At 45.9% G+C, this 564890-nt stretch overlaps 6 protein-coding genes across 14 annotated transcripts; 5 read left to right on the top strand and 1 right to left on the bottom strand.

Moving 5' to 3' along the window:
• The first annotated feature begins 50877 nt into the window (after window positions 1-50877).
• Window positions 50878-316956, top strand: NTN1 (netrin 1). Of its 5 annotated transcripts, none has more exons than XM_024101647.3 (7): window positions 50878-51210; window positions 76766-77808; window positions 172982-173170; window positions 196820-196969; window positions 199513-199566; window positions 248036-248110; window positions 278600-283569. In XM_024101647.3, exons 2-7 carry the CDS (start codon window positions 76791-76793, stop codon window positions 278926-278928), a joined length of 1815 nt encoding a protein of 604 aa, XP_023957415.1. In that variant the 5' UTR covers window positions 50878-51210; window positions 76766-76790; the 3' UTR covers window positions 278929-283569. The 5 variants fall into 5 exon arrangements, with proteins under 5 accessions (XP_023957415.1, XP_023957417.1, XP_023957416.1 ...); XM_024101649.3 differs by lacking the exons at window positions 50878-51210; window positions 278600-283569 and adding exons at window positions 75767-76336; window positions 315815-316956; XM_005309866.4 differs by lacking the exon at window positions 50878-51210 and adding an exon at window positions 75783-76336.
• STX8 (syntaxin 8) lies at window positions 289945-451185 on the bottom strand. Of its 5 annotated transcripts, none has more exons than XR_010591860.1 (9): window positions 451027-451185; window positions 443827-443926; window positions 435959-436053; window positions 432521-432631; window positions 414827-414951; window positions 412298-412390; window positions 346214-346315; window positions 317510-317591; window positions 289945-291016 (listed from the first exon to the last, which is right to left on the bottom strand). XR_010591860.1 is itself a non-coding variant. In XM_008163824.4 (8 exons), exons 1-8 carry the CDS (start codon window positions 451041-451043, stop codon window positions 290949-290951), a joined length of 711 nt encoding a protein of 236 aa, XP_008162046.2. In that variant the 5' UTR covers window positions 451044-451184; the 3' UTR covers window positions 289945-290948. The 5 variants fall into 5 exon arrangements, 3 of the variants coding, with proteins under 3 accessions (XP_008162046.2, XP_042697140.2, XP_065419412.1); XR_010591861.1 differs by lacking the exon at window positions 289945-291016 and adding an exon at window positions 311228-311670; XM_008163824.4 differs by lacking the exon at window positions 317510-317591 and having other exon boundaries at window positions 451027-451184.
• On the top strand, window positions 419917-421968 carry LOC135974776 (myb/SANT-like DNA-binding domain-containing protein 1). Its single transcript, XM_065563338.1, has 2 exons — window positions 419917-420493; window positions 421493-421968. The coding sequence occupies exons 1-2, from the start codon at window positions 419917-419919 to the stop codon at window positions 421966-421968; spliced, it is 1053 nt and encodes a 350-aa protein (XP_065419410.1).
• Window positions 451186-477458: 26273 nt separating the features above from the next.
• On the top strand, window positions 477459-501608 carry LOC101935828 (TBC1 domain family member 24-like). The gene is made up of 7 exons (XM_005297665.4): window positions 477459-477690; window positions 481999-483034; window positions 484779-484937; window positions 491946-492009; window positions 493031-493126; window positions 495241-495523; window positions 497425-501608. Exons 1-7 carry the CDS (start codon window positions 477552-477554, stop codon window positions 497568-497570), a joined length of 1923 nt encoding a protein of 640 aa, XP_005297722.1. The 5' UTR covers window positions 477459-477551; the 3' UTR covers window positions 497571-501608.
• On the top strand, window positions 501604-505535 carry LOC135974777 (myb/SANT-like DNA-binding domain-containing protein 2). Its single transcript, XM_065563341.1, has 2 exons — window positions 501604-504055; window positions 504970-505535. Exons 1-2 carry the CDS (start codon window positions 503479-503481, stop codon window positions 505206-505208), a joined length of 816 nt encoding a protein of 271 aa, XP_065419413.1. The 5' UTR covers window positions 501604-503478; the 3' UTR covers window positions 505209-505535.
• Window positions 505536-508873: 3338 nt separating this feature from the next.
• CFAP52 (cilia and flagella associated protein 52) lies at window positions 508874-544189 on the top strand. The gene is made up of 14 exons (XM_005297629.5): window positions 508874-509031; window positions 516120-516319; window positions 518511-518647; window positions 520874-521002; window positions 524462-524561; window positions 524886-525002; window positions 534273-534373; window positions 535617-535787; window positions 538874-539022; window positions 539426-539571; window positions 541413-541564; window positions 542030-542132; window positions 542429-542540; window positions 543521-544189. The coding sequence occupies exons 1-14, from the start codon at window positions 508959-508961 to the stop codon at window positions 543694-543696; spliced, it is 1866 nt and encodes a 621-aa protein (XP_005297686.1). The 5' UTR covers window positions 508874-508958; the 3' UTR covers window positions 543697-544189.
• Window positions 544190-564890: the final 20701 nt, after the last annotated feature.

Here is a 564890-nt window from a genome sequence, read left to right on the forward strand (position 1 = left end):
AATCTTGGTTGGTCCTTAGGTGCTACCATACTAAACATGATTAATAATACATACTAATGTGGCTGACAGGTGGGGTATCATGGTGGCTCTTAGGCCCACCAGCCCTACTGGCCATCCCACTGGAAGCTGTCTCACTATAATAATGTAGTTCACAAAACAATTACAGCCCAGTTTTATTGGAGGAAATTTTAGAAAAGATCATGACAGCTGCCTTGTGCTGAAGATCTAAGCAAAACAGAACTCTGTGTACTCCTTAAAACAGTTGTTAATGTGATGCGTTGAAAACTGAGTTAAAAGATACCACTTTAAATTCCAAGGCATGTCCTGGTCTTGCCTGCAGGTTAGGGGACCCCAAGGGAAGTGTTCAATGATCGGTGTCAATCTGTACCATCCAGCCTAGAACAACATGAAGTGAATTGTGCCCCGCTGCTTTGGGGAGCAGCCTGCTTTGTCTCTCTCTGTTTTGGGGTTCTGGTATGTTATTGTACTGAATTCCTGGAAATAAAGTTGTGTTATGTTGCACCCTTTCAGCTAGAGCATTTTATGTTTTCACCTAACTTCTCTGTGTGTATGCTGGGAACTTAACAGTTAAGGGCTGTGCTTTTTCCTAGGGTTGTTGATTAATCACAGTTAACTCACGTGATTAACTCAGAAAAATTAATTGCAATTAATCGCAGTTTTAATCGCACTGTTAAACAATAGAATACCAATTGAATTTTTTTGAATATTTTGTACATTTTTCTACATTTTCATATCTATTGTATTCTGTGTAGTAATTGAAATCAAAGTGTATGTTATTTTTATTACAAACATTAGCACTGTAAAAATGATAAATGAAATAAATAGTATTTTTCAATTCGCCTCATACAAGTACTGTAGTGCAATCACTTTGTCATGAAAGTGCAATTTACAAATGTAGAATTTTTTTTGTTACATAACTGCACTTCAAAACAAAACAATGTAAAAACCTCAGAGCCTACAAGTCCACTCAGCCCTACTTCTTGTTCAGCCAATTTCTAAGAAATTGTTTACATTTACAGGAGATAATGCTGCCCTCTTCTTTTTTACAATGTCACCAGAAAGTGAGAACAGGCATTTGCATGGCCCTTTTGTAGCTGCTTCATGCTTCAGTCACCATTCCAGAGGACATGCGTCCATGCTGATGACACTTGTTAAAAAAATAATGCATTCATTAAATTTGTGACTGAACTCCTTGTGGGAGAATTCTATATCTTCTGCTCTGCGTTTTATTTATGACCACATTCTGCCATATATTTAATGTATAGCTGTCTCCGATGGTGACCCAGCACATATTGTTCATTTTAAGAACACTTTCACTGCAGATTTGATAAAACACAAAGAAGGTACCAATGTGAGATTTCTAAAGATAGCTACAAGGTTTAAGAATCTGAAGTGCCTTCCAAAATCTGATCGGGATGTGGTGTGGAGCATGTTTTCAGAAGTCTTAAAAGAGCAACACTCCGATGTGAAAACTACAGAACCCAAACCACCAAAAAAGAAAATCAACCTTCTGCTAGTGGCATCTGACTCAGATAATGAAAATGAATATGCATCAGTCCGTACTGCTTTGGATTGTTATCGAGCAGAACCCGTCATCAGCATGGACGCATGTCCCCTGGAATGGTGGTTGAAGCATGAAGGGACATATGAATCTTTAGCGCATCTGGCATGTAAATATCTTGCAACGCCAGCTACAACAGTGCCATGAGAACGCCTGTTCTCACTTTTAGGTGACATTGTAAACAAGAAGCAGGCAGCATTATTTCCTGCAAAAGTAAACAAATTTGTTAGTCTGAGCGATTGGCTGAACAAGAAGTAGGAGGACTGAGTGGACTTCCAGGCTCTAAAATTTTACATTGTTTTATTTTTGAATGCAGTTTTTTTTGTACATAATTCTACATTTGTAAGTTCAACTTTCATGATAAAGAGATTTCACTACAGTACTTGTATTAGGTGAATTGAAAAATACTATTTCTTTTGTTTCTTTACAGTGCAAATACTTGTAATTAAAAAGAAATATAAAGTGAGCATTGTACACTTTGTATTCTGTGTTGTAATTGAAATCAATATATTTGAAAATGTAGAAAACATCCAAAAATATTTAAATAAATGGTATTCTATTATTGTTTAATGGTGCAATTAATTGCAATTAATTTTTTTTAATCACTCTTCAGTCCTACTTTCTACTGTCTAGCTTGTAAAACCCCAAAGAGGCTTGAAAATAAGATGACTAACTTTGTCCTTTTCCATCTGGCAGAGTTTTTACTTGTTTTTTGCTCCTGCTGTGGCTTCAATGGATAGTTAACACAGCTCCTTCTAAATATGTTTCTTACTTCCTTGTTTGTGCACTTGCATAATGATTGATCATTCCAGCCCTGGGAAGGTTTCTTTGGTAACCTGTGTGCTCTGCTAGATGGACAGCTGCCTGCCTGCCTGGTTCCAGGATATGACCCAAACAGTGGCCGTTCTTTCTAACTGGGGATTTTCCATTGAATTTTTTATTTCTCAGTGGTGGAATTTAAAAGATTAAATGGATAATTGGACTCATGAAATCCATGAGAATTTTGCAATGGACATTAATAGGGCCAGGATTTCACCCCAGATCTTATTCCACGCTATTATAAAGATACAGTAGATTAAAATATGAGATGTTCCTTTAGGAATCCAATCCTGCAAAGTTGCCTGTGGGTCTCTGAATGGCCTCTACTCCTATTTTTTTCAGCAAGAGTGGAAGGTGCTCAGCATTTTACAAGATCACGCCCTGAACAGTTAATTCTCCCAGCGAAGCATCCTGCAGTATGATCTGCAGAGTGACATCCGCAAGCCCAGCACAGCTCCTACTGACTTGGCCAGGAAGCAGTCACATGCTGGCATATTAGTGAGAGCGTGTGACCCCTGAGGGTCCTGGCTAGAGTCACAGTCACAGTCACCGTCATGTGCAGGACACACTCAGCAAGTTCAGCCATGAGTTGGGGGAACTCTGTTAATTTCTCAGGTCTGCTCTAGCCCTGGACTCAAGAGAGTCAGGACGTTCTAGTGGTTAGAGAGCCAGACTTGGAAGACATGAGTTCAAGTCCTTGCTCCATCACAGACTACCAGTATGGCCCTGGGCAAGTTACTTAGCCTCTCTGTGGCTCAGTTGCCCATCTGTACAATGGTGAGTATAGCACTTCCAGGAGTGCTGTGAGGATAAAGACATTAAAGACTGTGAGGTGCTCAGAAGCTGTGGTGATGGCAGCCAGATAAGTACCATAGATAAAGATCCATCACCAGGATGGATTGATTTAAATCAAAGCCATTTGAATCAGCAATTAGAAAACTTTGGTTTATATCATCAATTTTAATTGTGTTGTTCATTCGTTCTTTTTAGTTATTTTCCTAAAGAAAGGTGGTTTTCATTGATTGGTAACAATTAAAACATGTTGGTTTGCAACTAAATACACAGCCTTTACACTAAAATTCGGTGCTTCTTTTTGTTAACCAGGAGGATGAACTATTCCAATAACTTTTATTTAAGCAATTATATAGCTTAGCTTAAATATATTCAAATTCTTACTTTTTACATTTTTATTGTTAGAAAATGGTGAATGATGCATTTTGTATTTACTAGATGATTATTAATTTTTTACTTGTGATGTGTGTCAAGTTATATTTGAATGGAAATTCAAGTCCAATTAAAAATGCACAAAAACATAATTTCAATTTTGTTATTAAATAAAACTATCTTAAATGTGATGGATGCACAAGGAAAAAAAGTTTATCAAAATGTTTTGTATTTAAAACCAACAGATGTATTAAACAAAGGAGGTATTATCTGTAGTTAGTGAATTTAAGTGAGTTTAATGGATTATTTCTGGTAATGTCTTTGAGGGTTTGAGAACTAATAGATCTTATCCTCTCACACCTAATATTTATTAATAGATTGGAAGAAGAAAGCAAGCTTCCCTGCTTTTCAACTCCCAATCAGTCTCTCAAATTCAAATGAAGTAGCTGAATAAACTGAAATGAAAAGTAAATCTCTCTTTGCACCTGCAGAAGAGGCTACTGTTGTCAAAACCTGGTTTAGCACTTCAACAAACTCTGTTTCCAGGTGCTTAGCCAATGACTTCCACCCATTCAGTGGTCTGACTTTCTTTAAAACTTGGCAGTAAATATACACTACTTAATATTATTTTTTGTATTTAAGTTATTTGACTAGATTATAATAAGTTTAGGCCTTGACATAGGTTATTAATTTCAATTTTAATTTTAATTCGGTTTATTTAAAAAAAAATAAATCTGTATTTAATGTAAATGACAAAAATCCAATTTAAGTAAAAAAATCAATTTAAATTAAAAAAATCCATTTATGTATTTAGTTTTTTTTTTAAATCATTGAGTTTTATCCACCCTGCTCATCACACGCAAAACAAGGTCACAGCGGTTCACAGTACATCAGTACCACAGTATGTGCAGCAACACTCTCTTCGCAAGTTCCTATTATGTGTGACTATTCAGCACCTACTGCTCCGACAGTGGTCATGCAGCTGGTTGAAAAACAGTTTCTATTTTAGCCCCCTGTCTTCACACTCTCTTAGCTTCCTGGAGCCATGACTGAAATTTTCCATGGTTGGATGCTGTCACAAGGGGTGAGGGAGTTGAGGGGCGGAGTTGAGGGATTAAAATTTGCGTACAATTTTGGATTTAGAACAAGGCCAAAATATGTTTTCCCATTACAAAACACTACTACTAATAAATAAGAGAATAACACTACTACTACTAATAAAATACTTTTATTTTTCCACGGGGTTAACTCAAAAACTGCTGAGCTCAGAAACTGCACACTTTGGGCTGGCTCAGTTTCATAGGAGCAGATGATGATGACGATGATCGCTGGAGCATGTAAGAGCTACACTGAGGCCCCACTGCACAAGCACGTAACAGAAAGGCACCATCAGGAGCTACCATTGTGGGAGCAGACCCATGTAAAGCACACTGCAGTAGTCCAGCCTGGATGTGACAGCTATTGGAAATGTGTGACTTGGAGAAGAAAGGCTGCAGCCAAAGGTTACAGCTAACCGGCCTGTGGTGTTTGGGACGGGGCAATGAGGGATCCTCTAAGATCCCAAAGCTAATAGCAAAGTCATTGCACAATTGTCAGGAGTGCAGTTCTTGCAGCTGCACCTGCTCAATCTCCTAATGAGTCCTGATCAGCTGAGGAAGCCAGCAGGCTGGTTCATAGCCCAGCAGCAGCAGTAGCTCGCTCGCTGCTCAGTGCACATGCCCTCTGCTCATTCCACTTGAAGCCCTGCTCCAGCCTATACCCTGCCCTGCACCCATCCTTGTTCCAGTCCTGTCCCAGCCTCGCTCCTGCCTTCATTGACTCCAGAGAATCCGGTTCTGAACCTCGGCTCCTATTCCTGGCTCTGATTCTATCTCCCCCCTGGGCTCTGGCATTCAGACTCTGACTACGGTTCTGACTCTTGGCCCTGGTTCCTGGTGATAACTGTCTCAACCCTTGGCTTTGGCATTCAGATGCTGATGCCTGCTCTGACCACTAGGCATGACTCCTGCTCTGATCTGGTCTCCTGACAACAATAGAGGCACATACATTGCTCCCACCCATTCCTCCAGATGTTCCCCCCAGCCAACCAGCAGCACTTCTGAACTGAGCCTTACCCAGCTTCCTTTCACCCAAGTCCTGGTCTTGGTGAAGCACTGGGTGGGGGATCATGTAGAGCCAGATCCACTGCCAGTGAAACTCAGTGTAGCTGTATTGACTTTCATGGAGCTACATCAGTTTATACCAGATGAGGATCTGGCCCATAGACATTAAAATCTGGGCTCAATGAAAAGGAGACGGAGAGCTGAGTATCAGTATCATACTGGTGGCACTGCACCGTCCGTCACCTGGCAAACAGCCCTAGCAGCCTCACATATCCATTGAGCAAGAGGAATGATCTAAGGGAGCTCAGATGTAGGAGAGGAATTACTTAGCAGTGCCCTCTGCAAACTTCCGAACAGGAAGGAGCAAACCCAGTGTCAGGCAGTGTTCCATGTACCGTGTGCTGAGTAATAACATAAGGGAACTCCATGCTTATAAAATTAAACTGTCTCTTTAGTAAGAAAAGGAAATATAGCAACGCTGCAACTGCAGCTAGCATTCCAGCCATGTGCACACAGACTGACTTCCTGGTGCTTCCTCCAAACCCCTCCTTCCTGCAAGCTGCATGCCTCCCTCCAAGTTCCATTGAGATTGCTACAGACAGCCTCCTCCATTGCTTCAAGGGCCTCACACAAGCCAGTAGGTGAATCCAGTGCTGTGTTCTGAATTAGCTTTGCACTCTGTGCTTGCCTATTTACAAACTTGTAAAAATTGTGTATCAGGCTCAGAGCAGCCAGACCTAGCCATGATTCATGTCCTGCCTACAGTGTAGCAGTCATGCATTTTAGGAGCAGGTGTTCTAGCTACTAGCAATGCTGTTTGTACCATGCACAGAGTAACAGCTAGGTCATTCACTGGAATTTTTGTGAACCTTGTGGTCTGTGCTGCAGGCAAAAAGCATCCATTATCTAACCAGAATCAGGCTGTGGATCTTGACTGGTTCCGAGTGGAGACAAAGGATGCCAAACCCACATCATGTACAGACACTGCAGCAAAGGCACTATCATTGCCTGTCATTAGGATGGGCAGGAGTAGAGCAAGTTTTAATGCAGGTAATTGGCTGGCTGGTCAGGTCGGGCTCTGAATCCAAATGAAGTTGTTCTCTGTTGGGATTGTATGGTGCTGCAATGCTAGCTCCAGAGGAGGTGGATGGGATGGTCCATGGGCGCTGTCCAGAGTGCTAGAGAAAAGCAAAGTGTTCTCAGTTGGCTCTGACAGTCTAGCCATAGGGCAATAGTCATTTTTTAAACTCCTTGGAGGAGACAGGACAGAAGGGGGTATTTAGTTTATGTGTGCAGATTTATAATAAACCACAAAGGAATGTCCCCTCCATATTACTCTGCATACTTCTGGTATAACTTCAGTGGGACTCCACAGCAGATACAAGGGTCTGGCCATGTGAATCAGATTGCAGGATCAGGGCCTAAGACAGCAGCTAGATTTGAATGAGGATGGGGAGGCAGCTGGGTAAGGAGATCTAAGGAGGGCATTTTCCACATAGGAGAAGGCTCAGAAATGGGCCTTGAAATGAATGGAGTGGGGAAGTTCCAGGCACAAGGGAGGAAAATGAAAGGACAGACAGTCAGAGATACAGGATTGGCCAGCCCACAGCAGTAAGCCAAGAGGAGATGGAACTAAAATGGAGCAAGATGAGAAAGGACACAGCCCATCCACAGCCAGGTTCATGGTCAGGCAGTCACTGGGGACCGCCAGCTATGGTGGCTGTCACGCCTGCCAAGATTTGCCAACAATTTGTCACCTCTTGATCACTTGGTGCCCAGGTGTCCTGTTACAGAGATCATCCCCACACAGGATCAGATAATGTCTCTGAGGGACCACAGCACCCCGTCAGTCTACTGTCACCAAAATAACATGAACAAGTGGGGCTGGGTGGCTTGGAGAGGTGGATGAGCCACATGAGGAACAGGATGGTCTTGCTGAGGTGGTGCCCATGGCAGTGAAGATGGGATGCTGGAACTGAAGTGAAACAGGGTCAAGAGTGAAGTTATTGAGTATCTGTGAATCCCCTGCCAGGCTAGGGTATAAGTGGAGTAACTGAAGTTTGTCTGAGCTACAGACAAAAGTATTTTCTGTAGAATCAGGTCCCAAATGCAGCTAGTGTAAGCAGGAAATGCGGAGCAGAGATACATTCCCATGAGTCTTAGAGTCAGAACTCCATCTCGCAGTGCCCCCCATTGTTTGTGTGGTAGTTGGTTCCATCTCATACTTCATGGCGTCTTTCTCCTTCCTTCTCCTGCCACAGCTCTTTTCTCCGGTCTACAGAGTGAGCTGCTTTCTACTTTCACTCATGCTCAGTAATACATGGCTTAGTCTCGGGCCAGATCCAGGAACAGAAGCCCCCACACAGCTCCCATTGCAAAAAATCAAGTAAGGGAGAACAGGCTTTGCCCCCGGCCTTCACTTTAGTATTTACACTTATGGGTTCTCCATGAATAAACCCTGAAAAGTGACAATCATTTCAGAGAGAGGGCGAGAGAGAGGCCTTCGACTGTTATTAACATAGTGAAACCAGCACCAAGTCTCATTGTAATTGTCCCCTCCTCCTCGTCTGACACAGAGGAGAACCCACTATCTCTGCCATTAAAGGTGATAATGACAGTAAATTTCCCAGAGGCTTTCAGTTAAACTGCAGAAAGAGAGGTCAGAGCTGGGCACAAGGGCATCTTTCTTAGGCTTTGTCTACACTGGCACTTTCGTCATTAAAACTTTTGTCACTCAGGGATGTGATAAACCACTTCCCTGAACAACAAAAGTTTTAATGACAAAAAGCACCGGTGTGGACAGGACTTCGTCAGTGGGAAACACGCTCCTGGTGATGAAGCTGCCAGTCCTGGCTGGCTACATGGCGCACTTTACAATGGCGCAGCTGCAGTGGCACAGCCGTGCCGTTGTAAGGGGCGCAGTGTAGACATAGGCTTAGCCCATGGTGTATTGCCCAGCTGCCATACCAGAGACTCACGATACATTGCAGATGCGCCAGGGGTCACCGTGGTGTTGGAAGGCTTTCGGGGTCATGCCATGAAAGTCATGCAATGTCCTCTACCCCCACTGCTCCGCTTCGCTGCCTGGTACCCTCCTTAGAGCAGTCTGGTGACTGCCAGCCTGGGACACATTGCCATATCATTTTGGCAACTAAGTACTTTTAAAGCAGATACTAAAACATAAAGGGCTTGATCCTGCCAGCACAGGTGCAGAGAGATGCAAGCTGGATAGAGATCCTGATCCGGCACTAGAGAGAGTACAGCTACGCATCCAATTGGTTACTCTGGCCAAGAAGCAGAAGGGAGGCCTGAGAAGGCAGGTCATTGCTAAGCAGTGAGGATCCTCCGTGAGCTAACATCCTGGCAGGCACCTCCACTCTCCCTCTACACTCCCACCCTTTTTGCCATGCACTCCACAGTAAGAGCCCTGCAGAATTGAGATTCACAACAGCTCAGTGGGGAGGGCTGCACCTAGTACTGCTAGGTAGCCTCTCCCTGCATACCCACTGGAGCACACCAACCTTGTACTGTAAATGCTCCCAGCTCATGTGTGCTGGTGCTTATGGCTAGTGCCTAGGTACTGAAGCTATACATAATGCCTCACTGCATATACAGCAGAGGAAGAACGTGTGGGTTGGATAGCAATGTTGATGCAAAAGGGAGTAATTCACTTACCCTGTGGACAGTGGGAGGCTAATACCTAACAGACCCTGATGCCTTTCTGAGCAGACAGGACACACTTAAACCCAAGAAAGGCACAGGAAGCCCTGGGTCCAGATTATTTAAATTGTCAGCTCTTCAAGGCTCTTTTTGCTCTGTGTTTGTACAGCACCTAGCACCATGGGGTCCTGGTCCAGGAACAGGGTTGCTAGGCATGACCACTATACAAATAATAACTAACAATTCTCAGAGCTGTGCCAATTTACACAGGCTGAGAAAAATACCACCACCACCTAGCTCTGATCTAGTGCTTCTCATCAGTAGACCCAAAAATGCTTTACAAAGATAGCAAGCACCATTATTCCCATTTTCCAGATGAGGCAACTGAGGCACGGGAAGTTGAAGTGATTTGCCCAAGGTCACCAAATAGGTCAGTGGCTGAGCCAAGAATAGAACCCAAGTCCCAGTCCAGTGCTGTATTCACTAAGCCACACTGCCTCTCTGGCAACGGTTGTATCCTCGCTTGTATAAATGCATCCTTGACACTGATGCACAAGCATGAGCAAAGCTACAGTTCCACAAATTCAGCCCTGATAAAAGGAGGAGACACACAGGAGTTCCTGAGCCATAACTACTTCCTGGGTGCTGTCGTTGGGAAGCACAGGCTCTGTCTCCCTAGGACACATGGCACCAAAAGCTGAGACTGTGTCCTGCATGGGGTGCTATGCCGAAAGATGCACACTCCGCTTTCCCATCAGCAGTGGCTGGTGGGAAGGAAACAGCGACAATGTAGGTGAACATTAATATTTTTATTGGCATAACACAGCACACACAGAGGCTGAAAGAGTTAACCCGTAGAGTGAGGTATCTGTGTCTAGTGCAGCTTTCACAGAGATAACGATAATGCTGCAGTGTGTACAATAGGAGAGCTGGTTTTGCAGCAGATATCAATGAGCAGCTTCTTTCACTGCTTCAGTATAGACAATTTCTTGCACTAGAAATGAGGGTTTTCCAGCCACCATCGTCTCTGTGGTTAGATGTTGATAGATGTTTGGCTGTGTGCGTGTTCCCTCTGCGTGCCTCCCCAGCCCTGCACACACAGCCAGCACGGCAGATCTCGTGCGAACCACCCAATAACCACAAGATCCATTAAGAGATAAAGGCACCCAGCCAGGGTTATTGTTGACAAAGCATGGTACTAGTATCCCACAGACTCTACCGGACCATTAATACTTGTATGCTCGTAACAATGGACCAGCTCAGTGAACAGCGGGACTTTCTGTTCCTCCTTAAGGCCAAACAAAGATACTCCCTCTGAGATACATCTTTAGACCCCGATACAAACAAATTAGTACTGCCCCTTTAACATAGTTAGTTACTGCCCCCTGACGTCACTAGTTATCACCCATCATTTTGTACATGTTGGTTTAATTAAAACATCTCTATTATGTACTGTCATCCTGACCTTATTTTTTAGGAGGGGTCAGTGTGTTCCTGTTATCCTTGGGGAATGTTTTTGTACCATCCTTGATATTGGGATGTTCTGGTACCACTTGAAATTGGGATGTGTTTGGCGGGCATTCTGTTAGGAATGTGTATTTCTGCAATATCAGTCCTGTTTTTGCCAAATTCTGTGAGCAGGTCCTGCCTCGTACCAGGCCTTTGATACAAGGACTTATGTCTCAGGCTCTCTTCCTACTACAGTCTCCTCCACCTTTTTCCTGGGCTGTGTATCATGGTCATTTCCTAAGTACGTTACAGCATGTGAGCTCCCTGAGTCTGTTGTTCCCAATACGTTTCGGAACCCGCCCTTAGGAGTCCCACACAGAAATCACTGGAAATGGAAAACGGCCTGTTCTGAAAGTTGGTCCAATAAAAGATATTACCTCACCTATCTTGTCTCTGTTCTGGACAAGCAGGTAGCCTCTTTCTGGCTGGTGAAGTCTGACACACAGTGGTCCAGGTCCTGAACTGCACTAGGATGGGAAAATGTGTTTAAGTAATTAATTTAAATTACTTGAGCAAGACTGCCAGGTGCAGACAAGCTCTGCTTAGTACTGCTGAATCAGGGGGAGCTCAGAGCCCTCTTTCCACCTTCCTGACCCTGGGGCCAGCCCTGGTACATTTTGGCCCCTGGAGTAACTTAGTGCAGCCTCAGGGCTGCTTTAAATTTTGTGAGCTGGAACGATTCCCTAAAGATCATTCTGGCAGTCAAGGATCATTGGAGCTCCATTTGTTCCCCTGCCCCAGCAAGCCTCCTCCCACCCCCCATGGAATAGAGAAGGTTGGGGGGCTATGTTGGGTTTCCACACCCAAGGATTCCCCAACATCAGAGGAATTCCCAGCTGCCCCTTTGGAAAGGCTTTCAGGCTGGCTTGTGTTGCTTCAGCAATATGAAGGGGCTGGTATGGGGGCAAGAGATGTGACCCATTGCCCCTATTGCAGGAGTCATTAATAAAAAGGCAAGGCAAGGTGCCTAGACAAAGGCTGCACCTTTAGAGCGTCAGAAAGAAACTGGCCTCCCTCAGCTTCTGGTCAGCATCCAATGCAGCCTCCCCTGACAACCTCAGCTAGCCGGTCTCTCCCTCCCCAGCCTCCCTCCTCAAGGAAGGCTCTGGAAAGAGGTGGATCTTATAGGATGCCCTGATGGCAACCAAACCCAAGCTCTGGGAGAGCAAGTTCCAAAGCCCAGGACCCCATCATGAGAATGCTCTGCCCCCAAGAGTTTCCACTTGTTTGTACCTTCAGCACAGGTGCCTTAGATGAGCTCAGCTGCAGAGTTCACATCCCAGTAGAGAGACGTCTCGGAGAATAAGCTGAATTCTGCAGTTTGTCTGGGCTGTGAGAAATGTCCACAATCACGGAACCTGTGGTTTTCTCAGTTCAGCTCCGGATGACCCAAACTGACCCCACTTCATGGCAGCCCTATTAAATACTGCATTGCATTGCTGGCACAGAGCACAGTTTTCACCTGGTTTGTAAGAAAGTAGCTCAATGAGTGCTGACGTTTCTAAATTCCACACACTGATTCTTGCAACAAAATATGTGGAACTTCAAAACAGTGACTGTCTCGGTGCCAAACCTGCCACTGCACAAAAATATTGTAAAATTGCAAAATGTGGGGGCTTCACAAGAGTTCAGAGTGAAACGGCAAACATATTTCTGTGAAAACCAGGGAAGGGTTTGTTGGTTGTTGGTTGGTTGGTGGGTTGGTTGGTTGATTTTTGCAGTCTCAGTCACAAAGTTGATGATGAGGATAATGAAGGAAGGGATAAAAAATATTCTCTTTGGACAAGATGCCCCCCAGTGCTCATACACCAAAATATTCAGACCTGGGTGCCTAAAATCCATACTTAGGCCACTACATAGCAACAGTAGCATTTCCAGAGACACTGCATATCCCCAGCCCCCCTGACATTCACATGATTTACAGATGCTCACAGTACCGGGTTTACAATGGTGCCAGTGGTGCCATGGCGCCAGGCCCATGCTCAAAAGGGTCCCTGGCACGGCTCGCTCCACTTGCGCTGCATCCCGAACCCCTGGCTCCTCCCCCCCCCCCCCCCACCGTTTGCTCCTCTTGGCAGGCCAGTCGGCCCAGGGCTCCTCTCCACCCTCTTCACTGGCAGGCAAATCAGACCCTCCACTGCCTAGCACTCTAAAACACACAAACCTCCCCCACTACCAAGCACCCCCCGCCTCCTCACAGCCCAGCACACACACACAGCAAGGTCCAGGGGGTGCTGAGCATAGGGAGTCGGGGGCTGTTGGGTGGGGGAGGCGGTCTGGTGCAGCATGGGCCTGCCTCTGAGAGGAAGAGGCATGCTGGCAGCACAGGGCCAGGCAGGCCAGTGTGCATCTGGCGGCTGCTGGTTTGTAAACAGTGCCCTCGCACTGGGCTGCGCGGAGCAGGGCCACCCCCGCCATGCTATACCCCTTTGCCCCTGGCCGGCCCCTCGCTCCAGGGACCAACCTCCCTGCACCATGCTCCATTGTCCCCAGGGGGGCCCACAAATATTTTTGGCGCCAGGCCCACAAAAGGTTAATCTAGCCCTGGATGCTCCACAGTTTTCTCTTTAGGGGCCTAAATATGGATTTGGGAGTCTAATTTTAGGCACATAGGTTTGGAAATGTTGGCTGTAACCAGGACCACCGAGAGTGGGTTCAGGCCTCGGTGAAAAAAATTTTTCGGGCCTCCCAGCAAGGGCAGACCGGCTAAACAGGGCCGACGAGAAGGGGGAAGCCGGGCCCCGGGCCCCCTTCTGGACCGCCGGGCCCCGGTAATTTGTACTGGCTTCCCCCTCCCTCTCGTTGGCCCTGGCTGTAACCATTAAGCTCATGCTCCATGCTAGGCCTGGGCTGCATCACCTAACTGCTGGGAGGTTTGTTTCTGATGGTGGCAAATTCGACCGGCAATGTGCAGTGCTGTTCATGGGGCTTGAGCTAGAGGGTACACAGAGGCCTTGACAGTCTCCAAGGCTGACAAGCGAAGACACTTCACTAGTGCTAAAATCCACAGGTTTGTTTAAATGTATAAACACTAGAAAGACAGTGTGGTCAAATAGCTAGGACGTAGAAGTCTAGAGACCTTGGTTCTAGTCCCAGCTTTAGCCTACTGTGTGACCACCTCCTGCCTCTGTTTCCCCTCACGCCCTTTGTACAGCACCCAGCACAGTGGGGCCCTGATCTCAATCTGATTTTCATGGGGTAATACAGATAGCGATAAGATAGAAGTGTGTTTTGAATATAAGTTGTATGACAAATGACCACCACACTGGAAATAATCTCACAAGACATCATCTAAGAAAAAAACCCCAGAGATAAGCATGGGGGCTGTAAAGGTTTCAGGGTCCATTGCCCTGTAGCAAATTCTCTGTCCCCCAATGCAGATAACATTTCTCAGCTGGGGTGTCTCCAGCTGAAGAAGGCTAATCCACCCATTAGTCCTGCCTGCACCTGACAGCATCAAGGCAATTAACATTCATAAAAGAGGAATTGATACCCTGGGAGGAGGGAGTGAATATTCCAGCAGAGCAATGTATCTAGTCATGGCCTGGTAGGTTCTGCATTGCCTTCCCAAACCCCTGAAGTTATTGCAGGCATCTGTGTCTAGATAGGAGCATTTTCACACCACCATCCACAACACAGCCTGTCCCCTATCAGATATCAATGTCCAAGTTATATTTTCATCTTCTGGCCTCCTGGCCAGTCACATCAGGTTGTATCATCCCTGTTCTCCAGCTGGATGCTACCGAAGACAATCAGCGTCCACTCTGCTGCATTCCACTAGATGTCAGTACAGCCTAAGGAGGGATGATGGCAACTTGCTTATGGCATTGTCCCCAAAGGTCCAGCAAACATGGAGTCATGCAGCAACATCAAAGCAGCACTAATGTCCTAGGAGTGAATTGAACCGGCCGCAGCAAAGCCAGTTCTGCAGTGAGGCCCAGAAGCAGCCTGGTCTAATGGACTGGGTGCAAGCCTGGCAGCCAGTTCAGTTCCCAGCTCTGTTGCACACTTAGTGTGAGGCCTTGCACTAATCGTTCAGGGTCAGGTTTTCACAGCTGTTCAGCACCCACAATTGCGCTGGATTTTCAGAAGTCCTCAGCACCCAGCCTGCACCCGATCGGCTGAGCTCTTTCCAAAAAACCGAGCCTTTAATCCAATGTCACTCAGCTTCCCCTTCTGTAAAATGGGAATAACACAACCTACCAGACAGGTGTGGTGTGAGTTAGTTACAGGCTGCTTTTCAGATGTGGTGAATGCCTGCAGCTCCCATTGACTTCTGTGTGATTTATGGGTGGCCAATGCTGCAGAAAATCAAGCTACTAATGTTTGAACAGTGCTTGGTAGATAGGACACTGGAGATATTACATAGTAATGGTAATAACTGTATTCTGGACTGAAACATGTCTGCCTTCTGCCTGTTCTGCAAACAGGTTTTGTCTCAGTATAACTATTTCAGTAGGGGGTGATTTTTTTTAACCAAACTACTTACACCAGTACAACCCCTAGAGTGGACATGGTTATATCCCTGAGGCCTGGTCTACACTACGGGTTTAGGTCGACTTTAGCAGCGTTAAATCGAATTAAGCCTGGACACGTCCATACGACGAAGCCCTTTCTTTCGACTTAAAGGGTCCTTTAAACCGGTTTCTTCACACCACCTCCGACGAGGGGATTAGCGATAAAACCGGCCTTTGCGGGTCGGAATTGGGGTAGTGTGGACGGAATTCGACGTTATTGGCCTCCGGGAGCTATCCCACAGTGCTTCATTGTGACCGCTCTGGACAGCACTCTCAACTCAGATGCACTGACCAGGTAGACAGGAAAAGACCCGCGAACGTTTGAATTTCATTTCCTGTTTGCTCAGCGTGGAGAGCACAGGTGACCACGCAGAGCTCATCAGCACAGGTAACCATGATGGAGTCCCAGGATCGCAAAAGAGCTCCAGCATGGACCGAACGGGAGGTACGGGATCTGCTCGCCATATGGGGAGATGAATCAGTGCTAGCTGAACTCCGTAGCAGTAAAAGAAATGGCAAAGTATTAGAAAAGGTCTCCAAGGCCATGAAGGACCGAGGCCATAACAGGGACACACAACAGTGCCGCGTGAAAATTAAGGAGCTACGGCAAGCTTACCACAAAGCCAGAGAAGCAAACGGAAGGTCCGGGGCAGAGCCGCAAACTTGCCGCTTCTACGCGGAGCTGCATGCCATTCTAGGGGGTGCAGCCACCACTACCCCAACCATGTGCTATGACTCCGTCAATGGAGAAACACACAGGGATGATGGTTCAGGGAACGAGGAAGATTAGGATGGAGGTACTGTAGGTAGCTCACAGCAGCAAGAAAGTGGAGAAACCGGTTTCCCCAACAGCCAGGATATGTTTGTGACCCTGGACCTGGAACCAGTAACCCCCGAACTCACCCAAGACCCTCAGGGCACACAGGAGACCTCTGGTGAGTGTACCTTTGTAAATATTTGTAAACATTACACATGGTTTAAAAGCAAGCGTGTTTAATGATTAATTTTCCCTGGCAATCGTGGCCAGTACATCTACTGGAAAAGTCTGTTAACGTGTATGGGGATGGAGCGGAAATCCTCCAGGGACATCTCCAGAAAGCTCTCCTTCATGTATTCCAGGCCAGTAGCACGTAGTCTGGAATCATTGCATAACAAAGCATGGCAGCGTATGGTCCCGGTGTTTGCTGGCATGCAGACAATATCCATTCCTTATCTCTCTTTGTTATCCTCAGGAGAGTGATATCATTCACGGTCACCTGGTTGAAATGGGGTGATTTTATTAAGGGGACATTCAGAGGCGCCCGTTCCTGCTCTTCTGAACAGAAATGTTCCCCGCTGTTAACCACGCGGTGGGGGGAGGGGTGAAGTGATCATCCCAGAGAATCGTGTGTGTGTGTGGGGGGGGTGGTTTACTTGGGTTTGTGCCGCATGTTAACCGGGAAACCGCAGCCCCTCCTTTTACATTGAAAACCCATTTTAAATGGACAACCCAATTCATCCTTGATATGGGAAATGTGCTGCTGTTTGAAACCTTTCCCGCATGTTAAGAAGGTTAAAAAAGCCAAAACACTGTGGCCTACCATGGCTGCCTGCAAGCCGAAATATGCGACCTTGTAATGAAAGAGTGTACCCATTGTTCTCTAAAATGTGTCTTTTTTAACCACCTCTCCCTTCTCCTCCACCAGCTGCAAATGTTTCTCCTTCGCAGAGGCTAGTGAACATTAGAAAGAGAAAACGTAGGACGCGGGATGATATGTTCACGGAGCTGCAGATGTCCTCCCACGCTGATAGAGCACAGCAGAATGCGTGGAGACAGTCAATGTCGGACATGAGAAAAGCACAATATGAACGAGAGGAGAGGTGGCGGGCTGAATGGCGGGATGAAAAGAGCAAGTGGCGGGCTGAAGACGATAGGTGGCGTCAGCTTGCAGACAGACGGCAAGAGTCAATGCTCCGTCTGCTGGAGCATCAAACTGATATGCTCGAGCATATGGTTGAGCTGCAGGAAAGGCAGCAGGAGCAGAGACCGCCGCTACAGCCCCTGTGTAACCAACAGCCCTCCTCCCCAAGTTCCATAGCCTCCTCACCAAGACGCCCAAGAACACGGTGGGGGGGCCTCCGTCCACCCAGTCACTCCACCCCAGATGATCGCCCAAGCATCAGAAGGCTGGCCTTCAATAAGACTTAAAGTTTTAAAATGCAGTGTGTCCTTTTCCATCCCTCCTCCCCCACCCATCCCAGGCTACCTTGGCAATTATCCCCCTACTTCTGTGAGGAACTAATAAAGAATGCATGAATGTGAAAAAACAATGACTTTATTGCCTCTGCAAGCGGTGCTCGAATTGGGGAGGGGAGGGTGGGGTGGGGTGGTTGGTTTACAGGGAAGTAGAGTGAACTGGGTCGGGGGGGGATTTGGAGGGTTCATCAAGGAGAAACAAACAGAAGTTTCACACAGTAGCCTGGCCAGTCACAAAACTCGTTTTCAAAGCTTCTCTGATGCGCACCGCGCCCTGCTGTGCTCCTCTAACCGCCCTGGTGTCTGGCTGCGCGTAATCAGCGGCCAGGCGAGTTGCCTCAACCTCCCACCCCGCCATAAAGGTCTCCCCCTTACTCTCACAGATATTGTGGAGCGCACAGCAAGCAGCAATAACAATGGGGATATTCTTTTCGCTGAGGTCTGAGCGAGTCAGTAAGCTGCGCCAGCACGCTTTTAAACGTCCAAATGCACATTCCATCACCATTCGGCACTTGCTCAGCCTGTAGTTGAACAGGTCCTGACTCCTGTCCAGGCTGCCTGTGTACGGCTTCATGAGCCATGGCATTAAGGGGTAGGCTGGGTCCCCAAGGATCACGATAGGCATTTCAACATCCCCAACGGTTACTTTCTGGTCCGGGAAGAAAGTCCCTTCCTCCAGCTTTCGAAACAGACCAGAGTTCCTGAAGACGCGAGCATCATGTACCTTTCCCGGCCATCCCACGTTGATGTTGGTGAAACGTCCCTTGTGATCCACCAGGGCTTGCAGCAGCATTGAAAAGTACCCCTTGCGGTTTACGTAGTCGGTGGCTTGGTGCTCCGGTGACAAGATAGGGATATGGGTTCCGTCTATGGCCCTGCCACAGTTTGGGAATCCCATTTCAGCAAAACCATCCACTATTGACTGCACGTTGCCCAGAGTCACTACCCTTGCTATCACCAGGTCTTTCATTGCCCTGGCAAATTGGATCACAGCAGCCCCCACCGTAGATTTGCCCACTCCAAATTGATTCCCGACTGACCGGTAGCTGTCTGGCGTTGCAAGCTTCCACAGGGCTATCGCCACTCGCTTCTCAACTGTGAGGGCTGCTCTCATCTTGGTATCCTGGCGTTTCAGGGCAGGGGAAAGCAAGTCACAAAGTTCCATGAAAGTGGCCTTACGCATGCGAAAGTTTCGCAGCCACTGGGAATCATCCCATACCTGCAGCACGATGCGGTCCCACTAGTCTGTGCTTGTTTCCCGGGCCCAGAATCGGCGTTCCATGACACCATGATTTCCACATTGCTGGGGCCTGTGCCTTGTGAGAGGTCTATGTCCATGTCAATTTCCTCATCACTCTCTTCGCCGCGCTGCAATCGCCTCCTCGGCTGGTCCGGGTTTCGCCTTGGCATGTCCTGGCTCTGCATATACTCCAGGACAATGTGCGTGGTGTTCATAGTGCTCATAATTGCCGCGGTGATCTGAGCGGGCTGCATGATCCCAGTGCTAGCTATGGCGCCTGGTCAGAAAAAAGGCGCGAAACTAGTATCTGATGGACCAGGAGAAGGAGGGAGGGCGGGAGGGAGGGAGGGCCGAGTGACGACATGGCGTACAGGTACAGGAACAGGGAATTAAAATCAAGAAAGGTGGCTGTGCATCAGGGAGAAACACAAAGAACTGTCACACAGAATGGTCCCCCCAAAGATTAAACTGAAAACCCTGGGCTTAGCAGGCCGTTGATTTCACGGAGGAAGGGGAAGCAAATGAATACAGAACAAATCTATTTTTTACATCTTAAGCTGGCAGCCGACGGTGCAGCATGAGTGATAGCCTCTGCAGTATGATGACGACGGTTACCAATCGTAATATACCATCGTCTACCAAAAGGCAAGGGGCTGCTGCTGTGTAGCAATGCAGCCCCACGTCTGCCAGCCCCACGTCCGCCAGCACCCAGATCGCCCTCGGCCTCTTCTGGGTGCTTAGCAGACAATACTGGGCAATTGGCAGAAAATAGTATACTACAACTGGTAGCCATCATCATCGAGACAGTAGCATGTCTGCCCAGGTGCCCATGATTGACAGCCACTGCAGTACAACGACAACGGATACCAGTCATAATATACCATCTCCTACCAAAGGGCAAGGGGCTGGTGCAATGCAGCCCTACGGCTGCCAGCCACACGGCTATTACTCATGCTACACCGTCTACCGCCAAAAGGCAGTTAGCAGCTGCTGCTGTGTAGCAATGCAGTCCCACGTCTGCCGGCACCCAGAGGACATATGGTGACGGTGAGCTCAGCTGAGCTGAGCGGGCTCCATGCTTGCCGTGGTATGTTGTCTGCACAGGTAACCCAGGTAAAAAGGCGCGAATCTATTGTCTGCCGTTGCTGTGACGGGGGGGAGGGGCCTGACGACATGTACCCAGAACCTCCCGCAACACTGTTTTGCATCATCCGGGCATTGGGATCTCAACCCAGAATTCAAAAAAAAGGCGCGAAAGTAGTATCTGACGGACTAGGGGAAGGAGGGAGGGCGGGCTGAGTGACGACATGGCGTACAGGTACAGGGAATTAAAATCAAGAACGGTGGCTGTGCATCAGGGAGAAACACAAACAACTGTCACACAGAATGGTCCCCCCAAAGATTAAACTGAAAACCCTGGGTTTAGCAGGCCATTGATTTGACGGAGGGAGGGGGAAGCAAATGAATACAGAGCAAATCTATTTTTTACATCTTAAGACGACAGTGCAGCGTGACTGATAGCCCTCGGCATCTTTCTGGGTGCTTGGCAGCAAATACTGGGCGCTTGGCAGTTAGTGTATTACGATGGCCTTCAGGCCTATTGCACAATCTGCTGCTCAGGGAAGACTCTGCTAATGTGCGATGAGCCAACTTGTAATAGGATGGTTACCAGTCGTAATACACCATCTACTGCCAAAAGGCAAGGGGCTGGTGCAATGCAGCCCCATGGCTGCCAGCACCCAGATCGCTGATGAAGGCTACCAGTCTACTGCACCGTCTACCGCCAAAAGGCAGTTAGCAGCTGCTGCTGTGTAGCAATGCAGTCCCACGTCTGCCGGCACCCAGAGGACATATGGTGACGGTGAGCTGAGCGGGCTCCATGCTTGCCGTGGTATGTTGTCTGCACAGGTAACCCAGGTAAAAAGGCGCGAATCTATTGTCTGCCGTTGCTGTGACGGGGGGGAGGGGCCTGACGACATGTACCCAGAACCTCCCGCGACACTGTTTTGCATCATCCGGGCATTGGGATCTCAACCCAGAATTCCAAGGGGCGGCGGAGACTGCGGGAACTGTGGGATAGCTGTGGGATAGCTACCCATAGTGCAATGCTCCAGAAGCCGACGCTAGCCTCGTACTGTGGACGCGGTCCGCCGACTTGAGCACTTAGAGCATTTTATGTGGGGACACACACAATCGGCTGTATACAACCGATTTCTATAAAACCGGCTTCTATAAATTCGAACTAATTTCGTAGTGTAGACATACCCTTAGAAACAGTAGCCAATCAGTTGTTTTAATTGTCATATTTGAATTCAGCACATCAAAATACATAATAAATAGCACATTTTATCTCTGAAGCAGACGACTTCTCAAAAATTGTAGACCAGTGTTATCTATCCCTTTCCTAATGGTACCTAACATTCTCTTAGCTTTTTTGACTGTCGCTGCACATTGAGTGGATGTTTTCAGAGAACTCTCCGGGATGACTCTAAGATCTCTTTCTTGAGTGGAAACAGCTAATTTAGCCCCCAGCATTTTGTATGTATAGCTGGGATTATGTTTTCCAATGTGCATTACTTTGTATTTATCAACATTGAATTTCATGGGCTATTTTGTTGTCCAGTGACGCAGTTTAGTGAGATCCCTTTGTAACTCTTTTCAATCAGCTTTGGACTGAACTATCTTGAGTAATTTTGTATCGTCAAGTATCAGAGGGGTAGCCGTGTTAGTCTGAATCTGTAAAAAGCAACAGAGGGTCCTGTGGCACCTTTGAGACTAACAGAAGTACTGGGAGCATAAGCTTTCGTGGGTAAGAACCTCACTTCTTCAGATGCAAGTAATGGAAATCTCCAGAGGCAGGTATATATCAGTGTGGAGATAACGAGGTTATCCTCGTTATCTCCACACTGATATATACCTGCCTCTGGAGATTTCCATTACTTGCATCTGAAGAAGTGAGGTTCTTACCCACGAAAGCTTATGCTCCCAGTACTTCTGTTAGTCTCAAAGGTGCCACAGGACCCTCTGTTGCTTTGTATCGTCAGTAAACTTTGCCACCTCACTGTTTACCCCTTTTTCCAGATCATTTATGAATATGTTGAACAACCCTGTTCCCAGTCTAGATCTTTGGGGGACCCAACTATTTATCTCTCTCCACTGTGAAAAGTGACAATTTATTCCCACCTTTTGTTTCCTATCTTTTATCCAGATACTGGTTCATGAAAGGACCTTCCCTCTTATCCCATGACTGCTTACTTTGCTTAAGAATCTTTGGTGTGGGACCTTGTCACAGGCTTTCTGAAAGTCCAAGTACACTATATCAACTAGATCACCCTTGTTCACATGCTTTTTGACACCCTCAAAGAATTCTAATAGATTGGTGAGGCATGATTTTTCATTACAAAAAGCCATGTTGACTCCTCCCCAACATATTGTGTTTATCTCTGTGTCTGATAATTCTATTTTTTACTATAGTTTTTTCAACCAACTTGCCTGGTAATGAAGTTAGGCTTACTGGCATGCAATTGCCATTATCATCTCTGGAGACTTTTTTTTAAATGGGCATTACATTAGCAATCCTCCAGTCATCTGCTACAGAAGCTGATTTAAATTATAGGTTACATACCACAGTTAGTAGTTCTGCAATTTCACATTTGAGTTCCTTCAGAACTCTTGGGTGAATACCATCTGGTCCTGGTGACTTATCACTGTTTAATTGATCAATTTGTTCCAAAACCTCCTCTATTGACACCTCAGTCTGGAACAATTCCTCAGTTCTGTTACCTAAAAAGAATGGCCCAGCTGTGGGAATTTCCCTCCAATCCTCTGCAGTGAAGACCAATGCAAAGAATTCATTTAGCTTCTCCATAACAGCCTTGTCTTCCTGAGTGGTCCTTTAGGACCTTGATTGTCCAGCAGCCTGATTAATTGGCAGGTTTCTTGCTTCTGTTGTACTTAAAAATTTTGCTGTTAGTTTGTCTTTTGCTAGCTGCTCTTCAAATTATTTTTTGGCCTGCCTGATTATACTTTTATACAGGACTTGCTAGTGTTTATGCTCCTTTCTATTTTGCTCAGTAGGATTTGATTTCCAATTTTTAAAGGGTGTCTTTTTGCTTCTAACTGCCTCTCTTTTACTCTGTTGCTAAGCCCTGGTGGCATTTTTGGGGGGGAGGGGTCTTCTTACAGGGTTTTTTATATGGGGTATACATATAATTTGAGCCTTTATTATCATGTTTTTAAATAGTTTCCATGCAGCTTGCAGGCATTTCACTCTTGTGACTGTCCCTTTTAATTTCTGCTTAACTAGCTTCCTCATTTTTGAGTAGTTCCCCCTTTTGAAGCTTAATGCTACTGTGCTGGGTTGCTTTGGTAATTTCCCCCCTACAAGGATGTTAAATTTAATTACATGATGATTGCTATTACTGCATGGTTCAGTTAGGCTTTGTCTACACTACCAAGTTTTGTCAACTACACTTATATTGACACCCAAAAATCTACTTAATAAAAATCAGAAAAGATTGCTCACTCTAGCACCCTCTGGCAACAGATCACATCCACACTGGGGGCACCATCATCGACAATGTGAGCAATGCACTGTGGGTATGTATTCCACAGTGCAGGGCAACACCTTCTGTCACTAGGTATTGTGGGAAGGCGGAGTGGATCGCAGCGCATCTTAGGACCGTGCTAAATGTCTTGTCATGCATTGCTTTGTGTCCAAGCCCTCCATAGGCTTCTGGCTTTCTTTCGTGCCATATTTTCAATGGCCATTCTTTGCTGTGCAGCCCGGCATCTGCAGTGAGAAGGGATGGACACCGCACTTCTATCCTATGCTCTGTTAAGTGTCATGAGGACATCACGCATGGCAGAGCACTTAATCGTGAAATTACTGACAGAGGAAGATTCGCAGGCACCTGACATTCTGCGTGATATGGATAGCAGCAACTTTACATTGCTTTTGGCTGCATAGGGTAGACTGTCACTTTTGGGCTAGGGAAACCAGCACTGAGTGATGGGATCGTATCATTATGCAGGTTTGGGACGCAGAGCAGTGGCTACAGAACTTTTGGATGCGTAAAGCCACCTTCCTGGAACTGTGTGCTGAGCTGGCCCCAGATCTGTGGCACAAGGACACCAGAATGAGAGCTGCCCTCTCAGTAGAAAAGCGTGTGGCAATCGCTGTCTGGAAGCTGCCAACTCCAGACTGCTACCTGTTGGTCACAAATCAATTTGGAGTGGGGAAGTTGACCATTGGGGCTGCGTTAATGCAAGTTTGCAGGGCAATAAATCTCATCCTGCTACGAAGGACCATGACTCAGGCAAATGTGTGTGAAATAGTGGATGGCTTTGCAGAGATGGGTTTCCCTAATTGTGGAGAGGTGATAGATGGCAGAAATATTCAAATTTTAGCACCAAACCACCTTGGAACAGAGTACATCAATAGGAAGGGGTACTTCTCCATGGTATTGCAGGTACTTGTGGATCACCGTGGGCATTTCACAGACATCAACACAGGGGGGTCTGGAAAGGTGCATGACAGATGTATCTTCAGGAACACCGGCCTGCACAGAAAGCTGCAAGCAGGGACTTTCTTTCCAGACCACAAGATTACAGTGGGGGATGTGGAAATGCCCATAGTGATGCTGGGAGACCTGGCTTACCCCTTACAGCCCAGGCTCATGAAACTTTACACGGGACACCTGGACAGCAATAAGGAGCATTTCAACAACAGGCTGAGTAGGTGCCAGATGACAATTGAATGTGCCTTTGACAGATTAATGGCATGCTGGTGTTGCCTTTATGGCAGGTTAGACCTTAATGAGGAGAATACTCCCATGGTCATAGCCGCATGCTGCACTTTGCATAATGTCTGTGAATCTAAGGGTGACATGTTTGCTCAGGGGTGGAGCGCTGAGGCAGGGCGTTTGGCTGCTGAGTTTGAGCAGCCAGATACCAGGGCTGGCAGAGGAGCGCAGAGGGTGGCAATTCAAATCAGGGAGGCTTTGAGGAAGCACTTTGACAACGAGCAGCATTAACATACATCTTTGCTGCCGTGGTGCATTCCAGGTTTTTTTCCTCGGAGGCTATGCTGACATTTGGGGCCGCATATCCCAGTAAGAAAATGATTAAAATGTCTGTACATGTACTTGTAGTGATTGCAATGTGAATTTGTAGAAAACAAAATAAGATAATTTATCATTATAAAGCTTTGCCTTTATTGAATAAGAAAAAGCATAGTGATACTCAAACCACAGGTGCCTGCTGGAAAGGCAGGACTGGGAAAAGGGCAGACCCTCACAATTGTGTGTCGGTCCAGCTATCATTGTGAAAGTTGTGCGAGGGGGTGGAGTGAAGGGAAAACTGAGGCGTCCCAGAAAGTGGAAAGGAATGTGCGGGCAGAGTGTGTGTGGGGGGGGAGGTCCTGGTAAAGAATTGTGCATATGCTGCAGTGGAGGTTGAGCCTGGGCCTGCTCACTCTGCAGCATTATTAAGGACTTGAGCATCTCTGTTTGCTCCTCCATTACTTTTATCATCTGCTTAGTTGCAAACGCTTGATTGTCTTTTCTGTCCTGCCTTTCGGCTTCCCAGCACTCTTTTCATTCCCTATTCTCTGTAGTGGAGCACTGCAGTACCTCCCGGAACATGTCGTCTTTGATGCATCTTGGCCTCTTTCTTATCTGGCAGAGATGGTCGGCAGGGATGTATGGGGTGTTCCTGAAGGCCACATCTGATGAAGCACAGGGGACAATGCACAGAAGCGGGATTGTTAAATTCAAGCACATCATTGAAACATTTCACTTATATGCATCTTTTGCAACATACCAATCACTTTCTCACTGACCCTTGCCAGGCACACATCTCTGCAAGCACCCAAAACATAGTGAGTGTTGCCCGGGGGGCTGCACCTGGCCAGAAGAACATATAGTCTTTGAAGGGGTTGCAGTGCAGCTTTACAGGGAAATAATTCTAAAATTATCCCACACTTTTCCACAGGCAGGGGTCATTCTAGCAGACATCTCACTGCTGAGGGTAAGGAGGGAAACCAGGGTACATCTACTGCATGCTTGCGGCTTCCGCCCTGCTCTATATACAGCTCACCTATGTGCTGCTTTGGTCCCTGCACAAGTGATTGCCGAATGGCTTGGGAAGTGTCCTACAATGGGGGAAGGAACAAAGCTGCTCTGGCACTGAATCTGCGGCAGAGGATTGGTGAGTACCTCCAGGAAACTTTCCTGGAGATCTCTCTGGAGAATTCCTGTGAGGCCTCGGTGTGCATCAACACCCTGTTCCACCGTACCAATTAGCTACACAGGGAAATGTCCAGCTCACAGAAACACAGCCAGCCTCTTACATTTCTCTGCCCTAAACCCACCTCCACACTACACAAGCCACAGCCACTTACTAGGTGTCTCATCTTGTTCGCTGGAGAGCAACTGCTGAGATTGGCTAGGCACCTCAGGAGTGGAGAAAAGTTCCTGGCTGCCAGCCCCACCAGGCAACCCTGCCAGGAGTTCCACATCCTCATCTAGCTCCATCTCTTCATCAATAACTTCATTCTCTGGGTTAGGTCCTCTTTCCGACACCTCCGTTCCCTCTGAAGTATCCACGGGGCTCTTGGCGGTGGAGGTGGGGTCACCACCAAGGAGCCATCCAGATCCTTATAGAAACGGCAGGTCTTAGTCACAGCACTGGAGCGACGGTTTGCCTCCCTCACCTTACGGTATGCCTGCCTCAGCTCCTTTATCTATGATCTGCATGGCAGCGTGTCCCGATCATAGCCCTTTTCACACAAGCCTTCAGAAATGTGCCCATAGGTATCCCAATTCCTACAGGTCAAGCGCAGCTGGGACTGCACAGACTCCTCTCCCCATACATTGATCAGATCCAACAGCTCCACAGTGGTCCAGGCAGGAGAGCGCTTGGTGTGATAGCCAGCCATGGTAACCTGTGAAGACAAGATGAGACCTCCCCACACTGAACCAGCAAGCAGGAAATGGAATTTAAAATTCCTAGGGCTTGCAAGGGGGATGGGCGGATTGTTTACCTGGCTGCAGGGCAGCGGAGTTCAAACTGCTGACCAGAGCGGTCAGGATGGGCATTGTGGGACACTTCCTGGAGGCCAAATAAAGCGATGAAAGTAGATGGGGTGTCTACTCTGGCTCTGTCAATAATAAAGGGAAGGAAAAAGAAAAAAAGTTTCTCGTAGGGGTGGAAGTATTTTGTCGCTGGAACCAGGCATTTTTCCTGACAAAATTTGCATTGCAGTGTGTACGCACTCACTGTTTTGTAATCAAAAGGCAGTTTTTGGTGACAAAACTTGGTAGTGTAGACAAAGCCTTATACTCACCTTTTGGACCAGATCCTGTGCTCCACTTGGGACTAAATCAAGAAGTGCCTTTCCCCTTGTGGGATCCAGGACTAGCTGCTCTAAGAAGCAGTCATTAATATGATGAAAGAGTGAATGAAGTCCCAGTGAGCTTACAAGAATCAATCCATCCCCTGGATAAGTAACCAAGTATTTCCCACCTCAGCATCATTCAGCAGACAACTTAAGTCCCATTGACTTCAAAAGATCTCAAGCACATGCCAAACGTTAAACATGGTTAAGTGCTTGGCCGAACAGGAACGGACTTAAGCATATGCTTAAACACTTTGCAGAATCGGGGTTGTAATGACAATAGCAGCCGTGTGAATTAATCATTAATTATCCTTCACTGGCATTGCTCATTGAACCAGCTGGTGGCCAGATGCTAGAGCTGATTTAACTCAATTAGCTGGGTCTCTTACCCAACCCACCCCAAGATGCTCTCCTGAGACTCAAACTGCAAGCCAGGGGGCTGGGTGGAGGTCCATAGGCAGTAGCTCTCGCAAATGAGCCAAAAGTGAACCTCCCTTCTGCTGAACCCGTCAAAGCCATACTCCTAACAGCTCTCACTCAGCATAGCCAATAGCAGAGGAAGAGCCTGCTTACCCACTAATCCACTCATACGGTGGACTCTAATACAAAATCATCACCACAGAAGGCACAACTCTGGGCCAGATAGCTGGAACTTGGTGTGCTCACCGCACAGAAGGAGGCAAGGACACATGGTGCTGGTTTGAACCAGGTTACAATGTTATTAGTCAAATTACATGGGGGACAGCAAGTCACTCACACCCCCTAGATCCCTTGCCAATCCTGGTGGTTCCTACCCTAGGAGTCACCAATCATCACACTGGGAGAGTCTCTGGCTGCCTTCACTAACCCACTAGCATCCCTTCCCCCTTTCGGGGGTTGAGGCAAGAGGGGACCTTGACCCAGCACCACCATCAAGCGTATAATGTGGATCAAACATCCCTATTCATTATTTTGTTAAACCATTTTATCTTGTGCTACATTGGAATATATCAGTACTAGTGGGAATATGTTTACATAAATCTCTAGTGCCTAGTACACTAGCAACAACTTTGCCAAGTTCATGTACTGGGCAGTGAATTTGTACATGTCTGCTTTAATACACGGCCTGGTTTTGGTTTCACAGCCTCTGGTTCAGGCCTCAGGTCTTGCACCAGACGCAGTGCTCCAGGCTCTCTCTCTTTACTACATACTGGGGTAGTGCCCTGGCCCCTGGTTTGCATTTGCTCCAATGCCCCAATCTCATAAGGAGATGCCCTCCGCATGCCCACTATGTTACCTTTTCGGATCTGGAGCCTAAATCAATGAGTTCCTGCACTGGGCACCTGCCAAAAGTTGCGACAACTAAATGACTCTCACATAGACTCCAAACTGTGTGCTCCGGCAAGGAGAGAATTCCAGCCCTCTGGCTTCACAAAACTCAGCCCCTAGGTTTCACTGCCAGGAAGGTAAAAACACCCAACCAGCATCTGCAGATATTGGGGAGCGGGGGGGAGGAAGTTCCTTCCTAGCCCCAAAGCAGCAACTAGCATAGCCTGGTGAGACCCAGACAAGGGAGGGAGGGTTAGCTCCTGGAAACCAGCAAACAGGAAGTGGCCCTGAGCACATGGCTCTTATCATAGCTCCAAAACTCATGCCAAATCCCATGAGACCTCAAACTGACCTGGAAGTCTCACAGAACTGGGCCCGTCCTGTCCTTCCCCTCTCCCACCCCCCCATATCATGGGAGCCAGTAAAACACACCCCTTAGGAGGCTCAGGGCCCTCAGCACTCGCCAATGGAACAGTGAACGTGCAAGGCGTGGGCGAGAGAAGAAGGCAGAAAGGAAAACGTGCATTTATCTATAGAACAGAGATAACACTCCCATGGAAAGGAAGAGAAAGTGGGTGGGAATGGATGAGGTGGGCATTAGCCAGGTGCTCTCCTCTGTTAGGAAGCTTGCTGGGATATTTAAACCTTTCCTTTTGAATCTCGGGGAGCAGGTGCAAAGCATTAAGCAAGGGCGTGGAAGGTGGAATCTGAGCAGCCCTTTGTCCTTGATCTCAGCACGGAGAGATTACACCCCCAGAAAATAAAAAGGAAAGGCTTTCCTGTAATCCTAGTGTTGAGGAGCTGCAGTCAAGAGCAGGCTTGGAAAATTAACAGGTCTAATCAAGGTTCTGTACCGTCGCTCATTCATGCAAATGTGAAACAGCACCACAGGAATGCAATTAGTGTCCAGCGTTTATCTCATGCTGGTAATGCTTTTTTTTAAGCGCTCTCATTCCACAGCTACCTGGCAAGATTGCTTCCATGCCAATATTGATACTAAATGATCTACTGTCACCACTGCAGTTCTCCAGTATGATTGCTCTTGTAGTGTAGATAGCTCCTACTGTGACAGTTTTCTCCTGCATCAAAGGGTTTTTGCCAAGGAAACTCACTTTCTAGAGGCTTTTCTGATGGGAGCAAGAAAGTCAATTGACAACTCCAAGCAAAGATTAAAGTGATGTTGTACCAAAAAGAGTGAGACGTATACATTCAAGGACACCGCATCAGCATCACGTGTCCCATTTAATCTATCTGGCCCGCTTATGAGGGCACCTTACAAGCTTTAATGTATTCACCCTCACAACAAACCTGCGAGGTAGGACAGTGCTATTATTCATGTGGTACAGACAGGAGACTTAGGCACAGAGCAGTTACATGATTCATCCACTCTCTCCCCCGGAGGTTGACATCTAGTGCAATGTAGGAAATCTGCAGCAAAGCAGGGACTTGAAGCCAGGTCTGCCAAGTCAGCCCCCTAACCCAGGGGTGGGTAACCTGAACCTGAGAAAGAGCCAGAATTTACCAATGTACATTGCCAAAGAGCCACAGTAATACATCAACAGCCCCCCCCCCCATCAGCTCCTGCCAATCAGCTGTTTCATGGCATGCAGGAGGCGCTGGGGGAGAGGGGGAGGAGTGACAGCATGGCAGGTTCAGGGAAGGGGTGGAGTGGGGGCAGGGCCCATGGCAGAGCTAGGAGTTGAGCAGTGAGCACCCCCCAACACCTTGGAAAGTTGGTGCCTGTAGCTCCAGCCCTGGAGTTGGTGCCTATACAAGGAGTCTGTAAGGGGTCAGACTCACCCCCACAGCGCCTCCTGCTGGTTACTTCGGGGAATCATCTCAATCCAGCCCAGAGTGCACTCTGCAGACCAGTGATCCGCCTTGTCCCTCACACTAGCCCCCCATGTTCCTCCCAGAACCCCAGTGCCCCTTGCTCTGGGTGCTGCCCCCTGGCAGTACCCCCACATGCTGGGTCTCCCCTCCCAGGGGAACCCTCACCCACCAACCCCACCTCACCGTAAGGCTACTGCCAGTCATCATCTGGCCCCACGCCTGGGGCAGACTGCAGTATCAACCTACTCATCACTGGCAAGGAGGGTTTGGACCTGCTGCCTTGGCCTACCTCTGGGCTGCCCTCTGCAACCCCCAGTACCCCTTGGCCCAATGCTAGGCCGCAGCCTGGGGCTTTCCAGGCTGGAGCCCCCCAGCCTTGCTCCACTCAGGTACCCTATCTCAAGCTCACTGCAGCCAGGCCCTTCTCTCTCTGAGTGCAGAGAAAGACTCTGAGTGCCTGGCTCCCCAGCCTTTATAGGGCCAGCTGAGTCTGTTTGGGGCATGGCCCCAGCTGCAGCCACTTCCCCAGAATCAGCTCAGCCTTCCCTGCCCCAGCCTTCTCCCAGGGCTGTTTCAGGCCCTTTCAGGCAGGAGCGGGTGAAACCACCCCGCTACAGAGCAGCATATTAACTTCTGAAGAGCTGCATGTGGCTCTGGAGCCACAGGTTGGCCACCCCTACCCTAACCACTGGACTGTCCTTCCAGTGAGATGCAGGGAGTCCAGTGTAGCACGAGAAGGGGAGAGTGACAACACTGGGGATCATTTGGTTTTCAGAGAAGATGATTACAAGTGAAACTCACCCCTGTGCCGAGGGGGCAGTACAAGGGCTATGCACTGTTTGAGTCCCTTTTAAGCCTGATATAAATGGTTCATAGTGTTAGAGCAGGCTCCCTGCCCACGAGTGAATTTCACCCTCATGATCTGTCTCTCATTTACACTAAGGCCAGATTTTCAAAATTATCAAAGTAGCTAAAAATGCAGATGGGGACTAGGGGGAACTAGGCTCCTAAGTGCTGTTGAAAATCCCACTAAGCACCTATTTGAATCTTTAAGTGCCTTTTAAAAATCTGGCCCCTAGTGTTTAAACAAGCTAAGGATTAGTATAAAATTAAACCTGCTGGTCTATCTGAGGTTGGCTCCCAGACCAGAATTAGAAAGATGTTTATATTTATTCCCTACATTAAAGAAGGGTTATTTCACAGAGGGGGCAGGGAACTTGTGGAATGGGTTTCCTCTTGATGCAGACTCTAGCAGCACTGAATTGATAGTCAGTGAGTTCACTACATGGAGTTTAGTCTATTAAGGGGGCTTAGTGAATTCTGTGTTCAGAACTAGGAGTCATACTCTGCCATGGGGGTGGGGAGCGAATTTAGGATGATTGTGCTGTTTTCTATCTGGACTGAAAACGGAGGCTGGGTTGGTTGTGTGTTGACAGGGGAGTGTTTTTTGCCTTTTTCTAGCATGGAAGGAATGTTTTTTAAAAAAAAAAAAAAAACACCCTGACTATCTGAATAAGCCTCCTCCTTTCCCATATTTTTGTTTTTAAGTAACCAACCACTAACCCAGCCCGGTTGGCAGCAGTCACTGCAATACTTTGCCTCTGGCTCGGGCAGCAGGTCATGTCTGTCTCTTGAGTTCTCAGACCATGGCAGATGTGAAAGATGCATTGCCTCCTCCTATCCTTATGTTACTATGGAGCCATGTACAGTAACTCTATGGAGCCTGGTTCTCGCTCCCTGTGATAAACAGTGGCACTGTGCTTTGCATCCATAGCCCTCAAAGAGCTTTAAAAAGGCAGGTATCATCCCCGCTTTACAGATGAGGAAGTTGAGGCAGAGAGGTAAAGTGACTTGGCCAAAGTCCCTGGCTGAAGCCTTCGCTCTCCACACAAGGTTAAGGATACAGGGAAACCACACAGACATCTAAACAACTGTGAATTCTAACTATATGCAAGCCTACCAGGCCTAACTACCTACATATATACACTGTTGCTGTCTCAGGTGGCTTCTGCCATAGAACACAGGAACACCGACTAGCAGCGTGGGAATAGATCCTAGGCCTCCTGAATCACAGTCCAGCATCTTACCATTGCTGTCTCCCAGCAAGGGCTTTCAGCAGTATCTTCAGCTCACCGCAGCTCGCTTGCTGCTAGCTCAGTTGGAATCACGTTGAGCTCAAACCATTTCTGCCAGCAGGAACTGTGTGTACATAGTGGGGAGAGGACAGGGGTGGGAAGGTAGGTGTGTGACTTAGCCGCAGCAAAAAGCTTGGAATTTGGATTGACAAACAAACCATCTCAAAATGACTTTGTTGTTGCAAAGAAGATGGATCAGATTGGGTGGTACCCACCAAAACGTGCCGGGCATTGACAACCTGCTGTGTTTGGGCAAGGGGGAGCTCACTCGGGGTTATCGGCTGTAACCAAGAATGATGCAGGCCATTATTGCACTGCACTGAGCACACCGCCAGGGCAAACACAGAGCTTTGTTCACTCTGCTTGCTCAGAGCAGATGCATCCATCCCCTCTTGCTTACCCTATTGATGGGCACTGATTAGCCAGGCTTGAACAACAATAAGAATTAATGAAACTGATAAAGAGAGGAAGTTATGAGACAGCTCTTAGATAAGGCTTTGTTCGTACAGTGCCATTTCCAGGACCAGTGGTGGGAAGCTCTTTGCAGCCAATACAGCCTAGTGACTTTTCACACCCAACTTGATCGGTCTATCTCCTCGGAACAGGAAATACTGGAGGTCTCCCCAACTGGATATTGTTATCGCCCTTCCACAAGCAACCCAGCTGGTGTGAATGAGTTACACTCCACTCCATCTCCTGGATGTGTGTTCCTCTTTCAAAAAAGGTTATATCCACTCCAAGTCCACTTCATCTCCACTTAATAAATACGTAAATAAGCAAAAAGAGAATTCTGGGTAAGGCTAATGAAAAACACTGTCCTGTTCCTTCATTTAGACATATCCAATCACAGTAGACAGAGGGTCTAGCTCCTGCTCTCACCAAGTCAATAGGAGTCATGGCATTGACTTCAATGGGAATGTGAGCAGGCCTTGAGTGTGGGCAGCCTTGCTTCCTAAAGTTATATTAAAAGGACAGGAGGAAAGTCCACCATGGCTCAAGAGTAGTAGCATTGCAGTCAGCCTAATTGGATTGTTCCACTGCCTTATCAGAGACAACGGGGCCCGCTTCCAAAGAGAAAGAGGTTGGTGTGCTGAGAGCTACACAGCCCGGAGCCAGCACAAAAACAGGAAGAGAACCCGAGTGGGACACTCCTGCTCTCAGCCCAGGCCTCCAGATTTGATCAGACAGTGGAAACATGTGTCGGGCCGAAGAACAGGGTGAGTGTGTGCCTAATGAGTCTGTGCAGGTTACAGGGACATCAAACAAAACCAGAGCACTTCTTGCCACTGCCAGTGGCTTAAGCCTGACAGGTGTCAGGGGCCTTTTGATCTGTAGGTGGCAGGAGGGAAAGTCTTAGTCATCAATCTGCATTATTATTATAATATTACCTTTGCTCCTAGGAGTCGGCATGGTACTCCATTCCTGCTGTTTAAAGAGATCAACTCACAGCATCCAGCAACCAGGATGGCTCCATTTGCTCTGTTTAATGTATGGGCAGTAATGTCTGCAAAGCTTTGCATGATTTTATTCCACTTTTTCTATTTAAGCTATATCTATTTTCCACTTATCCCCTGCATCTATAGCACCCTGACATGTGATACCATGAGGGGCTCGGATCAGCGTTCACGTTGCGCTCCCAGTCAGTACCCGGCCGGGGAAGCTAATGATCCTATCAATGGACCAAATTCAGTGATGAATCTTGGTCACATGTCATCTGACCCATGTTGCGCATACGCTAAGATTTATACCTTTGTACTACCTACGTGACACCCTCTATACAACCCTGACAAATTGTACCATTAGACTTCACAAACTAAGCAGGGCTCAGCCTAACCCATGCTTGGAAGACCTCCTAGGAATCTGCAGGGAGTAGTACTGGTCGCCCAGTAGGTGATGGTTAGGGTCAGCAATGCTCTAACATGGGAGTTAGAGGGTGCTGGAACTTATTAAACCGAAGTCCTGACCACTTGTGGTCAGTAATGATCACACCATACTCCTTGCAAGAACAGAGCTACTAGTCCTAGTGGTCTGGTCAAATCCTTCTGAGTCTGGCCTGAATCAATGTCCCCTGAGCCAAGCAGATTCACCCTCAGCTTGTGATTCTCCATAACAATCAAACACAACAGAACAAACTGCAAAACTGCTCACCCCAGGAATGTGGAAATGGCAGATTTGTTTACCCAATGCCAAAGGAACAGCCAAGGTTACAAGTTGTGAGAAGCCCCTGAGGTTCCATTAACCATTTTAAAGCAATATAAACAATCAATTATATGGCAAGGGGCATTTCCATGTCACGAGTGCTATCAGCTCGACCCAGCTGCTCAGTTTAAAGCTTGTAAAGCCTAAGCACTAGAGTTGGTCAGACATTAAAAAAAAAAAAATGAGGTGGGGGAGAGTGGAATTGTGAAAAAAGGGTTCCCAGCTTTGCCTAAGTCTGAAATGTTGACAACATTTTTAAATTGAAAAACTGATCAGCTCTCCAACTGCGTGAGAAATAGAAACAAAGTCACCAAACACTTCCCTGGGGCTCTTTAATTATTATTATTATTATTATTATTATTATTATTTCAAATTTTGAAATGTTGTCAAAGTTTCAAAATTCAGAAAATTTCCCCCAGCTCTGCAAAGCTCCAGACGTAGCCAGCTGTACCATGCACCACACTTCAGGGCTGCCTGCTATATTTCTAACTGCCCCCTAAAACACCTCTTCTCATCTCAACACTGTGCAAGCTAGAGCTATGTCTGTTTGGTGCTAGGCTGACCACATCTGAGGTTGGAGTCCTATATAGCCACAATATAGGTTCAGTCTGGCAAGTGGAAGGACAGGTTTGCCCCCCATTGCCCTCCACCCCCAAAGTCCCTGGATTCATACCTAGCAGAGCTGTCTCAGACTGAGACACTCTGACACCCTCAATCCTTGGATTCTGAGGACAGGAAACAGCAATAGCAAATACCTTTGGTGGTACATGGATTCTCTTGTTTATTGGCAGTGAGGGGTACTCTGTTCTGTGTTTGCCTGAACTGCTCACAAAGAGCGAATAACCACGAGCAGGAATATGGTCAAATCAAACAGAAATTCAGAATTCAGACAGCCATTCGCAAGCATTGCTTGTATAGCAGTTGTCCAACACGAATTATTACAGGGCCGGGAAACAATGAGGATATTTCCTGTGATGTTGTTCTGTGTTGGTTTCCACACAGACAGTCTATAACCAAGTGCTTTGTAGATCAAGCTTTCAACACCACTGCTCTTAGGGCAAATAAAGCCTTCTTCCCACCTGCCACCAGCCCAATCTCTGGTTCTGTCATCCTCAAGGCAAGCCCCAAAAGGGCATAACCTTCTTGTGGTGCATTTACCACAGAATGCCAGTATACAGTTAGTGATCACATGGTCACCAAAAGCTCCAGTGGCATTAGAAGATCACCAATAAGGGACACAGACTGAACAACCAGCCAGACTGTCTTCAGACCTACCTAGAGATCAATCAGGGTGCCGTTTGATCTGCGAGAAGGCTAACTCTGGTCCTAATGCTGAATCTAAGCCATGCTCCCTCCCTCTCAGTCTTGCTCAGGTGGAATCTTTACTTTGCACCAGCATAAGTAGATCAAATCCCTTTTCATTGTCTATTCTGAAGAAAAGACAAGACCAGGAGATCAGGGCTTCAGCTCTGAGCCTTTAGCAAGATTCATATAAAAATAGACATCAGGGTCCTGCAAATGATTTCTAGTGAGGTAGAAATTCTTAACCCAGGGAGCTCTATGATTTACAATGGATTCAAAGAAGGAAAACTTAGCAGACACTAGTTGAGCCTCCCAACCACCATGGCTTGCCAGGCATAAGCCTTTCTATAATATAGACCAGAGATGGGCAACTGTCAGCCTGGGGGTCACATCCAGCCCACCAGATCATTTTATTTGGACTGCCACAGTCAAGTTCAGGGCAGGTCAACCCAGCAGCACCAGGGCCAGGAAGGTAGCAGGGAGGGGTATCGCGGGGGAGGGCCTCACCTGTACATGGACGCATGTGAGTGCAGGAAGTGCTAACTCCCATCCCATCCCCAGGTCCTTGGGAGCAGGACCCAACATCTGCCCCCAACATCACACCCCCTGCCAAAAGTTTTTAGTGGCCCACTAGTACCTTAAAGTTGCCCATCCCTGATATATATCACCGTAGTATTGTTTTATTATACTGACTGTACAAAGGTGGACTCACCGCTGGAGTGCCCCCATGTGGCTGGGCAAGCCTAGCAGGATCTCCTGCTCTAGAGCCCCCTGACAATGGCTGTTCCAATTCTGCAGTGGTCTGTCTCTTGTGCCTCAGTCCTCCAGCCAGGTCACCTCAAAGTGTGGGATATCAATGTCCCAAACGGGCAGTGTGCCACATGACCACTTCCACCTCGTCAAGGTCCCGCTCTTCTGGGAGACTCGTGGCCCCAGGGCTTCTCCCTGGAGTCTTTACATCAAACTCAGAAGTGAAACACAAACACAACAAAAAGCAACCTCTGCCCTCACCCTCGGGCATAAACTTTTAATGCCTCCTCCTCAGCCCTCAGTTCTTCTGCAGCACACTGCCTCAAGCGTTCCCTCCCCAGACTCTTACCTCCACTCTGCATCCTACACACTAATTCCCAAGGCCATCTGCTTTCTCCCAAGCCCACTCCAGGGGTCTACTTCCCCCCTGCTGGCCTCTCCCATCAGGGCCCAACCCAGCGTGTAAACTCCCTCCTGAAGCTCTTCAGTTGAACACCTCCCTGAGTTTCTTCCCTGGAGCTCCAGCTCCTGCCCACCACCAAAGCATGCTCCACTCCGGTGGCTTCTCCATCTCTCTCTGGGTTCACTCTCTATTACTCAGAAAGGGACTGCAGTTCTTCCCCTGCACTTCCTACTAATCTGCACTTCCCTTCTTTGTAGCCAGCACCCAGCTCCGTCCCCAGATGGGCCTCATCTTTCATTAGAAGCCTGGCCCACCCTCCAGCTGCAGCCAGGTAGCACAATTGGCCTCATAGGTCCAAATTAACCCTTTTGTTGCCTTTGTAGGGCACAGATGCCATCACACTGATATTTTGTAATTTACAGAGATGCTGGCAAGATAAAGGTCAGAACTGCAAACGTGGCCTTATGGAAATTGTAAGATTTTATTTTGTTTATTTTAGGTTCTGATCATTGACACTCCTTGTTTATTTTTTAAATGTTTACCTGGCTTGTACTTTGAAATTAGACTGGTTAGTTTCATGTTGGCTCTCGTTTGCTAATATGATACTAGAACTAGGCTGTTGTGTCCAAGTCACTGTTGCTAACTGCAGGGGAATATTTAAACTAAAGATGTTTTCATTGAAACTTAAACAGCCATGACAACATTTCTATTCCTAGTGGTGCTCCGGGGACTCGAGTGAATATGGTACTATTCAGCACAAAGCAAGGGAGCACAATCTGGCTTCATCGAGTAACTTCGGCCTAAACTCAAAGCAGAGAAGACTTAGCCTTTGTCCCCTCAAGATATTACCCTGCATCCACAGAAGCAGCCAGTTCATTCCAAACCCTCTGTGTTTTACCCACTGAGTAATGTGAAATTTCTTCACAACAGGAGAGGCTTGTAAGAGCCAGTGAATTAAGACTGCTCAGGCCACTACTTGAACCAAATCCGCTGATTGAGACTTAGCAGACACTCTGCTGGAGGTAAATAAATTTTGCTTCACTTCCTGCAGGGTCACAGCATTAAAGATTTCAAGGAATACTTATGACAGAGTTGGTTAGAATCAGCCCAAGATTTCTACCACAGGCACGCTGACTGTCTTACCCTCTTCTCTGTTTGTCATGGGTCATCCATGAATTGTAGACATCTTTGAGGGACAAGCCAGGGAAGGGGTCACCTAGTGCCCATTTCATCAATAGTGAAGGACAAAACATAGTTATAAAGTTATGCCAACACATATATACAGTGGCTTGTTGGAAGCACAATACATATTTTTCCCTCCCAGCCCTCTGCAAATGCTCTGGTTGCATCAATCTCTGAAGATGGACCATCACCCTGATAGGACTGGTGTACTTCAACCTTGAATCACAGGAGAGAATAATTTGCCCCACACCAGACACATGGCTGGTGAGACGAAGGCAACTGAGAAGAATAAATAAGCCATCTGAGTTGACCATTAAAGTAAGACAAGGAGGTAGGGGTATGTTTTATTTTTTTATTTCCTTTCCTTAACTTGCAGGTACCCTACAAGGAAGAGACCACAATGAGAGGAAAATGGTGTGTCATCAACACCACTGCTAGCTCTTCCTCTGCCTGCACACATGGGGGTCTGCGTCAGACATGCAGCCTGACCCTGGAGGCTTCCACCCAGGCCCTGGTCTTGACTTGCTGAGAATGCATCCTGCATGTCCCTGCCAACAAAAACCAGGAGGGGGATCCACCCACTGTGAAAGGTGTCTGTTGGTGGAATCCCTCAAGAAGCAGGTAAGAGAGCTGCAGAAAGAGGTGGCTCGTCTGTGTAACAACTGGGAGCACGAGGACTTTGACAGGACACACATGTCTGGGATAGAGGATTCTAGCCAACTATAGATGACTACAGTGCACCAGAGTAGGAAGGAGAACCAGCTGTTCTATGGGGAGGAGACTGGCTGCTGGCCAACTCATGCAGTAGATAGTGCTTCATCCCACACCCAGGCCCCCCATCCATTGTGGCCAAGAACCAGTAATCTGTACTGGTGAGGAACAGACCCCAATGGCTGAGAAGGACGAGCCATCTGCCCCCAAGGCTGGGAGGCTCATGACCACAACACCCAAAAGGAGTAGGACTAAGGTACTGGGAACTGCCTTCTGAGGGGGACAAAGGCATCCATCTGCCAACCTGACCTGATACCCTGGGAGGTGTGCCACCTGCCTGGAGTCCGCATCCGAGATGTTACGCAAAGGTTGCCGAGACCCATCTGTCCCTTTGATCACAAGCCCATGCTACTCATCCACATGGGCACTAATGAGATTGCCAGGTCTGACCCTGGGCAGATCAGCAGTGACTACAGGGCTCCGGGAGCAAAGGTGAAGGAGTCTGTGACACAAGTTGTATCCTCGTCCATCTTCCCAGTTCAGGGCTAGGGCCAGGCAGGGACATGCACATCCCGGAGATGAATGCATGGCTGCACAGATGGTTTCGACAGGAGGGCTTTGGCTTCCTTGATCCTGGGATGCTGTTCCAGGAAGGAGGACTGCTGGGAAGAAATGGGGTCCACCTTACCAAAAAGGAAAGAGCATCTGTGGACACCAATTCACTAACCTATTGAGCAGGACTTTAAACTAGATTCAGAGGAGGCAGCTAACAAAAGCCCATAGGTGAGCACAAAAAAAGGACTAGATGTTGTGGGTGACCTGGAAAATTAAAATAGGGTCACAGGAGCAACAAGAGGGAAATCAGTAGAGGAATATGCTCAGTATCGTAGATGTCTATACACTAATAGAAGGAGTATGGGGAATGAACAAGAAGAACTTGAAGTGTTAGTACATACACTAAAATATGACTTAATCTGCATCACAGAGACTTGGTGGGATACATGTCATACCTGGAATATTGTAATAAATATCAGGTATCACTGGTTCAGGAAGGACAGGCAGGATAAAAGGGGAGGAGGAGTTGCATTATGTATCAAGAATATATACACTCATTCTGAGGTCCAGAAGGTGGTGAGAGGCAGACCTCTCTAGGCAAAGATAAAAGGGGGGAAAATGGGGGTGATGTCATGGCAGGGGTCGACTATAGACCACCAAATCAGGAACAGGAGGTGGATGAGGCATTTCTAGAATAAATAACAGAAGTATCCAAAACACAAGACTTGGTAATAATGGGGGACTTTAAAAAAGTAACATGGCCCAAAACCCGAAATGTCCAATAAGTTATTGGAATTGGGGACTAACTGTTTCATAAAGTGGAAGAAGTAACCATTGGAATAGCCATTTTAGAGTGGATTCTCACCTACAGGGAAGAATTAGTTGTGAATCTGAAGCTGGAAGGCAATCTGGGTTAAAGTGATCATGAGATGATAGATTTCCTGATTCTAAGGAAAGGAAGGAGTGAGGAGTAGAATAAGGACAATGAACTTAAAAAACCAGACTAACTCAGAGAGCTGGCAGGTAAGGTCCCATGGGAAGAAAATCAAAGGGATAAAGGCGTTCAGGAGAGCTGGTAGTTTCTCAAGGAGACAATATTAAATGCAGAACTACCAACTATCCCAATGCAAAGGAAAGACAGGAAGACTAGTAAGAGGCCAAAATGGCTCCATCAGGAGCTCTTTAATGACCTGAAAGTAAAAAGGAATCCTACAAACTGTAGAAACATGGCCAAATTGCTAAGGAGGAGTACAAATGAGTGGCACAAACATGTATGGACAAAAGGAGAAAGGCTAATGTATAAAATTAATTACACCAAGCAAGGGATATAAAAGGCATTAAGACAAGGTTCTTTAAATACATTAGGAGCAAGAGAAAGATGAAGGAAAGTGCAGGTTCTCTACTTAGCAGGGAAGGAGAGCTAATAACTGATGACATAAGAAAGTTGCAGTGTTTAATGCCTGTTTTGCTTCAGTCTTCACTAAAAAGGTTAATGGGGACCAGATAATATTAATTGTGTTGAGTAACAAGGGGCAATAATTAGAACTCATGGAGGATGGGTGAGGTCCCAGACTACTGAAGAAGGGGGAGTCTGTGGGAAGGGGGCTGTGGGGATGCTGGGTGGGCAGTGGTAGTGTGCAGGGCTCTGTGCAGTTGTGGTGGGGGCATCTGTGGGGAGTCTCTAGGCAGGAGGGCGCTGGGTATTGTGGGTCCAGGGGGGCGGTGGACATAGTGGGTTTGGGGGAGAGGTGTTTCAGCAGGGGGGTGCTGGGCATAAGGGTCTCTGGGGGGATCAGTGTGGCACGCAATGCAGGCCTGCCCCCAAAACAGTGCCCTCACACTGGGCTGGGGGTAGCGGGGCAGTCCCACTGTGCTGTGCCCCATTGCCCCTGGCTGGTCCTTGCTCTGGGGACTGACCACTCCCACCCTCCCTGGTCCATGCCCCATTTCCCCCATGGGGGCCCACAAATATGTTTGGCCCCAGGCTCACAAAAAGTTAGTCTGGCCCTGATAAGATGGGTGCACAGCTGGTTGAAAGACCATGCTCAAAGAATAGGTATCAGTGGTTTGCTGCCAAACTGGGAAGGCGTATGTAGTGGGATCCCACAGAGATCAGTGCTGGTCCAGTACTTTTCAATATTTTTATTAATGACTGGGATGATGGAGTGGCAATTTATGCTTATAAAATGGGTAGATGACACAAAGCTGGGAGGGGTTGCAAGCACTTGGGACAGGATTCAAAATGACCTTGACGAATTGGAGAATTGTTCTGAAATCAACAAGACGAAATTCAACAAAGATATTTGCAAAGTACAACAGTTCGCAAAGAAAAATGAAATGCACAACTACAAAATGGGGAATAAGTGGCTAAGTGTGAGTACTGCTGAAAAGGACACTCTTGTGAGTGTCTCCTGTCGGCTGGGTGTGGTACTGCAATCTTTTTTCTTCTGGCGCCCCCTGTAGGTTGTCAACCTCACTAGGCACGTCTTCAGTGGCTCAGCCCTCCAGCTAAGTCACACAGACAACAATGGATGAAACCCTTCTGTGGTATTCAAGTCCAAATGAACACAAAACAAGTCTTCTAATCCCAGGCTCAAGCCGGACTCAGCCCTTCCTTCCTGTGGGTACTTCTCCCTTCAGCTCCTCCTTAGCTTCTTTAAATCCAGCCCCTCACATGGGTGTGTAAAGGAAACTTGTCCCCTTCTTGAGGCTTAGGCCACTTCACTAGTGGCCAGTGAGGGAACCCAGGCCCACCCACTACTCCGGGTCCCAACCCAGGGACCCTGTAAACAGTAGCCATGTACCACTGCCTCCAGTTAACAGCTGCTGTTCCCTGAACCTTTGCCCACATTGCCTGTTTCCTTTAACCTGGGAGTTACAGTTGTCAGGTCCTCTCATTCCCAGGGCCAGTAAATCAGCCCATTGAGCTCCTCTGGCCAGAGCAGAGCCCGCTTCCGCACCGCTCTGGTCCCAGCCAGGAACTGACCTGCTCAGACCCCTTAATTCCTTTTATCTGAGTCTGCTGGGGTTTGATTGACTGCTTTCTAGGCATGCTTGGAGGACCCACCTTCACTGCTCCTTTCTGGGGCAGGGTGTGGTAGGACAGCAGGGCCTCCAGCAACTGTCCACAAAGGGTCAGGTACACCCCCAATCACAGAGAGCAACAAAAGTGATAAAAGGTTTACGAAACCTGACCTATGAGGAATAGCTTAAAAAAACAGGGCATGTTTAGTCTGGAGAAAAGAAGACTGAAAGGGGACCTCATCACTGTCTTCAGATATGTTAAGCCTAGGGCTTTTATAAAGAGGACAGTGACGAGTTGTTCTCCATGTGCACTGAAGGCAGGACAAGAAGTAATGGGCTTAATCTGCAGCAAGGGAGATTTAGTTTACATATTAGGAAAAGCTTTCTAATTATAAGGGTATGTCTACACTATCTGCCGGATCAGCGGGCAGCGATCGATCCAGTGGGGATCAATTTATCATGTCTAGTCTAGATGCGATAAATCAATCCCCGAGCGCTCTCCCGTCAACTCCTGTATTCCACCGCCGCGAGAGGCGCAGGCAGAGTCGGCGGGGGAGCAGCAGCAGTCGACTTACCGCAGTGAAGACACCACAGTAAGTCGATCTAAGTACATCGACTTCAGCTACGTTATTCAAGTAACTGAAGTTGCGTATCTTAGATCGATCCCCCCCACCAGTGTAGACCAGGCCTCGGGGTAGCTAAGCTCTGTAACAGGCTTCCAAGGGAGGTTGCGGAGTCCCCTTCATTGGAGGTTTTTAAGAACAGATTGGACAAACACCTGTCAGGGTTGGTCTAGATTTACTTGGTTCTGCCTCAGGGCAGGTGGCTGGACTAGATGACCCCTCGAGGTTCCTTCCAGCCCTACATTTCTCTGGTTCTGTGAATTCCAACCCATATATCAGACCAAAGCTCTAGCTGTATGAGTTGAGCCAGTAACCCTCTATGATAGTCTCATAGTCATCTTGGTGGCCATGAAATCCTGAGCTGCCTCTGAAGAATTATCCTCAGCATGGATATTAAAGTTACCCACCACTGATAACCTTGAGGATTCCAGTGCCACCTCAGTGAAGAACTTGAACAGCTCCTCTAGGGATATTATACCGATGGGTTCATTAACACCACCCAATCTTGGCTCCATCCCAAAATTCGCCCAGTTTGGGGGTAGGAGACTTCCTGTATTTTGGGTTGGATGCGAACAGGGCAGCCAAATCCACAAATATCAATCCCCCTTCATTTCACACCATGTCCAATATCCAGCTGGAGTCAACTGTGGCAAAAGAAGCCCAGCAGAGGCAGCCAGCCAGATTTCAGCTAACATATGCAAACTCAGCTGCCTCATCCTGGATCTGATCATGGATAACTGGTATTTTATTAACCAGCTGCTCTGCATTAACTAGCATGAACCGAAGGCCTAGTCTGTGTGATCTATGAATGTGTTTATTTATAGACTTTTCTATGGTGCCTTTCAGCATAGTGCTTGAGCATGCATTGATGTATTTATCCTCACAACATCCCTGAAATCAATGGGAGTTTGGGACCTAGGCACTTTTGAAAATTCCACTAGGCACCTGTCTGCATCTTCAGGCACCTAAATACCTTTAAAAATATAGCTCTGGTTTCACTGATTTCCAATGATACTTAGCCACCTTAATGCCTAAGGGTGTGTCTGCACAAGCTGACAGTCTTGGGCTCACAAGGCTTGAATTACTGCGCTAAAAGTAGCTGTGAAGACCAGAGGCGGATTAAGATCTACTGGGGCCCAGGGCACAAAGAACTTTTGGGCCCCACACACCTCCTTTGCCACAGGACCCTGCCCCCTGCTCCTCCTCTCCCCTCTGAGACCCCACTCCCTGGCCAGGCCAGTAGCCACGGCTGGGCTGTGGTAAGAGCCACAGCTGCCCAGGGAACCCAGGCTGCTGTGGGGAGACTGGACCCTCCCCCTGCCCTGGGTGGGGCACCCTGGGGGGGGAGGCATGAGCCAGGCGCTGCTCTCGGGGCACCCAGCCCCCCTCCCAGGGCAGGGGGAGGGTCCAGGGCTTCCCACAGCAGCCTGGGCTCCCTGGCGGCGCTTACCATGGCCCAGCTCAAGCTTCTTGCCTGGCCAGGGGCCAGGCCTGGAGGGAAGAGGAGGATCAAGGGGCGGGGCCTCAGGGAAAGAGGAGAAGCTGAGGCGGGGCCACAGTTCCGGTGCTGGTGCCCCGTCCCCACACACTTCTACCCAGGTTCCAGCGCTTCTGTGGGGGCCCCCAAATTGGCTGGGGCCCATGTGTTAATCCACCACTGGTGTAAGCTGACTCTGGCTGGAGCTCGGGCTCTGAAGCCCACCATCCCTCCCTAGGCTTCAAAGCCCAAGCTCCAGCCTGAGCTGCCACAGCTATTTTTAGCATGGTAGCGCAAGCCCGAGTCTGTCGACCCTGGTTCAGCGGCTCGCTGCCGCGGGCTGTGTAAAAGTATCCGTAGGCACTTTTGAAAATTGGATATGAAGTGACTTGCCCAAAGTCACACAGGAAATCTATAGCAAAGCTGGGACTAAAACCCAGCTCTCCTGAGTTTCAGGCTAATGCCTTAATCACAAGAGGATCCTTCTTCTAAACACTGGGTTAAAAATGTGACCTGTACTGATTAACTTCCTGCTGTATCATAAGGCAAATAGTGCTGTAGTTTCTGTACCATTATTAACTATCCAGGCAAATATACCACTCAGTCCATACCCACTTGCATCCTTAAGGGGCTGATCCAAAGTCCAGTGAGGTCAATAGGAATATTTCCATTGAGTTCAATTGGCTTTGGGTCAGACCCAGAAAAAGTATTATTTTGCTTTCAGGGTTGAGTCATCGCCCCCCCTTCACTCCCCCGGGCTGGACTTTCTACAATATTCTGCTCAAAGCAACTGAAAACAGTTTTCATCATCCCACTTCTTCCACATACTTTTCTTTAAACATTTTCTTACGGGTGCGACATTTGTGGCAGTGTTCTGTGAAATTGGAATAGTATCACATAAACTCAGGAACTAACTTAGCTTATCCATTCCATCTGGGACAGATGTTTCCACAATGGCTCTCCGTAAATCAGATTTTGGTTGTATTTCTTCAGCTGTGCTGGTGTGTTCTGAATAGGTGGACTGCACATTGAATTGCCATGTTTCACATTGAGCCCCCAAAAGTTTTAGCATGTGTGGTACCTTCTTAAAGTTGCATTAAGTCATCCCTGAGTTGCTCGACATCCAAGTATATTGTTGTGAAAGTAGCTTTACTCTGGAATTGCCTTACACAGCTCATGTAGCATTTGTCAGAATGCAGATGATACTGAAGCAAGTCCAAAGAGCATATGTATATTTCTGAAAAAAATCCTTCAGCTGTTACAAATGCCATATAATGTCAAAGGTACATGATGATATGTTGGTGATAAGTTCATGGGATGAAACACCATTGTATTCTTCAGGCTGATCAGCATTTCATTGATTTTTTGGTATCACACATCTCTGCACATCCATATTAGTCCATTGTTTCTGGAGATACCCACCCTCATGAATCACTGGGTTCAACAATTTTAGCATCACAAAGTCTCCATATTTCCATCTATAGAGGTTTGTACCGGAATATTTCTTACTCTGTGCTAGACATTGGTTGCACCATTTTTTAGTTCTATATAATGCCTGAATCTGTCTACAAATCTCAGAGGATGTGAAGCATTCTGGGAATCATTTAACAGCCTCAGAAGTAAAGGTGATCGGGGATTTTTCCACAAAACATTTTTTCATTGGAAAATGCCTATTTGTCACAACCCAAACCTTTTGGAGAAAGGTATTAGACTGGGATGGCATTGATGGAGAAAGACCCCACCCCATGAGGGAATGCCTGTTGGATTTTTTTTTAGGAAAGCTGGGTCTCCCATAATGCAGCTGAGTGCCCTAACCACTGAACTATCACTGTTCTTGTGAGAGCTTATGTTTGCTCTCTCTCCTGTGCCCCCATCCTGTTTCTCATGAAAATTTTCAAAAGGTCTCAGGTTCATCCCAGGGCAGATCCTGAGGCTTCTAGTATTTATAGTTCAAATACCAGCCATACCTAATTTGCACAGAGGGCCTTGACCGGCGGCTGAGGTCACAGAGTGAAAATCACCCAGCTTTTCAATTTAGCAGTATGTCCCAGTCCTGCTCCCAATGTAGTCAATGGGAGTTTTGCCATTGGTTTCATCCCGAGCAGAATTGGAACCATCATTTGCCATATGCATTGTCTGCAAGGCATTTAGAGAGCCAGCCAGATGGCTGGCACCATCACAGGATTTTATCAACAGCCAGGATTTTATAATGTGGTTCATGCAGGAAAGATTCCCCTCCTCCCCCATAATGCCATTCCTGTTTACTGAACTGACATCAAGGTGTGTGGATTGTGTGGGAGAGAAGGACTGAATCCTCAACAGCTACTTCAATTCACTAGAATAACTAACAGTGCCTAATTCAGGATTAAATCCTTCTCCATCAGCAGGATGTCTCTAATTTTGGAATTATTTGTCATTTATTTCAGACCCAAATTGTTTTGTCAGCTAGATGTCAAAACTACTTGGACAGCCGCTGCATGTCTGTCCCTGGCATCCATCCAGATCCTGGGGGATTCAGAGGGGTCAGGGGCCAGCACTGTGGCCTATACTGCAAAGCAAATCCCACCATTCCACCATCACCATGGAACAATTGCGGGGAAGCCCCCGTGAGCAAAGCCTTGAGATTTTCTTCCTGTTACATCCAGTCTCTTTCTGGCTTTGATGCAGGAGGAGTCAATTACAGGACTTACCTTTTGTTCTATGTTTGTACAGAACCTACCCAATGGGATCCTGGATTGTGTCTGGGGTTCCTAGGGGCTACCACAATACAATAATAAATAATTATGCAACGGTCAGAAACAGACTCCAGGTATCTTGATTTTAACCACTAACCAGCTCAGCTTCTCTTGTGCGCCATCCAGCAAAATGGGGCCCTGACCCCTGACTGTGGCTTCTAGCCATTGCCATTAATTATTATTATTATTAATTATTATTATCACTCAGCAGTACATCATGGGGATATTTGGGTTTTTTTTAAACACAGCCTTCACAGCATGCATGATCTTTAAGCATAAAAATGGGGAAACTACTGTCTAAAATTCATCCCTATGAGTCAATGATAAGTCCTGACCACAAACCAACGCCGTAGGGTTGGGTAATCAGAAATTTTGTTAAACCCTCTGCAGAATTCCTGTATTTTAAGTGCTCAGATGCACTCATTTTCCTTTGACTTTCCTTAAAATTCTCGCAGTGCATAACAGCGCTGTCCTCTGGAGGTCACTGATCATTATGTCTTGCACTCCTAACATATGCTTGAACTGCTCATTCATGCCCTTAGGGATCACTGCAAGTGCTCCCATGATCACTGGAGGTGTCTTTGTTCTAGTTTTCCATAATCGTTCCACTCCGTGGCAGAGTTCTTCACACTTCTTGTTCTCTTCTTGTTTCTTTTTTATATTTCTGTCTGCTGGTATGGCAATATTAGTTAACAGGGGCTGGTTTGCATCCGAAGAAGTGGGCTGTAGTCCACGAAAGCTTATGCTCTAATAAATTTGTTAGTCTCTAAGGTGCCACAAGTACTCCTGTTCTTTTTGCGGATGCAGACTAACACGGCTGCTACTCTGAAACCTTCTTTTCTACAACATCTATGTCTGGCCTCTTTGCCTGTACCATTTGGTCTGTGACAATTGCCAGATCCCATAAAATCTTAGCCTCTTCATTCTCTAGAGCACTTTCAATTTGGTGGTCTTAATACTGCATGGTTCATTTAAATCTGTACTTGCCATAGAGGCTCCAATGCAAACACTTGGCGACCTCACTGTGTCTGTTTATATATTCTCTCCCAGCCAAGCTCCTGCAGGTGCTGAACACATGTTCCACCATCTCTTCCTTTTCAGAACACATTCTGCAGTTCGGGGAGCAGTTCTATCGGTCAATTTTGTTTCAAACATAATTAAGCCATAAAGGACTGTTCTTATGCACTCATAATGAGGATCTCTGTTTCTCTTTTGAGGTATTCTTCTACAAGCCATGAATTTGTTAATCTTTGATCACTAATGGCTTCTATCTCTCTCCACTACTGTCCATGCATTAATTTCTGTGTAAATCTTTCAAGACTTTCTTTGGCAATTTGCTTTCTCCTTTCTTGTATGCTTTCTTGGTCTGGGATGCATACTTGGCCACTGCTTGTTATCGCGGCCAGATGATCTTTTACTCTGACTGACTCCTTGTTCATTTTGATGTTGTAATCTTCATTGTCAATTGCTTCCTCCATAGCTAGAAAACCTTTTCCTCCATCACATCATCAGATGCACATTCCATCCACATCTGGTTTGATATTTGTTGCTCTATGCATCGCCAGGAGCTTTTTTGTTTGCATATCAAATTTTTCTTCTCCTCTTGATTCCACTTGATCATTCTGGCAGTGTACCACTCTACTTGTATCACACACATATTTATGGCTTGGATGAAATTCTTTGCATTGAGTTTTGTCCTTAGAGTAGTTCTTATTCATCTGTAATATTCTTTCCTCACTTCTTCTTTGACTTCCTTGTGTAGTAACTCCAATAGTTCCCTGATTCCAAGGTATTTGGAGGGGCCATGCTCAGAGATATCTTGGATAGTATCTTCGTTAACTTATATGCCATCTGATGGTACCAATTTACCCCTCTTTACAGACACCAATACATAATTAGGCCTTCTATCTTCACCAAACTTTTCTACACCTCATCTATCTCTGCATCTCCTTTTGTAACCATACATATATGTTCAGATCATCCATGTATAGCAAATGGTTAACTGGTTGCTCTTTGCTGATATGATAACCACAGTTTATCTCACAGAGCATGGATGTCCGTGACAGCATCACAACATTGATGATAAGAAATCCCCTTGAAAGATTCCGCTTTTAATTTGGACCTCATCAATGAGAATCCCTTCCAGTTAACCATAGATTGCTATGTCCCTTCATGTGTTCCAGTTAACCATAGATTGCTGCAGAAAGGAAATGATCTTTTGATCAACCTTGTGCATTTCAATGTTACGACAATCCACAAAAGTGGGATGCTGTCCTATGCTTTTTGGTAGTCTAGCCACATCATCTCTACATTTTTATTTTTTTGTTTTGCATCTTCTGTGTTCCTTGTGTTCAGCCTGAGTCAGTCTTTCATCCTTCTCATGTTGACTATGCAGACTTTTTGCTCAGGAGGCAGTATTCCATTGTGAGATAGCACTATCTGGATCTTCTTTGCCAGAATTGCTGGTAGAACTTTCCACATAGCTGGTGAACACGTGATCGGTCTATAATTCACAGGATCACTGCGGCCTTCTTTCTTTTTTTGTATGAGGATGATTCTCCCTGTTACCATCCATCTTGGGCACCCATTCTTCAAACATTTCATTAAGTTGTTCAAGTAAATAGTCATGGTGAGTTGTTAGGCATTTCAGACAGAATCCATGCTCCCCATCTGGTCCAGGTGCTTTCCAAGTTTTCAGTCCTCTCAGCACCCAGCAAAACGGGGCCCTGACCAATCCGGGCTTCTAGGCACTGCTATAATACTATTACTAATAATAAAATGTAACTGGGACCTGAAATATATTTATATTAGTAACAACACAGACATGGGGTATGAATACAGCAGAGAAAATTTCTGCTAGCCAGAATTCCTTTTCTAATTTTCCCTGTTATATCCTTCTTCAGATTTCTAGTGGGGTGTGGAGCTTTTAAACACCTTATATACCAAACCTTCCCTGTTTGCTAATTGCAAATGGAAATGTCAACACATTCCTGCAAATTTGCTACTTGTGCAACTACTAAGGAGTATAATTCACACACACACACAGTTATTTTTCTGTCCTTGTCCCCCCATCCCTCCAATCTAAGTTTCCAGCCTTTTCCGGCACTTGCTAAGTTGAAAGCACTCAGCATTCCTGGTCCCTGTGAGGAGAGTTTTAAATCATGCATTCTATTCTTCCACCCGTTCTCTGTGGTATTTTTGTAACCTTCGGCACTGGGCAATGCAAACCATGCCAGGTATGTTTGTGTGCTGGGAAGTTTTTGGAACAACACCCCCACACACACGCACACTCCCCCTCCCTCCTCCTTTATCTTTTCATTGAAAACAAAACTGGCCCAAGAGAATCAACTGGTTGATCATTTTTTGGATGTGCGAGGGTTCCCTGATTTAGCCCTTTGGAGCTCACAGAAGCATGAAATCCCTAACAGTCTCCCTCCCCAATGGCCCAGCCGAAGGCAAGATGCCACAGCAGACATGGTACAAATTTCAGCTACACAGCCTGCCCATTCAGAGCCTTGTTCCCACTCCTTAGCTCACTAGGTCTCCTTTGCAGCTCTGGGGGCTTCTCTGCAGGTAGAGGACTGCTTTGCAAGGAGGAGAGTCGGCTAGACACCACGTGGTGGGCTATTTTGGAAGAGCATCTTAAAGGGGACGTGCTCCCCAAACTCTTGATCATTCTCTGATTGTGAGACCTAAATAGCGGAATACACTAATACTTCCTCCAGCACTGGGCTGTCTCTCAGAAGGTAAGAGCCGGCTGCACTCTGCCTGGAGGAGATCCAGTGCCTTTTAGTTGATGTATAATAGGATGACATTGCTGCTGCTTCTCGTTCTGCTTTCTCGTGTTTGAATTTCCTGAGGGCTAAACTTTGTGCGTGTGTATCTGTGTGTCCGCGCTATCGTTTTACATGCAGGCTGGGGTCTAGATAATTGTTTGTATCGTTTAGGCAGAAAGAGACCCGTGTCTTTTCGTGGGGGCTTGTTTACTATTGTGAGAAAGGAGACAAAACAAACGACGGGTTTGGAAATTCAGACATAAACTCCTCCTGGCCCTGGAGGACATAAAAGCAAAGCATGGTGAATATCTGGGTCATGAGATTCAGTGTCCTTGAGTTTGAAGTTTGGTGTCTTTACCCCCTTTCTTTCAACTCTTTTTTCCTTTCTTTTTGTTGCCAAAAACAATTTATCAAACTCCTTCTAAGGGGAGCTCCCCTCCTCACCCCCACTCCACTGCTAATCGTGTTCACTTAGTTATTAGTACAAGCAGATTTTATTTCCCTCTGACATCATTTTCCACCTAAAATCTGAAAGGTCATCGCTGCTTTATAAAAGTGTGTTGATTTCTGAGCGACAGGAAACAATAATTTAAAGCAAGTCACCAAGTGGCTGGAGGTGCCTGGGTTTCAGAGAATTCCCCAGCCATGCCGAACCAAACGGAACTCCTACCCTTTCCCCGCTATCACACCAGTCAGAATTTCCGCGTTTTTAATCTATGATCTGGATTTAAAATATTACACAGATATTTTCACACCTAAAACTGTTCCCCCCACCTCGCCGCCCCTCTTTCCAGTCCCCATCGCCTTGATTCAGCCCTTGGTAATTAATTTGGCATTTCAGAATAGCTACTGGGCTGGATAATGCCTGCATTCATCTCCCTAGCCTAATCTGAACAAAATCTGGAAGAAAAGCTTTCAGAAAGACAGAAAATGCCATTCGGTTACTGTTCAAAAGAACTGTCAGTCTATAGGAATAAATCGCTCCTGATTATTTCAAACTGGGGTCTTCTTTGGATTTCCATAAAACTTACAATTACTTGGGGGAGAAAAAAAAGCTTTAAAATATTTTTTTTTTGGAGGGGAAGATTTTATCATGTTCTCCTCCCTTAAAAATAAAAAGAAATAGTTTGCAGACAGATGTGAAAATAATAGTTTATTGCTAAAAATAGAAGAAAAAAGCTGTAAAGAATGCAAACATTGAAAGTTATTTGACTTCTAAAATAGTGTAGATTTTATTAAAAGTTGCGATTTAAATACATTCCCTCGAGTTCCTCCTTTTTTTCTCCCCTCACTCCCCCCGCCCCCTCTCCCCCCAATCCTTTCACCTCGAACTCACCATGGCCTCAAATCCGAGGTGGAAGGAGCAGGATCTAAAATTGACCCCCACAAAACGATCACAGGATCAGAGCAGAAGAACATATTCATTTGCCCTTCAACTCTGAGACCGATTAAACTTTGCCATTCCATATCTCTAGGCAGGGCCGTCGTTTTCTGCACTTCATAGCCTGGCAAAACTCCTCATTGGCTTTACTGGGAGCAGGATCGGATCCTGTTAACTTCAGGGGAGTTTCTTCGGAGGCAGAACTCCCCTACAAGCCGCTTTAGAATGTTCAGATTTTCAGGATTCTTTTTAATACTTTGTGTGTCTGTGTGGGTGGGGGGGGGGTGGAGGGGTTATATAACCCCGTGTACAGGCTCCTGTGGGGAATCATATTTAGCCCTGAAACTGACCGAATAGGCAGCAGCTCCCGTTAGAGGGAAGAAATCGACTGGAGCGAGATCAATTGGTTTCACGTTGGATCTAATTACGGAGAGGGTTGAACCGGTACCTTTAGGGAAAGGTTTTGAAAGGCTGAGAGGCAACGGTGAAATTTAGCTCGAAGTGAGAGTTTTCAGTTTGCACCCCCCCCCAAAAGCCCAGTTTGATCTAGACAAGAGAGATTCTTTCACAGCCTCTTTCTTGTAGATATGAGCAAGGGGGGTTACCAAAGAGCAAGCCGCAGGAATATTCATTGATAAAATTAACCCGTAGAGCTATCTTATGCTAGCACCCATTTTTCCCTCCCCACAGAGGAATTTTTGCAAGGCAGCTGAATGATGCGAACTTCTTTTTGGGGGGGGGGGGAGCGGGCACAACTGGAAAAAATGCTACGGGTTTTCCTCAGTCACCATATCTCTGTGCAGACAAGAGCAACAAGTGTTTGAAGGAGAACCTGGGGAAAAAATACGGGATTTTAAGTGCACTATTCGCTATTTCTTTCCCGAGAGTCACGAGAAAGGAGAGAAGGAACCCATCGGAGAGCACGCACCATGGCCTCACAGGCTCTGCGTTACAGTTTGCAAAACTTTAAAAAAAAATGGGGCGAGTTTTTGCCTAGATCCAGCCCCAGTTATCAAATAGGGTCGTTTTATCAATTCCTGCTTCGCGCACGGCGAAAAGAAAGGAAAAGGCTAAAATAATTCCCTCCGTTCCAAAAAAAACCCCCGCTGCTATGACATGACACACACTTTTCTTACGTAGTAAATTCTTCCCTTATAATCTATTCTACAAACACTTTTTGCTTAGAGGATATGCCGTGTCCTCAGAATCTTTAACGAATTAAAGAAAACATTAAATAGATCCACCGATGGAAACTCAGCCTTCTATATTATTCAGAATTATCTAATCTATCTATCTACTGACTGAATTTCCCTTTCTGAATATAAATATATCAATGTATTTGTAATGGTATATCCTCTGAAAGCTAATCAATTAGATCTCTCTCTCTATGTGTATATATATATATATATACATTCATTTGATAATGTTTTTCTCTCTGAAAGTTACTCCCCGAAACCCTCGTCCCTGCATTAGCAGCTCATAATTTAAACCCGCACAAATTAAGATCCCATCGGATTCGTTTGAATCGTGTGGTTATGTTGTTCCATAGCAATCCAACCCCAGTATTGAGGTTTTTAAGCAAATACTCGTAGCCGTTTGTTTGCTAGGCGGGTTTCAAGGCACTGGCCCCTTTCCCCCTAGATCTTGGCAGCGGATGGTTTCTTCACGTCAGGGAGAAATCTGTGCAGGACATTAACACTAGAGCTGCAGGCGCCGGCTCCTTCTCCATATAACCCCCCGGGCCCGCGCGCCCAAGTGCAGTCGGGGGGTGCCCTGCAATGCGGACCAAGATTGCAAAGCAGCGGCGCGGGCTCGAAAGGCCCTGAGCGCATCAGGGATCGCGAGTCTTTCTCGAGCGAACAGTGCCAGCTTGCCCCGGGCAGGAGGCTGCTCGGAGCTCCGGCTGCGCCCGCAGTAGGTGTCCGCCTCCAGCCGAGCCAGGGCGCCGCGCTCCGGGGCCCCTGCGTTCAGCCCAGGCCGGCCAGCGAGCCAGGGCGGCGGGAGCGCTTGCGGGCAGCCGGGGCTTCAAACCCAGCCGGCTGAGCCGCTGTGATCTCCGGGATCGCTTCTTAGGTTCATTCCCCGGGTTGCGGGCTCCATGCGGACCAAGGAGAGTCGCTGTTAATCCCCCTCCACTAACCCACCTTCCCTCCCAGCGACCGGCAGCCCCGTCCGCTCCTTCCGCAGTCAGCGGGACACATGGCCCCCGTGACAGGCTTGGCCCCCAACCCCCTCTGCGATCCCCAGAGCCGACGGCTTTTCAGGCAGGCAGCTTCCTCCCTGATGGGCTGCACAGCCATATGGTAGCGTAGCGCCTTGCCTGACGCTTCCTGTGTCCAGGGCCTGTTCCCTAAGGGGGGGGGGGGATCCCGCTGACTTAAAGGGGAGAGGAAACGTGGGGGCAAAAGGGGTCTTGTAATTGTAGTGAGGCATCTTACAGTTTCTATGTGAATATACCAGCCCAAAAGCACAACAGATTCTGCTTTTATAGTGTCCTATACTGCTGCTGCTGCGGTTTCTTCTTCTTCTATACTTTTTAATAACAAATTGATTGCAAAGAAAAAGAAATTTATGAATCTCAGCTGGGGGAAATATTTTATCTTAGTAATCAGTGTTAATACGTTGCTACCTGCTGTCTGTCTTGCTGATTAGTGATTTAATTTGACTTTAAACCCGTTGAAAGATATTTCAGCGCAAGGTTAATTTGACATTATATTAATTAATAAATAACAGTTAATAACCATGAGCTGATATATCCTCAGAAGGTTTAATGTCCATTTAAAATGCTGCCATGTATGTCACCAGGCTCAGAGACATGTTGCATGTAGTTATATATTATCCTTGATTATAATGATGATGGTGATAATAGGCATCACCATCATCAATTCCTTTTCTTTTTGATCGTGGCTTGATGACTGAGATTAGAACATAACCATATGCAGTCAGAACAGCAACAACTCTTATTTAATTCCCCAGTTACAGAGCCAATATCGCTGGGTTATGTAGGACGTCTTTTCCCCATTATTCCTTTTTCTTTCAGGAAAGCACATAAAAGAACAGGTGAAGGACTACTTAGATAATTAGATGTATTCATGTTGGCACACTTTAACAGCCTCAGAGAACTGGTAGGTAAGGTCCCATGGGAAGAAAATCGAAGGGAAAAAGCAGCTGAGGTGAACTGGCAATTTCTCAAAGAGACAATATTTAAGGCATAATGGAAAGCTATCCCAGTGCAAAGGAAAGAAAGAACAGTAAGGGTATGTCTCCACTGCAGTTAGACACCTGCAGCTAGCCCATGCCAGCTGAGTCTGGCTTGCAGGTCTCTGGCTAAGGGGCACCACAATTAAACAGCCCCTTAGCCTGAGCCCTATAAGCCTGCATCATCTGGCATGGGCCAGCCACGGGTTTTTAATCGTGGTGTAGACAGACCCTAAGAGGCCAATATGCTTACATCAAGAACTTTTTAATGACCTGAATATCAAAAAGAAGTCTTACAAAAAGTGAAAACATGGATAAATTACTAAGCATGAGTACAAAAAAAAATAGTTCAAGCATATGGGGACAAAAGCAGAAAGGCTAAGGTGCAAAATGAGTTACAAGTAGCAAGGGATATAAAAGGCAATGAAGGCTAGTGTAAATCCACTACTTAATGGGGAAGAAGAACTAACCATGGATGACATTGAGAAAGTTGAAGTGTTTAATTCCTATTTTGATGGGGGAGGAGGTTAATGGTGACCAGATACTCAACACAATATTAACAACACAGGGGAAGGAACACAAACCAGAATATGTTAAAGAGTTTAGATAAGTTAGATGTATTCAAGTCGGCAGGGTCTGATGATATTAACCCTAGGGTTCTTAAGGAGCTAAGCAAGGAAATCTTGAAACTATTAGTAGTTGTCTTTGAGAACTCATGGAAGACGGGTAAGGTCCTAGAGGACTGGAGAAGGGCAAACATAGTACCTGACTACAAAAAGGAGAACTAAGAGGACCTCAGGAATTATAGACCAGTCAGCGTAACTTTAATACCTAGAAAGATACTGGAAAAAAACTATTAAATAATCAATAAGATTATTTAACTATTAAATAATCAATAATTAAATAATCTAAGTAAGCGCTTAGAGGATAATAGGGTAATAAGCAATAGCCAGCATGGATGTGTCAAGAACAAATCATGCCAAACCAATCTAATTTCTTTCTTTTACAAGCTTACGGGCATAGTGAATAGGGGAAAGCAGTAGATGTGCTATGTCTTGATTTTAGTAAGGCTTATGACACAGTCTCATATGACAGTCTCATAAGCAAACTAGGGAATGTGGTCTAGATCAGGGGTTCTCAAACTGGGAGTGGTGACCCCTCAGGGGGGTCATGAACTGTCAGCCTCCACCCCAAGCCCCGCTTTGCCTCCAGCATTTATAATAGCGCTAAATATAAAAAAGGTGTTTTTAATTTATGGTGGTGGGGGTCGCACTCAGAGGCTTGCTGTGTGAAAGGGGTCACCAATACAAAAGTTTGAGAACCACTGGTCTAGATGAAATTATTATAAAGTGAGTACACAGCTGGCTGAAAAAAACTTTTGTTCAATGGTTTACTATCAAACAGTGAGGGCATATCTTGTGAGGTCCTGCAAGGGTCTGCCCTGGGTCTGTGATTATTCTACATTTTCTTGAATGACTTGGATAATGGAGTGGAGAGTATTGCTTATAAAATATGCAGATCAGACCAAGCTGGGAGGGGCTGCAAGCTCTTTGGGGGCAGGATTAGAATCAAAAAGACGTTGACAAATTGGAAAATTGGTCTGAAAGCAATAAAAATGAAATTCAGTAAAACAAGTGCAAAGTGCTACACTTAAGATGGAAAAATCAAAGACATAACTACAAAATGGGGAATAACTGGGTAGGTGGTAGTACTGCTGAAAAGGATCAGGAGGTTATAGTATATCACAAATTAAATAAGAGCCAACAATATGATACAGTTGCAAAAAACTCTAATATACTGGGGTCTATTAACCAAAGTGCAGTACATAAGACGCATGAAGTAATTGTCCCCCTCTATTTGGCACTGGTGAGGCCTCAGCTGGAGTACTGTGTCCAGTTTTGGGCATCACACTTTAGGAAAGATGTGGACAAATTGGAGAGAGTCCACAGGAGAGCAACAGAAATTATAAAAGGTTTAGAAAACCTTACCTATGAGGGAAGGTTAAAATAACTGGTCATGTTTAGCCTTGAGAAAAGAAGACTGAGGCGGGACCTGATAACAGTCTTCAAATATGCTAAGGGGGCTGTTCTAAAAAGGAAGGTGATCAATTGTTCTCCATGTCCACTGGTTAGGTTAGTGTTAAAAAGTAAAGAGCTTAATCTGCAGCAAGGGAGATGTAGGGTAGATATTAGGAAAAAACTTTCTAACAATAAGGATAATTAAGCTCTGGAACAGGCTTCCAAGGGAGATTGTGGAATCCCCCATCACTGGGGGTTTTTAACAAGAGGTTGGACAAACACCTGTCAGGCATGGTCTAAGTTTACTCGGTTCTGTCCTCAGCACAGGGGGCTGGGCATTTTCTCTGCAGTGTGTGTGCACCAATCCTGTTAAAAGGCCCAGTCCTGCTCAGCCTTACTCATTCAAAATAGTCAATGAAATGGGAGTTTTAGCTATGTAAGGAATTGTTATTCCTATTTATCATCTCTCCAATCTGATCAGTGTCCTCTGTGCAGTACTGTACCCCAATATCAAGCCAGTTCCTCCCCCAGAGATCTTAAAATCTAGAAGGAATGGATAAAGATATAGGACTTGGCCCAGAGAAGTGCACAAGTCTTGTTTGGAAGCCCAAGTGAAGGGCTGAATTTAAAGGGCCAAGAGCTGGGGCTGAAGACCCTAGTGAGGGCAGACAAGTTTGTTGCAATTTTGCTACCCCTGAAGGAATTCACTTTGATTGTATGATCTGGCTGAAGGGCTGAGCCACTCCTGTCAAGTGAGCCTGATAACCTACAGGGGAGCCAGGAGCAGGAAAAAGCCTGTAATACTGCATGCAGCAGCCAGAGGCGCTCAAGAAGTGAATGCTCCCAAGAATATATAATAGGAGACTCTAACTAATTCACATTAATGACAACAAGACGATTACAAATTACTGACTATTTTGAATTACCAAGTAAGTTAGCAAATACACAAAAAATCAAGACTAATGCATCACCAGATCTACTTTTTCCATTTATTTTGACAATTGTTCAGTGTGGTTTATGGTCACCCACCATAAGCATAGTACAGTATATTTTGTAAAAATAACAAAATCCTAGAAGTATGAGCCCTCACTGCTATGGCACCTCTGCTTGTAAATCTTTACTGAGAAGTGTTTAGAGATTGCCCCCCCCCCTTTTTTTTTGAAGGATCATAAAGTGTGTGGATTAGATAAATGCATCTGAGAAAGGTTCTACAAGGTGAGTATCAAATATTCAATTAGTGAAACTTAGTATATAAGAAGAGCAATTAATTGCACTCCATTTTGGGATAATTATGGCCCCATTCAGCAAGGTGTTTAAATAGATATCTAACTTTAAGCGTGTGCTTAAGTACTTTACTGAACTAGGGCCTATAAATGCCCACCTTATATCAAAGTCAAAGTTTGATCTAAGCTACAGATGGTTCATGAGGCTGACGCAGGTGCATCAGTTTCCATAGCCATCGACACACAAGGGAGAGATTTGGCCAGCATCACAATGGATCAGGCACTTGTTTTGCAGCAGGATGAACTGGAGGAAGCCTTTAAGTGTGAGATCGTCCAACCCATAACTGTAGTCGAGAGCCTTAACAACTCAGCCACCACTCCTCAATCTATATAGTAAAGTCAGGGAGGACAGATTTCGATATTTTTTTATATAACTTTGACGGATCATGTCTATGTTCACTTTTAAGCATTTTTAAAATTTTTATCAATTTAATTTTCATAGTGCAAAATTATGGGTTTTACCATTCTTATTTGATGACAGTAGATGTTGAGATTCAAAACGTTAAAGTTTTATAACTGTTAAACCACTAATTTGTCAACATCATACATCAAAATACACAATGTAAATGGCCTTAAATCAAACCCTAATCAATTCTCAAGCAGCACTTTTCTTACTTTGCCTATCTGTACATTTCAATTATTATGGATGGAAATATTTTTTCATCAGTGTATGTGCATGGTGAAATTGATCGACATTTACAGATAAAAATCGAATCCTTCCAAGCCTAAGTATAGTGTTACGCAAATAACTATACATACACACCAGGCATTCTGCACACATCTTGTTCATGTAAGTATAAAAGAAAACCAGTGCACCATGAGGGTGGAGAATCCTGATTTCAAACTGTGTAAGGAAGCAGCTTGAGAACCATACAAAACTAAACACTGCCTGTCACTGTGGGCCTGATTCTGCATCCTTGACTCAGGCACCGATCCTGAAGAGACTTGCACATGTGCTCAATGTTTTGCACTGGGAGTAGTCCCATTAATATAAATAGCACTACTCACAATGTGTAAAACTAATGTGCATAAGTTTCTGCAGGATCTGGATCTTAGGCGTTGATGGAGAGCATGGAGATCAGGTCCAGCATCACAGACTAGATCCTCATTGAAATCAATGGTAAAGCTCTCATTGATTCCAGTGCAAGCAATACAGGTGCCAAATAAGCAAACAGGTCATAACTCTCTGCACAGACCAGTCCAAGGGGCAGACAAAGATGCTGCCACATGGGAATGCACCTTTTCACTAAGAAGTTGAAAGCAGCAAATAAACCATAACTCCTTGCACAATGGGCTTTCAACATGAGAACTCTCATGAGCTGGCACCCTTCCTGTACCATCTCAACTGGCTCGTCAGCCTGCTGCTCACGTATGACCTGGCCACTCTAACATCTGTCTACAACTGTAGCAGCAGGGCAGGCTGATGTGTGGTTGGAAATATGTTTTTGCAGGTTAGCTGCTTTTTAGGGTGGGACTTAGACTGGGGAAAAGAGAAAATCATGCCACAGTGTCATGGATTTCCGTGTTTTACAGGAAGATTATTTTCAAAATGCTGAGGCAATTAAAATGATGATTTGGTTACTATGGTTCCAATTCAGCAAAGTATTTAGCACTTATTAATTTTAAGCGTGTGAGTAGTCCCATTGGAGTGAGCGGGACTGACGTGCTAAAAGTCAGCCAAGTGCTTATCTACTTTGTTAAATTCTTCTTCTTCCTTGAGTTAGTCCCATCAAATGGGGTCCACTCTGCGAGCCCTCTCCCTCCCTCTGTTCAATGCCGTATCCTCTATGGCACCACATGCTAACGTACCTGCCTTTATGACATCCCACCACTTCTTCTGGGGACGGCCCCTCTTGTCTTTTTCCTTCAGAACTGGACTTGCCTTCTGTCTATTGGACTTTCTTATCCACTTAGTTGTCAGGACTGAGCTTTACATGACTGATCCATCTGAGCCCGCACTCTCTCATTTTTTCAGTTGTGGGTGTTACTTTGAGCATGTCTCTAATACATACATTCCTCACATGGTCTTTCTTGCTTGCACCACTTATCCTTCGCAATTGTCGCGTTTCTGTGGAACAGATCCTTTGCTCACCTTTCTTCTTTGTTGCCCAGCACTCAGTGCCATACATTAAAACTGAACAGACCCCCATTTTGTAGACTTTCCCTTTTAATCTTACTGGTATCTTCCTGTCATGTAGCACACCACTTATCTCTCTCCATTTGAGCCAGGAATTTTTTATCCCAGCTCTAATTTCATCCTCCATATTGCTGGATTCTGGAACCCAGATACCTGAAGCTGCGTTTTTGGTATTGTTTGCCCATCTAGTTTCAAGGATAATTCTTCAGTGTTTACAATACTGAAATTAAATACCATAATACTCTGTTTTCCCTTTGCGTATTTTAAGCCCATGTCTTTCCAACACATTTCTCCATTTATCAAGATCCTCTTCTAGACTATATTTTCCCTCACTGCATAGAATGGCAGCATCTGCAAACAGCATGTACGAAGGTGCCTCCTCCCGTATATTCCTTGTGTGGGTATTCAGGACAAGGATAAACGAGAAAGGGCTTGGTGCTGATCTCTGATGCATTCTGACCTTTTACCAATAGTTCATCTGTTTCACCACTAGAGGTTCTGACTATTGATGTTACACCTATATACATGGTTTGAAAGAGCCACACATAAAGTTCTAGTACCATTTTCTCCCTCAGACCCCACCAGAGGAGTTCTCTTGAAACTCAGTCAAAGGCCTTTTCCAGCTCAACCAACACCATGTGAATATTTTTCCTTTTCTCTCTAATTTTTTTCTACTAGCTGCCTCAGCACAAAAACAGCATCTATTGTCGACCTTCCTTCCTGGTATGAAGCCATATTGATTTGCACTAATATCTACTTCCCTTCTTGGTCTCTTATTGATGACTCTGTTCCACAATTTCATTGCATGACTCATCAGCTTTATATCTCTATAATTTGTACCACTGCCAACAGCATCACCTTTTCTCTTGTATATTGGCTCCAAGATACTTTTCCTCCACACGTTTGGTATCTTTTTCCCTCTCATGATTGAACTGAACAGGGATCTCAGGAGATGGATGCCTTCTATTCCAAGCTTTTTCCATGCCTATATAGGGATTCCATCTGAGCTTAGGACCTTATTATTTTTCATGTTCTTTCACAGCGTTTGCCACTTTATCTGTCGTGATAGGCTCCACTAGATCTAAATTCATCACTTTGCAGTTGCATTGCTCTCCTGGGTTTTCTTCATTTAAAAGCTGTTCAGAATACCTTTTCCATTGATCTTTTATGCGACTCTTCAATCAACATGATACCAGTTTCATCTTTGATGAACTTTAGTTCCTTTATATATTTAGTACTTCTGTCCTATGCTGTCACCGTCTATATGCATCTTTTTCCCCTTTCTTTCTTCCAAGTCTAGCATAAAGTTCTTCAAAGACCTTTGCTTTCTCAATTACATTCCTGGCCAATTTCTTCACTGCCTAGTATTCCCCTAGGTCCTTTGCTCCTACACCTTTGCCAGAGTTAAAAGATAAGAGAAAAAAGTTTAATCACTTCCTGTACTTTTTTGCTCCACCACCAAGTTTCTCTTTGAATAAAGACTTTCCCTTTTGATTCACCCACCATTTGTTTAGCACTTTCCTATATATTTGTCTCCACAAAATTCCCAAATTTATGCATTCCTTCCTCATGTGTTGCTGACCTCATCTTCTCCATAATCAACTCACTAAAGTCCTTCTCAGCCTGTAGTGTCTGCTACCTTATCTGTGGTATTACCCTCTTTGATATTCTCTGTGTCTTCATTTTAAGAAACATATCTAAGATGAGAGGTCTATGTTGACTCATAAGTCTCCCCCCCAGTCACTTTGCTGTCTTTTATATCTTTTATTTTCCTACCTTGTTAAACTGTGGCCTAAAATTAATAACCTTCCTTTCTAGAGCCAGGCCGCCTTTGTGCTAAAAATTCAAATGAAATCACTAAGTCTTCAAAGTAGCTTTTTAATAAAAGTAAAGGTGGTTGCAAAATAAATAAATAAAAATAAAATTTCCACCAAAAATCCACAGCAAATTTTTCTCATCAAAATTTTGAAACGTTCAGAAATTTCTGACTGATAACAGAGCTGGCAAAAAAATGGAAGAAATTATCAGTTCATTGAATTCTTCCCCTCCTTATTTTTGTTGAAACTTTTAAATTTGTAAACAGCTCTATTTCCAATACACAGTAATGTTGCAGGTTTAGTCTGAGATTTGCAAAGCCATCCCAGAGATTTAAATGTATGTAGATATACCTATCTCATAGAACTGAAAGGTTATTGAGTCCAACCTGGTGCTTTCACTAGCAGGACCAAGTACTGATTTTTGCCCTAGATGGCCCACTGAAGGATTGAACTCACAACCCTGGGTTTAGCAGGCTAATGTTCAAACCACCAAGCTATCCCTCCTCCCCAATCCCCATTTAAATTAATGGGATCTAAGTGTACAAATCCTTTAAGCTGTTTTGAAATTCCCAGCCCTTGCGAGCTGCTATTTCATGATCTCCAGAGCTAGAAACAAGTGCTGTATCCCGTTAGAAAGGGGCAGTCCCGGCTCATCTGTAAAATCAAGGACCCATTTCTAACCCCAGCATTTCATGAGATATTAGCCCATATTGGATGGATGAGTATTACCAGATGTGCAAATGTAATGTAGTCTGTAGTGGTCCCTCACTGTCAGGCTTGGAGGTAGGCCACTCTGCCTTATCGCATCAGACAGCAAACAACAGCCAATTGGCGCTTTAGAGGCTCTGGCCCTCTGGGTGGGGCCAAGCAGTCTCGAGCCCAAGCCTCTTGGCAGGGGCAGACAGCAATTCCCCATCTATAGCTCTGATCCCTCTGAGCGGGGCAGAGCCAGGAGCAGTCTTTAGCCAAAGACCTCTTGGCTAGGGCAGACAGCAAGTACTAATCTGGGGCTCTGACCCTCTGGGCGGGGCAGAGCAGCAAGCAGTCTTTAGCGTCAGCCTTCGGGCTGGAGCAGACAGCAATCACAGTCTAGGGGCCCACAGCCTCCTGGCTGGGGCAGGCCACAGACAAGGCACAGGTCTTCCAGCCTAGGGTGAGTCGGCAGCCAACCCGGGGGCAGGGTTGGCGGCAGGGGGTCCCAGCCCAGGGTCCTAATAGTGGCGGGTGGATCCCATCGAAACACACTGATTTGTACTGCAACAGCACAAACCTGACTAACATCTGGTTCTCCTAGGCTACTTCCTACTGCAGGCCATGAGCCACACATCCTCAGTGGTTTCTGGGCAGATGGCTGATGGCCGTCCCAGTAACTCCTCTCATCCGGTGGCAGGGACAGCTTGGGGCCTAGTCTGGAGTCCTTCAGAGGGCTTGAGATGTCTGCCTCCTCCCCTGGCTTGGCCCCAACTGAGCTGTGGGGCCCTCTCTTTATACTTCCTGTCCTGCCCATGCACTTCTGGCAGGGGCGGGGCTGGTTTGGTTCCACCCACCAGGGGTGTGTAGTGGTCCCTCACTGTCAGGCTTGGAGGGAGGCCACTCTGACTTAGTACACAGTCCATTCTGGATTTGGATAGGACATTGCACATTTGGGAGAAGCTGACTTTGTGTGGCATAAGTTAGGTGCCTGCCTCGCTCCACACCAAATGGAGGAGATGGTGGTAGTGGTGTCGGTGTCCATCTTATAACTTTTAGCCCAGTAGTTCAAGCACTCCTCTCAGTGTGTGAGATCCAGGTTGACTTCCCCCCTTTCTGTCAGAGGGGGAGAGAGACTTTGAACAAGGTCTCCGTCAAGCATGCTCTAGCCACTGACTGAGCTGCAGGATTTTGTGATGTGGGGCTTCCTCAGTCTCTCATGTTGAAGCTGTTGCACCGTGGATGCATAATGAAAGAGTGGCTGGAGCAGGGGTCTGACCTCAAACACACTCGCCAATTACTATTCCACTGTGGATAAATATTAAAATAGTCACTGGGCCCAAGGGAGACATAATGGGTAATCCAGTGGTTATGGGACCCACCTGGGAGATGGGAGACCCCATGGCCAGCCTCCCTGCTTCAGTTTTTCATTATTTATCCTCAGTGCAATGACTTCAACAGAAGAGAGTGAGGGAGCCCATAGTAGTATATCCCATAGACCAATGGGGGAGCACCCTTTCTCTTGAGCATAGAGGGGAGAACTGAACCTTGGTCTCCCACATCCAGGGCCGGCTCCAGGCACCAGCTTGCCAAACAGGTGCTTGGGGTGGCTACTCTGGAGAGGGGCAGCACGTTTCAGCTATTCGGCGGCAATTCGGCGGACAGTCCCTCACTCCCACTTGGAGCGAAGGACCTTCCGCCGAATTGCCAACGCAGATCGCGATCGCAGCTTTTTTTTTTTTTTTTTTTTTTTTTTTGCGCTGCTTGGGGTGGCAAAAACCCTGGAGCTGGCCCTGCTCACATCCCAGGTGAGTGCTCTAACCACTGGGCTGAAAATTATAAGGTGAGCAACTCCTCCTGGATTTTGAATGAGACTCAATCTAGTAAGCAGCTTCTCTCCATGCCTACAGGGTCAGGCCCTGCACGCAACTTAAGCAGATGAACTCCTATCTTTCCCCCCGTTTGTGAATTGCTCTAGGGGTTGGATGGGAGATAGGTGCCCAGACAACCACAGGGAGGCAGCAGTGCACAGGTCCAGGGGCAGAATCCTAGGTGCAGAGGGAATTTTTACTCTGAAAAACTTGGCTGCTGAATGAGTTTAGGCACCTGCAAGGTTCAGCAGGAATTCTGCGGGTAACAATGGGGCCCAAACTGGGAATTAGGCACTTAAGTCTGAGGTTTAGGATCCTAAATACTCTGGTGGATCCCACCCTAGGCTCTGGGGCCCAGATCCTCAAAGCTATTTAGATATTTGGCTCCCACTGAATGAGAGTTAGGTGTCTAAATACCTTTAAAATCTGGGCCTCAGATACTGTGATGAACTGCGATATAAAATCCTAAAATGGATATATGGACAAACACATGGTTGTTTCCAGACTCTAAATCACATTAAAAGAAAATGAAAATACATTAAATCCTTTCTTGATAAGACATTTCCATGAAAGTCATTTCTGTAGTTGCAACAGGGCTGTTGTGTGATGGTGAATGCGGGGGAAAGTGTCTATCGGGCAATCTCCTTTAGGATGTGGTACCCACTGAAAATGTTCGAGAAGCCCTGCATTCCTAGGCAGAGTGAAGAGGAAGGAGTCACAGGTGAATGGTAGACGCAGTTTATCAGGTGGCTGTCACCACTGCATATGCATAAGGGAGGGTCATTAACCATTGGAACAGTGTGCCAATGGTCATGGTGCATTCTCTGTCCCTGGAGATTTTAAATCAAGACTGGGTTTTGGTTTTTGTTAAAGATATAGTCTGGTTCAAAAGGAATTATTCTGGAATTATCTATGGCCTGTGTGACGCTGGAGGTCAGACTAGATGACCACAGTGGTCCCTTCTGGCCTTAAAATTGGTTAATCTATGCATCTAGGAAGTACTGTTTTGCGTGCCTTTGGTTAACAATGAATCGCTGCCCAGTGTATAGCTGTAAAATAACCTTATCTAAACATTTTCTGCCTTGTTGTTTTGTCATTTCTGACCACCACTGGAGAGTGAAAAGCCTTCCTTGAATCCTGGGAGCTATTTAATTTTTTAAAAATCCCACAGGAAGGAAAAAACAACCAAAATGTCATTTATATATTCAGACACTCCAAAGCATCCTGTTTCCCATATTATTCCCCCTTGTTGGGGCACCAGATGCTGCAACTAAAAACTCAGATTGTTCCCAAATGAGCTAAGCAAATACTTGATTGTTTGGTTCAGAAGGTGAAACAAAAAAATCTGTTCATTTTGAACCCAAACTGATTTTTGCCCTGTTTTTTTTTTCTGATTGAAATGAAAAACCAACAAAAAAAAATAGGGGTGAGTGGATTGAAATAAAACATTTTGACTGTCGATTTGAAATGATATTGTGAAATGAAATGTGGGATCAAAATGACACTTTCCATTTTGAAAATATCATTTTGAGTCAACACTTCATTCTGAAATTCATTTTGATTTCTTTTTCAAAATGAATCATTTTGATATTTCAAAAATTGTTGTTGTCAGGGAGGGGTTTTAGCCAGAACTATTTGCTGAGTTTGGCCCAAATTCATGAATAGCTTCAGTGCCTCCAGAATGCATTTTTCAGCACATTTACTATTCACCAAAAAAACTTCACCCAGCTCTATTCCCAGCCCACTAAGAAGAAAAGGTCAAAATGGTGCCATGTAAACAAAGTGTACGGTGAGTTAGATCTGGATACATTATTTATCCTTGCTCCTCACTGGTGACCCTCCATAACCCAGAGGTGGATCTGCTTCCTTCACCAGTGGTGGGTTATTAGGCCATCTGATGAAAATAATCTGTCACTCCATTTTGAGTGAAATCTTGGCTCTATAGATGTCAGTGAACATTTTGCCATTGACTTCAGTGGGGCCAAGCTTTCACCCAATATTTTTTGTCTGAGCAAGAGACTCCCACATATGTCTTGGATTTCCAAAGAGCTGATGAAATTAATAGGGATTTGGCCACCCAACTCCTTTGAAAACCCCAGCCATAAAGCATATATTAGCAGGTACTCACAAACTCACTTGTCTGTATACACTGCTATAAACACAGACACCCCATTCTCAGCCCAGCCATAGCGGCTGGATTAAGCCTGCCTCTCCCTTTCACTGCACTTTATTATTATATATTGTTTTCCCTCTTCTAAAAGGGCTCCCCTAATTGTGCATGTTATTTGTATCAGTTGATTGTGGGGCTGGTCATGGAGCACTGAGTAATTCATAGTGTTTGGACAAGACAAACATTGTTCTGTCCCTAAGCAAACCTCCAGGAAGGTCAGCCCAGTTCATCCCATTGCTGTGGAGAGCTAAAAGTATCCAGATGATGTGAAAATCAGACCCTTTTCATGGAGGGGAGGGGAAAAAACAAGCATGCAAGCACACATCAACACGTCCTGACATTCCCACATTCTGCTCCTTTCCATTCACCTCCCATTGTTTTACCAGCACAAAGTTGCCCCGAAGCCTTTGTCAGGCTATATTTAAATAACGAACTGGCCTTCCCTCTGGAAACCAGGGCAGAGATACAGGCGGTCAAGTCATGTGCTTTGCCATCTTATTCAAGAGGAATATTCAGTAGCAGGAGAGAAATAGGTCTCTTCAGAGTGTGACATACTGTACCTTGTGGCACCTTAGAGACTAACAAATTTATTTGGACATAAGCTTCCGTGGGCTAAAACCCACTTCATCGGGTGCATGGCGTGAAAAATACAGTGGGCATCCATGCATCCGATGAAGTGGGTTATAGCCCATGAAAGCTTATGGCCAAATAAATGTATTAGTCTCTAAGGTGCCACAAGGACTCCTCGCTGTTTTTGCTGATACAGACTAACAGGGCTACTCTCTGATACTGTACCTTGTCCTGCCTTGTTCATGGCTGTCAGGTTGGCCCTGAATTCCTGCAGGTTTGGTTTGAAGGAGGCGGAAGTAGAGTGTTAATCCTTCGTGTCAAATGGTTTGTGTCATTGATCAGGTTCATAACCAACCATTTTAAAAACAACAGCAACGTGATCTGGAGTAGTTTAGCTAGAAACATATGCTAGAGTTGAAGGCAACTGAAGAAATATTTGCTGTGAGTTGTCTGGCCTAAGAAATCACTCGCTGGGTATTTAAAAGACTAGCTGTAGTATAATGAATAGGAACGTGTTATGCAAAGGTTTCCCATTTACAGTGTTTGCCACTGAGGAGGTAGAAGTTAGAATCCGCCGTCCCTGCTGATACGCCACTCTCCAGATTTCACTCCGATACCAATACAATTCTCTTAAATGCTCCTGCCACTTATTTAACTGAATTAGAGAAATGCCACTAAAAGGTGCTGCATTAATTGTGGAACCAAGGGCTGGATCCTGACGTCCTTGTACTGCCAGACTTCGGCACTTGGGTGTCACTGAATCCAGTTGTTATGGATCTTTGTACTGAATGAATCCGGAGCGCTGAGGTCTAACTTTACACGGGAGGGGGTTAAAAAAGAAAACTTGTTGCTGCTCTCTAACAAATGAAATCTCGCTGTCTCTCCTTCCTTTAGTACCACTAACCCCCCCCCACACACACACACACACACACAAAAACACACACACTCAGGCCAGTCACTTTACCCCTTTCCTTTCCTAAGCACAAATATCTGGGCTTTCTAACCTCTCTGGGAGGATCTCTGCGTGGCTATCCCAAACCGCGCGTGGGTGCATCTGCCTCTGGGTCCGCTCCGATACCCGCGACGGGGCTGATCAAAAGGGAACGGGTGTGAGCTACAGTCGGCCGCTGTTGGACAAGTGGCCAACTAAACAGGGGCCCTTTTGTGCTGTCTCCAGCGATGAGCGAGGCGGGGTAGCTGTACCTGACACCCCCTTCGCCCCAGAGCTAACGGGAGGGGTTTTGAGGGTAGCCCGCCCCGCACTCACTTTCCCCAGCCCCCGCCGGGGGTCCGGCTCCAGCGCCCACCCTAACGCTCACTCGTGTTACCAGGAGGAATTTGTGCCAACCTGAGCGGCGCTTTCCCACGCGGTCCTAGGTGAACTGCCGGATCGGCCCCCCGGGTGCGTCGCTTTTTTTTTATACAAAAAGATGCTAATTAAATAGGGTCGCATCCTGAAGGTCCCGATCCGGCAAACCCGTAGCCAGCTGAAAAGCTACCGGAGGAGTCTCCCTCTCTTTGCAATCCATGGCCTGAGAAAGGACTATTCACTTGGGTAAGTATCAGAGGGGTAGCCGTGTTAGTCTGAATCTGTAAAAAGCAACAGAGGGTCCTGTGGCACCTTTAAGACTAACTTAAATGCTCCCAATACTTCTGTTAGTCTTAAAGGTGCCACGGGACCCTCTGTTGCTTTTCACTTGGGTAAGGATTTGAAGGATCGGGCCCTCAGGCAAAACTCGCTTGAGATCCGGCAATGGGACTCCAGCTTGCAACTCAGGGCCCATTGTTTCCATAGATGGCAAGTGATTCCCCCCCGATTAATCTTAATGGGCATTATAGTTATTGCAGACAGGATAGATTACAATATTTTGCATTTGCTAAACTGCAGCAAAAATATCTTTTAAAAAATTCCCTGGAAAGCAAAACCAACTAGTACTGTCAACATTCACAGCGAGCGTGAGAACAAAGCACGGGAATCTCGTAAACAGCCACATTCGTTTTCAAGGGCAGGTCTTCACAAGTCTCTCCAGTTATAAAAAGGCCCGTCAAGCGAACTGGTTTAAACCTGAGGTGTCTCGGGGCCTCGCATGTACACTAAACTCTTTTAAATTTGCCGCTGTTTTGTTTGTGTTGTCTCTACACCTTTAAATCTGAGAATAAGATTTTATTCCAGAGAAAGCGATTTGTACAGGATCAAATCGATAAAGCCACAGCGACGTAAAGCGATGCGAACAAGCGGCTAGAAACTTTGACATTTACACGGTGGTTGCCGACCAAGCATGAAAAAATAGACATAAATAAATCCAGGACAACTCGGATTCATCAATAAATGCAGCTTCCAATGGCCGGCTTTTATTAAAGCGTCTACGATCTCCACGCTCAGATTGATGTTGTCTGCAAAGCCCCTCGATTGAAAAACCCTTTGCACCTCCATCTGACCTAGCTAGGACATACTTCTTATTAACTCATCCCGGTTTACACGGATTGCGGAGTGTTCCGAACCGTTAAATTAGACGCTGGTCCCGGGGTAATTGTGTAACATTTCGTATGATTTTTTTTTAATTACTTCAATGGTAAAAAGGGAGAAAGAGGCCTGGTTTTTGTAAATGCACTTTCTGGTACTCACATATATAAACCTCATACACGTGTAAAGTTATATGTAATACGCTGCATACACACGATTACACGTTATATCTCTCCGTGCCTAGCCACGCTTTTCACTGCATCAGAACCACTTAAGATTAGACCGACCGGAGACTTTTGAAAGTCTCAAACGAAACTTTTGAAACCGGAGTCTCTACTGACTTGGGAAATAAATCAAAGACAACAGGAGGGGATGCGGGGGGGTCTAGTTTGTATTTTAAATTCTAGCTCGGCTTTTGACTGAGTGTGAAGGTGTCATTGGACCGGGGCTAAGAAAATAAAACTAAGCAACCCCGCAGCTTCCACGCTGCGCAACCTATAATTTTAACATCAAACCCACCGCCCAGCCCCTCCTCCCCCGAGCCCGCGATCACGCCGCTGGCCTGGGTGTCAGTTTCACGGACTTGAAAAGGATCCGTCAGACCGGATCTTTAGGCGCAGGGGAGCCCCAAACTTCCCTACGCTTAAAAACAGAAGTTTAAAACAAGCTCCTTTTGAGGGGGGGAGGGGGAGAAACCCAGAGAGCAGGGAGCCTCCGGCGGGTCTCCCGTAGAAGTCAGGATGCGTCCGATCTGGAGCCATCCCCACCCTCCAGTTGCTTTGGAAAATGTGTTGAACAAAGGGGTGGTTGCAGAGAGGACAGTGTAACCCCACACCCGCACCCCAGCCCCTCTCCCTGAGCCAGCCCCCCAGAGACCCTGCCGCTGGGCCCCTCCCTGAAATGTGCTCCATATAAAGGGGGAGCCTCTCCGTAGAGCCATGTCTTTGGGGGGGGGCTCCGGGAATGGGGCTTGTACCCCTGCCTTGGTGTGTGTGCACGGAGCTGGGATGTGGGGTGGGACAGGCAAATCTCTTTAACTCCCGGGGCGATTCCGCGTCCTGGGTTAACGTGGCTTTTAATGAGGCTCCTGTAATCCTGCCCCGGCGCTGCCCGGGGAGATGGAGCTGTAAGAGCGCCCGGGGGGAGGCTTTCGGGCTGTTAACAAATCCATCCAGCAGCAGGGCTGTCAAGGGGGAGAGGGCTGGGGGCCGGAGGGAAGCTGCGCTCAGGCTGCCGGAGCCCGGCTGCCCTGCAGGGAGAGCGGTTGCACTGCCAAAGCCACCCCGCTGGGCTGAGCAGGAGCGGGAGCAGATTAATCAGGCCCTAATTCAATTTACAACAACCCCTTTTATTCAGTTCGGTGGCAAGGAATTCAAAGGGGGAGAGGGGCGGGGGGAGGGGGCGGCTATTCGCCTCGCTCCCCATCCCCCGAGCCGAGCAATGCCTGTCACCGCGGCGGTTTGCAGAAACAAGGGGCAGCTCGCGGAGCGCCAGAGCCCAGGCGATTGAGTGACAAATGCATAGGGAGCCCGCGCAGAAAGGGCACCTCCGTTGGAAAAATAGAACTGCCCTTTTAATCAAGGGGCTCGGCAGAACGCAGCTGGGGTGGGGGATAGCAAACCGGGCAGGGCGCTGGGGTTGGGAAGGGGGGGCTGTGCCAGCCCCGCACCCACTGAGGGCAGCCTGGCGGTGCACAGCCAAGCCCACCCGGCTAGAGCGCTCGGCTCAGCACCCGCCCTGCGGACACCCCCGACCCCTGCATCTATCCAGCAGGGAGCCATCTCCCGGGGATGCTCAGAGCCCCACAGCCATGGACTCAGTGTCTTTGGATCGGACTCTCCTGGTGCCTGGCAACGTTTAGGTCTAGCGATATCTCACCTGTTTATTGGCCTGTGGCAAGGTGTGGGGATTGTTCTGGGTTTGTCAGTGAGCCTCTGCAAAATCATGTCTGATCCTCTCCTCCCCCCCCCCCCGAAAGGCGTCTGATCCTTGTCTACAAGCTTTAGAGCAGAAACCCAGCAGCCGCCCCGGATCGGAGCATTGGCATGCTCTCGGAGAATGGGCTTGTTCCCAAACACACGGGAATGACATCTTGGGTTTAGGGCGAGGGAGAGGTAACAACCCGTTAAGGGTGAACACCCCCATGGAGTCAAACGCAACTAGTGTGTATGAACTAGCGAGAGCCGCGGGGAACACGCGAGAACAGCTCGGCCCACGCCAACTTTGAACAATCCCCTTGTCTTTCCGGAGTTAGTAGATCCGCCTGGCAGAGAAACTGGACGGGAGGACTAATTCGTCTACTGATGCGGCCCCAAGTGGGACTGAGACCGGAGGGAATTCAGCCCACGAGAACAGCCTACATGAAAATGACACACGCGTGACTTTTAGAAAGAGTTTGATTTGAAAGATTTTAAAGCGGCAGCCGCGCTTGTAACCGACAAAATAACTTCTACCTGCCGGGGTCCCGCGCTGTGAGCTGAGGACAGAGAGTAGTGTGCACTGTTTAGCGACAACTCAGGCAGTCCAGCCCCCTTTCCCCAAGTTATCTTCTGTGATCCGGGATGGGAGGATCACACCCAAAATCTTAGTATTCCATAGAAAGTCACCCGGGCCTGTCCCTTTATCTCATTTTGATTCATTCTTCTCTTTGTTCTTAAGTTATTGGTGGCTTTTTCTTTACCTGTAATCAGTGTCCCAAGAGCTGGGAGATTCAGTAAGAAAGAGTGAAACGCTGTTCACAATACACACACCATATCAATATTAGTGTATTAATAACACGTTCATAGGTTCATTCAGAATATAGATATGTTTCACTCTTTCAGGATGAAACTATGAACTATGATTATTTATTAGTTATTAATGATCATTTGTTAATTAAAAGGACACCTCTATTGTATAATCTACATTGTAATATAATCCGGTGTGTTTAATTAGTGAGGAACTACCAAAGCCAGAGCACAGGTGATAAGGAATCAGATGCGGAGTCTGGGGGCTTCCTTCCATTTGCACACTTGAGAGCGAGCATGAGATGCAGCCTCAGCTGGAAGAAAGGGCTACGGGGTGACGGGGTGAGCTCGGCTGTGTTTTACAGGCAGCCGGGAAGGCAGGGCAGAGCAGGGAGCTCATTCCACGCGCCCCGCAGGGTGTGACTTGTCGGTGGAAATGAACGTTTCAAGAAGCATTTCCAGGTGTCTCACTGAAGCCCAAACACTCTGTGATTCATCCCCGGGATGCAAACAAGTGGTTGATTTGGACCTTTCCCCTCCCATGCCCGACGGGAGCCCTTGCATTTGCTAATGTAGCATCATTAGCGCTCGTAGCTGTTCTGAAGCGAGGTAACAATTCGACAAAACACCCGGCGCAGGGGGGAATGGGAGTCAAGAGGAGTTTAGGAGTGAGCGAGGGGTGCAGGAGCAGGCGTTGCGCTATCAATATAATAAGCGCCCATTGCCCGCGCGTCCACAACTGGCTTAAAAGGGGCTTCTTGGGGAAGAGCCAGTCTGCAGGGGCCCTCATAACTGGGGCGGCCCTGGTCATAAATGAATCCTCGGCACCTTCAGCAAAGTGACCTCCACCATGGAAAGTGCCCTGACTAACGGCACGAATACGTTGAACTTTATACAGCGCGCCTGGGTAGTGTGTGTGGGGGTGTGTGTGTGTGTGGAGTGGAAGAAGCTCTCTGATTCTGTGTGTGTGTGTGTGTGGGGGGGGAATAAAGTGATTAGCCGGGTTTCAGAAAGCAGCCTCCGGGTTGAAATCTGCGCCCCTCTCTGGCATCTTCCCGGTAGGAGGCCGAGAGGCCCTGTCCTGCCAGGACCCAATCCCCCCAACAGGCGCTGGGAACTTCTTTTACGCAGTTTAAAAAGTCCCCTCCCCCCATACAATTTCCTAGCAGGTGTTTTTTATTTCACCCGGACCATGGGCTCCCGGAGAATATACCTGAGACGGGAACCAGTGAGGCTGCCAAGACCCTACTGCCCAGGCCTCAGAGGGGCTCCGGTGCTCTGCTAGTGCCTGTGGATATTTCCAGCGCTATAAACCTGGGTGGATCCTATCTTACAGCGCCAGTGTAGCCAAGGCCTTAGGGTCCCTGTCATCTCCCAGAATCTCTGACTACTCCCAGCGGGGCAGATTTGCCTCTGTTCTCTACCTTAAAAGTTACCAATTCGTGCCGGCTCGCCCAGTATAATCACCGAGTGCCCCGTAGGTCCTTGCATAAGATTTGTCCTTGAGAGCACAGCTATATGGTAAGGGCCCGATCCTGCACTCCTTCCTGGGGCAAAACGCCCAGGGAGAGCTCTGTCAGAGCAGCTGATGGAAGTTCTGCCTGAGCCCGAAGAGCGGGACTGAATCCTGGGTGGAAAGGGCCCGATCCTGTCTTCACTGAAGCCGATAGGTACCGATTCCGCTCTAGCTTCTGTAGACTCCTCTTCCCACGGACTCAGCAGCGTGCCAAGGCTTTTCTCAACCTCAGACACCAGCACAGTCCCCCTCCCAGCACTTGCTTGTTTATTTACACGTTATTTCCCCGGCTCCCTCTGAACAGGCGCAGCTGCTCCTTCCCAATCGCTTCCCGAACAGACTTGCAGAAAGCTCTGCTCTGACTTTTTGTTTACACCCCGTGCCTGGCGTGACACAAACCCTTCGCTCTGCGGACAGAGTGCAGAGAGGTAAATAACAATAAGGACTTGACGAGGAGCTAAAGGCTTACGGCCAGATCCCCTCAGGACCCCCAGTACAACCCCCTGTGGAGCCGATAGAGTAACCGAGAGCAGAGTTTGTGCCTGAGGGCACCCCCAAACACACCAGCACTTCCACAAGGGAGAGCACGAGGAAGGTCCTTGCCACTGTCAAAGGAAGAAAGCAGGGCCCGATCCTGCTGCCTTTGCAGTGGGTGGGAACGTCAAACCCCTCCCCCTGCCTCGGCTCCTCTCTTCCTTTGCCTAAAGTTCGTCTTTGCTCCGCTGTAAAACTTTGCTTTCAAACAGTCGATGTGAAGAGCCTGCTCACACCGATTCCTTCTGTCTGCTCCGTCCCCTCCCTCCCACAAGCGCTCCTCTCCCATCTCTCTGAATTTGCCCTCTTTGCCTGGGTTCCCCCCTCCCCATCCTATTGATAAACTACCAGTGGATGTCGTTGTTCTGTTCCTTGTGTGAGCGGAATGTCACTCCTTTAAGATGACCTCAAACTCAGCAGAAGCTGGGAACGTCATTCAGGCTCTCTGCAAGGCGCGGAGAGGGAGGCAGGGAAGGACAGAGCCCCGCCACTAGGGTGTTGTGGGTGTTGTTGTTGGTTTTTTTTTTTTTTTTTTTTGGTCTGAGGATGGGAATGCTCTGGGCTCTTTGAACCACACACCGTTTAGCATCCAGCGCTTCCACTCCGCAAGCCAGGAGCGCTCGGCTGAGAGCTTGAAGACGGGCTGTGCGTGCCACCTTCCCCGGGAGCTCCAGAAACTTTACTCTTGCGCCTCAGGAGGAAAACCAAACGAGCGAAGAAGGTAGCGTCCCACCTGTTGGTCTCTGATGGCTACAGCTGCAGGGGGGTTAAAGCCACCAGCCTTAGCGGCGGGGGTTAGCTTGGGAGAGGAGGCCAGGGTCGCTTTGCGCTTCTGATCCAGCCAGGGTTTCTCTGCCTCCAGGCGCAAAGTTCTCCTTCCAACCCGCCAGCTTCCCGCCGGGCTGCAGTCTGGGTTTCCTGGGCAGTGCCCTGGCACGGGAGGCTCTTCCCGTTCGCTGCCTGGGCAGCGATCCCGCTGGATGGGAAGCGCCCGGCTTGTAGAGCCGGTCCCCTGCAGAGCGGGCCGGGCTGCGCTCCGCGCCCCATCTGCCGGGCTGCAGCCTCCACTTTCCGGCCCGGGTAGCGGAGCAATTGGGTTTGTGACGGTGGCTTCACCTCCCCGCTTCTCTCTCTCTGTGTTTGCCCCCAGGCTCCCCGGAGGAGGCGCCCGCAGGATGCCCGGGAAGTGCTGGCGGGTTCTGGTCACGCTGGTGTCGCTGTGGTGCCTGGCGGGCGGCGCGCGCGGCGGCTACGGCATGAGCATGTTCGCGGTGCAGACGGCGCAGCCGGACCCGTGCTACGACGAGAACGGCCACCCGCGGCGGTGCATCCCGGACTTCGTCAACTCCGCCTTCGGCAAGGAGGTGAAGGTGTCCAGCACCTGCGGCCGGCCGCCGGCCCGCTACTGCGTGGTGAGCGAGAAGGGCGAGGAGCGCGTGCGGACCTGCCACCTCTGCAACGCCTCGGAGCCGCGGCGGGCCCACCCGCCCGCCTTCCTCACCGACCTGAACAACCCGCACAACCTGACGTGCTGGCAGTCGGAGAACTTCGTGCAGCACCCGCACAACGTCACGCTCACCCTCTCGCTGGGCAAGAAGTTCGAGGTGACCTACGTGAGCCTGCAGTTCTGCTCGCCGCGCCCCGAGTCCATGGCCATCTACAAGTCCATGGACTACGGCCGCAGCTGGGTGCCCTTCCAGTTCTACTCGGCCCAGTGCCGCAAGATGTACGCCAAGCCCAGCCGCGCCGCCATCACCAAGCAGAACGAGCAGGAGGCCATCTGCACCGACTCCCACACCGACATGCGGCCGCTGGCCGGCGGCCTCATCGCCTTCAGCACCCTGGACGGCCGCCCCTCGGCCCACGACTTCGACAACTCGCCCGTGCTGCAGGACTGGGTCACGGCCACCGACATCAAGGTGGCCTTCAGCCGCCTCCACACCTTCGGCGACGAGAACGAGGACGACTCCGAGCTGGCCCGCGACTCCTACTTCTACGCCGTCTCCGATCTGCAGGTGGGCGGCCGCTGCAAGTGCAACGGCCACGCGTCGCGCTGCGTCCGCGACCGCGACGACAACCTGGTCTGCGACTGCAAGCACAACACGGCCGGGCCCGAGTGCGACCGCTGCAAGCCCTTCCACTACGACCGGCCCTGGCAGCGGGCCACGGCCCGGGAGGCCAACGAGTGCGTGGGTAAGTCAAGCCCCCGGCCCCGGCCCGAGAGCGCCGGGGCTAAGGGGCCCGGGTGCGTGGGGAGGCGGGTGTGCTTGGCCGAAGGGACCCCGGAGAGCACGGGACGCATGGCGCGGGCCGCTGGCCTAGGGGAGACTCGCAAGCGGGCGGGAGAGCCAGCCTCGCATGGAGCCTCCCTTCCAGCCCTGAGATCTAGGAGGAGACGCTCCGCCGACCCTGGCCAAGCCCTGGGTGAATGTTGATCCCCCCGCTCCCATGCCCGGTGCCCCGGGGGCTCGGGGAGGCAGGAAGGCAGATCAGAGGGCTCGGAGTCGGCCCCCCAAGCTGCTAGCAGGTGTTAGCTGGCCGAGAGGAAGGCTCCAGTGGAGTCGGGCTTAGTGCCCCGCACGCTGACGTTGTTGGGTCAGAGATGGCTGGGGAAAGCCCAGGCAGAAAGGCGCCTTGTCCAGTCTCACCACGATCACATAACCCGCTGCAGCCGGGACAGGTCATGTCTCATGCGCTGTGGGTTGGGAATAAGCCTCCTAGTGACACATCTACCGGGCACAGACTAAGGCCCCAACCCACGCTACACAGGTGCCTCACCATAAGTTGCGGTGCAGAGGAGTTTGAGCCTTGGGAGCAATTGCATCGGTTAGTTCAGACTATACACGGACAAGCCTGACTGAAATGAATTGCATTCAGACGTGCGCGAGGTTGGGATTGTTAGTAAATATTTAGCTAATGACAGCTCCAGAAGGGCAGGGTCACTTTCTAGTCCTGCCTAAATGTAAATAATTCCTCGGTTATGGGCCATCCAGGCGGCTTTTAAGGCAGACTGTTATAGTCTCGCTCAGAAGGCTCCAGCTCATAAAGCTGTGCATCAGAAACGTTTCAGTGGCTTTATAGCTCCAAAGAACTGACAGAGCTCTGGCAATGAGTCTCCTTCTGAGAACACAGTAGGTGGTGTTTTCTCCAGCTGACTTTATATGAAATTAATTAAAGCAGCACCTCCCTCTGAAGATGTTGTCCCAGCCCTGTGAAGTGCCTTCAATTGATCCATGAATAGGAGAGAGCAAAGGAGGGTTTGTGTGGAGTTGATGTGCTTGTGTCATTTCTGTCTCAGGCAGAAACACTGGCCAAGCCAATAATACTGTGGGTCTCTAATGAGGGACTTGAATGAGGACCAAGGCTGAAATGAGAAACAGCAGTGTGCTTGAGAGATGATTTATTTCACCAGGTCTGAGGCAAGAAATATAAATCCTCTTGGCTGTAAACAATTCCAATAATCTAGGTTATCATTCAAGAAAGATTCTTAGCGTATTTATAGGCAGTGCTGCAATATTCTGGCGTGGGTCATTCCTGAAAATGACAGGCAGGAGGATGCTGTGTGGTTGGTGGTGTGTAGATGCATGTTCTCAGACAAGGGGCAGATATTCCTGGAGCAGTTAGGAAGGCTTCACCCATCCCAGCTTTCCCTTTAAAAGGTGATTTTGACATTCAAGAAGACAAGTGAGTGAGAAATTGGCAAGTATAAGGTGGGCACAGATAGCTCATCAAACACCACTCAGAGGAACCCCTCCTCTCCTAGCCCATGACTTGCACAGCTCTTGCTGAAGTACCTCTCTCCTGGCCTGTAGCATGCCCTGCTGTCCCATTCTTGGGCTCCCACACAGCTTTGGCATGCACCTTATTCATGATCTCCAGCACCCCCTTATAGTCTGATCCTGAGGCTCCTGCCTCCAGCTCTGCCAATGCTGATCTGCAGCACTCCCTTGTCCTGAGTCCCCCACATCTCTGCCAATGCACCTGAATCCTGTCCCGCAGCAAACCCCCTCCCATTCTTGTCCTGAGGGCACCTTCCCTCAGCTTTGCCCATTCACCTAAATTCTAACCTGCAGGAACTTTCACTTTTGACCCTCACTCCCAGCATTGTCAGTAAACTTCTAATCTAACCTACAACCCCCCCCCCTTTCCAGGCATAATCCCATACCCCACATCCTATTAATACATCTTAAAGTTGACCCTGTTAGGAACCCTATTCTACAGGGCTGTCCAGAAAGAAAAAAAAAAGATAGGTTTCAGCATTTGTTTTTGTTCTGCACTGAAGCAAAAACTAGTCCTTTCAAAATATTTGTGCAAAAAATCAGAGAGAGCAAGAGTGAGTGAGACTCACCCCAAAATATCCCCGTGGTTTGGACACACACCTAAAATGTGAGAGACCCAAGTGAGTGCCCTAGCTCCTGGGCCATGGCTTTTCTGTGGTGGATCTTTTTCTCTCATACATTTCCATGAAAAGTTTCAGTTGTGATGAATCAGCATTTTCCTATGAAAAATCCCCAGCCAGTTCTACCATTCTAGTCTTTGGGGTCTTCTAGCCAGAGACTTAAAGTCATGTCACACACTGGTAATGCTGCGGTATGAAAACTTGCCCACCAGAGATTAAACTTAGACTCAGCTATAACTCATTTTTACTTGTCATCTGAGCCACATTCCAAGACTAGTTAACATATAACAATACTCACTCATAAAATGCTTCAGCAGCATCACATGTGTTTTAGCACTTGCATATCTTGGGTAGATTCTCAGCTGGTGTAAATCGGAGTATCTCTGCTGAAGTCAGTGGAGCTATGCTGATTTACACTAGCTGAGGACCTCTTTTATTAAAAGTGCCTTAATGCTGTATTATTTATTTATGCGGCAAATTCTAGCCATTGATGATACATAAGTCTCTGATCCTCCTTACACCGGTTTTCCACCACTGTGACTCCATTGACATTGATGGCATTCCTCTCGGGTTATACCACCGTAAACAGAATCTAGCCCTTGGAAGGAAACTTTTTCTGAGTGCCTCTGTCATTTGTGAATATTTAATCACATTATTTACAAAGAAAGTATATATCACTTGCCCTGTCAAAATATTCCGCTCCAGCGATAAGAATAACATTGTGCAGCATCTCCGAACAGTTTGTTTTTCCTTTGCTTAAATCATAATCAGATGTGACTTTGAAGAGTATTTAATTTCTGTGTCTTCCTCTTGAACACCAAGAATAATAACAAAGAAAAATACTGGCAATGCACAGGGTTATTTGGCTCACTAAGTCTTCTTCCTTTAGCAAATTAATACAGCTAAGATACTTCAAGATTAATACAAAATGCAGACATATGTGCTTTGCAAAACCTTTACTAAACCTTAGCTCCATATACATGTAAATTCTACATTTTAGTAGAATTCTACTCTGCCAACATACATATGTTCTCTCTCTTCTGCTATCAATCTACTAGATTAGATAGATAGATAGATAGATAGATAGATAGATAGATAGATAGATAGATAGATAGATAGATAGAAAAAGAAGAGTTTAGTCCAGTTTTAAATGGAAATCACAACACAGTCTTAATTGTGGAGCAGTTACCAATGTATGTGTGTATACAATAAAAAAATTACTCATGGATGTAGGAAAGCTAGATTATTCTCTTTAGTGAAACTTGGAATTTCTTCCAGAAATAATCCTAAACAGCATGAAAGAGAAAAATATAATATTTCAGGGTTGGTGACAGCAGAATACAGGAAATCTTTCATTTAGCCGTGCATTAGATCTTCGACTGGGGTAACTCAGCAGAGTTCTGTTAAAGTCCATTGAACTGTGCCGATTTAAACCATCTGAGGATTTAGTCCAATGTGTGTATGTAGGTATATGTCATCTATACACACGTGTGTGTAATCTGAAAGAGTGGTAGTACTGATCTTTCTTTTAATGGATATTCTATTCCGGATGAGTTGAGGCTTGTGGAAGGGGTATTGACGATCCCGGTGAATTTTAGGCACCATTGGTTTTCACAGACTGAAGACAAGAAGCTATATTTCATAAATGAGTGACTGGGGTTTTAATAAACTTCCTATGAAATTTGGAACTTCCTATGTGCCACTTCAGCATTGAATTTTTTGCTGAAAATTATTATTAAAAATAAATCACACAAGACAAATGCTCCGAGATCTTCCCAAGTCTGTGGCTGGGCTATAGTTTATGAAAACTAGTTCTGCAACCGAAACCATGGATTTGCATAACACAGCTGTAATTTAAACCCCACACCAAAGACGGCTGTGTGAAATGAGCTCTTTAGTGCCCTGTAGTTCAGTTTGTCTATTGGTAGTGTGTACCTGTGATACAATGGTAATAATGACACAAACAGAGCTGTATGAGAGTGCTCTTTATTTGACTGTTCTCTCAGCTGCAGGACTCAAATGCTTTGCTGCTGAAGATAATTCTGTAGAGTATATTGGAATAGCTTTGATGCAGAATAATATTAGTGTTTAATTCGCACTGTGGAAGTTAATAGAATCCTGGGTCACAGGAATACAAGGAAGATTAAATACACAGGAGAAGAATGACTACAAAGGGAAAGGTTTGTCTCTTTACCCTGAGCGTGCTCATTACACAAAATCCTTGGTTTTTATGCTTACAATTTCTACCCTGGTGTAAAAAGTGGCTTATTGGCATTAACCTGTTTGAGGACACCAAATCCCAAGTCTTCAAAGGAGGTGGTAAAACCAATCCCTGAGGGCCAGATTCTGATCCCACTCACATCAGTGTAAATCTGGAGTAGCTCCAGTGTAGTCCATGGAATTGCCAGGGTATAGAAGTGGCCAAAGGGAGCGGAGCCCAGATTCACCTATACACTCTGACTGCTTTGTCCCACTTTCGCAATACCTAACCTCTTTTCTGACCAGTTAAACTGGGTTGATGACTGTTTTCTGTCAATGGCACAGCACATAGCAGCCAGAGCTTGCTGGCAAATCTGGCCCTATGTCTTTAATAAACTAGAATGATATCAAACTAATACAATAGACATCATGTGTATTAAAAACTGGCTAACTAATAGGTCTCAAAATGTAATTGTAAATGGGGAATTGTCATTGAACGGGTGTGTTTCCAGTGGGGTCCCACAGAGATCAGTTCTTGGCCTTACACTATTTCACATTTTTATCAATGATTGGGAAGAAAACATTAAATCATCACTGATAAATGATGATTTTACAGATGACACACAAACTGTGGGCATGGTAAATAATGATGAAGACATGTCACTGATTCAGAGCAATCTGGATTGCTTAGTAAACTGGGCGCAAGCAAGCAATATGCATTTTAATATGGCTAAATATAAATGTATACCACTCTGAACAAAGGATGTCAGGCATACTTACAGGATGGGGGATCCTATCTTGGGAAGCAGGGACTGTGAAAAAGATTTGGGAGTCATGATGGATAATCAGCTGAGCATGAGCTCCCAATATGATATTGTGGTCCAAAGAACTACTGCAATCCTGGGATACATAAAGAGGGGAATCTCAAATGGGAGAGGTTATTTCATCTCTATATTTGGCACTGATGTGACCACTGCTGGAATATTGTGTCAAGTTCTGGTGCCCACAATTTAAGGAGGATACTGATAAATTACGGAGAGTTCAGAAAAGAGCCATGTGAATGATTAAAGGATTAGAAAACATGCCTTATAGTGATAGACTCAAGGAGCTCAATCTATGTCACTTAAAGAGACAGCCAAGGGGTGACTTGATTGCAGTCTATAAGTATCTACATGGGGAACAAATATTTAATAACAGGATCTTCAGTCTAGCAGAGAAAGGTCTAACGTGAGCCAGCGGCTGGAAGCTGAAGCTAGACAATTCAGACTGAACATAAGGTGTAAATATTTAACGCTGAGTGTAATTAACCATTGGAACAATTTACCAATGGTTGTAGTGGAGTCTTCATCACTGACAATTTTTAAATCAAGAGGGGATTTTTTTCTAACAGATCTGCTCTAGGAATTATTTTGTGGAATTTCTCTGGCCTGTGTTATACAGGAGGTCAGACTAGATGATCGCAATGGTCTCTTTTGGCCTTAAAAATCTGAGGGCTACAGGGAAGCATGGTCTAGCTCCTCCTGTTATTGTGAAATTAGATTTCTTTGGTTTTGTGCTCTGTGCGTGGTGTGAACAGGGGCGGCTCCAGGCACCAGCGCAGCAAGCGCGTGCCTGGGGCGGCAAGCTGCCGGGGGCAGCGTGCCGGTCGCCATGAGGGCGGCAGTCAGGCAGCCTTCGGCGGCATGCCTGTGGGAGGTCCGCCGATCCCGCAGCTTCAGCGGCAATTTGATGGCGGGTATGGTGAAGGCGCGGGACCGGCAGATCACCCACAGAAACGCCGTTGAATCCGCGTGAGCACCGGACCGCCCGCAGGCATGCTGCCGAAGGCTGCCTGACTGCCGTGCTTGGGGTGGCAAAAAACATAGAGCCGCCCCTGGGTGTGAAACCCCAAACTCTATGGAGTTCTGAATAACTTTCATTTTTAACAAGAGTAATGACCAGCATCGAAATAACCGGGTAGATTAAAGACTAGCAGCAACGAAGGAGTTAACAGGTGCAACATGATTAGCCAGTGGGTCTCCGTGGGAAATAGTATCTCCAAGTCCCTAGTGTGAAGCTAGTAAGTGCTGTTTAAATGTGTAAACAGTATAGAGCTGTCATTTATCTCAGTTAGCCTATAACATCTGGAGCAGAGCCACTGCTGGGATTCCCATTAACACCTAGTGACCAGGATCCTCCAGCTATTCACATGAACAATATACCAGGCTTGCCACAAGCTAAAGAGAGCCCCTTTCCACCATGCTGCACTGCCTTTGTCATGCCAGAGCTGCCATTTCAATAAGCCAGTTTCTTTCCTTTGGTCTCGCTGAGTATTTTACTTCTTAAAAGCAATCACCGAAACTTCTCTCTGGCCTAAGGCCGAAGATAAAAGAAGACACAGAATAAGGTGCTTTAAAATGTGTATTCCTAATGTGGCTGTTGGAAAGGCAGTGAAAATCATCTCTCCTTCTTGGGGAATGCCAGCCTTTCTCACCACAGCTGGTACCTATTTTTCCCCCTTAAGATGAGCTATGTTTTTTATTAAGTGAATGTATGTCTTGGGATTAACTCAAGATCACATCCTTAATAGTCTTATATGTTTACACTTCAAAAAGTCCACTTGATTTGATTTTCTTCCCTGTCATCATGATAATTTCTTTCTATGTCTGTTGTACAATGTACAATCACCACATTACATTGCTCTATGGGTCTAATTTATAGTTACATGAATCCCAAATAGCTTTCTTACCCATAAGAAACATCCCCAAAACTAACCACTTTCCATGCATACAGTTCTTTAATCAAAGATTCTCAAAGCATTTTTACAAGCATTTGTTAGGAACATAGGAATTGCCGTATCAGAGCATTGGTTCATCTAGTCCAGGGGTAGGCAACCTATGGCACGCGTGCCGAAAGTGGCACACGAGCTGATTTTCAGTGGCACTCACACTGCCTGAGTCCTGGCCACTGGTCTGGGGGGCTCTGCATTTTAATTTAATTTTAAATGAAGCTTCTTAAACATTTTAAAAACCTTATTTAGTTTACATACAACAATAGTGTAGTTATATATTATAGACTTATAGAAAGAGACCTTCTAAAAAAGTTAAAATGTATTACTGGGACGCAAAACCTTAAATTAGAGTGAATAAATGAAGACTCGGCACACCACTTCTGAAAGGTTGCCGACCCCTGATCTAGTCCAATATCCTATCTTTGAAAGTGGCCAGTATTAAATGCTTCAGGGTAAGGTGCAAGAAACCCTGTAGAAAATAATTATAGAATAATCTGCTCGCTATGCATCTGATGAAGTGGGCTGTAGCCCACAAAAGCTTATGCTCAAATAAATTTGTTGGTCTCTAAGGTGCCACAAGTACTCTTGTTCTTTCTGCTCCCTAGCGTAAATTTCACTCCTAACTAAGATCACACCACTGTAAGGTAGATGCGTGCTATTGTCCTTATTTTAGAGATCGGTAAATAGTCACTGGGATATGAAATGATTTGCTCAAGATGAGAAATAGGGTGGGTGAGGTAATATCTTTTACTGGACCAACTCCTGTTGGTGAGAGAGACAAGCTTTTGAGCTACACAGAGTTCTTTGTGAAGTCTGGGAAACGTAGGCTATGTCTACACTGCACACCTTACAACGGTGCAACTGTGCTGCTACAGCCACGCTGTGGTAAGGTACACAGTGTAGTTGCTCTTTGTCGCCAGGAGAGAGCTCTCCTGACGACACAATAAAACCACTCCCAATGAGGGGCAGTAGCTTCATCAATGGGAGCACGGCTCTCAACAACGAAGTACTGTCCACCCCAGTGCTTTTCATGGTTAAAACTTTTGTCGTTCAGAGGAGGTGTTTTTTCACACCTCTGCGCGACAGAAGTTTTAACCACAAAATGCAGTGTAGACATAGCCTTGCTCAGAGTGTCACAGCCAACTACAAGGTGGAACAGATTGTTTAGCATAAGTAGTTAACACATGGTGAAGTGGTCCATTAACACCCCGACAGTCATAGGGAGCTGGGGAGTTTGTTAGAGGGTTATAATAAGCCATAAATCCAGTGTCCTCATTCTCAGAGGAAACCTGCCCAACAATTTTAAACGATGAATCTAGGAGCTTAAATTCATATCTTTGCTAGACATTGTTACAATAATCTATAACCTCACTAACAACCCTCTTCCTTTCCTCCTTATGACTGGAGAGGTGATAATGGGCCACTTCACCTTGAATGGTTCCTTGAAATATGTGATAACTGCTTATACTAAGCAATCTGTTCCATCTTGTATTTAACTGTGACACTCCGAGTAAGTGCTTGTCTACACTTAAGCCTGGTCTACACTGGAAAATTAGGGCAGGTCTACATTACAGACCTATATTGGTATAACTATGTCATTCAAGGGTGTGAAAAGCCACACCCCTGAGCAATGTAATTATACTGACCACGGCCTTGGCTACACTGGCAATTCACAGCACTACACTTGCTGCGCTCAGGGGTGTGAAAAAACACCCCCCCTGAGCGCAGCGAGTGCAGCGCTGTAAAGCGCCAGTGTAATCAGCGCCTGCAGCGCTGCACGCTTGCTCGCAGTGCTGCAAGCTATTCCCCTCAGAGAGGTGGAGTACTTGCAGCGCTGCGAGAGAGCTCTCGCAGCGCTGGCGGCACGACTACACTCGCGCTTCACAGCGCTGCCGAGGCAGCGCTGCCATGGCAGCGCTGTGAATCCACAAGTGTAGCCAAGGCCATAGTAGAGCTTCTCCCATTGACATAGCTACCGCCTCTTGGGGAGGTGAAATACCTACACTGATGGGAGAATCCCTCTCCATTCTGTGTTGGTGTAAGTAGTGTCCACATTGAAGCATCACAGTGCCATAGTGTAGACAAGCCCTAAGTTTCCCAGACCTATAGAAGAGCTCTGTGTAAGCTCAAAAGCGTGTCTCTCTCACCAACAGAAACTGGTCCAATAAAATATATTACGTCCCCAACCTTGTCTCTCTAATATCCTGGGACTGACACGGCCACAACATTGCTCAGGATGACACACAGACAAGATGACACAGAGCCAAGCCCTTGATTCAATCCTGACTCCCAATTATGTGCTTCACCACTATAGACAACACTTAAAATATAGCCCAATCTTACAACTCGCACAAGTCCTTACTCACAGGAGTAGTTCCATTGACTGCAGTGGGATTACCTGTGTGAGTAAGATCCGTTTGCCTGAGTAAGAGGGCCCAATACATTTGAACTGGTAATACTTCCTGGACATTCCCTAGCACAGTGGTTCTCAAACATTTTTTTTCATGGACTACTTGAAAATTGGTGAGGGTCTTGTCAGACTGCTTAATGATATTTCCAAATGTTATTTGTACCATTAGCTTACTATTGTAAAACGCTTTGGATAAAAGCACTATATAAAAAAACAATGATAATAATAATTAAAAAGTTTTTTTGTTCTACAAATAAAAGCACACAACTCATATTTTAATAGTCTTACCTTTCTAATGCAATGGATGTGCCCTCTCTCCCCTGCCATGGCAGCCCCCAAGCTGGGGCTGGGAAGGAGGGGGGGGTCTCTCCCTCTCTCCCCTACCACGGCAGCCCCCGAGTTGGGGCTGGGAAGGAGGGGGGGGTCCTCTCCCCCGCCACGCCATCACAGAGCTGAGGCTGGGAAGGATGGCTGTCTCTCCCCGGCAGCCGCAGCCCTGGAGCTGGGGAAAGTCGCCTCTTTCTCTGGCCGCCGCAGCCCTGCATGTCCCAAATTCCCCCCACTCCTTCTTCTCAGCGCACTGCCCCCTCCCACCAACCCCCTATTCCCCCCAAGGCCACCACCTCACTTGACATGTGCATCTTCTCCAGGGTCCAGGCTCCTAATTAGTGGAGTCACGCCTGCGCAGCTCCACTAATTAGGTGGGTGGTCCTTCATTCTCTCGTGTGTGGCAGCCCAGGTGCACACCTTAGACAGAACTATCCGCAGACCACCTGAATGGAGCTTGTGGACCTCTGGTGGTCCACGGACCACAATTTGAGAACCTCTGTCCTAGCACATTCAGCCATTCCTGGAGTCAATATGACATGCACCTTCTTTTCTTGTTCCAAATTAGCTTGTGAGAAAGAGGAAATGAGTGTGTAATTCTGATGAAGCTCATGGAGTTCATGCCAGAAACTACTGTGTATTGGGCTTAAATTTGTTTTAATAATTCTATTGGAGGATTCTTCAGAAAACACCACTTTCTCTTTTAGGCCATGTCTACACTAGAAAATTAAGTCAACCTAACATACGTCAGCATACAGCTGCTGCAGTAATTACATTGTTTGTGCATGTCTTCACTTTGCTCCTGGTGTCGGAAGTTTGCGTCCTCACCAGGAGCGCTTGTATCGATTGTACTATCAGGGTGGGTCAATGTGGAATGGCTCCAGTAACAGTCGACATAATCAACACAGTGTCTACACTGACACTGTGTCAACCTAACTACATTGACCTTGACTTTGCGTCACTCGTGGAGGTGGAGTTATTAAGTTGGCGTCGTGGGGCAGTTACATTGGCAGGAGAAAAATTTAGCTGTAGACACTTCCATAGTTAGGTCGACATAAGCTGCCTTGCACGAACCTAACTCTGTAGTGTAGAGCAGATCTTAGACCTCAGATTTCTGAGTTACACACCAGTTCATCTTTTCCAACAAATGCCCTACACTTATCAGGAAGCAAGTGCTTTGGAAGGGTAAAACTGCTATAAACCAACATTTCAAAGTGGGATTATGTATTTCAGTTTGTAGAGCGCCCTAGGTACTGTATGTATTAGAATACACCAGTTCTAAATAAAATCCCCTACCAAACACAACAAAACAAACAAACTGCCCTGCCAAGACCGTACAGCCTGGAATAATCACCCATAGATAACAATCACAATAAACCTATTCGGCCACCACCGACTTCCCAGCAATCCTCATCCCACACTCAGCAGCAGGCTCATGATCAAAATCCAGAGAGCAAAGACGGGAACTGCAACATGCATTGAAGGGTAACAAACCCGCGCTTAGGCAGACAGAGGTTGGGAACAAAAGGTGAAAAAGTCAGCAGAAGTAGAGTGATACTTCATGCTTCACTCTGAAATCTTCTTCAGTAGGTGGAGAGGGTGAAATCCCTCATAGCAGCAGTGTTCAGAATGCCAGGTTCCCAGCCATGCCGCCCGTATTGAAACCTGAATTAGCCTGAAGTCAGCTTTGTTATTACTGGACTGGTCAGACATCTTCCACTGGAACATTTTTGTCTCCTTTGGTAGAGAATTGGGTTCTCAACTAAATGAAAATTTTCACAGAAAGTATCTGCTTTCCTTGAAAATTTTCAATTTTTCATCAGAAAACCTGAAAAACAAATTTTTTTTGGCCAAAAACTAAAAAAATATTCAGTTGAGAAGCCTCAAATGTTTCCATTTTTGGTATTGTTTAACTGGAAAAAAATAAATTTTCAGGCTTTTGGCTTTTTGATGAAAAGTCAAAATATTCCCTGGGGGGAAAAAACACTTTTCCTGACCAGTTCTAATTCTTATTTATTATTTCATGGGGCCCACCAGTGTATTAGAATCTTCAAATGGAAAAGACAGGTCTTGGGCCCAAAGAGCTTATCATCTAAGGATCCAATTCTGCAAAGAGATCCACACACCTAAACCCTTTCACCGTTTTGGAGTCCCATCAAACATCAATGGAACTCCCTCCAGACCTGATCTACGCATGTAGACCTCTTTGCAGAATCAGGGCTTAAAGGATGGATGTGGCGTGGAAGTGAGATGGTAACATACTCCAGGAAGAGGAGGGTGAGTGAGAAAGGACATGGGTTGGAGATATATTATTGTCGTTAGTTTAGTTAAATGTACAACCTGGTGAATTCAAATAGGATATTTTTTAACAGTGTTTTAAAGTGATTCAAGCAATACAGTCCTGCCTCAGTACAGACTTGGACTCGTGATTTGTTTACTATTGCAGAGGGCATACCAAGGTGCTAGTAGTTAGTTACATAATATTTCTGTGTTGCTCTCCCCTCTCAACCTTGTTTCTTCAGGTATCATCTGCTCTGCATTGAAGAATAGCTCTGTGTAGCGCGAAAGTTTGTCTCTTTCACCAACAGAAGTTGGTCCAATAAAAGATATTCCCTCGCCCACCTTGTCTGTCTAATATCCTGGGACCAACACAGCTACAACAACACTGCAAATTGCACTATTTGATCTGTTCCATTCCTGTCAGCTTCTGGCCAACCCAAGCCAATTGCATGCCAGCCCAAACTCTTGTTTATAAAGCATCCAAGTCCTTTATAGCGGGAAGGGGCTAGTGAAAGAATCCACCAGTGAAATGGCTTCTGAGCTCAAATATTTGCTAGACCATGGTAACGCTTTCGAAAGAGGCCAGGGAATCTTGCATGTACTTTTAACAGATTTAGTAGCATCAGTAAATTAGAGCCACTAGTTTGCTCTGTAACTTTTCATTAATTTTTTTAGTGTTAGAGATAAGAACTGCTGTAAAACACTTTTAAAACTCCCATTAACATGAATAAAATTCCCTCACAGTTGCCTTGGATATGGGAAACACGATTAGATAAATATATACTGCATTGTATTGAGCGAGCACTTGAACATGACCTCTGTAATTTGTTCCCATACCATTGGCTTAATCTATGGGGCCAGGGTGTGAGATGAAGTAAGCACCTGCACATCTCTCTGACGTCAATGGCACTTGCAGGTGCCCTGTGCCTCTCAGATTTTGGCTCTATATATTTGTTCTCCTAGAAAATGTTTAACAATAACAACTGCAATCACAGTGTGAAAAGGGAAACATATTGTTTTTTCAGCTACAGGAGCTGGCACAAGATGCACATTAAGTCTCTCGTTGCATTAGGCCGGAGATAGCCTTGTTTGCCACAGTAGCCTTCCCATGCCTGAGTTGTATCCTACAGTCCGCTGGTAACCATGTTCCTCAGTTAAAGGGAAACTACAGCTCAGGCTTACTGGGTGAGGGGTGACTGATAAACTCTTGTAAAACTGTCAATGCAAAATCCTACCAATGAACAGCTTCCTCTCCAGTGAACCTGGGGCTGGACTTTAGTATTTCAGTTGTTGCTGCTGGGAAAAAGTTTTCAGGGCAAACCGAGTAGAAAAACTATTCTGAGACAGATCCTTAGCTCGTGTCACTCAGCCTAGCCCCATTGACTTCAACAGAGCTCCATTGATTGACACCCGCTGAGGATCTGGCTGTAATTCTACACAAGCATTTGAGGTCTGTTGTATTTTTCCCCAAGGAGTTCCCCGTGTGCTTTATTAAACCCTGGAGTACCCTTCATTTTAACCAGCTTTAATCTTCCTGCCCTCAAAGCTTCATGTCACAGTCCTCATTATTCCAGTGCCTAATATGTAATGAAAGAGGTGCCGGGCCTCAAGCATTCATAACTGATGCAGCAAGCCCAGAGGTGCCGAGGCTGTGAACTGCCAGGCCCAGAGGTGCCGGGGCTGTGAACTGCCAAGCCCAGAGGTGCCGGGGCTGTGGACTGCCAAGCTCAGAGGTGCCAGGGCTGTGAACTGCCAAGCCCAGAGGTGCCGAGGCTATGAACTACCAGGCCCAGAGGTGCCAGGGCTGTGAACTACCAGGCCCAGAGGTGCCGGGGGTGTGAACTGCCAAGCCCAGAGGTGCCGGGGCTGTGGGCTGCCAAGCTCACAGGTGCCAGGACTGTGAACTACCAGGCCCAGAGGTGCCAGGGCTGTGAACTGCCAAGCCTAGAGGTGCCAGAGCTCAGCCCTGGAAAGCCCTGGCACAAATGAAGCACTGCATTCTTCCCATCAACATTTCTCCTCAATCAGCCTGAGGGGATGCAGTTGAGCAGCAGAAGACCATCTCTCCCAGCCTCTGTGGGTCAAGGAGTGGGAAGCTGAGACTGGCAATTGAGTCCGAGTCAGGCCTGTGGCAACCCATGGTGCTATTCCGTAGGCCATTAGACCAACCCCGCAGCCCATGCTGGCCTGGAAAATGCATGCAGATGCCTGCCTGGCAATGAGGAACAGTACTTTGGGGATTATAACACGTTTAGTTATTTATCAACTTGCCAATTTAAATGCCTGATTCTAGTGATTATTTATAGAAAACCTGCTGCATGAAAAATATTCTCATTAATCAATGAGGAGAGAAGAAGCAGGGATGGGAAAATAAAGGTTAAACATTCGACTAAACTTTATAATAACTCAGAGGACAGTTCAGCAATGGAACAGACAGCTCAGGATAAAATTCTTCTGTCTCAGTGAAACCACTAACGTGCCTAATTTTTTCTGAACTCGAGGCTCATGAGGCTCTGGGGACCAGGTCCACTGCAACTGTATTTATTTACTGCATGCACATAGGGAGCCCATGATGGTGGTATCTGGCCCATTTGACATGCCCTAGTACAGTTACAGTTAATATTGAGTCTATTCATATCTCCCAGTACGAGCAGAAGACAGACCATGCTTTCCTCAGCACTGAAGACAAGGAGCCAGAGCCTCAGCTGGCGTATCTGAGCAGAGTTCCTTTGACTTCAGTGGAGCTGCAGCAGTTGACACCAGCTGAGGACCTGGCTCACAGAGTGAAGAGAGACTCAGTCAGTGAGATAGGTGGTTCCAGGATTTCATGCTGAAATTCATGGGAAGAAAATCTGAGGGGGATTTGCATAGCGCTGGAGCCCCTTCTGAGCCAGTGGATTCTGTGGTGCTGTGATCTAAGTGTGCCAGCATCTATATATGGGCCTGAATTTGGTATTTTTATATTAGTGTAGACAATGTTCTCAAATCGTAGTGGGCAAAGACCGAACATCCAAAGTGTTGTATTTCCTTACCCTTCACCTCATGTTTTCTTACCTTTACCTGAGTTTTACCCTCATTCAATCTTAGAGGCAGTGTGGGCTGGAGTCTAGAGCACTGGACTGGGACTCTGGGTGCCAGGTGTGCCTGCCACTAGCCTGCTGGGTGACATTAGGCAAGTCACTCCATCTCCCAGTGCCTCGGTTTCCCCTATGTAAAATGGGGCTTATGATACTGATCTCCTTTGCAAAGCACTTTGAGATCTACTGATGATAAGCTCTCTGTATAAAAGCTAGGGGTTATTAATACAGAGGCTAATGTTTCAGACACATGGATTGGAGCAGAAGCCAGAGCTGGTACTTGTCATGAAGGGGTTTGGATGCTGTCGTCAAACAGCCGCACAGATAATCATTTGGTTGGGGGCAGGGTCTGTTACACCCATTCTTCAGCTCAGTACCCCATGGAGGAGAAATGAGAAAGAAGCGGTGAAGAAATGGCCATGCAAATCTCCAGGAAGTCAGAAGCAGTACTGCAGCCTGGGCATTGGTGGCTATCACATGCTGATGGCAGGTGGAAGCTTTGAAGCAGCTGTTTTTTCCTGTGATGAGTGGAGACACATGCACTTCACTAACCACAGACCCTTGAAGCAGGATTTTCAAGCTGTCTTTGCAGACGTTCTTATCCTGTCTGAGAGCAACACATCAGTGTGGTGCTTGAAATAACAGCATTTATATACAACTGCCATAAAACAAAGACAGGGCTAGTTGCATAGGGCCTGCTTTTCAGAGGTGATGAAAGCCCCCAGAACTTATTGCCTTCTGTAGGAATTGTGGGTGCTCATCACCTCTGGAAATCAACCTCTTCCCCCTTTCTGTGCCCCAGTTTACCCATCTGTGATGGGGGGAGGGCAATACAATACCCTCTCTTGTACAGTGCTGTGGAGCGTGGGTGAAAAGTGCTATTTATTATTACTATACCTATGTGTTCAATATGAGTTTTTTCAGGAGAAAAATGGCAAGTGCGGTCAGTGATGCAGTCAAATGAGCTACATGGAGTAAGAGCAAAGCCTCTGGCTGGGATGGTCTACAGGAATTGTACTTCAGAATCAAGTCCATGTAGGAGAATTTGCTGCAGAAGAAGGATTTGATCCCAAGCATTACTAAGCACCCATAGTTTCGATCAACTTCCAAGTTCTCAACACCCCTTAGGATCGGGACAGCCTAAAGCAGGTTCATTCTGCCACACGAGGCAGAATGGTATAATAGGTATGGATGGTATTGTTATGAAGGACCAGATGGGAAGCAGTATCCATAGAAGTATGGGCCTATAAGCTGCTAGAGTTGCTAATTGTAGTCTCACAAGTGAGTCTTGCATTGGGAGAGCTTTCTCACAGCCTTTTATTCTCGGGAAGCTTAAAGTTAAACTGATTTTCAACAAAAAGGTTTTTACACAAACAAAACCAGCACAGTTAGGCTAAAACAAAACCAGCCTTGGAGGTTTGCCTTCCCTTTAGCTTGTCCACTGCTAATCTCTGCCCTCCTCTCTGTGGGCCAAAGCATGACATCTTTATTCTGTCCTTACTGATACAAACTCCCATTGGCTACAAGGGAAGTTCAGCCTGTGAGAGGACTGAGCAAAATCCGATCTTCGGTGATTATCAGTGATCCTGCTTTGAAAAAAGCATCTGGAGTTTTGGCTCTTATCTCTTGACTGGTTTCCCAATTATACCGAGGTTGCTGGGTATATTATATTCCCTAACACTAACACTTTCTCTTTATGGCCACGTGTGGGAAGCAAGAATTCCCGGCTGGGAACTAGCCCCCTCTTTGCCAGTTCTGGTACCCAGCAAGGATTATTGAAGTGGGGAAGCACAAGCCTTACATCAGGACCGTTGAAATGGTGTAAAATCTTCTCCGGTGTCTGTAAGGTTTTCTGTGAAAATGTGTGGCCAGCTTAGCCTTTCTGGTGCTATTGAATTGCAGAAATAAATGTGGAATGGCCCCAGGCAGGGCATAGGGACACTCCAAAATGCAATATTGTGTACTGGGATGTTGTCTAGGAAGCAATCACTGATGCGGCCTCATTTCTGCCTTCAGTGGAGTGTACGCCAACAAAAATACACTCAATCTCCCAAAGCTGACACCTCTCAGGCTGCCACACCTTAGACGAAGATCAGGACAGGAAACGCTTATAAACTGTTGTTACTAATAATCATTACAGTGATGACAAAAAATTATTTGGTTCTTTAACGCAAAGAGTAAGTTCATTGCCCCAAAGAACTGACAGATCAGAGAGAATTTATGGCATGCATATTAAACAATTTTAAGATTAATTTTATGCATATTTATTAAACTCATTAAAACATCTTTCCCTTTCTAGGTAGGTTTAGAAACGCTAAGCCGTATTATGTAGGAGAAAATGATAAGAGTTAGCAATCCCCAAGCCTCAGCCACAGTCCGGAAAGAACATACTGTAATAGTGCATAAATCATTCAACATCAAGGCGTTACCTTTTCCTCTGAAAAATCCACCACTGACATGTGACAAGCAGAATCTGTGTCTAATACAGCACACTGTCCCTCTTTTATAGGCCTCTCTGTTATAGCACTCTGACATAAGGCTCCTGCTCTTTCCCCCCACTCCCCATGTTACTAAACCTCAGTATAAATGCTTGGCACCTCACAGGGTCTGGGTGTAGTCTTCCATAGAAAAATGTCACAACAGACCAGGATACATTTTAAATACAGAGGCTCAAATTGGGCCTCCATTTATACTTACACAATCCCATTGTGGATAGTTCTCTGAAAACATCCACTCAGTGTGCAGCGGCAGTCAAAAAAGCGAACAGAATACTAGGAATAATTAAGAAAGGGATAGATAATAGGACAGTGTAACCCAGAAGCAGCTCACAAACTGTGGTTTCATTAGAGCCTACCCATAAAAAGCAGCATTTTTTTTTTTATCTCTCTGCGGGCCGAAGGACCTGAACCAAAACTCTGGAGCCGAACTCTGGCTCTCTACTTTGGGAAAGCTTTGGCTCCATATCTGAAATTTGTGGCTCAGCCCCCTCTCTACTGATAGTCGCTGTTAACTTACAAACAGTGTTCTCAGCGCTTGGATGGCATCACTGGAGAAGCCAGCGAGCAAACACCAAAATACAAAAAGAGCTAAGTTTAATGTCAAACTTTTCTAGGAAAGCATGGAAAATCACTCTGCCTTAAACGGGTAAGGACACTATTGAAGGGATAGGACTTTCACTTTCAAACTTTTTTCAGGGATATTGCTTATACTGGAATGTTAAAAATTAAGTCGATTCACCTGTGCTTGACACAGTGATTGAGGCTGATGGAATAGCTCACTCCCCCATTAAAAGCAGATGGCCTCGCTAAAGCAGTCAGTAGATTGATGGAATTTAAGACCAGAAGGGATCTATTTGATCCTGACCTGCATAACATAAACCAAAGAGGCATCTTCAGGGCCAGATTGTGACCATACGATTGGCCCTGAGCAAGTGGCAGTGTGTTGTTCAGCTGTCTCTGGAGCAGTGCAGGGAATCACAGTGTCCGTGTCAGTTTCTCCACTGCTCCAGGGAGGTAGTGAATTGCAATTGTATCTGGTGAGTTGCATGCTGCTTGACGCTCCAGCTGGCCAGCACTTCAAGGTGGCAGAACAAAGGCACTGCCCACTCCCTGCCCTCTCCTGCCTGCCTACACAGGGAGGGGCCATAGGTGTTTCTCATGTGGGTAGCCAGTGCCAGGCCCTTACATCCCCTTAATCCTTGCACCCATCAACACTGGGCAATGATTGGGCCCAAAGTTAGTTTGAATCCTGCCACTCCTATTGACCTTAAGGGGATTTGTAGCTGAGGACAAATTTTGCCAGCTGTATCCAGGATGTTTTAGACTTCTCTTACACCCAAATGGAAAAATAGAGCAGAAAAGAGAGGTCTCGGCGACTGCTGTACACTCATGTAGTTTTCAAGCCAACTTCAATAAATATCCAAAACTATCAGGAACTCACTGAGCAATGGATGTCTCTGACATATAGATTTTATTGGAGATGATCTAAGTTTTGTGTGAGTCAAGTATCTCTGCTTCTAACCCACTAGGCATGAAATCTACAGCTGAGTAATTGCCAGAGCTAAGGGACAGGTGATCCGATGAGCTGTAAGAAAAGGTCTTGGGCCTCGTCCTCATTCCCCTGTGAGGTAGGGCAGTGCGCTGATGAGATGCGTGGGCAGAAAGGTGAGCTGGCACATTCCTCTTGGGATGTGAAATCACTGGGGAAGAAGTTTCATGCAAGCCTGTGAGATGCGCTTTCCCTTCCCCAGGGCAAAAGCTGCAGTGTTCCCCTGGTAGAGTAGGAAGAATATGAGCTCATACACACACACACACCCCTAGCGCTTATTGACTCACTGACTCACCAGCCAATATCTTCACCTTTAAGGGCTACCTGGTGAAGCCTACAAGCCCATCTGTAGGCTAGAGGTTGAATCATCAAACTAGCATGGGTATGTGATTGAGTAAATGGGGTTTGTTTGTCTTGTTTTAACGGTAAATTGATTCTTTTTTATCTGCGCAAGGGAGATGGGATGAGAAATCAGACTGTCACCCCTTGTTTGGTTGCCTCATGCACTGAGAAGTGAACAGGTTGATTTGTCTAAATCTGTATCATAGCCAGAAAAGATCACCCCAGTTGCTCACATGCAGACGTGTTAGCAGGACTTGACAGTTGCTGTCCCCAGATGGGAATTAGACATAGGAAGAAGACATGCACAGGGAAGTTAAGAAACAAGCTGTTTCAAAATTTCATAGGTTTATCACACTATGCAGTGTCCCCGACCTGCAATGCATCTGGACTCTGATAATGAATCTAACATTTTGTAAGGTAATGGTAGTTGTTCACTTTCCTGATTGTTCTCTGGTCACTATCTTTGCACATGTCTCTCCAATGAAAGTGACAGACGTGGACAAAAGCATAGCTGAAAAGTCTACCCAATGTACCTGATGGTACTTCTAGAGCACTTATCACCTTGTTATCAATGGGCCATATATATAAAAAGCCAGCACTATCAGGTGCTGAATGAATAATTTAAATCTGCATTTATTTTTGAGCAGTTAAGACTATTTGTGCATATCATAGTTCATACTGACTGATTATTCAAAATATCTATTTTGGGCCCAGCCCTATTCCTATTGGATGGAATGAGTTTTGCCATTGACTTTAATGAGAGCAGAATGTGGCCCTGCTAGGTTTAACAATTATGCAAGAAGAAAATGATCTTTTACGAGACCACTCATTAATCATTTCACAACATTAACAATCCCCAAGAAATGAAAATTAAACTAGTCTTTGGAGGTGAACTGCAAAGCTTTAAACAAGTCTAAGATTCACGACTCATCAACAGAATCTATGCACAGACCTCAGAATTACAGATCAATACATTTTAAAATGAAATGGCTGGAAATCTCCTTGTGACCTGCCAAGTGTTGGGTTCAGAGTTCTGTGTTTTCTCTTAGCAACAGGAAAAGCTTGAGACTAGGACATGCTTATATAGAGCGGTGAAGGATCCAGAGGGAAGGGAAGATTCGGGGTGAGGGAGATGGAGCATAGGATCAAGTGAGGTTAGTAGTTGGGACAGGATAGGAGCAAGGTGTTGGGACAAAAGGCTGAGAGAGGAGAGATCTGAATGTATGTGGCTGGGGGGCGGGGAGGAGGAGGAGAGGATGTTGGAAGGAGGTGCAGGGAGAGTTGGGAGAAAAGTGAAGGGCGAAACATGGCGGAACTGAGAGAGGGAGGGGACCAAGAGAGACGGCTGGAGGAAGGAGCTAGAGCTGACAATCAGGCCATGGGGCTGTAAGCATTGGATTCACTGAGAGAGGAGGAGTGGAGCTGCTTTGCTAGGAAGGGGGCAGTGCTGGAAGAGGAGTGGTTGGATTTGCAGTGCAGGCATTCTGCACGGTCCCTAGATCTCCTCCAGTGGCTCAGGAGAAGCAGTGAAAGAGGAGGATGCCAGGTGCAAGCCAGGGCTGTGGTTTGGATGCCCTGGGCTGGGGCAGAGGGGAAAGTTGTTGCCCGTGGAGAAGAGACTGGAGCTGAGCGAGTCAGGGGGATGGAGCAGCTCAAGGGCAGCAGAGAACGCAGGGATGGCATTCCAAAGGCAGGGGGTCTAATCATGGCAGTGACAAAAGGATGGGTCCGAGCTGACGGGAGTGGGTAATGCTGAAGGAGAGAAGAAGATCTCCAAGTCACTTTTTTGTGTGACTAGGAAGCAATTTACAATGTCACCAATGTGCCAAGACCTATATGTCAGCACCTCAGTACTACGGTGATTGCTACTATATTAACACCTAGGACAGATAAGCTATTCACATTGCAGCTGTCCACTAGAGACTGGGACAGGTCCAGCACGAATCAATCACTGTGCAGTAGCCAAATGGCTGAAAACCTCCTTGGGGCGTGGAGAGGGTGGGATGATGCTAAGCTTTTTATAATCCCTTGGTCATAGAACCATCACTTGTGTTGGAAGGAATCTCCCTTGGCTCACTGAGTCCATCCTGCTGTATCACCATGGGATTGATTTCTTTAGCCCGGGACCATTCTTGATTGATGGAAGGGTGTCAAATCACTGTTCCTTTGTTGCCAATAGACCTAATGTTAGTCTGTGTGGAGCTGGCCATTCACAAGAGCTTTTCTTTGGTGATGGCATTTTTTTGTAATTATTTTAAACACACAAACACGCACACACAACACACACACACACACATGCGTCTAGTTTCCCAATTTTCTTAATAAATTCCATCTTTACCTTTCTGCTGTCTGTCCATTCAGAGGGCAAGTTCCCTTAAATGCCACCTATTTATTTTAACTTTGAAGTCAAGTACTGGGTAGAACAATTGATGGAGTGGACGGTACGAGTTCTTCTTTCACCTGCCCAGTGGAATTGTTCCGGGTGGGACTGAGAGGGTATCTGATCAGCTCAGGTTGCCACCTTGTTGGGTACATCTACATGGCAGTAAAAACACCTGTGACACCAAGATTAGCCTCTCTAGATGATGATCTCCTCAGGCAGCAGACAGATGTCAGACATCCTTGCTAATACTGCTAGATCCTTCAGTGAACGTTGGGACCACTGACCATGAGGTGACTGTGGCACCAGTTAAAGGCAGAAGGAACAAGCTTTCAGAAGGTTTTGCTCGTTTCTGTCAGAGAGGTCCCAGAGGGAATGATGAGCGGCTGCTTTCCTTTCTGAGCCCTCAGCTGTGGAGCTCCATAGGACCCAGGCTTGTCATCCCTGTTCCTCATTTATGTGAAATGGCTGAGGGAGGCTGAGAGGTGGCGGGGGTTGCACTGCCTTGAGTTCTGTCTTGCCTTTCCATCAGTCCTAGGTGTATCCCTTGCCTTGCTCTCCTGATGTCTGGCAGAGGTGGGAGCCTGGGTGAAAGCCAGCTGGTGCAAGACCAACCTGGGTAAGGCAGGGGTGATGCTGACAGAGAAGTGGACATATTTTGAGTCTGTGATTGCTCCCTCCACTGAGGACATCAGCCCATCTATTGTCACAGTGGTTTTCAGTCTCAGGATCTAACTCATCTCTGCCCCTAGGTTTCCAGAGTGCATCAATGAGAGAAACACCTCTCTTTTCATCTTTGATTGCCCATGATGTTGCACTCATTCCTCTCAGATACAGGCCTCGCCACATGCATCTATGCTGCTGCTAGACAGTTCTAAGGTGGACAGTTTTACCAGGATCTGCCTGCAGCTTGTCATGAAAGCTAGCACAGCTGCCTTCTGAGCAAGGTGAACCAGCAAGAGAATGTTACCCTTATACTCTGCAATCTGAACTGGCTGCCAATCATCTTCTGGGTGAAATTCAAGGTGCTAGTTACCCTATCCAAAGCCCCAAGTTCCCCTCTCCCTCTGTGATCCACCTATGATCAACTGGATCCCTTAAATCTTTTTGTCCCTTACATTATAGATGTGATGAGTCTAACAAAAGACATGGGGTGGAGGGCGACAAACAATAGGAAGAGGGTGAACTGATGGAGGGCAAACAAAATGGGTTTGTGGAGTTATGCAGTTTAGGAGTGTGCACAGCTTGCTGGTGCAGTTAATTTAAAAGAATTATTATTGTATGGGCATTCAATTATTTAAATGTAATAATAATAACTTAATAATGCCATAGTAATGCTTAGAGACCTCAACACAGAATTACAATTAAAATGAACAAGACAGACAATTGTTGGGAAACATTATTATCTTCATTTTATAGATGGGGAAACTGAGGTACAGAGAGGTTAAGTGCCTTGCCAAAGATCACAGAGGAAGCCTGTGGCAGAGTCGGGAACTAAATCCAGCTCTTTAGACTCCAAGTTGACCTGATGCTCTATTTTCAATAGGGCTCTGCCCTTGTGTGGCTCTCTGTTCGTATAGCAAAGCTTGCCAGTGTAGCTGTATAATTTCTGATAGTTATTCTAATTCCCTAGGAGTGCTGGGCTCTCCCTCACCATCCCGTTCGGCATTTGTTTATAGGCAGTGTTTGCTGCTCGCTCTCTGTGTGCATTACTCTCTCATTCCCCCCTCCCCGAGCTATTTAACTTTTATTTGTTCGTCTCCCATGTCTCGATAGACAAAGAGAGTTTAAGAATAGCAAAAGTAAAAAAGAACCAGTTAAGAAACACCCTGCTCAAATTGCAATTATGATAATTACCACATAAGATACGCTCCTGTTTGGAATCAGGTCAGGTATGCTTTGTTGCATTTCATGTCATGGAAGAACCCCTGGACAAGAGGAGCTTTAAATGTATAGGGTCTTCCTTAGATAGCTGGTCAGCATGAAACTCACTGGTCTTCCCTGAAAATCCAGAGGTGGATAGAGCAGGCCACACACTAACTCACAAACATCTGCAAACCCTTCCTCTGTCATTCCCCACACCCAGTCTTCCATCCATCCACCCTTCCTGACCCATCTCCCCAACTGCCATAAACTTTTTTAAAGAAAAATGGAGGCGGCCACAAAGTCTTCCAGCTAGGAGCCACACACATTTAGCAAAATGCCCCGCCAGGTGGCAGCCAGATTCACCATGGTCTTGTCCACTTTGGGATTCCATACAGATGCTAGTGCAATGTTAGTGCAGATAAGGCCTCTGTGTGTGAATATCCTGACTGGTACCATAGTCCAAGCTCAAAGCGGGAGTCTCAGGGGTCATGGGCAGCAGCTCATCCAGGTCAGGGGTGGAAGAAAGCACTGTGATTAAGGAAATAGACTGGGAATCAGGAGGTTTGGATCCAGTTCCCTATGAGGCCACAGACCCTGAGTGTGACCTGGTGCAAGACACTTACGGTATGTTTACACTGCTAAAAAAAATAAAATCCTCCACGCTGACTCTCAAAGCCTGGGTCAGCTGACTCAGGCTTGTGCTATGGGGCTAAAAATAGCAGTGTAGCTGTTCCCACTCCGGCTCTGAGACCTCACCCCTGCGGGGACGTCTACACTGCTATTTTTAGCCCATTGCATGAGCCCTGCAAGCCCAAGTCAGTTGACCCAGGCTCGGAGACTCACTGCCATGGGTTGTTTTTTTTTCAGTGTAGATGTACCCATAATCTCTCTCTGTCTTAGCTCCCGTTTCTCGCATGTAAGGTCAGGGACTGTCTCTTAGTCTGTGTTTGTGCAGCACCTGGCACAATGGGGCCCTGATCTCAGTTGGATTCTTTAGCAGCTACTGTCATATAAATAATAAATGCAAGTCGGAAGGTACCTGAGCAGGTAAGCTTGTTTCAGAAGCCAGTTCACTGTGGTGGATTTTACAGAGGTATAGATACACTATATATGCAATAGTCATTGATTAGAGGTGGAGGAATGCAAGGAAACTATTATAGTGGAGGGAAAAGAGCTGCTTTTAAAAATGAAGTCTAATCTTGCACCACAAACATCCTGTGAAATTAGTTGATTAACCTGTTGAGCATCATCCTCAGACCCTGCCAAACCCAGCTTCCTTGCTTTCAAACCTTTGGCAAGAGGTTATTGTTTATTGGCATAATCGGATGCTGACATGAGAACCAGCGAGGCAGCTGCTCTGATTTTTGTCTTCCTCTTGTATTTCTGGCTATCCTGAGCCAGGCTGTTTCTTCTCCCCCCCCCCCCCCCCCCCGCAGTAGGAAGTTGGTTCTGGTTAATGTTTGAGATTGTAATATGATTACCAAAAGTCTCGTGAAATTAAATCACTTTGCTTTACAGTGAAAAGGGATGGGGTGGAGGGAGGTGGAGAGGGTCTCTGGCAGGCAGGGAGAGATGAGCGGATATTGAAGGCAGACTGGCAGCAGGCATTGCACTCTGCACAATTGAGTTCTGACAGTGTGAAGACAAATACAAACAGCAGCTTGTGTTTGCACACAATGGCTCTGTGGACCAGGATCCCAGGCCCTTTACTTTACACCCTCCGATCCTGGGCAGAGAGTCACCCAAGGGTAGGAGGGAGGGAAACTGCTGAATATTTTGAAATAAATTGAACTGTGCAAACATTCCATTGGAAAGCTCTCGGCGCGACGCTTTGGAACAGAGACCCAGCCAGTTGTAACCCAACTGCTGAAGTTTAAAGAGCGACTTTCACACTGAAGCAAAACTGGACAAAGGAGGATAAATGAAATGGCCTTATATGGGGTTTTGTTTGTTTGTTTTTGTAACTCAGCTAATACTTCAGCAGTCATTCTGGAATCTAGTGTTTTTCCTTCACAAAGGCTTCTGCGCTGGAGTTGTAATTGGGGTTAGTGAAATGTCACAAGGTTCAGAGTTGGGTTTGGATAAGCACCTCAGAATTTGGATGCTGTAAGCTTTTGAGTCTGAGAAACTGGGCTACAGCATGCCTTCTTGCTGGATTCCAGGCCCTTCTGCATCTGGTCTGAGCCAGTAGTGGTGTGAGAACAACCAGTTCTTGGGCTATTTCAGCACTTTCCGTTCCAGAACATGTAAGAGAAAAATTGGATACAAAAATTGACAAAACCTTAAAAGTATTGGTCCAGATCTTTGGCTGGCAAATCAGCATAGCCCTTTTGACTTCACTGGAGCTACACAAATTTATACTGGCTGAGGATCTGGCCAATTGCCTGTTGGAGTGTGATTTTAGGATGCAGTATGATGCAGCAATGCCATGATCACAGGACTGGAATCAGGACTTCCTGGGTTCTAATGTTAACTTTGTTTCAGCTTTGCTCATTTTTAGGACTGAGCAAATAAAAAAAAATTCAGTTTAAGTTTGATTCAAACTGAAACTGAATTTTTTCTGTTTTATTCGCTGAAATGTGAAACCAGAACAATTTCATTTGGGTCGAACAAAACCTTTTAAACATCATTTTGAAAAAAGTCAATTTAAAATGTAATGTCAAAACGATTTATTTAAAAAATGTCGAAACAAATTGTTTCAACATTTCTGATTTTTTTCCCCATTTTTTCTTTTGGGCTGAAACTTTTTGCCAGATTCAACCCAAATTTGCAAACAGTTTCCATGCCCCTAAAAATGCATTTTGGGGCAAATTTACTATTTGCCAAAATACTTTCATCCAGCTCTAATCACTTTGTAGCCCTGGGCAAGTCAGTTCTGGGTTGCTTTTTAGAGGTGCTGAAACTCTTACGGACTTCAGTAGAAATTGTGGGCATAGAGCACTTCTGAAAAGCTGGCCAATTTTCCTTAGCATGGATTTAGGGGCCAAACTTCAGACACGCAAGTGTGACCTTCTCCGGGCTTCAGCTGTCCTACCTGCAAGATGGGGCTAATACTTCCTGTTCTCACAGGGCTGCTAGGAGACGATTTAGTTCATACTTGTAGAGTGCTTTGAAACTGCAAAGAGCTAAATGTCATTAGCAATGGGTCATTATTCAGGTGTGTTCTTTCCAACTGGATGCATCCACCTCTAGACATGGCCTTGTGCTCATGAGAGGTAGGCTTTAATCCTGCTATGAGCTATGTGCTGGAGGAACTCTGCAGTCACATGGCGCCTCTGTTGTCTTCAATAATGTAGCATTATTTTGTTGTGAAAATGACTGTGATAAGCAGAGCTTGGTGAATTGTATCTTTAAATAATCTACAACTGTTCATTAGCATTTTAAAGAAAATTGGCTTCAGCTGAGTTTGTGCCGCTTTTAAGTTCCACCAATATTCTAGCCAAAGAGTTTAGTGGCAACAAGAATTCTCCCAAGTGAGCAGCAGTCTTTGAAAAAAAACATGGCTGCTTAATAATCAGATTTAAAATAATTAGAGCTAATTAAATAGTTGAAAATTTAAAAACCATAAATATAACACCCAGTTTATAACTTTACTTCATGTTATTTGTATTTCACAAGTATTTGGACAATCACCAGATAGTCACAAAAATGTTTATGAGATCAGAAATTTTCATCAATAATGATTCATCTAAACATCTGGGTCCAAAAGTGCTTTGTTGGTCTCCTGTTTAAAAGAATTTGATCAGCCGATCAAGAAAGAAAAACAATACCATGTGACTTGGGTGACCTATGACACACGACAAATAATGACTAGAGAATAGCTGAAGTGAACAAATTGTGAACAGCCCATAAACCAAAAATGATTCATCCAAATTATGTAGTAAATCTTTATAGATATTGAATCCATTCAAAGAGAATCAGGACTGGCATGTGAATTAGTTGCTAACCAAAGAAGGCTAAATGCAGAATGAGTATAATTTTATAACAGAGAGTTTAACCAATATGGATGAGTTTAATGTATATAAAGTAATACATTATAGTGTCATTATAGCAAAGACTGAGACCTGGATTTGGAGTTTGTACTGGGCTGGATTCTTATTTCCACTAAGGCTTCTTTGCACCACCAAGGCAGTGCTAAAGAGACTTACAGTGGGAGTAAATTTGTGGTTAATTTATTTGCAATGAATAGTACAACCAGCTTGACCCAAGTCATGGTTGAAAAGGTCGGCATGTTGATTAGTGGCAGCAAGACATCCCACATCCCGTAGGCGTTACATTAGATTGTCTAATACAGATACTTGGGATCCAATTCTGGACTCGCTTGAATGGAGCCTTGATTGGAGAGTCATTTAGTATCTGTTGAGTATTCATGAAAAGAACTGAGGAGACCATGTAATGCTTTGCATGTAGGCAGTAAGTTTCCTGCTATCGCTGGTGTGAATACTCAGTAACAGCTGGTCCATAGGAGTCCGAGTTTGGTAAATTTCAGATCGTCCTTGAGCAATCTGGCTTTAAACTGAACGTTTATTTTAGATTTATGTTATTTGGTATTTTCCCCTGATGCTTTAGGGCAGATGGAGTTTCCATGATGGGGAGAACTTTACCAGATGTTTCTGAGTCAATATCAATGATTGTGATAAATTTACATGCTTCTAACCTTGTTGTAAAGTTACAGCTTTTACATGCACTGTGTCAGCGAATTAACATTTTCAATGAAGGAGACTTTAGCATGGCACTCAGCCATTTTTAAAGGAGTTTCCATAGATCACACCACATTTTTTTAAACAGCTTACAAAATAACTGTACTCTAACCATTATTCAGACTCTTTCAGATATTTCACTACCTGCTCCAGACAAGCTGGGAAATGTAAAATTTAACACAGCACAGTAGCTTGGGGTGAAAGTTGCAAAGCAGCATAAGGTCAGAGTCAGTGGGGCCTGGAGATGACTTCTACAGACATAGGAAGTACAGTATGTGTAGGTCAGCTGAGCCTTCTGCAAACTGCCCAGGGAAAGAAAGAAAGAACGAAAGAAAACACATTGTTTTTTCTCTTTTAGCTAACATAGAGCTTGATGTCCAGAGGCCCTGAGCACTCACAGCTTCCACTGTCTTCAACTGCAGTTGTGGGTGCGCAGCACCTGTGAAAATCAGGCCCAGAGGGTTTGATTCTGTTCCTAATGAGATCAGTGGCAAAGTTTCCATCGACTTCAGTAGGCGACGGCTCGGGCCCATAGTCTCTGAAATGCTTCTGAAGGAAAGGCTAAGTGAGATTGAGCCAGCCTGAACTGATCATGTTTGGGATAGTTGGAAGAAAAATGTGCTGAAATGTGAGGTCATTGGCCTTGTGTAAGTGTTGAAACTGTTCCTGTGCTAGACCAGCAGCTTTCTTCACAATTGTTAGCTAGTGGGGTCTTAATGCATGCAGAGCAAGCCCTGGGATTAGAAACAGGCTTGCAGGATTGTTAATGAGAGAACTGCAGCGTGGGGCTGGTCATGCCGGATCAGTATAACTCTGTTTCCTTAAAAAACAAAATGCAGTCAAGGCCACAGTTTAGTGGATTTCCAGTGTATTCGAAAATCTTCCCTCTCGCCTGGGTTTGAGAAGCAGAATAACCGCATGTTCATTGCTGGTGAAAGATCCCTTGTTAGTTACATTGTGTTTGGACAGCGTCGGCTAACTGGAAAAAGGATGTGTATACACTGATACATAGATATTTGCTAGTTAAAATAATGCAGAGGTCACCAGTCAGGAGTGCACTGCCCTGCTAAAGTGTGGGAAAGAGCAAAAGAACAGAGAGACTCACAGTGAGGACTTGAGAAGAGTTGCTAGCTATAAAGGAGCTGGCTCACGGGGCTCTGGGCTCTCATTGCCCTGACAATATTAAGCATTCGGATTGTATTCTTTGTGTGATTCTGCAGATATAATCACTGCAGCTTCACATGCAGGAAAGCCATATTCATAGGTTCCCTATTAATGGGGGAATGTAGAGCAAACATGTAGAAAAGGAGACGCAAACATTCCTTTTTTGGCTTCTTGTTTTTTTATTGCAGGAAAATATGCATCAATTGGAACAAGATTTTCATTCAGAGTTGCACTTCTGCAGGATAAGTCATGAACCAGGAAACATGCTTTGGGGGCCTTCAGTTATGAGTATACGTAACTAAGGGCAAATTCTAGTTCCAGTTTCAATACCATAGCCCATAGGTTCACCTTTTTTCCTGTAATTTTCAGTGTAATTATACAGCACTGAAGGCTAATTATATCCAGCTTCTCATGGGCAAATTAACATTATTGATTTAATGCCAACCGCACACTCAGCACTGTACAAACATATAAAGAGATCCAGAGCCAGATCAAAACCTGTTCATAATGGTGACAATCCAGAGTCACTCCAGCTAATTTCAGGGTGGTAGGCCCAGATTTATACCACTGTAGCTGAGATCAACTTCTAGCCCACAGTTCCTTCACGAGCTAGCAATTTAGTACAAACTTTCACTCACCATTTAGACACACCAAGTACTTGTAGGAGTTCCAGCTGGTGAAGGAATCCAGATGCCATTTTTGAAAGGCTCAGCAGAAGAACCTGTAATGCTTATCAAAGATAAGAATATAAGAATGGCCATATTGGGTCAGACTAATGGTCCATCTAGCCCAGTATCCTGTCTTCTGACACTGGCCAGTGCCAGATGCTTCAGAAGGAATGAACAGAACAGGGCAGTTATCGAGTGAGCCATCCACTGTCGTCCAGTCCCGACTTCTGGCAGTCAGAGCTTTTAGAGATACACAGAGCATGAGGTTGTGTTCCTGACCATCTTGGCTAATAGCCAGTTTATCTATTCTTTTGAACCCAGTTATACTTTTGGCCTTCAAAACATCCCCTGGCAAGGAGTTCCACAGGTTGACTGTGTGTTGTTTGAAGAAATACTTGCTTAGTTTGTTTTAAACCTGCTGCCTATTGATTTTACTGGGCGACCCCTGGCTCTTGTGTTCTGTGAAAGAGTAAATAAGTTCCAATAGAGACTAATCAAAGACTGCAGCCTAGTGGATAAACAAACCAGCTCCTGTGTCTAACGTGCTGTATTCAAATCTACCTCAAATTGTAGTTATGGTTGTTCAAATTACTTGTAACTTTTCCCTCCATGCAGTTATAGATGTGTTCATTTTTACCCCGATTTTAACATCAGACTCATACTTCAACTACGAGTATTATCTAATCCCAAATAGTTCAAATACTGGAGGTGATGGGTGGGGAGTCAAGGCTCTAAAGAAAGAAGAGCCATGTAAGGATATGAAGTCTGTAAAACTAGCCAGTTCGGAAAGAGACTATCCATTTAGATGGACAATTTAAACTAGACGTTAGTTCCTCTTTCCCAATTCACAGCTCCTATATAGTAGCCACGTTTAACTTGACCATTTCAAGGTCTAGCCTTTTTTAATGTGGCTGCTTTTATAGAGATTACAGCATTGTTAAAAGTTCTTCATTTTCAGTTTCTATTGATTTTTACTGAAAATTTCCCAGGTTCTACGAAGGCCATTATTCAGTTTTTTATCAATTTTCACCTGAATTTTGGAAGTGCAGGAACTCCCTGGACCTGGCTCGTCCCTCCAGAAGGAGAGATGGCAGCTAGGTAACCTTGGCAGTACAGATTGTCCTCCTGTCCCCCAATATTAACCCCGATATTTACCCAGAAAACTGTTAATTTTTTGCACCAATTTTCAACTCTTTTAACATTTAAATTTAAATTTAAAATACTGATAAATTTCCTGGAAATGTTAAACAAACTAAAACCAAAAAACATATTGTTCTTTGGCTCCAATGTTCATCAGATCACTTGGATTTAAAAAGAAAATTTGGCATGGGAAACATTTTGGGTCAGATTAGATGTACAGAGAAACCAAGAGGGATGAGAAGACTGAAGGGGCTTCTACCTTATATCTGACTACGTATTTCCACTGACTTCAATAGGATCTAGGTCAGGTCCTTATTGCTACTATTCAGTTATTATTTATTATTTGTATTCCTATAATGCCTAGAGGCACCAGCTGAGATCAGAGCCCTATTGTGCTAGGCACTGCACAGACATAGATGAACTGGCTATTTTTCCTCATAGTAAATATAATTAGATTTCAGATAGTCTATGAAGTCATAAACATGGATCAAGTAAGGCTCAGTAAAGGTAGATGCATTTAGGAAGAGTGTGTCTGGCAGGACCGACCCACCAGTACAGTGTGGTACCATTCCTGTAAACCCACTTTCAGGAGATGGTTCTTCAGGAGAGAAGATGATAGCACATGTGTTTAAATGTCTAACAGCTGTATGTATATGTAGGGCCTGATTCTCCTCTTACTGACACCGGTGAAAATCAGGGAGTCTTCTTCTGGCATTAGCGTCTCATGATACAAACAATGAATTAGATGTGTAAGTGATGTAGCTGTTGTCATGGCAGCATCATTAGAGATGTCAAGTACATCCATCCACTATCAAGATACTAAAGAAGGCAGTCCATAACAAGATAGCTGTTTCTTGTTGAGCACCATAGGGAGCTCCAGAAGCTCCAGTGGTAAAGCTGTGAGTTAAAACACCCCGTGACCACAATTTATCCTGTTGTAAGACAGAAGGATCTTTAGGTTCATGGGGTTGTTCTGAGGAGCATGCAAGAGCTGATCCAGAGAGATGAGGGGATGCAGATCTGAGTTGTCTATCTGCCAAGAAATGCGCTGTTGATCCAAAATATAGTCCCACACCTTCGGGTGCCTTGGTTCCTTAGAAAGGTCATGTCTGATGTAAGTCTGAGAGGCTCAACTATTTCAGAAAAGGGGATGGAGAATTGACTTTAGCTGGTGTTTTTGATGTGGCTTTGAGATGAAATTGTGAAGCAAGCTGTCTTGCTATTTGGCTGCACACATAATGCGCCCAGGGCCCTGCCCTCAGGGAGTGATGACACTGAACTCAGTGGAGTTACACTGCTGCAAACGACAGGAGACTCGTGCCCATACAGCTGCAGAGACACACACAGGTGTGTTACAAGCATGCACACATGCAGTACACCTGCATCAGAAGAAGCCCAAACCTGTGGAAACCAATGTCAGTTCCAGAAATACCACCTCTTAGAGTTGGAAGTGGGACTTCTAGCCATGAAGTCAGAAAGTATCAGCCAATCAGTTTCTTTGCATATTGTCATGTCATTCCTAGGTGTATCCCATATTGTTGGTCCTGTTCCAGGAGTGCTTGTGAGCTTCTGGTCAAGCAATAAAGAAGAGGGCCCCAGTGGCCATGTGCATGCTGGGACAGATGGTGTATCATAGGGGATCATTAGCAGATTCCTCCAGCTGGACTCCTTGGGCCAAATTCAGCACTTATGGAAGCCCAATGAAATCAGTGAAACTACACCAGGGTAATTTTTGGCCCTTTTTATGTATGCCCTGCCACCGGTGTTCCTAAAGCCCCAGCTCCTGGAGTCATGGGATCACATGAGAATCTCAACATTTTTTTAAAAAATAGTAAGTTTCTAGCCCTCATTGGTGTGGAGAAAATCTTAAAAATGTGACTTCTTAGATGTTAAAAAACCAGGTGGCAAATAAAGACAACCTACATTTTATATATTTTTTAAAAATCCCTTGATAGGTAAGCCAACCTTCTGATTTTGGTGTGTGGGGGGGGAAGGTTAACTTGTGATTTTTTTAACATTTTATCATCATCTAACATGCATAGTCTAAGGCCCGTTGTGTCAGCCTGACTTGGTTGATGGCATCGCACCAGGCATCATGTTGTGAAGTTCCCAGATCTGGCTCAATTGTGCAAATCCCCTGGGTGGCCCTACGGGTGATGCCAGGTGGGGTCTGGGCATGCACCCTATCGCGCGTCGATGGGGAGTTTGAGAGCACTGTGTGCTGGGATGCTTTTGCCCATCCTGGTGACATGGCTGAAGATCATGCTATGCCAATATAGAGAGCGAGCTCTCTGCGAGCTTGTGACATTTTGCAAACCACTTTATGCTCAGGATTTGGCTCTGACTGCGCATATAGAATGCCTCTAGTCACTCCAAATCACTTTAACACTTGGGGTTGGCAATACCGTCGTTAACTGGTTTTCTAACATTTGATAGGCCCGTTGGTAGAACTCTCCATTTTCCAGCAGAAATGGACAATACATCTTCTGTGAATGATTGACTGTTACTGCCCCGGAAACAGACAATGGGGAAACAGCTGGTACAAAATGAACAAGCTTCCAGGCTTTCCAGCCTCTGAAACATTCTCCTGAGAGTTTAATTTTTGGGAAGCTTTAACATCACAAGCTTACCCAGCACTGAAAGAAAGGTCAGCTAATCCCTCACAATGTCTGAATGAATTCAGGCCCAGAAGTGAGATTACTCAAAGCGGACGGGGAGGATGGGAAAGCTGCATGGAAACATAGTCAGTCCTGCTTTCTAAAGAAATGGACCTTTTATTTCAGTTTTCTTCCCCTGGGAGGTAGGAAGGGTAGCAAAGTCCAAAGCACCCAAATCCCCTCCCCCACCAGCAACAGACCTAGAATCCCAAACGCAGTCCCAACAAGATTACATGGAGAGAAGACACATCAGAACAGCCAAGCAAGAGGCTGGCTCCAAGGGCGGGGGTGGAGGGGACATAGAGGGGCCAGCAATGAATTCAGATTCCCGGGGCATGCAGCTCAGATGCAGTATGAATGTCATTACCAAATTCCCTGATCTGTTTCTTCCATCACTTCTTGTCTCAATCCTCTAGCCAGGTTTGAAGAGAGGAAGGGTAACCTCACCTCCCTTGTTTGTATCCTTTGTGGGTTGGGGTCAGTGGTTTATCAAACTGGACATATATCTAGTGAATTTAAATCAGTGTAACTCTATTGAAGTCCGTGCTGATTTACAGCGGCTGAGGATGTCACCCACAGTTTTCTAGGACACAAAGAGAATGTGGCAGGGAATCCTGAGAAGTAACCTAGGTGTTAGCCATCTAGGGGCAAGTCGAGAGAGCAATCAGTTTGGAATTGTTCTGTTACGAATATCATTTTACCTTGACTACTTCAGATGGTTTTCAGTGGGCACCCCAGGAAAAGGTGAGAACGAGGAGGAGAAATCCTCAAGAACAGACCACCCCCCTCCCTCCAGCACACACTCCACTCTCTTCTCTGCTCAGCCTCCATCTGCAGAGCATGAGAATGGGATTTGTGTCTTCTGGGAATCCGAGCCATGAGAACGGTCCAGCACAGCGCGGACAGAGGCAGCCAGCTCTATTATGCACGGCACCCACAATCCATTGTGAACCCTGGGGTGATGACATGACAGCGCCACTAAGGACTCTCTTTTCTTCTGCAAATCAACTGTCCTCCTCAATGCTGGAAGAGCAGAGCCCCATTGAATGAGGGAGAGAAGCGGACCCCCAGGGTGTGGATGCACGATGGATGAGCCATGGTAACCTGGCTACAAGTGTGACAACACAGACACCCAACCCTCAAGGGTTCCTGCCAGGCTCCAAATTCTCCCCGGATTGGGTATTCAGGCCACAGGGTTTTTCTCTATTGACCTTGGAACAGTGTTCTGCATGGGAGAATTTTCTTTCTTTCTTTCTTTCTTTCTTTCTTTCTTTCTTTCTTTCTTTCTTTCTTTCTTTCTTTCTTTCTTTCGCTGCAGAATCAAGTGTTTGCAGTTTAAAACTTTTGCTACCCACCAGCAAACAATTAATTCAGTCTGCTGCCGTTTGGCCAATGGCAGGCCAGATTTGAAATTCTCAGTGCCCAGCGGACAGTCGAGAAAAAGCTTATCCAGATACCTCTGTGATGGTTCAGGTCCCAATAAGGATAGATTGTCCCAGAGCCATTAGCAGGGTGATACCTGTATCATTACATTCTCTGTGCTCTTGAGGTCATTCCTTTGGGTAGCTGCAGAAAGAGAAGATGAGTAGAATCATGTTCTGTCAAATTGGCCATGGGGATACCCCTTGGGGAAAAGATCCCATAGACTTGAATAGAAATAAAACCAATAGAGTTCTATAGAAATCACTCTAAAATCAGACCCTTTCTGTAGGTTTTTACAGCGGTCCAATAGAATTCTGTGGCAGAGATTTAAATTTTCTATTATACTTTGTGTACACATTAATGAATTTGTGAAGTGCTCAGATACCACGGAGTCTAGACAGTCAGACAGATATTTGATTGCATAGGAAGTTTTAAAAAGTCTACAGTAAGCTTACATTCGATAGGAATTTTCCATAAGGGATGCCTACATGAGCCTGACAGCTGACCTCTGCTCAATGCCCTAGAGGGCAGAGAAAATCTCCCTAAACCCCTGCTAATTTCCCTCTCAGGGAAAGTTCCTTCCAGATGCTAATTTGATGTTTAGCTCAACTCTGCACTTGTGAGAAAGAATGAATATGGTTAAGCATTTTAATAACATTGCGTTGATAGGAATATATTTTGTTTGTTTATATTATAATATATATGTAATATACTACAGTATATATTTATAGTTTTTAATTATATTGCAACTTTCATCCAGAGAATTCAAAAGGGCTCTACAGACTTGACAAATTGATACACAAACTTTAGACAAGAATAATTTAACCTCCTTCACTGGAATGCAGTCACCTATGGGGTGGAACATGGCAGCTGTGTAATAACACAAAGCAATGCCATGTGATAGTTTAGGGCAGGAAGTGAAGTGCAGGTTTTTTCCAAGCCATGAATTTATATTGATAGAAATACAGAATCTCTGGCATCATTGTGTCCTTTCAAAAAACCTGCACTGCACAGTTGGGTGGTGGTGTTCCCAGGACTAACACATTCCACAGAAGTTGTCAGGTACTTTCTGAGAGAAGGCGGGGGGCCCTACCTTTGGGGGAAATGCCTTTGACCTGCTTCCTGTGATTTTCTAACCCAAATCCATGATTAACAATGCAACATGGCTTTAGAGATATTAAAGCATGAAGTCTTACTGCACGTCATACATAATATTCCCATTTTACAGATGGGGAAACTGAGGCATGGAGTAGGGGGTGGGACTTGCCCCCAAAGAGTGGCAACTCCCATTCCACTATGTGAGCCACTAGAAACCCCGGGCCTGATTCTCCTCTCATTACACTGGTCGTACGCTAGTGTAATTCTGACTCCTGATTTACACCCGTGGATGCGAGATGAGAACTGGGTTCCCTAGCTCTATATCATGTGGTATTAAAACTAAGGTTCAAGTGCAGGGTATTTCCTGGGGATTCCTGGCCAGCTAGGGGAGTTGATGACCTAAGAGGCAGTGAAAGATCCACAGGAGGCACTTACAGACTTTTAAAAATCTAACCCCAATTGACTAAGATACTTCTGAAACTTTTACCCATTATTCGTAAGGTGAGAATGGGACAGCAGCTCTGAAAGAGTAGGTGTACAGTGTTTGTTCCCCTTCTATTTGCTGGGACTGTGAGGTTATTAAATAATATCCTAAACTTGTCTACATCAGAACATCTCTTTTCTCATGCTGTCCAGTCACCTCGCTTTGTTAGATCCTCAAGCTCCTCTCCATCCTCCCTGCTCTCGTTCGCACTAAATATTATTGTTTCATCAACAAATGTTGCCTCAAGCTATCTAGCCCCTCTCCAGATCATTAATCATACTGAGTGCCACTGGTCCCTGTGCTAGTTAATTAGTAAATTACTGACTAATTATCTAATTCATGTTTGCAACGTGCTTTGAAAACAGAGAAAAGTTCTACGTATTATTATTAGTTATTACTGAGGCCTGGATAGCCTACTGTTAACCTCTCTGCATGCCAAGCATTGGCCATTTAGTCCTACCCTTTGTTTCTGCTCTCTGAATCAAATGTTAATCTACAAAGGGACTTTGCCTCTTACCCTGTGGCTATGAAGTTTCCTTAATAGATTTTTGTGGAGAACTTTATCAAACTCTTTGAAAAGTCTGGATTATTTATATCCTGTGACATGTTAGAGAGGTAGGATTTATCCTTATGATAGTACACACAGCTCCACAGTACACCTCAGATCTCACCTGCAGCAACCCCGCTACTGTTCTGATCTTGCACCCCTCAAAAAATGGACGATATCCTGACTTGCATCACCCGTGGCCCCCACTGTCCATTCCAGCCCCTGACATGGCTCTGCCATGGGTCCCAATCCTGACCTGTATCATTGATGTTTTGCCAGTCCCGGGAGTTTACCAATCCTGTGATTTGTATAAATGGTTCCTTAATTTTGTAGTGTCTGCAGGCAGGGATTAGGATAAAACCCTAAATTCACTTTCATTTCACCATCTAGTGGCCTCCTTCCCTATTCAGTTAGTTCCTTGATACGAGTGAACAGCTCCTTGGCTGTTTCTATATGCTAGGCTACAGGTGTTTTAATAATCCGTTCTCCTGAAGTCGGATCTCAAAAGCTCTGGATTCAGCAAATGCAAACCAGCAAAGCCCCATACGTTTCTGTGATGCTGAAAGCAGTCACTTCCCAGCCTCTCTCTGGGTGAATAGGAGCCATAATCACAGACAGGGCAGTGGGCACCAGGAAAGAGTAACTGGTCAGTTAGAAGGCTTCCAAAGGAGTCCCTTTCAGTACTCCTTGTCTGGAGCATGAGAGTGAAGACACTGTAGGGAGGGACAGAGATGAAAGATAAAGAGATTACAGAGAAGGGAGATGGTTGGAATCCATCTCTGGGCTGGGCAGGAGGAGCATAGAGGACTCCAGTGTGCGGTGGAAAAGAGAAACCACATTCCAAAGTCTCCAGCTATTAAAAAAGTACATGGAGAAAGTTCATTTGCTTGGGAAGATCTTGGCATCTCCGATGCATCAACATGTAGAATTGTCTGGAGACTTTCGTAGTTCGTAAAAATGTCATCAGCTCATAAAGCAATGTCACGATGAGCCGCAGTCATCTCATATCGCCGTTCAATCCAAACAGGAGTCTTTTGGCACCAGATAAATAAATAAGACACCCTCCCCCATTTTGACAATTGTATTAAGAGACAGACCAACTTCTGGCACCAAGCAGACAACAAGCTATAACTATCACACAGCTGCCTTATGGCCTGGGATGCTGGAGCTCCATCACCCCACAGAGCTGGCTGACAGAGCATTTGGCCAAGCAGAGGAGCAATACATGTACATCTCTCTAGAACTTGGCCATTTTATTGCTGTTAGGTTTATGATAGCACCTGGAGGTCTCAAATGAGATGGGAGCCCCATTGTCCTAGGCACTGCACAGATGGATAGCTGGGCTCCCCATTATGGTGTACCTGGACTGGATAACACATGTTAAAATTACAGCTGCCTTGTCTACACTACAATTTTAACACAGGTTAACTAACTCATGTTAAAAAGACACCATTTCCCAAGTGACGAGATGGCCACAGAGACTACGGGCCTCATTCTCAGTTGCCCTGCACCTTTGTATCATTTACATCAGAGCAAAGGGTGTGTAAGACTGCCATTCTGAGCTGGTGAAATTTGACACCAACTACATAAGTTGCAGGACAATGGAGAACTGGGCATTAAGACTTGCCTGAGGTTATACAGTGAGTCTGTAGCAGAAGCAGCAATTGAACTCTGAACACTTGAACACCAGTCCAATACCTTAACCACAAGACCAGTCTTCCTTCCACTATGTCCAACACACTTCATTGGCAGAAAACTCCTGAGAGCTCAGCTTCCTCTATAATTGTCCTACCTTTTCCCACTATTTCTGGGGCAAGTCAGCAGGCTCTGCCATGTTCACACCAGTGCTAGTCAGCTTGCTTTCCTTCTTGATGTAGCTACTAGCTTGCAAGCACCTGGCCACCCTCCTAAACATCTCTGCCTCTCTCTGCAGTGGGACAATGAAAACTTGTTCCCTTTATAGTTCTCCTGAAGCAGGATGCGACTTCCAGGGCCACTACTCAGCAGATTAATTTAATAGCGTGGCTGCAGTGCCACAAGCCATGATTTCCTTCCTTCCTTCCTTTCCATTCAAGGCTATGCATTTCCATTCAGATAAAGTGCCTGCAAAATCTCTTTATTAAAAAGAGAGAGAGGACGAAGAACTCTGGAAAGGAGCAGAGCAAAGAGGCAAATGCATCTGCATCTGGGAAATGTCATGATTTGTTTTTCAACTTAAAATGGGAAAAGTGACAGCAGCTCAGTGGGGGCATAAACAGGGGAATTGTGCAGATTTATAGCTCACAATGCTTAGGCTGAGCCAAGTATTCCGCCTAGCATTAATTTTATAAATGAGATGAAATGCAGAACCTTGAAAATAGGGTTCTTATTAGAATAGAAAAGCTAGGAGAGCTGGAATGAGGGAGTATCTTGCCATGGGGAGTCACTTAGCTTAGAACTTTCAAAGGCAAGTGGGCACAATTGGAGTCAAGAGATGCACCCTAAGAAGAACCACAAAACCTAAATACTTCCAAGCTTCAGGGATGTCTAGAAGTAGATCTGAATCCCTGGGCTCAGGCTTGTCTCTATAAGAAGCTCATCAATTTCACTCAAAGGGCTTCATGTTCTTCAGGTTTGCATTAGGTTTGCACACTTGAGTTCCGTTTCCAGTTTCACATTCAAATGAAGTTTTGGGTGCAAGCCAAAGGTTTAGCAGGTTTAACTGGAAACAGAAAGTGCAAAACTCTGATCCTTTAACTCTGGTTTTGGTAGATACAGGGTTAAGCAGCTTCCCTTTGGGATTGCCTCAGCACCCATGGTATATCAAATCATCACGTTCCAGATCTGGACGAGTGGAGATAATTGTTAATACTCTGCTGGATGCAAATATTTAATAACACAGTGATAAACTGTGCAATGTCCAGAAGCATATCAAAGCAAAGAAACTTAAATCAAATGGGAACAAATACCCAACCAGGCTAAATTAGATTAGTTATGTAGGACACATACGTAGTGACACAAAGAGTTTGTCTCAGCAGAAGAAATGGGACAATTGTACAAATGGTAAGATCCCAGAACAAGGAGGCTTGAGGGGATTCATGGGCATGTTAACATATTTAAGCAAATTCACCCTTCATTTGTTTTGAAAGTGGCACTCAGAATACTGCCTGAGGGCAATATAGGCAATACAGTTTTAGGATAATTTGCAAGAAATAAGATCTTGGAAAGTAAAATGTTGTCACAGAATATTACAAGACTGGTACTGAAATATTTTGAGATTAACAAAGAACCTATGATCTCAATACGTACAAGCTGACATGGATTGGAGGCCTCCTTCGTGAAGATGATGGCTTGTAGTCATGTGCTTCCAAACCACTGACTGAAAACACACCACAATTATGTTCAGATGGAAGAAGAAATGCAGGCCATTATTCCAGTGAGCAGTTTTATGGATGTTTATGGGCAGAAATTGGTTGTGGTAGAAACAGACCAAGGGTGAAACCCTAGCCTTATTGAAGTCAAGAGAGTTTTGCCATTGATTTCAATGAGGCCAGGATTTTACCCCATAAGTTTATAGAAGCCATATTACAAAAGCCATTGAGCAAAGCAGCAGGAGACTGAAGCAATTATGACTCAAGAACTGCCTGTTTTCAAAACAAAATATGAAGAATTAAAATGAGAAACCACAACACAACCTTACATGAATTTGAGGAAATAATGCTAGATGGATAACAGGAAATCCCAGACATTTCCAAATATAAAATATTTTCGGGACTATTGAGATCAAATTGCTACACAGGATGGATTCTGTGCAAAGGATATTGTGTCATAATATTGCACCAACATAAACTTAGAAGGTCTAAGCATAATCTGTAGTACGTATCTAGGTAGTGAGCAGTTTAAGAACAACCTGAGATATCCTATTCTGGCCATGTGTGAATGCTACCATTGAAAATCTAAGTGTGAAATCTGCAATAAATATAGGCGATAGAACACAAAAGAGCCACTGAAACCACAGGAGATTCCCAGCTGTCATTGGTATAAGTTGGGTGCAGATCTATTTAAACTAAATGGGAAAATTACCTCTTAGTAGTGTACTACTGCTCAGAGTTGTGTTTAAACTGAGCTTTTGCACAACACTTTGGGTAGTGATGCAAAAATATATTTAAATCGTGTCCTCACTCACCATGGCATTCGAGAGGCATCAACAACAGATAACAGCTCCATAGTTCACAAGTGACTTGTTTTGGCAATTCTCTTTGACATATCTGTTCATGTGGTCATCACTTCAAGCCTATTTTGTTCACATTCAATAGGAAAGAGTTAGGTGCAAAATATAGTAGATGGCTCTTTAATCTAGGAGAAAGATCCCCAGTGGTTGTAAGTTGAAGCTAGACAAATTTAGAAGAGAAATAAAGTGCAAATTTTAACAGTGAGGGGAAATTAACCATTGGTATAACTTAGCTAGGGACAAGATGAATTCTCCACCTCATGAAGACTTTAAATCAAGACTCGATAACTTTTTAAAAGGCATGTTGTAGCCCAGCAAGATGGGCTCGATGTAGAAATTATTGGGTGAGGTTCTCTGGACTGTGTTATGCAGGAGGTCAGACTAGATCATCAGAAAGGTCTCTTCTGGCTTTAAAATGAATCTATGAAAAAAGGGCCTGGGGGCTGGAGGGGTCCATACTTGGCATGGTCAGCTCAGGACACATTGTTAGGTCAGAACAGGCCTCTCCATGTTTTATTAGAATCACCAGTTCAGAAAGGTATGGGAAGAAGAAAAAGCCCCTTGGTGTCAACATCTAACATATTTCTACAGTTAAAAACATTTTACCTGAAATACTTACACAAGAGTTACATGCCAGGAAACCACAACAGAAGAAATACTGTGGCAGGAATGCTGAACCGTTACCCCACTGCAAGTGAGAGAAAATGTTGGATTCCAATCAGAAAGTTGTTGGAAACCTACTAAGGTAACGGCTATACCATCCTAGCTAAGACATATGCCATCATGTCCCATTGGTCCTTAAACATCTAATAAAAGCCAAGGGGGACTCTGACTGCTTCTTGAGGAATGCTAGACAGTGCTTGTGGACTGACAGAAGCAGCATCCACCCACCCAATCAGTGAAAATGACAAACATCAGAGAGCTGCAAACCTGAACTCCAAGGGGTGGATCCATCTTAGCGTCTGAACGGGCTGCCTCAGTCTGAACTGTTTTGAGAACCAGAATTGGCTGCATGATCAAAAGCCAGAGAGTCAGAAATGGGGGTTATTAAACCGATGCCCAATAAAAGGTAGAATAATCCCGTTGATTGCCAGTGGTATTCAAGTCCTCCCACTGCCTTCCTCCATGCTAGACATCTCCATTATGTTTCATTAACTGGCTGTATTAGTTTTTGGCGGTTGTTTCCAGTTGTTATTATGTTTTATTGATTGATTGGTCTGTCTTTTCAAAGGGGAGGTTGTAGCAGTATCCGCTGGAGTCAGTGAATACCAACCTCTGTCATCTCACAGGGATATTAACCTTTTGTAGTCCTGAGACATGACTTATGACTAGGGTGAAGGAGAAGAGGCCAGTCTTTTACCAGCATCGCTGTGTGTGAGACCATAGCAGGGACTTTTCTTCCTGGCAGCACAGTCTCTGCCTCATTTTCCCCTCAGTGGTCGAGTAGCTTATCCCTCTGGTCAAATCCCCCAATGCTTCCCCTTCAAAAGTCCAGCAAAACAAAAAGTCCAACACAAGCTGCAAACCCTCAGCCTTCAGTGCCCCACCCCCAGTCAGTCCATTGCCACTGGGCTTCTCCCACAGCCCGTGGGCACACCTATAAGCTGCTCTTGCTCTCTTAAGGTTCCCCCCAGTTTTATTCTTCCTAGCTCAAAACACCCTTTGGTTGCCCTTCTAGACCTCTCTCCACTCTCTTGGCCTAGGAAGACCCAACAGCAGGTCCTGTTCCTTTCAGGTAGAGAGGCCAACCAGATGTCTCACCCTTCTCCAGTCTCTCTCTTACTAGGGAAAAAGGAGCTCAGTTATATCCCTGCCAGCTTTCCAAGCATACCCAGCCTACAACGCCAATGGTCTGTCTGGACTACAAGTCCCAGAATACCTTTGTTCTGGGCTAAACTAGGAACAGGGCCAGAGCTGGGCCTTGAACCCATCTTAAAGGGCCAGCTCATCCCATGACACACGTCTTTAGGACACATAGGAATTTTACTCTATGCACTCGGGAACACTTGATCTTTTCCTAATGATTGGTATACAGCTGTTGCCTTTGTGATCGACAAAGCTGAGCTCCTGGAATCCAAAGACCCTTTATACGTCCTTTTCATTTTCCTCTGGGATCTTAGCTACACATTGTGGTATGAGTCAAACCCTGCTTCCAAGTTGTGAAAAGTAGTGTATCATTATATAACCTGTCGGGGGATTATCCAGGGATCTGGTTACAGCTGTGGCATGTAAATTATTTTTCATTAAAACACCTGACAGTTGCACAACATGTTGCACAAACCAGGCACATTATGCACAAATAGCAGAGTCCCTCGGGGCTATTAAAGGGTTAGGTTTCTTACCAGGCTTTGATTTAAAATAATATAATAACACTACTTATTATTGATTTATGGAGTGCCAACAGTGCACTCAGTGCTAAATAAAGATACACGGAGCAGATTATGATGCCTGGGCCATTGAAGCTGTGCCATTGACTTCCATGGGAGCCTGATTGGGCCAGAAGATAGAAAGTGTTATGTTTCTCCACACACAGAGCAATCCTAGCCCTACACTCAGAATTACCTGTATTTTATATTCACAGCGCGTGCCTTGATGCACACCACGTCATGGCTGAATAAAGGGATGTTGTCTGAACAGTATCCACTGCATTTAATTTAAAGGGCAGCACGCTCCATTTCAGATTCCCTACGGAAGTTTCCAAAGTGGCTGGGAGACTCCACAGAGTGTTTATTTTATTTTCCACAGAGGCTCAGCCAGATCTCAGTTCCCTCCATCTTCCCCCAACACTGTTTTTTCCCTCTTTTCCTCTTCCTACTGTCCCAGCACTTTGTCTGTGCAACTGACTATCTGGCTGATGAAGACTGGATGGGGCTTAATTCTGAACCTATTGTCAGGGCTACTCCTGAGCTGGCCAGAGAATCACTGCTACAGGATGATACAAAGTGCTCCTTGAACAGCAGCACTCCCAAACACTGCTGGACTCAGTGGCAGGGGACTGAATTTGAGAGTCACACTCAGTAACATGTTGTGTCATACCAGATTGCCTGGTCAGCTCTCAGCAGGGTGCTTTAAAACTAGCTCAGGAACCGGAGTGTTTCAAAGTAATTTGAAGTCCCACTGCAACTCCTGATCTGAATGGAAAATGGGGACTGCAGTGGGGGTGGTATGGGAAGGGAGGGAAAACAAACAGTTTGATGAAAGATTTGGTTCTCAAAATGGCCCAAGGGGGGGTTCTGATTTTCTTCTGGACAGATGCACTCAACTCTCCCCCCAGGTGCAAATATCATACAAACTGTGAGGAACACTCCAGCAGACAGTCCCAGGACAGCTCTACAAACAAAAGACTCTGAGGGCCTGATTCTCTTGTCACTCACACTGGTGCAAAAGAGGAATAAATCTATTCTAGCCAATGGAGTCACAGTGATGTAAAATAGGTGTAAATGAGAAGAGAATCAGGCCCATATTTCTCTTTTCCCTGTTTTATCGAGGCCCTTAACATGCCAATCACGGTGATATCTGCTGGAAAAAAACATTGCCCCATTTCCTCCTGTCCTGTTCTGAGCTAAACTGTGGCTTTGCTACAAGCTCTGAGTAAGGGCAGAGCACAGTTGTGCCACCCCATGAGCATATCAACAACCAGATTGTGACTCAGATTGAGTTACAGTCTGGTCCTCAGTTCTCCCCTTTCTCTGGGGCCGGATGGGAAATGATCTATGCTAGTCCTATAGCTGGTGCCAATTACTCCCCCTCCCCCCCATGTCCTGGCCTAGCTGTGATGGCTGGCACGTTGTGGGGGGCTCCGCCCACTCCCCCGCTCACTTGCCCAGGAGGCTGCTCTCCCTCCAGCACTAGAACCTGCAAATGGTGTAGCCGACGCAGGGAAATCAGAGAATTCCTGGGTAGGTGCCTTGAGTAGGTGCGTGAGACTGTTACAAGCCTATCCAGTGGGACATCCTAATTTTAGGACTGCACAGCTAAACTCTGAATGGCTCTGAGGTAACAGTTTTTGTTAGATGTTTAGAAGTTGGTGAGGAAGTACTAGTTTGCGATTAACAAACTAACAAACACAAATTCAGAAAAAAGCAAAATGTTTGTTCTGACATTTTCAAAATGAGATATTTTGATTTTTCTATTTGAAACAATGTTTCATTTCAAAATTTCCTTCAATTTTAGTTATTTTTTAGATAAACCCTTTTTAAAAAAGCACAACATCGACATGATTTTTTTTCAACTTTGTGGATCGCCAAAAATTTCGTTTTTGAGTCAACCTGAAATTATTCCCCCCCCCCAATGTTTTGGAATTGCCAGTGAACTGAAAAATCTATTATTTGCACAGCTCTCGTTGTAACTAGATAATATCGCAATAACTCTCTCTTAGTTAGTATCGAGTGGCATCCTATCAACTCCTAAAATAGACAGATATCTGCCATCAAATTGGCAAGCTGCTAAACTGAGCCTTTGCTGCTTTAAGGTACTTGATCAAATTGTCATCCTCCCTCATTTATTATTTATTAATTGTAGATGGTTTGCAGTGCAGATAAAGATGGCTTCTCTGTCCCTGAAAACCAGAAAGACTAAGCAATAGGGTCTATGTGGGGGCGAGGGATTGTTGTTAAAGATTAACAGGATATTGCTGGTATAGGCCAACAGTAAATTACCATCACCACTGTAACCCCACCTCCGGAACAAGCTTGAGTGGAATTGTGACTCAGGTGTGTGTCTTGGGTATATTTACACAGCAGTGTAAGTCCAGGGTCTATAGGACTCAAGCCCATAGACCTGGTATTTCTAAGCCCATGCTTGAGCATCCGCACTGATTAGTGACCCTGGGTTTACAGGTTCTGGACAAGGGTCTCACACCTGCACTCATGCATCCACGCTGCACTCCACAGACCCCAGTCTTTGTCATGTCTCCTGGAGTGGTGCAGTTTATGTGCCCCCCTACCACGCTCACCTAGAGCTGTGCTTCAAGTGATAATCTCATGAACCTGTGTGTGTAATAAGGGTAACAAAACTGAACGGGGAAAAAAAATGAGACCGTCAAAGCAGCATGTTGCAATCCTATGATGTTTGGGATTTGGAGGCTGCTCATGGCAAAGTGAGTAAGGATGAAATTGGGGGTCTCTGCATTGCAGGTCATTTCAGGTTATGGTTCACATTGTAAAAGTTGGTGGAGTAGAGGGGGAAATGGGGCAGGATGAGGGGAGGAGGTGGAGAGAGAACAGTGGCTGCAGGGGGAAGACAGAAAGGTTCACTCTGGAAATCTAAATGGAGCATTTTTTTCCATGTGGCTTGAAATCCTGGGCCCTCCATTTCCCTTGGTGTTTCTAAAGGAAGATCCCACCTCGAAGGGTGAGTGAATCTGCCTGGATTAAATGAGAACCCGTCCAAATATTTCCCTGTGGTGCTTTGGGAAATAGGCTGGTGTGTCCGTCCAGCCCTCCTGATTTCAAAGATAATTAAAGGCTCTTGGTGCCTCCCAAGGACAGGCCCCATGTCTTCAGTGCACCAGGCATACCGTAGGAAGTGCTGTATGAATGTTGGCCAGGCAAATTGGGGTTGGCTCATTTCTGACCCATTGAAACGTGGTGTGATTCTCAGGCTCCAGTTGTAGAGGGTTTGTGCTTGGATTGGGGCAGTTTGTGGGGAAAGGAGTAGAGAGAGAGAGGTTTCAACAACACCTGTAGTGAAAATGGATGAGAGAGTGGGGGCAGAACGAAAGCCAGCTACAGAGAGCGTGTGAGCAAAGGGACAGCGAGAAGAGGAAGAGCAGAACTTTCCAAGGACAAAACAACCAGTCAATACACCATAGGCCTGATTCTCAGTTACTCTGTAATTCATGCTCACTCTGAGGCCCCTTTACCCGGCCAGAGTGGTGTAAAATGGCCTTTGTTTACATGGGAATTAGGTCCTCTGTATATAGGGCACCCCCTCTGACCAGCCTGTCCTTGGGGGGGATACTTCTCTCTCCAAAATAGGGGTAAATTTTGCCTCCCCTTAAAGTGACCATGCAGCAGAGTAGTAAGGATTCCCCAGAGGACTCTCTTAGGGCTGCCAGGAGCTTGGATCCCAGTCCTGTGCTCTGCGTGGTGCCTTCCAGGGTGCAGGTAGGAGGGGTGGAAAGTGGGGAGATGCCAGTTGCACCTTTTTCAGGACTGCAGTAAAATTGCTACCAGGGAGCCCAGGGTGGAATTGTAACATTCCTGGGGCAGTGCTGTTAACACTCTGCCGGCTCCTCCAGCACCATCTCACCCAGGCTGCACACCAGTTCAAAAAGCTCTGTATTTTTTTTAACTTATTCACCTTGTGGAGAAAAAAACAAGTGTTAAATCAATGAAAAGTCTCCCAGACGAGCTCAGGAACTCATTGGGCCCTCAAGCTCCCTGAGATTTGCCTATTCATGGTAGCAGCGGTCATGCCAATCAGTCAACTGCCTTGCTTTGTGCTCAGAATATTGTCAGTGTAATTGACAAGTCAGTAGAAAATTGACCATTGTCAGCACATCTTGGTGTTGGGGAAGGGGCCGGCAATCCATCCCTGCCTCGTTCCTCAGAGCAAAGCAGCCAAGGGGGGACCCACGCTCAGAGGAAAGCCGTCTTAAAGAGGCGACATAATGGCAGATTAGGAGGAGTCCATGGGAAGTCATTGAGCCGCATGCACTTCCTGGGACCAGCACACGCTGGTCAGTTGAGGCATTAACTGGAACTTATTGTGCTGCTCCCTCCCCCTGGCCCCCACCTCCTAGGAAATCCAAACTCCCCCCATCTCCATTTCCCAAGCGTTTGTGCTCAAGTGGAGTCGTTGACAGATTGTCCTTTTATTCACACGATCAGCTCCCCGGGAATTTTTCCTAAGGCATTTTGATCCCAGAGCATGTGAATGGCGGCCCGGAAAGGGATAGACCCTCTCCTGGAGTGCGTGGGGTTGGAGGAAGCTGGAGGCCTATTAAATGGAAGAATACCCCGAGCCAGCAGGTGGGACATGGGAGCTGTTAATCCCGAATCATGTTTCTTGCTCGCATCTTTTTTATTTATTATCACCAGCAAGGCATGGGAGAGTGATATTATTCGCCCCCTTTTGTGCACCATACCATGTTTGAATCGAGAAACAATGTGTAGCTGCGTGTGCCTCCCCTTAGATGCTTTCCTGTCCCACTGGGGATCCGGGATCTTTTCATTTCAGTCCCTGCACGCGATTGGCCGCTTCCTTTCCCCATTTTAACTCTTCAATAAATATTGCAAGGATTAAAAAATTAACCCCCAAGCTTCAGGAGTCCTTTCTGCCCTCTGCTAAACAGGAAGAAGAAAGGAGAAAATAGTAGAAAGCAGAAATGATAAAATACTAATAATACTTAGCACTTTTGTATCACTTTTCATCCCTGGATTGCAAAGACGAGTTAATGTTATTATCCCCATTTTACAGTTTATAATTGTAATTTACCATTGTTTTCTTTGGTGTTTGTACAGCACCTAGCACAGTGGGGTCCTAATCCATGACTAGGGCTCCTAGGTGCTATGGGAATACAAATAATCATATACAACCACAAGATTGTGGCCAAAACGTTCCATAGGAGCTACTAATTTTGGGCACTTCAGTATCCAGTGGAGACATCAGGGGCTTGATTTCCAGATGTGCTGGGCAACCACAGCTCCTGTTGATGTCAAATAGAGTTGGGGGCATTCAGCACCTCTGAAAGTCAAATCCTGTGTGTCTCATGTGGGCACCCAAAAACCGCAACACCTGAATGAATGGATGCTTTATTGGAGTTACTCCACGCCAGAGCTGGTGGAGCACTGCAGAGTGTTCACAGGCATTCCAGTTGGACCAGGTCTGTGCCTGTAATGAGGGTGCTGCTCAACAATTTTCAAATGTTTGTTTTTTATTTATTGAAAACGTGTTGTGAAAACCATTTGATTCTGATGAATTTTTAAAATTTTTTGCTGGAAAAAATTAAAAACACAGAAATCTTTTTGTTTTGCTTTTAATTAAAGGTTTGGTTTGGTTTTCAAAAACCAAAACTAAATGACAATTTCCATTTGAAATGGAACACGTGTTTTTTTACTACACCTCTACCCCGATATAACATGACCCGATATAACACGAATTCGGATATAACGCGGTAAAGTAGTGCTCGGGGGGCGAGGGGGCTGCACACTCTGGCAAGTTCAATATAACACGGTTTCACCTATAACGTGATTTTTTGGTTCCCGAGGACAGTGTTATATCGGGGTAGAGGTGCAGTTCATTTACACATTTTTCACTGGAAATTCAAAATTTTCCCACAAAAAATTTCAAAGTTGTTTCATTTGAATTTTTTTTGCAGAAATAAAATTGGATTTTTTGATCATCTCGGTGTGACGCTCAGGCCTGCTGGCAGGAAACAGGACTTAATTTCATGGCCCCACACTCATGATCTGACCAGGCGTAGTGTCTCCAGTGGCTACATTTAGGAGCATCTTGTTGCTTTCTGTTTGAAACATTTGTGGCAGTGAGTTTTCTTGGCACAGATGTTTGGGGGTCGCTCTTCTCTGTAGGTCTCTCTTCTCTGTATTCAGGTGCAATACAATAAAGGCAGTTAGAGTGAACCAGAGCATTAGTTAGTCATTATTTATTATTCCCTATAAGTTAGTTCCCCTTTTTAAGAAGTTTCGGGAGAGATTCTCTCTTGTGTCTATTTCATGCTGGGCACAGCAGAGGGGGAGACTGTCAGGGAACTAGTCATGGCCTCCGGAGAATCTGCTCTGGCCCCAGAGCAGTTTAGGGGAGCCTGGAGACTATTCTAAACTGCACCAGATGGTCTGTGGTTCCTAGGGGCTTCCTAAAGGACCAGGCAACAGGGACTGAAATCCTTTGGCTGCTCCCCTGCCCATCCCAATACCCCCTCTCTGAGAGAAGGGTAGGAGTTGACTCCACTGTATCTATACCTGCTCCCCCAACCAGAAGTATGTGCAGCAGAGGTTTTGACTCCCTTTGTTTCACCTGAAAAGGAGCAGAGAGAACCCAAATCTCTCCCCCTCAGACATCCAGTCAGGGAGGAGCAAGAATATCATGCGACTTAGATGATGGCTCACACACACCACCAATAGTGAATCCTTGAAGCAAGCAGACTGAGAATGATGCAAAGTCTGAAATTTGTTCGCACAAACTGTATAATTTTGAACAGTGAATAGACACATCTTAGCAATTCAGTAAGAGAAAGATCTAAGCTCATAGTGAATACCATTCTCAACCGTTAATCTGATCAGTTCTAATCCAGATTTTAGGGTTACCATACGTCCGGATTTTCCCGGACATGTCCGGCTTTTGGGGGATCAAATCCCCGTCCACGGGGAAATCCCCAAAAGCCGGGCATGTCCGGGAAAATCGGGAGGGAGGGCTCGGCCGGGGCCTCTTTGGCCGGGGCCGGGCCGGGGCCGGGGGCATGGGGCCGGGCCGGGCGCGGGGCCGGGCGGGGAGCCGGGGGCGCGGTGCCGGGCCGGGGTCCGGGCCGGGCCCGGGTCGGGTGCGCTGGGCCGCGGGGCCGGGAGCCGGTCCGGGGTAGCGGGGGGTGCGCTGGGCCGCGGGGCCGGGAGCCGGTCCGGGGTAACGGGGGGGTGCGCTGGGCCGCGGGGCCGGGAGCCGGTCCGGGGTAGCGGGGGGCGCGCTGGGCCGCGGGGCCGGGAGCCGGTCCGGGGTAGCGGGGGGGTGCGCTGGGCCGCGGGGCCGCGAGCCGGTCCGGGCCGCCGGGGGGTGCGCTGGGCCGCGGGGCCGGGAGCCGGTCCGGGCCGCCGGGGGGTGCGCTGGGCCGCGGGGCCGGGAGCCGGTCCGGGGTAGCGGGGGGTGCGCTGGGCCGTGGGGCCGCGGGGCCGGGAGCCGGTCTGGGATAGCGGGGGGGTGCGCTGGGCCACGGGGCCGCAGGGCCGGGAGCCGGTCCGGGCCGCCGGGGGGTGCGCTGGGCCGCGGGGCCGGGAGCCGGTCCGGGGTAGCGGGGGGGTGCGCTGGGCCGTGGGGCCGGGAGCCGGTCCGGGGTTGCGGGGCCGGGCCGCCGGGGGGTGCGCTGGGCTGCCGGGGGCCGGCAGTGCTGGGCGGCCCGGGGGTGGTCGGCTGGGGGCCGGGGCCGGCACCCCGGGGCCCGAGCCGACCCAGGCTGGAGCCGCCGGGGGGCCAGCCTGGGCCGCGCCTCCTCCCCCCACACTCCCCCTTACCTGCTTCAGGCTTCCCGCGAATTAAATGTTCGCGGGAAGCAGGGGAGGGGGCGGAGACTTTGGGGAGGGGGCGGAGTTGGGGCGGGGGGTGTGTGGGCGGGGCTGGGGGTGGGGCCGGGGCCCCGTGGAGTGTCCTCCATTTGGAGGCACAAAATATGGTAACCCTACAGATTTACACTAGCATAAATGAGAGCAGAAAAACAACTCTTCATAGCCAGGACTGCTTAGAAGTGCTCCAACAAAATGGAGTTTAATAGATTCAGAGTATTACAGAAATCAGTTCTCATCCAGGCATTCCAGTTCAGTGGCTATCCCCCTAACAGTTTGTTTGTATTTGTTGGCTCCATGTGGGCTACCCCGAAGGACACTAATAAGGAAAACATGAATCCCAAAATTCTGGCCTAACAGTGGGGAAAAAAAGTAACTTAACTTTTATCTAAAGAACATCAGCTGAGCATTGTTGGGTTGATGGGGTGGGGGAGGGGGCGAGCGTGTGTGTGCTAAATGATCCTGCTAAGAACAGAATTCAAATGGCTTCTGTTAAAGTTTGAAAATAGCTCATTAGAACTTTGCGTGTTCCTCAGGGACAGTAATAATTGGAATTGGTCTGCTTGGTTTGCTTCTCATTATTTTTAAGTAATGCCAAAGAAGCTGGTATTCTATGTAATTATTTACAAAGAGTCCTGTGGCACCTTATAGACTAACAGACGTATTGGAGCATAAGCTTATGCTCCAATACGTCTGTTAGTCTATAAGGTGCCACAGGACTCTGTCGCTTTTTACAGAACCAGACTAACACAGCTACCCCTCTGATATGTAATTATTATTATCCAAAGCATTAAAAATCAAATAGGAAAAATAAGTTGTTAAGCAAATAAGAGGCAAAGAAGTTACAGGTCTGAATTGCAAGAGTTTTCTATGTCCAGCAGGGTAGAACAAAAAGCAAATGACTTAGTTTGCAGCAAGAAACAGGTTAGATAAAACTTGCTACAGTAGAATCTCAGCGTTAAGAAAACCAGAGTTACGAACTGACCAGTCAACCACACACCTCGTTTGGAACCAGAAGTACGCAATCAGGCAGCAGCAAAGACAAAAAAAAAAGCAGCAAATACAGTACAATACTGTGTTAAACGTAAACTACTAAAAAAATAAAGGGAGACCAGCATTTTTCTTCTGCTTAGTAAAGTTTCAAAGCTGTATTAAGTCAATGTTCAGTTGTAAATTTTTGAGACAACAACCATAACATTTTGTTCAGAGTTACGAACAACCTCCATTCCCGAGCTGTTCATAACCCCAAGGCAGTGGCTACACTCGAAACTTCAAAGCGCTGCCGCGGGAGCGTTTTGACGTGCAAGTGTGGTCGCGTGCCACCGCTGCAGGTACTCCACCTCCACGAGGGGATTAGCTTACAGCGCGGGAGCACGGTTCCCAGCGCTGGGGCACTGTTTACACTGGCGTTTTACAGCACTGTAACTTGCTGCGCTCCGGGGGGGTGTTTTTTCACACCCCTGAGTGAGAAAGTTGCAGCGCTGTAAAGCACCAGTGTAGCCAAGCCCTGAGGTTCTACTGTAACTGTCAGGGTAGTTATGCATTGGAACCGGTTACCTGAGGAGGTTGTGGAATCCCCATCATTGGATGTTTTTAAGAATGGGTTAGACAAACACCTGTCAGTGATGGTGTAAGTGTATTTAATCTTGCCGTACTGCAGGGGGATAGACCAGATGACCCCTTGAGGCCCCTTCCAGCCCTATATTTCTATGATTCCATGATTACTTTACCTGTGGTTTGAACAGGGTTAGTCTGCCCCCCCGAGAAAGTCTGTGTGAACTGCAGGATTCAGATTTGAATCTCTGAGGACTGCAGATATATACAGAACGATGGAGATCCTCTGAGACTTGGTACTTGTGCCTGCCCTCCACAAAGGCAGCAAAGGATTTATAGACTATTACGATTAATACATTTCTTTGAAAGGGAGGAAGAGTACCTGCCATAACCCAAAGGAATTGTGGGTCCTGACAACCTGAACTTGGGCACTGGAGGGAAGATGTAGTCTTTTCTCTCTCCTTGACCCCCCAGGGGAACCATGAACTCTCACAGCAGGCCGGCTATTGCACACAATGGTCCCAGTCCTGGAAGCTTTCCACACACAGAGTTCCTATGTCCAGCCTCAGGCCTGCTCTGATCTCTAGCATGGAGGGGGCAGTTGGGCAGAGGGAACCAGCAGGGTGCCCATAGACGGCTTGGTGAAGGATGAAAACGCACCTTGTGTTTGCCATAAAAAACGGTGCTCTCAGAAAATCATAAATATTATGCTCAAGTGGTGACTGGATGCCTCAGGGGATGGTACCCAAAAGCTGGTAGTGGCTGAAGGTTGGTGGGTTTCAGTCCAGCTCCCAGTCTGTCTCATCTATCTAGAGTATAAACTCGGTAAGCCAGGGACTATTTCCTGCCCTCTGTATGTGCAGAACCTGGCACAATGGGGCCCTGATCTTGGCTGAGGTCTCCAGGTGCTCCTGCGATACAGCCTGCATAGTAACAGCACTACACAGAGATTTCTGGAAAGGACATGTTTTCACCTTTCGTCATTCACAGACAAAAGTGATTCATTCATTCCTGGTTGCAGAGGTGACTTAACTCATCTGGCCGTGGGGTTCTTTGTTTGCTTCTTTTCTTCTTCTCAGAGGAGGAGGTCATGCCTTGACATGTGAAAGGCCAGTAACCTCTGAACTTTAATGCCAACGGCACCAGCTTGAAGCCATTTTCATGCTCTATAAATTTTATTGGAAAATCTGTTTTGGTCAGGCCTTTTTAAATATCCCCCAATTACACACCAGGAAGGGCTTGTTAAAGCTGAGCTTCTCACACTGATTAATCCTTCCAGGCAGGGAGAGGTGACACATGCTAATGACATTTCCAGCAGGGCCTGTCCCCAGAGACTCCCGTTGCTGCTGCAGGCTGAATACCTCCTAGGGAGACAGAATTGGGCATTTGCAAGGTTGCTCTTGGCTGCAGCCTGCGTTTGTAGTGGATAAGTGCCTGTAGGAGCTGAGGCACTCGCTGTCTCTCGGACTGTTGAGAACAGCCACGTCTGAGTCTATAGGGATAGCACAAGGGTTTCCATGGATAGACAGTGGAACTCCATCAGGGCTGGGGGAGGAGAGGGAATGGGACGGCTCTTTAACCGGGACGAGTCCCCTTGGTAAGGACAGGAGTTGCCCCAAGAAGGTTTCTTTGAGGAATTAGAGATCTTGTCTGTACCACAAGGTTATTTTGTTAACCTAATAAACTGCGGCTTGGGTCTTGCCAGGGTTCTGAGGTTCTTGGAAAACCACCGGCTAATGACACCTTTCCAAAACAACAGCCATCTTAATGAACTGGCTGGGCAGGCACTTACCTACCATCCAATGGGAGAGTGAGATCCACTTCTGTTGCTCTTCTCCCTCGGATCTCATGCAACCCCCTGTGCCCACCCACCACCCCTGGAGCTGGTGATGGGAAGCTCTCCCATTGCTCTTAAGCCTGTTATACTTCACTTTCTTCAGGAGTCACCCCGGGCTCCATTTGGAGCCCCTGTCTATGGCTTGTGGATATGGACTCTGTTACAGTGTTATTGTGAGGGGCTGGGAGGGGGGACACCCACTGCCACCTAATGTGTGGCAGGTTGTCTTCCTCCTGGGCGTCCCCCTTTTTTTCTACAGCTCTGCCCCATGGTGGTCTGGCCTTTCAGTGACTTAGCCCTAAAGCCAAGTCAAAGTGTGATAAAGGGTCCGATAATGGAGAAGTTTTCAGAATTTGGCAATGGATTCAGGGCTTTCCCCTGACGTCGGGGTCTTGTGGTCCAGACTCTTGTACCTACAGGGTCTTCCCCAGCTAGGTTCCCGGGTGAGGGATAGACTTCTGTCATTGTTCTTCTTTAGGGGGCGGTAGGGGAGCCCAGCCCACACTCTGCACCAGGCTCCAATCCAGGTCCCACTAGCAAGCACCCTGCACCTTGGGATGCTATGCGCTGCCTCCCTGCATTGCTTCCTACCCATCTCCTCTCTTCTCACAGGGTAAAGTAAAAAACTAAACTACATACAGAGAGCCACAAATCCCTCCTCTGCATGCTTGGTCAGGTCTTTATAACCAGGCCTCAGGCAACATCCCTCTGGTGCTCCTTCTCAGGAACTAGTGCAGGGCAGCGCACCTCCATTGTCTGCCTGCTGCTCAGCTACTCTGCTTCCCTTTGCAAGTTCCTTCTCCAGCCTGTGCCCGGGCCCAAAGCAGCTCCTTAACCCCTTCCTCTCCACTGTGGGGTTCTTTCACCCCATCACAAGGGCCAAGGCTGAAATCTTAGGCCTGGTCTATCCTAAAAAGTTAGGTCGACCCAGCTGCGTTGCTCAGGGGTGTAAAAAATCCACACCCCTGAGAGTTAAGCCAACCTAACTCCCAGTGCAGACAGCACTAGATCAATAGAAGAATTCTTCTGTCGACCTAGCTACCACCTTTCAGGGAGGTGTAATACCTACGCCAACTGGAGAACCCCTCTGCTCCCATTGGCATAGGTGGTGTCTACATTGAAGTGCTACAGCAGTGCAGCTACTGTGTCGCTGTAGCATTTCAAGTGTAGGCAAGCCCTTACCCTCCTCTGCCTTGTGCAAAACCAAGATCCCAGCCTCACAGGAGAAAACAAAATCAGGGAGCTTTCCACAATGGTTCAATAATGTGGCCAGAGGGGATGCCAGGTGGTCCTGGTGAGCTGGCATAAAGGCAGCGCCTAAGAACATAAGAATGGCTATACTGGGTCAGACCAAAGGTCCATCCAGCCCAGTATCCTGACTACCGACAGTGGCCAATGCCAGGTGCCCCAGAGGGAATGAACAGAACAGATAATTATCAAGTGATCCATCCTCTGTCACCCATTCCCAGCTTCTGGCAAACAGCGCAGTTAAACAACCTGGCAGACTGGCATGAAACCTGTGCATTGAGTGGGTCCCAAGTAAGAGAAACCATGCAGTGATTCAGAACAGAGAGTGGGCAAAGGAGCAGGCCCTAGGTACTTACTGATGACCCAGGGCACTTAGCAAACATCCAGCACTTAACATGAAACTAGCAAGACTGACTGTAGCAGCTCTGCTGTCCTCTGAGAGTCTCTGCCATTGTCACCAAGAAATCGAAGGGCTTCGTAGTACACTGGGCTGGGAATTAAGTGAATTTGCTGAAAGAAGGTTACCACATTCTATAAGTAAGAAAAGGGTAATTGTATTTAAACTGGCACAGCATAGTTGTTTTCACTTAAGCAGAACTATGCACAGACATAGCTCATAGCTGCTTCCACTGTGAGGTCTTGTTCATTTTGGCCCAAATAGTCATGAGTGAGAGAGGTGAAGCGAACAGTCAGTTTTTGGAGGAGGCAATGGAAGGTGAGTGAGAAGGAAAAACTAGAGCAGTACAGTTTACATTACACTCCTAGAGCCAGCAGCTGCAGCGCCAATCCAAGTACAGCAGCTGAGGATCTGGCCTCTTGCTCTCAATCAGGTGACAAGAGACCTCCCTGTCTCGTTGCTGTTTTGGCTGTGACCGTATGGGTAACGACTGGCCCAAACTGAGATCAATGAAGGGCCTGGCTCAAACTCCCAAATTCAGAGTCAGATCCAACTTGGCAGCTCAAATATTTGTCCATAATCAGACCAAATCTTCACACAGAGTTCACAGCCCCCCAGCATTTGGGAAAGTTTGGATTTTGAGCTGGATTTCAGGCTGGGACCGATTTGACCGTTGAAGCCGGAGATTTGGAGCTCACTCAGACTGTATTTTCACCAGTGTAATTCCATTGATTCCAGTGGAGTTAACTCCTGATTTACGTTTAAGTGAGATAAGAATCAGGCCCAAGAAGTTTGGATCTGGGTTTCCATTTCGGTTCCATCTCTGCCTAAAATGCAGCTAAACTGGACCTGTTATCCTGATGGCTAGTGAGAGGTTAGCTTAAGTCCCACCTTACTGCAGAGTGGCAAGATACCACAGTGAAACTTTCCTCTGTAAGGGAGTGTAGATCTCAATGGGATGGTGTCAAGGGGTGTATATACCCCCATGCTGGCTCAGCAACCAAAGGGTTAATACAGGTACTGCTGGCTACTGCTGATTGGAAGCCTCACAGTAGCTGGGAGATTAAAAGAGCTGGGAAGCAAAGGGGCAGGGGGGCTGCCAGGGGAGTGAGTTGGCTGGAGAAGAGAACTCCTGCCAGCAGGCTGCTGAGAGCTGCGCAGGGATAGCACCCTGAGACAAGACAACTGGTTCTACAGGATGAAAAGCTATGGGGAGGTAGGCAGGGCGTACTTTGTGCCAAGGTTTGCCAGGGCTGAGTCCCAGCACCTCTGGGCTTGGCAGTTCATAGCCCTGGCATCCCTGGTTTGCTGCATCAGTTAGGAAAGTAAAAAAATTGCTTGAGCCCTGGCACCTCTCATTACAAATTAAGCCCTGAAGGTAAGAAGGAGCTTGGGTCATGGCCAGAGTCACTGAGTTCTGATCCCGCCTGGCTGGCTTAAGGGCCTTGCCTGGAACCCTACCAGAGACTTAAGAACTGTGGGGATTTCCAGATCCCTTGGGCACCAGGACCAGCTGACCTTGCCAGGACTAAGGAGAAAACACATACACCCCAGCAGGACTGTGTGAACTCTGGTGCAACGCTCTGCCTTGCAGCGGGAGGGGCGATTTCATCGACACACTAGCACACAGGTGGTTAGTCCAGGGGTTAGGGTGCCAGCCTCAAAAACCTGCCTTCAGTTCCTTGCTCTGCCACAGACCTCCTGTGTGGCCTTGGGAAAGTAATTTACACCCAACATTTCAAAAGTATTTAGGGGCCTAATGATGCAGATAGTTGCCCAGTGGGATTATTTAAAATGCTGAAATAAGTTAAGCACCTGACTCCCAGATGCTTCAATTAGTGTTAGACATTGAGCTGCTTTGGAGCCTTTGCAAATCCCACGAGGCACCTATCTGCATCTTGACGTGTCTAAATACCTTTGAAAATCCAGCTCTTAGTGTGTTTTGTTTCTCTACCTCACGGGGAGCTGTGAGGTTGTGGTGCAGGGGGCCATGATGAATGCTCGATATAAGAACCTGCACAGAACAGAATAGCCTACGAGATAGAAGACACGAAGGGAATACACTGGCTGAGCTAACTAATAAGCCCAGCTCACCGTTCACATATGTCACCCATTGACAGTTCTTTGGACTGTTCCTGAAGACACAGTTTGTTTTAAAAAGCAGACACACAATGTCTTACTGATTGATTTAGTGATGGACCAAACCTCCAATGCACATGGGGACTTAGGCACCTAAACCCCAGATGTTGGCACCGAAGTCTTGGGCTTGGGGGCCTAAGCCCCAGTTTTAGGCTTCACTGCCACCCTCAAAACTTAGCCTATCTCCTGCCTAAGCCCCAGAGTGAGCCACAAACCAGGGGAAGACAGGTGTTCGCCCGTCCAAGTTGTGTGTGGGGCCCAATCCAGGAGGTGTGCTCAGAGGCCGCCTACTGGATTGGGTCCCATTCAGAATCTGGCCGCTGAAGGTGGTGGTGCCGCTGCCCACATTATTTCTTGGAGAGAGAAAGAGAGCGAGCGAGATGGACTCTGTAGTCCAGTGGCTACAGCATCCAGTTGCGAGGAAGGAGACCCTTGGTCTAGATCCCCTGCTCCAACCACTCTTTCATTATTTATTCATAGTGGAAGAGTTTCAAGAGGAGAGACTGAGGGAGGGAGCCCCACATCAGAATATAGCAGAGTTCACTGGTGAGAGCACTCCCTGGAGAGGTGGGAGATCCCTGCTCAAATCCTTTCTCTCCCTCAAGCAGAGGGGAGAATTGAATCTGAGGCTACATCTACACTACAGGGGGGGGTCGATTTAAGATATGCAAATTCAGCTACGTGAATAGCGTAGCTGAATTCGACGTATCGCAGCCGACTTACCCCGCTGTAGGGACGGCGGCAAAATCGACCTCTGCGGCTTCCTGTCGACGGCGCTTACTCCCACCTCTGCTGGTGGAGTAAGAGCGTCGATTCGGGGATCGATTGTCGCGTCCCAACGGGACACGATAAATCGATCCCCGAGAGGTCGATTTCTACCCGCCAATTCAGGCGGGTAGTGTAGACCTAGCCCGAGTCTTTCACATCCCAGGTGAGTGCTCTAACCACTGGGCTAAAAGTTATAAGGTGGGTCCCACTACCACCGCTGGTCTTGTGTGGCGCGAGGCCAGCCCCTAACTTGTTCCTTCAGGAAGCTGCTTAGGTGCCTAAGCTGCTTGTCCAGGAAACAGATTCCCATTTGCGGATTGCCAAACAGAAAGAGGTGCCCAGACGTAAGCACTTGTCTCTGTGAGAGGGGCAGGGCTTAGTACCCTCCCACTCCCGTCATTGGCATCTCCCGTTGGCTGGTGGAGGTGGCTCTCCGCCTAGCATGCTGGCTTTTGTAGCTCACGTTCTAAAAGCGCTGCTCTCTCCCCATTTATTGTACAGGCAGCCTAAGTGCCTGACTCAGCATTTGTGGTTCACAATTTAGTTCCTGTGATTTTACTAGGCACCTAAAAGTTAGGCACCGCGACGGTCAGCATTGCAATGCCTAAGTCCCTTCATGGATCTGGGATCAGTGCACCACCAGGAAGCTGGGGGTGATGTCTTTCAGGTGAGATGTAGAACAGGGGTCCTGGCCATTTGTGGCCACTAGAGACCCAGTGGTGATTCCAATTGAATTTATGATTGGTGTTTGAGGGGTTTAAGTAACTTACAAGTAATGGTGGGGAATGAAATTAAAACATGGGATAAGCTAGACTGGATGTTAGGAAGCACTTTCTAATAGTGAGTTCTGTTAGGTTGTGGAACTGTTGCTGAAGGGAAGGGGTGGAAGCCTCATCTCTTGGTGCATTTAAAAGTAGATCAGACAGAACACTAGAAAACTTGTTGCTGATTACTAGAACAATCTTGCACTGGTCCTGGAGGCTGATATGCAAAGTCTTTTATACTTTTTCCTTCAAACACTCTATGAAGCAAACTGTATGTAACTGGCTGAGTTACCTTGGATGGCTGAGCCCAACCAACTAAAAGGAGCTGAATGCAATACAATTCAGTTCACTTTTTCCTGCAGTGTGGTTTATTCAGAAGTATTACAGACATTTCATGGCCAGTTGCAATCTGCAGAGGCAAACACAGGAGAGCCAAAGTTAAAATAGGCCACACACGGTCATCTATAAGTCTGCTAGAGCCAGAGGGTTACAAATGTTGGCTAAGATTCTGGGAGAAGATTCTGCATATAGCCAGGGATACAGGGTAGGAGCTAGGAGGCTTGGCGAATAGGATTTGACTGTTTAACTAGAGAAAGGGTTTGGAATCACAGGCCAGGGAAACTCGGGAAGTCATTTAGCCACAGAAGGTCACAGAGGCTCTTCCAGGTGTAGACCTGTCTTGAAACCAAACTCTGATTTTTAAAACAGCACCTCCTTGTTCCTTAACAAAGAAAGGAAGAGAAAATCTTGCAAGAAATAAATATAGGAAGAGATTCAAGGCCAAGGGGCTTGGGTTCAGGTTCAGCGGCACCTGGGCAAAGGAACAGTTTACCTGTGATTTTCATTACTTTGTCATCATTTGTGGTGTGCCCTTCAAACATATCAAGATATGTGACAGGAGAATTGCGATTAAATCTGTACAGGTGTCTGGGATCCCCAGGGGTCCCAAGCCGGATGAAGTTGAAAGTCTCAGTCACTGTGATGTTATAAGTGTCCCCAATGTGTGTTTATAGCTCGGCACCAGTGTAGTACTTTTTCTCTCTCTGGTATAAATGACAGGTGTTGATTCAATTCAGCATGGGAGTTGGTTAGGTTTCACTAGAGAATAATACCTGTGTTTTTATACAAATGTTTGAATCCATCTATCCTATGTTCTCATATGGTCCCCATTACCATGAGTATCTGAGCACCTCACAATTCTATAGATTTGTAGGTTCCAAGGCCAAAAGGGACCACTGTGATCATGTGGTCTGGCCTACTATGTAACACAGGCCACAGAGCTTCCCCAAAAGAATTCCTAGAGCCGATCTTCTAGAAAAACATCCAGTCTTGATTTAAATATGGCCAGGGATGGGCCCTTGGTAAACTGTTCAATGGTGACTTATCCTTACTGTTAAACATTTGCACTTTTTTTCCAATCTGAATTTGTCTAGCTTCAGCTTCTACACAGTGGATCATGTTATACCTGTCTCTGCTGGTGTAAAGAGCCCATTATTAAATATTCCCAGTATAGATACTTATAGACTGTGATCCAGCCAACCCATAACTTTCTCTTTGTTAAGCTAGATAAATTGATCTTCTTGAGTCTAGCACTATCTTTAATGGATTTATCCTCACAACACTCCCATGAGGCAGGGCAGTGCTATTATCCTCCTTGTACAGGTAAGGAACTAAGGCACAGAAAGGGTGAGGACCTGATCAGTAAAGGTACTTAGGTGCTAAACCCCAAACTTGAACCAAGGGAAGATAGAGGGATGAATGTCTATCTTCCCTGCGGGGCCCAATCTGGTAGGCATGTTCAGAGGCTTCCTATTGGATTAGGTCCCATTTAAAATCTTGCCTGAGGAGCAAGTGGTGCCCACTTTATCACTTTTATCCCAGTGGTTAAAGTTCTCACCTGAGATGTGGGAGACTCAATTCCCCCCTCTGTTGGAAGGGGAGAAAGGAATTACTGCTGTTTTTAGCAATGCTAGCTTGATTAAAGCTAACGCAGATATGCCAGCCCGAGCTGCAAACACACCTCCAATTGTCACGAAGATATAGCCACAGTCACACACAGGAATAGCAGCTTGTAGTAGCAGGCCCCGAGTTGAGTCCCATAGGCCCAGATCCTCAAAAGGTATTTAAGTATCTAACTCCCATTAAATCAATACGTTTGAGGATCAGGGCCATCAAAGTCAAGAGATGAAGGTTCTATAGGAATTATTCTAAAAACCTATAAACTGTAATAGAGAATAAATTCCTTTCTAGGCATTTTTTTCTGGAACAGGGGTATAATTTTCTAGTAAATTCCATAGGCTGATTCAAAAATGCCTTCAGTAAGGTTATCATTTTCTGTTAAATTCCACATGAAAAGAACAAATTAAAAATTATTTAGACAAGTTAGATGTCTTCAAGTCACCAGGGCCTGATGAAATGCATCCTAGAATACTCAAAGAGCTGACTGAGGAGATATGTGAGCCATTAGCGATTATCTTTGAAAAGTCGTGGAAGATGTGAGAGATTCTAGAAGACTGAAAAAGGGCAAATATAGTGCCAATGTTTAAAAAGGGAAATAAGGACAACCCGGGGAATTACAAACCAGTCAGCTTAACTTCTGCGTCTGGAAAGATAATGGAGCAAATAATTAAGCAATCAATTTGCAAACATCTAGACGATAATAAGGTGATAAGTAATAGTCAGCATGGACTTATCAAGAATAAATCCTGTCAAACCAACCTGATAGCTTTCTTTGACAGGGTAACAAGACTTGTGGATAGTGGGGAAGTGGTAGACGAGGTACAGGCAGTCCTCAGACTTACGACACAATTGGTCCCTGAAAATTGCCTTAGGCAAAAAAGCCACCCGCTGCCCCCCAGCACGGCAGGGGAGGGCGCCAAGCCCGGCCGCGAGCCCGCAATCCCCGACCAGCCGGAGCGCCAGGGGGAGGGCGGCGAGCCCACCGCGGCTCCACTCTCCCCGGCGGCCAGAGCGCTGGGAGCAGGGCGGAGAGCCCGGCTGGGGCTCTCCGCTCTGCCCGGCGGCCGGGGCTCTCCACTCTGCCCAGCGGCCAGGCTCTCCGCTCTCCCCGGCGGCCAGAGCGCCGGGAGCAGGGCGGCGAGCCCGGCCGGGGCTCTCCGCTCTCCCCGGCGGCCAGAGTGCCGGGAGGAGGGCAGAGAGCCCCTGGTGGCCAGAGTGCCGGGAGGAGGGCGGAGAGCCCGCCGCGGCTCTCCGCTCTCCCCGACCGGCTGGAGCACCGGGGGGAGGGCGGCGAGCCTGGCTGGGGCTCTCCGCTCTCCCCGGCGGCCAGAGCGCCGGGGGGAGGGCAGAGATCCTGCCACGGCTCTCTGCTCTCCCGGACCGGCCGGAGCGCTGGGGGGAGGGCGGCGAGCCCGCTGCGGCTCCGCTCTCCTCGGCGGCCGGAGCGTCGCGGGGAGGGCAGCGAGCCCAGTAGCGGCCACGCTCTCCAGCCGGAGCGCCCCGCTGCACCGCCCCCCTCCAGGCGCCGCTGCAAGCACATGCTTGGTAGGCTGGTGCCTGGAGCTGGCCCTGCCTAGGGAGGTTGTGGAATCTCCATCACTGGGGATTTTTAAGAGCAGGTTAGACAAACACCTGCCAGGGATGGTCTAGATAATACTTAGTCCGGCCATGAGTGCAGGGGCCTGGACTAGATGACCTCTCGAGGTCTCTTCCAGTTCTATGATTCTATGAGACAACAAAGCCCGTTTAGATCACAATAGCAGTATAGTGTTTATTTTTCATAGATTTAGGCCAGAAGGGACCACTGTGATTATCTGATTTCATCTCCTCTATAACACAGACCATAGAACTTCCCCAGAATAATTCCTAGGCCAGATCTATTTTATTTCCTGAGTCTGCATCCATTAAAGTAAATGGGAGCTTTCCCATTGACTTCAATAAGCATATTTATTATTGCTACTGTGGTAGCACCTAAAAGACTCAGTCATGGACTAGGACCCCATTAGGCTAGGCACTGTGTAAACCCAGACACAAAAAGATGCTTCCTGCCCCGGAGAGATTGAAGTTGAAATGTAGAGTTAAGGCCAGAGAATCAGGAGATCTGGGCTCTTTTTCTGTCTCTGTCACTGACTTGTGTGAATTTCTGAGCATCATTGAAACTCCCTTTGCCTCAGCCTCTCCCTCAGTAAACTAGAGATTGTAATACCTAATCAGAGGGGACTTCTGAGGCCCAATTCATGAATGTTTGTCAAGCGCGTTGAGATCTGTAGTGGGAAAACATCATAGAAACGCACAGCATTATTATTGCAACAATATTTTGTTAATACAAATGGCCACTCTCCCATTCACATTTCCTTCTGCATGTCCACCCTGCCAGATACTGCCTTTAATAAACACATTTTGTAGGACTGAGGATGATAGCCTTGCTATTAACTGGAAAACAAGCTTTGCTAACACACTATCTGCACCCTGAAGGCTGGTGACCTCAAAAGGTCTGATCAGCTGAACTTGCCAGAACTGCTTTGCTCTGGAAATTTCATGGGATTCTGCTGTTTCATTAAATTGCCATCACTTCTCCTTTGGCTGTTAGCAGTATAGAGGACACGACACACAGCTGAGAGGTTGACGCCCACTCAGTAGAGGGTACTGGTTACACATATACTCTGGGCAGATCATTACATAGGCTACTAGTGAAACAAAGCTTGTCATGCAGCATTAAGGATTCACACCCGTTACAACCCAACGCTTGACACTGGTGTAACAAATCTGCAGCTAACCACGACTTTACAGTTGTCACTATGTTGACAATTTTCCCTCTCTCGGTATTGACACCTCCTCATTAATTATTGGGAGTGGATCACATTCACCCTGACTGAATTGGCCTTGTCAACACTGGTTCTCCACTTGTAAGGTATCTCCCTTCTCTTCATGTGCCAGTATATTTATGCCTGTATCTGTAATTTTCACTCCATGCATCTGAAGAAGTGGGGTTTTTACCCACAAAGGCTTATGCCCAAATAAATCAGCTAGGGCTAGAAACTCAAATGCAAAGTCCCTGCTGCTATGTTTATTGTAATGATTTTGAACCAGAAAATACCACAAAGCATTAGGAATCGCTCTGGGAAATGTGCTCTCATGAGGACACATCAGCCCAAAGAGGCTTGAATAAGAAGAGTATAATCTGAATGCTGATGCTTCTGACAATGGAGGCTCCTCAGAGCAGAAAAGCATCTACCCTAGTCTGGAGTCAGATACATTTTGATCACCCCAGTATGTCACTTTCTCTTGCCTCCTTTCTGAGCTTTGTTTTCTAAACCCAGACCTCTGAAGTGTTTGTGGTTTGCCCATCACTGAACCGTAAACTGGCAAGGGCTTGTTTGCCATAGTTTGGATCTCTGGCACAAAGTTCACCACAGCCCTGCAAGTAACCTTGAGCTGAAGCATGATCCTCGCAGCAGGAAACAAATATAATGTAATAAGTGTTAATAGAGAGCACAGAGTGGGTAGCAAAGCACTGCATTTCCTAGGAACCCAGATGTTTGTAACGGAAGCACTGCTCCAGTGCATTGCATTCAGGCTGATGTCAGGAATGTTAAGGGCCTAGAGGAATGGTTTAAATGCTGTTTACAGACTACAGAGTTTAGCTGAAGACTCGCCCTATGGTATTCATTGGAATATCACCCCGACTATAACATCTGGGTTGGTGGGGGAGGGGGAAACCAGAGCAATAGTGACATATTATTTAACCCAATAAGGATTATAAACCAAGGATAAAATTCTCAGGATGAAGCAATACAGGTTTGGGCAAAATGAGAGCTCATGATATGTCTGAGGTGATAAGGGGATGTTCCGGCTGAAACTACCCGAGGCCAAAATTCAGGCCTTGCGTAAACACTTCTAACTCTGTTGAAGTCAGTGGAACTGCAACAGCTTAAATCAGGGCTGAATTTGGCCCATAATGGTTTATGAATGTCATGTTATGTGTCAGACTGACAGTCACCGAAGTCAATGGCAGAACCCTTCAGCTGGAGCAGATCCATGACCCTGCAGCTTCCTAAATCAGGCACAAGCAAAGAGGCAAAATCTCATCTCTACCAAGAGAGCAAACTTGGCTTATTGTTTTAATACCAAGCCAGGTCACTCAAGTTAGAATTGACTCTAATGTGCCTTCTGCAAGTGGAAAGCTCTTAATCTGCAGCTAAAGCTTCGCTCTGAAATGGGGAAAGCTCTCTCCTGCTTTTGAAATCATCAGAAAAAACTATTTCCAACTGGATTCTCCCAACTAAAGCACCTCTGATCAGTGCAAGGGGGAGTGTTTTTTTTTTTTTTTTTTTTTTAACAGACAAGTTAAATTGAACTGATCCTCTTAATCTGAAATCAGTGTGCACACAAGCTTGCATTGAAATAACAAAAGGTGTGAATGTAAACTGATTTCTTTGGTTTGGCTTCAGTCTGTGTATAGATGAGCCCTAAGAGCTTGTCTACACTGGCAAGTTTCTGCCCAGTAAAGCAGCTTTTCGCGCTCAAACTGCAGATGTGTGCACACTGCCAAGACACGTTGTGCGCAGAAACTCCTCAGTTGCAGCGCTGCAAAAAAACCACCTCGAGAGTCATAAGGCTATTTGCACAGAGGCTCCAGCGCTCTATTACCAGTGTAGACACTTGATTGCTTTCTGTGCTGTGATTGGCCTCTGGAGCTTTCCCATAATGCCTCAAGTGACCGCTCTGCTCATTGTTTTGAAGTCGGCTGCCCTGGAGACATGCGCCCCTCCTGTTTCAAAGCACCATTTCTGACAGGCCTTGCGTGCGGTGCTGATCTGCTCTGGGATACAAAGCAAACCATTAATCTGGGTGCTGTTGAACACAGAGGTAGGTAGGTAGGTAGGTAGGTAGGTAGGTAGAGAGAGAGAGAGAGATTGCTGTGCAGAGGGCCCAGGGAAGGAGGCGGGGGCTGATGTTGGGTTTTCCCCCTGGCTCAGAACTGGTTGCTTCCTGACACTGTCTGAACTTACAAGACAGCATGCTGACACTCCCTGTCCCTCAAAACACACCGTCTCTCTCCCCCCCTCCATACACAAACACACACTCCCTTTCACACTCTCCCACTCTTCAGTTGAAAAGCAGCTGGCAATGGAGTAGGATGCCCATGGAACAATGGGATTGGGAAACCTGCATCATGTGACGCTGTGCCTGCCCCATGAGGCATTGCAAACCCTTCCCAAAGTACCCCGCGGTCAGTTGCACAGTAGGATAGCTACCACAATGGGATAGCTATCTTTGCAAGAGCTGCTAATGTGGATGTTCTTCCGCGTCACAAGGAGCACAGTGTGGAGATGCAACAGGGGTTTAATTCCAGCATTTTAATAAAAGTGGTATAACCTGTGGCACAGAAACTTGCCAGTGTAGACGTACCCTAAGACATGCTAAGTCCTGGTCTGCACTTAACATTGAGATAGACATAGCAACAGTACTCAGATTCACCCCCCCGAGCATGATACCTATTTTTGTCCTAACTCCCGTTGTAGACACAGCTAGGTCAATGGAAAAATGCTTCAGCTACAGAAACCCTCCCCCCTCCCCCCAGTCTCTGTAGGAAGCATCTATGTTACAGTGCTATAATGTCATAGCTATGCTGCTGTAGCACCCGCAGTGTAGACATGCCCCAAGTCTTCAACAGGGGACTTCCGACCCACTTCCCCACCATTAACTGCCACTACTGGCTAAAGCAGCATTGTTTATAAGAGGGTGATTGTTTAGAAGAGGATTATTAGGGCTCTATTTGCAGGTAATGAGAAGCCATTAATATTTACTGCTTACAAATGTGAGTTCTGAGCCATTAACAAAGGACAGAGGGAAGAGTGGTTTCTGCACACCTAATTGCTATGCATGGCCCTGAGCACTGAGCTCCAGGCTGGCTCTTTGAGCATCTCTCTCCTAGCACAGCATTTGGATGTGCTCCACTACTGCCATGGTGTTAAACACGGTAGTCTCTGTCTACATTGAATGCTACCTCACATTTCACTTAGTGTTAGCCTATGGCTACACTACAGGTTATGTCAGCAGAATTTATGTCTCACAGGGGTGTGACTAGACTTAGTCCTGCCTTGCGTGCAGGGGACAGGACTAGATGACCTCTAGAGGTCGCTTCCAGTTCTATGATTCTAAACCACCTTTCCCCAAGCAACATAATTTACACTGACAGAAGTGCCGCTGTGGACAGTGCTATGTCGGTGAGAGAGCTTCTCCCGCCGACATAGCTACTGCCACTCGCAGAAGTGGTTTTATAATGCCGATGGGAGACCTCTCTCTCATCGGCATAGAGTGTCTTCACCAGATGCACTACAGCGGCACAGCTGCACTGTATGTGTAGATGTGCCTTTACAACATGACCTCGAGTCACGGTAACTAAGGATCTATCTTCACTGCAGAGTTATCAACACTTGAGTTACTCCACCTGAGTTGGCCTAGCTCAAGCGAGACTGGTCACACAAGTTGCTGGGTTCACACTGGTGCTGTACTCACTCTTATGTGTTGCTAGAACTTCTAGGGGCACATCCCCTGGTTCTTAGGGCTGGTACTATGAGTTCTTTCCCTGTGAATTGTGGGAGAACTTATCTATCCTTTTTTGGCTCGGGGGGGGGGGGGGGAGAGAATTGTGGGAAGGCATTGGAGGACTATCTGCACTTGAGTGCCACTCATCATACAGCCAAACTATAGGGTGGTCATGTTAGCAGCTGATGAGTTGTACTCACTTGAGTTTTAGCCTATGCCCCCTCTCAAGCCAGCCAACTTGAGTTAAAAACACCACCACAATGGAGTTAAGGACTTTTGTACATGCATGGGACTCAAGTTAGGAGCAACACTTGAGTGAACTCTGCAGTGAAGACAAGACCTAACACTATGTAATTTTCCAGTTTGGACAATCCCTTAACCTTTTCAGCTGTCACATATGAAAGAAAGGGTGGTCTAATAGTTAAAGCAGAGGACAGCAAGTCAGGAGGCCTGGGTTCTCTTCCTAACTATGTTACATACATCTGTGACCTTGAACCAGTCACACAGGGTCTGATTCTCAAGAAGTCAGGTGTGCATTGGAATGGCTAGTTTGCATGCACTAATACTAGGATTGCACATCCACCCAAACCAGGCATTGGCACACAAAGGACAAGTAAGATGCATGACTGGCGCTTGTGAGGAATAGTTGATTTGTGCATGTAATTATGATTTTTTGGTCCTGCTTAATGTGTCTTACTTTGCAGTAGTCCATAGCCGTGCAGTACAGGGCACAGGAAGAGTTGCTTGCCCAGGGATAATGGTATTTAGTAGTGCCCAGCCACACTGGAAAAAGCCAGATTGGCGGGATCTTAGAAATGTGTTTCAATGGCTGCACTAGTGTGTATCTCGGCTGCTTTTCTGAGCATGCCTCACATGTCCTCAGGGTGTGATGGTGACAGGCATTCAGCCATGTGAGGAAATGAGCACTAGCAGCCAGGGGAGAAGGCCCAAGCCCCGATACTGAGGCATGGCTGTCACCTCCCAGCTGTCCACCATGGCTCACTACCTCGATCGCCCACCCTGTGGGAAGGCTGAGTGTGGTGGAATGTTCAGACTGCATGTTTACTCTGCTTGAGGCGCCTCCTTAAAACAAGAGCCAGTCACACACATGGGAAACGCTGGTTGACACAACATCTTTAAGTGATGTTGTGCAAAGCGGCCCAGGACAATCAAGGTTGTCCTTACAGGCTACAGGCTTCTTCACACGTGGAGGATGGAAGGAAATGCCTGAGAATTAGGGAGGCTGCACTCTGTCTGGAGCAGCTCTGCCATAACTGATAGGTTGATGAAAACACAGCCGGCTCAAGGCACTCTGGGTGTTATCCTGAGAGGTGCTGAGCATCTATCATTCCCCTCAAAGTCAATGACAGTAAGAGGTAGTTCAGCATCTCACAGGATCTTGGGCTTTGTTAATTGTGCGTTGTTATGGAAAACTTCTTAACTGCCCATGTGGAGTAATTCAGACTGGTTTTGTGGCCTGGGTGGAATGCACTACCCAGGAGTTGTTTTGAGGTCAGAAAGGAATAAGCCTTTTGCAGATGATGGATGTTATTAAAAACATCCACCAGGGGGGAAAAATCCTCTCTCCTGTTTGGGAAAGATTTTCCCACTGCATCCATTAAGCAAAAAAGAATTCTGTATGAAAAATTAATTTTAAAAGTTTGCGAGGGCAGATGCACCGGAAAATGAACCGTGAAAGGACCCAAGGTGTGGCTCAGGGAAGCATCCAAAGAGTCAGCGTAAGAGCCCAGACTAAAGCACAGGAGTCTTCACTCCCAGTATCTTCCGGTAACTAGTGGAAATGCAATCTCCTCTCTGCAAAACCTGGGCAAAATTCTGCACCAGGCTGAATTCATGAACAAAGCCGAAGCAGAGAGGAGGTCTCCCGAAGAGAGGTTTGCTCTTACACCACAGTAGGTAACACAGTGAATTGAACTGCAGGGGAGTGGAGTATTTTAAAAAAAGATAAAAGGAAACAAAAAGGACATGCTCTTCTTGTTTCATAGATTCCCAGGCCACTCACCCTTGTGCTGGGGGGGGTGGGGGGGAGGAGTGTAGAATGATTCCAGATCAGAATTCTGGTGTTCCACTCACTTACACCAGTGATCGCTTTTTACACCACTTTGTACAAGTATAAATGAGTAGAGAAGGCGCAAGGTAATGGAGCATTCAATTCTTTGTTGGCACCCACAGAAGGCCCCCAAAAGCTCAGTAAGACCAAAGACCATTTTTACTGTATCTGAGCGTTTGTGGCTTATATAGAAATGTGAATGGCTTTAGGATTTGATTCAGAGTAGCAGCCGTGTTAGTCTGTATCCGCAAAAAGAACAGGAGTACTTGTGGCATGCTCTAATAAATTTGTTAGTCTCTAAGGTTCCACAAGTACTCCTGTTCTTTTTAGAATTTGAGGGGACCCTATCTGTGATTGGGCCTCTCTCATCGCCATGTGCCCACAGCAGCCGCCCTCCCTGCATGTGATCTCTCCCAGACGGCGGCTTGAAATAAGCAGCTAGCTCTGAGGAGCCTGCAAAGTGCCCATTCGCCAGCCACTCCATGATGGAAACTGATCAGCTCTTGAAGCAACCCAAGACTCTTTGTGCCAGCCCAAGGCAGAAGCCCTACTGTACCCTGCCATGAGACATCACGGTCTGCCTCTCTCCTGGTGGCAGCTTAGAGGATTTCTATTTCCAGGATGTCTTGTTTCTTGGCTTGAGAAACACAAGTCTCCAAGTCAATGGCTTTGACACATTCCAGATCTGTACACTGCTCTAGGGGGAGTCTAAGCGATGAAGCTAATTGCCTGTGATAAGCTAATTAAACGGGTCTGATAAAAATCTGCCTTGTGGACTCTTGGGAATCCAGTGGCTGAGCCCTCCCCAGTGGGGAACTGGAGAGAGGCTGGCTGAGCTGCACAAATCGCTTATTCTTTCCCTCCCAGCTCCCCTCGCTCCACAGCTTGTCAACACCATTGTGTGGCCTAGCCTAGCTCCTTTCCTTGCCCGCCTTTGTCATTCTTCAGTTCCACTCCCCAGCACTCCTTTCTGGCAGAGAGGCTGGGTTATAAACATGACCAGCGGTACTCCAGGCAGGCACATGGGACCTTGCAGAAGGCTCAGCTCTGCTGGACTCTTACAGATTCTTGAGGCATTGGAGGGCTCTGGCATGCAGCGGCATATACCTTTGCCCAGATAATGCCACAAAGCATGCAAATAGATCCATGGAAATGCCACAGCCATGTGCAATTCTTAATTCTTTGCTAAAATGAAAGCGAAGAAAAGAGGCTTTTGAGTTCTCGTGCATTTGGAGTAACAGCATTGTTAGCTTTTTTACTGCAAGTTCTTTCCTGCTGAATCTGCCTGGATATAGGTACTTTAGAGAATAAACAGCCTTGTTTAAAATTGTGCAAATCCTCTTCTGGCCCCACTCCTCCAAACATCAGACAGTTCTCTGCAAAATCATCTCCCCAGAACATCAGTAACCCAGGTCTCTTCCTCCCAGTAACATCATCTCCCCATCTCTGAAACATGAACTCCCCATAATCTCCAACCAGCACCTGATGGCAGCTGTTACTAGCAGAAAATATTCTTCTGAGTTTAGAATGGAGTTGGGAAACTTGTAACGGCTTCTTTTCCCTACACAGGCGGGTGCAACCCACAGGTCTGAATCTTCAAAGCTATAGGGGATTGTCCCAGATCTAAGGCATGGCCTAAGCTTTGGCTTGTTTTCTGGTCTCGCAGGGAGAATCTCCACTAAGATAGAGGTTAGGGTGACCAGATGTTCCATTTTATAGGGACAGTCTTTGGGGCTTTTTCTTATATAGGTTCCTATTACTCTCCATCCTCTCTCCTGATTTTTCATACTTGCTTTCTGGACACCCTAGAAGAGGTTGAAGAACTTAAAGTACAAAGGGGATTTTTTTCTTCTGCTTTTTCTATTCCTAAAACATAGAGGACAGTACGAGTCAAAAGTCATGAGATTGGCTAAAAAATGAGATTGGAGGGGAGGAACCAACATTGAGGTCTTTCTATTTGCCTTCTGTTTTCTGAAGAGAGCTGGGGAAACATTTTCCTGCAAATGGTAATTTCTCCAAAAAAAATTGCAGGGGCAACCAAAACTATTCACAAGTTTGGGTCAGATTTAGCAAATAGTTCCCAAACAAAAAACAAAGAACATTTTCTGAAAATGGTTCATTTCAACATTTCCAAAATGGAGCCATTTCAATTGTTTCATTTGACCCAAACAGATTTTTTCAGTTTTTCATTTTGGTTCAAAATAACCCCAATTTCCCCCCCAGATTTTGCAGTTCAGCTACCAAAATCAATTATTTGCTCAGCTCAGTTTCAGAGCTCTTTGGTTACACTGGGGTCACCTTGTCAAGCTTCTCTCTGCAACCAAGGGGCTAAGAAATGTATTTATTTTAAAAAGGAAAACTGAGATTCTCACATGATCACATGACTCCAGCAGCTGGGGCTTTGACAAAACAAGACTTGTGATAAGATCACGAGGGTTCGCAATGCTGTGTAGTGAACCAAAAATACCTGTCTGCGATGCTGTGATCCCTGTCATAGCTGCAGCTGGCCATTATAGACTGTCCCTGGGTTAGAAGCAAAAAGGCAAGATCTCCCTTCTGGGCAGTGTTAGCCTAGAATGGATGGGAGAGCTTTGGGGGCTGTTTGTAGTGGAGGGAATCAGTGAATGCCTTGGGGTTAGGGTGGGGCTGCTGTGGGAGGTTGGGGCCTAGAGATTTGTTGGAGGAAGATGACAATGGGGACCAGGGGGCCATTTGAGAGCAGCAGGAGCCTGGTAAGCTAGGGGAGCGTTGAGGATAGGAGCTTGGGGGCTCAGTAGGGTTGCCAACTTTCTAATCGCACAAAACCAAACACACTTGCCCCACCTCCCTCTCACTCCATTCCCCCCCCCCACTCCCTTGCTCATTTTCACCGGGCTGGGACAGGGGTTGGGGGTGCAGGAGGGTGTGAGGGCTCCAGCTGGGGGTGCAGAGTAGGGCCAGAAATGAAGGATTCAGAGTGCAGGAGGGGGGGCTGGGGCAGGCGGGGGTGAGGGGTGCAGGCTCCGGGAGGGAGTTTGGGTGCTGGAGGGGGCTCAAGGCTGGGGGAAGGGGTTGGGATGTGGTGTGGGTTGCAGGTTCCAGGAGGGAAGTGGGGATGCGGAAGTGGGGGCTCAGGGAGTTTGGGGTGCAGGAAAGGGTGTGGGCTCCCGGAGGAAGTTTGGGTGCAGGAGGGGGCTCCAGGCTGGGGCAGGAGGTTGGGGTGTGGGAGGAGGTGCGGGGTACAGGCTCTGGGCAGCACTCACCTCAGGGGGCTCCCCAGATGCAGTGACATGTCCCTTGGCTCCTAGGCATAGGGGCAGCCAGGCGGCTCTGCGAGGTGTGCGCTGTCTCCGGTGGTGCAGGGACTGCCCCCACAACTCCCATTGTCTGCAGTTCCTGGCATATGGGAGCTGTGGAGCCGGTGCAAGGGCAGCACACGGAGCCTCCCTGGCCACCTCAGAGCCAGAGGGACATGTCGCTGCTTCTGGAAGCTGTGTGGAGCCAGGTAGGGAGCCTGCCAGTGCCGCCAACCAGACTCTTAACGCCCCAGTCAGCTGCGTTGACCAGAGCCGCCAGGGTCCCTTTTCGACCTGAACAGACGCTTGGCAACCCTACTGGGGGGACAATGGAAACCTGGGGTTTGTTGGGGGGCAATGGGAGGCTGGAAGCTTGGGGGGGGTAATGGAGGCCTTTGAGTTGTTGAGGGGGGACAGTGGGAGCCAGGGGGACAGTTTGGGGGGCAGTGGGAGTCCTTTCTGGTGGGAGTGCCCCTTCTGTTTCAGTCGGGGCGGCTCTAGCTTTTTTGCTGCCCCAAGCACGGTAGGCAGGCTGCCTTTTGCGGCATGCCTGCGGGAGGTCCCCAGTCCCGCAGATTCAGCGGCATGCCTGTGGGAGGTCCACCGGTCCCGTGGCTTCGGCGTACCCGCCGCCGAATTGCCGCTGAATCTGCAGGACCGGCGCACCTCCTGCAGGCACACCACGAAGGTGCCTGACTGCTGCCCTCGCAGGGCACCCCCCACGGCTTCCCACCCCAGGCACCTGCTTGGAGCGCTGGAGCCACTGCTGCTTTCAGTCCCCTCTCCCCTGCCAGGCATGCAGAGAAGCTGTTGAGGCTCCATACTGGCCTAATGCCCATGGGGTATTGGGGAGGAACCCAGCCCCACAGCAGCTCCCAGGAGAAGGTGACATTGTGAGAGGTCAGCTAGGATTCTGGCAGGTGTAGATCCAATACATTGCTATTAGTAGGATATTTCTCAAATCTCCCTTACTACTACTGCCTGGTGCTTTGCAACCACCCTTTTCTTCTGACACAAATTTGCCTCTATCTAACTGCAGATCTGACAGCATAAAAACTGGGAGGTGACATAGTGTCTATGTCATCAGGCGTGGACTCACCCCTGCCATGCCTCCTGCTAGTCATCCAGGGAATTAGCTCACCAGCCTCTGGAGCACCCTCTGTGGGCCGGTGATCTGCCTGTTGTTGCCTCCCCCCCATGTCCCACCCAGACCCCAGTGCCCTCAGCTTAGGTGCTGCCCCCCTGGCAGTACCCCACTTTCTCTCTGGGTCTCCCCACCCAGGGGAACCCCCACCCCTTATCCCAATGTTGCCTCAATCATGGCTCCTGCCAGTCACCCTCTAGCCCCCACACCCTGGGGCAGACTGCAGTCTATCAGCCAATCAGCACCAGCAACAAGGGGTTTGGACTGGCTGCCTTTACCCACCCTCTGGCTGCCCTGTGCAACCCCAATACCTATTTGCACCTAGGACCAGGCCCTGCAGCCTGGGGAGTTGCTGGCCTAGGGCTTCCCAACCCTCAAGGCCTTTCCCCAGCCCTGCCTCACTCTAGGTCCCTGGGTGAACTCCTTGCAGCCAGGCCTACCTATCTCTCTCTCCTGTCAGAGGGAGACTCTCTAGCTTCTTGAGCCTTGGCCTTCTTATCAGGCTGAGTGGCTCAGTTTGGGGCGTGGCCCCAGCTGCAGACACTTCCCCAATCAGCCAGGGTTTTGCTCCTTTTTACCCAGCCCCAGCCCTCTGCAGGGCTTTTCCAACCCCTTCAGGGCTGGAGTGGGTGATCATCCCGCTACAGTATACAACTGATGCTAAGGAAATGTAGCCAGCATCAGTCAGAGCTCTCAGCAAAATGGTTGTTTTTGTGTTCCTCTTTTTCACACTGTAGCCCACATTAATCCCATATCTGAGGGGGAAGAGAGGCAAAGATGAGGGAGATAGACTGAGGGATGTGGTGGGTGAGGTGGGATGAGCAGGTTCTCTCTATTGGGGATGGGGAAATTCCCATCCTTGATCATTCTTTGCCAAAAAAATGTAAAATATCAGAAGAAATAAAGAAAATGACGCATGAATGTTGAATTCTTGTGTTTGGCTTCTACGTGTAAAAATTTGCCCAAAGCAGCTCTTAAAAGCTTTTGGGCTTTTCTAATATTTGCATTGCCTCCAGTTTTCAGTAACATTCTTAGTCTGGGGCTGTAGCCACTACAGTCAGAACAGTGACTGTCTCTGGCTAGCTATAGCTCCAGTTGTTGGCTGCTGGGCCTGCCTCGGGTGCATTCAAATGTCTGCCTACCTCATTCCTGTCCTACCTCAGAACTCAGAGATGAGAGCTTGACAAGTGTGCCGTTGTTCAGTGGGAGAGCTGTGCTGTTTAATACCAGACACTCCTGGGGAAGGGACAGGTGACCCTTACTGGGTGCTCTCTTTTTGGAAGCCTTCAGAAAGGTGCTGAGGTTGCCAAAGCATCAGTATATTTCAGTGGGTGTCCCTTGGTTTGGGTCAGTCTACACTAGAACAATGACCCATTGTTGAGAGTGCCTACTGGCCATGAGTCATCTTTGGCTCCCCTGGCCTAGTGCTGGAGATGGTTTCCCCAAGGTTTAGAGTCTTATGCTCTGAAGAGCTGAGCGCAGGGTCAATGCCCCATCCCTCGCAGGACTGGGTCCTTAGTGGTCCCAAGAGGTCAGTTCCTTAGACGTGGCAAAGCTGTTACAGAAGTGGGGACAGACAGCTCATCCTAACAAGTCTCAGTCGCACATTCTGTAACAGAGTTGAAAAGACCATCTACACTGGCAGCTAAATGGCTTTCAATGCTAGTTCAGGGGGAGCCGTTGCTGGCATCCGCTGCCTGCCCTCCTGACCAGTATCTCCTCACTATTCCCTTGTGCTTTCCCTGACCGTCTGTATCCATCTCTTGTCTTATACTTGGATTGTAAGCTTTTGGGGGCAAGGGTGACCTTTTTATATATGTTTTTGTACAGAGTCCAGCACAACAGAATCCTGGTCCATGACTGTGGCTCCTAGGAGAAAGGGTACTTCAGTGGTTCAAGAACTAGATTGGAACATGAGAGACCCACATTCGGTTCCCTGTTCCATCAGACTTCCTGTGTGACCTTGGCAAATCGCTTAGTTTCTCTGTGCCTCCACTTCCCTGCCTGTGAAATAGGGATAATAGCACTGTCCTCGCTCAAAGAAGTGTTGTGAGGACAAATACATTATGAGGGGCACAGATACTATGGTAATGGAGGACACAGAAGTACCTAAGATAGGTAGGCACTACTGCAATATAAATAATAGTACTTCATTCATTGCTGGACTGAAGCCACTTCTAGGGTGAAACATAAGAGCTTTTAGACAGTGCAAAGTGTCACTGCTCAGCAGTTTGGGACAGGAAGTGAAAAATAATATCCAGTGGCAATTGCAGAGGAATTTTGGGAGACAAAATACAATAGCCCACCGGGATTTATGCAGGACAGTTGGGTTAACCTTGCTTCTGTGGAAGAGGTTATCTGATCTTTAATGTTCACAAGTGGTCAGGGCCTTGGTTTTCTGCATCACTGAACAGTAGCTCCCATGCATACCAGTGAGACAACAAAGGAATTATCTTCTGCAAAGGAATTATCCATTGACTCCTCAACCTTGTAAGTTACCTTCCCTGAAATTCCCCATCTAGACCTGATCAAGCTGAGACAGCAGTCCAAGTTTTTGCCCAGAGGGAGCATCTGTTGCAGAGAATAGTAGCTTTGGTCTGATTACACTGGCTAAACTTGTCTACTCTTGATAAACCCAATCTCCAGCATAAAATGCACAGGGGACTTGCAGGAGACAAAACCCCAAAGCTACGATTGCTCTTCTATTTTGTAAAAAGAAGAACAGGAGGACTTGTGGCACCTTAGAGACTAACAAATTTATTAGAGCATAAGCTTTCGTGGACTACAGCCCACTTCTTCGGATGTAGTCCACGAAAGCTTATGCTCTAATAAATTTGTTAGTCTCTAAGGTGCCACAAGTCCTCCTGTTCTTCTTTTTGCGGATACAGACTAACACGGCTGCTACTCTGAAACTTCTATTTTGTGTAATGCCTGCTTGTTTTCACCTCTGTTATGGGTGTACTGAACAGACATGAAACATCAAAACAGCTGTGGGGACTAGGGAGAGAAAATAGCTTGTCCTGACACCTTCAAACACTTTCATGTCCAAGTCAGTGATAACACTGAGCAAGGTGTCAGTCATATAAGCTGCAGTTTTCCTCCTTTCTTAGATCTTATTGATAAAATCCCTGGACATACCTCTGCAGTGTTGATTGTGGGTTTAGCTAGCCTCTGGTCACAAAGGAGCACTATGTCAACAGTCCTTAAGGGGCAGGAATATAGCTGAACAAATACAACCGTAACAAGCTCTTCACACCTGTTCGATGTTTTGAAAGCACAGCCGGGGCCTGACATGAAGGATCCAGGGTTAATGGCTTTGTGAGCAGAGCAAACAACAGGAAAGAAGAAAGGAAGCAAAGAAGGGTAGATCACAGGCCCTTTGCATGTAGCCCCCACTATTCCAGATGGGGGGGGGTGTCTAGCTTTCTCTGGCCAGCCTTGTTAACACTACTGGCAGTAAAGCTGGTTGCATGCTACATTGCCTGGGAAGTTCACTCCTTCCTGTAGCAGATTTCAGATGTAACTCTTCTGTCTTGTGACCGTAAGCAGGGGATCACTTCTGGCTGCAGCACCCCTCACTGGGTACATGCAGTGGAGGGGTAGCTTCATAGCGACAGAGCTGCTAGTGAAAGTGCTGCTGTTCCGCCCACACCTTCAATGGGGTATTGATTTACTTTGGATGATTTGCTATAATCAACACTCAAGGCTGTTTAACGAGTCCATAATGCTTTACCTGATAGATCGCTGGGCCTGCAGTTAATAAATATTTTCAAATAGGTGACAAAGCAACACATTTTTACAAAATTATCTCAGTTTTGGAAAACTTTGATCAACTACAAATCCATTCAAATTAAGGCTTTCCCAATCCCAGTTAGTTTTGAATGTTCATCCAGCCCAGTTTGACTCCAACGTTACCTTTTTCAGGGGGTTGTGAGAAAACAGAACATTTTCCGTTGTTGCCTCAATTTTCTTCTTGCAAAAAGAGACAGTTTTGACTGATAGGAAACCATCTGCTTGTTTGTGTCTAAATATAATCCTGTATGCCACTTTGATCTGAAGAGCTCAGCATTCTTTACAAATATTAAAAAAGCTTCATAATAGTCCCATGAGGTATGGTACAGAAATATCACACCCATGTCATGGAAGGGGGAAATCAAGGCACAGAAGTGGGATGGCTTTGCTAGCAAGTAGCAGAGCCAGGACCAGAACCCAGGAGTCCTGACTCCCAGATTTACAGGCTGATCTACTACACTACATGAAGCTGCACCAATTAGTCTGGGGGGACAGAATTTTACCATTCACAATGGATGAGGTTGCCAGTCTGCTGGAGGTGTGTGGGGTGATAGGACGGAGGGGGGTAGAGTGATGGGAATGGTCTTGTTTTACTGAGAAGCAAGAACGGAGAAGGTTGCAGGGCTCCTGCAGGGATGGCATACACGAATTAACTCTATTGCAGTGCCCCTATACAGAAAACAATGGGCAAATGTGTTTCCGTTCGGTAGTGTAAGGGTGGCATTTCAGAATGAGGAGCTAGCTGCTCCTTGCTGAGGGGTGTGTGCGATCTGCATAGGGGTCACTTTCCTGATGTGGTCCAAGGAACTAAGAAACAGCTGTTTCATGGTGGCAAGCGCTGGGAGCAAGGGGGAGAAGCGGGGATGCCGCACGCTCAGGGGAGGAGGCAGAGGTGAGCTGGGGCGGGGAGCTTGGCTGCACCCACCAATTTTTCCCCGTGAGTGCTCCAGCCCCGGAGCACCCACAGAGTTGGTGCCTTTGGCCGTTCCATACCCCTAATTGTTTTTATTGCCCTTTTCTGTACTCGTTCCAATTCCAATATATCTCTTTTGAGATGGGGCGACCAGATCTGCACACAGTATTCAAGATGTGGGCGTACCATGGATTTATATAGAAGCATTCTGATATTTTCTCACTTATTCTCTATTCCTTTCTTAATGATTCCCAACATTCTGTTCGCCTTTTTGACCTCCACTGCACATTGAGTGAATGTTTTCAGAGAATTATCCAGGATGACTCCAAAATCTCTTTCTTGAGTGGTAACAGCTAATTTAGACCACATCATTTTATATGTACCTAAATACGTCAGCGTTTGGCTTGTCATTGTTATTACAACACAACTACCCTCCCTTGTGTGTGTCTCTGTCTGCGCTAGATGTTTACACAGTGCCAATCACCATGCTATCTAGGCACTGCCTAGTTGATTGAATGAGGTATCATTTCTCACCAGCCTAACACATTTCATCAAGGTAATGGCAAGGAGACGTGTTAATATTTATTCCTGGGCTTACTGGAATGCCATTTTCTTAATACACATCTGGATCAATAGAGTGGTTTGCTAGTAAAATCCGAGATCTGGCTAGCATAATCTGAAACAGCTCCTTGCTATGCTGCCGTATGCTGTACTCTGGTGCCAAGATGTTTTACTGTCTCTTACATTACTAGAGATTCCTCAGTGACAAACAGTATTGACAATATAGAGAGAAATGGAGTTTCTTCTAGGAATACTAACATCTTGAGATGCCTGGGAATTACTGTGGTGCCAGATTTGTTCCTGGTGTTTTGACGGGGCAGAGTCTGAGATGCTGAACATTTCTTATTCCCTCTCTGGCAAAGGAGAAGTCCCTGTCCCATTGAAGACACTCTTCTTCCTGTCTTAGGACCTGATCTTGCAGTCATTGAAGTCAGTGGCAAAACCCCCACTGACTTCAACGGGTGCCAGATCTAACCCTTAAAGCAGTGCATTTTCAGCGGTGAATGACCAGCTCAAATTGATTAGAGAACCTCATTGCTGATTAGAGAACATCTGTATGAAGGCCAGAAGCCCATTTTTGATCACCAGACCCTGACATTAACTTTTATTCGCACAACAAACCATTAATCAATCTAGGAGACTTTATTCCCTTTGGAGGTTTCTCATATTTTGGAAAACATTTTATGATTTAAATTAAAATAAAAAGGGGTATTTGAGTCAGCCCAAGCAACTAAAGCCCTCACAACGACCTGGGTCCCCGTTCTGGTCTTTTGACAGGGTTAGAAGTGCCTAAACCATCTGGAGGTGGGGGTAGATGACAGCACTTCTCCTTGCTCTTGTGCAGCCCCTTTTGGCTGGTGGTTGGAGTGGTATATAGTCCTCCTTATCTGGAGCGTAGGGCCGGTGAAGGTAAGAGTATAGGAGGTACCATAGCAGATCAGGTGGCTGGCCCCCTTTTTCAGAGTATAGTCAGTGCTGGAAGCTTTAGGGGAAACCTTCCCTTTGCTGGAAAAACAGCAATTGAGCACAGCTGCTGAATGTTGCTTATCCTGTCATGAAACAAACTCCAAATTCCCCCTTGTAACAGGAGATGGAGTCTCTTCAGCCTTGCTCCCTTGTGGCAGCACAAACACTCGATTTGCTCTGTTGGCTGAGCAGGCTGATCTGCCAGCCATTGCCCTGAGCCAGCCTGGCCTCTGAGGGAAACCAAAACGCATCCTCCCAAGAGCTGTAATCTGTTAAGCCTGTGTTACTGTGTCTGGTACATCAAGTGGCCGAGCCAAGGTCTGTAAATCATCGGAAAGGGGAGGAGGGATCGATAAATGCTCCCCAAGGGCTTGCACTGTGTTCCGTTTCTCTTGCACAAAGCAGGAGACCAAGAAGGGGAAAGATGTGAGTTTCCTGAGCTGGCTGTGGGAAAAATCAATCCTGGCGTTTGAATGGCCATCTCGGCACAGACAGGCGGGACCTCCGCCCAGCCAGATTGCGGGATTTATCTATTGAGGGACAATAGTATAAGTGAGGCAAAGCTGCTCCTCCTTGATTCCCTCTCCGACGGGGCTATCATCGTGTTATTTAATGCAGCTGCTCAACCCAGCTGTATTTAGAGGGGTCTTTTCCGCAGAGTTTAACAGGCATCATGTCAGATAGTTTAACCTAGGCAGAGCATCCCTTTTGAGAATATTGATGTTGCATAGGGCAAGGTGTTCCACTGATCTACATGGGTGCAGCTCCAATGAAGTCAATGAAAAAGCACCCACTTACTGCAGCTGAGTACCTGGCTCCTCTTATCTAGGAAAAGAGAAGAATATTCAATACTCTTAATTCTTGATTGTTGGACCTGATTCTGCTCTCAGTTACACTGGTGTAAACCAGGAGTAACTCCACTGGAGTCAGTCTGAAATTGGTGCAAATGGGCCCACGGGGTCTAAGAGCAGGAAATACTTCAAAGGGGCAAAGCCACATCAATGTAGGCCTCAGATTTAAGTTTGTAAGAACAAAATGTTGTCAAACCCAACCTTGCTGAAAATGTTTCCATTCCAGGATGACTCGTCCAGGTTCACAGAGCAAGTCAGTGGCTCAGCAGTTCTTAGAACTCAGGTGCTTGTAACTCCTTGGCCTTTCCTTAGCCTCCCCAAAGACATGCTGCTTCTGATTTCAGACAGACCTCAGACCTCCAGGTGAAACTCAGAAGCTGCTGATTTTCACCTGGTTTTAGTGTGAAACCACAAATGGACCAAGACTCTCTTGAAAGTCCCAGGATACTCAGCAGATAATGAGTTCTGCATTTGTAACAAAACCTGATACCAGAGGAGTTTTGTTTGGCTTCAGGTTTCATACTGAAAGCTTGTCTGTTGCATTTGTAGAGCATCAGTCACCATAGCTGCTCTGTTGACCTGCAATGTAAAATGAAATAAGCCTCCGGAGTGGTTCAGTGTGGGACATTTTTTGAGGCACATTAATAGCTCCAGGTCACACAGTGAAGCAGTTATGCATGCAGGAGAATAGATTATTCAGTTAGAGTACGAATTTCTAGATTTTGAGGTCACCATTAATATTAAATTGTTTGTTATGGATGCTGAAGTAGTTCAAGTTTCTGATTTTCTCAGGGAAACTATAGGAGCAGAGTTAAGATAGTTTTTAGTTCCTTACCTGTGAATCTCCATTCTTGGTTTTCCTGGGATGCTCACTTTAATGTATAGTTTTCTGTCTTTTTGCTACTTTATTGTCTTGGGTATTTTAATTAAAACTATAGTGTGCTTTCAAGTTTCTTGGAACCTTAACTCTGAATTTACTAGTTTTGCCGTGTTTGATAAGTCAGTGTTCTCTCAATGCCTCTAACACTCTACTTATTGATCTGCCCTTTCACCTGAGACTCCAGATGAACGATGGTTTTGGTCAGGTAAAATACTCCTACTGGGGAAGGATATCAAAGTGCATAACAATGGCTTTTGTAACAACTCTGTGCCAGTGGCGCACTTTGTAACAGCTGTACTGATTCCATAAATTTCAGGGCTTGGCCTTTTCATCTTAGAGGTGGGTCTGAACCAGAACCATGGGTCAGAACACACCTCAATTGTGGGGTTTTCAAACCCAGACCTGTATTTCGTGGCTTAGGCTCATTCCTTAAAATCTTACTGGAGCAGCTCAAAGACACTAGTGCAAAAAATGTTAGGGGTTGAATAACACTGCAAACTCTTTGGGGCTGGGAACTTGGCTTCCTCTGTTTCCTGTAAAGCATCATGCAAATTTGCAACACTACATAAGTGCCTGGTAATAATAGCAAATAGTGTTTGTAGGAAGCAGTTAGCTGAAGAAGGTTTGACTACTCCAAAACACTGTTTCTCTCCTTGTGGCTATGGGAAGGCTGCTGCTGAGATCTGCTCCAGATAAGAGTGTAACTACAGGGGCAAGCAGTTTTTAAGTGGACAAATTGCTCCCAAGTGGATTCCAATTGGACTCTAAATAAACACTTAACAAACACCTAAGAGTTTAGCTTGAGCCGGAAGTTCAGGGGCGAACGGCTGTGTACTTTCTCTGATAACCCTTGCATTAACTCTTGCCTTAGGCTTGAAGTCTGAACTACTGGATATAAACAATGCTTTTCAAACCTTTTCAAGAATCACACATCTTGATTTGTGCAGGGTGCTAAAAATAAAAAAACAGTGTTGCTTTAGTATCAACACTTGGATTGAAATACATTGTTCATTCCTTTCACAAGAAATAATTCAGGTTGATTCTAGGCCTGTGCTGGTCTGCAAACCTCTACAAAGACACATGAGCTGTGGAGGCAATGCAGCAAGGAACCCAGCTAAAGAAAAAGAGAATCTTCACAAGAAACAAAGTGTTCCCTCTAGACTGACAGTTCAATTGCAGCCCAGGTTGGTGAATTGAACACTGTCCACGTCTTGTAGCCGTTTGAGAGTCAGTAGGGGATAAATGTTTGGTGCTTTCAGTCCCGTTCTTTGTGAACAAGTGTCCACATCACATAATCACCATTAGCAGCTTCCCTCTTTGGTATTAATCTGAGCATTGAGCCCAATGACTGAACTCCTTTCTCATCCCACAGAGGTGATCCCCCTAGCTCAGCGTTGAGGTGCATGAGTGTCTTTAACCTGCACAGACTTACGCACTATGTTCTGCACATTACTGCTGTGCATGCACTATGATTTGCAAAACCATGCCCTGCTTTTAATGTGAGTTAATAGAAAACATCACTCTCCAGGGCTGTCAATTAGGCAGCTTTCATCAGAGCTAGCTCATAGACATTGGTAATAACAATCAAATATTGGACAAAATCTTGATGTGATGCAAATGGACCGGCAACTTCCAAAGGGCAAATAGCTGCTTTGCAGACTGTTTTTCTCTGTGCAGAAAATGGCTTTGAGTGAATGAATCCAGTAATATTTCAGTACAATGCATGGGATACAAAGGGTAAGGTCTTGAGGACTCTCATCCACTGTAATTGGAAATAGATATTGTTATTATTTGATATTTAATATAATGAACCACAGGAGCCATTCTATATGATTGGAAGTGTCTCATAGAATACAAGTTAGGAATATATGACACCTTAGAATCCCATTGGCTTGAAAGAGCTACTTGCCACCCGTCAGCTGGTGATGGGCAGACCTGAAAAGTTCAGAGTTTGGATTTTTATCTGAACATTTCGGGTCTGCAGAGTGGGGCTGTAAGTAGGGTTACCATACGTCCGGATTTCCCCGGACATGTCCGGCTTTTTGGGCCTCAAATCCCCGTCCGGGTGGAAATCCCAAAAAGCCGAACATGTCCGGGAAAATCCGGCGCCGCTGGGCCGGGGGCTGGCCCGGGGCCGGCGGTGCCGGGCGGCCGGAGGGTGCGCTGGGCCGCCGGGGGCCGGCGGTGCCGGGCGGCCGGGGGGTGCGCCGGGCGGCCAGGGACCGGCAGTGCCGGGGGGTGCGCCGGGCTGCCGGGGGCCGGCGGTGCTGGGCCGCCGAGGGTGCTCGGCCGGGGGCCGGCAGTGCTGGGCGGGCCGGGGGTGCTCGGGCCCGGGGCCGGCACCCCAGGGCCCGAGCCGACCCAGGCTGGAGCCGCCGGGGGGGCCAGCCTGGGCCGCGCCTCCTCCCCCCACACCCCCCTTACCTGCTTCAGGCTTCCCGCGAATCAAATGTTCGCGGGAAGCAGGGGAGGGGGCGGAGACTTTGGGGAGGGGGCGGAGTTGGGGCGGGGGCGGGGCTGGGGGCGGGGCCAGGGCCCCGTGGAGTGTCCTCCATTTGGAGGCACAAAATATGGTAACCCTAGCTGTAAGTCTCACGGGAACAAGCTCTCTCGTGAGATTCTTGGCGCTTCCTGCCAGGCCGGAAATACCATGCGGACAGACTGGGAATATCTCTTGATATTAGCACTCCAGTCCTGTCGGGAACTAAGCCGTGCAGAGGCAGTTATGAAAATGATGTATTTTTTTAAAGTTAACCTACATTTTTCAAACCACAGATTCCCATTATAGGCAGTGTTTCAAGTCAGTTCTTTTATTATCCAACCTGGTTCGTATGCCACTCAGGGTGCTGGAATGATTGAAACTAAATGGTTTTTCTATGTTTGCAGTGACTATTGGTCAGCTTCCAAAGGTGTGCTGTGGTATCAAAAACCTCCATCCTTAGAGGTTTTTAAGGGCTGGCTTAACAAAGCCCTGGCTGGGATGATTTAGTTGGCGTTGGTCCTGCTTTGAGCAGGAGATTGGACTAGATGACCTCCTGAGGTCTCTTCCAACCCTAATATTCTGTGATTCTATGATCTTGCAGCTCTTTACAAAGGTGGTAAATATTAGAGCTGAGAAAATAATCCTCAGAGTAACTGATTTGATGAGGTTCGTCCCTTTCTCTCTTTGCAAATTGCTCACAAGCAGGTTACGCTTTTCTCTAACTGTTTGTTGTTCAAATGATCTGCCAGGTAATTGCAGCAAATAGTCCTTGGCCTGTAGATTTTTGACAAATTGTCTGTTGGGAGTTCTTGCTATCAAAACGTTGAACTGTGGTGGTTGGTGGTGATTAGCACCCAGCTGTCATTGATTAGTTCTTATCCTCAGATTGGATGTGGGGAACTCTTCCAATCAGATTTTGGAGGGCGAATACTTCCCGCTCCAAAGCTCTGTGAATGTTCTCTAATATTTGCTTTAAAATTCTGGGTATGTCTGCACTACGGAGGCCCTTCCTGCGTAGCTATGCTGGTATTAGTCCCGTAGTGTAGACGCAGCTTACACAGATCAAAGGGGTTTTTCTGTTGGCCTGGGAACACCACCTCCCCAAAGGACAGTTAGTTATGTCAACAGAAGCCCTCTTCCATTGACAAAGCTGGGTCTACACTGGGGGTCTTGTTGGCATAGCTACATCAGTCAGCGGTGTGTCATTTCACACCCCTGGCCAAGGTAATTATGCTGATGTGACTTTCAAGTGTAGACCAAGCCTCACTGTTTCTCTGAACTCCCTGCCAGTAAGCTAAGCTGTTTGGAAAACAGTCTTGTAAGGAGAGCAAGCAGAGAGGAAGCACATTCCACTTTTCATTGCAGTGACTGTTTTGCAGACTGCTTTGAGCTAGTCACCCAGCTCCCGTAAGTACTAGTGTCTCTGTGTTCCAGATGGGGCAACGCTGAGCTCCAGAGAGGTGCCTGTTTGTTACTGTTATTACAATCTGTGGGCTTGGCTGCGCTGCAGAGTTAACTCGAGTTATAATGCAAGTGTTGCTCCTGGCCAAACTTGAGTCCCCGTCCCCACACAGAATCCCTTCATTCAAGTGTGGTGGTGCTTTGGCTGGCTCTTCAGGGGGTTCAGGCTACAGTTTGAGTGAGCACGACTCGTCATCTGCTAATCCAATCACTCTGTGCACTAATTTATTCTGTTCTCAATAGGTTCTTATGCTGTGCTTGTCAGTATCCAAACGCCTGCCAGTCGTGCATTAAGCAACATGCCTAACACCTAAGCTAGCTCGGGTCTGTCTGCACAGGCTGCAGTCACACCTCCCGATTGCCCTGTAGACCTACCCTCAGGGTGATGTGATGCAGGCGTGCTAGGGTGATAAGCACGCCAAATTTCTCTGGCACAGCCTCAGACAATGCAGTAATGGGAAATTCCATTGTGACTTGACGTTAATGAGTCATTATTTGTCCATAAACAGTGCCCATTCTTCCTTTATTCTGCAGCCCATGTTCATAGCGAAGATTTTGTGGACTCTGCCAAAGCATAGCTGTTTATTATGTAGTGTCTCCATTCTATCACGCCGACTTTACTGCACTCCTGCACTCTGCCTGTCCATGCTGCCAGCAGGTCTCCCTTTCACAGTCCCAATATGCTGGTGTATTTTTTCCCCATAGTGGCTTAGCTCAGGCAAACCAAATCTATTTCATCCCCTCTCCCTTATTCATATGTGCAGCACATGCAAATAAATTGTCCCAGGCAAGCATTTACATTCGGTTTAGGCTGCGAGAGTCTGTGGTTGATGACAAATATCCAGCAGTAGGGATAGCTCTGGTTTATCCCTGTGGCCTGTGTAACCGCTATACTAGGCAGAGGAGCGTCAGCCAGCACAGCAAGTAGGAATAGATTGCTGGTTGCTGTTGATTATTATTTCAGTGTGATGTAGTGAGGGATCTTCCACAGAGGGGTGACTTTCTGAACTTCCTTGTAATGTCTGCACTGGGGGTGAGGGTATTGCCACATATCCCAGCCCCATTCCCCAAAGCACTGGGTTACAGGGAGTTTACTTCGGTTACAAGGGCTGGGTGAGGCTGGTGTCACTGACAGACCTATGGAGATGTCAACTGAGGAGGTCATTGCTGGGTCCTTGTCTGTTTTGAGGAAGCCTTTCAATTCCTCCAGGGTGGGGTCCCTGCACAGGGAGGGCTAGCAGCACCAGGGACAGACCAGCGCACCTTCGTTTGCATCACGGGGTGAAGAGGCAATGTCGTAACACAATGAGCTTGCCCTTATGAAGGTGGCAAGCTTGCTACCGAGTGGGCAGGCTGCCTCCACTGCTCACTCAAGCCTTGCTGGCCAAGAGAGCAAGAGAAGGGGAGTGTCAGTACACAGTGAAAACACCCAGCTCCTGCCAGTCTGGGGAGGGGAAGTGCCATGCAAAGCCTGCTGGCTTTGGCCTGCTTGAGTTTCAGGACCTATGCATTTCCTTCTGGTTTTGTGTCTTTCTGCACCTAAAACCTCAAACTGATATGTCAAATGAAACCACATGTGCCTGATGGGACTAGCTGGTCTGTGGGAACCGAAGAAACTCTCCCAGATCCCCCTTTCCTCAGGGACCAGGCCACCCGACATTAGCCAATGCACTGCATATTTATGCATGTTCTTCCAAGGGATGGTAGAACTTTGATAAAATAAAATCTGATCCAAACTTTCATCTAAAACCACAGCCTGTCTCTTCACCTACAACACAATCTGAACTTTATGCAAGGTTCGAAAAAGCTTTTAAAAGGGATTTTCTTCCATTGTGTCACAGGCAGTTCTGTGTTCCTGACTGAACTGGAGATTTCCAGCTGAATTTTGCAAGCCCAACTGGCTTTGATGAACAACCAGACTTTTGGAAGCTTAGCTAAAGTAGTGCTGATTGAAAAATGGCGAGGCTGTGGTGCGCCATGAGGGATGCCACCCCCCTGGGAAGCTGGGCCCTTAGGAGCAAATGGGAGCATGAAGGACTGGAACTACAACTCCCATGAGGCACTGCGGCAGCTCATGTAAATGCAGAGATTAATATTAACCTGACCCAAAATGAAACGTTTCGGTTTTCCTGATGGAAAATTCCACCAAAACTTATTTTGTGCTGTGAAAACTTTAGACAAAAAGTCATTTTTCAGTAATGTTTCATTTGAAATTTTTCAACCAGCCCTAAACCAAACCTCTGACTCTTCTGAGGTTTGGCTTTCTCTATTTTTTGTACTATCTGCATTTAGCTGATACTAACTAGTTTACACTTAGGCCTGATTCTCCAGGTAAAGGCCCTTTCTGGAGGAACATGATGGAAATATTTGCATGTTTGCAGAATAAAATTAGCCAACATAGGGCAATTCAGGTCCCAGGCAACGTTGGAGACAAACAGTCGCTGCAAGTATCACTGAACGGTGAGACACCCAATGGCATTCTAGAGATCTCAGCAAATGACAATGTTCTTCTGTTCTGTACTTAACCTGTAGGTTTGCGTGTCTGCTAGGCATTTGCTGACCATATTGACAATTATTATTATTCCTATTGACAAAAGGAAGAAATTATGTAGGTTGGGAGATAACATGAGAAAGATTGGTAGCCTTTTAGGGCACAGCTCATGAAAAGGAAGATCGAGAGGTGACTTGGTTACTTTGTACAAATACCTCCACAGAGAAAAAAGCAGGTAATAAAGAGTTCTTTAATCTAGCACAGAAAGGTATAATAAGAACCAATGGCTGGAGGTTAAAGCTAGGCAAAGACAAATGAAAAATAAGATACATAAGGGTGATTAACCATTGGAACAAACTCCTAAGGAAAGTGGTGGATGTCTTGACATGCCGACCGGAGGCCTTTCAGGAAAATATGCTTTAGTCACACACAAGTTATTTGGCTCAACACAGGGGAAACAGTGAAATTCTCTAGCCTGTGTTGTAGCCTGATAATCTCATGGTTCCTTTTGGACATAAAATTTATGAAAATATATGATGTATAAATTAGTGTTGGGAGACCCAGTTTGATATGACAAACTCCCTGAAATAGCTCATGACCAAGGTATAGATGGGAGCCAACCATCTTCAAATCCTTCCGGCTCTGCTCTGCTCAAGGCTGAAGCATGGATCCAGTCTCATCTACACGTCAAGTTGAACCATGCTTTTAGTGATGTGTCAGGGGACTGCTCTGGTGTAGCCATGCCCCCCAATATGGCTCTTGCAAAAGGCCCATCTAGGCCTCAGTTCCTTCACATTTATCTTTATTCAATGTGCCACCATTATTCCACCCTCCCTGCATGCTATTGTAAGAGGGAAATGGCATGGCTACTTTTCGGTCAGATCAAACCTTTCCCAACAGGCATCATAAAGCACAGCAGGCTAACTACTGTAATTGCCAGTTAGTCCTGGCCGGTGGCCAGCTGAACATAGTGCCAGAGTATTCAGTGACTGGGCATTCAGGAATAGGATGGAAGACAATAGTTTCTAATAAATCCGGTCTTCTCATGAAATTAGAGCCCGTATTAGCCGCACTTCCAATGGCCGGCCTGATTAACAGGCCATGGTTTCTGCAAACAGGTGCATCGGAAGGGGAAGGAATAAATGGGCACAAGTGTGTGTATGTGTGTGTGTGTGTGTGTGTGTGTGTGTCTGCAGCAGTATGCAATAGGAAGACGATTATGGAGCTGCAGGCCCAACAAAAAGCCCACAGAGCTGGCACCGCCTGACACTCCATAGGGATCATTCCACAGCAAGGATAAGGAGGCAGGAAAATTAAATGTTATGGTTCATGGTTCCCCCTCTTCTCCGGGCTCAGAAAGGAAGGGTGGCGGGTGGGGGAGGGAAGAAGGTTCTTTGTTCCTATGTTTTGTATCTGAGCTGGACATAGATGGAGACGTGTATCCTGGTGCAGTCCCCCTTGCCCCCCCCCCACAAACAATACCGAAGTTTGCTCTAAGTGCAGGGGTGTGTTGTGTACAAGAATTGGAGCTGTGGGGAATGAAGATCCTTTGGCAATTTGAACATACAGAGGAGGGAAGCAAGAAGAGAAGGGGAGGAGATAAAGGAGGCGGGCGGAGAGGGTGAGAGAACCAGAAACAAAGCTTGTGGAAGCTATTGGTGTGTGGGTGGAGGGAGGGGACCATTTGGTATGTTGAGGGAGCTAACAATAGTGTGAGCAGTGTGTGGGCGGGGGAGGGGAATCTCCTGGGAAGGGTAGGCTGGCTGGCACCAAGGTGCTTTCATCGAAGGTAAGGCTGAGGCCAGGAAGACGGAAGTGAGCAGGGTTTGCAGAATGGCGCACATGAAAAAGAGCCATGAGAGAGAGGAAGGTAAAATTCAGAACTGGCCCCCCAACAGCAACAGTTCCTCCCCACTGCTGTGCAGGGCTATGGAGTCCCCTCCAGGGGTTCGCTGAGGTACCTCCAAACGTCCTATGAGCAGTGAGTGTGTATGTGCCATGCCAATCTTTAAGCCTCTTAGTCTCCTGCTGCTGACGGGGAGCCTGAGCTGCTTGCTTCTTTCAGCCTCTGCTGTTGGTTTCTGCTTCCAAGGTCCTTTGCAAGGAAAAGGGCTAGAAAGATTTTCTTTTCAGTCAGAGCGGAGATTCACCTGCCCCTGCATTAGGAGAGGGGGCTATGATGGGCCTGAAAGGCTGGCTATGGCAGAGCACAGGGGAGTGGGCCTGGGGCTTGGAGACATTGGCAACAAAACACTTCAGTGCTTTCCCCTCACAAAAAGTGCAACACCTTCACCCCCCACCCGAAGTCCTCTTACTGTAGTTTCAGCTGTATAAAGAAAAAAATTGCAAGAAAAAAAAATCCAGAACATGCTGAATGCCTGGATCCTATTTTTGTTCTAGATGAGAGCCTCGTTAGTTGCACTTGTACTACTTGTGAATGTATCTGTTGTGCAGGCAAAACCCTACCAGCGGAAATCCCCCCCATGCCAACAGGTCATTGTCTTCCTAGCAGGGCAGATATAGCAGGTGAGCCCGGCTAAGGAGATAGTCTGAGTGTTTGGCTTGAAGTCTCATAGCCGGTTGGTGTTAATGGAGTCCAGTGGCCGGGAATATCCTGAAAGATAATCTCAGTGCTGCTCCGAGTGTTAAGAAAGTTTTTTATTTCACGGGGCAGAGCTGCTGCTTTGGGATTGGAGGGGGCTAGTTCAAGCCCTAGCAGGCCTCACAGCATCAGAGAATGAAACAAAATACAGAACAAAAACACGGAAAGCCTTTTCTGCCCTGCTGTTCTAGGCAGATAGGGTATTTTGCTCCCCAATAGGGACAGGTTGGTTGCAAGTCAGGAGCAGAACTGCTCAGAAAAAATAAAATGGAACAGCACTGTAATTTTTTAGGCTGAAATTTGATAATTAAGCAAATACCACAAGTCTTTGTCTTGGGTAAGGAGCATGAGGTAAACAGGAAGGAATGGGATTAAGATGTCTCTGTTCTAAAGGAAGGTGACGAGAGCTCTGACACCTTCCCTTCGCAGAACGGAGAGGCCCAGATGTGGGTTTGCATTGCTTTGCTGCATTGTTCAACGCTGTAGGGCAAATAAAAGCAAAGGGAAAAGAAAACAAGCTATAAAATACTCTGCAAAGCACACAGTTCTTGCAACTGCCTCTTGACAGCTCTGGGGAATGGCAGGGGAGGGGCTGAGCTTTTGATGTTCTCTTCTTAGTTTTCTTTTGTACTGGCCCTTGTTAAAAATAGCCACCATGTTGACATTAGGTTGCATATGGCAGAAAGATCTGGCATCTCCTGGCAGGTTCAATCATGGCGTAACTACTCAACAGAGAGGACTGCTTGGTATTTAACTAACAATGTCAGGTTGGCCCAATCCCTGCAGCAGGCTGAGAACAGCTGGTGTGAAGGAGCGGGAGGTTGCATTGTAATGTTGTGATCTAGACACACAGTGAATGGTGAGACTACAGAATCCAAACCTTTCTAGAAATGTTAAAGGGGAAGGTTTGATAGAACTATTTCAGATCCTTAGAATGCACACAAACTGAGCATCTCCGAACTGTACAGCAAGTGTGTGTGGTGGGAAAGGAGAGTTTGCCTCTGACACTTTAAAAGTGGGGTAGAGACTGGGGAGAGGGGAGGCATGTCTTAGAAATGTGCTGAACAATTACATACTGGTGAACTGGACTCCACAGGCTCAGGAGATGTCTGTCCGGCTGCAGGATGTTCTGTATTTAACACTAGTTAATGCAGTGTCGCTTCAAGAGCAAATCAGAGGGTAGATGATAACAGTTCGCATGGCGCTCTAACATTACTCCAGTGAAGCTGACAGTCACAAATGTTTCTGACTGCAAATGGCAGAAGCCTGTCAAAGGCAGGCACCACCATTTTAACTAGACACGGGCCTCGCCCCCAAAACTCAAATCTGCATCCAAAATTCAAGCACATTTTGATCCAGGCTCTTCCTTCTGGCCCATCTGACTGACTATAAGAGGGGAGGGTCAAGGGGTTCCACTTCCTGCGCTGTTATCCCGTCGTGAGGGTGCAACCTCCAAAGGTTGGGATAACCCCTCTGAAGCTGATGTGCTTCCCCAAACTCTCCATGCCCCAGGAGTCTCCAATACTCAGTTGGAAATCTCTCAGGGTATGTTTACACTGCAGTTAAAAACCTGTAGCTGGCCCGTGCCAGCTGACTCAGGCTCACGTGGCTTGGGCTGAGGGGCTGTTTAATTGTGGTGCAGATGTTCAGGATTGTTCTGGAGCCCGGGATCTAGGACCCTGCAAGGTGAGAGGGTCACAGCTTGTTCCAAACACCTACGCTGCAATTAAACAGCCCCATAGCCTGAGCCCCATAAGCCTGAGTCAGCTGGCACCAACCAGCCGCGGGATTTTAATTGCAGGGTAGACAGACCCTCAGGAGCTGGTTTCTTCAGTGACTTACTACCCTTAAGGCTGGGAAAGCAACCCTTCCCATGGTATTTTGGCACTTCCACTCCCAGTCTCAGGTGCAAGGGCAAGATCATGAATGTAACAAATTACTGTCTTTTTAAATTTAACATGCATGTTGCATTGAGGGCCAACCAGGCTGGGTCCCATTGTTCAAGCTGCTGTATAAACATATGGTTAACGTCACTCCAGCTTCCTCCCCCTCCTTAGCCTCTGTGGTAATGGCCAGTAGTCTACATTTGGTCCATGGCATACTGAGATCCAGTTTCACCATGATCAGGGGTTGAATCTGTCATTAGGAATCAAGGGGCTGAGATATAGCTCTGCATTGGTTCATGAGACTCATGTACCCACAAGTGGCAACTTTTCTGCTTTTTGTCTCCTTTCCTGCAGCTTGTAACTGCAACCTTCATGCCCGGAGATGCCGCTTTAACATGGAGCTCTACAAGCTTTCAGGCCGCAAGAGCGGAGGGGTCTGCCTTAACTGCCGGCACAACACGGCGGGCCGCCATTGCCACTACTGCAAAGAGGGCTACTACCGGGACATGACCAAGCCGATCACCCACAGGAAAGCATGCAAAGGTATGCAGGGAAGGAGTGCTTAAGGTGATGTCTGGGATACTGAACAGACTGTTCCCCCCAACCCTTCCCTTCCTGTCTTATCTCCATAGCTGTTTCTGTTGTTAGTCTATTCCCACTCTACCTTCTCAAAGGCCAAACCACAAAAATACCTCTTCCTTCACCCCCTCACTCCTTTTTCTCCACCTCACCTTATTTCCCACAGCCATACTCACCAGACCTGCCAAGCCCTGGCTATTTAGAAAGAGAGTTTGAAGGTAGCTTTTAAAAGCATCTCTGCTCTGAGGATGAAAGATTTTGCAATGTCTATTTCAAGAAGATGTTTTGGGTCATATTTTAAAAGCGATCTTAACCAAACACCAAGCTGCGCCTGCCATTTACATGGTACAGAGCCACAACTACCTGATGTGCATGGATACAAATTTGACTTGTGCACATTTAGAGGCTGTTTCTGACAAATGGGTGACCCGCTCAAATCTCACTCATTAGGGGGAAAAAAGGTCTTTTATTGCACCTGTCATAGCTTAAGAGAGAGACACATATACACACAGATATTTAGTGGGTTTGAGCGGCTATTCACAACACGTGTGACCAGGCAAGCAAAAACAAACAATGAAATGGAAAAGAAAACGCAGCCAAAGGAGAAGAAAAACAAAGGTGTTCACGGATTGCTACGGTTATTCAGATCAGCAAAGGGATCTCTGTCATTAAAAACCAAAGCTCTGGTCCCCCGCCTCCCACACCTTCTCACAGGTGTGCATACCAGCGAACAGTGGGCTCCATTCAACAGGCTTAGCATCAGGGAGGACAAAGGTCATATCTCTTACGAATCCATATATCTGCCGTACACACAACATAGGTCGCAAGCATTAGGGAGAGAAAGGAAAAGAGAATATTTAAGCCATGTACCAACAGCTTTGTTTCTCTGGACAAAATAATAATAAAAAGGGAGGCAGGGGGATCTATTACAGCTCAGAGGACCAGGCAATAATCATTTAATTTTTCTGATGTGATGTTTTAATTTTCCCCTTCGTTGGAAATGAAACTACCATAGGTGATTTGGGCTCGAGCCAGAACTCTAAGGGTTCCTTGAGAGCATAGGAGGATCTGTTGGGTTAGCCCCTAAATTCTAGTACTCTGGAATTCCACAGACATTGTGTCGTCATTCGATCTGGGCTTGCTCAAATGCCCTTTAATTGATTTTTCAAACCATTTTTATTTGGCGATATTGAGACAGGCACTTGCTGCAGAATGCGAAGGCAGCTGTCCTTTTGTGTACGTATGAGCAGAGGCGATGTGGGGGGAGGTGACTTAGGTTACAGTGAGCAACAGTTAGTCTTGGGGAGGTGCTCCCTTAAGAGTTCATGGTCAAAGGAGGCAGGGAGTGGGTGGAGAATGGGCATGTCTGAGATACATGGGCTTAGGTGGGATTCTGACCCTGCACATGAGGTGCTTAGCAATGCTGTCTACTTTCTAGGCTGTGTGCCTTGTACTAGCCAGGTGTAGGTGGTGGCTGCACATTAGCACTCTCACTATCGTTGGGTTGGGGTCCCCAGCACCCCAAGTCCTGCTCAGCCTTTTCTAAATTGTGGGTATACAGAGTAAGGAAGGATCAGACCATGAAAATCAGGCCTGGTTTCAACTCTCGGCCAAGATGGTGGGAGGAAGATGAATTACATGCCTGAGATGCCCTGTTCAGAAAACAAAGATACGCAACTGACAATAGGTAGTTTGTAGGGCTGGCTGGAAAATGGATTTCTTTTCCACAGGAAAATTTTGTCTTCTCATGGAAAAAATTGAAAAACGGTGACTGAAAACTGAATTTTTTTGGCCAAAAATGGCAAGTTTTGGCTGAAAAGTCTTGGGTTTTCATTTTTTCAATTAAAACTCCAAATTTTCTATGGAAAACAGACCTTTTTGTTAGGTTGATGGCTTTGTTTACCTTTTATGTAAAATGTACTTTCATTGTCTCTGCCTGATGACCAGGCTGCTTAGACTACCAAACACACATCTCTTTGTCTAGGGCAGACTGGGCTTGTGCATTGCTTGCCAAATACATTTTAAGAACATAATTCTAGCCCATATTCATAATTCCTCATACACACCCCATACATACATCACGAAGTAATATTAATAATCAGTGAGTTATTAGTTTTCCAGTGATGTATTACATGCTACTTTAAGTATATATCATGACAACAGTGTGTTAGGTGCAGTGAGTGTATCAGTCCTAACAAGAGTTGCTAACACAGAACAGTGAACCACCAGTGGGCCTCTGTGTCACACTCTCTTCACTCCTCATTCTTCCACACACCCTAAATACCTGCTTCTAGTAGGATTCAAATATTGACCCATCAGCCTGGCCTGGTCACTTTCAGCTACTCCAATCCTCCCTCTAATTTACCTGAAATAGACATAATTCTCTTTAACCCCTGGTACGCTGGAGCAGCTGGCTATGGGATTTTTACCAAAAGAGTGGTGTTTGTGGCAACACCTCCCTACTTACTATGGAAAACCTGACAGTCATTCAATACCCTGCAATAGGCAGCAGTCAAGTCCTGCGAATTTGGTGTTTACACTATGATTGCCTGGTACTAGCTGGTGACATGGCCTTACTCCTGAAATACCCAGTGATTTGCTCACATGCTTCTAATTATGTCACAACGATGATTCTGCTCCTGTTTGTTTACTCTTGGGTGCATTCCATTGGTATCCGCTAATGCGAGCGCCGCTGCAAACTCCATGTCTAATTTACTTTTATTTTCAACACAAGCTTGTCATTTTTTGTCAGTTACTGGATCTCAAAGGAATGCAAGTTTGTCTCTGGAAGCCGGGATTGTTGCCTTTTTAACTTGTTCTTTTTTTTTCAGGTGGAACATAAAACTTTTTTTATTGCCTCTGGAAGAAACCGGATAAAATTTTCCAAAGTACCTAAATCCCAGTGGAACGTAGGTTCCTAAGTGTCTTAGCTGCTTTCCCCCATGGTAGATATTATGCCCAATATTCAATCCAAAGCACTAAAACTTTAGCGAGTGGAAAGGAACTATTTTGGCTTGGCTTTACCAGGGCCAAGTCTCCTGGCTGCATGTGATGGTAGCAGAATGCACCCTTCTTATCTAAGGGGGTTTCCCCAGTGCACCAAATCCAGCTGTCACAATGTTCAGGGTCTAAATCCAATGCTGCTTCCAGTGAAGTCAATGGACATTTGCCATCAACTTTGGTGATAGCAGAATTGGATTCCATTATGCAGGGAATGGGCTGCTCTTGTGAGCCCAGCTGCGTGGAAGGAAAGACATTTGATGTAGCATCAGCTCAGGATCACTTCACTACAGTCAGCCAAATGGCAATTTACACCAATGCTTCTCCCCCTCCCCATCCTCCAAGCTCTGGAGTCCCTTAAATTTGGCCCAAATCAATAGGCTGCCTCCATTATGCCTTTCAGCAATGGTCAGAGTCCCTGTGCTGGGTTGTGCTGACTGCTGTTGATACTCTGATATCAGTGTTCTAGGGGAACGGGCAGGTGGTTCTTTACTGCTGACTATTCCTTCTCACAACAAATATTTGGTTGGGCATAGGATAGAATGGCCATGAAAACGGACTTATCTTTTTATCCCCCAGAGGTGTCCCCCTCCCCGAAGCTCACTGATGGAGCAGTTGTCCATTGCCACTGATGTACCTATTCTCCATGCCGGTCAAGCCAGCATCTTCCACAGACACAAAAGGTGCAATTCATCCCTGTAAAAAGAGACAGCACAAGTCCCATGCAACACCCCCATGGTGGTACATACACCAGGTGCTATCTCTTGGCATAAAAATGAAGTTCCACCTGATTGAGGCAGTATGGTCTTGTGGTTAAAGCCATAGTTAAGCTTAAGGAAATCCTAGTTCTAGTTCTGCCAGTGACTTGGTGTCTGTTTGGACAGTGACTTAACCTCTCTATGCCTCAGTCTCCCCATGAGAATAATGCTTACCCACCTTTGTAAAACACTTTGCAATCCTAATCAATTCTACTAAATTCACTTTGCAATGAATTTATCTTGATGTGGCTTGTTCTTGAATAGCTCCTGCTCTTGAATTAGAGATCAACAAATTTGAATACTTTCCCCCGCCCTCTATAGTTTATAACAAAACCCTGGCTATTGGAGCTAATAGATACAAAGGTACGTAATAAATATGCTAACGATTGAGAAGCCCCTGACTCTCCAGCTATTCAGCACAATTTCACAGTAGTTGGAATGGTTTATTGTTGGTATAATCTATTGTCCTATACAAACGCAGATGAAATGAAGTTTCCTGCAGAAAGGGGAATTCCTTTGAACCATCGTATTCCTGAGCTCTTTACAATACAGAGGCTTTTCGTTTTCCACTGTTGTTCTTTATGAACTTTGGCTCTATTATAAAATATTTTTTTTAAATGGTAAAATAATTGTTAAAAAGAGCTATCATCTAATAATTTTAGCCATTTCTCCATTGATAACAATATTAATTTATCATCTCACCAAACCATCTGTTGATGGGCTTGGCTCCCCCCAGAATCTCATGTGGACTGAATGCATTTAAAATTAAGAAATTAACCACCCTATTGCATCTGCCATCAGCCTTACAAATGACTCATGTTTCTCTATAAGACTTGATTCTTTCAACCATTGCAATGCTCCATTCACATTTTACGTTTAACACATTGATAGAGAACTGTCAAGCTAGCATGCAGCATACTTAATCATTCTTGCAAGCATATTTTGCCTGGTGTGAACTTATAACACGTGTTCGATAAAGGATCTGTTGGATATGTTTGTATGTAATAATTCAACTTCATTAATTCAACCTAACAGACACATTTAGCTAAATTGCTTTTCCTCATACGTGTGTTATTCATCTTTCACTCCATACTATAACAGGATTGCATTTCTTGATTTATTTTATATCTAATGGCGAGGTAAAAGAGAATGCTGGATGAACAAAATTGTGTTCTCTAAACGGACACTTTCATATACCCAGTTGGGTCCTCAGAAATGGCTTTTTACAAAATGGGTTTTACCAAAGAGTTTTTAGAAATGTCTGCAGGGTGGATTTGTTTTTAAAAAAATAAATTAAAACATTTTTTAAAAAAACCCATAAATAGGTCCCTTGTTGTGTTTTGGTTCCCAACGTTGCACATTGGGCAAGTGTATGAAGATCAAATTGTGAATGAGCTGTAAACAGGAAGTAAAAATGACCCAGGTAGTTCTCCTGTCCAGACTAAGTGAAGCTTTTGTTAAAGGGGGAGAGGGGGCTGGGGGTGACAAAGAGCATAATGAAAATGCATTCTTTTTAAAAAAATATTTCAGTTTTAATGATCCACTGTGAGCTTGGAAACGCAGGTAAGGAAACGTGTGTTTGTTTGGGGCTTGTAAGGATGACTTTTAACCTGACAGTGTCCTGTTAAAGAGTTACTCTCTTATGCTCATGTTGATTTACTGTACATTTGCTTCCTTCCTGTTATCTTCTTACAAAGAAAGATTTCAATGGATACAGAGGCTGCTTCCCAGACCCATGCAAGAGCCAGCACATGGCATGAAGGCACATGGAAAACTTTTTTACTAGACTGGCAGCCTGCTCAGCCAGACATTGCAATTTGGCTGCAAACCACATGCAAGGGAACTGGAGCCAGATTGAGAAGGGATATTGCATGAAGTGGCAGTGTTGGGATTATGCCAGGCTCTCCAGGGCAGAGCCTGGAAGCAAAAGGAGCAGCCCTATTACTTCTGATGGTGGGTGGTCAGACAAAATGAGAGAAGCAAGTGGGTCAGGAAGGGGCCTTCATGTCTTTCAGGTTTAGAGGTCAGATTGCATGAGTGAGCCCGGTATCTCTTGGCTGAGCCAAAGCCCATTGAAATGAATAGGAGTCTTTCTGTTGATTCCAGTGAGCTTTGGATCAACCCTAAATGAATATGATGCTCCTATATTCTAGCAGCTGACCTAGGAACTGGGGTTCCTTTCTGCATCTCTTCAGCTTATCACGATATGCTTGACACTGTGTGTGAAAAACAGTTGGGCAAAAACCTATACAAATATCTTTTTAAAACATTTGTGTCCCAGCCTCTCCCTGACTTCAGTGGAAGCAGGATCAAGCCCTAAACCATGGAATCAAAATTGGTCTTTCCTCCAAAATAAAGCTCCATGCTTACTTTGATTTACTTCCCCCCGACCCACCCTCACCTCTCAATGATGTTGCAAGTGAAATTCCACATCTCCAGCCTATGTAAACCCATTCCGTCATAAGCTATTATAAGTAGAGTAGATTCCATTAGCTTTTTTGATTAAATTCAGTCCTGATATTTGCCAGACTATCGGTCCTAATGTAATTATATTGAAACAGAGAACCTGCAGGGTTTTATAGCATTTCCATAAAACAGTTCTGCACTTTGAGGGGAAAGGATTTACATGCTTTTGATGAAAAGACGACAAGTGATATGAACCATGAATGCACTTGTGCTAAAGTTGCCAATGTAAACCTATTGCAGAGGGGTGAGATTTGGCATAGGTAGGAGAAACAGCTAGATCACCTAATGCAAGATTAAAAATTTCATTAAGAAAATGAATCTTCCCCCCTCCAACTTGCAATTTCAGCTCAGTATCAACACAGAGTCTCAGCAGAATTGTAAATCTTCACTGAAGGACTATTACCCACCCTGTGTAAAAAGTTTGACCCTATCCTTCCTGAATTTACTGCCTTTCACTCATCCAGGCACAATATGGAAGTTTCCCTTTTGGAGACAGATTGTGCCAACTGTCATGTAGTTTCCGTGATTGCTGTGTGCACTCCCACCTGTGTGTGTGTGCAGAGCCCCCAGTTTTGTATCTGCACACACAGTTTGGTATCTGTGCATGTGACGATTTCTCCAGGTTGCACACACGCATGCTGCTAATGGTAATACACCTGCTAATGGATGCACTGGCAGACACTGCAGGTGAAGTGAAAGAGGCCACTTGAAATTCGTTCTCCAGCATGTTATTTATTGCTGAGATAATCACCAGGCCTGGATCCCAGTAACTTTGCTCAGCGCCAGCTTCATGAAGATGGGGACTGTGGGGTCCTTGAGATCAAGAGGGAACCACCTAATGGCAACTAAACATGCTTGCTTTAAGGAAAGCCTTGTGCTGTCATTTGGTTAAATAATAGGGTGATTCCATCCTAATTCCTGCTTGGTATCAGGAAATAGAGTGCAGGCACTAACACCACCTAAGGGGCCTTTCAGACATTAAAGGGGCAGCATCTTTGACACTCCCGGGCTCTAAGCAGCCTGCTTGGAAGAGGGAGAGGGCCCCATAGCCCCGCCAAATGCCCAGAGCTAGCTCTGCCGTTTCACTTTGGCCCTTTCCTCAGAACATCAATGGGAGTTTTGCCCATTGGGACCATTCCTGGCTTTGTCGCTGGTCTTCTGAGTAAGCTTGCGCAAGTCTTTGTGCCTCAGTTTCCCCATCTGTAAAATGGGGATAATGATACTGAGCTCCTTTGTTGTTGTTGTTGTTGTTATTATTATTATAAAATGACTGGAAATATGAAACGAGGGAGAGGGTGAGTATGAAACAGATAACAAGGCAAATAAATTAAAGGAAAGAGAAGAGAAAACAAGACACAGCAGAGACTTTGTTGAAGGTTGTGCTAAGTGTTAAGATTCTGTTCTGATCCTGCACCACTCTTTTGCATGGGCTATCTGTACAATGCTTTTGTTTCACAACTTAAAGGGAGCATCACCCATGTTTTTTTTCTTGCTTTCCTCTACAAAGACATTTGCCATTGCCAGAAGTAGGATGCGAGATGTGATGGACCAATGATCCGATGGGAACACCTGTGTTCCTAAGCTCTGTTCCCAACTGTCTCATGTTTTAGAGTCAGATTTACCTCCTTTCCACCCAGCTGGGTGCTTAGTGCTGGTTAAACCTCAGAAGAAGGCTCAAATCGCAGGGTCAGTAAGGAAATGCACACAAGTGACTGGATAGGTATCTTATGCTTATCAAATCACAGGAACATCAGGAGTGACAGACTGAAACACACCACAGTTCCATCTAATCCAGTGCCCTGTCTTCAACAGTAGGCATTGCCAGCTGATTTGGAGGAAGGTTCAAGGAAACCCAGAGTGGACAATTGTGGAAAAACATGCCCACAGTTAAAGTCACTCCTAATCCTCATTCAGAGGATGCCCTGAAGCAGGAATGTTTATTTCCCCCTTCCAGAACACTTGGCCTGCTTTTTTATTCAGTAGTTTGTTTTGCTTTTTAAATCCTTATTGTTATAACTCTGGATACTGTTGTTAGCCCTATAAATGTCTAGTCCTTTCTTGAATCCTGAGAAGCTCTTGACCTCGATGATATATTGTGGCAATGAGTTTCCCTGGACAATTGTTCAGTGTGCGATAAAGAATTTCCTTTTATCGATTTTTAATTTGCCACCTTCTAATGTCATGGAATGTCCCCTTATTCCTGTACTTTGAGAAATGGTGAATGGAATTGCTGGACCTATCTTCTGTTTGCTATTAAGTATTTTGTATATCTTATGTCCGCTCTTATTCATCTCCTCTTTAAAGTAAACAATCCAAGTCTTTGCAATCGATATCTGAGTTTTTTCCATGACTCTCATCATTCTAATTGCCTCCTTTTTTCCTTCTGCTTTTTTTCTGAGATGGGGTGACCAGAACAAAGCAGAGTTCCCCAGGTGAGAGCTAACCACTGATTTATATAATGGCATCATAATATTTCTGTATTATGCTCCATCCCATTCCTTATTCATCCAAACATTTTGTTTACTTTTTGGACCGCAGCTTCACACTGAGCAGAGGTTTCCATGTAGATGTTCAAACTGATGCCCAGGTCTTTTCCCAGAGTTGTTAACTTAGAACTAAGTAAGGTGGTTCAAATTATTCGTTCAAAGGTGCAGAACATCAACCAACATTGAATTCCATCAGATAGCATGCTGCCTACTCACCTAGCTTGGCTAGATCCCTCGGGAGTTCCTCACAATCTTCTCCATTCTTAACTAACCTCCATAATTCTGTGTCACCTGCAATCTTTTTGCATCTGGAAAATTGGGCAAGAAATCATCCATCACTAGTCATCTGTCTTTTATGATTGCAAGTCGCTGACATCAAAATGTTACATCGTGAAACTGAACCTAGAGGCAATACTTAGATATGCTGAAGAAATTGCTTCTTTCTTACCGCCAGCTTCCTGCACAGCTCTGCTCTGATGCCTTTCATTGTCAGAACTTTCACCACGCTTTGGCCTCAGCAGGTTGAGGAAGAGGGACACATTCTGCCCTTAGATGCATGCCTGGAGATCTCATTTCCTTTGGAGGGAGTTACCCTGTGTGTCCGAAGCAGAACTGGGCCCAAAAGAGTCACCCTTCGTTATAAAAGCTCCCCCTTTTTCCTTTCCCTTCCTGTTTGAAGCTGGATCTGAGTCTGATATTAAGACAAAAGATGAGCCCAGTCCTCAGTGTTTGGATGAGTTGGATCTGGTGCTTGTTCAGGACAACTTCTGATGAGGATTCCCAAGAACTCCTGTTACTACATTCAGCTGACCCAAAACTTCCCTAGCGTTCCTCTACATCGAGGCTTGGAAGGATTAGATCGTTATCAGTAAATGTCAGTAGACATTGATTTGAGCCATACATATACCAACCAACAAAAACTATTCCCATCGATAATCATCAAAATTTACAGATAGGCAAAAGTAAGAAAAATGCTACTTGAGAACTCATTAGCATTTGATTGAAGGATATTTACTTTGCGTATTTTGATATGTGATATTGACACTTTGTGTTGTAACTTTAACTTTTCGAATCTCAGCGTCTACTGTTCTTGTATAATTATTATCTGCCCCCATAATTTCGCATACCTGTGAAAACTTAAAAGTGCTTCAAAATAAACATTGCTATCATCCATTGAAATTATACAAAAATAAAAAATTGGATTCTGCCAAGCCTAGCTACACCTTCCTTGAGATTCACCAGGGCATGCATTTACTTTATCTAATCTAGCTAAATGTTTATACCACCCTCATCACTGCAGTGTCTATGTCTGGGCATTCCAGATCCATGTGCCCAAGTAGGTTATTTAGTTTTTGATAGGGTTACACATGTCCAGCACTAGGTCATCGTTTTATTTATAAACATTGTCATCAGAAAAACAAATTCGGTGAAGGAGCTGAATTACAGAAGTGCCAGACCATCACATTGAAGGTTTCCTTATACAACAATATAACTCCTATAAATTTTATATAGTCATTGTCCAAAACGTTGCTGCAAGTTCTATTGTAAAATGAACTCTCTCTTTGGGAGGGTTGTGCCACTGGCTAACTATTTGGCCTCGGGCAGGTCACTTCACCTTAGGTTCCGTGTCTGTAAAATGGGGATGATCATTTTTATGCCCCTTTAGTAAAGCACTTTGAGAGCCTCAGATGAAAGTACTAAGTATGATTGCGCTTTAAAGTTATTTTTAACCAATTGAGAAGATATTGGTTCCAATTCAGCAAAACACTTAAAGCCCATACCTGTTCATACAGCACTTAATATGCATAACTTTAAGCGTATTTACTTTAATGGGACTTAAGCACTTGCTTAAAGTTAAGCAGATGCTTATGTACTATGCTGAATAGCGATGATTTGCTGAATCAGGGCTACAGTGAAGTATTTCTATTGCTCGGCACAGTTACCTAGAGGTTTCTAATACTTTCAAGCCAGATGGGACCCCATGAGAAAACCTCAATCTTGTTCTCCCCTTGGTGCATGTGTTCTCGTTCTAATGAAATATAATCCACCTGTATCATTAGCAAGGAACAAAAGCGAATACTGGAAACCACACGAGGCCCTTTTCTCTTCACAACCAACAGCGACCCACCGTCTCCACTCAAGTGCGTGGCTGTGTTGAAAGGTGTGTGTTTGAGATCTGCTCCCCAGGATTGCTAGGAACCATAGACAGCATGACACCATTTCTTATTTTTAATCTTTGTTTAGCTAAAGCTTTCAGTATTTTCTTTCTTCACTGAACACTAATCCTCCCTATCTCTTACCCTGTAGGTGTCCTTGTGTCAGTACTTGTTTTCAGTTCCTGCTCCTCTCTGACTTCCTTCTCTCCCTGACCTCCGTTCAGGACAACATAGTTAAATGCTATTCTGAATTGGAGCCAGTACGTTCAGAAAACACCATGCATATAGGGCGAGCGGAATAGCAGAGACCAGGGCTTTCCGAAAGCCATCTCCCCTTGAAGGAACATGAGCTGGGTGATGTTCTTTGCCACGCACACTGAAGACTGAAGGCATCTACCTCTTGCACCGGTTCCCTGCTGCTGCAGAACCTTAAACGCCAGATCCTCCCCAGTTGGCCCATAATTCATTACACACACACACACACACACACACACACACACACACACCAAAAAAAGCATGTCCATGCTTGGGTGATACACCTGCTACTAACATCACAGTGAGGTCACATCAGTGCCAGAAATCACTTCAGCTGCAGATGGCTTATGGCTCCAGGGAACCAGTGATTTCACATATTGCTCCTCCCCAGCCTCCATCCTGGTATAATTTTATTTTCTTTCAACCCTTTTAACTCTTCAGAAACTCTTCAGAGGTGGCTCTTTCTGGAACTCTGGCTTTGTCAGATTTCACCCTGTGCAGGTCTGGAGCTATGAGGTTATATTTATGGGGGAGAGGGAGTACAAGGTGATGAGTTAATTTCTAGACCAAGGTATTGCTTCAGAAGACCATGCCATATTTAAAACCGTCTTTCCACAGTGTTCTTCAGCAACACTTCCCTTTCTTCTGGGACATCTTCTCTTGAACATTCAGAAATTTCTGAGACTGTCTTACATTCCTGGTGTCAAATTTAAAATAGATAGAGCTTAGGGGAAGGGGAGGACCAGTAACAAGATGGGGCCTTTGACATCCCTTCAAAAAGGCTGAGAAGACATCTGGACATAAACAAGACGGTATCTCACTGGAACAATGTCTGACCTCCGGTGCAGTTCCCAGAATGTTGCTCCGACATGTCCGGTCGACTTCCCTAGTGAAATCTCCAAAGTCAGAGTGTGCCCAGTTACATCAGAAGTATTCCCAGACCCCCTGCTTTTTGATCATATCTCAGCCTAGCAGCAAGGCACATGTGTTTGAGTGTCCTGCCTGCTGGAGCGCCGAGAGGCTGCTCTTCCACAGATGCTCTCTCTGTAATAGCATCGGCATTTGGCTTTCAGGAATGAGCTTGTTTCATTCAACAAAATAAAAGCAGCAGGATGCACAACAGTCACATGACCACAGCCATGGTGGAGAAGAAATCCAGAGGAAGCTGCTTTGTGCTGACTAGAAATACCCTTTACTTTGCAGCTAGCCCTGACATTTTTGGGAGGAATGAAGGACCAGGGATGGGTAGCCAGGATTGAGAAACACGAACCTAACAATTACAGCGCTAACATAAAACTAATATTCTGCATCCAGAGCACCTCCAAAAGGAACAAGGACTGCACTGGAAACTTTGGGGGAAATCCTGCCCCACTGCAGTCAATGAGAGATTTGCAATTGACTTCAGTAGGACCAGCCTTTCATCCTATATATGTAAGAAGAGATTTTCAATGTTGCCTAAGGGCTCTAGGAGCACACATCTCTGACTTTATATGGGCCTTGTGCTCCTCATTCCCCTGAGCACCTTCAAAAATCTCCCCCATAATCATGAAAATGAAGGGAAATCTATTTTAAATATTGTGACAGGGTCAGGCCAGATGGCTACAGGAGAGTGTTAGAAGGCAGATATATTAGTCGCAGATTAAGTAGATCCCTTTTCCCAGGGTAAGGTAACAGGGGCAGTTCCAGAACAAGCAGGAACTTGCTGGAACCAACTAAGGCAGGCAGGCTAATTAGGACACCTGGAGCCAATTAAGAAGAAACTGCTAGAATCAATTAGGACAGGCTGGCTAATCAGGGCACAGTGAGTTAAAAAGGACCTCACGTCAGTTTGTAGTGTGCATGTGAGGAGCTGAGAGTGAGAAGGCATATTGCTGGAGGACTGAGGAGTACAAGCATTATCAGACACCAGGAGAAAGGTCCTGTGGTGAGGATAAAGAAGGGAGGAGGCCATAGGGAAGTAGCCCAGGGAGTTGTAACTGTTGCGCAGCTGTACCAGGAGGCACTCTAGACAGCTGCAGTCCACAGGGCCCTGGGCTGGAACCTAGAGTAGAGGGCGGGCCTGGGTTCCTCCCAACTCCTGATCAGACACAGGAGGAATTGACCTGGACGGTGGTTTCTACCAGAGGGGAAGGTCTCTGGGCTGTTTCCTGACCCACCTGGTGAATCTCTGAGGCAAGCAAATCTGCCAATAATCACAGGACCCACCAAAGTAGAGGAGGACCTTTGTCACAATATATAATTAAAATATGTATTTAAATATATTTTAAGTTGGGCTCCCAAATCTGTATTTAGGCTTCTAAATAAAAGTGACCTGATTATTATTATTATTTTTTTTTAAGCATGCTTGTCACATGCAGATCCAACAGACTGCAATAGGCATTGTGGGTTCTTGGCACTTCAGAAACTCAGGCCATTCTTAATTTGCTGCTTAAAAATAGATTTAGGAGCCAAACTTCCAGCACCCAGGTTTAAAAATTGTGGCCTTTATATTTAACTTTTTCATAAAGAACACGTTACAAAATGAAATGTTAATGGCATGTTCTGGCCCCGATTTTCAGAAATGACTAGTGATGTAGGTGTAGACATATTGGAGGACCAACTTGAAACACCATAAAGGAGACCAGATTTTCACAAAGTGCTGAGCACCTGCCTCTGAAAATCAGTTGTCCCTCAGGTTTCAAGTTGGGCACCCCAAATCACTAGTCACTTTTGAAAACCTGGCACTTCATGCATATCTAGGAAAAAGGGAAAGAAAAAGAAAAAAGTAGAGCTAGGCGAGAAATGGTTTTCCTGTCCTATGAAACACAGAGATTGGGGGGGGGGGGGGGGGGGGGGAAATTCCTGTCCCAAATCAGGATGAAAAGTTGAAATCCTCAAAAATATTTGCAAACAAACAAAAATGGTTCAGGCCAATTGAAACCTTTCATCATTTTGATTTTTGGCCATTAATTTTTTTTATTATAATTAGTTTAAATTTCAAACTAGAAAACCAGAATTTTTGTTGTGCATTTGTTGAAACAAAATGTTTTGAAAAGTTTGAAACTATTGCCAAAATGTTTTGTGAGCTGAAAAATTGGTCCAAACTGACTCTTGTCCATGAACTGTTTCGGTTTCAACAATCCATCATTTTCTCATGAAAAATGTTTTGTCAGAAAATTCCCAACAAGCTCTAGAAATGACTTAAGTAGTGGGTCCGATCAGAACATTTCTGCAGGCCTGCTTCCCTTTCTCTCCAGTATTGCAGGAGCTCCCTGCTCTCCATAGTCTGCCCTGTGCTTTTGCCAGAGTTTTCTCATCCTCTGTGCTTAGCAAGTACACTTCGATCGATAAGCCAAGGAGAGTGAAGTGCTGTATATGTAACAGCTGTATAATAGCAGCAACAGGATGCAAGCACTTAGGTCATGTCTACACTACAGCGGTACAGGGAAGTTGCTGCAGCTGTGCCACTGTAGCAAGATAGGCCTTGTCTTCATTACCGCACTGCATTAGTGCTGCTGCATCAATACAGCTGCAACAGTGTAGCACATGTGGTGAAGACACACTATAACTACTCCACCTCAATGAGAGGCCGAAGCTTTGTTGGCGGGAGAGCGTCTTCCACTGACATAGTGTGGTGTAGACACTGCTTTAAGTCGGTGTAACTTATGTCGCTTGGGGGGGCGGTATTTTCACACCCCTGAGCGATGTAAATTACATCGACTTTAGCGGTAATCTAGACCAGCTCCGTAGATCGATGGAAGGGTTTTTTTCCCATCTATTTAGGTAATCCATGTCTCCGAGAGGTGGTAGCTGGGTTGATGGAAAAATTCTTCCGTTGTCCTAGCCGTGTCTACACCAGGGGTTCGGTCAACCTAACTATGTCGCACAGGGCGCAAAATTTTTCACCAGCCTGAGTGACGTAGTTAGGTCGATCTAACTTTTAACTGTGGAACAGGCCATAGAGAGCAGCACAAAATGATTTTTTTTTTCCAGCTTTTCATTACTGAAAATGTCAGTAATACGGAGATCATTGCTGCCAGGTTGTTGGGGGTGGGGACTTTAATATGATGATCATCACTTGTAGGCAGTTAGGCATGGGCTTTGTTTGCAAGCTCCCTAATAATCGTCCCGTTGTTTGCACCTCCAAAGCCAGCCCACACCATGAGTGACCAAAGACTGGATTTTATTATAGTTGTTCAAAACCTTATTCTCAATTAATCAAACTTCTTGATCCATGGGGGCTTTGTGGAACCTGCCTGTGGCACGTCACAGAGAAGATGCCCAGTAGAAGGACTGAGTTGTGAGGTGAGAAATATAAGGCCACTAACTATGCTGCCCTGAGCTCTAGTTCCATAAACAGGAAATTAGGGCATTGATACACAGCATAGTAGCAGGTACACTTTGAAGTGGAAAGGAGCTATTTGATTTTACCTAATAAGGAAGTGAGTTGGTATTTCTGTTGGCCAAAAACCTCGGGATCTCCTAAGGGATGCAAAGAGGAGCCCAGGCGATATTGCACTAAACTCAAGGAAATAGATATTCATTTGCAGGGGTAATGTAGCTGAATGCTTCTGCTAAAATGATCAGCAGTAAATTAGCTAACAATGTTAAATAGTCATCATTAGTGTTCAGAGTCAACACGCTGAAGCTGCTATGACTTCTGCTGCAGCGTCCCCTCCCAGTGAACAGATCTGGTTGGGGAGGGATGTGGCCAGGGTTGCCAAGGAATGTGATGGATTGGTGCATTCCCATGAGCAGTCAGCTTCCACGGAATTCTCTCCACAACATAATCTGCCTTTGCTGGAAACCCTAAGGGAGGGCTGTCTGCTTTCCCTAAGTGTGAATCAACCTGGCGGTGCAAGAGTCCAGCTAGGGTATTATAGATCATATCTCTTTGCACCATTTTGGGTGTGTCTAATGTTCAAAGTGAAACTGTAGATGTCTGATGTGAGTGAAATGTCTCTGAATCTCCAAACCATGTGACACTTTCCTGTTCTGGGATTTTACTGCAAACCTAAAAGTCAAAAGCAATTCACCAAATCATTTGCCAAGGTTCAGAATCTTCTGGAAAATGGGGTGGCTGAATTTTGAGGCTGGGGTCAAGTTTCAGATGAACATCTGCCTTATTATGGCTTTTGGGGGAAATCATGCAGATCTCAGTGGTTTCATGGACCTTCAGTCCCAAGCCAGGTGAATTTAGTAGAATCAGGCTTTACTGGTATGTGAGTTACTAAATATGATATATCAGATGGATTGGACCCAATATCTCAATAATTCTTCTGTCATTCGAGATAAAGCTCATGAGAAACCAGACTTTCTGTTCCATGGGATAGTCTGACAATTCAAAATTTGTTTTGATTCTGAATCAGAACAAAGTCAAAATTTCCCACAACAAACATTTAGAAAAATTGACTTCAGTGGCACTTAAGCACATATGTAAAGTTAAGCATATGCTTAAGTGGTTTCCTGAGAAAGGATACTTTCCTGAATTGGGTCCTTACTCACTAACCACTGCAAAGGAATAGATATTTCTCTGGGCTTAGTTCAGTATTTATATTAACATTTTACTGCTCACCACAAAGCACAGAACACGTCACTCGAAACCCTGGGTTTTACCTCTGAAACTGGAAAGTCTGAAAGCTATGATGTTATCATTGCAGATATGGTGCAACATGAAGAAATCCAAACACTTACCAGGAAATTAAGTTGTCTTTTATCCAATGAACTGGGCTTTGTATTGTTCTCAGCACATTGCAAAGAAACAAGTTCCTTTAAAGCAGGAAGATGCAAATTCTCAAAAAAATGTGAAGTCCTTTCAGTCTCCCACCCCTGGGTGAACTGGATACCTTCTCAAAAATGTCACACTTGACAAGAGATAATCCTGGAAATTTGTCCTCCTGTTATCTTTCAACACACATGCGTTTGGAGATTAGCGGCTGAGAATACCTGTGACAAAAATTCAGGGATGGAAAAATATTTACAATTTTGTAATGGCTGCTTGGTGACCTGTCACAAGCCAGACAGATCCTAACAAGTTCTAAAACTTTTCAAGGGAGTAGCTCTTTCTTTCTCTTTCTCTCTCATTCACAGCCCTGAGTTTTGCTTTGAGTTTTTTATTCGAAAGCCTGAAAACTCCATTCTAATCTCAGCTGAAGCATAAAAACAAAACAGTGCCTATACTCAGTCAGACCAGTGGTCTGTCTAAATACAGAATCATGTCTATAGCAGTGGCCAGTGTTGGATCAGAGGAAGATATAAAACCTCACAACAGACAATTTTGCAATAACCCATGCCCCTGGGGGAAATTTCTTCCAATCTCCAGGCAATTAGTAGTTGGCTTGTGTCCTGAAACAGGAGGTTTGTATGTCCCAAGTATATATTTTAATCCTAGCTAGTGCAACTGCAGATGTTCTTAATCTAATCCTGCTGTTGGGCCTTTGCCATAATGTCTTGTAGCAGTGAGTTTCACAAGTTAATTATGTGCAGCGCAAAAGAAGCATTTTGTTTTATCATTTAAAATATGTTGCCTTTTAATTTCATTGAATGCCCCCTTATTCTTGGATTTTGATTGACCTTCCATGTTCTGTATATTATTTGGCATTCCTCAATAGTGTTTTATTCATCTTCTCACTAAACAATCCTAATCTTTTCAATCTCTCCTTGTGTGGAAACTTTCTATGCCTCTTATTGATTTGGTTGGCTGCCTCTATTCCTGCTTTTTTTAGATGAACACAGTATTCCAGGTAGGACATTCCATTGATTTATATGATATTATATTCATTGTTATTCACTGTCCCTTTTGTAATACTACCTAATATTTTGTTTGCTTTTCTGACCTCCACTATGCATCAGCCAGATGTTTTTCACTGAACAGTCCTCAGTGACTCCTAGATCTTTTTCCTGTGTGGTTATGCTTAATTTAGAACTCTTCAGTATGTGTGAGTAGTTCACTGTGTTCTTCCCAATAATGCATTTGCTTTCGCATTGAGTTTCATCTGCCATTATGTTGCCCATTCACCTAGCTTGGTGATTAGGCCTCTTGGAGGTTCTTCAGTCATCTCTAGTCTTAACTGACCAAAATAAATTTGAGTCATCTGCAAACTTTGCAATCTCCCTTCTCATCCAGCTCACTAATAAATACAATACAAGCACCACAAGACCTTGTAGACTGAAGCACCTCATTGTTCATTTCTTTCCATGTTGAAAAGTGACCATGCATTCCTACTGTTTTCTGTCTCTTAGCCAGTTTCTAAACTATCACAGAACTTTATTCCTCACTCAATGACTCTTTGGTGTCCTTAGTAGGTAATTAATAATAACAACAGCAGACTCTTGTGAGGAACTTTGTCAAAGACTGTTTGAAATCCCAAATAAATAATATTGACTAGTTCTCCTTTTCCCACTATTTTGTTGACTCCCTCAAGGAATTCAAATAGATTGGAGGGGTATGGTTCTCCTTTATCAAAGCCACTCTGGTTTGTCCCTGTCATGTGATGCTCATCTTGGTGTCACACAATTCTATTTTTAACAGTTGTTTTAAGCAGTTTACCAGTACAGAAGTTAGACCAACCGTTCTGTAGTTTCCAGCATAACTTCTGCTGAGTTTTTGAAAGGTATGGATAGCATCAGGTACTCTCATGTCCTCCACCATATCAGATTTTAATGAGAGATTGCATCTTTTATTTAGTAGCTCAGCCACTTCATTCTTAAATTCCTTCTGCTGCTTGGACATACGCCATCCAGTCCTGATGACTTGTTACTGTTTAAATGATCAGTTTGTTTCAACATCTTGTTTTTTGATACCAAAGCCTCTGACAGTGTCCTGACTTTATTACCTTCAGAAATTAGACTGGGATAAGCATTTCCTGAACATCCTCTGCAGTGAAGACTGACCAAGCTTTGTCTGATCTAGATCAGTATAAAAACCCCAGAGTTTTATATGGTTTCCACCTGTCAGCATGGGCCCACTTGGAACTCAGGTCCCAGAGTCACTCTTCAACTTTGCCCAAGTTTGATGAAAGATTCACACCCCTCCAGAAACCTAGTTTTCTGCTTAGTTATTCACATCTTTGCACAACTCTGCATATTCTCAGATCCTGGATTGAGCAATCTCCTCTCCCCTCTGAGATCCCATGCTGAAGAGACTCAGTGGGGCCACTTGATAGGGCCCATAAGGAGTCCAGGGTTCTATTCCAGGCTCACTGACCTTCTGTGAGACCTTGGGCAAATCCCTGCCTCTGTCTGTGCCTGTGTTGTGCTCACGTCCAAAATGAAGGTAATTCTACTGATCTTCCTTTGTAAAGTGCTTATAAGAGCAAAGTATAATTAATGCTGAAGGAGACCTAGGGGTGAGAGTAGACAACTAGTTAGACATGAGTTGATTATATGCAGTGTTGTTATAGCTGTGCTGGTCCCAGGATTTTAGAGAGAAGATGGGTGAGGTAATATCTTTTGTTGGACCAACTTCTGTTAGAAAGAGACACAACCTTACCTCACGCACCTTATCTCGCTAATGAATTTACTATGTGATATGGCTGTAAAAATGACAAAACAGATTTGGACAGGATACGCAAAAGTATCCCATCATGGGAGAGGGAGGTGGCATTGCTATTTATTTATATGGTGCCCACAAAGTCCTGCCTTTACAGACAGACCCCTCTCCTGTAAGGTCCCTACCCTTGAGGCCTGATTCTGAGAGTCTTACTCATCATGAGCAATCTTTATTCACTGAAGCCGTCCTATTGCAATCAATGGAGGCATTCCTGTGGATAAGGATTACTCCTAGGATGGAGGGCTTGCAGGCTCCTGCCCTATATGAACACTACATGGGCCCAAAGGGGAAGAGAGGCAGCATGCATCACAAGGCGTTTTGTCTTCCACTCAGAACCCTTGCCTGATTTGCCTTATTGCATTTAACCCTTGCCTAGCTACTCTTTGTTCTGAACCCTGCCCTGTCAGCTAGTCTTTGATCTTTAACCCTTTCCTTACTCTGTATTTCTTCCAACCCTTCCCCAATTCCCTTTGTATTTTCCTTTATAACCTTTTACAGTTTTAAACTATACCTTATTGCTGCTAACCCTTCCATGATTTCTGATTAGCTTGTTCCTGATAACCCTCCTCACACTGCTCCCTCCCCAGAGGAGACAGCCTGTCTCTTTTGATCTTAAGTCTGGACTGTCAAAAATTTTCCATCAAAACTGTCTTTTGATGGAAAATTGGGGTTTTATTAAACTAAATGTTTCACCAAAAGTGCCTGCTTTCTGTAAAAAATGTTGACTTTAAGTTAAAAATCCACCCCAAATCAGGAAAAAAAACTCCGTTTTCAATTTTTTGGTTAAAATTTCAATTTCTGGCAAAATTTTCTGCAGGAAACTCTCCTCCCTCCCTCTTTTCCCAACCAGCTCTGCGAGAGGCCAGTGGAAGGTTACCCATCCTCCCAGCTGCCTCCCTGAGAGATTTTCTCCTCTGCCTCACGCTGCCACAAGTCCTTCAAGTGAGCGGGGGCATTTTCATCCATTCCAAATTTCAAGTAGAGGGGGACACCTGTTCCCCCTCCCCCAAACTCTCAGCCATGTAGATGTGGAAGTGGGGAGAAGGCAATGGGGTGGGGGGGGGTTGTGCAAAGGTTTATCACTACCGTCCCAACAGCCATGGTAAATCAGAGGGTAAGTTGCTCCTTGCATCACCTCCCCTGGGTTGCATTGCACTAAAACTAAATAAATAAAGACAGACACAGAATTTCAATGTGATCAAAGTGAGCACAATGAGGAGCATGTTCATGCCAACTCATGGAATCAGCCTGCGAGACAGTCAGGTTGCTGGAGTATCAGCCTGCTAGAATGCTAAGGTGTGGGTTGTGTGACTGTGCCGTGACCAGCTGGTCTGACCCGGTACGCCTTTCTTATGTTCTGCAGGCTGCCCACTTGCCCCTCCCAGAACTTCAAGGGGAAAGATGGGGGAGGGGAGAAAGAGGCTGGGGGGGAGGGGAAGGAGGAAACTAGAGAGGGGGAGAGAGACTCCAGGGCAGAATATGGAAGCCAGAGAGCGTGGTGGAGGGGGAGTTTGATGGCAGGGAAAGGAAGGAATTTGAGGGGGAAGGAGAGAGCCAGATAGAGGAGGGGAAAGTGGAATTTGAGGGAGGGGAGGGGAAGTCAGGAGAGCTAGGGCATAGGGAATTTGAGCAAGAAAAAAGAAGCCAGAGGGGGGCAAGAGGGAATTTGAGGGGAGGGTGCTGGAGGCGGGGCAGGGGGATCTTGTGAGGAGAGTGGGAGGGCAGAAGGAATTAAGGTCTATAGAGTCAGCTTTGTGCCTCACTCTTCCCCCCCCCCCCCCCACAACTTTGGGCCCAAATGTCTTACTAAAATTGAGAGGGGCAGTTCAGAGAAGATTTGCCTTGATGCTGTCAGGACAGGCTGGGGCAGTTCCAGTGCCAGTGTAGGGGTGAGGGGTCTGTTGCCACTGCCTTCTACTTGCCATGGCAGCTGGGAGCATTTCCAGGCTGCCACTGTCGGAGGATTCTGGGGACAGGACCCCTCTATGCACTAGGGTGTGAGCCCTTCCTCTGGGACACTGTGCTCCATTCTGTACCTCATCCCAGGCAAGCCTGCCAAAGAGAGCAGGGGTAAGAGAAGAACAACAACATGTAGTGGGATGGAGGGATTGACGCCAGTAAAGCTGAGGTATTGACTATGTAACGTGTGGCTAAGAGATGACCGGCATTTATGCGTATGGGGAGGGAGGTCTGGATAACAGTCTAGATGTCTCAGAGGTGGTGTTGCAGTGAATATGCACAAACAAATCCCAGAAAATGGGGCCTTGGCAATGTATTCAGTGAGACGAGTGGCATCGGGACAAACTGGTGGGAATCACGAGGTTCCGTGGAGCGAAGCTGCATGCACGGGATGGTCACTGGCTGTACAAAAGGGGGGCCGTAGCGCAGATCAGAGCACAGTGTGTCTCAGAGAGACCTGGTCTCCCCTTGATAAGGTGAAGGAATCCAGATTTCCACAATGGGGAACGGGGATGCACAAGAGGACCTGGCTGGGCCCTCTCAAGAGTCCATGATTAGCACCAGTGGGAGTTACATGCTCAAACTGATGCTAACAGGCTGGAGTCCTTGTGTGGAATTCAGCTGTACTACACACTCCCCTTCCCATGCCCATTCAGCTCTGCTGGCTTTTGGGCATAGGCAGCAGGGCCAGCCAGCCGTTGCGTTGCCCTCACCCAAACACTCTAGACGCTAGCACCAATGGGGACACTCAGAGGGAGCAGGGTCTGCGCTTCTTAGGGGGATTGTGACTGGACTCTGCAGGAGAATGCTAGAGGAGGGAAGGAGGGCTCCTCGCATCTTTCTCATCGCTGCCCATCTCGGTGGGGCAGGCCACAATCTGGCCCTAAGTGTGTAGCATATGAAAAACAGGGACGTTAATGAGCCTCTGTGCCTGTATTCATGAAGCACTGTGATGGTTACAGTCCCTGATGCTTTTTACAAACAGCTGCACAGTAAGTGACATTGTGGGAAATTAACGTAGTGTCATTTCAAGGGCAGATTTTGCATCTCCTTTCATGCCCTTCACATCTGCACTCAAACCTCCATCTACCTGAAATGGAAGAGTGGGACATGCCAGCAAGCGGGTACTCCAGGCTGGGGAAAAAAAGACAAGGGCATTTTCTTCCTGCACCCACAGTACCAGCTGCAGGGGACACTGCTTGCAGGGAAAGGGTGAAAGGGAAAGTAAGAAAAGTAGGTTCTTACATGAGAGGTGAAATGAATTCAGAGCCTGTCTGAAATCGAATGGTTTCCAGCTAAAATCCCTTGCAACCAGCAGGTGTGAAACTCCTCCCTGAATTTGTTCTCCTCTCTTAATGAACTGGCCAATAGCATGTGTTGTGTGACTTTGCCGTGACCAGCTGGCACTGTGGGTTTCCTGAATCACTATGTTTATCTGCCTCTCCTTCTCCTGGCACTCCCAGCCATGGGACCAACACTCCCAACCCAAAAACTCCTGGAATTAATCAATTGCAACATCACAGGGTGGATGTCATCACAGCAATGCTCTAAAAGATCCCGTGCTACCTCGGCTGCTCACATAATCTGGAGGCAGATAAAGCCTCCACTAAACACTATCCACTTGGTTTGACATAACTAGGTGCGTGTTTTGCCTTCAAAACATGTTTGGCCTGAGCCATGTCCTCAGCAATTGGATTGTGGGCTTGTTCATCCCCTTGTCATGGTTTCTGACTTGCATAGTGACTGTTTAAATCCACCTCTATAAATTGCCACCTTCGTTTCAGGTTGACGGGATTGCTGGCTACAGACATGCCGTAGCGTTAGATTGGACGGATAGCTGTGGAAACCTTGTGGCAATCACTGCTACTTCTACCTAGTCCTGCAGCTCTAGTGTAACACTGTCTCATACCATAGGTGGCGCTCTTTGATATTGTTGCTAGATGACATTGTACATTTTTCCCCTCCCCCACCTCTGACCCTTTTGTTGTGTGTTCCCCCCACAGCATGCGATTGCCATCCCGTGGGTGCAGCTGGCAAAACCTGTAATCAAACCACAGGTCAATGTCCCTGTAAAGATGGTGTGACTGGCATCACGTGCAATCGATGTGCCAAAGGCTACCAGCAAAGCCGATCTCCCATTGCCCCTTGCATAAGTACGTGGACCACTCTTTTTGAAATCTGTAGCATAGTGGAATTAACCTTTTAAAAAAAACAGCAACTCAGCCACTGAGACCCGAATGGGTCAAATGTTTACTAACACCAGTTTTTATATGCTCAATTACCAGTGTTTAATTGAAAACACATTTGTGAACTCCTAGTTGGACAGATTGCATGTACTGTGTGCAAATATGCCGTAGATATATGCACAGATTACATGCATCTCATTTGCCACACTGGTTAGTTTATGTGAGTGCAATTTAAAACCCACTTAATCAAACAGCTGGGTACTTTAAAAAAGGGCTTGATTTTTGCTTTGCAAACACTTCTTTAATGCAAAGGGTGTCCTGAGTGTTTATTTCCTTTGAGATGCCACCACAATCCTGGTTCCTATGGCAAATTGCTATGCTGTTTTTCTTTCCTTGCCTTGTATTGTCAAGGTCCTTCAACTGAAACCAGCAGATTGCCAGGGTTCATTATTAACAGTTGCCGTCATCCTGAAAGCATATCGAAAGCAGCTGAGCGCTCTACAAGCACGCACACCCAGACTGTTAAATGGGACTGTACACTCACATGATCCAGCCAGAAATGTGGAACATTTGACTTTTTTATTTGTCTTTTAAAGTTTTTATTAATCTTCCGATTTAAAATACACTTTAAAAACAACAACAGCAACAAGCACCAGGCTGCAACCTCCAAAGTTTCTTCCCTTTGTAAAATGCCAGCTCCCCCCTTTTATTCCTCCTTACGAACCAACCTTAGGGAGATCCACATCTGCACAGCCAGCCATAGTGTGTTCTATGTCTCAGTCGAATGCTAACCCCTAATCTCTTCAATTGAACCATTCGCTGTGCTGCCTGTTGTCTTTGCTGTTGTTGGATAACTCTGTCCATCCGTGATGTGTATATGGTTGTTTCAGTCTCTTTCTCTACTTGTGTTAAAGAAACCAAATGACAAAATTCTAACTGTTCAACTCAAAACAAAACAATAAAACCACAGTAGTCTCGGAAAGCAGGAGGGGCAGCAGACAGCAGCCTTCCTTGCCTATGCTAACTTCCTGGTGTTAAGACAAAAAGGAAGATGAAGGTTGAAAGAATCAAGTCTTTTTCAGAGACCATGGGTCTATTTCAGCATTGTCCATTCCCAAGGCCTGCCTGAGATGATGACTGTTTCTAAGTATGGAGAGATACCCCTTCTCCACTTTTATTACTGAATCAAGCATGCATTCCATGGTGGGTTTTGGTCATTTGAGATTCATTCTTTCCCATGTTGCAATGGGATAGCAGGAGCCAAAAGCAGATGCTTGTTTCCCAAGATGCCATAATCTTGACACCCCACTGTGCTTTGCAATGGATATGTGCAAAGGTTTATCACTACCGTCCCCAACAGCCATGGTAAATCAGAGGGTAAATTGCTCCTTGCATCACCTCCCCTGGGTTGCATTGCACTAAAACTAAATAAATAAAGACAGACACAGAATTTCAATGTGATCAAAGTGAGCACAATGAGGAGCATGTTCATGCCAACTCATGGAATCAGCCTGCGAGACAGTCAGGTTGCTGGAGTATCAGCCTGCTAGAATGCTAAGGTGCTCTCTAGTGGCTGGATGTCTGGCTTTGCATATTGCTGGCATTTTAAAGAACATGCAGACACTCTGCTCTGCCTTTGACAGAAAAAGTGACGGTGTCTGAAGGCTTTTAAGCACTTCCCTGATTAGTTCCACAGGAGATTTTTTTTTTGTTATTACTGGGGTTTAATTCTTTTCATTGTAAAATATTGTTTTAAGGAACCCACATATTTTGGGGGTACATTTTGAATAATTTCAGAACTGAGGACTGGTTACAAATCCTGTTCCTATCTGTATATATTGTCGCGACAATTTACGAACCAGTGAGCATTCTTTATAATGATGATCATGGGGAGGAAAGAATATTTTACTTGCCCATCAGCAAAAATTACTTGCCCCAGGGCAAGAGGACAACTAGAATTTTGCAGGTCCGATATATAATGAAATATACATATGCCAAATATATGCAGCCAAAAGTGTTAAAACTTATATAAATTCTGCTCACAATTATCTCTGATTTTTTTTCAAGCAATAGCACAGTTTTATCCTTAGAAAATGTCAACCAGCATAATAGATATTTTTAATGCAGAGCAATGGTTTTTGTACTAAGCATCTTTCTCATGACACAGGGAGGGAGCAGGTAAAGTTTGTCTAGAATAGGTCCATTTTTTCTTATTTATTAAAAAAAATAAACAGATGAACTCCTAAATTACACCCATCTGGGCAACACAAGCAATTGTCAACCTGGGGCAGGTTCTGTATCCCACAAGAGCACCATTGGCTCTCGAGTGTAACCCTTTGCTTTCTCACTGTGACACATGTAAGATTGTGCAAGCAACTCCCATGCAGATGGAGTTAGTAAAAGCAAGTGGGATATGTGCATAGCCCAATCTTATCTGGAACTTGAAATAATGCCCCCCCTTTTTTTTTAATCCTTTCTCTTCCCTTCCTGTGTCTCGTTCTCCTGCACAGAGATTCCTGTTGCTCCACCCACCACCGCGGCCAGCAGCACAGAAGAACCCGCAGGTATGTTATTTTCCTTTCTTTTTTAATCCACTCCATTGATGGGTGCACTGATGGAAAATACCTTTTCAGTGCAGAGGAGGGAGGCTTCCTGGATAGACAAGCAAAAGTGAAAGCCATTTTGGGGGAGGAAGGCAGGGGAAATGGGAGGCTATCGCTCCACAAGTACCCCCTTGGTTCTGTTAGTTTATCTCAGTATAGGTAATACCAATTAAAGCCCAAGACGTGCTTGCAGAGAGAAGCTCCAAAATGCCTGTGCAGGTGGGCGCTTCTGGGACCCTGCATCATGTGGCTGCACAGATAGAAACGCAGGGAGATTTTTCAGAAGAGGCACATTCTGACTGCATTGACTGGGTTTGTATGTATTTGTCTGTGTATATGACGTTCTAGTCTGGGGTTGCCCAGAGTGGGCCCGGAACTGAAACACCATGGCCAGACTGAGATGAGGACTAGAAGCCAAGCTTCACCTGCATGGTTACAAATCTTCTCTTGTCTAGTGACACTGAGGCTAAAAATGGCTCTATGGCACCACAGTGCCCAGCTCAATTGTTCTTCATCAGCAGGGCAAAAGTGATTGTCTTTTGCTTGCCCCAAACGCATGGGCAAGCCAGGATGGCACGTTCCCTCCTTACAGCTGATTGAGCCAGGGCGTGTAGGGAAGGTTCCCTCCATCGTCAAAGACCAGCTAGGCTAGGTTTGGGACAGAGATTCAGTGCAATGTGCTGGCTTGGGGGGGGGGGCAGCGCGGATAGATGTGCATGCACTTGCACCACTGTCCTCCACTGCCTTACGCCCAACACTAGTAAGGGCAGGAGGATAATCACAGTAGGAGTCTGAGCTTTAAAGCAGGATCATCTGGTTTCTAGCCCCTCTGTTGCAATGGAGTTCCAAGGGGCCGTGGGATAACCATGGAATATTTAGGTGGCTGTGGATTTGTTATAATGTCCAGATTGACAGCCTCAGTACAACGTCCCAGATCCAGGATAAACCCGAGTCTTTCTGAGAAAGCCCAGGCACCTCATGACATGCGAACCCTCTTATTTTCCCATCCATGCTCCTCCTCCTTGCACGAGAAACAAATACTTTTATACTGTGCAGATGTCGGTGCTGAAGACCCCAGAGCTGATTCTCCTCTCACTCACACCAGCTTTACACCAGTGCAATCCCACTGACTACAATGGAGTTACTCCTGATTAATACCAGCGTATGTCACAGAAGAATGCCTACCCCTCACCCCGGCTCCCGTGTCACAAAGTGATTTGCCAGAGATTTATATACAGTTTCCTTGAGGCCTAACATGTCTCAACAGGCAATTACAATGCAAGCAAGAGGCCCCCAGGAAAGTGGACATGGTAACTGATGATGTCCAAAGGCTTGTAGATTCCTGCAGTATTTGAACAGAACTGTCTCTGTGTGGGACTTCGGGAGCAGAGGTTGTTTACTTTTGTCCAGCAGTATAGGAGGATTCATAAATTAGGGATTTTGTACTAAAAGTGATGGATGTCACCTTGACTTGAACTCGGAGTCCCTCACACTGTTCGGTGGCAGAACTTTTCACCTGGTGAATTTTCAGGCCAGACACATTGCTCCATGCTTAGTAACCCTTTCCACGACAGGGACACCTGGAAAGCGAAAGGGTGAAAGCTTTAGTTTGCAGTGTCATGGAAAGTTGAAGGCCACTCAATGTTTTCTTTAGCACTGGCGTTTAAGCCTTTGCTCTCTTCCTCCTGTGTCACTCAGTCACAGCAGCAGCAACCCTGCATTTCAACTTGTCTTGTCAGGTTGATTGGTGGCCCAGATTAAAGAGGGGAAATCTGTTGCTCAGGGCAAGAAATATTTGAGGGCCTGGAGTCTATAACTCTCATCTGTGCCTCATGAAGACAGTTCACTGAACTGCAGTCTCCGTGGCCCAGGTACGAAGTATGAATCCGTGCAAAACCAAACTCCTCCCAAACTGTATGCCCCTTAACCTGAGTTTGGTATTGAGAGCTTGCATTGACTTTAGGTCAGTTTGTTAGCTGTTGTCTTTTAAGGTTAGCAAATTCGTATATGTGGTGACAGGAGATTCAGGTGTTTCAACAATAAATTAAATAAAGTAAAAAGAAGAACAGGAGTATTTGTGGCACCTTAGAGACTAACAAATTTATTAGAGCATAAGCTTTCGTGGACTACAGCCCACTTCGTAGTGGTAAGAAGGATTAGCAACAGAGGCAGTTGTGCAGAATTGGAACAACTAAGTTGAAAATGCTGGATGTTTGGGTCTTTGTTACACATTTCACAACCACGAATCTAAACCTTCCTTGTTACAGCTCCAGCTTGTTTTCTCTTGTCTTGTCTTGTCTTTCACTGGGAAGAACTATTGCTCCCTTTCGTCTTTAGGCTGTCATGGTGAACCTCTGAGCAATTATCTTCTCAGAGTTCCTCCAGAAGTTTATTTTCTAAGCTTTTTATTCTTTGCTACTTTGTTATGAGTTACTTCCAGTTTGCAAACACCCCATTCTTGTGCAAAGTCCCCAGTACTAAACATGCTTCCTTGACTAAAGCCTCTCACTGATACTGAAGAGAGGTAATAGTTCCTTCCTAGGGACCTGGTTATTCTCAGTGGAAATGCATGTGTAGCCTTTTATTTTATTTAAAGCAAATTTTGTACTGGGGTATTACTCCACCGTGGGTTCAGCTCTGGTGACTACAGTTTCAAGCTCAGCAGAGTGAAAGTCACCTCTGCGACTTGCTTCAGATGTAGAGTCTCTAGGAGCACACAAAGTCCAAGGATAGTGACTACACATTATAGGATTATAGAAGTATAAGGTGGATCAGTAGTTAGAAGAGATAATTAGGTTTTTGGTATATAAGTAAGTAGGGCTGAAACACAAGGCCTATAGGCTGAGGCCTGTAAGATTTTAGCTTAGCCATACTAGGCTATAGAGTTAAGAAATTCTTGACATAAGTAAATGACCAAAGAATAACCCTATACCACCAGTTTATGGGAAAACATGGACCAATGGGTGATATTGCAAACAATTAACTCCTGTGGCCTTACCAAAGTTTCTGACAGTGATAAAATGGACTGGATTCAGAATAAGGATAAGAGAACTGTATCTTACATTGGCATATCTCTTTGTAATATGTTTGTTTTCGAAGTTTAACCAATAACTGGCAGTGGTTTCAGACAATCTGTATTTAGAGAAAGAAAGCAACTTGGGACTGATCACAGATAACCATCCTCCGATTCAGCACTGGTGAGAAAGTGAGAATCACAAATGGAGAGGAGATGAAAAAGACATACCATGCCGTTTATTTGTTTAGCTGTCCAAATGAAAAGCATCTGGTTATCCCTTTGCCCCCAGTAGTGTGCTATGAAATACTGGAGGAAAATGACCCTTTCTAGGACCTTTGAAATGTTGTACAATTTTTAATCTGTTGCAATGTAAAGATTAAAAGGTGTCAGCTGTCTGATAGCTGCTAAACCATCTAGACGCATCCAGGCAGAGTGCATCTGCTTGTGTTGTTGAGTGTTCCAGGTACAACTGGGCAGAGCACACCTGCTGAGCTGCTAATCATTGCAGGTGCATATAGGTGGAGCAGGCTTGCTGGCCTGCTGCTAAATGAATGATACATCCCAAAGCAAAACACGTCAGCCAAAGCTACCAAATGCATAAGGAACTTCCATGGGCAGCACAACTGCTGTGCTGCTGAATGCACAATATCAGGTGTATCCAAAAACTCTGATTTCCATGGGATGCTAATGAGTGACAGCAGTGCAACAGGTGCCAGGGCGAACAGGAGCTAAAGGGCTAATCTGGAAATATGCTTGTGACAATCTGGTTGGAATGCTAAGGGAAATTTTGTCCCATTGCTCTCCCTTGACAGAAAAGCAAATTGCCAAAGCCCTTGCTGGTGCTGTAAATTAAGACTCCTTTGGGATGCGATACATATCATGAAGGTGCTGAGGGACATCTCGGCTGTTCTTGAAATGTGTGGGAATGTACAATAACCCAGTCTCAGTCTGGGGGACCCCAAAAGGTCTCCGATTCAGAGGAGTACATAAGTGTACGTCAGCGGGCAGCGAAGGGGCTAATCCTGACAGTATGCCAGTGGGGATTTGACAGCAAGTCCATTAGGAGATTCCTCAGGCTGCAGTTTGTAGTAACACTGAGTCAGCTCCATCAGACAATGTTAAATTTGAGCATAAGGTCTGGCTCAGACCCGGTCAGAGCAAGGCAGATGGAATATTAAATTTGATGCTCACGGGGTCTGGTTATCGTGGGGTGACTCGCAGATGGAACGAGCATGCTGTCTCGAGGCCAGGGAACACTGTGTGTTTTTTTTTTTTTATGTTATGCCTCAGGGCCCTCTCACAAGCACTTCACTTCAGTGTGATCAATGTCAAACCAAAACACTGGTGCGTGTATCAAAGGCTATACTGATGAATATGGACATTCTGTAGCCGAGGAGATGCAGACGTGGACTCTCATGGCCACTCCTCTCTCTGCCCAGCTTGGTCTGGGGTGCCTCTCCAAAGAGAGCTCTGGCAATGATACTGATTGCCGGCATAAACCATGGTGATGGTGACAGTGTCAGTGCATACGGCTAATGGGTAACCCCCGAGTTGCTTTGTGCATGGATCTCAGGAGGCCGTTCTGCTGAGTTGAGAGTGCTGGAGGCTCACGTCCTCCCCAGCCACTGGCAGCAGTGATACAAGCTTGTCCCATCCCAATATTCCACTACCCCCTCTTCCCCACCAATGTACCACAGCCATGCCCTGGGTTCAGGGGCTGAGAGGGCGATTCAGTCTGCACAGGTCCCCAGTATTTGACCTGAATTACAGAGACAGTCAGTTAGTGCCCAGTGTCATGGTGCATTTGGTACCATGGACACTCGCTCTCTCGGAACTGGACTTACACCAACAATTCATTTCACATGCTCATCTGAGCAGCCAGCAGATCAGCTGGGCAGGTCCCACCCAGTTGCCTGAGTTGTGTCCAAAGCATCTGTTGGCCTGATTCTGATCTCCCTTGGGCTTTACACTGATGTTACCTTCCTGGCTTCAGTGGAGTAGCTCTGGATTTACACTGGTGTAAATGAGAGCAGATTCAGGCCCTGAAACGGAAAGTGAGCTACTTTCAGCCAGGACATTAGGGACTTGTTACAGATCAACATGTATGTTCCAAAACTGGTTGGGTTGGGTGGTATTTTGTTGCAGCTGGTTCACGTGACCGTCCCCGGCATCGCCCATCAGGGCTGCTGGGAACACATGCAGCGATGGCTTGGGGTGATGAAAGGGCCTGGATTCTGCAAGTCTTTATGTGGTGTGCAGAAGCTAGCTCAAGGTGGAGGGTGAAAGGAGGCTATGCCCAGGCATGAGTTATAGTATGCAAGGTTCAGCCTGCTACAGTGACCTGTGGTAAGGTGCTTAGCAAAGCTCTCCCCATTCAGGCCCCATTCCTGCTCCGAGGCTGGAGTAGCCCGGTTGCAACGAAGCAGCACACATTAATGCAGGCTCTCAGACTTTTCCTATGCCCAAATACATGCCACACTTCATACCTGCGGTGGACAGGCTCAAGCTTAAGGGGTTATATACCAGTATGTTGAATTTGTTGCTGCTGCACTGCTGTCCTAAGGTGTCCGTGCCTTGTCGTGGTGGGGCAGCTTGTGTGCTCTAACGATCCCCAGAGCCTGTGTCGGTGGGTAAACAGACACCAACAAACACTCTCATCAGGGACAAACAAGGCCACTTACTGACAACAGAAAAAGAACAAGAAATGCGCTGGACAGAGCACTTCAAAGAATTGTTGAACAGGAAGCCACCTAAAGGGGAAGCAAACATCCGAGAAGCAGAAGATCTTGGTATCAACACAGACACACCAACTAAGGAAAAGACCGTTCAAGCCCTCAAATCCTTAAAAAATGGGAAAGCTCCTAGCAAGGAGAACTGGAATGCAGAATTGTTCAAGGTAAGTCCTCAGTTAACAGCATCTATCCTGGCCCCTCTATTTACAGCAGTCTGGGAAAGGGAAAAAGTGCCAGATGAGTGGACCAATGGGGCTATAGTGAAGCTACCAAAGAAAGGGACTCTCAGTGATTGTAATAACTGGCTTGGTATCACACTTCTATCTGTGCCAAGCAAGATCTTGTGTAAGATCATAGTCCAGCATATATCAGAGACAGTTGATAGCATTCTCAGAAAAGAGCAAGCCAATTTTCGGAAAGGGCGTGGATGCACAGACCAGATCTTCACTCTACGAAACATAATAGAACAACGATTAGAATGGCAACAGCAATCCTACATAACTTCATAGACTTTGAGAAGGCTTTTGATAGCATTCACAGGACCAGCCTATGGCACTTTCTGTGGGCATATGGAATCCCTTTCCATACAATCAACATCATCAAAAGTTTCTATTCCAACTTTACACCCAGTGTTGATCACAGTGAGCTCAGTTTTGAAGTCCAAACAGGAGTACATCAAGGGTATGCCATATCTGCAATTCTCTTCAACACTGCGATCGACTGGGTAATGCAGCATACAATAGAAGACATGCCAAGAGGCATTAAATGGACACTCTTCTCATCCCTTGAAGACCTGGACTTAACAGATGATCTCGCTCTCCTATCACATCCCAACACCATATACAAGAAAAAACAATTCGACTCAATGCATTCAGCTAGCAAATTGGACTGAAAATCAACTGCAATAAGATAGGTTTCAGAGTAGCAGCTGTGTAAGATAGATATCATGACCTTTTAATATTGCCTCACAATCACCAGTATGGATAGAGGATTATGTTCTCACCAATGTTGAAACATTCACATAATTGGGCAGCAGCATCAGCCAGGACGCTGGAACAAACCAGGATATCCGGAACAGAATCAGTAAAGCGAGGAACACCTTCAGGAGCTTAAATACAGTCTGGAAATCCTCAAAATACAACACCAACATCAAACTCAAGATTTATCAGATCTGCGTACTTTTATAGTACAGAATGCTGGGGAATGAGAGAGTATGACATGTCCAAATTGTTTTCATTCCCTATAGCTTGCCTCAGAAAAATCCTCTGTATGTTTTGGCCCAGAACAATCTCAAACCAAGACCTATTCACACAGCCCAGCCAAGAAGATATGAGCACCAGCATTACCAGGAGGCATGTGCTTCAGATGGAAACAGATTCCATCACCAGAATAGCAATAAGATGGACACTTGAAGGCAAGTGAAAATTAAGCCACCCGAAAACAACCTGGAGAAGAGCTGTGGAAACTGAGCTGAAAAACCTGGGGCACAGCTGGGGAACCATTGAAAGACCTGCCAGAAACATCCAGGAATGGAGGAGCTTCGTCGCTGCCCTAACCGCCAGAGGCGTAAGGGGATGATGATGATGATGAGCATTGCACAAGGAACTGGTTCAGGCCAGGTCTCTGTGTGCAGATTGCCTGCAATCTGTTCCAATACATTCCTCACCAGTCACCTCACCCGTCAGCTCGTCTCTAAACATGATCCTTAGCCTGGGGATTAAGCAAGCACCTTAAAGCCCAAAGATTTGGTATCAAAAATTCAAGTTATTCAGTTAGTTTTGATTGCACATACAGGTCACCTGGTGTCTCGTTGTCCTCTGATTGGATGAGTGTAACTCTTGGGATTGGGTCTCTGCTGCGAATATTCATCTTTATGAGCCCAAAATTTGCTTTCTGCAAATGCTCACTCCCTCCTTCACGGCCATTCTTCCTGCCATAATTGTAAACTCAACCTCTCAAATCTTCACAGGGAGTGAATGCAAAGGGGACACACATGCAGCCCCAATGAATCCAGGTGGGGTGAATATTTCTTGCTGTCTTTGCCAGTCTCTGTCAGACAGCACTCCAATTTAAAGGGACACAATAGACAGCCCACCCAGTTTTTCTCTACCGGTGTTTCAGGTGACTACACAGTGCTGAGTGTCTGTGGGTGACATGCCTCCCCAATTTGAGTACTGATTTCAAAGTCAGGAGAAAATCGGAGAGAAATAGCTCTTTTTGTAAAGTCAAGAGCCAGCTGCAATGACCTGGCCAAATTCCAACTTGAGTAATTGTATATGACTACCTGAAATTCCTCTTGCCACATTGATAGGATACAGTATTTTTCACACCCTGCCCTGAGTTGTTCCACAGTGGCAAGGTGAGGGAGGTAATATCTTTTATTGGTCCAATTTCTGTGGTGAAAGAGACAAGTTTTCGACCAACAGAAGTTGGTCTCTTGGTGTAAGTTCTGCGGGAGGGCGCCAGTGGCAAGACCGCCTGCTCCCATGCCTCCTGAAAGGTAGGGGTGTGTGTGTGTGTGTGTGTGTGTGTGTGTGTGTGTGTGTGTGTGATCCTGGAGCACAGATTGGTGCACCAGCCAGGATTAATTGAACCCAGAGCCTCAAAACACTGAACATTAAAGCCCTCTATCAGTGCTCATCACCCCTATTAGCATTGCTGTACAGTTACACAGCTGCAGTGCTTAATTTGTGCCAGGGCTGAATCTGGCACCTCTGGGCTTGGGAGTGCATAGCCCTGGCACCTCTGGGCTTCCCATGTCAGTTAGGAAAGTAAAAAAAAAAAAAGAGCCCCGGCACCTCTTTCGTTACAAATTAAGCACTGCACAGCTGCCCTGTTTAGCCTGCATTTCAGTGACAGGCGAAGTGATCCTTGTGTATAACACTTTGAGGGATTTTGAAATGAAAGGTCCTATGGGAATATAGCTGAGCATTTGTTATTGCTCATTGTTTCACTGATGTCCACAGGGTCATTATCCAATGCCTGTAGCCATGTGTCTCTTTCACAGAGAGCTGGATCTAGCTACAGTTTATTTCGTGATCTGCTTGTATATGGATTATTATTTTTCTGAGCTTTAATAAAATATATTTTTTTAAATCTATATTCGAGCAAAACACTTAAAGTTAAGCACCTGCTTAAGAGCTTTGTTGATCGAGGGCTAAAGCAGGAAAGAAATTCTTGTTTTCAGACTGCTAGAAGAGAGTTACAAACAGACTGGAGAGCAAACCAAGAATCCCAACAATCTGGGAACTATGAAAAACGACTCACGGTGTCATTTGGATTCCTGTATTGTTTAAAATTAGGATTTCCTCGTTCCCCTGCCTGGATCAGTTACAATGGAACAATCCATCTTTTCAGAAACTGATCATAGCACAAAGCGCACTCTCTTTAAAAGCACAAGGAAGGTTCAGCCAAATTGAGCAATCTGATTGGCTGGGTATGCCAGAGCGCCTGATAATAATTCTTTTTATAACAATTTTTATTGGACTTTTTAAGCACCACTTCAGCTGGGGAGCTTGAACCTCCCATATTTTATTCCTTCCGTTTCATTATCTGGCCAACGCGTCAGACAGCTCTGGATCTCGGCGCCGTTTAGATTCCACCACTGCACACATCCTCCGAGGCAGCCTGCTGAAATCCGCAGCATTTCCTAGACAATCTGTAAGTCAGCGTCTCTGCAGGCTGCTGCTCCAGGAGAAGTAGCCAGGGCTCCTGTGGTACGGCCACAAAGGGCCATGCAGCTTGAAATCCAGAGAGAAATCTAGGGGGAGGTTTTGTGAAACCAGCTCCTGGAAAGATGCTCCTTTTAACTTGGTTTGTAGCTAAGACTGGTAGAAAGTGGCTTTCTAGCCAACAACTGAATTAGTGTCTCCAAGGAGAGAAGACTTAAGGAGCTTGGCTTGTTTAGCCTAACAAATGAAGGCTGAGGGGAGATATGACTGCTCTCTATAAATACAGCCGAGGGATAAATATCAAGGAGTGGGAGAAGTTATTTAAGTTAACAGCCAGTGTTGGCACAAGAACAAATGGATATAAACTGGCCATCAAGTCTTCAAGTATAGGCTTGAAATTAGGCAAAGGTTTCTAACCATCAGAGGAGTGAAGTCCTGGACCAGCCTCTCCGGGGGAGCAGTGGGAGCAAAAAACCTAACTGGCTTCAAGATTGAGCTTGATAAGTTTATGGAGGGGCTGGTATGATGAGGTTGCCTACAGGGACATGCAGTGCATCCCTGACTGCTATTTGCAAATATTTCCAACAGTCAGCGATGGGACACTGGGGTGGACGGCTCTGAATTACTACAGTGTATTCTTTCCCAAGTGTCTTCCTGGTTGGGCTTGCCCACACACCATATTTGAGATTGCTAAGGAATTTCCCCCCCGATCAGACTGGCAGAGAGGCACTGGGGGTTTGCATCTTCCTCTGCAGCATGGGGCACGGGTCACTTACTGTTTGAACTAGAGCAAATGGTGGATTCGCTGTGCTTTGAAGTCTTTAAATCAAGATTCGAGGACTTCAGTAACCCAGCCAGAGGTTAGGAGTCTGTTACAGGAGTGGATGGGTGAGGTTGTGTGGCCTGCAATATGCAAGAGGTCAGACTAGAGGATCACGATGGTCCCTTCTGGCCTTAAAGTCCCTGAGGTAGGGTTACCATACGTCCGGATTTTCCCGGACATGTCCGGCTTTTGGGGGCTCAAATCCCCGTCCGGGGGGAAATCCCCAAAAGCCGGGCATGTCCGGAAAATCGGGAGGTCAGGCGGGCCGGCAGGGACCCCGGCCAGCGGGGAGCCGGGTCGGCCGGGCCGGCGGGGAGCCGGGTCGGGCGGGCCGGCGGGGACCCCGGCTGGCGGGGAGCCGGGTCGGCCGGGCCGGCGGGGACCCCGGCCGGCGGGGAGCCGCGTCGGCCGGGCCGGCGGGGAGCCGCGTCGGCCGGGCCGGCGGGGAGCCGGGCCGGCGGGGAGCCGCGTCGGCCGGGCCCGTGGGGAGCCGGGGGGTTGCCGGGCCGCCGGGGGCCGGCAGTGCTGGGCGGTCCGGGGGTGGTCGGCCAGGGCCGGCACCCCAGGGCCCGAGCTGACCCAGGCTGGAAACGCCGGGGGGCCAGCCTGGGCCGCGCCTCCTCCCCCCACACCCCCCTTACCTGCTTTAGGCTTCCCGCGAATCAAATATTCGCGGGAAGCAGGGGAGGGGGCGGAGACTTTGGGGAGGGGGCGGGGTTGGGCAGGGGTGTAGGCGGGGCTGGGGGCGGGGCCGTGGGCCTTGGAGTGTCCTCCATTTGGAGGCACAAAATATGGTAACCCTACCTGAGGATCTAAGTTACAGTTGGGCTAGTCTCAAGATTGACTTCAGTGGGGTTGCAGAATGTTCTGTTTGTCCCTAACAGTTCTGGATTAGTTCGGTAAAGCAGCTCAAATTCCATTGCTTGGACGAAGCATGTCCCCACTCTGTCATCCTCTAGGGTCTGCTGCACAGGCCAGGATATCTGGGGATTTTGGTTGCTGTCTGCTGCTAGCCAGGATAGAAATGAGCACAGCCTTTCCTAGCAGCCTGTCCTATCTGCAACATGGAAGGTCCAGACAGAGGCACAGTAAAAGAGAAAAACAATGGGGGGTGGGGGAAGTTTTACAAACCTGGAGCGAAGCTGCCAGTCAGTTCTTCTGCTATCTGAATCTAGCCCAGATTGGCTTGGAAACAATTATCTTACGTGGACGATTTCAACTAGTAAGTTTACCTAAATAAATAAATACACGTGATTTGGGGTCATATGCAGCCTTGAATGACTTCCCACTGGAAATAGATCTAGCAAATTCCACGTCTAGATCTGAACTTTCCCAAAAGGTGATTAGATCCAGGGTTTGGGTTTGTCCCTTTGATTTCCTACCGGTAAGGAAGAGATGGGATTTATAGCAGTGAATACAAAAGACACTCTTTACTGAGGCTGCTGAACACAGACAGACTCTGTGGATCTCTGACTGTCTTGCAAGCTGACCCCCACACACTGTGCCGCCTCCATAGGGTCTTCCTAAATCCTGGTCTAGACTCATCAGCCATGGAAAGCTCTCTGCAGCTGTTAGAGAAATAGAAGCCAGCTACAAAGTTAGGCTCCAGATCCAAATGTTCCCTCTTTGGGGGGGATCCAATATGGAGATTGAATCAGGCCCAGCTGGAGTTCCTGTACTGTGCAGGCAGGATTGATATCTTCCGGAATCAGCTCCTGAGATGTGAGGCGGGCAGCTGCTTTCTGTGTTGGAACAATTTGAAATAAATTTGAGGGGAGGAAAAAAACAAACCTCTGCAAGCTGTGAGAGCCTTTCGAGACTGTTCCTATTCCTAAGCCTCAGTTGGAAAAAAACACAAACACTGGCTCTGGCTCTAGTCAGAAGGGCAACAGAAACACTATAAGAAATATTAGAAAACATTCATTTAAAAACATTATTTCTCCAGGAGGGAAAACTCTCTTTCCAGCTCGTGTGCTGAGCTGATCCGCCCAGCAGCCTTATCACTGGTTTTGTATTTGTCCTTTAAAGTGATTCCAAAATAAAGATCAATGCAGGACTCTGATACAGGAGTTGCCAGTTGGCAAGGTTGGGCAGAGTATGGGAGCCAAAGGCTCGATACTGCATGGCGCTGAGCACCTTCAACTCCCACTGACTTCTGTGACAGCTGAGGGGGGTTAGCACTTCCCGAGAGGGGCTCTGCACACCACAGGATTGGGTCCCTCATATTCATCCAGGGGCTCAGATCACTTTCTGATGTACTTGGGGAAGCATAGGCAGCATTCCCCTAGCCAAGCAGAAACCCACTTTACACTGCAGTTTCAGCCTCTGCCTGCAAAACGTTCACTGCTTCGCCGAACCTCCTGGGTCTGTAAGTTTCAGCTGGAGCTGACTTTGCTGGTGACTTTGCTGGTACTTCCTGCCTGCAGTGGGACCAGGAAAACAAGAGAAACAGCCTTTCTCATGGTGTTCTGGGTCTGGCCAGGACCAGGAGGCCTGAAAGAAATACTGTGCAAAAGGGAGACAGCAGCAGCAGCATCAAGTGCCCAAACTATTTCTGAACCTAAACTAAATAAATCAACAAATAATTAACATGCCAGGTTCCAGTCTGGGTGAAGGGTCAGAGGAGTTTAATTTCATCTTCCCATTCTCCATTGCAGATCAGCATTGCAGAGACATACCAGCCACCATTGCTCCCAAACAATTCAGAATGGTAAAAGAGATTAGGGGGCTTCCACAGGAAGCCAACAGTGTTCTCCACCTGCGCAGATGTACATGCCCTGTGGCCAGGAAGGCTCTATGGCAGAAAGTTAAATGGAGGTTTCCATAGTGTTGAGCACAGCTTAATGGGGAGCATATCTTACAGCAACCTCCACTCGCATTCATGGACACATGAGCCTCCCATTCAGGTCACATAACTCCCCTGGCAGTAACTGCAGCAATTGCCTGCATGGCAAAGTGCCATTAGGAAAGGATTTAATGCTTGCTAGCGTCTTCTAGTATGGTTTAGCATCGGGAAACAAGTGGCCAGCACTGTGGGACCTTCCTGATCTGAAGTAACATCAGCAAGGGGTGCAAGGAACACAGAGTACAGTTTGGCAGCTGCTGTTCTATGGAATTCCACTGAGCCCCTCCAGGACTTAGGGCCCAAAACAAAACACAGATATCCAAGCACCCCAGACTTGGGGATAGTCTGGGTCTGGATCTAAACTTTGAAACTTGGGCCCATTCTCGATCGATTACCTAAATCATTGGACCCACTCTTACTCCTGCAGACATCCGTAGCAGCCCCCCATTAACTTCAGTGGAGTTCAGCCCCTGAGGCAATATGGTGGCTAGACTTTGTTGGGCAGATAATAATGTCTGTAGTCATGTGCTGAGATAAGGGCTCTCATATCTGACTGTTTGGGAGGGGCAATCAGCTGGTCACTGCAGAGGTTAGGAGACAATCCCACACTCCCCTGTTCAACCTACACAATGCTGCAGGCCCATGAAGGGAAGGATGGGAGGGGTCCACCCTTCTCTGAAGTATAACATATTGGCTGCTGCTGAAGGCAGAATACTTCACTTGATATTAGTGGGGAAACCCATGGACCAGATTCTGCTCTCTTTTACACCAATGTAAATCTGCAGTAACTCCAGGGACATCAGCATATTAGTCCTCTCTACAGTACAACATTTATCGGACTTTGTCACCAACTAGTGACGGCATTGGCTTGGAGCGTGGTTTGTGCCCACACACCGGGTGGTTAATACTTAGTAAGCATGGCAGTATGCCACCCTGGCTGGAAGCACATGCTCATCTTCCAGGAACCACTTTGAGACACTGTTTTCTAGCAGTCCAGACAGCAATGTCTGATGGTGCGGGAAGGATTCAGATTCCAATTCAGACAGGAAACCCTAACTCTATGTAACTGGTTTGGCTAGCCCTTCTTCCTCCCTGCTCTGTGTGCACTAGGACACCATCCAGAGTGCATTGGCATTTCTTGGGCATGCCCCTTGGGTACTCTGCTCCAAATGTAGGGCTGGAAAGGGACCTTGAGAGGTCATTAAGTCCAGCCCCCAGCACTGAGGCAGAAGCAAGTAAATCTAGACCATCCCTGACAGATGTTCGTCCAATCTGTTCTTTAAAACTTCCAATGACGGGGATTCCACAGCCTCCCTGGGGAGCCTGTTCCAGAGTTTAGCTACCCTTAGACTTAGAAAGCCTAATATGTAACCTAATTCTCCCTTGCTGCAGATTAAGCCCATTACTGCTTGTCTGTCAGGAATCAGGGCCTGCATCAGAGCTTGTCTTGAGGCAACCCCATCAATGCAGCTGGCCTGCAGCAGGCAGCCGGACTGGCCGGCCCACTGGAGGGCCAGCAGGCTGGCTCTTAAGCCAGCAGCAGCAGCTCACTGGCTTTGCCATGCTCATCCCCACCACTGCCCTTGCTCCTATCTTACCTTGTTTCTGCTGCTCCTGCCTTACACCCATCCTTGCCTGCTCTTCTGCTCCCTCCAGTTCCTGACATCTGGCTTGACCCTTGGCTCCAGCTTCTGACTATCAACTCCAGCTTGACCCTGAGCTCTGATAGCCAGTTCCTGATCTCCAGCTTCCCCGTGGCTCTGGCTTACGACTACTGACTCTAGCTTGAGCTTAGTCTCTGGTTCCAAAGCTTGGTTCCCAATGCCTGCTCTGACCACTAGGTTAGACTGTCCTTATCCCAGTTGCCCAACATTGTACAACCTTCATGGACACGGAGAACAGCTGATCCCCATCCTCTTTAGAACAGTCCTTCACATATTTGAAGACTGTGATCAGGTTTCCCCCCCAGTCTTCTTTTCTCAAGACTAAACCTGCCCAGTTGTTTTAACCTTTCTCACAGGTCGCGTCTTCTAAACCCTTTATCCCTTCTGTTGTTCTCCTCTGGACTGTCCCCAATTTGTCCACATCTCTCCTGAAGTATGGCACCCAGAAGTGGATACACTACTCCAGCTGAGGCCTCACCAGTGCCGAGTAGAGCAGGACAGTTACCTGCCGTGTCTTACATACAACACTCCTGTTAATACACCCCAGAATTATGTTAGCCTTTTTCACAACTGCATCACATTCTAGACTCATAATAAACGTGTGATCCATTATAACCCACCGATCCTTTTCAGCAGTACTGTCACCTTGCCAGCTATTCTGATCCTGTCTTTCAAAGTGCTTGCAACCCCACCCAGCTTGTTGTCATCTGCAAATTTTATAAGCATATTCTCCACTCCAATATATAAGTTATTAATGAAAATATTGAATAGTACCAGATCCAGAACTGACCCCTGCAGGACCCCACTAGATATGTCCTCACAGTTTGACAGTGAACCATTGAGAACTATTCTTTGAGTCTGGTCTTTCAACCAGTTGTGCATCACCTTATAGTAATTTCATCTAGACCACATTTCTCTAGTTTTTTAAGACAATGTCAAGTGGCACTGGCACTGATACCAACCTGGATGAGTCAACGTGACGAACACAGCTAGGATGGCAGTAACACTGCTGGTTGGACACAAACTGAGCCAGGTGACCTGTAACTGGTTAAAGTGATGATGCCTCTAAATGGTTACACAGCCCTGGCTGAAAGTCGGAGCATGGGCAGAGCATTACACATTATCCATGGGCTGGGAATCGGGCCCTGTCTCCCTGTGTTTGCATTAGCTGCAGTCAGCTCCTGCCAGCCCCTGCCTTCTATCACCTTGGATCAAATTCTCCCATTGAAGTCAATGGGGGGTTGGGCTGAGGAAAGACTGGATTTGGCTCCTTTTAGCTCCTCCTTCTCTCACCAACAATTATTTCTGGGTAAAGGAGCAGATGATTTACCCCTGGGAGAGCCCAAGCTGTGTGAGCAACCTGGACTGGCTGGTATGTTGTGCGAATAGATGTGTTTACAGCACCCTTTTCCCCAGCTCTGAGACCCTTCTCAGTGGGCCAACACCTCAATAACGACTAGAGTTGGGCCAGAGCTGCAAAGTCCGGGGCCAGATCCAAATCTTAGAATCATAGAATATTAGGATTGGAAGAGACCTTAGGAGGTCATCTAGACCAATCCCCTGCTCAAAGCAGGACCAACACCAACTAAATCATCCCAGCCAGGGCTTTGTCAAGCCTGACCTTAAAATCCTCTAAGGATGGAGATTCCACCACCTCCCTAGGTAACCCATTCCAGTGCTTCACCACCTTCCTAGTGAAATAGTGTTTCCTAATATCCAACCTAGATCTCTCCAACTGCAACTTGAGACCATTGCTTCTCATTCTGTCATCTTCCACCACTGAGAACAGCCTAGCTCCATCCTGTTTGGAACCTCCCTTCAGGTAGTTGAAGGCTGCTATCAAATCCCCCCTCACTCTTCTCTTCTGCAGACTAAATAAGCCCAGTTCCATCAGCCTCTCCTAGTAAATCATGTGCCCCTGCCCCCTAATAATTTTTGTTGCCCTCTGCTGGACTCTCTCCAATTTGTCCACATCCCTTCTGCAGTGGGGGGACCAAAATTGGACACAATACTCAAGGTGTGGCATCACCAGTGCCGAATAGAGGGGAATAATCACTTCCCTTTATCTGCTGGCAATGCTACTACTAATACAGTCCAATGTACCATTGGCCTTCTTGGCTACAAGGGCACACTGCTGACTCATATCCAGCTTCTCGTCCACTGTAATCTCCCGGTCCTTTTCTGCAAAACTGCTGTTTAGCCAGTCGGTCCCTAGCCTGTAGCAGTGCATGGGATTCTTCCATTCTAAATGCAGGACTCTGCACTTGTCCTTGTTGAACCTCATCAGATTTCTTTTGGCCCAATCCTCCAATTTGTCTAGGTCACTCTGGACCCTATCCCTACCCTCCAGCATATCTATCTCTCCCCCCAGCTTAGTGTCATCTGCGAACTTGCTGAGGGTGCAATTCATCCCATCATCCAGATTATTAATAAAGATGTTGAACAAAACTGGTCCCAGGACCGACCCCAGGGGCACTCCACTTGATACCAGCTGCCAGCTAGACATGGAGCCGTTGATCACTACCCGTTGAGCCTGACAATCTAGCCATCTTTCTATCCACCTTATAGTCCATTCATCCAGTCTGTACTTCTTTTACTTGCTGGCAAGAATAGTGTATTAAAGCTTTGCAAAAGTCAAGATAGATCACATCCACCGCTTTTCCCATATCCACAGAGCCAGTTATCTCATCATAGAAGGCAATCAGGTTGGTCAGGCATAACTTGCCCTTGGTGAATCCATGTTGACTGTTCCTGATGACCTTCTTCTCCGCCAAGTGCTTCACAATGGATTCCTTGAGGACCTGCTCCATGATTTTGCCGGGGACTGAAGTGAGGCTGACCGGTCTGTAGTTCCCCAGGTTCTCTTTTTTCTCTTTTTTAAATATGGGCACTATATTTAGACTATATTTAGTCCTTCCCCAAGTTTGAGAGGACTAATGTCTGGGATTCTGATTGAGGCTCCTCTCTAATAACACTGTGGGGCATTTCACAAATTTCTCATCCCTACAGGACCGCCCTTTGGCTGGTGTACTGTAATTCTGCTTTCCTGCTGTGTCCCCAGACAGCCACACTCACATCCCCTCCTTCTGATACCAAGTTCCTTCCTGGACTGAGAGCCTCTGTGCAAGATGCCATCCCAGGCCAATGACGCACTGCTAAGTCACCCTCAGGGAACTGGAAAAACACACCAGAGAAATTCCACAATGCAGGGTGGGCAGACTTGGCATGTTTCCAAGGTTTACCACAGGACCCGGGTGCAGAATGGAGCAACAGTTCCTGGAGGTTTCCAATGACCTTACTCATCCCCTTTGTTGTGTAAAACTGTGACATTTAATTTGCAAGAGCTGTTGTGAAACATGATTATGCAAGTGCCATGATTATTGAAAACTGGACACGAAAAACCCTGGAGAACATACTGTAGGGAACATTCCTGCACCGGCCGGAGGATGGACTATGCTTGACCTAAAAAGTCAATTCCATTTCTGTGAATCAATGCAAATGTGATCTCCTGGAGGGGGAGTGGAGGGGAAGGAGGAGGAGCAGAGACACAAGAGAATGTTGGTTATTATCTTGGGCTCATAGAAATTGAAATCAACCCCTGTGAGCTCATCTTTGTGTTAATTTAGAGAACAGCATTGTCATTCTCTTCAAAACATGTCAACTATCCACCCATTTGTATGGAAATGTCACCATTTAAAATGCCCAAATCCTTACAAATAACATACAATTGTATCCACAGGAAACATCTTATGGCTCAGATATTTTGGGGGGCTGGTCATTGTGAATCACAAGGTATGTCTTCACTTTAGAGTTAACCAGGGTGATCGGCACCGTGGTTTGAGCCCCTCCGCTAGCCTAGCCTGGGTGTGAGCAGCCGCATGGCAAATCCCTACCATGTCCTCACTGGTGCTGCACTCTCCCATGTGTGTCACCAGGATTTCTGGGACCATATCCCATGGTTTTCTGTGCAGAGCAGAGCCTCTGCATGTGTCTTTCTTCATGAATTGTGGGAAATCTTGTCTGCCCTTCTGGGCATACAGGGTGAATTGTCAGAAGGCAGTGGAGGACTATCAACACTCCAGGGATTTAAGATGCATTTTCACTGCAAAGTGGATGGGTTCCCAGCCCAAGTGAAAGAAGAACTTTGCTTGACAAAGCCCTGTCTGGGATGATTTAGTTGGTGTTGGTCCTGCTTTGAGCAGGGGATTGGACTAGATGACCTCCTGAGGTCTCTTCCAACCCTAATATTCTATGATTCCAAGCTCTTGTCAATGCCCATGCCAAGCAATTCCCAGTGGCTATTTCCCATTTCCCAGTGGATATGTCCCAAGAGCCAACAGTGCTTTCATAGACTGTAAATTCCTTGTTTAGAAAGCACTAGCAGCACATTGGAGATACAACCGTAATCTGAATAAAATCCATAATTATATGAGAGAAGTGTGACTCCACCACTAGGTGACTTAGTGCCTAGAACTAATAAACTAAGGGAAACAACTAAGGGAAATTAGGTTTTGTAATGACCTATCCAGATATATGCCATCATGTGCCAGCAATGCCCCTCTGCCATATACATTGGCCAAACTGGACAATCTCTACGCAAAAGAATAAATGGACACAAATCTGACATCAGGAATTATAACATTCAAAAACCAGTAGAACACTTTGATCTCCCTGGTCACTCAATAACAGACCTAAAAGTGGCAATTCTTCAACAACAAACCTTCAAAAACAGACTCCATCATAAAACTGCAGAACTGGAATTAATTTGCAAACTAGACACCATCAAATTAGGCCTGAATAAAGACTGGGACTGGATGGGTCATTACAAAACCTAATTTCCCCCCTACTAATTTCCCCATACTGTTACTCACACCTTCTTGTCAACTGTTTGAAATGGGCCACTCTTATTACCACAACAAAAGTGATTTTTCCTCCCTTGGTATCCTACTATTGATTGAATTGTCTCGTTAGCACTGATTTCCCACTTGGTATGGCAACTCCCATCTTTTCATGTGCTGTGTATTTATACCTGCTACTGTCTTTTCCACTCCATGCATCTGATGAAGTGGGTTCTAGCCCACGAAAGCTTATGCCCAAATAAATGTGTTAGTCTCTAAGGGGCCACAAGGACTCCTCGTTGATTTTGCTGATACAGACTAACACAGCTACCACTCTGAAACCATTCTTAACTCCAGGCTCCTTTGCTGTGTTCATCATGTTTAACACCCGACTCCTGCTCTAAACAATAACACCTCACAATGGGATCCCTTTACAATGGAGGAAGCCAAAGGTTGTGCCAAAGGTTAGAAGACTGTGAGGGGTCACTGGGGACTCCCCCACCAACACAAAGGAAAGCTGTCTGCCTTCCCCCCCCCCCCCAGTTCTTATTATTTTCACTCTGCTTTGGTTTTGCAGGTGGATGCTGCTACTTTGCAACAATGGGACATCTTGGTAGGAGTTGGAGGGCAGGGGGAGTGAGTGTGGATGGCCTTTATAAGTGCACCTCACTCCCCCTCCCCACACCCACCCTTATCCCTTGCAAAGCAAAAGTCCTTCTATGGAGGCTTTTATTTTGTCTTGGGAGTCGAGTCTTGTTGGAGTCTTTGTGTCGGTCTCCTCAGAGGCAGCCAAGATCAGCTTTTCTGTTGCCGGGGAGGAATTTATTATTTTTGATGGCATTCCCATGGAGAGATTGAAGCATCTTGAAGGAAAATGCTGGAGGCAGGAGGAGGTTTCCTCTCTGGGGTGTGCACTGAAGATGTCCTCAGCTAGGTTTGGTTTTTGCTTCGTATTTTTAAGAGGAATGAAAGCAACCGTGAATGTTTCCTTCACTTACAGACTGTGCTCCCAGTTCATGGGGCTCTTGGATTTCCAGCATCAAGACCAAGGCAGTGTGAAAGTGATGCAGGGCTCAGAGTCAAAAAACAGCCAAGGTATTTTTCTCAGAGTTGGCCCAAAACCAGACCCTTGAACCTGAAGCCCTTTGAACTTTGGTTAAGTTAAAATCGGAACCTCCAGATCCAGACTCTCCTCTGTGGTTGTAGTTCCAGGTCTGATCTAAGACTAGACAGGAGCTATTTGCTGGCTTCAGCTTATGGCATTTCAGCCAAGATTTCAGAACTGTCAAATCTGTCGCCAATCCCCAACGTCGCATCCACCCAGATTCCCCCTGCCAGGCTGCCTGGTGAATTCCCCAGGAGAAGAGGATTCTTTGAGACAGACTCGGAGTGGGCAGGGAGTTCTTACACACCAGTGATTCTGCACTGGGCAGTGGCACATCTCAGGGCAGCCTGCAGGAGCTCTGACCTACACCAGCAGAGGGATGGATTTGGTAAGCAGCAGAAGGCATGTCAGTTCCAGGATGCCACCAGGTCTTTGTGCTGACCTCTCTGAGTGGTCCTTCCCATGCTCTCAGGCTGGGGCCAAGCAGCTGGTTCAGCAGGCCTATGGGATGAGTTTTCAGCTCCCTCACTACAGAGGCAGGTCCTTGGGGCTCACTGCTTCATGATCCCAAACTCAGAGGCCGGCTCTTTGCCTTGTATTCCAAGGATCTTGCCTTAACCGTCCTCAGCATGCACAGCTGCAGCGACAGCCACGTCCTGTGGATCTTGCCCTTGCCCTGAGATGCTGTGGGGTTTTCTGGTGGCAAAGGATTGGCTTGGCACAAGTTATGCAGGAGAGGCCTGTGCTTACACAGCCCTTTCAGGGGAACAGGACCAAACAGGAGCGCAGCTGTGCAGGATGTGAATGAGTGGGGAAGAGTGCCCAGCAGTGCCAGGCATTTTTTTCCGCTTGCAAATTCAGACTTAAAAGGACAAGTAAAATATCTCATATACAGCTTTATTTTGTTCTTCTTGGACAATATGTCAGGTAAGGAAAGGCTTAAGGAGGTATCTGATTTCAAACTGGAATTGTCCACAGATCTGGTGAAATCACAGAATTCCCCTTCCACTGCGCACACAACCAACCTTCATAAAATAGTAAGAAACTAACTGATTAGCCTTAGTTTATTAAGGTCTAAAATGTAACGTCTTGGCAGTCTGCTGGGTATTATATTAGGTGAAAAGGTGTGGACACATACACACAGATCAGTTAAAATGAAGCAATGGGTGCAAATGCAGCCACTTTCCACATGTGCAGGGTTATGAAATATTCCTCTTTAGGTAAAGGCTCTCTGATCATAGAAAATGGATGGACAGGGATTTCTGTGGTGGCTAGAAACTGCCAGTCTCTGAGCAGCAGTCTCTTTTATTGAGCAGTCCTGCCCCATCTCAGCAGTCTGGGCATATTCTCACAACCCACTTGAATGCAAATGAAGTAGGGAGCCCACATGCCTAACACATCACTGTTTCTTGCTCTAATGAGGATGAGGTTCTAATGATGACACTCTGCTTTTTCATCCAAAGAACTCAAAGAGCTTTACAAAAGTGGGTAAGTAGCCAGTGGGTGAGTGGTGCTATTTCCATTTGGTATTACCAAATGGGTAAGTATTATTGTCACAATGGAGTATTAAAAATGACATGCACAAAAAGGTGCTTGTCCTTTACCGGTCTGGTCTACACACAAAGTTGTACCAGGTTAACTCAAGTTCATTTTTTAACCAGTTTAGTTAAACCAGTGTACAACCCTGAGTTGGCATGCTTAGGTTATGTCATCACTGCCAAAAAAGGCGTGCTCTTACAGCAAGATAACTCAGGTGTGTTACCTCTCCCACTGTGGAAACAAGGCACTGTAGCTTAGCAAGGTCAACCCTCCGGGGGTGAAACATAGTGTTGAGGTTGCCTAGCTACATCATGGTAAATTCTATCTGAGTCTTGTCTCCACTAGGATCATACAGTGGGATTGCTAATGCACATTAGTTATATTGCTTTAAAGAACCACCTTTTGGGGCAGTGAAGCCTTAATTTTATACTGATTTAACCCCAGCATATATCAGTTTAGCTTGTGTGATAAACGTTAAGACACTACTAAACCTTTATAAGTGTAGTGTGAAGACATAAAAACAAAGAGCCATGCTTTAAACAGCAACTAGAGAACTCCTTAACCAGAAAGTTCCTACATTTATTAAGCTCCCCTCTACAACACATCCTGTGCTCTCTGGTACCTATGGAGAACCCAAAACTCAATAACTATTCCACATCTCCCTTTCTTTATAATAAAAGATTAAAACTTAAAATATAAACCAATATATATACAAACAATTCAAAATAAACTCCAGATTCCTTAAAACTATTTACACTACTCTGTTCCCTTATCAGTTGCATTTAAATAGTCCTGAGCAGTATTCTAAAGATCGAGTCTTTGAATGGAGGGGAGGGGTCTGAGCAGTTCTCCAGAGCATGTTCTCACTTCTGTTAAGTTTGCACATGAAGTTCCCTGTGGAACTTCCTGACAGAGTACCTGCAGGTCCCAGATTGTCTCTTCATTGTGTTGGGAAATATTGAAGATGAACCCAATTCCCCTGAAGAAGTCCTTTTGGAGTCTCCGCTGGGTAGGACCTGGGAGTTTCTGCCTGGTTCTGAACAGCTCCAAACATCTGGGAGCTTTAGAGCCAAATTTTGTTCCCTGGTCTCAGTTCACATAGTGCTTTTGTTCTGGGCCAAACATTGAAGTTTTGTTGCTGCCAAATTTTTATTTCAGCATTCCATTTTTGAAATTCCTACAGGTCAGGCCACTTAGGTTTAAGCTGCATTGGTGCCACAGGTAAAGGTATCCTTAGTCTGCTGGCGATAATCCAGACTCAAGCAGTGTTGACTGATATGCCAGGAGTGATTTATATGGGTCCACTGATTTTGTTAGAAGTCTTTCTAAAGTCTGTACTGCTCTCTCCACCTCCCCATTGCTTGGGGGGGAAATGTGGACCACGAGTACAATGTTCACAATCAAAGCCCTTAGCAAATGCTAGGAATATTTCAGCAGTAAATTGAGTCCCACTATCTGCTATTAGGATTTCAGGACTCTCGGTCTTGCAAAGATTGACTTTTGTTTCTGGATGACCTGTGCCCATGATGTCTGCGTACGTATAGCCAAGTCAGTGTATCTGGAGAAGTAGTCAACTACAGAAATGTATGTGTGTCCTTTCCATAAAAACAAATCTGTGGCTACCCCCTGCCAAGGTCTGCCAGGTAGCTCTGTAGAAAGTAATGGTTCTGGTGATTAGTTCCCCCCCCCCGCTTGTTACATAAGTTGCAGCCCTCTACTAACATCTGAATTTGCCTACTCAGACAGGGCCACCATATGGATTTTTGTGCGAGTGCACTGCACTTGTTTATACATTGGTGTCCCTCATGGATTTTGGAGATCATCACTTTCTGAACTACCGCAGGGATAAGAATGTGCCATCCTTTCAGAAGTAAGCCACTGGCCATGTGAAGGTCATTTTGGTCCTGCCAATATGGTAGTAGATCTGTTGGAAGTTGACTCACAGCCGAATTCTTTGGCAGAGTTGAGTCTGTTTCTGGCAAGTCTCATCCTTTAGTTGTTCATCTCTAATTGGTGAAGTCAGCTGGCAGATGCTGGAATTTCTGGCAGAAAAAGGTCAGTATAGATTTTGACATCTTTCTCTAAACCTTTTCCTCCTTCCATTGATGGATGTTCAACTGGGGCTCTGGATAGAGTGTTTGCTTCTGTGAGTGCTTTCCCTGGTATGTGCTCAATGTTGAAAGAAAATCACGTCATCAGCCACAGTCAAAATCTTTGAATCCTAGGGGAAAGGTCAGCCAGTGGTTTTTAACCCAATAATGTCACTAAGGGCCTGTGGTCTGTTTCTATGTTAAAATTCATGCCAAACAGATATCCATTGAGCAGTTCACAGGTCCAAGTGACTGCTAGAGCTTCCTTTTCCAGTTGAGCATACCACTGCTTGGTTTTTGTGAAGCTTCTTCTTATGAATGAAACAGGTCTCTGGTCTCCTTCTGGCTGCTTTCGTATGAGCTCTTAAATCATATGAAGATGTGTCCACTGCTACCGTTGCTGGATAATTTACCAAATATTGTGCCAAAACAGGTGGAGATGTCAGTAGTTCTTTTATTTTATTAAATGCGTTTAGTTGTTGGCTACCCTAAATAGACATATTGTGACCATTAAGGACATCGTTTATGGGTTTTGTTAGATGAGCTACATTTGGTAAATGAATTGGCATGCCCAAGAATCTTCTTACAGCAGAAATATCTTTGGGTTTGGGTAAGGTGAGTAATGGCTTCAGTTTGTCTGAATTCCGTTTGCTAATTATGTGTCATACAAATTTGATCTGCTCCTTTCCAAATTCACATTACTCATTCAGAATCAGGCCAGCTTGTTGGAAGCATCTCAAAACTGCATGTAGTCGTTCATCATGTTCATTTTTCTCTCTGTCATATACCACGTAGGCGCTGACTCCATGGGTGCTCTAGGGCTGGAGTACCCATGGAAAAAATTAGCACATGCTTAGCACCCACTGGAAGCCAGCTCCCCCTCCCGCTCCCCCCAGCACCTCTCACCTGTCAGTGGCCCCGTCAATCAACTCCTCCCCCTCCTTCCCAGCACCTCCCAACTGCTGTGCTCAGCTGTTTCGCGGCATGCAGGAGGTGCTGGGGGGAAGGGGGAGGAGTGGGGAGGGGGCATGCTCTGGAGAGGGGGTGAACTTGGTGGGAAGAGGTGGGGTGGGGTGGGAAGAGGCGGGGTGGAGGTGGGGACTTGGGAGAAGGGGTTGGGGGGGATGGGTCTTGGGGTGGAGTGGGGGGGTTGAGCACCCCCAGGGCCCAGAGGAAGCTGACTACGATAGCTATGATATACCAATACTAACACATCATCTGCCTAGCAAAGGATGCCAGGCAAACCTGACACAATCTGAGAGATTCTCTTTTGGAAATGTTCTAGTGCTGAAGATATGCCAAATGGAAGACAAGTGAAACAGTACCTTCCCAACAAGGTGATGAATATAGTTAATGGTCTAGATTCTTTAGCAAGTGGGATTTGCCAGAAGTCTGCTGTAGCAGCTAACTTTGAGAAGACTTTGGCTTCTGGTAACTGACCTATCATCTGGTCCACTGGGCTAGAAAAGCTGTCAGGGCAGTACAAAATATGCACGTCTTTCTCTGCACACACTTACATTAAGTTGTGTCAGGTCGACCCAAATTCAAATTTTGCCATTGAGCTTTGGTACTACTACAGTCCACACACACCAGTGAGTGGGTTTTTCTATCTGGGAAATAACTCCCATATCTTCCATTCACTTTCATTCTTCTTTGACTTTCCCTAGCAAGAGTATAGGAATGCAGTGTGGGACTGTGGACCAAATTTATTTTGTACTGCCCTGACAGCTTTCCTAGCCCTGTGAAGACATGTGGTTACATCCCCTGTTTAGTTTGCTTTTTGCCATTAATGCACTGCAGTTTCTCTATGACATGTAGTCTTGCATTGCTGGCAATTCTAGTAGGGGAGTTGTCAGTTCCTTTATTACATTTATTATTTGATGAAGAATTTTCCATCATTTCTCTAGTTTCCCAAGGAACTGGCCACAAACATCCAATGTATTGTTACTAGTCCCACATAACATTTTATTTGGTTTTTGCAGATATCCATCCTGGCATCAGTTATAATCTTTTTTTTTAGAATTGCAGTAATGGCTGCCCCAGTATCAATTTTAAATTTAAGATTTTCACTGTTTAGATTAATGGTTGTGTACCAAGGTGTTGTCTGTTCTATTGAGAAGTATGGACTCATTGTCAACTGATGATAACACCCCCTCTGGGATTGTTTCCACTACTCTTGGTGACGTGCATGCTATTGCAAAATGTCCCATTTTATAACATCTACTACATTCTGTCTTTTTTGCTGGATATTTTTGCCATCTGTGGCTTGGTGTCTTGCCACATCTTCCAGAGCTTTCCCAAGCTTTCCTCCTATTAAGGTTCTTTGGTCTCAGACTCTCTAGATCTGCACTTTACGTATGTTATAAATTTGGTCTGATTGCTCCTTTCACGTTTGTCTTTTCTCTTTACTGTATCAGTATTGTCCCCTCTGCTGCTAACATGTAAGTCACATTGCTGTTCTTTATAGTTTCTTGCATTCTGACTTTTGCTATAACTTTTGCTAGTGTGAGATCTGGGCCTAACTGATAGTTATTGGTGTAAGAAACACCAGTTTATCTGCACAGCTTCAGTTAATCCCAGATGTATATTGGCTTATAGCCAGTCCTATAATAAACTATATAAAGATGTATTAAATAGGAAAAGGAAATTAGAGAGTTATTTAAAAGGTTAAAACAAGCAAACATAGACACACAAATTAGTTACTGACTTAGGTTTCAAAAGATAATATAGACTTCTATCATCAGCAAGCTCTATTTGATCTTTAAGGCTAACTCAGGCTAAAAAGCTGGGGAGCTCTTGCTTATGCCTAGAAACGTTTTGCCCCCCAGAGTCCAAGCAGCATAGATATCCTTAGTTCCTTTGATTTGGGGTTTTTATCCTTGTCCTGCTATGTGCTCTGACCTGCAAAATCAGCTGATGGAAGGAGTCCACTTGCATGACTCATCTTCTCAGGGAGGAGAGCAATACAACAATAGGAGTTGTTAGTCCTTTTGTTGACGATTCCTCAATCCAGATGTGGAGCATTTCCAGTTGTAAGATCCACCCATAGACTGTCTGGTATTGATGGGTCTCCTGTTTTGGGAGGGGCATAACAATTTCTGTAGAAGAGCAAATCTTCACACTAATTAATGTCCCTCCCCTGTATGGCGATTCACACAGTCACAGAGGCTCACAAGACAACTGCTCAAATGTTACATTACAATATGGAGTACAGATATTACAAGTAAGATTAATACAGGCAGCAACTCAAAGGCATTCAATAAGAGTCCAGACATTACACACTTGCTTATAATTCTAATACCTATTTTCTCATAACCCCCAAGTGAGCCAGACAAATTCCAGCTGTGTATCTGTTAGTGTCCAGCTGAGACATGGGGACCTTGGCACAAGCTGGCACCTGGCCTGCCAGCGTCACAACTCCTTCTTTGGAGAGAGGGATTCACTCCTGACACCACGTAGACACCGATATCAAGAGCCATGTTTTAAACAGCAACTGGAGACCTCCCAAACCGGGAAGTTTCGACATCTTTAGGCTCCCTGCTGCAATACATGTTGGTCCTCTCTGGTAATTGTGGAGGACAAGGAATTCTGTAACCATTCCACAATAACTAGTTTTAAACCATCATATGTGTGTCCACACTAGGATTTGCTAAATGGGGTTAGCTAAACCGTTTTTTAAACCAATAAACCAGTGCAATTTCCAACCACAGACAAGGCCTCGGTTTAGGGGAATGAAAGGGGACTGAGTATAAATGTTTTAAAACAATTTATGTTAGAAGCTATGGGCTAAATTCTACTTTAAGGTTCTCTGATATAAATTTGAGTCACTCTGTTGATGTCAGCAGAGTGACTCTGGATTTACACTGATATCTCTGCGTAACTAATTCTGCCCAGTGTGTCTATGCTGCTAATGATCCTGGATTGTAAGTACGTCAACTGATGGATTAAAATGTTCAGCTCACCTCTAAAGAGAAACTTTCACTGTATTCCAATGAGCAACGGACTCCACCTCTGGGTTACAGCCTTTCCATCGGTACTTGCTCCGTGCCTCACAGCGCTGGTACAGTGCATGGGCCGTTCTGACAGGGAGCTGCTGTCTGGCTGGTAATTTATAGAATGGCCAATGCTACTGAAGACAGATGGTTTCCTATTAATGTATTTAATCACGCAGACTAGAGCTTTCTGCGAGTTGGTATCCTGGAGGGCAGCTGTAATAGGGAATTCTGAAGTATGTCAGCAGTTGGGGCACAAACTCGGGGGCTATTGCTCTTCAAGCTGGGAATAGGAATAAAGGCTTTTGGCTTGTGGATGGCTCTCCAGAGGAAAAGCTCCCGGCTGTGTTACCTTGGTGACAAAATGCGGTTTGGGTTGGAGTGAAGTGTTTTGTAAATTTCATAGGATTAAATCTTGGCGTGAAGCCTCACTCTGTGTGTGTGTGTGTGTGTGTGTGTGTGCATGTCTCTCTGTGTGTGTGCATGTCTCTCTGTGTGTGTGCACATGCATATCTCTGTATTTTTATGTGTGTGCGTCTGCATGCATGTCTCCGTATATGTGTGTGTGTGGATGCATGTCTCTGTGTGTGCTTGTGTGTGTGCATGCATGTCTCTGTGTGTGTGCACATGCATATTTCTGTATTTTTATGTGTGTGTATCTGCCTGCATGTCTCTGTGCTTGTGTATCTGCATGCATATCTGTGTGCATATCTGTTCACGTGTGCATATCTGTGTATGTGCATGAGTGTGTTTGTGTGTATATATGTGTGTGCGCTCATGTGTATTTGTGTCTCTTTGTGTACATGCATTCATGCCTGTGAGCGTGCATTTATGCATACATGCATATGTGTGTGCATATGAGGCCTTGTCTACACACAAAATTGCATCAGTTCAGTTAAATTGGTTTGGTTAAAGAGCGGCTTATTTTGGCTTAATGTAAACCTGTTCTTTAAAATAAATCAAAATAAACCTGGATTAAAGTGAAATAAGCGTTGCCCCTCAGCCTTGTCCAGTGGTTTAGCTAAATCGTTGAAAATCACACCTTACGTTAAACCAGTGCAACTCACCTCTGCAGTCCGAGCTCCAAGAGGCATGGCGCCTGAGGGTATGTCCTGCAGCTGAAGCTCAGGTATATATACATACATTAGCTTTGATAGAGCTAGTGCACTAAAAATAACAGTGTAGCCATGGCAGCATTGGCTAGCCACTTGAAACAGCCACAGTCCCTATCTGCAGTGTATCTGTGTACCTAGGCTCTCTGGAGGGGTTGTACTTGGGTGTCTTCATTGTGCTGCTGCAGCTACATTGCTATTTTTAGCATGCTAGTTCAACCAAAGCTGGTATGCGTCCATCCACCTGAGTTGGAAATTACACCAGCAGCTGCAGTGTAGACGTACTCTCAGGAGCAGTGGCCTGAATCCGGCATGGTGACATGAAAGCGCAGGGTGAAACACTCCCACTACTGCTCCATTTTATAGGATGCAGTACGCATTCTACCCTGCACCAGGTGAGCTCTGCTGGATGGAGTGAAGGGTGGACTCACACCTGGTCACTCCTTGCCCCCAGGAGATTTCCGACTCGCCCAACAGAGAGACTTGCATTCATTTGCTTTGTATCTTTCCGTGGATATATGGGGCATTTTCCAGGCACTTGCTGCAGGCTGATCCATTTCCCCCCCCACTTCAGATGATATGATATTTTTGACCATTCGGATTTGATCCTTTTCTCCTGTGAGGATGCAGGAGGCTGGGCACTTGCAGTTTGACATAGGGATCTTAGTAAACAAGCCAAAAGCTTCAGGGTTTTAATTCACTCTGGAGAGAGGTTGCCAATGGCAACTGCACCTTGGGGCCTGGCTGGCTGGGATGTAATTGATCCGGTTAATGGTGGGACAGTGCGTACAAAGAAATATTGGGGAGCAGGGCTGCAGTATCTGTATGGTTCGGATCTGCAGATAGGGACTGTGGCTGTTTCAAATGTAAAAGGAAGCAAGTGAGTAAAGACTCTGATGGAGTGTAACACGGTGGCTTGCCCTTAAGGGCTAGAGGCTTGGGACCAGCCAATCTTGTAGCTAAGGAGCAGGAATCAGCTGATTCCCCTATGAAGAGCAGCAGGAAGCTGCAGAGGGGGGAGATTAGGGTGGATTACAGAGGCTGCTGAAACTTGCTTGGGAGTGAGACCACAGGCAGGAAAGGCCTGAGAGTGACGGGTAAACGGATGGTGTTGAGCAGGGATTTGAGAATTTTATTTTGAACTGTTTTGTTAATAAAACCTCAGGCCCCAAGGAACAAGTGGTACCGGATGGAAAGCCTGTGTGTGGCATTTATTTAAGAAGCTCCTTGATGGGGGAAACCGAGGCAGGCTGCCTGCAGAGTGACTTGAGGCTACAAGGGGTGTGTGACAGGTGGCCACCCATTGACATGGAGGCACAAAGACTGCAAAACCTAGTTGCTCATATGGTGGCTTGTTTTCTAGTGTCCTGGTGTGCTCAGACTTTCCCATTAGATGCTTGACTGTAGCTGGAGCACCCCAGGCATGCCGGGGCAGATTGTGTCTGCCAGGCAGCTGAGCGTCCCAGGAACCTATCCCATCATTCTCCGCAGGGGGCACTGTGGCATTCTCAGCTGTGGAATCTGGAGGTGCAAAGAGGTGCCCATGGGAGCATGCAGTGCGGGGGATTCCGATGTAGCGTTCACTGCCATGTGCAAGTGGTGGGGGCGGAGGTGCAATTCATTCAGGATCACTCCCTGTTGCCTCTGCTTTGGTGCTTTACAATATGTGTCTCAGGGCCCCTCTGCCTGCCTGCGTCTGGAACAATAACAATAGACTGGGGCAAACCTCAGCGCCTGATCCAGTGAACCCAGAATGTTGCAGGAAGGAAGCGTCAGCCTCCAGGCCCAGCTCTGGATTTGCTGCCTCTGAACCAGACAGCTGTGAATTCTGGGGAAGTGCAGCTCCGGAGGGGGATGGGGCAGCTCAACCTCTCCTGTGCTCTCTTGTGGTCTGTTTGGGCATCCCCAAGAACTGCCAAGCTTGCGGCCAAAGCAGCTCGCTCGAGAGTTCCATGCAGAGAGCGAGGAAAGGGACCATTGCTGGTGAAGGTTTAACAGCCCTTTGTTTTCCCAGGGAATATCGATGGATGACGGCAGCACAGGCAGGGGCAATGGGGAACCAGCAGTGAAAGAGTTAATGGCCATTAACATGTATTACATTAAGGATTGGGTTGTGGCGCTCGCCCACGCTGGGGATGCTGCATGGCCATCCCTCCTCAGGTGTAAGATTCAATCCCTTCCCCAGTGCTTGGCGGGGTCAGTGCACACCGCAAATCTGTTCTCCTTGTGCGCAGTCTGGCCAGCGCTGCTCAGTGAGAAGGAACCAGGGGGCCTTGCTTCTCCTCCACCCCTTTGGGACTGGCACTCCTGCAGGCTCTAGGAGGGGGCAATCCCATTACTCCCCCAAGCCCAGGGACTGCTGGTCTGTCTGCGTGTCCAAGTACCGGGGTGGGGTGGGGTGGGTGGGGGAGTGCCATGCGTCACTCCCCTGAGCCAGACACAGATTAGCCCTAGATTGAAAGAGACACACAGTCAGGCGGATGCTCCATCAAAATGTTTGCTCTAAATGGGGCACCTTGGCTTCAGCTAATGGTGTTGGAGCCGTCAGGCCTTCCTCTTGCCCAGAGGAAGCTCCAGCTGCGATTGTTTCCCCATCAAAGAGTGGGAGAGCAGGGGAGGGGAGAGAGGTTCTGGGCGGGGACTTTCGGTGATGACTCCAATATGCATCCTTCAGTGGAGTGCAAAAGGATCCTGCTTGCTGGGTTATAATTACATGGTGGCAAACAGAACCTTCTGGACGTGGCATTCTCGCCGGGCTGCAGGGGATGAAAGGGGCAGAGATGGAAATACTAATGGGGCCTTGGCTCCTGCAAAAAGCCTGGGCTTCGGTTTCCAACCCGGCAGCTCCGGGCAAGAGGCTTTAATCTAATTACATGCTTTATTTGCGCCAATTTGTTTTTCAATCAATCTTGTTCAGCCAGAAGAAAGGACATTGCTGTGGGCTTATCTGCACCTTCCTGTTCCAAGAGTGAGGTTAATGGCAGTTATCCTTGCTGGAATTGCCTGTGGGGCTGCAGACCTCACTCAGTTTGGCTCCCTGTTTGCATATGATACAGCCTGTCCTGAGTGAGTGTCATTTTGAACCTTATCTTCCTACAGCACTCATCAGTGCAAAGTTGTTCGGCTACAGAACAGCCCAGCTGTAACATAAGTGTCTCTTTGAACCAGGCCTTATCTATGCTAGTCAAGCGTATTGGTTTAACTAGATCCATTTCAAAGTTAATCTAGTTAAGCCGGTGCAAACACCCACTGCAGAGGCAGCTAAACCGGGTTAGCTTTGTCCAGATCAGGTTAGACTGGGTCAGTAAATCCACTAGATTTATTAAATCAGTACACTTTTCCTGCATAGACAAGAATTAGGTTTGGTCTGCACTTCTAAAAGTTTCCAGCATAACTATGTCAGTGAGGGCTGTGGCTTTTCGTCTTTTCCTTTTTTAATTGAAAGCACTAAAGCAGATGCAGTTATACTGATACAAAGCACTGGTATAGCTTATTTTGCTTTGCTGACCCTGAAGAAACTACACTGCTATGAGCACTTTTATACCAGTATAACTGAATCTACACTAGGGCTGGGTCTACACTACCCGCCTGAATCGGCGGGTAGAAATCGACCTCTCGGGGATCGATTTATCGCGTCCCGTTGGGACGCGACAATCGATCCCCGAATCGACGCTCTTACTCTACCAGCGGAGGTGGGAGTAAGCGCCGTTGACGGGAAGCCGCAGAGGTCGATTTTGCCGCCGTCCTCACAGCGGGGTAAATCGGCTGCGATACGTCGAATTCAGCTATGCTATTCATGTAGCTGAATTTGCGTATCTTAAATCGATTCCCCCCTGTAGTGTAGATGTAGCCTAGGGGGTTCCACTTTAAGCATACAAATGTAGTTCCATAACTTTAAAGTGTAGACTAGGTCTTTGGCCTGTAGTCTTAGGCCTGGTCTACACTTCAAAGTTTTGCTGGCATAGCTATGTCAGGAGTATGAAAAAATCACCCTCTTAACAGGGCCGGATTAAGGTTATGAGGGGCCTAAGGCTAATGGGAGGGAAAGGCCTAAGTATGAATTACATATTGCCAAAAAAATTACAACCACCATAAATTGAATTCGCAATCTTGATGGATTAATTTGTACAAAGCAATATCTAATGAGAAAAGATTTCCGATGGCCCCGCTACCATCACTCAGCTGTTACTTCAATATGGAATGGAGGGCCTACAGTAGGGCCTAAAAATAGGAGGACCTAAGGCTATAGCCTTATGAGCCTAGGGGTTAATCCGGCCCTGCCCCTTAACTGACACAGCTATGCTGGCAAAAGCCCTGTAGATGCAGTTATGCAGGCAAAATAGTCCTTTTGCAGGTGTAGCTAATTTATCTCAAGGAAGTGGTATCAGCTATACCTGCAAAATAAGTCTTAGGAGAGTTTGCCGTTATAGCTCTGCAGGACAACCCTTGCTAGTGTAGACAAGGCTGAGTCTGAGGGAGCTGCAACTCAGAGGACAGTGAACGAATCCTGCTGTACCCTCGGGCTCGGCGTGGCTGGTTGGGTTAGGGGTTCTCAAACTTTTTTTGCTGGGCCCCTTTTTGAAAATATTTCAGGCTGTGATGACCCTTCCCCCACTCCATACCATACCACCCTTGCTTCTGACGCTGCCTTCAGAGCTGGGCACCCTGCCAGCAGCTGCCACTCTCCGGCCACCTAGCTCTGAAGGTAGCACAGAAGTAAGGGTGGCAATACTGTGACTCCCCTACAATAAGCTTGCAACACCTTTTTGGGTCAGGAACCCCAGTTTGAGAAACAGTGGGCTAGGGACACTGTATCAATGCTACATTGTAACGTTTGAATCAGTATGCATTGGTGCAATGCCTGTAGCCCAGTGACAAAGTCAGGAGGTGGCAGATATTAGGGAGCGTGTCCTGGAGGAACGAGACCAGTGCTGGGCCATGGAAAGTCCTGAGTTCTGAATCCTGGTTCCGTGTGGCTTTGTCTGCACTGGAAAACTGTATCATATTAGAACACATGTAACTAACTTGATGTTAAACATGTCTCAGCACTCAGTATAGACCAACACTGTCATGTCCTTGGGCGTGTGACCATCACCCCTTCAAACACCATTCTCCTGGCCTATTCTAAGTGGTGTTAAAAAGTATTTTAGCTGATACATTTGCTAAACACTTCCTTTTCTTAGTCTGAGCAGAGCCTGAGTGTTTAATATCATGCTAGGGTGCTTTGTTCTAATTGTAATTGCCCAGTGTAGACCGAAGAATCGAGTGGCCTTGGGTAAGTAATTTCACCTTCCTGTTTCAGTTTCCCCATCTGTAAAATAGGGTTAATAATATTTACCCACTTCCTTTAACCCACCTTCACGGACATCTGTGCAGCATTTTGCACATAGAAAGCCCTATAAAATACTAAGTATTATTATATTATTATGGCACCTTAATCCCAGGCTCAGCCCAATACAAGAGCTTGCAAATGTTGCCCAAACTTTTGAGTTTTGAGGTGCAGTTGGGGTTCATATCAGTGGGGTGCAATTCCACACGGACTGAGTATGCTCAGTCTCATGCAATCATCATCATAATTAAGAATTATAATTTGCAGTTACATAGAACTTCATATTTTCAAAGCACGTTATACATATTAACTACTGTAATTCATCACAGCTACAGGGGTCCACCCTAATTTAAACTGACTCTGCAAATAACCATATTTTATGGTAACGCTCAGCATTTCCCTGTCAATGATATTATAAAGTGTGTGGGGTGATGCAGAAGAAATTAACAGTGTGGAAACCATGGCTCTTAAAGTAACTACAGTAAGGGATTCTCTGTCACTAGGTTGCTTTTATGTTAAAGAAGGACGCTCCGAAATGTTATAATCTGATCAGTTCCAAGCCAAAATAAATAATCAGAATAATACATATTCCTTTCCGTGTCTCCACAATTCTGTCTGAATCCCAAGAGATGATGTCCCCTGTATGGCCATGCCTCACATTGCAATTCACACAATGCAAAATCTGAAAGTAATCAGCAAGTCACTCACCCTTCTAATAAACCCACCCATGCTTTGTATTGAATTACTCTGCAGTGCCAGAGTGATCAGCCATTTGTGCTTTTTACACAGTACATTTTTAACACCCCCCCCCATCCATGTCCAATATCTAAGTATGCAAATAAAAATGCAATTCCTGTAGCATCCCCTTCCCTGCCCTCCCCTGGGACATAAGGCCAGCAAAGGACATAAAGTAGCAGCTAGTTTGTAGGGAGCATGTTTGGGCAGCACAACAGGCACTCTATAGAATTAGTCTAATGTTTGCTATGGAAACATCAGCTGTGGTAAAATTGCAGAAATATTAAAACCGTTCTCCTTGGATGGGAGCTTGCGGTGGTTCTAGTGCTGGGCAAAGCACAAAAGGTTTGGATGATCATCTTGAAGCAGTGTCCAAAAGTTCAGGGCCAAATTCCTCGCTGCTCTAATTCCTTTGATTTCAGTAGACGGTCAGGTATGAATTTTGCCCCAGGTACAACAGAATAGGATATTCTTTACCTTCCATCCTGTTGTTAAATATTTGCACCACAGAGATGGCTGGATTACAGTGGTGTGCTGTTTGATTCCTGCTCTATAGTTGGTACAATGCTTTGGGATGCTTCAGCATGGCTTATGTAAATGTCATGTTCATGTTTGACCCACCCACCGACTCCAAATGTAACTTCTTTTTAGTTCACGCTTTGGGCAAAGATTCACGTCAGTTCATCGTTCTGTGTTGATCCCCCATCTCTGTGTAATACACATGTGTGCCTCAGCTTTCATAAGCAGCCATGGAGAGGGGTCCACTCGCTCACTCCTGCCCCAATCTTGGTTCCAATCCTGCAAACACCACCTTCCCACCCCAGGTTCTTTCCTTTGCATCCTTGACCACATGCTGAAGGTGTTCACTGTGGCAGGCCTTTGGTTTGAAAGCTCTCCTTATAAAGGGGATTGGAGACTTGATTTGCAGCCTGAGCATGAGTCAAATAAAGTGCCCAGCCCTGCAAAGGCAGGAATCAATTCAGGCTGAAAAATTCTGCTGATCCATTGTGGTGCTGGCCAATGCTTTTCCCATGTGCAAAACACGGAGAGCGCTGGCTTACCTACGAAACAATCCATCCCCAGAATCATTTAATGGAATGCACTCACATGCACACAGCCTGCACTGCTATGGTCACGATATGATTTTCTGGCCCTGCTGAGAAATCCCCATTGCAGTCCAGTTCCCTGGACTGATTGGCTTTACAGGCAGGGTTCAATGTAATATAGGATCAATTCCTAGGCCATTGGCAGGGGATTACATGTCACATGAGTAGCTTGTATGAAGACAGCATGTAGATTAGATAGCTTAGTTATTATGGGAGGTGGGCTCAAACCATCAAGTTTGGATCCAGATAGGTTCAGATCCAGGGTTTGGTCCAGCCCGTTGTAGATGCAGAGGCAGGCTTCAAAGCCAGGATATGGATCCAGAGCTAGATCTGAGATTTCCTCCGATTTAAGATTGGGATGGAAGGTTTGTTCAGGTTTATCTCTAGTTTTAGCATCCTAAACTTAACTGTGCAAAATATTGTAGTTTTGGCTCACAGAGGAATAAAGTAAATTGTTTCCCTGTTTCCAGATGTGGGGTTTACACCTGGATTTTTAACACTTTCCACACTAAACAATAAAATACTAGGGAGAATCTCAGCTCATATTTACCTGAAAGTCCTTGTGAAATGGGGGGAATCTTTCAGCAAATGCTGCGTTTGTAATGAAACCTGAAAGCAGGTGAGTTTCATGGAACCAAGAACTGTGTGATGTGCCCGAGAATCAAAAAGGAAATGGGAAAGGATCTGAAAAGGGGTGGCAAAGAGAGGTCTTTTGGCAGACTTAGTGATTCAGGGCACAGGCACTGGGATACAGCACCTTTCACCTTGACGTCCGTGGCTCAAACAAAGCCCACGTTACTAGTGACTTAAAGTCAGTGTCATCTGATGACTCTTTGGTGGTCTATGCAAACTAAGTTGGTGAATCTCAGTCCAGTCCCAGTGGGCTGCATGTGTCCATGTCACTAGAAAGGCCTCTTTGTTGGTAGTCTCACAAGAGAAGCTAAGAATTAAGGTGAAATTCACCGCTGCACAGAGGGACAGCACAAGGGTGCATAGACCTCACTCAGGTTTCATTTAAGAGCCCCAAATAGGGCTTAAGTGGGTCTTCCAGGGTGCACAGGCCCTCCTGCACAGCGGTGAATTTCACATCAAAAAAATCAAATACACCAGCCTTTCCCCTCTGCAGGCTTAGCTGGGAACCTTAGCAATCATACATAGCACTCACCTGCTACTTTAGCATTGCAGATAGGGTGACCAGGTATCTGGTTTTCAACCAGAACACCCGGTCAAAAAGGGTTCCTGGCAGCTCCGGTCAGCACTGCTGACCAGGCTGTTGTCTGTCCGGTTGGCTGTGCGTGCTGCTCCACCCAAAATGCCACCTCCATAGCTCCCATTGTCTGGGAACTGCAGTCAATGGGAGCTGCGGAGGCGGTGCCTGTGGACGGGACAGCGTGCAGAACCGCCTGGTCACGTCTCCGCGTAGAAGCCAGAAGGGGGGGATGCCGCTGCTTCCGGGAGCTGTTTGAGGTAAGCACCGCCCGGAGCCTGCTCCCCCTGACCCACTTCCAACCCCCTGCCCCAGCCCCAGCCCTGATTCCCCTCCCGCCCTCCTAACCCCTCGATCCCAGCCTTCTGCACCCCAAATCCTTCATCCCCAACCCAGAGCCCGCACCCCCAGCCAGAGCCCTCACACACACATCCGCAACCCAACTCCCTGCCCCAGCCCTGATCCCCTTCTCGCGCTCCGAACCTCTCGATCACAGCCCGGAGCACCCTCCTGCACTCCAAACCCTTCATCCCCATCCCCACCCTAGAGTCTGCAACCCCAGCTGGAGCCCTCACCCCCCCACCGTGCTCCAACCCCCTGCCCCAGCCCTGATCCCCCTCCCGTACCCTGAACTCCTCATTTCTGGCCTCACCCCGGAACCCGCACCCCCAGCACCTTCCCGCACCCCAGCCCCCTGAGCCAGCCCGGTGAAAATGAGCAAGTGACTGAGGGTGGGGAGAGTGAGCGACAGAGGAAGGGAGGAATGGAGTGAGCAGGGGCAGGGCCTCGGAGAAGGGGCGGGGCCTCGGAGGAGGGAGTGGGGCAGGGGTGAGGTAAGGGTGTTCGGTTTTGTGCGAGTAGAAAGTTGGCAACCCTAATTGCAGAGCACTTTATAAACCTCATTTAGCCTTTCTTTAAAACCTGCACAATAGAGGTGGGTTCTGAGTCCCCTAAATAAACAGGGTAGGAGCCATTCTGGTGCATAACGAGTTGAAATGGGGCCTTTTACTTGATACAGCCTTCCTCTCATTCATTCTTCTAGTCACATCTACAATACAGCAGCATTGGAGCATACAGGCTGCATATGGGGGGAGAAGGTGAAGGGGGGGGATGGAGAGGAGGGGGAAGTGAAGCCCATTTTTTCCTGAAGTCTTGTCTTTTTAACCGAGAGCCCCAAACCAACACCCCAGATCCAAAACCCTTTGGGGGTGTCTGAGATACAAAGCAGGACCCAGATCTGAATTTCTCAGGCCAACCCGATTTTTGTAACGGGATGAAGTGCCGGAGTTGGGCGTGTTTGAAATCCAAACACTCTGTATTCCTGCTCTGCTCTATGACAGCCTGCCTTCATACCCTTCAAGGCGCAAAACAAGAAACTCGAACACTTTGAAGAATGCTTACTACTGGGGGGGTGGCGACAAGGCCGGGGACCAGATTCACCTCACACCAACAGACAGCCTGTATGCACTAATACTAGAACTACTGCAGCCTTCTCAGGCAGGGGAGGCTTTCTGAGTTGTACCAGGTGAAAGATGGCAATCCATGGTGCATCTGAACCTTGTGATTGTGCAGCAGGAGTCGGGGGGGAGGTGAGTTTCAGTCACTGATGTGCTGAGGCCAAATGTTCAGATCTGGGTGCTTAACGTTAAACACCTAAATCCGTCTTTCAACAGTTACATCAGTATTTAGGTTAGGCACACAAATCTCAAAATGGTTTTAAATGTCTCTAACTCTTTATATCTGAACGGCATTTGGTTTCCACTACTGCAGTGTGGTTTTAGTAGAGTTGTGAAGATCATCTTTAAATCACAAGTGAAGTAAGTTTCCTGGTTGCAGCTTAGCCTGGGCATGATGGGAACTCCCTGCCTTGCACTGTTCCAACTAGAGCTGGGCAGAAATTTTTTGGCAAATATTAAATTTGGAGAAAAAAATGCATTTGTAGGAGCACTGAAACAATTAGTGAATTTGGATTGAATTTGACAACAGTTTGGCCTGAAAAAAATGTCAAAAAAAAAAATTCTGAAAAGTCAAAATATTTCATTTTGACCATTTCAAAACATTTTATTTCCATTTTTTAGTTCCAAACAACATTTTTCTTAGAAATGTGGTTCATTTAGAAAACAAACAAAAAAAAAAGGGGGGGGGGGGAATCACCCAAAAATTAACCAAAACAAAATGAAAAACCAAAAAAACTTGTTTTGGGTTAACCTAAATGAAATTTTTTTCAGTTTTTTTTTTGATTCAGCAAAAAAATTCCAAAAATACAGTTTCAGTTTGAATCAATCTGTGATTTTTTTTTGGATTTTTCAGGTTAGTTCCTGAACCAGAAATGCCATTATTCATTCAGTTTTTTCCCAGATCAGGAAGGAGGTGCACTGGTAGAGCTGAGTGTGGCTGGTTGTCCAGCACCTGACTGCACCATGCCTCACTCCCTAAAAAGATGGAGGGCAAACATTGTTTTCTAAAATAAAGTGACTTTTTTCAGGAGAAAAAAAATTAATAAAACAAACAAGGTGTTTAGCCGTGAAAGCCCTTCACATGGCCAGAGAATTAGCTAGATCAAAGGGACTGGCAGCACCATAAAGCCTGTAAATGCATTGCTGACATATTTTACTAAGCTGAGATGGACACAAAACAGCCTCCTGCCACCTGCTCTAAGACCTTGGATCGCTCTCAGAACAAGTAGTACCAATTGCATCTTTCCAAACTCCCTCTTGCTCAGTTTACCACTGAGACTCAGTAACTGCCTTCCCAGTTCATGTTTTCTCATGGAAAACCATCCAGTCACTCCCATGATATATGGTAAGATTTTTTTTCATGATGTTTCCCCTCTCTTTGATATTGGCAGGTCTACAGTCCACCAAAAAGGAAAGCATGGGCTGGTGGGAGGAACATATACCTGAGAATCTTGAGGTTTGGGTTTTAGTCCTGCCTCAGATTTCCTGTATTTTCAATTTCCTAATTTGGATGCCTAAAGTAGGCACTTAATGTCCTTTGTTTGCCACCCAAGTGCTGATCTACTCCCTTAAATCAGAATTTAGGTGCTTAAAATGGGTATTTAGGGTCAAGAATATGGATTTAGGTGTCCACGTTTGAAAATTGGCTCTTTAAACCTCTCTGTGCCCTGATTTCCCCATCTGTGGGGAACAGGGATGATACAATGAAGGGAGTTTGTATGGCTTGGTTAGTTCAGGTTTGTAATGCACTTGAGCCCTCAGATGGAAGGTGCTGGACTAGTGACAAGTGCTGAGTTATACTGTAGTTTCTCCTTGTTAAATACATTTGAATCCAGGAGAGTGCATGGGTAACCTTGTGAGTCAGCGGGTCCCAGATGCAATTTGTGCTGGCTGGGTTTAGTGGGAGAGCACGCTATGTTCTCAAGCAAGAGATCATGTCTGTCAGGCAGGAAGAGACAGGAGAACTCAGCTTTCTCGCCGGAGAAGCAAGGCTCAAAACAAAGGAGTTGTTTGGGGTGGAAAGTCTCCACCCACTCCAGGAAGTCACCTGACCCATTAGCATTATGGCCGCCAAAACATGACCGAACAGTGACATGGCGGCAGCTGTAATGGTTAAGAAATAGCTAGGATTGATTCTATCCTCCAGCCCATCCCTGAGAGGCAGAGCAGAGGGCAAAACCTCCAGCCCAGAAATGCTCCCCATGGGACCGGGACAAATGGCAACTTGACTCTTCCCCATTGCCCTTACAGCTCAGTTCCTACACTACACTACAGGTTCCCCTCCCTCTCGCAGCAGGCCCTGTGTCGTCCTGGTCGCTATCACTCCGTCTGGAGACAGCGGGTGAGTAGAATGTCTAAGGTGAAAATTATTCACCTATTTGCTAGGAACTCCCGCTCTCGATGCTTCAGCCACGTCCTTTGGTCTCTGGGATCCTTCATCTAGAGGGGGATTACCCCATGGTTGGTCCTCGTTAACCCAAGAGGTGTGCAAGAGAGCACCCGCATCTCTCATGGAAGCCAGTGGGAGCTGTAGATACTCAGCACCTTTCACAATCAGACCAGGCCCACTCAGCCTAGTAGGCAATGGGCGTATGGCGAGGAAGAACACAGGGAGAAATAACTGAGGCAGGGAGAATCCTACATCCCTTTAATGGCCTGTATGTGTTGCAGCAGTGCTCAGTGTATTCCAGTTGTCAGCAAGTCGTGTCTCCTCCCCATTTCCGACCCCCGCACCCAGCAACCCTTGGAGCTTGGCTCGGCGATCAGCTTTCAGCAAGGGAGCAGCAGCACAGTAAATCTTTCCACCGGAGTCTAAGCTGTTGAAATTATGTTTGATGGACTCGAGCGGAATCTTTTTTTAATCATTAGGCAACGTTAGTGTAATAGACTACAGCGCTCTCTGTGTGCATTTGGCTTGGCTAAGAGGCGACCTTTTTAATATTAAGTATGCAGCACAGCTCATTCGCAAGCACAAAATCTGAGCTGTGTTTCAGAGATTTAATTTGTCATCCGAAACAGTCTCCAATGGGTTTTCTAGCAGTTTGAGAAAGGAGAGAGCTCAGAAGGTGAAAGACAGAGAGAGAGCCAGGGGACCCGATCCACCGGTGATGTAAATCAGTACTGAAACCAATGGAACTCTGCGGATTCACACCCGCTGGGATGTGACCCATTGACTTCACTGGAGCTACGTTGATTTACATGAGTTGGGATCCGGCCTTCCCGATTTCATTAGAGCTATGCTGATTTATACCAGCTGGGGAATTGGCCCATTGACTTCAATTTAAACCAGCTGAGGCACTGGCCCAGAAAGTAGAGATGTGAGGAGGGAGGAAAAAGGAAGAGAGGGCAGAGTAGGAAGGTCTGATCCAGCTCTCCCTTACTTCAGTGGAATTACTCTTCATTGACAGTGGTGAAAGCCAGGGTGTGCCAGGCCCAGAACATAGAACTAGATAGTTAATTAAGAACTAAAGTGGTTCCACCTGGTGCATGAGGCTCACAGTATCTTCATATCCACAGCTGCTGAAGCACAGAGGATGTTTTCACACCACAGCTACCAGCAATCCTTGCTGGGCACCGTTAGGCTGTTTCCTGTCATGTTAAGAATCACCAGCCCTGATGCTACTCCCTGCCCTAAAAGCAGGACTGAGCCCATGGTGCTCGAATGTGCTGATTGCTGACTCAATGCAATATCCGTTTAGGAAGTACATACTGGCAGGCCAAGGTCTGGAGAGTCAGTCGAGTTTGGATACTTCTCTGAATCTTATCCCAGGCTCCTGGGTTTGGAAACCTCACAAGGGCAGGTTTCTTGGAGTTCCTAATCTCAGCCCAACTGGAAATACTATGAGAACAGCCTGGTGGTTGGGAAGTGCTGAGAATTTAAGCCACAAGAAAAGGTTGCCGAACTTCTCTGAAGCTCCTGAAGAGATGTGGGCTCATTTCCATGCATGGTTCCAGACAAACTCCAGGGTGATTCTTGGTCTGGGATTTATCCCACTTTCTCTAGCAGCAGTACTTCTGGACCTGATGCTAAGACAGGGCAAGCTATAGGAGATGGACAGAAAGCCTTCCTGTATTGACATGCTCAGAACGGCTCCCACTGGCTCAGCCAGTGACGAATCTCCTGTTTGGTTCTAGTAGAGGTGGTGCTTGTGGACCACACCGGTCCTGGCTGGAGTTTTTGCACTCCCGAAGTAAGCTTTGACCCAGATCAGGGACTCTGTCTACTGGTCATGTCCCCCCACCAGCTAGCAGACACAAGGCAGCATCTGCCATCTGGGGTAGATTGGGCTGGGCGACCATTAGCCATTCATCCAAGAGGGCATTTTTGCTCTAGCTTATAACTAACATTACATCCCTGCTGCTCCTTTAATTCATTTCATTTGGTACAAGTATCAGGATGTGGTAACTTGCTCCCTGTGTTGTCCTGCAGTTAGGGCAGCAGATTGATAGAACTCCTGGGTTTTAGTTTCTTCTGCTACTAACTTGCTGTATGGCCTTGGATAAATCATCTCTCTGTGCATCATTTTCTCTTCTGTGAAATGGGTATTACAAAGCCTAATTAGTGAGTATTTATAAAGCTTAGAGATCTTTGAATGACATGTGCTATAGGAGGGCAAAGCATTGGTAATAATCATCATCGTAGTGCATTAGTATCCAGAAAATGTCCTGCCTATTGTTCCTGACTAGAATCCCATTAGCTGCATATTCAATTAATCCGATTGCTTGTCTCAAATCTGCATGTTGCTTAGCCAGATGCGCTTGGTCAGAACCCTGTCTGTTCTGGTTAGGTCAGGGCCTTAGGACTTGTTCTCCTTGCACACTCTTCCACACAAGTTTTCTTTCAGTGTTCATCATCTGGAATCTTTCACAAGTCCTCAGCATTGTCAACATTAAAATAACCCATCCTGGACATGGCCTGTGCCCTCAAAGGATGGTTTGGTGTTGTCTGGCCCATTGCAAACATTGGCCTGCCATTTAGTGTCGCTGCAAAAAGAGGAGAGTGCATCTCCTGTGGTCTGAACAAAGGGAATTCAGGGTCATCAGCAGTTCCTCCTGTGGCTGCAAAGTTCAAGCCAGGACTTAGAGTAGCCCTTCATGGTGACGTTAGTCAGCACAGTCTGAGAGCCAGAGAGAACCACGGAATCTGTCTGTGACTGCAGCCTCCATAAAGAATCTCCTTTATATGAATTGCAACCAAGTTCTGGCCCTTCTCTACCCCTGCAGAGGGTATGACACGCAGACAGGTTTAAGGATTACAGAGGAAACCTCTGAGGACGGGCAGTTGAATGATTGTCAGAATGCAAGCCCTATAGGGTTAGTGAAAGAAAGGGCTAGATATTATAAAAGATTCCAGCTAAAGCTTTGTGCCAATGCTTTTATGGGATATCCACTCTCTGTTCCAGTGTGTTTCAAGTCTTGCTTAGAAAGACAAGGTGGGTGAGGTAATATCTTTTATTGGACAAACTTCAAGTCTTGCTTGACATTCAGGGTCACATTAGAAGAAGAAAACAAAGAGCCGTAATGATTTCTATAATCCGTTGGCCCTCGGCTATTCTTTTCCATTTAAAAGGTTCTTGGCAGGTTGGGAGCATGGTAGGGAATCTCAGCAGGGCGTCTGGCATGGAAAACCGTGTTGTTTCAAATGATAGGTTTTGCTTCTGGCCCCGACTTTGATTAGATCATATTTAGAGAGAACAAAGCAATTTATCATCATTTGCACTCTTCTGAGGGATGGGAATAAAGCTGATAGCAGTCAAGAGACTAGTGACTGGAGAACAATAGGAGTGAATGGAGATGGGCTGATGAGGCCGTGTGTGTATTTGGTTAGGATTAGTCTGGGAGCTAGGGCTTGGGTTGGAGGTGGAATCAGAGTTAGATTTTGAGATCTTGCAAGATTTTAGCCCTAACTGCTGGAAGTCGGGAAGATTAGCCATTATGGAATTTCTATCATCTTGGTCTCTTAGCAAGACTGTGGCCACATCCCAGCCAGAACCAGAAAATAATCTGCTTCTGAGTTTAAACGTGACCTGGCACCAAAACAATTGGCCGGGTCTGGGATCAGGGGCTTTGAATTCTCCCAGATTTTAAAGCACCGAGGACCCTAACTCCCATCAAGTTAAGCATCTAAACATTTTGAAAATCCCACTAAGTGCCTATCTTCATCTTTAGAGGCCTAAATACCTTTGAAAACCTGACTCCTGGTCCCTTGGTGTTGGGCAACTGCACTTCTCCTGGCTGTACCTTGTATATTTAGCAATACAGGAGGTGCATTCCAACTGGTTCTATCTAACACAGGACCGGCTTTTGATACTCTTGCTCCTGTTGAGTAGTAACTTGCTCCACTGAAATCCGTGGCACTACTCATGGAGTAGGATACATACATTGAGGAGTAAGGGTGGCACTATTGATGCTTTCTACTTAGGCATGCCTGGTATGTCCCAGCAGAAGTCAGTTGGCTAATGCAGAGGTCTGTGTTTTCATCACGCATTGGAGTGTTGACTTCCCACCAGAGTCAGCACAGGTTCAATAGAACAAACTTCCCCAGCAATTCTGGAGAGTAACTCCCGTTTCAAATAGCTATTGCAGCTACAAAGGCCCTAGTATTCACCTACGAAAGCTCATGCTCCTATACGTCTGTGAGTCTATAAGGTGCCACAGGACTCCTTGCTGCTTCTAGTGGGCTTAGAAACCTCTCATTCTTTCTGCACCTCTCCAAGGTTAGGAGAGTGGTGGGTAAGGTGTTCCTAGTTCCCAGTTACTTCCCCACGCTGTGCCTCTGTTACTCCTCTACCCTTGGTCTATTTAGATTGTGAGGTCTTCCAGGCAAGGGTCATTTCTCCCTATGGGTTTGGACAAGACCTACCACAATGGGGCCCTGGTCTCAGCTGCAGCCTCCAGACACTACAGTAATGCAAATAATAAGAGCAGTGTAACAGGGTGGCTTGTGTGTGGGCTGGAGAGCCTGGAGCTCAGGCAGCCCTGATGGCAAGAGGAGCCCCACCTGAGAGGAATCTAGTGATTCCAATATAAAAGGCAGCAGGATGCTGCAAAGAGGGGCATGGCTGGGAAAGTAGCTGACCTTGCCAGAGGAGTACAGGTGGCTCGGCTGTAAACGGGATGCTTGGGAAACAGGACGTTGTGTGGAGCTGGGGCTGGTGGATGGAGCAGCTATGAGGAGCAAGTTATGCTGCTGCAGAGTCCTAGCCAGACCACGCTGGAGTTACAGGAGGGAAGGTGAGCTGCGAAGCTGTGTGTTTGTTCTGGACATTTGACAAAGTTTGTTGCCAGCCTGAGGAGTGCCGGTGAAGAGCAAATTAGGGGATTTGACCTTACAAGGTCACTGGAGACTGAGTGAGTTAAAGGGGCCTGTATGAAGGGGAAATAGAGGTAGAATGGCCACAAGGTTGTAAGCGGCAATAGTGCTACAACCAGCTTCAGAAGATCAGGTCCAACGCTGGAGGAGATACAGGCAGACACTGCATGGTTCTGTTTAGAACATTCCAGCCAAAGGCTTATCTCCAGCAGCAAATTGCATCAGGTCAGAACATCAGCTCGGGGAGGTGTGTCAGAAAGTCACCTGCAACTTCCCATCAGCTGGATCTGGGCAAACCCTGCTGGGACCAGTGGCAGATGACTCATCTGCTTGTGCCCTGGCAGCCTTGCCCTTCACTGACACTGCTTCCCTTTCCTGCTTTCCTCCTCCCCGGCCCATAGTCACAGAGCTCTGGTGCCTCTCAGTGGCATTTGCATTTTTTTAAGGATTACCAAAAAACTGCTTAAAAATGGGAGAGAGGTAAGAAAGATGTTACAGAAGGGGTATTTTGTATGGATATCTGCCCCGATTCAGCCTGGCCTCCTGCCTGAGTCAAACTCTCACTCCCTTTACATCCCCCCCTCCCATCGGGCCCATTTGCAGCAGAGCAGCCGGGTGCACCAGAACCTCTAAGGCCAATGGTGGAAGCACCAACATCCAAGTCATTTAAAATTGTTACAGTGCCAAGGTGCAGTGCAGCCATGGCAACATGGCCATCGCATGGTTGCATGTGACGTTACTTTGTTGCCACCTTGTGCCAGTATATTTGCACATCACAGTGCAGTGTCATGGCGACAGGGGATGGATCACTTGATGATTACCTGTTCTGTTCATGCCCTCTGGGGCACCTGGCATTGGCCACTGTCGGTAGACAGGATACTGGGCTAGATGGACCTTTGGTCTGACCCAGTATGGCCGTTTTTATATTCTTATGGTAATGCAGTTTACTGCTGTTACATCATCACGTTGCAGCACGGCTGCATCATGACGTGTTGTCTGCTCCAGCCACGTGGCCAGACTTAGAACCGCCCTGTCAAAACTGGGATGGCTCTGCCAAAATCCAAGCAGGGAGGAGCCTCCGATGTATCAGGAATAAGTCAGTATCCAGTGGGCTGAAATGCATGGAATTGCTCCAGCACAGCAAACACAGTCACTATGTTGCCAGCGCTGCCAGAGCAACAGTCCCAGCTCCATCACATTAGTGGCAGTGGAACGCAGGCTGGTGTTCGGAGGAGTAAAATCATCATGTCACAGCAGTAGGGCCCATTAGAAATGAAACGTTCCTACTGGGGTATTTTATTTGCACACTCCAGTAGAGTGGACACCAAAAGGCTTTGCTAATGCTTCATGGGCTGCTAATTTCCTCTCTGACCTCTTTTGTTGGAGTGTGACCCCAGCCAGAATCTCTCTGCAATGAATGCCAAAGCCTGCCACAGGCCTGGGTTAGGGGTTACAATGAGGCCTCTGTGGGCTTTAATCAGGCTCCAGTTTGCAGTTTAAGAACAGGGGGAATTTGTGTGGCTCTCAAAAGAGCTGGGTGGCACAATAAGGGAGGCCCCGGGCTCTCCCATGAAGGCAGAGGCAGCCCGGCGAAGACAGCTAAAGGGATTCGTCAGGCGGGGAGGAGGGAGGATGGCTTCCTTTGTAAAAGGCTTTCTTTAGAAAGGAAGGTTTTGCTGAATGCCCCTGCTAGACGACCCAATCGGGGCCTGGCAGATGGATATCACAGGCATGCGGCTTATTCATGGCAGCCTGCAGCTTTTCTCGCTTCCCCCTCCCCCAGCCTTTTATGCATTTTTAAGGCTAATTTGTTTTGTTAATCTTTTCTTGCCCTCCCGCTTTCTCTCCCCCCTACAGATTGTGACTCATACTGCAAGGCGTCCAAGGGGAAGCTGAAGATTAACATGAAGAAATACTGCAAGAAAGACTATGGTGAGTTGTGCGTTCTTGGCCTTCCCAGCGTTTTTAAAATGAGGGGGATTTTAAAAAAACAGCTCTTTCCTAAAATGCAATTGGCCTCATTCATATTAGATGAGACTGCAAGGGATGAGCTCTAGCAGGTCTGAACCCAGGACCTGTTCTGCCCAGCATAGTCACAGTTTGTTCAAGAGACACGCGGGTATGTGGAAGGGACCACGTGCATTTCCAGGTGCACCTTGGAAGAACTCGTACATATGGAAGAAGCAGAGTGGTCAGGATTCCCGTACAGCTTCATCTCTGCTCGAATGCAATCTCTGTTCATTCCTGCCCCATGCTCTGAGTGTGTTGTAACCTGTATTTTAGGCATTATTTTTCTATGGTTTAGAGATGAAATCAGACTCCCTAAACAAGGCTCTAAATCGCAGTGATGCATGTGTGTGCAATGACACTTCTAAAACATGCAGTGATGATTTAAAAGTATGTGCAATGAACGGTGAACACAATTCCCCCAGGGTCCTTGCCCAGCCCCAACACTGCATTCTCTGTTACCTAGTGTCCTCTGGGGCCACGCCCACGCCTCAGCCCAAGTGATGCATACTCTGTGACAGCAGTGACTTTTTAAAATTGTTTTAGGCTTCGGAAGACTAGTGGCCAATGCTGCTTTGTCATTTGAGTGCATATACCCTTCCCCATCCAGCTACACCAGGCACAGCTCTCCCCATAGCACGGAAGGCTCATGGTTTGGTCTCCATGATACAGGTTATCATTAGCACTTAGCAATTTTCAGAGTGTCTGAAACAAGGAGTAGGGGAAGAGAAATGTCTGCACACAGTGACCGGTCTGCTGTGTCTTAGCAAGAGAATACTGTGTGTTTTATACAGTAGGATTTTAATGATTGTTCAAGTGAGGATGGCATCCAATTCATTGGGACACCTCCCAAAAGTCAGACCGTGCACAATCAAAAGCTCTCCCATCTCACTTGTCTGGAAAGTTACAGTTTTCCAAATGAGATGGGAACATCTAATCAAAAGACCAGCTTCAAAGGTTAAGATCATCCATGTTTTTCCACTTCCAGAGCCCTAACTTCCTATGCTCTGGCACTTACCAGGCAGAGTAGCTGGATAATTTGGCAAGAGGGGTGGTGGTGTGTCACATCACATGACTTAGCAGTACAGAGACCCCTGAAGTCAATGCTGAAGTGCCAGTTAATACCAGCAGAGAGCCTGTCCTCTAAGGGTTAGCTATTGGTTACACACTTCGGTTTTTTGTTTTGATTTAACGTAGATAAAATAAACCAAATGAGCTCCTAAGCTAAACTATCTGCCCCTAAGATGTAGGGGGACAAGCTTTATTGGACCAACTTCTGTTGGTGAGAAAGACAAACTTTCCAGCTGCACAGAGCTCTTCTTCGGGTCTGGGAAAGGTACTAAGATAGTCACAGCTAAATACCAGATGGTACCGATACACTTATGCAAAATGGTCTGATTCATTTGTAACACTAGTTTTGCCAGTGACTTCTATGGAGTTACTCCTGATTCACACCAGTGTATGTGAGAGAAGTATCATAGATTTTAAGGACAGAAGAGACTCTTAGATCATGTAGTCTATAAACACAGACCATAGAATTTTACTTCTGTATTGAGTCAAACATCAATCCTTTGTGTTTCTTATACCCTTTAATATGTTGATGCTTAGATCCTTGGTCATGAAGATATCTTTACAAAAAAGTTTGTAATGGAGCTGTGATTTAATTACATCATCAATATCTTTGACAAGTTCTCGGGCCAGTGTCAGCTGCAATTCAAAGTGTTGAGTCTCATCTATAGAGCACAGTGGGCCTCATTCTGATCCTAGATACTCTGGTAGCATTTCACTGAGGGGTCTCCAAAGAAGTCAACAGACTTACTGTGGGCTTAGCTGAAGTTAAATGAGGTTAGAATCTGTCTTGGCTTTTGGGGAGATCAACCCTGCTTCCCAAGTGTTGCCGTTGCAGTTGAGATTAGCTGGGGGTATTCTAGGTATTAGGAACCAGATTGATGGAAAATTCCTGTGCAATCTGTTAAGGATGGAATCAACAGCGCTCTGTAGAAATGTAACTAAAGTTTGTAGCAATGACTTCAAACATGCCTACAGGGACTGAGACCATTTCTATAGGGTTTTTTTTTAAGTCACCTATAGAATTCCACATTAGGGATCTAATTTTCTATTACATTTTATAGGATAGTCCAAAAATCCTACAGAAAAGTGATCATTTTCTGTTTAATTCCATGGGGCTTTCCCATGAGGGTGGGGGGACTGGAGGCAGCAGGCTGTGTGCAGTTGAGGACTCTGGACTCCTGAATTCACTTCCTTCACTAGGATGAGGCCCTGAGCCAACTTCTATTGAGGTCAATGGGAACCTTCCCGTTGACTGTAATGGATACTGGATTGGGCCCTGGCAGAGCCTGGGCCCCTTTCTCCCTTACATGGAAGCTCCTTTACCTCACCCTGGCAGTGTAAAGAAGACTTAAAGTGGGTGTGAATTACAGTTGTAACCACTTTAAAGCCCCTTGATGCTGTCAGAGTGAGGTAAAGAGGCCTTTGTGTAAATGATCAGCTTCCTGTGTATATTGATCTTCAGAGTCCATCTCTAAGCACTGGCTGTTGCCTATGTGCAGTGGGGGAGTGAACTGGTATATAATACACTATGTCAGGGGTCGGCAACGTTTGGCACGCGGTTCGCCAGGGTAAGCACCCTGGCGGGCCGGGCCAGTTTATTTACCTGCTGACGCGGCAGGTTCGGCCGATCGCGGCCCCCACTGGCCGCGGTTCGCCATCCCGGGCCAATGGGGGTGGTGGAAAGCTGCGGCCAGCACATCCCGCGCCGCTTCTCGCCGCCCCCATTGGCCCGGGACGGCGAACCGCGGCCAGTGGGGGCCGCGATCAGCCGAACTTGCCGCGTCAGCAAGTAAGTAAACTGGCCCGGCACGCCAGGGTGCTGACCCTGGTGAGCCGCGTGCCAAACGTTGCCAACCCCTGCACTATGTAAAGGGGTTCAGATCCACAGCTGGTGAAACTCAGCACATTGCAGGGTTGCTGTGTCAATCCAGGGCCAGTTTTTAATGTGATGCCCGACATTTTTAGTCAGGCATGCAGTTCTACACTGGCATGCAAAATGGCATCCTCCATGCAGCATGACCTCGTCCATATGGTGCGTACGAGCCCACCCTGTGCGAACGTGGCGTCCTCCAGGTGTGTTTGGGGGCCAGATGGAATTGTCCCATGGCCACAGCTGGTTCAAGGGCACACACGCATGCATTGCATACACTGCTCCAGTGATCTCAACAGTGCTACATCCACTTAGGAGCCAGTCTAGGGTATTTATTAAGGCCTTTTGTTTGTAATAGTTGCCTGTTAGGTTCAGTATTGTACATGCTCCTAGAGATGTACCGGGCATATTTTAAAATCAGTTCTTTAAACTAATGAATAATGAAATAATTACAAGATACTGTTTGGCCATGTTTTATTTCTGTGGGTGTCTTGATTTCATCCCCACCACTCCTATTCACAAGTAGCACATTATATCCCCATCCCATTGTCTCCCTTGCTGGGGGCTAAGATATTGTCATCCAAGCCCCGTACCCTACCCGTGTCATGTTTGGGGTTGATCAGTGGGATGTCGATTTCAAACTGTTGCTGTGTCAATCCAGGGCCAGTTTTTAATGTGATGCCTGGAGCAAGCCCAGATGAGCTCAGCTGAATGCTGGAGGCCTCTGGAAAAAAAATAAAAAGGCATCCTCTCTGTATCAAAGTTTCCAGCAGCAGTGGTAATGGCACCTCCTCCTCCTCGTTCCGAACGTGTAGTCACACCAGCCGCACGGCACATCCTGGAAGTGTTTGCAAACGCAGAACTAATTTCCATTTAACACTCCTTCACAACATCTTTTTCATACAAGGGAATTCCTGGCAGTGGCAGAAATTGCTGTGTTCCGAGATGCTCTGCTTTGGCTTTGTATTCTGATAGCTTCGCGTCAACTCACGCGATCAAGCGCGCACAGAGGGGCAGTAAGAAGAGGGCCCTGTTCTTGTACATATACCCGCCTCCTCTTCCACCCCCAGCTCCCACCCACCCTCCCTGTGAAATAAAATTCCATCGTGCATTTACAGAATTAAACCCTGAATAATTTATAATCTTTGTTTTCTAACATGGTGGGGAGAGGGGGCAAACTTTGAAACAGCAGCAATCAGGACTTTCCCAGCCAGTCCCACCGCGCAGGGTTTGAATGCAAAATCTGCCTGTTTATTCTTGCTTTATACCACATGGCAAATGTGTTCTGAAGTTTAAATGCAAGACCATCCCCATTCTGCAACAATGAACAGGCAGGGCTGGAATGCATTCACTACAGAATATTAAAAAGGACCCTGCCAAATTCTGCTCCCACTGATACACGAGCCACCAGGGGTTTGAAATCCTATTTTAAAATCAGCCACACATGTCTTTCCTTAGCGTTACTTACAAGTAGCGCCCTCAATTATTAGAGGGAAATAATTTTGAAAATCACAAGCACTTTTTATCTTTGAAGCTGGGTGTTGACTTTTTGCATTTCACAAGTTAGTTTCAACATCATTTCCAGTCAGTTACAGATCCTGGTTCTCACGCACTAGCAGTCTTGCAATGTAGGAATTTTACAGCATGGCAACAGTTAGGGTGGTTTCACCCCCCAAAATTCTTGTTTTTATTGATTTAAAAAAAATCTCTATTAGGTTTTGTGAAACATTTTTTAAAAGAAGAACTAAAGTTTTGGGCTTCAACAATCTCATGCTATTGCTTTAAGATGCTGTCCTGTCAGATACTACAGTTGTGAATACAGTATAAAAACCTGTATAGAACAGTACAAAAACCTATACTTGCAATGAAGCACTCTAGAGGGATGCATAGGCAGAAAGAGGGGCTATGGAAGTTGCAATATTTTGTTTATTTTTGTTCCATCCAGTGGCAACATTTGTTTAAAAAAAAACCCAAAAAACAGAACAAAAACTTTCCAAGGAAGTTTGTGTAGGGGGTTGGGTTCCGATCCTGAGACGTGCTGAGACCCTGCTGGGAAGTGGAGCGTCCCTTCACCTCCACTCAGGCCCCCCAGGATCATACCTGTAATGCAGTTCATACCATTCTCCCATGCCCAAACAGGCCTACGGTCAGTAGATCATCTTAGCTGGAGCTAAAGAACATTTGGGACTCTACTTTTTCAAGCAGTGATGTTTGAGTGAACGTACCAAACAGTATCAAGTCAAATGAAGGAACATCCAAGGGCATCAAAAATGTGTACTCCTTGGCTATGCACAGGGAGAAGAGGGTGGGGGCAAGGGAGCCCAGCCACATAGGCTAGCCGGCACTCATGCTGGTGGGGCCTTGTAAGCATGCATTAGGTGAGGGCAGCCCAGCTTCCGAAACATTCCAGGAGGGAATAAAGGATTGAAAAGGCGCCCGGAGTGATAATAAAGACTTTTTGACTGACACCCCAGCGGGAAGCCAATTAGGAAGCAGTTTGCCTCAACTTTACGGAATGATAGCAGCTCTGAATGTCCTAAAAAGCCCCAATTAGGTTGAACATGGTTACTTCTCCTGTGAGCTAAAGCGGGGAGCTATCATCTGGATAGCTCTGCTCAATAGGGCTTTTTATCTTCCTTTTTAATTCAGTGACTCAAAGCGGATCTTTTTATTTATTTATTTTTATCTATTTGTGCTTTTTTTTAAATAGGCTGTTTCCCGCAAAGTATATTCTGTACAAATATTTTGAGCTAAGCCATGTAAGAGGGATGCAACTTCAATTTAAACCTCAGTGAGACTTGGGGTAGGACAAAATTCTTTTTACTTTACTACTAAGTGGAATTAGTTAATGACTTTGCTAAATCCCCGTTACACAGAAAACAAGACCGAGCTGGTAAACTGGAAGGTTGTTAAACTTTCTGAGCTCAGGGCTTTGCAAGCAATGCACTGGGAAGCCTTGGGTTTGTGGGGATATCTAGGTTTGGGGGTGACGTTGGTGAGGAGACACCCCCCCATCTTCCTGGCCTAGTGAAGAAGTGCATGGCAGAGGTTACTTCTCAGCTGCTTTGCACCTTGTGTGGTCGTTCATAGTTGTGCAAAGAGGGTGTGGGACACTCGCACTATGGTGTGAATGAGCGGAGGATTCTGACAGGATAGCATTTTACTCCCATTTCCACAGGGGTCAATGACATGCAGCGTGCAAGGCAAAGGAGAATTAGACCCCTGGTTTCCATTCTAATGGAGGTACAGCCTTCTCTGCAGGCCAGCCCCTGGAGTCAAATGTACTTGGTTTGCTGCAGCTCCATTTGTCTCCTGTTTATTCACAGTGGCTTAGGCCAGGTCTACACTTGCAAAGATTGCCAGTTTAGTTCTACCTCTATAGCTACACCAGCAAACGCTCCTAGTGCAGGTGTGGGTATACTGGCAAAAAAGTTATTTTGCCAGTAATGCTGATACCAGGACAGCAAGCAGATTAAGCTATACCAGGAAAAGCCCTTTTAGGTTTGTATAACTGCATCTCCACTAGAGCTTTTGCCAGGATAGTAATGTAGAAAAAAAAATCATCCCCCCTAACCAACATTGCTATACTAGTAAAAGCATAGGCCTGGACTTAGACCAAATACTCTGGTCCAACTGAGATGTGCTCAGCACTAGAATGTGAAGCAATCCCCCATCAGATTCAAGTACTGAGCCATTCTTTAAGCCACCCTTTGTGCCTACCCCATTCAGAGCTGTCTGACCACTTGGCTGCTACCCAGGCAAATTAGATCAGCCTCAGGGTTGCTCTACTTTACTCAAGCTATTTGTGGTCTTAGAGGGCCAATCCCAAATCCAGGGATCAGAGAGGTGTTGAGATTCCCCAGCCTGGCCCCAAGTGCTGGGTAGCGGGGAGAGCATTGGAGCTGCTATGCTAGCCTTACACCATGGAGGGGTCCCTAATGCAAGAGGAATCCTTCCTTGGCCAGTTAAGCTGGCTTTAAAGTTGTTTTGTCCTACGAGAGACACACAAAGCAACCATAACTGGCCAGGGAATTTGGCCCAGGGAAGTTTCTGTTCATGTGACTCCAGGGTGAGCATTGGTGCCTGACTCCAAGCTCATGGAGATCTCAGCAGCAGTTCTGTGGCCACCGGTGAGAATTTCGAGCTATATTTGTCCAGGATGCTGCTGGCTGCATCAGCATCACTAGAGAATCTGCCCTTCCACCAGCACAACTGGGTACTTGGATCAGGTACCTGGCATCAGTATTTGACCCGAGGGAGTGATGGGTGCTCAGCACCTCTGAAAAGCCAGCCACTTATTTAGATCCCTGCATTTCAAGCCTTGGTTTTCCTGTCGGTAGGTGTCTTTTACCTGTGGTGCCTAACCAGTGATGAACAGGAACTATGTTAATCATTCAAAAACCAGTAGGAGAACACTTCAGTCTCCCTGGTCACTCAATAATAGACCGAAAAGTGACAATTCTTCAATGTTAAACAGTGCCCCCAGGTCCAAGGGGCTGAGCCCAAGCAGCTGGAGCTGTTGGAGCATTCACTGACAACACTAAGCGGGTGAGAGGCCTCAATTAATAGAGAATTAAAGGAGGATAATATAACTAATGCCAGTCAAGACAGGTTTATGGAAAATATATCCTGTCAACTTGATATCTATTTCTGAAGTTTGGCTCCTAATGGTAATAGTGTGGATGTAATATACATAGACTTCTGTAAGGTGTTTGACTTGGTAGCACATGATAGTCTGATTAAAAAAACTAGAAAAATATGAAATTAACATGGTACACATGAAAAGCTCGCTAACCAATATGTCTCAGAATGTAATTGTAAACTGTGTTTCTAGTGGAGTCCCACAGGAATCGGTTCTTGGCCCTAAGCTATTTAACATTTTTATCAATGCTGTGGAAGAAAACATAAAATCATTACTGATAAAGTCTTGGGAGAGTAGTAAGTAATGAAGAGGACACATCAGTGATACAGAACAATCTGGATTGTTTAGTAAACTAGCTACAAGGAAACACTATGCATTTTACTGTAGCTAAATGTAAATATATACATCTAGGAACAAAGAATGTAGGCCCCTACTTAGAGGATGGGAAGCAGTGACTCTGAAAAAGATTTGGGGGTTGTGGTGGATCAGCAGCTGAACATGAGCTCCTAGTGTAATGCTGTGGCCAAAAGAGCTAATGCAATCCGTGAATGCATAAACAGGGAAACCTTGAGTGGGATTACAGAGATTATTTGTTTACTTCTGTGTTTGGCACTGGTGTGACTGTGTCTGGAATATTGTGTCTAGTTCTGCCATCCATAATTCAAGAGGGATGTTGATAAATTGGAGAGGGTTCAGAGAAGATCCACAAGAATGATTGATTAACGGCTTAGAAAACCTGCCTTATCGTGACAGAGCTCCATCTATTTAGTTTAACAAAAAGAAGGTTAAGGTGATTTGAATACAGCCTCTAAGTACCTACATGGGGAACAACTATTTAACAAAAAGAAGAACAGGAGTACTTGTGGCACCTTAGAGACTAACAAATTTATTAGATGCATATGCATCCGAAGAAGTGGGCTGTAGTCCACGAAAGCTTATGCTCTAATAAATTTGTTATTCTCTAAGGTGCCACAAGTACTGTACTCCTGTTCTTCTTTTTGCGGATACAGACTAACATGGCTGCTACTCTGAAAACTATTTAACAGTGGACTCTTCAATCCAACAGTGGGCAGAGAAAGATCTAACATGAGCCAATGGCTGGAAGTTGAAGCTAGACGAATTCAGGCTAGAAATAAGGCGTACATTTTTAACAGGGAGAGTCGTTAACCACTGGAACAATTTACCCAGGGCTGTGGTGGATTCTCCCTCACTGACAATTTTTAAATCTAGACTGAATGTTTGTCTAAAAGCTCTGCTCCGGGAATTGTTTTGAGGCAGGTCTCTGGCCTGCGTCGTACAGGAGGTCAGACTAGATCATCACAATGGTCCTTTCTGGCCTTGGGATCCATGAATCTGTGAAGGAGCAGTGAAGGGAGCAAAATAACGCAAAGGGAGGTAGGGCCTATGAAAGTCAGTGGGAGTCTCGTTACTGGTGTCGGTGGGCAATGGATAAGGATCCCACTCCTCAAAGGTATTTAGGTGTCTCACTCCCAGGGCCGGCTCTGGCTTTTTTGCCACCCCAGGCAAAAAAGCCGCCGGCCGCCCCCCCCCCCCCCCCCCGCCGCGGGGGGGGGGGGGGGGGGAGAGGGCGGCCGGAGCCCCGGGGGGAGGGCGGCGAGCCCCGCTCTCCCCCCGGCGGCCAGAGCGCAGGGGGCAGGGTGGTGAGCCCCCGCCAGGGTTCGCCGCTCTCCCCCTGGCGGCCGGGGGGAGAGCCCCAGCCAGGGCTCGCCGCTCTCCCCCCGGCGGCCGGGGGGAGGGCGCCGGGGGGGAGGGCGGCCAGAGCGCCGGGGGGAGGGCGGCGAGCCCGGCCGTGGCCCCGCTCTCCCCGGGGGGCGGAGCGCCGCGCCGCCCCCCTCCAGGTGCCGCCCCAAGCACAAGCTTGGTGGGCTGGTGCCTGGAGCCGGCCCTGCTCACTCCTATTGAAAATGGGAATTCGGTACCTAATACCGTTGAGGATCTGGGCCAAGGCCACTAGAGATTTGAGCAAGAAATATCACCACGAGATTCAGTTTGGAACCCAGCTGCTAATACATGTTGGGAGAACTAGCACGACACATACCTAGTGTGTGAGAAGGAGCAACCTAGAGGGAAGCAAGAGTGAGAGTGCCTCAATCTGAAAATGGATGACACATTAGGCATGAATATGCAATGTGATGCAGCTGCCAAAAGAAAAAGGGCTAGTCTAGTTTTGGGGTTGCAGATGGAGAGGCACACATCATCACAAAGCCCCAGGGAAGCCCCAGGCCCTTCTCTCTGCAGCTCTGGAATATTAGCCTGCTTCTTTTCTTACCATGGGCTTTAGTGGAGTTACTCCAGTTTTACACCGCTGGGAGGGAGAAGAGAATTGGGCCAATTGTGATCATTTCTGGGCAACTATTTACTAAAAGAGATAGGCAAGTTGGAGGGAGTTCAGAGAAGAGAAACCCAAAGTGGTTATAGCTTCATGTGGCCAAGCTGAAGAAGTTAAACCTGCATAGCCTGAAGCACAGTAACAATCTGCAGGTTATTAGAATGGTCTGAAGTCCAAAGAGGCAGAGGAATAATTTAGTGAAGTACGGGGACTTTTAGACTGAATATAAACTTCCCATGGAATAAGTTTCCTAAGGGATCCCCCTATTGCCTGGCCCACTTAGCACAGAACTGGACAGGCCAGTCTGGCGCTGGCAGGGAGATGGACGGGATTAAATAGCCCATTTCCATCCCTCGAGTCTCTGGCTGTTCCACTCTCTGAGGAGGGAAGGATTCTGTCATTTCCAGCTCAGCTTCGGAATCTCCATTACAATCTCTTTGGCAGTCCCAGACGCTCTCTCCTCACCTGAAAGCTCTGGCACCAGGCCCAGTGAAGCCAAATCCTGAGCAGCCATGAAGGAGAAAGCAAAACCACAGGCTGCGTTTGTAGGGATTCCCGGCTCCATTCCCTAGCACAATAGGATTTGGGCTAATTGGTGGCTTTGGAGGGGCTGAGGACAGGCCTGGGTCAGCATAGAAAGTGACTGGGTATTGACCTCTAGAGAAGGTAGCACCTCCAGGTCAAAGCTGAGGTCATTAGGAGGCCAGGGAAGGAAAGATTAACTGCCCCGCGGTATGTTTGTGCTGCGCCACACCTGGCCCGTGAATAAACAGAAGGTTTCAATTTCCAGAGCTGTTAATCTCTTAATTCTTACAGACATGTGCATTATACATTCTCCCCCTCCCCCTCCTCGCTCTCTTACCCCCTCTCCCTTCCTCTCCAAATGCAAAAATAAATCTACCCACAGGAACCCTGGGCATTGAGACTTCTTGTTCACAGTCCTTCTGACTTCGCTCGGGAGGGTTCCCTTTGCCCCAGCATGGGCCCAATCCTGTACAACTGAAGCCAGAGGGAGCAGGTTTGTAGCCTCTTCATGGGGACCCCAGTGTGAACAGTGTCACCAAACTAGGAGTGAGCCCTTCCTCCTGCCTCTCCAGAGGGACCTGATCCTGTCCACTCCCACTGACATCTCGGGGGCTGCTCCGCACCTGACGCTATCCAGCCTTGCATGCGAGTTCCCTTCGGCTTTGAACAGATTCGCTTGCCCACGAACAAGCAGCAACCACAAGCCCCTTCTTAAAGCAAGATCCAAAGCTGTCCTCCCTGTGCCCCATGCAGCAAACTCCTTGAGAGCAGAGCGTTCAGCCCCTTTCTGAGTGTAGCAGGAAATGACCCCCCAACACCCACATCCCTTTAGCACACCCAGGGGAGTGAAGGGAATTAGTGGGATGGGGGGGCAGCCTTCCAAAGTCGCTTGACTGCCGTTGCACAGTGTGCTGCCCGGCAGCTAGCCCACCCCCGCTCCCTTGACTCACCAGTCCCTTCCCAATCAACATTTGGAAGAGGGGCTGGGGGGGTGGGGGGAGATGGTGGGATCCTATTCGAAAAGGTGAGATCATCTTCTCACTCTGCCCTTTCTTGGAAAAATCCTTCCTTCACTGAGATTTCAGTTAGTCACCCCTTTGTTGAAAGGCATCTTGGCAGCGGCACATGGAAAAATCAAAATATGTTTTGAAAAGGCAACTTTTTAAAAGTATTCCACATAGAAACCTAAACCGATCCATTCTGAGGTGGCCCCTAGGGACAGACTGTGAGAGTGAGGGGATAACCCATACCTCTGCTTTTTATAAAGCCTCTCTCCAGAAGAGAGACCTCCTGTCCGTATTAGTGTGGAGAAACCATATTTCTGAATGCAGGGGGAAAGTCCATGGAGCGGGAGTGAATTGCTGTGAAATCCCCAGCATAACTGTGTCCATATGCTCTGGAATGCTGTGTGGCAAAGGAAAATTCTGGGGGAGAGGAACACTGAGGTAACCTGCTCTTCCAGGGCTGTAATAAAACTGGCGCAAGAATGAATTAGACCGTGCGAAAAGGAAAGGGCCTGGATGGGTCACACCCTCTCAAACAGCAAGAGATTAAACCTCATAAATCTCTGATATTAAACTGGTATGACACGGGTGAACCTAACCAATAAAACAGTGCTGCAGTGTGAATGCTGTCTTCCAATACTGGTATGAATGCTGCTGGAGAGGCAGGATGGAACCAGAACCATCTGACTGGATTGCCCTTAAATGTGAAGAGTTTAGATGAGCTAGGAACAGGATCAGAGCCATTACTGGGATTTGTTTCTGCTGCTATTGCCATCTGTGGCAAAACAGCCATTGACTTCAATGGCAGCAGAATTTTCACTCCCCAACCTGGTTAGTGAAAACTGAACAGATGCACATAAGGGGCTGGACTAAAGTTGTCTAGATTTAGGTCCAAATCCTGGCTTTGTGATTGGCTTCCTATGTGACCTTGGGCAAGTCACATGATCTCTGTGGCTCAGTTCCTGGGCTATCAAACAAGGATGATGTTACATCCCTACAGCATAGGGGTGCAATAAGGGTAAATACATTAGTGTTTGTGGAGTGCCCAGCTACCACAGGGATGGTGGGGTGGTGCCCATAGACAGGCTTATTAGTGAATAAACTGGTACCTGTGTCACTTATAAAAACAGGTCAAACCCTCATGAACTTAGGGTGCTTGGGTGACATGGAACCTGACCCTGAGCCACCACTGGGTTTAGGTTAGGGCTTGCAAAAGCAAAACCCATCTGAGATTCTCCAGGATGCAACCCAGCCACACTTTAGCCTTCGCCAGCATCTTCCATCTGAGGCGCTCAGAGTGTTTTACAAATGTTGGCTGATTAAGCCAACATTTGTAAAACACAGTAATCCTGTGCAATCAGTGTATTTTCCTTAATATGTTATCACTCACAATAAAATGAGCTGCTAGACACCCCAGCTTGCATGGTGGCATTTTCCATCAAGTACCTGCCATTTGGGGTTCTTTGGAGACTCCTTCCACAAGATACCAAGACCTTCTCTGCAATAAATTCACACACACACACCACCCAGCAGTAAGTTGAGCCTGCCTGATTAATGATAATGTTAAAAATAATAGGTAAAGGTGAGCATTGAAGCTAGAACATTTTAGGAAATGTTACCCTTTTACAGTATTGCCAACTCTCACGCTATTTGATGCCTTTCTTAAAGCCCTAGCTTCTGGAGTCCTGTGATTATGTCAGAAGCTCCATTTGGGGGGGGGGGTTGTTTTAAAAAAAGTAAATTTCTAAGTATCATAGCTGAGGAGAAAAGCTTAAAAGCAGGGACCCTAAAAACTCAGGAACCAGAAGGCAAATAAAAAGAACCCCAAATTGGTTATATTTGAAAATTTCCTGATTTTTTTTTAAGGCAATCTCATGATTTTCAGGACCTGACTCAAGCGTTTTGAACTCTGGGGGTTGACAGTGCTGCTTTCATTTGGTCTTTTATGATGATGGCCTCCAACATTTTTTTAAAATCTATTTTTTTTAATTGACATATCAGGTCCTCACATCCTCCTCGTTGTCACATGAGGCTGTAACCTGCGCTACGGTGGGAGGGGCTACCAGTTGTTGCCCTGTTTAAAGATCACAGCAGTGTATTGCCATCTGGTGGCTGTCTCAGGGTATGTCCAAAGTAAATTTGGTGGGTTTCGAGTCAGCTCCCAGTGACGAGGTGTCCATGCCACCACAACTTCAGAGGGACCTAGGGCAGAATGGCCCATAACAACTGAGCATCTTCCCATCTCTGGGATAGTACCTCACCATCCTGGCTGAGGCATGTCAGTGCTTTAGTGCAGGGGTGTGTGGCTAGCCCTGCAGCTGCCTGTGCTGTACCTGTCCTGTGTTTAAGCAGAGCATTTCATTCTCTGGGACTGTATCTCTGAAATAAATAGGAAGAAAGCAAAGAAAGAAGAAGTGGGACCGCTGAAGACTATTGCTGGAGAGGAGATAAAAGACAATCTAGGCATGGCGCAATATCTCAATGAATATTTTGCATCGGTGTTTAATGAGGCCAATGAAGGTATTAGGGATACTAGCACCACTACAGAGGGGCATTCAGGATGGGGGATTACCGTATCCGAGGTAGAAATAAAACTTGAACACCTTAATGGGGCTAAGTCGGGAGGACCGGACGATCTTCATCCGAGAATATTGAAGGAATTGGCGCGGGAAATAGCAGGCCCATTAGCGATAATATTTAATGAATCTGTAAACTCAGGGGTGGTCCTGTTAGACTGGAGAATAGCTAATGTGGTTCCTATTTTCAAGAAAGGGAAAAAAAGTGATCCGGGTAACTACAGGCCTGTTAGTTTAACATCTGTAGTGTGCAAGGTGTTAGAGAAAATTCTGAAAGAGAAACTAGTTGAGGACCTGGAGGTTAATGGCAATTGCAATAAATTACAACATGGTTTTACGAAGGGCAGATCGTGCCAAACGAATCTGATCTCCTTCTTTGAGAAAGTAACAGACTTATTAGATAAGGGAAATGCGGTGGACCTAATATACCTGGATTTCAGTAAAGCGTTTGATACTGTACCCCATGAGGAATTATTGGTTAAACTGAAAAACATGGGGATCGATATGAAAATCCAGAGGTGGATAAGGAATTGGTTAATGGGGAGAATGCAGTGGGTCGTATTGAAGGGTGAACTGTCAGGTTGGAGGGAGGTTACTAGTGGAGTGCCTCAAGGTTCGGTTTTGGGACCCATTTTATTTAATCTATTTATAACTGACCTCGGAACCGATTGCAGGAGTGGGCTGATAAAGTTTGCGGATGATACGAAGGTGGGAGGCGTTGTAAATTCGGAGGAGGATAGGGATATTCTGCAGGGAGACTTGAATGAGCTTGTGAATTGAAGTATCAGAAATAGGATGAAATTTAATAGTGAAAAGTGTAAGGTGATGTATTTGGGGATGACTAATAACAATTTTAGTTACAAGATGGGGACGCATTGGTTAGAAGTAACGGAAGAGGAGAAGGACCTAGGGGTCCTTGTAGACCGCAGGATGACTATGAGTCGACAATGTGACGTGGCGGTGAAAAAAGCCAATGCTGTCTTGGGATGCATTAGGCAAGGTATATCTAGTAGGGATAAGGAGGTACTGCTTCCGTTGTACAAGGCGCTGGTGAGACCTCATTTGGAGTACTGTGTGCAGTTCTGGTCTCCCATGTTTAAAAAAGATGAACTCAAACTGGAACGGGTGCAGAGAAGGGCCACTAGGATGATCAGAGGAATGGAAAACCTGTCGTATGAAAGGAGACTAGAGGAGCTTGGGTTGTTTAGTCTGACAAAGCGAAGGCTGAGGGGGGATATGATTGCTATCTTTAAATATATTAGAGGGATTAATACAAGGGAGGGAGAGGAATTATTCCAGCTTAGTACTAATGTGGATACGAGAACGAATGGATATAAACTGGCCGTGGGGAAGTTCAGGCTTGAAATTAGACGAAGGTTTCTGACCGTCAGAGGGGTGAAATATTGGAACGGCCTTCCGAGGGAAACGGTGGGGGCGACGGACCTGTCTGGTTTTAAGATTAAGTTAGATAAGTTTATGGAGGGAATGGTTTAATGGTAAAACATAGTAGTCAAGGAAAACCAAGCAATGGTAGGTAAATAGTAAAATGGCTAACAGGGGTCAGGCTGGAGACTCTTGCCTATATGCTCGGGGGTCTTACTGATCGCCATATTTGGGGTCAGGAAGGAATTTTCCTCCAGGGCAGATTGGCTGAGCCTCTGGAGGTTTTTCGCCTTCCTCTGCAGCATGGGGCAGGGATCACTAGCAGGAGGGTCTCTGCCGATTTAAGTCACTAAAAACAGGATTGGGGACTTCAACAGCAGAGTCCAGGGAAGGGGTAGGGACGGTTTTATGGCCTGCAGCATGCAGGGGGTCAGACCAGATGATCATAATGGTCCCTTCTGACCTTAAAGTCTATAAGTCTATGAGTCTGAGAGCTTTAACCACAACAAAAGGCCTGGCAACAGGTGGAAGTTGCATTGGTTTCACTTACATCGGGATTTAAGTGAAATCAGTGCAAACCAGTGTGTGGACACACTTGTATCAGTTCAGAACTGGTTAATTGCAGGGGCAAGCCAAACAGCTATAAACCAGGTTTCCATCGAGTTAACAGCGTCCACGCACAAAGCTGCACTGGTTTAATTGAATTAGTTTCACACCACATCTTCAGTTAAATCCAGGCAACTGTGTGTGTAGACCAGGCCTTGGAGACAAACAAAGTCTTTACTCTGGTTTGACTCATTCCTGAGTCAAACCGACATCTCATTGAGGCCAATGTGCCTTTTGCCTGAGGGAGGAGTGTATAAATGGAGCAAATGGTCTAACGCAGAGGTTCTCAAACCGGGGGTCGTGACCCCCCAGGGGGTCGCGAGGTTATTACCTGGGGGTCGCAAGCTGTGAGCCTTCACCCCCAAACTCTGCTTCACCTCCAACATGTATAATAGTGTTAAATATAAAAAACAGGGGTTTTTTTAAATGTAGACTGTGGGGTCACACTCAGAGGCTTGCTATGTGAAAGGGGTCACCAGTGCAAAAGTTTGAGACCCATTGGTCTAAGGAAAGAAACCCCATTGCTGATCCAAGTGAGGCGCTGTCCTGTGGAATTAACCACACCCGCACATTTCACTGGCTTGAGATAGCAGTGGGCCTGCCCGGGTACCCGCGCCACTGGCTGGGAGCCTGGAAAGCAACAGCCAGTTTTGCAAATGCAGGGCTAGGGGAGAGGTTAAGAAGAAGGTGGCTAGCTGATTTTTCAAAGCCCAAAGCAAACAAGCAGGCGAAGGCAGCCAGAGGGATGCCTGCTCTGCTCTCCTCTCGGCCGCTGGAGCTGTGTGCTCCCAAGGTATTCTATTCAAGAACTGGACAGGAGCCATTCCGTGTTGAAAACCGGTGTCATCAGCCCAGGCTGCAGCCAGAGCTCTGTGAAAGCTGTGACTCATTTGATTTTGTTCTCCCCTCAGGGGGTACATTGCTGGAACTTAGCAGCATCACATGGCTGCTTACGGGGCACCCGCTGGTTGCTTCAACAGCTCGCCTCAATTACGAATCACAGCAATTTCGCCCATCATGTATTTCTTATGCCAGGGCTCAGACTAATCCACTTTGCCTCTGATCATCGGGTGGGCTTTGTGGCTTGCCGTGTGAGCACCACTGTGAATGCAATGGGGGTGATGCCTTGCAGCGGGAAGTTCCCCTCTTCCCCGCTGGGAGAGGTTACCAGCCCTGTTAACCAGCTGGCTTGTCAAAGCTTCCTTTGGCTAAATGCTGATTTAATCTCCCTGCTCGTTGGCTGGGCCTCCGAGCAACGATGGGAGGAGGAACGGGCTGCGAGTGTGCATGTCTGTCTTCTGAGCATTGCTGCGCTGCCCTGGCCGTGTGCTTCGCCAAGCCAGTTCCCAGTGGGGCCAGGCAGGGGGAAAGAGGGAGACAGTTAAGTTGTTAATTAACCCCAAAAGGCTCTGATGAGATCATACTCCACAAGGATGCCCAGCAGTGGCTTGCACTGAGATCGGAAGCATGACAAGGCCGTGCCCTAGGCCTTGGTTGTCCACCTGTGTCAGGGGGAACGGTTCAGGAGCCAGTGGAGTAAACACCTTCCCTGCCACCATTAATCGCCCTGTGGAACAAGAGCATGGCCTGTCTGCCGACACCAGAGTGCTGGGCTCATGGGCCACCGCAGTGGGATCAGCATTGCAGAGAGGTCACAGCGCCTGGCAATGACATTTATCACTGGCTTCTCTGCCCTCTGGGAGGTTCCAAGTGACTGGAAAACACTGGAGCTGCCCCAGAGGCCACGTTGCAGTCGCACCCCTCTATCTCCCCACCCCGCAGCGATGCACACAGCTGACTTTCCTCTTGTTGGGTTCAGAGGCTATTTGTTAGGCTATTTTCAGACAAGACCTGCAGGCCTAGCCAATGGAGCCCAATGAGAAAAATCAGTGAGACAAGGTGTGACAGTTCCCTGACACCACCAGCCTGTTAGCCACTCAAACAGGCACCTCTGGGCTTTGCCCTGCAGGCTAACAGTAGGTGCACCCCCCATCCCTGTTCCCCTTTGAGGCGGTCCCCTGTATCACCCAGCCTCTTCTCCACTGAGCACTCACAGAACTAGCAGGTCTTCTGTCCCCAAGGAACCAGTGCACACACCAGCATGTGAGAGTCATCACAGGCACCGCTGCTCGTTTAATACCACAGCACTGAGATTTAGTTATAGTGAAACCAGCCGTCAATTCATTATCACAGATCACCATTTCAGAGAGGGTGAGCAGGGATAATGGTAAGAAAAGGGTTACATATAAAACCAAATTATAAGATGCTTCCTACAGTCTAACCCTTGCAGGCTAACCTGCAGACTAAATCATTAGATCCTACCCCAAATGTCCTCTGGCGTTTTCAGATCCTGTTTTCATGACTATCAATGCACTGTTTGCTTCGCAGGTGCAAGAGAAAGGGTGTCACTCTGGCCTTCTCCTTGTAGACACCAAGTTCATGGTCCGTTCCCAGAGTCAGAATGAGCCCCTGGAGCTTATTCTCCAGTGTGCACGCTCCCTGTTCACATCCCAGCCCACACTGACTTCATATGCAAATGAAGCTTCCACTGTGCTGGCTACAATGCTTAATATACATGTGAGCGTCAGAGACAGGAATAAACATCTTGTGTCCAGCAGAAACCCGCCTGTCAGTGCTGCCCTTGACACAGACTGCAGGGACGTGGTACCAGCAGACACACAACACCTGACATAGTATCTGTCTGTACATTTCACAATGGTATTAATGACCATTTCATTTCAGACCTCACATGATATTCTTTGGCGAACCAGAATGTATAGCCCAGGAGCAGGATATTCCTGTATCGCCCTGGCCAGCTGGCATTGAGGGGCTCTTAAGATCACATGAGGCTAGGGAGGCTGTTCAGGAGACAGGCTGGGTGGTTGCCAGTGAGGTGGAGTTGAGGAGAACAGTCTGAGATGTGGGTTTGGTGCCTCAGTTGCCCTCCAGCCCACATCTGTTATGGTACGCAGTGCACATGTAGCTATGGAAACAAGCGCCTCATTGGGTTCGATGCGGGTTACAACACACACAGCTAATGGCCTTGCGCAGGTGAGAGGCAGTGGGTGCCCTCAGTAGTTCTCACCATATTCGCTAATGCTCCTTGGAAAAGCACCTTTTCTCCTAACCAAGACAGGGCCTTCGCCTCTCTCTGGACTTCAGCCGAGGTCCTCAAAACTCCCATGGGATTGATTTCAGTGGGAATTAGGCACCTTTGAGGATCTGAGTCTGAAGATTCGTGTCTCATTCTCCATGGCCCTGCACCTTGTCTAGGTGACCACTTGTCTATGGCAATTTATAACAATAGCAACATTATTATTATTGCTTATGCCTATTCTTGCCGTGTTACCCTGCAACTTATGGCATCATTTACATCCATGCAAATGAGTGGGAAGTGGGTATTAAACCCCGGCCTGCTAACATTCCACACTGACCCCCCGCTTTGCAGGGGGTAAATGAGGACACAAGTTGCGGGGCAACAGGGAATTGTTCCCTGAGTCTTAGGCCCTGTGTTTTTAATGCACTGGGGTAACGAAAGCAATGCCATTTCCTTGGTGCAACCGCCAATGCAGGTGTGCGGCCCTGATGTACAAGGCGGCTTACCCCAATGTGATTTACTCCAGACAGTTAAAGAGAGTAATTTGCACCAAAGCAGCTCATTTACACTAGGGATGTGCATTGGTGATCTGGGGTGACATTTCCAAAAGCACCAAAGTGACTTAGGCTCCAAAAACAGGTTGGGACCCGATCTCATGAAATCCATGGACATTAGGCACCTCACCTGCTTAGGTGCTTTTGAAAATCCCAGTAGATGTCTATCCACATCTGTAGGCTGCTAAATATCTTTGAACATCTGGCCCTTAGAAAGCTAAAGGTTCATTGAAAGTCAGTGGGCTCTTGTCACTTTTGAAAATCAGACTTATGCTCCTAAGTCATGTAGGCACTTTTGAAAACCGACCCCCTGACCTTTGTGGCTGGGGCCCAGCTAGCATGCTAACCACCTGCTCCAGAGGCAGACAGTGAAAGTCTCTCCCCACACTCTAGCACAGAAGTCCATCTAAATATGCAATCGGGGGATCGTCCTGCCCAAAGTCAGCCCTCCCTGGTGACTGGGAAGGTGACTCCATGCTACCACTGTAAAACCAAAGACAAAGGGGTGAGTTTTCACTCCCCTTCTGACTGAAGGAGCTTCCTTCGGGAACCCCAGATGTGGGTGTGACGTGCAGTCTATATGGTTTTATAAAAATATGGTAATAAGTGAATATAATGTAACTGGGATATGCTTCATCCAAAAGGTCTCTTGTAAGGTATCATTACAAAGCTCATAATCTATGAGTGTGATCATCCTATTTGTAGAAATGTACCACTCTTGTATCTAAAACTAGAAATATAAAACATAACTCTGAGGGCCTATTGCAATTATGTAAAGTGTGGGCCATTAAGGATGGTTTGGAATCTTGATGACTCCCATTGTCTGCAGATGGCTGTATTTACCTGTGAGTCTTCCTGTATATGTGTGTGCTGGCAAGTGAGTAATGAAGTCTTGCAGTGACATGTGATCATGTCACCTGAACTGGAACCCATCTTTACCCTGCTGCTTTTCCAGTGAGGGGGGGGTGGAAACCCAGAGGGACAAAGGGTTCCCGCCTTATGCAAAAGATATATAAAGGGGTGGAAGAGAACAAGGGGAGAGAGGAGCCATCATGAAGAATCTCCTAGCTATCACCTGAGCTGCAACAAGAGCTGTACCAGGGGAAAGAATTGTGCCCAGGCCTGGAAGGTGTCCAGTCTGAGAAAAAACTTACTGAAGCATCTCTGAGGGTGAGATTATCTGTATTCAGTTTGATTAGGCATAGATTTGCGCATTTTATTTTATTTTACTTGGTGACTTACTTTGTTCTGTCTGTTACTACTTGGAACCACTTAAATCCTACTGTCTGTATTTAATAAAATCACTTTTTATTTAGTAATTTACTCAGAGTATGTATTAATACCTGGGGGAGCAAACAGCTGTGCATCTCTCTCTATCAGTGTTATAGAGGGCGAACAATTTATGAGTTTGCCCTGCATAAGCTTTCTGCAGGGTAAAACGGATTTATTTGGGTTTAGACCCCATTGGGAGTTGGGCATCTGAGTGCTAAAGACAAGCACATTTCTGTGAGCTGTTTTCAGGTAAACTTGCAGCTTTGGGGCAAGTGATTCAGACCCTGGGTCCGTGTTGGAGCAGATGGGAGAGTCTGGCTCAGCAAGACAGGGTGCTGGAGTCCTGAGCTGGCAGGGAAAACAGGAGCAGAGGTAGTCTTTGCACATCAGATGGCAGCTCCCAAGGGGGGTTTCTGTGATCCAACCCATCACAGTGGGTGACAGATGTTTGGCCACAGACACCTACCAGTTAGAGGAAACAATATTTGAAAGGCCACTTCTTTTCCTTCAGCTCCGGGGAAACCACATGTTCTAGATGCAAGGTTGGAGTATAAAACTTTCTGTCAATGAAAACAGCAGTGGCTGTGCCAGCCAAGCTTTCACCTAAGCCTTCAGTCCTTCCACTTCATTAATTAAAAAAAAGAGAGAGAGAACTTTGACATCAAAATATACAGCCTGTATTTTTAGACAAACCATGTTTCCTGTAACCACCTCTGTTCAGTTCCTTCGCATTCATTTTCTCCATTCTGTCAGTGCGGATCAGGGCCAGCCAAAGGTTTAAGTTTTTTTGGAAAGACTTGTTTCCAAAAAAATAAAAAACTGGCTCATCTTCACATTTTCTTACCTTCACACTAGTCTGGGAAATATGTGGTCAGAGCTCGGATTTCATGAAAGCATCTGGCACTCATGACGCACGTTTTAAAAACAATATGTATTTTGCAATTTTTAAGGTATTTGTGGACTTACCAGCTTTCTCCCTCCCCCGACTTTTTAGCATTAAATCATGTTGCGTATGAGGTTTTTGATGCAGATGTGTTGCTCCTACAAGTGTTAATTCAGTAGGTTGAATGTTCATTTGTCATCTAAACAGGTCAGAGATTTTTGTTCCGGTGGCTGATTAGGTCTTTTTTCAACCTACATAATGAAGGTTGCATCCCTCCAGCATTGACCTGGCTCAGGGTAAATCTTACAGACAGACAGTCGGTTAGAGAGGCTGCGTTGTAAATCAAGAGGTTGGAAGGCAAAAAATAAAATCCAATCAAAAGTGTTTTGTTGTTGAACTACAAAGGCAGGTTGGAAAACGGAAAAAGTAGCATGACTACATCCTCTGGGCTGAGCCAGCTTGGATCTCCCATAAAGTGATTTCTCTTTATTTTGTCTCCTGTCCAGTGCTGTAACATCCAGTGGATTTTTTTCTCCCTCTCTCTGGTTTTATTGATTCCTCTCAGCTCACAATTAGCAAATAAATACATGAAGTCTGCATAATCATTTCCCCGCAAGGCACTTTCCTGGAAGTCAACCGTTCCCTCATCGGAGGAAAGACAAAAATAAGAGACATGTTGTGTCAACTTTTTGCAACATACAGCAAGGTTGCCCATTCCTCCCCCATTTTCTGCTTACAGCTGCCATGAGCTTCATTTGACTGACAGCTCTTCAAAGGAAACAAACATGTTAACAAGCCAAAGGAAGGTGCCTCCAAATTTCGTTTCTGTTTCATCAACACACAGCCACTCAAAATGCTCCATTACTCGAGTAATGAAAGCAGTTTTCCTTCCCTCCTTGTGGGTTGAAACTGAATCCACAACACTGACATTTTTATGAATGGAAATTCCGACTGCACCACACATCACCAGTCTGGCAACCCTACGGTAGTTCATGGCAGCAACAGAGACTAACTTTCTGTGCAGACCTCAGGGCCCAGAGCCGGTGTTTGTCTCCTGTTTGAAATGCACGCACTTCTGGTGAAAGTGGCACAGGGACTAGGTGAATGGATGGGTTTCTCCACCTGGAAATGTCTGTGTATCTATATCACGAACTGGTGCTTTAAATAAGTATAACAAAGCAAGTAGCATGTGCAGTGAATTATTTGGGTGAACAATAGCTGCCGAAAACTCTTATCGGGCAGTTGGTAACCAAAGGAGTTGGATACGGCTTTATAATGTATCTCTGGCTCCATTGCTCTGGGTGAGTTCTGAGTAGGGACAATGACCTAGGGTTTTCAGAAGTGATTTTAGACATTTGGGGGACCTACAATTTCAGTGCTCAACTTGAGACATATTAAATCAGCTGCCTGAGTGGATGGCTTGTAGCGGAGTATCTGGGCGAAGATGGCAGTGGAGTGGATCCCTGGGCACAAGACAGGGTGAGCGACTACAGTGTTCTGTTTGGGCCACCTGTCAAAAAGAAATGGATGTGGGCTGGGACAGAGGCAGCATCCACAGAAGTGGGCACGCAAACGATAAAAGGGGCTGTTGGTAACAGAAGGAGGTGGTTGGAGTGACAAACATCAAACAGCCCAGTGCATCAAGTTCTGGAGAGCAGCCTACCACCTCCATAAGGAGGTTCCAATCCAGCCCAGAACCATTGGAGGGTGGATCAGAACCAACACCAGTACCCAGCACCCTACTGGCTAGGTCCAGACACTGTCTCACAAAGGGGCTGGGGCTAGTGCATAATGCAATGATCCGGTGTAGCTGAAGATGTTTCATAACCTGCACTGCATCCCACTCAGCACCTGAGCCAGATCAAAACCCTAGCTCTGATCAACCAGCTCTTCAGCATGGAAGAACTATGATCGATCCTGGACCTTCTGAATCATGGCAGGCGCAGTCTAGTATCCTGCAGGTATCAGAACACAGGTGTAAACTCAAGGGAGCTGGAAGAAAACCCTTGTCAATCACAGGGCCTAGTTTTAGGATCCTCTGAAAGAAGACCAGGAAGAGGCCTGTTCCAGCTATCTTCAGATCATGATGTAACGTTATCGTTGTGTAATGTTGGAGTAGTGCTATTAGGCACTGTTAAACAGCCTCTGCGTTCCGCCCCGGAGGTCACTGCATGTGGGTGAAAGGATACCGCAATATACAAGTAGTAGTTTGCACTGTGCTTTTGGGTCCTTCAGTGTGAAAGATGCCATAGGGACGGGAGATAGCAGTGCAGCACACTGCTGAATGTCTTAACAGATGTCACCATCATTCCACTTTCCCCTCCCTGTGTCCCATAAATGACAGTATCCAAAACCGAGCGAGAGATTTCCCAGGAACAGTCAGCTGACATTCCCATTTTCTTGCGGAGAGTGCCCGGATGGCACCTGTCCGTGTCTCCGCTTGGGCTATGAAATGTCAGTTGTGGTGCTGAAAGGATAGCACCATTTCTGCACTGAACTCTCTTAGACTAGGAACTGAACCTTTGGATCACGGATTCTGCACATAATGTAGGCCAAAAAGAACCATCTCATCTTTACACAGGCACACACCAGCACTGCATTGTACCTGTATGCTCAGGAAGTGGGAGATGGGCAGGAGTGGAACAGCCCTGTTTGGCCAATCAAAACATTGATCAGAAACATGCACTGGGCTTTGTTGCTATGAGACAAACTACCCATCATCTGCCAGATCCAGGTCTGAGTGTTTGGATCTGGGGATTTGGTTTGGCCCATCTCTACATTTCTGCCTCTCTACACCCCAGCCAGAGATTGGTGAACTGGCTCAGCTAAACCAAGAACCACCTCCTCATCCCAACATTTCCAAAGGAACAGATAAGCATCCAAAAATCTTCTTACTTATGAACACCTGAACTTCATGGCTTTGGAGTTTGCAGCCCTTGCGCCCTATATCGCTACCTCATTGCTCTCCTTGTGCAGATCTCAATAGCACGTCCTTACAAGACCATTAGTGGTGGGCTGTAATTAGCAATAGGGGTCATTACTGAACAGTGCTAGGAGAGATGAGCCTGCACCAAACCCCAGATCCAAGCCCCCTTGGACTTTGTGTAGATTCAGATCTAAGGCCAAACATTGGCTCAAGCCAATCTCTTTACAGTGGACCAAGCCAGAACCTTTCCCTCAACTTTGGGGAAGTTGAGATCCAGGTGCCAGCACTGCTCCTCAGCACCATCCCCATGAAGGAGTCTCTGCCCCATCCCTGCCCAGGGCTAAGCAGCCTGCTTGGTTGATTTTTAATACAAATTTAATAGATGGTAACTGACCAACAGCATATGCTTCCCCTTGGCAGGAGAGAGTCTTGTGCAATAAAACCAGGGACTTTGGGCTTCAGCTCCAGTCCACTTCTCTGAGATGACTCCCATCTGATTTTCCTTCCGCCTTCAGCATTTCCAGCTGGCTGGTGGTGTTGGCACCAGCAGCCAATCAGTGCTGCGGCCTCAGACGGCCTCTGCAGACAAGATGGACAAAACCAGAGCCCGGCCAGTGAAGTGCTAATAACACAGCAATCCCAGATTGCTCATGGACGTCGGGACCACTTTTGATGCTCTTGGAAATCCAGGTCCCTGGGCAATCGGCAGACACCCAGCTCCTTTCCCCAGCATGACTTCCATCCGATGTTCAGACCTTGTTGATTTAAGCCCGGACTGATGTACGTTGGGTGCAGAATGCTGCACTCTTGGCAAGCACATGAGTGAGCATCATAGGGGAGGAGCAGTTTGTTCTGCGAGACAGCACAATAGCTTCTCCTCAACTCCCTTTCCAGATCCCTCCCCCCCATAGTAAGAGACCTTTTCCTTTCCTGTCCCATAAAAAGGAAGGTAGCTACAACTCCCCTGGACCAGTTCCTCTTGGAGTTGCCACAGCCAGGCTGAGCTCAGATGCACTATCCCCTCCTGTAGTCCCCAGGTTATAAGCGGAGGGAGCTTAAACTTCTGCAGCTTGGTGGAGGCTTACATCCCATCCCATGCTGTGCACACCTTGGGCAGCCATTGTCACCAGTAGCGGGGTTGTGAAGTTTTAGATACAAGAGTGGTACATTTCTACAAATAGGATGATCACACTCATAGATTATGAGTGCGGCATGAGGAGACTTGTGTGGAGTCAGCTGGTAACATCCATTCATGTTTTGGGCAGTGGGGTTAGTGTTCTGCTCTGGAAGGGCCAGATCCACTTATTCAGTTTCTAATTCAGTTGAATGGCACCTGAGACGCTGCCTCAGATCGAATGCAACAGGCCAGGGCCACCGAGAAGGGAAGCTGAAACCCTGGGGTCAGCCTGGGATTTAGGGCTTGTTCTCCTCCATTCCAGGTACGGTACTTCTCTCCCATGCAGAAAGTGATGTGAACAGAAGGACAATGTCTTGTTTGCTCAGTGGTGCCAGGATGCAGCTTGAAAGGGGAGACACTTATTAGATCGTGCTGCCCAGCTGTCTGGGCTCAGTGCAAGATGGGCCCATGCAAGAATGGGTCAAACCACTTCCCCTGCATACCGCCGAATCTGAGCAGTCGCGAAGGCTGGGATCCAGCTCTGAACACGCAGCTATTTCCAAAAGCACGTTGTCCAAACAGCTGGAACAAACTGGCTGGGAGGGAGGGAGGGAGGATGAGGATGTTGTACTGTTAATACTGGCTGAAGTCCTGCGTTAATAATGGGGAGGCCGTCCTAGTCTAAACTGTCTTCCAGCCACCTGGTCTCTGCGCAGCTGGTCAATATAACCCCAGGTGTGTCCTCTCTCCTGCGAAGAGAGATCTCTGTGGGAGATATCCTAGATCCTGTTTCCTTCAGAAAGGGAATAGGCTGAGTTCACAGGAGATGCTGGACAGTTAACTCAGCTGCTAAACGCATCCTGTAATAGCTTCCCAAAGGGGAAATCAAAGTCTTGGGAAGAAAGTGCTGCTTGCAAGTGCTGTTACCAGAACCTGCCTCAGCCTGGGCTGTGACTCTGTCCCGGAAAACAGGCCAGTTGTGCAAGGATATTGGGCAGTTGTCCCAGCTGTTACCCAAGCTGCCCTCTGCTGGCCCACTCTGATTTCCTTGGGCCAGCCCAGCTTCCGTTGCAGCTAATCCCCCAAAAGGTATGGTCACATCACTCCCTTGCATCCCTCCACAGCGCTGTGGCCACATCTCTGTCCTGAGTGGCAGCACCCTCCACCCCCTCCATCATGCCATGACCAGGTCTCCTCCAGCTCCGTCAGCATCTTTACATTCCTGACCAGCTGCACTCCTTTGCTATTCCAGTGCAGAGCCTCTTCTAACCAGAGACTATCCATGGTGTCCGTGTGCCTCTTGGTTGGGCGACATGGCTAGATGTACACACATGGAGGTCCCATTCTCACGTGACTTGTGATGCAGTTCAGGTTTAGGTCTGGAAAGACATTGACGTCTTAGGACACTGAGCCACTAGTACAGATAATGCAGAACTGCAGGCTGCTATCAAACGTTTACGTTCTCCTGAGCTAATCTCACTCATCTGCAAGGCAAAGGCAAAATATTCCTCAAAAACCTAAACAAGTGATGAATGACAGTCAAGATAACCGCCAAGCCCAAATTCTCCAGCCACAGAAATCCCACTGCTCACTCACTCACGGCCATGTAACAGGCCTTCCATTTTCAAGGGCCATTCTCACGCCCAACCCAGCAGCCCTGGCTGCAAAGTCATGGTGTTGAGGCGCATTCTGACATCTGAGCTTGTCCTGTGAGCATCCAGCCTGCTGTATGTTCCATACATGCTGGTGATTTGTGCACAATAGGCCCACATACCACTTCAGAGCAGCTCTGGAATCAGACTCAATAGCAGATTTGATGTAGATTCACGTAGCGCATCATCCAACATGATGAACTCCCCATTCCCCAGGAGTGGCCTGTACAGGGGACAGCATCTTAAAAACAGTGACAATGTCACAATCTAGGGGAGATATTTAGGCACCTAACTCCCATGGATTTCAATGGGAGTTAGGCACCTAGGTACCTTTGCCACTCCCTTTTTATGGCCATTCCTTTATGTACATGCCTAACTCGCACTGCCAAGTATTGGTTTTGGGTGTGAGAGATCACCTTGCCGCCTAGTGGCAGATGTAGAAGGAGGATAAGCGCATTAGTGCCACCTCGAGGCGCTCTAGCTGCTCAAATAGTAGAGGATTCTAGACCTAGCTGTGCTGCAGGTGTGTGAGAGAATTGTGTTTGTTCTCTGCTGCGTGTTCCCAGCACCCGGGGAGAAGGCAATGGGCCCTAGGAGCAGGTTAACAAGCAGCAGTTTTGCTGAGTAAATGTGGAGAATATCTTGCAATAAAATTCATTGCACAGTCCTGGCCAGCTTTGTCCAAGGAAAATAAGGGTTCTGGATGGTTTATTCCCCCCCCCTTTCTCTCCCTGTTGCTTTAAGCGGAAGGGGTGCATTTTGTCACCATGGTTACCTTCATGACTTCAGTCAAACATCAACCCAATTTACTTTTTATTTTATTTATTGTTTCAAAGTTCATAATGAGCGTCAAATCCCTCGGTGAGGCAAACATGGCAACGGTTACCATCATAGCCGAGTTTGGAACATGGAGCCCGGAGTGCAAAGTTCAGGATGCCCAGAAACATCGGAGAGAAAAGTTGGATGGGTCTCTCTCACCACGAGAACCACAAATAACTCTGAACTTCGGCCGTGTGCATCTTCAGCACCCCTGGCCCTTGTCCGTGCCCCTCACCCCACCCCCCAGGTGGAACAGCAGTGCTTTGAATAATGGAGAAGGGCATGTATGGAGGGAATCACAGCACAGAACTCCACCCTGAGCTATCTGAAGGCAGGATGGTCCAAAAGAGAGCACATCCCAGGCCCATACAGGCTTCTACCTTGGAGGCCAGGGCTTCACCAAATGCCAACAGGGGCCTGCAAATAATTCTACCAGAAATAATAACGGCCAGGTTCTGAGCTAGCGTAAATCAAGCGTAGCTCCACTGAAGCCGTTTGAACTGTGTGGATTTACATCAGCTAAGGAGCCAACTCTCCATGGTCCTAGACTGTTACACTTGCTCCTACTTGTGCTCCCCATAGTAAACAAACAAATGGCTTATTGGGAGAGATCAGCACCCATGGAAACCAAGCAGCGAAGTGGTCGCAGAGCCATCAGGCAGAGGGGGCTCTGGCTTGTTCCATTGTTAGTCTCCATGGGCCACACCTATTAAGGTACCTCCATAGCTACGACAGCAAACTGAAGGCTCTGAGGGGCTGAATGGAAGTCCTGTGCCCTGGGTGCACCTGTGGTGTATCTGAGTGTTATACACAGTGCCCAGCACTTGGGCACTAGTTGGAACCAGGGCTCCCATGGGCAGCATTCAGAAGCCGCCGCATTTCTAGCTTTCTTCCTTCCACTTAGAGAGGAGTGATGAAGGCCTGTCAGATCAGCTAGTCCATGACCCTACAGGGCAGGAGCATTCCCCGCAGCCCCATTTCTAGTCACAGGCACTGGGGCGTCCATCCCTTCTCTTGGGAGACTCTTTCAAGGCCGACCCCCCCCCTCCCAGGAACCATTTCCTGATACCCAGGCCAAGCACTCCCTGACTCTGTGGGACACCCCCTGCTAAGATGCTGGAGGTTCTGCACCTGGGTTGCTGATGTCTGCCTCTTCCTTGACCTGCTGGTGGGGGTCTCCCTGTGGCCCCTCTCCCTGCCATGAGTCAAATGACCACCTTGAACCAGGCCCCTTTAATTGCCACTCTCAGATAGAAGTGAGTCTATCCCATCTGGCTGAAACCTCCACTGACCCCCAAAGCTCAGACCTTTCTGCCAGGTCCCATCACCCTTTGTACCACTGCCCCAGACATTCACACCTACCAGTAATGGATTAGGGAGGAGAACAGTCTGGGGCAGAAGGACCCAGGGGGTAGTGTTAAGGCACTAGTGCATGCTCTGTGGTGTACAGTAGCTGCGGTGATGGTAAGTGGGTGCCTGAGCAGAGAAGAGGGGATGCATTTTTCCCTTCCTTGCTTTTACAGTTCAGCCTCAAACATGCTGTGTATGCAGCAACCCCCACTGCTCCACAAGTACTTTAGGGGAGGGGTTAATTCTAGTGTGTCAGATGTTTGTGCTCAGAAAGTCTCCTGAACTGATGGCCCTGGTGCCTGATGCCCTGTATTTAGCCTCAGAATACGTACCTCATGAGCAGCAGGGCAAAACTTCTCTCCAAGCATCTCACTAACAAGCCTCATCCCTGACATGCTAGGACCATGCCTAGGGCGTATGACCGGAGTGCATTCTTTATGGCCCAGGCAATAGTTGGCATCATTGCTTAGAGATGGCTTGCACAGCAGTTAATTAGCAGTGACTCTTGTGGTGGCTTTTGCAACATGGACTTTGGTTCAGGGGGATTTAGCTTAATTCAATAGCTCATTTCACATGTGGTCACCACAAAGCTATTTGACCTTTGGCTGCTCCTTCCAGAGGCTGGTCACCAGAGGTGAAGGGTCTTTGTCCCAGGTGCTTTATTAGCTGGAGTTAAAAACAAGCCTCAACTTGCTTCCTTTTCTTGTCTTTTTCCAGCTGTGCAGATCCACATCCTGAAGGCCGACAAAGCTGGCGACTGGTGGAAGTTCACCGTCAACATCATCTCTGTGTACAAACAAGGGACCAACCGGATACGGCGTGGAGACCAGATCCTGTGGATCCGCTCCAAGGACATAGCATGCAAGTGCCCGAAAATCAAGCCCATGAAGAAGTACTTGCTGCTGGGCAATGACGAAGACTCGCCAGACCAGAACGGGATCGTAGCGGACAAGAGCAGCTTGGTGATACAGTGGAGGGACACATGGGCTCGGAGGCTCAGGAAGTTCCAGCAACGGGAGAAGAAGGGGAAGTGTAAGAAAGCCTAAAGGAAGAGGTGGCAGCGGAGCGCGAGAGAAAGAGAGACTGTGCATGCTGCTTTGTGTAGAACCTGGAGCAGATAGGGATTGGGATTAGGGATTTTGTGAAGGAACTCACTTTGCAGTTTGTGTGTGTCGGGGGGGCGGGCGGGTGGGATGTAGGGGAATCACTTCTGTGGGACTGCCAAGTTTGCACCTCATAGTACAGAAAAAAAAATCACACACACACACAAAAACCTTTGCGCCATGAGGCTGGATTGGGGCCAGCGCTGCCTCGATCGCCAGAGCACCCAGGCTTGTTCAGTTACCAGTTCCCGTGGTCCCCTCACTTATTTCGCCCCTTTGTGTCGAAGAGATCAGACGCCAAACTGCCTTAAAACTGCTAACGCCTGCTAGTTCCAAAGCCAAGAAACTAACCAACGGCAATGCTGGAAATTAACTTCCCTACCCTGGAATCACATTTTCTCATCTTAGGTTGAACGAGACAATTATAGTAGGGGAACTAATTAGAAATTGATCACTGAGGACATATTTGAGGATCAATTAACACTGGTTACTTGAATGGTCTTCAGTAAAATATAGTTCTAATAATCAATTGCCTGCTGTACAGTATCTAAGAGACAGGGCTAGATTTTCAAAGTTGGGCGTGTGTGATGGTGCTTGTTTATTAGTACCTGCTTGCACCCACACAACAGTGTGCCTCTTACACTGTGTGTGGAGCAGCCACTAGAAGAAGACACAATAGTCGGTGTGTTACACATGCACCTAACTTTGAAAGCATGGCCCAGCTATTCCTGTCGGATTCAAATCCAGATTTTCAAAGGAGAGCTGCATGCTGTTTAGATGCCAGCTGCTTAGCACAAGATATGCACTGAACCACGTCGCGGTACACATGGATCCACCTCCCAGCTGACAATCCTCAGTCTAGTGTTTAATAATTCAGGTCCCATTTGCCAATGGCCAGTCATCGCTGTGTTATATCCAGAGAGTGGAGGAGACAGGAGGATAAGATTTGCAGAAGCACCTAAGGGAGGTTGGTGCCCAGGCTTTGCTTGGAGGCTTCTTTCCAAGCTCTTTGCTGGCAGTAGCTTCACTTCCGTACCCAACTAGCCCTTCACAATCCACTGCCTTCCCCAACCCTCCCGCCCCCATCCCGGCCTTTAAATGTTACTCAGAAAATGAAGGCCCCATTGGGCAAACTGCTCGGAAGCTCACACAGTCACATTACTTCCTGCCCCCGAGAGTCCTCACAAGTCCCTGAGACAGCTGGCCACCTGTCTTCTCATTTCTCATGCAAATGACAACGAGAGGTGGAGATTTTTGTTCAGCATCAGGTTGAAGGTGTGGCTTTTGGGGATTTGTGCTACAGCAGCAAGTAATAATCCAACGCTTCAAACACAGATTCACACCTGTGCATAAAGGCCTGTGTACTACTTCAGCCCCAGTTGATGTAAATGATGCATAGCCCGGCACCAGGAGAAACACCAGCCAAAGTGACTAGATGCAAAAGGCTCTACCCATTTAGCCACTGTAGAAACAAATCTTTCCCAAAACAGAACAATAATCTGCCAGTATAAATGAGAGAACCTCTGTAGTCCATAGAGGTCAATTCTTCTAGGCAGAGGCTATATTCAGCTCTCTCGGCTTCCATATGCATTGCTGATATTTAGCACCTCACCATTATAACACTGCTATGGTGGAGCGGTTGGGGCAGATCAGCTCAGACTCGCATTTGAGGGGCTTAACTCCTCCATGGAGCCTGTGGCACTTCTGCTTTGTTAAAGCCACGGTGCAGATTTTTCTTAGCTTCCACATTAGGCTCATAAGGGGCGAAGGAGGTTTGCACTCACACACAACTTGTACAAGCAACTGCTTGTAAAACAACAACAAAAAACGGGCGCAACTTGGGTGCACAATTCAGACTCAATCTCTACGATGCCCATGGTACAAAAATCAAAACCTCCCTGATACTTTTCCTGTTAGGAAACTTGGAAACATCCATTTTATGACATTTTCCAGCAGTTTTGCCTTGTTTTATAGCAATTGACAATATTTATATAATGACATAAACTACCCTAAAGCAAGGCAGCGATGTAAATAGGTATAAAATGGAGAGGTGCCCAGTGAAACGCAGAGCAGGCTTGGGGAGTTGAAATTCATGGCTGGGATGGGGAAACCCGCTCCTCTGAGCTTGTCTGACCCGTGGTGTGAATTACAAGGCTTAACTAAAGCAAATTTAGTCGTTAGGAGAGAAAATATACAGAACGCTCCGCGGCAGTGAGTGTTCGGCAAAACCGAGTACTTGTCCTGCATCCCCTTTTACTGACCACCGGCCAGAAAGAAGAAGGGCATCTGGTGTAAAAGGCAAACGATTTTGAAGTCAATGGGACTAGTGCTCCTAAGTCACTAGCATGCTTTTGGTGCCTAAATATGTACTTGAGAGCATAACATTTTGGCCAAACTGATTAAATTGGACTGGGCCAAAGTACAGTCCTTGAGAGCCTGCATTGGCTTGGAGATCTGTCTGTGCTTCATGGCACCCAGTTGTTCTGTATGCCCTTGTGGTGCGGGATATTCCTAGGTACAGCACACCCTGCAGCTGCCAGCCACTACATGCGGTAAGCCTATAAAGGAACGTTTGCAAAAAACCCCAAACCCCTGCTATTCTAGGCAAGCTCTAGGCAGGCTGTTGTGTAACGCTTTGAGGATGCTCTGTTGATAATCCCAAAGCTCATTCAACCAGCTAAAGAGGTTTTCTTAACTGAGATTTCCAAGGTAACCTGTGGCTGGAGTGAGAAGGGAGTTTCAGTGGTAGGTGGGTCCCCTTTGGTGCCTTTTACAACCCCAGTTCCCAAGTTTGCATTTAGTATGACATCAAAACACAGGTACCCGTCCCAGTCCCTGAGGTTTGGCTGGCATGCGGCACATTCCTCCTGCACTCACGTTTCCCAAATGCACATTGAACTGCTGCAAGGTCCCTCGGGGCAGCAGCTTTGCCTTCCAAGCAGACTTGCTGCATTCACCACGATGGCTAGCTGTACAATGACAGACACGTCCACGTTTGGGTTTGTGGCGCTAGCATTATTAACCTGGGATAGCATTCAAAACAAAAAAATTAATCCCCCAACCCTTGGGCTATTGCTTTTAACATTTTTGGAAGAACATGCAGAAAATGTTCATGCCTCCAACAAAGGATATTTATAGGCTGAAATGCTGCAAAGGGCCATGGGTACTCCAGACAGTAAAAAGAAAACAAATAAAAAGAAAGCCAAGAAGTTTGTTTGTATAGTTAGTATGAGATGTAAAACAAACTCGCGCTCAAATTTTGTTAACCAGAAGTGTAATATTGTAGATTTTTTAAACAACCCCCCTCCCCTGCCGTGCAAGCCTAGTAAGAAATACTGTCTTTCTGGTTTTTGTTTTTTTACTTTTGCGCCTACCAACAAGTCTGAGGGCCTTGTTTGGCTCCGCCCACACCTAACAAGTATCCCTCTTTAGCTGTGCGAAATACGTTCATACAGAATATACTGAGCATGTATAACATACACAATCTCCATTACTACTAGGTAAAGCGAAGCAAAACAGTCCACCTTTCAGGAGGTGTCTTATGAAGTAAGTATTTCCTACAGGTTGCTGGCTTCTCTTTAAGGAAAAACCCCCTGGACTTTAGTAGTGCCTGGATTATACTCTTTGAGTAACAACTTCCATAGGGGTGGCTGCTCCTCAGAAGAATCCTACAGCTCTTCATTTGGAGGTAGCCAATAAGGCAACCCCATATCACAGCCAGCAAGGAATTTATACCCACCACCTAAAAGTAAGTGGATCGGTGGCTGATTAGTTCAGACCTGCTAGTCCAGTGGCTGATGTGAATTAAATGTCACGCTGTACTGCTCCCCCCGGAAACCGAGCGCCTTGTCAGAACATTCCACTGAAATGAAAAAAACCCTCATCTGAGTCTTACAGGGGAAAGAATGAAAATCGTCATCCGGGACAAGAGAAAAACCCAGGGGCCCTGGGAGAGGGCGAAGGGCTTTCAGAGAGTTCTGTACCAGCAGTTATCATTAAGGGTCACACACAGCAGTGGAACATTATGCTAACTTGAATAACACAAAAATAAGTAAAATATCTCCCGAGGTCCTCTGAGGAAGTGTAACGTGGAATTTGTAACAGGGTAAAAGGGCTGCAGTGCCAACCAAGCGATTCTGGAAAGCAGCCGAAATGCCAAAACAATCATCACTCGACAGTAGCCTTAAACAAAAGTTTGTTTGTTTGTTTCATTCTGTGTCCCTTCCCTGCCCCTGCACACACCCACCCGCCTTTTCTCCTGTTACACAGACCTGGCAGAAAAACCTGTGTTTTTTGTTTATCTCTGTTAATATCTTGAATTGTAAATGTTGTTTAGTTATGACCATTACATACTGTTTTGGGCAATGTTTCTTTACAATGCATACTAATATATTATGGTTATTATATATGAATATATTTAATGACGTGAAAAAGTTGTGGATTTTCTTATTTTTTTTCCAAGTTGTCTTTTTGTTTTGTTTTGTTAGATGCCTGTAACTGAACCAGACGGAGCTTGTAACTGTTCAGCACCCACTTGGTAGAACTAAAGTCAGAAACCAGTTGAATAAACTCTTGTAAACTGTACTCGTCCTAGGCCAGTCTCTTTAGTTACGTGGCGATGAAAGAGGGGCCCTAACGCCGTGGGATACAGGCCCCATCAGCTCTTAGCAGAGTTGGGATCAGCCTGGTGGATCGGGACTTGCCTTTGGGCGTTCCCTAACACGCTGTGCAATCAACACTTTGGGGATGGGTGCCGAGAGAGGAGCGAAAAGCCTAACAGTAAAATAGCAGCCTGGCTCCAGTCCATGCCGGCAGCAAACAGCAGTATTTGGGGATTTAATGCTGGTGAAAGTTGCCAGGTTTCCGGCCCTTGGTACAAACACAAGCAGCAGCACAGCTAACCTCCCTCCACTGCCCCAGTACCATGCCTCAGCCCCGGCCAGGCCAGTGACTCCCAAGGGCGCTGCGTTAAATGGCCTCTCCCTGAGGATGGTATGAATTATTGCCGAAGGTAGTGGTTTCCGTGACGCAGACGCCTGCCCAGCAGGAACCCGCCTATCCAATGTAGCACATAGAGGCCACTGAGTATCCCATGGGATGGGACTGACTAATGGGGTGGGATGGGTTTGAATGGGCGACTTAGGTTCTTGTGTTCCATTAGCAAGTCCCTGAGCCACCCTGCACGACTCCGCTCTGCTCCCAGGCATTCCCAGCCACATCCAGTTCCGTGCACGTGGGAACCGATGGATGATTAAAGAAATCCCTTCCCATGGTGGGGGCAGGGCTAGGATGCCTTAGGACTTTCCCTGCTGACACAGCCAGCGCAGCAAGCACCTGAGAAAGCCAAGCAAAGCCCAGAACCATGGCCAGGGCCAACCCTGACATGAATAATGATTTACTCCCTTGTCTTATTTCCCCTCCATTCATTCCTCCCATCCTTGCACCTCCTCCCCCTCCATGTTCTCCAGCCGTTCTGCTGGCCCCACAGCGTTTCAAGTTAGGTCTCTGAGGTGGTGGGGTTTTGAACATGCTGGTAAGATCCAAGGCAAACTCATCAGAAGACATGGAGAAATGTAGCCTGAGGAGAAGGTGTAAGAACAGCAAAGTAACATGCATCCTTCAGGAATCCGGCCCAGGCTCGTTTTGAGAGCGACTTGTGTTGAAAACTACAAATCCCCCTAGCAGTTGCAATAAAGCTCTCAAGATGTCAGCGGTTACTGATGCTGCACGACCATGAGCGTGGCTAGATTTCATACCAGGCAGCCTTCTTCAGGAAGTAATGAGCCAAGAATTAAAACATTACATGACAAGTTAAGCAGAGCAAAGGGTGGTATTTGGAGGGGAGCCTTCCAGACAGCCAAATGCTGTGAGAGGGAATAGTGCAGGCAAAGATCCTGTGAATTGCACAGAGGTCACACTGAGTGACCCAAACCGTCTCTTCTAGCTCTTAATGTCTATGATAATTTATTAGTTCAAAAATATCTTGGAGATCAGCAATCTCAGATCTTTATGGCAGAGACACATGGGTCAAACACGCTGCCACCTCCTCTTTGCAAATCTTGCTTGAAGCTTAAAAAACGTGAAAATAGATTTACCAGGTTTTTGTCTGTGAAGGAGAAACGGCAGCAGCTCTGAGAACTGGGGGAAAATGAGCCTATTCCCAGATGAACGATGGTGTACATGCGGCCTTAGCACCTATCTTGGCCTTTCGTCCCTCGCTCTCAGCACAAATCAGTGTAGCGTTCTCACTTCTCCTCAGTAGCGTTCTCACTTCTCCTCACAGCCCAAAGTATAAAGAAGTCCCTTCAAAAGGCTCTGGGGTAACCCTGGCTGGCGATTGCTCTGGGATGTGAATTCTGGGGTAACCCTGGCTGGCGATTGGCTCTGGGATGTGAATTCTGGGGTAACCGTGGCTGGCGATTGGCTCTGGGATGTGAATTCTGGGGTAACCCTGGCTGGCGATTGGCTCTGGGATGGGAATTCTGGGGTAACCCTGGCTGGCGATTGGCTCTAGGATGGGAATTCTGGCCTGACATGCTCAGTGCCTAATGAAATTACCCTTCCTGGAGTGGAGCGCTGTATAAATAAACAATAAGAAAGGTAATTTAACAAGGTGTAACAGCTTTTAAGGGCTCATTTATTCTGAGTGTAGGAACTAGACTCCAACAGAAATAAGTGCTGTTCACAGTAGATTTACTGTACAGCAGAACATCAGAGAGTTTGCAGTTTGCATTTTGGCCCACTCTGGTATTTTATCCTCTTAACGAAGAGAAATTAAAATTGGAAACAGTGAAGAGAGAGAAAAGCATTTGAGACTCCAGAGCACATGTTCATTCAACAGAAAATCAAAACACCAGGAAATGCTCAAAGCAGGGGAGCCGTCCACTGGCAAAGCAATGTAAATGCTTCCCATAGAAATCTAGCCAGTACCATTAATGGGTTCCAGGCCGTTAATGGGTTCACATCATCATCTGAAATCTCTCTTCAGATCCTTATGCACACACAGCTAGTGCAAGCTGCGACTCCAGTGTGGAAGTACAAGCAATGCAGGATCAGGTGCTGGCAGAAGAAAGGGAATTCTGTCTACTTTGCAATTGGACTCTGCGAGAGCAGTTCCAGTGGTCCACACTAGCAAGTCACATCATCCCACCTCCACTGGTGACTTGAGTGGCAAATGGACAAATCAGACGAATCCTCTCCCAGCATAAGAGCTGTGTGGTGCCAGCACACCCAGGAGCCATGAGAGTGACTCCTCTAGGGTTAGCAGATCAACCAAAACGATTAACATACAACATCGCTGATGCACCCTACCAATAACTGCACAGGTGTATGGTATGTCAGAGCTACCTGCACCCAAAGCTAGCTACAGGTAATGGAAATTCCCTTTTCAGCAGCGAGAGCCTCCAGCAGTCTGTACTCGTAGGCTCTTAACAGCAGCACCAATGAGTCAAATAGGGAAGGGAAAACAAACCTATCAACTTGTCTGCTGGGTTAATAAACCACAGCTCTGAGAACGCACTGGCAGAAAGCTGCATCAGTGGAGGCATGGACACCTACCCAGAACAGTTATGGCGTGAATGGGCCTCCAAGGGACCTGCCTATAACCTCTTTGATTGTAGTCACCCATCTCGCCATCCTGTCCTGCTGGACTCCTTGTGTAATAGAGAACCAGGGTGGGTGAGGGAATATCGTTTATTGGACCAACTTCTGTTGGTGAGGGAGAGATAGACAAGCTTTCCAACCGTGCAGAGCTCTTGGCCTAAAGAAGAGTGGTGTGTGGCTCGAAAGCTTGTCTCTCTAATATCCTGGGACTGACGCAGCTACAGCTACACTGCTTGTCTAACAGACTTTTCTGAGAGGGGACAAAGGATCTCTTCCTGGAGGATGCTTCCATCCAGAAATCCAGGCCTTGGGAGATGCTCGACCTTCTTATGAAGAAGCATTTAGTTGAGCTGAATGTTTTCATCCCTTCAAAGTAAATATTAAGGGCTTGACCACACTGAGTGAGCACAGGGCACTTTGCTTATCACATTTCAGGCTGGCACAGAAGGAAAGAACTCTCTACCTCTGCAAACCTGGTGAGATCCCTGGGGATGAGCACTTGGGGACTGAGGCTTTATTGGCCAGGATGCATGTGGAACAGCTGACCGTCTGCCAGATGTCGAATTTCCCAGCTACGAGAGCCCAGGGATTCATTTCCCTTTCAGGTTGGGTAAGGCTTGAGCAGGGCTACACACCGTATTAATTCATGCCAGGATGCCTCAACCCCAGGGTGGGCTCTTTTACTCTCAGATTTTTAAAGGCCAGAAGCGTCCATCGGGTTAACCTAATCTGGCCTCCTGCATAGCAGGCCTAAAATCACCACCTAATAATTTCTGCATCAAGCCCATAATTTCCAGGTGAGCTAGACCACCTCTTTTAGAAAGCTATCCAGCCTTGATTTAAAAACTTCAGGTGATGGAGAATCCACCACATCTCTAGGTAAGTTGTTCCAATGGTTACTTACCCTGGCTATTAAAAAGACCCTTATTTCTAGTTGGAGTGTATTTAAAACCAAATTAATAAGCATATTGAACTGCACTGGTTTCCCCATTGCTGCTGGGGGACATTCAAGGCATTGATTTACAACTCTAAGGTCCTAGCTATAGTTTGAGTCCTGGCTTTGTTAGAAGTGACCTCTCTGTCTATGCACCACTAAGCTAAGCTGCTTTGGCTCATTCTCCCCTAAAATGCATTCCTGGGAGATTGGAGCCAGAGGGTTCCCAGCTGTGAGATAAGCTCCCATCAGTCACCAGGCCCACTGCAGTTGGGGAGTCTCAACACGAACACACAATGAAAGGCGTCTCTCTCTGATCAAGCATGAGTCTGATTATATGGACCTTTGCTGGGGGTGGTGGTGGTTGGCTTCTGATGGGCTGGAATGGCTCTGGTACAGGGTGTCCTTGGTGTCTACTCTAGGCAATTTAAACCTGTTGCTTGATTTTAATTTGTGTCACGTGCCCAGATGCCACAGCAACCAGCTCATAAAATTCATTAAATAGAATAAACCGAAAATGCACTGAACTCAGACTGATCACACTTCGCACTCTTCAATTCCACTAGCTTGTAGACAATGGAACCAGTCTGTTTATTTTAGCCTTCCCTTCCGAAGAGCAGTAAAACAGAAAAGGTTTCCACATACACCATGAAAGCCCTGCCAAATCCACTTCTCTCTTTTTTAATAAAACTCCTCACCCACATGCCATGTTTAATGTTATTTAAAGGGCAAATCTAAGGACCTCTTTGTTAAATATTTCAGCAATAAGACTCACTGGTTCTCCTCCTTCCTTATGCCCCAGAAATTTTGTCCCCCAAGAATACAACAAATCAGAAAGCAGCTTTTAAAAAGCCCCTACAGAATGGACCCAGAATGTTGCACAGAACAGTAGCACAATTTATTCTGATCAGTGTATCCAGGGATTTCAAATAAAACCTGAATCCCCCCCCCCTGTAAATGGCAGTTTTAATTAGAAGCCGGGTTCTAATTCAGGCTCCTTAACACAGAAACTGCTCGAATGCAGATTTTAAACACAACACCAGGAACCACAATTATTTGTTTTCAGCTGGAGTGGCTGGGTTTAAAAGCTCCATTTGTACTGGAAAAAAGTCAAGCAATAAGATCACTGAGAACTTCCTGCAAAACATGCAGCGGTTAAACGGCCTCTTGCTTTCTCCTCCAGCTGTTTGAATACGGAGCTCCTTTCCAAGTGACAATGAGCAAACAGGCATGACTCTGAGGCCTAAACAATTCTGACTTAACTGACTGGTCAGATCTTTTCAGAAGAGCCTTTCCCAGCAGGATGGAGGTGCGCTGAGTCCTTGGGTTTTATTGCACGGAAGACAAGGTATTTTTCACTCCCTAATACACGGCTGCATTTATCCCACTTCCCTTGGTAGTCGCCAGGTTAAAACTCACTTAGTGGTTTGTTCACCTGAACTATTCCTGTGTACCCGCCTCCCATATCATCTGCATTCCCCACGTTGGCTACCCATACACTGAAACATCAACAAGGAGAGCAATAGCTCAGGCTGTGAAGAGCTGGTTGGAAAACAGATTTTCTGTCCCATGAAAAAAAATTGAGAGTTTGAAATTTTTTTCATCCCAAATCAAAATTCTGAAAACATTCGTTTCGGATCAATCAAAACTTATTTTGATTTTGACCTTTTTTATTTTATTTTATATAAAACAAAGAAAATTTGGCATGAATAGTCATTTTGAAATAACTCTTCTAGATCCATCCAGCTTCCAGAGTTACCTGTGCACCACAAAAACCACCACCACAATTAGCACCATAGTTTCAGTATATGCTCCTGGTGTGACTGGCTCGTGGAGCCCAAACGCTTAGGTCTGGTTGAGGCACAGTGGCAGAAGATGGTGTTGGGGAAGCTTAACAAGAATAATACCTAGTTCTTCTAGAGTGATTTGTATCCACAGAGCTCAAAGCGCTTTACAAAGGAGATCAGTGTCATTATCCCCATTTTACAGATGGGGAAACTGAGGCACGCAGCGATTAAAATGACTTGTGCAAGGTCGCGCATCATGCCAGTGGCAAAGCTGGGACTAGGACCCAGGTCTCTTGAATCTCAGCCCAGTGTGCAACACACTAGGTTTGCTCTGCTGCTACTCACTGCACTGGTTTGGGGGAGGTAGGGTTTTGATTGCCAGTGCCAAGAATTAAATTCATATTTATAATTGCACATATTCCATTTTTAAGGAGTAAGACACATGAGCACCAGCTTGGGGCTGAAAAAAAAAAACCATTGAGAAGTACAAAAGAGGCATTTCAAATGAAACTGGAAGTCTAAGGAACCAGTTTCTTTCTCTCTTCAATATCAATCTCTAGGAAACAAACAAAAGACCTTTAAAATATTAAGATGTTATTGGAAACAATAAAAAACACACCAATAAAAAGCAGCATGTAAATGGATCAGCTTTTATTCAGTGTTATTATTGCTCTATCAGTTCTGACAATTAAGTTGGCACATAACAAAATAATGATTTTGGGGACAGCGATGAGCATTAAATTCTTTTTTCATTTTTTTTTTAATACTCGTAATATTTTCCTTTGGAAAAATGATAAAAGAAAGCTGTGCGCATCTCTGGTCTTGAGCCTAGTCTATTCGCTGTATCAGGACTTCTGCAGTTAGTCAGTTGGGGTAAACTTCCCCCAGAGTACAGTTAGCAGAAAGACACTTTCCCCCCTTATGAGCACACGTTGGGCAGAGCTTTCCGCTGTTCTACACCCGGTTGTGTTAAACGTTGGAAAGCCCCACTGCTGTTTGCATTTCGATCGGTGCAGATCAACACCGGTAATTCTCTCACAACAGCCAAAGATTGTCTCATACTTATGTTTGTAAGGTACATCTGAGTCCCTATATTCCATTCTACCCTCATCACCAGGCTTTTCATTCTCAAGCTTGGTCTGCTCTCTGACCCTCCAACTTCATTGAAACTTAGTATCAATCAGTTCCTTACAACACTCACTTCTTTATAAGATGCAAAATCTTGGTTCAAAAGATCAGCATTTACCAAGAGAGGGGGAACTTCACACATATACCACAAAAGCTTTGTAGGAGCAGTATACAGTATATTAAACCCTCAGGATGACTGATCTCTCAACAAAAGGGGCAGATTGCTTGCTTAGAGTCAGTTGCACTAAGGGTAAATCTCTTAAAAGATGCATCTACTCCAGTTGTGTCCCTCTGAAGTACAAAATCAAGGAAGGAAAAGAGTCCTTTTGAAGTTCAAATGCTCCAAACTAGCCACAGCCCTCTGGCTGTGCATTGCGTGCAGAAACGTCTTCATTCAAATACTGAGTTTACTTAACACACAAAACGTGTTTGCAGTGGAGTTGTTCGCAGCCTCTGATATTGTCCAGCTCTGCCGCTGCTAAGTGGCATCTCTGATGGTCCCCGCATTTGCGTTAGTGTGTTGGCCAGACGGCAACCACAGCAATTGCAATCAGCAACAACACAATCACCACCAACATTCCTGAAATAGACAAAGCAAAATTAAGTTACTCTCTTCATCTTATCTGAAGGATTTTTTTTTAAAGGAAACTTACTTTTTGAGTCCCCTTACATCACCCTAAACAATAAGGGTTAGAAACTTGGCTACCCAAAAGTTTTCAATTCTAACTAAAACCAGATCTTTACATGTTATATATGTATAGAAATCGGACTACAAAAATCATTTATGAAAGGGTAGTTTGCTTAAAGCTATCAGGACTGACACTGTATATTTGGTCTCTGGTTCTGTCTTCCCAAGAATAATTCAACTATTCTACAGGTAAATGATTTAAAAAGTCACCACACAACTTAGCCTTGTCCTAAAGAGACTTTTATACACAAGATTAACATGACACTCTCCAAGCAGTCCCATTCAGTTAGTTAAAACATGCAGGATTGATGAAGTTTAGTAGAATTTACAGAATCATAAATTAGTTTTCTCTCTCTCTAAGACATGTGAGTGCTAAAATTTCATAGGAAGATTGCTGCCAGGACCTAAATAGTTTTACTACAACAAGGCAAAATTATTTGCAAAGCAAAAAACCACACCAAACCTGTGCAAAACGAATCTGACTTAGGAAAATGAATGGCGATGAACATTTAAAAATATATATATATATATCTGAGAGCACTGTGCCAAACCATGCAGCAAACCTGCTTTGTGCGATATGCTGTACATTACTGACAATCTGGGTTTACAAAATGTTATGACAATTTACTAGTTCAGGTACAAAATTCACTCTTAGCAGGAGAAGAGGGACAAAACTATTCACATATTAAAAAGAAAAAGATTGCTCTAGGAAAATGACAGACTAGAATTTTGCAAGCCCTCTGCATTTGAGTCTCACAAAGCTCTCTCATTCACAATACGGACTGACTGAAAGCTGGAGATAAAAGGACAGTGGTTTTCCCAGACCATGTTTTGTGATATCTTGCTAGATGAAGCTAGTTCTGCTGGAGTACTCTCTAACCTCCAAAACATAAGGGAGATAACCTGCCCCTCTTAGCTGAAATACAAGTTTTACATCTTGCAAATGGAGTGGATCATTGCAAGTTTTGATAATAAACCCTTCTCTTTCCTAAACAATGACAAGTCCCCCAGCATTAGAACACCTGGCAAAACCTCCTGGATAGCTTCACAATGTCCTATGCATTTCACTTAACAGAACACCACACACTGGCTTCCCCGCAGATTAAACCATCTTTGAATTATTAAACAGACTTTTTTTTTTTAAAAACATCCGCACTAAAGTATCCCCTTTAGAGTCGGGTGAACCATATTAGGGCTCAAAGAGTGGAAAAAATGTCCCTTCCATTTGGTCTGCTAACAGATGACTATTACTCAACCACTTACAATATTTACAAGTCCAGCTCATAGCAATTAAAAAGGATGTATTAAAATAAACTTCTTTTTCCAAACTGGAAAGGATATTAGACATGGCTCTTCATAAATAGTGTCATGTTTTCTGTGCAGAAACGGCTTCTATGCCAGTGGGCCATATTTTTTTCCAGTGAAATGTGGTTGCCACCAACTTTATTTTTTATCTGAATTTAGAACTAGTACCACTTGCCCAGTCTGACCCAGTCAATATCTCATAGCACTAGACATGCATTTGGCTCTTCCTAATAAAGTTGTTTGTTAAATTAACACACCAGAGAAGCCAATATTAGCATGCTTACCCAGTGATAAACAAGTCAACTATTGTAGAGTGTCAGACATGTTTAATTTGGCCTAATACTTGTTTTTGGCCATCAGCTCTGATTCTAATTGGGAAACTCCTGGAATAATCATAAATCTCAGGGTAGATAACAGACTCTTTAAAGAGCTGTTGGTGCTGCATAGGCCCCACAACACTCACTGATGTTCAAAGGGGGCGTGAACCTAACTTCCTTAAGCACCTCTGAAAACACCTGCTACGGCTGCTTATCTGTACCTGAAGTCAAGAAACCTTCTCCCCCTCGTGTTCATTTACACAGCAACCAATGACCATGTGATGGAGCACTGCCACATTTCACAGGGGAATAAGCCACAGGGCCAGAGGAGTTTTTCGTTAACGATCCTGTTACCATACACACACCCCTGGTACTGACTACCACAGAAGAGGAAAATGAAAGCAAGAGATCCATGCAGAGTAACTCACACACAGAACCCTTCCCAACAATTTCTACATGGCGTCTGCTAATTTTGAAGTGGAATTGTTTCACAAAATTTATTTGCCATTCCCCATCCCTCCCCGAATGACCTGTGATAAGAACTGATAGCCCCGCTGGTCACATACAGCATGGTGAGAAAAAACTGGCTGAAGTACTGGCAGAGTACTCAAGCGACACGTGACTCTTACCTCTTCTGTACATGACATGTAAGCCCCCCAGCTCTCCCAACACTAGCCAACACCAGCATTTGGAGGAAGAGCAGCTGTTGAGAGCTAAACCCAGGCAGCACTAAGGAGAAGCCAGTAGGAAGAGAGAAGTGATTCACAGATCCTCTCTTCCTGTGCAACATCCCCCATGATCACGAGCATCTGCCTTCAAACTGTAAGCTGATCTGCAGCGTCGGGACCCTCTGGGCCTTCTCAACGCTACTGGAAACTCCAAAGAGCCAGGATGGCAAACTATGCAATGGTGCCCCAGCCTCCTGGCTCACCACTGCCCTGGTGAACTATCCATTTGTGACCTTCAGCCTTGATTATTGCAACTGGAGCCACATGCCCTGAAAAAACATTCCAGCCTGTCAGTTTAGCTACACAGGTTGTCACTGACACATCGCCCTGGCTGCCCATTTAATAGAGAACCTTGCTATAGTCAAAGCCCTCCCGCAGCATTAGCTCTAACTACCTCAGAGATCAGCTCTCCCTCCATAACCATCATCTCCCATGACAGCAGTGCATCACTGAAGCCATGAGCAAACAAACCAAGACTCATAAGGGCAGGAGACAGACATAAGCGGGAGCTAGACTTAACCTATGGAATTCATCTCTGGAAGGTGAAGAGAACAGACACAAACACCCCTCCCTCACAACATTGCAGGGCTGATTCTCAGCTACCAAGATGAGTCCACTGGAGCTATGCAGACTTGCAGCAGGTGAGGCTCTGGCCCGTAATCAGGGAACTTGCTCCCCAAGAAGGAAGAGAGAGATTGAGGTTTGTTATTTGCTATTTTGGAGAGGCACTGAGGACTTGTCTACACTGTGCATTAGTCCACACTAGAGGAGTGTAAACTCTAGTGTGTATTAGGATGTCGTGCCCTAACTGTGCCCTGCCGGCACACTTTCCAAGTTCCCTAGTGCACGTTAATGTAGATATTCCAGTGATGGATGCTAAAACATGAGCACAGATAGGTAGAGAGAGAGATTTGTTTTTCCTTTATTAAAGGAAAAAGAATGGTGCATTTAACCAAACCAATTAACTTGGAAACTTGTACTTTGGCCCTTAACTTTCAAAGGCATTAGATGGAATTTAGAATATGACTGAGTTAAAACATGGTTAAAATGTGTCTCAATTTTTAAATTTTACTGTACATTTTGGGGTGTTTCTCTCCGATGGCATGGTTAGGAGTGAACGATGCTGCTGGAATTGGGAAGAAATAAGGCACGTGATTATAGTGACACACTTTGGCTGTCCAATATGTTTTTGCGCTGTAGGAAAAAGATTTAGAGGGTGAAAATCCTCAGTGCAGTTTCGCTGTAACTGAATTCAGAGGTTTTAGCAATTAAGAGACAACTGAGATTGGTTTCTTGCAAAATACAGGTGTGAATTTGTAATGATACAAACTAAAATTAATTGGGCATAACTATTCTGTGACGACTCCCAAGAAAATCTGTTTATCAACAGAATTATTATATAGCAGGATTTCAGGAAAGTAGAGGATTAATCAAAATGTTGCTAACATGCAATAGGAGAATGACCAGGAGATTTAAAAGAAAGTGAAATACAACAGCCGCAGCAGCATTGCATGGTGAAAAATAAAAAACTAAGTTTTGCTTCTTGAAGGAAACTGGTATACATAAAGTTAGACATTTCATTTGGAAACACAAAAGTAAGCAGCAGATGACCACACATGATGTGCATCATCAACAAATACTTTTAAGCCTATATGGAGTAGACAATTACAAGGATATGGATTTATAAAGTTGTTTTGTACCCATTAAATTGCAAAATCTGTGACATGCTTTCATAAATAATCTCATTGACACGATTTGACAGTAATTACGAACTCTAGATTCTCTGCCTGTTGGGCTTTTCTTGCTTCAGGACTGTGAAGTGTAAACATCCCAATCACTAAGGAACATCTCAAAGAAAGTTCACACGGAACAAACTCAGTGATGAGGTAAGCAGGACTTACAGAGAATGGAAGAAACAACAGATGCATGTGTGAATAGTATGGGAAATGTTGATGCAGACCTTCGTTTAACAAGCTTACAAAGAGGAGAAGGTGAGAAAAGCAAGTTGTAATCTGCATATAATCAATGGAACAAATCAGCAAACATGAACCACTGGAGAATGGCCAGCTCTTTTGTAGTTCCTTAGTCCGACGAATTTGGAATATGGATGCTGCTGAAGGACAGCCAATCCTGGAGATGTAGGGAATCCAGAATGCTCTCTCCCAACAGGCCCTCTGTCTAAATCTCGCAGACATTAGCAAGGAAATGCTACGCTACAAGGCTAAGCTTTTGAATCTCCACCAAAACAGGAGCTTCAGTTGTATTTTGTACAGCACACAAACTGGATCCACCAGGATGCTCACCCATCCAAGAGTGGCAAGGGTGAGTTGAATAATACATTTGCTGAATATTGGGGAAGCTAGCGGGTTCACAGATACTAACAGACCATAACCTGTGGGCTGTGAGCTGATAATTCTTTGCTAGTATGCCGGGCACAGCTACAGAAAACACCAGTCTGTCCTTCCTTCATTAGTGACCGAACCACTGCGTCCTTCTACTCCCACCCTAGGGAGTGAAGATCCCCTTCGCCCTTGGGAAACATACCCACTTCCCGCACACAACCCCAGAGCAGGAGAAGGTTCGCTCACTAACCCATCTCTTCCCAGCCTCCAGGTGAGGGGAGTGCAGAATCCCTCCACCCCTGCAAAAAACAAAACAAAACAAAACAAAACACTTCAGGAAGCACTTGGGTCAGTTGGTAGATGCTATGAAGATAGTAAGTGGGGGGTTGGGAAACTGGAGGCAACTGCGATTCATTCTGGTATGGCTTATGATTAGGATAATCTTGCATTGATATACTGTCTTTGACCTAACACGCTTGGAGGGATATACAACCAATACATAGGAGTCACTTCATCCACCACTGAAATGCAGCCACCTCTGGGATGAAACTAGGCAGCTGTTTAACACACAGAAGCACCACGAAAAGGATTGGCAAGGAGGCCAATATCTGTTCCATCTGAAATTGCAGGAGGAATTTCAAGAAGGCATGAGATGGGATTTAGCAGGACATTTTAACATTCTACTTGTACGTTGACCTGATTGAAATGAAAAATTTTGATAATTGTTTCAATAATGGGTGTGATAAAAAATTCAAAATATTTTTAAAAACTGAAAAAAGCCATGTTAAAATGGGTCCTTTCTGAACACTTTAATATGGAAACAACTTCAACGTGTTTTGTGAAAAGAGTTTTTTGGACCAGCTCTACCCCTGACTATGATCAGATATTAACAAGCAGCAATCAGGGCTGTCCATCTTTTTCAGAGGAGCAAACCCTTAGCAGTACAGAGCTCCCTGCTGATCCCGCACCAATGCCAAAGGGTGAGAGAGACACTGAGTGAAACCTCAACACCGCTTCTTAAGAGTCCCATTCCTGAACACACTTTGGTTAGCTTGTGAGAGCTCATGTCCTGAGCTGAACAGTGGCCCAGGCTGCAGGGACTGTTTGTACATGTAACTTTACAACATCCATGCAAGAGTTTCAGATATGCTGGAAAGATGGGTAAAGAAATATCTGCTAGAGAGCAGAATGAGACCATACAATTCTTTTCCCCATTTATAACCTAATCATCAGGATTTAGCGCTACCCTCCCCCTATCGAGCAGTTTACAATGTCATTTACTGAATAAGACAATCTGCCTTAAAAATGATAATGAACCCCACTAGTTTCACCTGCGAATGCCTACTGCCAACCAGAGCCATACCCTGCATCTGCCATCACTCGTCAAGAATCTCTGTTACTCCTGCTGCCTTTTGGAATGGAAGCGATGGGAGCACCTGAGGTTCACCATTTCTTTAGCATACTTCTAATTCTTAACGGTAATGATTGTCTGAACTTAGCAGAAGTTTCTGCACAAGAGCACAACTTGATGAAGAGACTGCTCGTCATATCGGCCATATAACAAGCACCCAATTCTTGCTTGTCAAGTCAACGTTTAATGCCCATTTTCTAGCATGCCAATATTTAGTGTGAAATATCCACTTATTGTGCTGAATATAGCTCCTGGGAAGTTGAGCGTGTTTAGAGTCTGGCAGCAATTCAAGAGCCTTTGAAAAGGCATTCAGGAACTCTGTCATAAATATGTCTTGTTTTGACAACTCCCTCTTGAATAAGTGTCAAAAATTTCTGGTCTACTTCTATCAGACTATTGATTTACCATTAAAAGTCACTCCATACCTGCTGTATACTGACTACTTACATTTAATATGGTACCAATTAGGACATACAGTAATAAGCTTCTAAAAGGGGACGTATAACATTACTGGCTACATGCAAAAGTTTCAACAGTCTGAGGATATGCTGGATAGACAGTGTGGAAAACATAACATTAAGTTAAGGATATTTCTCTTCAGTGTATCATTTGCAAGCAAGAAGCAATTCATTTCATTTCTATAATGAAAAGGCATTTGCTTTGTAGCTGAAAAGCTTTTCTCGTTCACCCTGCATGCAAGCCCCACAACACACTCTGCTTCTAGAGTCTAGATCCAGAGGGGGGACGTCTTTGGGACCCTGATTACAGTATAGGCAACAGCAATGGAAGCTTCCCCACAACCACCCCATCAATCTGCTAGATGGGAGTGAATATAGAAATTAAGAACTGCAAGACCCCCAGTTCATTTCACATAGCTACCCTATGGCAGTGGGATAGGTCACTACCAAGCTGCGTCAGATACAAACAAGTGACACCAGCAGGAATGCCTGGGCATATCTGACCCAGTCCCCTGAGCCACCTACTCCCTTATCAGTTTGTCATTCTTGAAGTGAGGCGCTGGTGCTGACACATCTGCAGACACTAGGAGGAGTGGATAAGTTACTCTTGAATGGCTCTGCCCCTGGCTTTCTTAGCGGTCCCACGGCACAGTGTTGGATAACTGTCCTCCTGCCTGGGCAGCTCTCCTGCATTTTCAGCACACAGTTCCATCCTGTCACCATTCTTGCTCACCACATCCGTGGCGCTGTCAGGAGATCTAATGAGGGAACAGGTGTTATTGTGTCTACAATACAGATATGATGCCCAGCTCCACCTCTCCATTTCACCGCACCCGTTGTGTGCAGTTGAGAGAATTACCCACTGCCAACCAGAGAATGGGGGTTGGCTGGCTAAGCCACAGCACAGGTAAGAATGCCGTACGGTTCGCAGGCAAGCGGAAACAAGACAATGTGAAAGAAGAATATAGTGAGGGCAGTGCGTTTGCTGCTCGTTTCTCAGACTCGCAACTTGAGGCTCATCTTAGATCGTGGCTGATTCTGTACCTCCAGGTAGCAGGACCTCCCAAGAACAACTTTTACCATGTGAGCTCAGCACAAAGGTTGCACGCTCTCCTTTCAGATGGAGGCTTCCCAAGGCCTTTACCACTTTGAGACTAGATTGTCGTAATGTGCTTTAAATGGGGCTGCACCTTAAGGCTGGCCAGAAACTGCAGCTAGCGCAGATCGCAGCTACTGGCGTATTAAAGCGTTTCACTCAAGAGAACACACTACACTTGTGCTCTGTGCAACTGATGTCCTGGTGAAATTTAAAGGACTAGTTTTGACCTATGCAAACCCAAAGGGCTTGGGCCCTCAAAGGTCTGAAATCTCTTCTCCAGCCCCCAAGGTGATACCACGGCCTCTGCAAATATCTCACAGCATCTGATTTTCAACCATGGAATTTGCCACTCCCCCTTGGTTTGGCAAATCCAGGTTTGGTGCTGAGAGGCTCATCTGTTTTATTAGGCTTCTCTGGAGAAAGATGGTGAGAGAGGGACCATGGGGTGCTGGATGCAGCTGAGAGGGGAGAAAGGAGGGAGGGTGAGAACTCTACTGTGAAAGTCCTTTTATGGTCATTTTAACTTGCTGAGTTCTGAAACATTTTCATAATCTGTGTTCTGCACACAGAACACTGGTGGCACCTTTAGAATCAGGGAGAAATAAATAAAAGCATATGGCAAGGATAGGCTCTTCCCCTCTTACTGATGGCTCATGTCCACCACTTTGCATTTGAATTCACAGTCTGGGGGTTCCCATAAAGCCCCAGCTGTGGCTAAAGAATCATATCACTGCTGTGACTAGGAATGCTTTTTTCTTCTTCTCCACATCAGAGCAGCTGTGGGAAAGATCTCCTTTGGATGTGAACTTGACTAAGCAATCCATGCCTTTGTCACTTGGAATGGTGTGATGAACTCTACAAGGGCTAGACCGCAAAGCCAGCTGGAAACTGAACTTGATGCCAAATTGGACCACCCATTTTGTAAGCTGTGTGGGTTTTGGCTTGGTTTTTTTGTATATCAAGAACACAGGAAACTAGGGTTCAGTGCTGTGTGCTAGCTGCCTGCTGGTTTTCTGGATGGAGTTTCAGGTGCCTAGTTCAACCTAAAAAGCCCTAGATGGTTTAGGACCTGCCTTCATAAGAGGCAACTCTCCATCGGTTCCACAGTTGTGGTTAATGTGGGTGCTTGTAGAGGGGACTCCAGCTCTAAAGAGCATTCTCTATGAGAAGCCCTCAGCTGTGGAACTATCTTAGGCCCTTGACTCACAGTAGCTCAGGTCTGCTGACCTTTGGGGAGCCCTGCAAGGCCCTTCTTTTTGCTTTGTGGTGATCATTTATGGGGAAGAGGGTTGGTGGGGAGAACCTTGCCCATTGGGAGTGGAGCCTTGTTGGAGGTTTTCTGATGCTTTGCTGCTGGTTTAGGTGTATTGCTATTCTCAGTGACATCAAAGGTACCTCTTCTGTGTCATTATGCAGTGACATAAAAATAATAAAAATATCAGATTATGATTTTAAAGAGCCCGTTGTAACATTACATTATCTGGATGTAATGCTACCCATGCCAAGAAAATTATATCCCTGCAGAACTGTGTACCCAGAGTTTAGGAATAAGTCCTCAGATCTAGCACAAATGACATGGAGCGTTAACTTATAAACACAGTATTTGCTTTACAGAGGGGAAAGCAGGGAAGAGGTGAAGTTTCAAGGAGAGACTTTAGTGTCACTGCTGCCTTCTTTGTGAACTTCTTTTTAATGTCCCAGTTTAAGGAAAAATACCTTACCTGCTTTTTAATTAAGTGAATTTTTCAGTGTTGCCAGGTATATGGCAAAAAATCTGTTAAAAACCCTTTATCTTCAAGACATTAGAGAACCAACTTGGAAGGCTATAAATTCAATTTATACACCAAAGTCACTAGTTTTATATGACAAACAACCTAACACATTCATCTTTCCTTCATATTCCCTAAAAAAAAAAATCACAACCCCACGCTCCCCCCCCCATCCCAAAAGCCATAAAACCTTTCCGTCTAACATTTTTTTCTGTTTTAATGTGAGACAGGGTATTCGATTTGTATTGCATTAAGAACCACTTTAGTATAAATCCCACACTATTAAGCTGGCTTGTATGTAAATACACTCCCTGATTGCTACACCTGCATCATTTGAAACACATCCTCTAGAGGCCTGCTCGTTATTAATTTTGTGACAGCCAAACTTTTTTCCCCCGTGTGATATGTCTGTGTAAAAGGCAGCAATTTCACATTATCCTACACCCCCACCCACCCAAAGAAACCTAGACACTTTATTGCTTTTGACCTTCTTTTTAACGGGTATGACTTGAGAAATTTAATGTTACAATTGTACTTCTCAACTCTGACACCAAAATCATTGGCAATCCTCCAACAAATCAAGCACAGACTTTGGGAACAGCTAATAAAGGCTGAGAGAGCCATATGGTTCATTGGGTCTAAAGAAAAATGAATATGTCTGAAAGAAGCTGAGCGCTCTGAGAACATTTGCATTTGGAGGAAAGCAAAAGCTAGGTTACTCTCTGCGATATGAAAATTTGACAAGTTATCAAATTTGGAGTTACACATAAAGTTCCATATTAACTGATAATCTTATCAAAAGCTTTAATGATCTGAGTGCAAACGTGTGAGGTTGTGTTTTTCTTTGTAACAATCCTTCAATCCATCTGGTTAAATGTATGACTGAAATGGTGCCCCTGCTCTTCCTTTTTGCCACGTAGCATTGGAAGTCAGCTGTAGTACCAGAGTGGATGCTTGGTCACAATAAAGTCTTATAATTACCATTAATACCATCATTTGCCATCAGAGCCTGAACATGTGTTAGTATTTACTACCAAGTGATGACTGCTGGCAAAGGAAATAAAGTGAGGATGAATCAAAAGCAAAAGAAAGAATGAGATGGGAATTCATATGTCACAGTCAGAAGAAGTGTGCAGTGAGTTTAAATCCAAAATGTTTAGTGTCTCCATGATCAAATAATCTCCAGAGTTTATGGTCCCAAACCACATGCACACCCCAACGGAATGAAAGGAAATGAGATAAGTGTTCCCCCTAAGCTATCATTGTTCTATCTCAATTCATTTCTGGAGCTATTTTTTAAATCTGTTGCTACTTTTCTAAAAACAAATCAATGCCAGAGGGTGTACTCAGCTATTTCCAAGTGGGATTTCAAAGACTTTCCAAGTTCTTTCAGGAAAATTTGATTTTTAATATCCAACTTCAAATTAACCGTGAGGAGGATTACTTCACTGAGCATAGTTATAGCATTCTAAATACCAGAAGCTTTTCTCTTTATAGTTTCCAAATACCTCTTTTGTCCTTACAAAACACTCTGGTTTATCTTTTCTAAGGTACACACTTTTCTAAGGGTATGTCTACACTACCCGCCGGATCGGCAGGCAGCGATCGATCCAGCGGTGATCGATTTATCGCATCTAGTCTAGACGCGATAAATTGACCCCCGAGCCCTCTCCTGTCGACTCCTGTACTCCAGCACCACGAGAGGCGCAGAGTCAACGGGGGAGCGGTAGCAGTTGACTCACCGCAGTGAAGACACCACGGTAAATCAATCTAAGTACGTCAACTTTAGCTACATTATTCACGTAGCTGAAGTTGCGTAACTTAGATCGATCCCCTCCCCTAGAGTAGACCAGGGCTAACGTATGTTGGCAATGCCTAGAGTGGTTGAGGTCTATGGCTTTAAAACAATATGTAAGCATGACTTAGCTGTAGACACGAAGTCAGCAACCAGTTACATTAGAAGGCAGGTATTTGAGAGAGTAAAAAATGAACGGAAGGTTCTCCAAACATTTTAAAGAAGGGGGGTGCATCTTATCTTTGTTATACAGATTGGGCAACTGGAGCACAGACGCACTAAATGATTTGCCTAAGGCTACGGCTACACTACGAGGCTTTTAGCGACACGGCTGTGCCGCTACAGCCGTGCTGCTAAAAGGCGCACAGTGTAGCTGTTTGTCAGCAGGTGAGAGCTCTCCTGTTGACAAAAAACGTCCACCCCTACGAGTGGCAGCGGCTTTGTCGGCAGGAGAGTTCTGCCGACAAAGCACTATTCACACTGGTGCTTTTCATCAGTGGTTTTGGTTTTTTTAACACCCCTGAATGACAAAAGTTGCGTAGACGAAGTGCCAGTGTAGACAAAGCCTAAGAAATACAGAAGTAGACAGGGACAGAGCTGGCAATAAAATCCATTAGTCCTGACTTCCAGGCTAGTCTGCTGGATAGGGAGCATGGAGCCAGATCTGGTTAACCTGAACTATTATGCACTTTTTATAAACAATATAAATAAGTTCATAGTACAATCATAGAAGAAGCATTTCCACTTACATTTTTCAAACCACCGTTACTGGATTACTGCAGCTGCAGTGAAGCACATTAAAACAATTGATATTCAGGCAATTAGCTACCTGAACTACCCCTACCTCCATATGAGTGCATAACAAATGCAACTTAAAACAGTTTTAGACAATTCATCACTGCCCAGAGACATACTGGGTGTAGATTTACTAGTAAGGATGGTCTAAGCTTTTTCTAACCATTCAAAACCATAAACATCACTTATAAACACTTTTGATATTCCCACCTAATATTGCGCTCACATTTCAGCAGAGAGCTCTAACTAGGCAATAGTGTGTTTAATTTTCTATACTGTTACTGAGATGCCGGGCTGATTACAGTCTACAAAAAAGCTACTTTGGGGCAGGAGACATCCTTTTGTAGTGTCTCCCCAGCACCTCGCAAGCGGGGTCCTGGTCTGTGATTGGAGCTCCAAGGTAGTACCACAATACAAATACTAAAAACTAACAATGTAAAAACACAGGTTTCCCCTAAGAGTCAGTTTGGGTGTTTTTCACACATCACCTGTTTTCTGGGTGGGGTTGGCAACATCCTCTCACCTCTGTCTGATGCCTTTTATTGATGTCTGTTCTACAGGAAGCATCAGATAGATGTTTGTATAGAAGGTCACCAAGATCTCATAAAGCGAGAAGCTGGAAACATTCAAATGCTTTTTCCTTTTGTTCTCAGTAGTGTGACTTCATAGGCTTTCCTTGTCCATCCCCACATTGCTATTATCAATCTATTTCCAACCCCAAAGGTCATCAGCTGACACAGTTACTAGATTTTCAGATGTGGCTTATTTTTTCTTTTTTAAAAACACACACATTTTCCAATTTTCCCCCTTGCAGCTGCCTTTCCCTTACATGAGCGAGACCTGGATGTAAGACGGGTCAAGTGACGTGCTGCATTTCTGAATAACTGCGTTATACTTTGGAACGGGACTCGTAAAGGTTAGAGAAACTCACAAGCCTGCACTAAGTTTTACCAGAAGGAAAAAACCCAACCCCAACTAAACCATCCACGCTGGATAACAAGAAGAGAAAATCTCCTCTGTACCTGTGACACTGAAGGTGAAATTCGCCCCCTGCACAAGGAGCTAGCACAGGGCCTGGACACCACTTACATCCCTCTTAACCCCTTAAAAGAGTGCCTAAATGGTTCACAGGCCTCCCCTGCTCAGGCATATTTTACCCCTTCAGAACACAAAAGCTGATTACAGAGCTAACAAGGAGAGATTCTCTATGAACATCTACACTTTGCACCAAACTGAGAGGCAGGGCTAAGGGAGTCTGAACTGGTTTACGCTTTCTTCCAGACTCCTCACAGCTTAAGATACAGTAATGTAGGCTCAGTCAGACTTGCACCTCACAAGGTGCCAGAAGATGGGTGGGTCAGGGGAAAAAACCAAAACAGGGGAGGAGGATAAGAAAGAGTAAGCTTTACTGCAACTAATCCCTTTTCATGCGCTCTGGTAGTCACCTTCCCTGTGACTCTTGTGCACCCACAGTTGCCAATATAGGAAACATTTGTCAGGGACAATTAGTTTAGTAGGCTGGGGCGTGGGGGCCAAGAGGCTCCCAAGCACTGAAGGGTCATGTGGACGATCTGGTGAATTTATACCATTTTCTTAGGAGGGAAAGAGAAAGAAAAAACAAAAAAAAAGCAGAAATAATCCTAACGTTCAGCACAACACTGCTCCAGGTGCTTCCTTGCAAAACTGTCTTGTGAAAACGTTACTGCTCCTCATTCTGCTCCTCACACTAAAGGGACTTCTCTGCACTGGCATGACGACAGGCCTCCCACCAGGTCCTCACGGTTGGGTGCCACTCATCCTCATGGGTGGAGGGGGGCTTCCTGCAAGGGGAGGCAGCCAGCAAGGGGCACTGCCGAGCTGAGAGAGGTAAGCAGAGCAGCACTCCAGCAATTTGCCTGCCTGCAGCCCCAGGGCGGCACACCCTCTCTGGCACACCCTTCCTTGTGTGCACACATCCACGCACCCTCCCAAGCTCAGACCCTGCCACCCTCACAGATAGGTTCCTTACTCTGCTGCCCTCTCCCCTCCCGCACAATAACTAGAGCCCAGGCCAGCAGGAGGATTGCAAGTGATTTTCCCGGAGGGAAGAGGGCGACAGAGTGGAGCACCACTGAGATGCTAGTTCTTTTCCTGGAGTGTGGAGCAGGCAGCTGTGGAGGTCCTAGACCAGGGAACTGCTGGCACTCCACTCCTCCCTCTAGTATGAAAACAAAAAAACAAAATAAAAAAACAGTGGTTACCCTCCCTGCTAGGCTAGAACTGCCTGGAGCAGACGGGGCAGCCGAGTGGGGAGCATACGTGCCAATGACCCTAGGGCGCTGGCTGGGACACCAAGAGCCTGGGATGGGTATTCAATCCCAGCTAAACCAGGACTGTTGGCAGATGTGTCTCCAGGCCCCTCAGCGTGCGAGTTACACCAGCAGGGCTTCCCTTACAGTCCATCTCAGCGAGCCAAAAAACACCAAGGGCATAAGTGACACATCAGTAAGCAGATGAGCGCTGGTGCCTAAGGGATCCTGACTGGGCCTATATTGGGGTCACTTACCCGCTGAGGACTCTGGAAGGGTGGAGGTATGTTACACCCGCTTAGACACCAGCCCTGAATTTGACCTTTCATTGTAAGCACCCTGAGGAAAGATGCGTGTCTTCCTCTGTGTGTCACACTGTGCTGAGCATGCCAGTCAAGCTCTTCGTAACAGAGAAAAACAGGGAAAGCAAGCAAAGATGGGGAAATGGCATCAGACAATGTACCTCACAAGGCTTCCACTGCCATGTTTCACAAGCGAATGCAGCGGCAACGCAGGGCATGCTGCTATTGCCAATTTATGCAACAGCTTCCAGGGTAGTTCCGGGTGTGGGTGAAGGGGGACAATTACACAAGCTTGGGCTGCCATGCCTGCTGCGTGTGATGGCAGTTACAAGCACTTCTAGGCTTTTTAAAGCCTGTCTGAACATCTGAATGGAGACAATTTGATTGAAAAATATTGTTTGAACCACCTCAATTGCATGGAACAAAGCAGCAGGGCGCTGGCTAATATGCCCATGTCATTACACATGGTGTGTGTGGGAGGGAAGGAAGCAGAAGGAAATATAGACAATGATAGAGTTGGCCAGAAGTGACAATTCTGTTTCGTAGCAACTTTCAAGGTTTCCAAATCTGTTTTTGTTCTGCACTGGAACAACCCAAAACCTTCCCAACATTTCCATGAAAACAAAACTGGCGGATACGTCTGGTTTTGGACGCGAGCACGTGCTGCGTCTCTCCTGGTGGTTAGGGCACTAGCCAGGGATGTGGGATACAGATTCAAGTCTCTGCTCAGACTTATTCTAAGTGATCTGGGATGAAAAACTGCTCTGAATAGCATAGAACTGGGCAGGGCCGGCTGCAGGCACCAGCGTAGCAAGCAGGTGCCTGGGGCGGCCAATGAAGAGGGGGGCGGCACGTCCGGTGGCAATTTGGTGGAGGGGCCGTCACTCCCTCTCGGAGCGAAGGACCTGCCACCGAATTGCCGCCGATTGCAACTTTTTTTTTTTTTTTTTTTTTTTTTTTTTTTGCTGCTTGGGGTGGCAAAAACGCTAGAGCCAGCCCTGGACCTGGGTTCAGGCTTTTAAGCACCTCAGTCACTTTTGAAACTGGGACTTAGGGCCAGATTAAATACCTTTAAAAACCTGGCTCTCAGGCACTTTTGAAAATGGTATCCCTAGCCAATGAGACTTAAGTCACGGGGGAATAGGAGCTTTTGAAAATGGGACAAGCTTTGAAGGCACTTCATTTCTTTTTTAAACTCATAATGGCTGAGTTTTACATACAGACAACAAAACTTCCAGTGTCTCCATCAGAGGAGGATGGGGAGTGGAAAAGGAGAAGAGAATATTTAATGATTAGTTCCTTATGGTTCTTACATTCTTGAAGCATATTTCTTGCACTCCCTGGAACACTCGTGCATTCTTGATTGCAAGATGGCAATAAGCGATTTCCTTTAAAAGCATGGTCTTTTATTGGAATACTAAAAATTCCCTGAGAGCCAAGCTTTGCTTAGCTCTCACTCTTTCTTGGAGAGGCACCATCATCCCAATGTGTTACATTTCAAAGACAGCAATAAACATTTCAGCATGGTCCGTTCAATTCACTTCATAATATTGTGCATTTCTATTATAGCCCCACTAGCACCATAAATCACCTGTGTACAGATTAAGCATGAGAAATTCCAGCTCAAAAGGAGTGTGGATTTTTCTTTAAATTTTTTTTTTTTGTAATGGGTGAAAAATACAGTCAAAAATGGAATGACTCTGGCAACCTCGAATATGGAGCTACTAGCAGGACCCATAAAATGGCAAATGCACAAGTACGCAGCACTGCTCCAGAATATCTGTGTGAGGTAAACCTACCAGAAAGGAAAATGCTGTTTGGGTACTGCATGGAGAAAGAGACATACGTTTATAATGTCTAAACAAACATCACGGAGGAAGATTAATTACATACAGCACATCTAAAGTGGTTACACACGTCCACTTCTGCGTAGCTGTTTCTTTCATTCTTAATTCACTCAAGGCCTGTATTACTGTTGGATTGTTACACCCTTCAGTTGCCTCCCTTTGCAATTTCCAATGGTCTGCAGCAGAAATGTACATTTTCTGGTGTGCTGAATATAAAGCTAGAGTAGCTGAAACATCACCCATGTTACTATGTCGGCTCTGGGAGAAGGAGCTTTTCCTTTAGAAGTGGCTGTGTGGCTATGGTTGAGGACTAGATGGTGGAGTGGAGATAGGGAGACCAGATGCCCCGATTTTATAGGGACAGCCCCGATATTTGGGGCTTTTCTTATACAGGCATCAATTATCGCCCCCTCCCCCCCTCCACACACACACACACACCCTGTCCCGATTTTTCACACTGGCTATCTGGTCACCCTAAGTGGAGATGTGTTCTGGCATCCACCTCTGACTTCAAGATGTAGTGCAGATGGGACAAGTTATTTGTTTTCCTCCCTCAGGGATTTCAAAAGTTTATGGTAAACTAAACTGTGTTAGTAATTGAGTTTAGTTTTGCTCATGTTTATAGCTAGACATGCCCTCGCTCTCACTTCTTTTTGTCTGCCTACTGCTGTCACATGCAGTAAGATTTCTGCAGACAGCTAGTTCTGTGCAGCGCATGATGCACTTGGCATTAGCTTTGTTTATCACCAACCCCTTTCTCTCCCCCCCGATGAACTCATAGGAGAGCACACATACTTTCTAGAACTCTTACCCCTTTGGTGTCTCTCTCATGCAGCAGAGAACTTTCATAAAGGACCAATGGTTATTTTCTGGTAGCTCTGTCTACCAATGTTTATTTTATAAAATGAGGTATCAACAAAATATACGACGTGGAAGAGCCTGGCACACAAACAACAGGACGCTGTGGCCTAATGGGGGAAGGGCTCCTTTGGAGCTGGGGTCACAATATTCACATTCAGGCTCAGCACAAGTGTTAACAGACTTCTGTGAGACTACACCTGTGTTTAAAGAAACACGCATGTGTAAGTACCTTCCTGAACTGGGGCCTTAAAGGAAGAAAGACAGTTTTCTGGTTAAGGCACTGGACTGGGCACTTATTCTTGGATCAATATCTGCTTCTGCCACCGACTGGGAGAGATTTGGGACAAGTCACTCAATCTCTCCGTGCCTCAGTTTCTCCATCTGTAGAATGGAGATAATAGCTTCTTAGCTCACAAGAAGGTTAAGGGGGTAAATTCACAAGTGACTAACAGACACTCAGATGCCACAGTGATGGGAGCCATTTACGTATCCTTCAGCGGGTCCATCCAACAGCCAGCTGGCCTACTCGTCGGGCAATGGCACTACAGTTCTCTTCTCTCTGCTTGTTCTGGAGGGGGCTCTGCCAGGGTGTACACAGCGAGCCCCAATCCCTTTTGCATCCCCCTTCTTCTCCCCTTTGGGTTCTGTGATGATGGGGAGGGAGCAGGAGGGGGAGCAGGCCCTCCCACTCCACCGGCTCCTGACTCAGGGCCCAAAGGGGTGTTGCAGTGTGCAGACTACTCACCGGTCCACCCAAGTTACACTCCCCTGGGACACTTCCTACCAGGCTGTGGCACCTCTATTTGGAGCATGGTCACATTCCTAGCAGAATGAGCTTAGCCTGCCAGGGGGGCAATGACCCGTTCTTTGGGGCCTCTTGTGGGTTTCCAACTCAAAACCGGGGTGTGTGTGTGGGGGGGAATAATATGGGTCACCGCTTCCAGAGTGGCCTTACCAACACTGTAGTCACACTTCCAACAGCTCCAGGATCAGCCTCACTTCCCGGTGCAGCCTATAACTTCTTTGCCCCAGGCCCCTACCTGTACCCTTTTAAACTGTTCCTCCACATGGAGCATGCCCTGTAGTTGCTTATGGGCCGGGCCTCCCTAACCTAGTACTGCCCCATGCCTTGCTCTGGTTTACTGTGGGGCCTGTGAACTCCACCACAGTACCAAATACCCTGTGGAAACAAAGATAACCATTTACCTTATGATGATAGATACTGTGTCATGTTTCCCTCTTCCTAATATATGATCTCATGGACAGAAGGATGATAAGCACAATGCTTTCCAGGCCTATCGCTCCGGGCATTTACTACTGGGTGAAGCACTTCCTGCTCTGCGCAGCCCCCTAGGGTAAGGATCCCCATTGACGTTACTGAATCTGTTCATGCTAGTAAGCACTATGCCCAGTAGTCAGCAATTACAGTATCAGGCCTCAGTCCTACTGAGATGTAGGCAAGTAAACTCACGTGAGCACTCCCATGCGCCTTGTGTGTTTAAGTGTGTGCAGCCGCAGACCCTTGGTTTGTGCTCCTGGAGGTAGTGCCAAACACATGGAAGTCTTTGCATTCTAGTTTTTATAAGGGTGATGTCTCATCCAATACTAGTACATGACCTATGGGTTAGGAGGCCTAGTGCATCCTCTATTATTGTCTGCCAAGTGTTCACTCCCAGTCCAATAAGACTTGAACAGACGAGTCATGTGATTTTTTGTTAAAAGATTTTTTCCCTCTAGTATCCAAACATTCATTTCAGACACCATTCCCTCACTTTTCATTTCAGCAAGGCTAAAAGAAATGAACTGATCAGGCCAGCTCTGCTCCGGCAGCTGTTGAACTGAATGTAGCAAAGCCTACACCTTATCTTTATTAACTTTTAATTGTGTTAGGCTTTGTATTTTTAAATCAAATGCCATACTTTTCATAGTTAGGAAAATCTGAGGGCCCACTTCCCCACATACAATAGAGGTCCTTTTGTACTTTACAGCTTCATTTTCATTCAGTAAAAACTATTGTGCTTTAATTTCTTCAGTTTCTAGTAATTTCACTAAATACAATGAGACATGCATGTTGTATGTAAGCCTATTAGCACAGCACACCTTCCTTAAGAAAATTTTTATATAAACTATCCATCGAGATCAATTCCTTTATAAGCTGATGTAAGGCAAGTAAATGTTATTTTAAGTGCTTAACAGTTACAAGTCTACTTGTGCAGTATTTTATATTCCGATTTCATAACTGATACAAGGTGTTCTGAGGAGGGGAAAGTTTGATTTTTTTTTAATAATACTTAAAAAAAATCAAAACCTGTTCTAACCATCTGCTGCAGTAGTCAAGGAGCACCTGCATACGGTTTTTCTAGACAATGCTACAGTGTTCCTAGGTTTCATGCCTTAAGCATTTAGTAGTTTTATATGAAATTTTATGAGCATCAAGTAGAACAGAAACATGCATAATCCTTCCAATGCATGCTCAATCTCACACAGGCATGGAGCTATTGGGGTGATGTTTTTCTCAACTATTTTAGGAAGACTTAAACAGTAGATGGACCTGGATAAGGTTAACACGCAAGTGAAGAAATATTTATCATCTCACAAATATGATGGTGGAAACAACTGCAACACATCTTTCCCCATGGTCCTCAGAAATTTAAATACAATTAACCCACTGCTAAGAAACCTCAAAATGTGTTCTGTACTAAACTGGGTAAGTAAAAGGTTTCCCCCAACTTTTGCTGAAACATATCTTTAATACCTGTACATTTGCTGACATATAAATATGGTACTTTTGTTGAGAAAAATGTTTTAATTAATAATTCAAACAGGAACAATATTCTTAGAAACGTGATCACCCTTTGGCAATCCAAAGGAACCAGAGCACCTAAATACTGCGGAAAACAGCAACTAAATATTGATTATTAATGCCATTTACAGCTGTTAATAAGAAACAACCCTTCTAAAAGTGCCAGTGGAAACAACAGACCGGGTGAGACATAGGATATTTCAGAAATAGCCTCCAGCCAATAAACACAGAATTGTGATGAGCAATTACATTCAAATTGCACAATCATTTTTAAAAAGTCCATGGGTAACTGAGTCTGAAGAATAGAAGGCTGATAAAATACCACAGTTCAGTAGCAATTTAAAAACCCTTGTTCATGTAGACCAAGCAGGGAATTCAGTCCTTCCTGAACTCCTGAAGTAATCTAACTGTTAACAGAAGTTTCTTCTAAAAAAAAAAAAAAAGCATTTGTCAGAGCCCACACACATTGATCTTTGATTCCTAAATGCTAGTGCACAACACATGATTATTTTGGTTTTGGAAAACCGCTTTGTCTCCCATGTTGGGGTGGCTAATTTTTTTAAGGCCCTGTCTTGAGCGGTGCCAAAACTGTAAAATTTATGCAAGTACAGTACAAGAGGTTCGCTCTCATTTTACAGAAATGAAGTACAAAAAAAGACAGAAAATTCTCACGTTATTTCATCTCAATACTTTTCTAAACTTTGCTAAGTTTATCGGCTCCTAGCTCTAGTTCTCTGCCTTTGCCATCACACATGACAACTATAAGCTGCCACAGCAGCTGCAAAATAAATGTCTTTAAAGGAAATAAAGAAATAATTGCATTAAGAACAAAGAGCAGGAAAAAAAAGCCGACTGGGTGACATGAGTAATGCAAGGCTGAACTGGATATACCCATGGGACTGAATGTGGTATTTGTTACAGATTAATACAGGGTAACCCCTCTATACTCACTAACCACTGGAGACTTTTGTTCCCAACAGAGAAGGGTAGTAAAAACAGAAGGGGAATTGGGAGAACCTGCATACGGCAATAAGGTTTGAAACCATGTCCTCATATATACTATATCGTGTTCTCATGCCCTGAAACATGTCCAACTTTTTGAACTCTTTATAGTGTTACTCCTTAAGATAGTGCCATAGTTACATATGGAGGTTCACAAAAAAGAAGTCTGTGTAGTGAATGCACCCGTTGTAAGACAAAAATTGATCAGTACAAAATATTTTGTCGTGAAATTAAATTGCTTATCTTACTATACTGAATTTTCCCTTGAATCTAGTGCTGTAGTAGTTTTCATAGTTTACTATTTTTCTTCCTGGAGGTGCAAGGGGAATAAAGAGGCATATAAATCGTTGTGGCTCATTTGTCTGAATTTTACTGCTTCCCCTGAATTTAGGACATTCCACATGCTTTTCCAGTACCACTGTTTTGATGGTATTACCAGGAGTGTCCCTTATTAATCACCTTGCCACTAAAGAGTTTCTCTGGACCATTTGCTTATTATAGACTTTTTCAATCTGTTTCAATTTACAGGTCTGTCGCATCTTATGCGCATTTAATATGCGCGATTTCAGCTTTATGCGGTCGGCAAAAACAAAAAAGAGAAAAATAATTTTAATACTGTTAAAATTCCGCCCGCTATTACACTCAATGTAATTTTGACTATACGCGATTTTTGCTTTACGCGCTGACTGCGGAACGTAACCCCAGCGCAAGATGCGACAGACCTGTACTCTTAATTCATTAAAAGCTCACCAAAGACGAATACATTCAAAACTAACTTCTGCCACTGCAGAATTCAAAAGAGAGGAGATTTTTTCCTACTACCTATGTTTATTTAGACAATCCCACCCAGTTTTCCTCCACTCCCCAAATATCAGAGAATCGCTGGGGTTCTGTCTTGTCTTGGTCTAAAAATATGTCTACACATTTAAGGATTTGTAGCTAGGAATGTTTCCTTTTAAGGTGACATTAAAATTCATGAAATACCTTCCTGGATATTACTGTTTGAGTCAGGAAGTTTGGAATAAATTCTTTATTGGCACGATCCTGCAAGGTATAGAGAGCTACGGACCCTTCACGTACTTAAACACGTGCTTAAATGCTTTGCTGGATCAAGGATAAAGTATCACCACCCAGCAGGTCAAAGCCTTTACGGTGTACAATGCATCTCCAAATATTATGGAACTGCAGCTTGTGGGGTCTTCTATTCATTATAACTAGGACATTTGAGACCAACTGGTTAATAAATACAGTGACAAAGCACTGTAAAGCAAGATTTTCCCACTAAATGAAAATTCGATGTTGTACATACTATTCACTCATTGTTCTTCCTTTCATACATCAGGAGCTGATGGTACAAACTGCATACCTCAGCAAGTGGGGAGGGATGAAGGAGAGATGGAAACATCTAGGTTGTTAAGCTGATAATTGAGCAGCAGTGAGTGGAGCATAGATCTACGCGTGTCTTGTATTTGATGATCACCTGGTTCTCACTTGGTGAGCCAGCAACGATTAGAAGTGCTATGTAGACAGTATACTAAGGAAAGGTCTACACTTAGAATCATAGAACCATAGGGCTAAAAGGGACCACAAGGGTCATCTAGTCTAACCCCCTGCAAAAGTGCAGGATTTTTTGTTTCTAAACCATCCAAGACAGATGGCTATCCAGCCTCCTTTTGAAAACCTCCAGTGAAGGAGCTTCCACAACCTCCCTAGGCAGTCGGTTCTATTGTCCTACTCTTCTTACAGTTAGGAAGTTTTTCCTGAAATTTAATCTAAATCTGCCATGCTGTAGTTTGAAGCCATTGCCTCTTGTCCTACCCTCTGTGGCAAAAGAGAACAACTTTTCTCCATCTTTTTTATGGCAGCCTTTCAAGTATTTGAAGACCGTTATCATGTCCTCCATTAATCTCCTCTTTTTCAAACCAAACATACGCAGTTCCTTCAGCCTTTGCTCGTGTGGCTTGCGTTCCACCTCTTTGACCATCTTTGTCACTCACCTCTGGATTCTTTCCAGTTTCTCTACATCCTTTCTGTACATTGGTGACCAAAATTAGACACTACTCCAGCTGAGGCCTAACCAGCATTGAGTAGAGCGGTACTATCACCTTGCCTGACTGGCATGCTAGGTCTCTGAGAATTCAACCTAAAATTGCATTTGCTTTTTTTGCAACAGCTTTGCATTACTGACTCATGTTGAGGTTGTGATCCTCCACAACTCCCAGATCCTTCTCAGGAGTGCTGTTGCCAAGCCACAGAGGGTCCTGTGGCACCTTTAAGACTAACAGAAGTATTGGGAGCATAAGCTTTCATGGGTAAGAACCTCACTTCTTCAGATGCAAGTAATGGAAATCTCCAGAGGCAGGTATAAATCAGTATGGAGAAACTGCGTAACTCCTCCCTTGGTGTTCACACCTCAACTGCTAGCAGAGCACCTCACCCTCCCTGATTGAACTAACCTCGTTATCTCCATACTGATTTATACCTGCCTCTGGAGATTTCCATTACTTGCATCTGAAGAAGTGAGGTTCTTATCCACGAAAGCTTATGCTCCCAATACTTCTGTTAGTCTTAAAGGTGCCACAGGACCCTCTGTTACTTTTTACAGATTCAGACTAACACAGCTACCCCTCTGATAGTTGCCAAGCCAGTTATCCCCCATTCTGTATTTGTACATTTGGTTTTTCTTCCCTAAGTGTAGCACCTTACATTCGTCTTAGTTGAATTTAATTTTGTTGTCTATAGGCCAGCTCTCCAATTTAATCAAGATCCCTCTGAATTTTAGCCCTATCCTCCAAAGTGTTGGCAAACCCCACCCCCCAGCTTTGTATCATCTGCAGACTTGATCAGTATGCTCTCTATACCTACATCCAGGTCATTAATAAAGACGTTAAACAACTTTGGACCCAGAACAGATCCATGTGGAACTCCACTTGAGACCTCCCTCCAATCTGACATCATTCCATTAATAGTTACTCTTTGTTTGCGGTTGTTTAACCAATTATGTATCCACTTAATTGTAGTTCTGTCAAGCCCGCATTTCTCCAGCTCACTTATCAGAATGCCATGTGGGACTGTGTACAGACACTGCACACCCAGCTAGCATAGGTATAAATAGCAGTGTAGACGGTGAGGCACTGCTTAGGTATGTACCCTACACACCCAAGCAGTACCTCTCACATCTACACTGCTGTTTTTAGCAGTGTAGTGTCACACTGCCTCCCCCCAACAGAGCCTTTCCCCTGAAAGACACTGGCTTCGGCAGTGGGGAAAGGCTCTAGCATCCCCACTGCCTCACCCCTGCCAGATCCTTTCGCTGCCACATACAGCTACACACTGCAGTGAATCCAGACATAGCCTGCCTTTCGCAGGAGCGTGTAGCTACCTGGACCCTACACACCGCTGCAATTGTAGACAAGATCTTAAGACTGATCATGCAGGTGGTGATGGGAGTGCCTTGTGCTGTTTAACAGCAGCCCCTCTTCGCTGCTTTAATATCTTGTGTTAGTGAGTTCCACAGGTTAATTATGGTATGTACTGCATTACCAGTTTCAAATGTGTTGTTTTTCAGGTCAGAAGAGTGGTGACTGCAATATGGGACCTTAAAGGAATCTGTGGGACCTACTCCACCCCAAGAAAAATACACTGGATATCAAAATTTCAAGTAATTGAACAAATATGGTGTTTTGCTTTGTATAATAGTCAAAAAGCTCACTAGTGCTACCATTGAAAAAGTAATGTTGTTTACATGACTTCTAATCTAGGAGGACTCTCCTATCTGCAGAGCAGTAACTCAAGACAGATGGTACAAGTCTCCAGAAGTTTCACATATAAAACCAACATTAAAAGCCTTTTCAAATGAAAAAAAAACAGAACCCCTTCATTGCATTCTTATAAAGGTGTGTCTCAAACTGTAAAATGATGTTTTTTAATTCTTGTCTTCAATCAGATTATACAAAGATGCATTTTAAAATTATACTTCAGATTGATCATTCCTCTGTTATAATCTAGATCATCTGTGGGTGTGTTTTATTACTGAAGATCGATCCACCTTTAAGGACAGGGCACTATGAAAAGACCCCGTGCTCTCTGGGGTGCTGATCCAGCAAGCAGATCTGCATGGTCTGACCCAGGCATCCATGTGCAGTCCTACTGACGTCAGCTGGACTTCACATAGGTACAAGGGTCTGCCTACCTGGATTCACATTCAGAATCAAGGCTCAGGGGCCAGATCTAAAACCCTTTGAAGTCAATGTAAAAAACCAGATCGCTTTCAATGGGCTTTGGGTCAAGAACGACATGGTGCTCGATATTTAGATGCGGTGGCTGAACGGAGCCAGTGGGCTTCTACAATGTGGCTTCTGACAGCTTGTTAATAGTGGAATGCAATTTGTCCAACAGGTCTCGCTCCAGCTCAATCATGCTGGCACCTTTAGTCCGTGCAGGCTACACGCTGAACTAAAGATAAGGGCAGCTGCAGACTGCCTGATTTTACTTTTTCTAGGTGCAGCCCGTGGGGCTGCAGTAAGGTGCTGATGCAGCCCTCAAATGGGCACCTCTGATTTAAGACAAGCCATGGTACATCAACGTTATTTAAATAAAATCCACATATACCCAAAGTGTCCTTGCTCTTTGCTCCAATTACATTTTTTCTCTCTTTAATTCTGGGTAGAAGTCGACAAAATGTTACCACCTACCATGTATTTTATCTTGAAATAGGAATTCTATTCACAATGCTTGTTTTTAGAAGGAGGCAAATAAACAAAAGACTATAGGGAGGAAACGATAATTTTCCTCTCTCTCTTTTTTTTTTTTTTTTTTTTTTTGAAGTACAATGAAGGTTGGTGCGAGGTGAACCTAATAAAGTTTAAAAGTTAACACTTTTGATAGGATGTCATTAATTTCTTTAAAAATGAAGGTTTGGGTGTGGCAGTTAGTTTGCTTGCTAGCTAACAGAAGTCATTTAAATCTCTATGGGGGTTTTAAAGACTTTGAGAAGAGATGTTTAGTAAGATCAACGGCCAAGAAACATCTCCCAGTTAACTTCCTTTGGTCATAAGTCAGTAGCTGACATTAGCACAGCAGATTCTATCTGCAAATCCAAATTTCTAAAAAAGAGACAAGACAATTTTCCGCCCAGATCAGTTGTTCTCACATTTACTACTGTGGGCCACATACACAGCTCTCTATGGGTTATGTGGGCCGTATCTGCACAATATATATACACTACACGCCACACCAGCTACACCATCACCGGTTCATTCACCTGCACGTCCACCAATGTAATATACACCATCATATGCCAACAATGCCCCTCTGCTATGTACATCAGCCAAACTGGACAGCCCCTACGTAAAAGGATAAATGGACACAAATCAGATATTAGGAATGGCAATATACAAAAACCTGTAGGAGAACACTTCAGTCTCCCTGGACACACAATAGCAGATTTAAAGGTAGCCATCCTGCAGCAAAAAAACTTCAGGACCAGACTTCAAAGAAAAACTGCTGAGTTTCAGTTCATTTGACACCATCAGCTCAGGATTAAACAAAGACTGTGAATGGCTAGCCAACTACAAAAGCAGTTTCTCCTCCCTTGGTGTTCACACCTCAACTGCTAGAAGAAGGCCTCATCCCCCCTGATTGAACTAATCTCGTTGTCTCTAGCCTGACTCACTCTTGCTTGCATATTTATACCTGCCTCTGGAAATTTCCACTACATGCATCCGATGAAGTGGGTATTCACCCACGAAAGCTCATGCTCCAATACGTCTGTTAGTCTATAAGGTGCCACAGGACTCTTTGCTGCCTTTACAGATCCAGACTAACACGGCTACCCCTTTGATATATACTACAGTAACTCCTCATTTAAAGTCATCCCAGTTAACATTGTTACGTTACTGATCAATTAGGGAACATGCTCGTTGAAAGTTGCGCAATGATCCCTTATAATGTTGTTTGGCAGCCGCCTGCTTTGTCCACTGCTTGCAGAAAGAGCAGCCCGTTGCAGCTAGCTGGTGGGGGCTTGTAACCAGGGTGCACCGGCAGCCCCCCTATCAGCTCCCCGCTCCCTTAAGTTCCCTGTGCTGCAGCCGCCCAGCAGGCTATCAATTGCTGGCAGTTCAGCTGCCCCTCCCCCCACCGCCATGTGCTGCTCCTGCCCTCTGCCTTGGAGCTGCTCATGGGAGCCTCCTGCTTGCTGTGCGGGAGGAGGGGGAGCTAATGTCAGGGTGTACCCCTCCCCCTGCTCTTGCCTCCCGCTTACCCCATCTCCATAGAGCGGGGGGGGACACTATAGGGCTCAGGATGGAGGGAGCTTGCTGTCAGCAGCTGCTTTCTCAACTTGCTAATCTACTTAAAAAGGCAGTGTATTTAGAGTGGGGTCAGCACACTTAAAGGGGCAATGCGCATCTCTCTCTCACACACACACTGGGTGTGTGTCTCTGTCTGCCATGCTGTCTCCCCTCCCTCCATTCCTGCTGCCTTGTAGAGTGTGAGGCTACATTAATAACGTGTTAACCCTTAGGGCTCAGCCAAGTGCTAGTTCATGATTTAGCAGTAAGGCATTCCCTGGGAAATATCCCACCCTCTTCCACCCTCTGACTTCACCATCTCAACCAAGCTTCACAATCACCATTACTGTGTATAGTATTAAATTGTTTAAAACTTATATGTGTGTGTGTGTGAGTGAGTGACAGACAGACAGACTCTCGTCTGGTGAAAAGAATTTCCCTGGAACCTAACTCCCCCCATTTACATAAATTCTTATGGGGAAATTGGATTCGTTTAACATCATTTTGCTTAAAGTCGCATTTTTCAGGAACATAACTACAACGTTAAGCCAGGAGTTACTGTATCTGTATGGCCCTGAGGATGTCACATGGGCTGCAGCTGTGTGCTGATTGGGCCACAAGTGGCCACAGGTTAAGAACCACTGCCCCTGACTGATTTTGGTAGGGAAAACATCCTTAGCAAGGCAAAACATTTTTTAACATTTTAGCTTTCGAAACACATGGTGTGGCCTATAATAGTACTCACAATAAAGGATGATTTTAAGTCCCCTTCCTCACTTAACTTGCCAGTGAACATGGGAAACCATTAGCTCAAGCTGCTACAATTAACTCTCAGCTTCCCCTTCAAAGGCTCACACAATTCAGAGCTGCTTGTCATGCAAACAACCTGGGAGACTCATTCTCATTGCAATGTGAAAGGAGGGGTAAATTACTGAGTTAAGTAGATTATTGGGGAAGGAGTCACACTCAGCAGCCTTATGAGATGATTAGACCCTGGGAAATTCATACTGCAAATCCCTAGGCCCTGACAGTGCACATTCATTACCAGTTTCTGGACAATCTGCAATCAAGAACTTCTCTGGCAGCATTAAATATCCCTTGTCCAATGGACTTTCATTTAACTTTTCAAAGATGAGCTACATTTTAATTTTGCAGGGAGAGTGCTCCAGCAGCAAAGCAAGCACACACTCAGCAGTTCACCAGTAAAAGAGCCATTTTCTTCAAAGAAATTCCATCATTTTCCAAATAAAAATGCTATCATCACTAGGGTTACCATTTTTTAAAATAACAAAAAGAGGACACACCAAGGGGCCCCGCCCCAACTCCGCCCCCTTCCCCACCCCAACTCCGCCCTCTCCCCTGAACGCTCCGCACCCCTGCTCCTCCCCCTCCCCTGCTTCCCGCGAATCAAACGTTCGCGGGAAGCTTGAAACAGGGAGGCAGGCAGCAGGTAAGCTGGGGCGGGGGGGTGGGGTGGGGGCCACGAGGAGGTGCGGCCCAGTCCGGCCCCCTGGCCGAGTGGCTTGGCTCGGGCCCTGGGGCGCCAGCCCCAGTTCCAGCCAAGCGCACCAGCCCCAGCCCGCCCCGGCCCTGGCGGTTCCAGCTCGGCTCAAGCCACCGCCCCGCTGAGCTGCTCCGGCTTGGCTCGGCTCGGGCCCTGGGGCACCGACCCCGGTTCTGGCGGAGCGCGCCAGCCCCGGCCCGCCTGGGCCCTGGTGGTTCCAGCTCGACTCGGGCCCCGGAGCACCGGCCCTGGCCAAGCGGCTCCGGCCCGGGCCCCGGGGCACCGGCCCGTCCGGCCCCGACTGAGTGGCGCCGGCCAGCGGCGAAGCACCGCCGGCCACAGTGGCTCCAGCTCCGGCCCCAGCGTGAATTCAAGCCCCACAACCCCTCCCTATTTTCCTAGACACGTCCGGCTTTTTGGAATTTACCCCCGGACGGGGATTTGACAACCAAAAAGCTGGACATGTCCGGGAAAATCCAGACGTATGGTAACCCTAATCATCACCAAATCCAAATACACACACACGGAACATAGGCAACTGACTCTCTTTGGGTACAGTTGGATGGGCCTCTGAGAATAAGACACAGAGTGAAGCAGTTATTTCTGAAAGGAGTTGCTGTTTTACAGTGGGGTGCACATTTTAATAAATACAACGTAACAGAGCAACTTTCAATTTGACCAGGAGAAAAGTTACAGTTGTGGCAAGGAAGCCAGATGCTCTAGTGAAAAGAGCTTATATGTGACTTTGTACCACGTATTACACAGGAAGTTATAGGAAAGAGTCAACGCCCAGGGGTAGAAGACAAACACGAAGCTCATGTTCTATTGTGGCCACTCCCTTTATGCAGGAAGAGGACTGCTGGGAAATACAGCCTCTAAGAAAGGCTGCTCCCCAGCAGCTTCAGTCAATGAGCTCTGTTATGGGGTTTTATTTGTTTAAGGGACAGGATTTTCTTAGCTTAGAAGAGTCCATTTTTTTTCGTCTGGTACATTACAGTGTATGCTATTCACCGTTCTTTAGTGAATTTGGGGCTTCCCACTTTTTGTGTAACTCAAAAGGGAAAGAGAATAACACAAGGCATGAGCAATATGGCATATGCAGGATAGCACTGGCTTGAACTCCCTCTTTGGTCACCTGATGCTGTTTTACTAAATACTTTTTTAAATGAATGAAAAGCGCCTCTGTCATAACTATAAAGGGAAGGGTAACAGCTGTCCTGTGTTCAGTACTATAAAATCCCTCCTGGCCAGAGATTCCAAAATCCTTTTCCCTGTAAAGGGTTAAGAAGCTCAGGTAACCTGGCTTGCATCTGACCCAAAGGACCAATAAGGGGACAAGATACTTTCAAATCTTGGGGGGGGGGGGGGGAGGCTTTTGTTTGTGCTCTTTGTTTGGGTGTTCGTTCGCTCTTGGGACTGAGAGGGACCAGACATCAATCCAGGTTCTCCACATCTTTCTAAACAAGTCTCTCCTATTTCAAACTTGTAAGTAAATAGCCAGGCAAGGCGTCTTAGTTTTACTTTGTTTTCTCAACTTGTAAATGTACCTTTTACTAGAGTGTTTATCTTTGTTTGCTGTACTTTGAACCTAAGACTAGAGGGGAGTTCTCTGAGCTCTTTAAGTTTGATTACCCTGTAAAGTTATTTTCCATACTGATTTTACAGAGATGATTTTTACCTTTTTCTTTAATTAAAAGCCTTCTTTTTAAGAACCTGATTGATTTTTCCTTGTTTTTAGATCCAAGGGGTTTGGATCTGTATTCACCAGGGAATTGGTGAAAGGTTTCTCAAGGCTTCCCAGGGAAGGGAATTAGCTTGAGATGGTGGCAGCGGACCAGAGCTAAGCTGGTAGTTAAGCTTAGAAGTCTTCATGCAGGCTCCCACATTTTGTACCCTAAAGTTCAAAGTGGGGATACAGCCTTGACAGCCTCATAGGAGAAAGGAGAGGATCTGAGGTTGCCACACTGGGATACAGCTGCTGAAAGGAAATTCCAGCACTACCAAAGTCTTATTCAATCCCAGTAACTTAGCTTTACCCTCTAGGGCAGGGACAACCTCCTTCCCTCTCAATCTGCCCGAGGACAACACTGAAATGATTTCAAAAGTACAACCCTTGTGCATAAGCAGACAGATGATCTTCAAGATACACTATCACCGATAAGCAAGAAGCATAAGGCCTGGGGAACCAGGTCACTGAACTGGTGTACTGGACTAATCTTCATAAGACAGTCACAGGAGGAAGAGAGTTCTGATGTGGGATGTTAAATGTATAAATAAAGAAGATGCGAGCACGGAGAAGTGGTGTCAGGGGCACATCATGCAGGTAGGAATACGTGGGGGCTACCTGAAAGAACATTAGGGTTATTGATCTAAGGGATAAACCAGCTGAGCGGGATCTAGAGGCAACTACATGGGTTAGAGGTTATTTCTTTTTAACAAACTCTTGAACCATGTGGATGATTTCCTCCCCAGTACTGGAGTCAGCTCACATCACAGCAAGTAGAAAGTACTGGAAGTTAGACAAGGATCAGGTATGGTGATTCCAATGTGAATCCTGGGAAACCATACTTTAATCCACACATGTAGTCCGCTTCCTCATGCCGGTGCTCCACCTGGCCATAATGTACTTTGCATTGGGCACTTCGCGATCTAGTGCGGCAGTCCCAGGAGAGTGACGGTCTGACTATCCTTTTGCTCGCTCTTCACTCCTGAGGGCATTACGTGGCCCGGCCCCACCCCATAGCCTGCACCCCCCAGCCCAGAGCCCATATCTCCTCCCACACCCCAACCCCAGCCCGGTGAAAGTGAGTGAGGGTGTGGAAGAGTGAGAGATGGGGGGGGGAGGGGGGTTGGAGCAAGCGGGGGCAGGGCCTCAGAGAAGGGGCTGGGCAGAGGTGTTTGGTTTTGTGTGATTAGAAAGTTGGCAACCCTACCTGGCAGGCATCATCCTGAGCCAGGAGACCCACCTCAAAAACAGAAACAAGCTACTGGGTAGGGAGTTCTTGCTCTAGCTGAGTAGGACATGGCATTTGGCAGAATAAAGCCCTCCACTTCATTACCAAAGATGAATGGCCAACCAGTGGTCACTGACAATACTTACAGCCTTAGGCAGAACTTCTGAGGCCTTAAATTTCCTCAGACCTAGCAAAGGATTGACTGCAATTGAGGAAATGCTCTGGGAAGAATTCAAGCTTTCCATAAATCCCTTACTTGTTCTGTGAGATACCTCCTGGGTTCCCCATTCTAAGGCACCAGCCACCAGATGTCAAGGCAACATAGCATATTTTAAACCTACCTGTGGGGACTTTCTTTGTAGCCCATAAATCATAGCCCATGACTGATTTTTTAAAATCTCTTCTCCACTGTAACAGCTCAGGCTGCTGGTAATAACAGTGATGTCATGGCCACATCTGGCCATGCCTCCTGTGCATGGATCTTCAAAATACACATTTCAGATAACACTCCCAGGTGGCAATTTAATACCTCTCTCCTTTCCTGCCTTCACAAAAGGAAACTGCTCCTTCCTATTATTTATTATTTGTTCCTAGGCTACTCTGTGTGATGCTACAGAAGCATACAGTACGACCAAGGCAGAATTCATTCACAGCTAGGAAGAAGAAAATGGCCCAAGTTAATTTTATAAAACCTGTCCCTGCAGCTTAACCTAGACACAAAGCACACGGTCATCAGAAGCTCGTTGTTCACTATGAAGTCACCGCAAAGCGCTTAAGCAGAATTGTTACAATTCAAGCTTTGTGAATCCAACTGGGAATGAAAAGAAAGTGGAGAAGCTGGGTAAGCTTTGTTATTTTTAGTGGGGGAGTTACAGCGTAAGAGGAAGGGTATCACCAGCTTGTGAGCAATGCAATTATTGTTATCATAGAATCATAGAATCATAGAATATCAGAGTTGGAAGGGACCTCAAGAGGTCATCTAGTCCAACCCCCTGCTCAAAGCAGGACCAATTCCCAGCTAAATCATCCCAGCCAGGGCTTTGTCAAGCCGGGCCTTAAAAACCTCCAAGGAAGGAGACTCCACCACCTCCCTAGGTAACGCATTCCAGTGTTTCACCACCCTCCTAGTGAAATAGTTTTTCCTGATATCCAACCTGGACTTCCCCCACCGCAACTTGAGACCATTGCTCCTTGTTCTGTCATCTGCCACCACTGAGAACAGCCGAGCTCCATCCTCTTTGGAACCCCCCTTCAGGTAGTTGAAGGCTGCTATCAAATCCCCCCTCATTCTTCTCTTCTGGAGACTAAACAATCCCAGTTCTCTCAGCCTCTCCTCATAAGTCATATGCTCCAGACCCCTAATCATTTTTGTTGCCCTCCGCTGGACTCTTTCCAATTTTTCCACATCCTTCTTGTAGTGTGGGGCCCAAAACTGGACACAGTATTCCAGATGAGGCCTCACCAATGTCGAATAAAGGGGAACGATCACGTTCCTCGATCTGCTGGCAATGCCCCTACTTATACAGCCCAAAATGCCGTTAGCCTTCTTGGCAACAAGAGCACACTGTTGACTCATATCCAGCTTCTCGTCCACTGTGACCCCTAGGTCCTTTTCAGCAGAACTGCTACCTAGCCATTCGGTCCCTAGTCTGTAGCAGTGCATGGGATTCTTCCGTCCTAAGTGCAGGACTCTGCACTTGTCCTTGTTGAACCTCATCAGGTTTTTTTCTGCCCAATCCTCTAATTTGTCTAGGTCCCTCTGTATCCGATCCCTACCCTCTAGTGTATCTACCACGCCTCCTAGTTTAGTGTCATCTGCAAACTTGCTGAGAGTGCAGTCCACACCATCCTCCAGATCATTAATAAAGATATTAAACAAAACCGGCCCCAGGACCGACCCTTGGGGCACTCCACTTGAAACCGGCTGCCAACTAGACATGGAGCCATTGATCACTACCCGTTGAGCCCGACGATCTAGCCAGCTTTCTATCCACCTTACAGTCCATTCATCCAGCCCATACTTCTTTAACTTGGTGGCAAGAATACCGTGGGAGACAGTATCAAAAGCTTTGCTAAAGTCAAGAAATAACACATCCACTGCTTTCCCCTCATCCACAGAGCCAGTTATCTCATCATAGAAGGCAATTAGGTTAGTCAGGCACGACTTCCCCTTCGTGAATCCATGCTGACTGTTCCTGATCACTTTCCTTTCCTCTAAATGTTTCATAATTGATTCCTTGAGGACCTGCTCCATAATTTTTCCAGGGACTGAGGTGAGGCTGACTGGCCTGTAGTTCCCCGGATCCTCCTTCTTCCCTTTTTTAAAGATGGGCACTACATTAGCCTTTTTCCAGTCATCTGGGACCTCCCCCGATCGCCATGAGTTTTCAAAAATAATGGCTAATGGCTCTGCAATCTCACCCGCCAACTCCTTTAGCACCCTCGGATGCAGCGCATCCGGCCCCATGGACTTGTGCACGTCCAGTTTTTCTAAATAGTCCCGAACCACTTCTTTCTCCACAGAGGGCTGGTCACCTTCTCCCCATGCTGTACTGCCCAGTGCAGCAATCTGGGAGCTGACCTTGTGCGTGAAGACAGAGGCAAAAAAAATCATTGAGTACATTAGCTTTTTCCACAAGGATTATGGAGGATATTATGTGCTATGAGGCAGCGTTTGCTTCAGCTGTGATCCCAACAGGAGAAAAACTTTTAAGTATGCAACTAGTGATTTATTCTAGCTAGGATTTAACTGGTTACTGCTAACACATTACTTCAAAAATGGGATTCCATGCTTATCTGACATTAATGTGTCCCTCTCTCTCATAGGCAGACAGTCAGTACTGGTACTAGCATTAAAGATGGGTTCAGTTACATCCTACCAGCTGTACTGAGTGGGAAAGTACTCTGGTGCTGGGCTTTTGGCACTTCTGGCACGCTGTCCAGGTAGCAGGTGTGTGTGAAAAGGCAGATCTGTTAGCATGCTTTGCATCCCAGTTCAACATCCTGCTTATGCGCACCAAGTCATCTAGTAAAATATTCACCGATCTTGGCTGATGATTGCAAATTTTAAATACAGGAGATTCCCGGGCAAGGCAAACTTTCTACGCCCACCCCTTACTAGCCACTTCCAGACATTGATTTGCTGATGAGTCACCAGGCAATTAAATATCTCCTTGGCGTACACAGATGGTCTTCAAGTTCTCTGGTAGAAGAGTTATTCTCTTCAAATCTGGGATTTCTGGCAGATTAACGTTCTCCAGTGCTGACTGAAATACTGCTAAGACTAACTAGTAGCAGGTCCTAGTCCAATGTCCTAGTCCAATAACCTTTCCACTCTCCCAAGTCCAAAAAACTTCTAATTTTTTTTTCAAATAAATTAAATATGAAATACTTTCCATAGTCTCTATGGGCTGATAACACGGATGCAGCTGCTGCTGACCAGGCAAACGTGTAGAGATGAAATAAAGGCCTACGCAAGTATCAATTTGTGGCCTTGCCGTGACATAGTAATGTAAAAGGGGAGATATACTTTGGTCCTCAAAAGTTTGGGGACCACTGGCATAGGGGGAATCCACAGCGACAGCAACCTGCATCAGCTGGTTCCACTCTGCCATGTCATCATCTAGTCGGCATAATCTCCTCGCCAAGAACTGCCACCTCCACTTTCTGAGGACTGCAAACCACTGCCAAAATGCTTTCCACTGCATCAACAGTGCAGCCACAAGTAGGAACAGTTCATCACCCTGTGCTGATCCATGCTCTGGCGGAGGCTGGAATAGACAGAAGTGAGGTGTGTGAAGAGCTGGAAGTGCTTCAGGTTGCTGTGCTGAAGGACTAAGAACACTTTTGCACAGGATCTTGGGAAGGACAGACAAGCTGTCCCACAATGCACCATGAAAAAATTCCTAGAGCTGCTCAACCCTAGAACATACCACCAGAAATCCTTTCACCAGGTTACTGCAGTGGACACATGGGTATGACTTGAGTGTGACCCTGCAGTGTGGCTGCTCACAGGTGGGCTTAGCTAACCTAAGTGCCCTACCCAGGTAAACTCTGCAGTGAAGACATAGCCTCAGTCTGTCTGTGCCTCAGTTCCCCATCTATATACTGGGGGTGACAGCACTGCCCTACCACACAGGGGGGTTGTGAGGATAACTACATTAAAGATTGTGAGACACAGCTATACTATAGTAATGAGGGCTATAGAAACACCTAAAGATGGATGAAAAGATCATTAGCTCCTATTGCCAACAACCTAAAGTTGGCTACATCCTGCAGGAGATGACCTATCTGAGATACTACACATCTCCCATCAAGCTATCAATAAGTTCCCATTACTCACAGCTCCCTATGCTCCATGGAAATATAGACGTTCAGACTTTAAGGCCAGAAGGGACCATCTAGTCTGATCTCCTGAATAACACAGACCATGGTACCTCACCCACCCACTCAAGCACCAGGCCCATAATCTCTGGCTGAGTTACCGATGTCCTCAAATCTTGTTTTAAAGACTTCAGGTTACAGAGAATCCACCATTTACTCTAGTTCAAACCAGCAAGTGGCCTGTGCCCCATGCCGCAGAGGAATGCAAAAAGAACCCAGTCTCTCTAACAATCTGACCTGGGGGAAAATTCCTTCCTGAGCCCAAATATTGTGATCAGTTATACCCTGAGTATGTGGGTGAGACCCAGCAGCCAGACACCTGGGAGAAAATTCTCTATAGTAACTCAGCCCTCCTGCGCTAGTGTCCCATCTTTGGACGTTGGCAATATCTGCTAATAGCAGTTACGAATGGGATATATGCCACTGGAGGCAACCACGCCATACAATCCCCTCCATAAACTTATCACGCTCAGTCTTCAAGCCAATTAGATTTTTTTCCCACTCCACTACTCCTCTTGGAAGGCTGTTCCAGAACTTCACTCCTCTGATGGCTAGAAACCCTTATCTAATTTCAAGCCTAAACTTGTTGATGGCCTTTTTATCTCTCTTTGTTCTTGTGCCAGCACTGGCCCTTAACTTGCCTCCTCTCCCTCCATGACATTTCTCTCTCTGATGTATTTATACAGAGCAACCATTTCTCTCCTCAGCCTTCATTGTGTTAGGTTAAACAAGCCAACCTCCATAAGTCTCCTCTTGTAAGGCAGGTTCTCCATTCCTCTGATCATCCTAGTAGCCCTCATCCCTTGGTTCTCAGGTTTCTAGTTCTCTTAGCCTGCCTGTGATGAATTGTCTCTGAGCCTGATGAGTCCCCTGAGGTCATTATTTACACATCCTAAGAGTCCAGCCAATCCACAAGCAAGGGTCTAACCACCTGACCTCAGGGCAGATATATAGGCTCTAGAGCTGTCCAAGGATTAAAAAAATTAATCACGAGATTAAAAAAATTAATTGCTATTAATTGCAGTTTTAATGGCAGTGTTAAACAATAACAGAATAACAATTTAACTTTATAATATGTATTTTGGATGTTTTTCTACATTTTCAAATATATTGATTTCAATTACAATGCAGAAAACAAAGTGTAGAGTGCTCATTTTATATTACTATTTTTTATTACAAATATTTGCACTGTAAAAAAGTTAAAAAATAGTGAAACCTACAAATCCAAGCATGAAGTAGCATCTGAATGTTTAGCATATCTGGCATGTAAATACCTTGCAACACCAGCTACAACAGTGCCATGTGAACACTTGTTCTCACTTTCAGGTGACATTGTAAATAAGAAGCAGGCAGTATTATCTCCCATAAATGTAAACAAACTTATTTATGTAACTGCACATCTAGGAACAAAGAATGGAGGCCATACTTACAGAATGTGGACTCTACCCTGTAAGCAAGGACTCTGAAAAAGATTTGGGGGTCATGGTGAACAATTAGGTGTGACGCTGTGGCCAAAAGAACTAATGCAATCATTGGATGCATAAACAGAGGAATCTCGAGTAGGAGGAGAGAGGTTATTTTACTTCCGTATTTGGCACTGATCCAACTGCTGCTGGAATCCTGTGTCCAGTTCTGGTGTGCACAATTGAAGAAGGATGTTGATAAATTGGAGAGGGTTCAGAGAAGAGCCACGAGAATGATTAAAGGACTAGAAAACCTGCCTTACAGTGACAGACTCAAGGAGCTCAATTTATTTAGCTTAACAAAGAGAAGATTAAGTGGTGACTCGATTACAGTCTAGAAGTATCTACATGGGGAAAAATATTTAATAATAGGCTCTTCAATCTATCAGGGAAACGGTATAACGTGATCTAATGGCTGGAAGTTGATGCTAGACAAATATGGATTGGAAATAAGGCATACATTTTCAACAGTGAGAGTAATTAACAAATTGGAACAACTTACCATAGGTCACTCATAGTGGATTCTCCTTACTTGACAATTTTTAAATCAAAATTGGATGTTTTTCTAAAAGAACTGCTCTAGGAATTGTTTTGGGGAAGTTCTATATGGCTTGGGTTATACAGGAGGCCAAATTAGATGATCACAATGGTCCCTTGTTGTTTTGGAATCTATGAAGTGGGTGGTTTCCTCTGATCCTGTGGCGCTTGCAAGGTGAATGAATAAAAGATGCTGCTAAAGTCTGTGCCCCTTGCGATGAAGCAAGATATTTCACAGAAGATTTGCCTTTCATCCTTTACATGCAGACACAGAGACAGAGAGAAGTGGCAATGTGGCATCACAAAGTCAATCTAAGAATTAACCAAACTCCCTGCTACGCAAATGCGTCGGGGTGTCTGCAGGCAGGCAGGCAGACAGGCAAATAGGTGGGGGTGTGGCGAAAGATGAGGAGAGGTAATCGTCACGTAGAAGTGACATAGTCATACCTCTCACCTGTCTCTCATTTCAAATCTAAATTCTGCTTAGTGTTCTCATTTAATTATACTTGATATCAGGAACCTATATCAGGGCCTAGGGGTTACAGTGGACGAGAAGCTGGATATGAGTCGACAGTGTGCCCTCGTTGCCAAGAAGGCTAATGGCATTTTGCGCTGTATAAGTAGGGGCATTGCCAGCAGATCGAGGGACGTGAACATTCCCCTCTATTCGACATTGGTGAGGCCTCATCTGGAGTACTGTGTCCAGTTTTTGGGCCTCACACTACAAGAACGATGTGGAAAAAATGGAAAGAGTCCAGCGGAGGGCAACAAAAAGGACTAGGGGGCTGGAGCACATGATTTATGAGGAGAGGCTGAGGGAACTGGGATTGTTTAGTCTGCAGAAGAGAAGAATGAGGAGGGATTTGATAGCTGCTTTCAACTACCTGAAAGGGGGCTCCAAAGAGGATGGATCTAGACTGTTCTCAGTGGTACCAGATGACAGAACAAGGAGCAATGGTCTCAAGTTGCAGTGGGGGAGGTTTAGGTTGGATATTAGGAAAAACTTTTTCACTACGAGGGTGGTGAAGCACTGGAATGGGTTACCTAGGGAGGTGGTGGAATCTCCTTCCTTAGAGGTTTTTAAGGTCAGGCTTGACAAAGCCCTGGCTGGGATGATTTAGTTAGGGATTGGTCCTGCTTTGAGCAGGGGATTGGACTAGATGACCTCTTGAGATCCCTTCCAACCCTGATATTCTATGATTCTATGAACAATGAATTAAACTGAGATTACAGATAATGTTTTCTATGCTAATGACATCATCTCCATAACAACCTGGGTCTGAACTAATCAAACCTCAGCTCTCTCCTGACAAACTACTCAAAACAGCACTGTTTGTGAGTCTTCATCTCCATCCACCACTTTACCACTTTTTGACTACCTCCATTGGGTGATCTCTGTTACTTGCAAAATCAAATTCAAACTTCTTGTTCTCACCTACCACACCCTATGTAATCACTCCTCAGTCTCTCCTCACCGTGTCTCATCTCTCATTATGCAGCACTGTTCTATGCACTCCTCAAGTATTTTGCATCAAAACTGCTCTCTGATTGCTGGCTTTGTACCTTCTCTTATGCTGCCCCTTCTATCAGAAGCCATCCTACTGGTCCTTGTCTACTAAGCATCCATTTTGTTTCCTCCTTCAAACCCCTATTTGAAATTCACCTCTTCAAGCAATCCTGCCACTTGCTGCTCATCTTCAGAAACACCCCCATCTCCCTGTCCTGCACTGGTACACAGGGTCTTGCTTTGCATAATGTGGATTGCAAATCTCGGAGGAAGGGACAAGTACTCCTGTTCTTTTTATGACTACCTATGTTTGTCAAGCTCCATGTAAGTTTACAGCACGATGTGCATTATCAATCATTTCACATTTTCTGGCCTAGCAACCTACAATTTGTTCTTCATTTTGGGTTGTGGTTGTAGACAGAGCCCACATTTGTGCCTCAGAAGATTGAAAGGGATGATTTACTACAGATGAGCTAATTGCCTTCCATAATCATCTCTTCATCAGTGTTAGTCAAACTGGGTTTTTCAGAACTGACCTTTTCAATAAAGATGCAAACCATGTCAGTACTAGTCCATTACAGCCAAGAGATGTGAAGACAGGAAATCATGTGAAGAGTTTCAATATTTATCGGGACTTGCTCTCAGCTTGCTGGAGAAAGTTTCACAAATTATTATTCCACAGGCTTTAAAATAAGCCACTTACTTTAATGTTAGCAAGATTAGATTCTTTTAGGTGATGTTCAAGATTTTACTATATTACTTAGTTATTCAAGTCATTTCAACTAATAACCCCATGAAATTTGAAGGCTAGTATTCCTCCCTCTATAAAACACAGGCATTAGTTACTTAAGGAACAGTGTTTGCCCTTTTCGGTTTAACCTCCGACCCACCATTAAGACTGATGAACAAAGCTGTGGAACAAAACTTCTTCTACCCCCCACTAATTTTTTTGTTTACCCATATATATCGGCTATAAAGGCTGGGTAGTTTTGGGTCCTGAAGGAACGTTCAGACAATCGCTCTAGCATTCTGTTGGGGGATGTGGGTTCACTTTTATAAACAGAGGTTGACCTTTGGCAATGCCAAGCTTGCACTTGCTACTGTCTTCAGTTTGGCAACACAACACAAAAGCAGCGTGCATGTATACACTTTCCAGGCTGAGCCGGCTATTCAGAGTGGGCTGGAGCTTCACACGTAATGGGCCCCCTAGAGACAAAGCCTGAAAGTTTCTTAATTAAGTCTAAGTGAAAGACAGCCTAAAAGCATCCCGCTTACATCTTCAGAGTACCTTCATTCTGGACTTCAAACACACACACAGTACACTGCCCGTCAGACCAAAGCATTAATAGCCAGTTGACAATTTTTCTCTTTTAAATATAGAATGCCTTGCCTTCTGTGCAGCCTCTTCAGCCTGCTCTCATTTTCCCTCAATTTTAGACGTGTCTCTGGTTTATAAAACAGGAAACAAAGGGACTTCTTGTGTGTCAGCAGCCCTCCACAGGGTCTGCGTTTCATTCCACCCTTCTCCAAAGCAGGGCAATGTCTGGAGAGCTCTTTAGCCGTTTTTGTCTCATTAACATTTCCATGAGGGATCAAAGAATATATTAAAAAAATATCTAAGTGTAAGTACAATTCCTGCTAGGGAACCAGAATATATTTAAAAACCTGTTCAGATTCCTTTCCCTGACCCGCTTCATTATTATTAGATAATCGTCTCTTCATGAAACCAGTTTTTACTTCCATTGAGCTGCCGGTCTATAAATCCTGTAAAAGTCTCAATAAATCTATTCCACTGAACCCCCACCTCCCAAGATTTTCTGAGCTTCCCTGTGATAACGCTCCTTGCAAACAGAACCTAATTATTTCCTGGCAGTAAGTCACCAGGAGTAGGAATTGCTTTAATTTTGCCCCCTTTTAGCAGCTGCTCAGGATGGGCTGCGAGGTGGCTGTGGTAGTGAAGCTGGGGTGAATACTAAAGAAGCACTGAGGCATAGCATCCTGCAGAGAAAAAAAATAAAAAGTATTTTCTCCTTGCTGGAAGCAAATCAAGGAGCTCTACGTGTCAAAAAGGGAGCTTTTTACTGTATATTTGCATTCCCAAACCAGAGGAATTCCTATGCACCTGACCATCTTGTAAAAACTTCACCTTAAAATGCTGAAAGTGCTAAACACACCCTCCCCCTGCTTCTCCTCCTCCACAGCAATTCTTTGCTTTCTCATTAGAAATGCCCAGCAACATCCACCAGACAAAGACACTGCAAACAAAGTGCATGGAGAAGGCGGAAAAAAAAATTGAAAGAAGAAAGAAGTGCAGAGGAATTCTTCATTCACTGATCTGTAGAATACATTAATATCCTAAACTGTTGGCACAGCCTAAAATACTCAGGAGGCTAACAATGCAAGCAATGACTCCGAGTCTGGGATCTTCAAATAAACCACCTCTGCTGTCATGGCCACCGGGAAAGAGAAGAACAGCGATATTAACTGACCTTCATTTTGTTGTTTCTCTAGACCTGACTGCTGGACCCTTGTTTGCCTGTTACTAGGATTTCTTAGCTGAAAAATGTAAGCATTTCCTAGACAATACAAGAGCCAGTTTATTAGGTAAATAAACCAGGCCCTAAGCAGTCGCATCTGCTTGATAATGAGAAAGACAAGAAACTGATCCTCCACCACCTAAAATAAAAACTCATCCATTAACTAACACTGCATGCACATTTTTAAACAGACATTTAGTGAACAGGTGAAGGGCATTTCAACCTAGCCAACTCATGGGCAAGAACAAGTGTTCAGCAAACTACAATACAGACATTGCCTACCATTTTTATGGCCGATGTCATATAAACCTGTCCATCCAAGGAAGTGGAAAATAATATTCAAAAGACTAACATTATTTCAAACATTTTTCTGAAGAGGGCGTGAAGGTGTTTTTGAAGTGATCAGCCACAGAATCATAGAAATGCTGGGGCCAGAGCCGGTGCAACCTATTAGGCGACCTAGGCAGTCGCCTAGGGCGCTAGCTTGGGGGGTGGTATTTTCTTCGGCGGCAACCGCAGTGGCCGGATCTTCAGCTGCCCCAGTCATTGTCGGCATTTAAGTGGAGGGAGCTGGGGCGGGGGGTGCGGGAAGGGCCGCCTGAAGCAAGTAAGGGGGGGCGGCACGCAGGAGAAGTCCCCGCCCCAGCTCACCTCTGCTCTGCCTCCTCCCCTGAGCACTCCGCCCCGCTCTGCTTCTCTCCCTCCCAGGCTTGTGGCGCCAAACAGCTGATTGCGCTGCAAGCCTGGGAGGCGGGAGAAGTGGAGAAGCGACGGCGTGCTCGGGGAGGAGGCGGAGCAGAGGTGAGCTGGGGTGGGGAGCTGCCGCATGGCTCCCTGGGCGGGGGGGGGGGCGTGCCTCAGGGCAGAGGGGGGGTGGGGAGCTGCCACAGGGCTTGGGGAGGGGGCGGAGCAGAGGTGAGCTCGGGTGGTGAGCTGCCGCACAGCTCCCCGGGCCGGGGCGGGGGGGAGGGAGAGCTGCCACAGGAGAGGCGCCTCAGGGCGGGGGGGGGGGGGGGGAGAGCTGCCACAGGGCTTGGGGAGGGGGCGGAGCAGAGGTGAGCTGGGGTGGGGAGCTGCCGCAGGGGAGGTGCCTCAGGGCGGAGGGGGGGTGGGGAGCTGCTGCAGGGCTCTGGGAGGGGCAGAGCAGAGGTGAGCTGGGGTGGGGAGCTGCCGCACGGCTCTGGGAGGGGCGGAGCAGAGGTGAGCTGGGGTGGGGAGCTGCCGCACAGCTCCCTGGGCCGGGGGGTGGGTGGGGAGCTGCCGCGGGGGGGGGGGGGAGGAGGGCTCAGAGCGGGCGGGGGGGTGCAAGGTGGAAGTTTCGCCTAGGGCGCGAAACATCCTTGCACCGGCCCTGGCTGGGGCAGAAGGGATCTTGCGAGATCATGAAGCCCAGCCCCATGCACTGAGGCAGAACATACACAGACCATCCCTGACAGGTGTTTGTCCAAACCTTATTTTTCCTAATATCTAACCTAAATCTCCTTTGCTGCAGATTTAGCCCTTTACTTCTTTAGTGACAGACTCCTACCTTGTCCTCTTTAGAACAGCCCTTTGCATATTTAGAGACTATCACGTTTCCTCCCCCACGCCTCCCCATCTTCCTTTCTCAAGACTAAACATGCCCAGTTTTTTTAACTTCCTATCACAGGTCAGGTTTTCTAAACCTTTTGTCATTTTTGTTGCTCTCCTCTGGACTCTCTCCAACTTGTCCACATCTTTCCCAAAGAGTAGAACCCAGAATAAGACACAGTACTCCAGCTGAGGCCTCACCAGTGCAGAGCAGAGTGGGAAAATTACCTCCCATGCCTTATATACACAACACTCCTCTTAATAAGCCCCAGAATTATATTAGCCGTTTTTTACAACTGCATCACATTGTTGACTCTCATTCAATTTTCGATCCACTATGACTCCCAGATTATTTTCAGCAGTACTACCACATAGCTGGTTATTACCCATTTTGTAGTTGTGCATTTGATTTTTCCTTCCTACATGAATTACTTTGCACTTGTCTTTATTGAATTTCATCTTGTTCAATTCAGACCAATTCCCCAATTTGTCACGGTTGTTTTGAATTCTAATCCTTTCCTCCAAAGTGCTTTCAACCCCTCCCAGGTTAATGTCATCTACAAATGTTATAAGCACACTCTTCACTCCATTATCCCAGTCAGTAATGAAAATACTGAATAATACCAGACCCAGGACTGACCCATCTCCAGTCCTGTGGGACCTCATCTGCCCTTCAATAGTTCTCGAAGATAACTGCTCGTGGTTCCAAGATTACTTCCTCTAGTTCCTTACCACCACCTTCCAGCTAAGAAGGGCTGGAGGCATCTACCTTGAAAAGAACACAAAGTGCTCAGTCCTCTGAGGGACAGAGAATGTGGCCTCCACGACTCTCCTGTCTACTGCAGACTGAGGAGCAAAGGACTGAAGCAGCGTTTCAAAATCCTATCATAACATTAAAAAAATTACTTTTGTGCAAATAGTTAATCAGGACTTTTTTTTTTAAGCAATTCAAAGTCATGACATGGAAGCCATGATAAAAACCCCACACACAAAGCCACCAACCATGCTATGGAAGAATGGACACAATCAAGTTAGTCTCTGACTCTGATAACCTACCAATTAACACGTTTCAGCATTATTTCTGGAAATACAAATTGGCGATTTAATCCTGAGATGTATCCTTGGAAACAAAACTGTAAGCAGTTACCCCTGGATATTTCAGACAATTCCAAGTTTTCCTTTTTATATTCAAATATAACTAATTACTTGGTCTTTTGGGATGATGGACGGCTTGGGTGAGGTATGTGCTCGGCATCTCAGTTTAGGCTGATTGTACCAGTCTAGCGGTATGTGGGTTGCCAACAGCTGCTCTAAATCTGCTAGGTGAGAACAAGCACTGGTGAAGTTCAGTCTATTTGAACAGCTGCATACGCAAATGTAATTAACTAGGTGTCTATTAGAGAGACAAGGTGGATGAAGTAAGATCTTTTATTGCACCGATTTCTGTCTATTGCCTCACCCTCACCCACCCTTTACTCTCATAGGCATACTGTGCTCCACCCTCCCTCCCCAGAAAAATCTGACCACTTGTTGCTCACTAAATGGGCCTAACTTTTATGAGCTCTTATAGAGTGTGTGATTTATACCTTTACAGATGAGTCCCAGAGACTCCATTCTCCAGACCCCCATCATTGTTTTATGCCTTTAAAATATGGGGCTTTGCTATCAAAGATTAGGTCATCCAGCTGAAAACCTAAATAATTCACAGAAGTATTTCCATTATGGCTGTCAAGCGATTAAACAAATTAATCGTGATTAATCGCGTGATTAAAAAAATTAATCGTGATTAATCATGCTGTTAAACAATAGAATACTATTTGTATAAATATTTGTGGATGTTTTTCACATTTTCAAATATATTGATTTCAATTACAACAGAATACAAAGTGTACAGTGCTCACTTTATATTTATTTTTATTATAAATATTTGCACTGTAAAAAATAAGAAATAGTATTTTTCAATTCATTTAATACAAGTACCGTAGTGCAATCTCTTTATCATGAAAGTTGAACTTACAAATGTAGAATTATGTACGAAAAATAACTGCATTCAAAAATAAAAAACAAAGTCCACTCAATCCTACTTCTTGGTCAGCCAATCGCTCAAACAAGTTTGTTTACATTTGCAGGAGATAATGCTGCCCGCTTCTTGTTACAATGTCTCCTGAAAGTGAGAACAGACGTTCGTATGGCACTGTTGTAGCCAGTGTTCCAAGATATTTATGTGCCAGATGCACTAAAGATTCATATGTCCCTTATGCTTTGGCCACCATTCCAGAGGACATGCTTCCATACACGTTTAGTATATCTGGCACATAAATACCTTGCAATGCTGGCTACAGAAGTGCCATGCGAACGTCCGTTCTCACTTTCAGGTGACAAGAGGGCAGCATTATCTCCCGTAAATGTAAACAAACTTGTTTCTTAGCGATTGGCTGAACAAGAAGTAGGATTGAGTGGACTCGTAGGCTCTGAAGTTTTACATTGTTTTGTTTTTGAGTGCAGTTACGTAACAAAAAAATTCTATATTTGTAAGTTGTGCTTTCATGATAAAGAGATTGCACTACAGTACTTGTATGAGGTGAATTGAAAACTACTATTTCTTTTATCATTTTTACAGTGCAAATATTTGTAATAAAATAATATAATGTGAGCACTTTATTCTGTGTTGTAATTGAAATAAATATATTTGAAAATGTAGAAAAAACATCCAAAAGGGTTAATAAATTTCAATTGGTATTCTATTGTTTAACAGTGTGATTAAAACAGTGATTAATCACAATTAATTTTTTTTTAGTTAATCGCGTGAGTTAACTGCGATTAGTCGACAGCTCTAATCTCCATATTTGAATTTCCAACCAAAAAAAGGAAATTTTACCCAGGAAGAAAGCCCATTTTCCAACGAGCTCTATTCATAACTTACTGTTCTACAAACTGTATCTAGTAACTCATTCACACTGCTCCTGTCACTGCCCAGGATAGTGCATTGCATGCGTTACTCTGTAATTTTTATTTATATACTTATGTATGTTAAACATTTTGTTTCTGCATAGTTCTCTCCATTCCAATTAATTATTCTGATTGTGATCCAGTGTACCTGTTTCTCCATCAGATACTTTTAAATCAGATGACCTGAATGAATTTCATACATTACTCCAAATTTAGTCTCATCAGTCACTGATGCTGCACTAGAATATTCTCCTCTGACTTGAATTCAATGAGTTTATTTATAAACTCAGAACTCTTTGCTTCAGCTGCTTCCTAGGTTTGTGCCAAAGGCTTGAGAGCCATCCACTCATGTCCCTAGATCCTACTACAGATTTACGTTTTGCAGCTGCTAATGTATAGATTTGAAAATGTATTGTAGAAAATGTAATGGGAATAGAGGTTGTTCGTAACTCAAATATTCATAATTCTGAATTACGGTGGTTCTTTCAAAAGTTGATAACTGAACACTGACTTACTACAGCTTTGAAACGTCACTATGCCGAAGAAAAATGCTGCTTTCCCTTTCTTTTTTTAAAGCAGTTAATGTTTAATACAGTACTGTACTGTATTTGCTTCGCGCCCCCCCCCCCCCCTCAGCTGCTGCCTGATTGCGTACTTCCAGTTCCAAATGAGGTGTGTAGTTGACTTCATAACTCTGGTGTTCGTAACTCTGAGGTTCTACTGTATTGGGTTTTGAAATCTGTGCCTTGCCTCATTACCTTACATTTTTCTGCCCTGAACAGCACAATCCACCCATCCCATTTGTTTTTGTTTATTTTTTTAGTCATCCAAAAGATTCGAGAAGAAAATGTTGTTCTCCTTTTCTCCCCAGTATATGGTCTCCATTTGTCAACATTTTTCCTGTCATCTGTTTCACATTCCACTTGTACAGCAAGTAGCCAATAAGTTTCTCCTCATACATGCATGGGTCTTTTCTTCTTTCCTACTGCTGTGAAAGCATTTCAAGTGTGGTGGTAAAACCACAGAAATTGGCAGGGAGGACAACCAGAGAGGTGTGGTACCTGGAAATACTTTTAACCCAGACTTTAAACTTAATTAATTCTAAACCCCTTTCCTTAGTTTTTCTTCTGGTGTGACCCCTGAGTGATCCCCTTCATTATTTCTTCTTCCACCCCTTGGAACACGCGTTTCTGACTCCTGAATCAGTTCTCTGTCCTCCTTTGTGAATGTTGTGACAAATCATTCATGTCAATTTGCTACAAGAGGTACCTTTCCTGTCGCTGCTCCTGTACCACCAGCTCCCCATTCCGCACTGCACTTTTAGATGAACCTGCTGCTGTCTTTTAGACTGTAAGCTCCTTCGGGCAGGGACTGCCTTTTTATCATGTGTGCGTAAAATGGGGCCTCTACCGTACTGCAATATAAATGAATAGTGTCCGAACATCCTAACAGTGCACCCTACAGAAACAGATGGTTACCTGCCTGCCTTTACCATAGTATCTGAGTACCTCATAATCTTTAATGTATGCGTCCTCACACACCTCTGTGAGGTAGGGCAGTGCTATTGTCTGCATTCAAAGATAGGGAACTGAGGTATCGTGAGGCTTGGGGACAAGGTCATACAGGCAGTTGGTGGCCGAGCAGGGAATTGAACTCAGGTCTCCCAAGTCCTAGGCTAGTGGACCATCCTTCCTCTCTATTGTGAGCTGTACAGTTTGTGAGCATTGCTACAGAAAGCTGTAGAAAAACCTGTGCATGGATTACACAGTTCGGTTACAGTCTATTTTCATATAAAGTAACATAAAACAGATTAGAGAAGGAATGCATAACTGAGGTGCAGATGATGTTTCTAATACAAGGAGGAAAGAAGGAAACCATGTACTGTATAGAGACAATGTACAGCAAAAGACAAGAAAGCTAAAACTTGAACCGCACCTCCATTCGTGTTGCAGCTTACTTGCCTTTTGTTATATTTTGTACATCAGAGGAACAAACCCGAGTAACTGCCATAGGTAATTGATTGTGCGTGTGCCCATGTGTGTAAAAATGGCATAAACTAGGTTCTTCTAATCCATCCCTGCATCAAATACAATGCTGCAGTCTTTTAGCTACATTGCAGGGGAAGTTCAGATTCCTTGATTATGAGAAATGATTAACATGGCATTGCTATATGGAATACACCGATTTTAACATTAGTGCTAAACAGCAGGAAAGTGGAGGCTTCGATTTCCCTGTCCCACACCATCCTGTTGAGGGAGCAGTGCTGCTGATCCAATTTGCACTTCGTACACAATACACTTCTTTTGTTTGTAGCATTCTGTCTCAGTCGTTCACATGAAACACCTTTCCGGACAGCATTTCTCAAAAATGGAAGAAACTCAAGAGGAAAAACACACACACAGAAAGTACAACTCGCCAGGCCAAGAAAACTAATCACTTTCAAGCACAGACAGGTGACTCAGAACCAAGGCAGCTTTCTGGAAGAATATTGGTGTAACCTTTCAGAGAAACAGAGTGCAGGAAAGGTTGATTTAATGTCACACTAGACCAAGTTCTCCACTGCTCTAAAAATAAATAAATAAATTGATGGAGACTTGCTCATCTAAACACACAATGTACGTCAGAGGAACAAACCCGAGTAACTGTCATCCATTATTTATAAAGCAAATTAAGTTCATGGCAAAAATAACTATTACTGAGAACAGAGGGATCGTAGAGTCTGGCAGGAAAAGGCCAGAGTCTGCATGAATCATTACTTTCTAGAGGAAACCTTATATAATCCAGGCTACTCTATTCTAAAATAATTGAAACCTCCCAAAAACTAAAAACAAACTAGCAAGTTTGGCAAAAACGCTGCATTAAAATTCAAATTAATTGGCGATTGGTTAAGATAAAAGGAAGCCTGTTCCCAACTTACTCTACAATAGCTAGAGTCATAGTTTCAACTTCTTCAGAAACCTTTATCAAAAGATAAGTGAAATGAACACTAGATACACATCTAACTGGGTCCATCAGCGAATGAGTTCCTAGAGAAAGGCTATTAGATTGCAACGCCACCTTGTGGAACAGGAGAAAATCTAAAAGTGAAACAAACCCTGACCGACCACCACTTCTCTGATTAGATCTAATTTTACAGTGGTAGAAAGATTGCCAAGGGCACAACTGGTATGTAAATTCATTCATGATTGCTTCTTATTTTCTTGGAAGTTCAGAGTAGTCCTGAGTAACAATGCCGAAGACAGGCTCCTCCCCAGACCACTGTTAAGAATGAGACAATATAACCATGATGTCAGAAATATAAAACTTGCTCCTCTCTTTGTATTTTCTTTCACTGCGAAGAAGCCATCCCATTCCTTGCTGCCTCCTTAAGAAATATGCCTTTTCTTCTTAATCCTACTCCAAAAGCCTGCTATAGGAGACCACCCAAGGAGTGTCCTCTGAATGAGAAATGGTATAGGATCACATGGACTCCAATCCCCTCCCATCTTTTGTTTAGAAGACTTCATCCCATTAGGGCACTTGTCTATGACCTTGGTCAGGACTAGAGTCTAACCTTGAGTTCTACCGAAAAAAGAACCCAAAAAAACAAAACAAAACAAAAAACAAACCCAGAACAGAAAAACCAAACCATTAATCTGCTTTGTTATTTAGTGGACCCATTTTAGATCAATTCAAATATTCTTTCCCCCCCCCCCCCCGAAATTCAGTGTTTAACTTTATCTATACATGTGAAACTGAACAGCAGACCTCTATGCTAGCATTCATAAGACCTTATTATTTGGTGCCTGTATTTTTACATCAGGGTCTTTGATACAAAATTAACCTGTTCCATTAGTGTTCTCAAACCTCCAGTTGGAGATTTTTTTGAAGCATCTCAACTTGAATTTTACCCTTAATATTTTTTAAAGTCATATTTTAGGTTTTTTTCTTAGAGCCAAAATTTCCCAAAATTGGTATGATAAATTGTGTATGTAGTTTATTGTGCCTACAAAATCAAATGTATAAAGATCATGATTTACAACTGCTTTTGAGTTCTGAATACAAAGAAACAGTGATGCAATTTAGCACATTCTCCTTTGAAAACCTGACCACAAAATGTTATGGAATAATTCCATTATAAAAGCAAATATTTTGCACTAAGCCATTCCTGTGCTGTCCAACTTGCTAGGCATCAATAGTATATTTCTTATGTTGCTTTTTACTTACTTGATCAATGGTTTATGTGAACATTATGGTAAAAGCTGAATGACAATGCAACTGCTAAGACTTCCTTAATGGAAATGGAAGAGGAAAGTGTCATCAGCTATACTCCATTGGCATACACTTATATGGATATGAAACAGAGCCAAGCAGCATACAAACATCATCTGCTTGTGGAAGATAGAGGATTGTCAACAACAATTTCAGTAGAAACAGCACCCTGACCAAGGGCTCAATCATGAGCCCACAGAAATCAACGGAAGATTTGTCATTGACTTCAATATGGGGGTCACTAGGCCTCCAAGGGGATGCACTCAAAATGACAATAGGCCACAATTTGTTGGAATGTAGGCTGGGATTTTCATAAGCACTCAACAGTGGCCTAATTCTGCCCCCACTGAAGTCAAAGGGAGTTTTACCACTGACCTCACTAGGATTATATTCAGACCAACGTGGAGCGTTTTTGAGAATTCCACTTGAGGTGTTTATAAAACCCCAAATTCAAAGCAAATAAAATAAAAACCCTAATACTTCTATCTCAATTGTACATGACCAATGAGACAGTAAAAAGAAAGCAGCAGCTCTTTGCAACAGCCCCCATGAACAGATCTCTTCATTTAAAGCTAGTTCTCTCTCAATGCATAGACAAGACTAGCGCATAAATCCCACCACTTGATTGGAGACAAAGTCCATTAAGGAACCTGAAATTCTGTTCACAGAACTAGGACAGCTACAGAAACATTGAGATTGTGTGTGAACTTCATTTAAAGTTCTGATTGCATCAGGGATTCTCTGGTTTATTACTACGTTGGCTGCTAACGTTCTTCGACAATATGGATATTGCTGATGCCATGTCAAACACACTAATACATTATATTATGCTCTTAGATTATTCCTCAGCTGAAGTCAGAATCCTCTTCAAGAACAGTTGTCAGAAAAAGACATTATGATTTCAAATGAGGAACAACACACAGAAACAGATAGGAGTTGGAATAACAAAGATACTGTTTTCATGCAAAGATCACAATTATTTTTTGGTAAATCCAAAGTAACGCTACTGAAAACCAATGGGTTAGTCTGCATTTAAACCAATGTCATTGAGATCAGAATTGGGCCTCATACTGCTAAAACTGATCTGAAAAGTTACCTGTGAGGTGCCAGTTCTTTAGAAAAGCAAATGTTCATTTGCGAGCTTTTTCTGACTTTAGAGAGACACGGTGGGTGAAGTAAGAGCTCTTCTTCGGCTCTGGGGAAAGTACTCAGATGGTCACAGCTAAACATAAAGTTGAACAGATTGTTTAGTATGAGTACCTTTCCCAAACCCATAGAAGAGCACTGTGAAGCTTGAAAGCGTGTGTCTCTCACCAACAGAAGTTGGTCCAATAAAAGATATTACCTCACCCACCTTATCTCTCTAATATCTTGGCATCGACATGGCTACAACAACACTGAAAACATTTTCTGACTTTAAAATTTCTTGGTGCTGGGCATGATTGGCGGTGGGGGAGAATGAGTGAGAAATGCTAACAGTAACATGTTAGAACTACAGTAGAACATCAGAGTTACAAACACCAGAGTTACAAACTGACTGGTCAACCACACACCTCATTTGGCACCAGAAGTACACAATCAGGCAACAGCAGAGACCCCAAAAACCAAACAAACCCCTCCCCTCCCAATACACTATAGTACTGTGTTAAACGTAAACTACTAAAAAAATAAAGGAAGAGTTTAAAAAAGGATTTGCAAGGTAAGGAAACTTTCTTAATTTAAATAAAACAATCACAGAAAGTTAAAAGGCAGCATTTTTCTTCTGCATAGTAAAGTTTCAAAGCTATATTAAGTCAATGTTCAGTTGTAAACTTTTTAAAGAACCACCGTAACGTTTTGTTCCAAGTTACAAACATTTCAGAGTTTCGAACAACCTCCATACCCGAGGTGTTTATAGCGCTGAGGTTCTACTGTATATACTGCCCAGTATAGTTATTACAAGATAACCTAATGATCAGACAGTCAAAGAGTAACTAGCTAGCTGAGGCCAGTATATTGTTTATGTATGCACAAATTATTATGCAAACGCAGGAAGACTCACTGGGGTAGATTCAAAAGGGCAATATTGCAGCAGGCAGACCTCTCCACCCAAAGAATTTCTTTTCCAAAGCCGACAGGTAAGAGGGTAGTCTGTGGATCCTCCTAATTTTCCAGTTTTACAGCCTCTTGCTCTCAAAACCTGCATCACAGTTGCTACCTTAATTGTTGGGGAGGGATTAATTATCTTGCAACATTGTCTGGATACTACATTTATATTAAGAAACTTTCAGAAAGGGGGAAAATATATCTAAGAGCTGAGAAATTATTAGACATACTAGATATTGTTTGATAGCATTCCATAAGCAGTCATTTTCACTACTTCCCCTGAATTGTCATTTAGTTTGGCAGTTTCCCATGGTTATATAGAACAGTGATTTTCAAGCTTTTTTCATTTGCGGATCACTAACAAATTTTGAATGGAGGTGTAGACCCATTTGGAAATCTTAGACATAGTCTGCAGACCCCAGGTTGAAAACTACTGGTATAGAAAATAAATGTAAAACCACAGAAATTGGCAGGAAGGAGCAAATATCTCAGATACTACTTTAAGTTTAATTTTGTTTAGACTGCCTAGATTGAGTTTCAACATACAAAAAAATGACAAAATAGAAATGTCAGTCATATCTATGATTCTTTCCACAGCTGGTAATTGTTGGGTTAGGTGGACAAGTACTCCTCCGACAAACTAATCTGTAGTTGGCATTCTGAGCTTCACTTAAACAGATTAAAAACAAGCAGATCAATTGAATTCACAGATTCATACATTTAAGGCCAGAAGAGACCATTATGATCATCTAGGTTAACAACTTTCATAACACAGGCCATACAAATTCATCAAGTGATTTCTGTATCAAACCCATAACTTCTGACTGAGCTAGAGCATATCATCTCATAGAAAAAAAACATCCAATGAAACTCATCACGTCCTTAGGTAAATTGTTCCAATGGTAATTACGCTCTATTAAAAATTATGCCTTAATCTGATCTAAATTTGTACAGCCAGTGGATCTTTGCCTGCTAGATTAAAGAATCCTCTATCAACAACAACACAATCTTTTCTTCATATAGGCACTTATTGACTGTGATCAAGTGTCCTCCTAGCCTTCTCACCGTTAAGCCACATAAATTGATCTCTTTTAGTGTCTCACTATAAGGTAGGTTTTCTAGAGCTCAAAATCATTCTCTTACTTCTTTTCTGAACTCTTTCTGGGTTGTCAACACCCTTTTGGAAGTTGTGGCCATCACAAACGAACACAGTAATCCAGTAATGGTCTCAACAATGCCATACACAATGGTAGTATCACCACTTCTATCTGATATTCATCCAAGGATTACATTTGTTCTCAGCCACTGCATGACATTGCAAGCTCATGTTCAGTTCATTTTCTGCCACGACCTCCGCATGCTTTTCTCAGTTACAGCTTTCCAAAATACACTTCCCCCATCCTATTAATATGATGTAGATTCTTGGTTCCTAGACGTACAACCTTGCATTTAGTGGTATTAAAATATGTGTTGTTCAAGTGAGGCTCCCAGTTTACAATGTGATCCAGATCGTTGTGTAGAACTGACCTGTCACTAGTTACCACTCCACCAATTTGGGTGTAAACTGAAAACTTCACCAGCAATGGCACCAGATCAGCATATAATCCCTGTGGGACCCCACTAGAAATGTCCCCTCCCAGCACTGAATGATGATTTGCCATTTACAGTTACTTTTTGAGATCAATCAGTTATCCATTTTTAATCCATTTAATGTGTACTGCACTGATTTTGTATAGTGCTATATTTATAATCAGAAAATTTTGGTAATTAGTCAAATACTTTAAGGGAGCCTAATTATATTAAATAACACATTTGAAATCTCATCAGTTAACAATATCAAGAGGGGAACCATAGCACATACAACCTTCTTGGCACCAGGGATAAAATTGTTCCTGTGAATTTAACATGAGTATAGAAGTAACACAAGCCATTTCCTACCACAGGAAGTTGACTTTTTGTCCACCATTTTCACATGCCGGGTTTGACTGCGCAGTTTGTCATCCGTATTTGCTACCAAATTGGTGAGGTCATCGATGATCTCTGGGGAAAAGGAGCAGCAAAACACAACAATTAATACCTGATGCTCTCTGCATCACTTCCGAACAAACTAAATGTATACCCTCCCAAATAAAAAAAAAAAGAGCAAGAGGACCAAAAACATGGCCCCATCGTTGAACAGCAGACTAAAGTTGGTGGTTTGGGTAAAAAGGCATCATTTAGAAACCGGGAGTCAAATCCTACTCAGGAAAGTAGAAAAGAACAAACCCTGGCAAGACAAGTGTACAAATATAATTAGGCAGGCCAAAATAGAATTTGAAGAGCAACTAGCAAAAGACACAAACTAAACAGCAAAAATATTTTCAAATATACCAGAAGCAGGAAGCCTGCCAAACACTTAGTGGGACCACTGGACAATCAGGGTCCTGAAGGAGCACTCAAGGAAGACAAGCTGTTGCAGAAAGGCCAAAAGCATACTTTACAGAGTCCTCACACCAGAAGATGTGAAGGAGATTCCCACAACTGAGCCATTCTTTTTTGGGTGACAAATTTGAGGAACTATCCCTGATTGAGGTGTCCATGGAGGAGTTATTGGAACTAGTTGATTAATTAAACAGTGATAAGTCACCAAGACCAAATGGGATTCACCCAAGAGTTCTGAAGGAACTCAGATATGAAATTGCAGAACTACTAACTGTGGTATGTAATCTGTTGCTTAAAGCAGTCTCTGTACCAGATGACTGGAGGATAGCTAATGTGACTCCAATTTTTAAAAAGGCTCCTGGCTCCAGAGGTGTTCTGGCATTAAAGGCCAGTAAGCTTAAATTTCAGTACCAGGCAAATTGGTTGAAACTAAAAAGAACAGAATCATCATACATATAGATGACCATGATACGTTGGGGAAGAGTCAACACAGCTTTTGCGATGTAAATCATGCCTGACCAATCTATAAGAATTCTTTGAGAGTGTCAAAACAGCACATTGACAAGGGTGATCCACATAATACAGTGTACTTGAACTTTCAGAAAGCTTTAACAAAGTCCCACACCAAAGGCTCTTAAGCAAAGTAAGCAGTCATGGGATAAGAGGGAAGGTCCTCTCATGGATCAGTAACTGGTTAAAAGAGAGGAAACAAAGGGTAGGAATAAATGGTCCATTTTCACAGTGGAGAGAGGTAAATAATGGGGTCCCCATGGGGTCTGTATTGGGACCTGTGCTGTTCAACATATTCATAAATGATCTAGAAAAGGGGATAAACAGTGAGGTAGCAATGTTTGCAAACAATACTAAATTACACAAGATAGATAAGTCCAAAGCTCTCTGTGAAGAGTTACAAAGGAATCTCGGAAAACTGGGTGACTGGGCAACAGAATAGCAGATGAAATTCAATGTTGACATGTGCAAAGTAATGCTCATTGGAAAACATAATCACAACTATATACACAAAATGCTGGGGTCTAAATTATGTGTTACCACTCAAAGAAATCTCAGAGTCATCGTGGAGAGTCTGAAAACGTCTGCTCAATGTACAGCAGCAGTCAAAAAGCAAAGAGAATTTAAGAACCATTAGGAAAAGGATAGATAATAAGACAGAAAATATCAGAATATAAACTATATACACCCAAGATATGCCCTCACCTTGAATACTGCGTGCCATTCTGGTTGTCCCACCTCAAAAAAGATATATTAGAATTGAAAAGGTAGAGAGAAGGGCAACAAAAATGATTAGGGGATGGAACAGCCTCCACATGAGGAGAGATTAAAAAGATACTGTACTGTACAGATTAGAAAAGAGACAACTGAGAGGGATATGATAGAGGTCTATAAAATCACAAATGGTGTGGAGAAAGTGAATAAGGAAGTGTTATTTATCCCTTCACATAGCACAAGAACCAAGGGTCAAGCGTTGAAATTAAATAGCCAGCAGGTTTAAAACAACCATAAGTAAGTATTTCTTCACACAATGCAGAGTCAACCTATGGAAGTCGTTGCCAGGGGATGTTGTGAAGGCCAAAAGTATAAATGGTTCAAAAAAGAATTAGATAATTTCATGGAGGATAGGTTCATCAATGGCTACTAGCCAAGACTGTCAGGGATGCAATTTCATGCTCTGTGTGTCCCTAAACCTCTGACTGCCAGAAGCTGGGACTGGACAACAGGGGATGGATCACTCGATAATTGCCCTGTTCTATTTAATTTCCTCTGAAGCATCTGGCTCTGACCAGTCAGAAGACAGGCTATTAGACTACATGGACCACTGGTCTGACCCAGCATGGCTGTTCCTATATATTCTTATATAAGAGGCTCACAATTGCAGTTTTTGTAAATGTTTCTGCCAGCACTACTTCCATTGCAGTGATTGCAGCAGGACAAAATGGAAGTGTCACATTGTTTCAGTACACTGAAATGTACAAATGGCAATTCTACTTATAGACAAGCTGTTTGGTGGCGGAAGAAACAAAACAAAAACACGCTGATTAACTAGAAGAGGACTCTCCTGTATATACTTTTTAACAGAGGGACAACGAAATTCCAGGCCAAGCCTTGCCCAGTCCCATGCACTCACTAGATGTATCCTTGCTCTAAAAAACAAACTAGGTAAAAAGCCTGGGTTGAGATTTCCAGAAAAGGATGCCGAAACTTATACACGCCCAATTTTGAAGATCTAGGCATACGGTACAAAGCTATCCTCATGGACCTTAAAGAAGACCACTTCAACATTTAAAATTTCCTCAGAATTCATCCTGCCAACTAAAAATCGAATTCAGATCACTTTCTTAATGGTCGGCACCTCTAGATTTTGTTTAGAAATGAACACGCATTACTTATTTCTGGATGTGTGAATCCTCTACATTTCAACTGATTTCCACCGTGCAGTTAGGAATGAGTTTCATGTGACAAATGAATGAAATCAAGTAGCACAAATTAGCAGAGGGACAGCAGCCAGAAATTGCATAAGGTTTCAGCACATCTTCCTCTGGTTACACTTCTTGCACTTTCCCTGCTATTGATCAAGGTCTTAATAAATTCAATTCAGTATCTTTTCATATAAGTTCTGGGCTCACTGGAGTGCCAACTGGCAGGTGGTGACTTATGAAGTCATTTGTGCACAAAAGGATCCTAGTATTGTATTTCTCAGTTACAGCGCTAATGAAACTTCAAGACTTAATTGACTTAGCAAAAAAAAAAAAAGACAAAAGTAAGAAGAGCACATAATTGAATTATGTTACATTTGTGATACTGAAATATGTTAATATCTTGCTAATTTTTTAATGCATATAATATCCTGTTTACACACTGGCTGAGGGGTAGACAGCACAATTATCAAATGCAGTATGAGACCTTTATTTCTTTGACTGTATTATGGCAAGCCATTTTAAACCAGAGATTCTCCAAGTTCCTCTCTGCTCCGTACACAAGTGGTTACACACTAATAACCCAAGACTTCTAATGAACTTGAACAAGAGTTTTTGGGTGTGCACGGAATGCAGAATTAAGCACAGCTGACACTGTTAATGACATTAATTGTTCTTATGACTTCTAGAAAACACTATTTTATATGTCTAGAACCAGACATAAGCTCTCCACTGACGTATGAAAGAATAAAACTTGGGCAACAAATTATTCTCTAGCTTTTGCTGCAAGAAAATAAACTTTCTTTATGCATATTTCCACTATATCTATTTAATTCCTTTTTTCCTCCATCCCAAGGAGCAATTGTGGATGGAAACACAGAAATTAAATCTGTGCCTGACCATGTCAGTGGATTACATGGAAAAAAAAAATCAGGATTTTAGTTCACTTTATGATTTTCTCCTTCGTATGTAGCTGACCGAGTAGCTATGAAGTCACAGGGGGAGATTTCCATAAGCACAAGTGGCAGTGAGATGCTTAGCTCTCATGGGAAGTCAATAGGAGTTAAGGATCTTTCTGCCTTTTTTACGTAGAAAGCTTCCCCCATAGTAATTTTTAGGGCAAAAATGCACAGCATCAGGTCCAAGTCATCTCTAGGTGACGGAATTGGAAAGGATCCTGTACTAGTTTTGAATCTTAAAATATTACATTTGTATTTCTTTCCCTCTATTAAACTGGTTAATGTTTATATTAACAGAGCTCTACGGCCAGGCATTAGCTATTTCTGCCTTTCTTCGCATCTCCCCTCATTCTCTGTTTGTTCTCCTCATCTAGACTGCCCATTACTCCAATGCCAAAGTAGCATTTTTATACAAACCAGCAGGAATATTATATACTTATCTGGTACAGAATGAAAGAACAACAGTAGAACTTCAGAGTTTACGAACACCTCAGGAATGGAGGTTGTTTGTAACTCTGAAGTGCTTGTAACTCTGAACAAAACATTATGGTGGTTTTTTCAAAAGTTTACAGCTGAACAGTGACTTAATACAGCTTTGAAACTTTACTATGCAGAAGAAGAATGCTGCTTTTAACCATCTTAATATAAATGAAACAAGCACAGAAACAGTTTCCTAACCATGTCAAATCTTTTCTTTAAAACTTTCCTTTTTTTTTTTTTTTTTTTTTTTTAGTATTTACGTTTAACACAGCACTGTATTGCATTTGCTTTTTATTTATTTATTTCGGTCTCTGCTGCTGCCTGATTGTGTACTTTCAGTTCCAAAGGAGGTGTGTGGTTGACCGGTCAGTTCGTAACTCTGAGGTTTCTACTGTATTTATATTTGGTATGAGTAAGGCCGCGTGTCTGTCACGGAGGTCACAGAATTCACAGATTCCGTAACTTTCCATGACTTCTGCAGCAGCTGGTGCGGCTGGCTCCAGGGCTACCCAAGCAGCTCAGGCAGCTCCTGGGCCAGCCGCACCAGCTGCTGCTGGGGCAGTTTGGGTGTGGGAGGGGGCTCAGGGCTGGGGGTTGAGATGTGGGGTGGCGCTTACCTCGGGGGGCTCCCCGGAACAAGCCAGCATGTCCCTGCAGCTCCTAGGTGGAGGGGGCAGTGGGTCCATGTGCTGTGCATGCTCTCAGGCACTGTCCCTGGAGCTCACTTTGGCTGCGGTTCCTGGCCAATGGGAGCTGCGGAGCTGGAGCTCATGGTGGGGGCAGCACAGGGAGCCCCCTGGCCTTTCCTCCCCCTTGGAGCTGCAGGGACACGCAGAGCCAGGTAGGGAACCTGCCAGCCCTGCCAACCCCCCACTCCCAGCACCAGCGGGGGTCCCGGGCTGCACACCGCCACTCCCCCCCCCCCAGCACCAGCGGGGGTCCTGGGCCACCCCCGAGCACCTGCAGCTCCCCCACCCACACACCCCCAGCATCTGTGGCAACCCGGCCCAAGTTTTAGTGAGGGGTATATAGTACAAGTCGTGGACAGGTTATGGGCCGTGAATTTTTGTTTACTGCCCGTGACCTGTCCATGACTTTTACTAAAAATATCCGTAACTAAAACGTAGCCTTAGCTATGAGTGACTTTTACACTAGTGAAGATCTTGCTGTCTGTTCATCAAACTGTTTTCCCAACCACCACTTATTCAGACACAAGGTTTGAATCATGGGTTTAGCTCAGGATGTTAATTCCCTTTCCTTCTTTCCCCTCCTCAAGCCTAAAGGCTGCAATGACAGCACTTTTGGAAAGCTGTATCTGTTTTGTGTGATGGGGCACACAGGAAGCCAGCACAATGCTGCATGCATTGCAGAGGAGAGTTTTCTCATGTTTGCCTCTAAATTAAAAAAAAAAAAAAGCGTGCTGAAAGTTCCCTTCACAATTCAGTTTCCCATCGTTGTCAAGGACAGAACGATAAGCACGCTTGGGAAATAAGATACTTTCTTTTGCCAACACCAAGCAGATCCTCCTTGAAAAACATCTTGGCGAACAGGCTGTAGCTAAATGAGGAGAAACAAATGCAACTAGGAGTGTTTTTTGTCTAAAAGCTCAAGGTATTATGCTTGGATCCTTTCTAAATCCTTCTCGTCCCGCACTACCTGAATCAGGATATTAGCAATGACTCATGTCCCCATAAAAATATATATGAGAGAGAGAGAGAGACTGACTTTTTTTTTCCCCAAAGAGCTGGACTGCATCTAGTTTGGGTGAAATGTTTTGAACTCCCAAAGATTTCTGTCACCATTTGCTTTAATTATAAATGGAATCAGCTCAGCTGAGCCAATTTCATTTCAATTCCAATACAATACCACACAAGTGTCCTAATCTTCTAGCACGATATACATTTTTAAACAAGATAATGAGCTCCATGAAATTCCTGGCAGAACTTAACCATAAGTGCTAAGCACTAAGTGAGGCCTCCCTTGTACAGGTGTGCTGCGGCAGAAGGGAGAAAAGACAGCAGAAAGAGCCCCCTCCCAAATCACTTGCTCAGGAGGCCAAACATAATCTGGCCCCAAAGGCTGTGATGCAAAGGGCAGCAGGGGAAACCAACACTCTTGGCAGACCTAGCCACCCCTGCTGAGGGCAATTCTGGGAACAGGAAGAAAGTCTGTGTCCCTACACGTACTCTGATAGCTGTACTTCGAGAGTGTGGGTTATACCTCTTGAAGCAGGTGTAGCAAGCAGTGCCCCTCCCTGAGCCCCACAGCCTTTTAAAGGAATAAAACCTGTAAGCACCACTGCTTGGGCAATGCACCTCCTCCATCTCCACTGCCCCAGTTCAGTTCAGGTTCCTAAGAGCACGTGACCATCATGTATATTAAGAGAAATTGCTCAAAAGAATAAAGTATGATTTGACTACAATGTATATTTACTTTAGAAGATAGATTTTTCAACTCTCTATTTTACTGCTAAAATATCTGTAAATTTCTAGGCAGCAGGAGCCAGCTGTAGGCAGGGGCGGCTCTATGTATTTTGCCACCCAAACACGGCAGTCAGGCGGCTTTCGGCGGTGCGCCGTACCCACCGCTGAATTGCCGTCGAAACCGCGGGACCGGCGGACCTCCCGCAGGAATGCCGCCGAAGGAAGCCTGACTGCCGCCCTCACGGAGACCGGCATGCCACCCCCCACGGCTTGCCGTCCTGGTGCCTGGAGCCACCCCTGGCTGTAGGAGAGAGACTGCTGCATTTCAGAGAAACCAAGATGAGCACTGACAGTCCACACACTTCATCTACTGGCAGGAATCACATTATCCACCAACTGTGCAGAGGGAGAAGAATCCATGGCACCCTTCTGCCCAGCATAACATTCATAGATTCATAGATTCTAGGACTGGAAGGTCATCGAGTCCAGCCCCCTGCCCTCATGGCAGGACCAAATACTATCTAGACCATCCCGGATAGACATTTATCTAACCTACTCCTAAATATCTCCAGAGATGGAGATTCCACAACCTCCCTAGGCAGTTTATTCCAGTGTTTAACCACCCTGACAGTTAGGAACTTTTTCCTAATGTCCAACCTAAACCTCCCTTGCTGCAGTTTAAGCCCATTGCTTCTTGTTCTATCCTTAGAGGCTAAGGTGAATAAGTTTTCTCCCTCCTCCTTATGACACCCTTTTAGACACCATTTATCTTTTGAATGCAAGTTTCTCCCCCGCACCATCCTTTTACAATGCAGGAGCACAGATAAGCTGGCAGAGATTGATAGACAACCAAAGGAATGAAAGCTTCTTATTTTCCTACACAGCAGAATGGGAAAGCAAGCTAAACACTGAAAGGTTGCCATTGACCTCATGAAGGACATTTCTGTAACACTGCACTGCAAACCACACTTTAAGATGCCCCGCTAACTGCCAACTCACCCAAATTAGTTGAGATTTTTCTTTCAGGAAAGCAGGATCACAGAACAGAAGATAAAATGTGCTGTATAAAGCTAGCACTTAAAGTGTTTCAGTAATCCAGGCACAGCTGAAGTGGTAGAAGTTTGGGAGCATATTACATCACAAAATATGCATTATATCAGTTAGAAATTAGGTCATATTGTACCATTTATATCAATGTGAACTTCTGCTTAAAAACGGATGATGTGATCTGGCCTTCCAAGCAGGTTGACCAGCCTTTAATAAAACTGGACCCCTCCCTTAAAAATGCACACACATTCCTTTGATATATCCCTGGATATGAGTCAGCAATGTGCCCTTGTTGCCAAGAAGGCCAACGGCATATTGGACTGCATTAGTAGGAGCACTGAGAGCAGATCGAGGGAAGTGATTATTCCCCTCTATTCGGCACTAGAGTATTGTGTCCAGTTTTGGTCCCCCACCACTACAGAAAGGATGTGGACAAATTGGAGAGAGTCCAGCAGAGGGAAACGAAAATGATTAGGGGGCCGGGGTACATGATTTATGAGGAGAGGCTGAGGGAACTGGGCTTATTTAATTTGCAGAAGAGAAAAGTGAGGGGGGATTTGATAGCAGCCTTCAACTACCTGAAGGGGGGTTCCAAAGACGATGGAGCTAGGCTGTTCTCAGTGGTGGCAGATGACAGAACAAGAAGCAATGGTCTCAAGTTGCAGTGGGGGAGGTCTAGGTTGGACATTAGGAAACACTATTTCACTAGGAGGGTGGTGAAGCACTGAAATGGGTTCCCTAGGGAGGTGGTGGAATCTTCATCCTTAGAGGTTTTTAGGGCCTGGCTTGACAAAGCCCCCGCTGGGGATGATTTAGTTAGTGTTGGTCCTGCTTTGAGCAGGGGATTGGATTAGATGACCTCCTGAGGTCTCTTCCAACCCTAATATTCTATGATACTATATTCAAAATGATCAGCTACCAAAGCAAGAATTGCAGCCATTTTCAAACCCCAGATGATGAGGTGGGTGACCCAGGTAATTACACAGTTGCTAGATTTCTGGAAGAAGAATTGTGGAGATAGCGAACTGTGAAACTCTATAGCATACGAACACCTAACACCAACCAGCCTCTGATCCCTTTCTTGGAAGGTGGCAGCAGAGAAATGTGGACTCCTAAAGACTCAGATTTCTGGAAATTCTGAAAATGTTTCTAGAGACAAACTGTGCAAATCTGGGCTGTAAATTGTAATGGCAGGTTTTATTCATAGATTTAATTTCTCATATTACAGTGTCACAATGCTTTCTGAGCACTTTACCAATTTACCAAGGTGAATACAAGATAGTCTCTGTATGGGACAATTGTCACAAAAGTTCCTTCTGTGTGTGTAACTTCTGCTCTTCAGGTTGTCAATTCCACTGTTCTAGCTGTCATGGATCTCATGATTATGAAGATTGCAACAGGTTGGGATTAATTCAGGTTACCTTCAAGTAACATGAATTAATCCCATGTAGGTGTTTGTAAATAAGGGCCAAAACCCTGAACAACTCTTAATACCAAAGAAAAGACAGTGAGGAGGGTAGAGAAGGGTGGGAAGAGGAGGAGTTCTTGGTGGTCTGTGTGGATAAGTAGGCAGATTGCTGTTTTCTGAATTGCCTGACACTATTTTATTTTAAAGCAAGGTCAATGTTTCATTCCTAGGCATAGTGCATTTTGTGGCACTACAAGAGAGCCAGGCTCCACTATTGATCACTCGTTCCCGAACCAGCAGAGGAGGGAGAAAGTACACGACCAGCTCCTGGAGGACAGCAAAGGAGACCCATGTACTGATAAAAAGCAGCCTTCATGGGAAATAAAGTAAAGTGACTGACAGCCTCAAAATGAGCTCCATCTACTATTGTTCAGTGAGACAGAGGTATTTAAAGGAGGACAGTGTATAATGGGACCATTTAAAAAAAATACCAAGGAAAATGTGTTTAGGTTTGATTTCACTTTAGCCCAAGATACCTCGCTGAAGCCATAAAGGCACCACACACACAAACATTTTTTCAGTTTTAAAAAAAAAGTGTCATACTTTTAGTCCATCACTGCACCATCCATCTGGGCCTAATTATTAGAACTTAACTGCATTTGATGAACCAGAAGGATTAAAAAGCTAGCTCTTTGTCATGCTGCATCAGTCATGGCAAATTCAAAGCAATATCGTTGGCTGCAGTCATCTTGTAAAGGATCAATCACCTATCTACCATATAAATGGTGCACATTCCTTTTCAAAGTCTTACTCTCAAAAATGGAAAAACTGGCCTGAGTAGCAACTGTTAAATACTTTCTACTTAGTAATACCTGAAAAACCCATCAAAGAAGATCTTGACCTCCCTCCATCAAGATCTCATGAAAGCCATCAAGCAACTGAACTCTGGCAAGGCATCCGGAAAGGACAGAATTCTAGCAGAATTGTACAAAGCAGCAGGCCCAAAGACTATCGAGGTGTTTCACAACATCTTGAGTAGCATTTGGGAAGAAGAAGAAATGCCACAAGACTTTAAAGATGCTATTATTGTATCACTATTTAAAAACAAAAAGCAGCAAAAACTACAGAGACATTTCTCTCTTCTGTACAGCAGGGAAAATACCAGTTCACATCTACTGAACAAACTCATTGTGAACATATCTGAGAATCTACCTGAAGCACAATGTGGTTTCAGACGAGGTTGCAGTACTACGGACATGATTTTTGCGGTAAGGCAAGTCCAGGAAAAATGTTTAGAGCAGAACATGGACCTGAAGTCAACAGAGGGTCTATGGGTTATTTTACATAAACTGGGCTGTCCAAGAAGGTTCATACAAATCATCTATGACCACACTGGAGAGAGTTCTTGTCAACAGGGCCAGCTCCAGGCACCAGCTTACCAAGCAGGTGCTTGGGGCGGCCACTTTGGAGAGGGGTGGCACGTCCAACTATTCAGAGGCAATTCGGCGGACGGTCCCTCACTCCTGCTCGGAGCGAAGGACCTCCCGCCGAATTGCCGCCACAGATTGCGATCGCGGCTGCTTTTTTTGTTTGTTTGTTTGTTTGCCTGCTTGGGGCGGCCAAAACCCTGGAGCCGGCCCTGCTTGTCAAAGCACTTTTTACAGATGACTGTGCTCTGATGGCCCATAGACATGACATAACCTTCAGGTCATTGTTGATAGATTTTCTGAAGCATCCCAGCTCTTTGTCCTTACTACCAGTCTTGGCAAGACAGAAGTCTTGTTCTAACCAGCACCTCATTCCAATGCCCCAGTGCCAGCCATCTCCATCGAAAGCACACAACTGAAAAATGTGGACCAGTTCAAGTATTTGGGCAGCACCATCTCTAGTGACTGTTCCCTTGATAAGGAAATTGCCTCCAGAATCAGAAAAGCCAGCCAGGCCCTTGTCCGACTTCAAATAAAAGTCTTTAACCAACATAACATTCGTCTCTCCACCAAATTGAAGATCTACAGTGCAGTGGTCCTAACCTCTCTCCTGTATGGTTCTGAGAAATGGACTCTTTATAGATAGCACATTAAACAGCTTAAGCAATTTCACACACGCTCCCTGAGGTCCTTGAGAGAGGAAACACAACCAGCATTAAGGAAATGTTACTGAGAGCACAACTTAGGTAGACCGGACATGTCATCAGAATGAAGACCATTGCCTCCCAAAACGAATGGGAGGAGCTGAGGCAGGGCAAAAGAAAGAAGGGTCTGTGACATTATGCCCCATATTCTTCATAGAAATATTGTTATGATATGAATAGGGCAAAACAGATGTGTTTTGTGCAAGAAGGGTCATGTGAGGTATCACTGGAAAGGTTATGATTTACTGAATGTGATTATCCAATTTGTATGTATCATTTCTGTATCTGAAGTTAGGAATATTGACTATGCAACAATTACAACTGTGTGTGTACTTGGGGAACATTCACCAGACAGTATGCAATCAGCCTGGATGGACCATTAGGAAGGACAATAGGACTTTGAAGATATTAATGTCCCTCCTTCTTGAGAAGTTTCCTGGGATGCTGCTTTGACACTGCAGGGTCATGTGATCATGTCACCTGGTACAGGATACCATCCTGAAATGCTGGTACTTTTCCACGGGAAGGGGGTGGGGGTCAAATTAGAAAACAAAGCATTCCCGCCATATGCAAATCCTATTTGAGGCTGGGGAGTGAGTTAATCTTGGCTCTTCTCCACGGCCTCCCCGCCCAAGAAGGAAAACTGCTGAAAACACCTGAAGAAACAAACAAACTGATCTGGGGGAGGCAGGAGCTGAGCCCAGGCAAGAAAGGTGAGCCTGTAAAATGAATCCCTGAAGATTTAAGCTGTAAGTGATGCAGTTTACCTTCAAGAAACTCTGCAACCTGCTTGAAACAACATTTAGGGTACAAAATTATTATTTGTAGCCAGTATTCCTTATTGTATTAAGCTTAGTTTGCGTGTTTTGTTTTATTTGCTCAGTGACCTGCTTTGATTTGTTTACTATCCCTTATCACTTAAAATATATTTTTGTAGTTAATAAACTTGGTTTTTGTTTATTCCAAAACCCAGTTTGTGCAATTTATAACGGGGGAGCGGGGAGAAGCTGTTCATATCTTCCTCCACATTGAGGGAGGGAGCGAATTTCACAAGCTTACACTGTATAGATCTCTATACAGCGCAAGGCAATATCATTTTGGGTTTACACACTGGAGGCTGTGCGCACCAGAGTGCTGGGCAATTCCCCGAGCTGAGTCCTCCCACAGAGAGCTGATTGCAGACACTATGATTCTACAGCTGGGTGTGTCCCTACCTGTGTGAGCGCGCTGGAAGAGGGCTTGAGAGCCTATCACAGCAGCACAGAGTAAGGGGAACCCAGGCTGGTGGGACAGGCAGACTCAACGGGATCCCAGCACATCAGGTAGCACCCTGGAAGGGGGGTCCAACCTGTCACAGTGTCATCCATATAAGCACTTCAAAGATGACTTGAAAAGCAGTCTCCAGTGGGCTGGCATCCATCTCAAAGAACTCGAGCAAACAGTTCAAAACAGGACTCGCTTGCGGTCTGACAAGATTAGCATGCAACAGGTTCAAGTGGGATCGATGAAATTGTCTCCAGGCTGCCCGTGAAAGGCGCCATAGATCTGCATCAAACATCACGGATATGGACTACCCATGCCCTCAGTGTGGCTGACTCCGTGCATTGGGGTTTGGAGTTCAGAGTCGTATGCACAGACATAGATGAGAATTGCAACAATATTGTCATCACTGTCAGCGATGGATTACTACTACTACTACTACTACAACAACAACAAACAACAACATTTTATCACCGGGCTTCAGAATCCTGAAACTTCAAATTAATGGTGGGGAAATAAGGTCTTTAAAATCATCATTGCTGTGTATTTACTGTGTGTCTTTGAATTAAATATTTGCAGTGTGACTGACTGTGGCATCACAGCCTACTCACACTCTGAATTTTGGTTTCCATTCAAGCATGTGCAATTATGGCTAAAATTATTAAAAATGAAATTGACCACCACCATGGAAAAATACCTTCTGAAATTAGTACAGTGGAATAACAGCCTGGCAGTTGAAAGAGGGTGGGGGAAGGAGGGAGTATTTACACAATTTGAATGAGTAAAAATGAAATCTAGATCAGCTTTGTTAACAGCTAGGAATCTATAGAACTATGCTAAAGACCACTGCAGAAGGCAGGGAATAAAAATGGTGCTGAGCTGAATTTTTTTTAAAAAGGTTACAATATTCTTTTCAGGGAAACTATCAAATACTCTGTATCTCCCTTTGCTTAAAGATTTTGCTTTTGTAGAAAAGTACAGTGAAATCATAAACTAAGTAAACCAGAGAAAGTTTTGCTTTAATTCAGAAAAACATTCAAGCCTTCTCTAAAAGAGAGTGGCTCTCATTCTCTCCAGCCGTGGCATGGATAATTTCAGCACTTCCCCAGGGATGGACATACCACACGTTAGCACGGCCATAAGTCATTTGCAAAGGAAATGGATATGCACAGGACTACGTCTGGTCACTTGCATCCAGGATCTGGGGGAGACACAAAAGCAAACCCTGAACTGAACCCAGGCCAGGTATTAGAAGAGTCTGTTGCATGCTGTAAGATTTAAAAAAAAAAAGACTGCAATTTTTAGACGCTCTATAAGCTCTTCCATAAGATCACCTATCCCATCATTCGTGTCTCTAACAAGCCTCTCTGTGATTTCCAATATCCATGATTTCTCAGACCCCTCGTCATGGTCCCTTCTCCCTCTCCCCAGTAGACTCCATTGCCATTCACTCTACAGCTGGTTGAATATTTTCTGATAGAATAGTCGTCCATTGGAAAATACTGTTTGATGAATAAATAATATCAACTAGCTCTTGTATAAAACTCTATTCATCAGTAGACTTGAAAGTGCTTTATAAAGTAGGTCAGTATTATCCCCCATTTCACATATGGGGAAACTGAGGCATGGTGAGGTGAAGTGATTTGTCCAAGGTCATCCTGCAGACTAGTGGCAGAGCTGGGTATAGATTCTAAGTCTCCCAAGTCCCAGTCCAGTGGCCATACTGCAGGTTTCATGGGAATGTATCACTTTTGTCACACTTTCTGGAGGAAATTATTGAAAGGTTTTTTTTTTTCTTATCAGGTCCAAACATTTCATGTCAACTTTATCATTGTGTTTCCACTTATTATTATTATATATAACAGATATATGGTGAAAACATTGAAGTTGAAATTAAATGTTTCATAAGGTCAAATCTAAATCTCTCGGTATAGTCCATTGAGCGAAAAGTTCTGAGATTGACTTTTTCTCCTGATTTTGAAGGAAATCTCAGAATTTCCTGCAGGACGGAAATGCCACTCTTCTGCCGGCTCCAATTCACTCTCGAGAACCCTCAACTCCTTTTCTTGGTCTCTGTTTGATAATAAAGTCAGTCCCACCAATCCTCATCCTGGCTCACTCTCTGCACTTAGCTCCTGGGGTGCTGAACAACTCTGGAGAAAGGAAGGGTCATGACATACTTCTAGATCAGTGTTTTTCAACCTTTTTTTCAAGTGCAGACCCCTAAAAATTTTCAACTGGACTGTGGACCTCTTTGGAAATCTTAGACAAGCTCTACAGACTCTCAGAGGTCTGTGGACCATGGATTGAAAACCATTGTTCTAGATCATGCAAATCTCATTACAGACATGAAATTTACCTATTAATATTGTACTGAGTTCTGAAAGGACTAACAGCAATAACCTATGCCAGTAGTCAAAGTACAACATATGGGCATGGATGCCACACACTTTAATCAAGAAATGAGAGTCGCGGAGATTACAGATCCCAGTACACAATACTCCAGTTTGGTCCAAGTGGGGGGTCGTTGCAGGCAGCAGCTGCCTATTGCTAATGAAAGCAGCTGCAATCTGCTTTATTTTATGCAACTTCAGTGGAACCCTCTGGCTCCTGGAAAGTTGCCACTGCAGTCCTCAGTTGGGCAAAGTCTGGGCAACTATGGCATACATTAGCCAAATGAATGCAGCCTATGAGGCACATATCAGGTGCTTAGGACACTACTGGGTGCTATAAAATAAAGTAATTATTACTATTTCCCTTCCTTCCTGGTTTTTTCATGAATTAATCAGGAAAGAGAGGGGCTTGGAGTGTGGACAGGGGGAGAGGCACAGTAAGAACTCCATTAAACAAGTGCAAGCCAGACAGTGGGTGAGCTGGAGAGCTGAAAACTGCACTATTTAAGAAAACAGCATTTTTCTTCTACAGGAAACAATGTCTCCCCCCAGCCTGCTCCCTGAAGCAGGAAAGGAATTTGTTTGGTTTGGGTTTCTTTACATCCCAACATGACTCAGAGTTTCTGCCCATGTCATATTCAGGTGTGCCCTTTCCCCATAGGCTTGGAGTTTGTTATCTTTCTCCTTAACCACATATGGAGTCCCAGGGAAGAGTGAATTTCTACAGAAAACAGGCCCTCTGCAGCCCGAGTTCCCACTTTCATACCAGGCTTTACACTAAACGATTTTCTGATTTATTTAAAACACGTAAAAGCCTCATTTGGTTTTGGCAACTATGTCTCGAATCTCGCTCTTTCTGCCCTTTGAGTAAAGCCAAGAAGAAACTGCCACATGAAACACAGTACAGGCGCACGCACACAAAAAAAGATCTTTACAAAATGATTTATTCTTCAATTTAAACGAACAGCATGTTGACCAAATATTTTTCCTCCAAAAAGGATTTTTTTTCCCAGCGTGATGGTGCTTTTGTGGATTCAATTTACTGGTCGCTTTATAATATTTATCAACGCATAATGTATCTCTACAGTACTTCCCAATGCATGAGTCACAGAATATGCAATTTTATATGGACATTGGAGTTAGCCTTAAGAAAAATATATAGAAAATTAAAATACATCATACTTTATGCTCTGCAAAAAACAAACAAACAAAAAAAACAATAAGACAAGAATCTAGGTTGGCAGCCAACCAATCTGTATGTTCCCCCTGTCCAGGTCCATGGGCCTCAAGAGAAGAACAAGATGCCAAGAAAATGAATTACACTTTGAATGCCATTCTGTACACATCCAAACCTCACAATTACACATTAATAAGAAAGAAAGCATTTTTCAATGACAGTGATATGAAATGAAGATCGCAACTAACGTAAGTGCATCAGAAACCTAAAGTACTATATGCCAACTGTAACATCAATACTGAGTGAAAGGCGAAAAATAGGGGAAGGAAATTCAGAGCAAAGCTTCTCAATCTATCTTCAATTCAGCTAAAGTGCCCAGTTTTGCAAGGATCTCACGTGTGTGTGATGCAACGTGCCATGGGCAATGCCTGAGTATAAATGGGTGCTTTTTCTCAATTTAACCCCAAAGCTTAAAATTCAAAGTCACATTAGTGTTTCTATTAATTTCAACTTTGCCTTGCTTAATAAAACTATCATTATGGAGGCATCAGTAGGGACTCCATAATTATGGCTCTGTTAAGTTTTGTACTGGAAGCAGGACTCAAAGGACTGTTTCACACTCTACTGATCCAATTTGATCTCCACTTTGGCACAATGGCCACTTTAGGGAGAACTGAATTTTCCAGAGGTGGGTTGTTGTTGTTGTTTAAGAAATATATTTACTAACTTTTGCAGAGGAAACAATTAAAATGCTCCTTTTTCTCACAGTTCTTTGAGTCCCTCCTAATACAGGGGGTGTTTGATCAATGGCCCTTGAAGGTTGCGGTGTTAAAAAGAAAACGTATATTTGTTTATGCACTAAAGATGTTCCTTGAGGCCAGACACTATGATCCATAAACTGAAGTGTTTGAATCTGCTCTCCTGCTACATGCCACCTCCCCAACTGCTTTCCCAGCATCTCTGGCATGAGCAGGGTGTGCTCCAAGAACCTGCTGTCCCTCCACTGTTGTAATTGCTAAGCTGCTCCCCCACTACATCCTGGGCGAGGGAGGATGGTAGCTCTGGCTGCTGCATTACCCATTCCTTGTTTGGGTGTGGGAACCCCAGGCAGAGCAGGACAGTGAGAGGAATTGCAGGTCTTGAACCCAGGCATTTCCAAGGGGTGCCCAGACCACCCCTGCCACCCAACAGCTCTCTGGAACTAGGAGGGGAAGAGAGCTAGTGGCACTCTGGTCCACCAGAGTCTCCACCCATGAAGATCCTGATTGGAGCAGACATCCAGCCCCACCAATTAACCCAGGCACACTACCTAAGCCAGGAGGCGGCACAGGAAGTTGTCTGAACAGCTGAGAGGACTCCTGATCGGTTGTTGTACTGAACCCTAACTCCTCACTGGTTTGACTTTGCCATTGTACCCTGACTCTGGTTTGACCTTTGCTACTGCTCCTGTATGTGACTGACTCCAGCTTGACCCTGGCATCGTTCCCTGGTTCCCGACTCCGGCTTGACCCTAGGCATGGCTGTCTGACTCTGACTCCCATCCTGACCCTCTCATGACTCAACACTGATTCCAGCTCAACCTTTGGATGGACTCCTGACCCCAGCTCCGGCTCTGATTCTGGCTTTGATTCCTGGCTTCTGACCCCCCGCTCTGACCATTAGGCATGACCGTCCATGTCCCAGTGACTACAAACAGGAGCTTGACTGGCTTTGCCTAGGGAAGCACCTAGTAAAAGTTGGCTCCTCTTCCCCTCACAACTAGATAACCCCAATTCTCTGCCCCACCCGAGGGGCTACTCTAAATTGCAACCAGATACCTAGGGACCACACATCAGCTGCAGACAGAGTACAATGATTCCCTCCGTCCTCGATATGCCCCCTGCACCAAGGGTTGCAGGCAGAGAACAGTAGGAGCAGGCTGTGACTCTTCCTGAACCCTCCAGGGACTCTTCTATACAAAGGGAATTCCCACTGGAGCAATTATGGATGTTACTTCTCCTGTCATACCCCATGAGAGGCACAAGAGCAGTGGAGCAAAGCAGAGCAATCTACTCCCCAAGTATTGATTGTGGACCCTTGTTCTTTGGAATGTTTGGTCCCCAGGCCCACCCTGAAGAGGGTGAGCACTACTGCCGGATGCCACCATGATCTGATGTGATGGATCTGTGTAAGCTTGGGGTACTTTAGGACAACATATATGTTGTTCCTACTTGTGGAGACCAGAGAAAAATATTTGCTCCACTATAGTGTACTTTATCATCTGCTATGTGTATTGATGGAATGTCTCCAGGACTGCCATATCCCTCACGCCCGTTACATGGTACTAAACAAATAGACACTATCACTCATTTAGACTCAAAATAGTTCACAAGAGATGGATATATAGCCAAGTCAAATTTTGCTAAACATCCAAGCAAAATGGATCTTTTCTTTATATCATCTCCAAATACTATGTCTGAAGGTAATGGATACATCTGCAAACCATCCTAGACAATGGAAAAACTGTCCCAGGCCATCAGCTGTAAATGTTCATCAGATTATTCAGAATCAAACAATGGTACCAAGAAAACAAACGGTAACACTGAATCCAGGATACACAATTATTAACTACAACTGTTATTTTAGAACACACACCAAAAAATTCCCTTTCCAGCTGCTTATTTTGTTTTATTCGAACAAAAACCATGAACATTAATTTTAGTTGTACTTAATTGAATAATTTCTCAAGGGAATAGTTCAGGGAGAGTTTTAACGCAGCCTGTTTCCAAGAGCCATTACTAATTGGCATATACCATAATCTCAGTGTGCCAACCAAAATAGTACGCTTTAATGTTACTGGAACTACTTTCAATCCAGATGTGTTGAGAACTCTCAGTGATATAAGGCAGGCAATAACTATATTTACACAAAGTAGTATTTTGAGTTTCCTTTTGCAGCTATCTGGGATGAGATAACAGTCCCCATAATTGGAAGCATTTGAATATAAAGCCAGGTCACTTGTTTCTCCCCCTCATTCCCAACAAAAGTTTTGCTTCCCTTGCTTTTATTGACTTAAAGGCTGCGTGTGTGTAGAACAGACCTCCAGTTAGCAGAGTTAACTAACTGTAATCCAGGGACCCTGCAACCAGAAAGGCGGTCATACAAATTATAACAAATTGACTCCAGTTCACAAAACTCACTGAACTATTTTTGCCACTAGCATATATCCCATGCAACGGGGTGTCATGGGTTATAAGTCAGTAGGAGAATCTGGCCCATTGTCTTGTAAATATGTTTTCTATGTTCCGTAAATATCTTTTCTATGTACTCAGGGTGGAAGCCAAAGAGCTCTTCTCACTATGAAAAACGGAAAAGACTCTTAGACCAAAAGGCTTCCCAACATGCAGTGAGATCTTCAAATCACTGACTTCAGGTGCAATGCTATTGAGTAATTTTTCCACACAATTGTGTTTAAATGGAAAGCATTAACTCTGTGAGTACAGTGTTTATCCAGTAGTAAACACTGGAGTCTAACCATGAACATTTACATAGTTGTGTTCACCCCAGTTAATCAGGTAAAGGAGGGTCACTATCTGAAAAGTTTCTCTTCCTTTTCCATTGGCTTGTTGTCCTGCACTCTATCGTATTTGTAATGTACTCTATGGCAGAGCCTGCACAGGCGCATATATATATATATATGTCTGAGTTTTCATTAATTTCATTCAATAAACTAGGACTTTAAACAACGGATATGAAAAATAAAGAAAAAGGAAGGAACTAGCCCTAACTTTACATTTTTGTTCCCCCTTTAACACAGTCAGAAGCATGATTTGAAATGTGCCAATATCAGAAGGAAATTCACAATAGCTATAAAAGTTTCTTGACGTTACCTCACTATCTTCCCAAGTCTGCGCACTATCACTATACTCCTGTAACAGATATATAATGAATTTACTCAAAAGCCAAGACATACGTAACCCTACAGTGGGCAAAAAAAATCAACACTGAAGTTGCACGCTGTTGGTCTGCCTAACGATACATCACTAATGAAAGGACCACTAGAAAAAGCCGACTGCTCATTAAAACACAGCTGTGAAGTTTTCTTTTTGACTTATAGCAGCAGAGAGTGATCTTAGCAGCATGTTGATGGATAACCCTCAGAGGCAGGCTTCTTCCTTGAGGACAAAGGCCTATCCACTTGGGAGCTGCTGTAGAAATTTCCCAAGCACCCTGCAAGGAGTCTAATTTCTCAACCTTGCCTAGATCTGAAGAAACTATTCGTTCCATTGCAAAGAGATTTACGCCATTGATCACAGGGCTAATACCGTTTTGTCCCCAAGGAAAAATTACAGTCTCAATAGGTTTTGCTGTAAGATAACCGGTATTGCCCCACTTACATGCAAGAACTTTCAAGTAAAACAGTAGTTTTTCCAGTTTCTGAGCAGTCCTTCAGAAGACTTAAAACACATGCAAGCAGAAGACAGTTCAAGTATTGCAATTCCTGAGATGTCCAATATGTATGGGAGTATAATTCATAAAGTTATTCCTACCCAAATTAAAGAAAATCTGACCAAAAAAAGCAGGGCTTACATGTCCAAAAGTATTAACAACTATTCCCAACTGACCAGAATTTAGGTAGGAACTCCCACATTCTGTGCGCGCATGTTAAAACGTACTTTATAAGTTACGGAAACACTGTTAATTGCCACCACAGTTTCGACAAATGAGAATTTTTAAACAATTAAGAATTAAGGGCACTTGGTTTAGAAGTAGATTTTTAAAAGGACTGGAAAAAAATGAACAATGGTATTCTACAGTTCTAGGAATACCAAAAGTATATTACACCGAATGTAAAATTTAAGGAGAGAAAATGGAATATGTGCCGATGCTGGCTTTATTGTTTCTTTCCGAGGTGGTGCTCCTTTTTCATAAAGCTTCTCTTTTTTTAAATCACTGGAGCAGTACCATTTTCAGATTCCATCTGTTATCCTAGTTGCCCAGGGCTAATGTTGGACTGCTATCAAAGGGGTGATTTCACAGCAGTAAGGGAAGAGACATAGCCATCCACCTTCTCCAAGGCAGAGTTCATGTTTAAGATGCAAAACATTTAATTTTTAAAAATTAAAAAAGTAGGAATTTTCATTGTGCATCTGGTGTAAGCCCAATGGCAGGGCTTTCATGCTTCATTCTTAGCTGTTATCAGAGTTTCAACAAAGCACGGTGAATTATCTAGGGAGAGGAGAAAAAACAATCTCAAGAGTTTCTAGAAGCACTGTTAGCAGCACTTCAGTACATTTATCATTTCATGTGCTAATATGACACCATGCCTGTCTACCTAGAGACCAGAAAAGTCTCTTCGATGATACATCTAAGATTAGAAGGCACAAGGAGCAGTGACCACAATGGCCAGGCTCAACCCTGGTCTCGTAGGGTAATAAACACTGTGGGTTCGAATTCTGTCTCCCCTGATTCATAAATACTCTAACGAACTCATAAAGGTCTCACACAAAAGGAGCAGGATTTAGCTCTGAGAGAGAAAAGAGATGAAATCACGGCCACGCCCAAGTCAATAGTAAAACTTCCAGTAACTTCAAAGGTGCCCAGCTTTCACCCTTACGCTTCCAACTGATCTGAAGGTTTAGCCTCAAAGACCGCAGTGCAGTAATCTAATCTTGAGGTGACAAAGCACACGCAATGGTAGCACGGTCTGCATCCCACCGAAAAAATTGGTATTCCTTTTTGCCAAGCACAGATGGCAAAATGATTTTGACAACTGCTGCATCCAGGAGTGACGAGAGTCCAACAAAACCTGAAAATCAGAGGATAGACGCCCTCCCGCAAAGGGACTGATATATTCTCTGCTAATTGTTCAGGTTACTTCCACCAACCTATGAACATCATATCTCTGTCTTTTCTGCACTGAGCCTCAGACAGCTCAGCCTCATTCAAAACGTCCAGTCTCAACTGGGCATTGAATGATCTACTCAGCTACACACAAAATGGCTGGATGGAAGGAAGATCTAGGGCTGAGTGTCAGCGAACTAGAGCCATACAGCCCACACCTACTGGCCTAAGAGACAGAATTTTACAGTATTCCCCATGAGTGTGTCTTGGGGTGGACAATTACCCAGCACCACCCTATGGGATCACAGATAAAAACAAGTGAAGCTACTTTAAGGAAGCTCTGTCAACCCCTATCAGAGACCACAAACAATTCACCAACAGTATGGACTGCTCACAGTATTGAAGATAGCTGATAGATCAAAAAGAATCAGCCTGGATTCCTGGATATAGATCCTCAATTGGTGTAAACGGTCATAGCTCAACTGAAGTTAATGCTGACTTATGCCAGTTGAGGATCTGATCCTTGATCTGCATCCATCAATGAGAGGAGTTCAACAACTAACTTAACTAGCACAATTTCATCCCCACACCAAGGTCAAAAATCAGACTGACTGTCTGATTCCTGACACTACCAGAACTGTTGTAACTCAACCTTCCCAACCGTCTTCCCCAAAAGGGAGGATGGAATTAGGTCAGGCAAAATTGTCACATGATGGCTTCTTGCACAGATGTCTTAGAAGTCCTTCCTTAAGGGAAGCCATTCCTTTGTCATCAAAGTGGCCTTTGCCAACCAGGAAAGGCCTGGATTTAGCACACAGCATCACCCAAATTTCCCACAGCATCATCAGAATTTCTTTGATACCAGCCCAAACTCGAGGAGTTGCATTTGTCCTCCTTTCTATATAAGCCGTGAAACTTTAAACCAGAAGTCTGTACCATAAGACACAAAAGATACTTATGTGAAAGAAACAGATGAGAGCACAGTTTAACACATTTATAGACGGGAGCTCCAAGAGCCCAGAGAAAGAAGAGCATAATTTTTAAAAATAGAGCCAGAGTTCACACACTCTCCCTTTCAAGTCTGTAGAATGGGTAGAAGTACAGATGCACCAGGAAAGTGGTTAAAAAAAAAAAAACCATGGAGAGAGCCAGGCATCCACAGATAATGGGCCCCCAAACCTCTGGATCCTGGCCAACTGCAGCTAAGGATTTCTTCCTTCTCCCTTTCCTCTGCCCATGGCCATGGCAACTTTCCACACTCTCCCCCATGGATCTTCTGCAGCTGTGGGACCATGCATGCTGTTTAGTGTGACTCTTCCCCTCAATCCTGAAGGCAGCTCCATAGAGGGAGCATCCCATAGGGCTGCTCTCTGCCTCCGTGAATTTCCCCCCTCCACACAGGGCATTTGTTGAGAGGGCCAGTATGATTCATAAACAAGAGCTATACACAGCTTAGGTTTTAGTACCATTAAGTGAAGTGTCCACAAGACACTTCAGAAGACTCTGGCGAAACACTTCCTTAATCTCCATGCACGAGCTCTGAATTCCAGAGTGTGACAAACTCCAGCCCAGGAAGGAAATTTTAAGCCTCCTCTTTATCAAGAGTTACATAAATACATAATCTGTTCAGTCTGTGATAAGATTATCAGTGCTCACTCCACTTATTTTGCAGTTCTGTTTCGTACAGGAGCTAGCAGTTTGATCGCTTTGAAATACATGGGTGCGAGTTTGTGTGCCAACTTTTATTGAAGCAGCAGCAGGAGCTCATAACTCAGTCAAACATTTTCACTGGTCAAACAAGAATTCAAGCAGCTTTCAAAAAAGAAAATATCTAGTAAGGAAGAGTGTGAATAAGAATATAGGGGACCATAAAGTTCTATTAGTTGTGCGTATGTGCATGTGCTCTTAAAGTCAACATTTTTAATGACTCAGGGCTTGTGATATTTCACCTTAAAAATGAGAGTTGTGTTAATACTGAGGAAAAAGCAGCTAAAACAGTGAACATTTAAATTATTTTTGTCAGTTTTTAAAAAACTGATTTTTTGAAGGATTTATAGCGTCATAAAACACTTTACAAGAAACAGAAAAGAATGAAGTCAGAAGGGGGTTGGGACATCTCTCTGACTAGGACAAATACTAGTTGAATAAACAAAATGTTTCAGGTCTTCTTTCAATATCTTTGAAGTCAAACAGAGGATTCCAGATGCAATCAAAAGAAATTATGGTATTGGATTCTCAATTGTATCCTGAGAAACACTTTTTTGGTTTACAATGCTGGCTTGATTACAGCACTCTGTAAATGCTGACATCCCTAACTTCTCAATATATTTCTCAGGGCAACAGTAAAGCTTTAAAAAGGTACCATTTTAACTTATGGAACAAGACTTAAAAGTGAGCTGTTTGATTTTAGAACAACTATTGAAGACAATGGATGAATATCCAGGGATAAATGCTCTGTTGATATGGATACAAATACATGTCTACTTGTGTGTTGTTTGCAGTGTTGCTGTAGGTGTGCTGGTCCCAGGATGTGAGAGAGACAAGACGGGTGAGGTAATATCTTTTACTGGACCAACTTCTGTTGACATTATATGTTAATATATATGATACTGTATTATATATTGACATTTCCCCTTTTCCCTTGAAAAACGTAATCAGGTCCAGATAATTTAACACATCGATGCATTGTATGTGCCATTCCCATTAATACAAAGCACCAGATGCTATGGTCTGGCAGAGCTAAACATGGCTTTATGCCACCTACCAAAACTGGAGCCAACTGGCAGCTGGAGATCTTCAGAGCACCAAACTAGCTCTACACCACCTGGGGATCTCCATCTCAGAATGCCAGTTAAGCCAGATTTAGTCCCTTTTTGTGTCACCAGAATAGGGGCCAGCTTGCTGACCCAGGTCTATGGCGCCAGCAATAGCAAGGAAAGGTGTCCCACTTGTTCTACTAACAATGTTTCTAAGTCATTACAATGGAAGCGTTCACAACGTAACAGGCCCATTCATCAAGTACACGACTATGTGTTTATCGACAAGTTTTAGCAACATACAAGAACAAGGAGCTACTGTGCCTGCAGTTAGTTATTGCTTATTAAAGATACATAATCTGGCCATTTTAAAGAAAAAAGGGTTAAGTGTTTAGCATCACCAGTGGCAGGTGCACTAGAAATCCACACAGTATATACACCCACACCAAGGACAACATGCGTACTAGTTTTCAGATTTTAAATTTTAACCTCTCTGGTTAAAGAGCAGTTGAGAGACCTATTTCAAGATTTCAGATCCTACTTTTTGGCCGCCTATCTTAAATAAAAACTTTAATACATTTATTCCTTTCTTTCTATTTAAGCAAAGGTTTCCCATCTGGACTGACAACCTGCATTCCATAGCTTTAGCCTGACAAATGAAAACAGCTGAGTTATAAATCTCAGAGAAAAGGATTTGTCATGGAAATGGCAACTAAGCATTAATTACGGGTGCAGTTCAGCAAGAAAAACAAACAAAAACCCAAAAAAATGCAGGTTGTTTCTTCCCTGTATCCTCTGTCCTTTTATTTTAAAATGCTGGACTTCTTAGATGCCTAAGGGAGTTAGGCACTCAACCCCCACCGGATTTCAATAGCAGCTGCACACCTAACTCCTTTAAGAAACTTTGGAAATCCTTTCTAAGTGTATTCATGGCTAGTAAAGTAAGTGGATAGACCATCTCTGGAGAATAAAACCACTTCTAACACATTGGTGTCAATGGAACTTCAAGTATCAAACATCAGCATAGCAACTGCACAGGGGAACCAGCAGCAAAAAGGGCTTAGAAGGATAAAACTGTAGTAAAAAAAATAATAATAATCTTACTAATGCCTAAGGATAACAGCATACTATCAAAGTGTCTTGGCTAATATAATAAGTGTTAACTAACAGATTTTGATCATTGCACCATTTATTTATCCAGGTTTTATATTTGTAAGTTAGCTGTTAAAAAAAATTTCCTTTCCTTGCCATTAATTTTCCTTTCCTTTGGAAGAAGGGCACTCTTTATACCTGGTTTAATTTTAGTATATTAATTCAGCTCTTTAGTGGCAGGGAAGGGACTGCTGGCTGATCAGTAAAAGGTATCCAAGCAAGAATAATTAGGTTGGTTAATTCTGGTTACTGTTAACTCTCTCTTTACAAACACTGTGGAGCCTTTAATTCAGTTTATTCTAATATTTTAATAGCCAGTGCATTATAAAAATCTAACTTCCTGTGAAAAACACACTGCATTGTCTTGTATGCACGTGATTTAAAGATTACTTCATTCTTCCAGCCCTAACTTCTTGGCAGTCTCTCTTATTGATCTGTGGCGAACATTAATTCACCTTTGCACAGTTGGCGGCTGAATAACTTTCCCCATTTCTCTAGCTTTCTCCAAAAACCGAAAGTTTTCGTCATGCTTCTGATTTGTAAACCAGCGGTTTTGTTCAATTAGCTGTATTACTGCCACATTGTGCAGTGACATTTGGTTTGCAAAAATGTTTTGCTGCATAATATACAAAAATGTGGCTAGTTTGCTAGCAGGACAGTTTTCTCTCTCTCTCCATGGGCGGCATTTAAGAACACTGACTCATCACATGTGGAAAAGTGCGCAGAAGTTTGCTCCCAACTAAGGTAAGATCTGGGCAAGAGCGCCTCCAGCTTTTCTGCCACCCTAGGCGGCGGAAGGTCCCGCCCCAAAATGCCGCCCCCCCCCCCCCAGACAGCGGAAGGTCCCGCCGCCGAAATACCGCCGTGATCGCTGCCCCCCAAATTGTAGCGCCCTAGGCAACCACCTAGGTCGCCTATTGGGTTGCGCCGGCCCTGGATCTGGGAAAACTCCCTTTGGTAACCTGATGAAACACACTATAAGAGTTAGGTATATACTACTACTACAGACCACCATAATGTAGTATTAGGGATCCAGGTTTACTGCAGACTACTTACAATCTATGGGTCTTGTACAGCACCCATCACCGTAGTATCCAAGCACTTCTCACTCTGTTCCTCCCTCCTCCTTTATCACACTTTGTTGTTTCCTGTTCTACCATTTCTCTGATCACTCATCGTCCATTGCGTTCCCCCATTGCTTCCCTTGTCAGTCTTCAACCTGTAACACTTTACGATCTATGTATTGGTTATTGCTATTAGACATCTCCTGTATCTTATTAAATCTCTTTAAAGTATACATTTAAAATGATATCACACCAGTTGCCTGGACTATTGTCACAATATCAATATCTGTTTGCAGTAAGATTACGCCTGGGTGTCTATTGCTAGAGGCCAGACACAGGAGAAATGGCTGTGTTGCATTCTTAATTTCTTTATTTTACTACACCTCAGGTAGCTCTATGTCTGTGTTGTGTCCTCCCTTCTGGGAGGATGTCTGATGTACTTTATAATTCCCCCATCTACAAGCAGACAGAATTATATGTTTAAAAGCTAACTGAGGTGACTGTGTTTGGAACTTCTTTTTATTAGGATTGTGGTTTGATTCCTATCAGGTTTCAGGGCTATAAAAGCAGATGCTGGCAGCAAGATACATGTTTGTTAAAGGCTATTCCAGCTGCAGTGGTAAATTTTTATTCACCTGATTTTTGACATGCTGAAACAAGACATGCTTTACACCTCTCTGATATGGTGAAGATACGTTCCTCACAATAACATCTCTCTCCCTATCTCTAATTGATGCTGACTATTAAGTCTAACTGCATTGGTGGAAAGAACTTCACCAACCATTGTACGCTGGGTACCGCGAGCCCAGAGTACTCCCTGCTTATGATACAAGATGTTCTCTGCAAAAGAAAAAGGCAGAAAAGCCATAGGAAGTGCATCTGCCATGACCTGCAAGTTGGAAAGTGTTAGCTAACATTTCAATTATCAACCACATTGCTGCTGCCTAATGCATCAGGTGTATCAAGAAAAATAAACTTCGCAATGTTCCGTTGACATTTCAAAAGGACGTCAATGCCACAGCAGACATAGGAGCAAAGGATCAGCAGGGAAGGGGCTGAATGAACAGACTCAGACAATGACTCCATGTGAATAGAACAGCGGATCAATTCAGTCTGCAACTGAAATACTGTACCACATGCGCTGGGAGAGTGGTGTGGAGACAGACAGCCCTTTGAGAAGAGGAAGGGAGGGAGCAGATTACTCTCCAGTGATTCCACTTGGAGCAATGCTGGCAGCACATTGCTATCACTAACATCATTTATATAATGCCATAAGATGAGGAGAGAGCAGAGGAGCAGGAAAGAATTGCAGAAAGGCAGGAGAAAGAAGAGGCGTCTGAGGGGAACGGACACTGGCCAAAAGGGATGGCATGTTGGAAAGTTGGTCCATCAACCCTCCTTTTTCAGTCACCCAAGCATGAAGCTGATGGTGGTTGCAGCAGAAATTTTGAATTTCCACAGTGAGGTTTGCAACTGTTCTGTGTTACTTCTTTCTCAAGGAGGTTTGAACAGCATGCTGAACACTCATTTGTCACAACTTTAGTTCTCTTTTTTGTTGTATTTTCAATGTCTGAACAAACATCAGGAACCACCTTGCCACACACTGCTAGTGTCCAGTACAGCTTTCCTACAGGTCTGCCTCATCAACATTCAATCCATTTTCCAAGTTCAAATGAAAACCGCTCTTCTCCCTTGACTGAAGTGTTTGGGAATGGTCTTTGTAGGAAAGACTACAGAAGTGTGCACTGTCTAGCAGTTACTGAATGGTACAATTTGCAATGTGAAAACTGAACACAGCACACGTCTTAAGTCAGACAGAGAATGCAGCTTTTAGTTATAATTGAAGTTTCAAGCGGAAGACTGATTCGGGAAAGAGGAAGGAGAGAAAATTCTCTTCTCTTCTTTAATTCCCTAAATACACAAATGTGGCACATGTCCAGCATGGCTTCCCAGATGTAATTCTCATCTTCACACGGGATGGATTTCCAGGGTTAAGTCCTCCTTTAAGGTTGGGGACTCCACCACTTGTTTACTATTGCATGGCATTCCCATCCCTTACTTCTACTTCACTATTACGGCTGAGGTTTTAAAAGCTGCCTAAGGAAATCAGGCACCCAATTCCCATTGAAAGCCTATGTGATTTTCATAGAATATCAGGGTTGGAAGGCACCTCCTTCATGCACCTTTGAAAATGCCAGCCTACATGAGCTGCCAATGTGCTGTGAACAGTTACCAAAAGGCAAATCACTGGAATGATATATTTTTCACTTTTCCAGAGTTCCCCACATTTGAAGTTCACATCTTGACCCTTCTTGCCTTTTACTTTTTTGGGCCAAGGGGGCAGAGGCAGGAGAGAAGGGGGGCATGCATGTGCATGCAGAACAGAAAATAAACCCCTTAACTGGCAAAAGGTTTAGTTCCAACTTATTTAAATGCAGATTTTACCTTCAATATTTTCCCAGTGGAGAAATGGACAAACTATTGTTCCTAAAAGCATGCCATAATAAATGAAAACCAAATACCACAATGAGACCTCTTAATTTCTGCTGTTTATTGGCTGAGGCAATGGCTTTTAGCAAGAAAATGTTGCTTTCACTGGGCAGAGTTCATTGTTTATAATGCAAGCTTTTGAAGTCCAATAAGAAAAAATAAAGAGGATTTTGTTGCTTTGTGTGGGGTTTTGTTTTGTTTTTTTTTGAACGATGTGATACAAGCCAGCTTAATTCACAAATTAGAGGTGATCTCATCAGTCTGTTAACCCAGCTAAAGCAAGACCATCACTGGCAAGAGGATGGGCTGACTAAATACCACTGATTGGCATTAATATGGGGTACAAATGCAGACTTCATTACATAGGCAGAGCATGGCTTCTAGCTTTGAATCTGCTACAAACAGTTTAGCTGCACTGAAAAGTGGGATTTCAGAATAGTGTCTCACATTTCACATTTGCCGCTTTACCATTTAGTCAGACACTATGGCTAGTCTTGCCACCTCTCTTGATAGAAGGAAATGACCTACAAACATCATAGCCCTTACTGATTCACACAAAACAGATGCCTTGTGCAAAATGTCAGCCAATGGAAGGGGGGGGGAGGGGAGGGAGAGAACAAACTTTAAAATTCAGTTCGAATTGTAAAATGTGGTTTAGAAGTTTTGCCTTTCATTTCTCATAAACTAGATCACATATTTCCATTAAGGTCCTTTTGATTTCTTTGTTGTGGAATGAACAATGCTTTAAAGCTACTAAAGTTTCATTTCTAACATGTTTCTGTTTTCGATCTAGCAGCGGGACTATTTATTTTCCTAGCTCGTGACGGAATTAAACAATTTGTCTTTGAAAACTCTATAAGCCTTCACCCTGACCCTCCAACCCCCCCTCCTCCATCTGCTTTTCAGATTATGGTACTTTGATTTTTACCAGCTAAAGGTTTATGAACTGTTGTATAAACCCAATTACTCTCAGAGTAAATTGTTTAAAGCTCATAAGTTGTTTTTTAAATTTTTCCCCGTGGAATGCTATTTGAGATTCTGAAGAGGAGAGACTCATTAGGGCATTTTGGACTAAAAATGTACATTTCAGAGAACTATGGAGCTTCCAGAACTGCACTGAGGGAAAACCTCATCGCATTTAAAGAAGAATGAGGCACCCCCGAGAGACTTTTCAGGGTAGGATTGTTAAAAAAAAGTAAACTTGGTTTTGGGGAGAGGAAGTCCTCTAAAAACAGATTAAGTTTCATCTGAGGTAGTGTTTTGCTCTTTAGTCAGTCTCTGCACCACTTCCTGATTGAAAGCAGGGGCAGGGGACCTTCTGCTCTATTACTGGGATGTCAGCAGCAGACAGCATCCCAGCACAGTGTCTGATGGGACACTCCTGCAGCCAAGAGGAAAGTTGCTCTTCAACTTCCTCTGCTGATACAGCTAAAGTCTGCAGGAGATAGCATTCCGGTAGCCGAGGAGCAGGTACAAATCTGAGATGGAATAGTTGAATGTGGCCATCAAGAAAAATCAATAGAACTGCCAGCTGCTTCTCCAGATTAATACAGAGATGGGTCATGAAACCATTTATCCCCAGCAGCGGCCCCAAGCTAAGAATAGGAGCTAGTTCCTGGTCCTGGCACTACCAATGCCAGGTATCTTGCCCCACACACCCACACCCACACGTCAGATCTTCTCCTATTCTGTAGGAGTCCTTCTAAGTGGTGGAAAAAGCAGAACTGCCCCGTCGTGGTCCTGATAGCAGCTCTCCTTACACATCAACTCATGCTCAGTGAGCCAACCACCTCCACCATCTTCCTTTCCCCGCACAGTCTGGATCCCTGAGCCGGATGCACAGACTAGATAGAGAGAGAACTGCTCATTCAGCTGTTGGAGGGCTCCAGCAAGGCCTCTGCTGGGACCGTGTCTGCTTTGCTGTGCTAAGAGAAGGTCGTTAGCAGATAAGCCTCTGCCTGCCCCTGGGAAGTGGACAACCTCAGATTAAAGCAATTTTCAGTACCGTGAGCAACTGCACACACAAATCAAGCATGCACATGCACTTGCCATATGTCAACACTGAGAGGGAGCTCTAGCCATAAGCGATCACCAATCCAATTTTAGTTGCAAAAATGACAGATGCACACATGCAGTGCCCCTTCAAATAGGCAGGCTGAATTCAGGAAAATACTGTATTCCAATTTCAATCCAGCACCATCGTCACCGACGTATGCTCAATGTGCCCAGCCATTTAACTGCATCATCACAGGTGGAGAGCTGGTAGCCTGCCGTCAAAATAAGTCTGTGGGCACTCGATAATGATATGCGACAGTCTGAAGTTGACCGCAGCTGGATCGCAGGTCATTAGAAAAAAACCCATTTAAGGAGACTGACCGCACAGTTGCCCTGTCGTGTTTGAAACCGGTTGAGAGATGACCACAGGAGCCTTGGCAGATCAAAACCTGGTGGGCAGATGGTTGGGTCAGTGACGAGAAGTGATTAACAACTGTCGCCATTGACCATTTGTTGCGCCAAGCAGATTCCACCGTCACATCTTGTGATGGCAACATATTGACCATATGCAGTATTTGAACCTAATCTGCACAGCAGCATACAGGAAACTAATGTTTTGCTGTATATTTGTAAGAAAAGGAGCACAATAACATCCAGCGAGGTGCTCTAGTTCTCTGGCCTACCTTTCCTTGCAGTGAGGAGGTGTGGTCTAATGGTTAGATCACGGTATTGGAAGTTGGGAATCCTGGGTGCTACTCCTAGCTCTGCCACTGACTTGTCATCTGACCTTGACCAAGTCGCTTCACCATTCTGTACTTTCGGTCCCTCATCAATTACTTATCAATACTTCCTTACCTGGCATTATTAGACCTTATAAGCACTTGTGAAACGCTGAGATCCTTTGCTATTATAGTGCTATACGAATGAGGGCAAGCACAACCTTAAATGGAACAAGCAATACCACTAACTCACCTCCTGCAAACAAGATCGGATTAAAAGACACACCAATGTCTGATTTACTTTTGATTATTTCTAGTAAGTCTCCTCGCAGGCTGTCCCCAGTGCAGTGTGTAAAGCAGCTGTTAAGAAACAAGGAAAGCGTTTAACGAAACGGCTTCACCTCCAGTGTCAGAAATGACAAATGATGAATAGTTTCTAGCGAGTTCCTGCCGTGAGCCTGGCCCAGGCTGTCAGGCCAATATTAACGGGTTCGGGTTGGGGGGTTACCCTTCAAGTGGCCAACATAAGAGGAAGACCAAGGTGCCCTGAGTTCAACAGCTGCAGCTTGTTTAGAAAATGCAGGCGCTCATTGAAGTAGTGCAATCAATCTGTATCCAACTCCCGCTCTGCCCCTTTCCACCGATTTAAAGTGGAAGTAAAACGCTGAGAAGTTAAATATGGGGTAAGACGAGCTTCCTATAGAGGCAGAGGACAGTACTGCACGTGCACCTCCAAAGACACCTCCCTCCTGTTTTGCCTTAGAGGTGAACGGGAAAGCTTTCATTAAACCTTGTAGTGAGTTTCCAAATAAAAGGCATGAAGGTCCAAGTATTATGAAACACCTAGTATAGGGCAATTATAAGTAAGAGGCAAATCTCAGAACAGCTGCTGCACTGTGCTACATCACAGCTAGCACACAGCAATGGGTAGTCGGCAAAGGGAGCAGCCCCTGGTTGCATGAGGAAATACGATGCTGGAGGCAGACTGCTTCCAGTCACTGAAAAAGTGCAGCTATAGCCCACACACTGGAGCAGTTGTGGTGGGGAGGGGGGAGTGGTAGGGCAACATATCCTGAGACTATAAAAATAGTGCCCAGGAGAAAGAGAAAAGGTTTAAAAATCTCAGACCTGATCAGGGCCCTGCTCCAACTCTTTGCTCTGCCTGAGCAGTGCAAAGGATGCAGAAATCTAGTTTTAAAAGCCAGCTGAGGACTATTCTTGCATGTGTGAATCCCTAGGTGGTGCAAAGCCAGCTTTACCCCAGGCACCAACATTGGCCTGCCCAGTGTAGGGGGCAGATGGCTGTGTAGCCAGAGCATACTGTGCCCTAGCCATCCTGGGCCAGCAATCCAGCCCATGGCTTCCCCTACCTATGCACCTCCACACCCAGCACACAGCTCAGGTGCAGCTGAGGATCCAGCCCCTTTTCTCCACTACTTTGAATACAATGACTGTTTAGTAGTGTATTCTGACCTTCAATCTCCAGGGCTTGCTGGACTAGATTTGGGACCCTCCTCCCAGGAGCCCGGCCGCCCTTTTAGAAATGACACGTGGCTCAACAGCCATTTCTAGCTCATTTTCCAACTTGTGAAACATGTGAAGTATTTTGACGTATTTGGAACCTCTCTCGTTAATTTCCCTCTGCCTGCTACCGTCACTGAGACAAGAAGAGTTGGAAGAGTCAGGATATTGTTGGGGACAGACGGTTCTTGGCTTCTGGTTACTAGTTCAAATCCAGCCAAGATGAGTAGCGGCCAAAAGGGGTAGTGCTGAGAAGGGAGTTGGTGTTCACAGTCCCTCAGTGTGACCACAGCACACATCCACTCTGGATTAAACGGGCTTTGGAGACTGGACTATCCTTCACCCGTAGTGGAGATCTCTTGCGATCAAAGCGGAAGGACACTGGTTTGGGCCAAAGGCATTAACTTATTCCATTAGTAAATCTAGCAGGACCTCATTCTCCTTTCAAGCCCCTTTCTGCAACACCACATCCACAGTGGGGCGTAATCCTGCAGCCTACCCTCAGCTATAATTACTGCTGAGGTCAGGGAGACAGTTTGCTCAAATAAAAGCGGAGCACTCATCTCAGGGTTTGGTCCATTCTCATTATTGCTAATTAAGCACTGACTACATGCTCAGAATTGTATAAGACATCTTGAAATCAAAGACTGACCTGCCCCATAAATTACACCTCTATCTGCTGCGCAAAATTCAAGGGATTGAATCAACCTTTCCAGCACTATCTGCCCAACGTGGCGGTTTGCCAGAGACATTCTAAAGATTCATGTTTATTGTTTGCAGCTCCCCCAGTTTGCAGCTCCCCCGCCCATCTAGCACTAGCACCCCCTTTCGGATATACCCCCTCCCCAAACTGCTGGGGTCAAAATCCTCCCCTGCTGCATCGAGTATGTAGAACAAACTTCCACTTTCTCCGCCATACTGACTCTACTTCTCTTCAAATCTCATCATAGCTCTTTCCGGCTTTGCTTCTGCACCGTATTTCTCCCTCTGCTACTCCAACTGGAGCATTCATAAACTGTTTATTTAGGAAGTTTTAATAGGTTTACAAATCATTGCCATGTAAATATCAGAAACAAAACAATCATTACAACAGTGAGCTTATTTTACTTAGAGAACCCTTATGTAGTAGTGTAATCATCAAGTCGCTCTTTACCAAGGTGGTACAGTATTACAAAGCAAGCCTTTACACACCATCCAGAACATGCTATTTCTAGTGTTTTATTAAAATTGAATGAAAATATTTATATGTATCAAACCAGGCATGTCTATCAACTGTTAATATTCAAAAGAAATTGGACAGGTATGCTGGGGCGTTTTTTGGGGGGGGGGCAGGAAATGTACTAGGTCTACAAAACAGATGTTCTACGAAAAAGGAAATAAATAAATAAATTAATGGAGATATCCTATCTCCTAGAACTGAAAGGGACCTTGAAAGGTCATCGAGTCCAGCCCCCTGCCTTCACTAGCAGGACCAAGTACCAATTTTGCCCCAGATCCCTAAGCGGCCCTCTCAAGGATTGAACTCACAAACCTGGGTTTAGCAGGCCAATGCTGAAAGCACTGACCTATCCCTCCCTGTGATACTTTACTGACCGGAAAGTTTACAGGGATTCAAGAGCAATTGGAACATGTATTGTTTTCATTCTATCACTCATTCGTAAGTCATTTTGAGATACGCCCCACAGATGTAAAATACAGTTGATTATAGCAATAAATAAATAAGAATACCTAGCTTTTCTATAGCACTTGTCATCAGTAGATCCCAAAAAGCTGCAAATCAGTAGATCCCACAGCATATAAGTATGGCTAAGTGCTAAATCTTAGAATGCCTCATGAAAACACACTGAAGTTTTTCTATTGAGCCTACTATTGTATGAAATTAGGGTATGTCTAAATTAGACCACAAGAATGGCACAGCACTGTAGCACTTCAGTGTAGCCACTACCTACGCCAATGGGTAGGGTTCTCCCATTGGCGTAGGTAATCCACCTCCCCGAGAGATGGTAGCTAAGAATTCTTCGGTCAGTCTAGTGCTCTCTCTGAGGGGTGTGGATTTTTCACACCCCTGAGAAAAGTACCTATGCCAACGTACGTTCCCACAGTAGATCAGCCCTTACAGACACTATCCAAATGTCCGTTATTTAGTTGCAGGGACCACTGGCCATCGGGGCAAAAACACTGCATGCAGTGAAGTGGGCAAGGAAAACAAAAAGCAGTGGAATCATGGAAACATCATGAAAGAGGATAACTTTGGTAACAGAGGCAGATGAATTTTTCCTAAGCTGCTTATTGGGAATAAAGTGAAAGGAGACACCGGTCAAACAATCGTCCTGCTCTTTGCTAAATGCTAATGTAGGTGTTGAACAGACAGTAGGATTAAAGAGACTTCCTCCTTCCTTCTAACAAGTAGGAAAGTAATCCCCTGCATACTAGATGTTTTAATAAATTCTACTATATATTCTGATGTCTTATCAACAATCTTTCTGAACACCCTGGGGAAAAAAAGACTCAACACTGTCTACTACACACACAGTAAAGTGATAAGGAACAAGAAGCATCCAACATTCATTTCCAAATCGGGGATACACTGCGAATGCTCTTCCCACATCTACATGCACCCAATTTAAGGTTTAGGTTGCAAGATTCTTTAAGATGCAATTTTTTATCTAGCTTTCACAGCACAAATAGCCACAAGAAAGCTACGTTTGCCGATTCAGGATCATTCGATATGAAGGTCACTTCATACAATCCTAGGCAAACTGTTCTAAATCCCTTAACTGATGCAAGTACAAAGAATACTTTTATCGATTTTATGATGCAAGACACAGGTCAAACACTGAGTGAACGACAAATAACTCATGCTTGTAAAGGAACATAAAATACTGTACGCTTAGAAATTCACTGCATATCTATCAGTGGGGTGCAACAGTTTTAATTAAGACAGATTAATGCACCCACAAAACCTATTGCATTAAGGCAATTATGGCTTTCCTAGATTGACTGCCAATATGATATAGGTCCAAAAGAAATTACCCCTTTCTGCTCCAACAGAATAAATTGGTTTCCTTGAATCCAGTGGTTAAAGAATCCAAGTTCCTGACCTTGACTGTTTTACTAGTAGTAGTCTATGCTGTAGGGAACAATTGGGATGACATTTGCTGAAATGTGTGGGATTTATGGTATAATAAGTTGTGCATATGTGCCAAAAAATAAAACACTTAAATCCAACAAAATCAAGATTAATTATCTATTAAAATACCAAAGAGAACACAGCGCAATACAGGTGGTGCAAGAAACTGTCTGGCTTTCTTACATTGTGACTAAAGTTATTTTTGAGGTCATATTAAACGTTCTGCATCTTCTATCACACTCTCACTGGGAAAAGGAAAAATAGCTACTCCTTAGTCATTTTCAGTGTGGATTTTGCCCTTTCATAAACAAACGCTATATAACCCTTTCATAGACATTCATGTTAAGCTCGCACAAAAACATTGTATTGCCTGGCTTTGATCAGTGAGACGGTCTGATAATTAACTACTGTGTGTTTATGACAATCCCTGTACAGAGGTAGAAAATACCTATACTGCACCTACCAACCTACCTACCCACCCACTACTCCATGCCACTATAGATCGAACCTATTTCTACTCTTCCCTGCCTCCAACACAGTGGCCTTGTGTGTTATTGCTGTTAATTACAACTATAGGTGTTCAAACATCAATATGTTTGATAGATGCCTCATTCTCTAAATGCCATTCTTATTCCCTTCTGGTTTTCTAAAGGCAACTTCATGTACTTCCTTTCTTCAGCAGCAATAATCACAAAGCAAATATCCTTTTAAAAACACACAGAGAGATCACAGAAGACAGAGTCGAGTCCCGTCCCTCCTCTCCCCCGGAATGTGAACAAATTGTTAATACCCTTGCAATCTGCTTACTTCCCTCCTTAATCCTCATTTTAGCCAATGCTCTCCTCACAGGAGTTCATATCAATATGTCACTAGCAGTCAAATAATGCAGTAAAGAGCCAATGTTATTGTGAGCCTACAGTGGAATGACTTGCTACCCAGCAGGAGACCAATCTATATTAGGCAGCAGTATGTTCTTCTCTAGCAGGGGTAACTGCTACAAATGAGCTAGACTCCTCATGACAACATCAAACATCCTTGCTAAAATATGGTCAGTTGGTTCAAGCTAGAATACAAAGGCAGCACTGCTCCCTCCATATATCCGTAAAGCAAGTCATCTGTGTCTCCCCTCCTCTGTGCCCTACCCCTAAACCATGACCACATGTACACAGCCCTCTACCATGTCTCACACACATCTGTCAAGTCAAAGCTTACGGGACCACATGACAACTACAACAGCTTTGCAACGTCTGCCTGGGTCCACATAAATCTGGAGCCTTGAAATCTGAGCCATACTTCTCCTTTCAGGTGCCTTTGCGGTAGTTTGTTATTCTGAAACAGTGAAACTTTCATTAAATTTTATTAGCTTTGCTTCATTTCAGCAATGCAAATAGTTATCAGCAGACCACAGTTCACCAGTGATTACACTTTTCTAAGAAACTCACAGTTCTAACAAGTCCTGATCAATAAATAAACTGAAAGGAATAGTTGCAAGTACTGTGTTGTTTCTCTTAGGGCTCGCTGACCCCACGGTTTACTATACACATGCCAGCAACAGTTCCAGGAAAACAGAAGATGACAAACTTCTTATTGCATCTATTTCCCAACCATGACTGCCTTGTGGCCATATCTGTTTTATGTGTCATCCAATTCTTAAACAATTCTTCTCAATCTTATTTGCTTTTAATTATAAGTAAGAGATGAGATAATTCACACCATATGATTTTTTTTTTTTTGGAGGAGACAGAAAAGGGTAGAGAGGAAAGTACACCACCATCTTTACATTTAGGTTACCAAGGTGAAGAGGAGCAGGGAAAATACAAGGTTTGTGCCCTTTTAATGGTGTATAAAGCACCAAAAAAGGTTTTGATTTTGCTTAAGGTTCTCACACATTAAAAAAAACCCACATTGGACTGGAAAACTATATGGACAACTGGATTATAACAACCCAGGTACCAAACAAGTGAAACCTGAATGACTAAGAAGAAAAGTGATTTATATTTAGACTGCTTAGAACTTTTCTTTAATACCTATTTAACTCACATACCCTGCAGCTGGATGAAAAGATCTGTTTGTTAAAGATTCAGCTTCCTCCATCATTTCTGTTAAGTGCTGAAAAATTGCCTAACCCAGTGGTTCTCAAAGCCAGTCTGCCGCTTGTTCAGGGAAAGCCCCTGGCGGGCCGGGCCGTTTACCAGCCGCGTCCGCAGGTTCAGCCGATCTCAGCTCCCACTGGCCGCGGTTTGCCGCTCCAGGCCAATGGGGGCTGCGGGAAGTGGTGGCCAGCACGTCCCTCGGCCGTCACCACTTCCTGCAGCCCCCATTGGCCTGGAGCCGCGATCGGCCGAACCTGTGGATGCGGCAGGTAAACAAACCAGCCTGGCCCGCGAGGGGCTTTCCCTGAACAACTGGCGGATCGGCTTTGAGAATCACTGGCCTAACCTACTTCTCTGTGTCCCAAAGAAGGACCTAGGGAAAAGCCTTTAAGAGAAGCCATTAACATCCCTCTTGGTAAATGGTATAGTGGATATTTTCAAAAGGACTACAACTTTGAAGTATATTTTCTCCAAAGTTTAGTTTCCAAGGACAGGCAGCTTCTATGGCCAAAGCTCAACTAGGAGATTTCCGCTAATCAGTACAGCCACAAAGTGGAATATAAGAATGACGGTACAGTACTTGTACAGTAGGACTAAAATGTTTTTACTATCCCAGAATTGATAGACGTATTAATTGGAGGCAGCTGCAAGGGGAAATAAACCTGCCCCAGTGACATGATTCATTCCTTTTCATAGATAATTACATCTGCTCATAGTGAATCATTAGTTCAGGGAATTTTTTTTATGTTAAGTTTAAACACGGCAATCAGATTTGTTAGTCTGTAGGATAAGGCAAGCCAGATGACATGTCCTTTTTCAGAGACCTGTTTACACTTTCAGTGTTGTCAGTTGTGAATTAAATGGCAATTTCAGACGCCAATAATTTTCACCTAGATAAATCCAGTTTTTATAAGTGCCATAGGCAGTGCAGACACTAATGGCAACAGCCTTCCAAGGGGAGTAGTTGGAGCAAAAAACCTAACTTGTTTCAAGATTGATCTTGATAAATTTATGGAGGGGATGGTATGATGAGATTGCTTGTAGCGGCATATGGCCCATCTGCTACTGCTGTTGACAATCTCCAATGGCTGGAGGTGGGACACTAGAGGGAAAAGGCTCTGAGTTACTACAGAGAATTCTTTCCCAGGTGTCTCACCCACATGCTCAGGATCTAACTGATCACTATATTCAGGGTTGGGAAGGAATTTTCTCCCAGGTCAGATTGGCAGAGACCCTGGGGGGAGAGGGCACCAACCTCTGCAGCATGGGGCATGGGTCACTTACTGGTTTGAACTAGAGAAAATGGTGGAGTCTCTGTAACTTGACGCCATTAAATCAAAATTTGAGGACTTCAGTAACTCAGCCAGAAGTTACGGGCCTATTGCAGGAGTAAGTGGGTGAGGTTCTGGGGCTGCGATGTGCAAGAGATCAGACTAGGTGATCATCATGTTTCCCTTCCGGCTTTAAAATCTATGAGCAAAAGAGGGATCACTAATTCCGCAGCAGGGAGACTTTAGCAGCATAGTTTGTGCACCTTAAAGTGCCAAGCATTTTTACTGTAATCCCGTTTCCTAGGGTTTGTACCCAGGCTGCATCATTGAGTACTCTGTAGCAGAGGATTTCAAAGCCCTTTAGCAAGATGACTACTTTGCAACTTCTACAAACAATTAAGTTTCACCAGCATTGCAAGGTAGTATGCCCCCATTTCACAGGTGGGGAACAAAGTCACAGAGAGATTAAGTGATCTGACAGTCACACTGTGAGTCAGTGGACAAGCCAGGAATCCTGATGGCCAGTCCTTTGCTGTGACCACCAGATCACAACTGTACAACATCAGCCAGAAAACCAGGGGTTTTCTTAGGTGTGTGTGGGATGAGCAGCAGCTTGAATATCAGCTCGGATTTTTCCGTACCCAAACTAAAAATGAGAATTAGCAATTACTGTGCAATTTGAGCTGCTGTTCTTGTAAAAGGCAGGAGATCCACCAGTTGCATTTTATCTCATTTATTTCTTTAGCTACATGAAACCTAGAACATAAACAAAGCTTTCCCAAAGAATTATACTGGTTTTCCTAAGAGAAAGCAATATCGTCGTTTAAAGGAAAACCATCCCTTTTCCCATTCTTCTTCTAGTTCTTAAAATCTGTCTACTGAGAGGCCTAAGACTGTGCAAGTCGTAGTTCAATTCCATAAGTAGTGAGAAAGCCCATCAGAAGGTGTCATACTGACAGGACAGTCTCTGTTCAGGTTCTTGTGTCGTGTATGTCCAATAGATGTAGTATACTTTATCTTCAGGCATACATGTGGTTAACAGGAAGCACCCAGATGCTAGGATAAACAAGTTAAGCCCCAGTCCTTGCAATACCTATGAGCTTAACTCCTGTTTCCCATCGAAGAACTGGAGAGTGACCTTTGGCGAAGACAGACATTTAAAGTCTCCCTCATCTCTCCCAAAACATTACTTTCATTTTTAGCCTTAGCACCACTGCTTGTTTGTGTAACTGAAGACGTGTCAGGCCCTTTCTTCCAGAGTGATTTAAACTACTCCAGTGTTAAAAGTAAAACAGAAAGAACAAAGATGCTAAAATATTAATCATCTCACACAGCATCCACTGGGAGTAAGTGGAAAAATGCAATGCTTTGTGATCTGCTGGCCTCACTTCCAGGTTATTGCCTGTTCAACACACAGAGACTCCCTTTCCTGTACATATGGAGAGGACTTGGGAAAGAATTTACCTCACCAGCTCTTATAGAATAGATTGGCCATTCAGAGTTCAAAGTTCCCTCTGTAGTGACTACTAATTACTATTTACTGCTGAAGACTGACAATGTGCTGGGTGCAGCACAGCTCAGCAAAGCACAGCCATCTCCTGCCCCAGAGCTACTGAGGTATGTACACACACAAGAGAGAAGACAGGATGCACTGACAGCTCCAGAGAACAGAGAGGCTTGTTTGTGTGTGTGACACAGAGTTATACTCATTATGCTCAGAACAGGGCCGGCTCCAGGCACCAGCAAAGGAAGCAGGTGCTTGGGGCGGCCAATGGGAACGGGTGGCACATCCTGGTCTTCGGCGGCGGGTCCCTCAGTCCCTCTCTTCCTCTTTGAGCTGTCGCCGAAGTGCCACCGAAGAGGAAGATCGGGAACGAAGGACCTGCCGCCAAATTGCGGCGCGATTGAGCTCCTGCTGAAGTGCCGCCGATTGACTTATCTTTTTTTTTTCGCTTCGCCGCTTGGGGCGGCAAAAAAGCTGGAGCCGGCTCTGGCTCAGAACTTGGGGGCATTGTGAGCAGAGAACCTGGAAAGTTAGAGCTGCTCCCTTTACTCACAGCAGGCATGCAGGATCCCATGCAAGAAGTTCCATGTGCTCTCCATGTTCAGAATCTGATCTTGCAAAGCCAAATTCTGATGGGTCAGGTGCACCTGATGTCACCATCTACAACAATGCAACACAGGGAACTAACCTCGAGAGGAAGATCCCAACATCTACGTCAAAGAGAAAACGAGAAGAGAGAGTAATCTTCATCTGCTCCCTTTTTCTCTTTTGTCCCAAGTCAACACAGTCGGGCTAAGAAGGCAACTGATATCAGCAATTCAAAGGGAAACCAACCCTGCACCTTCCACTAACTCACTTTCTACTGTAGAAGTTACACACCACTTGGCTATGAACTCTGCATGGGCAGACTTCTAAGATCATAAGGAGCTCCAGTGACTTGTATGAAAGTCCACTCACATGGAGCTCCTTGCTGGATCAGGGCCTTGGTTTTTTTTATTTTCCAGTGGTAAGGAAGCTGAAACAGGCCTACTACTGAAAAGGCAACAGAGTTTCCAGATGGATCCAGGGAACCAAATATATTCAAAGCAGTAGTGAAAAGAGGTTGAATTCTGTTCTCATTTAAACTGGTATGAGTCACACAAGACTCCTTTGGTTCCAGTACAGTTATTCTGGATTTATGCTAATTTAAGTAAGTGCAGAATATGTCCCAAAGTGTTAACCTTTTCCCTATTTTTTCTTACTCTGCTACCAGGAATAATTTGTCATGGCAGGATATGCTGCATAAACCCTCCAAAAAGATTAATATTAAAGTAAATTGCCGTAGAGTATGTCTACACTTAAAATGCTGCAGCGGTGCCACTGTAGTGCTTCAGTGTAAACACTCATGTCCCTGTAGTTAATCCAACTCCCCGAGAGGGGGTAGCTAGGTCCACGGAAGAATTCTTCCATCGACCTAGCGCGGTCTACACCGGAGATTAGGTCAGCATAGCTACATCTCTCAGGGGTGTCAATTTTTCATAGCCCTGAGAGCTCTGATGTAGACCAGCTCATAGATTAATAGAATTAAATTCCTGAAGGAATGATTCACACTAGAAAAGAAGAATGGTGTTGGTGGGATTCTCGGGCTATTGAAGACAACAGAACATTGGTCCCATGCCTCGTAACACACCCAAGACCCACGCCAATCAGACATAATGGCTGGATTTTTTAAAGGGACCTAAGGGATCTAAGGTGTCCATCATCCAGCAAAGGTCACACCACAGAAGATACTATTCAACCCTGAAGTAACTGGATGTGCTCATACTGCTATGGAACACTGGGGTCAGAAATGAACCCTTTCCTCTGCACCCCATGCCCCCTTTCTTTCTCTCTCAACCCCCCCCACCCCAATTTGCCAGTTGCACATTCCTCCTGCCAGTTCCAGGAAAGTAGGTAAGATGAACCACTGGTTTGCAGCAGTTTGGGACCTCATGTTCCAAAACACACTTATGAAACATGAATTATTTCATGCGGTATTAACAAGCAAAGAGAAAAGGGAAACCACTGTTTTTAAGGGACAAAATGCAGCTTTTTGATTTAACTCTCCTCCTTAACTCATTTAGTCTATGCTTCTCCCCCCCAGGGAAAAGATGAAGGATCATGTGGGGAGGGTGGTGGCTCAAGACAGTTTAAGTGTGTATGAAACGGCTGTTCCCTCTCAAAACACCATTTGTGTTGCCAGTGAGATTGCAACACAACCACGACACTGCTCATTTACTCAATAAAATATCATGAATTCCAGCTGGAGACTTCTTTTCTCTTCCCCGAGGGCAAAAGATGTTTTTCATTTTTAGGGTGTGGAGAAAGATGCAAACTAACATTCAACCATATTCCAGTCTTTGGGGGAGATCTTTAAGCCCCCCCCAAACCTGTATGAAAGTTAGACTGCACATGAATAGCAAACTAGCACTGAATTTGCCTCCTCTATGGCCTCATCTATAGTGCGAGTGTGACTGGGTACAGACAATGGTGAGTGCAAGAAGGTTCATTCCCAGCCCTTTAGCGGACACTGAAAATGTCTCGGTAGTGTGAACAGAGGAACAAATCCTTCAACCCCATTGCAGAGAGCGAGAGAGGGGCTTGGAGGAACTGGGTACCTACTAACATTTTTATAAAACAGTTTCAACCCATCTCTACAAAAACAACAAGAAGTCTGGTGGCACCTTAAAGACTAACAGATTTATTTGGGCATAAGCTTTTGTGGGTAAAAACCTCAATTCATGCCCAAATAAAATCTGTTAGTCTTTAAGGTGCCACCAGACTCCTTGTTGTTTTTGTAGCTACAGACTACCACGGCTACCCCCTGATACTTGAACCCATCTCTGCGAGCAGCTAAACCCTTTTCAACCCCCGGCGGAGTAGAGGGGATCAGCAGCAGACCACCACTGCCAAATATGATTCGTTTTCCTCGTGTAGATGGGGACCTATGAGCAAGTCAACAGTGTGGTAACCTGACTGGTCATGACAATGTTTTCTGATCTGAAGTGCCATGTAAAACATAAGGCATACCTCTCCCCGCCCCCCATCAGAATATACTCCACAAATCAAGCACCCATTTCTAATATTAACTTAAGCAGAGCAGTAATCAATAATGCAGGTTAAAAAGAAAGGTTGGGAAGGTTAAAAATAAATGGCAAGGCTGCCATTTTTCAGTGCCTAAAGTTTATTTTTTTTATCATTACTATTAGCAGGAACCATTTGAAACCTTTTTTTCCCCCTTTCCAAAAACAAATTTCTTGCTAAAGTCAATAGTGCTGGCCAGTATATGAAATGTTTTTATAGGACATAGCTGAAGAATTTCTTCTCTATTGAATGGGGGGGGGGGGGGGTTGGTGGGGACAGGCCATACAGTACAGATAAACTGGTGCGGGGTGGGATGACAATCTCTGTTTATAATTCTCTGTCAATAGCATCCAACTCTATTAAGATTGGTTGTTTTTTACCAGGCTTCTTTAAAACTTATTGTCCTGTGAGACTTGTAAAAGAAAATGCTCTCAAACAACTCCCAGCAACTCTGAAATAAAAATGTTTTTATTAATCTTTCTTCTAACTCCACAAAATAAACGGTCAGGCAGCCACAATTTAGGAGCATGGAAAATGTTAATGACTTGGATGACAAGTCAGGCCATAGAATTCCCCAAATCCCACAACAATTCTCATGGTCTTTATTCAAACAAGGTCTACTGATTTTCTCTTTCCGATAGACTGAAAATGTTCCTGAGTCCTGGAGAATATCTAACGTCTTCATTCCAACAAAACACCTGAGTTATCCTACTAACTGAGACCATTTAATCAGGTCTTCATCCCAGAGGATGTTGTCAGTAGAAGTCATCAGGACACATAGCTGTAGAGCCAGGAGTAATTCATGAGTATTTCATGCATGAAATTTTTAAATTTTATCTTATTATGGAGGCCCTGGTTGCAGCTCTAACAGAGTTAAGGGGAAGTTGAGTTTTGCACTTAATAAAGAGATTGAGTGCCTGTTTTAAGGAGGACATATCTTAAACAATAAGTAGTGTAAGTCTGGGCAAGTACAAAATGAATTTGCTGGGGATTTACAAGTAAATCAGTTAATTAGTTTATGAGTTAAAATTTTAAAGAGTGGATGCTGTAAGAAATTTAACATCTAAAAAGAAAGACTTTTTTTGTCCTGAATGATCTCATCTCAGGTAGTTGTCTATCTACAAACCAAAAAAAACAAAAACAAAAATTGGCAGACAAAAAATAGAATAGATCTACTGCAGTGGGTTGTTTTTGAAAAGACATTTTTAGAATAAATGATCTTTTTTTCATTATTCTTTACAACTGAAAGTTTCTCTTTCAGCAAAGGCTGAAGAATAGTGTTCTCCCTCAGAGAAACTCACGAAGAAATGCCCTATTTCAAAATGGCTGCTGTCTGTCGTTGGTCAGTCTGTTGTCTCAGACCCATTAAGAACAATCATGGACATTTTGAAAATGACATCTTAACTCAGAGCTGCCTACGCCCTCAGTCCTGATGAGAACAATTGATATTGGTAGGCATTTTGAAAGGGCAATACCTCTGAGTTTTTATGAAGTTTTATGTGCCAGCCTCTCAATTATGAGGAACAGAAGCAAAACATGTCCATTAATCTTAAAGTTTCTTTTCAAATACCATCTGCTGCATCAGATCTACTCAACAGGGAATGCCAAAAGGGAAACTTGCCATACATTAATATGATGGATTTCTGTTAAGTTTAACCTTAACTCTGAAGTTCTTGGATTTATAATGCTTGGTTCTGAGAAAACTGCACTATCCCTGTAATTTGTTTTTACCCTAAATTACTGACATGTCCTCCCAAACTTACCTCCATCTTAATGTACTTTTGGTCTGGGAATACAGAGTATATTTAAGATTTTTTAACAATTTTAAAAATGAAAAACATCTTGCGTGCCAGAAAGAAAACAAATACTAATTTTACTTGTTTCACTACGACTACCATCATAATCAATCTGGGGAACTGGATTAGGATCTATAATCAGTAAAATATTCCTCAACTCCAAGAGTGACTAAATTTGCTTTGTTGCTTTTCTCCACTACTTTAACAAGTGTTGAGAGAACCAATGCCATGCTGTCTCTTAAAATAAGTTTCTGGCTGTAATGATTGTGAAGATGAATTCTGAATGTGAATGGAGTGCAAATTGATTCAGGGTCACAGAGGGGAACATGCAAAGCACCTCCTGCCTATGTTGCTGCTTAGAGCTTTGCCAAACAGCAAAGGTGTGAAATTACCAAGACTCTTTTTAGTTTCATTGGCTTTTCAGAATCCTGCCAGCAACAGTGAAATTACCAACAATCACGTCAATTTCATGCCACTGCTGCTTGCCTAAAGCTAGACTAGAGCTATTCTTATGACAAAGTGGCCCAAAAAAGGCTGGGAGGGAGGGTTCAAGAAGGAGATCCCATAGCCCACTTCCCTATTCACTCTTTACAGCAGGCAGAATGCTCGGAGAGTAGGAAGTAACAAGATGAAGCTCCTTCTCCTCTGTAGAACTAAATGGAAATGCAGCTTGAAGTCATTTACTCTAGTCAGAAGCTGATACTAAAAGAAAGCACTATTAGAAATCCCAGCTGCATAGGGCAAGGGAGCAAAAACTGCATTCAAAAATAAAACTAATCTTAGTCCCTGGAGCTACTGTACATTATATATAAGACCTTGGCCGTAGAGAGGTCTTCACTGCTGTCCTTTAAGAGCAAATAACCTTGTCTGACAAAAGCATTAGCAATATGAATGTCAAAATAAAGCATCCCTTGGGCATTTCAATAAACAATCAGAACATCAATTTAGCACATGAACAGGACAGTGCATAAACTAAATAGATTCTATTCGAGACTAGACATTACCATATGCTTCCTACTACAATGAACCAAACTACCATAAACCAGCAGAAGAAACCCAGTTGATCTCATTGTGCACCCAGTTACTCCACAGTTACACCAATGTAAGTGAGAGGAGAATCTGTCCCAAAGTGCCCAGTGTTCGTCTTTGCCTCAAACTCAGACCATCTAAAAGCAATCTTTGCCTCCTAACGGCGGGCTGGAGGTCTGAGCAAGCCAAAACAGTACTGTGTAGAATACTTATTTTAATATGAACTATTACATTTGGAGGGGTGGGGGGCAGAGACGGTCACAGCTCAGCCAAAAGAAAATACCCCCCCGCCTATCTGATTTTCTATTCTTTTAAAATTATCAAGTTTGGGAAAGCCACTTTAGAGTACAATTCACACTGCTGATTTTCTTTGGCAAAAGACCATGTTATCTATAAACACCAGCTAAAATCCCAGTTATAGTAACACGATACCCACACCCTGCTACATAGAAACAGGATAACAGAGAGACATGGAAAAATTTAATCGTCAAAAAATAAAGGCAGGTAACAAGCCTGTTTGAAATTACATACAAAGCGACTACAAACTTAGCATTGTTTAATGTAAAGTCAAGGACTAAAAAATTAAGGAATGTTAGAATGAAGGTTGCCCATCCTAGTGCCCCATTGGCCCTCCCTTAACTCTTTATCCCAGTCTCCCCCTCTGCTACCCTGTCCCACCCCTCCCCCCCAGTCCAGCTCCTCACCTCCCTGCATTCCAATCAGGCAGCTTACCTATTTCTCCACCTCGCTGCCTGGTTGCCAGCAGGGGGAGCATTAAAAGGGGGAGGGGGAGAGAAGAGAGAGAGAGCATGCATGTCCTTGCACTCTCATTCTAGTGCCCAACACCAGGGTGGTCCCTAGCACTTGGGAGGTGCAACTGCAGGGAAAGCCCTGCCCAGCCTCTGCAGATCTGAGATGGGCCACACTCAGTACAGATTAAATCTTTGGAGGATTTAGTTGCCGAACTCTAAAAAGTCTCTATTGAGCATGTCCCAAGTGAGATTTTCAAAGGCTCAAAATGTAGCCAAATATGGGCAAAGTTTGACAGGAATGAAGAAAGGCTATGCAGATGATAAAGTGCTGTTGGCGGATTCAGAAGGCCTGATGAAGTTAGTGGAGTTTACAAATGAATATGGCAAAGAATATGGTCTAGAGTTGAATGTTGACAAGACAGAAAACCATGGTGGCATGCAAGGATTCTGTGAAAATATGCAAGTTTCCAATGAACGACACCTCCACACAGCAAAGTAAGAAATTATTGCTACTTAGGAAGCATCATTACAGAAGTTGGAAGATTGGATACTGAAGTCAGCACCAGAGTAGCAAGAGTGAAAGACACAATAATAAAACACCTGATGAGAGGGAATGTAAATCTGTTTATATTCCAGCTCTTAAAAAAAAACTTACATTTGGTTTGTGTTAAATCACAGCGGTGACACTCAAACAATTGAGAATAAAGAACCTACAATCCATCGAATGACGGTGTTATAAAAGAATTATGAAAACATCACGGCTAGACCGTGTAATCAACAAAAAGTATTGTAGATGATTGGAACTCAGCAGACTCTAGGCAGAGATCTTATGAAAAGAAAGATTCAATGTGCAGGGCACATTTTAAGGGGTTTAGAGGGCAATGCATGTTTACGGGCATTGGAAGGGAAAGTTGATGGCAGAAGAACACATGGCTTGATAAATGATAGCTGGCTGCCTTGTGTTATTGTCATCTTTAGTTTCATTCCTGCATTACAGCCTATTTCAGAACACTGCAATCTGCATATTTGTAGGACTTATATTTCAGAATGCGTTTCCACCCTGATGCTGCTTGAACAAAGATGCCGTGGATCGGAGCTGACCGGGCATCTACTTTACCATGACATGTTGAAATGTTACCTACAAGATTATGCTCTGCTGGGAGTGAGCGGAGGAGCATGATTTAGTTTTGTCTGCTTCCAGAACAAGGGATCACCATTGTCTATGGCAGGTGTCTCAAACACGCGGCCCACATGCGGCCCGCGGAGCTCTTCCCTGCGGCCCGCCAAGCCCCCTGCACGCCCCCAGTTACTTCCTGTCGCCGCCAAACTCCCCTCACCCCCCCCCGAGTTATTATATGTGGCAGCTAAGCTCCCCACGCACTGCTCCCCAATGTTTGGGGCTGGGTCTCTCCCCCAGCCCTGCCTGCTGCCCCCACGCACCTCCCCCGAGTGTCCCCCGGCCACACTTGCTGCCCCTTCACTGCCCCGGAGCTCATGCTCTGCTCTGCAGGCTTCCGGCATCACTTGCTGCCACAGGGTCCTAGTGCCCCCATCCACTAGGGCCAGGGCAGGCTGCCCTTCCCTAGTCCTGAGCCTCTCCAATGCCCCGAGCCTCTCCAATGCTCCCAAACCCCTCATCCCCCATCCCCAGCCCTCACCCCTGCACCCCCTCCTATCCCAAAACTCCATCCCAGAGTCTGCACCCCAGACCCCCTCACCCATCCAAACTCCCTCTCAGAGCCTTAGGCAGGTGGGGGTGGAGTTTGGGGGGGCAGGTTTTGGGCACCACCAAAATTTCTACAAACCTGCCACCCTGGAAGAGGCAGAGCGGGGGGGGGGGGAGTGGTGGTGTAGCCCAGTGCAGTGGGGGGGTTTTACTGAGTGTATATATTTTATTAAAACCGCTTGGAGGAGGAGGTGGAGAAGAAACAGGTCAGGGGCAGGGCCTCATGGAAGAGGTGGAGTGGGGGCGGGGCCAGGGGCAGCGAGGGGGGGTGTCAGTGATGCGGCCCTCGGGCCAATGCACTAGTCCTCATGTGGCGCTCGTGATCATTTGAGTTTGAGACCCTGGTCTATGGCATAACAGAGAACCATGCTAGCCCTTGATAAACTGTCTGTAGCATTTACTACTATCTAAGCGGTATAAAACAAAAAACAAAAAAACCCACACATACATTATACTCAAATGCCTGAGGCTACCAGCAGAATTATCTACACTAACATGCCCAGTGGAGCTGACTGGTGGGGGTGGCAACAGAGGGAAATTATTGGAAAGAGCGTAGTGTCCTTCCCCCCCACCACCCCTGCACAGTCATCTGTAACTCTAAGGCAGTACAAGGATATATGCTTACAAGTCAGGCAACGAGGTATCACAATGAAGCATCTAAGTGCATTGGGCTTTATGGATATTTTTTAGGAAGGAAAATCTATTTACAATGTTAGTGATCACAAAAGAGTTCAAAGTCCATAATAGATTTACTCCATCCAGATGAATTACGAATTGGTATTTCGTTATTTGAATTTGCCTTTTATTTCACTTGATAAACATATCCATCCCCATGTCATAACACTGGGTAATGAATCAGAATCGTAATACAATTATTTGGTTATTTGTTTTAAAATCACCCCAGTGTTGTCTCTTTAGAACCTTAACTTACAACATTTTAGAAACACATGGTATCTTTTTAATCTGGTCACATTAACCTCAATTATGTTTACAACTGAAATATACAATCTAGTATAAGCAAACACTTGTGCCCAGTGCTGCTCTAATTCTACAGATGTCTAGCAACAATTAATTTTTTATATGCTCAATCTAGAAATCACTACTCATGGTGCCATTTCAGTGTTTGAGTTTAGCTGAGCATTACCTGCCATTTTCAAGGCGATTTCTGAAAGCAGATCTCTACTATATTACAGTGCTATTTAAACAAGCAGGAAAGCTATATCTTCTATTCAAGCATTGCACAGCGAAGAGTTCTGTTTATACATAAGATGTTAGTGGAATATCCAATTTTATCCTGCTTTATTTCTCACTCTGGTTGGAACATTACAAGAAGTCATTTAGTTCAGCTTTCTGGTCCAGTGAGGCGCTGATTACTAAAGTGCTTCCATATGTTACATTTATTTATTGTAGAAGGGACCAGGGAAGAATTCTAACTGTCTGGCAATTGGTAAACATTACAGGGGATCAATTTTTGACATAGCCGCCATAGTTCTGCTTTTGGGAATTGCTCAATGATGGAAATGGGCTGGAACGGTCTGAACGTCAGTCTGGAGGGACGTTCCTAACTCAACCGGTCTGAACCATATCAGCCGTCTAACTGAATCCTACTAACACCATCTCACCTTCTGCATCAAGTTTAAATGCTTCCCTGTAGATTTCAAGCTCTGCACAACTCTGCTGTACCCTACATCTCGCTCCACTCTCCACCTCCCCCTGACCTCGATCCTCAATACACACCTTCCACCTCAGGAACTCCTTTCACATTGCGTCACTTCTCTCTGACCCTCCTTTCATGCTGCCCTTCCCTGGAACTTCACCCCCCATCCCCCAACACTGCTGTGGAAGGCTGTGAAAACCCTCCTCACAACACACTTGTCCCACAAAGCTTATCAGTGGAGCTCTGTAGCTCTACTGTGTCAAACACTGCTGCAAAATTGGGTGAAGAATCCACCTTCTGGTCATGCAATGCTTTGTGCATCTAAATTGTTGCCCACTGTTCATCCATTTACATGGGACAGGGACTGTGTCTCTTGGATATTTTGTACAGTGGCCAAGCACAATGTTAGTGTTCAACAAATGAAAAGAAAAATATTAATAATGCCACAACAACTATGCGGGTGAAACCAGCCAATCATTACATCCTCAAATGAACTTGCACAGAAAAATGATAAAAACAAAAACACCATATCACCTTGGGTCAAACACTTTTCATAGTGATCACTCCATATCTGATCTTTCAATACTCATCCTCAAAGGAAATCAGCACAACACCTTCAAGAGCCTGAGAACTTAAATACGTAACTCTGCTAGACAGGAAAAACCATGGACTCAACAGGGACGCTGGTTTTATGGCTTATTACAACAATTTATAACACACCAACATTGCCTGCTCCCCTTAATTGCCCACTTCAAACCCCTTATTTATAAAACATTCTAACCCTCAATTTCCCATTTCATTTCAAGTGCCCACCTACAACATGCATTATTTAACAATCTTCCCAACTTATATTTAGTTCACTCTGATTTTCTTCTCCAGACCTTAAAGAGAGCTCTGTATAGCTTGAAAGTCTGTACCTTCCACCAACAGAATTTTTTTTTTTATTACCACCTTATCTACTTTGTCTGCAACGTTAGTAATAGTCATTGGCAAAATGACTTTGAGTCAAGGCAAAAATGATAATGGTCAACTCTTCTGTTTGCTCTAAAGGATTGTGCAATACCATGCTTGAGAAACTACACACTCTGATTAGTGATTAAGGAGATAACAGGAGACGAACTTTGAAAAAGCAGGGATCTCTTTCCTCCTTCCTTCCCTGCCCCTCCCGCTCCTCCCTAGTCCACCCTTAGATTGCAAGTAACCTGTCACTTTCATTCTGGACTCAGATTTCGTTGTGATGCAGATATGGGGAAAATGAACTGAAGAATCCACCTATGCTCAGAAAAGGCACTAAAATATTTCTGCTAACATTCCCAATATACAGGCCACTCACCTGCAAGGTTGCAATTCAACCATTTGAACACTGCACTCTCCTTACTTGCAACTCATCGAAGACACACACACACACACACACCCCAGCAGGGCCACAGCTCTTTCGGGAAGCATCTGAACCAAAAGGTAAAAGGTAAAATGGCTGTTTGATATTCCAAGATGTGCACAGGTTTTCATTTTTTGCAGAAAAAGGTAATCCAAAGACAAAGAAAAGACACAGTAAGACAACTCCTAAAACTGTTCAACACCTCTCAACCAGGCCTTCTAACTTCCAGGCAGTATGAATTCCAGAACACAAGCTTGCATAGCAGCATAAAGTGACTGCTCTTCTCATAATCCAGGATATAGGATTTCTGAGACCTTTTCTATTACAAAATAAAGCACTTTATTGCAGTTCTTTGCCTATTTTCATAGGGTCAGTGTGAAACACAGGAGAATCCAACGGGTACAGTTCACAAATGGACTCACGGCTTAATGGGTAACTGACTTCAAAATGTCCTTACTGGTTCCAGTAACATCTCATGATGATCGGATGACCAGGGATGTGTGTTCCTTCCTCTATGTTGTAACCACCTAGGCTTTGACTCTCCTGCAAACTATCTGCGAAATCCATTAAATGGGTATTAAGCACCCAACAGCCCACTAGATGAAATCGCCACGATGCAACGGCACATGGTCCCCACCTGTGTTGACTCTCCCCTATTGCTGAACATTAAATATCCATCAGGACTTGTGTAAGTAAGCCACGAGGACTGATCCTCTAGGCAGAAGATGGATCCACATTTGCACAAGTCCCCTAAGTAAACGGTAGAGAAGACTGAGGGTCACCATTACAGCAATATAACTATAATAAGGAAAACACTCTCCTAGCTTATTCCATTGCCCTACCATTTGTAAATTATCTTAAGCAAGTAGGCCCAAGAAAGTGTCATGTTCTTTTTGTGTAACAGTGTCTTTTTAAACAGAGCCTTGAAAGGGGTTGTATAATAAATACTAATCATTTAAGAACACTGAAGACATGACATCTAACTTACCATATCAGAGCATCTCAGAAGTGTGAGACTCAAAAGGAAATCCACAGAAGGATCAATCAGATACAGTGAGTGGGACAGATAGGAGAGGATTTGGAACCCAGTCTGGAACACTTCCCTGCCCTTAGAGAAACACCAGACAGCCTGCGCCCAAGGAGCATAAGCTGGATGCCTGAGATCAAGGCATCTATGAGGAAGATGATCAAAAAGGCTAGTTATTTTAGTCATTTCCTAGCTTTTCACACAAAAGCCACCTGAGTCCATTAAGTCCTACTGCTACTTTGCTGCATATATAGATTATGAAAGGCTGAGACATACAACTCAATTGCTGGTCATATTCAGGTGTGAAATTTCCTTAAATATGGCCTGTATAGAAAGAGAGATTGGGTTTGTGCCTTTCTGCTTCCTCAGACCACCTTCAGACATCATAAAAAGATGGGGGAAGTGTGTAAAAAAAAAATATATATATATCCACAAAATAGAAATCCAGGTCTTGTCTGCCCATTGACTCTCTGCCCTTCCCGGAAGACTATGGCTGGCTGTGGAGCTGGTAGCATTAGGAAACACGAGATGGTAACTATGAAGTGAAATTAACAGAGAACATTACGTATCCCCCATGGAGCTTACCTGGCTGTCTGTGTGCCAATAACTCAGGGAGGTGAATGCTGTTCCTGGGATGTTAGGGGGCCAAGAGCAGACACAGCTTGCCAGGCAAGCCAGAGGGAGAGAGCAGAGACACTATTTCAAGCGACAGACCAGCTCAGAGGAGGAGCCACTGTGAGAAGAAAGAAGTTATCTGGGGACAGTGTGGAGCCAGCCACTGAAAGGGTAGGACTTGCTGTTTGGTGAGCTTGTACGTCTCAAGGTGCTACCCTTGCTGGGTCAGGGCTGCCTGCCTACAATGATTGTATCTGAGTTCTATGGTAGGAGATTAGGAGTTTTTAGGGCTGTTGTTATAATCTGCACCCTGATCCCTCTGTCCCTTTATGGTGAGGGGAAATCTCGGGAACAGAAGCAGCCTGATTCCTGTCTGAAGAGAACACCTGCCAACCAGGGCCGGTGCAAGGATGTTTCGCGCCCTAGGGGAAACTTCCACCTTGCGCCCTCCCCCCTCCCCGAGCCCTGCTGCCAACTGTGATTGTCAGCTCCTCTGAGGAGTCCAGATTCAGCTGTAAACCTGAGAATCAGTCAGAATTGTGAGGGTACCATCTTTTAGTTAAATAAGCAGATAAATTGTTTGGGAGACACCCCACCCCATTCCCTGAATTGCATCCTCGAGCCAGGAGGTAAGGGCTTTTATTACCTACTGTCTATTAAACCTGTGGAGGGACTTGCCATCTTATCCCACATGTGAGTCTTTTGGGCTGTGCTGAACCAAGTCAGTTAAACTGTTTATTGCTGCTACAGAAGAGACTGTCCCAGATCATCAAGGGCGCCCCTGGAGAACACTTACCAATAGGACACAACATTTTATTCTTGCTATATCAGATCACGAGTGGGGAAATTCATGGCTACTATCAGCATGGGGAGGGCACAGGTGACCTGAGAATACTGGATTACCTGTTATATTTATTTGCTATTCAATACAATTACTCTGTGACTATATTGTGTGTGTTTAAGTTATTCCTTGGGAGTCTGCAACTATCTGGCAGGTAGCTCGGGGTTACCCTGTGGTTAGAATTTTCCTTCCAAGATGCCCCAGTGATCCCGGCAGGAAGGAGTGAAGGGGTGGAAGCACCACTAAGTAAGTTTATCTGGGAAGAGAGTAAGAAAATTACATCCTGCTGAACCCAGATCAGTCCGTCAAAAGCCATAAGGAGACTGGCATTCAAGAGATAACCAGGTGGATAGTGGCACTACAATTATTTTATTCACACTATTAAAAACCAGGGGGGTGGGTTGTTGGTTTCATTAAAAAAAAAATTAACTCAAAAACATGAACAAACAGTTGAGAAAAAGCTCTTTTCTTAGGCCTTGGCTACACTGGCGCTGTACAGCGCTGCAACTTGCTGCACTCGGAGGGGGGGTGAAAACGCACCCCCCCCCCCGAGCGCAGCAAGTGCAGCGCTGTAAAGTGCCAGTGTAATCAGCGCCTGCAGCGCTGCAAGCTATTCCCCTCGGAGAGGTGGAGTACTTGCAGCGCTGCGAGAGAGCGGCAGCGCTGTGAATTCTCAAGTGTAGCCAAGGCCTTAAATGGCAGATTAAGCTTGCCATTCACATCTGAGACCCACCAATAAGCCCTCCAGCAAAACCAAAGGTAAGACCTGACTGTCCTGATGCTTAAGGTATAAAGAACAAGAAGGGAGAAAATCTTTGAAGAAACCTTTTGGGGCTTCTTTATCGATCTTAAGGAAATACAACAATGTTACACAACCAGTCTTTCTTATGCACTGCTGATCACCTTTAAGATGGGAGGAGGGAGACAGCTTCCCCCACACACAATGGGATGGGTGAGTTAGAGACTGACTAACCATGGAAAAATCCACATAATTGAGAAGACAAATGTTGAACAATTATTTTACAGCCTGAACTATTCAAGGAAAAAAGTTAACTCTGCCAAGAGGCCAGACAGATTCCCTGTGTGTATGTATTAGTATGGAGCAGACAAGTCAAGCTTCAGAAATGTAATGCTTTTATCTTAACTACCAAAGCACAAACTGGATGATCTGTTTCTGCAAGCACTAAATAAAGCAGTACAAATGCTGAAGGAGAAAAAGGATGGACTCCACATATTGTGTGGGGAGGGGGTGGGGCGGGGGGGGGTGTATGTATGTGTGGGTGTGCGTAATATGAGTGGAGGGGGGCTGCAGGAAAAGAAAGGATGGTCTTGTGGTTAAGACAGTTGCATAGTGACAGGGAGAACTGGATTCTTCTTCTGCCTCTGCCACAGAGTTCCTGTGTGTTGCTAGGCACATCACTTAAAACAAACTTTTCACAGGTGGTCACTAATTGTGTGTTCCTCATTCGCTGGATCCCCACCTTGAAAACATAGATCTGACTGGTTGAAGCACCGAGCACCCACAGCTGCAAGCTGAAGTCAATGGGAGCTGTGCTTTGAACATAACAGCTAACCATTTAAGCACCATGAAAAATTCAGGTCCCAGGCATCTCAAATTGGGCCAAAATTGGTGGACACTTCTGATCTTAATTTCTCTGTAAAATGGGAATAGTACCACCTCCTCACCCCACAGACGTTCCTTGAAAATAAATTTATTTATGTTTTGGAAGCAATCGGATATGCGGGGCCACACATTTACAACGAGGCTAAAACAGATACCACAAATAGCTGCTCTTTAAGTGAGCACCATCCATCCTGAACACTGAATGAAAAAGGGATCCTATGGGGGGAAAAAAAAAAAAGATGTGACTATGTCATTAAAGACTATCATAATGCATACGCACAAGGGGACCTCGCAACCTTAATTCTGGCATTTCTTATATTGAGGCTGTGTATTCTGTTAATGAGATGATTCAGGACAAAAAATTCTCTGACACAGGGTGTTAATTTTTCCTCTCGTATCAGGTTAGTTCTAATTAAACAATATGCATTAAGATACAGAAAGATTCCGCAATTAAACAGAAGGCAATTCTGCTCTCAGACTGTAAGCTCAGGGAGGCTAGATAAAAATTAACTGCTGCCTGAGGTCAGTCACTCCATGGGTTATGGTTATTTTAAACTTGAACATTAGAACCATGTGCCTCTCAAGAGATTATTTTAAGTCTGATCCTGCAAAGTGCTGAGCAGTTCCTGAACACCCTCAAATCCCAGTGACAAGGGGAGCTGAGAGAACTCAACCCCTTTCAGAAGAAACTCTGTTTTGCAGGATCAGACCCTAAATGAAGGAAACAAATATTGTTTAAACAAGATTGTTAACATTTTAAAAGTTAAGAATATCTTAAATCATTTCTTATTTACCAAGCTAATGCTAACAATGAGATAATACCCCCAACCACAATTCTTTAGTATTCAGAGCTCAGACATATTCTCTGTATACAATGCTAATTGGTTTTGATTATAAAATAATGCTCTAATATTCAGAAATGTAAAACCACTTCAGGATTCCACTTTCTAATTACTGTAGAACTGCTGAGTTACAAACATCTCGGGAATGGAGGTTGTTCGTAACTCTGAAATGTTTGCATCTCTGAACAAAATGTTACGGTTGTTCTGTCAAAAGTTTAAAACTGAACACTGACTTCATACAGCTTCGAAACTTTACTATACAGAAGAAAAATGCTCCTTCCCCCCCTTTTTTAAATAGTTTACATTTAAACACAGTATTACATTGTATTTGCTTTATTTTTATTTTTTTTTGGTCTCTGCTGCTGCCTGATTGTGTACTTCTGGTTGCAAATGAGGTGTGTGGTTGACTGGTCAGTTTGTAACTCTGAGGTTCTACTGTGTCCAATAGCCATGTGAACAACCTGTAAAGGGAGCTAGTTCATCACACAAATGTTTGCTGGGTGAGAGGGAAAGAGCTGTACCAGAAAGGAAGGATGGGCTTCTGGTAAAGATACGGAACTGGGACTCAGGAGGTCTGGGTTCAATTCCCACCTCTGTCACAATTTCCTGTATGAGTTTGACAGTCTCTTAATCTCTCTGTGCCACAGACAGTAGTTCCTTTCTCTCCCCCCCGACCTTGTCTTATTTAGATTGTAAGATCTTTAGAACAGGGACCGTCTCTTACTAGGTAGACGTACAGCCCTAATTTCAGCTAAGGCCTCTACTATAATTCTAGTAATTAATAATCATGTGCTAGACAGAGTCATTTCTGACACATCCACATGCTATATTGTGCGCCAGGCTAGTTACAGGCCTTGAAAGTCCTACTGATGAAAAATCAAGTGCTCATTTCCATCTACATTTGGGGTTTCAACAGCATCCATCACCATTGTAGTGAAGCATCTCAGCAATAAATAGCCCTACATCTTTCAGAGACAACAGTCTGGGTCAGTTATAAGGAGTGGATTTAATTATAATGGAAAGTGTTGGATCGACAACCCTCAAGACTGCCATCCTATTTGTCTACAGAATGGGTACAGGAGAGGCAGCAGCAGGGACTTTTCTCCACGCTGTCCTACCAAGCAGAGTCAACAAAGAGTCTTTGTCAGTCTCAATTCCCATTCAATCCTCAGGGTCAGACTGGCAATTAATTAGTATCAACTGGGACCTTGTAGCCCATGACTGATCCATTTCATATGCATCTGAAAATGGTAATAGCCTTTGCTGACTAATAAACCTGGATCTGAACTGGTGACCAAGAGGAAAAAATAAACCTATTTCCTATCATCAATCCTGAGCCATCCGTTTGAGGATTCACTGCATGTATTCTAGTACTGATTAGTCCCGTTAGCTGGATGGACTCTGCAATGATACAGACGTAAAGCTTGATTCTATTCTGGTTCTTGCAACAGCAGCAACATTTTCAAAGTTCCAATTACAACATTTTTTCCATTACTGTTGATAAAGGGGAGGTGATAAGCGCGGACAGTAACTGCGGTAGTTACAGACATAATTCTGGGCCAAATTCTCTGTTAGCATAGCTCTACTGAAGCCCATGTATTTACACTAGTAGAGAATTTGTCCCTTTGTGACATGGCTGGTGCATAAGATTGTAGGTACATGGGCAAATTTTATGTTTATAAGAACATAACCTTAACTCTGTATTTCCAAGCTTTTTCCTTTTTGGAAATTTGATCCTTAACATTTCTTAACTTTCAATTACGCAAAGGTCTTCTCTGTTACGATAATAAAGACAGATCAATTCTTCAGAAAAAAATCTGTTGGAACTTTTTAGTTAACAACATAGTGGCTATTCATATAGAGATCCACAGCATTTAGAAGATTCTCCTAACTAATAAAAACACTAGCTGCAAACAGATAACCCTCTGTCCACTTTAAATAATGTATATTTGCAATACTGTACTCTCATATGAGTATCCCACAGTGAAAAATAACATCTCTAGGAGGATAAAACAAACAGCATTCAGAGTTGCTGAAAGCATTCCCCAAAAATTAATGCATTGTGATTGCCTCATCAAAAGGGCCAGAGGCTACTTACTTGATCTATTCCATGCTTTTCTTCTTCCATATCACAAATATAAGAGGACGTGAAGAAAATTTTCCCAGGCCAAAGTTGGAACTGATGATGGGAACCCTCATAATTTATCTCCCACCCCTCCCATGATAACCAAGGTGATCAGAGTCCTAGGTCTATTCTTTGAACATTAGCAAAAGTAACTTCTCTTGGTACCGTTTCTGTTTTGTTCACCACTGCAGCTTCCCACAAAATAACACGCACGCACTGGATGTCCAAGCAGATCAGAAAAGCAATCCTAGGGATACAGTCCAGCTGGCAAACATTTAACCACCCTATTTCTAGAATACTGATTACCATAGTACTTGGGTAAGGAATGATGTGAAATCCCATTAAAACTCAAGAGTGCCCCCAACGAAATCAAGATGTCTGATCATAGAGGCCCTGTGACCGATACAAGGAATAAGTCTAGATCTGCTAAGTGCAATCTTGGCAAGAACATACTTAGCACGTCCCCCTACTCCTCTCCCCACTTCCCATCTCCCAAGGTGATCCAAATTACAATATGCCACAAGCAGGGCCGGCTTTAGGCCGATTCGGCCGATTCCCCTGAATGGGGCCCCGCGCAGCTGTCCACCACGCCCCCGGCCCACTTCCCCCTCCTCCCCTGAACGCTCCGCCCACCTTCTCCTCCCTCTCCCCTGCAGCAGGCAGGAGGTAAGCGGGGGGGGGGGAGGGGCGCGAGGAGAGTTCCAGGGAGGCGCAGTGCGGCCCAGTCCGGCCCTGGCCGAATGCGCGGCTCCCTCCGGCCTGGCCCCGGCCGAACACCCCCAGTCCGGTCCTGGCCGAGTGGCTCTGGCCCGAGCCGGGCCCCGCGGCGCCGGTCTCGGGCCCGGCTCCGGCCCGGACCCAGACCAAGAACTAGCCGAGCGGCTCCAGCCCAGCTCGGGCCCCACGGTGCCGGCCCTGGCCAAGTGGTGCCAGCCCGGCCCGAGAGGCTCCAGCCAGGCCCCGTGGCCCCAGGCCCGGCCCAGACGTGGACCCGGCCGAGTGGCTCTGGCCCGGCTCAGCTCGGGCCCTGCGGCGCCAGCGCCAGCCGAGCGGCGCCAGTGCGGACCGAGAGGCTCCGGCCCGGTCCTGGCCCAGCGGCTCCGGCCCAGATCTGGACCCGGACCCGTCCCAGACCGAGCGGATCCGGCCCGGACCCGTCCCAGACCGAGTGGGCCCGGGCCCGGAACCGGGCCCGGACCGTACCTGGACCCGGGTCTGGACCCAGCCCGGACTGAGCGGACCCAGCCCGGACCCGGACCCGGGCGAGCGGCTCCAGGCAGCGCGGTAAGGGGGCAGGGAGCAGGTGTTGGAAGAGGGCAGGGGAGTTTGGAGGGTTGTGGATAGGGGTTGGGGCGGTCAGAGGGCAGGGAACAGGGGGATTGAATGGGGGCAAGGGTCCCGGGGGCAGTCAGGAAGGAGCAGGGGGTTGGGTTGGGCGGTGGGGGGCAGTCACGGGCAAGGGTTCCAGGGGCAGTCAGGGACAGAGAGAAGGGGTGGTTGGATGGGGCAGGGGTCCCAGTGGGCCATCAGGAATGAGAGGAAGGGTTGGATGGGGCGGCAGGGGGCAGTCAGGAGACAGGGAAGGGGGGTGGATGGGGCAGGGGTCCCGGGGGGGGGTGTCAAGAACTTTAGGTAGGCTTAGCATGCATCCGCATACATTACGCAATGTATGTAATATATAATTTTGTTATTATTTATATAGTTATGGAAAGTAAATAATACATGGAAGAAATGAAAGGTATTATTTTACGTTTTTTTTTTTTTTTTTTTAAGTCATCCCTGTTGGGGCCCCGCCGAAAATGTTCAAATTGGGCCCCGCACTTCCTAAAGCCGGCCCTGGCCACAAGACTCTTAAAAATCCTGGATGCATTACTATCTTCAGCAGCTTGGTCAGACTTAGGCAAGAGACCATCTTTCCAAAGATGACATTTAATCATTTTTGGTCAGACGAGCAAACACAATAGCATTTACATGTACGAACCACGATTAAGGAATAGCTTAAGGGGAAGGATAACTCAGTGGTTTGAGCATTGGCCTGCTAAACCCAGGGTTGTGAGTTCAATCCTTGAGCGGGGCCACTTAGGGATCTGGGGCAAAAATCAGTATTTTTTTTTTTAAAGGGGGGAGGGATGGCTCAGTGGTTTGAGCATTGGCCTGCTAAACCCAGGGTTGTGAGTTCAATCCTTGAGGGGGCCATTTGGAGATTGGTCCTACTTTGAGCAGGGGGTTGGACTACATGACCTCCTGAAGTCTCTTCCAGCCCTGATATTCTATGATTCTAATTGTCAGGGATGCCTATAGTACTCCCTGGGGCTGGAGCACCTCTTATTGCATTGCTACACAACGGGCATTAAATTAAAGGAAAAAATACCTGCAGGCCATTGCTAATGAACTAGAAAGAGCCCAAACCTTAGCAGAGCAGACTGTCTGAGCTGCTGCTGGAAGAGAGCAGTTAGCAACAGTGGTTTTGCCTACAAACTTAGGCTGCTTGGGAAATGGTTAACCAACAAAATTCAGAGAGGTGGGCCAGTGCGATTGTCAGAGGTTAGATCAATGATAAGGCAGCTGAAGTTTTAATGACAAAATATTTGATTCAAATCATTTACAAGTGAGGAACAGACCTCAGCCTAGTCCTAGGAAGCAGGAACTCCCAAAACAGACTAGCTTAGTGATCCGGAAAATGAGCTTCCCATAGACATTTGATGGAAATTTTGACTCCAATACAAAAATACTGATTCAGCATTGAAGGAAGATGAACTTCCCTTGCTTCACTGAAGTACGTATAATGCCATCACCACTCAGCCTTAAGGAGGAAAAGATTTGGAATACAATGGAGATTACAGGGGCAGTTACGCTTGTCCATTTTGACTGTTTAATAGTGACCAAATATTGGCAAAGTGTGTGAGAAAAGTCTGTTGAGAGTTACATACAGTAACCAAAATACAACGGGGAAAAGGGGAAGGAAGCCACTGGATAATACACGCAAAGGATTTCAGCTTTTCCAGTGGGCCAGTGGCATGGAATGGCCAGCTACTGTGCCCCATGCCAAGGGAAGAAGCATAAGGTAGAAAATAAAGCATGAGAGTTCAGCTTTGCCATTGATTCACAGAGAGAAGCAAAGTCACTTGGTCAGTGCCTCAATTTCCACACTTTTGCAAAGTGCTTTGAAATCTACAGCTGAAGTGTGCTATATAAATGCCAGGTATTATCATGATGATTGTAAGATAATGAACAGAGACTGACAGGCAGTTTTAGCATTCTCCCTTCAAACATGGAATCTGGTCAAATCTTCTGGGAGATCAGCAACAAGAAGTGGGTGATGGTCACCATTTATCACTTGGAACTCTTGGGCAATGGTTGTCATTTTTACTGGCATTTGAAGCAGTGTTGTCGAGTAGCTAGAGCAGGGATGAGCAAACTTTTTGGCCCGAGGGCCACATCTGGGTATGGAAATTGTATGGTGGGCCATGAATGCTCACGAAATTGGGGGTTGGGGTACGGGAGAGAGTGAGGGCTCCGGCTGGGGGTGTGGGCTCTGAGGTTGGGCCAGAAATGAGGAGTTCAGGATGCGGGAGGGGGCTCCACGCTTGGGTGCAGGTGGGGGATGAGGGATCCGGGTGCAGGCTCTGCGGTGCAGGAGGGTGGGATCGAGGGGTCTGGAGGGCGGGAGGGGCATCAGGGCTGGGGCAGGGGGTTGGGGCATGGGAGTGGGGCAGGGGTGCAGGCTCTGGCTGGCACTTACCTCAAGCAGCTCCCGGAAGCAGTGGTATGTCTCCCCTCTGGCTCCTATGCAGAGGCACAGCCAGGCGGCTCTGCGCACTGACCCGTCCACAGGCGCTGCCCCTGTAGCTCCCACTGGGCCGTGTGCTGGCCAATGGGAGCTGCGGGAGTGGCGCTTGGGGCGGGGGCAGCGTGCAGAGTTCCCTGGCTGGAGCGGGGGAGGGGGGTGCCGCTGCGTCCGGAGCCGTGCGGAGCAAGCCCCCGACCCCCACTTCCCGGCAGGAGCTCAAGGGCTGGATTAAAATGTCCGAAGGGCTGGATGTGGCCCCTGGCTGTAGTTTGCCCACCCCTGAGCTAGCGGAAGGGACTGGAAGTCAGAACTCCTGGGGTTCTACGCTACTCTTACTAGCCAGAAGCTAGGACAAGTCAAATCAATCTGTGCCTCAATTTCTCAATCTGAAAAATAGGTTTAAATAACCTGCCTACTTCAACAAGATGTTTTGAGGCTGCATTGTTTAGAAAGAGCTTTACACAAAAAGTGCTATGGGGTACACTTACTCTTACCAACACTACAGAGCCCCAAAGTTGCATAGGAGAAAACACAGACAAAAGATTTTGGAGACCCCTCCACGTTTAAAAAGAACATAGATCATGCTCCAGATTACAAGATGTCAAAGACTGATATTTCACTCAGAACTGGAAAACTGGCCTCTCCTGAGGATTCTGTTACTTGAGGGTAAAAACAGAAAATAAATGTGTTTTGGTTTGTATTTAAAAAAAAAAAAAAGATGAATAATTTAAAATAAGACTTATGAAATTAGATATTTAATTGAAAATTTCTTTATCCACATGGGGCAGAGGGGACTTAATTATGCTGAGCATCTTTTCCTAATTTCTTTGTTTGCATAAGGCTATTTCCTAATATGAAGGATGAGTAAACGGCAACATATTCAAAACAATGGATACAAATCCCTGGTTTGGTCAGAGAGAGGATGTCAGACAAGCATGGGGAAAGCTACACTATATTAAGCCTACTCAGGGAGCTGGGATGGAGGCTACCCAGTTGTGATTTATATTATCTAAACATTAATAGGAAATGTTCACATCTGACAAAATATAGGGAAGAACACTGATTCATGGAGGAGGCAGATTGAAGTACATAGTTAATTGGCAAGTAAAGGGGTCTTTGCCTTCTCAGTGGTTAGATACAATACTGCCCAATGACAGACCACATGGATCAAATCTTCATGCCAGAGAAAACTGGCAGTGTTTTCAAAGTTCTAATTCAGCCATTACTATATTGTTAGGAATGAGTGAAACCAGAATATCTGCTCTCAGAGGATTCAGTTCAGGTCATTTGGACAATTAAGTTGATGACATAGCATCTTTAAACAGCAGATTTTTTATTATTTGTATTACCTAGTGCCTAGGAGTCCCAATCGTGGACCAGGACTCCCATTGTGTTAGGTGCTGTACAAACCCAGAACAAAAAGATGGTCCCAGGCCCAAGGGACATATCTGATCAGCTTTACCAGTTAGACATCAGAATCTAAAGAAAAGATAGATTTACAGATCCCCGTACTTCACTTAATTTGATCCTACCTTTGATTTCATGAAATCCTCAAAATCCAAATCACTTGTATAACACAATATGTCTGTTCTTTAATCACTGGCCATAGACATTCCCATTTAATTAATAACAAAAGGCAAAAGTTTTTAATGAGACCAAGAGAGGAAGAACCCTAATGGGATCCAAGAGCACATAAAAGACAACGAAAAGTTAAGTTATTCACACATGGCTACTGTCACACAAGATGCTGCTGGTAACCATACGTGCTAAGACACATCTCTTTGCAAGTAACCTAACTAGCTAATTCTTTCCTATATGGATGGCCCTGAATACATAAAGTGTTGACTCCTGTACATTGTTTACAAGAAGGAAAGTAGCATAACAAAATAAATCAATTATTTTATCGACTGATGAAACGGTCATTGATACAAAGCCCCTCACAGCATTGTCTTGCTACTGTTTGAATAGCAGCAGTATACTGTGCGTTTCCTGTAGGGCCTACAATAAACTTGATAAGCTAGAAAAACCATGATTTTTCCATTCATTAAATTAACTTTTGCTGTTCTTACCATTCTGTTCCTCCAGCTCATTCCCAATTTCCTGCCCCATTTGTTTTTGCCTTGATAAGACTGAGGAGAGAGCATCCAGCCCAGCATCTTGCTCTGTGCAGAAACAAGGAAATAAAATACATTACAGGATGCAGCATGGCGTATCAGCAGTGGTTTTAAAGGATGCAAGCTAATCCAGAGTGTGAAACTATGCCAGAAGACATGCAAGGGAGCAAAGATCTGCTGTGTGTGTAAAGAGAGTTAAACTACATTAACAAAGAGAGACATCACCAGCATGACAATGAATTCCTATTGCAGCAGCATATTTTAGATAATAAAAATACTGTGAATGATGGGTAATTCATTTGTCTGCTCTGGTCAGGATATTCAGCCGAGTCCCAAAAAATCCAGAAACTGAACATACAGCTGTTACTCAATCATAAATGCCCTGGAATTTCTGGCACACATATATAGGCCCTTCATTACCCTTTTTGATTTTCCAAGGAGGTTTTAACATGACTAAAAGACAAACAGGTGATGCAAGCACCAAGGAATTCAAATAGGTTTTTTAAAGCTGAGAGAGAATATAGCATGTGTGCAAGAGCGAGACCAAGAGCATTAACAGAGCCGGATATAAAGAGGGCAGCCACAATTTAAAATTTCCCCACATAGCTCTGTCAAGACTCCCCAATCCCCACCTGTGGCACACACTCTCAGTCCAGTCTGTGAGCCCCATGCAGCCTGAAAACACACCTCAGTTGTGCTCTGCAGCTCTCACTACACAGGAGGTCCACAAGTGGCATTATAAAGGATGCTGCAAGCAAGAACTGCTGTGGTTAACCACTTGCTGAAAGGCAAAAAACACTACGTAGGGCGAGGCTGCGTGAAGAGCCAGATATTGCTAAGCTGCAGCCAGAGAACCAGAGGTCAAAATATTGATCTGTAGGCCCAGAGTCTGTTTGCCTTCTACAGTGCTGAATGCCCAACATCCCACCTAACAAAGAACCTCTCCAGCCCGTGTGTGTCCCCGCCTGTACATGCGCACACACACACACTCGGATAAGTTTAACACCCACCATATGTCAGCAGTGTTTCAAGCTGACTCCTGAACAGTCAAAATAGAGTTGATGCTATTCTTCTGCCCTGTAACTCCACATACCAGTTCATGTGGCGATTAAAATAAAACTTGACTATCTAGAGATTTATTTCATTTGATCATCCTCAACAACGTTAAACACTGAATTACATACAGTATTGCAGCATGCTCCTGCCTATCTGAAACCCTATTATCCGAACCCCTTCTCTGTCCCCCACGTCTCTCTCGTTCTAGGGGACAAGGAAGGGTTTCAGATAAAGCAGAGGTTCGGCTAATAGAGCAGAGACCCTTGGCCAGGACTGCGAGGAGGCAGCAGCGGAAGATGAGCCCCTGGCCAAGGGGAGGCCACCCTGCTGCTGAATGGCTCCTGCAGCAGCGCACGGCGCCATCTGCAGCCCTGCTGTCATGGGAGTGAGTGAGCAGGGCAGAGCAGAGACCCCCAGTTAGGGCTGGGAAGAACAGGACGAACCTCTGGCTGTGGGCGAGGCCACCTCGTTGCTGAATGCTCAAATGGTTGCTGCCCTCTCACTTATCCAAACACAATCTGTGACCCTGTGCTGTTCAGACAATTACAGTATAGTGTCCTTCATTTGCCATCTAATGCATGCAGGCTGGGAGTGAGGTGCCCAGTTCCCAGTCAGATTTGGGTGCTCAACCCGTAAGGGCCCTTTGAAAATCCAGCTTCAAGGAATAAAACAGATATTGTCATCATAAATCAATTCTCATCTAGTAAGGCCATGATTCACAGCACTAGAGCATGCCTAATCTTAAGCATGCATATTGTTCCACTGAAGTCAATACTACTAGCAGGGGCCTTAGTGGAAGTCAATGAGACTAGTGACATACTTAAAGTTAGGTATGTCCTGAAATACCTTGCTGAATCAGGACCGAACCAAACTGTACCCAATAGTTACTCGCTGCACAGCTGATGTTACAACACAACACTTCTTCCACTGCAGTGATACTCAACTTTGCTAGTGTACATATTGTAGGCTGTAGTTTGTATGTGCATCATAACCTAACAGACCCAGAGGGTAATCTGCGTATGACTTTAAAGAAACCTAGCAAACGTGTCACACCCAGACAAAACCTACTCACCATTTACCACAATGAAAAAATGTATGTAAACATAGATTGGTTGGTTGGAGCAAGTGGAGGAGAAGAAGTTTGTAGAGCTGCTTTAAGACGATACTGTCAGGTCACGCACTGCTCACAATGACCTTAAGAACCGGGTACTCTTGTAAACCATGTGAAAGCAGCAGTATTTGATGGGGAAGGCCAATGCAAGACAGCCTTCTGCCACAGAACACCAGGATTTTGGAGCAAGAAACCCAAGACTGTCCCTCTGAGACTAAGGTTCTGAGATCTCACAGCGAATCTAATCAAAATTAGAATAGATTTTTAATACTCTGACATCTGACCAAGATTACATAAAAATAAAGAGAAGCTTATACCTTGTATGATCCTCTGCTGCTGCTGTCTGATCTCACCAAAGCCAAGCCCGCTGGTTTCCTCCGTCTCCTCCAGAAGCCATGGGTTGGTCACACCTCTTTTCACCCCTCCAGTCATTAGGCTAGATCTGAAAATGGTTGGGGTTTTTTAAGTTTAAAATAATTCCTCTAAATAAAACCTATTTCCTCTACAATTTGTCTCAGAAGCAACTGGCTTGTAATCATGAAGCTGCAAGCCATTCACTTGCCATACTGTGTGCAATTCCCCCCCCAAACAAATTAGCCAGAGAACAATTTCTGAGCTATTACAACAAAATACCTTACAGGGTACATTACACCGCCTGAAGAAAAGGGAGTGAGATTATGATCTTGTAGCAGATATTACCATGTTTCTCTAGGACACCGGGTAGCATATACATCTAACTACATTGCTTGCATGTTAAGCACATAAGACAACATAATACTTCGACTACTGTTACACAGTGAAAAAATACTGCTATATATAGATATATATTTTCACTCCCCTTTTTCCCCATAGGGTAAAGAATAAATATTTTATTTTTAAATCAAGATGTAGATTTCTAAGACTCAAATGGTACTGTACTGTATGCATACCCCTAACAACACAATGGCTCAGTCCACTAGTACAGCTATAGATTAAACAAGTGCACTGATTCCCTGTTCTCTGAAGAAGTCTGGCAAGTGACAACTTTCTGCATTGCAAAAAAGCAACTGTGGAGAAGGAAGTCAAACAATGACTTCTCTGCATTTTTTGGTCTGGCATACGTCGACACAAGAAATCAGACAATCCCACTCTTAATCAGAACAGTAATCAATTTTATTAAAAAAAGAAAAAGAATGACTTATGGCTGTTAGGTTGAGAACCCCTGCTATAGCTTTTTCTTTCTGAGGCCCACCCAACATGCTATAAAAACTCCATGGCCCACCTGTGCCACAATAACTGGTTTTCTGCATATAAAAGCCAGGGCCCGCGTTAGGGGATAGCAAGCAGGGAAATTGCCTGGAGCTCCATGCCACAGGGGGCCCTGCAAAGCTACATTGCTCGGGCTTTGGCTTCAGCCCTGGCTGGTGGGGCTCAGGGGCCCAGGCTTCAGCCCCCATGCAGTGGGGCTTCAGCTTTGTGCTCTGGGCCCAAGTGAGTAATGCTGGCCCTGCTTGACAGACCCCCTGAAACCTGCTCGTGGCCCCCTAGGGGGCCCTGGACCCCTGGTTGAGAACTACTGAGCTACAGCATTACAGGTGTTTACCTGGTTACAATGGAAAACAATTTTTAGGGTGCCCTTTTGGTTAAGTTATATAAATTCAAGCAGTAACATATTAAAAAGTCTCTCCACTTAAATATTTACTCAATGACAACAGATTTCTGGATCCCCTACTTTCAACTGCATATTGGTTGACTGGTATGGAAAACATATATAATACAGTCTGCAGTCCTCCTGCATCCAAACTGCCAGTTTAAATTATGTGTGCACAGACTGCAGGACTGGGTCCTACATAGAGATCCTTCCTGCACCCTCACCAATAGTATGCTAAACTAAAATGAAGGAACAGTCAGGGACATTTCTAAAATACTACTCTACCCAACTGCCCACCCCAAAAACCTCAGGCGGTCTTTCGAGTGTCTCTTTCTCAAATAATCTGAACACTTTACAACTTCAGGTAGGATTAGAAAGAAAAAAATCTGCATCAGTTCATGCAATGAACGATGTACAGTTCAAACTTGCATGCTTGCACAGATTTTGTGGCTTCTATAAATCAAACAAAATAAATTAATGGAGCAAAATACCAGAGAAAGTAACCAAAATGAGTTGTATGTTCTCGGTGAAGGGTTTTGCCACAGAACATTGCAGAAGGGTCATTCATTTCAGCAAAGTTCAGGAGTGGCGTCTAACCATTCAGTGAAGATTTATAGTAAACTAGAGACATCTGCTGGCTAAGAATGGAACCACCACTGCTGTAAAATATTTTAACATCCCTTCTCAGCACGAATTCACGGCTCCCTATAGGGTGACCAGACAGCAAATATGAAAAATTGGGACAGGGGGTAATAGGAGCCTATATAGGAAAAAGACCCAAAAATCGGGACATCTGGTCACCCAAACTCCATATAAAAATCAAGGCTACACATACACACATATTCTTTCACATTTATCTGCTATACTATATATTTCATATGACATCCTCTGTCAAAATTAAACTTGAGAACACACTTAACACCTGCTTTAACTTATAAAAAGTTTCAATATTTATCAAGTTATCTTTTGTTGAAAGTAAAGAATTTACCAGGATTAGATAATGAATCATACTCATCCAGGAGTAAGAAGTGCTTATTCTATTTTATGATATCTCACTTAACTGTACTGACCATGCTGGGAATTTACATATTGCAGAGCAGAAAACAGTTTGGTTTATGGCTGTAATCACTGGCTTGCTTTCAAACATGTTTAGAATGGTTGGTGGTTTGGATTATCCCTGTATTTCAGCTTTTAAGCCTCCATACAAACTTATGTATATTTATTGACATGACTGTGAAGCAAGTTTTATTTCACAGGGATACATAAACCATGGGGAAAAAAATTCTAGATTAACTCCAGAATGCAATAATGAAACCTAAGTACCCAAGGTAGTTCACATCGAGCTCACAGTCACTGCTACCCTCTTTGCAGATCCCAATAAAATGAAAGCACCACACTTTTGAGAATCTAAAGACATTTAAAAACTACTCTGCTTGATAGTTCAAAGTGAGAATACACACACACACAGGTAATGACTTCTAATCTGATATTGTCAAAATAAAATTAGAGGAATATGTAAAGCTCTCCACTCTGGCAGCCCAGCAAGCAAGAATCCAAATATATTTGCCATTTTAAAAAGCTAATGCAAGCAAATTTGGAACAATTTGTGGCACTGTCTCTCTTCTAATAATCCACCTTATTCTTGTAGTTTTCGCCAAGACAACTGGTCTGCTTGTTACAATAATCTTTTTGACATGTTTGGTAACTACCTTCCCACACAGTACCGCATAACTTCCTACTTCCTCTGATCTTACCATGTTTCGCTTTGGTGGTGTGAAGATTAAAGCTTATCCAATTAGCCACCCACTGCCTCCGCCAAGTTAATCACTTAAATCTTTGAAATCGTCACAGAGCAGTGGAGTGTGTAGATAGCTTTTGATTATAGGAGCAGATTTAACTAATTATAAGGCTTAGCAATGCGCCCAAATATAAAAGATGAGGGGGTTTAAAATCAGGGGGCTGTGTCATTGCTTAACAAGTAGAGGCTTATCTTTCCGAAGGCATTGTTTCACTGACAATTCTTATAAAACTTCCCAAGTAACTTAGATTAGTCAACCAGTGCTTACTTTAGACCGAGGCCACACATTAAGGCTTACCAGCTTTAGAAGAATGATCAGCAAGACTGAACGATAAACAAAACCTGGGTCAAATGACAATTGGCTGCGTTATTAATTGAACATTCCCTTGAAGATACACTAGCTCTTTGCAGTGTCTGGAGCACCTCAGCTTGGATTCACAGATTCCTATTGAATGTAAGCAGCACAGTGGTCCACTGAGTGTGTGCTCTCATTTATACATACCACATGCCAGTTTAGGTAATTAATTCACATTTCAAGCAGTTCCTGGTTATCAGAACAGTATTTATGGATTTAAAGTATAAAGACACCATATTGCCCAAGAGACTCCTCCAAGCCTGGGATTATATACTGACACCACCAGCAATTTGTACTTTTACACCCCACTAAGGTCCTCATCAGGCACCTCCAAAACTGCTCCTGACACTAAGGGGCTGCCTCAGTCATAGGGGCTGAATGCTTCCCAGATCCCACCAGCACAGGAGCAAAGAACGAGCCTGCATCTCAAACTGAAAAACTCCCCATGACCAGAACACTGTGCTGCTACTACCCCGCCGGACTGACCTAAAGATAAATGGCCTAATCCTGAGTCCACTGACTTTCACTGGAGCAGACTAGAGCGTGAATATGTTAAACGTGTGGGCAAAGTAACTGAGAAAAAACAGATGTAATTGAAGTAAATGTGCTCTTGAAAAAACAAGCCAGTTCCCTTCCATATCAAAAGAACGGCGATAGCCTTCAGTTATTTCTCCATCCTTCTTCATTCCCCCTTTCCCTTTGAGTGCAAGCAATGACAATATGGAATTTATCACACCCCAAGTTGCTTGGAGTCTCAAGTCACAAGGTTCGTGTGCATGTGACACACAAGTAATCTTTCATTTGACATACCAATGTGAAAGTCACTTTTGAGATCGACTAGCCTGTAATACTTCTTGACAGTGAGATTGATTAGACTGTGAAACAGTCTCTCAAAGGAAGTAGTGGAAGCCTCAGTGCTTGGCTCATAAAACTAAGCTATAAGGAATAACTCTGCAGTGACAGGGAGATACTCTGGGAATTACCCAGTTGGACATTTCCATCTTTTTTTCTGGGCCTCCCTGTCATCATAGGGGTTCCAACAGCTTCCTCTCCCTAAACACCCTGAACAGGTTTTACTGCAGATGACTGGAAAGGTGGAGGAAGGCCACTCAGATAATATTTCCACTACCACACAACACAAAATGTTGGCTACTACAGGCTTGTCTACACAGGAAAGTTTTACCAGTTATGCACATACAGTTATCACAATAAGCTCCCCGTGTGGACAGAATAGGGCCTGGTCTACACTAGGCGTTTATGTCGAAGTTAGCACCATTACATCGAATTAACCCTGCACCCGTCCACACCGCGAAGCTATTTAGTTCGACATAGAGGTCTCTTAAATTTGACTTCTGTACTCCTCCCCGACGAGGGGAGTAGCGCTAAATTCGACATGGCCATGTCGAATTAGGCTAGGTGTGGATGGAAATCGACGCTAATAGCTCCGGGAGCTATCCCAGAGTGCACCACTCTGTTGATGCTCTGGACAGCAGTCCGAGCTCGGATGCTCTGACCAGCCACACAGGAAAAGCCCCGGGAAAATTTGAATTCCTTTTCCTGTCTGGGCAGTTTGAATCTCATTTCCTGTCTGGACATCGTGGCGAGCTCAGCAGCACTGGCAACGATGCAGAGCTCTCCAGCAGTGATGGCCGTGCAATCTCAGAATAGAAAGAGGGCCCCAGCATGGACTGATCGGGAAGTCTTGGATCTGATCGCTGTGTGGGGCGATGAGTCTGTGCTTTCCGAGCTGCGATCCAAAAGACGGAATGCAAAGATTTACGAGAAGATCTCTAAAGACATGTCAGAGAGAGGATACAGCCGGGATGCAACGCAGTGCCGTGTGAAAATCAAGGAGCTGAGACAAGGCTACCAGAAGACCAAAGAGGCAAACGGACGCTCCGGATCCCATCCCCAGACATCCCGTTTCTACGAGGCACTGCATTCCATCCTAGGTGCGGCCGCCACCACTACCCCACCACTGACCGTGGACTCTGAGGATGGGATATTGTCCACGGCCAGTTCCTCGGACATGTTAGCAGACGGGGAAGATGAGGAAGGAGATGAGGAGGACGAGGCAGTCGACAGCGCTTACAACACTGATTTCCCCGACAGCCAGGATCTCTTCATCACCCTTACAGAGATCCCCTACCAACCGTCCCCAGCCGTTAACCCGGACACAGAATCTGGGGAAGGATCAGCCAGTAAGTGTTTTAAACATCTAAACATTTATTTTTAACAGAACAGGAATATTAAGAATAACAACAATGGGTTTCTCATGATTAGTTTGCCCTAAGTGCTTAACGTTTCAGTCCTGGGCAGTGCAACTATTGAAAAAAAATCTAACAATGTCCGGTTTAGCATGATTGTTCTGCCCAAGCCGCTCTACTGTTTAGTCCCTGCCAGTGCAGCTACAGTAAAATGCGGTCTATATGTCCGGGGATAGAGCAGAAATCCTCCTGCGACATCTCGAGGAAGCTCTCCTGGAGGTAATTGGAAAGCCTTTGCATCAGGTTCCTGGGGAGAGCGGCCTTATTGGGTCCTCCGTAGTATGAAACGTTTCCGCGCCACGAGACAATCAAGTACTCAGGGATCATTGCCCTGCAGAGCAGGGCGGCATACGGCCCTGGTCTTTGGAGGCTTTCTCGAAGCATTCTTTCTTTCTCACTGTCTGAGATCCTCATCAGGGGAATTAGGTAGGGGAATGTTAGTGTTGCTTTGAATTAGGTAGGGGAATGTTAGTGTTGGGACTGCTTGCCCGTTCCTTTACAGAACTGTAACCTCTGGTTTGCAGCCACGCGGTGGAGGCGGGAGAGGGGCAGCATACAGGGATCTTTCCCGGGGACAGCCGTGAGGGGGTGGGACAGGGGCAGAGTTCCTGCTTGCCGGATTGCTGGCAGCAGGGACTGGCATTGCTTTCAATGTGAAAGGAGGCCAGTGCTACTATTCAAGTTTTAAGCTGCCACAAGTCTACGGCTTACCATGTCTGCCTGCTACACAAATTCCGGTGTCCTGCCCCGCTTCTCAGATCTGCAGTGCAAGACCCCAGGCACTGAATGCGAAGGCCGAGAATTCGACCTTGTCCTGAGTGCGCATGTGATAGGTGCTGTGCATGGTCTTGTTCACAGAGAAAGACTATGTTCTTTGTTCACAACTACATTTATCTTTCTGAGGAATTCACTCCCTTTTTCCCATTCCCACAGCCACATCTGCGACTGTCTCACAACCTAGCCTGGCATCACACTCCCAGAGGCTAGCGCAGATTAGGCATAGGAAGAAGAGGACACGGGAGGACATGTTCTCGGAACTTATGGGCTGCTCCCGAGCCCAGGCAGCACAGCAGACCCAGTGGCGGGAGAACTTGTCCCAAATGCACCAAGCACACATGGAACGGGGGGAGAGGTGGCGGCAGGAAGACCAGCAGGCGACTCAAACGCTGCTTGGACTAATGAGGGAGCAAACGGACACGCTCCGGCGCCTTGTGGATGTTCTGCAGGAACGGAGGCAGGAGGACAGAGCCCCGCTGCAGTCTATCTGTAACCGCCCTCCCCCGCCACCAAGTCCCATACCTCCCTCACCCAAAGTGCAAAGAAGGAGGGGCGGCAGAGTCCGTGCAAACTCTCACTCCACCCCTGCAGACAGCTCTAGTAGTAGAAGGCTCTCATTCCCCAAAATTTGACAAGTTCTTTCCTTCCTGCCTCACACAAGCCCCCGTCCAAGTTTCACCTCCCAGTTTCATGTGTAGTTGCTAATAAAAAATACGTTTCTGTTAATTACTGTTTCCATCATGTTCTTTTGGAGGAGGGGGGGAAGGGGGTTGGTAATTGGACAGGACAGTCACCTTTAGCAGGGTACATAGGCGGGGGCAGGTCCAGCAGCAGGGCACATACACAGTGCAGTCACTAGTTACCCTGGTCAGTCTGGGAGGTGGTTTTCATGTTCTGTGGTGGGGGGTGGGTTGCTCTGTGACTTTGTGGCGGGGGAGGGTAGTTACAGATCTTATGCGGCGGTCCTTATCCTGGATCACAGAGCCACGCAGCAGGGGATCTGTAACCGTCCTCCCCCGCCACAAAGTCACATAGCCCCCCCATACACACAGTCCCGATCAGGAGGGGTGACAGGCTCTGTTGAAACAACCAGTCCACCACAGCGGAGCCTGCCAATCCTGGAGTTTAGAAGCGTCATTTGCGTCACTACACTACACCCGCTCCCCACCACAGTCTGCGTCCCAGGTTTAAAACATTCCCGCGAAAACAGTAATAAAGAAAACGGTGTTCATTAACAAAGTAGAAGTGATTTTATTTCTAAACGTGTGTTGGAAGGGGGTGAAGGGGGTATGTAACTGGAGAGGATAGTCAACATTAACTGGGTAAAGAAACGGGGGCAGGTTCAGCTTCTCTGTACACAAACTTAAAAGTCACAGGTTACCCTGCTCACTCAGGAACCTAGCTTTCAAAGCCTCCCGGATGCACAGCGCGTCCCGCTGGGCTCTTCTAATCACCTGGCTGTCTGGCTGGGCGTAATCAGAAGCCAGGCTATTTGCCTCAACCTCCCACCCAGCCATAAAGGTCTCCCCCTTGCTCTCACAGAGATTGTGGAGCACACAGCAAGCTGCTATAACAATGGGGATATTGGTTTCGCTGAGATCACAGCGAGTCAGTAAGCTTCTCCATCTCCCCTTGAGACGGCCAAAAGCACACTCCACCACCATTCTGCACTTGCTCAGATGGTAGTTGAAGAGTTCTTTTTCACTGTCCAGGGCGCCAGTATAGGGCTTCATGAGCCAGGGCATTAGCGGGTAGTAGCGAGGATGACTATAGGCATCTCCACATCCCCAAGAGTTATTTTGTGGTCCGGAAAGTAAGTACCTTCCTGCAGCAGTCTAAACAGACCAGAGTTCCTGAAAACACAAGCGTCATGAATCTTGCCTGGCCATCCGACGTAGATGTTCGTAAAACATCCCCTGTGGTCCACCAGTGCTTGCAGCACCATGGAAAAGTAGCCCTTTCTGTTAATGTACTGGCTGGCCTGGTGGTCCGGTGCCAGGATAGGAATGTGAGTTCCATCTATGACCCCACCGCAGTTTGGGAATCCCATCGCTGCGAAGCCATCTATGATCACCTCCACGTTTCCCAGGGTCACTACCTTTGACAGCAGTACATCAACGATTGCCTTGGCTACTTGCATCACAACAATCCCCACGGTAGATTTGCCCACGCCAAAGTGGTTCGCGACTGACCGGTAGCTGTCTGGCGTTGCAAGCTTCCAGAGGGCTATGGCCACTCGCTTCTGGACAGTCAGGGCTGCTCGCATCCGGGTGTCATTGCGCTTCAGGGCAGGGGACAGCAACTCACAAAGTTCAAGGAAAGTTCCCTTACGCATGCGAAAGTTTCGCAGCCACTGGGATTCATCCCAGACCTGCAGCACTATGCGGTCCCACCACTCAGTGCTTGTTTCCCGGGCCCAGAATCGCCGTTCCATGGCATCAACATGACCCATTGCCACCGTGATGTCCTCGGCGCTGGGTCCCGTGCTTTCTGACAGGTCTGTGCTACTCTCAGACTTCAGGCCCTCACCGCGATGCCGTAGCCTCCTCGCCTGACTTATCTGCATCTGCCTCTGGGAAAGGTGGATGATAAGCTGCGAGGCGTTGAGAACGGCCACAACTGCAGCGATGGTCGCAGCGGGCTCCATGCTCGCAGTGCTGTGGCGTCAGCGCTGTCACTGTCTAGAAAAGTGCGCGAACTGATTTCCCGCCGGCGCTTTCAGGGAGGGAGGGCGGGAGTGATGGACGGATGACGACAGTTACCCAAAAGCACCCTCGACACATTTTTTTACCCAGAAGGCATTGGCGGCTCCACCCAGAATTCCAATGGGCAGCGGGGACTGCGGGAGACACGTATCCATTGAAAATCAATGAAAGATAATGTTTAAATGGAGAGAAAATGAGCTCTCTGCAATAAAGATGACCCCACTCAAAGAGTCAAGTAAACAGCACCACCGCTCCTCTGGAAAATTCTAGTTGCATCCTAATTAAAGCTGACAATACCGGAAGATAAACTAATGCTATACTAAATAATGTAATGCCCTGCTCTGCATTCTGGCCCAAGCTGTCACTTAGAATAAACATTAAGAGTATTAAGGCCACTGTAGTACACAACGTGAAACAGCATTACAGCAATTTTCAAAGGCTGTAAGCTCACTGAATGGTGACCAAATATAAACGGAGATTAATTTTGGTAAAACCTTCACAATTATATGCCGTGGGGACGATAAATATGTGATCACTGGTGCAAGAAGGTTAATGAAGGGAACGGCTGTTTAAAAAAAGAAAAAGACAGACTTCTGAAAATTTGGGCTGTCACATCAGAGATGCATTAAATTAAAAAAGCTGGTACAGAATCAGAAAAGTGTGTCCCAGCTAGATCTTAAAACTTTATGTGTGGCTCTTTTTTATGGAGGAGGGTAAAGCTAACTTTCAGATTTAAAGTGAAATCTGGTCCACTAAACTCCAAAATGGGCACTTAAAAAGAAATCCAAAGCAATGCTTCTAAAGGAATCTCCTGCCAATAAAGTTGTTAGTTTAACAGCAAGGAAAATTGATGTCCTCTATCCCCATCAAGCGTTCAGCATGAGCAGCAGCAACACATGCTTCCTCTCCACTGACCTGCCAATATGTCATGGACTTGACTGGGCGGCAGAGAGAAGTTCAATCGCCAGGCATGTTCAGCCCCTGGCCTCTTTTAGAATTGCCAAGACGAACTGCAGTATTCCCACCACTACCACCACGTGTGCCACAGTCAGGGCAACTGCGCCTGTATTCCCCCTCCATGGTCCCTCGAGGGCACCCACACTAGGCACCGGCTCCTCAGCAGGCCCCTCTTTTAGGCAGAGCCCCGGTCTGTCTCTCTCATGACTGGGTTTTTCCAAGCTTCACAGTTCCCTGCCTGGACTATGATATCCCCAGCAAGCAAGACTCACTATGCCCTAGTCAGTGTCTTCACAACACTGTCTCTCCAGAGGCTATACATAGTGTATATGTCCATAGTTAAAAGTTACCACAAAGCTCTTTGTAAGCAAGCACATTTACTATTAAAATGAAAGCATTATTAAAAACAATAAAAAACCCTACACATACAATAAAAGCTTACCAAGGGTCACCCCCACTCCAGCCTTGGGCTCTCCTAAGCGTCAGTCCTTCCAACCTTTCCCTAAGCACTAGGGCCCTCCCTTTGACAGAAGGTCCTATCCGTTTGCTGAATCAGAAAGCAGGCCCCGAGTCAGTTTGTCTGTCCGTCTTTGGAGAATCCAGTTTGAACTACAACTTCTCCAGGTAGTGCTACAATTCTCCTAATCACACCCCACTGTTATTAGCTCCCAGAGAAGCTGTGATTAGCCTCCCCAGTGGAATTACATACAATCCCTGGCCCACAAAGAACCTAAACATAATACAGTGAGATCTCCTGAAGATATTGCAGGAAATTGCCATAGCTGTCACACCCAGAATATCTAAAGGACCTTGAAATTAACATGGAATTTTGTTTATTTCCTTTTTTGTGCATCAGCATTACTGATGTCAGTGCAGCTCTAGGGATATGTTCTAGAATTTCCTTGCCCTCTGCAGCAGCAGCACACCAAATACTGTCCTAAATGAGTGGAGTGTTTTCTTATTTTTCAAAGACCACATTTCAGCAGCTCAGGTTAATTTATGTACCGACTAGAACAAGCAATGCACAGGAGTCTTCTCGGATACTCAGTCCGTAGGGAAACCTTTGCATACTTGCGATTTTACATGTTCCAGTTAACTCGGCTCTAAATGTAAAATCCAGACTCTGGACAAGTCTGAGTCCATAACACAATTAATGGATTAGACACAAGTCCACCGTTTTACTATCTGCAATCGATGCAGTATTGACAATATTTCATTTTAACTGTTTCGAAACACCATGTTAGCGAACAAGAGAGAACAGGAATAGCTTATTGAACTTAGCAGGCTGCAGCACTGTAGGATGCAATGTGCCTCTGTTTTGGAAATAATTTTACTAAGGTTTACCACAACTCATTTTCCATACAAGTATTTCTTTATTAGTCCAAAGGCCACTTGGTGGTTGTTTACATCCAAAATACAAGCATATAAACATATACTTTATATACTAGCAACAATATAGTTATAAGCATAGTTACAATCTGATCTTGGAAGATACCCCTTCCACGTCATGATGGGAGAGTAAGGAAAATCTCTGACAAACAACCCCCTAAAAGCTTGTCTTTTTATACACTATGATAAACAAGTGATGTCACTGCTGGATTTTGGACTTTATCTAAAGCCAGATGAGGCAGTTAAGGGCAGAAGCCCAGATTCTGGCCCAGTCAAGATTAATGGCTGGACCCCTTTCATCAAGGTTTTCCTCTTATTTTATTTTGCTATATTTCTTTCTAACTACTAAACAATCATTTCTTTTTAAACAAGCTTATATAACTGTGACACAGAGGCTCCATGGCTCCATTCTTTGCAAACAATTCTCACCAAAGACCTGACAAACTCTCTACACCAAACACCTCTTACGGCATATTTACCCACAGAGTAACACATAAGGTATCCATAGAAAGCTCATATCTTGACAAGATTCAATCTTTGTGAGATGTATGTACAGAGAATATTTAAGAAATAATGTACATATATCTAAAGTAATCTTTATGGACTTGGAGTAAAAAATAGTCACCAGGCATACCGTGTTTCGGTGATAACCCATTCAAGCAAAAGAGAGTTGTCACCTCTCCCTACTCAGCTGGCCAGGTAATGCAAGCTTATATAATCAGCCAAATATGAGCTCTTTTCACCACAGCATCATGTGGGGAGCTAATGCAATCCTAGGATGCATAAACATGGGACTCTCTACTCCTATTTGAGATGTTATTTTATCTCTGTATTTGGCACTGCTGGAATCCTGGGTCCAGTTCTGGTGTCCACAATTCAAGAGGGATGTTGATAAATTGGAGAAGGTTCAAAGAAGAGCCACAAGAATGATTAAAGTAATAGAAAATAGTCCTTACAGTGATAGACTGTAATCAAGTCACCTCTTAACCATCTCTTTGTTAAGCTAAATAGATTGAGCTCCTTGTGTCTAAGTATCTGTATGGGGAACAAATATTTGATAGTGAGCTCTTCAATCTAGTAGAGAAAGGTCTAACACTATGCAATGGCTGGAAGTTGAAGTTAGAGAAATTCAGACTGGAAATAAAGTGTACATTTTTAACAGAGACAGTAATTAACCATTGGAACAACTGACTCAGGGATGTGGGTGGAGTCTCCATCACTGAATTTTTAAATGACGAATGAATGTTTTTCTAAAAGCTCTGCTCTAGGAATTATTTGGGGGACAGTTCTCTGGCCTGTGCTATACAAGAGGTCAGACTAGATGATCACAATGGTCCCTTCTGGCCTTGGAATCTATGAATAGTCTACCTTGCCACATCCCAGAACAGTCTTCAATGGTTTTCCATTGACAACTGCAAATGATCAAAACCATGTGGAGGTGGAAAGGATGGTTACAGCAGGAAGGATATCACTCGGGCTATGAATATAACAAAAGACTTTTTCAGTATAACAGCATAGGGAAGGACACTCTGGATCCCTTCACTGAGGAAACCCCTTAAGGATCAGGAGGCTTTCAGTGACTTTTGGATCCTCATTCTTGTGAAACCAGCCAGCTCCACAAAGGACTGAACTTTGGGGAGAAAGCTAAATTATTAGATAGAAAAGGTAACTATTGGTAAGTGTACGGCCAAGTTCACTTTTTATCATTCCATTTTGTATTACAATCAGTTGCTTCCATCACTTTCTCTCATTTCTAGTTAAATCTTTGTTCTTCCCTAAATACACTCACTTTTATTTTATTATAAGCACTCAAGTGCTGTGTGGGTTCCAAGAGCAGTGGTTTGAGATAAAACTGATAAGCTGGGACATGCTGCACCTTGTGGTGCAGAGGATCTGTAACTGCTAAGAGTCGCCTGTGTTTGGGCCTAACATCCAAACAACTGAAAACCATAATTCATTGGGGGGAGGGATAACTCAGTGGTTTGAGCATTGGCCTGCTAAACCCAGGGCTGTGTGGGCCACTTAGGGATCTGGGGTAAAATCAGTACTTGGTCCTGCTAGTGAAGGCAGGGGGCTGGACTTGATGACCTTTCAAGGTTCCTTCCAGTTCTAGGAGATGGGATATCTCCATTAATTATTAATTATTATTATTATTATTCAGGCCCAGCTCAGGTCTATATTCCTAGGTTCTGGTGCAATAAAAGGCACATCACACTCTGATTCCTCTAGTAACACATTCATCTAGTAGCGCCCCCTCACCACCAGGCATCCATTGCTATCCTGCCCATACAAGTCTAAGGCAGTGGTTTACAACCTGGGGTCCACAGACTATGTCCAAGAGAAGCGCAAAAGGTGACTATGAAACTAAAGTTTCAGATCCCAGAAAGGCATTCTGTTTTTCTGATCAAAAGTATGTGAATGCCCCAGCTACAGGTCAAAACCCGGAAGTGCTGTCATTACCAGAGAAGCCCACAGGTTAGCGCCCTTTTTCACATTCAGAGGTGTAGCCGTGTTAGTTTGAATCTGTAAAAAGCAACAGAGGGTCCTGTGGCACCTTTGAAGTGAGGTTCTTACCCACGAAAGCTTATGCTCCCAATACTTCTGTTAGTCTCAAAGGTGCCACAGGACCCTCTGTTGCCTTTTTCACATTGCGTCAAATGCCGTGCTGACCACGTGCGACATTTCTAGTTGAATTCTGTTCAGTCAGTTTCCAGTCTAAGATGTCTATGGCAGGGGTCCGTGGACCACAGGTTAAATTTCCAAAGGGGTCTGCACCTCCATTTGAAAATTTTTAGGGGCCTGCAAATGGGGGGGGGGGGGGGAGGAAGGTTGAAATCCCCTGGTCTAGGGAGTAAAGGGGGCTCCCCAGACACACCCACTCACTCCTGGTGATCCCTAGCCACATGCTGGCACCCGTAGACAGAGGACAGATACATCCTCCTGGCCCCCAGCTCAGGAACAGCAGCAGCTCTGTTGCTGAGTTACTGCTGATAAGCTTCTTCCAGGGGTTGGGGCAAAATGTGCCCCTTTGGAGCAGTGCATGAGACTATGAGCTCCTAATGCTACTGCTGAGATAGTTTCACTGACGGCCAGTTTCTGGTGCTATCAACAAGAAGGGCTCTCAAATGCACAAAGTAAACACGCCCAAGAAGAAGGTGGTCTCTAATCTTCCAGCTTCAGTGAGCACAGGTTATTTTTAACAGCAGCAGGTGACAATACATTTATTCAGAAGTGTGATTTTTAAGCTGACATCTGTTTTTACAATGACTCCTGCCTTCGAGCACATACACACATGTAGAGAGCCCTGCAGTGGGACTGGGGTCCCACAGGGCCCACCGCCAGAACAGCAGGGGCGGGATAAAAATTAACAATGCCGGAGGGGGTGGGAGTGGGATGGGAGCGGGATTAAAAAAATAGTCCTGCAGAGGCTCTACGCACGTGCTCAATGAAGACAAGCTATTACAGCTCTTCCCTAAAAGGGGGGGGGTCACACCTTCAGGGCAATTCCCCCAAAGCACACAGGGTTTCAAAATGAGGAAGTACTGTCATGCCACGAAACTAGCATGCAAACCTCAAGAGTCAGCACAAGGAGTAGGAAGCTTTTGGATCAGGCTTGACATGTATGTACAAAACCAAACCTGCAAATTGGCAAGTTTGTCTCTACAGACACAATGTGCAGAGACAGTGAATTCAGTGTATTTAAGAGGTCAGCAACTTGCAGTCAGAGGTTTGAGACTCTTTGCAGCCCGGATGGTGGAGGAAATTACATCTTCATTTCACAAGTGTATTGATATTCTCATGCGAAAGGTTTATTTTCAGTTAACATTTGTTTAAGCTTTTTATTGCTTCTGTAGGTATACGTGCCCAAACAGCTGTGATGGGCATTATTTTAAACAAATAGAATGCAATATAAAAGAGACCTTTCATTACAAAGTATTCCAAAGAATTTTACCAATTTAAACTGAAATCCAGATTATGTACTAGGATCATGTCACTGACCAAAGAAATGCAGCGACCTCTGCAACTATTTAACAGCACGCAACTCTACCTCTCTTCTAAACTATTGTGAAGGACAGAAGATCCAACTGAATCTTCAGGGAAATTTAGGAAGAATGAATGCAATAACCATACTGGAATTAGGCCAAAACACTGCAATTTAGTGACCTAAAAGGAGTCAGAATATGGATTTTACATCCCATCTGAGAATCAGAATCCCCAATGGTGCAATGTCCCCTAATTCAGTGCTCTAATACTTGGGTCAGTTCTGATGGAGATCAAAGTTCATCACCTAGTGAATCATCATAACGCTGCCTATGTAGTTCTTGGGGGCATTCCATCTAAATTCTGACAGAGCCCAGCCCCGCTTGAGAAAGCCAAGAAACAGAATCACAGCAAAAGGCAGCCTTAGCATAGGTGAGATCTACCCCTCATTCTTTTAGGAAGGAGATAGGAGTGATCATTTCACCATGTGTTTTTTTTCTTTTTAATTTTAAATTTCCAAAGGGATCTGCACCTCCATTTGAAAATTTTTAGGGGTCTGCAAATGGCAGGGGGGGGGGGGGAAGAGGAAGGTTGAAATCCCCTGGTCTAGGGAGTAAAGGGGACTCCCAGACATGCCTCTGTCTTCAATTAAAAAAAAAAACCTGATTGAAGAGTGTGTGTCATGCTGAGACAAACCAACGCATCTTGTCTGAGTTTCTGAGACAACAGGTATACAGAGTTATGGGTTGCTTCGAGCTATCAAGTCTTCAGTGGCACATTTAAAAATTAGCATCACTCAGTTAACCAAGGAAGTACCAAAGAGTAGCATTCTGAGACAAAAAAAGCCTGGTATCGATTAACTGTTATCAAGGGCCTTTTCAGTTTCATCAGTTTCCAAAGAACACTAGGAACAGCCAACCCACCTGTATTTTACTGTGCATCCAGTTCTGGGTATGCTGCTTGTAAACATTTACATTGTAAGACTTCTTATGACAGCCACCGGTACATTTAGAGTCTGCTCATGAGCTGTTCCCTAACAGACGGACAGAACATGGATCTTGTGCAGCTCTCGACTGCTCAGTTTATGGGCTGCTAGCAATTTCTCATGCGGCAATCCTGAATTTCACGCTCCAAGAAAGGTACTAGGTTTCTTCCCCACCAGCTAACAGGGTTGTGTCATTTTCAAGACCAGAGAGAAAAGCAGATTCCAGGTGTAGCTTTTTCTGTAGAAAGGAGGAGGCTGTAGAGGAAAGCATAGCATAGAGAAAGAAATTTGCAGACTAGCTATTAAGTGGCTGTTGTTCCTCCTGGCTGTGAAGGAATGGAGATAAGATGTGATGACAATAATTCAAGGAGGAGCCTAGTTCTTCAGTATAAAGGCATAATGATAAAGGAGAGTTAATCCTGAAGTTAATGTGTCAGCTAGAAGATATGGCTAGAATGACAAAGAAGAGCTCTGTGTAAACTCGAAAGCTTGTCTCTCTCACCAACAGAAGTTGGTCCAATAAAAGATATTGTCTCACCCACCTTCTCTCTCAAATAAGGATCTACAGGGTAAGCTATTCACTCCATTCACAGGGCTTCTCCAGTCAAGTATGCCACAGTAAGAACTACTGCACAGATTTGTAATTACATCTAAACCATCCTAAGGACCATTTATCCCTGGCACATCACAGCTGGAATCTGCTTCCTTACAGCACAACCTTCTGCTTCTAGCAAAAATATGGGTAACAGTTTGAGGGTTAAACCTAATGTGTAATTGATCTTATCGCCATTCATTCAGCTAAGTCCAGTACATGCTGCTCATTTAAGAGACCTGCACAGACTCAACTAGATCACAAAATCAGAGATGGAAAAAGACCTAACAAATAGAACCCATCTCTGCCTTAAAGACAATTAACCTTTTATTCCCTCTGGCCTCCCTACACATCAAGGTGGTTACTATTAAACTGATACAAGATAATAAATATATGCAGTGTAGTTGTAGCCATGTAGATAATAAAGGCACATGTTTTCAGTTTTATTTCTTTAGACATGAAGTTTTCTACATGTAAATAAAAATCTGATCAAGAGAAGCATTTAGAGTGCTGCTTTAGAGACACGTTCAAAACACATACCATCACACTGCTCCTTTAAAATTGCAATATCGTACCTTATCACATCTGGTTCGGTGCCATCATTCTTATAGGATGCTTGAAGTTGTCTCTGTCGCGTGAGAAGGTCATCCACTAAGTTTTGCCTTCTGTCTCCCTCCAATTGTGTTCTAGGGGCATTTGGTTAAGGGCCAGTCACAGAAACAAAAGCATATTTAAAACTTGTATTTCCAGTGTTAAAAGCGTCACTCTCAGAAGTCACCTATTACTACAATATCAAAGCCAGTCAGGAAATGAGAATTTTCAAAAAGCAATAGCGTAAAGTAGACATAACCCTAAAAGCCCACTCTTCTTCACTTGACAAAGATTTATAATATTATTCATTCATCAGAGATTCAGGCTGCATGGCTCTTAAGACAAAGGGCATAAATTATTATCACATTTTCTTCACACCTTGAACTCTAATTTACAACATGGGGACACCTCTACCCTTCACCGAAAGGCGTCTAGCAGAACCCTATTTCTGTGATTTACAACACCTTAAAGAAAGAAGAAATCCTGATTTGTCTTGAGAATGTGATCCAGAAAACAAACTAATGAGGAGATTTGGGAAGAATTTTTTTTTTTTTTTGCATTGAATTAACGTAATAATTAAGAGCAGTGAACTCCAAAATAACCCATATCATCATTCTTAGGCATTCTGCTTATTAGTGGTCTTTAACAATCACTAAGCAAATTACTTTTTCTACAATTTTGTTAGCACATGATGGTAAGACACGTAGATTGGAAGCTTGACAGGACAAGGACTGAGTCTTCCTATATGTCTGTCTAGTATACAACACATTTTAAGTGCTACTACAAAAATCACCACCAGCAAACTGGATAGCTCTGTTGGATTCAGCATGTCTCTTAGTATGTTAACTATTTTGCGTGGTGATGATACAGACCAGGTGAGAAGCCCTCGCTCAGCTCACTATGTGGTCAACAAGTTACCAAGAGGTTATTTAAAGGATTTCTTTCCATTTGCAGAGTTATCTCACTAGCACTCCCCAGTAGCAACTGAAGTAGGGCTTGTTGCTTTTGAAGAAAATGACCCAATTCACTCAGCCACTGAATGACTAGAGTTCTTGGAGTGCTGCCCTTGTTCGATTTTTATTATTTTTAATAAACTCAGTGATGCCCATTTTAAAAGTGATTACCGCTCTTCCTTGAGTTGTAATTTGAGCAGGTGCATAGTCACAATGACTTATGTTTGCTTTCTTACATAGCAGTGCCATTTATCTGTTCCAAGGTAATATTCTCAAATGAAAGTATAACTGTACCCTGCATTCAGTGCAACATGCTCAAAGTTCATCATTACAATGAAAGCTACTGGCTTGTTGCGGCTAAACAACCATTTCAAACCCTCCGCCCCCGATTCAAACGTGGATACAAGGGTTCAGCACACCAAAGGCTTACTTTCAATGTTACCATAAGGCAGCTTGCAAGTAAGAGGCCTTCAAATGGCCACTGGATATATTTCCATAGGCACATGTGGGTTAGAGAGGAGACTCAGAGAGGACACCATAGAGGTACCCAAATTTTTTTTTTTTAAATGGAAAAATGTACAGAAGGACAATCTGGCACTCACACCCCCCACCCCCCCACTGAAGAGCAAGGAGAAGCCAATGATGTGTAAAGGTAACAAATATAAAACATATTTTTAACACAATGTACAACCAACCTGTGAATCTCACTGACATTGCAGCAAAGAGCTTAGTAGGACTCCAAAATGTCCTAGACTTTTGTATGATGTTAAGAGAATGTTCCAGAAAGTTTAAAGGTACTTGTCAATTTCAAATCTTTCTTCTTCTGGGGTCGATACTCGTATCTCATCCTGCGACAGATGAGCACATTCGTTGTTGTTTGTCTTATACTTGGATTGTAGTAGCTCTTTGGGGCTGCCACGGTCTTTGTGCTCTGTGCTCGCACAACACCTAGCACAATGGGATCCCAAGTCCTCAACTAGAACTCCGAGGCACCACGATAATACAAATAATAATTTAAAAACCCAAAACCTTCCCTTATAGGGCAGAGTGTCACCAGCTGGGATGCACTTGTTCCCAGCAAGATTCTAACATCTGCCCTTAGAGCAAAAAGAGAGTTTCTAAGAGCTAGAAATAAAAATCCTAATTAAACAAAGGGGCCTACATTTTCAAAAGTGATTAGTGATTCTGGGTGCCCACTATGAGGCACCTTGAACGGGTCTGGTTTTCAGATTCTTGGCCCTGGTCTACACTGCAGGGGGATCGATCTAAGTTACACAACTTCAGCTATGTGAATAATGTAGCTGAAGTCGATGTACTTAGATCGACTTACCGTGGTGTCTTCACCGCAGTGAGTCGCTCCTGCTGCTCCCCCGTCGACTCTGCCTGTGCCTCTCGAGTACAGGAGTCGACAGGAGAGTGCTCAGGGGTCGATTTATCACGTCTAGACTAGACTAGACCAGATAAATTGATCCCCACTGGATCGATCGCTGCCCGCCAATACTGCGGGAAGTGTAGACATACCCTTGGTGTTCGGCACTTTCTGAACATCAGGCCACTGAAGATGCCTCAAATTGGGCACTGAAAATCACTACTCATTTTTGAAAATGAATATACAATTGGTTGTAGCAGTTTAATGGAAGTAAGCAAGTGACCCACTATATAAAGACAGAGCCAATTCACTCCCTGCTATACCCCATTAAAGTGAGTGGAGTCACACTGGGATGAATTTGGCTATATGTCTCCATTTTGGGTCACCTGTACTGGTACAGGAGATTTTCAGACCCATACGAATGCTGTTGGGCTGCTATCTGCTTGCCCCTCTTACACATGGCTTTTCCAGCTGTGTGGAGGAGAGACTAGGTCAGGACATGAAATCTAGAGCACTGGTGAATGAGGAAGAAGTTACACATTCCTAGCATGTCTTCTAGGACTATCCAATTCTTCCATCCAGAAGGGCAGAGAAACATTTCCTTCACATTAACAGCGCTGTACTCGATCAGGGCTGCTGCTGAGCTCCCCTTATGGAGATAGCCATGCCCGCTGCACAGCAGCCTTACTTCCCACCATACCTGGGTGTGGCAGGAGCTCCAAATTTGGACACTGGTTTCATACATGGCTGTGGGATAGCACCGCAAGGACAGGAACCTGCAACTTCTTAGTAAATTGAATTGCAAGGATCGTAAGAAAATACACAGGCCAATTAGGTCTCAAACAAAGAGCATCAGAGCTGCCAGTGTTACAGTCTGTCACACACTGGAGTTGTTCCAGCACAGTCACTACAACTTTAAAAAGTGAGTGCAGGGTCCCTGAAATAGAAATGAAGATTGCAAGCAACATTTTAGTAATTGGGGCCTCCTGGAGTTGAGGGGAGGGAGGTGGCTAACTGCAGCTTCCTTCTCAAAAGAGCCTGTTTTTCCACCCACTCCTATGATACCAGAAAGAACAGCGAGATACTGTTTATATGGATACATCTGACGTGTTGATATAGCTCGAAGCAATAAGTCCTTCAGCTGGTCGATCTTTACCTTGAGATTCTGCAACAATGATCGGATTGTCACATTAAGCTGAAGGAAAAAAAGAAAAAAAGTTGTTGGGGTTTTTTTTACCAGATTACAGTGTAGCCATACAAACATCAATATTCAAATGATCCGGTGCAGAACCCCACAAACCCCACTGTACACCACATGGCAGGATTCCATCTGACATCGAGAAAAGCCTGTGCTGAGAACACAGAAGTTCAGCTGTACACAAGCGGTGCTGTTTGGGATTTTTTATAAAACAATTAGATGTTAACATTGGTTTTGCAACCAGTTTTTTAATGTACTCATGCTAATTATGAGATCTTTCTTTCAAATCCTCACAAATTAATTCCCCTATGGGCTGGAACATTTTGCACATATTTTGCTATTGTCCAGTTAATTTCCTGCTTCTTTATTCTACTTCGTAAGGGAAATATGGATGCTCCCTTTTTCTGTAGGCAGAGATCTCCTGGCTCCTGTGTTTTAGTGAAGGTTACTGTCAGAGGTTCGGAGATTCCATCCACTGGTTCTCTTATAACTTCCAGACCTGTAATTTCATTTTTATTTAGTTTTACCGCCATACACTTGTTTACTATCTTTGCTCATCCTTGACTCCTGGCCTCTCCGGACTATTGACTGTAATAATTTGTATTCCTGTTGCTTGCATAAGGTTCTTAGATTTATCTATTTCTACTGTAAACATAGTAAAAAAAATTATTCTCCTCCAGGCAAACTAATAACAGTACTCCAATATTCTGGCTACCTTGTAGTTCTCTCACCTTGTTTACCTTTATTCTGTAGAAAAGTCTACATTTTTCCTCCGCTTGTCCTGAATATTGTTCGCTTTGATTCGGCTAACTATAGGAAAAGTGCACATAATTGAAACCAAGTTGGTAATGACCCAAGTTAGAGGCTTGCAAGCAATTGAAGGTGCCTCTTGTTTGCAAGGCAATGACTGTACTATGGGTGATCACGCAAAGAGAAAGCAGAAATAAGGCTGGGATACATGCATTATGGAGTAAACAGGGAGCAGGACAGGTTGCTTTTCCCCTCATGCCTACACTCAAATGGACACTTCCCTCTGAATTCCCCATTCACGGCAAACTAGGCCACATCAATTTCTACCCCTTGGTAGCCAGCCCCAGTGTTCTTGATAGCCCCAGAATGACTGTTTACTCCCCCTGAGGAAGATTGAGAGGCATTTTGTCAGGCAAAAGAGGAAGTTAAGTGTCCAACCTCCACTTCCCCATTACTGGTAATTCTTGTAACGTAGTGTACTTGATATCAGCACGGAGGTGATTGGTGGAGTTTCCAGAAGTGCCTCACTGAAAATTTGACTCAGGAGCCTGAAACCCCTATAAGACTTGTACCCCTACCAGATATGAAGATGGTAGAGTGGGTCAGATGTTGAGGCAGCCATATCTGCTATGAGCATGTGATTAGCCAGTTCAGAAGGTAAGTAGCCAGAGAAGAGATTTGCATAAAAATTGTGCCACTGAAAAACAGCCAGGCAGTCATTTAAGCAACATTTCCCCCACTTTTCAAAGCTGAGTGACCCTTCAGGACAATAAACACAATTGCAAGCCCCCACAACCCTGCCAGGTGTTATGAAAGGCCTTCTCATTATCACGGATACATTTACTGCACCTTCCTCTCTGGAAAACGCTGAATTAGCCTTATCCAGCCTAGCTAGCCAGAGTACAGGAACCGGGAAGAATTACGTGTCAGTATAATGCAAGGTAATTAATCAGCACCATCCATCGAGAGGGATTTCCCCCCCACTAAAAAGCCCCCCAAAGTAAGATTCCATGTGGGCCTCACTTGGTTCCCATTGAAAGCAATGGAAGTTTGACTGTTGACTTCAGCATGACTAGAGTTAACCAATGCTTGAACATTTGTGAAAGCTTCACCCTACAGCCTTTTTTAACCTTAGCTTTTATACTCCATTTTTATTCAATTATAAACACAGCATTTTTGTTTTTTGTCACACTGGGGGCAAAACACCATAAAAACCAGGATCTTGTTGACAGCTTCCCTTCCAAGCAAATACCATACAAAGACATCTCTATTAAAACATTTACTAGGCACAGCAAGTATGAGTGATCAGCCATGTGTTTCTCAACGTGAGTTCTTGTTATCATAACAAATATTTCATTGCTGGAAGTTTGTGTATAGTAGAATCAAACACTGCCAATACTTGTCTTTAACTGTTCTGAGAGCAAATTCCTTTTACTCCATTAAAACACAAAACATGGAAAAATTTCTTCACAGAATCATTTTAATCGAGTGTGTAATGTTTTCATAATACATAAGCTAAAAAGCTTACAATACAAGAGAGCCATTAGACAACACTGATGCAGCCCCCCCTTTTTTTTTTTAAAGCCGTACATCACAGTGAATGAGATGATGCAAGTCAGAGAATTTCAGCCTGTATAAATACTGATGAACTAAACAAGTAAGTTTTTGCTTTGCCTGCATTTCGGGAGTGAATGTGGCTGCACAATTTAAACACTTCTGCAATTTGGGGAAAAGATCATTATAGCAAATTTATTTTTTGCAATTGCTTGGTTCTGTTTGAGAGTCCTGCCAGACTATGTTCAGGACAGCTACAAGGGCAGGCAGTAGTGTGAACTTCATACTCATGCTTCCCTCTCCATCCTACCTTGGTCTCTAGCAAATAATATACCTCAGCCAGGACCTAGAACAATGGTTCTCAACCCACGGCCCAATCAGCACACAGCTGCAGCCCATCTGACATCCTCAGGGCCACACAGGTAGAAGATCTATTCTGTGGATGCAGCCCATATGACACTGAGAGCTTCATATGTGGCCCACAATGGTCAGTAGGTTGAGACCCACTGACCTAGAGAACCACCACTAGGGGCAGAGGCCAAAAATCAATCTCCCTACTTCATTTAGGCCAGGATTCAGGAAGGTGCTTAAGCACATGAATAATCCTAAACATGAGAATAATCTTACTGACTTCAATGGGACAAAGCACACGCTTAGAGTTAGGCACATGCTTAAGTACCCTCCCAAATTAAGAAACTGAGAACCTCTTTGTTGAGACTGACTACAAAGGGGACAGTTAATGGCAATTGTGATTTCAAACACTAGAATACACTGGGGTCTAGTTATCAATTCAATCCGAAGCATACATGTAGTTCTTCTGCTCTGTTTGCAGTTAAGACATAACTTGATCTACCAAGGCTTAAACGTGGAAAAACAATACTGTCCACACTGGATTTAAAAACCATGCTACCTTGCAACACAGTTGTAACTAGCCAGGTTCTGGTAGTTTCTCTAAGGGGCAGGGATGAAAATTCTACAATCTTGTTTAGAACAATGTTAAGATGGATCTAGGAAGAAATCTCTAGCACAATTCAGTTAGCACTGTTGCTAGAAGAGAGTAACTGTGTGCAAAACTATGGAAACTAAATGCACAAGGATGCGACAGGTAATGAACGTTTAAGTCCAATGTGAACCAGGCTAATGACTAACAAAAGGAGAAAGAGACAACAGAAAACACTAAATGGGATTCATTTCATTACAATTATTAATATTGACCGAGAAACAATTCAATGAGAGCACCAGGCTAAGGGGATAAATTAGTATCTAAAAAGAGGTCTGTCTCTCATGAGTGACAGCTGAGATGGGGTTTTGACATGTCTTAGGGGTATATTTATTGTAACAACTCATTTAGGAAAAAGCTGCATAAAAACTCAGCAAGGATTGTTCTGACATTATCCTGTTAGTTGCTTGGGCTTGGGCACGGGTCACAGTCCAGAGCCACTTTCAGGTAGAACTGGGATAAGATTGCGGAGAGTTTATGGAAATGAAGGTGAAGAACAGTGAAGTTGTGAAGACTGGGAAGTGGGGGAAGCCAAAGCACTGCAGGACAGACTGCAGGCACAATGCTGCACTGGCCCCAGGGGAATCCGCCAGCAGTGACTGAACAGTTCTTCAGCAGCTTACACTAGAGAGCTTACAGCAGCGCAGCTGCACCAATTCAGAGAGAGCCTAGGCCAACAGGAGAGAGCTCTCCCGTCGACTTAGTTAATTCACCCCAGCGAGTGGCAGAGAGCGAGAGACGGGAGAACTCTCCCGTGGACATAGTGCTGTCCACACCAGTGCTTAGGTCGGTGTAACTTATGTCGCTTGGTGGGGTGGTTTATTCACACCCCAGAGCAACATAAATTATATTGATTTAAGCTGTAGTGTAGCCGCAGCCTAAGATTCTTTGTTCTTATTTCATGAGAGATTTTTGTTTGGGGGTTATTTCTCCCCCTCCCCCAATCAGCCAGGAGGCCAAGTGACTGTGCTTTGGGAATGGGCGACAGGGGATGGGTCACTTGATGATTACCTGTTCTGTTTGCTCCCTCTGGGGCGCCTGATATTGGCCACTGTCAGAAGACATCCTGTATCCTACTGGGCTAGATGGACCATTGGTCTGACCAGTATGGCTGTTCTTCTGTTTTCAAATTATAATAGAACATGGTAAAAAGCAGCTATTTTGGTAAAAGTCTCTTATTTCTATAAAGCGCTAACATTCCATTTCCAGGACAGTCTACTGTATTACTCCAAACCCAGATTATAAAGAGATGCCTACAGGCTTTGGAAGCCCACTGCCATACAAACCACGTACAAAATTCACAATTAGACTATTGCTCTTCTACCACGAGCCCTTTTGCTTTAACTACTGATGCTCCATACCCCACTTCTAGCACCTCTGAGTCTGAAGCCCACATGCTTAGTAAGGGAGCATCAGAACATGAAAAATAACTAAATTAATTTTATGTTAAAAAACTAAAGCTTATCTAAATTCATTGTCTTATCAAAGTGACACACTGCAGGCTATATGCTCGGACAGATAACAGTAATTTTCATATAGTACATATTCAGGGTGTAGAAACACAACAACTGTTGCAACAGCCACAGTGCACATCTGATTGCTTAGAACTTACAGTATAGTGTGTGGAGTGGATGACTCGGGATATTACTGATGGGATGCAAAGCCATTCATCTCTAGGGCTACATCTACACTACGGAGATGATACCAGCACAGCTCTGTAGTGCAGACACAGCCTACACTGACAGAAGGAGTTTTTCTGTCCATGTAGAAACACCACCTCCCGGAATAACGTTTGCTTCCATTAACATAGCTTTCTTCCATCAACATACCTACATCAATACCGAGGGCAGGTCTACACTTAAAACACTGCATCAGCGCAGCTGCACCAATGTAACTGCACCGCTGTAGTGCTTAAGCGAAGATGCTCCTCCTGTCAGCGTGGTTAATCCACCTCCCCAAGAGGCGGTAGCTATGTCAAGTGGGGAAGCTCTCCCGTCAACATAGCACTGTACACACAGGGAGTTAGGTCAATTGTGACAGTCTATACCAGCTTTTCTCAAATTGGGCTCCGCAGACTCCTGGGGGTCCCCGAGGGTATTCCAGGGGATCTGCAGGCCTACTGATCAACTCCTCCCCCTCCCTCTATCTCCCAGAGGCTACTGAAGCCAAACTCGGAGACTTTAAGTGCTAAAAGTCCAGCGGTGCAGCAGGGCTAAGGCAGGCTCCCTACCTGCTGTGGCTCCGTGCCGGTACCCGGAAGCGGCCGGCACGCCCCTGCGGCCACCGGGGGTAGGAGGACAGGGGGTCAGCGTGCGCTACCCCCGCCCCGAGCGCCGACTCTGCTGCTCCTATTGGCCAGGAACTGCAGCCAATGGGAGCTGCCTTTGCTCCCCCCCCCCCCCCCCGCCTAGGAGCCGCTGCCAGAGGAATGTGCCAGTTGCTTTCAGGAGCCATCTGAGGTAAGCACCCCCCACCCACTCCCGCACCCAAACTCCCTCCCAGAGCCCACGCCCCCCACCCACACCCAGACTCCCTCCCAGAGCCCGCACCCCCCTCACACACCCAAACTCCCTCCCAGAACCCGCGCCCCATGCCCCCTCCTGCCCGCCGCAGCCTGGTGAGAGTGAGTGAGGGTGGGGGAGAGTGAGCGAGCGACAGGGGCTAGAGTGAGCAGGAGGCGGAAAGAGGTGGGGCAGGAGTGGGGCCTTGGGGGAAGGGGTGGAGTGCAGACCTGGCCTGAGAGTTTTGTCAGCATAGCTAACTTGGTCGGGATGCAGTTTTTTCACAAGTCTGATGGACGTAGCTAAGCCAATGTAACTTTTCAGTTTAAACCAAGCCTAGGTCAGTGGTCTGAATCTGGCCCACTATAATAGTGACCAGATGTTGTTGCTTTCTGATGATTATGAGAAGGACAAAAAAAATTAGTTGATGGAGTCAGCTTTTGAACAAGCATCCTCAACAAATACACCAGTACAACTAACAACCCTGCTGGCAGTCTTTGCAGAGGCACCACGGTCAGGACAAGCATACAGACTAATCTAGTCTCTCATAAGAGGAGGTAGCTCAAATCCCAGATAAGACATTTGCAGGCAGGTTTACACCACAGTTCCGGACCTGTTGTGGTGATAGGGGATAAATAGTCTCCAGAATAGTCAATTCAGTATTTTTCATCCATGCAAAATACATTAACAATATAAGGCCCAATCCTGCAAATATTTATTCAGTGGGGAGGGATAGTTTAGTGGTTTGAGCATTGGCCTGCTAAACCCAGGGTTGTGAGTTCAATCCTTAAGGGGCCACTTAGGGATCTGGGGCAAAATCAGTACTTGGTCCTGCTAGTGAAGGCAGGGGGCTGGACTCGATGACCTTTCAGGGTCCCTTCCACCTCTATGAGATGTGCATAATAAATAAATATATGCAGATATACCTATGCTCAATTTTACAGAGTCAAGGGGGAACTCAGAGTACGTAAAGCTAGGTATGTGTATATGTCTTTGCAGGATTGGGCCTATGATTTTAAGTTTAACTCCAAAGAGAGTAGCCTACGATTTTCCTCCTGAATTAATGCGAAAGTGGAGAATCGAACAGTAACAGGTTAAGCACTGAAGTCTCCTTTTCATTCATGTCAAACATTTCAAACTCTGCTCTTCTGATATTTTTGGACTTGCACAAAAATGACTGAATCTAGAAACGTCATATTTGGCTGTTTATAGGCCCAAATGAGGAAGAAACAACCCAAGCCTGAAAATCTGCTCTGTACTTCAAATTCAGGAAGCTGGCAAGTGCATTATTAAGTGTGCTATTCAGTTTTTCTGGTACCCTTATCCAAGAGTTGAGGGCGGGGGTGTGGGGGGTTCTTAATGTGTAGTAGATCTCTCTTGACTGACAACCTAGAGCAGTTCAAAATATTGGATATGCACCACTAAGAACTTCTCAGTTCTTACTTTTGTAAAATAAACCAGAGGCATTAAGTGCAAGAAAACTAGCATTCACCAAAAGGCTGAAGTTGGAGAAGTCAAGCATAGAATTTCAGGACATTCAAAAAGTTAGTTTATTCAAAAGCTCTGTTCCTGTTTTCCTTATGTAAACCTTAGTAAACGTACCGTACGTTAACAACATAGCATGAAAAAACCACACAGGGCATGAAATGTTGCATTAGATTAATAGATTTTAAAGTCAGAAGGGACCATTAGGTCTAGTCCAATCTCCAGGCAAGAGACTTTCACCTAGTTATCCCGGCATTAAGTCAAATAATGTGAGTTTCATTAAAACATCTCTTCCAGAAAGATATCCAGTCTTGATTTGAAGACAACAAGAAACGGAGGATCCATCATAGAAACCTAAATTTGGAGTTTCCTGAATGTTTCTCAACTTTACCATTGTATTAGAGTGTGTGATAATTAAATACAAAACCTAAGTTAAAAGAGATGTTTACAAACGTTAGATCTTTCATGAAGGTATGGTACCTTTGTTGAATTTTCACCATTTCTTTGACATCGATTACGTTCCTGGATTTTTTCAGCAATCTCTTGCGCAATGTGACAGGTGGAATCGTACATCAACAACCTATAAACAGAAAGATTTCAGACAGTTAAGAAAATTCTCCCCAGTCATCTCTGTGCCAAGGATCTTGGTTTTAGTCTCTCCTCCGTTAATCAAGTATCTAGAGAGTCTACCACAAGCCTCAGAGAGTTAGTTCATCAAATTACTAAAAGCAAACAACATATTTCAGTGACACCGAACACCTATCTCCCCAGGGATTTCTAATGCACTCATCACAGTGATGACATGAAAGCTCTGAATCAGTGAATGTTAAAGTCTCAACAAGGGATTTAAATGAACAATGTCAGGATGCTGTTCTATACAGATTCAGTCATTTGAAGTTGGCTAATCACTGGGACATGAGAACTTTGTTCAACCAAGGGCCACAGTGGTAGCTAGTGAGGAGAATAAGGCCTACACCTAATTTACATAAAACAAAGCAGACTGAAGCCTCTTTCATGAACATGGAAATTTTATAGAGAGGGAATAGGTGCAAGCACTGGGTGAGCCATGGATCAAGAAGGTGCATCTCATACAGCGTCAATGTTTTCTAAGGATAAGTCTAACACTGCAGGCACAGGCACTCACTCTTTTTCCCCCTTGTGGGTGCTCCTCCCCCGTTACGCCCGGAGGCCCTGCCCCTGCTGCTCCCGCTCCCACAAGCCCCCACCCTCGTTCTGCCTCTTCCCACCCCTGCTCCACCCCTCCCCCACTCTGCCTCTTCCCAAGGCCCCTCCTGCGAGCCTACCGCTCACTCCTCTCCGCCTCCCGCAAGCGCCTCCCGCCAGCCGAACAGCTGATCAGCAGCTAGCCCCAGGGCCGGAAGCACTGTGGCTGGTGGGTGCTGAGCACCCCCTATTTTTTTCCATGGGTGCTTGAGCTCCAGAGCACCCACAGAGTCAGCGCCTGTGGCTGGGAGCGTGTTTCCCATGACCGGTAGACAGACCCATGCTAGCTCTGCTCCAGCTACTGCACTAAAATTAGTCCTGTGGCTGCAGCAGCTCAGGCTAGCCATCCAAGTACAATCACACTCAACCACCTTGGTACATATTTGAGTGGCTTGCCCTAGCTACTGCCTGTTCCACCACAGCCATATGATTTTAGCACACTAGCACATATCTGTCTACCCACACAGGGAAGCACAATCCCAGCTGCAGTGCGGCCATACCCTTGGAGACTTCTTCTATAAAGATAAGGGGGGACTCCCACTGTGAACTTTGTGGACACCCTCATTTCACCGGGTGCAGAAAGCCTTCACACTTTCCTCCAATCATTAATGACACCCAGTGCTGACACAGAAGAAAGTCAATGATAGCCACCAGCTAGTTATTTTGTTTGATATTTACAGTGCTGATTCGCATTGTTGAGGCAGATAAACAGCCCAAAGATACGGTTATAGAAATATAATGCAAAGTAAATTATACACCGACCAATAGCCTTATGGTACGAGTCACCGATTCCTGCCATGACACAGTGCTAATAGGCTAAGTTAGTTATTACTGTGACTCACTACAATTAATGTTAAATCAGAAGAGCGAAGAGGAAAACACAGCAATACACTGAGTCAGGGCTATTTAAAAACAAAACAAGCAAACAAACAAAAAAAGGTTATGGATGGTCCCAGAGGGAAGGGGACCATTAAGAATTTTTACATATGTATCCTCATTCTTTCAAGCTAAGATGCATCTTAGGTGTGGCAATTATCGCATAATGAAATGAAGGGGGCTCCATGCCATAACTTGAAAAAGAAGTAAAGAGGGAAGGCCCGGCCTCAAAAGGTTAATCATGATTGGAAAGTATCCAAAGCAACTCTGTAATTAGCTAATTTACTTCAAAAGTCTAATTCATAATATACGGCATTTCTTTCCTGCCCATCACTAACATTAAAACTTTGCACATGTATTGCACTTTTCATTCAAGGATCTCTGAGTACTACGAAAACATTCATGAATTTAGCTTCAAAACCTCCCCTGTTCCCACCTATGAAGTATCCCTTGTCTTACTGTACATAAGGATACAAATTATTGGGCTCAACACAGAGGTAGCTAGGTAAATTTTAATGGCCTACCATACCCCAAGTGATGTGACTAGATGACCTAGTGGTCCCTTCCAGTGCCGTAACAAGGGTGAGGCAAGTGAGGCACTTGCCTCGGGTGCGCAAAGCGGAGGGGCGCAGCTCTACCACCCAAGCGGGGCGGAGAAAAAAAAAAAAGGCACGATCGGCGGTGCTTTGGCGGCAGCTTTACAGGACCTGCCGCCGAATTGCTGCCGCCGCTTCATTCATTCTTCAGCAGCAATTCGGCAGCGGGTCCTTCCCTCTGAGAGGGACCCGCCGCCAAATTGCCGCCGAAGAGCCTGGAGCTGGCCCTTGCCTCGGGCGCAAAAATTCCTTGTTACGGCTCTGGTCCCTTCTACCCTGAATTCTATGAACCTATGAAATAAAGCAGCACAAGGCTGAAGGAATATGCCCAAAGTCACACGCTAAATCCATGGCAAAACTTAGAAGACTAGACTCACAGTCCTGTGCTTTAGCCTCAAGGCCATCCTTCCATTCCACCAAATCTCTTTGCTGCTAGAAAATAGAAGTACCTTAAAATAAAGCAAGCAAAATTCAGTCCTCCATCGCCCCTTGCAACCACACTGACTTCAATAGGTTTTGTGGTACAACGAAGGCCAGAAATTGGCTCCAGTGAATAGGACATTGGACTACCCTGAGCCCTGCCATTCACTCATTGTGTTCTACTGGCCAGGATACTTACACTCTGTGCCTCAGTTTCCCCATCTATAAACTGGGGATAGTGATATTTTCTCACTTTTGTAATGTGCTTTGAGATCTATGTCTAAAAGTTGCTGTAAGTGACAAGCATTATCATTCATTTTAAATGTAAAAAGAGGAAAGGGTGAGTCCATCACTCTCAATATCCTACTGCCTAAGAAGCTGACACCCTCTACTGTACAACTGTCTAGATTCTCCAGGAAACAAAGAGAAACAGAATAAAATAAATATTTTGCCATAAAAATTCTGTAGTGCAGAACTTCACAGGCTTCTTTTTGTGCATAAGGAGCTGTAAGCTGAAGGAATTGTTTGAATAATATGTCAACAACTGTATTTTTCCATAAACTAAATCTTTTAAGTGTTTCTATTTAAATCCTTTTATTTAAAAGAATAAAAAAAACAAAAAAAAAACCCAGCACACAGACGCACCTGTGACACGCTGTACCTGAGAGTGGCACCCTGGAATCCCCATATTTCCCCATTGTCATATAATTATATGTTTTGTACAAAGTATGCCTTTTGAAGTATCATTTTAAAAGTCTTGATCTATTGAACATTTATTAATATAATGCTGTTGAACATAAATATCCTGTTGGATTGTATATGTTATCATTGTATGGGAAGTTATGACATTTTGCTATGAGTGTGTTACTGAAATACATTGTGAAGTTGGGAACACTCACAACCAGCCTTCCAGGTACAACAAAGGAGTAGCCAGATGTGGTGATGGCCCATTAAAGGGAATCCAACTTTCCCAGAGGCCATCCCAGAAGACTTCTCAGAGAGAACACAGACAATGGAGACTGCTTGGCCAATGGGGGCGGACCCCCGTGTGACAAGCATAGATCTTTCCAGCAAGCTAGAAGAAACTATAAAAGAGGAGAAGTGACATCATCACTGGATCTCTCTCCCCACCCCACCCCACCCTCAACAAACATCTGGAAGACAAAGACTTTGAACGGGGAAGGATGGTCCCAGACTGGAAAAAGAGTCCCAGGATCTGAGAATCTGTAACCTGCTTGTACCATCTGTCAGGGTGAGACACTGCTTGATTCAAATCCTGTTTAGTTTGTAGACTCAGACTGCGAAATAATTTTTATTTCTTAAGTAATCAACTTTGATCTGTACGCTAGTTACTTATATTCACTTAAAATCTATCTTTCTGTACTTAATAAATCTGTTTTATATTTTACCTAAAACAGTGTGTTTTGGTTGAAGTGCTTGGGAAATCTCAGCTCAGTTTACGAAGGCTGGTGTGTGTCCTCTCCACATTGATGGATGGGTGGACTCGGTAATGAACTTACACTGGTCAGGCTTCTGACCAGGGCAAGACGCTACAGTTTGGGGTGCAAGGCTGGAGAGCTGAGGGGAATTGGCTGGAGCCAATTACTGGTTATTGAGTTGCTGGCAAAGCATTCACGTGTCCCTGCCTATGGATGTCTGTGTAAGTGCAGTACCTGCCAGAGGTTTGGTGTGGCTTAACAACAGCATCACAGCGTGAGAGGGATACCCCAGGTTGGTGAGACCAGGCTGCACCCCAGGAACCCCATCACAGTTCCCTTATATCTAGAAGTTCAATAATAAAGTTTAGTAATACCAATATATTTGCATGCTGATCTAAATATACTCAGTTTATAAAAAGTAACTGATCAATAGTTTAAGACTAATCCAATAGACGAGACTAAATAGATGCAATCTGGGTGCCAAAAAAGCAAAAGTAAACTAAGTGATAGCCATGTACCTACAGCACAATTATAAGAAGCACACAATATTAAATATGATGCCAAAAATCTACTAATTTTCATTAACAGATTCATAGATTCCAAGGCTATGATCATTAGACGCTGGTGGGAGGGATAGCTCAGTGGTTTGAGCATTGGCCTGCTAAACCCAGGGTTTTCAGCTCAATCCTTGAGGGGGCCATTTGGGGATTTAGTTAGGGATTGGTCCTGCTTTGAGCAGAGGGTTGGACTAGATGACCTCCTGAGGTCCCTTCCAAAATAATTCCTACGGCATATATTTTAGAAAAAATTCTCTGTAACTGACCATTTTTAAATCAAGACTAGAATACACCACAACCCTCGGTAAATTGTTCAAATGATTAAGTACACTCTCTGTCGAAAATGTAAACCTTATTTAAAAATGTCTAGCTTCAAATTCCAGCCAATGGATCATGTTAGACTTTTCTCTGCTACACTGAAGAGCCCATTATTAAATATTTGTTCCCCACATAGATATTTACAGACTGCAATCAAGCCACACCTTAACCTTCTCTTTGTTAAGCTAACTAGACTGAGCTCCTTGTGTCTATCACTATAGGGCATGTTTTCTAATCCTTTAATCATTCTCATGTCTCTTTTCTGAACCCTCTCCAATTTATCAACATCCTTCCTAAATTGTGAGAGACAGAACTGGACACAGTACTCCAGCAGTAGTTGCATCAGTGCCTAATATAGAGGCAAGGTAACTTCTCTACTCCTACTTGAGATTCCCTTGTTTATACATCCCAGGATTCCTTTAGCTCTATTTGGCTACAGTGTCACACTGGGAGCTCATGTTCAGCTGATTATCCATCACTATTCCCAAATCTTTTTCAGAGTCCCTGCTTCCCAGGATTGAGTCCCTATCCTCTAAGTATGGCCTGAATTCTTTGTGCCTAAGTGTATACATTTAGCTGTATTAAAACATATACTGACAAGTTTCAGAGTAACAGCCGTGTTAGTCTGTATCTCACCTGCACCCAGTTTACCAAGGGATGCAGGTGGTCCTGAATCAGTGACCTGTCCTCTTCCTTATTTACCACTCATACAATTTCTGTGCCATCTGCAAACTTTATAAGTGATGACTTTATGTTTCTTTCCAGGTCATTGATAAAGATGTTAAATAGAGTAGGGCCAAGAACCGAGCCCTGAAGGACCCCATTGGAAACACATCCACTTGCTGATTATTCCCCATTTACAGTTACATTTTGAGACCTATCAGTTAGCCAGTTTTTAATCCATTCCTAGTCAAATACCTTACAGAATTCTACTACCTTTATCAATCAAACCTGTAACCTCATTCAAAAAGATGTCAAGTTAGTTTGACAAGATCTATTTTCCATAAACCCATGTTGATTTGCATTACAGTACCCTCCTTTAATTCTTCATTAACCAAGACTACCTAGATACATAGATTTTAACTAAACAGAGTGCCCAAAGAGAGCAATTTAAATAGAAATTGCATATACAGAGAGACCATTATCTGATAGACTAATAAGCAAGTAAGGCTAAGTGAAATGCTGTGAGCTTTACCTGTAATAAAGTAAAATGGGGATAATAGCTACCTACCTATCACACAGCAGTGAAGTAGGTATTTGTAACACACCCATCACCAAGGTATTGAGTGGTTTTATTTTTTTGTAGAGTTGTTTAAAGAGGAAACGGCTGTATAGGAATTAGGAACTAATATTTGTACTTAATCTTCCAAAGTTCTATTACATATATTTATAATAAACATTTTTATATCTGCTTTTAACCTTTCACCACCCACAGAAATATACACGATACCCATCCAACCAAGTCAACTGAACAATGCTAAGACCATATATTTGTTTCAGTATTTTACACTAAGCTTTTGCTTATGAACTGAAGTGTCAGTCGGGATCCAAGTCTATTAAGTAAATGTCACAGTAGACCCAAATGCTTGGGAGAGGTTGTTAGGAGGGGCAGCTAGCTTCAATTTTCCTTAAGCGCATTGCGGGCCCGGTTTTCAAAAGAGTTCAGCCCCCAACCTATCTCCGATAGGATGAGTTCTTTTAAAAAACTGGCCCACAATGTGGCTAAGTGAAAAGGTATAATGTTCACTGTGACCCTAATTCTTACTAGCCATACGCTTCCCGTGCACTAACCAAACAGCCCTGACTTGGATAGGCAGCTCTTTGGGCAGGGAGGGCCCATTTGTTCTGGGTTTGTACAGCAAATAGCGCACGAGGTCCTGCTCTGCGATGGGGCCCCTGCAATAATACACCCCCCCCCCCATAACGCCCTGAACATGCAGGCAGCGCGGACTGGGCGCTAGATCCGGCGGAGGGGGGTGGGGGGCTGAAAAGCCGAGCAGGGTCAGTGTCACGGACACCAAGCCTGGGAGGGGAGGGGTTCCCCACCCCCAGGAAATCCGGTCCTGCCCTGTAAGGCCCCGCGGGGCCCGTCGGGGGGGGGCGCAGATGGGAGGCTGCCCCCCACGGGGGTCTCTCCCCTGAGCTGGGGGCTTGGCCCCGCTTCGCGGCGGAGAGGGGCGGCTGAAGGAGTCGCAAACCAAAGGCTCGGGGGGAGGGAGGGGGCGCGTGCGCCGCCCCCCACCCGCTCACCAGGGGTCCGGAGCCATCGCTACGCCGGGGCCCTCCCCCTCTCTGCCGCCGGTCGGGGCTGCTGAGTTCGGAGCCGGGCTCCGGACGCTTCCGGGCTACGTCAGTTGACTACGGCGCGCGCAGAGGCTCAGAAAGGGAAGGGGAGGAGGGCGAGCTACATCCGCGTCCTGCCCGAGAGACGGGGTCATCAGACAAGCCCTGCCCCTCAGGCACCCTGTAGCTGGCGGGGGGATTCTCCTTCTGGGATGGTGGGAGCAGGTCACACAAGGCCCCCCCGGGGGAGCTGCACTGGGGGGAGGTCACACACCCCCGGGGGCTGCACTGGAGGGGGGGGGGGGCGCAAATCACACAACCCCCCGCGGGGGTTGCACTGGGAGGGCAGATCCCACAACCCCCCCGGTGGCGGGGGCTTCTCGGGGGCGGGGGCAGGTCACACAGTCAAGGAGCAGTGTTAGGTGCACATCAGGCATACCAGTGCAGCCACCTCGTTGCACCCACACAACTGCACTGTGAATCTTCTGTACATTTCTGCCTCCAGCTACCTGGTGCCTGTTAAACCTAGTAGCACGTGTACCCCCCTATCAGGCCCGGCTCCAAGGTTTTGGCTGCCCCAAGCAGCCAAAAAAAAAAAAATCGCGATCGCGATCTGCGGCGTCAATTCGGCGGCAGGTCCTTCGCTCCGAGCGGGAGTGAGGGATCGTCCGCCGAATAGCTGGACGTGCCGCCCCTCTCCGGAGCGGCCGCCCCAAGCACCTGCTTGCCAGGCTGGTGCCTGGAGCAGGCCCTGTCCCCTATAGACACCACGTGCCGAGGGGAGGGGGGCGGCTTACCAACTGGCACCTGCAGCCTACTTTCCTTCTTTACTGTCATGAAACACGGAGGGGCAGGTGGCCTAGGGCCTGCTGTTAGGCTGTCACATTTTTCTGTCCCAGATCTGGGCTGCCTGACACAGGACTCGCTAATAAACCCCAGCTAGCTGTGTTCAGCCTAAGATCCCTTAAGGCTCTGCCAGGTATGGCTGAGGTGCCTTTAAATCAGGTATTTTTACACACAGCACCATCTACTGGCCAAATAGTGCAATATAGTTTAACAATCCTTGTTGCTTTACTCAGTCAGCTTCCTTGGTTGTAGCAATGGTGAAAGGGCTAGACTGGACAACCCCACTGGGCACTGTGTCATCTAGCCAGGGCTGTCCTTAGGCATACGCAACAGCATACGAGGCTGCCTAGGGCACCTGAAAATTTGGGACACCCCTCGGTCTTAGTGTACACCCCCGCGCCTCTTCGTATCCCTGTTCTGACTCTTCCTGCAGGCTCCCACAGCTGGCTGCTGCAGCCTGGTGACTTACTCCCAAAGGGATCTAGTAACTTAAAAGTGAAAAAGCCTTCCAGCCTGCTAGACCTATTAGCACAACATTGAAACTGTTAAAGAACCCTTCCAATGGTAATGAAGCCATTTAACAGGCATTTGCCAACTCCTAGGTATATACTGTCAGTTTCTGAATTTACTGACCAAAACAGTTGTGCATTTCTGTAATATTTACCCAGAACATGTTAGTCTACAGGACCTTAGTTTAACATTTGCTTTAAAAATATTTCATTAGTGAGTTGGTGAAGATTATAAAATCACATCTCTAAAAAATCCTTGCATAGATTTTTAGATGCACAACTATCTATAGCCTTAAATTCTTGGATCTTCAGTCATATAGTTCTTTAAATAAGATTACATAGTAGCCATATAAATTTTAAAGCAACAATTAAATGGATACATTTGTTCCACAAACCCTAGTGCCAAGAGGCAGGTGAAAGGTGGCCTTTTACACAGAAGGATCAGTGAGTTTGTTAGGAGTGTTTCCATTACATTAAAAAATAATGAAGTGGAAACAGCTTTATTAAAGAAATAAACATGCCCTGGCAATGTTTGCAACACAAATACCTGCTGCTTCATGCAAGTACACTGTGCAAAGCCACCCACTCCCGTCTGTGGCTGGCCAGAAGGTTGTGCCATTTCAGATTGGGGAGGGGGCAACTTTAACCGTCATTCCTGGGGCTACTTAGGCACTTGAAAACTCTAGTTTTTTGGCAGATAACTTAGCAATTAGCTGACAGGAGCCCTGTATCTATCCCAGCTCTGGGAAAAGAGAGGGGTCTAGTGGGAAACAGCAGAGAACAGATACATCTGGGTTCTATATAAGAACTAGATAAGTTCATGGAGGATAGGTCCAGCAATGGCTATTAGCAAGGGTGGGCAAGGATCCAACACCATGTTCTGCATGTCCCTTGCCTCTGTTTGCCAGAAGCTGGGAGTGGGCAACAGGGCAACTTAATGATTACCTATTCTGTTTATTGCCCCTGGGGCACCTGGCATTGGCCACTGTTGGAAGACAAAAAGAACAGGAGTACTTGTGGCACCTTAGAGACTCACAAATTTATTAGAGCATAAGCTTTCGTGGACTACAGCCCACTTCTTCGGTAGTCCACGAAAGCTTATGCTCTAATAAATTTGTTAGTCTCTAAGGTGCCACAAGTACTCCTGTTCTTTTTGCGGATACAGACTAACACGGCTGCTACTCTGAAACCTGTTGGAAGACAGGATACTGGGCTATATGGACCATTGGTCTTATCCAATATGGCCATTCTGATGTTCTTATATAGAACCCAGATGTATCTGCTCTCTGCTGTTTCCCACTAGACCCCTCTCTCTTCCCAGAGCTGGGATAGAACCCAGGAGTCTCTCTCTCCACAGAGTTAGTAATAAAGTAAGAATCTACATTAAGATTTTTAAACCTAACCAGTGTCCCTTAACTGACTTGCCACAAGATGTCAGAACATGTTCTTAGAGTTGAGTGGGTCTAATATTTATTTATTTTTTCTTTTATAAAGGAATTAGATACAGGGCTCCTGTCAGCTAATTGCTAAGTTATCTGCCAAAAAACTAGAGCTTTCAAGTGCCTAAGTAGCCCTAGGAATGACTGTTAAAGTTGCCTCCCCCCCCCCATCTGAAATGGCACAAACTTCCGGTCAGCCACAGATGGGAGTGGGTGGTACTTGCATGAAGCAGCAGGTGTTTGTGTTGCAAACATTGCCAGGGCATGTTTATTTCTTTAATAAAGCTGTTTCCACTTCATTATTTTTTAATGTAATGGAAACACTCCTAACAAACTCACTGATCCTTCTAAAAAAGAAGAACAGGAGTACTTGTGGCACCTTAGAGACTAACAAATTTATCAGAGCATAAGCTTTCGTGGACTACAGCCCACTTCTTCGGATGGGCTGTAGTCCACGAAAGCTTATGCTCTAATAAATTTGTTAGTCTCTAAGGTGCCACAAGTACTCCTGTTCTTCTTTTTGCGGATACAGACTAACATGGCTGCTACTCTGAAAACTGATCCTTCTGTGTAAAAGGCCACCTTTCACCTGCCTCTTGGCGCTAGAGTTTGTGGAACAAATGTATCCATTTAATTGTTGTCTTAAAATTTATATGGCTCCTATGTAATCTTCAAAAACTACTTTACATTAGATTGTAAGCACTTGTGGGAAGAGACTGTCACTTCTTAGGTGTTTGTACAGCATCCTTGCCCAGGGGAGTCCTGATGCTATTTAGGGCTTCGGAATGCTATTATGATAATATAGAGAAAACCTTCTTTTGTTCCTTTATAAAGGGGCAAATATAGGAAGAAGCAAAGAAACAGGTAGAGGCAAAGAAACGAGCAGTTGTTCAATATTTATGTAAATTTTCGGGCTGTGTCCTTCAGAGAGTTAATAACCCCTAGTGTCTGACTGACTTACTGCTCTGAGTGGGAAAATGAATGTTCCAAGGTCTTGGAGGAAGTTCTGAATCCAGCGTTCATAGAGCTGTGAAATAGGCCTTTATCCTTGAAAGAATCAAGCTGTATTCTCCATATAAACAGTTACATCCAACTAAAGAACTCCTGAAATCCTCTAGTCATTACAGTGGCTTGGTCAGAGTCAGTGAAATAGATTTTACCAGTTAAGACATCTAGTATTTTATAATGAATATATTTCATTTATTTTTCAAGTGCTTTTAGACTGGCCCCAAATGCCAGGTTAATAAAAGATCCAGGAAGGGACCTACTCAGATAGCACCTAAACTCCTGGGGCTAAATTCATATCTGGTGTTACGCCACCGAAGTCAATAGAAATGGGGTTTGCCCTGGTAACACAAAAGTGACCATTTTTCTTCATTCCTATTTCAGCAGTGGACGACCTACACTCTGGCCAGAGGTGAAAGTGGGCCGGTACGGGCCAATACAGCATACTGGTAAGAAGTGGCCACCGGGACGGGCCCGTACACAGCCGACGTTAAAGCGCTGCTGCGGCAGCACTTTAATGTCGCTGCCCCTTTTGCCCCCCGCCCTCCTAGGGCTGCCGAGAGAGGGCAGCAAAAGGGGCAGCTGCCCCGGGCCCCAGTGATTTAAAAGGGCTTGGGGTTCCCGGCCGCAGCTACTGCAGCAGCGGCGGGAGCCCAGGCCCTTTAAATCGCTGCCGGAGCCTGGGCAGCGCAAGCTGGGCAGCACGGAAGAGCTGGCTCGGGCAGGCTGACCCCCAGCCCCGCCCTTCCGCCCGAGGCCCCGTCCCTTCTGCCTGTGGCCCCACCTCTTCTGCCAGAGGCCCTACCCCTTCTGGGGGGCCTAGAGCCAGGCCCCATACCGGTAAGACTTTTATGTTACTTTCACCCCGGCTCTGGCATAGAATCATAGAAGATTAGGATTGGAAGACACTTCAGGAGGTTATCTAGGCCCAATCCCCTGCTCAAAGCAGGACCAACCCCAACTAAATCATCCAAGTCAGGGCTTCATCAAACTGGGCCTTAGAAACCTCTAAGGATGGAGATTCCACCACCTCCCTAGGTAACCCATTTCAGTGCTTCACCACCCTCCTAGTGAAATAGTTTTTCCTAATAGCCTACCTAGACCTCCCCCACTGCAACATGAGACCATTGCTCCTTGTTCTTTCATCTGCCATCACTGAGAACAGCCTAGCTCTATCCTCTTTGGAACCCCCCTTCAGGTAGTTAAAGGTTGCTATCAAATCCCCCCTCACTCTTCTCTTCTGCAAACTAAATAAGCCCATTTCCCTCAGCCTTTCCTCATAAGTCATGTGCCCTAGCCCCCTAATCATTTTTGTTGCCCTCCTCTGGACTCTTTCCAATTTGTCCACATCCTTTCTGTAGTGGGGGCCCAAACTGGATGCAATACTCCAGATATGGCCTCTCCAGTGCCAAATAGAGGGGAATAATCATTTCTCTCGATCTGCTGACAATGCTCCTACTAATGCAGCCTAATATACCGCTAGCCTTCTTGGTAACAAGGGCACACTGTTGACTCTCATCCACTGTAATCCCCAGGTCCTTTTCTGCAGAACTGTAGCAGTGCATGGGATTCTTCCATCCTAAGTGGACTCTGCACTTGTCCTTGTTGAACCGCATCAGATTTCTTTTGGCCCAATCCTCCAATTTGTCTAGGTCACTCCTGACCCTATCGCTACCCTCCAGCATATCTACCTCTTCCCTCATCTTAGTGTCATCTGCAAACTTGCTGAGGGCGCAATCCATCATCATCAAGATCATTAATGAAGATGTTGAACAAAACTGGCCCCAGCACCAATCCCTGGGGCATTCTGCTTGATACTGGCTGCTAACTAGACATCGAGCCATTGATCACTACCCATTGAGCCAGCTTTCTATCTACCTTATAGTCCATTCATCCAATCCATTCACCCAAGCAAGACTTTAACTTGCTGGCAAGAATACTGTGGACTTGTGCATGTCCAGCTTTTCTAAATAGTCCTTAACCTGTTCTTTTGCCACTGAGGGCTGTTCACCTCCTCCCCATACTGTGCTGCCCAATGCAGCAGTCTGGGAGCTGACTTTGTCTGTGAAAACGGAGGCAAAAAAAGCATTGAGTACTTCAGCTTTTTCCACATCTGTCACTAGGTTGCCTCCCCCATTCAGTAAGGGTCCCACACTTCCCCTGACCTTCTTCTTGTTGCTAACATACCTGTAGAAACCCTTCTTGTTACCCTTCACATCCCTTGCTAGCTGCAACTCCAATTGTGCTTTGGCCTTCCTGATTACACCCCTGCATGCTCAAGCAATATTTTTATACTCCTCCCATGTCATCTGTCCAAGTTTCCACTTCTTGTAAGCTTTCTTTTTGTGTTTAAGCTCACCAAAAATTTCTCTGTTAAGCCAAGTTGGTCGCCTGCCATATTTACTATTCTTTCTGCACTTTGGGTGGCTTGTTCCTGAACCCTCAATAAGGCTTCTTTAAAATACAGCCAGCTCTCCTGGACTCCTTTCCCCCTCATATTAGCCTCCCAGGGGATCCTTCCCATCAGTTCCCTGAGGGAGTCAAAGTCTGCTTTTCTGAAGTCCAGGGTCCATATTCTGCTGCTCTCCTTTCTTCCTTTTGTCAGGATCCTGAATTTGACAATCTCATGGTCACTGCTGCCCAGGTTGCCACCCGCTTCTACTTCTCCTACCAATTCTTCCCTGTTTGTGAGCAGCAGTTCAAGAGGAGCACAGCCCCTACTTGGTTCCTCCAGCATTTGCACCAGGAAGTTGTCCCCAACACTCTCCAAAAACTTCCTGGATTGTCTGTGCACTGCTGTATTGCTCTCCCAGCAGATGTCCGGGTGATTGAAGTCCCCCATGAGAACCAAGGTCTGTGATCTGGAAACTTCTGTTTGTTGTCCGAAGAAAACCTCGTCTACCTCATCCTCCTGGTCTTGTGGTCTATAGCAGATGCCCACCATGACAGCACCCTTGTTGCTCTCGCCTCTAAACTTAGCCCAAAGACTCTCAACAGGCTTTTTTCCAGTTTCATACTGGAGCTCTGAGCAATCATATTGCTCTCTTACATACAGTGCAACTCCTCCACCTTTTCTCCCCCACCTGTCCTTCCTGAACAGTTTATACCCATCCATGACTGTGCTCTAGTTATGTGAGTTACCCCACCAAGTCTCTGTTATTCCAAGCACATCATAGTTCCTTGACTTTGCCAGGACTTCCAATTCTTCCTGCTTGTTTCCCAGGCTTCTTGCGTTTGTTTACAGACACCTAAGATAACTAGCCGATTGCCCTACTTTTTCAGTATGAATCAGGAGGCCTCCTCTGTTGCACCCACCTCCTTATGTTTCCTCCCGATATCCCACTTCCCCACTTGCCTCAGGGCTTAGGTCTCCATCCCCTGGTGAGCCTAGTTTAAAGCCCTCCTCACTAGGTTAGCAAGCCTGCCTGTGAAGATGCTCTTCCCTCTCTTCGTTAGGTGGATCCCATCTCTTCCTAGCAATCCTTCTTCCTGGAACAACATCCCATGGTCAAAGAATCCAGAGCCCTCTCTCCGACATCACCTGTGCAACCACACATTTACCTCCATAATTCGATGGTCTCTGCCTAGGCCTTTTCCTTCAGCAGGGAGGATGGATGAGAACACAACTTGCACCTCAAACTCCTTTATCCTTCTTCCCAGAGCCACATGGTCTGCAGTAACCCACTCAAGGGCATTCTTGGCAGTATCATTGGTGCCCATGTGGAGAAGGAGGAAGAGGTAGCAGTCCGAGGGCTTGATCATTCTCAGCAGATAGTCCGTCAGATCCTGAATTCTAGGGTTGGAATGGGGGTGGGGCAGGGGTGGGAAGAGGCGGGGAAAGGGCAGGGCCTCGTGGAAGGGGTGGAGCGGGGGCGGGGCCGGGGGCAGAGTGGGGGGTTGAGCACCCATGGAAAGAGGGGAAGTTGGCGCCTATGCGGTGGATGGATGCCTCCGTCCACCTTAGTAGGGAGTCCCCGACCACCACCTCCCGTCTCCTCCTCTTGGGAGTGGTGGTCGTGGAACCCCCATCCTGAGGACAATGCATCCCATGCCTTCTGGTCGATGGGGTCTCCTTCTGATCCCTTCCCTCAGATGACCCTTTCAAACCATTCTCCGCCATTGTACCTGTGCAGAGAGCCTGAAAACGGCATGCTGTCTGCAGGCTGGTGCTGCAATGCTGGAGCGGCTTTATTTCTGGAGAGCTGTAAAACTAGTGACCTGACTGCTTGTGCTCATTAACGATCCCATGAGACGTTTTGGAAGATAAGATGTTTACTCCATCATGCCGGCCAAACCTGTAACTACATTCTGCCTCCTAAGACCCAACTGAAGTTACAATTGATTGAAAAGTCCAACTGGGACTCTGCATGAGAGTAAGCATCCATGTGCAGGCCATGGTCCTTAACTGTTTGTGTGGCATTACTCTTTACTGTCAAACAGCTGCCATGTTGCACCCCAGAGGTGGCTGCATTCAGTGACACTAAACTTATCACTACCTCATCTCTAGATACAGGTTATGTTTATAAAGTGACGTGGCATCCTTTGAGATGAGAGGTGTGATAGGAAAGGTTATTTATTATTATTGTTACTATTTACTATAATGCTGGATCAGATCATTTACACTTGACTAGTTTTCTCCATGCACCTCTGCACACCCCAGGAGGCCATGTGAGTACAAGGACGAGCAGAGGTTACCAGCTTGGTCATGCTGGATCGCAGCTTTAGAAGTTCATGTTTCTCTTTGAAATGCACACACCCTGTGCAGCCTCCAACAAAGGAGCACTGTTAGAGCTAGTGGGAAAAAATCTTGTTGTGCTCAACTCCAGTTCACGGTCACTCCTACCACAATGTATCCATATTGTATGTATGTCTGTCAGTTTACAGAAGACCCCCATCTCCTGAAGCTTCTTGGAGGCAGGAATTGTGTCTTCCTCAGTGTGTTGTAGTGGGCTGAGAACACTGAGGGCTGTCTCCTTGGCTTCACCCAGAGCCTCTCTCACCTTGATCCTATCACACAGGCAACAAGTTAATGTTTTCACTTGTTTCAGCTCCTGATCTTATGATAATAATCCCCATTAATATCATATTTTGGCATCCAGGCCTGTAGGGCCTCAAAATAATGTACCACAAGCAGTATTTGCAGAAGGGCGACAGCTCCAAACTTTCTAACTTTGCCAGCTGACAGTCCCCTCATCCCACCATGGCCCTCCAGCTATTCTGTCACACACACACACACACACACACCCCTTAGCTGGTGCATACCCCCTGACAGTATTTCCCCTCTCACAAGGCCACATGTTCCCCAATAACCATGCTCCGCCAGGTGTGCTCCTCTAGATTTGAAATGCCTGGGCGTTTTGACCGGATATGGAGGGCACTGGCAGGGCTGGACTATAAGGAAATCAGGACATAGCTGAATGTTGACATGGTAAATATTTTGGATGTGGGTGCCTACTAGGGGAAAATACTAGGCTAAGCCAAGTGAGTCTACACAGTAAAACAAGGCCGTTTCTCCAGGCCCTCTTAGAGCCAATTCCTTTCCAATACGCTGTAGTCAAATAAGAACAAAGTCCTAACATGTGGGGAATTTATCATGCAAGATCTGCCAGGTGCATTTTTTTTCCTGTATGATTGCTGCAAATATATCCAGATATTTATATATGGATTGATGCTCCAGAAGCTGTTGCGGGACATTGATAGCAATGCTTTATTGCCCTCATAACACAAGCTTATTATTGCAGTATTTCTGCAAGTTATGACAAAGATGTTTCCTGCCATCATATTTACAAACTCCCTGCAACTTCTGTTGATCTCTCTGTAAATGTTGCTGCTTGGCGCTCATGCCTTTGCGGTTAGGTCCTCTGTGTGCTCTGCACCTGACCCCACCTCACCGCACTGAATGAAAGTGATTGTGATGGGGGGTGTCCACCCCACACAAGACTGCAAGGGATTAAGGTGGCCAGGTCAGCCTGTTAACTCCATAGGCTGCACTTAGAAGAAGAGCCAGAGAGCAAGGAATTGATTGCAAGCAGGCTCAGCTGGGCAGGAGGAGGCAAGGCCTATAAAGCCAGGAAGCTGGCAACAGACAAGGGCAGCAGTCACTCCCTGGGAGCAGGGTTTGGAGCTGCTACTCCCAGAGGACGGGGGGGTGGAGGGAGAGCCAGGAGTGGTAGGAAGCAATCTAGAGAAGGAGCAGTGAGGGTTGGGAGAGGAAAACCCAGAACTGGAACCCGGAGTAGAGAGTGGGTCTGGGTTCCCCTACCAGCCACTGAAGGAGTGGCACCTGCAGCAGTGAATGGGAAAACTGCCTGGGACTGCTGAAGGAAAGACTTTGATATACGCTGGAAGGAGGGAACGCTGAATGACCTGGCCAGAGGACTGAGTCATGAAGAGGATGCTGCAGTTCTTGGAGTGAGAGGGATTGCAGACCAGCGGCAGAGGTGGAGTGATGGTATACAACTGTGGGAAGGGGCATCGATCTGATGAGCTAATCCTCAGAGCGGCCAGGAGGAAGCGCCGGACTAGCAGTGAATGGAGCTCCCTGTGACAATGATTCTCCTCCATAAACAGAGGAAGGCTCCATCACCAGAGTGACGCTGGTTGACCAGGTCATGCTAGAATGTATTCAGGTCAATTCACTTGTGTAGTTCAAAGTAGTGGTTAGATGTATAAAAGTGTACAGACGCTTCCCGACTTACACAAGCGTTCCGTTCCGGAACGCCTTGCCTAACTCGAATTTTGCATAAATCGGAAACGTATATCCGACAATTACACACAAAAAAACTAAACTAAACAAAAACCCTCCTATTTCTAGCTTACGGAACTTTTTCTGTAAGTGCAGATTTGCGTAAGTCGGGTTTGCGTAACCCAGGGGGCGTCTGTATTGGGTGTTTAGACTTCATGAAAACTAACGGGATGTTCTTTGCATTGTTTTCACTTATGTTCTTGTCATAATGTAATAGCAAACATTTACATTGTAAATACCCCTCTAACAAAACCACTCACCAGACCTGGATGAAGCCTTGGGGAAGCTAATGAAGGACTTTCTCAGAAGAGGTGTACTTGTGGCACCTTAGAGAGGTGCTAATTCCAAAGCAAATGGGTCATTGTGGTGATGACCTGAGGTCAGAAACTCAAAGTGCATTCCTCACTCAACATCATCAAAGGAAAAACCTGTGTGGGTAAAGACACTGTTGGATTGCTTTCTGTGTAAAGGTACTATAAATATGGATTCAAGAAATAATCCACCATCTCTGGATTGTTTGGATTCTAACAGGACAGAATAACTAAACTAGAAGATGGAGATCCCTAGAGTTATTCTGGGTAGCCCTGAGTGACTTTTGGAAAACTGGTAGTTTATTACATCATTGCTACTGCTTGGACTTACAAACTGTGACTCACCTGTTAATATATTTCACCTGTTTTACCCTCTCAATAACTCATTTCCTTTTCTTAGCCTAATAAACCTATCATTAGTTTACTGAAGAATTAGCTGCCAGCATTGTCTTTGGTGTAAGATCTAGAGTACCAATTGATTTGGGGTGAGTGACTGGTCTCTTGGGACCAAGAGAAACCTGATGTGGTCTGATTTGGGGTTTAAGTGACCTTTTATCACAAAATTCAGTTTGTCTGGGTGGCAAGATAGACTGGAGAGTCTAAGGGGATTGTCTGTGACTCGATGGTAAAACTGGTACAGTGTTCATATTTTGTTACTGGCTTGTTGAAATCTAATTATAGAACATACCACCAGTTCAGGATGTCTGCCCTTTTCTGACAGTCTGCCCTGAAATAGGCACTCACAGTTGTGATCCACTCTAGACAGTGTGACAAGCGGAACTTATGAGATGAGAGCAGCAGAATGATGTCCTTGTGCACTCGGAGGTAAACTCTACAGAGAAGAAAACCTACGTAGGGTGACCTCTGGCCCTGGACCAAATGTGGCAGCCTGCAAGGAGAGGAGAATGGCAGATCTGCACCAACTGTAGTGACTTCAGAACAAATCGCAGTAAGAGAATGGTATTGATCTTGAGGTCTTTGAGGCACAACACTGGTTTGAGTTATGGGTTCAGATCCTGGAGCTACGTGGATTCACACCCGCTAAAGATGTACAGCGAAATCCTGGCTCCACTGAAATCAAAGACAAATACTTCCATTGACTTCAGTGGGCCAGAATTTCACCCCCGTCTCCTTAAGGAATGCCCAGGCCTTGCTCTAGATCCCTGTACAAGGGTGAATTTCACCCTTAATCCTTCACCCATACCTCCCAGCAAGGAAGGTAAACCAAAGACTAGCTGAATTCTCTAAATCCCTAACTACAGACTTTGATATTCACTGGTGGGGAAATTCATCCATAGGGCTTAGGTGGAACTCACTGTGCAGCAATGGGGAGAAAAGCAAACCACTTACGGAGCAGCTGGCAGAGCAATTTGTGGGGACAACTGGAGGAGCAGTGAGTGGCACGGAGCATTGCGGGGCCGGTTGGAGCGGCCCAAGGACGGCGGAGCAGTTTGTGGGATGGCAGGAAGTGGACTGGCTTGTGGTGAAGGCTGTGGCAGAACCCCACGGAGAGACGGCCGGCCGGCCTCGGATCATGTAAGGCGCCCCTTAACACCCTGCGTGCTCCCCCCCTTTTACTCTGGGGCTGCACTGACCAGGGACAGAGACTCTGGGGTTTGTTGGACTTTTGGGACTTTGGGTGGTTGCTGGACCCAGAGACTTTGGGGGTGTTGGACTTTGGGGACTCTGGGTGATTTTTGGGTTGCTGGATTCAAAAACCAAAGGAAAAGGACACAGCCCAATTTGCTGGGGTGGTTTTTTTTGGCTCATGGTTTGTGTTATGAATCCTGTTTGTGGTGTTTTTCCAATTTAATGCTGATGTCGTTTACCTCATGTTATTAAACATTTTCTGCTACACTCAGACTCCGTGCTTGCGAGAGGGCAAGTATTGCCTCTTAGAGGCACCCAGGGGGTGGTATGTAATTGTCCCAGGTCACTGGGTGGGGGCTCGAGCCGGTTTTGCATTGCGTTATTGAAACGGAACCCCTAGATACAGAACCCGGCCCTTGTTGCTGCCAACTTAGATGGGCAGAAGGGTTACACAAAGATGGGACTGTTTAGTGAGGAGATGAATAAAAGGGGACATGAGAGGTATACAAAATAGTGAGTGGCATGGAGAAAGGAGAGCGGGAACTTCTGTTTACCATTTCTCTCATAGTACAAGAATGGAATTGGAAGACAGCAAATATAAAACTAATGAAAGGAATTTCTTACACAAAGCATAATTAGCCTGTAGAACTCAAAGCAGACTGCTAAGAATTACAAAAGGATCTCACAAAACTGGGTGACTGGGCAACAAAATGGCAGAATAAATTCAATGTTGATAAATGCACCTAGGAAAACATAATCCCAACTATACATACAAAATGATGAGGTCTAAATTAGCTGTTACCACTCCAGAAAGAGATCGGGCAGTCACTGTGGAGAGTTCTCTGAAAACATCCACTCAATGTGCAGCACAATCAAAAAAGCTAGCAGAATGTTGGGAACCATTAGGAAAGGGAGAGCTGATAAGACAGTAAATGTCATAATGCCACTATATAAATCTATGGTACTCCCACATCTTGAATACTGGGTGCAGATCTGGTCACCCCGTCTCAAAAAAGACATATTAGAGTTTGAAGAGGTATAGAGAAGGGCAACAAAAAAAGCTTAGCGGCATGGAGCAGTTTCCATATGAGGAGAGATTAAAAAGGCTGGACTGTTCAATTTAGAAAAGAAACAACTAAGGGGAGATATGGTTGTCGGGGACTTTTTAACCCAGACGGCAAGGTTCGTTGTCTGACCGCAGAGTGAGAGACAGGCAACACCAGCAAGGTCCAATACAAGCTCTTTATTGAAGAGTGCACACAACAATAGAGAGCGGCCCGTCTCCAGAGAGAACCAGCCACGATTACAACAACTAGTGAGATTATATAGACAGTTCCATCGCGTCATAGTTAAGCAACTTAAAACCCCCAAACCCCCCTTTACTAGTTAAAAGCTTCTAATATTCATGCATATCTATGTTCTTTGACAGTACAAACAGTTCATGATTCCTCAGCAGCTTCTTATCAGCTTTTTCGTCATGCACTAGAAAGTAGGGAGTTAAGAACAGAAACAGGGAGTGAAGACTGCAAGTCTCCATATGTCCAAACAAACTGTTCCTAGTACATTTGGTACAAGAATACGGTCCCCCCCTTTATCTCATTCTTTGAAGCCCAAGCAAGCATGTCCTCATGTTTCACAGAGAGACAGGAATGGCCCAGCAACTACAGTTAGCCTAACTTTGGCTAAGATGGCCAAACAACCTGTTCTATACTCCATTTTCCTTGGACCTAACAGTCCCCCCTTTGTCCCTGGAGTACCTCGAAGGGACTCCTGGGACAACTAACTACTGTGAGTGGTAAACTTGGGAGTTTGTTACCTTTGGACAGAACACACCTTGGCGCCCATCCAACGTCCAACTTTTATCATAACATACAAGACCAGTAAGCCGCATATAATTACAACGGCGCTTCGGAGTACATTATGGAGCCAACCACCTATATCTGGAATCCAATTGAACAGGTTACTTCACTAGGATTCAATTCGCTTCCCTCCGTGGTCCTTTGCTACCTCCATAAGGTGGTTTGCTCTTTCCTAAGTGGCATTATAAACATCTGGAACATACACACAGCATTTTTGTCCAATTAATGCACATGTTTCTCTCTGAGAGGCCAGTAAAATATCTAGAGCCAAGTGGTTTTGGAGAACCATCTGCCTTAGTTTTCTTTGTGCTGTTGCCAAGTCCACCAGGGCATTGGCGTTAGTCTAATTTCTCAGATGTCTCGGTGAATTACCCAATCCCACATGCATTCTCCCCATGGACTCGGCAGGATTCGGTATGTGGGAGCCCACACCTCCCTAACCGGTCCATATGCTTGGAAGGAGCATTGAGAATGTCCGCACTTTCACCAGGAAGTCTCCAAGTATTTCTTTATGGCCACAGATCAGATGGTACTCCTGATGTGTCTGTAAGGGCAGTGGGCCAAGCCTGAACATGCTAGATCCCACTGCAATGCCTTCCCAGCCTCAGTGATATTCAATACCATCTCTGTCAGCAACTTCTGGGTCATAGAACTAAGGACGGAGATAACATGTAACTCACCAATTCTAGCCTGTACCTGGGTTAGCTGTGCTCCACAAATAAGGCTTGTGGCCTTCTTTAGTTGCCCTAATTTCTTATTATGTTTTTGGTTCTTAAAAACATTTTAAACTGCTGCTGTACTATTGGCCTTATTTTATAGGGATCCGGTCAAGTCTCTTTTCTTTCTAGAGGAAATAACCCAAGCCCTCTGTTGTGCTAATCTAATAGCAGCCCCTTTTGCATTTAAAATCCAATTAGGGAGGGCAATACATGCTGAAGGACTCATTCAAAACACAGGGCGCAGCCTGTAGAATAAACCCCAAAATCCAATCAAAACCACATTCCCAAGCATGGGTCCCACAAGTTTCTTCCTGCCAGTGTATAATTCTTAATGGTTTTTTTTTTTTTTTTTTTTTTTTTGTAGTCAGGAATTCCTGGACTTTGGTGATTTCAATGGAGCGAGTGTTCCTTCTTCTCTTTTTCTGAAACAGTGTGGTTCAGCATCATACAGGGGAGAGGTTACTAGCACATTACCCTGTAATGGGTTTTGCTTTTTTTTAGAAAAAAATTCAAAGGCACAGTAGGTCTGTCAGTGGACAAGGGAGAGGTTACTAGCACTTCACCTTGTCTTTTTTTTTCTTTTCCCTGCTGTCCAGAAGGCACGGCAGAGCTAGAAGGAGAAATAGGCTGATCATCAGTCAGAGAGTCCTCCCGAGGTGGAGGGGTCTTTTTGCAGTGAGAAGTATGAGTCCAGGTAGGCAGTCCTTGGCACTTTACAGCAGTGTTGGTGGTTAACAGGACTTGGAAAGGGCCTTTCCAGCATGGTCAAAGCAGTCTTTCGTTGATGGACTTTACGTAGTCTCAGTCTCCTGGTTTCAATGAATGGCAGGGCTGCTACGGTCTTTAGGTAGCACTTCTTTACCTGTGAGAAAAACCTAACACATTTCATTAATGCCTGGCAGTATTTTGCAGATTTTACAGCTGCTTGGGCACATTCAGGCCCCCCTTTTCTTGGCTGTCAGCCAAGTCTTAGCTGTGGGCAGTGCCCTTGGATGGGCCAGCATCTTATCTTTAGACTGAGCTTGCTAGCTATTTTTTTTTTTTTTAGTTAACTCGTTCTGTTCTTTTTCCTTCTTTCCTTTTTGGCTTCTTTTAACCTACAAAGGAAACTTCCACTTTTCACTCATACACCTTTTTCCAACAATGAACACATACACATTGCCATTATACTGTACATTAGTCTTATTATTCAATGTATGCCATATACACCCTTCCAGTAAAATAACTTTTATACAGAGCTTTGGAGCAACAAACCAGGACAAGCACACCCACCTTTGAGGAGTCCACTCGGTACAACCTCTTGTGTCCAATAGCTTTCCTCCCTCCCCAGCCCTCTGGCTAGAAATCTGAAGCCAGAAGGATCCCATGTGCAATATGGGGAGTGGGTTAACCTTCCATGTCCTTGCTTCCAAAGACTGTTGATATGCAAATTTTAACAACATTTTTTTTAATTAAAAGATTTGACCAATGAAGCCTTTTTTTTTTTACTTAAGCAAATGTATTAGACTTTAGTATATCACATTTTTCTTGATTTATTTAAACACTTTGTATTCTAAGTTGAATAAAACAAGTATCTGCTTTTTATTTCAACCCTTTTATTTAATTTTGAACTAGACTGTCTTACGAAAATATTAAACCCAACAATTCTGGCCACAAGACAAACACCACAAAACAGGCCAAAGAACACAAAAATAATTTCTATTGTACCAGTAAATGCATGGTACATTGAATGCTGTTCAGCTGGCATCCGTTTTCTCTAATGATCTGAAAGACAAAAGAACAGAGGTCTACCCCTTCTGGGTAGTCAGTCATTGCTTAAAATATTTCCTTTATATACACACATACTCTTGTTGATTTTAGACAAAACAGAGGAATTACCCCATATTTCCTTGTATTTGTTTTATAGGCAGCCCAGGTTTCAGTGGCTTCTACCTTATTAATAAAATAATTTGCATTAATACAGATGCTTTCTGGCTTGCTTCCAGATTCAAAGCTATCCACAGCTTAAAGATTCTTACTTTAAAAAAGGACACAATTAACTTTTTCAGACTTTTGATTGCCTTTTACTTGTAACTCTTGCTTTTAAACACACAGTGATCTGAAAAAGACAACACAACTTATATTCGCAGGTTTGCATTTCTTTTACCTCTGCTACAATATACACTGCACATGTTCTGGGGAAAATGCACATCCTCTCCACAATTCAATTTCCACAACGCTAGCCACATCAATTTCTACTCTAGGTGTAACTGTTTCTTTTATGCTTACAAAATCTCCATGCACCCACAGCAAAGTGTCAGCTCGACCACACAGAGCCAGGGGCACTATCCTTCTTTCTCTTTACCAGATCTTTTATCTGCTATTTTGTTACCCAAAAACAAATTTAAATCTTGTAGCATTAAGTCACTTTAAGGATTAAATGCTAAATACCTTAAACAACACTAGTTTCCTGTGCCTGGCAAAAGTATTCTCGGTTTTGCAACTTTAAACAATACCAATTCATCTTAAACTTATAAAATACAGATTGTACACAGCAGGAGTGTTCTTCAGCAAATTAGACTAACGTATTCATAGTCGAATAATTCCACTTAAATAACTTCTTGCCTGGATTACTTACAAAAATTCTTACCAAGTTTCACTGTTTAATTCCCTCTAGCAACTATAGAGTTAACTTCTCACTCTTGGGAGGGCTGTTCTTTTACACCCTGGGGTCTCCTGTGGAGTCTCTTTCAGAGATTCCAGTCCAGGCCGGCTGCCTGGGGCTTCTTCAGCGTCCCCAAACCACACCAGCTCCAGGGTCTCAAAGGCAGACTGTTGGATCTCACTGGACAGTTAAGCTTTGCAAATGTAAGCTCAGCACTGTAACTTGTACTGCCTTTGGTTTGCCTCTGTCTATATTTTTTCACAGCCAGCTGGGGCCGAAAGCAGTTTTTCTTTTGGTTTATAGTTATACCATACAAATAAATAATCCATTTCTCCCGGTCTAAGATCAACCAGGATATTCCTGAGGGAATCCACCCTGTCAACAGAAAAGGTTCTGCACCTTGGCCAGTCTTTAGTCGGGGACAAATGAGTAGTAAAGGAAGGCCATTGAATTTGGCATAAGTTTCTCATTTAGATTAAGTCAAACAGGTTGTTCCAGAGATTTCCTTCTAATTTCTAAGTACCAGAGACAACGGGGCGTCCCCCGGTCATTTGCTGCCAAACTGTCCCATTTAGCCTGTAGGGACTCTAACCCTACTCCGGGGACTCTAACCCCTCACTGGGGACTCTAACCCCTCTCCGGGGACTTTAACCCCTCTCTGGGGACTGTAACCCCTTTCCCGGGGACTCTAACCCCTCGCCGGCGATCGCTTACCTTATTCAGGGACTCAAACCCCGAAGACCTGACCTCCCCAGGGACTCGAACCCCGAAGACCTGGATCCTACTCAACGGGTAGGTGGACATTGCTGGGTTTCTACGGGCTTCAGCTGGTTCACAGAACTCGCCTTATCGCCGATGCAGGGATCAGGTTACCGGGCAAGGCTCCTCGAAGCCAGAGGATGCGCGCTGCGTTGCTTCGGAGTCTGATCCCGCACCGGAGAGTCAGACGAGTCCCGGCGGAGTCGCCAAATTTGTCGGGGACTTTTTAACCCAGACGGCAAGGTTCGTTGTCTGACCGCAGAGTGAGAGACAGGCAACACCAGCAAGGTCCAATACAAGCTCTTTATTGAAGAGTGCACACAACAATAGAGAGCGGCCCGTCTCCAGAGAGAACCAGCCACGATTACAACAACTAGTGAGATTATATAGACAGTTCCATCGCGTCATAGTTAAGCAACTTAAAACCCCCAAACCCCCCTTTACTAGTTAAAAGCTTCTAATATTCATGCATATCTATGTTCTTTGACAGTACAAACAGTTCATGATTCCTCAGCAGCTTCTTATCAGCTTTTTCGTCATGCACTAGAAAGTAGGGAGTTAAGAACAGAAACAGGGAGTGAAGACTGCAAGTCTCCATATGTCCAAACAAACTGTTCCTAGTACATTTGGTACAAGAATACGGTCCCCCCCTTTATCTCATTCTTTGAAGCCCAAGCAAGCATGTCCTCATGTTTCACAGAGAGACAGGAATGGCCCAGCAACTACAGTTAGCCTAACTTTGGCTAAGATGGCCAAACAACCTGTTCTATACTCCATTTTCCTTGGACCTAACATGGTCGAGGTCTATAAAATCATGAATGGTGTGGAGAAAGTGAATAAGGAAGCATTATTTACCCAGTCACATAACATTTTGGGTAACAAAAGCATGATCATAGATGTAAGCTACCTATCCAATGACTGTGCTTAAGGTGAAGCGTCTCCTATGCGCAGGTTATTCGATAATGATCCATTATGGGGCTTCTTGCACCTTCCCTTAAACATGTGGTGCATGCTGGCAATTTCCTGCGGTATCCTCAATAAACTTTACTGAATTAAGCTAAACTTTACTGACTAAAGCCTAATATCTTTGGATCCATTGTATTAAAAATGTAACTGTTTGTGTCTCCCCCAGGATTGTAGGTATCTTTTCTAGGAGAGTGACTAATGTAAACCTTAGGGGGAATATTGGGAACTTCAAAGAACTGTTTGGTACAATACGTGTGAAATGGAAAATGCAAATTCTCCCCTCTGAAGCCAGCCTTTTGAAGCTACACCTGGGGAGTGAGATCCATGTCTACCAATTAGCTGCTTCTGGAAAGGCCTGATCAAAGCCCCTCCTCCCCCCGCCCCACTGAATAAAGGAAGAACTGAACTGTTCATGAGGGTGCTTGTTCTCAGTTGTGGCTGTCATGAACTTGTAACCCCAAGAGACCCCTGGAGGGGTGGGAGGTTGAAGTACTCACATGCCAGAACCCATGTTGGAGACAGTTGGAGGGGTCTCTGCTGGACTCCATAGCATGTGGGTAGATTCTTTTAGTGTCTTTAGTATGTTTTCTCTGTAGTGCATTTACCTTTAGAATAAATGTGCTTGCAGAAAAAGTGCTGCATGGTAACTTACGACTGTGGCAATTGCACCATTAACCGCCTCTGAGGAGAAAGGCAAAGCAGGCCTGCTCAGGCAGTCTGACTTTGCTGGGGAGGTCGCAGTAGAATCGGGGAGCTGTGCCGGCTGGAGATACCCTGGTTAGAAGGGCATGAGACACGTGGGGGAGCCAGAAGCCTGAGCGTGGGTGCCCTTGATGGACTATAGCAGGGGAATACAGGTGCCGTCGCCCAAACTGTGACAGTGGAGCAAGATACCAAATGCAGGGCTGAGCCATTCTGGCAGTTCATTGGTCCCCTCATAGGTCTACATGGGGAAAGAGAAAGCAGCAACTACCTGCCCACCTCTCAAGCCTCATGCCATGCTAAATGAGAAAAGCAATGGACAGGGCTATTACCCCAAGTTGGCTTACACTCCCCAGCCCCACACATACACTTCCAGCCCCAGTTTGTTATAAACCTTCTTGAATTATAAAGCTAACCAAACCCACCCTCAACCTGCGCACTTTGGTTCTCAACCTTTCCACGTCCACAAGGCCCAGCACGGCAAAAAAAAAAAAAAAAAAAAAAAAATCAACCCACAAATACCAGAACCCCTGGGTCTTGCAGCTGCAAAGGCTCATGGGATTTAGGTCACCAAAGACACAATGGAAGGGGTTTGGGTGCAGTACGGTAAGGAGTTAGGGTTGCCAACTTTCTAATTGCACAAAACCAAACACCCTTGCCCCGCCCCCTGTCCCACCCTTTCCTTGAGGCCCTGCCTCCACTCATTCCAGCCCCCCTCTCTCCATTATTCACTCTCCCCCACCCTCACTCACTTTCATTGGGCTGGGGCAGGCGGTTGGGGTGAGGGCAGGGGTGAGGGCTCTAGCTGGGGGTGCAGGATCTGGGGTGGGGCTGGGGATGAGGGTTTTGGGGTGCAGAAGGGGGCTCCAGGCTGGGGCCAAGGGATTTGGATTGTGGGAACAGGCTTGGGGTGTGTGTGTGGGGGTGCAGGCTCCAGCTGGTGGTGTGGGCTCTGGGGTGGGGCCAGGGATGAGGGGTTTGGGGTGCAGGAGGGGGCAGGGAATTGGGGTGTCGGGGGTGGGGTGGAGTGTGGGCTCTGTGAGGGGGCTCAGGGCTGGGGTAGGGGTGTGGGGTCTGGGAGGGAGATAGGGTGCAGAAGTAGATTTCAACCTGGGGCAGGAGGTTCGGGGTGCGGGCTCCAGCCGGGCAGCGCTTACCTCAGGCAGCTCCTGGTCGGTGGAACAGCGGGGCTAAGGCAGGCTCCCTGCCTGCCCTGGCTCTAGGCTGCTCCCAGCGGTGGCTAGGCAGAGGCGTGGCCAGGCGGCTCTGCACAGTGCATGCTGCCTGCGCCCGCAGGCAACACCCCTGCAGCTCCCAGTGGCTGGGAACTGCAGCCAATGGGAGCTGCGGAGCCAGCGCTGGGGCCGGGGGCAACACACAGAGCTTCCCTGGTCGCCCCTGTGCCTAGGGGACGGATATGCCGGCCACTTCCGGGGAGCTGTGCAGATCCAGGACAGGCAGGGAGCCTGCCTTAGCCCTGCTGCACCGCCGACCAGACTTTTAACGTCCCGGTCAGCACCTCCTTTTCAATCAGGTGTTCCGGTTGACAACCGGACGCCTGGCAATCCTAGAAGGAGTTCTGTGGTTAGGGCTGCTTGGGGAGCAGGCTGGTACTGGTTCTGGACTGGGTGTTGGTTGGGGTTACTTTCCCTCTCTCATCTTCACAGCGCTCAGCTTTGGAACAATGCTGATCCTGGCGGCAGTAAATCCTGCTCCACAGCCTCTAAAAGTGCGGCTTCCTCTGCCTTGGAACCGAGGGGGGTCTTCGGTGGGGTTGGCAGCTTAGGGACAGAATCAGGGAGCGGGGTCAGGACAGCAGCAGAAGCAGGGAGGAAATGGCTGCTTCCTTCTCCTCCCTAGCGCCGGCTGAGTTCCAGTGACCGCAGCATCCTGCCAATATTTTTTTTCTCAACCCCGGGTTGCAACCCAGTGGGCACTCTCCTCATGCCAGACTTGGGAGTCGCTCCCCCTGGGCTGAGAAACACTGGTATGCTCAGTGCCAGTGACAGCAAAATAGCCTGTCCAGAGGCAGCCACTGGGCTCCACTAGCCTGTCCCTCCAAATTCTCTTTGCTCTCTTTACGTGTCTGAATTCCTTGGCAAATGGGATGAAGACAGGTTTGATTCTTTTCTGTGCACATCTGACATGCAGTAACCATGAAACATTTATTGCGTTCAGCTGCACATCTCATCTGGAGGGAATGGGGCCTCTACATATTTAATTTTTTTCCATTAAAAACTCATGAAACAATGATCCCTTTCTCACAAGTCCCTAATCAGCTTCCATTTCCCACCTCCGGGTGGACTGTTTCGTTTCATCTAGAAGAAGGAAGGGAATCTTTCCCCCATCTCCTTCGTGCTGGTTGTCAGTGGCGCAGACGAAGGTTGATGAAAAGTCCTGATAGTGCCAAACAAGAGCAAGGCAGCAGAGGGCAATAAATACCTAGAAAAAAAGCAGCATTGTACACTTCGGACGTACTTAGACTCTGACCATAGGTGAGCATGTGGTGTCTGCAGGTCTATAAAGAGAAATATAGGAAAATGAGACTAATTCAGGATCTATTCGAGCTGTATCCTCCCTGTACTGTTATATGGCTGCGAAACATGGACACTACGCTGCTCAGACTGGGCAAAACTGAAGGCTTTCCACACGAAATGCCAATGTCGTCTATTGGTCATAAAGTGGAATGACTTCATCTGTAAAGCAGATGTTTATGGTTGTTCCGGTCTACAGACTATTGGGGCCATTGTCCGCAGATGGCACCTTGCACTTTTCGGACATGTTGCGAGAATGTCACAAGACATTCCAGCGAATGCTGTTCTCTGGCTGGCTTGTAACATCCAGGATAAAATTCCACCAACTGAGGGGTGGAGGCGGCCCAGAGGCAGACACCCATTACATGGGTTCATGAACTCGGCTCCGATATTGGACTCTTGGGCCATCAAGCCCTTGCGGCTGCACAGAAACAGACCAAGAGGCGAATGATCGCTATGTCTGACCGTTCGGCTAAGCGTTGAAGAAGAAGACTAGTTAGGGAAAAGTGTACAGGAAATAAACAGATCCTCAGGAGCCTGCTGCTATGAAAGGCTGGAAGTAAGGATTTAAGGCTCGGGAGAGGAAACCCTAAAGTCTTTAGCACAGACCCTGAATGATGAGAGTGAAACCAAGTGCTGGCATGAAGAATAGAAAGGTCCAATCTAAGACTGCTCCCAGCAATGTATGAGGAGGAGTGGACTTCATATGCCATTCTGAACAGCATTTCTTTAAGCTCTTAGAGGAAGTCCTTGAGACAAAAATAAGACACTTACAAAGACATCTGATCAGAGCATGACCTAAATACATTAGACAGATAGAAAGACGCTGCAAATTCAGGATTAAATACGAAAGGAACAAAGAAGGAAAGATCAGATGTTGCTGTCATTAGTGAATTAAGGTTACTTGAGTGAAGGATTTCTGTATTTTCAAAAATGTGACTTGCTTTTAAGTTTAACCTTAACTCTGAATTTCCTAGTTTTCTAATATTTGTTTTTTGATCATTCCCATGTTCTTGTCAAGTTTTTCCCCCCTTTAAACTGCTGAGCTATACGCTTAACCTTAACAACATTTTTTTGAATATATGTAAAGTTTGGAATTCTGTAAAGCGTTTTGTTGCTCTATAAATCAATCAGTATTAACTTGAGCTGGAACAAACCGGAAAATGACAATGCATTGGAAATGTGCCTGGAATTACTATGCTTTTGTGCTTGTAATATAACAGCTGTTAGAGTGGCACCTTCCAACATGAAAGGCCAGAATCTGGCACCCTTTCTCAAGCTGAGCAGTAACTTACTCTGCAAATACCTTCATCCCATTGAAATCATGGGATCTGTGCATGTGGTCAGTGACTGCTCAGCATGAGTCAGGGTAGCACAATTGTGCCTTAGGACACAGGACACAGTAAAGGGCGGGGCATTGTTGTGCTGCTCCAGGACAATCCCAGGGAAGGAATAATTCACACCTTGCTCCAGGGGATAGAATTGAGCATAAAGATTACACTGTATAGAACTGAGAGGGAAAAGACCTGCAAGGTCATCAGATCCGCCCTCTTGGGGGGGGGGGGGGGCTGTGTACACTCGGGAGAGCAGAGGACATATCAGATATTACCCTGGTACCAGAATCCTTAGCCCAAAGGCCAAGCCATTGTGCAGGAACAGAGTCCAACAACAGAAATGGGTGAACACCTTTTACTGACATTGGTGTTCCCTGGAGTGGTGAGAGTATGCTCATTCACACCAGTGCAAAGTGGGTGCTCCACATGGGTGCAATGAGAATGGTCGCATCTTACACAGGTGAAATGATTGTATAAGGTGCAGGGCAACAGAGCATTTGGTATTCAGGGAAATGCTGTGGCAGTTCTTCTCTGATGCCTTACCCCAGCTAGGGCAAAACCTGAATCCAAGGTAACCCCTTCCCAGCTACTCTGGTTTAAAGGTGTTCAACTGCATTCACACTAAAAAAATGAGGAGTCCTTATGGCACCTTAGAGACTAACACATTTATTTGGGCATAAGCTTTTGTGGGCTAAAACCCACTTCATCAGATGCATGGAGTGGAAAATACAGTAGCAGGTATAAATACAAAGCAAATGAAAAGATGGGAGTTGCTATACCAAGTGGGAGGTCAGTCTAACAAGACAATTCAATTAACAGTAGGATACCAAGGGAGGTAAAATCACTTTTGTAGTGGTAATGAGAGTGGCCCATTTCAAACAGTTGACAAGAAGGTGTGAGTAACAGTAGGGGGAAATTAGTTGGGGGGAGGGATAGCTCAGTGGTTTGAGCATTGGCCTGCTAAACCCAGGGTTGTGAGTTCAATCCTTGAGGGGGCCACTTGGGGATCTAGGGCAAAATCAGTACTTGGTCCTGCTAGTGAAGGCAGGGGGCTGGACTCAATGACCTTTCAAGGTCCCTTCCAGTTCTAGGAGATGGGATATCTCCATTAATTATAATTATAGTATGGGGGAAATTAGGTTTTGTAATGACCCATCCAGTGCCAGTCTTTATTCAGGCCTAATTTGATGGTATCCAGTTTGCAAATTAATTCCAGTTCTGCAGTTTCACATTGGAGTCTGTTTTTGAAGTTTTGTTGTTGAAGAATTGCCACTTTTAGGTCTGTTATTGAGTGACCAGGGAGATCGAAGTGTTCCTCTACGGGTTTTTGAATGTTATAATTCCTGATGTCAGATTTGTGTCCATTTATTCTTTTGTGTAGAGACTGTCTGGTTTGGCCAATGTATATGGCAGAGGGGCATTGCTGGCACATGATGGCTACTCTCATTACCACTACAAAAGTGATTTTTCCTCCCTTGGTATCCTACTGTTAATAGAATTGTCTCGTTAGACTGACCTCCCACTTGGTAAGGCAACTCCCATCTTTTCATGTGCTGTGTATTTATACCTGCTACTGTATTTTCCACTCCATGCATCTGATGAAGGTGGGTTTTAGCCCACGAAAGCTTATGCCCAAATAAATGTGTTAGTCTCTAAGGTGCCATAAGGACTCCTTTTTTTTTTTTTTTTTTTTTCTGATACAGACTAACACGGCTACCACTGAAACCTGCATTCATGCTATGTCCCATGTGGTGTTTCAAATGAAGTTAGCTGACATGATTTTAAATAACACCTATTGTCCTTGTCTAGGCAAGGCCTGAATGGCCCCAGTGCACTTACTGACAAAGCATTGCCTTCATGTTATTCAAGCCAGAATTGCATTTCAGCATGCGTCCTATTGATCAAAAGCTCCTCCACAAGCTCAACAAAGTGGCACATCTGTAAGTGACTGTAATTTTGTTTTTCCTCTTTGCATCCTGCAGCCCGCCAGTGAGCCACTTGACATTTGCTGTACACATTATTCTATTTCTGTCTTCAGCAAGAACCAAACAGTCCAGCAGGAAGCGGCTGGAAATTATTTTTTTGTGTTTATGTTTCATCAGTTCAAGGACAGATCGTCACTAGAGGACACACATTGAGAAATCCCCCTCCCACCACCTTGTCTCTGTTTGGCACACGGCTCTAATTTTCTTGTGAAACTGAAGTAAGGAATAAATTGAAGAACAAGAAAATAAACTTTACCCTTGGGGGAAAAAATGATTGGGTTTAATGATCCTGTTGCTGTTTCGATCATTATCTCTCCCTGTTGCTTATTTACCTCCCATCCTGTCACTAGCCACAAGGTCTGGGCTAGGAAGGGGCTGATGGAGCTTTTTAACAGCTCCACCCCTTGTATTGTTTACATCAAATAAGTGTTGGTGGGGGGTGCTAACCCTACAAGGACTCCGGTGCAATAAATTCAGTGTGGGAGCCGAGCCCAGCGGAAGCTGCTTGCTAAGGGAGTTATAATTTCACACATAATCCCGGAGAGATGTTACAGGTTGGGCTGGGCCTCCCTGGCTCCCCGAGGGGTGCTGCAGAAGATTTCCCTTTGGATCAGCTGGGAAAGAGGAGCAGGTCCTACTCGGCCCTGGTGAGCTCAGGTGGAGGGGATATGGAAGCCACACAAGGTAAGGCCACTCCTGAGAGGGAGCCGCGTCCTTCTAGACAGGCAAATACAGCAGCTGGTAGAGAACTGGTACAAAAAGGATGCATTTGATCTCTTTTAACCAGGCGAGTGCTGCATTATGTGTGAGGTCTGCTGGGCCCAGCTAACCCCACTCTAGTGCTCTGCCATGTTTTGATGCAATGCTGGCTTTCTAGAGACATGCTGGTGCTTTGAAGGATATGTTTCACGGCTAGGAGGCTAAAAGCAAGCAGAGATCTTTTATAACAGGTATAGGTGAACTAGTCTGACCCAAATGAGAACCAAGGGACTGGATGGCTCAAGGGATTGCTAATGGGAGACAGGGCTTTGCACCTCTAGGTCCCTGGCTTGGATCTATATTGACAGAGACAGAAATCTGTCTATCATTGGACAGTTGCTCAGTGACGTGTGTGAAATGAGTTGGTAGGCCTCCGTATAATCAAAATCAACACAACAGCTTCTCGCACTCTGCTCTCACTGCCCCCAAGGATACCAAAGGTTGAGCAGACCACACAGACTGAACTCTCCCTTGTCCCAGGTCTTGGATGGGGCATATTGCCGGGAACGATGGGGTGCAATAGGATGAGGAAACTTGCACTACAGCTGCCAATGCTGTACCCACTGAAGCCTAGTTAGTGGGTCCCCAAATTTCCATTTCCTCTTATCACTGCACATCAGGGTTTCTGGCCAGTGATTAGGGCTGAAATAGTCATCTATTTTCCTGACCATCTGAGAATGGGGAAGTAGTGGTGATCCAGAAGCGTCTGGTCTCATGAAAGTCCTTCTGGAGCTTCCCGGCATTAGTTTGTCCTTGAATGTAGATATATTGGAGCAAAATAAAACTTGTGAGCTGAATATATCCTGCTCCTAAAAGTACTGCCTGCCTTCGGTTATACTCCCTCTGTTGTAAGACCCCAAACTCAAATTATATCCTAGATTGGGTCCCATTTTCAGTGAAAGCCATTACTCCATGTATGCTGGTTATATACTGGCTTGTGCTACTGTAGATGTCCTGAAAGGTAAACATTAGAAAATCTATCATCCACCCGAACAACCAGTGCCTGCTTTTGAGTAGGATTATAGCAAAGTTTGCTTTGCGCTGATATTGTAGTGTATAGCAGCCATGCATATAATCCCTACGGAAAAAACCCACCCCCAGAATGCACTGGGAGACTTGATACTTGGGGACAGCTGTTCCCCCTGCATGCGTGTGTTTGTATCAAGTGTCACCATTTTTGTGCATTATGAAATGCAAACGCTGCCATTGGCCTGGTATATTATTCACAAGCTATATATGTAAGATTAATAAGGAAATTGCTGACTACTCATGAGGGCAGCAAGCCAGCTAATTCTTCAGGTGGATTTGGCCAGGGCAAAAAGTTTCCTGTGGAGCGACTTTTTAAAATCAGACTTTTCCATTTGTGTTTCTGCTTCAGAATAGGTGTACACACACACACACACACACAGAACCTATGAACCCGCTGTCACACACACACACACACACACACACCCCATTCAGTTCAAGTGGCTGTTTACATGGGAGATTGATCAGTACAACAGCAATACCTACAGTGGGTACAATTTGGACTGGAGTGGGAGGCTGTAGCCTTGAACACTAGCTATACACATACACAGTCTGAAAGCAGCACATCCAGAACACACTTGGTGAATGCAGTATATTCCATCCCAAAGACTTCCCTGCCAAGGCTGGGCCCAGCCAGTGCAAGTAGAGAATTAATTTGTTCTGCTAATCAACTATATCCTTGCAATTAATAAATTGCTAGCGAAATTCATCCACCTGGAGCCCATTAACATCCCATCATAAAGAGGCTGTAGTTGAGCTCTTACAGCTCTAGGGGAAATACTTCACAAGGTTCTTCTCCGAAGTGCTAGAGTTTAGCCAGTCTCAGCCTTAGGATAAACAGATAGACACTGTATAAACTTGCTGAAATAAAGAACACGTTGGCATCTCCTCAGATGAGTGATCCAGAGAGAGTTCCCTGCCTATGGTGGCTTTTCCCCCTCTTTTGGCTAATACACAGACTCCAGTGCAAAGCCAGACCCATGTGGATTTGAGACCTGTAGCAGGGAGGGTGGAAACAAGGGGCTTCCTTTCTAACATGAGGAGTTTCCCCCAAGATCTTGGTGATCTGTTCAAATTGAGGCTCAGGCTGGCTCCAGTGGGGAGGAAAAAAACCACACACCACACACAAACTCATGAACAGACACCAGGTTTACAAAACGCTGCCTGCTGTGCGTAAGCAGTAAACAGTGAACCAAACAACAACACACCTGAATAGGGGCAGAGAAGGGCTCCTTTTCCAGCAGCCTCTGCCCCCGCATATTCTCTCCTGAAGTGCCTGGAAGCAGCAGGCAGATTGGCAGGAGTTTCCAGCCTCCGAGTAGGACACAGTGACTTCTAGATGCCAATAATTCAGAGATTCGTAGCAGGGTGTCAGGGTACCTACAAGGCAGGACGACACTTTTCATGGGCTTCTGTGGGATTTAGGGGGAGGGGGAGCAGGCGATAGAATTTGGCCCCCTAGCAGGTTTTTGGTGGGTTTCACTCAGCTCCATTGATGCTGGCGGAGGGGCGTACATGACCCTGCATAGCACCGGGCTGACTGACAACGCTCAGTCAACAATAAAGACTAACAAGCTGAATGAAAACTCTAGAGCATGTGGTTGAGCTGCCATTGTTGGGGAATCAATGGGGCCCAGTAACCTGCCTCCTGGCTGCTAAAAAGATCCCTGGCAGGAGGCACCTGCTGCCTGTTATATTTGATTGTGGGGCAATGCTCCTACTGCTCTAGAGCAGGCACTTTCCAGAGTTCCAGTGGGGGCACACGGACCAAAGCATGCACCTTTGGTGGTGAATCCTGCCCCCAGCTCAGAGCCTGATTACACAGACCTGAGCTGGGAAGGGAAGCCAAGTGCTATGGGGTGGGACAGAATCCTCTCCCAATCCATGAGTGACACCACAGCGACTTCAGCAGCTGCCACAACAGTCTCAGGATTGCAGTGGCTCCGGCTGCCAATGCCATGCTCCCACTGCACTGGGGGGAATAGATGGTGGATAAGTAGAGTCCTCTCTGCCACCCCATTTCCCCAGCAAAGCTGTATGCGACTCCCACTGCTCTGTGGAACGGAGCAAGTCCTGCTAAGAAGGCAGGAAGGAGAGTGTGGGGTGAGAGACAGATTGTGGAAGAAATGTTAATCCTTGTTCTTCTGCACTTACTCAAGCATTATCCAAGAACAGACTCTCTTTGGGGACCAGCAGCCAGGCCCCTAACTCTGAAGGGGTCACCTGCCTGGTTTGAGCAAGCTGTACAGCCTGTTTGCACTCCTTTGCTATTGCCTGGCTTTACGTCAGCAGCATTGCGATTTGGATCCAGAAGCCACGTGGCCTTAATTCAATCCATCTCCGGTAACATAAGCAAGGGATGGACTGGTCCAGTCTGCCTGAGAGGCTCAAAGCATCCTGAACTGTCTGGTAGTGCATTTTTGCCCAACAAGGCACAATTCTTTAGAATTCCCCACCAGATAAAAATACAGCCATTCACCAGACACATGAAGAGGAGAGTGGGGAGAGGGAACTGGAGAGGAAGCGGTTAGTGTCTGAGTGGTACAGAGTCCGCAACAGGCATGAGGTATATCCACTGTGGTCTGAACTTGTAGCATATTGTCCTGTTCTATGGCCCAGCCAGTCAGTCCATCCATATACACACCAAGTTTGATTTACCCCTGAGTGGCACAAATTGTTAATTGCCTCAAAGTCAGAGTTTGAGACTTAAAATATTAAGTTTAAGTTTTTAATGTACCTGCCATGCTGCTAAAGGTGCCAGGTACATCTAGGTAGAACACCTGGCGTGCTGCTAAAAAGGCACCAGGTACCCCCAGCGCCAGGTTCTTTCTGTATCATGTTTATTCATGAAGAGGCCATTATTTCACTGGGATATTAATCAATTATGTTGGTTCAGGCGGTTCAGTAAAAAAGCACCTGTGAAAAGGTGAAGATGATGAGAACTGCTCTAGTTCTCCAAACCCAATACAAGAACTTCCTGTTTTGGGCAGAAACATGTTCTTGCTATTTAAATACAAATAGGTTGACTCAAGACTTAGCTGCAGCTGTCAGACAGAATTAAGCACTCTGGCAGATGGTGATGAATTGTGTTGAATAAAGTGTCTGTTCTATGGAAGAGCTCTGTGTAAGTGCGAAAGCTTGTCTTTCGCCAACAGAAGTTGGTCCAATAACAGATATTACCTCACTCGCCTTGTCTTTGTTCTATAGGGCCAGCTGATTCTCCTCAAGTCCCAGTGCTGATCATCTCGGAGGCTGAGACTTGGGACATCGATGCATCCTCTTGCGTGGGCTGTGGACAGTATGTGGATTGGGATAAGATGCCCGAGTTGGATCAGCAGCCAAGCGCTCACAGTCAGAGTCTCACCCAAACCAGCAAAGAGCTGAAAAAGCTGGCAAGAGAAGGCCATTGGGCTACCAACCATGCATTAAGAGCTCGGACTTACCAGCAGATCATTCAGCACATCCCGTGCCGGCTTGTGACCCCCGACGCTCTGGTTTACAGGGATGTCGCAAGCAGGCTGTTTGGAAAGCAGAGTGTGAGCTCCCACCCCTTGCCTGAATTCCTTGGAGGGTGCAGGATGCCCACTTTCTGCCTGACTATGGAAGGTGTAACCGCCGTGAAGAAAATACTCATCTGCCTTGGCAACCTCTTCCCCGACATCACCTACAGCCCAATCCTCCCCGCTGTTGTGGCTCTGCTGCTGCACTACAGTGAAGATGAAGCTCAGTGCTTTGAGAATGTCTCTCGCCTTGTCGCTTGTAATGACTCCCATACCAGCTACATAGACCAGTCCTTCCTGGCCCACCAGGCCTCCTGTATGACTTTTGGGGATCTGGCCAAGAAGCACTGCCCAGCAGCCCACAGATTAATAGCCAGCACCTCTGAGAATGTCTTTGAGGTCTATTCTGAATGGTTGGAGTGGATATTTGGGGACCTTCCATTTGATTACGCTATCCGCGTACTTGATGTGTACCTGCTGGAGGGACAGAAAGTCCTCTACCGGATTGCTCTGGCCTTGCTGAGGCAACACAGGCTCTCGATGACCTCCGGAGAACTGGAAGTGACCAATGTCAAAGGAGATTTGAAGGCTTTCATGCAGAACATTAGGGAACACATGACGGCTGACAAGCTGCTGGAGAGAGCCTTTAGTATTCGGCTGTTCTCCCGCAAGGAAATCTGGCTTCTTCAGATGGCCAACAGGAAAGCACTAGCGGAGAAAGGTGTAACTGTGGTGCAGCGCAGGTAAGACTGATTCATTCACCAGCATAGCCACATGATGTTCCCCACTGCTACTACAAACTCCACCTGGGGAGAGATGGCCATACAAATGCTTGAGAGAATGGGAATGAACAGAAATTCTACAAATTGGGCCAAATTAATTCCTCTCTCCAATGCAATCTGTGCAGCTGCCTCAGAGACGAATTGTCCCTGGAGTAACTAACTGCATGAGGAACAAGTGGCACTCAGAAAACAGCAGTACTCGCTGGTTCTTCTTTTTTTGATGAAGGGAAAGAAATTAAATAAAGGAGAAATTGCTGAATTGGGACACACACACACACACACACTTACTTGCAGGCCTTGTTAACTAGAATACCTGATTAGCAGAAACCACATTTTTAACAGTAATGCTGGTGTTTGGGGACTTTCAGAGCCCACCATAATGGAGGGCTGGAGTATGGAGTCAGAAAGAAATGCCATCTGCACTGAGAAAGGAACTAAGCTTGACTGGGACAGCTACAAGGGGCAGCCCAGTGAGCGTGTTTGGCATGGAAGGAGCAGACAGGAACAGGCAGTTGTGAGGCAAGTCACACACCCTGTGATGTTACACAGCTATGGAGAGACTGAGAATGGCTCTTAGGGAAGCAAACACAGAGCACCACAATGAATCCAAAACTCACGAGGTAACTAAGCACCACAAAATCAACGGACGGTGTCCCTATTAAACAGAACCACCATGGCCGTCAAGCAGCAGTCACGGCTATTAAGTAAAATGGCACTTAAATAAGTTCCCTGGGAGCATAGGTGTAGTTTAGCATCTATTTTGGCGGGGAGTAGCTTCAGTCAGGCCAATAGGGCCACATATGGGGGAGGGAGGCGCAAATTCCACAGGTGCCAAGGCTTGCCGTTTGAGGGGGGCAAATTAGCAATGCCCCCTCTGTTACCCCCCACCTCCCAACTATGTGCATGCCTGGGAGATGTCCCCAATCAAGTACATTTCCTGTGAAAGTGTCTCCTATTTAACCAGCATGCACTGTACTAATATCAGTGAAGGGCTAAGGACATTGGTGCCTAGTATGTGCTATGACAAACACATACAGCTCTGCCCGGGCTTCTCAGCCTGACCTGCAGCACTCTGCTATTCCAGATGGTGACCCACACAGACCAGTTGATGCATCTTATACCCAACCTGCCAGTGCCATCCCGAGGGTGACCAGATAACAAGTGTGAAAAATCAGGATGGGGGTGGGGGATAATAAGCATCTATTTAAGACAAAGCCCCAAATATCGGAGCTATAAAGCTGGGACATCTGGTCACCCTAGCCATCCCTTCTGCCTGGCTTGGGACCCCACCGAGGTCTGTCAATGCTGCCCTCAGCCCCCATGCACAATCATCTGCTGCTACATTGATGAGCATTTTGGTTGATTACTGTTAATCGTTAAGGCTGCAGCAGCACGCAAGGGCTCCAGTCAGGATCAGGACCCCATTGTGGTAGGTGCTGGACAAACATGGTGAGACAGCCTCGGCCCCTTTGCAGGACCTAGCACAACGAGGCCCAAGATTGGGGCTCCCAGCAGCTATTGCAATATTAATTTATTAATAACAGGGAGTTTCCAATCTAAATGACACAAGAAAAGCTGAAGCACTGGGGACTAGGTTATAACTTAATAAGTGCCTGTGTCTGCCATTTTTTAGATACACCATGGTCTTGAACTACCAAAAGCGAAGGTAGCTCTGCGCCTCTGAAATCTTTCCTCCCTCCCACAGGCAGCTGTTCCACCTGGCAGTAGACATGCTGAATTTCAGCTCCGCCATTGTAACTGCTCAGGAGATGCGCATCGTGTGGTCCTGGATTCCTGAGAGATTCTCCCTATTCCCACCTGTCCTGTTATTCTCCACCTCAGAAAACGGATACAGCCTGCAAAGGTACAGGGACAACTGCAAAATTAGAGATAATGGACCAGATCCTTAGGTGATATAAATAGGCATAGCCCCTTTGTAGCAGTGCAGACTCACCCCTGCGGCACCTCCTGCTGGTCATCTCAGGGAATCAGCTCTGCCAGCCTTGAAGCACCCTCTGCAAGCCAGTGATCCGCCTTGCCGCTGGCCCCGTGTCCCTCACAGGACCCCGGTGCCCCTTTATCTGGGGTGCTGCCCCCTGGCAGTATCCCCCTCAGTCTCAGGGTCTCCCCTCCCCAGGGAACCCCCACCCCCTATCCCCACCTCGCCTCAGTCATAGGCTACTGCCAGTCACCAACTCGCCCCCTAGGGCAGACTGCAGTGTCAGCCACTCAACATAGGCAAGGTTGGGTCTGGATCTGCTGCCTCTCTCTGCAACCCAGTGCCTCTATAGGGCCTTGGACAAGGTCCTGCAGCCTGAGGAATTGCCAGCCTGGAGCTCCCCAGCCTTGCCTCACTTCTAGGCACCCTGAGCTTCCTAGCAGCCAGGCCCCTCTCTCTCTGAAGGCAGAGAGAAACTTTTGAGCTCCTGGCTCCCAGCCTTTTTATACAGGACAGCTGTGGCCTGATTGGGGTGTGGCCCAGCTGTGGCCGCTTCCCCAATCAGCCCAGCTTTTAGAGCTGCAGCCCTCTTTCAGGGCTGATTTCAAGCCCCTCAGGGCAGGAGCGGGCGTCCACCCCGCTACACCCATCAACGTCAATGGCACTACACTGATTTACACCAGTGGAGGATCTGGCCCAATATGTTTAGCCAAGGAAAGGAAATAATATCTGAGCAGGTTCCTAAGACAGATGGTCTGTTGGATGAACTTCCCTGAGGCCCATGGCATAGATAGCTTGACAAAGGTTTCTGTAGAGTCCCTCCTTTCTAAATCTTAAACCCACATATTCCGTTCGATGGCTGTTTTACCTGACGTGCAATGAGTTTGGTGGGTCTCAGTCCAATCCATTGGGGACAGGTGTCTACAGCACAAAACCACCATCACTATCATCCTTGCTGGGGACAGGCCAAGGACTGAATGGGTCATGAAGACTGAACTCAGTTCTCTCTCTCTAGAGATGGTCCCTCTAGGTCAAGGTTGAGGCATGTTAACAGGGGATGTGTCTGGAGCTGTGAGTCCATGTATAAGGAATAAAAGCTCCTTTTGCCCTTGGAGTTTGTTAAGTATGAACCTTGGGAACAAGCCTGTCCTGCTCCTCCTCCCCTGAGCAAGCATGTACTGGGCACAGCAATCCCTGGTCTGTGTTCTGCCCCCTCCATCCTTCCAGCAGAGGAAGTAAAGTCTCATACTCCAAACTGCTGTTTGCTTCATGTGGCTATGGCTTCTGCTGAGCCCTCCGTAGCTGGCAGTGTTAGAGGACCAGACACGCAGTGACCACAGTGACGAGCAGGGTGTAAATGCCTGCACAGACAGACGGGCAGTCAGACATTGCTCCTGCTCTCTGATCCATCTTATGGAAGCAGCACAGAACAAATGGCAATTGGTGAACTTCACCATCACCTCTCCAGTTTGAAAATTAGCAAATATTTGAGCGTTACACGGGTTCCCCAGCCCCGATCCAACAGGTAGTGGAGCCCCTGGGACTCTTCCCATCAATTGTAATGGGCTTGTGAATGAGGATTTCCAACCCCTCCTTTCACTCCAGTGACAGCCAGTGCCCAGGCACTGATCGTCCCCTCTGGGCTCCTGCTCACATTTCTCTGCCAGGCTCAGAACTTGCTTTCCCTCCCCTTGGCCTGTGCAGCTGCAGCGTGTCCTAAGAACAAGAGAGGGCGCCTGCAGCACAGGATGCGAAGGCAGCAGCCTTCAATGCATGGCAGGGAGTCGCGCTGGAATGTCAGCTTGCAGACAGGGCACAGCTCCTGTCCCCACAATGCTTCATAATAAAAGGCAGTTCCTGTGTGTTCCTGGTTCCCAGAGGCGCCTTCTCCAGGGCAGAAGAGAATGTAAAACACTGGGGCAGCCAAGCCCAGACTGAGATTGCCAAAGGGACCAGCTAATAGCAGTAGCTGCACTACAAGTGCTAGATAGGCACAGGACTTACTGATCCTGTCATTACTGAGTGCTTGCAAACAACATTGACTTCATTTAACCTAGTCTTTCTTCCTTTCTTTCTCATGATTTTATATCCTCCCACATCTTCCAGTCCTTCTTCCTCCAAAGATCTTCAGTTACTGCCCCCCTTCCAAAAATAATCGTCTTCCTTACAATAATCTTAGACTAGATGACCCTTACGGTCCCTTCTAATCCTATGATTCCCCCTCCACTCCACTCTGGGGCTTGTGTAGACACAAGAGTTGCCCCAGGAGAGCTGACACTGACTTAGCTAAACCAACCATAAGTGTGTGAAGTCACATTGCATTAGGGCCTGCACCGGTGCACCCCACACTGCATTTGAAGCCATGGGTGAGATTTTCAGAAGCATTCAGTGCTGACCTAACTCTTCTGATGTCAGTACTCCCATTGACTTGGAGTTAGGACAGTGTGGAATGCTTTTGAAACACCCACCCCATGCATCTACACAGCGTCAATCGCAGCACATTGCAGTATGGATAGGCATCTTAGGTTACCTTCCGCTGCTTCCCAGATCACAGCATTCAGAGCCAGTTTTGCAGCAGATTGTGGGGCTCCCTGATTGAGGACCCCATCAAACCCAAGTCGTGAGTGCTGGGCTACGGCACCACATTTGGGATTCCTGCCCGGGCTGCTCACAAGTGCAGGGCTTCTGGACTTGGGTTTTGTTTTTTGTTGATTTTTGGGGGGGTGGAAAGGTGGTGGGGGGCATTGGATAAAAGGGCATTTAAAGACTTCTTTGGATAAAAGAAACCAAAGAATAATTACATGAGATGGGCAAACACTCATGTTGGTACATTTGCTTCAGCTAAAACTGAGATGCCACTTTCATTAGCAACCCTTGTCTCATCTTAGACAATCAGGCCACGCTTGCTTCTCAACACAGGACAGCTAAAGTAGAATATATTGTATATTTAGCAACCTTGACGAGGTTCCTCTAGTATCTTAAGGCACGTACTGCTCCTTTTTTACTCCTCTTTCCTTTCCCTTAAGTGTTTGCTACAAAAAGGCCATGCTTCTTCTTAACTGCATGTAGCAAGGGGTGATTGTGAAATTATTTATTTATGCAGGTTTCACAGTTTAGACAAAAAGCAAACTGTGGCCCTCTGGCATTGGAGAGTTTGGCCACTGATCTCAGCAGGATCCGGCCTTTTATTCTGATCTTGGTTAGCATGGGGTAAACTGGATCGAATGGGGTTACACCAGAGCAGAATGGCTGTAAAATCAGAGTCAGGCCCTGATTTTATATCCCTCCCTTTCCAGCAGGTGCTATTTTTATGCTCTCCACCAAAACCCTGGTTAAATGGAATTAACATGTTCTACGGCGCGCTCGCTGCTCCTTTAGTGTTTAGATCAGTCAGCCAAATCAAAAGGGAGGGGAGGCTCTCTGTGTCAGCATACAGACATGGAGCTGATACTGTGCTCCTAAATGAGCCCTTGAATGATGGCAATGGGTTGGTTCTGGCTCCCACTCCGTGCCTGTTCCCAGGCTGCAAATAACACGCAAGGGGCTGGGGAAGACTTCAGTGGATGCAGGAGTAGTGCAGGGCCAACATAATTGGTCCTCTGCCACCCACCCTCGCTAATCTCAGCAGGGAGGGCATGCTGGGGGCATGGAAGGGAAGTATATGTAGTGTCAGGACCACAGCTATGGGGGCACAGGTCAAGGCCAGAGCCTGGGCTGGAGGGGACTTGATAACATGGTCCAAGATCAGTCTAGAGGGTCAAGGCCAGAAGCAGCAATCCATACCAGTGTCATGCTCTAGGATCGGGTCAGAGATGAGGTCCACAAGCTGCATCAGGTCAAGGCCAAGCGAGTCAGATGAAGTAGCATTAGTGGAATCGAGGCAGGGCGAGGCATCAAGAGTGAAGCAGGGGAGCAGGAGTGAGGCCAGGTATCGGGGCAGGGGCAGGAACCAGGCAAGGTATCTGGATTGCATAACAGAATCTGTTTTCAGCAGCAAGCCATGGATCCACCACAGACAGGCAGCCTCCAGGTGTTTTCCCTAGGCCTTAAATAATGCACCTGGGCCAATCAGGGAATGTGTTCAACTCCATCAGTCAGGACCTGCTTGGACAGGACATCCAGTGGTGCTTGAACCCGTAGGGCTCACAGGCTGCCATTCCCCACTTTGCCAGAGCTGTTGGGTGGCAGCCTGGACATGGCAGGAACCAGCAGGCCTGAGGTTCCAGACAGACCTGTGGATCCTCTCACGTAGTGCTTCATGCTATGGAGATCCTGTGCGGCAGTGCAGCCGCTCTGACTCACACTGGGGACGTGCTGAAATCCCGACAGTCCCAAGGTGGCCTAAAGCCTCCAGACCTGAGGAAAACACAGGGCAGAATCTGGCCCAACGGGCGCTCCAGGGGCACAAGCACTACAGAATCTCAGACTCGTAACATTTAAGAAAAACATCCAGGTTAAAACAAAGCTTGCACTGCAACCACACCACCCAGTTCAGTCTTTTCATTCTAAGCCTGGGAATCGAGGTAAGGATGCTTGGTGAGATTTTATGTCTGGATTTAGCTGAACAATTACCTGCTTCGCTGAGCAAAACTTATGGCTTTAGCTACTTCCTCAGTTACTACACCAACACACAAGTTGCTGGAGCTAAATGATGAACTGCTTCTGCCACTCCCCCTTTATGAGTTTGCACAGGCAGGCTGTTTAACATAACAATAGAGCAGCTATTGTTTTCCTCAATCTTTTACAGGTTGCTGTGGCTTGCTGTATTTGAAACAGGTTCTCTGAATCCCTAACCAAAGAGATCCTGGGCCAAGTGCTTCCGTACAAGCTAAATCACATGGGTTCTGTCGAGGATGAGTAAAGCCCTTGGGTTGTAAATGCTAGTAGTGTAAAGCAAGGGTGCCTGATCCCCCACAATATACCACCACCACCTCCAGGATAGCAATGGAAACCCCTGTAAAAGCCAGACAGGGAATTACACAAGCTGCAACCCACAGAGAGGAAGTGATGGGAAAAATGTAAGGAAGGACCGTCTAAGAATGGGGGCGTGGCCTTGGAGAAAGGGGGAGGGGCAACTCATCTGGAATCACACTGTACAGAAAGAGCTAGAACACATCAATTCAAAGTCTGTATCCATCAATGCAACCCTGGTCATCAGTAACTCTTACGGATCTAAAGTGCCATCATGTGTGCTGGGCCCAGCAATTCCAGGACCAGAGGTCCTTGCTACCTTCTCTTGCAGTGCATGAAAATGGCTCCTGATCTAGAGGCTCGCGTAAGTACTCTGCAACCCCCTCCTTCCTTGCTGCTCTCTCCCTTCCTCCTCTGGCTGCTTTACTTCTCTGTCTCTCTCTCCTTCCAGGCCGGCTGGCAAAGAGGCTCTCTTGTTCTCCTCTCCTGAACTGAAACCCTTGCTCCGCCAGCTACATGCTGTGGTGAGGGCTTCCAAAGCCAGGACTCTGTTCCTGGCTCTGATACTATCCATTTGTGACCTTAATCAGTCTGTGGCTGTTTCCACAGCTGAGAAATGGGGGTGACAATGAATGGGTGTAAAATGCTTTGAGGTGAAAGGTGCAATTCTACATACAGACCGAGCTCCCTCTTGCTGACCACCCCACTGCAGAGGGAGGAGCCTTCACCTCCAGGCAGCTGTGCAGGATAAAATGCTCTCCTATTTTCCTACAGCGTAAACAGGACAGGCAGCCGGAGGTGGGGAGGAGAGGGCATCAGACATGGCTCGGAAGGGAAATCCGGTTACTGGGGAAGGGAAACCAAATGGCAGGGAAACTGCGGGCTGACAGCCACCATAATCAACGCTGCTGGGAAAGCAAGCAAACTGCTGGGACCCAGAGCACTTTGGGGAGGGGCTGGACACATCACATCCAATTTGCTGCCACATCAAGGGGCCAGACAGTGGAATGACAAGGGACTGTTTAACTCCCCTGAAGGGTCTGTAGCCCCATCTCTGTGAGCCCCTGTGAATGTGACGGCGATGGTGGCTCTCTAGGAAGTCCTGCCCATACATGTGATGGAGCAACAAATGCAGAATGGCAGAGGGCAACTGATACCTAACACCCCTCTGGCAAGGAGCTAACAAGGGACTCTGGCTCAGTGCTCTAGAAGAAGGTGAACTCCCCCAACCCCATGGTCCTGCCAATCTGCCCTAACAGAAATTCCTTCTGATCCCTAATCCCAAGGATCAGTTTAATACTGTGCCAATGATCAGGAATCTCTGCAGTTAGACATCTGGGGACAGATGACTTCCTGTATCACCTCAGGTCTATCTCATCCAACACCCTACCTCCAGCAATGCCCAATAGCTGATACTTGAAAAGAACGTGAAAAACCCTATGACACACCTGGCTGATAGTGCAGGAGGGGGAAATTCCCCCTGAACCCTTCTCGGGACCAGCTGATGTCCTACAGCAGGAGATGTAATCACCTGAATTATATCACCATGCAGAGATACAGATGGCATTACTGGCACAGAAATGAGGCATCTCTCTATGGTGAGAGAGCCACCATCGCCGTCACATTCACAGGGGCTCACAGAGACTAGTCTGTTGTTGCTGGGTAAGACAGCTGCAGGTGGGGCCCTGCCTGAAGGGAGCGACAGCCAGGTAAAATCTTTTTGTCTTTTGCACCTGATCTGGGACCCAGCAGTGTTTTTTGCGAGGCCAGGAGTGACCCTGTCACAATCATGTTCTAATACCTGAAGGAGTCAGACAAAGAAGCACTTAGGAGGAAATGTTAGGCCACAACCATGTGCTGGGTGTATTATATTTATATCCCGCTTTGCAAAGGCCAGTGACGAGGAATGTGCCAACCTGCTGGGCTCTCTACCCAGTAATCCTAGGGTAAGCTGCCAAAGCACCTCTCTCTCTCGTCAGTTTCAAACTCAAACTGATACACTTTCTTTGTTGTCACCTGCAGGTTTTACTCATGCTGTGAAGGTTACGAACCAACAGTACTGCTCATAAAAACGACCCAGGGGGAAGTAAGTATTTCCCAAACACTGAAGAGTGCTGTGAGTGTGTCCCAGCTTCTGATTGGTCTGGGGAGAAATGCATAGGAGGGTAGCCATATGCTGCACCAGCTTTGGTAAACAGAGGCTAGGAATGGGCGACCGGGGATGGATTGCTTGATTACCTGTTCTGTTCATTCCCTCTGGTGCACCTGGGATTGGCACTGTCAGAAGACAGGATTCTGGGCTAGGTGGGTCTTTGGTCTGACCCAGTATCGCTGTTCTTGTGTTCACACTTATTCGGGAATCGGGATAGTTATACTGGAATAACTGGGCTGTCCCATTGCCTTCTGTGGGTTTGCACCGACAGTACTGATTGGAACTTTGTAACCCACCCCACTGAAGGTGTACAAGGAGGAAGAGATTCCATCCCCCTCTCCTATAGGTGAGCTGGCCCTGCAGGGCTAATAAGATTTAAAATTTATATTAGTCGCTAAAACTAAAGTAGTGACCCTGGATCCACATATGGGGCAGATCAGGTGAGTGAGAAGGGACCATTTTTACTTAGGCTCTGTCTACACTGGCACTTTTGTCGCTAAAACTTTTGTTGCTCATGGGTGTAACACCCCTCCCCCCCCCCGAACGACAAAAATTTTAGTAACAAAAAGCGCCAGTGTGGACAGCACTTTGTGGGTGGGAGCTGCACTCCCATCAATGAAGTTACTGCCCCTTACAACAACATGGCTGCAGCGGTACAGCCGTGCCGTTGTAAGGCGCACAGTGTAGGTATAGCCTTAGTTTCCTATGTGTAGAATTGCACTTTTGGGGAAAATGCTGCCCTCAGAGCCACACAGGGGACTTCAGTTCTGATCTGCTGCTCTCGAAATTCCCACATCAAGGTACTCAAAGGAATGTGTGTGTAAATTTACTTTTACCACCCCCGCCCTCACCCCTGCTCGCCAGCCTGTCATTTTCAGGATTCACTCTTCGTAATGCTTTTCCTGCTGGACTGAGTCATGAACTCCAAACTGTTCTTCTTACTCTCTCCTTCAAGGTGTGTGGTGCGTTCCTCTCTTCTGACTGGAATGAAAGGAAAAAGAGTGGGGGAACGTCCAGCTTCTTTGGAACAGGGGAATGCTTTGTTTTCAGCGTAAGTCTGACTGTTTCCTGGTGTATCTTGTTTATGGTTTGTATATTTTAAAGGTTGCTTGAGGTTTTTGTTACCCCTTGTAGAATTCAGATAGCACAGCAGGCAGGTACTAGAGACAATTCGCCAGTGCTCCTCAGTCTTGATAGAAGAGAATGCAGGGGAACACAGAAATCCCTATGTCAGGTCAGATCCATCCAGCTCAGTTTCGTCTCCATTCCACTATCCCGAGTCTAGTCCATGCTTCTCGGTGCAATAAACCCTGCAGTGTAAGGTGCAGTGTAGCTTGTTGGAGCTGCAGCAGGCTCCTGCCAAACCCGGAGACCCTCAGTGGTACTCTGTCATAGTTAGTGTTAGCAGCACCTCTGACCCCTCTCTGCATCCCCACAGGTGTCTCTGCATCCCCACAGGTGTCAGCCCTCGTGCCTTTACCTCTCCTGGGGCGGAATTCTCACAGCCTCAGACCAGCCCTGGGCTATCAGCCTTTCCCAGCAGGTTTGCCTGGGTTCAGTGCCTGCAGTTCTTCCCTTTGGGAGCTTTGCTTCGTGGGGTATATAGTTACCAGAAAGTCTGCTTACACCAGAGCAGCCTTCTTAAAACACAGGTCGGTTTAATCTTAACAGTAGGAATAAAACATAACGAGAGAAAAGGGACCATCAGAGAACAAAAGATCTGCAGGCATGTCTATCTTCCTGGAGCCCAGCCCCCTGTGATGGGAGCCGAGGACAGTCTAGCTTCTTCACAGTGGCGGTGCTAGGCCATTGCAAACCACGCAACCACAGAGGGCTCAGAGGCAGCGAGGGACCCTAAAGCTCAGACTGGCCCATGAGGGCTTTCCATTTGGCCTGCCAGGTGTCCACTACTCCTTCTTGCTCCCTCTGGGGGCTCTGCTGTAAGGATGGCCCCATTACCCAGCTGTAGCTCCACCCAAGGCTCAGTATTCCCACGCTGATCTGCCTCTGAGCCCCCACCCTGGAGGACGCCCTGTAGCTGGGAGTGAAAGGGGCCACCTGGCAGCCAGGGAGTGCAAGAGCTGGAACTGCCAGGAGCCTGGAGCCAGCTGCAGCCAGATAGCAGGACTGTCTTTACAGTGGTGCCCCCAGCAGGGAACAGGAAGGAACAGCTGATGCCCAGTGAGCCAAGCAGTAGGCCCTTGCTGGTGTCTCTGGCCCTTTTCTCTCTCCTGGCCAGGCAGAGGGGATCAGGGAGCAGACTCAGATGTGGATCTGCGCAGGGATGCTGCAGCCTGGGAGCAGGGAGGGGAGCCAGCTGCTGGGAGCTCAGGGCAGAGCCACAGCTGAGTAACTGGACTGCCAGGACAGCAGAGCCCCCAGCTGGGAGCAGGATCTGAGCACAGGCAGGGGAAGAAGGGGGACAGGACCAGCTCTGGAGGGAGTCACCCACTGCTTCCCTGGGCCTCTCCTGGCACCCCAATTGTTCCCAGTCCCAGAACAGAGCTTTGCCGGGGCCGGAGGCCCCCAGAGAACAAACACCGCCATTGCTTCTTCAACTCTCCACTGGGGGTCTCTGTGTGTGAGAACCGTTTTTCAGCAGCAACTGCCTCCCGTCCCTAGAGAGAGTCTTTTAATCCAGCCAGAAGTCCTTCATCTCAATTTCCCAAACTCGGACTCCCGTCCCCTTGACAAACTGGTCTGGTGAGCTCAGCAGGGGATGGGAGGAAGACCACCAGTGGGAATGGCTTTTGCATCATCCCTTAAGTGTTGGCAAATGGGTGGCTATCTGAAGTCATAGTACACTTTCCTGCCTATGTGCAGTCAGCCTCCTCTTGAATTAACCTCATATTCAGACAGTAAGACCCTATAGAACAATCAGACAAAACCATGTAGTATCATGAACTGTTAGCTGCCCCACTTCCCTCCAGAGCTGGAGTCCTTCCAGCCTAACCAGGAGATCCCCCCAGTGGTACCACAACTACCCTACACTGTAGTGACATTATTGGTGGAGTTTAGCACTAGTAAGCCCTAATGACCAGCCACCGCTGATGGACCTACCTCTAATATCCACCTGAGCAGCCAACCAAACCACCCCACAGGACATCATCCATAGCAGAAGGATTTGGAAGGCTATGCTGCCCATGTGTTGCCTTTGTTTTAAAGGTACGCCCTGAAATGGAGAGATACGAGTGGGTGTTCATCAAGAAACCAGAGCTGACCAAAGCAGTGCCGCGCTCCCCACGCCAGCGCCTTCCTTCTCCCGCCTCCCCTGTCCTCAGCACATCTCCTCCTGGTGGCCACTTAGCCAGTTCAAACCATCTGACTGTGCCCGTGTTTCAGAGGGCTAAAGGTCGCCTCTCCCCATACCTGGCAATCAGACACTTCCTCCTGCCTTCGAAAACAGCCTCCATGTTCATGTCCGGGACTCGGGAAGGAATCATTATCGGTAACTATGCTACCATTACACACCTGCATACACTCCCAAGAGAGACCATTGCCCCAAAGCACTGTGAGCCAGACTGTAATCTACACACAGCCTTCAGAAGGGACAGGACGGAGCTGCACCACTTTGCTCCTGAGAGGACAGCGGGAAGGTACATGCTAAACCATCCCTTAGGATGCTGCAGCCTGATCTCCTCTCCATGGCTGGCTAGCACTACTGGCTGATGTGGCATGCATGGGGCAGAGTAGATCCCTCCTTTGCATGATTTGCACCCTCCTGGTTGCTACTATGGAGCAGTGGCTGCACTTGGGGAAGCACAGGGACTGCAGTGGTGTCTGGTACTTGTGTGTGAGCGTACGGTCTGGAACACCCTGCACAAGTGCCAGCTGAAGCTTAGCCCTTTGTGTATTTTGTACGTAAAGCAGCAGGAAGACGTGAATGTAAAAATTCCATCAGTGACTTTGTAACGATTCCTGACTGCGCCATTAGCTACATCATACACTTAGAGCATTGGGGATTAAACCCAGGAGTCTTGTGCCTTATGCAACTCCACATGACTTCAGCAAACTTACACCAAGGATGCATGAAGCTTGCTGTCTCCATAAGACAGGCATCTATCACTTCAGCTACAGAAGAATCTCCATGAGCTGTTAGCAGCAGTAAGACATTTATGCTATGAAGGCCAGCCACGAGGGGGCAGTCTGCTGCAGACACACTAGCCTGTACCTTACAGCATGTTGGGCACCAAAAGTAATGCTGCATTTGGCATGCACTCCAATTTAAGAAGCATTAATGTTTCATTACCCTTGCAATCAGACGTAGGAGTGAAACTGAGGCCAAATATGGTGTCTGTGAATTCAAGATTATGTTTTGCCGAGTCTCCTCCCAGTTTAATAATTTAGACTGGGCTACTCAGGCAATCCCTTGTACTGCCTGTACTGTCAGCTTCCCCATGAGGTAACTCTTACAGAAGCTACTGTATGAGAGAGAGACGACTTCCAGTTTAGCATAAACGGCAGTGGACCATATCAAAGGTGACCAGATAGCAAGTGTGAAAAATCAGGACACTTTTTTGGGGGGGAGGAGGGATTGTTGCCTATATAAGACAAAGCCCCTAAAATTGGGATGTCTGGTCACCCTGACCATAGCAGACCAAGGTCTCTCCCATCTCCAGCTGTACAGAATGGTCAAGGAGAAATAAAGCTGTAGCAGCTGAGACTTAAATGGTAGAGGTGACTTTGGGGTGGGCGGGGGGGGGGGAAGGCCATGCAGAGTCACGTGTGTCCCCCAGATTTCTGCCTTCCATTTAGCACAGAGGTTTTCAAATGGGGGGGGGGGGGTGCCCCCCAGTTTGAATACCATTGCCTGCCTCCTGCCAGGAGCCGGCGGATCAGAAGCTGGTGGGAGCCGCCCGGACCACTTGGGCCCCTGGCTGTCCACGCTGTAGGAGCCGGGGGGTGCTGGCTTGCTGCGCAGCAGTTCTCTCTGCCCTGCTCCCTGAGCCAGGCCACCTCTGCACAGCCGGGCTCCCCGGCATAGCTCCCAGCTGTACCCTTGATTTGCTTTTGCCTTTCCCCCGAAGGAGTCCAGCACCAGCCAGCCCCGTGGAGCGGGCCCCTGCCCGCAGAGCCCAGCTGCCATGAGATCCTCCCTGAGGCCCTTGCTCGCCGCTGCCCTGGTGCTCCTGGTTCTGCTTCTGCTCCTCAGCCCAGAAGCGATGCATGAGGTGGTCATGTGCCCCCCCCCCCCCCGAACCTTTAAATTGTGCCCCCCCACCATCAAAAGTTATGCATCGTCACTGATAAGTGGTATGGTTAGAGTTCTTATCAGACAGGCCGATCTCTCCATTCGCCCATTAACCTGGTGACAGCAGGTCCCCAATAGTGTCTGACCTTGTTTTGCAGGTGGTGGTGGAGGCCAAGCTCTGTACATTGATGCTGACCTCTACTATGGGAGAACGGAGCACTGCGAGACATTTGACAACCCTCCTCTCTGTCAAGAGAACTTCCAGGTGCAGCTCCTGGAAGCCTGGGGCTTTCGAAATGCCTAATCACCGTGAAATCGCCGCTCCCTGCACCATATTAAAGATTGAGAGATTCCTCTCCACTACACAGGATACCATGGCTGGTGATGAGCCAGTTGCCATCAGATGACACACAGATGCCTGACTCTAATGGAGGGAGTCCACACATGGATTTCTCTTGCGGCTCTGAACCTCACTGCTGTTAGCCATTCTCCATATCTTTCCTCTCTGTCATAATGTACTGTGATGGCCATGGATGAGGAAAACAAAGTGCCACAAGGCAGCGTTATATTATGGGCACTGCCATACTATAAATGTTTAATAATCATTAATAACAAAGGTCCAGAACCTTCACACAAAAATCAAACCAAACCCCAAACTTTCTGAGGTTTGAAAAAGCTGAGTTAATTTTTGGGAGGGAGCAGACTGGATTCTACCAGTTTTCTTATCTCTCTATGTTCTTGGCTTCACTTTGAAGTAGAAATACCACAGACCTCATGATATCCAGCACTGGGCTATGAATCTTGCTGGGAAGATTGACCTGTAATTTACAAGATCTCCATCCTGGTTCCAAGCCCAAAATGGTTCTTATAACCATGAGCAGAACCTATATCATCTTTGAGGATCAACAGTCACTATTAGAAGTGACACCTGTTAGTCCTCATATAACATAATACAAGCATCTTTCACGTACAGCTACCATTGTTAGCAATGGAAGTTGCCAGATAGTTACCATCAGAGCTGTGCCCATTAATTTTCTGTACCATCTCTTAAAATGAAACCCATCAGGATAAATTGCAGGTGTCCTCAAATACCCACTAGGCTCTACTCCAGCCTGAATAAGTATAACTTCGTAGTTGTGCATTTGCACTACACATGAATGCAGGCAGATGATCTGCTTCTTGAATGGACAGGTAATGCAGGACAACAGCAGATCACATTGGGCCTTTGGTATGAAAAGCTCGGAGAACTGTGGGGATCAGGAGGTTCCCTAGAGGGAATATTTTTGCCTACCATCTCTACAGGCTTCAGATCTCTCAACGTTTTCCATAATATGACACTTCAGTAAAAGGTTTGTCATAGGAACAGAATTACCTTCTCACGCCATGAGGTATGGCTCTCAGGATCAGAGTTGCAACATGTCAATGGGCCAGTCCAAGAAAGCGCCCTGCCATACACCTGTTTTGTGGATAAAGAGAGGGCTTCAATTCCCAGGACTGTCAATCACAGCACTAAATTAATCTAAAAATATGGAAATCCACAGCTATATCATTTATTGCCATCAAAGGCTGACCAGCATAATATCTTATTGTAAACCCCCCCCGCATTGTGATGTTTATATTCACATGAAAATGTGTATTCAGAGAAAAGGCTTAGGATGGTAGTTGCAAGAATCTAAATGGTTAACACATCTAACAGTCTAATCTAACATCTCATAGTTATCAACATCACGATAATAGACGACCCATCATGAGGAAAGATGAAATATTAACATATACATGCTGGCAGGTAGGATAAATACACTTAATGGGTTTTGGAACCTATGTGTAAACCATTTAGCTTGCAGAAGGAAAATGTATTCAAAGTCCAAATACATTTTTCCATTTATAGTCTGATTTTTCTTGTGTTCATTTTCTCCAGCTATTCAGAGCAGAAGTAATCAATACCTCCAAGGGAAGCAGTCCCAGAAATGCTATGAGACAAGAAGAGGGAATAATAGCAAACTCACACGCTAGTCAGCTATGCAGCCATGTGAATAATTAGCAATTACCTCTATTCTTCGGAATGCATCTTGTAAGATAAAAGATATGATGGGGCTTGAATCTCCACTCCTTTTCATCAGTTTTATGCTAGTATAACTCCACTGAACGTGACAGATTTTAAACTGGAGGAACAGAATGGACTCAGGACCTCAGTGTTTCAGACGAAGTAATGTGTGTAGATGTTCTGAGCAGGTCCTTTTGCGGATGCCATTGCATATTTCAAAGACTGGAAGATAGCTAATGTAACGCCAATATTTTAAAAGGGCTCTAGAGATGATCCCAGCAATTACAGACCGGTAAGTCTAACGTCAATACCGGGCAAATTAGTTGAAACAATAGTAAAGAACAAAATTGTCAGACACGTAGAAGAACATAAATTGTTGGGCAATATGGTTTCTGTAAAGGGAAATCGTGTCTTACTAATCTATTAGAGTTCTTTGAAGGGGTCAACAAACGTGGAAAAGGGGAATCCAGTGGATATAGTGTACCTAGATTTCCAGAAAGCCTTTGACAAGGTCCCTCACCAAAGGCTTTTACATAAATTAAGTTGTCATGGGATAAGAGGGAAGATCCTTTCATGGATTGACAACTGGTTAAAAGACAGGGATCAAAGGGTAGGAATAAATGGTAAATTTTCAGAATGGAGAGGGATAACTAGTGGTGTTCCCCAAGGGTCAGTTCTAGGACTAATCCTATTCAACTTATTCATAAATGATCTGGAGAAAGGGGTAAACAGTGAGGTGGCAAAGTTTGCAGATACTAAACTGCTCAAGATAGTTAAGACCAAAGGAGACTGTGAAGAGCTTCAAAAAGATCTCACAAAACTAAGTGATTGGTCAACAAAATGGCAAATGAAATTTAATGTGGATAAATGTAAAGTAATGCACATTGGAAAAAATAACCCCAACTATACATACAATATGATGGCGGCTAAATTAGCTACAACTGATCAGGAAAGCGATCTTACAGTCATCATGGATAGTTCTCTGAAGATGTCCATGCAGTGTACAGCGGCAGTCAAAAAAGCAAACAGGATGTTAGGAATCATTCAAAAAGGGATAGAGAATAAGATGGGGAATATCTTATTGCCCTTATATAAATCCATGGCACGCCCACATCTTGAATACTGCATACAGATGTGGTCTCCTCATCTCAAAAAAGATATACTGGCATTAGAAAAGGTTCAGAGAAGGGCAACTAAAATGATTAGGGGTTTGGAACGGGTCCCATATGAGGAGAAATTAGAGAGGCTAGGATTTTTCAGCTTGGAAAAGAGGAGACTAAGGAGGGATATGATAGAGGTATAGAAAATCATGAGTGGTGTGGAGAAAGTGAATAAGGAAAAGTTATTAACTAGTTCCCATAATATAAGAACTAGGGGCCACCAAATGAAATTAATGGGCAGCAGGTTTAAAACAAATAAAAGGAAGTTCTTCACACAGCACACAGTCAACCTGTGGAACTCCTTGCCTGAGTAGGTTGTGAAGGCTAGGACTATAACAGGGTTTAAAAGAGAACTAGATAAATTCATGGAGATTAAGTCCATTAATGGCTATTAGCCAGGATGGGTAAGGAATGGTGTCCCTAGCCTCTGTTTGCCAGAGGGTGCAGATGGATGGCAGGAGAGAGATCACTTGATCATTACCTGTTAGGTTCACTCCCTCTGGGACACCTGGCATTGGTCACTGTTGGTAGACAGGATACTGGGCTGTATGGACCTTTTGTCTGACCCAATATGGCTGTTCTTATGTTCCTATGGCTCACCTTTTTCCTACAAGCTTCCTATTTTGTCATCTCATGAGATCTGACAGTTATAAAAGTGAGGCATAAAGATCAGTGGTGTTACTTCATGCCTTGCCTCTGGCTGAGAAACTCTTTTTTACATTTGAGTTCTGATAAGATTTTCCTAGTGTTTCCCTCTTTCAAAGGCCGCATACCGGACCAGCCTATCTCCCATCAGGTTTCCCATCAGACTCCATTCTTTCCCAGGGGCTGAGTTTGCTGCCTCTATAGAAATCCTGACCCCCCGCTCCCCCTCCAAGCTCAAAATTCTTCTTACTTATCAGTCCATCTTTGCTATACCTTTGTGTATTGCCTGGATCAAGATTTAGAGTATTTGATTGTAAAGGGGAACTGGGTCTCATCCAAAGTATCTAAAACACTTGAGACCGCATTATTTGTCTTTGGTGCAATAGCAAAGCCTGTCAACCTTTGTGATACTGTATGTGCTGCATACCCAAGCTATCTACTGATTTCAGCTGTAAATCACAATAAATTATCAGGGTGATTACTACATTCAGTCCCCATGATCTGCAGAGTGGTCTTTGTCACTTTTAAAATGTGTTTATTATTTTACTTTCTTCTTTGCACTTTTATTCTCTTGCTGTATAAAATTCAAAACAATGAAAGGAAAAAAATCATAAAGCAGTGAGGGCTGGGTGACTCAAAGGCTTGGCAGCGGGATATAAAGAGATCTTTCATCTACCTAAGGTACTTATATGCCCCCCCCATTACCATAATATCTGAGCACTTCACAGTCTTTTAATGTATTTATCCACACTGCAACTCTGTGAGATAGGGCAGTGCTATTATCCCCATTGTACAGATGAAGAACAGAGAGGCTAAGGCACTTGCCCAAGGTCACAATGGAAGTATGTGGCACAGCAGGGAATTTAAATCAACACTCCCAAGTTCTAGGCTAGTGCCCTAACCATTGGATCATCCTTCATCTCTGTTGTGCTGTTACTTGACTACAGCTCAGGTCAGCAGAGCCAGAACTTTGCTGCTTCTTGGTGACCTATGTGAAATGAGATGGTGGATCTCATTTCATTCTCCAGGGGACAGATAATCACATCACAAATATACTACCAGCACAACTGTCATTCTGTAATCCCCTTACTGACAGCCTTAACAGAGAAGCCTAGAATTAAAAGGGTCATTGGAGACTGAACTCAACTGAGTTGTTCCTTCTGCGTTAAGATGGACACATCTTAGGATACCTATTTTTATCTAACAGGATTTCAAACATGTATAATAGGCCAAATTCACTACAGTGTAACTCCAAAGAATCCCATGGAGTTACATCAGAGATGAATTTAGCCTAATCAATTTATTTTAATGTCCCATTATTATATATACCGATGCAGAGCTCTGGAAATATGCACATATTCCCTTGTTCATTTCAATGCCCCAACATTTAAACATATGCATGAGCGGCACCCCGGATATATACATGTGATGAATCGGAGTTCTGCACCTGTTTATTGCAAAGGCAGTTTGATCAAGAAGGCTCTTTTCCATTTTCCTTTTATATTTTAAATTTATTTTTATAATCTAAAATAAACAAGAAAATTCAGGCAAACTTTGACATTAATTGATGTTCAGGTTGGGAATTTAAACACAAATTGAGAATTCCCATAGCAACTGCAACTCAGTCACTTTATACATTTAAGTCAAGTCATGAATCTGACAGCACACAGCGTAATGCAAAATGCTGTATGCACAGGTGAGAAAGTAACTGTCTCTGTGGGAACAACAACTTTGCATTTCCTGACTTTTGTGCCTGTAAAAGTTCAACAATAATGCTGTATTGATGAGATTCATTAGTCTGAAGGTATTTACACTACACTGATTTGCTTTTTAAATAGTACCCTTCCACACATACAGCAGAACATGCTTATCATCCATATCTGAGGCAGGTACATATCTGTGACCCCTGTTTATCACACTGATCATAATTCTCTCACTGTTATTTTGTGCTTCTGACATCTGCTTGTTACAGCCAGCTGTAGCCTCTTGTCTTTTACTTAGGCCTGGGCTACACTAGGAGGTTATGTCGAATTTAGCAGCGTTAAATCGAATTAACCCTGCACCCGTCCACACAACGAAGCTATTTAATTCGACATAGAGGTCTCTTTAAATCGATTTCTGTATTCCTCCCCGACGAGGGGAGTAGCGCTAAATTCGACATGGCCATGTCGAATTAGGGTAGGTGTGGATGGAATTCGACGCTAATAGCTCCGGGAGCTATCCCACAGTGCACCACTCTGTTGACGCTCTGGACAGCAGTCCGAGCTTGGATGCTCTGACCTGCCACACAGGAAAAGCCCCGGGAAAATTTGAATTCCATTTCCTGTTTGGACATCGTGGGGAGCTCAGCAGCACTGGCAACGATGCAGAGCTCTCCAGCAGAGGTGACCATGCAATCGCAGAATAGAAAGAGGACCCCAGCATGGACTGATTGGGAAGTCTTGGATCTGATCACTGTGTGGGGCGATGAGTCCGTGCTTTCGGAGCTGCGATCGAAAAAACGGAATGCGAAGATCTACGAAAAGATCTCCAAAGCCATGACGGAGAGAGGATACAGCCGAGGTGCAACGCAGTGCCGCGTGAAAATCAAGGACCTGAGACAAGGCTACCAGAAGACCAAAGTGGCAAACGGACGCTCTGGATCCCAGCCCCAGACATGCCGTTTCTACGAGGCACTGCATTCCATTCTAGGTGCGGCCGCCACCACTACCCCGCCACTGACCGTGGACTCTGACGATGGGGTATTGTCGACGGCCGCTGCCTTGGAGATGTTCGCGGACGGGGAAGATGAGGAAGGAGATGAGGAGGACGAGGCAGTCGACAGCGCATACAACGCTGATTTCCCCGACAGCCAGGATCTCTTCATCACCCTCACGGAGATCCCTTACCAACCCTCCCAAGGCATTAACCCTGACCCTGAATCAGGGGAAGGATCAGCCGGTAAGTGTTTTAAACATGTAAACATTTATTTTGATCAGAACAGGAATGGAATATCAACAATGGGTTTTTCATGATTACTTTGCCCTAGGCGCTTTACTTTTTAGTCCTTGCCAGTGCAGCTACTGGAAAATTGTGTCAGTATGTCCGGGGATAGAGCAGAAATCCTCCTGGGACATCTCCACGAAGCTCTCCTGGAGGTAATTTGAAAGCCTTTGCATTAGGTTCCTGGGGAGAGCGGCCTTATTGCGTCCTCCATGGTAGGAAACTTTTCCGCGCCAGGCTAGCAGCAAGTACTCCGGGATCAGTGCCTCGCACAGCATGGCTGCATACAACCCTGGTTTTTGCTGGCATTCATGCAGCATGCGGTCTTTCTCTGTGTCCGAGATCCTCATCAGAGTGATATCACTCATGGTGACCTGCTTTAAATTAGGGGAATGTTAGTATTGGGACTAATTGCCTGTTCCTTTACATACCTGTAACCGGCGGTTTACAGCCATGCAGTGGAGGTGGGACTGGGGCAGCATATAGGGATCTTTCCCGGGGACAGCCGTGAGGGGGGTGGGACAGGGGCAGAGTTCATGCTGGCCGGATTGCCGGCAGCAGGAACTGGCCAACGCTAGGGGCATTGCTTTGAACGTGAAAGGAGGGCACTGCTATAAATTAAGCTTTCAGCAGCCAAAAGTCTACGGCTTACCAGGTCCGCCTACTAGCCGAATTCCGCTGTCCTGCCCCGCTTGTGTGATCTGTACTCCAAGACCCCAGGCACTGAATGTGAAGGCCAAAAATTCAACCTTGTCCTGAGTGCACATGTGATAGGTGCTGTGCATGGTCTTGTTCACAGAGAAAGACTATGTTCATTGTTCACAAAAATGTATCTTTGTGAGGAATTCACTCCCTTTTTCCCCATCCCACAGCTGAGAGTGTCTCCCGACCTACCCCAGCATCCCCTCCCAGAGGCTGGCACAGATTAGACGCCGAAAGAGAAGGACACGGGATGAGATGTTCTCCGAACTTATGGGCTGCTCCCGAGCCGAGGTGGCACAGGAGACCCAGTGGAGGGAGAACATGTTGCAATACCAGTGATCACACAGCGAACGGGAGGACAGGTGGCGGCAGGAAGACCAGCAGGCGACTCAAACGCTCCTTGGACTAATGAGGGAGCAAATGGACACACTCCGGCGCCTTGTAGATGTTCTGCAGGACCTGAGGCAGGAGGACAGAGCCCCGCTGCAGTCTCTCTCTAACCGCCCTCCCCCGCCACAAAATCCCATCCCCGCTCACCCAAAGTCCCAAGAAGGAGGGGCGGCAGGGGCCGTGAAAACAGTCACTCCACCCCTGCAGACTGCTCAAGTACCAGACGGCTCTCATTCCCAAAGTTTTGATAAGTCCTTTCCTTCACTCCAAAAGCACCTCACCCAAACCCCCGTCCCAGTGTCATCCCCTAACTGTGTAGTTGTTAATAAAAAATACGTTTCTGTTCATTACTGTTTCCGTCAGGTTCTTTTAGAGGAGAGTGTGTTTGAAGGGGGGAAAGGGGATTGGTAATTGGAGAGGACAGTCACCTTTACCAGGGTACAGACACGGGGGCAGGTTCAGCAGCAGGTCACACACACATTGCAGTCACTAGGCACCCTGGTCAGTCTGGGAGGTGGTTTTCATGTTCTGTGGGGGGAGGGCTATGTGAGTTTGTGGTCGGGGAGGGCGGTTACAGATCTTATGCAGTGGTCCTTAGCCTGGATGACAGAGCCACGCAGCAGGGGATCTGTAACCGTCCTCCCCCGCCACAAAGTCACATAGCCCCCACACACAGAGTTCCGAAAAGGAGGGGTGGCAGGCTCCGTTGAAACAACCAGTCCACCACTGCGGACCGCTCTAGGAGCAGGAGCCTGTCATTCCTCGAGTTTAGAAGCATCCTTTCCATCACTACGCCCGCTCCCCACCACAGTCTGCGTCCCAGTTTCAACCCTTTACCACGAAACCCTTAATAAAGAAAACGGTGTTAATGAACAAAGTTCCATTTATTTTATTTTTAAAGGTGTGTTGGAAGGGGGGCAACGGGGTGAAGGGGGTATGTAACTGGAGAGGATAGTCAACATTAACTGGGTAAAGAAACGGGGGCAGGTTCAGCTTCTCTTTAAACAAACTTAATAGTCACAGGTTACCCTGCTCACTGTGGAACCTAGCTTTCAAAGCCTCCCGGATGCACAGCGCGTCCCGCTGGGCTCTTCTAATCGCACGGCTGTCTGGCTGGGCGTAATCAGCAGCCAGGCGATGTGCCTCAACCTCCCACCCCGCCATAAACGTCTCCCCCTTGCTCTCACAGAGATTGTGGAGCACACAGCAAGCTGCAATAACAATGGGGATATTGGTTTCATTGAGATCAGAGTGAGTCAGTAAGCTTCTCCATCTCCCCTTGAGACGTCCAAAAGCACACTCCACCACCATTCTGCACTTGCTCAGTCGGTAGTTGAAGAGTTCTTTTTCACTGTCCATGGCGCCTGTATAGGGCTTCATGAGCCAGGGCATTAGTGGGTAGGCTGGGTCCCCGAGGATCACTATAGGCATCTCCACATCCCCAACAGTTATTTTGTGGTCCGGGAAGTAAATACCTTCCTGCAGCCGTCTAAACAGACCAGAGTTCCTGAAAACACGAGCGTCATGAACCTTGCCCGGCCATCCGACGTTGATGTTGGTAAAACGTCCCCTATGGTCCACCAGTGCTTGCAGCACCCTTGAAAAGTAGCCCTTTCTGTTAATGTACTGGCTGGCCTGGTGCTCTGGTCCCAGAAAAGGGATGTGAGTTCCATCTATAGCCCCACCGCAGTTTGGGAATCCCATCGCGGCGAAGCCTTCTATGATGACCTGCACGTTTCCCAGGGTCACTACCTTTGAGAACAGTAGCTCAACAATTGCGTTGGCTACTTGCATCATAGCAACCCCCACGGTAGATTTGCCCACGCCAAAGTGGTTCGCGACTGACCGGTAGCTGTCTGGCGATGCAAGCTTCCAGAGGGCTATGGCCACTCGCTTCTGGACAGTCAGGGCTGCTCGCATCCGGCTGTCCTTGTGCTTCAGGGCAGGGGACAGCAACTCACAAAGTTCCAGGAAAGTTCCCTTATGCATGCGAAAGTTTCGCAGCCACTGTGATTCATCCCAGACCTGCAGCACTATGCGGTCCCACCAGTCCATGCTTGTTTCCTGGGCCCAGAATTACCGTTCCACAGCATCAACATGACCCATTGCCACCATGATGTCCACGGCGCGGGGTCCCGTGCTTTGCGAGAGGTCTGTGCCACTCTCAGACTTAATGTCCTGACCGCGCTGCCATAGCCTCCTCGCCCGATTTCTCAGCATCTGCCTCTGAAAAAGGTGGATGATAAGCTGCGAGGTGTTGACAACGGCCATAACTGCAGCGATTGTCGCAGCGGGCACCATGCTCGCAGTGCTGTGGCGTCCGCGCTGTCACTCACCAGAAAAGTACACGAACTGATTGCCCGACAGCACTTTCAGGGAGGGAGGGCGGGAGTGACGGTTGAATGACGACAGTTACCCAAAACCACCCTCGACACATTTTTTTCCCCAGCAGGCATTGGGGGCTCGACCCAGAATTCCAATGGGCAGCGGGGACTGCGGGAACTGTGGGATAGCTGCCCACAGTGCACCACTTCCAATGTCGACGCTTGCCCCGTTAGTGTGGACTCACAAAGTTGAATTACTGTTCTTAGTGTGGATACACACGTTCGACTTTGTAATATTGGTTCCACTAATTCGATTTAAGTAAAATCGAACTACTCTCGTAGTGTAGACGTACCCTTACAGTGTAAGCTCTTTGGGTCTGGGGCAGTCTTTTTGTTATGTCTGTACAGTGCCTAGAGCAATAGGATCCCATCCCTGGTGGAGGCCTCAGTGTGTTTCCACAATACAAATAAATGATACCATCCTTATAACAAACAAACACACATCAAAAGGATTTAGAAGACAAAACTAATTCCCCAGGTGGGTTGCACAGATTCCTCATAAGAAAGCTTTCCTTTCATTGTACCAGGTAGACCTGCCATATGAAAGTAGGGCAAGTAAACCAGCACTCTTAAAAAGTAGAACATTGGACTGTCCTGTCTTAGAAGAGGCAAAAAGTGGTGGCTTTGCTGAAAAGTAGGCCAATCCTACTAAACATAGGGTCTCTGCTTACTGTATCAGAGGGATAGGAGCCAGGTCAAATGGGAAATAAAATAAGGGCATAACTGGATAATTCTGGACATTTTCATTTACAAACATTAGTTTTGCTTGACAATGAGGAAAAAAAGTGCCAAGGAATATATACTCTTGACTCTAAACCACACAGATCAGCAAAGCTGCTGGCAACTTTCAGAATTCCTAAGTGACACTATGGGTGAATTGGTTAGCAGCAGCTATATAAATATTTGATCGTAGCATTACTCTTTCAGAAGAAATCTAAAAATACAGAAAAATAAGCAGCATGTACACATTTCTCCATTTAGAGCTTGATTGCCATGTATCTCCAAAAACCAGAGAAAGAGAGCAGCAAGTTGGCTCCTGTCACCCCAGGGTGCAGGAGGGGAAGCCTGGTCCCTCCAGGCAGGGTTGCAGCCCTGGGAGCCTGCTGGTCTCTGGGGACTGCACCCTAGATGCCCAGGTTGTGTCCATGGGGGATGAGGTTCACTGTAGAGTCATGACCTCTGCCCTGAGCCGTACAGGGTGCTTTCGGGTCACGACCTTTGCCCTCCTACATCCCCCCACTGCTCCTCTCCTCTGGGCCCAAACTGTGGCTCTGCGCATGTGCAGCCTTCGGCACGGGGGAGGGAGTGGGGGATGGTGCGCAGGCGCGGTTTCTATAGCGCCGGGTGTACACAGCCGCCGGCTGAGGGGAGCGGGCGGCAGCGCCATGGCGGGGGAGCCGGGACCCCAGAGTGACGCGCTGTGCGAGCTGGAGCTGCAGGCGGTCATCGGCTTCAACGGTACCGCGCCGCGGCCGCTGCGGGGTGACCCTGGTGCCAGGGCGTCTCCGTGAGGGGCTGGGTTGGGGGGCTTGAAGGGATCTAGTGGGGAGGGCTGCATTGGGGGCTGGGTTGGGGGTCCTGATGGAGGTTTGGGGGGGGATCTAGTGGGGTCTGGGGAGGGCTGTATTGGGGTGTGGGTTTGGGGCCCTGATGCGGGGCTGGGGAAGATCTAGTGTGGAGGGCTGTATGAGGGGGCTGGGTTGGGGGTCCTGATGGAGGGGCTGGGTTGGGGAGATCTAGTGGGGAGGGCTGTATTGGGGGCTGGGTTGCGGGGGGGAATCTAGTGGGGAGGGTTGGGTTTGGTGGGGGGCAGGGTTGGGGGACCTGACCTCATCTCATGATCTATTTCAATCTCTGATAAAAGGCCCCTCCCCCATTCTTGGGAAGTGGTGACCTGCCTCTGTGGGTTCAGTGTGTTTGAGGGCTAACTTGGGGTCCCATGCACACCCTGTTGCTCCCCTCCTGCCAGGCCCTCTCTCTGGACCCTGCCACTCATTTTAACTTACTAAAAACATCTCTGCCTGGCAGAATTTCCTGCAGAGCAATGAAGTCACCCTCTTCCCATCTGGCCTCACCTAGCCCACCCACCTCAGCCTCTCATTCTGTCACCCATATTGGCCTGTTTTTTCTTTGTCATCACTCTTTGTCTTGGGTCTTGATTTTGTAATCTCAAGGCAGGGATGCATCTCTTGCACCTGTCAGTACAGTGGCACACCTGCCTGCTATGCTACATCAACAGTAACATCTGGACTAGGCTGTGATCCCAGTGAAGTTTATGTTGGTTTCCAGAGGGATGGTCTTAGTTTTGAAATCCTGAGATCCAAAGGTTCAAATCCAAAGGTTCAAATCTAGTTCTTGGCCTTGTCTGTGTTCTGTATGGGCCTGAGGTGGATGCAACAGAATTCATGCACTTTACTGTGCATCTCCCGGTGAGAATTTTAAAACTAAGCTTCCATGTGTGTGCTCTGCTTGGATGTTAAAATCCCAAAGCATTTATCATAAGAGTAGGGGGTTTGCCCTAGCTTCTTGTCCAAAACCTCCTCTCCCAACATTGTTGCACGGTGTGCCAGTTATCTTCTAGGCTGCCCAGCTCCGTGCTCCAGAGGTGGATGCACTTTGATATTGGTGAAGGGATATTACGTTTCCAGAACTCCTTTCATGGACGTTTACAAACTATAGTTATTCAGGGATCCCTTTGCCGGCCCCAAAATGCATGTATGTACCTCAGACGCATGAAGAACATGGATAAGGCCAAGAACTGGATTTGAACTTTTGGTTCCATGGATTTAAAGGAAGAGCAAAGGAGAGAGTGTGTGATGGAGCGAGAAACATGGGGAAATATTAAAAGGGAGTGAGAGTAGAAAAAGGGAGGTGATAATTGAATGTGGGAGAGGGAATACATGAAGAAGAGAGGGAACAAAGGGGTCGATGGAATCGATCAATTAATTGTACTTATCTGGCTCCCCTCATCAAAGCATCTGAGCACCTCACAATCTTTAATGTATTTATCCTACTAACACCCCTGTGAGGCAGAGCAGTGCTATTATCCCCATTTTGCAGATGGGAAACTGAGGCACAGACAGCCTAAGTGAGTTGCCCAAGGTCACAAGGAAATCTGACAGAGCAGGGAATTGGACCCAGGTCTCCCAAGACTCATAGACTCTAAGGTCAGAAGGGACCATTATGATCATCTAGTCTGACCTCCCGCATGATGTGGGCCACAAAAGCTGACCCACCCACTCCTGGAAGAATTCTCTCCCTTGACTCAGCTGTTGAAGTCCCCAAATCATGATTTAAAGACTTCAAATTGCTGAGAATCCTCCAGCAAGCGATCCCTGCCCCATACTGCGGAGGAAGGCGAAAAGCCTCCAGGGCCTCTGCCAATCTACCCTGGAGGAAAATTCCTTCCCGACCCCAAATATGGCGATTAGCTGAACCCCGAGCATGCAGGCAAGATTCTCTAGCCAGACCCTCTGGAAAAAGTTCTCTGTAGTAATTTTTAATATCCCATCATTGACCATTGTTACTAATTACCAGCGATGGCACATTATTGACCTATTGACTAAAATCACTTTATCCCATCAAAACAGCCCCTCCATAAACTTATCAAGCTTAATCTTAAAGCCAGAGAGGTCTTTCGCCCCCACTGGTTCCCTCGGAAGGCTGTTCCAAAACTTCACCCCTCTGATGGTTAGAAACCTTCGTCTAATTTCAAGCCTAAACTTCCCGACGGCCAGTTTATATCCATTTGTTCTCATGTCCACATTAGTACTGAGCTGAAATAATTCCTCTCCCTCCCTGGAATTTATCCCTCTGATATATTTATAGAGAGCAATCATATCCCCCCTCAGCCTTCTTTTGGTTAAGGTAAACAAACAGAGCTCCTCAAGTCTCCTTTCATACAACAGATTTTCCATTCCTCGGATCATCCTAGTGGCCCTTCTCTGTACCCGTTCCAGTTTGATTTCATCCTTTTTAAACATCGGAGACCAGAACTGCACACAGTACTCCAAATGAGGTCTCACCAGTGCCTTGTATAACGGAACCAGCACCTCCTTATCCCTACTAGAAATACCTCGCCTAATGCATCCCAAGACCGCATTAGCTTTTTTCACGGCCACATCACATTGCCGACTCAGTCATCCTGCGATCAACCAGGACTCCGAGGTCCTTCTCCTCTTCCATTACTTCCAACTAGGGTGACCAGACAGCAAATGTGAAAAATCGGGATGGGGGTGGGGGTAATAGGAACCTATATAAGAAAAAGACCCAAAAATCGGGACTGTCCCTATAAAATCGGGACATCTGGTCACCCTACTTCCAACTGATGCGCCCCCAGCTTATAACTAAAATTCTTGTTAGTCATCCCTAAATGCATAACCTTACACTTCTCACTATTAAATTTCATCCTATTACTATTACTCCAGTTTACAAGGTCATCCAAATCTCCCTGCAGGATATCCCTATCCTCTGAATTGGCAATACCTCCCAACTTTGTGTCGTCCACAAACTTTATCAGCCCACTCCTACATTTGGTTCCGAGGTCAGTAATGAATAGATTAAATAAAATTGGATCCAAAACCGAACCTTGAGGAACTCCACTGGTAACCTCCCTCCAACCTGACAGTTCACCTTTCAGTATGACCCGCTGCAGTCTCCCCTTTAACCAGTTCTTTATCCACCTCTGGATTTTCATATCAATCCCCATCTTTTCCAATTTAACCAATACTTCCTCATGCGGTACTGTATCAAACGCTTTACTGAAATCGAGGTATATTAGATCCACCGCATTTCCTTTATCTAAATAATCTGTTACTTTCTCAAAGAAGGAGATCAGGTTGGTTTGGCACGATCTACATTTCGTAAATCCGTGTTGTAATTTGTCCCAATTGGCATTGACCTCAAGGTCCTTAACTACTTTCTCCTTCAAAATTTTTTCCAAGACCTTGCATATTACAGATGTTAAACTAACAGGCCTGTAGTTACCCGGGTCATATTTTTTTCCCGTCTTGAAAATAGGAACCACACTAGCTATTTTCCAGTCAAATGGTACCACCCCCGAGTTTACAGTTTCATTAAAAATTATCGCTAACAGGCTTGCAATTTCTCGCGCCAGTTCCTTTAATATACTCGGATGAAGATCATCCGGTCCACCCGATTTAGTCCCGTTAAGCTGTTCGAGTTTGGCTTCTACCTCAGATACAGTAATGTCAATCCCCACTCCTTTATTCCCATCCGTCTCCCTTCCACTATTCCTCAGCCTTTCATTAGCCTCATTAAATACCGATGCAAAATATTCATTTAGATATTGTGCCATGCCTAAATTATCCTTAATCTCCACTCCATCTTCAGTCTTAAGCGGTCCCACTTCTTTCTTTGTTTTCTTCCTATTTATATGGCTATAAAAGCTCTTACTATTGGTTTTAATTCCCCTCGCAAGGTCCAACTCTACACAGCTTTTGGCTTTTCTCACTCCATCTCTACATGCTCTGACCTCAATAAGGTAGGTTTCTTTGCTGATCCCTCCCATCTTCCACTCCCTGTACGCTTTCTGTTTTTTCTTAATGACCCCTCTGAGACGCTTGCTCATCCAGCTCGGTTTAAATCTCCTGCCTACGAACCGTTTTCCCTTTCTCGGGATACAGGCCTCCAACAGCTCCTGCAACTTGAACTTGAAATAATCCCAGGCGCCTTCCGCCTTTAGATCCCTAAATATGTTAGTCCAATCCACTTCCCTAACTAGTCCCCTTAATTTATTAAAGTTAGCCCTTTTGAAATCGTAAACCTTAGTCTCCGATTTAATTCTGTTAATCTTTCCATTTAGTTTAAACTGAATTAGCTCATGATCACTCGAGCCAAGGTTGTCCCCTATAACCATTTCCTCAACAAGGTCCTCACTACTCACCAAAACCAAATCTAAAATGGCATCCCCCCTTGTCGGTTCAGCGACTACTTGATGAAGGAATTCATCAGCTATCACGTCTAGGAAAATCTGAGCCCTATTATTGTTACTAACCTTTATTCCCCAATCTATATCTGGGAAGTTAAAGTCTCCCATGATTACACAGTTCCTATTAGTATTTACTTCCCTAAAAATGTTAAAGAGTTCTCTGTTCATATCCAGGCTAGATCCTGGCGGTCTATAGCACACCCCAAGCACTATCCCAGGGGAGGCTCTAGTAGTTTTTTTACCTAATGTGAGTATTGCCCAGACAGACTCCGTCTTATCCATTCCATCACTTATTATTTCTTTACAGTTTACCTCATTATTGACATACAATGCTACTCCCCCACCTTTACCTTTGATCCGGTCTTTCCTAAACAGCACGTACCCTTCCATACCTGTACTCCAGTCATGACTACCATTCCACCACATTTCAGTTATTCCTATGATATCCGGTTTCATTTCTCGGACTAGGAGCTCCAATTCCTCCATTTTGTTACCTAGGCTTCTCGCATTGGTGTATAAAAACATTTTAATTTATGCCGTTTGGCCTCTCTCACATTCGTTATCCCATTTGGTATGGACACCATACTGCTAGTATGACCTATTAGTCTAGTATCCATCCCACCCCTCCTCCTTATGTCTAATCTCTTCTCCCCGGCTATATCTGTTCTTATCTCATTGTCCTCCCTCTCAATGTTATAATCTGGTGTGGAGATTAACTGGACATCTCCCAACCGTCTCCCCCAAATTCCTAGTTTAAAGCTCTTTTGATGAGATGAGCTAGCCTCCCTCCCAGAAGTCTATTTCCTTCCCTACTCAGGTGAAGTCCGTCCCTTGAGAACAGTTTTCTGTCCCCGAAAGCCTCCCAGTGGCCATACATCCCAAAGCCCTCTTTATAGCACCACTCCTTTAGCCAAGTATTTATCATCACAATCCTGTCACCCCTTTGCTGCCCTTCTCTAGGAACAGGCAGAATCCCACTGAAGATGATCTGAGCCTCGATTTCCTTAAGCGTCTTCCCCAGCCTGGCATAATCTCCCTTGATTCTCTCTAGCGAGAACCTAGCCGGGTCATTCGTACCTATGTGAAGGATGATCAAGGGGTTCTTACCTGCTCCTTTTAGGATCCTTTTCAGCCGCAGATCCACATCTCGTATCTTAGCGCCCGGTAGACAGCACACCCTTCTGTTCTCTGGGTCTGCCCTGGTCACAGGCCTATCTAACCTCCTAAGTAAGGAGTCCCCAATCACGTAAACCTGCCTTTGCCTGGTGACAGTGTGCTCTACTAATCTATTCCCTGTTCCCTCTAGTTGCAACCCCTGTCCATTCCTATTTTCCCTTATACTCCCCCTTATGCCATCCTGTATCCTCCCGGGGCCCAGATTTGGTGCTGTCTCCATCAATTCCTCCCCTCTTTCTATGGGACTAGCCACTCTTCTCTTTTTCCTCCCCCTCCCCCCTTCAGTTACCACCTGCTGCACCCCTTCCTCGTTTTCCAAACACCCAAACCTGTTCCTGAGCTCTATTTCTCCTTCACTGGCCCTCCTTTTCCTTGGCCTGCTTCTCACAGTCACATGCTTCCACTGCCCTTGTTCTCCCCCCGGCATTCCCCCCTCACAGGTCTTTGTCCCTGCTTCCACCTGTACCCCCGAGCATTCCCCTTCAGCCCCTCCTTGCCTTTGCTCCATCAGCTGCTTGAACTCCCTTCTAAACTCTATCAGGGTATCTACCTGCATCTCCAAACCTCGGATCTTTTCTTCCAGCAGCTCTATTAGGCGGCATTTCATGCACACATACCTCTGTTCAGGCACTGCCGCTCAGACCATGTACATACCGCAGCTGCTGCATGCAATCATCTGCATTGTGTCCCCCACTGCTTGGCTCATGGCCACTGTTGTCTGAGCCCGCCTACTCAGCTGTGCCCTCTGCACCTGGGGACACACAGCACACAGGGCACCGTGCCCTCCCCTTCCACCTCCTCCAATGGAACTCCTACTCAAACTCCCCTGTTAGCAGCCCTGTTCGCTACTCGCAGCTGTGCCGCTGCCTGGCTGGGTGGCCGCTTTTATAGGCCCGCTCCTCAGCCAAGCTCCGCCCCCTAATCAGGGCTCAGCTGCCCGCCCAGCAGGCTGCCCCTACAGGCCTCTACACATACAAACACTACAAAGACAGACGCAAATACAGGTACCTTCTCCTCCAATGGAACTCCCACTCAAACTCCCCTGTTAGCAGCCCTGTTCGCTGCCTTCTGTGCCGCTGCTCACTAACCACTGGGCCAGCCTTCCTCCCTCTGGGATGAGGATGAGACTGTGCTCATAGATTATAAACCTGAGCTCTGGCAGCCATGCCACACATAAGAAAAAAATGTAGCGGGACCGTTGATCATGCTTCCCTAATTTAGAGGTTAAAGAATAACTCTCTTCTGAAAATTATACTTTGGCCAAACGCAAGTTGTGTTTAGTCAGACATACATTGTTGGGCTCAATACAGGTGTAATTGGGTGTAATTTAAGAGCCTGTGATATGATAATCTAATGGTCCCTTCTGGCCTTAAAATCTGTGAATCTCTGAATTCTCTCTCTTACTCCCTTTCTGTTGTAGGGCATATACCTTTTGGTCTGATCTGCCACCCTGATCGGGAGCACTTTGTCTATCCTCTGGGATGTACCGTAATTATTCAAGGCTTGAACAATAACACACAAGCTTTCCTGCACGGGCACACTAACAATGTCTCCTGTATTGCTGTGTCTCGGAGTGGATGTTACGTAGCTTCTGGACAGGTCACTTTCATGGGCTTCAAGGTGAGTAATATTTTTTAAGTGATTATTTTAACCTTTGGGGGATTGAATAATGACTTTGGGGTGAGTATCAAACTGAAATCTTCCTCCTCAGAGGACTGATCTTGTAGTCCGTAGTCTTGCATGTAATTCTGTTGACTTAGTAGCATAAAGCCTGTGAGTAAAGGCTATAGCAGCAGGCCCTGTTATTTTTAACTACATCAGTATAGGATAACTGATTCAGAGCTGAGCTTTTGGCAGTGGGAGTTGTTTTTTTAAAGAATAATTGAAGCTTTTGTTTTGAGGGGAAAAATGCTAGAAGAGGAAAAGCATTTCAGGGGACTGGGAGGCATGTACTCTTAGATCTCCCTCTGAACTGCTATGTGACCTTAAGCAAGTCCAAAATGAATCATAGAATATCAGGGTTGGAAGGGACCTCAGGAGGTCATCTAGTCCAACCCCCTGCTCAAACCAGGACCTAATCCCAACTAAATCATCCCAGCCAGGGTTTTGTCAAGCCTGACCTTAAAAACCTCTAAGGAAGGATATTCCACCACCTCCCTAGGTAACCCATTCCAGTGCTTCACCACCCTCCTAGTGAAAACGTTTTTCCTAATAGCCAGCCTAAACCTCCCGCACTGCAACCTGAGACCATTACTCCTTGTTCTGTCATCTGGTACCACTGAGAACAGTCTAGATCCATCCTTTTTGGAATCCCCTTTCAGGTAGTTGAAAGCAGCTATCAAATCCCCCCTCATTCTTCTCTTCTGCAGACTAAACAATCCCAGTTCCCTCAGCCTCTCCTCATAACTCATGTGCTCCAGCCCCCTAATCATTTGTATTGCCCTCCACTGGACTCTTTCCAATTTTTCCACATCCTTCTTGTAATGTGGGGCCCAAAACTGGACACAGTACTCCAGGTGAGGCCTCACCAATGTCGAATAGAGGGGAACGATCACGTCCCTCGATCTGCTGGCAATGCCCCTTCTTATACAGCCCAAAATGCCATTAGCCTTCTTGGCAACAAGGGCACACTGTCAACTCATATCCAGCTTCTCATCCACTGAACCCCTAGGTCCTTTTCTGCAGAACTGCTGCCTAGCCACTCGGTCCCTAGTCTGTAACAGTGAATGGGATTCTTCCGTCCTAAGTGCAGGACTCTGCACTTGTCCTTGTTGAACCTCATCAGGTTTCTTTTGGCCCAATCCTCTAATTTGTCTAGGTCCCTCTGTATCCTATCCCTACCCTCCAGCGTATCTACCAGTCCTCCCAGTTTAGTGTCATCTGCAAACTTGGCAGTCCACGCCATCCTCCAGATCATTAATGAAGATATTGAAGAAAACCGGCCCCAGGACCGACCCTTGGGGCACTTCGCTTGAAACCGGCTGCCAACTATACATGGAGCCGTTGATCATGGCTAAATGCCTAAGTCCCATTTTCAAAAGTTACTTAGGTGTCCACGTCCCATTAGGTTGCTAAATGTATCGATCACTTTTGAAAATGGGACTTGGGCTCCAGAGTCACTTAGATGCTTTTGAGAATCCCACTGGGTGCATAACTGCATGTTTAGACACCCAAGATCTTTGAAAATCTGACCCTTCTTTGCCTTCTTCATGGGAATGAATGAATTAATTACTCTTTGTAGGGCACTCTAAGATCCTTATACGAAAGGGGCAGTAGTACCTTGCAGTATTTTAAAATGTCCAGTTTTGGACCTCTCAATCTTGTACATTGTCCCTTGTTGTTCTTTTGGCCCTGATGTTACATTGACTCTAAAATGAAACACAGTCTCAAACTGGGAAGTCCTTCTTTACTTTTGGGTTGTCTCTTAGACCAGATCTACACAGTTACTTTCACCAGTATCATGATGTCAATCAAGGATATGAAAAGGTGAGTGCCGCCCAATATAGCTGGGCTGACAGAAGCACCTAGTATAGGTGGAGCTATCCCAGCAAAGCTGCCCTTTTGCCAGTATAGTTTATTTTGCTCCTGGGGGGTGGCTTTACTATAGTGGTACAAAGGGCAGCTTTGCTGGTATAATATGCCACTGTTCCTATACTGGTAAAGCACTCCTAGTGTAGACATGGCCTTAGTGTGGCTAATCTGAAGAGTATTCATACAAATGGAGTCCTGGGCTGGAAAGAAGCCTAACTTAGAAGCACCTTTTGCACCTAAGAACCTGAGGAAATTCTAACTAATGTTCTTTGGACCCCAGGCAGATATAATTTTGTGGGACTACAAGAAGAGAGAGCTGCTTGCTCGGCTGTCACTTCACAAGGGGAAAGTTGAAAAACTGGCGTTCTCTCCAAATGAACTTTACTTGGTGTCACTGGGAGGCCAGGACGATGGCAGGTAACAAGATTCAAAATTTAATCTCTCTCCTCCCCTATCAAAGAAGTCACATAAGCAGAGGGCTAGGTTAAAAGGAAACTTCCTGTGTCTGAGGACCAAATAAATGAAGGCAAAAATGCTGTTGGCAGCTTCCTCTCCTGCTATTGTGAGTTTGATTCCCAGCACAGCCCACAGTGCAGAGGGGAGTCGAAGCTGGTATACTATTCACCTTCTCTCATATACAGTGTAATTCACACTCCTTTAGATGCAGGCCCCTGACACATCAGCTCTGAATCTTACTGCCTGAATTTTAGGGAATCTGTTTGACTTAACGTATGGACATGAAGAAGATATACATCACATCAACGTAGGTTCACCTTTGAATTTGGCCAAAAGAGACTGTCAGGAGCACACTCACCTTCTCGTCCCTCAAGACAGAATTATTTGCCAGTCACATTCCCATGCAATGAGAGGTGCTGGCAGCTGTGGGTTTCTCTGCACATGGCTTCTATCCTTGTCAGTCATTGGATGGGGCCTTTACACCCAGTCATAAATGCAAGGAAAAACATTCATGCCTTTAATGATGAGGTTCTCTGCGGAGCTATGCAATGGATTGAAAGCATAGGTCTTCTCATGGGAGTTGTATGTCTAAAACTGTGCATCTCTCTGCAGATATCCCCATCATTGAGTTCTGCCCTGGGCCGTGTTACAGCCCATCTAGTTTTTATTTGAAATATGCTGTTTATATTGTATGGTAAACTGAGCACACAAATAACAGAGGGAGTCTTGAATACATGCAGGGCAATATATAATATTTTTAAACTGTGAGTCAATTGAGAAGAAATGAAAGTGAAGTAATACTATTGTAGCACAGATGAGAAAAAGACGTAGGGCCCAATCCTACAAACATTTATTATTGTGTGTAGTGCTTACTATCAGGAGCAGCCCCGTTGACCTCAATCAGGACTACTGCCCTGGTGCTTACTGAGTGTTTGCGTGGTTGGGCCCTATTTCAGGCAAGTTCTGTGTTGCTCTGACACTGTACCTGATTCCTGACTTGCATCGTCTCTGCTGCTCCACTCCTGGCCAGTCGAAAGCCAAAGATGTGAAATGGTATGGTGTCTTTTGGTGGGCATCACAGTTTCAGGGTAACTGCACCTGTATTTCCCCCTCCGTGGTCCCTTGAGGACACCCTCTTAAAGGTTTCCAGCTTTCAGCCATCACCTCTCCTAGGCAGAGACCCATGTGTCACTCCCTTCTGACCAGGGTTTTTAAGGCTGCACATCTCCATGATTTATACTGTCATATCGCCAACAAGCCAGGCTGCCTAAAAGACCAGCGTCTGCATTTTGCCTGCTCTCCGAGGGCTCTGACTAGTGTATGGCCAGCCGTTACAAGTTACAACACAGCTCCTTCTTAGCAGTTACCTTTATTCTTAAGGTGAAAGCATTACAGAGAAAACATATTAAAACAATAAAAGAAACTACACACTTGCTAAAAAGCTTATCAGCGGTCACCTCAACTCCAACCTAGAGGCTTTGGCAGGTTTTAGTCCTTCAAAACCCACGACTGGGTTTTCCCCATGATTACAAGTTCATTTGTCTTAGAACCAGAATGCTGATCTTGAGTCAGTTTAAGCTTGGGCTGTTTATCCAAAAGTCCTTTCTTTGTATGTTGGTATCTGGAGAATCTAGTTTGAACCAGAATATGCGAGCATCCCCAGGAGGTGGTACCTGTCTGGAGGTGTTATAACCTGAGTGATTTGCCTTAATCTTCCCCTGCTGTTTTCTGTTTTCACTTCCTGGAGGAGCTGTGGTAATCCTCCCTCTGTGGCGTTCATACAGTGCCTGGCCAACGGTGATACTTAACCCATTCATACACTTAATACAATATGGTCTCCAAAAGATATTGCAGGAAGTTGTCCTATCTGTCACAATGGGGACAGGATGAGATCCATCAGATCAGTTTCTACTGATGACCTAAGACGTGATTAAAATCTTGGCCAACAGGAGTTAAAAGGCTAGTGCACAAACCCACTAAGCTGCTTTATGAACAAGGGACATGAATTGCAATTCTATATATCTATGTACAAAAAGTGTGGGTGAACGTTTTCTCTGCAAAGTGGCCCCAAGCCTGGATTCATCTAGCAACATGTTTGGGAAGATAGCTTCACTCTATTGATTGGTGACATTTTCTTATGATTTAAACAAGTTGAAACTATTTTTTTAAACCCTTCTTTCCCTGCAGCGTGGTTGTATGGAGCATAGCTAAGAGAGATGCCATCTGCGGCAGCCCTGCTTCAGCCCGTAGTGCTGGAAATGCTACCGTCCTGGCGTTCTCCAACTGCAGAGATGAGGCGTTCATTAGTGCTGGAAAGTAAGGAGGTCTTGTCTAGCCGATAGTAGAGAACTGTTGAGGGGGGTGAGGGGGGGAACTCACAAAGCTATTTCCTTCTACAAAGACTGTTTACCTAGATGGAAGGAAAGTTAAGCAATGTGGAGTGTTAACGCTTTTTCCTATCACTGTCAAGGGGCCTATGAATATCCATCAGCTTGTCCCTTACAGGCATTTCTGCTTGTTCCACACAAAGAGTGTTTTCAAAGCAGTGCACAGGGAACTGCGTGCATCAGTTCTGTTACTGATGGCAGGGGTTTGTATTCAGCACTCCCCATGCAGCAGTTAAAATATTTGCTTCCTAATGTTTACCCGAGAAGAGCAGTTGATAAATGGCTCTGAACAATGGCATGTTAACGGAGGAGCAGTGACAGCTCAGAGATTGCTGGATTTTTTTCTTTCCTGCATATCACAGCCAGTGAGGGTATCACCCCGTACGGTATAAGAGAGCTCTTTGATGCAAAACAGTCATATTTCCACAATTAAATATATTATTACTTGTATATGGCTTGCTTTTTAAAGATGCTGGGGATCTGCAGCTGCCATTGAAATCAATGGGAATTTTGGGTGCTTCTGAAAATGATGGCAATGGCACTCCAAGTGTGCTAGACAGAACATGGGAAAGAGAAGGTCCCTGCTTGAAGTTCTCTCAGCTTAGATTTAGACATAGCACTACAAGTGATAACCAACGAAGGCAGATTGAGGAGATGACAGACCAGTCTGTCCACACATCTTGTTGGTTCTGATGGGTTTTTCAATTAGAAATTAGAATTGGGTTTTTAAAATGTAGTGAGCACTAAATGCTCAGGGACCAAAGCGTGCGAGATGAGGGGGAGATAGTACAGGAGTGGAGTGACATGAAGGGACTCGAGGATAGTGGTCGGATGGGGGTAGGGAAGAGGTGAGAAAAAGCTGCAATTCCTTTTCAGTGGCACTGTGCTGTTTTATCATTGTAAGCAGGGCCGACTCCATAGTTTTTGCTGCCCCAAGCAAAAAAGCAAAAAAAAAAAAGCCGCGATCAGGAACTCTAATGCCGCCACTTCATTCTTCGGCGGCAATTTGGCGGCCGATCCTTCCCTCTGACACGGACTGAGGGACCCGCCCCCGAATTGCCACCGAAGAGCCGGATGTGCCGTCCCCTTCCAGGGGCCGCCCCAAGCACCTGCTTGCTGGGCTGGTGCCTGGAGCCAGCCCTGATTGTAAGTACTTCCAGCTCTGGTTCTACAGCCCCATCCAGCTCTTCGGTTATACTCTCCACAAGGAGGTCGAAACAGAGAAGCAAACTGCTCACTGTGACATATCTGTAGACCCTCGTGCTCTCTGCTTGTTACAGTGCCGTGGTGGTAGAACAGTTCTGATTGACATCCTCATTTTTTTTCTTCAATTATGTAGTGGTCCTATGATCTGATCATAAGATAGTTCATAGACTCCTAGGCCAGAAGGGTCCACTGCGATCATCTGGTCTGACTTACTATATAACACAGGCCATAGAACTCCCCCCACCCCAATTCCTAGAGCAATATCTTTTAGAAAAACATCCAGTCTTGATTTTAAAATTGCCAGTGATGGAGAATCCACCACAACGCTTGGTAAATTGTTCCAATAGTTAATTACCTTCCCTATTAAAAATGTACACTTTATTTCCTGTCTGAATTTGTCTAGCTTCAATTTCCAGCCATTGAATTGTGCTCTACTAGCTTGAAAGCCCATTGTCAAATATTTCTTCCCCATGTAGATTCTTATAGACTATAATCCTATCGCCCCTTAACCTTCTCTTTGTTAAGCTAAATCAATTGAGTTCCTGGAGTCTATCACTATAAAGCACGTTTTCTAATCCTTTAATCATTCTCATGGCTCTTCTCTGAACCCTCTCCAATTTATCAACAACATTTTTGATTTGTGGACACTAGAACAGGAGACAGTATTCCAGCAGCGGTTGCACTAGTGCCAAACACAGAGATAAAATAACTTCTCCGCTTCTACTTGAGAGTCCCCTGTTTATGCATCCCAGGATCACAATAGCCCTTTTGGCCACGCGAGCTCCTGTTCATCTGATTATCCACCACCCTGCCCAAATCTTTTTCAGAGTCCCTGCTTCCCTGTAGGTATGGCCTCCATTCTTTGTTCCTAGGTGTATATGTGACTCGCACACCTTCTGGGTATGGTGTTCTGTCCCATCTAGTGCAGGGGGTCAAACTGGGGGTCGGGACCCCTTAGGGGGTCACAAGGTTATTACATGGGGGGTCGCGAGCTGCCAGCCTCCACCCCAAACCCCCGTTCGCCTCCAGCATTTATAGTGGTGTTAAATATATAAAAAAGTGTTTTTAATTTATAAGGGGGGGTTGCACTCAAAGGCTTCCTATGTGAAAGGGATCACCAGAACAAAAGTTAGAACTACTGATCTAGTGGCACTGAGGCCACTGAGCGAGTTAAAATGAGTCTGCTCTACGGCCTTAGCTAACAGGCTGTTGGCTTTTAGCTCGTGCTGTAGAGGTTCATGCACTAAGCTCCAGAGATCCCAGGTTCAAGCCCACCGGCTGACGACTGGAGTCTGTCAGCGTAACATATACATGTAACCGTATTAAAACACACATTGGTTGTTTGTGCCCAGCTTACCAAGCAATCTAGATTGCTCAGTGTAAGTGACCTATCCTCTTATTTATTTACCACTGCCCCAATTTTTGTGTCATCTGCAAACTTTATCAGTGGTGATTTTAAGTTTTCTTCCAGGTCATTGATAAAAATAGCATAGGGCCAGGAACCAATTCCTGTGGGACCCCACTGGAAACAGACTTGCTCAATGATGATTCCTCATAGAAGGAATGATGCAGGAGTCCTGTGCAAAAAATAGTAGGTTTGCATGTAATTAAAGACCGTATCATAATGCATCAGCACAAAAGGACTGAATTAAGGTTCATGGGCATCTTTCATTCTGGCATTTCCTAACTTTTGAGTGTTTGAGTTTTCAACTTGAATGTTCTTTTAATGTAGTTTTTTTTATGGGTAATAAATAATATGGTGGCTCCTGTGTTGCTAGTGAAGTTACAGTACTAGAAAATAGTCTTGGATGCCCTGGACAGTCCCTTTCCTGTTCTTCTCAGAAATAACCTGAGCCATTGGGGCCCCACAGTGCATGTCTCTCTGAGTAATGGCAGGTGTCTAGGTCGTTACATGTTCCCGAAGAGCATAGTTTATACTTCTACCAGATAAGTCAACATGGGTGTAAGTGGTGCAGTAGAAGTTACCAAGAACCTACCTTATAAAAAGGACAGGTTCCTTTTTTGCCTCTCTAAAATTGTACTTTTTTCCTTTCTATATTAAGAAGATGAGGGATCCCAGACAGAACATACTAAATGTCCTTTTTGAACACTGCTGTATTAGAAGGTCTCAGAGACTCCTGCATATATAAATTTGATTATGATGTATGTTCTTTTGCTACAGTGGGACTATTAGAGTATGGGAACTAGATCTACCAAATCGGAAAATCCGGCCAACAGAATGCCAAACAGGGTCACTGAAAAGAGTAATCACAAGTATTATGGTAAGTATTCTTCTGTGGAAACTATATAGCTAAGCAGACTTATGGGTGATCAAGACTATTTGTAATAATGTAGCAGGCTGTGTCCTGTAGCATTTTTCTCTTAGGAATCCCTTTTCTGCTTATGAATGTTAACAAGATTTAGTTAGGAAAATGTCTTAACTTTCAACAGAGCTCTGGAACATTTTGAGTGTATTTGAACATAAACTTTACCCTGGGCAATATGCTGAAGTAAAGCCACTCATACACCACAATCATGGGCATGGAATAAATGTCTAGATAGATAGATGACCTGATCTTGATCTCTGTATTTAAACCTTCCCTCAGATGGCAGAAGATGATAGTTACTTCTATGTTGGCACTTCCAGTGGTGATATCCTGAAACTGAATATGAAAAGCAAACTAATGAGTGACTATGGACCTGTGAAGGAGAAGTTCAGCCTGGTGAGTGGAATCCCTCTGGGGTTGTTTCTAAGTAACTTTTGCTAACCCCAACTTCTCATGTAGCTTTTCTCCTGCCTCCCATTCTCCTCCTCTCTTTGTTAGTAACTGACATGGGGGCATTTCCCCCTCCTTCTAAGAGAACCTCCCTGAAGCCAATTCAGAAACTAATCCCAGTTCTGTGCCATTAGTTCCTTTTGAATGGTGTAGTTGACCCTGAGCCCAAAGACTGAGTTCACTGGCTCAGCTTTGTTCAGCTTCATCTGGCCCAGCATCTGCTCTCTCCCGGTGTATTCTAGAAGCTGGGTTTTATCCATAGCTCAGGGTCTTCAGCATACTTCCCCTGAGATGATGTTAGCAGCAGCACTCTGCCTGTCCTGCTAACTGGCAAAATTGGGGGAAAGAGAGAAAAATAACTCTCCCACAAGCACGGTGTCCGCATCCCCACACCTCTCCCCTGGCCTAATAGGGAAAAGGAGAGACTATATCCCTTGTCCTCATCAGATAGAACAAGCACATTCTTTTATCCACTCAGTTTCTAGCAACCTCCCGGAAGTGGAGGTAGAAGACCCCTTTCTCTGCCCTCAGAAATCAGCTCCGGATTACTGTGTGGTGGGAGGAGACTCCAGGGATAATGGGGAGGAACTATTCTAGAGAAGAGTGCTGTAGAAAATGTCTATCAGTAAATGGTGAAATGGGAACAGAGGCTGGCTTAAATCTTCTCCACTCACTTCCGTTGCCAGGATGGGGCAGGACCCTGTTGGGGGCGGGTATGATGTAATAGGGCTAGTAGTGCTGCCTACTATTGAGGTTGCCCAACATTTCCCAGCATAAGACCTTGTTTTCAGTGACTTATAATTTGCCAGGCTTTAACCATTTGGGCTGAAATTTTCCATGCTGCATTTCATCTGCCTCACATTGAATTTTTTTTTTTTTTTTTTTTTTTTTTTTTTTTGGAAAATTTCAGCCAAAATGGTTCAGCTGTTTCTGGGAACAAAGCTGTGGGAAACTATGTTGTTTTGCCCAGGTTAAAAAATTCTAGTGATCTTTTTCTCAAATGCTCTAGTGCCCCCATGCTATGGAGCAGGTACTTGAAATTTGGTAGGTGTGTGGCCTTTGTATCAGGGATTTGCCTTTTGCTATTCCCATGAAAATCTGCCCAAATTTGTCCAATTTATAAGCCTTTGAAAAATTACACTTCACACATGCTCAGTAGAGACTTGCTAGATCTTAACAGCTAAAATCTTGGAAGATTCCATCCTCACTGAGCATGTTTGAGCTTTTCACAGCTCCCAGTGCTGATTGCAGTGCACATGCACCATTCCTACAGAGCAACTGAGCATGCTCCAGCCCAGGACAACGGGCTCCCAGGGACTTTCCATGTAATGGCTGCTGCCTATTTCTGCAGGCTGGGGTGGGGCTGGACATTGGACCTGAGAGCAGGAGCTGGCTCTTCTGTGCTGTCAGTGTACTTGGGGCAGTATAAACGGTGTGCCACCATGCACAGTGCTGCCTAGTGGTCAGGCAGGGGTTTCTGGCCCCCCGCCCCCTGCACTGGGGAAGTAGGGGCTGGGCCTTTGACTAATCACGGTCTGCTCCCATAGGCCTCTCATCTTAGGTGAAGGCCCCTGGTGTTGTGCTATTTGCTGGGTGGGGGTAGGGGAGCCCAGATCCATGCACTCCACCGAGCTCCAGTCCAGGGCCCAGCAGCGGGTGACTATAATCAACCTCTTGGGGTATCAGTCCACAGCACTCCCTGGACCACTTCCTACCCCAGCCCCCACTGATTGTCCCAGGGTGAAGCCCTTCTCTTGAGTCTCTAACCTGCACACCCAGTCACTGTGCTCTTTTGTAGGTTCTCCTCTGGCCTGTGTAGTGCGGCCGCAGGCAAGGTGCCTCTGGGGCGATACTTCGACTCTCAGAGCTCAGGGCGACCATCTGCTCCCCTCCACTGCCTGCCTCCTTCTGAGCTGCTCTTCTCCCTTTTTAAAGCCCTGCCTGAAGCTTGTGCAGGCCCTGTAGGTGCTGCTGCCTGGGCCACATCTGGCCCGCAGGACCGTCCTGCCCTGCCCTTGAGCTCCCAGTCAGGGAGGCTAGCCCCTGGCCCCTCCTCTGCTTTCCCCCTTCCCCTGCAGCCTCCGCTTGCTGTGCTGCCAGCACTCTGGACAGTGGGACTGCGAGCTCCTGCCGGGCAGCACAGCAGCATGGCTGGCTGCAGCCAGGCGGCGCAGCTGTCAGTCCTGCTGCTCTGAGCGGCATGGTAAGGGGGCGGGGAGTGGGGGCATTGGATAAGGGGCAGAGGTCCCGTGGGGGCAGTCAGGGGACAGGGAGCAGGGGGAGATTGAATGGGGCGGAGGTTTGGGGGGGTGGTCAGGGGATGGGGAATGGGGGGGGGGTTGGATAGGCGTGGGAGTCCTGCGGGGCCTGTCAGGGGGTGGAGATGTAGCTAGGGGTCGGGGCAATCGGGACAGGGAGCAGGGAGGCTGGATGGGGGGGGTCCCAAGAGGCGGCGGTCAGGGGACAAGTTGCAGGAGGGTTGGATGGGTCAGGGATTCTGAGGGGGGCAGTCAGGGGGCGGGGAGGGGGCAGGGGCCAGGCTGTTTGGGGAAGCACAACCTTCCTTACCCGGCCCTCCATACGGTTTCAGAACCCCGATGTGGCCCTCAGGCCAAAAAGTTTGCCCACCCCTGGACTAGGAGCTGGAGAGAGACTGGGACTTGGAGCCAGTGACAGAAATAATATCTATGAAACCCACTGGCAAAGTGCATGTCTCATCCCACTCTGGTGCTGGTCCATATAGCGGATGAGAACCTACTACTGCTATCAGTTACTGCTAAAGCAATCACTCACTTCAATTGCAGCTGTAAGGGTTCAGCACTTCTGCAAATCAGACCCCAGGGTTTCAAGTCAGGACCCAGAAAATGATGAACACACAATCAGTGACTACCTCTGTAAAGTTTGGTTTCAAAGACTTACCTAGCATCACACAGGGACTCCGTGGCAGACGCAGGAACAGAATTCAGTTCCCCAGGGCAGCATTCAAATGCCTTAAACATGAAACCATCCTTTATCTTCCTGCAGCTTCCTGCCTCATTCATTACATGACTTCCAGATTCTGCAACAAATGAGGCAGGGGTCCTTCAGACAACAGCCTGGTTTACTACACACCCTGATTCATCCCCAGAACAGGTCAATCCTGTGCAAAAAATAGTCCGGATGGGGGATTTATGCTAAACTTGAACACTCTGGCTAGTACAGTTATTCTTAGATTCTCTTTATTCGTATCTATAAAAGACTTTTTATTGCTTCTCAGCGTGTGCCCAATGGAGAGTGTAACATCGAAGGAATTCAAGCTCTTCCTTAAATCTCTCTTGCAGAAGTGTAAATGTATTTCTCTGTTGTGTCAGAATCCCTGAAATTCAGCAAGCAGCAAGAGAAGGTGTGCAGATGAAAGTATTATCTGCACTACTGCTCTGGGTGCTGAGGCAGTGTTGTCCCTGAGGTAAGCAAACCTTGTGGTTAGAAAGAAAATGAGTGAGCAGCAAGGACTGTAACAAAAATCCAACAGCAAAACTGGCAGAGGAAGCCATTAGAGGAAAATTTTCCAAACTCTGCCTGAGCTACTTCTGCAGAATAGGTGTGTACAGCTGCTACATGCGCAAACTCTGCATTTGCTTGTGCAGAATTGGAAGTTACATGCACAGAACCTGCATATTTTGTGACTGCAATTTGGGTGCCAAGAGGTAACCGTTGAATTCTGTATGTGCAGTTTAGGTTTATTAGATCTCCGTTTTGGTACCTGAAAGACAAAGTTGTTTAGTATTGTGTCTAGTAGGATGATAAAAGTAGTTACGGCCAGGTGGCTAGGCAATGCATTGCCTTGTGGTGATTCAAGTTCTGATCCTGAATTCTCTGGAACAACACACTTAGTCCGTTTAGCTCAAGTAGCAATGACCTGTATTTTTGGAGCTGCAGAAGCAGAGTTCTGGGACTGGCTCTAAAAGCATGTGATCTGCTATGAAAAGGCAACTGCTTCTCCATAGTAAAGGTTGCAGTTAGAGTTCCCCAGTAAAGCTGATCTTGACACCACCTTATAACAGCCCGCTCCTCAAAAAATAAAGTGAGAGAAGTCCTCATGCTTTGGCTTTTGTAGGGTTAAGTCTCACTGGCAGCTAGATTCTCTCTTGAATAAATTAAGTACTCTTTGCAATTATGATACATAAATGCCTTCTTTTCTAAATATGAGCTAAGTTACAAATATTGCTTTATATCCCTCTATCTTTATATCTGTATCTTTATATCTATCTTTATACCCCTCTATCCGCCCAGTATGGACCATAGGTAGATTTTTCACTGGCTCATGTAAAATGTCAAGGTCAGGAACAGTAAAATGTTTAAGAAATTATTATTTTAATATTAGACTTGCTTCTCTGGCTTTGAAACTGTCAGAGAAAAGAGCTCCAATGGAGAGAGAATATAAACTATAGTCTGTGATGGGTGTTTTTGACTTTTATCATTTTCCTGTGTGAGTTCATTCAAAAGTGTAGTGATTGTCTGGTTTCACCCACATAGTTGGTGGTGCATTTAGTGCACTGGATGAGGTACATCATATGTTGTGATAGGCATTTGTATGATCCATGGAACTTGAAAAGTGTGTTGTGTGTGTGGGAGGGGGCGGGGGGTATTGATCATTGTAGCAGTGGAGATATGTCTGCAGATTTTGCTTTTGTTGTTCTGGCAGGGTCTGGTGCTGCTTTGATTTGAGTTGGTGTGTTCTGGTCTGTGGGGAGCTTGCTTCTGATGATGAGCTTGGAGAGGCTGGGGGATTGTTTGAAGGCCAGAAGTGGGGTTCAGGAAAGATTTCAGAGTGGGGTCCTTGAGCATAGATTGTAGTTATTTGATGATACCCCATATGGGTTCCAGTGTGGGGTGGTAGGTGACAATTAGTTATTTGCAGTCAGGGGGGTGTTATTTCTGTATTGAAGCAGGTTCTCTTGGGGTATTTGAGTGGCCCATTCCATTATGTGATCTATTTCTCTGGTGGAGTGTCCTTGTTTGGTGAAGACAATTAATGCGCTAATCTACCTTGAATGGTCCCTTATAATGCGTGCTAACTACTTATGCCAAACAATCTGTTCCACCTGGCATTTTTCTGTGACGCTGGGAGTACCTTTCCCAGGCCTGAAGAACAACTCTGTGTGTCTGGAAAGCTTGTCCCTCTAACCAACAGAAGTTGGTCCAATAAAAGATATTACCTCACTCACCTTGTCTCTCTCATATCCTGGGACCAATACGACTACAACTGCACTACTTATTAAGTTGGCAGTGTAAGGATAATCAGGTCTTTCATTGTTCATCTCTTGGTATTTAAGTGCTTGGGTTTTATAAGCTATGATAGTAGAGTGCATTGCTTTCACTTGGCAACTTGTTTTTGAAACCAAGCTTTTCTTTATGGCATTTTTTTAAAAAAGGGTTTTCTGTAAAGACAGTAAATACTGGACCTGTAAACACTACATTAATTTTTATTCATATTTGCTCGAGGAATTGCAAGCTGGTTGCTCAGGTGTAAAGTGGGATGAGTGACTTGCAAATACCTTTCTCAAAATTCCTGGAGTGTTTACATTGTAAAAAAGCTTTAAACAACTTTAAGATGAAGAGCAGGAGTTCACGGTGCGGCAAAGAAGCCTGGAAGAGATGAGAATGGGACAAGGGAGAAAGTATCCTTATGGGGAAATAGGCATGCTTGAGTTGGTTTGAGATTTGTCTCTGTAATTACTGAACTTCAAGACAGTGGTTTCTTAGGAGACTGTGTTTCATCTACAAAAGGCAGGATATAAAACAATATTAATTGCATCATTAATGTGAATTGCTTGGTGTTGTGAATTACAAGTGTAAATTATAAAACTGTCGGTTTACTTGGGGTAGTTCAAAGAACAGTCTTGACAGAAAAGAAGTCTGTTTACAAAAGCAGGGTTGAAATCAGACTGATGATGACACATCTAACCATATGTGTTCTGACCAGTTGAAGGCCCTTGATTTTCACAGTTTGGTGATATCTGTTTCAATCCCAAATGAGGGACATTAAACAGGATACCTAGAAAAATTAAAGCAGTATTGGGAGTGCCATAAAAACACAAATTTATTAGCAGGTAGTTGAGAGCTGTAATTATGTAAATTCTATCGTTGTTTATTTGATTTGTAATTCCACCACCTTCCATAACCCTAAACCCATTGGGTGTTTGAAATGGGAAGACTTTTATAAAAAGACACTGCAAAGCAATAGATCAAAAGCAAAGTTGATGGGTATCTGATAGTAGGACTCATAAAGAGCTGCTGACACCTCATAGAAAACGTGAAAAAACATTCTGTTTAGAACAGTTCTGTTTCTAGATCATATTTTCTGTGTTTGTTTTCTTTGTTCTCATCATTTTCCTGAGGCTAGTTAAATGAAAACAGGCTTCCTTCCTACTGTTTTTCTGTACTTGGTAAAAACGGCCTTTGTGTATGACATAATTTCCTACAATTACTCATGATGTCAGAGAATCATGATGTCAAGAGACAGATAAGTTAGTGGAGCAGATGGAAATAAAAAGAGGAAAAAATGCAAAGAGGATAAAAATAGAAAAATGTAAATAGAAGCGAAGACCCTTTTTCATGCAGATATGCTTGATAGGTTTATTTTCTGAATGGATGAGTAATACAGCTAATCTGACATATGCAGTACCTCTATAGAGAATATTTTTTTAAATTATTCCATGAAACATAAGCAAGACTTTAAAATTAATACAGTTGATTCCACTCAATTGGACAATTGGACCAAAGCAGTCTTCCCAAACTCAACCTACTTTCTCTATGAATTGTACTGTCATTCAGTCTATACTGTCTGGATGCTCTTAAAGATCCCCTCCTGGACCTGAACAGTTCAAATACCCTTTCTATTTTCCTCTCTGGCTTGGCCTTCCCTCATAACCCTCATAGAACCTTGATCGTTTCAGCTCAAAGGACCTGTAAACTTGCTGTCTGTGGCCATACTGTCCTGAATGTGTTGATCCTGGAAGCTAACCGGGGTTGGGCCTGATTAATATGTATAGAGGAGCTGGTCTGGAAATACCAGTATTGTAGGCTCAGACACAATACATTATACAATATTGCCAAGCTCATGTGTTCAAAAACCATGAAATTGACTTAAAAATTAGACAGTTTCAAAAAATGTTGGGTTCTTTTTATTTGCCTTCTGGGTTTTGACCTTTGAGAGTTCACATTTTCATGCTTCTTTTCCACAACTACTAGTGTTAGAATTGTACAATTTTTTTAAATGAAAGTTGAGGTTCTCACATAATGCCATGACTCCAGGAGCTGGGGCTTTGAGGAAAACCACCAAATATTGATAATATCATAAGGACTGGCAGGTAGCACAAAGCATGTAAGTGATTCAGTGAAACTCTGTAAAGGAGAGAAGGCAGAGAGAGACGGGAGGATATTGGCATTAACTGGTTTCTGCGGTAAGCATCCAGAAACGTGGTTGCACAAAACACAGCCACCGTAATACCACTTATAGGAGCTCAGAGTTGAAGTGCTCCTAACTGACACGTGCACTACATCCCTCTACGCAACAGTCGGAGACATGCGTAAGGAAAAACAGCGAGTGAGAGGTAAAGAGGGCTCTGGGAACTAAACTGAATCCTGTAAGTCAGAGAATGCCAGGAATTGTAACAGCTGAAGATACTGCAGTATGGGCACTGTCCCGTTGGAGCTGGGAGACACCAGCCCACAATGGAGCTGACGTGCTGGGAGTACAGTTTGCTTAGCAATAGAATTTAGTTCACAGTCCAGATTTTTGACAGCAATAGAATGACCTCATTTAATAATGAGTCAGATCCTGACATCTTCACTCAGTTTTTTACTCCCTCTTTAGTGAGGTGAAAACTCTCACTAAAGTCAGTGGGGGATGTGTCTGAGGATGGACATCAGGATTTGGACCAGTACTAGGATTTTGCCTCTCTATGGCACCTTATTTCAGAGGATCTTGGAGATCTTTAGACATTAATAAACTCAGCGTCATAGCCCAGATTACTCGCATTTGACAAGCAGGAAAACTGAGGCACAGAGAGCTGGTCTGCCTTCTCTATGGACATACAGGAAAATCTGTGCCAGAGCTGGATACAGAACTGATTTCTTGACTCCCAGTCTGGTGCTTTGACCAGTAGACCAGTGGTCCCCAACCTTTTTCGTCCGGCGGGCGCCGGATGACGAGCCACCAAGGACCGTGGCCAGTGGACAAATCAGCGGCATTTCGGCGGCGACGCCTCTGGATGACGCTGCTTGTCGGTGGCGTTTCGGCGGATGCTCGTCCACCGGCCAGTACGCGGGCGCACATTGATGCCCCGGTGGGCGCCATGGCACCCGCGGGCACCACATTGGGGACCCCTGCAGTAGACAATGCTTCCTTTCTCTGACAGAGCAGTAGGTTCTTCTGTTGTCCTACCCTGTGTTAGGCGCTGTCGGACCCCTCTATTGAAATGCTGACTGCTTCCAGAGGGCTCTCAGTGATAGGAATCCCACCCTCAATACAGGGAGGTGGGAGTGGTTCTCTGGAGCAGTGAGAAGTAGAAAACCTGAGGCTGAGTTACACTGAGGGTATGTCTACACTGCAAAGTTGTCGACAAAACTTTTTTGTCTTTCACGGGCTTAAAAAAGAAGCTCCCCCACCCCCGCAAAAGACAAAAGTTTTGCCAACGCAAATGGCAGTGTGAACAAAGCTAATGCCGCTCACGGGGCTGGAAGTATTTTGTCAGCAAAAGTGCCGACAAAGAGCATTTACACGCGCTGACTTTTAGCGACAAGGCTGTGTCGACACAGAGCCTTGTTGCTATAAGCTGCATGGTGTAGACAAGCCCTGTGTTTCTTCAACGCCAATGAAAGAATCACCCGTGGCAGGATGCATATATTCTGTGCTAGAATGGTTATCCCTGGGTGTGCACGCTCAATCCTAGACCCTTTGTATAGGATTAATGCTGTCATTACTTTCTTGCTCTTCTTTAAAGTTTGTATGCTAGCTGTTCATGTACCTGTAGCTGATAAATGTTGTCTCCCTTTTCATTTTGGAAGGACTGCTTTTTAGCAGCGGAGCAATACTAATAAAGCAGCGCGTGAACAACATAAGCACCACCACAGGGAGCATGACAAAGACTCTGTCTGCGCTCTTCTGCATGGCAGCACCAGTAAAGAGACTCTGCTTCGCTACAATAGTGTGTTAATCCTGTTTTCTCATAGGGGGTCACAGCTTTGCTTTTGCTGAAGACAGGAGATTTAGTAGTCAGCACCGGAGGAGGGATTGTAGCTCTCTGTAAAGGATCAAACTACAAACCAATCAAGTGAGTTTGTAGATCAAAGCAGCAGGAGGGTGAGTGGTGTTTCCACAGAGTGGCAACATAACAGGGCAGTAGTGTTCACTTTCAATGGCACACACTAACTTCCAGTGCTGATAGTTTTTTAGTTAATGAATAAGAGAGAAATCTCAATATATCAGTTTTCCAAACACAAGTAGACACTGTCAAAACAGACTGCATTTATCTTGCAGAATGAAATAGTGACTGATTGAAACATGCTGCATGTTTTTATTGTTTCATTTACAAAAGTTTGTGCCAATGATCGTTGTTAATTTTAAATGACCACAGTTAGTTCTAAAGGCTTGGTGTCAGATTCTAAACTGATCCAAAATTGACATAGCTCCATTAAGTCAACGAATTATGTCGATTTCACCAGCTGGGGGTCTGCACCCTTGAAATCTTTAAAAAAGGGGTTGTAAGCAGATACTGGATACTACAGGGGTTTTGCCACTAGCTGTGTAGACAAGTGTATCAAAACTGTGTGCCTGAGTACTTGCAAAGCATTCCAGTGTGCATGGAAAACAGAGCTATGGGCAGATTCCCACAAGCAATCTAGATGTGCACTTTTGATAACGTAGTCATATGTGATTTAAACTATTCCCCAAACATTGAATTTAGAATTGCCTGGAATACTCTTGGGGTTATGCTAATTAAGTGCACTTCTAATAAGAAAGTAAACAAGGGCGTGTGTACACATGACCCCTGCTCTAACAGAGTGTGTTTGTGTGTGTGTGTATATGTTTTCTCAATCCCTGCCAGATTTGAGATTGTCTACATGTGGAAGCTATTGTGAAATAAACTAGTATGTGAATGTAAAGTGGAATAGGTATTCTGCACTAACTCCCCATGTGGATGCTCTTATTCTACACTGAGTGCTTTTGTGTGCGTTAGCTTAATCCACTTCCAAAGTGTATGTTAAGTGCAGAATAAGGTGGTCCACACAGATAGCTAATGCAAAATATTCTGCCATAGCTATTACAGTTATTTTCCCATGTAGACAATCCCTAAGACACCAAGGATCGCATGAAGTGCAAACAAACATGGCAGAGAATGGTATGTTGGACTTGATAATGTTTCTGCCTCTTGATATCATGACCTAATGTGGCACATGGGTGGCAGGAAGGTAAAGCAGCAGAGGCCAAACACAAAACAAGGGTGGGGAGGAGAGAGAGAGGGGCAAGAAAAATCAAGGTCCACATCAGTGCAAATTTCTGCTTTGTCTTAACAGAAAAATTCAAGTCCAAGGTGGCGTCACTTCCCTCACCCTCAGAGGTCAAGGTCACCAGTTCTTTGTAGGAACAGAAGAGTCACAGATTTATCGCCTTAACTACAATGACTTTAAAGAGGAGCTCATTACCACCTGTCATAACGAAGCCATCCACGACATCATTTTTCCATCGTTAGTATGACTGGAAGGGAGCATTTTTGTTCTTGAAAAAGATGGGGTGGGGGAGCAAGTTGTAGATTTGACAAAGATATCTGTACAGCACCTTCTATGCAGAAGGTTTCCAAAGTCTCACTGATTTACATATACCACATATACCACCACTGAAATGCAGCCCCATCTGGTGTGGTAGTCAGCAGCAGTTCAGCTTGAGGAAGTGAAAAATAAGTTCTCCAACTGAAACTTCATGGAGAATTTTAAGTAGGCAGATTGCTAATTATGCAAATTGGAATGTGTAACACTGGTATTAACACCCCTACTCTTGGGAAAAGTGCTGTGAAATCCCTGGGCTATTCAGGCCCTGACTAATGTGAAACTTGAAATTTCATGTGCCTTTCAATGTTTCTTGCATTTACTGAGTTGAATAGGGTCTATACTTGCAGACATGACTGCATTCATGCTCTCTGATCCAGTGCCTAGAACAGGTTTCAGAGGGGTAGCCATGTTAGTCTGTATCAGTAAAAACAACAAGGAGTTCTTGTGGCACCTTAGAGACTAACAAATTTATTTAGGCATAAGCTTTCGTGGGCTATAATCCACTTCATGCCTAGAACGTCATCTAATATTGACTAGCACTGCTGTCAAAACAGACTTTGGGTGTATCAACATCACTTGTAATTGTGTGTTTAACAATATGGCATGTTATATTAAATTCAGGACTCATGATGCATCGTGCTAACTTCACAGATGTGCCTTCTGTTCACATTCATCTCATGAACAGACCGGAAAATTCCTCTTTGCTGTGAATATTAGGATCATGACATTTCATAAAAGTGATAGCTCAGTCACTCGCTCTGCAAATGGAGGGTGGCATTTGATCCGGAGGGAGGTTTTGAGTTTTGGCATGCTGCTGTTGTGACATGAAGTGCCAAGTCCTATTGAGTTACAGCAAAATGTATAGCGTATAAAACAGAAATGCAAGAGGCCCTCCAACCCCTCACTTTACCCCAGTGTACAGACCTGCACATCCAGGGCCGTCCCTAGCCATTTTGGTGCCCTATGCACACACAAGCCTCCTGGAGGGGGGGGGGGGGTTGCTGGCCCCAGGCCTCCGTGGGGGGGGGGAGGAACAGGCTTGGGGGGGCAGGGGGGAACCACCCCCCCAGCACTCACCGGCAGAGCAGAGCGGGTTGGGGCTGGGTGGCTCCATTTCCTGCCACCTGGTGATTGCAGGGTGGGCCCGACCCTGCACTCATGGGGCGGCAGGAAGAGGAGTGACCCTGCCCCAGCCTGCTCCGCTCTGCTCCCCTAGCTCCCAGCCTTGGGATTTGGGGGCAGTGGGGAACAGAGCGGCCTAGGACCGGGTTGCTCTTACCACCGCCGGTGAATGCAGGCCCCACCCCTGCTGCAGTCCTCAGGGGAGTGGGGTGGGGCTGTGGCCAGGTCGCTCCATTTACCATCCTCAAGGGAAGGGCTGGGCTGGGGTGGAGCAGGAAGAGGCAGGGCTGAGGTGGAGCAGGGATGGGAAGAGGTGGGGGCCATGGGGAAGAGGTGGAACAGGGGCTGGAGCAGCACGCAGCTGCGTAGCGCACCAGGAAATGTGCCCCTTTGTTTTGGTGATCTGGATATCCCTCTCTACCCAAACAAGGGTGACTGCCACCAGCATGGGCCTAAGAACTCTTGTGACTTGCCCTCACTGAGATGGAGAGCAGTTCCCTTCCCCACCCCAACAGCGTCTATAAACATTAAGATCCAGCAGACTCTCAAATATAACTTCTCCCTCTTTTGGAATATAATGAGGCTTCTGACTGCTCATCAGGTAGAAAGGAAAATATGTAAATTCTTAAACACAACTAAAATCTTTATACATTATTTTCACTTTCCAGATAAATTGAGCAGGTTTTGTTCTGTGAAGCTAAAAATGTGAAGGCTCGTGCCTCATTGTGAGATACATTTCAGCAGACTTTTGCAGCCTTGTCTAATTCTCCCAACAGTGTTCCTGGCCCATTGGGGGGGAGGGGGGTAAGAAATGCATCCTGACAACAAGGAGCCTGTCACTGACACCTGATGTTAGTCCTGGGGAATCAACAAACCTTTCTTTTATCTAGCCCTCTTAATTTGGAAGCACTCGTATTCTAACGTTCCTTATAGTATCTATGTAGCCAAACTTATTGTAAAGCTTAGGGTTGCAAATTTACACACACGCAACCCAGGAAATGAGCCTGTCAGTTCTTGTATCAATATTCTCTGCACGCTGCCTATTGAGGTGTACATTTAACACCCTAACTAATGAAACTGTATCGTATGCAAAATGTAAGTTGCTGTTGACAGAGAAATGTAACTTTTTCATTTCCAGACATTTAGTGTTCAAATGCACAATCTAACAGTTGTGTTGCGGTAATACAAGGCAGATCTTCATCTAGTGTTATTGGTCATAGCTTCATTGACTTCAGTGACAATTTACATCTGCCAATGGTCCATGTGTTTAATTTTCCATTTCCTTTTTGTTTGTTTAGGTTTTTTGGGAGGGAGAAAAAGGAAAACTTCCAGCTGCAGCATTTTAGAGCTGCAAAAGTGTGTTTTATGCAAACTATGGGTCTAAAATTTGACCATTCCGTAGATACTCAACATACGTAGCTATGACACTACATGACTGTATTGTGCAAGGAATACTTAACAAAAAACAATGCCAGTGCGAACCCCACTGTTTTTTCTATTTGTAGGGCTGGCTGTGCACAACATCTGAAGTTTCATCCAGCTTTTTTTTTAGTATATGGGGGCCAAAAAAAGTCATACATTCTATTTTAAAGCAAAAAGCCTTGAAATAAAACTGTGGGGCTTACTTTAAACTTCCCATAAAATCATCTTTGAGGTGAGAGCAGGCTTGGAAAGTTTCACCCCAAAAGGTGAACTTGTCAGAAAGTTAGGAGTAAAAAATGAAAATGGTCCTTCCGCCTTAACTGTGGTGTCCCCTACTGGGAAGGCTACAGTTGAACATTAGTAATGTCAAATAGCGAAGCAATGGAGGGGGAGTTGAGATTTAATGAGGAAACTGTTCCCCAACACTGGCCTTCAATAGCCTGCTTCTCTGCCTTCCCCAGGGGAACCTCTGACTTGTTTGCCACCTGCTCCAAGAATGACATCAGAGTGTGGCACACCCCAGAAAACAAGGAGCTCTTACGAATCACGATCCCCAATATGACCTGCCATGCTATAGACTTCATGAGGGACGGCAAGAGCATTATTTCAGGTAATGATTGGCAAGCTCCGTGTTTAGATTCAGTCTCAAATTGCTACCCGCTTTTAAGGAAGTAGGCTATAATAGAATGGGGGAGGACCAAAGCCTGGAATTGTTTCAACTAATTGCAGTGACCAAAAGGTTTCTGTTTATGATCAGCCCAGTAAACCCTGCTCCACAGCTGCCAATCTCCAGGCACCATGGAAATGGTGTGTGAGGAGGGAAGGATTTGGGGACCATACATAGAGGGTGTAAACTCTGGCACATTATGGCGTCCAGGTTCACGTTGTTGTGAATGAGGTTTTTTTTTTTTTTTTAAAAAAGAAGGGGGAGATCGGGGAGGGGCATAGGGAGGAGAATAATAATAATATAGAGGAAGTGACCTTCTGGGTGATCTGTTTCCATATTGCATCAGCTTGGAATGACGGGAAAATCCGTGCCTTCACACCAGAGACCGGCCGACTCATGTATGTGATTGACCACGCCCATAGCATGGGCGTGACAGCCATCGCTGCAACAAGTGATTGTAAAAGGATCATCAGTGGAGGAGGTGAAGGGCAGGTAATATGCGCCTAAAATCTCTCAGGGCTGACTTGTGCTGTTGCCATTCTAACTAGTAACCACCTAGGCAGAACCTGAGCATCATCTTTGCTTGGCTCACTTAAGCACAAGACTCAGTTCCAAAATGTTAGTGTCTGCTGTAAGTAAATCTTCCCACTTGCTCATAGTGTGACATGGAGCCCTACCTTCTGATTACTCCTGGCATGCCAGCCGTAGTAAATCCTTCCAATGCTGAACATGCCTCTTAATCCCATTTGTCAGTCTGTCTGTCACCTATATTTGGTTCATCTGCACCAGTCATTGTTTGCAAGCCTGTCTTGAATACAGATTTTCCTTCTAACCCAGCTTTGCCAGTGTCATGGACTCACAGATCGTGGCCCTGTGCAGTCTGTGGGGGGTGCCCCTTTCAGTGAGACAGCCCTTCTCGGGGGTCCACTCTCTCTCGGGGTTGGCCCCTCCACCTCCTGGAACCGCACCTTTATGAGCCTTAGCACATCTGTCTCTGCTGTGGGCCCCCTCAGGGAGTCCACTTGCTCTGGACCCCCGGGCCTCCACCCCCCGAAGGGGATGATGCAACCCTGTTCTCTAGACCGTAATGACTCTCAGCCAATGTAAAACAGGAGGGTTCATTGAGCATTGAACACAGGAAACTCTCTGACCCTCAGGCCTGGCCTCCCTCAGCACTGTATATCCCAGACTGCCTGCATCCAGGTGGGCTCTGCCTGCCCCCCTTCTCCAGCCCAGGGCCCCCTTGCTTCCCAGCCCAGGCCCCGCCTCTGTCCATTGTCTTCTTTCCAGGTAAACAGGGTCATCTGGGCCTCCTCTCCACCCTCCTCTCGCTGGAACTGGCTGGTTAGGTCATGGGGTCCTCTTGTCGTAGCCCATTGTTCTCCCACTGGCCAGAACCGGCTGCGACTCCTGAGCTGGGCCTCCGGGTCATCAAGTCACCAGTCGCTGGAGTGTCCCTCCTCCAGGTCATCGTCTGGGGTCCCAAGTTCCCGCTCCGGTCCTCTGTAACAACAAACTCCCTCTCTCCTCACCTCGTTAAACCAGTAACACCCAGGGATACTGAGTCCCACTCCCTCTGCATGCAAACCATTGGAAAACCACGAAAAGATAAGAAAACCCCCCACTTCGTCACATCCAGTCCCAGTCCTCACCTGCTTAACATGTTCAGATTGATCTGTGCAGTGCAGGTTCGTTTCGTCCTCCTCCTTTTCTTTCTCCCAACTCCAAAGCCCAGGGCAAAAAGTCCCATTTATGTGGATCCTCAAGCTGTAGGTAACATCCTAAATTCCTAGGACTCTTATTGGATGCAGTGTTTTTGTAGCCGTGTTGATCCCAGGATATTAGGGAGACAAGTCAAGGTTATAATTATAATCTATTATTAGCTCTGCAACCTAGAGTGGCAACAAGAGTGACCAAAGCTGTGTTAGAAGAAAATCTGTACTCAAGACAGGGCCTGATCCTGCATCCTTTTATCTGTACATTTGAGGCTAAATTAATCTTTGTTGTGGCTCCATGAGTGGTGAACTTGACTTTAAATCTACATTTTAATTCTGTTAAGGCCAAATCCTTGTGAAAATGAAGTAGACCAGAGTTTAGCCATAGACCTCAATGGGAGCAGGATTTGGTCCTGAGTTCAGGGATCTGTATTTCTGCCCTCATTCATCCCCAGAGAAATGGAAGCAGTGCAAGAAATGCAGCATCTCACTCAGCTCCATGTGCTGGAGATGCCATCAAATGCTGCAGGAGAAACCCTGAGCTCAGGAATCCCTTTTGGTTCCACTTTAGCTCAGTAAGGAGCATGCATTACAAAGGTGTTTGTGGCTGGTTTGCAGGTGAGGGTGTGGGAAATTGGTCAGAACACTCGCAAACTGGAGGAAGTTCTGAAGGAGCACATATCCGCTGTGTCTTGCATCAAGATTAAGAAGAACAACCGGGAGTGTGTCACAGCCAGCATCGATGGAACGTGCATCATCTGGGATATTGTGTAAGGAGATCATTCCTCCTCGGCAATACAGCACTTCTCAGCTAGGCCATGGCTCTGGCCTTGCCAGTTTTGGGGTATGGGGTGTGCTTGTAAAGCTCTCGGCAGAGCCACCCCACACACAGGGTGCCCTGGGCAGCCAAGGTTCCCCTGAGCATGGTGTCCAGAAATGAAAGATTTTGCTACTATGATCCCAGTCCCTGCTTTATAAGGCCTTTTGTGAGGCAGCCAAGGAGGCGCAGCTTGGGAGAACAGACAGCATGGATAGCCTGTAGGAGGGTGTTCCCCTGATCAAATGAGTTCCACATTATCTGTACCTCACGAAACCCTATCTCCAGACCAGTATGTGATGGAGTGTCACCTGGGGGAGATGCCTCACACCCACAGTAGGTAAAGCTGTCTTAGGAAGAGAGAGATGAGTTTTGATAAACTCTGACTCAGGCTGCTTTGGGGGTGGGTATTTTTCAGACGTTTTATGAGGAATCAGATGATCCTGGCCAACACCTTGTTCCAGTGTGTGTGTTACCATCCAGAGGAGTACCAGATAATCACCAGTGGAACAGACAGAAAGGTAAGCACAACTTTAGGAAGTCAGCTTGAAGTAGCTCAGAACCTGAAGGGGCAGGACAGCAAGTCTTGTCACTGTCAGGGATTTCAGCTTCCAATCCGATCATGACAGGCCTTTATCAAGCCAGTGCGGGCTTTCCCATGATAGAAAGGCGGTTGTTATATGGGAGAGAATTTGGCACTTCAGTAACGTATGATTTAGGTTCATCACTGTCCAGGTTAACACTATCCTCCAGAAGCAAAGGAAATCTTCACACCAGTGCTGTACAAGTGATCTCTCATTTCTGATCTTGTTTCTAGATTGGATACTGGGAAGTATTTGATGGTTCTGCAATCAGAAATTTGGAAGGCTCCCTGACTGGCTCCATCAATGGGATGGATATTACAACAGATGGGACTTACTTTGTTACAGGCAAGTAGGATTGGGGGGGAGGGGACACAATGGAAAAGAACCCCCAGGGAAGCAGAGGAAAAGTCAGCACCAGGAGAGGCAAAAAAATAATTCAAAGGACCTCAGAGGGGTTAGGAAAGTGGGCAAGAAAGAACAAAATGAGATCCTGCTAATATGTCAAGAGGAAAAGAAAAGGAATCACTGAAGGGAAATACTACGGGCTTGATCCTGCAACACGCTGAGCACCTTCAGCTCCCACTGAAATCATTCGGAGATGAGGGCACTCAGCACTTCCCAGGATCAGGTCCTTAAAAACTAGTCTGTCATGGAGAAAGTATGGAGTTATTTTCAGCCGTGGTGAAACGCCATTGAATTCAGTGGCGTTGCACTAGGGATGAGTTTGATCCTTGGTCTTTCATGGCTTGTGGGAGCATCCATTCTCCAGAAACCTGGAAATCTCTCTGGTAATGTGGGAGTCCCTCTGGAGGGTTAAAAGTGGAGGATGACCCACACTGGTTCTACAGCTACCTGAATTAAGCACTGGTGCGTTCATCCCTAGCCATTCTCACACATCCTCTGAGCCTGACACTGGAGTGGCATGTGGAGCCATGTGATTGGACAGGCATGTGGTGAAAGTTGCAGTTTATGTACTGGGACCAGCTCCCTTAAGTTAACCTGTTAAATCAGCATTGAGAGAAAATTCTCGCTAAAGATTTGTAGTTTTGCTGGGTGGCTGTATCTCTGAATATAGCTTATCAGGTTCAGTCAGTGTAGGAGCCCATGCCAAGCACTGTGCTGATCCCAGACACAGAGAGTCACTGGTTCTAGTGGGGAAAAAAGTCTTTTGCAACCACAATGTTCAGGACCTTGTATCGCACCCTTTTCCCATCCCAAAGCCAGGACATTCCTCTGCCTTTTCACCATGAACAAAAAGCAAGTGGCTCTTTCAGAAGCCCCCAGGGCTCCATGTAACCATCTGTCCTCCCTTGTGTCCCACGCAGGCGGTGACGATCACCTGGTGAAGGTATGGGACTATAACGAGGGTGAGGTGACTCACGTCGGCATGGGTCACAGTGGCAGCATCACCCGACTCAGGATCTGTCCTGGGAACAAATACATTGTGAGCGTGAGCGCGGATGGTGCTATCCTGCGATGGAAATACCCACATTCCTCCTGATACCTGGCACAGAAGCTGCAAGGCCATATGCCAGTTCTGAACACTTTGATCTTACAGTTGACACCGCTTAAAACGATGCAAACATTCCTACTATAGAGGAGACGTTGTTTTTATATTAGCTAGTATGAAATAACCAGGCCCTTCAGAGATCGTTTCTGGTGTCCGATAAGACTGATGGGCCTGACTTTCACAGGTGCTGAGCACTTCCAGCTCCCATTGACTCCACTGAAGATGGGCGGGGGGCGCTCCTTCCTGCTCAAAGTCAGGCCTAGGCAGTTCTATTAGTGCTTGTGTTCTGTTGCTATCGTCTGTCCAAACACCTTTCTAGGTCTGTCTGTCTCCTTCACAGTGAATCGCTTGTCCTGTAAATGCGTTCTTCTGTGTTCATTTTTAATTCCTCTGGTTCTAAGCAAATGCCTTTTCCGCTTCAACTCCGAAATGTAACTTACAGAGCTCCTCAATTTAAGATTTTAAAGCAAGATTTTCAAAGGTGCGTGAGGATTCGAGGTGCCTTATTATTCGGGGGCCCAGCTTGACACCCCTCAAAGGGGCCTGATTTTCAGATATCTTCTAGAACGGTTGTCACTTGTGCTACAGTTAGATGAGGGTCCCTGGGCAGCGTGGGGGTGCGTGCACATGCTGGGGTTTTGAATCTCTAACACAAGCTCCTTTTGGTACAGAAACTCACCTGCTTAAATGTCTTCTCTGCTCTTGCTGGAATCTTGTAGGATGTAATTAAGCTGCTGAGTCCTGCCTCTTCTATTTCTGCAGACTCAAGGCTTGATGCTCTGCAGCGATAGCCACGTTTTACTTTACTGCTGAGCTGGCAGGCCTGGAGCCTGAAGGTCCTGTCCTTCCCTCCAGGGCATTAACAGCATGGGCAGTAGCAGTGAAGGCTTCCCTGATAATGGGTATCAGCTCTGGAGAGGTGATGGCAGTTCAGCCTATCAAATGTTTGGCCTCGTCTGTCAGTAAGTAAGGAGAATGCTTAGGGCCTTTTGGGGTGAGCATTTTGTCATGTGCACACCTGTCCAATAGGCATTGTGGGGAGACCCATTTGCCTCATTTCCCAGAGCCACTCACTATCCATCAGAAGCTCCCAGGCCTCTAATGCCAGCGGGGTGGAATTCAGGTAGCAAACCAGGAGCGAAAGGCTTGTCTCCCTGGAGCTGTCCATTTGCCCTCGGGTATGGAGCTGTAGCATTGCACTCCTACATTACCTTGCACCTTAGGCTCTCAGGGCACGTGCACTGCCCAAGCACTAGCTGGCTGTCAGCACCCCATGAGGTAGCCCCATTTACAGAGGCGGGAGACAGAGGTATAGCATGGGGAAGTGACTTGGCTAGGGTCATGCGCTGAATCAGTGGAGAAAAGCAGATTAGACCCCAAGGAAGTAGGTGTCTGGGTCTAGGCGTGCTCTAACTGCTAGACTCTGTTTCCTTCTATTTACAGAATGCAAGTAAAGCAAGGCTGCTCAGTGCCAGTCTCTTTAACCAGTGATTACCTGAACTGAAAGCTGGGAACACAGTGCACGGTCTACACCTAACCTGCATTGTGATGCTGCACCTGTTTAACTAAACTGGTGCAGCAGTGTTTTGTGTGGATATTGGCTTCATAGAATATCAGGGTTGGAAGGGACCTCAGGAGGTCATCTAGTCCAGCCCCCTCTCAAAGCAGGACCAATTCCCAACTAAATAATCCCAGCCAGGGTTTTGTCAAGCCTGACCTTAAAAACCTCCAAGGAAGGAGATTCCACCACCTCCCTAGGTAACCCATTCCAGTGCTTCACCACCCTCCTAGTGAAAAAGTTTTTTCTAATATTCAACCTAAACCTCCCCCACTGCAACTTGAGATCATTACTCCTTGTTCTGTCATCAGGTATCACTGAGAATAGTCTAGATCGATCCTCTTTGGAACCCCCTTTCAGGTAGTTGAAAGCAGCTATCAAATCCCCCCTCATTCTTCTCTTCTGCAGACTAAACAATCCCAGTTCCCTCAGCCTCTCCTCATAACTCATGTGCTCCAGCCCCCTAATCATTTTTGTTGCCCTCCGCTGGACTCTTTCCAATTTTTCCACATCCTTCTTGTAGTGTGGGGCCCAAAACTGGACACAGTACTCCAGATGAGGCCTCACCAATGCCGAATAGAGGGGAATGATCACTTCCCTCGATCTGCTGGCAGTGCCCCTACTTATACAGCCCAAAATGCCGTTAGCCTTCTTGGCAACAAGGGCACACTGTTGACTCATATCCAGCTTCTCGTCCACTGTAACCCCTAGGTCCTTTTCTGCAGAACTGCTTCCTAGCCATTCGGTCCCTAGTCTGTAACAGTGAATGGGATTCTTCCATCCTAAGTGCAGGACTCTGCACTTGTCCTTGTTGAACCTCATCAGATTTCTTTTGGCCCAATCCTCTAATTTGTCTAGGTCCCTCTGTATCCTATCCCTACCCTCCAGCGTATCTACCACTCCTCCCAGTTTAGTGTCATCTGCAAACTTGCTGAGAGTGCAGTCCACGCCATCCTCCAGATCATTAATGAAGATATTGAACAAAACCGACCCCAGCACCGACCCTTGGGGCACTCCACTTGAAACCGGCTGCCAACTAGACATGGAGCCGTTGATCACTACCCGTTGAGCCCGACGATCTAGCCAGCTTTCTATCCACCTTATATTCCATTCATCCAGCCCATACTTCTTTAACTTGCTGGCAAGAATACTGTGGGAGACCGTATCAAAAGCTTTGCTAAAGTCAACGAATAACACATCCACTGCTTTCCCCTCATCCACAGATCCAGTTATCTCCTCATAGAAGGCAATTAGGTTAGTCAGACATGACTTGCCCTTGGTAAATCCATGCTGACTGTTCCTGATCACTTTCCTCTCCTCTAAGTGCTTAGCTTCCCCGTTAAAAAAATCCATCTTTAAACCAATGTAGAGGGGCCATACACACAGCTGCACTGGTTTAAATACATCGGTGCAACATCACACCTTTGTGACTCTGACTGTAGATGAGCCTTCAGGGTTCTGCCCTCCATGCTGTAGTTCCTAGGTGCTAGCTCCAGTCCAGTTATTTAGACTCTGGTATTGTACTAGCTATGTGAACTCTGAGTTCTTGGAAAAAATGGGGCCCTAGCCCTTAGCAGACTCACCTAGTTTTCGAGCTGCTCCAGTACAACTCAGCAGCCCTGCTTCCTCCAGCACAGCCCTGCTCCTCCCAGCACATCTCATGATGCTCTAAGTGCAGCATGCCTCCCACCATCATGTCCAGCTGTCCCAGGAGAGCCACTTGAGTTTTACAAATTGATCTGACCTACATGAATAACTCAGAGCAGTCAACATGCAGAGCAAACCCATTGCAATTCTTCCACCAGGAGTCAGGTTGTGTTTGGGAAACCTGATCTGCAGTCACAAATCCCCCCATTATGTATTTGCCTGGCAGCAGGCAGATTGTACTTCATGATCTGAATGTATTCATTACGCTAGGGTTAGTCATGAAGAACACTGCTGTTAATAATGGAGATCTATAACACTCTTACATAAGAATCCCATTGTAATTCAGCCATTATGAATGTGCTATTACCATAACGTGCTGTAGCATTTCTGTGCCCCTCTACTCACTGAGATAAAGGGAGCTAATGTTTCCCCAGTCACATCAACAGAAGCAAAAAGGTGTCTGTGAACAGAACTGCCGCTGCATGCATATTCCATCCCTCCCTTACAACCACTTCCTATTTGCCAGGTTAACACATGCTTTCTGGTTAGCAAGGTAATTGCTTTTGCGATCATCAGCAGGAAACAAGGTTTTGGGTGGTGCAGAAATAGCATGGTGCTGTGAGCCTGATTCTCAGTTACACTAAGGCCCCCCTTACGCTGCGCTGGCAGTGTGAAGGGGGCCTTACAGTGGGTGTGAGTTTCAGCCCCTTTGCACTGCGTAAGGGGACCTTAGGCCCAAGGTGGCGATTGTGAATTATTTTAATGATGGCTAGAAAAGCCAAGAGTGGCATCCTGACAGTCCCCTGTCATGTCTGACTCTCTCTGTGGTTAAATAACTGTCCTGGAGGTTATGGTGCCGGCCTAGAAGGCAATAGACCTGGGTTCCCAGCGCTGCCAGTGACACACAATGTGATACTGGGCAAGTCACTGATTTACTCCAGCTGAACCAGGCCGTGAATCTCTGCCTCTGTTTCCCCATCTGTCAATTAGGATAAATACTCGCGGAGACACAGGCCTGGGAGAGCTTTGAAGGGAAGCTTGTTTTTAAAGTCTAGTATAGTTCATTCAAGGAGCTTGGATCAGAGACGTGCTTTACAGAGAATTCATAGATTCCAGGGCCAGAAGGAACCACTGTGATCATCTAGTCTGACCTCCTGTGTAACGCAGGCCAGAGACCGGCGCCGAAAAAATTCTTAGAGCAGAGCTTTTAGAAGACAAGTTTGTTACTGAATTGTCCTATCCCTAATACGAATGCTTCTGAATATGGATGTTTAACGTACTTCCCGGCTGCTGCCTCCTCTCAGCGTACCCTCAGCAACCCGGGGCACCTGTCTGCGCTGAATAACAACAGCCCCATTGATCCCAAAGGGCTTTTGCAGAATATACACTTCACCCTCTGCTGCAGCGCAACCATGCTTGGCCTGGAGGCAGGCAGCTGTGCACAGCAGAGGGAGGAAGGGAGGACCCTATTCTGATGCCTCAGGCCATGATATTCCCAGGCCTGCCCAGCGGTGACTGGGGGGCTGGTCTCTGGTGCGGCTTCAGTGGCTCTGGCTAGAAAGATGATGACAGGCTTTACCTGTCAATTGTTAGAAGATGCAGAGTAAGAGCAAACACACTGGAAGCCCCAGGGTTAAAGGAGAGGGATTTGAGAGCCTGCAATTAATGAAGAGCCTTGGCAATGAGATGCATCTTACCATGCATTGTAACTGGGGCAGGCTCCCCTTACAGGCATTTCCCACAGGAGCAGATTGCAGAGGCAAGAGCCTGCAACTGCGGGTCCGGTTTGTACATTGCTGAGTGGGTCCCTGGCCCCTGCATCTCGAACCACCCCTGGAGAAGCTGGAGATAACTTAATGTCTCCATAGAGTAGACAGGACCTAGATTGTTTGTAGTCTTCTCATTCAAAAGACTCCAGTCAGTACCGAGTTTACAATGGCGCCATGAGGCCAGGCCCACACTGGGAAGGGGCCCATTACAGCCCAAGGCAGCCCAGCCCCCAGGCCTTGCTGTGTGAGCGGCTCCCAGCCAGCAGGTCCCGCTCACCTCTAGGGGGCTCATCACCCAGCAGCTGGGCTCCACCATACAGGTTGAACAGGGCTGCTGGCCATGGGGGTGGGTGAACACTTGGGGGTCGCATCCCAGGAGTCTGCCCAGCTCCAGCTCCAAGCAGTCTCTGCTGCCCGCCACCTGTGGGGCCCGTCTGCTTTCCCAGGGCCAAGCCACCTGGGCCCGGTGCAGAAGCCAGCCTGATCTCAGCCAGTGGGGGCCGAGGATGGCAGCACAGGGGGCTCAGCTGGGCCCCACCAGGCAAGTAGGTCCTGAGGGAGCCGGGCCCAGGCAGGACCCGCTCCTGCTCTGACCTGGCTGATCTCACTGCTCCCGAGAGGCCAGAGTGATTCCCGGCTCAGCCCGGCAGCAACAGTCACCTCCCAGCGCAGCCGGTGAGTGCAGCTGGGGGGCAGAGCGTGCCGAGTAGGTCTCTGGGGGGCCTCTGAGGGGAGTGCGGGGTAGTGAGAGGGCAGGGGACAATGGGGAGTGGGGAAGGTTTGTGTGTTTTGGAGTGCTGGACATAGAGAGGTGTGGGAGGTCTATGTGTTGGGGCACTGAGCAGTGGGGGTCTGTGGGGTGCTGTGCAGTTGTGGTGGTGGGGCTGTGGGTGATGGGGTGCTGGGCAATGGGGGGGCTATTGTGGGGGGGTGCCTGGGCCCACCCCCGAGAGAAATGCGCACTGGCAGTGCAGGGCGGGGCAGGCTAGTTTCTAAACAGTGCCCCATCCGGACCTTTGTTCTGGGGACTGCTCCCTCCCCCCCCCCCCCACGCCATGGCCCATTGCCCCCTTGGAGGCCCAGAAAAGGTTAATCCAGCCCTGACTCCAGTACAGCAAGTTGCATGGAACTCCTTTGCCTCCTTCAGCAGTATGAAGGGTTGAGTTAACCCTGCTGGGCTCCAGGGAGTCTGCGTATTTCAAACCTTATGCCTAGACTATGAGCCTGTCCCCTCTGGCAAGAGTGTTTTTCATGCACAGTCTAGATATCCATGTTCCACTCAACGCATTGCTCAAAATGTCATTTTACCAATGAAAAACTCCCAGACCTGGTGCATTAGAGAAACTGCTGTGAACTAATAAATTAAAGTAGAGATGTTTCTAATGCACAAGCCAGATTCCCAGGCTGCAGTGTGTGTGTGAACGAAGATCGGGCCAGCAGCGCTGTTTGATTTTGAACAGCTGCCGAACAGCTCTGACTGTCTAGTTGGAGGAGTGTAATGATTGGCTCTCCTTGGTGCTCAGTACAGTGTACTGAGAGTTAACAATGTGAAAGCAGAATTCCTTTAGGGACACTGCAGTGGATCGGCTTCAAATGCTAGCCTAGATCTAGGGTTGCCAATTTTGTTGGATGTATTCCTGGAGGTTTCATCACATGACATAATCTTTAATTGAAGGTTAATCTTTTAATTCCTGAAGACTCCAGGACAAACCCGGAGGGCTGGCAACCCTACCTATATTCAGCATCTGACTGCTTCCTGGTGCTGGGCATTAGCCAATGAAGACTACTAGCAAACTCAGCCTAAAGTCCCATTCAGTCTGACCCCAGAAAGGAAGGATTGTCCAGTGATTAGGGCACTAGTTGAGGATTTGGGAGGCCTGGATTCAATTCCTTGCTCCATCACAAACTCTTTCTGTGACCATGGGCAAGTCACTTAGCCTCTCTGTGCCTCAGTTTCCCATCTGTAAGATAGGGATAAAAGCACTGCCCTATTGCCTGGGTTGAGAATGTTAAAGCTTGTGAGGCCCTGAGTGATGCCATAATGGTGGCTATAGAACTGCTCTAGATAGACATGGTTTAAGGACAGGCCCAGGAGAGAGAAAATTTCTTCAATCTCTCTTATGGCCTTGAGCAGCCTTCCCATTTCCCCATGAGCCTCCTCTCCCAGCATCCTGTCTCCAGCAGTGGAGGGCTGGACAGGGTTCCCAGAAATACTAGTCCTTGAGTCAGCCAGAAGGAGTCACTAGGGAGGGGCACAGAGCAATCTACACCCTGATCACGCTCTAGGCCTGGCTGGCTCAGAATCAAACTTACAGCCCCGATCCCCTTTTTTATTTTGAATCATTTGTTGGTCATGGCTGCCGAGTAGGTGCTTTTTCATAGGAAAAGTTCATGCTATTAAAGAGGGGAAATGAACAGCCTGGAAACACATCCCAGTCCAACTACCAAGAGCAGCACCTAACCCCTCCTTGAATCCAGCGACTCTCCTCTCTGCGGCAACTCCGGTGAACTTGATTTAAAAAGCACTCTCTGCGTCTCGGAATGAGTAATTAGGCTTACACAGCCCAGCAAAGCCTTTGGTGCATGCTCTAGCCTATGTATCACAAGCCAATGACAGAAATGTAATAGAATGTGTTTGTTCCGTCATACCAAATTACCGCTGATACTGGATGGCAGCAGGTGAATGATTGACTTGTGTTCCTATTTAGTGTGTCCACTAGAGGGCAGTTGAGTGCATTCCTAGCCCACCTGAAAAAGTTTAGGTCCTAGATTATATAAGCAGACATAAAATGTAATGTAACTTGCATTGCAAACCCCCTTTTTACTGTGGAAAATCCAGAGGAATGACATGCCTGAAGCATAAGATTGGTTGCCACTTCAGTCTTTCCAATAGATAGAAGCCCCCAAGGACCAGGCCTGGCCAGATGCATGCCATGTTTGTGAGACTGTTGATCATGTCTTTAAAGTGGAGGTGTTAAAAGATTCCTCCGTCCCCTCTCACTCTTGATGTAAATGGACCAGAGCTTCCCCTGCCCTGCGCTTTGCCCCCTTATTTCGGAGGGGATAATGGGCAAAAATAAGCTGGGAGATGCAGGCTCTGTGAAGCAGTGCAGCCAAGAGCCATACATATTCATTAAAAACAAAGCAAAATTGCTGCAAACAACGTGCATAAGTTACTGCAGCTCAGGGGCAACAGTAAGTTATCTGCTGACCTTTCCTGTTCAAAGCCAATGGAGCATATCCATTGCTGTTCATCAGCATGATGTGAGATCGCTAGGCAAGCAGCCTTTACCTGCCTCTGTGCTATTCATACAGACACTTATTCCGAGAAAGGCAGGACAGACACATTTTTAATACAGGCACTAAATAACTGAGCTGGCAATCTATAATTTCATTAGGATGAAGAAGTTTAATAGGAAGAAGGCTGGTGCAGGGTAGAGCTCCCTCTTTCTCTCTTGAATAATAAAAATTGGGCTTTAAAAAAAATTGTTTTGGCAGTTCCCCCATCCCTTTCTCTCCCCCACACCCCGTAATGATACAATCACATTCTTAGCCCTCATTTCTCAGCAGGTCAGTACCAGAAATTTCCTTGCCATCATACAGATATTAGATTGATACTAATATTTAATTCTTCCTTGTCTTATTTAAAGGGGATATTTTGACTTAAGTGTGTTGGATAAAGGCTTAAATTGCACTTGCATACACACCAATAATGCTTACCACATACTTAGTGTCTTGCACCTTCAAAGCATTGTGCAAAGATTAGCTAGCTAATCTTCACAGCACTCCTGGAGCTAGGTAAGTAAGTAGAGATACACAGAGGTTAAATCCTTCTGAGCTGAGCCTCATTCCAAACACACCTTTGCTGATCATATTCCACATTCTCCTGCATGTTGAATGAGAAATCCTACTCATCATTCTTACCCACACATGAACAGTGCCAATAGACAGTTGGAAGATGGCATATTGGTAGAGTATTTCCACTCAGCTACACACATATACTAAGGCAGCGCCAGTAGAACAGGAGATGCTTAGTAAAAGCTCCTTGTCATACAGTAACATCCAGTGTGTGTGTGGGAAGTGTATTTTTTAAACCTTTGTGATTTGGCTAAAGCAAAATGGATTTTCACTAGGCCACCCTATAACAGATCTATGGCCTAGAGTATATTTCCCTGCTAAAAGGCAAATCTATCTATCTATCTATCTATCTATCCCCATACACCTACACCCTCTCTCCCCAAACCTCTAGCTATCTATCAACTATCTATCTATGGTTTTACAGCAGACCCAACACCCAACCTTGGTATCAGAAGCATGGCAATTGTTCATACAATGGGAGCAAAAAAAATTTTTAGAATACAAAAATGTATTTTTCCACCCTCTTTGTACTTGAAATTGTCTGAACCATTTTCCTTAGATTTTCTCCCCAAAATTTGCTTCCAGCCTAAGACCTAAATGGAGAAAATGTAGGGCCTGAAAAGTCTGAGAAACGCCTTTGAGAGGGGAAATGTTTTCACAACCTGAACTGTAACACTGGCTTTGTGCTGCAGCTGTAATAAATCTTCGTTTTAATCCAAATAAGAAGGCACGGAGTACACAGCTATTTTAGGAAGGGCAAAGATCACAAATAAAGTTCCTATTGAAAGGAAGATTGTCATAGTAAGAATTTCTGACAGTCACCCTGCCATGAGAAATGATTGTTTCAGGTCATAAGCAATGACATTACCTATGATAAAGGTGTAAGGCCATGATCCTGTTATTGGTTTCACGCAAGTGAACCATTGTGCCCATGTGGAATCCTGTGGATGCTAAGGGGGTTCCAAAAGGGTCTGCCCACATTCATTTGGTTGCCTAAGACTTTAAAGGCTTGATCTTGGATTCAGAGAGCACGGAGGGCACTCAGCTTCCCAAAGGATCAGACTCTAAATTGCCAGCTCCCAGCCAAGGCCTGGACCCTCAGTGAATACAGGACGAGTTGTCCTCACCAGACAAAATGCAATAGCCTAGTCATTTATTATTATGTAACATTTATTTGTTAAGTGCAGCAATGTGTTTGATCTTATACTAGGGTCAAAAATAAAGATGGTTTCTGCCACACAGCTCTTGTCATCTAGGGCTGGATCTTTCAAACTCTTTCTACAGGGCATAGTGCTCACTCTTTAGGAGCCGTCCCCTTGTCTTTAATAGGGCTGCTCATGGTTCTAAGCACTGTGTCCCAGATCCTCCAAGGCATTTAGGTGCTTAACTTCCATGGAAACCAATGGGAGTTAGGTGCCTAAATTCCTTGGAGAATCTGGGCCTATGCCCACTAGTAAGTGTTTTCAGGACTGGGACTTAAAAGCCAGTCACAGCAAAGGTTAGACATACTGGGGAACCCAGAAGAAGGAGTAATTTACCTTTCTGATTTAAAAAAATATATAAATTAACTTAATATCTTGTGGGAACTGCAGATTTAAAGTTAAATTTTGAATAAGACAAGGAAGAATTAAATATGAGCATGAATCTAATATTTGTACCATGGCCATTCCTACTGGATAGAGGAGCAATCCCATTTATCTGGACTGTTCACATCACCCTTAGCTCATAAGGTGTGCAGCTGTGGAGTGAAGCCCACACCTTACCGACACTCAAAATGGATCTGACCTTAGATAAGGGTAAAAATCTTATCAGTATGTCAAACCATTGCCTGACCTGTGTTGCTGATAATTCTGGAGATTGTTAAATCTGACATTGTTGAGCAAATGTACTTTTGATGCTGTTGGTTTATTTTCTGTTCTTTGTTCCATCTAGGCAGAGACACTACTTCTAGTCAGTTTCACTATCAGGGTCTAGTCTGTTTTGCTTTCTCATTCTAATCAATTTTGGTTTCTGGTTCTAAGAAGTTTCACTCTCTGGGTCTAGTCAGTTTTGCTTTCTAGTTCTATTCTTTCATTATCTGGTTCTACTCAGTTTTGCTTTCTGATTTAATCAATTCTGCTTTCTGGATCTAATCCCTTTCACTATCTGGTTCTACCCTGTTTCACTTTCTGATTCTAGTGGCTTTCTAGTTCTAGTCAATTTCACTATTTGAGGCTCTTCAAGTTTGGTTTCTGTTTCTAGTCATTTTCACTTTCCAGTTTCTGTCACTTTTGCTATCTGATACTTAGGTCTTGTGGGAGGCTGCTGTGTCAACCGAAAAAATCAAATTGTTTTCATTTAAGTAAGCTAAAAGTCCTTGAAGACATTTCTAGCCATGTTAGGTTAGTGAAGTAAAAAGAATGGAGGACAGTACGTTTAAGGCAAAACCTACCTTTGTTAAATAATCTAATTGAAAAATATGACAGCATTTCTCATATAAACTATTCAGTGAATGTTACTCACCCAGTTCTTGGGGACTTGGCCTAGTCAGACTTTTGTCTCAGGGTTTTCTACGTGATTTTGAGGTCCCATCATTCCTATGATGTAATGAGACCGGGCCAGATTGTGTACCTTTCAGGACAGAGTATGAGATGCTGTGGGAAGTCCTGTGTGGTTCTTGGGGCTTAGCTTGACATGGGTATCTTCGGTGTGAAGTCCTGGAGTGGCTTTTGGAAATTTAATTTATAAAATGGGTTTTTTATGTACTTACTTTTACTGAAGGGGGTTTCATTTATAAAGGAAAAGAGCCGTCAGCTTCTAGGCTGCGTGGGTACTGATAGATGGGCTCTCCAGCCCCAGGGACATGAGCAGCTTTGCAATGAGTCAGGATTGCCAGCTCAAACATTCCAAATCATGACTCCAGCCCTGCAAATCATGAGCTTTTTGAAATGTGGGGTTCTTTCTGATTTCTGGACTTTCAGGTGCAGTCAGGTCACCTTCCAAGCTTTTCACGGCAACCCTGTGGGCTAAAAAAAACATTTTTTTCTTTTCTTACTGAAAGCTGAGATTCTCTTGTAACCATCATGGTCAGGAGCTGTGGCTTTAAGCAAAGCGTCAGAGGTGGTGAGGCTTCTGATCAGATCCTGAGAGCAGGCCACACTGCAGCAGTCTCAGAGGTGGGATCTGAATCCAGCCTCCCCCAGAGTCCAAGGCTCAGCTCCAGGCCCACCTGACATCTGCTGTGTAGTGACCACCAGCCTCTCCCTTACAGCTGCTGTCTGTTACACGCCACCACCCTGCTCTTTACTATTCTTATCCTCACAACACTCCTGGGAGGTAGGCGTTACTATCCCCATTTCATAGATGGGGAATGGAGGCCCAAACAAAATGACTTGCCCAAGGTCACATAAGAAGTCTGTGGCAGAGCTGGGACTTCAACCCAGGTCTCCCGACTCCCAGTCCCCTCCCTCCATGATCTGTTTTCTACTGATAGTACATGCAGTGCAGAGTGATCTCTATGGGCTCTCCAGGGGTCAGACTTTGCAGTTCAGGGTTGCCAGCCTTCCTAACCAGGCCCATCCCAGTCCCACTGAAACCTGCCCCAACATGCACCAGTCTTAGGAAGAGCTGAGTCTTCGTTAGCCAGGGCACAGCAGAGGCTGCACGGCTCCGTGGCTGCTCCCCTCTGACATTGAGATGAATCACAGAGATAAACCTCCCTCCTGACTGATGGGCTGGAGCCTGGGCAGTACAGAACACCCTCGGCTCTGCTGACTCCAGGAGTTAACTGGCACGCAGGACTGGACCCATCAATAGTTCTCCTCTAGCTCGTATCTAGCACTTTTCATCCATAGATCTCAAAACACAGGATATTTCTTTGGGGAGGAGGGAAATGCCCCTTCATGTCAGTCTCTCTGGGGAAAAGTCAGTATCAAAAGGCCCAGCCTGGCACAAGGTGGCAGCTGTGGAGGTCCCAGTGCTGGAGACTTGGACAGCTCCTCGGGAACCAGACTGCTGGGTGAGGATTTCATGGGGACCAAAGAGAAGGAGGCAAGAGAGTAGCAGAGAGGGTGACCTGAGCAGAAAGCATCCCCTCCACTTAAATAACAGGGTCCTCGAATGACATCCCTCCCCCACTCCTCCCTCCTGTCACTGAGCTGGAGTGGCAGCATCCCAGCTGGGCATCTAGGAAAACGATGGACTGTGCTGGTACTATTTCAAACGCGCCCGACGGCATATTTCCTTCATGTTCCTGCATGGAGCAGCTTTTTGGCCAGACCCCATTTGGGGAGTGGCCTCGGGACTTGGACCTGATGGCAGTCTCCTTGTCTGGGTTTGCTGGGAGAGAGAATTTCAGGCTTTGGAGAGTCATCTCTGGGGGATCCGAGAGCTCCTTCCATCTGCACCGTTCGGTTCTCACTCTCTCTGCCCATTTTGCATTACCGGGTTTGGGTTGATCTTGCCTGAGAGAACATCTGGGTTTTTATAAAGTGCTCTGCCTTCTTTGCAAACCCACCCGGCACAGCTAAGGCCCAGAGAGTGACCTGACTCAGCGGACTGGCTGGAGACAAGCGGAGGGCACTGGATTTACCCGAAAGCTGCTTTCTTGCAGTGCGGCCACATCAGATGACTTTGGCGGCTGCTTTGGCAGGATTCTCTTTCACTGCTCCGGGTCCTTATGTGGGACTGGTGCCCTTCACATGCTGTAGTGCCACCCTATATGCCAGGGCACTGGGCTTCCCCCTTGTGGCCACAAAAGACCCAGGAAGCATCTCCCAGGATGAGAGAGCCACATGCAGTTTTAAAACAGCTGTAGGCTGTGCTGCTGTCTGACTACTTGGCACTCAGGGATCCTGGCCCAGCCTCCAAGATCAGGCCAGAATATCTAGTCGGGCCCTGTTCTGGAGTGCAGGCCTCTCTGTGGGGTTTGTCCTGTGGCCCATCACCATAATGTCTGGGTGCCTTCCACGTAAAATCAACTGGTAAAGTCCTTAGTAGATCTCCTGGAGTCTCCGGTTCCTCCGTCCTTTCAGGCTGGAGAAACTCAGCTTGGGGACAGGGCTTTGTTTATTTTTGTCCTGCTGACTTCCGTGGAAAATCTGTGCCCAGAGCACTTCCAGGCTCAGGCCCAGCGTGGCCCTGGATTAGCACCTTCCACCCCCAAGGAGCTCAAAGCACTTTGCAAAGATCAATGAGTGAAGCCTCCCCACCCCACTCTTGAAGGCTTATCTCCATTTCACAGATAGGGAAACTGAGACACTTGTCCCAAGCGCCACACAAGTGAGACAGAACTAGGAACAGAGCCCAGATGTCTCAGATACGATTCCTGGGTTTTAACCACCCAGCTCACCTCTCCCTCAGTCTCCTGCCCCGACGCTGCCCCTCCCTTCGCAGCTCTCAGCAACCCCCGTTGGGCCTTGTGGAACCATTCTAGTACCCGCCACAGTGGGTCAGTGCAGGTACAAGACACCTGCCTAGCCCAGGCTGCTCTGCTCCAGCCACAGCCCTGTCTTTAAACTGGAAGATATTATTGCAGGGCGACAGCTCTTCTATATCTAGGGCTAAGAACAGCTTTCTGTTTAAAGACTGACTCTTCTAAGTGCTCTAAAATCTACACTGTTCCCCGGATCGCCTTGAAATTTGATGTGCTTCATGAGGTTGTGGAGTATTGTTAGGGTTCCAATTTGGGGGCCATTTAATCAAGGGGTCGCTGAGATACAGCTCCCCAAATAAAACAGCATTTCCTAAAGTTGCAAGATTCTAGCAACCTTTTTTTGCTCACAACTAGAGATCAAACCAGGGCTCAGATTGTCACACCAGCATCTCCAGTGCTGGAGGGCTACCCCAACGGAGTGCATGGCCCCTTTGGGGGAAATCAGATTAAAACATTATTTGGAAAAGATGTTGCTTCTCCAGTGAGGCTTGTCATGGGCCTCCCCTGCATGCCCAGACAGAGGAGTTAACAAGATGGGTAGCCTCCAAACTTTTGTAACAGCTGGATAGCCCAAGGTCTTTTTGTACCCGAGCCACCCAGCTGGTGTCAGTTCAAGTCCTACCTGAGGCAGAAACACGGGAACAGTTGAGAGGCATATTGCTACAATTGGTGGGGGATGGGGAATGGGTTGTGGGGGAATGTAAAAAATGCGTAAAGAAAAAATAGACGTGCACATACTTCTGACAGGAGGGGGCATTTTAGGGGGTGGAAGAGGGAGGGAATAGGGGTGAGAGGGGCTTGGGGCTGCATCGAGGGGAGGGGGATAAATGGTAGAGGAGGTGAGAAGGGTGTGGGTCTCTGATGAGGGTGAGAGGTAGAGGGACACTGGGAAGGGGACATGAGGATGACTGGCAGAGGAACGGGGGGAAGAGAATGGGGCAGGGCTGGATGTCAGCCTCACATTCTTCCCTTCTGTGTATGCCAGGAGTTGGGGGGCTTGAGCCCCTCTACCTCCCCTCATGGGAGCTGGGGTCCCTACTCCCCAGGGAATGTCTGAGCCCCTCTCCCTGCCCCCATGGGAGCTGGGGTCCCTGCCCCCCAGGAATGTCTGAGCCCCTCTCCCTACCCCCATGGGAACTGGGGTCCCTACTCCCCAGGAATGTCTGAGCCCCTCTCCCTGCCCTCATGGGAGTTGGGGTCCCTGCCCCCCAGGAATGTCTGACCCCCTCTCCCTATCCCCATGGGAGCTGGGGATAGGGACCCTGCCTCTCTTGGGGTGTTTGAACCCTGTTCCTTGCCCCCAGTTTGTGTGCCTGGACTCAAACAGAGCCGGCTCCCCTGATAGAATACCACACTTGTGAAATGTAACAATCACTTTGTCCCCTTTTACAGCCCTTCACACTGGCACACAGCATCCAGCGCATTCCTCCGCCATTCAGTAAAGCTACACCTCACGCTTGGCCTACACTTCAAATGTAGATCGGTGGAGCTGTGTTGCTCAGAGGTGTAGAAAGGTGGCGACAGATTGATACATCACTGAACCCAACAGACTATGGTGTGAACAGCTCCCCTGCAGGGTCTTTGCAGTCTCCTTCCCCCACGGCTGTATCTTCCCACTGATCGGTGTTATTTCTTGCCATGAGGATGCCCCAGGAGCGGCCCAGGGCCCTATGGTGCCAGGAGCTGTGCAGACACAGCACACAATGCCAGCCCCTGCCCCAGAGAGCTGGCAATCTCAGTAGGTTCCCCTCCCCTGCCTGCCTGGATTGGAAGGGTTTCTCCCATGCTGAGCACCCTGCCGGTTGCTGGACCAGGAGGAAGGAGACAAACTCCCGCAGGAGCTTGTGCTGGCCCCGACTCCTGCCCATGAATGCCACTGCCACGTTTAATCCTCATATGTCTGGAGGATGGGACGTGGCCCGGCCCTTCCCCTTCTCCCCAGGGTTAAGGAGCCCCCAGATCCTGCTGCCTGGAGGAAGCAGGACTGGGGCTGAGAACTTACCCTGGATCACTTGAATTTTGAGGACGATTTTGCCCCTCTTGGGAGCATCTGGCCCAGCTCTCCTCAGACATAAAGGAAGGAGGGATGCCTGATGGGGAAGCAGGGAGAGGAGTTATTCAGGGCATGGGACCTGGGCCTATGGTGGCAGGAATGGGATAAAGCTGAGCACAGGCTGACGCTGAGGGGGCAGCTGCCTAGCGCTGAGCTCCACTGGGCTGCAGGACAGTCTCCCCAGGGAAGCGACCGGAGCCCCAGAGCTTGTGGTGTTTAATGTTAAACTGCACAGTGGTGCTGAGAATTCACTGAGCAGCGCGCTCCTGCACTGGCAGAGAGCAGGACTGCATGGGCCTGCACAGCCTGCCCCAGCTCGGAGGCTGTGAAAGTTTACCATGCTTTTCAGGGCCCAGGCGTGGTGGGACTGAAGATGTAGGAGAGTTACATAACTTTGCGGGGGAGGGGAGAGTGCTCTCCCTGGGGTCTGAAATATACAGAAAAAGTGATTCTATCAGGCAGTGGTAGGATGGGAACCATGGTGGGGTGGTGGAAGGGAGTCATAGTACCTGATCAGGGCCAGGAGAGAGAAGGGGACCCCGCCAGGTATAAAGCTCTCTCCTCACACCGACCCATCAGTCGATGCAGGATCCTTGCAGAAATGAAGCAGACACCTCTGCAACGTGGGCCTGGCTGGTTTTACCAGCTGCTGGACACGCTGGGCAGGGTCACTGGCTTCCTACCCTGCTCAGCACCTCAGACACGGCCTCTCATTCAGGTTTGTTCGGGTGATTTGGAAAAAAAAGAAGAAAAGTGGGGGTGGGGTGGGCGATGACAGGGTGAACGCAGCAGCTGTGGGAGGGTTAAGAGCTCCCTGCCTATCCCATGCCCAGATGGGGTATACAACAGAGAAGAAAGAGGGTGTGGGGGTGTGGTTTTCTCTTTCCCCTTGGCTGGTTGAGGCCTCTGTGGACTAGTGCAATGGCCGCTGCTCTGATCCACATAAATGTCTGCTCCTCTTTGAAATCCTGCTAAGCCAGTTGCCTCAGTGATATCCTGTGGCAGTGGGTTCCACTGGTCAATTATTTCTGGTATGAAATCAAAAAGATTGCCCTGCACGCTGCTGGATGTTGTTGCCATTGAATTTCATTATGTGCTCTCTTGTTCTTGCATTATGGGATGGATCGCAGACGGAGTGACCTTCCCTGTGCCATGCCTTTAGACACCTCTCGCCTTTGCAGGGGGAGAGGATTCAGCACCCAGGGATGTGGCCCATGTGTTTTTGCCATCTCACCCATTCCCAGCCGCCCCTGTGCCATGCGGACGACTCTGCTTACACAGAAAATCTGTGGGAAAATCTGAGGGCAGCTACAGAAGAGGCTCCTACAGCAACACATCAATGTGCCAACAGGCCTGCTTCGTGTCTGGAGGCAGCGTTTGCTCCTCACACAATAGATCATGGTTAAGTGTGACATTTATTAGTCCTGCCTGCTTGGGAGAGGAAGAACCTTCCCATGTCTCCAGCCCTCACGAGCCCCTTAACCATGGGCTGCTGGCTGCTGTACATCACTGTGTTACTGGCCTGTCACATACACCAGTGGGGGAATAATGTCACTGCCAAAGACATGCCAGAATTTCACCCGCAGCCAGATCCATGCTCACACGTGCCTCTCTGCAATCAGCTGTCAGCCGGTTCGTCCCTGCATGAGAGCCAACAGACAGGCCGCTAAGTGGCAGCTGGTAGCTGACAGCTCGGTAATGAATCCCCCTGGGGGTCCTGACCTTGCACCCTTTGTGAGTTACTCAGTCACCCGTGTCTCGCACAATAGGGAGGAAGCACTACTCTGCTGCACCCGTGAACTTTCTACCCCTTTGGCTCAGCCTTCTTTTTGTTGTTGTTGTTGGTTAAGCAAACTTTTCAGGGTGTGTCTTTATTTGCTTTGCACTGCTAATAAAAATGGATATGCAACTGGGCAAGGAGTTAGCGTGGAGGCAGAGCCCAGGGACTTGTCAGAGAGTAGGGCAGCTCTCCCTGAGAGGCTGGCACCAGGTGTGAAATCATGGTCTGTCATCTCCAGATATGAAGCCCCTTAGATGCAGAGGAACCCCTATGGTTCTGCTACAGCGACTTGGGGGAGAGGCTATGCACCCTGGGCTGTGGAATCAGTCCAGTGTATCAGAGCACTTCACATTAATGCATGTGTGATGCAACCCCTTGTATGAGCAATGGGGATTGAACCTGCAACCTCTGGATCTTAAACATGAGCCTCTATTAGCCAAGGCTGTAGTAGAAGACCCATCAACTACTATCTGTGTCCCAGAGTGCCAGGCTCCCCTGCTATGGAATCTCATTTCAGAGCCCTACTCACCTCAAATCCCCACAGGAGAGGCCTTTAGCAAGGCTGGACTGTTAATGTTGATTTTCAATACATCTTGGAGCACCAGGAATCCTGAAAGAAAGCTGAGTTCACAACAATGGAACAATATAACTGGAAAGGGCCCGATCCTGTATTATGGTTCCCCCCACCCCCACAAAGAGCAGAACATGTCCTTTCACAGAGCCATAGGACTGGAAGGGACTTCCTGGGTTACGGAGTCCAGTTCCCTGCTTTTGCAGCCAACACCATCATAAAATTCTGTTCAGAAACTTATCAAGCTGCGTCTTTGAACCAGCTGGATTGTTTGCCACCAGTCCTCCTTTTGGGAGGCTGTTCCAGAACCTCCCTCCTCTGACCGTTAGAAACCTCCTTGCACTCTGGATGACTTTTATTTCAGATTAAGGAAAACAACAAGAAAAGGAAGAACAAATACACACAGACAGAGCACAGTGTGTGTGACTCCTCTGGAAAACTCTGCATCTGAAATGAAACACAAAGTGGAGGGGATGCCTCTGTGTCTAACAGTGCAGCATAGCAAAATCTCCTATCAGTTACATAGCTGCACACACCACAACCTGCGAGCCCACTGTACATGGGAGTCCTATGGACTCCAAGGGAGCATGGTTTGTAGCGCTGGGTCCACAGCTTGTGTAATTTTCTCTCTCTGGAGCAGGAACTCTCTCTTATGGTGCGTCTATACAGTGCCAACAATGGGGGCCTGATCTCAGCTGGGGCCACTGTAATACTGTTCCCACTGGGGAAAGAGGTGGATTTATCCCCCAGTGTTTTACTTTCTTTTTGATGTCTCACTGAGGGCACCTGCAGGAAATGGACTAGTACATTTCACTCCATTCCCCACCCCTCATCCCCCTTGTTACATAGGTGAGTGCTGGCCTTAGAGGCTGAAGTGGCACAGCTGGCTGGGAGCAGTGGTTGTGAATCGCTGCTGTGCGATGCTGTAGCTGTCATAGTAACCTAGTACCAAGGCTTTAGGGGTTTGTGTAAAGGAAAGTGGGTCCTAGGCTCTCACATGGATAGAAACATTGTCATGATTTTAAAAATACAAATAAAACCACCATTCTTTTTTGTTGTCTGAAATTCAATTAATTTCCCCCCCCCCTCCTGATGGCTTCATGGTTAGGGGCTAGTCTGGGTCTCAGGACACTGGGATTCAATTCCTGGCTTTGCTCAGCCTGTGGGACCTTGGGCAAGTCACTTGGGCCCAGCTCCTCATTGAAATCAGGAGGAGTTCAGCAGCTAAATCCCTTTGAGGAGTGGGGCCTGAGTCTCTTTGGGCCTCAGTTCCCCTGCTGCATGTCCTGCTCTGCTGTACAGAGGTGTTGTGTAGATGAATTTGTGATAGAGTGCTGGGAACCAAGAGCTGGTTCTGCACTCTGCTCACTTAAACACCAATTAATTCCCCCCACCTGGACCTGATTGTGCCTCATTAGCAGATTAGCATGGGCTGGGGAGCACTAAAGAGCTAACTAGCCCCTGGATGCAGAGGGGAGAAGCAGGGTAGCAGAGTCAGAACCAAGAAGGCTTTCTGGGTGGAGAGATCTCTCCTCTTTCCACTCCTTCGCAGAGGAGCTGTGGATGCTGCAAACCATGTGGTGTATGGGACAGCGAAGGGGTGGGGAGAAGAAGAGCATTGTAAATAAGCTACAGTGTGGTGGTTAACAACAAAAGGTCTCTGACCAGCCTGTGTTGGCAGAAGAGAAGAGGGGAGCAGAACCTCACACTGTCACAGAACACATCAAAGACTATTAGTCTTGCAGATGCTACAGGGGGCCAGGCTGGTACCCAAGGCAGGTAGAAGTCAGCATGTAACTGCTCTGGTGAATGAGTCCTGAAAAGTAAAACTAACTAGAAAGAAAATAGAAATTGTCCCATCCACCTTAGCATCACTATGGGCAAAATAACCTGCATTCTCCTCGGTTGAGTCCTCTCCATGTTCTCAGTGAGATGGGTAGGATTATTCTTTCACAAAGGTGATTTTTATCTTGAGAGAGCCCCTTTAAATGCAATAGGGCCAAACTAGCCCTTGCTGCAAACACCACTGCAGGTAATGAAACTACACCCAGGATGAATTTGGCCCAAAGCCCTCAGCAAGCATATGCGTTCCAGGGGAATGTACAGACGTTTACAGCAGAGCTTTACAGAAATGGCAAAAGCCAGGGGCCCTGCTCCACAGGGACCGAGGGATGGAATCTATCTATGGTCTGTGCCGTGGTCCTTTGATTCCACTCCATAAATACAGGAGATTATTATTTGTTGGATTTCAGGCCTTACCTCTACTTGGAAAATTGCACTGGTTTAACTAGATGGATTTAAACTCCTAATGACACTTAAATCAGCGTAACCCCTCCTTAAATCAAATGATCATTTACTGACACAAGCTGATGTAAGTGAGGGCTGAACTGGTCTGCAGCAGTGTAACTAGTGCTATGTCTACGCTACACCTACTTTTGGTGGTGTGTAAGGTGTGTGTAGGTAGATGTCACAGTGAACAGGTGGCTGCATTCACACTGCAGTGTGTAGCTACGTGTGCCAGCCAGCGACAGGCTCT

The sequence above is a fragment of the Chrysemys picta genome, chromosome 12 (assembly GCF_011386835.1).
Source record: "Chrysemys picta bellii isolate R12L10 chromosome 12, ASM1138683v2, whole genome shotgun sequence".
Taxonomy (NCBI): domain Eukaryota; kingdom Metazoa; phylum Chordata; order Testudines; family Emydidae; genus Chrysemys; species Chrysemys picta.

Bases quoted from the DNA above. Each gene is read 5' to 3' on its own strand.
- NTN1 (XM_065563337.1), top strand. From the start codon at position 76,596: ATGGGAAGCGCCCGGCTTGTAGAGCCGGTCCCCTGCAGAGCGGGCCGG. The intron at 77,809-172,981 runs GTAAGTCAAGCC...CCTTTCCTGCAG, and splicing joins GGAGGCCAACGAGTGCGTGG to CTTGTAACTGCAACCTTCAT. The intron at 173,171-196,819 runs GTATGCAGGGAA...TTCCCCCCACAG, and splicing joins CCACAGGAAAGCATGCAAAG to CATGCGATTGCCATCCCGTG.
- LOC135974776 (XM_065563338.1), top strand. From the start codon at position 419,917: ATGCAGAGCTCTCCAGCAGTGATGGCCGTGCAATCTCAGAATAGAAAG. The intron at 420,494-421,492 runs GTAAGTGTTTTA...CCATTCCCACAG, and splicing joins ATCTGGGGAAGGATCAGCCA to CCACATCTGCGACTGTCTCA.
- STX8 (XM_065563340.1), bottom strand. From the start codon at position 423,983: ATGGAGCCCGCTGCGACCATCGCTGCAGTTGTGGCCGTTCTCAACGCC.
- LOC101935828 (XM_005297665.4), top strand. From the start codon at position 477,552: ATGTTACAGGTTGGGCTGGGCCTCCCTGGCTCCCCGAGGGGTGCTGCA. The intron at 483,035-484,778 runs GTAAGACTGATT...TCCCTCCCACAG, and splicing joins GTAACTGTGGTGCAGCGCAG to GCAGCTGTTCCACCTGGCAG. The intron at 495,524-497,424 runs GTAACTATGCTA...CTTGTTTTGCAG, and splicing joins TCGGGAAGGAATCATTATCG to GTGGTGGTGGAGGCCAAGCT.
- LOC135974777 (XM_065563341.1), top strand. From the start codon at position 503,479: ATGCAGAGCTCTCCAGCAGAGGTGACCATGCAATCGCAGAATAGAAAG. The intron at 504,056-504,969 runs GTAAGTGTTTTA...CCCATCCCACAG, and splicing joins ATCAGGGGAAGGATCAGCCG to CTGAGAGTGTCTCCCGACCT.
- CFAP52 (XM_005297629.5), top strand. From the start codon at position 508,959: ATGGCGGGGGAGCCGGGACCCCAGAGTGACGCGCTGTGCGAGCTGGAG. The intron at 509,032-516,119 runs GTACCGCGCCGC...TTTCTGTTGTAG, and splicing joins GGCGGTCATCGGCTTCAACG to GGCATATACCTTTTGGTCTG. The intron at 518,648-520,873 runs GTAACAAGATTC...CTTTCCCTGCAG, and splicing joins GGAGGCCAGGACGATGGCAG to CGTGGTTGTATGGAGCATAG.